This window comes from Lissotriton helveticus, chromosome 2_2, assembly GCF_964261635.1.
Source record: "Lissotriton helveticus chromosome 2_2, aLisHel1.1, whole genome shotgun sequence".
Taxonomy (NCBI): domain Eukaryota; kingdom Metazoa; phylum Chordata; class Amphibia; order Caudata; family Salamandridae; genus Lissotriton; species Lissotriton helveticus.
Genome location: NC_136060.1, coordinates 249,422,645 through 249,999,360, shown reverse-complemented (window position 1 = coordinate 249,999,360; position 576,716 = coordinate 249,422,645). Strand labels below are relative to the sequence as shown.

Genomic DNA, 576,716 nt, shown 5'->3' with positions numbered 1-576,716 from the left:
AGCTGGAGCACAGAAGACCCTGGCGAATTGTAAGAAGGACTTCTGGTTCTGGTGGGACACCATGTATCAAGATGTATTGAACTATGTCTCAGTTCGCCCAGTTTGTGCTAGAAATAAGACCACACACCAGGCACCATCTGGTCTCCTATAACTACTTCCAATTCCACCTGGTACAAAGCACACATTAAGCGTGGACTTCATCATAGATTTAATACGGCAAATAAGTATACCACTATCCTTGTGGTCATTGATTTACTGTCTAAGATGGCACATATCCTGCTCCAGACAGGTCTACCAATGGCACGTGAATTTAGTAATATTGTATCCAACATGTGGTTAGGCTACATGGCCTTCCATCTAAAATCATCTCAGACCATAGAGTATAATGTACTTCAAGGTTCTGGAAAACATTGTGTGAAGCTGTTGGGTTTAACGTAGCCCTCTTGTCAGCTTATCACCCTCAAATTCATAGACAGACAAAGAGGGTGAATCAGTCCATAGAGCAGATCTTTTTCTGCCTCCTATCCTCCATTACTAGCCAATAGGCTCTAGTACTCCCATTAGCCGAATTTAGTTACAACAACAGCATTCATTCTGACACAAAATGTACAGATTTCTATTTTATGACAGGCTACTATCCTAGATCCTTGCCTATTGTTACCAATACGCCACTAGTTCCCTCAGGTACTGAGCGCCTGCAAAAGTAACACAGTATTCAAGATTGCGCTGGACAATGCTTGGCAAAATAGAAAGGAGTCATGAAGATACAGGCTGAAAAACAAAGAACACCAGCTCTCATTTACAAACAAGACGATTATGTGTGGTTGTCCACACGTAATCTAAAACTAGACGGTCCTCAGAAACTGCAACCAAGGTTTATCTGTACTGAGATCATAAATCCCATCTCAATCAAGTTACAATTACCTCCTGAATACTCAATTCACCCCGTTTTCCATGTGTAATTCTTAAACCCCATTGTCCCAACACAAAGAAGACACACTACCACCCTCAATCAAGGTAAATGGTCACATAGGATATGAAGTCCAGCGTATCTTGGACTCCAAACAAATTAGGGGACAGTTGCACTATCTGACTGCTTGGAAGGGCTATGATTCCTCAGAAAACTCCTAGGAACCACGATCATGTATGTATGCCCCTGTCTGGTCAGGCAATTCCATACATTAAAGCCAAACAAACTCTGCCCGATATTGCGGCCTTTGGGAGGGGTGACTGTCATGAGCATGTTTTCACATGCAACAGCATGCTTATGTTCTTTAGCACAATAAGGTGGCCCTCCTCCCCAAGATTACTGGGCTCTGTGAGCTAGGGCCAATCATGGTAGCTTCACTTTGGAAATAAGGCAGATCTTCATATTTCTCCTAAATTCTATGTGGTTGTATAGGTTCTTATCCTTTCTAGAAGCAAGCTCCAGAATTTCGCCCCTAGCACAGAGATGGAGGATCCCCTATGCATTTTGTTTTGTAAAGTGGGATTATCTGTTGTGGTGCCAGTCTAGAGAGAAGACTTCTGTTCAGAGAATATCACTTGAGCTTTACCTGAAGGACGGCAGAACTTTCTCCCTTGATTTCTATATATTATGCAGTGAGTTTTGCAAGTTGATTGTCTGCCAATAAGAATCAGTTAAATGGTTTTATGACCAGTAAAATGTGGTCAAGTGTATTTTATACGCTACTCACCAAACATACTGACTAGTCACATGAATTTCTGCTGATACAGCAATGCGCTGATTACATTTTAATGCAAGAGTACCACATTCTTTCTGTTGCTATGTTCACTTTATTAGTAGAGTGAAAATGTTATTACTGGAAGAGCCAGGCTGTGAGGTTGATGGATGTGCAGGGGAGTAGCCATTTTTCGGTTGGATCCTGAAATGACCCGGATATTGTCTAAGGGCCAGATGTAGGTAAAAAATATTTACCGATCCTTAATTACCGATTTTTACCGAATCGGTAAATAAGAATCGGTAAATCAGAAGGGGGGGTATGTAGGAACATCCAGATGTTCCAATTACCGATTCGGTAAGAATCGGTAAATAAGAATCGGTAAATATAGAATCTGTAATTACCGATCGGTATTTACCGATCGGTATGGCCAATGCATTCCTATGGGGCAAAAGTCCCATAGGAAAGCATTGGAAATACCGATCGGTAATTACCGATCGGTAATTACCGATCGGTAAATACCGATCGGTAAATACCGATCGGTATTTCCCGCGTCGGCCAGCAACCAAAAGTGAAACTCAACACAAACAGCCAATCAGGTGCAACCACCCTCCCCCTTCCTGGCAGGAAGTGTGCACACAGGCAGCTGCAACTAATTAGAAGGTTCTGGAAAGGCAGTTGGAGCAGAGAGACTGGGAGCAGCAGCAGGCAGAGCTCGTGAATTGAGAACACTTTAAAATGGAAAGCAGCAGGGAAAGTGAGCAAGCAGAAAGGAAAAGGAAACTGAAGTTCAGTAGTACTGAATTACAGGTGCTTGTTGAGGAGGTGGTCAAGGTACACCACAGACTTTTTGGAAAACTGTCCCTCACTGTGCCAGAATCCACAAAAAGGAAAATATGGCTGGACATCCTAGATAAAGTGAATGCTGTGGGAGTGACCACCAGAGTGACAGAAGACTTAAAGAAGAGGTTCTATGACCTAAGGAGCCTCACAAAGAAAAAATTGGCTGATCGCCACAAACAGTCACAGAAAACAGGTGGAGGAAAGAACACAGCACCCCCACTCACCGAGCTTGAGGAGCTGGTAGCCACAACCCTTGAGACTGAAAGTGTCCATGGACTGGGAGAAGTGGACAGCTCTGCTAAATCTGCAAAAACAAAAGGTAAGATGCATGCACAGCAATCCCCCTCCCACCCCCATCCATCCCTCACCCCTTGCAGCTCAGTTACCCCAGTCCCATGGTGTGTGTGCAAAACTGTAGCAAAGCATCATGGTACATGTAGTCAGTCTTTGAAAGAACATGTGACATAGCACTGTAACCAACAAGTAATTTAAATGTTTGCAGACAAAATGAAGGGCAGGCAGCATGTTCAAAGTGCAAATTGATATGTTTAATTGTAGTGGCTGTGACACATTAGCACCTAGCTGATATGTGCCCATATGTCCACAGGTCACACATCCAGAAGGCAGTCCGAGGAGGCAGAAGGCACGGCACCCCAGAGGGATGACAGTCAGGATCCAGGGCCCAGTGCATCCCAGGACACAGGGGTTCCGAGTGGGCAGCCACCCTCCCAAGCAACAGACATCAGTGAGGAAATGCATGGATCCCCAATTCCCTCACAGTCACCACTATTGGTGTCATCACCAGAAATGCCTGCATCCCTTGAATTGGTAACACCTGTTGCACACCCTAGCAGGAGGCATGTTGTTTCCCCACTGCTGCAAATGGAGATAGGTGCTGAGGAAATGGTGGGTGTAGAGTCACATGACTTGTCTGAGGCTGACATCACTGCCACACTGCAGCCCGGCACAGAGCCTGTACCACCTACCACTAGAAGGCGCACAGTCCAAGGAAGGGGTGCAGGTGCACGTGGGGAGGGGTCCAGTGTCTTCCAAGGCCTGGAGGGATCGATGGTCAGGATCCAGAGGATGCAGGGCAAGGGCATCATGGCCTGTCAGAGACAAATGAGAAACATGAACATTAACATTCAGGACATTGGCAAGGGCATACAAGAGCTTGTGGAGGTGAACAAGTGCATGGCAACAGGCATACAGCAACTGTGCACTAAACTTGACTCTGAAATTGCTGCAAGGCACAGGGACAAGCAGCGGGCACAGAGAGCAGAGAAATCCTTACACCGCCTGGCAACAGCCACATCCCTGCTATGCAGGCGTAGCATCAATAGCCAGGAAGTCCTGACTAATAATACCAACCAGTTAACAAGGGGCATAGCTGGAATGACTGGTGCGCTGGAGGCCCTACTCAATGCACAAAGTGCACGAAGTTCTGCTCTTGACGTGCCGGACAGTGAACCTAGCACCAGTAGGAGCAGCACAGCTAGCCCACATGGTGTTGAGCCAAGGAGGAGCAGCAGGCGACAGGGTGAGGCTACAGGCCAAACGCCCAGTGTACAGGCTGAGCCACAAACACCTGGCAGTGCAAAGCGTGGCCGAAAATGAACATTTTTTACTATGGCCTACTGCCTGTGGACATTTGTTTCTTTAGTTGTTAAAGTTAAATTTGCACATTTGTGCCATTTAAACAAGCCTAGTGACAATATGCAACTATGGTGGGTGGGTTCAAGACCTGTCTGAGTGTGTTTGCTCACTGTGAGCATTGATGTCAAATGCTTACTGATGCTCTTTTTTACTTTACCATCTGTTTATGAAACCTAAATAAACAGAAGCTTGTGCTTTGACTATAGCTCAGTGTCTTCACTTACTCAGAAATAGTTGCGTGTAATCTCCTCACGTCTTAATCTGCCATCACTTGGTGTTGACACTCCTGCAGGATGTCTTTCAGGCACAGCATTGTCGTCGTCGTGATCCTCATAGTCACTTAACTCCACCTCAGTCCCCTTCTTAACAGCCAGATTGTGCAACATGGCACAGGCAGCAATGATCTTACAGCATGTGATGGGGGTATACTGCCTTGCACCTCCACTCTTGTGCAGGCATCTAAACCTGCTCTTCCATATTCCAAATGTTCTCTCAACAACATTGCGTGTGCGCTTGTGTGCCCGGTTGTACCTCCTTTGGCTGGGTGTTGAGGGGTTGAGGTAGGGGGTTAGTATGAATGAGCGAAGGGCATATGCACTGTCTCCTGGAAAGAAAAGGGAATAATTTACTCACATGCATACATGTACTGCTAATTGCAATAGGTCTAATAGGTGTTGCACACTGTGTCTTACCTAGGAGGTAGCCTTCACCAAATTCCCCTGCAGTCAGCCGTTCATAGATGCCACTGTTCTGAAATATATATGAATCATGGGTACTTCCCGGGAATTTAGCTACGAGGTCTGTGATGTAGTGCTTAGCATTGCAAATCACCTGCACGTTGATGGTGTGGGTTGATTTCCTATTGCGGTAAATGTATTCTGTGGCAGCAGGGGGACAAATGGGGATGTGTGTGCCATCAATGCATCCGATGATATGGGGAAATCCTGCCATCTGGTAGAAGTCCGATTTGGTTTGAACCAGTTCTGCATGGGTGGATGGAAAAGAAATGTAATGGTCCATCCTGTGCAACATGGCGTCAAGGGATCTGTGAAAAAACCTTGAGAGGCTGCTCTGGGTCACCCCTCCCGCCACAGCAACCACGCTCTGGTAGCTCCCTGACGCCAGCAGGTGGATGCTGCACAGCACCTGTACATGTGCTGGTATTGCATGTGCCCTTGGGGTGGGGTGCTCCAACAGGGGTTTGAGGTCCCTGATGAGCTCCATGATGGTGTCTGGAGCCAACCTGTACCTTTGCACAATCTCTTCCTCTGTGAGCATGAACAGGGTCACCCTCTGCCTGTAGACCTGCTCCTGTCTCAGCCATTCCCTCTCTCCTTCCTCCTGTAGCCGTAGCCGTCTTGCAATTACATAGAATGCAGCCATTTTGCAAACAGAATTGCATTTTAGGTCCTTTTTTATAGGCTGTACCTGGTTAACACCTGATTTGAATCCATGGTAAATACCGACTCTTAAATACCGATTTTGGCCCAAAATCGGTATTTCAGAGCCTCCCTACATCTCAAACTTCAATTTTACCTATTCTTAATTACCGATTCGGTATTTTACCGATCGGTAACGTTACCGATCGGTAACGTTACCGATCGGTAACTTTACCGATCGGTAACTTTACCGATCGGTAACTTTACCGAATCGGAAAATTTAACGATTCGGCCTATTTTCTGTCACCTACATGCCGATCTCCAGATACCGGTCGGTAACGGCCGAATTCGGCCGTTTCCGACCGGTATTTGGCTACCTACATCTGGCCCTATGGCTTTTCCACTGTGGTGTAGTGCATGAATGCGTCAATCTGTGCAGTGTTTATCGATCAGGGGAAGGTAGAGCACATCAAATCATCACTTATATCACGGTAAAGGTCATAAAGTTTTCCGGGACACAACCTTTACAACGCAACTTTTACAACGCACTACCATTACAACAAAACTTTTACAATGCAACATCCATTACATCGCATGCCATTACAACTCAACCATTACAACGCATACCACTACAACGCATGTCATTACAACGCATACCATTACAATGCATAACATTACACCGCATAGTACCCTTACACTTTCCAACACTTACCCTACTGTTGCACCCCCTGGAGTTAGAATAGTAATTTTTACCCCTACACTATCCAACACTTACCCTACTGTTGCACCCCCTGTAGTTAGAATAGTAATTTTTACCCCTACACTATCCAACACTTACCCTACTGTTGCACCCCCCCTGGAGTTAGAATAGTTATTTTTACCCCTACACTATCCAATACTTACCATACATGCAATGTAATGTTATGCGTTGTAATCGTATGCGTTGTAAAGGTAGTATGCATTGTAATGGAGTGTGTTGTACAGGTAGTTTTTAAAAATTCATTGTAATGGCATGCGCTGTAATGGATGTTGCGTTGTAAAAAATGCGTTGTAAAGGTATGCATTGTAAAAGTATGCGTTGTAATGTCATACATCCAAGTTTTCCTGCTGTTCTCGTTAAACCTGGCTAGGTTTTGAAATGTCACAAACTAACTGAGCACTATCACAGGCCACTCTAGCTCTGCAGATTGGCAAAGCCGTTTCTGGGCTGTAACCAGGACAGTTTTCAACTGTGCCCTTAAAGTATAAGTCCACAAAAGCCAGAACCAATGTATGATTCTTCTCATTCATGCAACAATATCTGCCTCAGTCCACACCTTCCAACAGTTCTTATTCCAGAGAATTAAGCTTTAATTTATCTTCCTCATGCCACCTGTCTCATTTCCGGTCAGATTGTTGCCTGGAAAGTGCAGCCAGGTGGCTAACCCCTGCGTCTGCTTGACGGTTCTGATGTCACCATAGAAGGATCATCATTCTGATTCATGATTCTTAAGAGGCACTCAACCGTGTATCACCAAATGCCAGGGAGGTTTTTTCCATTGCCCTAAAGAAAGTCTAGCACCCTATAGGGGCATCAGTGGACTGAAATATGTTCGCACTAGGGTCTTAGGACCATATTAACCTATTACCTTTTAATCTTTAATTTTAATATCCCTGGCAGATCCAATAATAGATGGATACTGGGATCTGGCTGTCGATTTGTAATCTTTATTCCCCTGGCCAATGATATCTCTAAGAGCTCCCTGAAATACGATTGAGCCCACCCTGACTTCTAGGTGTCAGGGTGACGCGATGATGAAGCATGACACCACTAGGGTGTGTGAGGTTTAATAAAACAAAAGGACTTGCTTCCTTCCCCACTGTCTAGTGGACCACCATCTGAAGAGAAGTCCTGAACACGATTTCTGGACGAGAGGAGAACTTACTGTGGTCTATTGTTAACACACAGGAGGGTGTACTCCTTAATGAGAGTTCCTCTCGGCGCTTACAGCAGTGAGGAAGTTCGCTTCCTCATTATGCCTTTGTGTAGCACGTATCTAGAGAGGGTGCATTGGACCAATGCCACCTGTGTGATAGGCATCCATGGATTAGTGGCTAGTGGATATGTCTCCTGTCACTCAAAGCAGCCGCGTCCAAGCCCAGCTTGTTGTAGATACAGTTTGAATGTCTTGCGGGTCATGCAGCAGACCAGCTGGTAGTATTGCGGCTAGCGGTTTGGGGGCGGCCAGGTCTAACTCGATTTGGCATACGGAATTCAGTCATCCTGGTGGTACCAGTGTCTAGAGAAGCAGCACCGTGCCACCAGGTAATAGAGATGGACCAGAGTGGACCATCTGATCCGCTGTTGTCTGTCCCCTCCATATCAAGCATGTGAGGGTAGACGTTGTAGGAGAGTAGGATCTGCTTACTATGGTTACGTCCACTTTTTGCTGGTGTTTCACTGTTTTTCGACTTAAGTCAGGCTGGGGCCGTGCTAACCAGGACCCCAGCCTAGCTGTTTTCTCTCTAAATTGATTGCATGTACATTAGGTACACTCCAGATTGGTTACTGGGTTACCCTTGTGACTCCCTAGTATATGGTACCTTAGGTACTAAGGGCATAGGTACCCCAGAGGCCTACCAGGGGCTGAAGCATGTATTATGTCACCCCTGGGAAGCCTTCCAAAATGGCGCCACAGGTCTGCTACTGCAGCCTGGGTAAGGTGGTGCATGCACCCCTTACTAGGATATAGGTTGCCTATATCTATCTTTAAATCACTGACACATATAAACCTATAAGTCACTCCTATGGCAGGCCTCCTCAATCCTGAAGGCAGAGTTCTTGGTTTTGTGTGAGAGGGTGCCCATGCATGAGCAGGACACCTCTGCAGCTTTCGGAATCTATTCTCTGTAACTGTTCTGTGATGCAGCCAGACCATATACTCTTAAGTGCATTATACCCTCGAGGTAAATGCTAACTTTGGAATGACTGCATGAAAACATGTCGTGTTTGGTGTCAAACACTTTGGAATCCTACCCCCGCCAGTCCTGCCGGCGGTGGTAGAATTCCACCCTTCTGGAGGGAGATGACATGTACACACTTACCTAACCGGTAATAGTTTAAAAGAGCCCCAGCATCACAAAATGGATGCTTCAGCCACAGACACGAGTCTGACCTCCTGCTGCTGGACGAAACTCCGGCAGGGGAGGCCTGGACAATAGGTTTCCTGTCACATGGAGGTGTAACCACCTCCCAGACAGGCTTTAGTGTATTGGGGCTGGGTGGGTGCATTCAGAGAATGCTTTTTAGACAGTGCTAGGGGCACACTTGGTGTCCCTGTGCATATCTCAGTTCAAACCAGTTGCAGGGACACTCAGCCCCTGGTCTGGCGCAAAACTGGACAAAGGGAAAGGGGTGTAAACACCCTCCTTCCTGGATCCACCCATAGGTGGTCCCTAAAGTAAGTCCAACCCCCTATCTTAGTATAAGTATAGGAATCCAGTCCTTAGAACTTTAGATTACACCTCGACAAAACTCTGCAACATATATCCTGGAACTTTGACATTCTATTTCGACTAGAAGGGGGAAACATCTCCCTTGGGGTCAAGGAGTGACTCCCCTGTTCAAACAGGCACCAAAGAAGCATCTTGGTGGTCTGCATTTCTAAGGCTCCCGCCGGATACTGACGGATTTGCGACTCAGGACATGGACTTCCAGACTTCTCAGAGGCCGACACGAGATCCCAGCGAAGCTGACACCGGCTGCCCTCACGTGTGACCGGAACTCCTGGACACCGTGCACATTTGCAAGTGCATCGACTTCCCGAGCTTTCCCGAAGTTGTGCATTGGGCTACTTGTAGTCCGAATCCCAAGCACCATTTGCACTGAAGATTGCGGGCCTACACTCCACAAGTGTTCCGTGGGCCCGCTTCTAGCATTTCCGCTTCAGGCTCTTTCGCGATCCCTGGTCCGTTGACTGATAGGTCCCCACAAAGGAAACTCTTCTATTCTTGGGCTTTCCTGATTGCTCCAGATGTGCCCAGACTCCCCTCCAAAGGGTGAGTCCATCAGACCTTGCTGGTCTGCACCAAAGCCGACCTTTGTTTTCTGTCGCCAAGGCTTGTTGTGTCCCATCCGGAATCCGACGCCGCAGCACTCGACATCCTTTGTGGGACAGCTCGAATATAGCTCCTGGTCATCCTCAATGCCTCCTGGTCCTCGTGGATGAAGAGTCAAGCTTCAACTTCTTCACCTGAAATCACTCGACATTGGTTGGCATCTTCTCCTCGCCTTCCTGGTCACTGAGTAGTAACCCAGACTCTGTCCCCTCTGCTTTCAGGTTCTTCAGATCTTCGATCCACCCTTGGATCCATCTGGACACTTTCGACTTGGTCGCCAGCAGCACTTTGCAGCAGATTGCCATTGAAAAAGATGACGAAACCCAACACTAAAAGACACCTATGCACCCAGCTTCCCTGGGTGAGGTAACTCGAGTACTCTGCTGCTCCCAGGGTTATTGACTCTAGAACAGCCTAGTTCTAAATGAGTTTGCTCCAAGTCCTCTTCAAAGTGTCCTTTATCTGTAATTTTCCAACCGCATCTTTCCCCATAGAAGCTAATGGTGATTCGCGGCAGTGTTTAGACACTGCACGCGTCGCCCGTGCGTCCCCTGTGTCACTACCTTGGGTGGTTCCTGGTGGCCCCAGCAGTTCTACAGGCTCTAGGCCTTATATCTACGTCAGTCGTGGTACTTATATCACTTTCTTAGTATATGGTTTGTGACACCCCTAGGGCTAATCATATATTGTGCTAATTTACTGTGTGCTAAATAAGTTTACTGAATGTACTTTTGCCTCTAGCCTCATAAAGAGACTAGAGGGATGTGTTTAGAATAAATACATATATTTTATATATACACCTGGTGTGGTTCTCCTTTCATTTGGTCATTCATGAGATTATAGTCTGGTAAAACAAGCTGCTTTACATTCCTTCAAGACTTAGCCTGAAGACTGCTCTCACCAGCCACCACTAGGATAGCTTTCTTTATAAGTTGTCTTTAAACCTACTATCAATAAGGGTCATTTGGACTGGTGCAAGGTGCCCACTAGAATAGCGGATAGCAGATGCCAGGCCAACTTCTCACAGACGTAACATCATGAAGAATGCAGTTGGTTGTTAGCTGGATGGGGATGTTGTGTAAAAGATATAAATACTGGGGCAATACCACCCTCTTGATAATGGCTATTCATCACGCCACTTGAGCGGGGGAGCCGGATCCAGTGTTCCACCCGATCAGTCAATCTGTCCACCTCTGGGCCGCAGTTAAGACGCAGGATTTGGACTTTCTCTCTGTGTATATGTATCCCTAGATATTTTGTAGAGGTGTCACACCATAGCAGGGGAAATTCCCTGTTCATGGGTTCCGTTGCCACTGTTATGGGAAGAGCTCGGACTTGCCCAATTTATATGCCAGCCTCAAAGGGCTCCCTATCGTATTATCTCCCGAAGGATTGGTGTCAGATTGTCATTTGGATTTCTCATATAAAGGATAATATAGTCCGCGTACAGCATGACCAATAGCGGGTCGGTTTTGAATTGCAAGCCCCTATGAAATGTCGTATCAATGGTGAATAGCAGGGGTGATAAAGGACACCCCTGTCTGGTTCCATGCGATAAAGGAAGCAACTCAGTTATCATTCCATTCAGGCGAATGCGAGCTGTGGGCTGCGCAAATAGTAGTTTAATAAGGGAGGTAAAACCCAGGGGGGAACCCCATTTTTTGTAGTGAGTATTAGAAGAAAGGCCATTCCAGTGAGTCAAACACTTTTTCAGCATCTAAGAGTGCCACCACAGCTCGTACCGAAGGGTCTATTCTATTCACCTAATATACTGTGCATCCCTGGACTGCTAAGTAAGATGAAAATGTCTGATCTTGAAGGGATGTGTTGCTTGTACTTATTATCCACCAAACATGCTTCTTTCTTGACTGCACACAGCTTACTGGAAGGTTTCTACAGAGGGCCCCAGGGAATGCCCATCAAGTATCCTATGCATTACACAGGTAGAATTGCCTGTCCCAAACATTGTGGTATAGATATATGTGGATACAATCACCAGCAAACTCTAGAAGTACATTTCTACCACATTTGGTGCATATACATTTAGGCGACAGACCTATTGTCCATCCAAGTCAACATACACCATCATATATCTGCCATTCGGGTCTCTTACAACTTGTTATGGGTTAGAATACCTTCTATGGGTCACGCTTTATAAGTAAGAGGAATAATAGGTGTATATTAGTTGTCCCCTACATTTCCTGGCCAGAGAAGATTTTAGACTGGTCTCTTGCCAAAGCACCAACTCAGTAACCTTCTGCCTCACATACAAGAGTTCACTGTGCCTTTTAAAAAACAATTAGGAGATAGAACATTCCAGTTCAATATGCATATTTGACTTCACAATCCACAAGCAATAATAGCTCATTTAGTTTTATATAATGTCCTGTTGCTTCCTAGACCCTGTCCTTCCTCTAGCCCCGATCAAAAGCTCCTCCACTCTCTGGATGAGGAAACTGCAAGGAAAAGTAGATCAGATAAAAAGCCATTAAGGAAAGACTTCCATAAAAAATGGGTTGGAGTGAATTCAAGAGATGTCAGCAGTCTGGTTTCTCACCAGCCCCGCCAACATTTAGCCAAATCAGGCGTGGCCAAGCTGTCGACTAAGTTGGCCGTGTAGCTCTGCAGCTCCGCCGGCATCCCCAGCATCCTAGCCACACACTGATCCATCGTTTGCCATCCTCGGGGGACAGCCACATAACCAGATTCAGATAACACTAGGGAACAGATTGATGTGGTGATAAAGACGCAGGCCCTATAATATCTGCCCGAATAGGCCTCTGCGCTGTTGTGGCCTGTCCGAAGCATGGCCCGGTGTAGTACATTATAAGTTGTTAGTTATCTTTCTAGTCTTTGTAGAATCTTGCCTTGATGCATTCTGTATTCTCTATGTGTCACTTATGTTCTGTGTTCTACAAGTGGAAGTTGACTGGTTACTACTGCATCGAAGTGGCCGCTCTTATCTTACTCTGTATCTCGAATAAAGTACTATTGAGATCCTCCTACTCTTGCCACCTGGATTCATTTACTACAGTTTTTGGCGACGTTATTTCCTAAACCCATCGAGATAAGAGCGGACAAAGACTGAGGTGTTAATTGGTCCGTTCCTCCAGCGACGCTGTTGGACAGAGAGCTGTTTTGTGAATTGGTCCGTGAATCATACAACACTGTTGGACAGAGAACTGTTTTTGTGCACTGATTTACATAAATGCCGTGATGCACAGAGACCGCCTTGTGGTGCGCAGTGAAGATCAACACATCCCTGAGAGTTCGTGTTCTCAGTGTGCCATTTAACGTGCCAGGACTCACAGGTGACTTTGTTTAAGTTTTACCTCTTTAGCTTACCTTGTGCACTTATTACGAGTGATTCAGCTAAAACCCTGTGCTTCTGTTAAAGAACCTCGATCTTCCCCAGTCTCTTCATACTCCTGTCCGTGTTGTTCTACCCTCTCCTCACTGCCTGCTCTGATGACGTACTAGAATGTACAGAGGGTGTTGGTGGACTCTCTTGTGGCGCTTCAGCCCACGGCCAATCACAGTGCTTCTTTTCTCTTTCGACGCGCAAGTTGTTTCCACCAGTCTCCTTGCAGTACTTAGAGACACGTCAGCGCGCAACACACAATAAGCCATTTTTTGTTGTCATAACAACACACCTCCAGTAGAGTAACCGATCCATGACGCATTTCTTTTTAGTGAATATCTAATTAAGTCTGCTTCTCCAGAAACATGTTGAATGTTGACCACAGTGAGCTTACAATTTTGGAATAGGAATAATTTTGTTTCCACGACGATAAACACGTCAATTTCAGAAACCTGTGTGTGTCAGTTTAAGAAGTCGGTCTTCGACGATACACACGTCAATTGCTTTTTGCAGGTACAAGAGACTATATCCTATGTATGAGTAAATCTTTTATGTTTTTTTTCCTACTATATTTATTGATTTACTTATTTCCCTCCTTGAAGGTTTTATTCAATTTTAAATACTTTTGACCATGTCTGAGCAAACCGTCCAAAAAAACTGTTCAGTCATTTTGCCTCCTAGTTTTCTTCCTATTCCAGGTCAACCAAGCATTTCATGGGAGGATTGGTTTCCCATGTTTGACAATTACTTAGATGCATTGGATGCTCAAGAGTTTTCTGCAAAGAGGAAGAAAGCTCTTCTATTGAGTTCTTTGGGGAAAGAGGGTCAGCGAGTCTTCAAGTTTTTGCCTCAGGTGTTACAAGCTGGCTCTCAAGCCCCTTTAGATGAGTACAGAGAAGCAGTTTCTCATCTTGAGGTTAGATACTCTAAGGAAAAGAATCTTGTCATGAACAGATACAAATTTTATACCAAGAGTCAAAAAGTGGGGGAGACTATAGATGATTTTGTATCTAGACTTCGTGAAATGTCAGTCAAGTGCAAGTTTGGCGGCATGACTGATGAGTTGATCAGAGACCAACTCATAGTCCAGTGCAACAACAAAAAAATTCAGTGGGCAACCAAGAATCCTAATTTACAGACAGCTATTGAATTAGCTAAAATAGTGGAACAATCAGAGGGTTGTATGAAGGAACTTGAGAAAAGGACTGTTGCACCTGATGTCGGTGAAGTGTCTGGTTGTGACCCCATGAACAGTTTACTGAGTGAAGATGATCTAGGAGAAGTTGCTGCCGTAAAAAACAAAAGTTTATCTACAAGAAGCCTTCTACCATGAAATTACAAAGTCAGAATCCAGCGAAAATGTCCACTTTTTCAAAACAGTGTTGTAGATGTTGCATTTATGGTCATCTTTCTGATTCTAAATTTTGTTTCGCGGCTAAGCAAGAATGTATGAAATGTGAGAAAATTGGCCACTATGCTAGAGTGTGCAAGGGGAAAAGTCGTTCTTCTGTAGCATGTGTAGATGATACTGATAGTAGCAGTGATATTTCTAACAAAATTCTGGTGGTTGGGTTGGAGGAAGGTAATTTAAATGATGAAATCAAGCGTAGAAACAGGCCCAAGGCTCTGTTCTCTGTTAATGATAAAGATGTGTCTTTAATGGTGGACACAGGTACACGCTATACTATCATTCCTAACCATGTTTACTTGGAAGGGTGGAGTAACATTCCCCTTCTCCCTAAGGACATCTCCCCTGGTGGTTACCAAGGTGAACCTTTGGACATCATTGGTTATTTTCTTGCCAATATCAAGTTTTTGTCTAGACAAATTCAAGGAAAAGTTTATGTTCCTGCCACGGGTCCTGCTATCCTTGGTTGGGTTCACCAGTACGATCTTTCTATTATTGTTAATCCCCGTGCTGATCCACAGGTGATGGTAGTTGAAGATGATCAACTGCTTTCCATCTTGTCTGGTTTTGAGCATGTTTTCTGTGAGAGTTTGGGGCGTCTCAAAGGCTATTCACATAAGATTATTTTAAAAAAAAACTCTGTTCCCGTCCAGCACAAGGTAAGAAGGATTCCCATTGTCATCAGGGATGAAGGGAAACAGCTTCTTGATGAAATGTTATCTTCTGGTGTGATTGAGTCAGTGAAAGCTTCTCCGAGGGTTTCTCCCATTGTCGTCACGAAAAAATCGGACGGCAAACTCCGTTTCTGTGTAGATTTGCGCACATTGAACCAATGTAGAGTAGCTGACACTTTTCCCTTACCCAACATTGCTGAACTGGTCACTACACTCAAAGGTGCTAGGTTCTTTTCGAAACTCGATCTCAGGAGTGCCTACCACCAGATTGACTTACATAAAGATTCAAGGAGTTTAACAGCTTTTATCACTCCGTGGGGCACTTTCCAGTTCATTAGGCTTCCATTTGGACTTATTTCAGCAGCGAGCGTTTTTCAAAGGATGGTTTCCAATATTTTTGAGGGTGTACAAAATGTGGTGTATTTCCAGGATGATATATTGATTTATGGCCAGTCAGCAGAGCAGCATAATAACACTCTTAAAGTTGTTTTGGGGAAATTGTCTAGTGCGGGTCTTACTTTGCGTAAAGACAAGTGTTTATTTTCAGTAGATCAAGTGGATTACTTAGGTTACACCATCACCCCTTCTGGCATCAAACCCAAGAGGGATCTGTGTCAGGCAATTCGTTCTGCTCCCCGGCCTCTGGATAAAGACCAGTTACGTTCCTTCATGGGACTTATCGAATATTATTCGAAATTTGTCAAAAAAAATTCTGATAAGACTGTGTGTTTGAGGTCCCTACTCAAGCGAGGTGTCAGTTTTGTTTGGGGTGCTGAACAGGAAGAATGTTTTGAAAACATTAAGCAAGAGATATGCAATGCAGATGTCTTGGCACACTTTGATGTTCACAATAAGTCTATTGTTACTGTTGACGCTAGCGCTACAGGCTTAGGAGCCATGTTGTCGCAAGGTAAAGCTGGGTTAGAGGTTACCATTGCTTTCGCCTCAAGAACACTTACCGATTCAGAAAAAAATTATTCGGTCATTGAAAGGGAGGCGTTGGCTGCCTCTTGGGCTGTAGAGTACTTTAGGACTTATCTTTGGGGGATGAAGTTCATCATTAGGTCAGATAACAAACCCCTTATTAAGGTTCTTTCTCCTGGAGGTGCTGGCAAAGGCTCTGCCAGGGTCATGAAGTTAGCTGCTAGACTTCAGGAATTCCAGTTTTCTGTGGAGTACATTCAAGGATGGAGAAATGTACAGGCCGACTGCCTCTCAAGATTGTCTCTGGATTGGCGTACTTTCCATGGCTTGGAGCCTTCTTTATGTTTGGATGATATTGCAGTTGCGTCTGTGGACGATGCTGTTTTTGTAGGTGAGGGTGTTTTCTCAGCTGATGATTGAAAAAGAGAAATGACATCTGACCACACTCTTCAGGAGGTCATTAGGATCATCAAGTTAGGTTCTAGGCGGGAGAGCACTGTTCCAATTTCGGTTAGGCCTTTTGTCAAGATTTTGGAGGAACTTTCTGTTATCAATGATGATATTTTACTTAAAGGTGAACAGTTCATACCTCCTTTTGGTCTTAGGAGTAAACTTTTGGCACTGGCACATGAAGGCCACAGGGGACAACCTCTTACTCAACGCCGTATTAAAAAACACTTCTGGTGGCCAGGCATTGACGCACATGTTGTGGATTGGGTTGAGCAGTGCGTCATGTGTAAAGAAGGTGAAAAGCGTTTGAAGATTGGCTCTAAATCCATTCCCGATGCGCATGTTCATGGTCCAAATATACCTTGGCACACTATCTGTCTTGATTTCATTGGTCCGATGGGTGAACTGAATGAGAAGGATAGGTTCGCTATGGTTGTTGTAGATGTCTTTTCTAAGTGGTTGGTTGTCAACTTTACCAATGATATCACTTCGGAGAGCACAATCAGATTCTTGGGAAATCTTTTTAAGGATGAAGGCTTGCCTTCAGTCATCATCTCCGATAATGGCACCCAACTCATTTCTAGAGAAATGCAATCGTTCTTGAAAGAGTGTGGTATTTCTCATCACCGTACCTCACTCTACAATCCTCAGGGCAATGCGGTGTGTGAAAGGGCCAATAGAGTGGTGAAAGGAATAATACAGATGGCTTCTGCTGGTGGGGGTATTGTTAGGAAAATGGTGAATGAGATGTTGTGGGCCTATCGTACAACACCTCTATCCCATGGTCAATCTCCTTTCCAACTCATGAGGGGACGTGTTCCTGGTTCAAAGTTGGTTCCCGCCTGGATGAAGCAAGTTGTTACAATGCAGAATGTAAAAAGTGGTATCACTTCATGTCAGACACAACATATTAATCCTGGTCACTCTACTGCTTTCTTGGTAGGTGACTTGGTCAAAGTGAAGAGTGGTAGAGTTCAAAGGGGTCTCTCGAAATTCAAAGGCCTGTTTAAAGTAAAAAAAGTTCTCAAACACTGTGTCATTCTCAACAAATGGGGAGTGTTGGAACTTTAGGAGGGTGGCTCTCTATCAAAGATTGAAGCCTGTTGCTGTTGACAATGTTTCTCCTTTCCCTTCTTGTGATGATGATGTTGCTGTACCTTGTAACTCCTTACCTTCTGTGACTAGTGGGTACTTACTAGCCTCTCATATTCCTGTGCAGCCTGTACTTCAGAATGTAACTTGTAATTCTGGTGGAGGGGATGCTCCTTCCTCTTTGGGCGATGTTCCTTCTCAAAATGATTTGGTGTGTGTGCGTCCTGTTAGGTCTCGCCGACCCCCAATTTACCTTCAAGATTTCATTCATTGATTTGTGTTTCTTTTCTTTTTCTCATGTGTTTTTTTTTAGACAGGGAGAAGATGTGTAGTACATTGTAAGTTGTTAGTTATCTCTCTAGTCTTTGTAGAATCTTGCCTTGATGCATTCTGTATTCTCTATGTGTCACATATGTTCTGTGTTCTACAAGTGGCAGTTGACTGGTTACTACTGCATCGAAGTGGCCGCTCTTATCTTACTCTGTATCTCGAATAAAGTACTATTGAGATCCTCCTACTCTTACCACCTGGATTCATTTACTACACCCGGCCCAGGAACAATCGAGCGGTGAGTTGCCGGCGTAACGCCCTCCCAGAACTACGCCACATGGACGGGCTGCCCTGGAGAGGATGGTGGCTCAGGGACCTCAGAGATGTGACTCCTAGAGGAGCCTGCTGCCAGAGGATCGGGCCTGCCAGTACTTGAGAGCTCTTTCTCTTTCCTAGCTGCCAAGGCTTAAAACGCTCTCCCGGCACAGTTAAGAGCGTGGCTTGGCGAAGAGTGTTCTCGGTGGCCTCCTGGCTTCTCCTTCCACTCTCAGTGTTCGTCCTCTCCTTTCGGGCTTGATGACTTCTCCGGGCATCTTGGTTCTTCTTCGCAACCTCGGCTCCTCGGTTCTCCGGTCTCCTTCCACTCGTCCCGATCTCCGGTGTCCATGCACACCCAGTTCCGACTTCCATGGCTCCTTATTGGGCGCCAGTTGATGATGTCATCAGAGGGGGCGGGGGCTTCTGTTAGTGGGTTCCAGTTAAAGGGACCCGAATCGGTATCTGACAGGTCTGTTTGAGACGCCTGCAGCCAGTCATCCTGGCATTATGACACTCCTCCACCCTTGGATTCTCCCGATTGGGGAGATAGTCCGCGCAACCCTTTGCAATGTTTGAAAGTGAATGAAAAAGGCTGGAGAGAGAGAAACCAGCAGAGCACCCGTGGATTATGAGCGATGTTACGGCTCATCCACTGTAGGGTGGCATGGTCCTTGTAGAAGGTGAAGTGATGGCCTTCGAGGTAATAACACAGCTTGTCTATTGCCCATATGACTGCGAGACACTCACACTCAATAGTGGAAACAGGTTTCTACTGATATGTGCTATCGGGTACTCCATACCATCTGGGGACATTTGTGACAGTACTGCGCCTATCCCACGGTTGGAGGCATCGCTGTGTAAGATGAGTGGGTGTGTAAAATCAGGTGAAGATAATACTGGGGTGGTGGTGATGACATGCTTCAATGTCTGAAATGCTTCTAACATCTGTTTTGCGGGGTGCAAGAGGACCTGGGGTTTTACCTCTTTCTGGAGGGTGTTGGTTAGTGGGGAGGCCACCTCTGAGAACCTGGGTATAAATCGCCCATAAAAGCCGATTAAGCCCAAGAAGGCTCTCATGTCTCGTTTGGTAGTGGGAAAGGGAGTGTCGGGATGGTTCTAACTTTTTCCTCCTGTGGGGATATGAGACCGTGACCAAGTACATACCCCACATATTTCACTTTTTGAAAAGCTACTCGGGATTTCTTGGCGTTAATATGCAGCTCAGCTGTATGGAGCGCTTGTAAAATAGTACGTAGGTATTGTACATGGGTTTTCCAGTCTGGACTAAAGACCACTATATCGTCCAGGTACGCTGACAAAAAGGAGTTGTGGTCTTTTAGTATCGTATTCATGAGTCGCTAGAAGGTTGCTGGGGCTCCGTGCAACCCGAATGGGAGCACAGTAAATTCAAAGAGGCCATCGGGAGTTGAAAATGCGGTTTTCTTCCGATCTTCCTCCCGCAAGGGTACTTGCTAGTATCCTTTCGTTAAATCTAACGTAGTGATGTAATTGGCTTCTCCAAATTTTTTGATTAGCTCGTCTATTCGGGGGATTGGATAGGCATCGAAGGACGATATCTCGTTGAGTGCACAGAAGTCCATACAGAAACGGGGGCTCCTGTCTGGCTTTGGCACCATCACAATGGGAGACGACCATTCACTCCTTGAGGGCCTTATTACTTCTAGGTTTAACATGTCCTGTACCTCCTGTTGTATGGCTTTTCTTCTGGTGGCTGGTATTCTATAAGGTCGCTGTTTGACCACTTTTTCCTGGTAGGGAGTCTATTCTGTGTTCGATAAGGTGTGTTTTCCCAGGGAGGTTGGAAAACATAGAAGAAAAAGGGTTCAACGCTTCGGTTAACTCCTCTTTTTCTATTGGTGTGAGATCGGTTTTGACGACTAGTTGCTTCATTGTACTGGCATCCCTCGTCAGACTAGGTACGGTGAAGGTGGCAGCCTTGGGTGGTGGGCCTATCCACTACTTCAACATGTTTATGTGGAATACCTGGGTACGGTTTGGTGTCATCTGCAGTTTATACGTCATTTTCCCGACTGCAGAGATGACTTTGTAAGGTCATTTCCACTCCGTCTTGATCTTATGGGTGGACGTGGGTAGCAGCACCAAGCCCAATTATTTACATTCAGTGTCCTCCACGGTTATACTAGTGGGTCTGCTTTTCTTGCTTCTTTGCGAGACTTGAATAGGCCAGATCACGTAGTTTCCCGATCTTTGCTTTCAACCCTTGAGTGTACTACAACATACCTCTGGTCTCCAGCGTTTCCTCCTTCTCCCAGGCTTTTGTCATCTCCAGGAGATTTCTCGGCTGTCTACCGTACAGCATTTCAAAGGCTGAGCAACTCAAGCTGCTTTGTACTTGGCTCCTTGTCACGTATACAGCCAAGGATAGTAGTTGGTCCCATTCCTTGCCGTTTACCTCTAGCATTTTCTTTAACGTTGTTTTCAACGTCCCGTTATATCGTTCCACCAGTCCGTACGGTTGGGGGTGGTATACGGCAGTCTTGATGTGGAGCAAGTCAAGTATTCAGCATACTTCTTTCATTAGACTGGGTACGAAGGGAGTACCCTGGTCCGTCAATATTTCTTTTGGGAATCCTACTCTTGAGAAGAGCTCCAAGAATCTTTCGGCTATGTTGCGAGTGGTTGGGGTACGGAGTGGGTATGCCTCGGGAAATCGGGTGGCATAGTCCACTATTACAAGCGCATATACATTTCCTTTTTTGCGTGGGGCAAGGGTCCTATCAGATCCATTCCGACCCACTCGAATGGAATACCTATCACTGGCAGGGGTTGTAGTAGTACCGCTGGGGGTCTATGAATATTCACTTTTTTGACAGATAGCACAGGTCTGGCAGTGTACTTTTATGTCTTTGTAAACCCCCGGCCAATAAAAATGCCTCAACACATTCTGTGTGGTCTTCTCTGCCCCTGTGTGTCCAGCCGTGAGATGGGAATGGGAGAAGAACATAATCCGGTCCCTAAAGGACAAGGGAACTAACAACTGCTAGGGTTCAGTGGGGGAAGCCTGCCGATATAGCAATTCATCTTTGATGAGGAATCGTGGATATGTAAGGGTGATGCTGTCTGGGGTGCTATGGGCCTGTTCCCATGCGTTGTATAGGGTAGCGTATTGGCCTGTGCAAATTTGAAGATATGATCAAGAAGCCATGGTTCAGGTGTTATCAATACTGATGTGGCAAGTGTAGGGTCGTTAGTTGTGTGTCCCTTCCCTCTGTGGTTTTTAACATATGTCTGAAAAGTTTAAGAAAGTCAGGGTTGTCTGTCCCTATAATCAGATCTTCTGGAAGGCTATCTAGGACCCCAACTTTTATGTCACTTCTAAGCCCAACAGAGTGGATGAGCGTTATAACTGCCAAAGGGTAGGGCTTTACGTCACCATGATCAAACAAAGAAATTCCTTTCTGTGTGTTCCAACTCATATATTCGCATTTACTTTCCAAAACACCTTTTGTTTAGACCAATTTCAAACTATATATATAGCCCCATATAAGATATTATAATCACAACATAAAATTGTATGTATCTAAGTACTTTTTATTAAAAGAAATTCGAAATAGATGCATTAACAATTCATTAAAAACAATCGTACATATTCCTCATAACAACATTATATTTGGTTTTGTTAAATTTTACAATAAATCGATACATATTTCACAATACATCATTTCAATAAAACAATATTTATACATATTAAAAATCCGTATGTCGACGCGTTTCGGTGCTTCGTTTTTATAGAACACCTTCCTCAGGACGGTATGGTTTAAAAACATCAAATCTTCTTTCTAAAATTAAATGCATACAATTAATAAAGTTGTACTTATATGGAGAAAGCTTCTTTTTACTAACGGGCTACTCGAGTGAATGGTCATAAACAGGTCTTACATTATTGTTAAATTTAATCTTTCAGGTACCAAATATGTCCCTGGGGTCACAGTAAATGCTGCACCTCCACTTCAACTCTGTGTTTCATCAGAGAATTTATTTATTGCCTGGCGGCGCCACGCTTCGTTTAGAGCACTATATGTCGATTGACTCTTAAGTTTTGTTTATTCTTTGCCTTGCTTGCCCGAGGATATTTCTTTCTTTATCTCCTCTTGGGGTGTCTCAAGGTTCCTTCCTCTTTATTCTTTGAGGGGATAGTCAGCGTCTCTTCTCAAAATAGTAGCGGTCCGCCTTCCCGGTCTCCCTGGTATCCCGAGTCAGAAGAGACGCTGACTATCCCCTCAAAGAATAAAGAGGAAGGAACCTTGAGACACCCCAAGAGGAGATAAAGAAAGAAATATCCTCGGGCAAGCAAGGCAAAGAATAAACAAAACTTAAGAGTCAATCGACATATAGTGCTCTAAAGGAAGCGTGGCGCCGCCAGGCAATAAATAAATTCTCTGATGAAACACAGAGTTGAAGTGGAGGTTCAGCATTTACTGTGACCGCAGGGACATATTTGGTACCTGAAAGATTAAATTTAACAATAATGTAAGACCTGTTTATGACCATTCACTCGAGTAGCCCGTTAGTAAAAAGAAGCTTTCTCCATATAAGTACAACTTTATTAATTGTATGCATTTAATTTTAGAAAGAAGATTTGATGTTTTTAAACCATACCGTCCTGAGGAAGGTGTTCTATAAAAACGAAGCACCGAAACGCGTCGACATACGGATTTTTTATATGTATAAATATTGTTTTATTGAAATGATGTATTGTGAAATATGTATCGATTTATTGTAAAATTTAACAAAACCAAATATAATGTTGTTATGAGGAATATGTACGATTGTTTTTAATGAATTGTTAATGCATCTATTTCGAATTTCTTTTATTAAAAAGTACTTAGAAACATACAATTTTATGTTGTGATTATAATATCTTATATGGGGCTATATATATAGTTTGAAATTGGTCTAAACAAAAGGTGTTTTGGAAAGTAAATGCGAATATGAATTGGAACACACAGAAAGAAATTTCTTTGTTTGATTGTGATATTTTCCGGTGCTTTCTGGGTTTATTAGGGAAAACTCTCTCTTTTTAGAGCTTTACGTCACCATGTACACACCGAATGTGTACGGTGGAATCAGGTAACACTTGCTCTGGGGTAACCCACATACCCTGGATGATGGACTGCTTACAGCCTGAGTCCAGAAGGGCTCTGATAGTTTTACCATTCACCTGTACACTTACATGAAATGCGGTCCCTATCTCAGCAGTGTATAGGATTGTCTTGGGAATGTAACCCACTTCCATGGGTTTCTCCGTTGGTTTCCTCTGAGGGCATACACGAGCTATATGCCCCCACTCCCCGCACTCAAAGCACTGGGGTCCTTTTACAGTGGGCATATCATACTTCGTTTGTCGCGCGGTTTCCCCGCTGGCCTTGTGACATCAACATATACGTGGAACCACTCACCAACATACTCAAAAAAGCAAATATTCCCTTCCACCTCTATGTGGATGATACCCAGATCTATCTAGAAACTTCCTCCATCTGGGAAATTCAGAGACTAAACAACACCCTAAAAGAAGTTCAAAACTGGCTATTCCTCAAACACCCTAAACTCAACCAAGATAAGACGGAAATCTTTCTCATATCAAATAAAGAGCAGACTCCCCAAATCACAGAATGGCTTAAATCTATCAATGCTCTCAACTGCCAGCTCACCCCAGCCGACTCAGTTAAATCACTGGGAATCACTCTGGACCTAAACCTAGACATGATCAAACACATCAAGAACACTGCAAAGAGCGCCATCCTCAACCTAAAACTTCTCTACCAAATAAAACCCTTCATCCCTCCCAACGACCTCAAACGGCAACTCAATTCCTGGTATTGTCCAGGTTGGACTACAGAAACGCAACCCTCACAAGCACAGCAAAAGCCCACCTTGCTCCCCTCAGATCAACTCTTAATGGAGCAGCCAGGATGGTCACCAGAGTAAAGAAATATAAACACATCTCCCCTGCTCTCGGAGAGCTAAAATAGCTCCCAATTGAAATGTGTGCCAAATTCAGAACTGCCTGTCTCACACACAAAACTCTGCACACTGGGAAACCTGCCTACCTGGCAACCAAACTCAATAAGGCCGGCCAGACAAGAACCCTCAGGAGTACTAACACTCGACTTCTATATTTCCCCGAAAACTCGCAAGCAAAAACACTATCACACTTCTTCTCTGGAAATGCTCCCTAAATCTGGAACTCCAGTCCATATCAGGACCATTCCCTCCTTCTTAAAATTCAAAAGTCAGCTCAAAGACCTCTTCCTCAATCGTACTCTCCTGAATGGTTAACTAACCCTTAACGGGGAATCACGTACACAGCAGCTTTTAGCAACGTGGATAATGAAGGCTTCCACACTACCTACCTCTCAACGTGACCCTCTGTCCCCCCTCCTTGAACTGGACTTGTCGCGACTCATTGTGTACTGTTTACCAAAGTGTACGACTGCCATACTATGTGTTCGATTTCTTCACTTTAAATGTTGTAAAGCGCTCCGATACCTCCAGGTCTGGCCAGCGCAATATAAAACGCCTAAATAAATAAATAAATAATTCAGGGCTGAACTAACTAAAGCCAGAGCGTCCCATATGGAGGGCCGCCCTCCACCAGCCACATAAAACAGAACGGATGTATGTCATTACAACGCATGCTTTCACAACGCATGCCTTTGCCACACAAGTTTTACAACGCAAGTCGTTACAACGACTTGCGTTCCGTTGGGGGGTGCTGGATAGTGAGTAGTTTAATTTACTATTCCAACTCCAGTCCCCGTGGAAAGTAGAGAAGGTGTTGGATAGTAAATTAAACTATTCCCTATCCTAGAGCGCCCCCCAGCGCAAGGCGTTGTCCCCCCCTGGTTTTGCATACTCTAGCAGAGACGGTTAATCCCATAATTAATGGGATTATAAACTCGTCTCTAGCCACGGCTGATATTCCGAACGAATGGAAGTGTGCTGCTGTTAAGCCCCTCCAAAAAAAGGCATTAGCCGACCCTACCACCCTTTCCAACCTGCGCCCCATTTCCCTGTTGCCTGTGCTGTTTAAACTGGCGGAAAAGTTCGTCAACATTCAATTGACGAACTTTTTGGAGACGAACAATATTCTCCATCCTAACCAGTCAGGGTTCCGTCCAAAACACTCTACAGAAACGGCCCTGCTTTACACAGCAGAGACCCTACGAGCAGCCATGGACCAGGGAATAAAGGCTGTCCTAATCCTACTCGACCTGTCGGCAGCCTTCGATACGGTCTCACACAACATCTTAGTGGACCGATTGGCTGCCGCAGGTGTAGGGGGGAAAATCTTGGCTTGGCTCACGAACTTTCTTAGTAATAGATGCCAAGTCACAGTGCTGGGTCAACACCAATCTGAAGCAAAGGTCGTCAGCTCAGGGGTCCCTCAGGGCTCGAGCCTAAGCCCAGTACTGTTCAACCTGTACATGGCACCCCTAGTAGAACTGATCGCGTCATTTCAGATCAGTTCAATTTCATACGCTGACGACACCCAACTCATTCTGGTGTTGGATAGGGAACGGCCGAATGCTGAAGAAAACCTTAAGGACTGTCTAGCAGCAACATTCAAATGGATGACTGACAATCATTTGAAATGTAATGCTGGTAAGACAGAAATCCTACCGTTCGGAAGTAACAACTTGTTCTCCCCTAGAGTGTGTTGGCCAGTGGATGCGGAAACACCTCCCAAGAAAATTACATCTGCCCGCAACCTAGGCATCAAATTTGATGACCAACTGTCCTTCAAACATCAAGCAGTTACAGTGGCTGGAACGTGTTTCCAGATTATAAAAGCTTTGAGAAAATTTTTTGATTTTCTCCCACTGTCGGCCAGGAAAACAGTTGCAGTGGCTTTAATAAACTCTAGGTTGGACTATTGCAACGGGCTATATGCTGGAGCCAACAAAATCGTTCTCCATAAATTGCAAATGGTCCAACATGCAGCCGCTCGGCTGGTGTTACGTTGGCCTCGTAGGTCCTCAGCCACAGCAGCGCTCAAACTGCTCCATTGGCTATCCATAGGCAAAAGAATTCTGTTTAAAATTCTCATAATCACTTTTAGGGCCTTCCATCAGCAGGGTCCAAAATACCTGTGCAATGGTTTTAAGAGATACTACCCCACACGCTGTTTGAGGTCTGCCAGTCAGAATCTTCTCACAATCCCCCAAATCAAGCTGGTAACAAAAGGTGGTAAATCACTCTTCGTACTGGGTTCCAAGGCCTGGAATAAGCTCCCGTCCCACCAACGAACACTTTCTCAAGAATCACACTTTAGGAAAGCGCTAAAAACTTGGATTTTCACCCTGTCTGAAGCGACGTGTTGGGAATTGGTGTAGTGTGTAGTACAGTATTCAGGTCATTTCTTTTCCTCCAGCCTTTTCACCTAGGCTGGATAGAGCGCCAAGATACTCCTTGGAGTGAAAGTAGCGCTATAGAAATGTTCCTTACATTACATTACATTGTAATTGTTGCGTGGTAATGGCATGTTGTTGTTATAGTTGCATTGTAATGGTTGTTCACCAACAGAACCAGTCAATGCAATCCAACTGTTCGGCATTCCAGCAACTCAAAAACACCCGCAAGAAAAATTCAAAGAATGTGGGTACTGTAGATGACCACCCCACGAGCTAGCGGAAATCCCAACCAGAAATAAAAGGTGCTCCACCTGCAGCAAATATAACCATTTTGCAAAAGTCTGCTGCTCCTGAAAGAACAAGTCCCAGAAGGAAACCATCCAGGCCATCACAAACTATTCGGACACACCAGAAGACATAGACGTCGACAAGGAAGAGTACACTGTCCACACCATCTTTGTGAGTGGATCAGCTCACTCACCTTGCCGACTGATTCCGCAATGCCTACTTCAAGTTGGGCCTCATAGTGTCACAGCAACCATTGACACAGGGGCATCCATCTAACTAATGTCTGCGAACACATACACACCCTAGCCAGACCTCCCAAAACTGGGAAAAGCGATAGTTAGGGTTTTCACGAGTGGACAGGTTCAGCCCATACACTTGCTAGGGTGTTTCAGATCACCAGTGTCCTACTAGGATGTAAGTGTTGACACCATCTTCTATGTGGCAGATGGGGGACATGGCATGCTGGTTAGCAGACAGTTGGCAGAAGCACTAGAACTGATATATTTTGCCCTCGGAGTGCAAGAAGAGGAACTGTCTACCATCCTTCACAAGTTTGCAGAACTGTTCGAAGGCATCGGCAGTCTCAAGAGAAAAGAAGTGAAACTACACATTGACCAGTCAATTTAGCCAGTAGCCCTACAACACCGGTGGATTATGTTTCACCTCTGGCCAATGCTCGAAGAGATTTAGAGAAGCTGGAATGTGCCAGCAACATTGAAAAGGTGGCAGGCCCCTCCCCATGGGTGTCGCCGATCGTCATCGCGAAAAAGCATAAGCAACCTGTGGAAGTCTGCATCTGTGTGGACATGCTACTTCCCAACATTGCCATCAAACGTGAATGCCACCTGCCCCCAACCATAGCTGACATCTTTTTTTTTCACAACCGTGAAATAGCTGACATCTTTGACATCTTTGAAGAACTAAGCGGAGTGAAGTGGTTCTCAAAGGTCGACCTTCACTCAGGATATCACTAGCTACCACCCTGAGTCAATGTTTATCACTACCATCTTAACTCATGTCGGATTGCGGAGGTATTGCTGCCTTAACTTTGGGATATCCAGTGCAGCTGAAGTCTTGCAGAACACCATACAGGAAATGTTCAGTGAATTACAAAAAGTCAGCAATGTTAGTGATGACATTCTGATACATGCCAGGTAATCCAAGAACATCATCAACACCTCTGCAGAGTCATGCAGAGGATCAGAGATTCGGGGCTAACTCTCCATCTAGAAAAATGTGAATTTCTAAAGCATCAAATCAGTTTCTTTGAGTATACCTTTTCGGCAGAATGAGAAGTACTTCACCCAGAGAAGGTACAAGATGTACAAGTAGCCCCAGCATCCACCAACATCTCAGAAATATTGAGGTGTATTATTGCGGGAAGTTCATCACAGGCCTCACTCAATCTCTTTGGGAACTCGCCAAAACCAATGCCACCTGCGCCTGGGGTGCAGAGCAAGAAGGCATCTTTCGTAAGACCAACCAATGAAGAGAGCAAATGTACAGATTCCTACATGAGTATCGGCATACGCCACACTTAACCACCGGCCAATTCGCAGGGCATGCCAGCATGGGGTGTGTCGTCATCAACACCATGCCACATCACCTAAAAAGGACCCCAGACCCCATAGACAACAAATGAGTTCTCAGCAACAGAACCGTGTCCAATCAGAGAGCCAGTGACAAATGGAGAGCCTGGTATTCCGACATCCAACCAGGAGACTCAGTGTTTGTCAAGAACAGGTATCCGGGCAGCAAGTTTCTGACTACCCTTTGAATGCCAACCATGGTCTGTGGTGAGACACCAGGGCACCATGATAACGGCCTGAAAAGGGGATGAAGAAATCTCACCCGTAATCTTTCCTTTTTCAAAATGGTCAAATGGACACCTCGTAGAGCTACCGACTTCTCTTCAGACACTGATCCTCTGTCGGAGATTGGCGAAGGGGCGCCTTTGGCTCTGAGCCCGGGGGAAGCCTCTGAGAGTCCAGGGGAAGCATGACCAAACCCTGCCACAGAATATAGCTTTCCAATCAGTTTTTCGGCATTCACCTCCTCCACTCCTAAGTTCTCGGGCCCAAGTGACCACCAGAGGTATCATTTGCAAGCCAACTTTGCACCATCCACCTGCCTGAAGAACTTCCTAGTCTGATGACCCAACGTGACTAGGGCGTAGTGAAGGTGTATGTTGTAAATGTATAACATCATGTTTAGAACTTAGTTATTGTCTTTTACAACGCAATTCGTTACAACGAATTGCGCTGGGGGGCGCTGTAGGATAGGTAATAGTTTAATTTACTATCCAACACCTTCCTTACTATTCACGGGGACTGGTGTTGGAATACTAAATTAAACTATTCACTATCCAGTGCCCCCCAACGCAAGTCGTTGTAACGACTAGCGTTGTAAAACCTGTGTTGTAAAGGCATGCGTGGTAAAAGCATGCGTTGTAACGACATACATGGCACCACCACGTCCAAGGCCCTCCCCCTCCCCCTACAGTGTGGGGTTCCTCAGGGCTCCTCCCTGAGCCCCACACTTTTTAACGTCTACATGTCCCCCCTTGAGGACATTGTTACCCCCTTCGGCATCAAAACAGTAATGTACGCCGATGACACCCAGCTGGTGGTCTCCATCAACCAGTTGAGTAACAGCTTAGACAACTTGGCCAGGTGCCTAGATAGGGTCTTCCAATGGATGTGTGAATCTCGATTAAAACTTAATGGAGACAAATCGGAGATTCTTCTCCTGGGTAACCCTAACAAGCTTCCCACCAACCTCTCCTGGCCATCTTGTATGGGAACTCCCCCAACACCCAAAACCGAGGTCAAAAGTCTTGGCATTTGGTTGGACCAGGACCTGAATTTTAAAACCCAGGCCAGAAAAACATCAGGCATCTGTTTCGGCCTCATCCGCATGTCCCGAAAGATTCTCCACCTGATTCCCTTCCAGTCGAGGAAGCTACTGATGCAGGGGTTGGTCAACTCCAGATTGGACTATGGTAACATCTTGTACCTGGGGGCCCCCGCTTCAGTTGTTCATAGACTACAGGTGGCTCAGAACGCGGCGGCCAGAATCCTAACGGGAACTAAAGCAAGATGCTCGGCGAAACCAGCTCTCAAAAGCCTTCACTGGCTCCCAGTGAAGGAGCGAATTACCTTCAAGACCCTATGCATCTCCCACAAGATAATGCACGATAAAGGCCCACCAATTCTCAGACCTCTGATGAAACCCCATCAGTCCCACAGACAACTAAGATCTGACTCCCTCACCCTTGCCAGCATCCCAAGGATAAGAAAGTCCAGATCCGGAGGCCGCTTGTTCTCCTACAATGCCCCAAGACTCTGGAGCACCCTCCCATTGGCCATGAGGAGAGAACATAACCTCCTCATCTTTCGGAAACAATTGAAAACCTGGCTCTTCCCTTAATTCTTCCCTTAATTCATCCCATTTCACTTTCTCTCTTCTCCCCTGGATACAAGGTCTTGTCAGCGCTGGGATGCCCGAGGGTAGCTACGCGCTTTATAAATCCCAACTCAAACTCAAACTCAAACTCAAACTCATACATCCGCTGGGAGATAAACAGCGTTTACAACGCAACTTTTACCACGCACTACCTTTACCACGCAACTTTTACAACGCAATTCGTTACAACGAATTGCGCTGGGGGGCGCTGTAGGATAGGTAATAGTTTAATTTACTATCCAACACCTTCCCTACTATCCACAGGGACTGGCGTGGAATAGTAAATTAAACTATTCACTATCCAGCGCCCCCCAACGCAAGTCGTTGTAACGACTTGCGTTGTAAAACCTGCGTTGTAAAGGCATGCGTAGTAAAAGCATGCGTTGTAATGACATACATCCGTTGGGAGGTAAACAGCGTTTACAACGCAACTTTTACCACGCACTACCTTTACCACGCAACTTTTACAACGCAATTCGTTACAACTAATTGAGCTGGGGGGCGCTGTAGGATAGGTAATAGTTTAATTTACTATCCAACACCTTCCCTACTATCCACGGGGACTGGTGTTGGAATAGTAAATTAAACTATTCACTATCCAGCGCCCCCCAACGCAAGTCGTTGTAACGACTTGCGTTGTAAAACCTGCGTTGTAAAGGCATGCGTGGTAAAAGCATACATTGTAACGACATACATCCAAGTTGGGAGGAGTGTGCTGTACCCCCTTGCTGCAGACCGCAGGGTGGTCCTAAAGTTGTCACCCATGTACGTGGGTTTTTTGGTTGATTCCTGCCCTCCGAGCGCAGGGTTAATAAAAGCCACTTTTACAAGTCAGTCACTCAGGGGCATTGAATCCGACAAGTGGCTCCGTATCATTATTGAACCCGCAGGACCTAGAGCCTGTAACACATGGGGCAACCACTTTATAAAGGACCGACAAACGGCACCTGGCAATTAAACCTGTCATCTCACACTTTTCATGGAATTTAGCGAACAGAAAAGGAAGTGAAAAGGGAAAAGGGAAAATAATGTAAAAACAATTACATAATTTTAAACTGTCCGACGAAAGCTGTCTGCGCACAGGACAAAAGAAAAGACAGAATCTAATTGCACATTCGAAAATAAAGAAAAATGAGCTGAAAATATGTACTTGATTGTGTCATTTCGGGTAACATATCCTTCTCCCGACCGTGCGAAAGAAAGATTTACCCAGAATGCTGTTTCTGTGTCCCACTAGTTGAAAACTGCTGAGGAAGATTTTGCTTGGCAGGCTGTAGTAAATTTGATTTAATTCAAGCCCTGCTTCTGTGTTAAAAGTTTATGGTATTTCACTGCAAAACCCCAGGGTCATAGCATTCCAAGTGTACGAGGGGGCAATATGTAAAACAGCGATATGCAAATTGTATGATTCCATAAAGATAGTGGGAAACCACTTAAGATTGCATGTGTGCACTTAAAAAAATCGAATGCAAATACAGAAAGAGCCAATACATTTCCCTTTTAGTCCCAGAAAACATAGGCACAATCTTGTTGATAGGAACTGTTAAAAAACTCGCAGGATTATTTGTCTCCGGAAGTGTGCGATTAGCGTGGGTCATCGTGCCCGCTTAGCGTGGGGCATCGTGCCCGCTGCGCCTGTGTCCGCTGACTGCCCTGGGACAGGGTCTGCATTTCTCTTGAGAAGTTTCAAAGGCAACGCACATGTACCTCCGGCTTCTCAGAATGTGGCCTTAGAAACATCAGTACAGACGGGGGAGACAGTGAAAAGTGCCAACACCAAGAGGATGGCACCCAAGTGGGCAGAAGCCACAGTCTAGAGCGGAGACACGAGTATCAATCATTACAGACAATGATGGGGAGTGACTGTTGAAAGGTGGGAAAACATTCCCACCAGGCCGATCAGATGATGCTAAAATAAGACCAGGAATTACAAGAAATACTTTAGGGGAACCGCAAGTGGGCCCCAAAAGGTGGGGAAACCAGCTGACCACTTAGGGCAAAATCCTAAACACACCCTACAGAAGGAAGGAGAGCCACGAGTCTGGCCAGAATAGACCAAGTAAGAGGATTAGTGAAAGACTGTGATCCACATGTAACTAATGAGACTAGACCCCTTTCACTATGTGTTCTAATCCCAAGGCACTGGGAACAGCCAAGTCATCCTCTAAAATGGTCAACCCTGGGAACATCTACACGCAAGACGTGAATTTGAGTGAAATTGACAGGGAAAGGAACCCCTTCCTTGGATTGCACTTTGTTCACCAATTGTCTAGAAAGATATGAGATTTCACTTTTGACAGACAGGATACAGAAATGCCCCGGTTACTTACCGGTAATGTTCATTACTCCGAGTCCTAGTCTTCCTCGCCACAGTAATTACTAATGAGCATCCTGCTCCCACAGAAACTCCAAGCAAAAGTTAACATACTAGTCTCCCTATCCCTCTAACATGGCCCCCAGTGGCAACCACCAATCACATAAAAGGATACAAGATCCACACCACGACCTGTAAACCAAAGCCGTATACATGAAGCCACAACAAAGGGCCGGCAGGGAAGGGAAACTATACTGTGGCGAGGAAGACTAGGACTCGGAGTAATGAAGATTACCGGTAAGTAACCGGGGCATTACCTCCTCGTCCGTCTTCATCGCCACAGTAATTACTAATGAGCAGATACCAAAGCAACATCAGCTTCATGGAAAGGAAATACAACCCACACACGGAAGGCAATACAACAAGAAAACGTCAGTGACAACAAAGGAGCGATATACACCCCAAGAAACCACTGAGTACAGAACCAAAGAGGCAATGGCAACAGAAGCACCCACCTCAAGCCGGCAACGAGAAAAGAAGGCACGAAGGGAAGACCAAGTGGTCGACTCACAAAACACCCACGGAAACAACCGGAAAGGCAACAATACCAGTTGAATGCCCCCGAATCGAACGAGAGGGAACCACCGACAGATACAGACACCAAAAGGAGATCCACCCAAATCCACCGATGGAGAGTGGAAGAGATGGCAACAGACCCCGTCTGAGCAACCAAAATGACAAACAAGAGGCCACCACAGAAAAAGCAGCCGTGCGAGACCAATAATACACCAAGGCATGCTCCACAACCAAAAACGTTCAAAGGAGACAGCAGGAAGCATCACCCCTGCCGACCGACCAATAAGAGCACAAGCAGGCACAAAAGAAGGAAGAGCACGCAAGAGCAAAGAAACCTTCATAACGCCAAAAAACAGCAAGGCCCCCTTACTCCTAAAGACCAAAGGGAACCCCGTGCAACGCACCCAAACACCAAAGGAAGGACCCACAGGGAGGAGCCAACTCAAGACAAGGGCGCAGAAGAGTCAGAGATGCGAAAGACAAACCTTCAAAGGCCCCACAGACACAAAAAGGAGACTAAGAAAAAGCTCCAAAGGCATATGAAAGGAACGGCAACGTCCAACCCGGACGCAACGCCGCCACCAACAACAGAGGAAAACCACGGGGGCGAAGCCAACCCGGAACCACCAGAGGCACCAAAGCCCCATCACAACGAAACCTCAGCACAATCGCCGGAATCATGGGAACCAGAAGCAGGCATACCACAGGTCCCTCGGCCACTGGAAGGACAGTGCCCCCATCCACCAAGCCCATGGAAAAGGCAGAAATGCGTTGAAACAACGGAAAGCGGCATGGACCGAAGACTCAAACAAGTCCACCATCGGACACCCAACCATCACTACAACGACTGGAATAACATCCAGAACAGAGAAAAAGACCCCAAGGAGGGAAAGAACCCATACAGACAGTCCGTCATCACATACCCCCGGAATGGGAGAGAAACCGCAGACAGGGAAACCAACCACGACCCAATCCAGGAACAACGAGGCGACAGAGGAAACCGAGGGAACGAACATCGTAACCCCTCCAAAGAGAGAAGCAGAACATGAAAACATTTGAGCCTGTCCGGACCCAACACGGTGAACCACCATCAAGGCAGGAAACGTCAAGTGACCCAACTGAATAGCCTACAGCTCCCCGCAAACGGAGAAACAAGAAAGCAGAGCCACCGACCACCAGCCACTCCACCAAGAATCGTCCAGAATACCTCCCCCCCACCCCCCAGGGCAACACATAGTCACTCGCAGTGACCATCCGAGAGGGAACAAACAGAAATGGAGGAGATCTGAACAGATGACCGAAAACCCAGGCACAGGAACCCACAAAACGAATTCCAGAGCATAGGGGTGCCAACGAAATAAGAGACAAAGGGAGAGGAGCCCAAGGCACCATCAACAAGTAGGTGGACTGCACAACCGGACCCCCAACCAAAGCCACGCCGGAGGGTAAGTCCCGACACCAGGGACTGAGAACAGACGTCAGAGGCAAAGACAGTGCCTGAAGCCTGAACACCAAACCCAACAGCGTCCCAAGTGAGCCCCAATGTGCATCCGATCCAGAGAAGGAACCAGGAAGCAAGAGAATCTGTGACCCCCGATGAACAACCAGGCGAGGAAGATCACAGTCCCCCTCCCATGAAAAAGCTCAACCAAAGGTGCCAGAACCGCAGCAAAGACACGCGGGGAGGAACACAGGCCAAAGGGCAAACCAATACGAGAGGCCAAAAGGACAGGGGCATGGAGAGAAGTACCCCGCAAACCGGAGGAATCCAGAAACCCAATGAGGATTAGAGGCAGGAACACCTGCAAGGACACCAACCGGAATCTGACGGGAACAAAACATCAATCCAACCAAGGCAGATCCCACACCTGACATAGGCCTCCGTGAGACATCCCACCAGGAAGAGAGCAAAGAATACACCCCGCCCCTGCTGATCCACAGGCAGTGGAACAACAGCGCCCTATCAACAGGGCAGCGAACGCACCCAACAGTGCCACCAAACACAGAGTGACAGAGGGCAAGGGGTGACCTGAAATCGTCTGGGGAAGACAGCAGGAAAACAAGGAGAAAACCCGGCAACAGCACCAGGAGAGCCCAGTGGACCGTCACAGGCCACATCCAGCCGACCATAAAGAGAGACAGCCGACCTCTTACAGGACCCACACCTGGAGCAACCCCCGGTAGTAGTAGAGGAGGAAGAGGCAGCAGGTAACGGGGATCAGTCAGAGCAAGAAGCACCCCGTCCACGCACAAGATCACGAAGTCAGAGAAGCCTGCCCACGACAAGCCTGAGCAAGTGCAGAATCACAGAGCAGAACCACCAAGTGAGCACCAAAAGGTGAACACCAGAAAGATAAATGCACAGAATCAAAACTCGCAGCACAGTAACGGCCCACCAAGACCAGAATCACAACAGGCGTCAGCTCTCAGCACCCGGTACCACCAGGTGGCCGCCCAACCAGGCATCAACCCGGTGCAACCCTCAACCTCGGAGAACAATCGAGAACAGGCACGGAACAGGCCAGAACGGGCATAGGCCCAAGGAGTCAAAGGAAATGAAAGAAAGAAACTGCCCCCACCATCCCATCAGGGCGAGAGTGGGAAAACGACCATGCCTCAACAACAGAAGCAGGAAAACCAATGGAACAGTCCTGCAAGGGAGAAGGGTTCCTCAGAACCGGGGGGGAAACAATTCCAACAATACCATTCCATCTAGTCTCCAAAACCCTCAAAACAGATGAGGAGAGAGGCAACGATACTGGCTCCTTATGCCGAAATCGTGCAAAGAAAGGAGAGACCACCATATCCACCACGGACATGGAAAACAACAGGATGGAACAAATGTGCATAATAAAATCACCAAGACCAGCCCCCCCCCCCACACAAAACGACCCAGAAGACCTGCATCCCCACCCCAACAAGACAAGGGAGAAACCAGGGTCACAACCGGCCGTAGTAGAAGGAGGAACCCAGGCCACAACATCCAAAACGGCAGATACCGCAGAATGAAACAGTAGCCAGATCAAGGTAAGCGAAGGGGCCGCGTCCAGAGACCCAGAAGACTCTAGAGCGGAAGCAGAATCCAACTAAGCACCAGCCACTCAACAATGCACACAAAAAAATTACATGCAAAACACCCACGGTGAGCCAGAGCGCCGAAAAAGCGCATTACAGCCAAGGAAACTGGGAAAAATAAATAAACAAATGCCGCAGGCCGGCCATCGGCACAACCAAAGCAAGGACGCCATCTCCTGTAAAGAAGGTACAGACAGACGGGCAGCAAATGACTCAAACAACACAACTCCGCAAAAATGCGTAACAGGACAACACATCCATGGGATCCAGAAAACATGACGCAAAAAGAGGACATTCCCAGAAACCGAGCTGCCGGAACAGGGACACGAACCCCAGGACTTCAGAGTAAAAGACGGATGTTCCACCGATCTGCATCCAGACGGCACGAAGCCACGCTCCCTCCTAGCTGCCAAACGCGACCCCAGAGCGAGGCTGCTGGAGACGCGGAAGCTGACAACCACCAGGTATGAGGGAGAACGCAAGCGACCTAGCCCCACCCGTAGGCAGGTATTAAGTAAGACATGCCGAGTCCGCTAAAGCAGGACTCGGCAATACAGTAGACACACCAGGAGGCAGCAAAAGGAACATACGCCGAGTCCGCTAAGCAGGACCAGGCAGCACAAACAAGGGAGACACCACGAGGGAGGAGGAAGCCCGCGTGTGAGCGCCAGCCCCGCCCCCCCGGGATACAGGTCAACAAGGAAGACACGCCTAGTCGGGTAACCAGGACCCGGCGGCAAAATCAAATCGACAGGAAGAAACATCATCCCAGACACGCACGTAAACTCCCAACATCCGCAAGACCAGGACAGAGGAGATCTCCCAGAAGTGCCAAACTAGAGGGGGGGAGAACACACGCAGATAGGAACACCAACCCCCCCATGGAACGGGGTCCATTAGCCTGCCAAGCAAGACTCAGCGGGACAAATCCAGAGAGGCACAGCAACACCCAAAAGTCCTCTAAAGCAGGACAAAGGAGAAAGCACAAAAGTGCCCAATAAGGGGGGGGGACACTGCGAAACACACATGTAGATAACAAAAACCCCCCCTCATGGAAGGGGCACAAGAGTCCGCTAAAGCAGGACTGCCGCCCCAAACTTACTTGAACAGCACTCGGAGCAGTGCAGAAACGAAAAGACAGGTCGTGGTGTGGATCTTGTATCCTTTTATGTGATTGGTGGTTGCCACTGGGGGCCATGTTGGAGGGATAGGGAGACTAGTATGTTAACTTTTGCTTGGGGTTTCTGTGGGAGCAGGATGCTCATCAGTAACTACTGTGGCGAGGAAGACGGACGAGGAGGTAATGGGGGAATCTAATTGTTTTCCCTAGCTCCAGCCTCAGCCTGCCTTCCCGGTCCGTCAGTGGAGGGTGGCAGGTATCCTGCCTTACCAGAAACAGCTTACTCTGGAGATCTTGTATGACACTTCAAAAACCAAACATAATGCCATACCATACGCCCGTTGAGCAGCGACCAATAACAGTGTTGAATTTTTCACAAAGACATGGTGAAGTTGTATAACCCATATATAAATGCTTGGGTACAAGAGAGTTTACATGAGAGGAATTGGGAGGTGCCAGGACCATGCAATATGACAAAGCTTAAACAGAGCAATGGGAACTACTCATAGAACCTCAGGCTGAAATGAGATAAAAACAAATCACATTGTCTCAAAATATTTAATCTATTTTACTCTATGAAGGTTATTTATAAATCCAGAATCTAGCCTCAGTTGGCAGCATTGCACTGTCCAGCATTGCGTAGATAGCAAAACATGCGGGCATGCAGGTATGTTTACTATAAGAACGCACAAAAGTACATGTGTACAAATAAATAAAAAACACAATATCACAGTGGACTACAGTTGAGGAATGGAAGAGAGTCAGTCTAAGACAGTAGAAAGATTGTGCTTTAGGTGTTTTTCAGACCTTTCCTAAATTGTAACACAGAAAGAGCACAAATGAGGTGCAAAATGGAGGTCACATTGGTCCTTTTGACAAGAATGCCAGTTGGCATGTGCGTTCTTTCTTGGTCTTTTTTAATTTTCAATCCAGTTATGGCTGTTTTCATAGCAGCACATGGGCATGTTGGGTTAAGAGCCAAAGTTGTCAGGTTTACCCACTTACAAAATTGCAGCTAGTAGTCTTCATGGACCCCAATATAATTTGTAGTTCTTAATTAGATCGCTAGCTACTGGAAACCTAGCTGCTCAAGTCACCTTATTGGGCTTTTATCAGAACTGAAAACTAAATCATAAACAGAGCACATTAGACTGCACCATACAAATGTCAATAAAGCAATTTGCAGTTTAGTTAAAAGAAGCAAGAATACTGTTTCCTCTGATATAAATTGATTTAATAAATGTATTTAATTCTTTACAAACACTTAAAATACAGTACCGATCCATTATCAATAAACCACTGCATTTCATTCTCATAGAATTGGGACTTATTTAGGGAACGCAAAATCTTTTTTTTTTTTAGTTCATATCATCGGTGCAGTTGCACCATTTACATATTACTTGTCCTCATATTTGTATGGAGTGTCTGTTTTATATGTTTTTAGACTTGGCGTCTTTTGGCGTGTTTCTCCTGTCTTTTTGCTTTTTGACCTCCCGGTTTTTACTCTGTTTTTGCAGGTTTAGTGTCTCTGTGCACTTTCTCACTGCTATTCAGTGTTAAGTGCAAGTGCTCCTGTTGTAAATTGTGTAATGGATTGGTGCTTCCATGATTGGCATATTTGATTTCCTGGTAAGTCCCTAGTAAAGTGCACTGAGAGTGCCAGGGTCTGTAAATCAAATGCTACTAGTGGGTACACAGAATTGATTGTGCCACCCACAGAAGTAGCCCTGGAAAGGTATTTCAAACCTGCCACTGCAGAGTCTGCGTGTAGTTTGTAATTGCCATGTCGACTTGACCAGTGCACCCACTTACCTGGCTTAATCCTCCCTTTTCTTACATATAAATCACGCCAAAGGTAGGTCCAATGTACCCCTGTGGGCAGGGCACTGTGTATGTTTAAGTTAGGAAATGTACTGGTATGTGTGACATTTCCTGCTAGTGAATTACAGTGCATTTTGTTTTTAACTATGGAAAGTGTACCGGTCCTGTAGGATCGAATGGGAGCTTTACTTATAACATCTTATAAGTATAACTTCCCATTGGGACAAGATAGGGAAATGGAGTTTAGTATGCCTCGACTCAGAATATTAAAATGCACCTTTTAGTAAAGATGATTTTTATGTTCTTTATTTGAAAATACCACTTTCAGAAAGTAGGTATTTTCTTGCTTAGCCATTATGTGTGCCTTTGCTGGGTTTGTGGATTGACTGTCTGGCTTTGGAGTGACAGTGTCTGAAGATGTGCATTCACTTCAGACAGCCACTGAGGGGGGTCGAGGTGTGTCCTGCCTTTCCTGGATGAGTCAGGGCTGGGATACATTTAAAGTAGTGGGAGGAGATTCCCTTGCACCTCAGTGGGCCTGGTCTGCCTTGAACAATGCTGTCTCCACCTCCTGCCAGAAAGCTGGGTCAGAGAGGGCAGAACTGGTTTGTTCTAAGCACAGCCACTCTCTGCCTGAGAGAACAAATAAATTTTGAGAATCAATATTGGGGCCCACACCCCAGAACTTGAGAACTCACTGGAACCACAGAACCTGCCTAGATGAAGAGCTAGACGAGCTACCAGGAGGAGTACGGCCCCTTTTATGTGTTGTTGCTTTGTTGGGTTGGTCTGCAGTTGCTGCTTCTGCCTTGGGCAGTGAAAGGACCAGACTGAACTTTCTTTCCTTGTGCTGAGTGTCTCCAAGGGCTTGAAGTAGAGCTTGCCTCCTGTTCTGAATTCTCAGGGACTGCAAAGACTTCCCCAACCTCTGGGTACCCCTTCTGGAACTGTTGTTTTAGTTGCCACAGAGAAGGGAAAGGCAACCAACTCTTTCGCCGACTCCGTCACTGGCTCTGTGTCCTGCAGGCACCGCTGAAGGCACCACCGCATCTCACACCACAACCCTGGTCTCACTGATGATGATGACCGATGCCGAGGCCACTGAGCCGCTGCTTGCATCGCATCCTGTGGGCAACGCCTCATTTCACCCTGCCTGGACATCACCGACACCGTCACTGCCTGACCCGAATCTCGACTGGTTCCTTTACCAGCACCGCAGCGTGCCAGCACCACATTGAGCAGTGCCTCACCCTGCACCCTAAGCCTTGGTCCCACCGCTGCCATACGGGCGATCGTCACCGAGCTGCTGCCTGCACTTCATCATGAGAGCATCGCACCCGGCACCACTTCCATTTTGCAACGCAACCGTGACGAGCTCCCCGACTGACTTGAACCAACTTGTCATCTGCAACAAGAAAGGTACTGTTTACAAGTCTTTCGCCGCTTTGGCTGACCCGTACTGATGCGGTCGGCTGGAATTGTTAGACTCTGTCGTTTTCAGCACCACGATAGCCCCAGACGGAGCTAACGACTCAGAAGAACTGTGTTTTGTGGATATTTCTGCAATTTTAAAGGATATCTTGCAGATTGTATATTTTTAAGTACTGTGTGTTAGATTCTGATCGTTTTGGTCTTGTTTTGGATATATAAAAATATTGGATATTTTTCTAAACTGGTCCTTTTGTTGTGTTTTCTGTGTATTACTGTTGGTTATTTGCAAATGCTTTACACTCTGCCTTTGAGACTATGTTGGTCCCATTAACTCTGTCTGCAGTTTCTAGGAAGCTATGTAGCACTTGCTGTTTTAGTGTCTCGGGTCAACGGTCCAGTCACATCAGAGCACCTTCTGGAACTTTGTCTCGAGTGTTGAGTATTTTTTTATGTTCACAGGCACAGTTTATATGCCATGTCCTAATTGAAACCCAGACTGTAGTCCACTAAACAGACTATTTGTATCCAAGTATTGGTATAGGTGGACAGCTACCACATTTTTTAACACCTTTTCCATAATTAGAGGCCGGTGATTGACCTATAGGTAGACAGGGTTTGAGACCATCGAGCATATTTTTTACGATAGACATAATTCATGCTTATTTCAGTTTTAAGGGGTAAACCCCAGAGGAGAGCAACATATAATTGAGGGCATTGACGATTTAGAGCTGTTTGAGAAGAGAACGATGTTTTAAATGGCAACAGAACCATGACAATGTTCTGAGGTTAAACCAGGATGTAATCAAACTCTTCAGCTGGGTGACTTTGGTGGCAGTGAGCGATATTTTCCATTATTAAGTTGATTTACAGAGATGATTTCAGAAGGTGGAAATGCACTGAGTAGGCACTTGTGCCCCCAGTTACCTGTACATACTGAACAGTGCTGTGGAAATGTTTGTTTCATTTGATGTTTGGGATTGGAAATGGGCTCTTCTGCCATTTTAAATCCTATAGCCGATACTGGTATGCAATGTACATTTAGATGAATTTCTTTTTTAGGGTTTTGTCATTTTATTTCAGGAGATCAAAGTTGTTGGTAGTTGGTGTCTCAGATTTTGTCCACCATGCATCTGTTTTGCCCGTACAGCTTAACATTAAATGGGACCAAGTTGTTTGCCTTATTCTCCAGGTGGGTGAAGTATTTCATTGGAGAAAACTGAATTTTAGCATGTAAAGACAGTGGCAGTTCTTTTATGGCCAGGAGAGCTTGGACAAAAAAATCTAGGTAATTTGAGACCGATCCATATTAGGTATGGAGGCTTCAGTACATGTTCTATAAAGAAGTTGACCATAATGTTATCTGACCACATGAGGTCCAGTGTTCAGTAGAACAAGATTTCCAGGCAAGGCCTCAAGAGTTAGTCGATTGACTCTTTAGATGTTGAACGCAAGGGATGCATTAAATACTTTAAAATAGTCAATGGGCTGGTCCACATGTGAGTTTGCCTAGAATGAAGGTTCTATTCTAAGGTGTAAGTATGTGAATATGGTATAACCTTGAGAATATCCGGTTTGAAATGAAAGACTGAGTGGTGAACTAAAGCACATAAAATGAGGCGTTGATGGGGCTGGTGACACATTTTCTCAGGTTTCTGGATAAGTGAAAATGCAGGATATGACAAAAGATGTGAGTGGGTTTCTACTAGACACAGACTAATAATGGTCACTCCAAAGACTAATTACATCATTAGCCACCCATGAGCATTTTATCATTGTTTCAAGGGTTTTCCCCAGCTTCCCGCCTTCTCCATAGGTACGTACAATAGCATATGTGGCATGATACCAACTTCCTAATGGCTACTTCATGATATCCTGTCAGTGTAGTCTTAATCTGAAGCACTATGACAGGGTCTGTGTAGGCTGACTTCTGTGCTTTCACAAACTGGATTGTCCTCTCCAACCTTTCTAAATGGTCACGAATGGAGTATAGCATTACCCTGCTCTTAGTCAAGAAAAAGGCTTTAATGATGGCCTTGAACGCTTTCCAGACTATACCAATCTGCTGCACTGATCCTTTATTTTGATTTAAAAAGTCATGTATTTCCTGCCTAAGTGCCTCTGCAAATGGGGCATCCAACAAGATGAGTGGGGAAAGGCACAAATTGAAACCCAATGGATAAGGCATAAGCATACTAAGGGTAAGCAGGATGGCAGAGTGATTTGAGAAGGCATGTGCTAGGTGTCTAACCTCTTGTATCCATTGTCCCATCCCCCTGTAACTAGCCAGTAATCCAGCCAGGACCAGCTTCCATGCATCACTGATTGAAAGGTTTCTTCTCGAGTAAGTTGGTGGTGGGTACGCGAAATATCCAGGAGGTCATGATCTCAGAGTATGTCCCACAAGTCGTGTGATGCTGCATCTCAGTTTCTGGGTGGAACATGTGATTATTCCAAGGTCTCATTAATTACGCAATTAAAGTCTCCACCCCAGAGTAGAAGGAAGGGTACTGTAGAGGCAATTTGGTCCCACAAGTAAGCGAAAAACTCTGGGTCATCATGCATTCGGCCCATAGCAATTAGCCAAGGTAATATTATGTGAAGTCAGCCTGCCCCATTCAATTACGTATCTGGGTTTCTACTAGACACAGACTAATAATGGTCACTCCGAAGACTAATTACATCATTAGCCACCCATGAGCATTTTATCATTGTTTCAAAGGTTTTCCCCAGCTTCTCGCCCTCTCCATAGGTACGTACAATAGCATATTTGGCGTGATACCAACTTCCTAATGGCTACTTCATGATAGCCTGTCAGTGTAGTCTTAATCTGCAGCACTATGACAGGGTCTGTGTAGGCTGACATCTGTGCTTTCACGAACTGGATTGTCCTCTCCAACCTTTCTAAATAGTCACGAAGGGAGTGTAGCACTCCCCTGCTTTTAGTCAAGCAAAAGCCTCTAATAATGGCCTTGAACGTTTCCCAGACTATACCAATCTGCTGCACTGATCCTTTATTTTGATTAAAAAAGTCATGTATTTCCTGTCTAAGAGCCTCTGCAAATGTGGCAACCAACAAGATGAGTGGGGAAAGGCACACATTGAAACCCAATGGATAAGGCATAAGCACAGTAAGGGTAAGCAGGATGGCAGAGTGATTTGAGAAGGCATGTGCTAGGTGTCTAACCTCTTGTATCCACAGTTCCACCCCCCTGGAACCAGCCAGTAATCCAGCCAGGACCAGCTTCCATGCATCACTGATTGAAAGGTTTCTTCTCGAGTAAGTTGGTGGTGGGTATGCGAAATATCCAGGAGGTCATAATCGCAGAGTATGTCCCACAAGTCGTGTGATGCTGCATCTCGGTTTCTGGGTGGAACATGTGATCATTCCAAGGTCTCATTAATTACGCAATTAAAGTCTCCACCCTAGAGTAGAAGGAAGGGTACCATAGAGGCAATTTGGTCCCACAAGTAAGCAAAAAACTCTGAGTCTTCATGCATTCGGCCCATAGCAATTAGCCAAGGTAATATTATGTGAAGTCAGCCTGCCCCATTTAATTACGTATCTGCCCTGGTCATCAGTCAGATATCCCTGAGGTGTGCACTGCACTCCCTTTCTCACTAGGGGAGCCACTCCTTTGGCGTAAATGGAGTAGGAAGATAATAACCTGTATGTTGCCCAATTCCCAGCAAATGGGTAGGCATCATGTGCAGCAAGACGCATTTCCTGCAGCAGTGCTATGATAACCCCATGCCTCTCCAAGTAGGATATGATATGTCTGCGTTTACGTGGGTCACACAGGACACGGACATTCCAGGTGAGGCATGTGTATAACGAGTAAGTAGTGCTAGGGGTACTACTGTACTCACTGGTGAAGCCCACAGCAGAATGAAACGGCAGCTGGTAGGCACGTCAGGCAACAGGGAGGTGAATCTTTGACTATGGATATAGGGACGTACCAGGGGAGCCAAATGACATGTCGCGTAAACAGTTTCCCACAACAAAAGGATCCCCCCTTCCCAAACTGAAGGCCCAATCTCACCATATAAATGACCACTATCACCCCAAAACATAAACAATATAAACATAGAAAATACCTGTTGGACACGGCCTCGTGGCGTGGGCCTACCCCTCCTGCCTGGCGGGCCCCGGACGACATCGGCCCTCCGTCGACTCGCTCTCGACCCCCCTGACACGAACCTTCACGAAACCCCGATGAGAGCAGCCCTCCTGGCAACCTACAGCTCTTCCCCCCTGGGACACCGGCGGACCCCGCTCGCCAACACTGCCGGTCTGGCGACCATGCCAGGCCACCATGTCCGGCCCGACTCCATCTTGGGCCCAGCACGTCCCGGACACGTGGCCGCAGCCATTTCTGGCCCCGGCCTCAGCGAAGCCCCGACATCGAGGCACCAAGATCCTCCCGGGTGGGCGAGTGGCCACTTGACAGACCCGAGAGGCGGGAAGTTTCGATGGCCCTCCAGCCGTCCCCGGACGCCTGGTATCGATCGCCCCCAGCCTCCCTGGGAGCTGGCTCCACCCCCCTGCTGGGTGACTGGACACCTTCATCCCGGCCCCTCTGACCCCCAGGCGCGAGGGTCCGGACATCAAACGCCTCCAGTCCTATATCTGGGCCAGCCCTGGATTAGGACAGGAGTTGTATCTGGGAGTCGAAGCCCTGCTGACCTCGTCGCGGCTGATCCTGATCCGAACTCTTGCACCTGGAACCTTCGAGGCCCTGCTGACGCTGTCGCGGCCTGACCAAGCTGATCGACCTTCGAGGCCCTGCTGATGCTGTCTCGGCCTGACCAAGCTGAACCACCTTCGAGGCCCTGCTGACGCTGTCGCGGCCTGACCAAGCTGAACCACCTTCGAGGCCCTGCTGACGCCGTCGCGGCCTGACCAAGCTGATCTACCTTCGAGGCCCTGCTGACGCTGTCGCGGCCTGACCACTCTGAACCATCTTCGAGGCCCTGCTGACGCTGTCGCGGCCTGAGCAACACGGAGCTATCCAAGCACCAGTTGGTGCCAAGACTGTCCCGCTACCCCCTACCCCCGAAACCAAGACTTTGCGGATCCCTCGATCCTTGCTTGCTAACCGATCAAGGACTTGCCTTAATTGCCTATATAAAGATTCTTGTGAATATTCCTCCTGTGTGGTGTTCTTCTGTAAGTAGTGGGATTGCTCAAGCGGGTACGATTGTAGGAGAGGAGCCTCGCCAAGGAGGCCTCCCTACGCCGCTCGGCCTATTCCATAGAGAGAGGTGGGTCTCGGGGCGGACAGTCAGACACCTTCTGTCTCCCCTGGGGTCACCTTTCCAACATTGGTGGCAAGCGACGGGATCCGAGCCCGCGCAAATCGTACAGCGAGTAACTCGCCACTACTAACAGAGACACACAGCAACAATGAGTACTAAGGAAGTCGGAACGACCGCAGAATTCCAGAAGGAGCGACTGGAGGAGTACACCCATAAAGAACTCAAACAATTCTGCAAAGCCCTGGGTATCGCTACCACCGGACTAAGCACAAAAGACGACTTTAAAGAGGCACTACAAACATGGGTGGAGACCGGAGCGACCCCACCCCAAGCCAACGAGGACATTGTCCTAGAGGTACCCGTGAGTACCATCATAACCCCAGTGGAAGAAAGGACCGTCAACAGAGAACCGGGCCTCTCCCACGAAGACGCCCGGGAACGAGAGAGGAGTCGGCTCCATGAGCTGGAGCTCGCCCGACTCCGGCTGGATGGAGAACTTCAATTAGCAGAAAAGAAAATGGCCATCGAGCAACTACGATTAGAGGGAGATCTAGAAGAGAGGCGAAGGCAAAGAGAACTGGAAGAGAAAAAACTCGCGTATGAACACGAGCGTGGCCTCAAAGAACTAGAGATCAAGGCCAAGATCGAAGAGGCTGGCGCCGCAGTAACCCGGAACCCCCCACCTCCTGCCGACCCGAAGGTCCACATCCCGAAGGATATTGTCAAAGAATACTACAAGAATGACGATATCCAGCAATGGTTCAAGGCATATGAAGTGGCCATGACCGCACACCGCATCCCACGAAAAGACTGGGGTGCCGGAATTATGGGGGAGGTTTGTCAGCGAAGGCCGAGACACCCTGCTAGAGCTGACCGAGGACGTGATGTCCTCCTATGATCACATGAAGGACGCCCTGTTCATCCGGTATGGCCTCACCCCCGAGATGTACCGGCAGAGATTCAGAGACTGCAAGAAAATCCCCGGTACCACGTGGGTCGAGTACGTGAACTTTTATAGCAGGGCCCTGGAAGGATGGATAAAGGGCAGCAAAGTGTCCACCTACGAGCAGCTGTTCGACCTCATCGTTTGGGAACACCTCTCCAATAACTGTTTTGTCGAGCTCCGACAGCATCTCCTCGACAGCAAGCTGACCGAGCCACGGAAACTCGCCATCGAGGCCGATCGATGGGTGAGCACCCGGGTCCCCCGGACCCCGATCGGAGAGACGGGACGGAACGGCCAGGGGCACTCCCGCCAGCGTGGCGGTGGATGGGGCCAGAACAGGAGCCGAGACTTTCCGTCAGCCCCGGGCCGGAGTCCGCCTCGGGGGTCCCCCCAAAATAACACTTCACCATCCCTGCTCAGAAGAGGGACCCCCCCAGCACGGCCGGGGCCCCGCCCGAACATTACTTGCCACAGATGCCAGCGGCCAGGTCACTATGCCAGTGACCCCCTCTGCCCCATGAACCAGCGCCCCGGCACCACGGGACCTCCGACCCGCCAGGTCGCTGCTGCAGCCCTGGGAGAAGGGGGAGAGGAGGACGAAGAAGTCTTTGATGAAGATCAGACAGAATATGAACCGGCCGCCATGGCCCTGGCCTGCCTGGGCCCCAGAGACATGGTCCCCCAAGCCCCGCTACCAAGCAACACTCGGAAATACCGTCAGTGGGTCCACATCAATGGACGACGGACCGAAGCCCTCCGAGACACGGGGGCCAGTGTGACGGCCGTCCGCTGTCACTTGGTGACCCCCGAGCAGATCATACCGAACGTGCGGTGCCCCGTGAGGACCGCCGACAACTCCGAGACTCTGTGTCAGATGGCCCGAATACCCTTCGAATGGGGGGGAGTGTCGGGTACCCTCAAGGTGACCGTCCGGGACGACGCCCCCGTAGACTGCCTCCTCGGAAACGACCTCGAGAGCTCTCCCTGGGCCCAAGTCGAACGGAGAGAGCATCTAGGAATGATGGGACTATCCGAGTGGGTCTGCGCGACGACCCGATCCATGACAGCCCGAGCCTCGGCGGCGACCGAGGCCGCCCCGACCGAAGAGCCAGAGTGGCCTGCGCCACCACCACCCGCCGACAATGAAGAGGCCGACTCCGAGCCCAGGCCATCGGAGCCCGACCACGAAAGCAGCCACGAGCTCAGCGACATACCCGAACTAGCCCAATGGCGCCAAGAGGGTGGCCCCACCCGAGAACAGTTCCGGCAGGAGCAGAAGGCCTGCCCTTCCCTCGAAGGGACCTGACAACAAGCCACCGCCCAAGCTACCGGGGACACCTCAGGGTCCCACTGGGTCTACTGGGACCACGGCCTCCTATACAGTGAACAGAAAATTGCCGAGCTAGGGGCCAGCCGAGTGTTAGTGGTCCCCCTACGATTCAGAGACTTCCTTTTGAACCTGGCACACGATGTGCCCCTCGCCGGGCACCTGGGGCAGGACAAAACTTACAGCCGCCTGGTGACCCATTTTTATTGGCCGAAAATGCGCAACGATGTGCATAACCACTGCCGCACCTGCCCGACATGCCAAGCCAGCGGAAAGAGCGGGGGGAAGGTAAAGGCCCCGCTCCAACCTTTTCCAGTAGTGACCACCCCCTTCGAGCGAGTGGGGATCGACATCGTGGGGCCCCTGGACCCCCAAACCTCGCAAGGACATCGCTTCATCCTTGTCCTGGTGGACCACGCCACCCGCTATCCTGAGGCCATCCCCCTCCGAACCATCACGGCTCCCGTGGTGGGCCGAGCCCTGATGGGGATCTTCTCCAGAGTAGGATTCCCCCGAGAGGTCGTGAGTGATCGGGGCACAAACTTTATATCGAAGTATATGCGGTCCCTGTGGCAACAGTGCGGGGTCGCATATAAGTTTACCACCCCGTATCACCCCCAAGGAAATGGGCTTGTGGAGCGGTTTAACCGAACACTCAAGGGGATGATCCAGGGCCTAGAAGAGCCCCTCCGCCGCAAGTGGGACGTCCTGCTGCCCTGCCTCTTGTTCGCCTATCGGGAGGTACCGCAGAAGTCCCTGGGGTTCAGCCCCTTCGAACTCTTGTACGGACACCCTGTCCGAGGTCCCCTCAGCCTGGTCAAAGAAGGCTGGGAAACTACAATCCGAGACGCCCCGCCGGATGTCTACCGGTACCTCCTGACCCTCCGCAACCAGACCCGGAAGTTCCAGGCCCTTGCCGAGGCCAACCTGGAGGCCAGTCAGGAAGACATGAAGCGCTGGTATGACCAAAACTCTTCATCTATCGAGTTCGAGCCGGGCCAGCAGGTCTGGGTCATGTCCCCGGTCGAACCTTGTGCCCTCCAGGACAAATGGTCGGGCCCCTTCAAAGTGATCGAGCGCAAGAGCCCTGTCACCTATCTCGTGGACATGGAGTCACCCCGAAGCCCCCTCCGGGTCCTGCACGCCAACCGGCTCAAGCCGCATTTTGCCCGCACAGAACTGAGCCTGCTGCTAGCTACCGACGATGGAACCGAAGACGACTCAGAGTCCTTGCCCGACCTCCTAAAGTGCGCCGAGAAGGACAGCTCCGTCGAGGGGATCTCTCTCTCCCCCGACCTGACCCCCACACAGCGCCGAGACTGCCAAGAGCTGTTGGGGCAGTTCACCGACCTGTTCTCCCTCACTCCCGGGGTTACCCAGTGGTGTGTCCACAATGTCGACACCAGGGACAGCCAGCCAGTGCGACACCGGGCTTACCGAGTCCCCGACCGAGTTCGGGCCTGCATCCAGACAGAAGTTACCAAGATGCTGGCCCTGGGGGTGGTCGAACCCTCCGACAGTCCATGGGCCAGCCCCGTTGTCCTGGTCCCCAAAGCCACCGCACCTGGCACCCCTCCAGAACTCCGGTTTTGCGTCGACTACCGGGGACTGAATGCTGTTACCCGAACCGACGCACACCCCATCCCCCGGGCCGACAAACTCATCGACCGCCTGGGAGCCGTCAAGTACCTCAGTACCTTCGACCTTACCGCCGTGTATTGGCAGATCGGCCTCACCCCGGGCGCCCAGGAGCGATCGGCCTTCTCGACACCCGATGGTCACTTTCAATTCAAGGTGATGCCCTTCGGCATGAAAAACGCCCCGGCTACCTTCCAGAGACTAGTGAACAAAGTGCTGGCGGGGCTAGAAGAATTCAGTGCCGCCTACCTAGACGACATTGCAGTGTACAGCCTCCACTGGGCCGGGCACCTGAAACACCTCTGGGAGGTCCTAACGGCCCTCCGACGGGCCGGACTAACTGTGAAAGCCAGCAAGTGCCAGATAGGCCAAGGGTCCGTGACCTATCTGGGACACCAAGTGGGGAGCGGCCAAGTGGCTCCCCTCCAACCGAAAGTTGACGCCATCCTAGCCTGGGAGCCCCCGGTCACCCAGACCGCCGTCCGAGCCTTCCTGGGGCTCACTGGATATTATCGGCGCTTCATCAAAAACTATGGGAGCATTGTGGGGCCCCTCACCGAATTAACCTCGAAGAACCGGCCACAGAAAGTGCAATGGACACCCGCTTGTCAGGTGGCCTTCGAGACATTGAAAGCCGCCATGTGCACCGCCCCTGTGCTCCAAGCCCCTGACTACAGCCGGGAGTTCGTAGTCCAGACCGACGCCTCGGAGCACGGCATCGGGGCGGTCCTATCCCAGGTTGACCCCGAGGGGGTTGACCATCCTGTGGCCTTCATCAGCCGGCGGCTGCTGGCCAGAGAGCAGCGATGGAGCACCATCGAGAGGGAGGCCTTCGCCGTTGTATGGGCCCTCAAGAAACTCAGGCCCTACCTCTTCGGCACCCACTTCCGGGTGCAGACCGACCACCGGCCCCTACGGTGGCTGATGCACATGCGTGGCGAAAACCCAAAGCTGCTGCGTTGGTCCATCTCCCTCCAAGGGATGGACTTCACGGTGGAGCATCGCCCTGGCAACGACCACGCCAACGCGGATGGCCTGTCCCGCTTCTTCCGCCTCGACGAAGAGAATCCCCAAGAAGATGGGTGACTCTCCCCGCCTTCAGCTGGGGGGGACGTGTGTTGGACACGGCCTCGTGGCGTGGGCCTACCCCTCCTGCCTGGCGGGCCCCGGACGACATCGGCCCTCCGTCGACTCGCTGTCGACCCCCCCTGACACGAACCTTCACGAAACCCCGATGAGAGCAGCCCCCCTGGCAACCTACAGCTCTTCCCCCCTGGGACACCGGCGGACCCCGCTCGCCAACACTGCCGGTCTGGCGACCATGCCAGGCCACCATGTCCGGCCCGACTCCATCTTGGGCCCATCACGTCCCGGACACGTGGCCGCAGCCATCCCTGGCCCCGGCCTCAGCGAAGCCCCGACATCGAGGCACCAAGATCCTCCCGGGTGGGCGAGTGGCCACTTGACAGACCCGAGAGGCGGGAAGTTTCGATGGCCCTCCAGCCGTCCCCGGACGCCTGGTATCGATCGCCCAGAGCCTCCCTGGGAGCTGGCTCCACCCCCCTGCTGGGTGTCTGGACACCTTCATCCCGGCCCCTCTGACCCCCAGGCGCGAGGGTCCGGACATCAAACGCCTCCAGTCCTATATCTGGGCCAGCCCTGGATTAGGACGGCAGTTGTATCTGGGAGTCGAAGCCCTGCTGACCTCGTCGCGGCTGATCCTGATCCGAACTCTTGCACCTGGAACCTTCGAGGCCCTGCTGACGCTGTCACGGCCTGACCAAGCTGATCGACCTTCGAGGCCCTGCTGACGCTGTCGCGGCCTGACCAAGCTGAACCACCTTCGAGGCCCTGCTGACGCTGTCGCGGCCTGACCAAGCTGAACCACCTTCGAGGCCCTGCTGACGCTGTCGCGGCCTGACCAAGCTGAACCACCTTCGAGGCCCTGCTGACGCTGTCGCGGCCTGACCAAGCTGATCTACCTTCGAGGCCCTGCTGACGCTGTCGCGGCCTGACCACGCTGAACCATCTTCGAGGCCCTGCTGACGCTGTCGCGGCCTGAGCAACACGGAGCTATCCAAGCACCAGTTGGTGCCAAGACTGTCCCGCTACCCCCTACCCCCGAAACCAAGACTTTGCGGATCCCTCGATCCTTGCTTGCTAACCGATCAAGGACTTGCCTTAATTGCCTATATAAAGATTCTTGTGAATATTCCTCCTGTGTGGTGTCCTTCTGTAAGTAGTGGGATTGCTCAAGGGGGTACGATTGTAGGAGAGGAGCCTCGCCAAGGAGGCCTCCCTACGCCGCTCGACCTATTCCATAGAGAGAGGTGGGTCTCGGGGCGGACAGTCAGACACCTTCTGTCTCCCCTGGGGTCACCTTTCCAACAATACCCAACATTTCAAAACGCATGTACAAAGTGTCAAGGGGTAGCTTGCAGGACACTTCCAGAGAGTAGGTGGAGATTCCTTGACAAAACAAGGGTATTGGGGAAAATATAAACCAGTACCCCACCTTGCACACAAGGTGAGCAATTTCAGGTCTGTGATGCGGTCTAAGATACATGAAAATATGTGGGTAGATATGCCTCATCCAATGTGAAGAAGGGAGGGCCGAATGACTGTCTCCACTTTTGCAGAATAGTCAGGTCCAGGTCACTCCTGAGCTGACAGGGGCAAGTCTGCCAGAGATGAAGCAGGTAAGCAAGCCTCACTAGAAGCAGAGCAGGCAAGTTACATAGGAATTCTGATGCCTGTTGTAGAGTAGTGAGTACATGTTGTCAGCCTTGCACTGTAATCTGAGGTCGAGCTGGATAGAACATGGCGTAGGGAATGGCGGACTGCTGGAGGCATTGTTGTACTGGAAGAAACTAGTGTCTTGCTTTTTGGACTGTGGCCATAAGATCCGAGAACAATGAAACTGTATTGCTGTTGAAGGTCATGGACCACCTCTCTCGAAATAGTCAGAGGGTGGTATCTCGGTTTCAAAAATGTTACCAGATGGGCAATGATGAGGCGAGCAGGAGCACCCAGTGGAGGGCGAGTTTGATGTGCGTATTTCACAATGAGTAGGCCGGAGAATGACTCAGCGCCGAAGAGGGGCACTAAAAGTCGCTTGACATAATCCTCCTATTTACCAGTCTTGGCGGATTAAGGCAAGCCCAATATTTGGATGTTATTACGGTGAGACTGAACTTCTAAATCCTCGTTCTTGGCCGCAATCACCCCGAGGACCTGCTCCATATTTAAGAGGCTGTCCTTCCAGTAGGCCACATTGTCTTCCAACTTAGTGATACGTTGCTCAGTCTCCATATCTGGCTGTCATGTTTTTCTAGTTTGCGTGTAATGCTGTCCATTCTAGCACCCACGGAATCCATTTTGGACTGAATCGAGGTCACCCTTTTCTGCATGGCAATCAACAAGTTTTTCATATCATCAGCTCCGGCGTGTTCCGCAGGAGATGGACTGGACAAATACAGTGTCTCAGGGTCAGTGGTCATGCCACGGGGAGTTCGGTGAGCATCAAATTGAAGTTTCATCTGACGTCCATCTGCTTTACCCATCATGATATAGCAGGTGTTGGATACAGTATGATATTTCATCACAGGCCAGGGATGAATCAGGGCGCAATGATGCATCAGGCTAGGAGTTGTTATCAAAAGACAAGGGAACCCACTAAGTAACCAAGGACCTGGGGTATCAGTTAAGTAAAGGACAGCGGCCCTTGACAGGGGAGAATTGGTAATTCCAATAATTATAGGCCACAATGTGCACTATAATAAACAAATAGTCCAGCCGGACTATAAAATTTATTGAATAATGGAATAATTTAGATTCAACAACCAACAATAAAGCAGAGGGACACAGTCCTGCATCCACAGTGCTGCACACACAATACACATAACATGTAACTAAGGTTTTTCAGGCATTTACAGAAACAAGAGCAAAAGACGTTAAAGTATAATCGCTTCACATATGCGGAAAACACATGAATTTTAGCACATCATAGTGAACTTAGTGTTTAAACACATATTTAGTCGACGGCGTTTCGATCCAATCCTCAATAATGGATCATCATCAGGACATTTGATAGGTTGCCTGAATTAAAAGGCCTGTATTAACAGGAAGGAAGGGGAGGGAACATATAACAATAATTAGCCAACTGATATACTCAACTGTAAGTTCCAAGGCATCCACATACCATGCTTACGAGTGTCATAGGCCAGACATGTGCAAGGTGTCAGGCAATCTGTGCCGAGCATCCACGACGCATAAGTGACAAAGCCATGCCTTGATCATAATAGTGAAGTGAAAAAACGTGTGTGCTGTACAAGTGCCTAGTGCATCCTGAGATGGTCAATCTGAGTGTGAAAAACAATAAGCCGCCAAGGTCGTGGTGACTGTGACTGTGCTGTGTCCCCAATAGTAAACGTTAAAAGTCTGATCCCTTGGGATACCATTATTCGTGGGTTAACCGCCTACCTAGGTAAGCCCTTCTCTAAGTTACTTCAATATTCCGACTATGCGGGTCTCCCAGGATTCCCCCAATGATCTATAACTGCTCTCCACAGGTCACTCCAATCTCACTGTGTCCCGACCGATGCCGGTGCCTAATTACCAATTATTACGCACCTACCTTAATCATAAGGTAAGCCTCCTATCCCCTACTTCGGATCAGCCACGCAAGTAACGTTTACTATTGTGGCTCCACGTCCCATAGATATTACACGCCCACCCCTGGGCTTGTTGTAATCCCCTACCCCACCCCTCTCGGTCCCCCATCAGACACCAAACCGCATGGGGACACAGCACAGTCACCACGACCTTGGCGGCTTATTGTTTTTCACACTCAGATTGACCATCTCAGGATGCCCTAGGCACTTGTACAGCACACACGTTTTTTCACTTCACTATTATGATCAAGGCATGGCTTTGTCACTTATGCGTCGTGGATGCTCGGCACAGATTGCCTGACACCTTGCACATGCCTGGCCTATGACACTCATAAGCATGGTATGTGGATGCCTTGGAACTTACAGTTGAGTATATCAGTTGGCTAATTATTGTTATATGTTCCCTCCCCTTCCTTCCTGTTAATACAGGCCTTTTAATTCAGGCAACCTATCAAATGTCCTGATGATGATCCATTATTGAGGATTGGATCGAAACGCCGTCGACTAAATATGTGTTTAAACACTAAGTTCTGTAGTGTAGTTCCTATTATCCCAATAGGCTCTGCGCATTGGAATAATATCTTCAATAGTATAGACCTAGGGCAGAGGTTAACTAGGTCTTCTACCGACGATATTAGACTTAAAGTTTTGTGTTTGCCAGCTAGCTCAGAGTTCACTAGAAACTTTCTCGAATAGACAAGGAGGATGTTAACCTCCCTGGGTAGACAAGAAGGGATTTAGTTTCTGACAACCATAGAACATGACAACTTTGCTCTCCCCTAATCAAGAGTGTATCTCTAGAGTCGTGTGAAAACAATAGACAACTTATTTTACTCAGTCAGTACGTGCATTCTTAGTTTCACCAGTTTGTAGAGAAATAAGAGATGGGCGTGGTTCAATAAAAGATGTTATTTATTGATCAGTCTCTTTTCTCATACAAGAGAAATGAATCGCTATTATTGCAATACTTATAGTTAAGTAAAGTGCATACAGTAGAGACAGAATTATAAAATAATACTGTAAAAGCATTGATATGGTTTCTGAGCCATATGATACTTTAAAATGGATAAAATAGATATATACATATATACATTTGACTAATCGTACTCAACTGGTGCTTCTAACCACGCCTACCCCAATGTACCTGACCTAAGCCTAATACGTGGGCGGGAGTAGATAAGTAGCAGTTTAAGTTACGTTTGTTTTGCCAAGGGACTGACTCGAGAATTCTCTGCAAGGAGTTATTCAGTTCTGTACCTGAGATCTAGAATGATGGAGGGCTGGTATCTCTTATCCCAGGTCTTGATATTCCAGCTGCCTGCGAGGGCTGCTTGGAAGCGCCGGAGCTGGATTTCTCGGCAGGAGAAAGGCAGCGTCTCGTTCTCAGCGCGTCAGGAAGGCGGGGCAGCGTCTGTGGGCTTCGCTCTCTGCTGGGCTCCTCAGCACGTCTCGCTGCTCCGATCTCGTCACCACCGCATGTGTTTGCTTAAGGCAATGTCGGTAATATTTATACCTGAAAGGTGCCGAGATTGACGTAAGGATGGACATATATACGTCAATAAGGATGTCATATGAACGGGCTCGTTCGCACATTCTTTTGCTGAAGTTCTCGGTGAAATCAAAACAATGGCTATGGGAATTTCCCAGGTCGCTGTAGGTTTGATTTGTTTTGAGAACTCCGTATGCCTTATCAGGGGCTGGAGGAATATCGCTTGTCTAATTAGATGGCATGCGTTATGACCTAATCAGATAACGCGCTTCTGTGCCGTGGTGTGGCTTAATCAGATAACGGTTTTTGCACCGTTGGATGGCTGCTAGTTAGTTATTAACCAAACCAGGGTCAGGAATAGGGGAATCGATACAGTACCTATAGGAATACATCACACCCACTCCACGTAGACTATGTCCATATTTATAAATCTAGGCATAGTAAATATCAGTAGCGTTTGTGTATACCGTACCACCCCAAAAATACATTTATATGCATTCCGAAAATTGGATTTTTCTTAGAATATATGAAACACAACCACATATACTGTCACGTATACTATATGCACAAGCTGTCTAATAATGCTAAACATATAATGCATGAATGAATGCGAAAACTACACATGAAATGGCTCTTAATACAGAAAAAAAAATGCGAGACCATTTCATCACAATCATAAAGTTATGTATAATAGTACTAGAGGATAGCGAATGTCTCGTGATTACCTAAAATAGAAATTTAGTTCTCTAAGAATAATGTCTACTTTAAGCAGAAGATAAGTGTCCCAAAAATCGTAAATATTTTGGAATTGGGGAAAAGTTCTTGCAGTCTGAAAAAATGAATAGAAAAATTTTTCATATCGCTTTTCTTTAAAAAGTTGAAGGCCAAATCAGGATGTGGGGAACTCCAAGTGCTAGTTTGCTCAAAGTTATTCCTGCTGCTCTGGTGAAAACATCATATCATTTAGACTGTTGAAAAAACTGTCAACAGCTTCTTGCGTAAGTTCCACTAATTCGGAAAAAGATGTTACCATGCATTCATGAGCTTGAGCATGATTGCCTCCATTGATGTTTTGATCAGCATAGCTGACTGTAGGTCGTACCTGATCGATGCTGCTTTCATCTTGTACTTCACTACCCTTCAATCGTAGTGGTGAAGACTCCACGAATGCCGTCATCAGGATTGGTAGCCGCTGGGGACAGCACAATGCATGAGCCGTTACCGGACCCAACAAGGTATCTGCATCCATTGGCACATCCGATTGTAGTGCCAGACAGGTGTCCAACACGCATTCTTCGCCGCATAGCAAGCATCTTAATACAGGCATAACACAATTTTGCCACATTGGTCTAAATGAAAGAAACCAAGTCATGTTCAGGTCTCTAAGCCGGGATAGTCCAAGGATTTTAGTCACCCGGTCCCGGTAGCCAATGGCTAGGATCATTTCTTCCCTTGTCGCAGGTGTTTTGTCTGTGACATGGTTTGCCATAGCGAAATAACAGGATCAAAAATAGAATACCCGCTACTAGTCCTAAAAGGAGAGGGAGTCCGCCAAAAATGGAATGGACAAAGTCTGGAAAAATACCCAGGATGGCTTTGAATGGAGTTAAAGCACCCGAAAACACTGCTTTAAATACACTGGAGATCCCAGTGGTATCAGAAATATTTAAGATTTCGTTCAGTATTTCTGCGAAATGTATGGGGGAATTAGTTGATAACAATGAATGAATCTCTTCTGTTGTCCTTGCAACTTGGAGATCTTACGTTTCTTTTGATGACGTGAGCCTCGTCGGCGTCTGTAGGAGCACAGTCTTCATTCTGCTTAGAGTATCTATTCGAATAGAAGCAATTTTCAAATCGGGCCATAACCTTGCCTCCCTGTCTACAGACTCGCTGGGGAACAATACATGTTCACAGCACATGACCTTCCTAGTCACATTTATGAGATAAGGTTTTCCGGGCAGCAAACTACAACATCTGCGATCTACAATTAGAATGTAACTCCCGTTCGAGAGTCTCCTAAAGAATGGTTCTATTCGTGTTGCAGGTGTGCCTAGCTGGTAACATGAAAGGTTATTTGAAGTCCCTTCACAGGCTCCGTGCAAACTAATACCCTGACACAGAAGTGTACCGCTCAGTGATCTTGCACAATTATCGCCACTGAGAAACACTTTCTGGCCTTTATTGCTGACACATTCGTGTGTATAGGGCAAGTTCCATATTGACTTAATGTATCCTTTACCCAACCTTTCATACTGGCCTGCCGGTATATATTTTTGGCAGAATTGAAACTGGAAAGTAGTTATCGGAATATTTATTATTCCATGTATTATCCATTCAATGACAGGTCGTTCTGACATTGTCAATGGCAATCTCTCAAGTTTTTCAATGCTCAGAATTGTATAGTCAGCACCCTTCTGTGCCAAACTGATTTGTTTATCAGTGAGATTAAAGATATTAAATAATGACGTTGTGTTGATTAAACGCCAAGGCACATAGCCAGAACGCAAATTTTGTAACGTCCAGCCTAGCTGTACAATAGAACGCAATTGGGACTGACCGTGTTGTAACATCAGTAAGTCTTGCGATATTATATCCATTGCTGAAGACACAATGCTGTCCAGAGAATATATTCTGGAGGACAGAGTCATTAACCCATTGTCCACCACAGAAAGTGATTTTTCCAAATTAATACGGTCAATTTCCCGTATTTTTTCTGCTGTCTCAATTTGAGTTACTTTCCAGACTTCGTTATAAGCTGCATATATAGAGGCCGCTATGAAACGTTTTTGACGCTGTTTGCGTGGTCCCAATATGAAATCACGCAAGTCAGCACCTTCTGTAAGTAAAGTTAGGTGTTGCTTAATTTCAGCCAGTGTGGACGTTTGTAGCCATTGAAGGCAGAGCTTGCCCACGCTGTAGGTTGTTACTATCCCTGGATGTTGTCTTTGGGAATATCTAGGGTCTGGCCTAGTCAATGTGAACCCCTGTTCTTTGTTCAGGAATCTGTCTTGACAGTTGTTTGTATCTGTGGGCCAGATCAACCATTTTTTCCATTCAGGATGTGTTCTGTTTTGGTTTAATATATGGTTTACGTCTATCTCAACATCTATAGAGCTATTACTGTTCACTGTTGGCTTTGGAATAGACGGTTTGTTCAAATCTTTGATTTTGGCTAAGCCAAGACAGGTAGTTTGTTGAATGGTGTCATTCAAAAATATAATTTGTTCTGGGATCATGCAGGCTCTAAACAATGATTCTATACCCTGTACTTGCCAATCTCTTGTACCCCAAACAGTTTTTGCTTCAATATTATTGTTCCAGAAATCAAACCCAAATGTATTCATTTGTTCAAAGAATGAATCGGAATATATCAATTTTGTGTTTGTAAGCATGGTCTTCATACCTGTCTTATTTGCCAATTTGAAATAAAATGTTTCTGCATTACTTGTGTTAAACCCTGAAAAGTATGAATATTTATCATAAAATGTTTTTGAGCTATCTTTTGGAGGAGTAGCACAATGTTCCCATTGGTTATAATTTAAAACATTTCTAGGTTGAGCAGGTTTATGTAGATAATGGTTGTAGCAGAACATCTGATCATAATTAGACGAACCCTGCAAATAATCATGTTCTGTGAATTTAGCAGACATAACAAGATCAGACATCATATCATTGATAATTTCAAAGTCCCAATCATCTGCAAATGAGCTTGGTTTTACAAAGTCACTCAATGAGATCTTGAATTGGTGAGGATACTTCAGGATTTCAACCGGACCATAGATTTCATAATCAGTTTTGTCCCATGCTACACCGCCTGGTATGGGATTGGCTGTGAAGTTTACTGAAGAAAGTTCTCTTTTCTCGATGTGTGTGGTTTAAGGACCAAGTTGATTTTCTGGCTTGCTGTGTCCATTTTAGCATATTTCCCCTCAATGAAATGTCCCAAACATAGTACTAGGATGAGCCAAAGAATGAGGATAAATGCACCGAATGCCACCCAAAATTCAATCCATGGAGAGATCAGATAGGTTTCTTTCAGCTGTTGAAAAAGTTCCTTAGCTTTGTCTTTAAAAGTTTTTGTTGATGGCTGTTTTTTTGCTTCACTTAGGTCTTCAGATGAATCATCGAAGTTGATGAAGCAGCCGGATGCTGTTCTGTCAATTGTTCCAATTGTTTTTGGATTTTGCTTTCTTTCATTAGCAAAGTCTGCAGTTACATCATCATAGGTTGTTGTTTCTTGATGAAAATTTTTAATTTGGGTTTTAAGAGGTTCAAGTTCCATTGCTTTGTTGCATAGTCCTTGATGATTCACTGTAGATTTCCCAAATGTGATCAGTCTTCCATTTTGAGCCTCTGTATTCATAGCAAACATTGGTGTCCTGCTACTTCTTGGGAGTCCACTTGGCCTACTGTTTGTTATCGGCCACATGATTGTGGTTTAACCAGGTCGATGGATACAACTCGGTTCTCCTTTTTACCAGCAAGGGGCGGTAGTACTACTGATCTTGTCCCGTTGACAGACAAGACAGGAACTGCTTTTCTGTAAGAAGGCCCAAATTCCTTCTTTACCGCGATCTTTTCTCTGACTAGATCCCCGACTTTTGGAATCCAGACAGGCCTTGCTGGGACAGGTGGTTTCTCTTCAGTGGTTGTTGGCTGTTGTTTCAGTTTTATGTTGCTCAGGTCTTTTCTTGTTTCATTTAAGTCCTGCAAAATAGCCAAACGATCTTTGATATCAAAGCTTTTGTCTTTAACCACTGAAGTCTGACTATCAAGATCTTTGATTATCATTCTAGTCCCAAACAATAGTTCGTACGGACTGAACCCTTTCAGAGAATTCCTTGGCAGGTTATTTAGACTACGTTGGACACTTATTAGATGTTTGACCCACCCAGCACCCGAACCTAATACCTTTTCCGTTATAGATTGCTTTATGTCTTGGTTTTTTCTTTACACCATCCCGTATCCCTCAGGAAGTAAGTGAGAAGAGTCCCGCTATGCTATGCTCATTTGGCCATGTTTCCCCATAAGCTTGAAGGCTAAAAGGAATACATTAGTCAAAACGTAGCATGCTCCTAGCGTATATGCCATTATAGACTCGCAAATCCTTGTATAACAGTCCAGACGTCAGCCGAGCGCTGGGGTCTACATTTATAAGTGAAAATTAGTCTTTTTCTGTTAATATAACGCTTTTTTTTTCTTTTATGATGGGGGCTTTCCTTATTGTTGTTGTTTATCTGGAGTGAAATGCCAGGGCAATAGTCCTCCCCGCTCGCCACTGCGATCTCTATTGCAGTCTGGGCAGTTTTTTACAAAAATGTGATGATGCAGGCTCATGCCTGGCCACCAGTACACTGATTGTAATTCTTCCAGAGAATCTTTTTGTTTAAGGTGTCTGAGACCCTCACCCATATGTGCGTCTGCTGTTAACAAGCCTCTCCTGTCCGTGTTTGGAATCACTCTATCCCCCACTCCAGGGATTCGAGCAAAAGGGACTGAGTTTGCATCGATTATGTATGTATAATTGAGTGGATAATTGATCGGTAGCGCCGAGCAGTCGCCTTTTGATGACGTTTTTACCGCCAGCATAGTTTCACCGTCAATGTGTTTTTCTGTATGCTTTTTTGTAGCTACGGAAGCCGGTTTAGTTGCTGTGGCTGTCTCAGCCAAAGAATTCCCTGCAACGTGAACGCCATCACGCTGATGACTCAGTGAATGTATCACGTGAGTTTTTGGTAGTTCTTTCTGTAAAAGAGCTACTTGTTCCCAAAGCACTTTTTGCTTTATTGTTGCACCTGTGTCATCTTTGTAATCGTTTTGAATCCATTTCTTTAAATCGTTATTGTACGTTTTGACGCAGTAATACGAATCGCACACAATAAGTGTCGGGAATTCGCGATCGGCATTATCTAGCGACATTTTTAATGAAATTATTTCCGTTTGTTGTTCTGAATTATTTTCCACTGAGTGTGTTTTTGTAAGTAGAGGTCTTAATTTACCTCCGCGCCACACTTCTTTTACAATTTCGCATGTGGCGTTGTAAGCCAGCTCTCCCCAAACTGAGGGTTGAGCATGTCCGTCTGTGTATATATTACACAGGCGTACTGTCGTAAAGGCAGAATGTCGATTGGCAGAGGGTATTCTCTTTCATATTCTAGATATTTTAATTCTTTCATTCCCGGGTCAAAATAGTATTTTACTTTGTCTGTAGCAACAGAATTTACCCATTGTATCCAGTCTGGATTTAGTGCAGTTGTCGGTAAATTACTTGGTGTTGTTAATTCCTCAAAAGCTGATTCTGCTGTTCCGACTGTAACCTGTCTACCGTCTGCTTGGTATTTTTCCTTTGCTACAGCTGTCTGAACTGCATGAACAATGTTTTCCTTAATGCTGAACCTTTTTTCAGCTTCTGTGTACAAATGTGATTTGTATGCTATTGGTACCTTTTCTCCCTCATTAGAGGTCAGGTATGTGAATCTGCATCTTCCTGGGATGACTCGAATCACAAGGTTGCGTGTGTTGTCACGTGTTTGTAATTTTGTTTTAACTAACATATCTGTTTGTAAAGATCTCAAAATTTCTGTGTGTTTTTGAGTCCAATTGATTCTTTTAAAATCTGGTTTTATTAGATCATAGAGAGGTTTAATTCTCTCTGCATAATTTATAATGTAAGTTCTACCGAAATTCAGGAAGCCTAGAATTGATTGTAGGTTTTTTAGTGTTCTGGGTGCTTGGATTACAGCACATTTCTCTAGGAAATTGTCAGCCAGGCTTTTGCCTTCACTTGATAGTTCATATCCTAAAAATAGGACTGTTAGATGGGCAATTCTTGACTTCTTAAAGTTGAATTTGTAACCCTCTGCTGCGAACCCAAGTATTATGGTGTTCACTCTCTTCAAGTGAGTATCCAAGTCATCGTCTGTTAGATAGATGTCGTCGACATAAGATAATGCCTCGTCATCATAGGTTTGTAGTAACTCTGTTACCCTCGCTGAGAATAATCCTGGGCTGTTCTTGAACCCCTGGGGCAAACGACAGAAATTCTTTTGCGTGCCATTTATTGAGAACGCCGTCAAATATCTGCTCTCTGGTGCTATATTTTGACAAAAGAAACCATTAGAAATGTCTAAGGTTGTTTTGTATTTTTTGCGCACTATGTTATTCATTAGTGCAGCACTGTGCGAGTTTTGTACTGCAAATGTTTTGCAACATGAGTTAAGGTGTCTGTAGTCCAAAACAAGACGATATGAATTGTCTGGCTTGGAGACAGGAAACAAAGGGTTGTTCATTTGTGAGGTGCAAGTTTCAATCACCCCCTGGTATTCAAGTTGATCTAGGATCTCTTTAACCTGTTTTTTAGCTTCTTGCTTAATCGGGTACTGCCTCTGGGCAGTAGGTTGTGATTTTAACTGGATTTTGTGAGGAGGAGAGTCCTCATCCCATCCCACATGATTTTTATATAAGGCAGGGGCTTGAGCTACTGCCCACTTTCTTGCAAGTGTATATTTTTTATGAATTGGAATATGGTTTGAGAAGGCAGGCATAATTATTTCTTCACCATGTGGGCACTCCCTGACAAACTCTGGAGGCCAGTCTTGTTCAGCTAGAAGGATGTCATAGCCCTTGGACAAATTATCCCAAAATAGTCCCCTTATTTTTCTAGTCTTATCCCCCTCTATACGCAATGTTATTTCATATATTTTATGAGGTTTGCTAACTCTGGTATCTGCAGTTTCCACCTGAATGTATTCATTCGTGTCCACTGTCTCCAGATGATTCATAAGGACTTTGCGAGCTATGCTGACTTCTGCTGCGCTGTCTAGCATTGTCTGAGCCCATTCTCCATTTTTCAGCTGTGTCCTCAGTATTCTCGGCATTATTGATTACTTTAATACTGGCTACCTTCTTTTTTGGAAATTGTAATTTTTTATTCAGATGAGCAGGTTCTTTGTCTTTGGACTTGACGTGCTCTTTCCTTTGTTCTGATCGATCGTCCTCTTCTTTCCGATTTCTGCGAGGAAGTCTGAAAAGATTGAGAGGGACGTGTATCAATATCTTGATATCTATCAGGTTTCTTTATATTATCCCTATTTCTAAGGTTGTATTTTTTCACAGAGGGCTCCCGTTGGGGAGATTTGCGTCCTTGGTCGGGAGATCTTTCTCTCTGCCAAGGAGACCTTCCTCTGGACTGGAATCTTTTTTCTTTAGGATTGGATTGTTTATTTCCATCCCAGCTCTTTTTTTGAGTGTTTAAATTATTTTTTATAAATACCTTTTCAGGACTTTCAACTAGTTGGGGTTTCACTGGTATTCCACCCAAACTATCTCTTCCTAGTTCTTCATAGGATTTTTCTATGATTCTGGCAATTTCAGATGGTTGGTCTGCTATATTTGTCTCTTTTAATCTCTGGCGAATCGCCACATTTGCTGCTTCTCCCTTTATGTTGGCTAATAATATTGCAGAGACCTGCTTGAAATCTTTCAGTAGTTTCATACCGAGAGTTAAAGCGGGTTCTGGACCGTATTCATCTTGAATCTGTTTTAGCACATCTGGTATTACTGACATGGATGGTACACCATGTGTTTTTGTGTAAATGGAAGCAAAGACTGTTCCCCAAGTATCACAGTCCTCCACATGTGGTGCGATTCCCATTGGAAGACAGATAGTCAGAATCCTATGTTTCTCAACAGGGGTGGTATCTGGAAACACCGCCTCTATTTGAGTGATTTTTTGTGCTAGCCAGAAAGGAATTTGTTCCCGTTTTGCGGGTACCTTACCTAGACAGGACTGTATGTTCTGTGGTGTAATTTTATTTGTGTTCCCCTGATGACTCGTCAGCTGTGGAATTTTAATTGCTGGTTGGATTGTTGAAGTCCGCATTACATATTGAACTAATTGTCTATGTATTTTTATTAATTGTTTTAGCTGTGTTAAAAGCTCTGGTGCAGGCATTTCTTCAATGTCTGGATGTGGTGTATATCCGGCTAGGACCGGCCACGTTGCTCCTGGTCTACCTAGTGGACCGAGCCTGGTGATGTGATTATTATGTTTTAGGGCGCCATTAAACAAGAGCAGGTGCTCTTGGAATTTGAGTGGTATTTCCACTTCCTCGAAAGGAGTGTACTCACTAGGAGGTTCCTCTATTTTGTAATAGTGGAAGTCCTTTGTTACAGCGTTTGCTGCTGGAAAGTTTATCCATGAATAGAATACCTCTGTCTGCCGATATTTGTGTGCCTCAATTACGAATATGACTGTACCACCTCTTGGTGTCAGTCCATTTTCTATAAGTTTTAGGGTTATAGATTTCCTTATGTTGACCGGGATGAGTATTGCATCTGGGTCATTTTCCAGCAGAGTATTGTCTGCTACTAGGAGTTCAGCTGCTATTCTAGCTGTCTCCCTTTCTTCTTCAGTTTCTGACATACTATTGTCAAGAAGATTATTTTATTTATTTGCAGATCAGGTTTCTATGGAAACAAAGATTAGATGCACAATATTTTGGAACAGTGTATCCTTCAACGTTGAATAAACCAAGAACCATACATAGGAGTCTCCTCCTGCGAGGTTTGGCGGATATGACCTTTCACCCACTCCAGACGTCTTTGGAGTATTATGGGAAAAAGGGGTTCTGTGTGAAAAAGCACGACTGAGTTACTCTAATGTCTTGCGTTAGTTTTATCGCCTATCCAAACGTTGGGCGCCATGTAGTGTAGTTCCTATTATCCCAATAGGCTCTGCGCATTGGAATAATATCTTCAATAGTATAGACCTAGGGCAGAGGTTAACTAGGTCTTCTACCGACGATATTAGACTTAAAGTTTTGTGTTTGCCAGCTAGCTCAGAGTTCACTAGAAACTTTCTCGAATAGACAAGGAGGATTTTAACCTCCCTGGGTAGACAAGAAGGGATTTAGTTTCTGACAACCATAGAACATGACAACTTTGCTCTCCCCTAATCAAGAGTGTATCTCTAGAGTCGTGTGAAAACAATAGACAACTTATTTTACTCAGTCAGTACGTGCATTCTTAGTGTCACCAGTTTGTAGAGAAATAAGAGATGGGCGTGGTTCAATAAAAGATGTTATTTATTGATCAGTCTCTTTTCTCATACAAGAGAAATGAATCGCTATTATTGCAATACTTATAGTTAAGTAAAGTGAACAGAATTATAAAATAATACTGTAAAAGCATTGATATGGTTTCTGAGCCATATGATACTTTAAAATGGATAAAATAGATATATACATATATACATTTGACTAATCGTACTCAACTGGTGCTTCTAACCACGCCTACCCCAATGTACCTGACCTAAGCCTAATACGTGGGCGGGAGTAGATAAGTAGCAGTTTAAGTTAAGTTTGTTTTGCCAAGGGACTGACTCGAGAATTCTCTGCAAGGAGTTATTCAGTTCTGTACCTGAGATCTAGAATGATGGAGGGCTGGTATCTCTTATCTCAGGTCTTGATATTCCAGCTGCCTGCGAGGGCTGCTTGGAAGCGCCGGAGCTGGAGTTCTCGGCAGGAGAAAGGCAGCGTCTCGTTCTCAGCGCGTCAGGAAGGCGGGGCAGCGTCTGTGGGCTTTGCTCTCTGCTGGGCTCCTCAGCACGTCTCGCTGCTCCGATCTCGTCACCACCGCATGTGTTTGCTTAAGGCAATGTCGGTAATATTTATACCTGAAAGGTGCCGAGATTGACGTAAGGATGGACATATATACGTCAATAAGGATGTCATATGAACGGGCTCGTTCGCACATTCTTTTGCTGAAGTTCTCGGTGAAATCAAAACAATGGCTATGGGAATTTCCCAGGTCGCTGTAGGTTTGATTTGTTTTGAGAACTCCGTATGCCTTATCAGGGGCTGGAGGAATATCGCTTGTCTAATTAGATGGCATGCGTTATGACCTAATCAGATAACGCGCTTCTGTGCCGTGGTGTGGCTTAATCAGATAACGGTTTTTGCACCGTTGGATGGCTGCTAGTTAGTTATTAACCAAACCAGGGTCAGGAATAGGGGAATCGATACAGTACCTATAGGAATACATCACAGTTCACTATGATGTGCTAAAATTCATGTGTTTTCCGCATATGTGAAGCGATTATACTTTAACGTCTTTTGCTCTTGTTTCTGTAAATGCCTGAAAAACCTTAGTTACATGTTATGTGTATTGTGTGTGCAGCACTGTGGATGCAGGACTGTGTCCCTCTGCTTTATTGTTGGTTGTTGAAATTATTCCATTATTCAATAAATGTTATAGTCCGGCTGGACTATTTGTTTATTATAGTGCACATTGTGGCCTATAATTATTGGAATTACCAATTCTCCCCTGTCAAGGGCCGCATCAGGCTAGGAGGTCATCAGTTCTCTAACGATGTCTCTGGGTCCCACCTCATCTCTGTAGGTGCTCAGTAAGTGGAGGGACACAAGCACATCCATCGCTTCAAGGAGAAAAGTGCCTTGATCCGTTGCACGTTGCAGGTAAGCACAATGGGACGACACTGCGGCAAATGCTGGACACAGGCTGATACAGCATATCAGGCAAGGGACAAACCAGGAAATAGCTCCGGGCCTAGTCAAGAGATCCCCCGGCTTCCAAGGATGTGTCTGGGTCATGTCTCGCCCCCATCAGAGTCCAGTATGTGGGGCCACAAGTAGATCGAGTACCTAGAGAAGAGAAGTACAAAAATCCCTCACCTACAGGCACGTTGAGGCGCACCTACTGAGAGGGGAGACAGCCTGCGACGGGGGCACCACAAGAGGATTGATAGGGCAATCTCACAAGCCCTCACAAGAAGAGGTCCTACGCCCCACTGCTATTGTTCTTATTACCATCATATTATTTTCAACAGTATTAGAAAATAATAAAAACAATCAATATTATTAAAATTTGAAGAAGAGCAATAATTTCAATTTTTTTAGAAATGAAAATTATAAAACTTTGCTAGACTAGTGCACATGCTGAAAATTGTTTTTAAAATGGAGGCTGACATTATATGTTTAAACGTCTCAGCAGTTAGTGCACCCATAGACCAAAACAGATCCAGCTGATATTAGTTCTGCATAAACATGGATAGTCCAAGAAGCTGATGCTTCACTCTCAATATGTTAGGAGCCACTAGAGGAAAATGAGGGTCCACAACACAATCAACAAGAGAAGAGGACCCTTGGACCAAACTGATAAGAAATGCTGACTTTCAAAGCAATACACATTCACACTGATGTCAAAGATCAGAAACCCCAAAATTATATGTTCACAATTATTACCAAAGGGAACAACTGATACAAAATATTTCTGTCATTTATTGGTCAAATAATTTATTAAAAACACAATATTAAAAAAGATAATGATATTGTACATACATAATATATCAAACAATCAAAAGCAAATAATTAAAAATACATGAGAGACAATGGCAAGTGAATCATTAGAATAAAATCATGAATTATTAATCCAATTAGAATCTTTATGGTGTGTCTGATGAATTTCAACACATGGCACCCTGAAAGTTCCTTGGATTTTATTCAGTCAGTCAGTCAGTCAAATAACTTTATTTCGGTTCCACAGAGGAATCATAAAAGTATACATCAATATAAAAAACACAATATAAAACCACAATACATTTTTACATATTTCTGGATTCTAATACATTCAATATTGATTTCTAATAACAAGTGCGGATCTAATAAAACTAAGTACAGCATTACAAATGTTTGGGGTTGGCAAAGATAATAGGTATTCATATCCCTCTTTGTAATAACATGATCCAAAGGATAATAGTAAAGGTCTAATAAAAGTGTTTCTTGGGACCTTATACAGAGCACAAAAAAGAATAAGGTGCAGAGTATTTTGCGACACCTTATTATTACAGGGGCAGAAAGGTAGTTTCTCACACCACCCCCCTTGCTTTGGATAAGCAAAAAGGAAGTGTAGAGTGTTAAGGCGAAACCTTGTTAGATAGAAACGCCATTGTGTATTAGTAATATATGACAGATAAAAGGGTCGCACCAGTTTGCCCCTGACACATAAAGCATGTTCACTGTTCCTTAAGGTACCCAATTTAGAACCGTAAACATTTTTTATAATTAACTTAGCATCTTTTTTTATCACGTCAGGGTTTTCAAACATGTTTCCTAACCCAATCTTATAAAGGGTATCCCCAACATATCGAAGCCATGGAATCTCCATATAATGATCAAGTTTAAGGCAATCTTGGAGGATCTCTTTTGTCAGTTTCAATTCCTCCGATTGCCAAACTTTAGCCCATAATAATAATGGAGCTACATGTATGGTGTCGGTCACAAACTCCATTCCAACCTTCCCATGGCAAAAACAGTTTGAGGAACCCGATGGGACTGATAGGAGACGTTTTATAAATTTATTCTCCATAATCTGGAGGTTTTCACAATTTTGTGATCCCCGAACTCCAGCACCAAAAGTTATAACAGAAACACACTTAGCTTTATACAAGGATATTATTTCTGCTATTCGCCGCTGTCCTAATTTACTGGCAAAACGAAAAAGAGCTTCAATTAATTGTGTGACCTTTTGGACCCGAACTAATATCAAGGGTTCCCAATTCAATTTTCTGTTAAAAAGGTTACCCAGATAATTAAAGTTATCAACTTTTTCTATAATTGAATCCCTCACTATATACTTGCGGGTTTTAACACTTCTTGAACCGCAAGTCATGGCAAATGATTTAGTAAAATTGACCCGAGATCCAAATTTCCCATAAAGTTATCAAAAGCATTTAAACAAATCTGCATGCTATTGGGGGTGAGGGTCATTAAAACAGTATCATCTGCATATGACAACATTGGGATTCTTTTGCCATTGATCTGTGGAAAATCAGCACAGGTTTCTAACAGAAAACATTCTAATCCATTAGTATAGACCAGAAATAAAAAGGGAGCTAAAATGCATCCCTGACGGACACCTTCAGTGGACAATATAGGTCTAGTCTTCTCCCCACCAGGGCCGTATCTAACTCTCACCATTGTAGCGGCGTGGAGCCTACGAAGCAAGGTAACCAAGGGCTCCTCAAACCCCATAGCCTCCATCATCCGCCATAGCTTATCCCTACACACAGTGTCAAAAGCACTGGACAAGTCCATAAATGCCAAGTGAATAGAACTACTCTTGGCACCCATGTACTTGCCCATAATTAATGCTAAATTTAGGCACTGCACGGTGATTCCTTTCCCTCTTCTAAATCCATATTGGGAGTCCACAATAACCCCCTGTGTCTCCGCCCATGTTTCAAGGCGAGCCAATATCACCCTACCCATTAGTTTGCATGATGCATCTATTAGTGATATTGGCCTGTAGCAGCGTGGGTCAGACTTGTCACCCTTCTTAAAAATGGGTACCACCACTGCTTCTTTCCAAGAAGTCTGGATGGGCCCCAGAATTATTGCCTTAAAAACATTCAAAAGTAATGAGGACCAAACCTCCGAATTATGTTTAAAAAGATCCAAGGGTACTGCATCTGGGCCTGGGGCCTTTAAAGCAGCCCCCTTGGTTAAGGCTATTTTTACCTCTGAAAGCGTTAAGGAGTCACTAAGTGATTTTGCTGACGCCATATTAAAATCGCCTGCTCCCGTGGTAGCAGTCAGCAATATCTCATTTGGATTAAAGATTTTGCTATAATGAGCTACCCAGGAGTCTTCAGATATATGCACTTGGATAGTACTTTCTTCACCTGTTTTCAAAAAAGGCCGGTTTATTACCTCCCAGAAAAGCCTATTATCCCTTAAATCAGCCGCTTTTTCCAGATCTTCCCATGCCTTGGTTCGTAAATCATTTTTCCTTTTACTGACTGCATCTCTATACCTTTTCCTAGCCGATTTAACCAAATCCCTATCACGTGGGACTTGGCGTAAAGCCTTTAATAGACTTGTGTGGGCAGAGGAACATTCCTCATCAAACCATTTAGGTCCCCTATCTTGTTTCCTCCCTCCTAGCTTTACAAGATGTGAAGCAACATTTCCCAGTAATAATTCGAAATTCTTAATTGTACAATCTGGGTCAGATATAGGCATCAGACGAGATTCTATCTTGTCCTTATTATCCTTAAAAACATCTATCTCCAGTTGCCCCACATCTACTTTCTCCCACCTTATGGTCACACCCTGATTTTGGCTATATACTATCGGTTGTTCCACAGTTTGGGTTTTTTCAAAAACCAGGTTAAAGCTCAAAATCAAGGGATTATGGTCACTAGCAGGGTTCGCCTCAATTTTAAAATCTTTTAGAAAATGAGAGAAACCCTTAGATACCATGGCAAAATCAATTATACTCATTCTGCCCCCAGTACCTTGGAAAGTAGGTATATTCTGTGCACCAGAAAAACTAGGCATATCCAAAATACATAAATCATTATTCAAAACAATACTATTTAGAGCCTCCCCCTGTTTTGAATGAGTAAAATGAGCCATAGGTTGGTCAGTTAGATCCATCAGACCGCATACTCTAGATCCACTGAATTTACATAGCTCACAATTAAAATCACCTAACCATATAATAAAAAGAGGGAAAACCCTGTTTGTAACCTTAGTAATTTCTTCCTGCAAATTTTCAATAACCACGGTTACTTGAGAATCAAATATATTGTAATACCAATTTATAAGAAGAATGGTTACTGGGAATAAGTCCTTGATCATAAGCAATTGATACCAAGGTGATTCCACCACTCGGGTCACATGTATTAAATTATGTTTTACAGAGATAGCTGTAACAAGTCCACCCTTTGCTCTCCCAGCTTGCGATGGTATTGCACAAACATTAAACATTTGGAAACCGTCCAAGCTCTGATCCACAGTACTCCATGTCTCCTGGAGGCAGGCAATATCAAAGATTCGATATAATCTAGCCAAGCAGGATCCTCTAATCTCCGCCCAAGGCCAGCTATATTCCAAGAGATTAAACGAAAACAGCTATCCTCTGCCCAATTACCCATTTTCCCCTGTAGAAGTTTCCCTTTAGAGTGAGTTAAGTCAGATCCACCTGCTCTTATTTCTATACCTTTAGTTACTTCTTCGGGATAGAGGGAATTTATATCTCTAGATATACAGGGATTATCTCCACACCACTGATCTAAAACAGAGGTAGAATTGGCTTTACCCATAGATCCCTTATTCACATAAATAACCTCATCCCTTTCCCCACAATTGACTACAGAATTAATATGTTGCTCATAAAAATGTTGGGATGTATTACTAGCCCAAGGGTCTTCTACTTCTTTTTCATTATTAATTCTTATCTTCGGATTGTCCCACTGAATAAATTCATAGTGAGATGTCGAGGCAGGCATAGCCTCCTTAACCAGTAAGGGAAATGTAGACAGCTTGTCCCGAGCAGATCTTTTTTGTAGGGGAGTTGCCTTCAGTCAATCATTTACATCCATAGAGGTTAAAGGGTGAAACATATTAAATAAAGGAATATTCCAAAATTCCTTTGGGTCTGTAGGAGGGTAGTTTTTTGAAATAGAATATCTATTTTGGTAATTGGGTGGTGGAAGAGGAATAACATTTCTATTAAAATGGGTAGGAATAACCAAATTCGTAAATTTTTTCTGATGATAAGGGGCATTCAAACCATGCCTCATCTGAGGTTTATTCGAGGGAATCATCATAGTTTCCGGGTAAAAGTATGTCAAGTTTCGAGATGAAACTCCTCCATCACTTCTACCCGGAAACCAGTCACTAATCTAAGTGACCACCCTATGGTCCCGGAAATTTACAATAATTAAGTCACCTTCTATGTCTTTAGGGCGTAAGCCCACCCAGTAACATCTTCTCACTGAGACGATGTCTCCATTCAAGTGTGAAGGTAATGGTCTATTCAAACGTAGCCAATGAATGCCTTTGATTTTCAAACTGTTATTTGTTTCCACATTTCCCTCTTGGACGACAGGGACACCTGTTAGAATAATGACAAAATTAGATGAGTCCGGGGGCAAATCTACTATGTTTTTAAAATTGGATTTTCCTCTGTTTGAAGGGTTTATTTGGGTGGAGGGTAATTTATTTATATAAGTGGGCTTTGGAGTCACTGATCGCGTCTTCTCTTTACTTGTGGCTTTTATAACTGGAATATCTGATGTGCCTACTGATTTGATAAAGTTCCCATCAGTAGGTAGATGGGTATTGCCTACATTGGTTTGTTATAGGTTGTTTATGTGTAGGTCTAGTTTTATTTGAAATAGCTGGAGTAATTGGATTTAAGTTCACTAACGGAGTAGGGTCCGGAAGAAGCCGATCCAATTTTTCATCCAGTCTTTTAAGCCTCTCGGTAAGTGGAAGGATGAGAGCCTTTAGAAGACTTTCAACTGCACCCAAAAACCCTTCGTCAAGAAGAGATTTATGGTCTGTGGTAAGTTTTCCAGCATTTACTTCTTTCCCCACTACATCTGGTGGAATTTGTTTGGAAGCATCCAAATGTGGCGCCTTCCACGGGTTGCCAACCTCATTTTTTTGGCCTCCCTTCCTCCTTCTCTTCCTAACTGGAGAGCGTACAACTCCTCTGCTCCCTTTACTTATATATTTGTCACGTGTTCCACTAACTTTAACAGTGGATTGAGATTCAAGCAATGTGACTACCTCAGTTTGGATCTTCAGAGGTGGAGGTAAAATAATGCTAATAGAGTGGGGGCAGGGTTTAAAGGTAAAGGGGTATTAAGATCAATAAGATTATTAGATGCAGCCGTGAGCGAATTAGCTTCACCTTCCACAGCTACATCTAAAAGCTCCAATGGTGGCGGACTATCCTGAAAAATTAAGGGAATATTATCTGTATTAAATAGTTCCGCATCCGTCTCAATATGCGTACTATCATGTACCAAAGTACTCATAGCAACCTTCTCATAATTGGAAGGTGCCTGTCTCTTAAGGAGCTCAATTGAGAGACGGCGCTCGGCCCTCCTCTCAGCTAGAGCTAACTCTCTATCAATATCTTTGGTGGCTCTAACAAAATACTTGTCGAGGGGGCCGAGTATAGATACGCCTACACAATTAGCAAGAGAATTAGAAAGGGAATTGGAAATAGAGCTAGACATCCTTAGTTAATAATGCTGGAAAATAAGTAATACATAAAAGAAGGAGGGAATAGAGAGGAAGAAACCAGGTTACTACACTCAGTAAGCAAATCAATACGCTTTCCCATAAGTTAATTCCAGAGGTAAACAATAATAAATGGTAAGTATAAGCCCATATATAAAACATAAATATTAAAAATACTACTAAAATCAGAACTGTTTAGGGGGGTGGCCCAGCCCAGCCTCCTTCGGCCCCTGACGGCCACAGACGGTCCCGCCCTTGTCCCGGGCTTCTCCCGGTCGCTCCCGCGCAGCGGGACTAAACTGTTGTCTTTATTGGATCAGTGTGAGAGGGGAGGAGCCTGCAGGGAGAGCGGCCCAGCTGTTAGTAATTGAGGCTGGCGGGCGCTCCTGGGACTAGTAGTCCTGCGCCCACGCTCGCTCGCAGCCCTGCAATGTCAAACGCCCACAGATAACAACACGTGCGTAGCGTTCCTTACTCCTCGATCAAACGTCACAGGGTACTGTTGTTGAGACCCCACACGAAGCGGGACCCGCGAAGCGGGTTCCGCGAGCAGTAGCAGGAGGCACAGGGAAGTTCAGCTGCTGACGGTGAAAGCGAAGCACAAAGCTATCCCTTCAATTCAAAATATGTGCGTTGACGCGTTTCGGTGTATGGCTTTATACGCACCACCTTTTTCAAGACTGAATGATACGCTTTCTCATACTTGGGTTAAAATAAACTGTTTGGGACTGAGTAATTATTCCACAACACAGCCTTGCTGTTGTGTGAGACATGTGAAACTGTTTATAACAGATTCCAGTTGCCCACAGACAGAGCGTTGGTGTATTTAGTCAATCATCACTGAAAGGGTGAAGACGTTGATGTGCCTTGTATATGGCACTGAAAGTAATAATGAGGATTCCCAGTTAGGATTCTTATTTTCTAGAGCAGGGTTCTCCAAAATCGGTGCTGCAGGGCTGGATCCATGCCTGATTTTTAGCATATCCCCATTTAAATAAATGTAGTTATTTTAAAAATCTGGCATGGATCTGGCCCTCCAGGACCGACTTTGGAGAACCCTGTCCTAGAGGTTGTAATGATTGATGGGGACCAATTCCAGAAAACAAAATCTTCAGGTACAACAATGGGATAGGATTTTGAAAGATAAATGTTCTATAATTCTTAATGGAAATGTCACTATTGCATAGAAAATTGACGTGGCTATACCCCTCCATCATTTGGCAAGAATTTGTGTTACCTTTTGTGCTGTGATAAATGTATATGAATCTAAAATTGGTTGTGTATAATAATTGGCTGTAAATTTGAAATCTGCAAAGTATATTACAAGCACTTAGTCAGCAACCCTAAAATGTGGCACCGTTCAGGTCCTGCCAGCAGCCCTCCACTTCACACAGCTGGAGCTGTAGTCAGCTGGGCTCGCCCATGCAGATGTTTGGGGGCAGGGATCCTTCAGCTCTTAGTTTGAAAGAGATCCAGGTGCTCACGAACAGGCTCACAGGAGCAAGACAACACACAGAGAAGCAGGACGTCGGGACAGCAGCTGAGGGTCGGATCACCTGACACAGACTTCTACGTGCAAGGTATATATAAAAGGATCTTTTGCATTCTTGTTCTAATGAGCATATGTAAGACTCATATTGTTAGATGCTTTGATTTGTACTGCACCTGATACTTTTGAACAATACAAAGGATTCAGAAGTGGATCTAATGACCACATCTCTACTTGTGTTGTGTGGTTTTTGTAAATACATGTTGTTTAGTTGCTTATACTGCCGCGACCACATTGTTTAATACTGTATTTGCCTAACCCAGGTCAGGTAGTATATATGGGTTACCCCCCTTTGTATACAACACTGACTTGCCCTGCAGCAGCAAGTGGATCAAGAGGATGCCTTCGGTTTTCTTTTGGCCTTTGCTGATCCACCTCGATGTATTTCTTCGACGTGCCTGACCTTGATGCCTGTTTCTGAGATGGGGATTGTCAACGCGGAATGGGCGCAATCCAGAGGTATGGCAGGTGGACTTGATCAGCCGGCGTAGAACCGATTAGCCAAGAGGACCAAGTAAGCACCTACTCTTGCATCCTCTCTCATTTAGCTCACAATCCTTTTCCATCGCGCCAACAACTCTCCTAACTGCCTGGCTCAAATGCCTGACTTCAAGATGGTGGCTCTCTTTTTGCAATTTAAGCGCGAGCAGCATAACTAGACAGAGAAGCACACGGATACAGGTGGAACCAGGTGGTAGATCTGCCTAACCCTGCAGAAGCAAGTAGCTCAAATGAATATGTCCAGTCCTCTTTGGCCATTCTTTGATCCACCTCGTTGCAATTCCCCAACTTGCTTGACTTCTACCCCTATGGACATCTTCAACTCTGGGATCCCTCCAGACCCAAGACCACCACCCTTGAGTGCAAGACCACCTGAACACCTGGCTGAACGATGGCAAGAATTTCCTGCCCTGTATTTATGTAATATATAATTGTCCAAGCCTAATCGCTGTTAAAATGTAAACCTGAGAGAATTTGCTATTTGTATATATATATAGATAACTCTAACCACTAGTATATGTAGTAGACCTTTGTACTTACTACCGTTCCTATGTAATTTTAGAGTTTATCTGTTTGTATCTCTTACATGAGTGACTTTACAACTTGTATATTTGCAATGTTGCCTCCTTTCACTCCACTTGTAAACATAACTCTAACCACTTGTAAATGTAGTAGACCTTTGTACTTACTACCATTCCTATGAGATTTTAGAGTTTATCTGTTTGTATATCTTGCATGGAGTGACTTTACACCTTGAACATTTGCAATTTTTCCCTCCTTTCACAACACGTGTACATTTGCAATTTATTTTTTATTTTTTTCCTATTTGTATCTTTTATGTAACTCATGTAATCCAAAGTCCTTATGTAACGCAACTGGTTCTTTTGTAAAGTGCTCTTACACCTTCGGGTAATGTTTGCATAATATAAAATCGTATTAAATAAAATAAAAATTTTAAAAACCACCTTCACCAAAAGGTGCGTTAATAAATTCTGAGTTCAGAAAGTCCAAACTTAATTTTTCTATCTTGTCCATATTGCAAGTTACACATGAAAAATGTTACAGAGCAACTCCAATGTTAGGCCTGTGGGGCAAATAGCCTTTCAATAGTGAAAAACAAATTACACAGTATTTCACTATCAGGACATGTCACACACACTAGTACATGTCCTACCTTCCACATACACTGCACCCTGCCCATTTGGGTTCCTTGGGCCTACTTTAGGGTTGCCTTACATGTAAGGAAAGGGAAGGTTTGGCCCTGGCAAGTGGGTGCACTTTCCAGGACGACATGGCAGTACACAACTGCGCACACAGACACTACAGTGGTAGGTCTGAGATACATTTACTGGGCTACTCATGTGGGTGGCTCAACCAGTACTGCAAGCTCACTAGTAGAATTTGATTTGCAGGCCCTGGCACACACTGTGCACTTTACTAGTGACTTACCAGTAAATCAAATATGCCAATCATGGATAACCAATCATTGCCACAATTTATACAGATAGCATAAGCACTTTAGCACTGATCAGCAGTGGTAAAGTGGCAAGAATCCTATAGCCAAAAAAGACAGGATCAGAAAAATAGGAGGCAAAAGGCAAAAAGTTTGAGGATAAACATGTCAAAAGGGGCAGGTCTAACACTCATCAAGGTGGTCACTCTTTCTCCTGGCAGACCTCCCTCAGGCAGTCTCTGCCCATCATACTTCGCTCCATCGCTAGTTACATGTTGTTCAGGAAAGCCTTGAAAACCTGTTTTTTCTGACAGTTCAGTCGCCTCTGAATGTTGTTTTGGCTCAGACTCTGCACCAGAACACAGGCATTAGTGCGCTTTACAAATGTTCTAAATAAACAAATACGTAATTTGATTTTCGTTTGGTTATAGAGCTATTCTGCTCATCTTCCCCTGGTTGCTGGCAGTTTGCTTTCATTGGAGGCATGTGTGTTTTTGTGGGCAAACATTAGTTCAATTGTTTTAACATTTTATGCCTATATTACAAGACAGACCAAAAGCGTTGCTTCTGAAGAACTGCACCAGTATTAGTTTACGTTTTAGAAAACAGGTGGAGGATTTAAGACTCCTCAGTCAGATTTTTCTTTACGATGAACAACAAGCATTTGCAATGCCAATCGGTCTAGCTTGTTTGTAAAGTTGAGAATGGGTGGCATTGCAAATGCGTGTTATTACCGGCCTTGGCATTGCTAACGCTGATTATTACTGCCCGCTATCAGTCACCATATTACACCGATGGCCACCAAATCTGGAATTCTCATACACATCATGCCCCCATCCGGCGTTATTTTTTACATGCCAGTGTGCACTGTTGCTATTTATACAGGTGGTTTCAAAGCTCTGGGATGTGAAAGAAATACAAATGTGCGGTGGGATGGTGAACTCCCTATTAAATATCATGTGCACCCTTCAATATTACACATTCTATGAACAATTAAAGGTAAAGTGGGCAATGCCGGGCAAAGATCAGTATAGGGGTTCATATATACCAGTGAAACCTGCGTCTCTGTGTTACTCTTCTGCCTACTAGACCCCATTGGCTGCACATCCATCCATCATAATCGTGCTTCTCTCTGTTTTTCCTGCCCACTCTCCCTCTCCCGTCCACCTAGCACTGTCCATATCCATTGCCCTCTCCCATATGTCCACACTACCCTTCAGTAACACTAGAGGAACAGCCAATCCAATGGGAGCAGAGCACTAACTGCCCTCTGCTCCTTTAACTATAATCTACACGTGAGGTGCTTGCTCCAGCTGACATGCACGGTCGGTCACAACCTGACCTGCCCCAAAGCTCCCTGTCTGCTCAGTATATCCTGTCACCTACCCTTACCACATGTAGCTTTCGGATGAACGTGATATTCAACCGATTAGATTTATATAACGAAGCAACGTTTACCTGTCAGCAGTCGCTGAGGAAAAAATATTTGCAATGCAATAGGTCTCTGCGTCGTAACGGTACTTCGTTGTAAAAGTTCCGTTGTAAAGGACGTTCCTCCATATGAAGACAAAGCAGTATTAAGGAGGGACGAACAAGGCTATTTATGGAGCAGAAGCCAGCATTTACGAAGTACAATGACACAAGCCAATGACAAATACGGGAGGAGAGTGGGGAGCTTCTATTCCATACTCTACTACGACAAGTCTGGCAAAGCAGCGCATGCACCCTGACTCTAGTTTCGACCTAAGAAGGTACAAATTAAACGCTGTTCACAGTTACTCACGTGACTGCCTCCCTCTCGCAGACATAGGCCTCACTCGGGCAGGCCACAACTTGTAAACCGCAGGGTAAACAGTAAACATATAAAGTAATAAAGTAATCACTTTAATCTGAATAAGGGTCATGCCCTACTTGAAAGAGCACATTAAATCCACATTCTTAAAGCTCCCAAAATAACGGATCCATTCTCCAGGTTTCTTATTTGCATGTTTATTTGTCAGGCTATCCACCAGACAATGTATAATTACTGTCTGATCTGTTGTTCTATGTCTGGGAAGAAAGCCAACGTAGCTTTCATGACATAAGCAGTTAGGATTTCTCAGAGGAAGTTCAGTCTTCTATAAAAAGATGTTAAATAATTGTGGGAGGCTGTTAAGTCTCCAGCAATTGATCCACAGTCACAGTGGTCCTGCTGTCCCCTATTGTGATACATGTGTGTGTTAAAGACCCTCGGGCAGGCCTCTGGAAGGATGCCAGGTGAACCACTCCAATAAACGCCCTTTCTTTTCTGGGCAGTCCTCGGTGCTTTCGGAGCAACAGTGGGGGGTTGAATCACTCCTCACAATCGGAAAAATTGTGGAGCCTAGTTCTGTCTCTTTAAATTCTGCTCTGCTTCGGTGGCCTGCGGTATATATGGACCAGATCACATAAACTGCCCGTTGTGGTGCAGTTTATTTGTCGTAATTTGCACTGCGGTGGTATTTGGCATCATCATACGTTTGTATGTGGTGTGCTCTTTTTTTCTATTTATTAGTTAGTGCTGTTTTGTGACAGTAAAAATTAACGTATTTATGTATCCAGCAGTAGCAGCCTCACAAAGCAATCTTATCTTGTGCTACAGAACCTCTTAAATTAGCTGGAAATTACGCTCCTCCCTCCCTACACTGTATAACCAGTGTTTAAAATGGAAAAATAAAAGTGCAGGTACCCTGCACTAGAGTACCTGCCTTTTTCTGAGAAATGCCTGTACTCTCCAGTTAAAAGTATCACGTCACTCTTGAGAAGTGCATGTACGCTCCCTCTCAAAATAAAACGTGCTGGTACTCAGTACGGGACAGCACCAGTGCTGGTACTCAGTACGGGAGAGTACCAGCCCATTTAAAGTGCTATGTATAACTGCCTGGAAAGGGAGTGCACTCCCACCAAGGGGTGTTACACTGCTCCATTTGTAAAAGAAAGAGTGCCGGTGCCCGAAGCTCTGTGCAGATTGCTGCTGCCTGTGCAACTAAATGTCAGAGCGCTGAATAGCTTGTCCAATTGTCTAAAATCTACCTTATGCCTCTTTAATCCACTCCCAGACACTACCTGCCCCTTTAGCTCACTCTTGCAGGACCTGCCTTCTCTCTTTGTGACAATTTTTCTGTCTTTCTCTTGCTCCTTCTTTCCGATTTATGTTTTTCCCTCTCATGCTCTCAGGGAATGTTTGATGTGAAAAATGAGTGCTGTCCCCCAAAAATAATTGCTGGTGGCCCCCACCAGCAGCCCCCAGCTCAAATTAAGCACTGGATGTTACAGTGTTAGTGGTGTGTGAAGGTTGTTGGTGACCTCTCCTGGGAGAGAATGTTCAATCAGCTCTTTGCAATGTCAAGGAACTCTGTAGTGCTGGGAGCTCCGTGTTGCCTGCTGGTTTAGTGTGCAAGCCTAGCTCTAAGTGGATCGGGGAACGTGACATCTACTTTGTGTTTTGGGGTGTCCGCAACAGTGTTTCTCTGGGGCTGCTCACCATAACGCTTGGTGCTACTCTTCTCAACCACTTTGTCATTTGTCTTTGGATAAGGTATCAGTGTGAGTTTGGGTAACTATATGCCTCGTCTGAGGACTTTTTAAAACATTTTATTGAGATAGATTTTATTAATTATTCAAGAAAGTTATTCCTTCTTCCAATGCCATTGGTAAGATATTGTAACAGGACTAATCTTGAACTTGCTTTTTCACAAAGGTGGACACAAAGGGCATCACTGTCTAGTACCTCTACCAACCACGAAGGGTTGAGATATCATGAAATTGATCCAGACAGTAACGGAGACTCAAACCTGTAGGAGCTGGACCTTGGCTCAATAATCAGGTCAAAAGACAATTACTGGCAGGTCACTGAACATGAAGCACTGGTCACAAGAGCCTTAGTCCTTCTCATGTTAGTGGTGGCAATCACTGTCAGTAAGAGGTTGTTTCAATTGTAACGCTAAACTACATGTAGGTGATGTAGATTCAGGAAAGTAGAGCAGCCTAGTCAGAGGTCCTCATGTAAGTGTTGGTCGTAGTGTGCCAGTCAGAAACTTGGCAATCATTTTTACAATTTTTGGGGTTTGGTGAAAGACATGGAGGAACTTGGAGCCACAAAGGAGAGAGTACTTGCTAAGTTTCAAAGTTGCATAAATTAAGGATTGAAGCAAAATGGAAAGATAACCAGCCACAAATCCTTAGGTGTAGAGAGCCAGGAGATGAGGGAAACATTTCAGCATAGGCTTGATAGAATTCAGCCCCCATTCCATCTTGAACTTAGGCCTTGTCTGTGGTTAGGACTTTCATGGCTGCTAGTATTTCGTCAAGTGCAAGTTTTAAATGTATACATTCACCTAAATAAGTTCTACATAGAAATTCTCCATTTCATGAGACTTAACAAATAATAGGACGGTACTGGGAAGGAATTATCACACATTAACAGCAAATTTGCATGAAAATATACCAGTACCCCATTACTGGCCAACTCTTACTCAAGCCCTAGAGGAGCTACATGGGTCCTCTTTATAGAGTCAGACCACTAACAAGACATCTTTGTAATCTCTGATGGCTCATCCAATTCTCCAAATCCATTATTGTTTCTCCATTCGTGGAGGGAGGCCTTGTGAGCCCAATGATTACCTTGAGGTTCTTCGTGGATGTGTCTTCTACACCGTTGTTGTGTTTGTCAGTCTTAGTAATGCGGTCAGTAAATCTGTCCATTTTCTAATGTAGGGTAGAAATGTTTTCAGCAGGGCAATCCATTTTGTTGGCGAGTGGTTCATTGGTATAAGTTATGGATGACGTGATATCATTTAGACTTTGTTGAGTTGAGCATTGTATGATTGTGACTGATCTGTCCTATGAGTCGGGGAGGAGGAGGGCAGTGCTTCATTTGAGCCAGTATTTGCACGTGGACCCTACAATCACTCATAAGACTTTGATCCAGGGCCAGATAGAGAACAAAAAGAGGAATGAAAGAGGAAAACAATCACAGGGAAGAAAAGGAACCTGTTACAGTGAGAGAAAAGGGCAAGGAGTTGATTATGGTGGACGAAAGAGGCATGAGGTGGAATCAAGACTACTCTGCTTTGGTACATAACAACCCAGACATTCTGCAGAGACGGTCTGGGGCTACTGAGAAATCTTTGGTCACTGGCTCTTATTATTTTACAAATTAAGCCCAAGAGAAGGTTCTTCTAGTCAACACATTTATCTTTTTATTAGACTCAAAAAAGATGTCACTGGTCACAAAAAGAACATGGGCACATGATCTGATTATCTGGTGTTTCAGTCACTGATTTATTTTGTACCTTGAGGTGCAGATAATTGTGCTCACAGCTAGTTGTAACTGTAGGGTATAAACCATGTGTGTTCACTCATTCAAACACTTTGTACTTTGCGATTTCTTAGTCCATTCCTTATCCACTCACTTAATCAGCATTACTTTATCAGCATCTCTCAGGTATGCTTGCTCACTCACCCAACGAATTTAAGACTTTTTTAGTGTTTTCTTTTATTATCTAGTCTCATATTTGTACCACAGCGGTGTACAAACTTGTGTAACGTATGCTTGTATTGATACAGATGAATATTTTACACATTTGGTAACATTACCAGGCGCATGCACAACAATCTGTTTTCAATCCATTTTTCAGACTGAGTAATGTTGTCAAATGCCCTTTGGGAAGATGTTCCAGAAATGAGGTAACTCCTATAGTCTTTCAGGCTGTGTTTCCGTTGTGGTATCCTCTTGGAAAGGTATTTTATTAGCTAATGTTAAAAACATGTTTTAAATCACACTTTGCTCCTTTTCTTAACTTTCTCGCTGTAAATGACACAATGAATAAATGCACAGAGAAACATTTATTAGATTGCTGCTAGAATGGTGCATTCTATAAATGTTTTATGTGGTAAAATCAAGTAATCTTTACGCCCTTTGTATTGTTTGTTTTGTTCGTGTACAGGCAGCGCTAATGAAAAATACGATGTCAGAGAGGAGCAGTCAGGGTCCAAAAACATAAAATGTTTCATACCAGCCACTCATTACACTGAGTGACACTGGCCATTTCTGCAGTGAAGGCTCTAGAAATGATTTTTAGGAAGGGCACACAATGGCCAAAGATATAACTGGTAGTGGGAACTAAAATGGGCAGGCGCAAAGAGTGCCTATATACATACACACACGCACACACACATATATGTGCTTGTATACGTATGTGTTATATAAATAAGACACACACATATATGTATACATATACTTCCATTTTCTTGCCAATTTATTCATTTGTTCTTTTACCCTATCTTATTTCTTTTTCTTTTCACATTTCTTTTTCATCATGTCACTTTTCTGTTATTTTTCATTCAATTTCTTCCCATTTTCTTTTTTAAGTGCTATTACGTTTTTCTTTTCTTTTTATCTCCTGTTTTCTTTCTATTTATTTCCCTAGAGCACTTCCTGCCCTAATACCTAGGGTGATGGCGGGCACAAGGGGAAACTAGGAGGAATGCAATTGGGGCATCGGTTCCAGCTGGCCCTCTTGGTGTTGCTGCCGCATTTCTGGAGTGATGGGGCCGTTTTCCAGAAAGACCTTCAACTTAATTTTATTCTAATACTTTGCCTAAAAAAGACGTAGGTTTTTACTACCAGTTCTGAAAGGGAACTAATACAAAATCCCATTGCTCTAGTCTACTCAGGAACAAAAATTAAATGGAGCACCAAATCTTGCTAATGCTTATGAGAAAATGTGTTGTCTTATAGAAAGTACTAGCTACACAGCAAGCAAATGCATTGGTGCCACTCGAAGAGCAATGCTTATTTGATAATGCACTGAAAAGACAAAAATAGATATGGAAAACCCTATGCCAAAAGAAGTAACACAGGGGGCCATATTATGGAAAGGGTGCAATATCCCTCATTGTGTCACAGTGCACCTTTAACCAGATGTGCTGGGAGCGAATATGGACAGTGCACTTTTATAATGAGTGTGTTGCCCCCAGGTCAGGACCAACAACAAAAAGCTCCCTTTCTACCATGAAAGCTGAATACAAAAATTTGTTTTACAAGTTGAAAGTAAAAGGACCATACCTATTATTGTTAAAACATGGTTCAATTGTAGGATCTCAAAAGGAAAAACGACAATTATCGTAAAAATACCATAAAGATGCCAATGCTGTAAAGACAAATAACATTCAACTACATTGATTCACAGTTTGTTGAGGAAGAAACATGTAGTGACAACAGCAATATCCATATAAATATTTTATTTTGCATCAGCAATAAAACTTCTATATTATTCAGACACCTGAATACATAAAAAAGATTTCCCCAAATACTAATTCAAATGATTGAAACTGTTACAAAATCCTGGATGCATAGAAATGTATTCTCTAAAGTTCTAAAGTGCTAGTGCAAATGAAAGATACTCCCTACAAAGTACGATACACATCATCATAAAATTCAATACAATTAAAAAATATTTAATATCACATTTATGCATTAAAACTGTAATTAAAAAGACAACGAAATTGACTGTATTCAAAACCGTGGAAGAACTGTTGACGCAGTGTTTTGATGGAAAAATCAATTGTTCATCACCTTCTTCAGGACAATCACAGACCCATAACACATATCACTTCAAGGTAAAGGAATACATCGAAGTTAGGGACTTTGAGTTGGTAGACAAATCCACATCACAACATTCAAATTTTCATCTTTTTTCATAAAAAAAATTCATTGATCATTCATGTATCTTTACATTGAAGAAAAACCATTGAGATGCCACGTATTATACAATGAAAAAATAAACAAAATGCTGAAAGTCAAACGACCACCTTGTAAGTGGGTTTATACTATTACCTGGATGACAATGATAAATGTTATCAAAACAACATGGCGCTACACACACTCATACGCATATCATGTGCGTGTGCACTGGCATATACTCTAACATATTCAGCACATTCAGCAAATTAATCGACAGTGTCAGGACAACATGGCTACAACCGTAATGTAAATAGCCTATACGTGCCCAAAAGCATACCTTATATTGATCCAGTCAGAGAGAAAAAGGTTGATTATTTCCTTCTTCATAGCAAAGATAACATTTCAGAGTAATGACGTGTAGCAATTATCAACCCTTACTATATTAAGTAAGATACAAATTGTGTAAAATGAACAAGATAAAATATATTCAGTATCTGCTTTGTATGGATTTATGATCAAATTCCACTCTGTGAATTTCTTAATGTTTATTCACAAGTAGCCTACTTGAAATGTATATTCAGGATCAAAGTCAAATGTCCGCTCAAAAGTTTTTTTTTCCTATATATCCGGATATCATGGGTCTAAAAATATCTGTTGATATTAAGGAAAGACTATAAAGTTCCTGATAAATCTATATATGGTTTGAATACAATCTAATCATCGTCTCACTTACTCAGGTGGTGGAATCTGAACGTAATATGTTACGCTCCACATCCACCGCCACCAATTGTATCCAGTTATTTCAATCGACTGGACACAGAAGTACATGCTAAAACTCTGTAATCACAGAAAATATCAAATGTGACCATAAATATAATACAAAAACATGTATGGGCTAAGATTTAGATGCATATCTAAACCATCATTGAACTTATCTTTTTGTAAAAATTTATTTAGATCGCGGTAACATTAATGTATTCAACAGTTTGATGCCTCGTCTTATCTGGGTATTCACCAAATCAGTACATATTAGAAAAGGCGACCTTTCAAAATATGGCTTGACCACCAAAGAAACTCTCTAAAGTTGTAACACCTTATATTAGTTCTTTAGGGTTTCAATGTCTCCTATTAGGTGGGAGCAAGACAAATCTAACACATCCCCCTTGAAAAAGAAGCAATGTAATACACAGTGACTCCATACGTACAAAGTACCACTCTTACTAACTGTATTAATAAAATCCTGAGCGTAAAAAAGTTTTTACTAAAGAACATTATCTTGCACTTGAACAAAGTCCACACTCTTGTGAAGTCATTACCTTACAATTTTGCCACCATCGATATCGCGACCCAATTCATAAATTCAAGGGGTCAAAAAATCCTGCATTGTATCACAACGTCTATTTAAGCCGCGAGCAAAGATGGAAACCATCGACATCTCTGTACATATTAAATAGAAAATGGCAAATAACGTGTTGCTACTATCCCATAAAACGGACGCACTGAGAGAATACCGAAATATAGCCTGTTCAACGGGACGGCTGCAAGGGCTCATTAGCATTTAAAGGAACTAATCAATTGTTACTATCACTAAAGCTTGAAATACAAAAGCACAAAATAACATATATGTATATGTGGAGCGTAGGTTATATTTTGTATTTCTCTTTCATTTTGTTGCTGAGAATATACTGTCCTCTTTGCCTGAGATCAAAAGAAACTCAATATTATCATTAAAAAACTCAATACTACAAGTGCATGTTATATCGCAACAATATCTCCATAAGGAAAGAATATGTCACATCAATAGCAATCACCAAAGAGACACAACCAGCTAAAATGCATGAAGATCTTACCTAGATGACACTATCTAATCAAAAAGAGCATGGAGGTTGTTTCAAATTAGATTCTATCATCCTTTTCCACTACTCCCTATTATTCAAACCACTCCTGTAAGTGTTGAATTTTGACATATGATATTGTTCTCTTCTTTTCCTTTTTGATTTTGTGTCTCCACCTCAGATGTTAGTCTGTATCGCTTCCACTATACACCATTTCAAATCATCTATTGTGTGTTTCATCTCTTCCCAGTGTTCTACAAGAGGTGCATTTTTTCGTCTATTTCTGATGGCTGACTTGTGTTCATTCAATCTGACCCGTATTTCTCTTGATGTTTCACCTATATAGCCTTTTGACATGGACACATAAATAAATAAATTAAGTTTTTTTGTGCAACAATTCATTAACTTATTCAGATAATGTATTATGCCATCACATTTGATACTCTTGCATCTTATTAAATTGGCGCAGTTATTACACGAACCACATGGATAGTTCCCTTTTTTTTTAAAAGAACTGTCTTTTATACTCAGTTGTTTCTTTTCTTTGACTTCCTTATAAGTGTGTACAAGACAATTTCTGATTGTCTTATTGCATCTGTAGGCAAAGATAGGCTTCTCCAATGTATTAACACTGTCCACATTCAAAAGATGCCAATTACTGTTAATTACATTTTACTCATATTGGTAAAGTTAGTCACACACGTTATCTTTTGTTTCTTTTCCATGTCCTTTGTTGTAGGTTCAAACAAGCTATCCCTATTAAAATATTTAGCCCTTTTGTAAGCTTTCTTCACAAATCTTTTGGGATAACCTCTGTCTAAAAAAGATTTTGTTAGAGCTGTTGCATGTTTTTCAAATCATTCTTATTCGTACAATTGTGATGTTTCCTGAGAAATTGTCCGAAAGGATTATTTTCTCTTTGCCTTAAAGGGTGATTACTTTTGGAATGTTACATCAGATTACGATCAGTGGGATTAGTGTAGAGATCCACTTCAAGTGATCGTTGATTTGTTTCTATTTTTATATTTTAAAACATTGCATGTATGATTATCTACTGTTGAAGTGAGTTTCAAATTACAATCACCCATATTTAGCTATTCTATAAACAGGTCAAGAGACTCTCTAGACCCCTGCCAAATAAATAATACGTCATTGATATATTGTGACCAATGACTAACGTTTTCAAAAAAGGGGCTAATTCATTGTAAATATGTTTGTCTTCAAAAGAAGATAGATAGAGACATGCTAAACTGGGAGCACACGTGGCTCCCATACTGGTCCCTTTGATTTGGCAGTAGAACACTTCATTGATCAAGAAAATATAATTTTTTAGAATGATCTCAACACATTCCACCAAAAATGTTAAGTGTGGAGCTAATTCATAATTTTCTTCCAAAATAAGACCCTTTATCATCTGAATAGTATCATCCTGTGGGATGTTCGTATTAAGGACCTCAATATTTAATGTTACCAGCCATTGTGTGTTCGCATCAAACAGAATATTTTCAATCTTGTGGATCATATCCATTGTATCTTTAATGTATGCTCTTTGATTGACCACTAAATGTTGTACAAAATGGTCAACATATTGACGTAAAGGTTCTGACAAAGAGTTAATACTAGAGACTATAGGACACAAAAGTGGATCATTAATATTTATATGTACTTTTGGGAGGCCATGCATAGCTGGTATAGTAGGATTACCATTAAGCAAATAATCATATTCTTCCTGGCATATTATGTCATCCTCTTTAGCCAGTCTGAGAAAACCTACTATCCTGTCTTTAAGATTTTTCCATTCTTGTCTATTAGATTTTCTATATTGTGAATCATTTTTAGTAGGGTGTACATTCTGATAATATAGTCATCCATATTTAAGATAACAATACTGCCTCCTTTGTCACTTGTTTTTATTGTACTCTTGTTGCAGTGTTCTAAATTATGTAAAGCACTGTGTTAGGTAAATTATTTTCTATCCAGGTTTTTTCTTTTAGCAAATCATCTAGACCTTTTTCAATAACTCTTTCGAAGTTTTCTATTTTTTAGCCCACCAGTTGTCTGGATGGCGTCCAACCTGACTTGGGTTTAAGTCCCGATTTGTTTTCGGAGGAAATCCTTTCTTTGCCTACAAAAAAATTTATTGAGTCAAATGTTTCTAAAAAATTCCCTTATATTGCTCTCTATATTAAATTTATTACTAGAAGCTGTAATAGCGAAACCTAATACTTTTCCTTAAATTAATTCTTCATCTTTTGTTAATATCCTAGTTGACACATTAATTATTGGGGCTGTGTTGTTATCTACTCCCAATCTTTCTGACTTCTCGTTCTCATTTATGTTCTCTTCTGTCCTTGATTTGGTGGGTGGAAGCCACCCCTTCCTCTGCCTCTGGTGTGTGTCTGAATTTTGTCAATTGTTGTTTTGAAAAAGTTCAACTATCCCTACTGGCGAGCTGGGTTTGATTTTCTCTCCCTTTTTGCTCGTAAATCATGAGCCCCCCAGGTCAGCACATTCATTGAAATATGGAGCAGCTGGTTCAAAACAACTCTGTGTTTCACAGTGCAGGCAGCATGCGACCTGCACTTTAAATAAGAGAAAGAGACCCCCCTGCAGGCGGGCGCAGTGAGTAACTGCATCCATGCAGTGGCATAACTAGGTTGCTGTAAGGTCTAGTGTGAGCAAAGTAACTGGGCCCTCCTCACTATTGTGGGACCTCAATCTGACAGCGGCCCCCAGCACTTCTCAACCTCCTTCAGCATAATATGCATCTACCATTTAATAACTCACTACCACTCTCATGCACACTATTGTATTTCCACTCTCTGCACTGCATTTCTGCAATTCGATGTAAGGACCCCATACTCACAGTGTTGTCCTCACATAAGTACAACCCTCAAGCTCCTCACAATGCACTCACAAAACATGGGGGCTTATTTACAAGCCCCTTGTGCCGCCGGTACGTCACTTTTCCCCATATTAAAAGTGATGCACCTGTGGTGTAAAGGGCTTGTAAATAAGCCCCAGGGTGTCTATACTACACAAGCACACAGCTCACCCTCAAGTACACCACTCCCTAAGAAGGAGGAGAGTTGGGAAAGACAGTGGCATAGAAGGTAAAGGTTGAGTATTTGGTGCATCTGTCCACTAGTGCAATTGAAAGCTGTCGAGGTAAGCTACACTGAAACATGAATGTCTACTAAGGTTACTAATCTTCCATCAGTCACACTTGGACTTGATTTCCATGCCAAATGCTTCCATAGCTCAGCTCGTGCCTGGGCTCTTGGAGCCAAGACGGGCTCTTGGAGTTAAGACATATCCTTGGCTCAGCCCCCCGATTAATATTTAGGCTCCCCCTCCTCTATTACAAGACTCAGGGGCTTGGTGTTTAAAGGGGGAGGGGTGTGACACACCCCACAAAAATGCATTCTTGGCTTAGTCTGCTATGTCTGCGTTGGCTTTTCTTGTCATCCTGGTTTCTCTACGAGGTTTTAATATGTTCACTTTTTGGATGAGGAACATAAATGTATAGATCCAGTGGTTTATCAGAAAAAGTAGTAAATCTGCATCCATAGAAGTACTCTTTGAATAGATGCAAATTTACTACTTTTTGGAATTTCCAAACATTGACAGTAGCAGGCTTGGAAAACTGCACTAGTTTCAGGTTTTAAGGCATACTACTGACTATCAAACACCCATAAGGTGATAGGGCAAATGCTTGCAAATAGTCTAATTGCTGGCAGTACTCGACATAGCATTCCTAACCATTGTTTTTCCCCCACTGTGCCACTCTAAACAGAGGTCGTGATATAGGGTTTGGCGGTCGGAGTATAGGCAAACAGGAGGAATTTAAGTCAGCCATCTTGCCTTTTCTCTGCCCTGCAAATTTAGAGATGTCCACCAGCCCTGTGAACATTGTCAAAAACCTCCATCATGGTCAATGTAGAAAAGGTTTGATGGATGGCTCTACATGACAGCCAGCCGGCCATCAAACTTTTTTGAAGTTTTTATTTAAAAAACAAACTACAAAATCAGGAGTTTGCTCTTGAATTTTTTCAAACTAATTACCTTCACACCATGGGTATGGTAGCATCAGTGACAGACAGTGATGGACGTTTATAAAAAAAAAAGCCATCCAAGTGTTCACTCTAAATAGGGTGGGCAGTCAAATGACTTCCCTCTGACAGCCACAGCTCCATCGGGATATCATAGGTAGTTTTACACCGATGGAGTAAATTTTACTCTGTCTGCATAAAACGTGTGGTCTACCTGACTCAAAATTAGGCATGCTGACTTTGATTTTAGTGGACAGGGTACTCCATCACCGTCATCCAAACTCTAAATCGGCCCCACAGGTCCATCTAATGCAATTTAGTACTGACCCTGCTCCTCATAGAAACAGTCCATCTGAAACCTTGGTCACCTCACCTATTCACCCTGTGACCCATTGCGTTTTCAGTTGGAAATTTTAGATTCTCACTAGCTAGGCAATGCCCCTGCCAGTACTGTTTATAACAGTTACTCAAGTTCCCCTCTCTTGTATCCCACTCTAAGGAGCAACATCATGTTTTACAGGACTCTGGGCAGTTTCCATGATATTCAGAGGAAAAACTATTCATACTTCTGGTTTTAATAAGGAAGAATCATGCCTTAGTGAACGCAAGACGTTGTTTAAAGTTACCTGTGTATTTCTTTGCTTAAAGTGAAAGAAACAACACTCAAATAATTCATTTTCACAGTTCCAGCACTCTGTGTAAGTCTATGTTTTTTTACTAACAATCATCATCTGATCTCCACCCATCAGGATGAATGCAGTGATTAACCTAACTGCCTTGTCATTAGAGGCATGCAGCAGAATGGCCTTAACTTCTTTTTTATGTCAGCTGGTGACAGGCAGCGAAGGCCAAATGGCGCACTCTGCATTTACAAAAATGAGCATGAGCACAGCTCGGCTATTCAGTGTTCACACAATAACGCGTCAGTAGGGATGTATTATTATTACTATTATTATAGATGATTTATAAAGCACATGGCTACCAAAAGAGGTTTTCCAGTGCTAGCTTTGTCAGCACATCAAGGATAATCACAATCTCATTACCAACTATAAAGGAGGAAAAAGCCAAGTTTTAGCTGTGGGCAATTGACAGGCTCTCCAAGCGTGTGGCAAATCATTCCAAAGTTTAGGGCCTCAGAAACGTAAATGCCCGGCCACCCTGGCAAGACTTCCTCATCCTCAGAACTATTGCCAGATCTTGATAGCTGGATCAGAGTGTGCAATTAGTAAGACAACCAGACACCAGTGGTCACAGATTCATTGGCCCTGTATGAGCAAGCAGCAGCGGCCGGAGCAGGTAAGCGCAGATGGGCGGGGCAGGGCAGGGGGATGTCAACTAACAACGGAATAGGGCAAATTAAATAAAAAACTCCTATTTCGTCATCTGTCGACATCCCCCTGCAGAGCCCCGTCTCACTGCCCCACAGCACATACGTGCACCGGCTGCTGCTGTTAGCAAGACACTTGTGCACATAGCACAAGGCCTTAAAATTGACTTTTCGCTCAATAGGCAACAAATGCGGGTTAGGTACCTGTTAGAACTGGGGGTCTCTAGTTTACAGAGGTAGGTACCACTGTCCAAATAGGGACCCTTGCTTCTAGTCAGGGTAAGGAGGAAACACTCTTAGATAACCTCTGCTCACCCCCTGGGTAGCTCGGCACAAGCAGTCAAGGCTTCTCGAAGGCAATGTGTAAAGTATTTGTACCAACACTCACAGTAACACAGTGAAAACACCACAAACTGACTCCACAACAGTTTAGAAAAATAAAGGTATTTAATCTAAACTAGACAAGACCAAAACGACAAAAATCCAACATACACAGTTCAAGAATATGGTTTCAAACGAGTTCTTAAGGTTGCGTTGAAATAATCCACAGTTGCGTTACTTCTTAGCCAACAGTACATTTAGATGCGACAAAAGTTCCAGGTGAAAGCTGTAGCATTGAAAAGCAAGCGATGCGTCACTCCTGAGACCCTGGGGAGGCAATGTGACAACCCCGCTCTATGTAGCGGGCGTGTTGCGGTGACTCCGTTCTGTACGGGCAGGGATGCAATACCTTGTGTGGATTCCGGTGCACAGGTTCCGGTGGAAGCGGCTCGCAAAATGTACGATGCGACGATCTCTGGGGCTGCGACGATCCCCGGTGCGGCGACGATGTGAGGCTTAGTGGTGATCTTCTCCTCTCGTGCCCCCTCGATGTGATGACTCTGTAACAACTCTCGCAGCGACATGATGCGGTCCGCAAACAAGCGGTGCGACGATCTCACCCAGTGACGGCAGGCTCTGCGACGATACTCGCAGCGATGGTAATCTTCCCGCATCGGTCTGGTGCATCCCGCAAACAAAAGATGCGCCGGCTCTGGCAGCGGCAACAGGCGCTGCAACGATCCCGGCCTTCGTAGCAGCGGGAATTTCCTCGCACAGACGGGGATGCCCTCCGCAAGCGAGCGATGCAATAAACTTTGCAGAAAGTTCCTTAAATCTTGGTTTCCAGCTTCCCAACACACGTACAACTTCCAGAGGCACCACACATGGGCCAAGCACTCAGGAAGGACAGAACTCTCTCAGCAGAGTTCAGGGAATCTGGGGGTGAAGTCCTTTTGTTCCTGGGACTTCTTAACAGGGAGCAGCTCTTCTCAGGCCCTTGGAGATTCCTTCAAGCAAGGGGACACAGCACAAAGCAAAGTCCTTCCCCTCTCTTTGGAAGCAAAGCAACAGCAGGTCAGTACAGCAGAGCAACAGCAGGACAGTCTGTCTTCTTCAGTTTCAGCTTTCTCCTTGGCAGAGGTTCCTTCTTGATTCCAGGATGATCTAATTTTTTTGTAGTCAGGGGTCCTATACTTATACCCCTAAAAGTCTTTGTTCCCTTTGTGCAGGAGGGCTCTGAGCCCGGTCTGAACAAGTTCTGGGTGTTCCTTGAGCACTTTGTTTTCCTGGCCTCTCCTTTCCTTTCAGAGAGAGGGGCAGGGTCGTCAGCTGCCAGCATTGTGGAAGGCAGGCACAGCCCTATTCAGGCCCAGGTGTTACCCCCTCCCACCACTCTAGATGCAGATTGAGCTATTCAGCCCGGGGATGGCCCACTCAGCCTCTGGGAGCCACCCAGCCCTTGCCACTCACAAACCAGACAGTCAATTCACAAACAGGCCAAGGCACACAGAATGGTCAGACAAGAGAACATCAACTTTCTAAAAGTGCTGTTCACAAACACAGGATTTAAAAAACCACCTTTCCTAAAAGATGTGTTATTAAATTCTGAGATCAGGGATACCAGACTTTTATGTTCTACCTTGCTCCTATTGGAAGATATGCTGGTAGCCACTGTAGCCAGCATTCTCCATGATAGCCTATGGGCAAGGTAGCCTTACAATAGTGAAAAACGAAAATGGCTGTCATTCACTACCAGAGCAAGTCACCTGCACTAGTACATGCTCTACCTTTCACATACACTGCACCCTGCCCAAGGGGGTACCTTGGGCCTTCCATATGGGTGACCAATGTGTACAGAAAGGGAAGGGTTAGGCATGATCAGTGGGGACACTGGCCAGGTTGACATGGCAGTTCACAGACTGCACACGGGCACTGCGGTGGCAGGCCTGAGACACCATTTTAGGGCTACTCATGTGGGTGGCACAATCAGTGCTGCAGGCCCACTAGTAGCATTTGTATCACCAGCCCTGGCACACTCAGTGCACTTTACTAGGGACTTATTGGTGATACAAATATGTCAATCATGAATAACCAATCACAATATCAATTTACACCGAGAGCATATGCACTTTAGCACTGATCAGCAGTGGTAATGTGCCCAGAGTCCTATTGCCAGCAACCACGGGTCAGTGAAAACAAGGGAGGAAGAAGCAGAAAGTTTGGGGATAACCCTGCAAAAAGGGCCATTTCCAACAGTACCAAACTGGTTGAAGAGTTAAACTTCAGTAAAAATATGTAGTTATTGTTGAATTTAGGAGCACACTGTCACAAATATATATCTAAAGTATTGTGATATAGCGCACTGTCATTTCCTATCAGCACATTTTTCATTAATATGTCCACTATATTTGCACAGACATATAGTTTTACTGGTAAAACTATATAGCTCACAAACAATACTGTGACGAAATTGAGATTCAGGGAAACCCCAATGAATAGTTGTCATTTGCGCATTACCAAGTAAAGTATTTTTTTTTGTTTTCATCCTGATAAAATCTTTGTTTCATCACACTTCAAAAAAATGTAAAAACTCTTTATGTGTGATTTCCTAACTGTTTATTTATTTTGAAATATTTGTACATGTCATATATTGGTATTTAAATGTTGTTGTATGTTAGAAGAACATAACATCCGCCAGCCTTTCCTTCCACTTCAGCAGGATTGTCCCATAGTCACTTTACAAAAGCGTCACACTTTGTAGTACAATAAAGAAAAGTAAAAACCTGTCTCCATGTAAAAAGAATAAGCAGCAATTTGTCCAAAATCTAGACTGAGGTTTGACATATTTCTTTGAATGCAAAGCAATTGTGACATGATAAAAAACAAACCTTAAAGTCTTCTTGCTCATTCACCTTCAGGCACTTCAGCATGGTAATTTTGGGGGTGCTGCTGCATCTCCACTCCCCTGCTTCCAGAGCCTATGAGAGATGCCATCTTAGGTCTAAAGGGGCTGTTATAGTTGGGCCCCCTCCTACCTCTGGGCCACAATATATTGCACCAGCTGCACTAATGGTTGCTACGCGCCTTCACCCGCCTGAAGGGGTATGTCCGGGGAGTCCCTGGGGCTCTTTCTTCATTCAGAGCACTGCCTTCAAGAGGCCCAATGACAGTGCACCACCTGTTATGATGCACTGTGAGTGTGCCTCCTACGGCATCTGCATCTGGGGTTGGAAGCCTGTTATTTCCCTGAGGCTTCAGATCAGGAGGCCAGCCAACTAGCCCTTGCAGTCACTCTGGGTTCTGGGTTCAAGAGGTGCAGGTCTGTTGCTTTTCATCCAGTCAAGAGGGCAGGAGTCAGCAGGTCAGCACAGCAGGGCAGCAGTCCCTTCAGAGCAGCAGTCCAGCAGAGTGGCAGTTCTTTAGCAGCACAGAAGCCCTTCTTCCTGGCAGAGTATCCACAAGTCCAGATTTGTAGTGAAGTGGTGGTGTCTGAGGTCCTTCTTTTAGTGGTGCCTTTGAAGTGAGGAGAAGCTTCTAGAGACATGTCTTTGACGTGCATAGTTGCCCTGCCTTTTTGGCACTGGCTCTAGACTAACAACAAGGAGTATGCAGTCCTTTGTGTGGAGACAGGGCACAGCCTATTCAAGTGTAAGTGGAGCTGCACCAAGCCCCTCCCTTCCTACTGCCAGTGATGAGGATTTTGGCTATAGTCGAGGACAGCTATACGGCTCCCCCTGAAGAGGACGACGTTCTGATTCACAAATTTTGAAATCCTTGGATCCTCTTTGAAGGTCGACGCGTCCCCGCCTCCTTCTATCCCTCGACGTTCCGGGGGATCTTCTCCCTGGAGAAAAAAACATTAGACAAACCCATTTTTTCGGCTGTATGCCTTGAAGAAGCTTGACATCGCCCTTTGAAGTACCCTCGGTGAGGCCTAACCCCCTTCTGACCCTGTGTGGAATATTTCATATCTTGTGAATATACAAGGGCTCCTCAACTTCTGACTGAAACTCTGTGTCCCACACTGATCTGTACATCCCAGCCCTGATGAAGGTGTAGCCCCGGCTGGGGCCACACACGGAAACGCGCGTTGGCGTTTTTTCTCTTGGGGAAATTTTGTCTGATCCGTTTTCCATCTCCCCAAGAACTTATGTCCATTCTGTAAAACATAGATCAGCCAGTTACTGTTATGTACTGTGATATGTTGTGTGCATGTGGTATGGAATGTATGTTATTTTGGAATGTTTGCTGAAATGAAAGGTATGTTTGTGATTGGTATGTGGGACTATTTATGAATAAATTATGTGTTGAATTTTAAGGAAAAAATGAATTTTCTACATTTATTGTATCTATATTATTGAATAATTATATTATGTAATAAAAAGTGTACAATTGTATCCTGTTTCTTATCTTCTTTCTGTGGTCTGGAGCTGTTTGGGATTATCTAATGACCTCCTTTTGAAGCTTTGAATAAAATACTTGGGCAGGTCCCCCTTTTCTATTGTGGCCAATCCAGTCACTCGCAAGCCCCCACTGTGTGTGGCTTTCAAGGACGAATATACAAACTCCAACTGTCACCCACACCCAATCATGTGTAAACTGCACCCTCCCTGGGGGTTGTCCATGGCCTACCTTAGGGGAGGCCAAGTTATGAAGGAAAGATATGGGTAACTAGGTGCTGCATGCAGAGAGAGTCCTTTGATGAATGTGTGACTGCAAGGCTCCCCTCTTCCTATTCCTTCATGAGGTGTAAAATTCCCAAAGTTAGCGACCTCATCATTGACTAAGAGCAATGCTACTTTTGGCATAGCCAGCCATTAGGAACTGCTATAGTATGTATACGTGTGCACCGAGTAGGTGTTTATTTGCATAGACAGGGGCACACATAGGGACATACAGGATACCGGTTATCAGGAAAGCCCCGTACCCCTTTGTTGGCCTTTTCAGGGATGCAACATGTTGACTCATATGGAAGTGAGCTGTATAATTTGGCTGTTTTAACCATCCCTACACCACCCTCTTAATAAAGGCACAGTTTTGTTATGGATAGGCGTACAGGGTTTTTAGCTAGTTGGATCCCCCATTCCCTGGATCATCTCTGAACAGTCCCTCAACTCACGACGAAGGCCTCCCGCCACTAGAGTATTCTTTGGCGAGCGTGGGATGGCCATTGTTGAAGAAGGAACCCACGGTGTATGTGAAGCCATCCTGTTCTTTTTGGGAAATAACCTTTGCGTCCTATTTGCAGGTACTGGTACAAGAATCATCCTAAACTGGGTAAATGACTCACTAATGAGGATGTCCGGCTCCCATATTCGAAAGCCAAATACAGGGGCATGTTTGTTTTTTCTAGGTATGGTAAGGAAAAAACAAAGCCCACCTCCCAACTACACCCAGTCATGTGACCCAGGAATAGGGTATAGGGACAAAATAGCTGGGGCAGGAAAATGCCAACTTTCTAAAAGTCAAAAAACATGATTGAGAGTGCACTCCTTCCCTTAAATAGAAACATTTTTATTAAACTTATTAGTGAATGCGTGCGCGCAGTGACTGTGAATCGCCTCCACCACAGCATAATCCAGTCGGTAACTGAAAAGTATAATAAAGATACAGGTGTAATCACACTGTCTACGGAGTGATGATATGAACAAAGACCGTTTAGTGGATAAAAATTGGATTAAACTATGGTATCGTTGGTTTACTTGGAATACCGGGACAAATTTAATATGTTGTGGGACAAGTCCCTACCTTTTTGCAGTGCGACTGTAAAGAAGCTAGGGAAGTGCTCCGTTTTGCATACCTTTGGATTATGCTGTGGTGGAGGCGATCCACAGTCACTGCTCGCACGCACTAACTAATAAGTTTCATAAAAATGTTTCTATTTAAGGGAAGGAGTGCACTCTCAATCATGTTTTTTTTGGCTTTTGCATCACATCGCCTCAATGAGTCTGCATCCCATTGTTGCATCAATGGTTTTAAATAAAAGGAATACAGCAAATGAACGTATCACCTCGGAGATAGCCATAATATGGAGTGGGGTTTATTTATCATCATGGAACATTCACAATGAACAGTCTAAGCTGAATCATGAACTTGGATGTCTGGAGTTCGTTTTTAATTTCATTTTGTTTGGTTCCTCGTTTTTATGCATCAAATTTCAGTCATTGTTTCACTTGTAATGATCATTGAAGTTCAATTTACTGGATGATTAATTATGTGTTATTTTCACAGGGCACATGGAGAGAGATTTGTTATTGAATAGAGGGTAGGCATCATTAGCGAGTTAATTTTCATGACACATGTATTGTGGGAATTGTAGTTTTCAGTGATGGGTCGAGATAATTGAGCACTTGTTTTTTTGGGCGGGTAGAAGTTTCCAGGTTGGAGGGCAATCAAAGAGCATCACGGGTATTTTAGAGTAGAAGAGTGCACACATTTACAAATTTGGGCCGATTCACAGGCATGGGAACGTTAATGGAGGAAGGCACGAGGAGGCTGCAGTTTGCAGTGTTCACAAGGTATTAGTTTGCAGAACAGAAAGGTGTACGAGGGTGGAAATAAGGGAGACGTTGAGTTTTGTGTAACATGGGAATTTCAGTTTTGCAGGGAAGCACTAGAATGGGCCTTAGTAACATGTATTTCTATATTTTCTATACTATTGGTTAATAGTGATTTATGTACTTTGGGGAGTTTGGGGCTGAGCTGGGTGAGGTTGGGGTTTTGGTTCTAAGCAATGTATTAGTTCTGGGGCAGTATTTGTTGTTTATTTAATTTAATATGGATTGGTCAGCTGAGCTGTTTTTCTATTTGTTGTAGAATCCCCTGATGAAGAGCTTCTAATGGCTCGAAATGCATTGGGAATACAGAGTGTTCACTTCATAATTGATTTACCTGGAAAAACGTGCCGGTGCATAAAGCCCGAACAGGTATGCAGTTGGTAACTGAAAAGTTTAATAAAGATACATGTGTAATCACACTGTCTCCGGAGTGATGATATGAACAAAGACAGTTTAGTGGATAAAAATTGGATTAAACTATGGTATTGTTGGTTTACTTGGAATACCGGGACAAATGTAATATGTTGTTGGACAAGTCCCTACCTTTTCGCAGTGCGACTGTAAGGAGCGCTAGGGAAGTGCTCCGTTTTGAATAACTTTCTAAAAGTGGCATTTTAATACTGTGAAATAAATCCAACTTTACTATTAAAGGGTTTTAAATTACAGTTTCTTAGACACCAAACATGTATTTCCTTCCTGATCCTAATCAAAAGTTAGCACTCATTAAATGTAATAAGGCAACCCCATGTTATTCTATGGGCGAGGTAGGCCTCACATTAGTGAAAAATAAGCTTAGTAGTTTTTTACTACCAGAACATGTCAATCTTAAACATACATGCCTAACCTTTTTATTACAATGCACCCCTGAAATATGGGCTGTCTAGGGCCCACCTAAGGTGTGACTTATATGCAACAAAAGGGGAGTTTTAAGGCTTGGCAAGAGATTTATTTTGCCAAGTTGAACTGGCAGTTCGAAATTGCACTCATGCAGCAATGGCAGACCAGGTACATGATTTAAGGTTGGTGGCACAATAAGTGCTCCAGGCCCGCTAGTAACATTTAATTTAGAAGCCCTGGGTCTATGGAATACCACTGTAGTAGAGATTTATAAGTAAATTAAATATGCCAATTAGGGGAAAAGCCACTTTTAGCATGTTTTAGGGAGTTAGCAGAAGCACTTAAGCACTGGCTAGCAGTAGTAAAGCGCACAGAGCTCAAAGGACAGCAACCACGAATTCAGAAAAAAGGAGAGTGAAGGCAAGAGATTAGTGGAAGACTGCCCTGAGGCGGACAGGTCTAACAATTGGCATAGTAAATCCAGACATGTGGCTTGCCAATGCTTGTTTTGTTATTAAGCCTGCCTTCATTAACAGCGACTTCCTGTCGCTTATTTCAATACCGTTACTATTTCTTTACGCTCCCTAGCTCCATTTAACTGCATGCCCCTAAGATAATCACCCCTTTCTTAAAATTATTCAGAATAGAGTCATGCGCCTATGGCGAGTGGCGGGGGGGGGGGGGCATGATGAGGTAGTGTTAGCAGGTGTTCCCTGAGATAATAGAAGTAGTCCAGAATAAAGTAGGTGCTAATAACCAGTCGTATATGATGCTTTTATTTAGTCTATGATGTCAGTAAGCCCTGGGGGCCGGCCCTCTCATGTTGGGCAGGCACGGCTAACGACGTCCTTTCGACAAAGAAATGAAGAAAATGCCTGCTGAGGTATAAGTGGTCAGTGTTCCCCCGGGCAAAAAAAATGTGAAATACTTTAAGGTCAACTGTCTACCGGGCTGCCAAGTTTGAGGCGTATTGCTGGTCTGACGCACAACAGCGTTTGTAAATTCAAATCCGTGAGCTAAATAATGAGCGGTGAATATAATTTACCGCGAGAAATATTCGTTAACACAACATGAAATATTCATTAGAAAGTTTAAATGGAAAGCAGCGGCCTTTCAGGCGGGTGCATGGCAGGCAACCAGTCGCGAGACCCGCTGTTCAGTTGTGGTGTGCGAGCCGTGGTTTTGTTCTCTTTCAGAAATCACCTATTCATCCGGCGAGCAGGCCTCCTCCCGCGGCTGTAAAGTGCCGCCGCTGTGCACTGGCCATAGGAAATGATTCACTTTCTGCAGGATGGCGGGCGCATTCAGAGCTGCGATGTTAAACATAAAGGCGGTGTTATGACGATTATTTTTCAGCTGACTGGCAACAGCTTTTTTCTCCATTCAGGTCACCCGCCTGACATTAAAACGTTTAGATCCCGAGGGCATCTTTTGTGGCACGCATCAACCTCCCCACGGCCCTTTGTTCGCAGTGTGACAGAGCGTTATGCCGCCTGCGCTCGGGAACAGGTTCACTTTATTATTTGTGTAAATACGGACCCCCTGCCCAAGCCCTTGAATGCGCACGAGACGGACGCCGACCCTGACAACCGCCCTGACCCCTGGCAGATGGTGGTGTAGGGCCTTCGCTGGGCCGGAACTAATCCCCCGTGCCAAGTATTTTTGTCCTGAACAGACAGCCAGGCCCAAAACGGTCCCTACCCTATGCTGCAGCAGCTGTAAATCCAGTTTAGGCCGACGGGGCTCTGAATGCCCTCAGAGGGCCTCGGCTCCAGCTCTCTCTAGCATTTCGGCAACATCTCTGTAAAACAAACACATTTTAAACAGATGGATGCACAGTCTAAGGAGGTGGCTACAACCTGGAAGCATTGTTCCTAGAACGTGTTAATTTTTAGTGAAAGAAAATCCGGATTCGAGGTATTCATTTGATGTTCTATAATAGATCATACATAATGCAAAAACACACCGAAGTACTTCTCATCCAGGACATGAACAAATACAATCAAACAGACCACATACTTCGGCCTTGGCAAGAAGCTAGGCCCAGGCCCGGGGTGCCAAATATTCTGAGGGGTGCAGCAGGGAGCCGCCTGACTTAAAGTCATGCACACGGGAAGCTCGTCCACCTCCCTTGGTCTCAATTGGGACCCGTTAAAGACTTTGTAATCAGCCCTTAATGTACCTCAGCATAATTGTTTGCACCCCATCCAGCTCCCGCCCTTCTCCCATCTTCCTCACGTCTCCTGCCCTTACACCTCAACAACCACCACATTTTCTTTCCACCCATTACGCTTTCCAGGTCAATCGGATTTAGCAATGACATCACACCCACCCTGATAGAAATCGACTGATCCCCCGCAAAAATTAGCTGCATCATATAGAAAGCCTTCACCAACACCCAACCTATCTGGCTGATAAGCCAAGCCCACCATCTCTAATGGCTCTCGGCACACCCACAGCCAGGACACCATCAGAAAGGAGATAAAGAAGTTCAACATAGAAAAAAACAAGGCAACAGACCTTTTCCGTCTATGCACCTAGGATGTGGGACAACATCCCTATATCCATCAAGACCACAAACTGGTTCATTTAAAAAGAGTTGAGAATACACTTCTGTTAAAGAGCACAACATCAACGTGCAGTAACAGTACGTCTGCTCCTGAAACCAGCTACCTCTATAATCACTTGTTGACTGTATCCTTGTCTTAGCACTGTCATTTGGCTAGGTTTGCACTATAAGACAAACAACCAACATAATACATGCAATAATACACACATACATATATGCTTTCATAAATTCATATATACATTCAAAACATAGGTTAACTTTTCAGCTGGGCAAACAGGTTTACAGTGCAAAGGGACTGTAAGATTGTACAATTCTGCTTCATGCCTTCTATGCACCAATGGACGTTTTAGACAAATCAGTTTCCCCAAAAATCATCAGTGTAGTTTGCCTCCCTGTGATAAATATGAGCATCTTCAGGTATTACAGTGAAAACCTGCCAATGACTTCATTTAAATTAAACAAAGTTGAGCATCTTAAACACAAGAGTAATATTCATAATATATTCTTCATGTATCTTAGCATATTACCTTTTTTGCTGTTGGAATTCTCACAATTCCCTTCTGTGCTGACTAGCACCGTGCACTGCCGTCCCATTACCAAGACAGCCAAAGAGCTCTGATCATGCACCTCTAAATTGATCCATTATGCACATGAACGCCAGTGCTAAGACAGCCAAAGAGCTCCGATCATGCACCTCTACATTGATCCATTATGCACATGAACACCAGCACCAAGACAGCCAAAGAGCTCTGATCATGCACCTCTAAATTGATCCATTATGCACATGAACGCCAGTGCTAAGACAGCCAAAGAGCTCCGATCATGCACCTCTACATTGATCCATTATGCACATGAACACCAGCACCAAGACAGCCAAAGAGCTCTGATCATGCACCTCTACATTGATCCATTATGCACATGAACACCAGTTCCAAGACAGCCAAAGAGCTCTGATCATGCACCTCTACATTGATCCATTATGCACATGAACACCAGCACCAAGACAGCCAAAGAGCTCTGATCATGCACCTCTAAATTGATCCATTATGCACATGAACACCAGCACCAAGACAGCCAAAGAGCTCTGATCATGCACCTACATCTGTTAATGTGGCTGCTGCAGAGGTATGTGTGTAACACAAAAATAACGTTTTCTCATCAAAATAAGATAGTTGAGGGCATAACAAACATGCTTCAGGCATCTGCATGTAACCCTCAGATTAGACATTCTAATCCCGATAAAAATAGTTTAGGGCCTGATGTACTAAATGTTTTTTGTTGTGGTTGCAAGGTCTGCAAATCATAAATCTGCTGGCAAAGTTTCAATGCACTAAATTACATTGTGAGTCACAATTTGCAGTGTACATATTGCAACTTTTTGAGAATCTTTAAGGAAAAGGAACAGCAAATGTTCATCCCCCATTCTATGGATTTGCAGTGTGATGTTTGAATGATCGGATTGAATTATGACTCCCGGAAGGGAGTTATCCATTTGTAAAATGGAAGCTGTTCTTGAGGCACAACTTCCTCTTTGAGTGTATGAGCTTTGGGCATTGTAGGGAAAGCTCAACGGTTGGGGTAACTGCCAGATGCTCCTCCCAATGTCATCTGTGTAATACAGTTTTATAGATTGCAAACACTGACCCTTAATAGGACAGAGACAACAATTTTGGAATTTTGCAAATTAAAATGTGGTGATAGAGGTCCATTGTTTCAAAGAGGTGACACACTAAGAGCTCGTCCTACCTCCTCGCATTTCCTGTTGACCCTCTCCCACTCCCCTTGACCACATGTCCACTGGCCCAGCCTCTTTCTCGCCGCCTCTCACCCGAAATGCCACTAAAGGCCCGCTCCCCTAGACGCGGGGGGGCCTCTCATTCCTGATATACCTGGAAGCCCCTTTGGTTCTGACTCTGGATTTCTCGAACACTCTCAGACGGTTTCTCCAGGAGCAGCTACAAGCAAGCTGTCACATCTTGAAAGCCATGCTATGGAGAAGCTCATGTTGTGCTGCAAAGATGGTGTCTTGGACACATCTCCATTCACAGAGAGAACAGACTTCTATTATGTTCATACAACTAAGCTGTATGCATTCAGAAAGAATTGACGGCCTCCCACAAGGGGGATTTTAGATCCTCTTTCAGGGGTAGAAGTAAGAAGGATGGCACGCCACAGCATCGTGGGAGGACATAATCCACCTTCCATGATGGCTAAGCACACCTCAAGTATACAATAAGATTCCAATCAGCTGTGAAGCAAATAATTACACGAGGATTAAAGGCAGAGTGCTAAGGACATCATGATCACTAAGTAAAAGCACAGAATCAGCGAGGAAACATAGCATCTGCATTAATGCATAGCTTTCTGCACAATGTGAGGACTCATCACTAGGTAGTTAAAAAAACAAAAAAACATATACAATTAAAAATCATCATCAAATATAGAAAATCAACAATTTTAAATTTCCCATTTTAAATTTTACTTTAAAATGGGTCCAGAAACGTTATCATACTATATATGTTCTGCTTTAGTTTTTTTTGTAACTCTTTTCATTTTCAAAAAGAAAAACGTTGGTCATTACATATATATATATTCACAATAATTGCAGTGTTGCATTCACAGATTCCTGTACAATACTTCTCCGGTTATCGTTATACACAGGATGGCAGTCATACATGGATCATTACGGCGTAAAGGTTCGTCAAGGGAGACGATCTCAGGGGGTTCACACAGGTTTCCACGGTACTCATTCCATTTTGAACAAATGGCCACCCATTTCCTGGGACACCCCCGGGCCACACGGACTGTCTTCTCTTGAAATATGCACCAGTCCATATCGTTCTTCCATGCACTTATCTTTGGAGGTGTACCCGCTCCCCATAGGTGTGCTATATTGCGTTTAGCAATAACCTCTCGAGCGTTGCCCATATTCTGGCTTTTGCGGACAAGTCCGTGGGTTCCCAGATGTTCAAGAGACACCTTTTAATTTCGGGTCACAAATCGACCCTCCAGACAGTCTGCATACAGTTGTGTACCCGCTTCCAGTAGTCTTGTATTTGAGGGCATTTCCTTTTTTTTTTTTTTATATATATTTTTATTGAGGTATTTTACAATTATGTACAGGGCACGGCAATATTAATGGCAGAAAGAAAAATAAATGCATGACATTGAGGAAAACAACCAATAAAGCATCGGCAGGCATAATAAAGGAAGCAACATCCAGTTAAAACAAAGGAGTAAAGTAATTTGATCCAGAATGTTATTCCAGATTGTATAGCCTGAGTGTAATCAAACAGAGTTACCCTTTCCTAATATTTCCATACAGTCAAATAAATCTCTCCCATTATAACCAGCATGCCAGTTTATATCTCATATATGAACCTCATTTAACCATATTTCAAACAAAACTCAATTTTAAACTATTAGATCATCTTTCCACCGCGTTATAGGATCCCATATTATCTTGCCCAACTTCCTTCCCCTTTTTCCCTTCCTCGCATAGATCTCTTTCTCCACATTGTATGTTATTAATAACTTAGCCAGCCATTTATGGAAAGTAGGTGGTATAGGGTCAATCCATGCAGAGGCTATGCATAATCTCATAACCGATATTGCAACAAATAGAAATTCCCTCCCACAAAATGGTCGTGCGTCCTCAAAATTGACTCCTAATAATATAGTTCCGGGAGTTAACACAATTTCAGTTCCTAAAATATTGTTTATGAAACGTTCAATATCTTTTTTTAATAAATCTAGATGAGGACACGTAGCAAATACATGTTGTAAATCGGCATCCAAGCTTCCACACCTATAGCACTTAATACCTACTGTACCTCCCCATTGTGCTATTTTAGCGGGTGTATAGTATAAATGATATATCGTTTTATAATGTTGCGCCTGCAATGGTGCTGAACATAACAAAGAGTAACCCTTTTCTAGGGAGATACCAAAACTTTCGCGACTAATATTAAGATTTTCCTTCCATTTTTCGCTCCATTTTTGGTAGTCATCCCGTTTTGATTTTATCAATTCAGCATAGAGCCTTTTAATTGTGCAATCTTCCCCACCTTGAATTATCTCCATAATTGAATTACGCCTGAATCCCAAAACGCCTCCTTTTTTGTTCAAAAGAAAACTCCTAACTTGTAAGTATTTAAAGAATTGCCTAGTTTCTAAGTTAAATCTAGTTTGTAAATCTGAGAATTGAAGAATCCCCTGGTCCCCCTTTACATCCCCTATAGTCCTAATTCCCCTGTTTTCCCACTCAGCAAATATAGGTCCCGAGAAAATCTCTTGTGGAAGATTTAGGTTATGTGTGAGTCTAGTGTACACATTGTATTTGAGGGCATTTCCATAGTATGTGAAGGAACGTCCCCACCTCCCCACACTGTCTCCTACAAAGCCTGCCCTAGCTCCTATGTTCTGCTTTGTTAAAGTCTCTACTTAGGAGAAATGTGTAAATCTCTAAATAGTAAAAGCTGAATTCAAAAGGGAAAATAAAAGTTTCCTTTCTTCATTTATGCCTCAACACCTAAATAATAGATGTTTAAGATTTTCTACTGATTGGTTACAAAGCCTACATTAACTTACATCAAACAGATGCTCCGTCCAGATCACTTCCATTGTCTGTCCATAGACCAGGTCTTAATTTCATCAGCTCATGTCTATGCAGAGTAGAAAGAAGAGTCAAAGATATTGAGGGGAAATTAACAAGCCATAATTTGTTAAACATATTTTATAAAGAACTCTGATAGCCTCAACTGAATTCTGTGGTAACTTTGAAATTGAATGCGAACCGTGTTTGCTCCTAATTTCGAATAACAGACACCTCACAAATGGAGATTGGCCCCAGGTGTATACTCATTTTCCTCTAGGTAACACCAGGAGGCCTGTATATGGCCCATATGTTGCTAAAAGGGGAATACCACACCACAGTAGACCCTTACTGCTTTTGATCCTTGTGCACCTACCCCATCAGGGTCTTAAACTCAGAAACAAACACACTTGAGAATGACAGGTGGTTGATTTCTGCTCATCAATAACTACCTTTTTTTAATTTATAAAAGCATACTTGAGGCGTGACATGGTTCTCTCATGCAAGATAGGTTTTAGCTATTATGTATAACCGGTTAGTGCAGGAAGTGGAACCGGGATGACTAAAATGGAACCGGGATGACTAAAATCAATAAAATAGCACAATGATCCTGTGCTTCTAGGGAATATTTTTGTACAATTTAGGAGAAATAAGGCAGAGAGAGCCCCCTCCAATGATCATTATCTGTGGTACACATAAAAACTGGATCTCCGATTGCAATGAGTGGTTTAGAATCTATGATTGTTTTATTGATGACTATTCTGCTAGCTTTCTAGTCCCAAAGTGCTTTCTATCTTTCAAGATAATATGGATAATATGGATAATATGTGGATTTCTTTAACACGATACCCAGTTTGCAAACTGATAGATAGCATGTTGTCTATGGTGTCAATATTTGAACTAGCAATAACGAGTTACCAAAAGAAGCAGTCCACAATTCTTTAGGCAATTCCTCTTCACAATTCCCATTTCTTATATGTTCGCATCTCATATTTCACATCTAGGTACGTGACCATGACACATATTCCAATACATTCTACCTATTCTACTGACTACCTGCTAAATGATATATGCCTAGAGGCCCATAGGAATGAATGAGAAGCTGTCGCAATTTGCGAGTACCAAATAGGAACTCGCAAATTGCAAATGCAATTTGAAGGGTGCTAGGGGGCCTTAAAGGCCACCCTGATGCACCCCCAAATTTGGAATGTATGCTTATGTGGCGCACACATACGCCCTTTTGCTCCGGAAATGGCCATAATGTTTATTGCCTTGTTTGAGGAAAGATGGATTTTCAATATCAACCCATATGACGGCCACATAAAAATGTGGTACCGTTATATAGATGACGTCTTCATGCTTTGGCGCGGTAGCGAGGAACAACTACTGAGGTTTACAACGTGGTTGAATGACAGAAATTGCGATATACAATTCACTTTGAATATGAGCAAAGTCGAGATGAAATTCTTGGATCTTTTGATCAGACACGACCAAGGATATATCTATACGACTTTATACACTAAAGAAACGGATAGAAATACATTTCTTGATTTTGGAAGCTTTCACCAAAGAAACCTAAGAGAAAATCTACCACTGAGCCAATTCATGAGAATACGTCGTAATTGTAAGAGAAAGGAGGATTATTTCGATAATGCCACGATACTCTTAAACAAACTGCTAGAAAGAAATTATCCCAAAAAACTCCTGAAGAAAGCAATGAAGATGGCATGGTACACACCAAGGGAAGCGCTATTGACACCGAGAAGCAAGGATGTAATAACGTCCATGGTGTGCGTTACAACTTTTTCTAGAGTTACAAATGAGGTACATAAAAGAATCAGAAAAAACTGGTCAACGGTGAAAAGTCTGGAACCTTTCAGACAGGTGCCTATTTTCGCACTTAAAAAGAACTCTAGTATCAAGGATAAAATTGTGAATGCCAATACATCTGTTAAAAAACCTGCAACAACATTGCGCTCCATGTTGTCCTTGCCTCCCATAAAAGGACATAGGAAATGTGGCTATTGTGTCTCGTGCCAAAGCACAATAGAAGGTACAAAGTTTACGTATGGGAAGAAATACATCAACCATGAAGAATTTACAAATTGTAATACCCAAAATGTAGTTTACTGTGTAGTATGCCCGTGTGCTAAGGCATACATAGGAAAAACAAGTCAACCAGTTAAAAAGAGAATAATACAACATCGGTCTCGTATAAACTACAAAACTCCGAATGCACCAATGGTTGCACACTGCATTACAATGGGACATGGCCCCAACGACATAAAATGGACTGTTTTGAGACACATTGTTGGCAATAATGTGGAAAATCTCATGGCGAAAATCGAGGCAAAATGTATCCTTTTCTTGGGTATAATGGAAAATGGCCTAAATGAAATGTCGGAACTCACACACTGTGGATAAAGAAGCCAAAGAGAGAGAAAACCGGAAGATTTGGAAAGTTGTTTTGCCCTAGTAAAGATAAAACTGATGTACACAATTGAAGGCAAGGAAACACACAAGGGAGATATGAGATACAGACTCGACAAATAACAACATGTCATTTACATGCACAGAAACTGATTGCGATGGCACCAGATGACAACAAGAATTAAATCAATCTGCGGGCTAAATAATGACAAACCGACATATAAAACCATAAAAATGACACAAAAATAAGATCCAACAAAGCGAGAATAGTGTTTAGTTCATACGAAAATAGAGACAACTACAAGTCCCAAGAAACCTTCATACACACGTGACCAGAACAAGAATCACTGGCAGCGCTGACGCCAGACGCCAAGCAAGAAAAACAGAAAAGTCGGCAAACTCGCCGTTGATGTACAAACGAAGAGTACGCCGTGCAGAGCAAGAAGAAAAAATATATTCGAGAGGGAAGAGAAAACGAAAGGTACGGAATGTGAAAGTCGGGAACTTCACGATAAAAGTCGGGTCAGCAGGAATTTCAAAGCATATACCAAACAGGAGGATAAAATACACTAATATGGGAAACACTGACATACGGTAAAATGAAGAAGTGTCAATATGCACAAAATGTAATACTGCGCAAGATGCTATATCACAATAGCTTTAAGAACATTGATACCGAACAACAATAAACCACGGTGGGCTAGACAAACTATGCCAAGCTGCGTACCTCAGGAAATCAGAATGAGATCAAAGTACATATGTATACAAATACTTTTGGGGCATGCTAGAGTCGCGCACCAACACATGGAACGCAATCCTTTTCAAATAGGTACCAGTCGTAAGAAAAATAGATACAACAGTGACCCTGCACTCACCGCTCTATACTTTTTTGTCCCGCAGTTGATCAAACGGGAAGATAAACAGGAAATTACCATCAGAGACACCACCTGCTCCTCATGCAGCCTTCCTCCCACTAAACACGAAGGAAATAGGGTAGGTACCCATATCCCCTGTGTGTACAAATATTTTAGCCTGGCAAAGTATCCTTAGGATTTTAAGCAACTCAACAATTATCCCGTTTAACAGGTCACAAGAAAGTAGTACCCTGCAGCACTTGCACAGCGGGTATACATTGCAGAAATGTAATGGTGGATATACGCCGTGAGATGAACAACATACATTAAAAGTAGTTTTCATTCATCTTTTGTAGATTGAAAATCGAAAATGTCCTACCAAAATTGAACACAGCCCTGAAGAAGACCTTGATATAAACAAATGTGCTGGTCCCACAGCTGCAAGGTCGAAACGCGTCGGCAACATGTAATGGTCTAAAAAAACTATAGAAGAAACATTGCCCTATTAGATAGCAGGATAAGGTGTAACAAGATAATGTTAACTACATTCCATCAATAAGAATAGTGTAAACAACCTTTTTTAGACCTCATAGATAGGACCTTGGATTAAATGAGTGGACAAGATCAAGTCGATACACGATCTTGACACCCCAAAAGTAAAGTAGGACACTACAAATAATGTGTAGGCTTTCAAATTCTGCAAAAACACTGTTTCAGTGATGTACAGGTTGTTGCTTTATATATGATGAACTTTGTGTCTTGTATATATATACATTGTGTTAAATTGGTGTAAATAATGAAAATGTACCATGTGAAAGGAATACTTGAATGTGAGAAAATATAAAATGAAAAAATAGTTTGAAAAACACAGAGTCAATAAAGGGACATCTGTGAAAAAGAAATGCGATCTTTGGTGTCAGGGGCATTATGTGTTGGACAAACACATATGTGATGTGATTTGGCACTTGTATAGCGCGCTACCACTCGAAGGAGCATCTTGGCGCTTAGACTCCTAGTTGTCAGTAAACAACAGAGTGTCAAGGGGGAAACTACCTGTCTGCGGGAAGGTTCAAAGTAACGCTATGCATCCGGAGTCAGACAGAGAATAAATCCATGTTTTTAATAGTTTTCTGAATTTTTGCTCTGTTGCAGTTTGACGCAGGGACGGAGGTAGTTTGTTCCATGCCCTGGTGCCAATACCTGCTATGGAATTTCCTCCCCTAGTCATCAGCCTAAACCTGGGAACATGGAGCAAATTTGCTGTGGAGGACCTGAGTGCCCGTGACGGATGATATTGTCTAAAGTACTTGCGCAAATACAGTGGGCCTTGATGATAGAAGGCTCTGTTTGTGATGGTGAGGACCTTAAACAGGATGCGCTTATGTACCGGGAGCCAATGTAAGGCATCCAATGCTGCAGAGGCCGAGGACTTTCTGGGCAGTCTGAGGACCAACCTAGCGGCTGCGTGCTGGACCATTTGAAGTCTGTGCAGGGCTGATTTATTTAGCCCTGCATACAGACTGTTACAATAATTCAGCCTGGATGTTATTAGTGCTACATCCACCGTCCGTCTGGCACTCAGAGGGAGCAGGTCAAAGAATTTTCTAAGACCCCTAATGCTACTAAAGCATACCCCTGCTACTTCTTTGGCTTGTTGATTAAATGACAGGGTGTTGTCAAATTTAATGCCCAAGTTTCGTGCTGCATTGATAGTCTTTGGGGGGGCTTCTACCTTTTCAGGCCACCAATCCTGCGGAGAGAAACAGTTGTTAGGACCAAAAGGCACAATCTCTGTTTTAGCCGAATTACATTTTAAGTGGTTGAGTGTCATCCACTTAAAGGTTGCTGACAAGCATTCTCTCAATGTCAGTTCAGCATTAGATTGATTCTTATCAAGAGTCAAAACCAGCTGGGTGTCATCGGCGTATGCAATTGTACTAATGTTGAAGGAAGAAATTAGTTTAAGTAGAGGGACCATGTATAGTTTAAACAAAGTGGGGCTTAAGCTTGAGCCCTGCGGAACCCCTGTTTTCATAATTTTTTCCTCGGAGCAGAGATTGCTCAGCATAACGATCTGACGCCTGTGCGCCAGATAGTTTTTAAACCATTCGAGCACGGTTCCTGCTATGCCTGCATTAGCAAGGCGATATAGAAGGATAGCATGGGAAACCGTGTCGAATGCTGCAGAGAGATCTAATAGGATCAGGACAGCCATCTTTCCCTGATCCAGTGCAGCACGAATAGTTTCGGTAGATGACAGAAGTGCAGATTCGGTGGAGTGGTGGGTCCTGAAACCTGCTTGACAGGGATGCAGGATGTCATTTCCTTCCAGAAATGCCATCAATTGTTTATTGACATAAGATTCTGTAATTTTACAGATAGCAGGGAGAAGGGAGATGGGACGCAGATTGGACAAGGTTGTAGGGTCCTGTAAAGCCTTTTTCTGCAGCGGTCTCACTGCCGCCACCTTCCATTGTGGGGGGATCTCCCCTGATTGGAGGGACGAGTTGATGATGGAATTAATACATGGATTGGCCTCTTGTATTATGGATTTAAGCAACGTGGGGGGCAGGGGTCGAAAGGGGATCCTGACTTTAGGGAAGAGATTCCCTGATGGGAATCTTCCAGGCTAATGTGGCTAAAGCTTTCCCATCTGGGTTGATGCAGGTTCATATCTGTTTCCTTCCCAGGCTCTTCTTTCTCAAATTGTGGAAAGTCTTTTGTGAGGGTGTCTATTTTTTGGGTGAAATAGTTGGCTATGTCATTGCACAAAGTCTGGGAAGGTGGAATCTCTTGGGTTAGGACTTTGGGCTTAGTGAAGCTGTTAACGATTTTGAAAAATTCTTTTTGTTTGTTGTTGGATGCTTCGATGCGGGAGGTAAATTACTTGATTTTTGCAGTTTTAATAGAGGCATGATATGATCTCCTTGCACTCTTATATACCTCCTTTGCTTTATTCCCATAGCTCCGACGCCACTTTCGCTCTAAAAGTCTGACTTCCACTAATTGTTCTTTAAGTTTGTCTGAGAAACCAGGGAGCGGATAGTCTCCTTTTCCCTATAGTACCAGTTCTTTCTGGAATCCTGATCTTATTCCCAATCTCTGTCATCAATCTCTAAAACCTCTGATAGTCTATCCTGCTGTTCCCTGAGAGAGTTGGTTTACTCTCCTTGGCCCACCTACCAATGTCAGGGTGCTCCATGATTTTTCCCCAACAAGGTAGGGTTTTCCACTTTTTTGCTACCTCCTTTGCCATCATCTCATTCCCCTTTAATTCAATATTGAATTCAATAAAGTAGTGGTCCGTCCAAATTTGTGGTACAGGGCCTAAGGGCATATGCCCTAAAGGCATATGTGTGCGCCACAGGGCACTTTGAAAAATGCACTTTTGTGTATTTTTCAGAGTTTTTGCAAATTACCATCAACTTGCAGTTGATGGTAATTAGCATTTCCTAAATGCGAAGTCGCTTTTAGGAAAAGCTTTGATGCATCCCAATTAGGGAATCGTAATTTGCGATTCCCTAAAAGCATTCGCAATTTAGGTAATAGTAAAATTTGCGATTACCTATATTGCAAATGGGTTTTGGGTTGATGCAACCCAATTGCCTAAATGCCGGTGGCAAAGGGGCCGATTCTGCGAACCAGCCCGTTTGCGATAGGTATTTAGGTTGCTGCATGTGCCCCTAAGTCTTTATAATCTGCAACTGAAGCCTATGAACAACTAGTGCCCTGTCCAAAGCAAGACATATTTGCCACTTCTCCTAACACAATGGATATTTATCAATTCTCTTCGGTCAACCCACAACGAGCTCACTTGTTAATAATCGGTTCTCATATTTCGTTGTTATTTCCTCTTAAAGCAGACCTTCTTGAATCCACATTCAGTCTCTGAATCGAATGATCATTGCTGCACTGTCCAGGTTTTGATCTACAGATTGGAGTAATACATCACTATAATCAGTAGTTGGTTTGTAATGTATAAGTTGTGTGGGAATTTTTAATCTATAATGAAATATTTTGTACATGTTTTATCACCTTTTATGAGAATATTTTAAACTTGTGGTACTATAAAGAAAAGGAAAAAGGTAAAGAATAAGTTGTAGTCTCTATGCATACAGTTGTAACTTGATGAAGGTGCGGGAAGTTCTCCTTTTGGAAATAGTGCCCTCGCACACTCTTGCGAGTGTCATGCTTCATCATCGGGTGTTACTTCTTGTGGGGGTGGCGCTGCTGTCCCCCATGGGCCCAGCAAGAGGGCTCTTTGGCGGAGATCTTTTAGGAGATGCCGCAGTTTTGCATGTGGGTGTGTGGGCCTGAAAGATGTTGTGTGGTGTGCGTGTGTGTGAACGTGAGATCTGGTCTAAAACACGACCGGTGCTAGCGGCAGGGCAGTTATTTGGCTGCAACGAAGGGTGTGACTTGTATTTTCCTCCGTGACCACTTAATTTCTATGAAGGGGCTTGGAAACGGGAACATTATTGAGATGTTCCCAAAAGCGCCTTGACGCATCTACACCTTAACATAGGTACCATAGCAATACAGGGTGTGGCCTTCCCTGATTCCTATTTTTACTGTTTTAGATCAGATCTCACTTTCACACACACCCACGGATAATGAGAGCAGCAGAATAATATTCTCCCCTCTACTCTACTTGTTTATTAGAGCTTCTCCATTTTCCAACATTTTTTACCTCCGGACTCTCGAATAAAATTTGTGTTCTAGGTACCGCCAAGGTAATTTTAACTCACTTCCACATCTTTGAGGCCCACACACACGCATACACAACTGCGGCCTCTCCTAAAAGATATCGGACAAAGAGCCCTCTCGCGATGATGAAGCATGACACTCGCAAGAGTGTGTGAGGGCACTATTTCTAAAAGGAGAAATTCCCCCACCTTCATCAAGTTCCAACTGCATGCATAGAGACTACAACTTATTCTTTCCCTTTTTCCTTTCTCTTTATAAGCAACCAGAAAAGGTTGCTATCTGACTTTTAGGGACAGTTACCCCTTAGTGATTATACGGTAGCCCTTGGGAGAACCGGTGCTGGACCTACTTTTTTCTCATCGCCACCCGTCCCCCCTCTTGACAGTGTCGTGTGACTCTAAATCCTGGCCTATGAGTATTAATCGGAGGTTAAAGGGTTTACTAAATAGCTGTTACACTCAGTAGGTGAGCATGTTACTTCTAGAAATCCTATATCTAGGAACTATCTGGATCCAATCCATAGTGGTAGGATGACCTGTCTTCTTCATACATGATATTTCATCTCTGATGTTCTGTCTATCTGCGAGAATGTATAATACTTCCACTAATTAGCCATATTTTATGGTGTTAACTAAGAAACGTACTACTTTAACATGTGTCAATGGCATTTGGGCCTTAATCCTACACAAGTAGAGATTTAATAAACTTTGAGCTACACTTGAGGGTACTACTTTCGTTGAGTGCAGCCTATCTGATCCAGTAGCATGAGGAATTAGGGAACATGCAAAACAGGACTCATTAGTGTTTTCTGATCTTATGTCGGACATAGACTGATACCACATATAGATGACAGCTGAGTAAGGGCATTACAGGTCGCATTGTTATTAGAGAGCTCTCTTTAAACATGAAAAACATTGGAACCAAAAGGCACATTGATATAAAAGAGCAGAAAAGATAAAATTACAAGACAAAAAAGAAGTATAAAAAAATACATATCGTTTCTATTGTTTTTTCAAAAAGTAGTACAAAAGCATAGATGGACGGGGTGCTTTTAAGATGACAATCTTCATCCCCCCTCTTGTTCCCTTTACATTGTTAGTGATGTTTGGTGAGAGGTTGGGTTCAGTCGAACATGGGTGCGGTGAAACCAGGGCTTCCTGCCATCCACCTTGAGGCTGGTGGGGGTGGGGGTGACCATGGTCACTGTATAAGGAGCATCAAATAATTGTTCCCTCCATTTTTTAATTACATTCTTCACGAAATGGTATCTTCTACATGCACAACTGGGAGGTTGACCTCGGTGCTGGCGCGCTTCTCCTTCTCTTTAGTTACCTATTTAGAGGTGATCTTCACATTTCATTAGTTCACAAAAATACATATGCATCTCATCATTTAGGATCTCTGCAGAGCTCTCTCACTGTACATTACTTCTAGTGGCGAGGATTTGAGTATTCATGATCTCCCTGTCACTATTTGATGGGGTGTCAAGTGATGGCCAGAACTAGGTGTATTCCTAAGTGAAATAACGCTATTGGTAGGCAGTACAACCATTTATTGTGAGATGTAGCACATAACTTACTGATTTGACTCTTCAAGAGGCCGTTCAGGAGCTTGACAATACCATTACCTTGAGGATGGTAAACAGAAGGTAATTGATGTTTATCCCTAATTGTGTCGTGATATGCATGAATATTGTGTTAATGGAATGAGTGCCATCATCTGATCTTATCCCTTCTGAAATTCCCCAGCTGGGAATTACTTCATGAACTAGAAATGCAGTTGCTGATTTAGCATCGCAATGGACTCATCGTCCTGCCCAACCCATCGGGAAAAGGGGCAAACCACAACTATGATGTACCTGTAGTTACTGCACCTATCTATCATGTCCACAAAGTCCTTAAAGGGACCTTGTGGTCACGGAATGGTAAAATATATCACTTTTAGTGTGGGATTAGGGGAAAGTTGCTGACAGACAATAGAGTTATGAAGATACTTTGTAAGTATGGCGTGTAAATTGGGGACAAACCAGTCTTGTTGTATTTGCATAGACAAGTAATCTCTTGGGTGTGAGATGGTAAATGTAACTGATCAAGAGCTGTCGTAAGCAATGCCTGTTTGTAGGTAACAAGGACCCCCTGAATAAATGGATACAATAATTCCTAGGTCAGGGATAAACAACGCATAATATGTAACAACCTAGGCAATTCAGTACTTAATATTTAATAGTAAAATGACAAAGGAGAAAACATGACTAAAAGGACAAAAATTCAATGACTTTATATTTATTATCATGAAAAAGTAGAGAACAGTAATTAAAAATTAATTCTCAAATGTAATTAATCACATGTACAAATAATCAAATCAACATTTTATAACATCACAACAGATTAAAAATAAAATTTTCATAAAATGAATTATAAAGAGAGAAAAAGTGGCATAAAGTGCTTCTCGACGCGCGTTTCGGCGACCAGCGCCTTCTTCTGGAGTAGCCACGAATAATCTAATGACAAAAGAATGATAGAAAAATAACATAAGCAAATGTATTTGACAATTTATTAATAAAAAACTTCCATTAAAAGAGAAAGGTTTCTAAAAACATTGATAGTCCATCATAAGAAACAGCAACGTTCCCCCAATTGTCACTTAATGATTCTTTTTAACATTCAAAATGCCTTATTTCATTGCTCATTCTTGATAGAAATATAAGTTACTATGGAGTGGAGTCAAATGAATTAAGCATCAAGAAGAACTGATTTAAATCAGTTCACCAATCATGTTCGCTACCAATAAACTCCTCTTTATGTCCTATATTATACATTAGAGATGAATGAACGTTATTTGATGGAGATAATATGTATTTATTGCTCTCAGCTATACTTACTGCACTAACTGTTTCAGAAGTAAAGTTGGTGTAGTCCGTGGATCAAGGATGATTAAACTACAAGATGGAGGATAACATATTTTCAAATATATGTAATTTTATACTTCTCAGAATGTTTAAACTAAGTTAAAAACTTACAATTTCAGATCATTTAGATGTACCACGAGTTGGTTGAAGTTCAAGCGAGAGATGCTTATTCTGAGAATGATTTTTCTTCAGAGTAGAGTCTGTAAGTTAAAATTATATATTTTGCTTATTGGGACACATTCATTGTTGCTTGATAATTTCAATATTACAAAATGCACAGAAAGTTATAACTGTAGGCAACTGGATGTACCATACGTTCATTAACATATATGGGAACATCTTTTGTCTCATTTCTTTGCGGTTTCTTAATGGTCCTTATCAGATCACAGAGTTTGGATATCCTGAGCAATTTTAAGCGATCAACAAACTGATTACAGTAGTTGAAAACCATCTAGCTTAAGAATGCAATCACTATTTGGGAACAGCGGACTAATTGAATTAGACAGGACTGCATTTCCATCCAAAAACACTCGTTAAAGCTAGATTCTTCTTGACATAACTATAAAGCTACATATTTACCTTTCGTTACATGTTAAGTCGTCGCTGCCTATATTCACGATGTCAATTATGTCATAATGCCAGAGACTTGTATAGATCTAAAAAATATAAGTTTCAGGCAGTATAGATTGATGGAATCCAATAAATTACTCCTAGATTTCAATATTAGAAGAAGCATAAAGTTGAAAAATTACCTTAAATAAAAAATCGATGTTGTTTTAAACTCCTGGCCGCAAAGGAAAGGAAATAGGCAACGTCAGGTCTCCAACATTTATAACATTTTCCTTAATAATGCAGATAAAAATATTTTACTACTACATAATTAGATACCTGTATTATAGGTTTCAGGCGAACCACGTCGAAACTGGGACGATCCTCCGAATATGAGGATAAAGGACCGCGTTTACGCTAGAAAAAAATAGATAACGTGTACTACGTATTAATATTAAGCGTTTATCGTATGTAGCCTCCTATGCGTCTAGTTATTAGGGTCTACCAAGACTTACCGATTATTTGTATTGCCGAGCAGGCCAGGAGTGACGTGAACTCGACCCTTCTTGTTGTAGTGGTGTAAAGAAAGGAAACGAGAACTCGGCTCGCGCGGGCTATTTAAGTAAGTCTGTGTTTACGATACAACCCGATTATATATAGAACGATGTAGACTGCTCTATAAAACCCGGAAATACGAGTTACGGGTCATGAACTCAATGTTGTTATTGAGCTTCATGATAATAAGGGAACCTAATTTCTTTAAACATACCTGATAACCATGTATATTTAAGAGTAATTTACAGTTGGAAATTACACTCTCAAATTTACAATTATTTCGAGGAACCACAGAATACATTCTTCAAATCTCAAACAATGGACACGAAAGACAGACTGTAGACCTACTGGAAGGATTGTAACTTTATAATTTTTAACTTTTCAGTAATTTCCAGAGATTCTAATTTCTAACTTTTCAATAATTTCTAGAGATTCTAGACAAATTGTTATTTATAATCCAGTAACGCTATACAAACACCCCTGATGTTTATCCAAGTGGTTTAAACAATAGCGTTTTCCCAGGGTATGTCACTGTTAAGCCCATTTTTGAATGTATCAAAAATAAAAATTAAAAAAACTTCACGTTTTTTTCTGATTTGGAGGCCACCCTTGGTATCTGGTATGTGTACCTTCTCCAATATTCTACTTTTTCATGATAATAAATCTAAAGTCATTGAATTTTTGTCCTTTTAGTCATGTTTTCTCCTTTTTCATTTTACTATTAAATATTAAGTACTGAATTGCCTAGGTTGTTACATATTATGCGTAAGCAATGCCTGTGACATCAATGGTTTACCTTTAGATAGGTGCCTATACACTAGGTCATCCGCTGACTGGGTGCATCCTCTGTCTTCCTATAACTGTTTTTTGTGCAAAGGAGACACCTACTGCAATTCTCACAGATGTAACCCCACTGTCTCAGCATAATGAGGTGTATTATTGTCTGTGGTAATATTAAATTCAGACTCAGACAGTGAAGCAGTCTGAGCCACCAGAACAGGGACCTGTTGTGAACCTGATGGCACAGATGGGGGCCTGTGCCTAGCCACATCTTTAGCCACCCAATTTGCCAGCGCATTAGCCAGAGACACAAAATCCTGTCCCCTTGTGTGTGCTTCGCATTTCACAACAGCCATTGCCTGGGGTAACGCAAGTGCAACTATTAGAGCCTCTCTAAGAGGCTCCAATGCATAACAAGACTTTCGTCTGACCTAAGCAAACCTTTCCTGGCCCATCTCCTAATGCTGGAACGCACAGTGGTTGTCACACAAGCTGAATCAAAATATGTTGTAATGAATTCTCCTAGTTTAAGAACCGCAATTAGTGCTGTTTATTCTTCTGCTTGGGCAGAATAATGCGCTGGTAATGTCAAGTGTTCTACTATAATCAGTGTATTAGAAGAATCATGTTGTTGTGCTCTGTCAACTGCTGCACCTGTGAGTCAAAATCCTGTCTCCTGGTCAATAGTGGAAGAACCGTCAACACAATAGACAATGCTACCTGGTATAGAATCCTCCACTGCTTGACTGGATTAATTGGGAATATGGGTTACTCAGTCATGTGCATCATCCTCAGAGTCTAATATTGGATGGGGAAAACATTAAGCAGGATTCACTGTATGACACTTCATAAACTTCAAATATGGCAGTGATAGTATCACCTCATAGCCTAATAATCTCTATGTAGTCAGAGAGGTCTTAGCCTTCTGAATAATAGCACCTACAGCATGTTCTACATAGAGCGTTAAAAGTGCCCCCATGACAATGGGGGTGCTCTTCTGCACTTCAAAGACCGCAGTGGTAAGAGCTTACTCAAAGGGATAACATCCTTACATTACTGAATCCAGCAGTACACTAAAATATGCAATGGGCAGACACCCCCGGATTTTGCGGCATAGTTTTGCAAATTTAGCTGCACAAAAATATAAATTTAGCAGCACAAAAATTGAAATTTAGTGGCACAAACATTGAAATTTAGAGGCACAAAAATTGAAATTTAGCAGTATTAGTGCATTTATTTTTCTCTAAATCATTCCTTTTCATTCTTAAATTTAAAAAAAAACTGTTTAAGCAGAGCATTCCACTTCCAAATAGGCATGTTTAAAGTATCTGATAGTCTTTGTTTGCTATGCTAAGTCCTCTAGTCCTGTAATAGCTGGTAGCAAAATATTTCTCATGTTGCTGGCAGCCAATGGTTCGCTGTAATTCAATTCTCTCCCAGCTGCTCATCCACATAAAACTGCGCAGTAAACAAGTTGCACACATGATTATACTGACTGATCACACCCTCGCCCCCACCTTCCTCCTACCACCAGCCCCTTCTCAATGGGAACATGTCCTAAACTGCACTGTTGAGCTAGAACAAGAACAGCAGCATCAACATATATTGCCTTAAAACTATTCTTATGCTGTTGCAACCCCGAGGCTTTCCCTGCCATCTTTAGTACAGAACAGCTACCAATTAGGATCAAGCTTTGAAGAACTTGCCTTCCAACCAACATTGTTCCCTGCATTTCGCACTATTTTTTCCGAAGTGTTGAATCAAGCAAAACATTGCGCTGCATTACTTTCTGCTGAAGAAGGGCAACTGGCCGGAAGCAGCCCAGGGACAAATTATGGGTCGCTGTTGATGCCCCGCATCCGCTGTGAAAGCCTGATTGGAACTCATTTCTCAACGTCTTGCAAAAACTCCTTTTATCGGAATAATCAGTCTCTAAACTGAAAAGTTTTGCATTTCCGCTTTTTAATGTGTGGGCTATTAAACCACTGCGAAAATAATGAGGGGCCAATCAACGGCCATAGCTTTGTTGGTAGTCCCTTCTCACCATATTATGCTGGGAGCCTTGTTTTGCTTCGGGAAATCAATTAACCTAGTGATGTATGATTCATGAAATGTCAAAGTGTACATGGAGGACTTACTTAAACATTACTGTTCCAATCAAACTGTAAAATATGGCAGTCATACTATTGCTAATACCTTGAACCCTTGGTGCACAAATGGTGCTGGCCTCCTCGAGTGAACACCCGTTTTAAACTGCTGAGTACATGGTTTTCAAACCTCAGTGCAGCTCAAATGTGAAGGCTACTACTGAATTTCAGAATACAGAGCAAATTACAGCTGAGGGTTTCCCAGCTGGCCTGCTGCAACCTTTTACATTAGATGATATTGACAAATGAAGAATTATCATAGAAATGTGACAACCTTTTCCCTGCATTCCTTCAATTTCACTGGCACTTTTTAAAAAATTGCGGGATTTTTACTATGGTGCCGATTTCACGGGCATTTTTGTAAAAATCGCGGCATTTTGACAAAAGTGCAGATTTCGCGGCAAACCGCAAAATACTGGAGAGTCTGAATGGAGTTATGTCCTAAAGGGTATGTTTGTGTAAGGACAGCTGTCATCACCTTACCATTGCAATGGCAGAATAAATAAAACTCCTTGGTGTAGTCAAGAGTTCCTCAAACTGGAGCATTTGTTATTTTAGTCTTTAATTTCTGGAAACTCTTCCCTCCTCTCTGGTGTTCATGCTATCTTGTCATTCCTTTCTCTTGCTTGTTTAATAGAAGCTAACAATAGAGCTATTTATGTTCTATTATAAAAAAACATAGTTACAGAGACCAAGAAACTTCTGCATTCCTTTGACAGTTTCTGGCTCAGTCATTTGGTAGATGGATGCTGCTCTTCAAGGGGTTACTAGTCGACCAGAAGCAGCCAACAACTGCCCTAAATAATGGACCTCTTCCTGACAGTACTAAGTTTTCTCCCTCTGTTCTTTGTATCCTCTCTGGGCAAGAGTTACTGGAAGAGGTATAGTGTATTTTCTGCACTGCTGCTCAGTAGGATTACAAATCAATATCATTGAGATAATGCAACAATGTGCTGTCACACTGGAAATCTGATGAGTTATTCTTTATCATTCAGTTAAAAATGATAGAGGTAAACGATAGCAATGATAAAAGTTGTAAACAATGTAAACCAAGAACTAGTGGAGAATGTTAAGTTTTATTTTGCAAAATGAAATAAAAATGTTATTTAAAAAAATGATAGAGGACTCACAATACCCTTCTGGTAGATGAGAGTACAAATACAAAGTCCCGCAAGAGGAGCGCCTTGTCAGGTAATGGCTGTCTGGGTGGAGAGGGATGCTAAAGAACGCGTTTTTCAGATCAAAAACAGAACAATACTTGGCATCCTGAGGAATATTCGTCAAAATGATGGAGGGGTCAATAAGAATTGGAAATTCTGGTACTACTATATTGTTCGGGGGGACTTGTCTTGAACCATATGCCAAGTATTACCTTTAGATTTCTTGACCGGGTAAATCGTGTGTTACAAGGAGACACTCTAGGGTAAATTACTCCTTGCTCTAGCAAAGCCTGTATGATAGGGGGTGATGCCCTCATCAGCTTTTTTAGATAAAGGGGATAGACTCACTCTGGATAGGAGAGTATCTTCCTTTTATGTAATTCGGATTGGTGTGGCAGTGCGAATAAGGCCGACATCATAAGGATCCTTAGTCCACAAGGTGTCTGTGTCACGGTCTCACCACAAGAGCAGAATGACGCTTGAACCCAATGCCCCTCTCCAACTTTCCGGTCGTCATTTTTTTTACTTGAGCGACAAGAAAACTCCAAGGGGGAAAGGGGATGGGGACAGAGAAGAGACAGCCAAGTCTTCCTTCTAATTCTTCTCCCAATCTTCTTACACACTTCAACTCTTTTGTCTGATCTTCGGTGCACTTGTAATAGGGCGAAGAACTGCAAGAAAACATGTACAACTTACTTCATCAACTCTATTCCCTTTATTCGCTAATATTTACATTTCATTCTTTTATATACCTAGTTTTCTCCAGACTATTGCCTCTGTTATTTATTCTTATTGTGTGTAATATGAAGCTAATATAAGCCTTTTGTGATATTTAGAAATCTTCTGAATTTCTTTAGTGAGTACGATATTGCACTAATGTCCTTAGTGCTCTCCTTCTTGAATTCTACAGACTCTGTGAATCACTGATGGGACAAGCAACGCCCAGAGATCCCAAGACTACCCGCTACTAATCAGGTAAGTGAAACTAAACCTAAGTTGTGTTGCAAAGAGGAACTGAACCATAAGGCAACCTATGTTGACACTTAGAATATAATGTCTCTGGTCATGCTTAGATAGAAACTTCGCTGAGCTGGAGGAGATACGCGTATTCTGACATGGGCTACAACAACCCAGCGCACAACTATTTATTATGGAGAACATGTACACTAAATAGACACTAATCAAAGACGTGTATCTAAAACTGCATATGCACTGTATACTAGGCAGTGAAGACACTTCCAGAATTAATGCACACGTTCGGAATTGGATAACTGAACACTATCGCGCACCAAAAACAAATGCACTCACGCATCGTATTAACAAGAACTACTCCAAAATCTCAAACACTGCGCATACTCCAAATTCAGATGCTGAGATGTAGTGCAGGCTCACTCAGGTCTTCTAATTGAAAAGAGAAACCTTACTTGATATTTTCAGATGAGACTCATGCCACTAGGAAACCCCAAACTCGAGCGGGACAAAAGTAAACATCGAGGAGACACACAACGCACCACCCTAACTGTCTTTCGCGCCGAGACCAGGGAAAGGGTCCGTCTCCTCACAAATGTCATGTGAAGTGCGAGATTCTAAAGGAGACTTCTTTGGACATTCCAAACTTGTTTCTACAGTTGCAACTCCAGAACGCTGCACTGTGTTCCACTTCTTGGCGGCCATCATGAAATTCTTTTGTAATTCTTCTGCATGAATAGCGTTTTCTTCTTAAATTGAAGGGGGTTTTTAAGGATACTGAATTCATGGACCTTCTAACCTGACTTAGATGTTATAAGGTTCTGACAGTACCTCCTCGCAAGGTAGATCCTTCGGGTCTGGGTTTGCATGGAAACCTTTTTTTCAAATGCTCTTATAATTCGGGGAGCATGAACATCAGAAAACAACTCCCAAGAACTTTCTTCAGGACCATATCCCTTCTAATCTATTAGGTAATAAACCTGACCTTGGGTTTCTTTTGAATCTAAAATCCATGTTACCTCAAATTCAGTTCCCTGTTCAGTCTATTATCGAACTGGGGACGAAGTTTTTCTTAATCCTTCCGATGTCTTTTTAAGCAATGAAACATGAAATACTGGATGAATTTTGAGACCTTTAGGGATATTTAATTTATAGGTGACTGAATTAAGTTTCTTTTCTATAGTGTATGGGCCTACAAATCTAGGCTGAAACTTCCTATTGCCCTTGAGTCTCATATTACTTATGCTTAACCAGACCTCGTCCCCAATTTTAAATTCTGGCCCTGTTCTTCTCTTCCTGTCAGCATAGAGCTTATAGATCTCCTTAGCTTTAGTCAAATTCTCCATTGCTATAATGTGTATGTGAGCTATATGTTGTACTAAATCTTTAACTGCTGGAACTGTTGCTTCTTGGAAACTCACTGAAAGGTTTGGGTGTTTGCAATGTCATGAAAAAGGGGGAGTAACCAGTGGAAGAATTTTTTGCATTATTAAACGCAAATTGAGCAGCCCAAAGGTATTCCGGCCAATTTCCTTCCTGATCTAATAAGAATAATCTGAGAAATTGTTCTAGTTCTTGATTGGTTGTCTCTATCTGCCCATCTGTTTCAGGATGGTAACTAGTGAAGTATCTGGTTTCAATATTCAATTTCTTGGCAAAAGTCTTACAAAAGAGGAAAAGAAATTGGGAATCACGATCAGAGACTAAAACCTTTGGAATGACGTGCTCCCACACAATATTTTCACTAAAGGCATGTGCTAAACGTTTTGTAGTTGGCGCCCCTTTTGTAGGGGCAAAATGAGCTATTTTACTGTAGGGATCCACACAAACTAAAATTGTATCAAAACCCTGACTGGATGGTAGGTCTACTATCAGATCTAAATTTACTGTATGCCAGGGGTGTGTTGGATTGGGTAAGGGCTGTAACAATCCTGTTGGGGAATGTCTATCTGGTTTCCGTCAAGCACACACTTTGCAAGTACCCACATACTGACAAATATCTTTGGCCATTTGAGGCCACCAGAATCTACGCGTCACCAATTCTTCCTAATTTTGTATTCCTTTATATCCGGATAGCTGGTGGTCATGACATTCTCTTAAGGCCTTGTCCTGTCACTCTGGTGTAGTTAAGTACAAAGCACCATCATGATATGGTAGATTTCTTCGGATTTCTCACTCGGGGTCTAGATCAACCCATTCTTCCATTTCTGTCCGACTCATTGATTTCCAAATCAAGTCTCCTTCAACTTCTTTTTGTTTTTTTTTATAAATCTTTTTATTAAACAATCTCGACATACAGGTACAGTTCCACTTAAGTCAATCATAGGAGTGCAAGGAAATCAAAATACAGACAGGTACAATAGGAGAATGCATTGGAAATTACGGTCAGGGGGGATCTTCTCAGTCAAAGGAACAGGGAGGAGTACATATGTTGCCACGGTATTCATTCCAGGGGGCCCAGATCTTAGACCATTTCCGAGGGCAGCTTGGGCCATGTAAACTGTTTTTTCCCTCATCAAACACCAGTCGAGATCTTTTCCCCAATCCGTGACCGTGGGTGGATGTGATGCCCCCCATAGTTGGGCGATGTTTCTTTTAGCGACCATGCAGCCCAGTGTGACCTATTGTGTGGCATGCGCTTTGAGATCTGTTGGCTCCCAGATGTTGAGGAGGCATCTAGGGGCTTCTGGCTTGATTACGATCTCTTGTGTCTCGCTCATTATTTCGTGTATCGCATGCCAATATGTCTGGATTGGCTCGCAATGCCATATTATGTGCATGAACATGCTTATTTGGGAGCACCCCCCCCTGCAGCACCCGTCAGACGAGCCACCCATATGTGTCAGTTGAGGACCTGTTATATACGCTCTGTGTTGAATTTTTAGCTGCACCAGGCGGAGACGTGCCGGGATAGCGACAGTCTTAGGGCTGCCTGCCAGCTTTCATCATCTAATTCAATACCGTCACCGGCCCATTTTTCTCGTAGGAACTGCAGGGGGTCATCCATGTAATTGATGAGCTTTCTGTAGGTCAGGGAGATAGTTTTTCGGGCAAATGGCCATCTAGGAGTTTGTCTTCCAGAGGGGAAGATTCTGACGGAGAGGAGTTGCGGGGCAATACTGTTTGCAATGCGTGCCGGACTTGTAGGTAGCGAAAGCGCTCCGAATTAGCCAAATCATACTGAGTTTGGAGGGTGTCAAAGGGCTTCACTTCCTCTTTGTCCCAGAGGTCTCTAATGTGGGAAATACCAATAAGATCCCATTCGGCAAAGCATTTGGAGTCTCCTAGGTCCCCTAGCTTTTGTGAGTCCCAGAGAGGTGTAGCAAGAGTCAATCTGTCATTCCAGCCCATTGATTTAGTCGCCGAATGCCAAACAGTGACTGTGTGCTTGGTAGGGCTAGTAAGTGGGTATCTGTTTGGTTTGGAGTACAGGGCTCTAATGTAGGTACCATTTGGAAGAAGCCATTTGTCCATATTGAACCCTGGGTCATGGGGCCGGCCATAAGTGCTGTGATTTATTGCAATAAGGTGCGCTGCCCAGTAGTATTTATTAATGTCCGGTAATCCGATTCCCTCATCGTACCAGCCGAGCGTAAGTTTTTGTAAAGCAATGCGGGGTCTTCCACTCCAAAGAAGGTCTCGCTGGAGCCCTTCCATTTCTTTAAAATACGAGTTTGGAACTGGGTTGGCCGAGTTTTGTAGAACATAGAGGAAACGGGGAAGTGACATCATTTTTAAAAGGGCCGCCTTGCCCAGCAAGGAGAGTGGTAGTGATTTCCAGTTTGTGATATCACATTTGAGTCTCTGTAGAGGGGGAACAAAGTTACGGGCACATCGAAGTGAGTGATTGAGAGAAATAAATATGGCAAGATATTTAAAGCCTTCTGAGACTATCGATATGGGGCAGTCTCGGGGCACCTGGGGAGGACCCCCACAAAGAACATATAGGAGAGATTTCTGCCAATTGATTCAAAACCCGGAGAATCTGCCAAAAATGGCAAGGATATCGAATACGGCGATAAGGGATCTCTTAGGGGACGTGAGGTACAGAAGGATGTCTTCCGCATACAGGGAAATGCGGTCCTCCCAGTCTGCCGACCACCGCATACCACAGATCATTACGTCCCCACGGATCCATCCCGCAAGGGGCTCAAGGGCCAAAGCAAATAGCAGTGGAGAGAGGGGGCATCCCTGACGAGTCCCTCGGCTAAGGGTGAAGGTCTCTGATTTTTTGTTGTTCACAACCACTTGAGCCTTAGGAGCGCTGTAGAGCAAGCGCACCCATCGGCAGAAACCCAGTTTTGTGAGCACAGTGAATAGATATGGCCATTCAATCATATTAAAAGCCATAGTGGCGTCAAGAGAGACTATGACTGCATCTTTCCGTATGGGCACCCTGCCCAGGACCCCGTACAGTCTGCGCAGATTCAGGGCGATGTTTCTCCTTGGCATAAATCCAGATTGGTTAGGGTGTACTAAGTCTCCAATTACTTTAATCAGCCTATTTGCAAGTATTTTAGCTAGAATCTTGGGTTCTGCGTTAAGCAATGAAATAGGGCGGTAAGAGGAGCAGTCTGTCTTGGATTTCCCTTCCTTGTAGATTGTGACTAAGGTAGCAATTCTTTGGTCTAGAGGCAGTGACTCCTGGTTGAGGCTATCTTCAAACATAGATTTTAAATATGGGGCTAATTTATCCGGACGGAGCTTGTATAGCTCGATCGGGATACCAAAGGGGCCGAGGGCCTTACCAGAGCGGAGCGCTCGGGTTGCGATTGCTATTTCGTCAGTGGTAAGGGCACTATCCATGAATGCTCGGTCATCATCTGAGAGTGTCGGGAGGGAGATATCCCGCAGGAGTTCCGCAGAGTCCTCCTCTGTGTATGGAGCTATTGAGCTGTAAACTGTGTGGAAGTGTGCGGCAAACTGGTTAGCTATGGCCTGGGGGTCCGTTATCGGGGATCCATCAGTGCATTTAAGCTCCTGGACAAGCCTATTTGCGTGTTCTATTCTATCTAAACAGGCGATCAGTTTCCCTGCATTAACCCCTCCAGTCATAAAGTCGGCTCGATCTGTCTTGTCCCATTGTTTTGGCATGGTCAGTTACTAGTGCCCGGTATTCGTCTTGACGGATGTGGAGTGTGTAAAGGGCTTCAGGAGTAGGACCAGAGTTTATGTCTTGCTCAATCTGATATATCTCTTGTTCTACATCGGAGATGTCTTTTAGCTTGTCTTCTTTTGATCCCGCTATTAGGGAAAGGGATTGGCCCCGGATCACAGTTTTGAATGCTTCCCATAGTACTTGTGGGGAGTGTTCATTCTCTATGGAATAATTGTCAATGGATTTAATTAGGTCTTTACGTATTTTCGGGTTATTGAGGTACCAAGGATTGATTGGGGCAATGCGCCCTACTTGTGAGTGGTCCAGGACTATGTGGACCCACAGGGGGGAATGGTCAGAGATACCCCTGGCCAGATGTCGTATCTCCTTGATGGTCGCTACTTGTGGAGCTGGGCCAATTATGTAATCCAGACAGGAGAGGCTATTATGTGCCCCGGAGTGAAAAGTGTGCTGGCTCGTATCCGAGTTATATGTTCTCCATCCATCTACCAACCCCATTGCCTCCAAAAAGCCAGAAAAGGAGTGTGCAGTGTGAGGTACTGTGCGAGGGGGGTGCCTATCCAGTGAACCCGATATTATTAAACTGAAATCACTGCTGAGCACTAAGTGCCCATCTGGTAACGCTTGCAGTACAGAACTTAGGTCGGCAAATGTTGCGGCTTGTAACCCTGGAGGTGCATATATCGAAAGGAAAGTTACGGTTCGGCCCGCCCAGGTGCCTTTGATCCCTAAATACCTGCCACGGTCATCCAGATAAGTGGACGCAAGCGACAGGGGAAATTACTTGTTTTGCATAATGCCCACCCCCTGGAGTTTGACGTAAAACCTGCGTGTGCAATCATTGAGTAGCCCCATCTATGCATAACCTTGCAAGTGTTGCCCACAAGGTGGGTCTCCTGAAGCAATACAATGTCCGGTGATAATCTCCTGATATGTTGCAATACTACACATCTCTTAACTTTATCCCCCAACCCGTTAACATTCCAACTTAATATTTTGACTTCCTTGTTGCACTGCACCCCCATTGACCCATTTGCGGAATATAGCAATTTTGTTTGTTACAGACTGGGACCGTACTATCGAGATAACACAACGAATAACAAATAAGACAAGTCAATCCCCTCCAACAACCCCCCACCCTGCTCCCCTGCACTCTGGGCTCAGAACTGCCCATGATACTCAAATGCAGAGTGCCTGTCGCCCAACAAAGTACTAAATGAAGAAAATGGGGGAGGGCCTTAGCGCCCCGATCGCCCCGTTCCTACCACTGTCAAGTTACCGGTGCAGTTCTCAATTACGAATCAGAATATAGACTGAACAGTACATCAGTAATTTTAGCTTACAGTCCGACGTCCCCAAGGAACAAGAGGCTCTGAATGATGTTCAAGATGAGATAAAAGCAGACTGTCCACAGCGATCAAGAGGTCATCCAACGATGAAGGGCTGTCCATGGGTATGTTTTCCAGTTGTCCAACCAGTCGGATGCCATTTCCGGTAGATCAAAAAAGTGAGTTCTTCCCTCGGCCTTGACCCGCAGCCGCGCAGGGAAGAGCATGGCGTATTTAAGACCTTTTTCCCGCAGTCTTCGTTTGACGTCAAGAAAGGAACGCCGACACATCTGTACAGCCTGTCTGAAGTCAGGAAAGAAGGTGAGTTCTGAGTTATCGATCGTGAGTGGAGGAGCAACTCTGGCAGCCTGAAAAATTGTGTCCCTGTCTCTGTAGTTTAACAGCCGGGCCAATATTGGGCGGGGGGAGCTCCCGGTTTAGGGTGCCTCCAGGTATCCTGTGTGCTCTTTCGGCAACAAATAGTTTGGACAGGCCCTTCGGTTGTAGCTTTGCCGTGATCAGGTGTTCAATGAAAAGGTCAGTGGCTGGACCCTCCGATTTCTCCGGCACACCGAGAACGCGTATGTTATTGCGTCTCGAGCGTCCCTCATAGTCGTCCAACTTGTCTTCTGCGAACTTGCGGAATGCCTGTAGTTCTCTGATATCTGTCTGCAGTTGCGAGGTATCTTCTACAATGCTGGAGGTGGTGATTTCCAGTTGTTTAACTTTCTCCCTATATTTTGTGAGATCAGCCGTGATCAGAGTCACCTCGGAGGACAGTGCGTCAATGGAAGTGCGCACTCCAGTGATGGCGGCCATTAGGTCCTTCATCGTGGGCTCCGAAGGGTCATGTTCTGCCCCACTCTGTTGTTTTTCACCAAGTCCTTTCCGATCAGGTAGGTGCGCCTTTGGGCAGGTATATCGGTCCAGCCTGCTCTGTTGAGTCGTTTTCGTACCCTTGGTGTTGGTGCATGGTGAGGGCTCAGTTCGCACTCAAGGCCAGTTATGCACAGCTTAGTGAGTTTGTCCACATCAGGCCTGTCACCCCAGAACGCAAATGCGGTTTCCCAAGCGGCCGCCACACGATGGGGAGGGTCTGCTGGAGGCAAGGACCGCAGGACAACTGTAGGGTCAGCAAAGTCGTAATGATTCAAGGGCGCCTGCCTCCCATGCACAGTGGAAGGCCTATAGCGAGTCACCGTACATTGTAATTCATTGCCCATGTAGGGCCAGTATTTAGAGGACAGTCAGTCAAGCATTGGCTGCAATGTATATGATCCTGGGGCCGTGCACATTGCCAGCCAGCCTTGAGCTGGGGGTCAGCTGCCAAATCAGGGTATAATATGGGGAGCGCTGTGCCTCTATGATTGCTGCTGTAATTGGCCTTAAGGTATGCAGCTGTGGGGCTCCCAACCGAATAGTATTACAGCCTCCAGGTTCTGGCCTGCACTATATTGAGGGGTTGAATGAGTGAGCGCGTATGCCTCTTTGACACACAGAAGCACCTGTCTGCAGACAGCCTGCTGCAGTCTTTCAATCCGGTCTTCAGGGCTAGTATGCTTCACTGCAGGTCTGGAGCGTTTCCATTCAGAAGGCTGGAGTACAGGCCATGATAATTCAGCAGAACCAATGTAAAGACCTAGCAGAAGGAAAAAGTAAGATCCTTACTACAGTGGCTGATGCTCTTGATTTTGTCAGTAGATAAGACAGCAGTTAATGAGCCGAAGCGTAACACAATGGTGCTTTTTCGCGGGGGCCGCTGAGTGCTATAATTGCCCTTGGTGTTGATTTTGCGGCCCCTCCGGGAGTGGGGAAGGGGCAGCCGCTGGCCCACAGAGCGTTCGGGACAGCAGGTGCAGCCACTCCAGTCTCTGGCTTCGTCAGCGCTGGAGGCCTTAAACGCCGGGCAGAATATCTCTGGCCCCGACCTCGGATTTCATTCGGGTTTGCTGGGAGAAGCAGCGCTACTCCTCCGGTGCAAGAATCCAGCACCAGGGGACACGGATTGTTGTGACGGATCAGCGGGGCAGGAAAGGGGGCCTCAGAGAAAACTAGCAGGCGGCCATGTCTTTACGCCGCGAAGCCACGTCCCCCTCCTTCATCTTCTTGAAGGATAGCACCTATGACTTTTTCCTCTGGTATTATGTTTTGTTCTTCAACTATTTATTGCAAATCGTCAGTACCCAATCTGGATAATGCATCAGCTTTTCCATTCTTTGCCCTAACGATAAGTTATGACAAAGTTGTAATCTGCAAAGTATGAAGACCATCGGAGTTGCCTTGGTGTTAGCGTTCTAGCTGAGTTCAAAAACGTCAAATTTCGATGATCGGTAAAGACAGTAACTGTGTGCTCAGCTCCTATGAGATAATGCCTCCACTCTTTGAAGGTGTCCTTTATAGCCAACAACTCTTTAACTCTGATGGTGTAGTTTACCTCAGCTGGGTTCAATTTTCATGATCAGACGGCTACTGGATGTAGTTGCCCAGTTCTCTTGTGTCTTTGGGACAACACTCCTCCTAAGGCTAGATTAGAAGCATCTGTTTTTACAAAGAAAGGCTCTGTTGGATCTGCATAAAGTTACACTGGGGCTGTCGTAAAATCTTCTTTAGAGAGGTAAATGCTTCTTCAGCATCCTGAGACCATTCAAAGGGAGTTCCTTTTCTTAAAAGGCATGTAAGTGGAATTAATTTCTTGGAGAAATCCTAAATGAATCTTCTGTAGAAATTAGCAAATCCTATGAAGCTTTGAACTTCTTTTACTGATCGTGGTGATTTCCATTCTGTAACCGCCTTGACCTTTTCCTGGTCCATGGTTATTCCAGCGGGGGACAGGACAAATCCTAACAATTCCACGGATGTGACACTGAAAGCACATTTCTATAATTTTACAAACAGGCTGTTTTCTCTTAATGTCTGTAATACTCCTTTCATGTGTCCTTCATGTTTTTCATCTGAATTTGAACATATTAGGACGTCATCAATATAAACGATGGCACACTGATCAATGTAATCTTTTAAAACATTGTTTATGAAATGTTGGAATGCTGCAGGAGCGTTGCAGAGACCGTAAAGCATCACTTGGTATTCAAAGAGCAGGTATTTAGTCCTGAAGGCCATTTTCTATTTATCACCTTCTCTAATACGAACAAGATGATGGGCCCCTCTCAAATCCAACTTCGTATACACTTTAGCTTCTTTCACCTGATCTAACAAAACAGAGATTAAAGGCAGCGGATATCGTTTTTTGACTGTGATCCGACTGATGGCTCTATAATCTATGCAAGTTCTCAACCCACCTTCCTTCTTAGAAATAAAGAAAAGTGGGAAAGACACAGGTGACTTGGAAGGACGGACAAATCCATTTATTAAATACTTTTGGATGTGTTCTTTCAAATGCTGGTTCTCTTTTTCAGTAAGCGCGTATATCCTGCTACAGGGCAAATTTGTGCCTGGCTCTAACTCTATTTTACAGTTGTATGTTCTGCGTGGCGGGAGTTTCTCCTCTTCAATTTCACTGAAGACATCCTCATATTCGGCATACTCAATTGGTGTTTCCATGGTGTGAATAACACACAGTGGCCCATCCTTCACAGAAGAGAGTGGCAGGAGAGTGCTGACACCTAGATTCTCAAAGCCAATAGCAATTTTCTTTGCAAAATTCGGAGTCCACGATGATTGTTCGAGCGCTATAATCGATTGTGGGATTATGCTCAGTAAGCCAAGGTAACCCCAATATCAATTGGAATGGTAAGGCATCAATCAAATTGGATTTCAGGATTTCACTATGACCTTCAGAGGATTCCAACTTGACAGGCTCTGGGTGACTTACTATTGGTCCTGATGAAAGGTTAGTACCATGCCCTGCCCAGAGCGCCCCACTTGTCTCAGTTATAAGAGATTTCAACCGAACATTTTCTGTGAATTTTAGGTTACAAAAATTCCTCTTTTCCCCAGAGTCCACCATCACAGAAATATTCTTCAAATGTTTTTCTCTGAATTTATGGGACATTGACATCACAAGATGAGGAGAGGACGCTCGTAGTGTGTTGGCCCAGAGATGATCTTTTGGAGTTGATTTCAAATTTGAATCCATCAGTCCAACTCCGGTTACTGATGGTGCTGCGAGTTTTCCTTCGGGAATTGTTTGGGTTTGATTGGATAATTCCGGACAAAATGACCACTGTTGCCAAAATAGAGACATTGTTTATTCTGTCTCCGTTTCTCCTTCTCCTCTTTTGATAGTGGTCCTCCAATGGACCCTATTTGCATCGGTTCAACACCATGTTGACCTTCTCCAGATTTAGAATCTTCCGTCTTGACACTGTCAAATCATGGTATGCTAGAACGAAAGTCTTGTTTCTTCTTACCTCTTCTTTCGTTTTATCAAAACTCTATTTCTAGAACCAAATCTATCAAGGCTGAGATTTCAGTGGGTCTGTTAGGTACCTGTGCAAGAGCATCTTTTAGTTCATCCTTCAGCTCCCGATAAAAAACAGCTGATCTTTTATTTTCAGGCCAATACATTTCTAGTACCAGTTTGTTAAACTGAGCTAGATACGCTATTAAATCTCAATTACCGTGCTTCAGCTCTAATAGCTCATTGTCTGTTGCTTGTGAAGATTTTCTCCAATCGAATATTTGAAGAAATTCTTTCTTGAATTCCTCTAAATTATATAACATTGGATTGTTTCGAGAGACTAATGGCATTGACCATGATGCAGCATCGCCACTGAGATATGATAGTATGAAGGCTACTCACGATTGTGCGTCCAGAAAAACCGCTGGTCGGCACATGAAATGCAAGGTGCATTGTGTCAAAAATATTTGGGCCTTCTAGGGGTCTCCATTAAAGCTCTCAGGAGGAGCTAGTGGTATTACTAACGATACGGAATGAATTACCTGGGTAGTGACCCTAGGTTGTGAGCTAGTAGTATCACTGAGACCTTCTTCATGAGATGTAGGAATTTTAAAACTTGGTCCTGGTACTACATTATTCATTTGTACTGCTACATCTGCAGTCTCTCTCCTAGCAATTATTATATCTTGCTTCAAGTCTCTATTCTCATCTCTTACTACAATTAATGCCTTTAGAATTCCTTCTAAAAGTTCCCCTAATCTCTTAAGATTCCAACCCTCCGCTATTCTGCTCGGGTCAACAATTACATGGGCACTTCAATCTGTCATGGTCTCACCAGGACATGCACAGGAGCCGAATGACACATGAACCCAATGCCCCTCTCCGACTTTCCGATTGTCAATTTTTGTACTTGAGCGACAAGAAAACTCAAAGGGGAGGAAGGGGATGGGGACAGAGAAGAGACAGCCAAGTCTTCCTTCTAATTCTTCTCCCAGTCTTCTTGCACACATCAACTCTTTTGTCTGATCTTCGGTGCGCTTGTAAATGGGTGAAGAACTGCAAGAAAACATGTACAGCTTACTTCATCAACTCTATTTCCTTTGTCCTTTTATTATTCTCTAATATTTACATTTCTTTCTTTTACATCCCTAGTATTCTCTTGACTATTGCCTCTCTTCTTTATTCTTATTGTGTGTAATCTGACTCTTTTGTAATATTTAGAAATCTTCTGAATTTCTCTGGTGAATACGATATTGCACTAACGTCCTTCATGCTCTCTTTCTTGAATTCTACAGACTCTGTGAATCACTGATGGGACAAGCAACACCCAGAGATCCCAAGACTACTAAAGGGGAGGCTGGTCCCGGCACACTGCCACGGCCGTCACCTACCCAGCCGGACAGCAGACATGTCCCATTGTTTCCTCCGCTGCTTGTCTCCCTCCGCCCTGTACTCCTGTGAATCGATGATCGTTCGGCTGACGAAGAAGCAAGTCTCGACGGTGATTACCCCTGTCGGAGCTCCCTGCTGGCTGGTGAATAGCGGGGATGAGGCTAACCTGCCTGATCATCCTCCGGCCCCTCCGAGCATGACCACAGTTTCCTTCCTTATTGCCTGCCCTCCAGCTTCGCCTCCGATGGGACATCAAGGACATGTGAGAGCAGTGGTAGTGAATCTACTCGGCGCTGCAGTGCGACACTCCTGGGCTTTTCCATACCACCCTGAGCCTGGAAGGCATACCCCCCCGACTTCGCAGCTGCCTCCCTAACTTCCAGCGAGCTTTCCCGGACCTTCATTTGCAGACTGTCTACACAGATGCCCCGTGGTCCAGAGCCTGGGCATGCATCTTACAGCCTTCCGGTCTCCTGGATTTATGATTTCTGTGACTTTTGTGCATCCCTTCATTTTTGGAGATGGTTTCCGTCGATTCCCTTGATCTGGAACCGACATCTTGTCTGACCTTTACCCGTTCCTTCTTCTCTCCTGATGACCCTCGAATGATTTTCTCTTTTTTGCTGGACTGCCTTTACTTCCTCCCCCCTCAGGTTCCCTTCTCTCCTCTCACCTATTCTCTGACTTCTATTCTTTTCCCCTTTTCCTTCTCTGCCTCTTATGATTTTCCATTTATTTTGTAATTTCTGTGCAACAAGTGTTTAATTATTATACCTTGTAACTTGCTATGCTGCTATGTTGTTCCTTATGTAAAGCGCTCTGATACCTCCGGGTCTAGCCAGAGATATATAAAACTCAAGATAAATAAATACTCACTACTAATGAGGTAAGTGAAACTAAACCTAAGCTGTGCTGTAAGGAGGAACTGAACCATAAGACAACCTGTCTTGACTCATAGGATGTAATGTCTCTAGTCATGCTTAGATAGAAACTCCGCTGAACTGGAGGGGATACGTGTATTCTGACGCGTGCTAAAACAACCCAGCACACAACTATTTAGTTTTAACAACGCGTACACTAAATGGGCACTAATCAAAGACACGTATCTAAAACTGCACATGCACTGTATACTAGGCAGTGAAGACACTCACTGAATTAATCTGCATGTTCAGTACATGTACCAGTGAGTAGAAACTAGGTACCTTGGGAGAGGTGCTCATAAGATTGTAAGGGGGTGGGGGAACAGACAGGATACTAGAGGCATCCTCTATTGGGGAGGCTTAATATTTATCACAAAAACTTGCCATAAAGCTAAAATAGCTTCTCTCTTCTATAGTTTGGTCCCTGTATATCTACTTCTAAGATATCTAGTAATATGATCAATTATTTTGTCATTGATTATTCTCTCTTTTGGCCAGGGATACATATGCTTTGGGTGGCTTTAAAACATTCTAAGTTATATCATGGTAATTTTCTCTGATCATGATCATGTGGAAAACTCTTTTGCATATGCTTAAGGGAGTCTTCATGATCATTCATATTTCTAATGCTTTCTACAACTTAACTCAATATCTATCTGAACAAATTAATCAATTCTATTCTGTCTTACCACCTATGTGATGCACATTAAAATATTAACTTTTGTCTTACGAATGTATGCGATGCACATTAAAAGGTCACATTTTGTTTTACCAATTATGCAACACACATTAAAATACCACATTCTATTTTTCCAATTATGCAATGCACATTAAAATATCAACTTTTGCCTTACCAATTTATGCAATGCACATTAAATGGTCAAATTTTGTCTTACCAATTATGCAATACAAATTAAAATATCTAATTTTGTCTTACCAAGTATGCAATGCGCATTAAAATATCAACTTTTCTCTTAGCAATTATGCACAATAAGCAACGTTACACAACAACATCATACTGTGGCCACACTTAATTCATACATGCATGCACTCACCATTTGCATAAAGATATGAACACTTCTACTTCTTCTAAATGACAATCAATGTTCTTCTATTCTAAACAGTAAATGCAATTGTCAACCCCTTATCACTTCCCTCTGTAGTGAGGGAGGATTGCTTTCAAACAATGCTTCTTTGAGACCATGGAGTAACCTCTGGGAATTAGGTCCTGGGCAGTAATTTGAGTGTTCAGATCGTACCTGGTGCTAAAGTTTAGCAACACCAGCTTTTCTGCTGTCCCACTGTGTCAAGCATTGGAACACATATTGGCGTCTTCCAATTTCAAATTACCCATATTGATCACTTCCAACGTAATATTGGGAATATAAAGTTAACCAAGCATGTAGCGCCTTAATCATCTTTTTCTATTCTACTTGGTAAATACAACTGGCAACCCCTGGTCACTTCCCTCCGCACTGAGAGAGGATTCCTTTCAAACCATGCATCAATTTCAGTGTTGAGATGGTACCTGGAGGTAAAGTTTAGCGACAGTGGCTTTTCAGCTGTCCCTCTGTGTCAAGCACTGGAACACATAGTGGCGGCTACCAATTTCAAATTACCCACATTGGCCACTCATTTCCAACGGTATATTGGAAATATCAAGTAAACCAGTTATGGAGCACCTTATCCAGTGTGCAACATGTGTACATAATACACAGTCTTGGATGTGGTACCCTTATGTCTCTTATAACCTTATACTTATTATATTTACATTAAATTTACATCTGCGTTTAGCATTGCCAAGAGAAACACGTCATAACACAAACATGGAATGTAGTCCACTTTGTTCTCACCTTTAAAACACGGCAGCCCCCAGATCCTTCCCAACCCCCATGCACAAGCAGAACTTTAGTGAGCACGGTATCTGCATATCTCGTCAAAAGATGCATAATGATTTATGCAACGGGGCGTAGGCAGTCTTCTGGTGCTAGCAGTTAGGTGGGGGCAAAAAGGGATGTCCCTTAGTGGTTTCCAACTGTTGCGGGATGACTGAAATGTTTAAAATGAAGAATGGCACCGACTCCTATTGGCAAAGACAACTATTTACTGTCATGACAGGGAGACAGATCTTCCCTACACACAGGCAGGCTGCCAGCATCTCTCAAATTGCTGCTTCATAGCAGGTCTTTTTGTACACATTTCACACTATGCTTTATTATAAAACAGCAAGTAATAATTGACTTGTAGGTTACAGATTGAAGATGGAAAAAACACTCAAAGACCCCAAACACTGACCTAATACTCTATTCATTCTTCGTTGCACTTCCAACAGAGCTTAACAAATGAAGTATTGTTCTACTCTTAAATGCACGTATATTCGCAGTAAATGTAATTTCAGTGGAGTGTGCACCTAGGAGCTCTGTGTGTTCTAAGCTAATTTAATTTCCTGCACCCATTGTCCAATCAGGGGGCAATCTATTTGGAAGCACTAAGTGTTTGCCAGTGATCCCATGTGCTAAACCCATAAATATTTTCATGCTTGCTAAACACAAGTTTGCCTTTAACTGAAACCTTTTCCATTGTGTCCAGAAGTGAACTTTTTCTCTTTCTCTTGTCAGCTCAAGATATGGGCCTAAACTGTTCTTTCACCATGTACAGCGGTGTGCTTTTTGCTGGTGTCTGTTGTCGTGCTAAGTTTTTGTTTTTTACATTTTCTAATGTGTGTTCAAATTTTACACTTCCTACAACATTGTGACGCCAGGGCACAACCTATTCAAAAGTAAGTGTATACCACCTCTCACTCTCCCTGCCCAGAAAGACTATAAGATGAATGAAGATGGGTCCCCTGTCATACCCAGTCATTCCTGTGCTGTGGCTGTCGAGAGTAGGCACAAGGAGATGATAGACAGGGTCATAGACTGATTTGCAGATAGCCTGGTCTAAACTGGGGTGGCGAAGTGAGCTAAAGAACGATGATGGCTACAACCCAAATCCGTGACTGGGGGTGAGTGTCTGAAAAGTTTCAGTGCTCCGTCCATCCTCTCTTTGTGTTTGTCTAGAGAGTATGCACAAAGTGTAGCTTTTACCCAGCCCAGACGTGTATTGGATGCAGGCTACAGTTACTCGGAGCAAATTTAAGAGTAGAGAAATGCCCACTTTCTAAAAGTGGCATTTCTAAAATGGTAATGTCAACTTCACCACGAAATAGGATTTATCACACCAATCCAAAGATATTAAAAATGAAGTAGGTACTCCTTTCGAATCAGGAATTACAGATTAAAAGTTATTTTAAGTAATCCCCAATGCTAGTCTATGGAAGGAGCAGGCCTCACAGCAGTGAAACATGAATTCAGCTGTTTGTCACTGCCAGGACATGTAAACCTTAAAACTACAAGCTCTGCCTTTAGTTACACAGCACCCTGCCATTGGTTCACTTAGGGCTTACCTTAGGGGTGACTTAGGTGTAATAAAAAGGGAGTTTAAGGCTTGGTAAGTAGTTTTAAATGCCACATCGAAATAAACTGCACACACAGCGCCTTCAATGGCAAGCCTGAGAAAGGTTTGAAAGGCTACTTGTGTGGGTGTAACTACCAGTGCTACAGGCCCACTAGTAGCATTTAGATTACAGGCCCGGGTATATGATATACCACTTTACAAGGAATTTACAGGTAAACTAAATATGCCAATCAGGAGTACATCAATGTTTTAGGGGAGAAGCACGTGCACCTTAGCACTGGTTAGCAGTGGTAAGGTGCTCAGAATCCTAAAGCCAACATAAATATTTCAGATTTCAGCAAAAAGAGGAGGTGGAGGGCAAAAACGGTTGGGGTAACCCTGCAAAAAGTGCCATTTCCAACAAGCCCTCCCAGTCTAAAGCCAGGGTAGCCTAATCAATACCTTGATGGACTTTCCTGCTTAGGGCGATAAAACGTAGACAATGGCCCACTGCTGCAGAGGTACTTGCCAGTTCTAAGCCTGTCAGAACCCAGTTGGATCCCTTTGTCTCTGTGTCTACTGAGTTAACCCACGAGGAACACTTCTCCTTACCTGGGGACCCCGTCTGTGTAGCACCTAACCTTAATGTGTTCATAGATGCATCCCAGTAGGTAGACAGTACCCCCATGGCCACCAAAGTGATGTGGACCACTCCACCCCTTGGGTCTGACTTCTGTCCCCAGCCCAAGGAAACCTCTGTCTATAGGGACAGCAAGCAACGGAGACCACTAACAGCTGTTAGAGTCAAGAGGCAGGCCCCAGGCCATCCAAGGGTCTCTGTCCACTGTGGTTTCCCAGAGTGGGGGGCTGTAGCCCCAGGGGCCTGGCATCATTTATCCACTCCACCTCCCACCAGTTTAGGGGTGGTATCCTGCAACTGGTCCTCCTAACCAGGGTCTGGACCTTTGGGCTGGACCGGAGTCAGGGATGAGTCCTCTTTTCTCCTACCCCTACATCTGGGGTTCTGTACCCTCCTTTTGGTAGTGGTACTCTCAGAAAACTGAACTGTCAGGGCACCTGTGGCACTTGCCCATCCTAGTTCTCCTGACAGGTGTATGTAACTTGTTTCCCAGAATACAGTCAATGGGCATCTGGGGACTAACTATGAACCTTCTCTGGGTCATCGCCTCACATCAGTCTAGATACATCAGGGCCCTAGGGTGGAAAAAGTCCTGCCCATGGGCTGGAGCCACCCTACACACATTGTCGGAGTACTGCTCTAGAGGGACTAGCCCTTCTACAATCATGGTCCTGCTAGCCCCTGTATCCTTTAGAGCTGTGGTTAGGACCCTATTCACTCCCACCTGGTGTAAGTGATGGATCCCACCCTCAGGGATCACCAACTTACACTCTGAGTCTATATCCCAGCTGAGGGAGATCATGGCATGTTCAAAGACCTGCCCGTAGGGTTTACCTTCCCCTAAGGCCACATGGATCACCCCAGTAGAATTCCCACAAAAGGGTGGTTTCTCTCAACAGACAGAGCCCCCCTGCTTGTATCATAACTGGAAACAATCAAAGCAGAGGGGTTGAAAGTGGGGGGCCCTCGGCCACCACCGACCAGTCCCTCCCTCCTTCTTCTCAGTAGGGACACAGGAACCCTTTCCTTCCCCCTTATCCTGAGACCTTTCTGGGTGTCTCTTGACTACCTCAACACTCAATTAGAGAGAAGCTAAACCACCCTTCTTGGGGTCACTCCCAGGTACCTTCTGGGACACTCTGGAACTGACCCAGATGTCCACCTCCTTAGCAAACTTCCTGGAGTCAGTCAGCTTGCTATCCACCAGGTGTTGGCGCAGCTCTGTAAAACAATTATCAAGGATGAGCTCCTTCAAGAATAAGTTGTGCACCCTTTCAAAATCATCAACCTTTCTGCCCCTTACACAGCCCTTCAGTGCATTACTAGCATAGTTCCGGAATTTCATCCATGTCTGTGTAGTGAACTTGTGACTAGCCTGAACCTATGCCTCTACTTTTCAGGTGTCAAACCAATTTTTTTGACTGAAATGGCCTTTATGTCAGTGTAGTTGGTTTAGTCCCTCGTCTTTAGTGTAAGGAATGTATACTTTCCCACTGTGGGTATGTACTGCCAAAGACTACCCCCCCCCAGAGTTCCTCTGGGAACATGTGCACTTTTAAAGCCACTTCATAGGCTGCCAGCCATTTATCCACGTCATCCTTCACATTGAAGCTAGACACTATGTCTTTGCGTACATGGACTTTGGACTTACTTGAAGATCCTGTAGATTTGCTGCCACCATTACTGCTATTGCTGGACCCCCTTTGTTGGGCACATGTGCCAGGCTCCTTTCCTCGCAAGCCTGCTCCAACTTGGCAAGCTCTAATTTCAATTTTCTTTCTTCCCTCCTGTCTGCCAGCTCCTCTGTTGAAAGGCTCTTGGAGGAGACACTGCTCCCTGCTCTGGTAACTCTTGCTGATCCACTCAAGCTGTTGGCCCCATCCACAGACAGTTTCAGAGCCATGTCAGACTCTAGATTCAGGTTGTCCTCCTCCTCAGAGATCTCCTGCGCCTCCTCCAGTAGCATGTTATCCCCTGTTTCCTGGGTCTCTGCCCAGGCCCTCAAAGTTTTCTGTTGCTGCACCTTTCTGGTGAAGCGCCTTGTAGAAACTTGAAAGCCCTTGCAGAAACGTTTCAGCTGCTGCACAGTGTAGCATTCTAACATGGCCAGCTCAAACTCAATTCCTGCAGGTGCAGGTGTGGCCTCTCCAGAGAGAGACAAAATATTGTAGAAAAATGAAAAAGGCCAGTCAGGGGAAACTGAAAATGATACAATGGCAAATTCTTTGTCTGCCCTGTGCTAATTTGCAATCAGGAGGTATAGGTTTGAATTGGTCTAGGCATGGAGTTGTAGTGAACACTACACAAACACACATTCTATCCTCACTGCTGATCACCAATGCTAGAAATGGGGTGTATAGTTGGCAGAGGTTTGCACCCTATCCCAATAGGGACCACCACCCTAGTCAGGATGAGTCAGATACACACGCTTAAATAATATGTGCTCATTCTCTTGTAGTTTGGCACAGATCAGTCAGGCTTAACTTAAGAGGAAATGTGTAAAGTATTTGTGTATTACTTAAATTCCAGTATCTCAATGAAAATACAACAAAAAGTCCCTACTCAGGTTGAGAAATATAGAGAATATGTATCTGACAGAAACAAGATCAAAACGACAAAAGTCCATTCAGTAGAAGTCTAGATATTAATTTTTAAAGATTAAATACAAAAATAGTGATTAGAAGTCATTGCGGTCAAAAGGTTACTTGAGATCGCGAGGGACCGGTGCAAATCCAAACTTCAGGCTGACTACGATTCAGCACGGGCCGGCTACAGGGACCCACTTGGGTCCACTGAACACAGTACCTTGGACCCTGGGGCTTAGTCTACGCGGCGAGGTTTTGTAAGGCTTTGTGTCGTCCGGCATTGCTTCCAAGAGGCTGTGCGGCAAGGCTTGCATCAACTGGAATCAGCTTCGAGAAGCTGTCAGTTGTGGGGCAAGGCTTTGTGGGGCTTCACAACAGTTTTTGCAGAAATCAGTTTGTGAACCCACTTCTGAGGCCCAGGACTGGAGCGGCACCTCAGGCAAGAGAAGGACTCACAGATGGCAGAGTACAGCAGCACCAGAAGAAGATGAAGAAAGTATTGTGTATACTTGAGACTTCAAGGAACAGGAGGAAAGCCTCTGAGCTCTTGGAGCCACTCCGGGTTCAAGTGGATGGGAACAGATCAGCAGGCAGCAGGACAGCACATCAAAGCAAAAAAGCTGTTCCTTGGAACAGTCACTCACAGCAAAGTTGCAATCCTTACAGCACAGCAGTCTTCCCTTCAGTCCAGTAGTGTACTAATTTGGTAAGACCAGACCCCCAGTACTCATACCACAAAATGCCTTTAATATAGGGGGTGACTTCAAAAGAGATCTCTGAAGTGCACAAGGATCCCTTTCAAACCAGCCCTGGCTCCAGACTACTAGTAGGGGGTTAATCAGCCCTTTGTGTGAGGGCAGGCCACAACCTATTCAAGTGTAATTGTGAACCACCTCTCCCTCTCTCTTTTTTAACATCTTGATATTAATCCTACTGCTGTTGACGGCAGTTTGTGTCATGGCATGAACTGCAGCAGGATTAATATCGAGACATAAATCAACACGTTTCAAAATCGAGACGGGAAGGAAATTCTTTACTGAGACAAAGCAGATGTGCTGGACTGTAAATACCTTTACCAGAATATTTGAAGCAGGGGATGTCTGCTTTCTCTGTGCCTTAACCTAAAAAACAAAACAAAATGAAAAACACGGACAAGAAGTATCCTGTCACAGGACACTGCTAAAATATATTTTCGTACAGTTCTGGGTCCTGAAGAGAACCCCAAATCAACGTTGGGTTTGAAATGCATCGGCAGCTTGATATGTATGGAGTGTGTTTATGTTAATGAACTATATACAGGCCTACAGGGAATTGTTGGTGGAAAACAAATTGAATAGCTAGATACCTGTGTTAGGCCTTTCACTAAAGGAAACAACAATGTTGACACTCCTAAGTTATAAGCCAATAACTTAGGGGCTCAGTAAGCGCATTACACATTGTGCCCCTTTGGCTGTTTTCAAATTTAGAACTGATACATTGAATACTGATACATGTTTTTTGTAGTGGATATTAATTCACTATTGTCTCAATGCATTGGCGTTTCTTTGATGTGGGATTTGTGACATATTATATTGTATTTGTGAAGATGGTGTTCTCTTTTCATTGACAGTTGTACGCAAAATGGTATAATAATTTGTTATGTACAATGAGGAATTAAAAGGGTGATCACAATAATTAAGTTGTGTGATTACATCTGAAGTCATTGTGTTGTCTGAAGAGAGTCTGCACTGGTGGTTGTTTGTTCACTCTCTAAAAGTGGCATTTCTAAAATGTTAATGTCAAATCCAACTTTACCAATAAAGAGGATTTATCACCACCAATCCAAAGATATTGAACATGAAGTAGCTACTCCTTTCCAATCAGGAATTACAGCTTAAAAGGTATTTTGAGGAAACCCAAATATTAGCATAGGGAAGGTGTAAGCCTCACAGCAGTGAAAAACGAATTAAGCTGTTTGTCATTGCCAGGATATGGAAACCTTACGTCCAGCCTTTTGGTTACACCGTACCCTGTTGTTAGAAATTGGGGTCTCTAGTTGGCAGAGGTAGGTACCTTTGTCCAAATAGGGACGCTTGCTTCTAGTCAGGGTAAGGGGGATACACACTTTAGATAACCTCTGCTCACCCCCTTGGTAGCTTAGCACGAGCAGACCGGCTTATCCCAAAGGCAATGTGTAAAGTATTTGTACAAGCACCCACAGTAAAACACAGTGAAAACACCACAAAAGGACACCACACAAGTTTAGAAAAATACAATATATTTATCTAAACTTAACAAGACCAAAACTACAAAAATCCAACATACACAGTTACATTTATGACTTTCAAAAACGTTTCAAGAACTTGTACCATAGAAAATTATGGATATGTGACTTTTACACAAAGTACCTGTAGTTGCATCAAAATTCATAAGGCCAAACAGCTGCAGAGTCAGAAACAAAGAGATGCGTCAACTCCTGAGAACTTGGGGAGGCGATGCGACATTCCCGCTGCATGCAGAGGAAGGGTTGCGTCGAATCTGGTCTGTATGGGAGTGACGGGCGATTCTTTGGGACAGTTCTGCTCCATAGGTGATGCGTCGAGGAAAGCTTGCCGCACAGGTGCGATGCGTGGAAATACGGGGTACATCGGTGATCTATGCGGTGGCGTTGAGCGGTGCTGCATCTGTTTTCTTAAGCAGCGATCCCTCATTGCGTTGATTCCTGCAGCGGCGACAGGCGCTGCATCGGTGTTTGCAATGGCATAGCGATGCATGGAAATTCTTCTTGCGCCATGGAGATGCGTCAGAAAAACAGCCACAAGACGAGCGATGCGTCGATTTTTGCAGTTCTTCAAGTTTCTTCTTTCTTCCAGCTCCCAAACAGCATCAACAACCTCCAGCGGTCCAAAACTGGTATTGGCACCTCTTGACAGGTCAGAACTCACAGCAACAGAGTTCAGGGGAGCTGAGGGGAAGTCTTTGTGTCCCCGAGACTTCAGAACAGGAGGCCAGCACACACAGGCCCTTGGAGATCTTGTTCAAGCAGGGGACACAGCATACAGCAAAGTCCTTCTCCTTTCCTTGGCAGAAACAGCGTCTGCAGACCAACCACACACAGCACGCAGCAAAGGGGCAGAACTTCTCCTCAGTCTCTCCAACTGTTCTCCTTTGCAGAGGGTCTTCTTGAATTCCAGGAATGATCTAAAGTTATGGGGTCTGGGCCCCAATACTTATACATCAAAATCATTTGTTCTCTGGTGGCAGAGAAGCCCTGTGCTTAGTCAAAACTAGTTCTGTCCTCTCTGGTGCAGCTTCCTGGCAGGAGTTGGAGACAGCATTGTGGAAGGCGTACCAGGCCCATTCAGGTGAAAGGAAATCTCCTTCCCCTACTCTAAATGCAGCCCAGGTCTATTCAGCCCCGCCCTGACTCATCCAGACTCTCTGGAGCCACGGCGCATCACCAGCCCCTGTCACTCCAAAGCCAGACTGTCAATATACATCCTAGCAGAGGCACACTGGATGGCTAAGCAAGAAAATACCTCCTTTCTAAAAGTGGTATTTTCAAACACAGAATGTCAAATTCACCCTTACTAAAAGATGCATTCAAAATAGCAGCTACCATACCAATGTGCAGGCAACCTGTAATAGGCTTTCTTAACACACATAATAGACTCCTGGAAAGACAGGATCAATTCCACCCTTCAATCCCCAATCTCCAGTAATTTGGAAAGTATACTCACATTCACTAGTCCCAATGAAATAATTTTTATAGTTAGTTTTCATTCTAAGCAAACATATTTTTTCCTTTTGATACCAGTCCATGGACATTGCAGCATATGTTTCGCCTTTCTCATAATTCCCTTCTCTGAAAGCCCACGGTGGTACCTGTGACTTCTGTTCACCAGCTTTTCTTTGGAAACGTTACCTTCTATTCTCTACCATCTCTATAAACACTTTTTCTTCAACCAGCAAACTACATGTTAGATTATTTTTATAAGCATTTTCTATATCTAAAGTTTTGGTTATATGGAAGAACTCTCCCATATAACGTGCATTGTTACTACTTAAAAACGTATTCAGCTCCTTTATAACAGGTATTTCTGAAAATACTAAATCTATATTGGAATAATGACACTCAAGCTCCCCCGTGACGTAAAAGAGGCTGGTTTGAACACTGCATGACACACCATAAGTTAAAGGTAGGTGATGATATGTCACCGCCTCTGAGACAGACGAAAGTAATTGCATGCACACATATAAATCACTCCCAATCATGGTGATAATATACTCATACAACAAGTTAGTAAAGACATTTAACGAGAAATCACTAATTAATTTATCAGGATGGAGAATGCTTCCATCCATTTGTCCTATATTAGTATTCATTGATTCTCTAGTAACATCACTCATTCTTTCACTTGGTACATCATTAGTGTTGTTTCCGTTCTGAGTTACCATTAGAATAGGCACAAGGACAGTTACTAATATCCACATGAATGTTAATAAAAAGACACTACAAAAGCAAGCTTTAATACATCTATGTTTTAGGCTAGATTTTGGATGTTTAGTCACTTCTGCTTCAGCCATTTTATATTCTATAAAAATATAAAAATCTATCTAGACCTATAAACTCTGATTCATTCAAAAATATTCTAAAAATAGTAGTGTAATCCTACACTTCAAGGCTTTTTTTTCTTTACCCCTTTCTTTTATTTCTTTTTTCTGGTCTTCTGAGTCTTTAAATTTGTTTTGACTGACCAGGTTGCACCTTAACTTGTCACAGTTCTTTTAAGGTGGTCTCAATTTGCTTTCCTCAACTTGCTCAGTGTCAGAATTGTTTTTTTCTTGACTTGGATCTGAGTTTTCAATTTCTTCCAAGATAATATAAGTCCATTCTTGTGCTGTGTATTTCTTGCTTGGAATTCTTACTCTCCTTGTTTTTTGTACTAATTCTTCTTGTTCTGTTTGACTTGAGATCTCATTACTTTGATCTGGTCTACTCTTTCTCCTCGGAAGAGTGTATTTCAATCTTTTCAATCCACTTGGCCAATTATCACCTTTTCTTGGTCTCTTAGTTTGAACTATTTTTTCAACCTCTGCATCTGGTTCACAGGTTCTTTTATTTGGCCTTCCTTCTATCAGTTCTTCTTCCTGATTTTCACCAACTTTTGTTTCTGCTGCTTCAACAGTAATTTTACTTTCTCCTGGTTCAACCGTGAACTCAGTTTCTTCTGGGTTAACTGTGAACTCACTTTCTTCTGGGTTAACTGTGAACTCACTTTCTTCTGGTTCGACAGCAGTCTCACTTTCTTCTGGCTCAACAGCAGTCTCACTTTCTTCTGGCTCAACCGCAGTCTCATGAGACCTAGTAGCTGGTGCCCACTCTACTTGACTTGTGCTTGGCTGTTCATCATCTGTTTGTTCTTCAGAATCTGTCACTCTAGATTGTTCAGCTTCACACACTTCAGCCTTTGGTCTTTGAATTATTTTTACCAGTTGCTGTTCTTCTTGTCTTTCAAGTGGACCTAGTGCTCGTCTGGTATGACTTGCCTGAATCCAGTTTGGCAGGCCACCACACTTCACTGTTGTCTTTGTCATCAGTATTATTTGGTAAGTTCCGCTCCACCTGGGTTAAAAACATGATTTCCTCACGTGTTTCTTGACGAGAACCCATTCACCAGGACTCAGATCATGAGCTTGATTCAGCTGTGTTGTAGAGGCATTTTCTCCAACCTGATGAGACACAGAAAGCACCAGATCAGCCAATCCTCTGCAATAATCAAGCATTATGTCATCAGATATATTAATCTGTTTGTTTTCTGGTATGTATGCTTATCTCATTGCTCTTCCCATTAGGATCTCTAGAGGACTCAATCCAGTCTTTTTGTCAGGAATGCTTCTAAGACTCATCAGTACAAGGGGTAAAGCATCAGGCCATTTCAGTGTTGTGGATGCACACACTTTCTCCAACCTAGATTTTATTGTGCCATTGATCTGCTCAACCACTCCCGATGCCTCGGGTCGAAAGGCACAATGCAGCTTCTGCTCAATTTGTAATGCTGCACAAATCATCCAAATTATCTCATTGGTGGAGTGAGTTCCTCATTCTGTCTCTAAAGCGACTGGAAATTCAAATCTAGGAATCAGTTCTCTCAAAAGCAATTTGGCTACAGTTAGGCTGTAATTTCGTCTCCTAGGGTAGGCTTCCACCCAGCGAGAGAACAAGCAAACAACCACCAACACATATTTCAGCCCATTGCACGGAGGGAGCTGTATAAAGTCCAATTGGAGACGGATAAATGGTCTTGCTTCTTTTCCAATTCGTCCCCAACTAACAACTGTCTTTCTGCCTGGATTTTGCTGCTGACAGGTGACGTACCTCTGGCAAAGGCTCTCTGATATGACCCTATTTTTGGGTTATACTATGACTATTTGCAGAGTCTGATTATTGCATCTCTTCCAACATGTGCAATTCCATGGTACACCCTGGCCATGTGGGAAAGTAAAGAATTTGTCATGACTGGTCTCATCTATATAGACCCACACTTTGTCCTCTGCTCTTTTTTTAAAACCTCACTCACTTCTTCCTGCAGCTGCCTAACCTCATCCCAAATTTCAACTGAAGATGTAAACATAAGATGACATTCAGTATTTCCCCTCTCAATCCCTCTGTTTAAGACTATTAAATTTCGTGCACAGAAATGCGCTATTTGGTCGGCGTATCTGTTGCCCTTCATCACATAATCATCTCTAGATTTATGTGCAGCACATTTGACCACTGTAATTCTTTTGGCCAATTGCAAAGCATCCAATAAATCTTTTACAGTTTTGCTGTTTCTAATAGGGGAACCTGAAGAAGTTAGAATCCCCTTTGCATCCATAGCTGACTGAAGTTGTGTACAATCCCAAAACCATATTGATTGGCAGTAAATATGGTTACCCTCAGGCTTTTGGCAATTTTGCATGCTCTAATCAGAGCTATCAATTCAGCAATTTGAGCTGAGTTTACCCCTTTTAGATAGGATGCTTCTAGTACTCCTGCTATGGTGCAAACAGCATAGGCAGTGCATAATTCACCTTTCTCATTTCTCATTTCTTAGACATGACCTATTCACAAATATCTCACGGAATGATTCTTCCAATGGAACATCTTCTATATCTGGCCTGGGTTTGGTACACAGTTCTGTCACATCCAAACAATCATGATCCCCTTCCTCTCTCACTTCCTCACAATAAGAATTTGGCAATAGAGTTGCCGGGTTTACAGTTGTGCACAGTCACATTTTCAGCACCCAGAATCACTCTTTCATATATAGCCAGCAGACTAGAAGTCATGTACTATGTCCTGGTGCGAGTTAAAAGGGTCTCAATAGAATGTGACACATACACCTTGACTGGATATCCCCTCACAATCGCTTCACTTTGTTCCAGACTCACACAATTGGCGGCTACTGCTTGCAAACAGCCTGGTGACGGGGGTGTGGCTTGCCGTGCTGAGGAATGGCTGCTTGCTAAGCGAGCTCCGCCGGCCCGGGATTAATCATGCAATAATCCATGAACAGGGGGAGCATCTATGGGGCGATTCTACACCTGGAGCGTAGCCGGGTGCTAGAGGCACCAACTGTTCGATCTGGGTCTCGCGTTGCCCATCTTGCAGCTAAGGGCTAGATGGGGCTATGAGGAGCGGACCAGGGGTCTCCTGCCCTCTGGTGAGCCAAAATCAAGGCCGCGGTCCCCGTTGAGCAGCAGTCCGTGACTTGCCACTGTGGAAGCGAAGCAGGTATTTGACGGTGTGTAACCCACGGAGCCCACCAAACACCAGCGCTGACACTGGGAATGAGGCTTAGACCCTGCAGTTTTCCCCCGGGGTCTGAACGTGCGCACCAACCAGAAGCAGGGGTCTCGGGTCTCCAGCAGCCGCCACAGCGCTTCCCTGCCGCCCAGACATACAGTCACCGTGCCTCCTCTGCCGGCGTGCTTGCTGACGCCACTGGCGACTCGGCGGTAGGTGCGACCCTAATCCGGGGCTCTGGGCACCATTTTGGATACAACCGAATGGGCTCCTGTCAAGAGGAGGTCAGTGGGGTCCCGTGACTGGAGCTTGATTACTAGTGTGGTACACAACTGTGTGGCTTCCCTTGGAGCTTTGAAGTGAAGACTGTGTTACTTTCCAGCTGGTTGCGCCTGGCAGCGATTTTGTGGCCACGTGGCAGCATTGGTGTTCTACACATCGCCCCTACAGACCTTGGGCTTGACAGGGGCAACGCAGTGACAGGAACACACCTGGACACTCTTTATATTCCCTCCGACCGGGCCGTCTAATACCTGGCGGCAGAGTCTGCCTGTACGGAGTGCCCGGCTGAATCGCGGCACTTGGCGTGGTTGGTGCGTAGTGGTTGGCACACCGGTGGTAGCGGTATTCAGCTGTGGCGCGGACGGTGTGTGGGCCGCTGTCCTGAGTTGCTGCCGCGGTGGAGCCTGCATAAGGCACGGGGACTACATCACTTACAGGGCGCTGTGTGAGGTAGATCCGCTGGCGGACAAAAAGTCTGTGAAGTCTTACGTTCAGCCATTTTTGTAAGCTCGGGCAGATTGGATAGGGGATCTATCCGCTGAGGGGTGCCTCTCTCGGAGTGTGCAAGACGCCCATCCCCGGCATGGTGCACCTCCTGAGACGTCACCGTTGGACCATTCTGCACATGGTATACCTGGGCCTATTTGCCTCACAATGGGCAAGCAAGACGCCAAGCAGCCCAAGCTGACTTTGGAAAATAAGAGGTCTACGAGATTTGCGGAATCAGACCCTGAGACCATCACAGGGAGATTGCCTGACGAACAAACGGAGGTTCAAGGAGAGGATCTACGTACCCTCATGTTAGAGATTCGGCCCAGTTTGCGGAATATCGATACCAAATTGGACACACTCACCTCACAACTAAATGCGGTCAAGAAGCAAGTAGGAACGCACAAGACATGTCTGGACGTGTTGGAGAACCACAATTTGGATTTCCATGATTTTCAGGTGGAAACCAAAGAACAATTGCTGCAGAGTACTGGGTATCATCCGTGCCAAAATTGAGGACATGGAAGCGAGGTCTCGCAGAAATAATTTGCAAATTACCGGGATCCCGGAAACAACGGCCATTTCCAAGATGGAGACCTACATCACAAACCTGCTCCATGAACTCTTTGATCCCCACCTATCATCTGTCTTCGCGGTGGAAAGGGCCCACCTCTCCTTGGGTCCAAAACCACTGGTTGGAGCTACACCCAGGCCTATTCTTGCCAAAATCTTGAACTATCAAGACCGCGATCTCATCCTTCATCTAGCCATGGGGAAGGGACAATTGCACACAAAGGAAGCAACATCTCCTTTTATCTCGACTTTACTCCGGCCGTGCATGCGGCAAGGCGCGAATTTCTGCCAACCAAGCATATTCTGCTCCAGGCACAGGTTCCGTTCTCAAAGTGACACATGACAGCACATCCCACTTCTTCGCTGATGCGAAATTGGCCTTGTTGTGGATCGTTTTTTGTTTTTTTGGTGGGGGTATTCTGCAACCTGATTGGGGGGTTGGAGTGGGTGGTGGGCGGTGGGTGGGGTATGTTGTTCTGTTTTTCGCCAGTATGTCCTTCTGTCATTTGTTTGGCTGCATTCAGCTACTCAGAGTTGTTAGATGTAGCACTCTAGCCCCTGCCCTGATCACAAGTACCTGGTTAGCCACCACGTAGCCAATCTGAGTTTTCTAACATGGACCATCCGGGGTTTAAATGATGGCAGAAAGACCAGGCTGGTCCACGCATATTTGTTGAGGCACAATATTGACATATGTATTTTGCAGGAGACACATCTTAATATCACACCTTCCCCCAGGATTAGACATAACCACTGGAGTCATATATACTACTCTATATGCTCTAATTATTCCTGCGGGGTTCCTGTACTAATTACACGAGGCCTGGAATGGAGGGAGGGGGAACCACGTACCAATCCGGAGGTGCCTTTCATTATTCTATTGGACACGCTGAGGGGTACCCCAGTACCTATTGTTGCACTATACGGTCCCAATGTGGACACTTCAAGTTTCTTTCTGGACATTTGGGCTAGAGTTAAAGCAACCGGTTGTGAAACTACAAAATGGGGGGGGGGGGGATTTTAACCTACTATTAGATGATGACCTAAACAGAAAGGGGGCATCCCGTACTTTACTTCCGGCTTCTAGTGCAGCGTTGAACGTCATAATATCAGACGGCAATTTGGTTGATGTTTGGAGCTGCAGACACCCAAGTGTTCGGGAGGGCACTTGCATATCGGAGTATCACGGAGCCTGGCCGCGATTGGACTTCTGGCTAGTGTTGCGCGATGTTGCCACTTGGGCCACGGAAGTGTCGCACTTGCCCAGGTCCCTGTCTGATCATGCCCCTTGTCTTTTGCTTCTGGTTCTTCCTGATTCTCCTCCACATATGTTTACATGGCGGTTACTACCGCATGCGCTTCTAGATGACGCATTTAAAGAAAAGATCAGGGCAGATGTTATAGAATATTTTACCCTCAATTCAGGCTCGGTGGACTCAGTAGCAACCCTTTGGGAGGCCTTCAAGGTGTACATTAGGGGTCAATGCATAGCTCACAAGGCCGGAGTGCTGAAAGCTATTCGGGGTACACTTGCATCCCTAGAAATGGAAATCAGGGATCTTGAAACACTTCATTATGCTTCTGATGACTCTGACACAATGGTCCTCCTATAAACCAAACTTCTGGACTTTGAGGAGGAGGCTCAGTGTGAGGTCAAGTTTTTTGGGTAAATACGCTGAGGCCAGACGGTATGGACAGGGAGATAGGCCGGTGAGGACGCTGGCGGCGATGGTTCGTGCCCCTCATTCCACTGCCTATATCCCTGAGCTGACTAGTAGACCCAATAGGGTTATTAGGGGCCAAAGAGCTATTCTCGATCAATTCTCCCTATTTTACTCCAATCTCTATACGGCCACCCAAACGACTTGCCCTGACGGTATGCAATCATTTCTTGACTCCCTCAAGCTTATATGGTTTAGTCAGCGGTACAGAGACTACTTAGATTTGCCATTCACAGTGGAAGATGTTGCTCAAGTGATTAGAGGCCGGCCTCTGGATAAAGCCCCGGGTCCAACGGTTTAACCACTGTCTTCTATAAAGCCTACGCGGAGGAGCTTGCTCCGTACCTGTTGGTGGTGTATTAAGAGGCCCACACTGATGACATCCTTCCACCCTCCATGCTGGAAGCAATAATTATCATGTTACTGAAACCCGGGAAGCTGACACCAAGATAGACTAATATAGGCTGCTTTCCTTAAATAACGTGGATGTCAAGTTCCTTGCTAAGTTTATTTCGAACAGGTTGCAACCCCTACTCCCATTAATCGCTAGTCCCGATCAGTCGGGTTTATTCCTGGGTGGGCCACTTCCTAAAACCTTCTGACAGTTTTCTCGGTTTTACACTACTTACACCCGGATGTGCAGGCGGCGGCGGTTTTCCTCGACGCTACTAAAGTGTTCGACACGCTTGAATGTCTATACTTTTTTGCCATTCTAGGCCGCATGGGTTTCAGTCCGCTATTTATCAATCTAATCAGCTTACTCTACACCCAACCGATAGCTAGGATCTGGGTGAACGGCCTCCTATCTGACCCGATCCCTATATCGCGTTGCACCCGGCAGGGTTGCCCTCTGTCCCCCCTGCTTTTTGCTGTCACTATGGAGCCGCTGGTGGCGTACATAAGACAACATTATACAGCCAGGGGGATTGGGTTTAGTACCCGAAGTCTCCCCATATCACTCTATGCACATGATGTCACCTTGTACGCGCTTGATCCCGCAGCCATTCTCGACCCCCTCCTTCTGGAATTTATCAGGTTCGGTGGCCTCTCCGGCATCTCTATCAATTGGGCTAAGTCAGTTATTTTTCCCTTGACAGACAATACCGTTCCAGTCGACTCCGAATTCCCTCTTAAATGGGCAGAAGATTCAGTCAAATACCTAGGCAACGGGCTTAGTAGAAATCTACAACAGGTGTGGAACTTAAACTATGAGCGGGCCATCACGTGGTTGGAGGAAAAGGTCACCTTGTGGGCCAGACTCCCCCTCTCTCTGGCGGGGAAAATAGCCCTTGCTAAAATGATAGTCTTGCCTAAATGTCTTTATTTATTCGACAATATCCCGATCCCCCTCACGCAAGCCTTTTTCCGTACTCTTAACACACTGTTGATCTTGCTGGTGTGGGCAGGTGGGCAGGCTGGAGTGTCCAGGGATCTTCTGACGCTCCCGCTGAGTCAAAGCAGTCTGGGTGCTCCAGATATGCAATTATATGCCTGGTATGAGCAGGCCCAGTTTCATCACTATTGGGTACACCAGACACCTTTTCAGCCTCATGTGGCTGTCGAGACTGATGTGGCAGCACCTGTCCCATTGCGGGTGGCCCTGTATCATTTCTACCATCGCCCTAGGGAAGACATAGACAATGTAGAAGCTCTACGCTGGGCGTGGAACGAGTTGCGGAAAAGAGCGGGTATTTTTGTATTTTATGCCCCATCCATACTGCTAGCGCACAACCCTTTGTTGCCTCATATCTGGGACAGTATTGGCGGGACTGTGGCACAAAACCTGAATCTCCACATCTTCGCTGATCTCTACCCCAACGGCTCTTTCCGCCCTCTACCAATTGCAGATGAGGGACAATCAGTGCCTTTCACTGAACTATTTTTATATTATAAACTCAGGGCCGCCTGCTGGTCCTTACATGAAAGCTTCCTGTGCTCCCTGATGCCCATGGCAGATTTGGAAAACTTGTTGAAATCGCCCTCGCCTCGTAAACGTGTCAAACGTTTATACACACATATGCAAAACATGGCACCCCTGATGCAGCCATGGGCACTTCAGCCGTGGAACAACGACCTCCAGGACCTGCCCACCGTGAACCAGTGGTCGTAATGTAATGTAATGTAAAAGAGCATTTGTACCGCGCAGCAACCACTCCAAGGAGCATCAAGGCGCCAGATACTGATCCAGAGATGTAGGAAACAGGTTGGGCGTAGATGGAAGCTCATCCCACTGTTACACTAGTGCTCTAACATAGGTGTCCTGTAGCTTGAAGACCCAGGTTTTAAGTCCCTTTCTGAAGTCTTTTTCATTGTCTAGGGCACGTAGAGAGGGTGGAAGAGTGTTCCAGGCTTTTGCTCCGAGTACTGGGAGAGATTTACAACCTCTCGTGCTAAGCCTAAATCTAGGGACCGACAGGGAATTTGAGTTGGATGATCGGAGATTGCGTGAAGGGTGGTATCTGGCAAATCTCTGCTGTAAGTATTTTGGTCCTAGGGCATGAGTAGCTCTAAAGGTAATGATCAATATTTTGAAGAGGACTCTCTTGTTTATTGGAAGCCAATGCAGTGTATTTAGTGCTGATGATGCAGAGGATTTCCTCGGCCATTTGAGGACTAACCTAGCTGCGGCATTTTGTACCATTTGAAGTTTATGTGTGGTGGTTTTAGTAGTACCTGCATATAGACTATTACAGTAGTCTATCCTCGACGTCACTAAGGCAACTGTTACAGTCTTCCTGGCCTCTAGTGGGAGGAGGTCGAAAAACTTCCTGAGTCCTTTAATGATGGCAAAGCAGTTCCCCGTGACCTTCAGGGCTTGCTGCTTGAAAGATAGGTTGCTGTCAAATGTGATCCCTAAATTTCGTGCCGATTGAGTTGTATTGGGTGGGATTTCTGCCTTTTCCGGCCACCAGGTTTTGGGCGTGAAGTTGTTATTTGAGCCCATAGGCACGATTTCTGTCTTGCCTGAGTTACATTTTAGATGATTGGCTTTCATCCAGTTGAATGTAGCCGTGAGGCAGCCTTTTAATTTTTCTTCCCATTCCTGTGTGTCTTTGTCCAGGACCAATATCAATTGAGTGTCGTCGGCATAGGCCACAACATCAATTCCAAATGACGATATTAGTTTGATTAAAGGAGCCGTGTAAACATTAAACAGTGTTGGGCTAAGGCTCGAGCCCTGTGGAACACCCATCTTTATTAGTTTTTCCTTAGAGCGAAATTCGCCAAGGGTGACTACTTGTCTCCTGTCACTCAGGAAGTTTTTGATCCATTCCAACACTGTACCAGAGATGCCAGATGTTTCAAGTCTATTAATCAGGATGGCATGCGACACAGTGTCGAAGGCCGCCGACAGATCTAATAAAATCAGGACGGCCTTCTTACCCTGGTCCAGTGCCATACGGATGGTATCAGAGGTGAGCAGGAGGGCAGTTTCCGTGGAGTGTTGTGCCCTGAAGCCAGATTGATTGGGATGCCATGCTTCATTTTCTTCAGGGAACTTAGTGATCTGTTTGTTTACACAGGTGTAGGAAGGTAGATCCCTGACTATGGTTGCCCCCAACTTTTTGCCTGGTGTTTTGCTGGTTTTCTGACTTAGTTGACCTGGGACCCTGCTATTCAGGGCCCCAGGCCTACTGCTCTCTCTGTAAAATGGATTCCATGTACCTTAGGTACATGTCTAAATTGGATACTGAGTCACCTTATTAGTCCCTGTACCCAGGGCTGAGGTGTACCCAGAAGTCTCCCAGGGGCTGAAGCATGTATTATGCCACCCCTGGGCTGACTAACTAAACTGACACAACTGGCTGCACGACAGCTGGGGCAAGGTGGTGTACACACCCTTTGCTTTAGATATAGTATACCTATATCTAACCCTAAAATGGACACACAGATCTCCTATCAGTCACTCCTATGGCAGGCCTTAACAATCCTGAAGGCAGAGTGCGTGGAATCGTGTGAGATGGTGCTCTGGCATGAGCTGAGCCTGTCTGCGGCTTTCGGGATCCATCCCTTAGCCGTTTCCATGATATCGCATACCATATACTCTTAAGTGCATTATAATCCTCGCGGTTATATGCCAACTCTGGTATCGCTTTATCAAAACATGTCGAGTAAGGTGTCATACGAATTGGAATACTAACCCCTCGCCAATTCTTGCGACGGGGTTAGCATTCCACCCTTCTAGAGGGACACGACATGTATGTAACCCCTAACCCCGGTTAAAGTCAAACAGAGCCTCAGCTCCACAAAATGGATGCTGCCATCGAGACACAAGTCTGCCCTCCTGCTGCTGGGAGTCCTCCCAGAGCAGGAGATAAGGACAAAGGGTTTCCTGCCAGGGGCGGTGCCAGCACCGTCCCAGACAGGGTTTTGTGTATTGTAGGTAGGCAGGGCTTTAGAGGAAGGTGACTGCACGTGGCACCCCGGTGCTCACTGTGCATAGGCTGGCTGGAACCAGTTCCAGGGTCACTCCAGACCCTGTGCTGGGGAAAAGCCCGCCAAGGAAGTGGGTGTAACCACCCCCCTCCTAGTCCCACCCCTAGGGCAGGACTTAGTCGCGTGCCAGCCCCTTTTTACAGGATAAAGGTAGGAACTGGCCCCCTTCCAAATCAGATCATCTTTGAATCCTGAAACTACTTTCCACGAAAGGAACTCAAGACTTCTTCCTAAGATTTCCCCCTTGTGACTAAGGAGTAGTCACCCTGCATCCGCAGGCACCATCTTAAGAACACTGCGGTCTGCTGCAAGTCTCTCCTCCGGATCAAGACTGCCCAGCTCGACGAGAACCGGCTTCCCTGGCACCTCTGACCTCTACCTGCATCATCAGTCACGCTGAGATTCGTGGGTGTGACGAGACCTCGAGGGACCGGCCATCTTCAAGACTGCACGACTTCTTTCCAGCAAGCCCGCCGAGTAATTTCCTGGTGAGTGCTTTGGGGTCCGAGAAGCCCCGACCCTGAGCAGCTCCAGCACCGAAGTGCAGCCTCCCAGCATCTCCACGATCTGCGTGGGGCCCTTCTGCTTTTTGCTGCTCACCGCGTTGTTTGGCTACTAGCCCGCTGGCTTGTGGCCTTCTGAACGACGCCCGACGACATTTCTGCTGCTGGTCTGGTTGCTCCAGGCTGGCCCTTGCTCCCTTCCAAAAGAGGAGCACCCCGGACCCTCCTGGTCCACTCAAGACGCCATTTTGAGTCCACCGCGTGGGCTTGAATTAGCCAAGGCTTGTTGCCCAATCCTGGGTAACTTCGACGCCGACAGCTTCATCCATCGTGGGACAGCTCGCCTCTCCATCCTGGTCGCCGACAACGCCTCCTGGTCCGTGAGATCTGCAGAGCCAGCGTCGCCCACTCACCTAGTCGAGGTGACTTCGCCCGATGCCATCCTGGTGCCCACTTAATCACTGGCTAGTGATTCAAGAACTTGGTCCCCTCTGCTTTCAGGTTTTCTTCTTCCTTGATCCAGGCTTGGATCCATCGAACTTTTCTTCACTGGTCGCCTGCCAGCAACTTCCTTCTTCCAGGCTCCTGGTCCGGCAACGAGATCCCCGACGTCTTTTCAGACCTATGCAGCTGCAGCCCCTGGGCTAGGTAACTTCGGCACTTCGGTGTCCCAGCATAGCCTCACTATCCTAGGGTCAGGATCCACTGTCGTTTTCTTCCTACCAGGTCGGGTTCGCCCGTGAACACTAACTTTGCCTTTACTAGCTTCCATAGACTTTGTCCCGCATCCCGCGTGAGAGTGCACACTCTGCACCCGAGTCCCCTAGGTCTCCTAGAAGTAATCTAACGATTCTATAGTCAAGTCCTAGCGATTCCAAAGCCTATTAGTACTGTACTTACCTGCTAGTAATTTCGCATTCCACTTTTTAAGTATATGGTTTTTCGTGCCCCTCGGGCATTTGTGTATAACGTGCTAACTTAAGTATTTTCATAAGAGTTTTGTTGTGTGCTTAGCACCCTGTCCTCATAAAGAGTACAGGGTTGTTGTGATTCTAATAAATACATTGTTTATTTTCATAACACTTGTGTGGTGTCCTTTCACTGGGTGTTCAAGGGGTAATGTGATGGTAAAACAGCTGGCTTAACACGCCCTCTAGAGTCTTAGCCTTAGACTGCTCGTATCCATGCTACTAGGATAGCTGGTCTATAAGGTTGACTTACAACCAATCATCAATAAGGGTTGTTTGGACTGATATATAGTGATCACTAGAATAGTGAACACTGCACATCAGGCCAACTTCTCACAACAGGCCTCAGTGATTTTACATAGCATTGGAAGGAGGGATATTGGTCTTAAATTGGACAAAGTGGTGGGGTCAGGGAGAGGTTTTTTTTGTAGTGGTTTGACTGCCGCTAGCTTCCATTCCGCTGGGACTATTGCTGTGGTCAAAGAGGAGTTCACAATACTGTTAATCACAGGGTTGGCTACCTCGACCATCATGTGTAGCAGTGCCGGAGGACATGGGTCGAAGGGAGAACCAGACTTAGCAGCTAAAATGGCCTTATGGGTCTCGTCCAAGCTGATTGGATGGAAGGTTTCCAACGTGTTCCTTCCCTTATTTTCATCATCTACCCTAACTTCGGGAGTGATGAAATCCTTGGTAAGTGCTAGTACCTTGTCTTCAAAGTAGTCTGCGATGGTGTTACACAGACACTCCGAGGGCGGGACTTCTTGTTCTAGTATTTTGGGTTTGTTGAAGCTATTGACAATTTTGAAAATAGTTTTTTGTTTATTTCTGGCATTTTCTACTTCCGAGGTGTAGAAGTTAATTTTGGCTTGTTTAATCAGTGCATGATATGCACTTCTGGTTGATTTGTATTTATTACGGTATTCATTGCAGTAGTTTGTTCTCCATCTGCGTTCGGCTCTTCGCACCTCTCCTTGTTTTATTTTTAACATGGGGTTGAACCATGGTGCTGATTGTTTCTTAGCCGCTGGTCTAAGTTTACGGTTTGCCGGGGCTGCTATCGCTTTCAGGTCTGACATCCATTTTCTGAAGTTGTCATTATCAGCTTCTGGTTGTCCTGACCATGAAGGTTCATGTTCTTTCGCTATAATAATCAATTCTGGGTGTTTCATCGTACAGTTGCTGCCAGCTTTCAGAGCAATCCCAGAACTACAAACTACGCCTAATACACTTTAAGTTTCTCCACCGCTATTACAGAACCCCAGTAGACCTATGCCGCATGGGATTTCGGGATGACGAGATATGCTGGCGCTGTCATTTTAGACAAGCTGACTTTTTCATATGGCATGGGACTGCCCAAGGCTGTCGGCATTCTGGTCCACAATTTTCACACTGATACACCAGATAACTGGCGTACCTGCAACTCCATCTCCCCAACTAGGTCTGTTGAGCTATGTAAAGGACACTCCTGTTAAAGTTTGTAAACTACATGCTTTACTTCTCCTTTTTGCTAAACGCCTAGTGGCTGTACACTGGGGTAGAAAGAGGGTGCCTTCCATCAAGGAGTGGATCAGGGACATTACGTATGGACACCATCAGTTAACTACCTTTCGGGAACTTATGTCTCCCACATCACGACCGCATGACATATGGGAACCTTTTCTTACATGGGCCCAGGAGAGACAGGCAGCTGAAGAGAACACACAGGTTACTTAGGGGATGGAGGGTTGTATAGTGGGGAGGGATGGGGTTCTCACTTTTCTAACAATTTAATTGTTGGGCCGATGGCATTAGTTCCTGTCCTGGACTACATACTTTGAACATCACATGCCCCGCTTCAGGTCGGTTTCGCCACTGGGTGCTCGTATGATTAAATATAACACCATCAATGTGCTGAAAACGTACTTTGTGATTTTTATATCATGCTGGGGGGGCGGGATGAGGGCGGAATGTCATTTGTACACTATTAATGATGCAGATTCTGCTTTGATTTTACAAGATGGGACTACTGGCTGTTTGTAACTGATGTTGTTGTTTTCTTTTTGAAAATGCAAATAAAAAGAAATAAAAAAAACAGCCTGGTAACGCTGTAGCCACTGAATGCAAAGTAGCAGAAAAATATGCTACTGGATGTTGTGCCATTCCATGTTTCTGAGTTAGGACTGAAAATGCACACCCATCTCTTTCACAGCAGTACACCACAAAATCCTTTGCATCATCTGGCATTCTAAAATGCAGGTGCTCGACAAAGACTGTTTCTCAATTTAGCAAAAGCTTCCATACTTTCATCATCCAGTACAATCGAATATTTCACATCTTTTCGTGTCAACCTCTGCAGAGGTTTTGAAATCAGTGAGAAACCACTGATCTACTGCCTACAGTATCCAACCATTCCCAAAAACATTCGTACTTCTTTTTGAGTGTTAGGCGGGCTCATTTGTTTAATCACATTAATCCTTTCTGGTGTTACTTTTCTGACTCCCTTTTCTATTTGGTGTCCTAAGTACTGGACTTCTGTTTACAAAATTGCAATTTTGCTGGGGACACTTTGTGTCCTCCTTCTGCCAAATGGTTCAATAAGGCAACTGCATCTGTCACACATGCCTCTTGTGTCTTTGATGCACTAACAGGTCATCAATGTATTGAACCAAAACTGAATTTCCTGGCATGACTAAAGTCTCCAGATATTTTTCAAGATCTGGTTAAAGATTGAGGGACTCTCTGTGTACCCTTGAGGAACTCGGTACCATGGCAAAACACGGTCTCCGAACCAGAACGCAAACAATACTGGCTTTCCGGATATAAAGAAATCGAGGAAAATGCTTGGCACAAATCAATCACTGTGTGCCATTAAGCATCACAAGGAAATTGGTAAAGGATGACTGCTGGATTTTGCACTACTGGACAACAGGGTGCGACACTTTTATTTATTTTTACTGGGCTTTTTTATTCCTTTAATAGGAAAATTACAAGGATTGCTCAGTATTTCATTCAGAATTCCCTGTTCAATCATTTGGCCAATCACAGGAGCAACTCCTGCAACAACTTCTGAACTCATTTTTAACTGAGGTGTGTTCAGATATACGGCACCCTCCTTCACTGTAATCTGAATTGTATCTACATTTGTCATTAGGCCAATTTCTTTTCCTGTGATATCCAACACATCCAATCTTACTGCACTTTTTAATTCTTCCAGCAAATTCTCTTCTGTGAGAAGTGAAAACAGCTCATCCACTTCTGTACCTTGCTTCACTAGCATCATCTTAAATTCGACAACCTCATCAGGTGTCAAAATACAATACCATCCGGTGTACAATAGATGGTACAATTCATTTTGCACAATAAATCTCTACCTAAGAGACTTACTGGACTCGAGTCACATACCACAAACCGATGCATGTCTCTGAAGTTTCCAATATGAACTTCTATTGGATTTGTGACTGGTGTTCTAATATGCTTATTTGAGATGCCTACAACTTGGATAGTTTCTCCCGAAAGGGGTAGGTTCGGAATTACTGCTGCTCTCACAGTAGAACGGGTAGCGCCAGTATCCACTAAGAATGTAATATCATTACTTTCCACTTTGTCATCAACAAATGGACCTGACTGATCTACCGCCAAGGATGCGCCAAGTAACCACTCTTCCTTCCCCCTCAGGCACCGTTATTGAGATGAGTCTGAATCACTCTCATTGCACTGCAACCAATATTGCGGAACCATTTGCACAGTTTGATTCTTCCCAACTTCATCACCTCCGTGAAATCCAGTGTTCACACTGTACCTCTGCACTTGAGCCTTCACATTATTTGGCGTAGGAGCTTGTGGCATCTGTAACTATGGAGTAACTACGTGCTGCTGCTGTTGATTCACAATCACCTTATTCTGCATCTGTGGATTTAAATTTTGATTTTCCCTATTATTCTTTTGTGCAGATCTACACTCATTCTTCCAATGTCCAATTTTTCTGCACGTATGACAAGGACATTTCTTCTTAACTTCTTTACTCCTTTTACATCTTCCTCTACCTCCAGTGGGTACCTGACCAATTCGATTCTGACCATTCATTTGATAACCTGTTTGAGAACTAATGTTTGTCTCTTACTGCTCTGCTACCTTCACTTGTGCACACCTCATTTTCTCTTTCAACCTTTTATGTTTGGTATCAATTTCGTCACTACAATACTTTGCATACCTTAGGATTTCATCAACTGTTTTGCTGTGCCAGCAGAAAAAATCTGATAAAATGCTGCTGTATCATATTGCTAATCTCTGGTCCTAGTCCAATCACAAAACGGTACACAAAATTTCCCATATCTTTGTCTCCAATATTCTCAAACCCACTGTACTGCTTCAATACCAGCAACAACCTTTCATAATAGGCATGTACTGATTCTTTTGGCTCTTGGGTCGTTCTGTCAATCTTAACCCAACCGGTTTCCTTAGGAGAAATTTTCCCTTTCAAATGAGTGATTACCTGATTATACTTTTTCATTACTACATCTGATGGTGCACCTGTTTTAGGGTCTCTAGGATATTATTCTTTTGGCCAATCAACAGTGAGCATACACTCTGTCCATAAATCAGCGGGTACAACAATCTCAAACAATCCAACTAGGTCCTTTAACAAAACCTTGGAAACCTTCACAAACCTCTCTACCTGTTTGTACCACTCAACTGGTTTCTCCCTTAATCTAGGAAAATCATTCTCGAAGGATAATATATCCTGTCTCGTCCAAGAAACATGAACATATCCACCACCTGGAACTTCTCTCATCGGACACACACTTTCAACTTGCTCCGTCTCTTTCAATGGAAACATAGACGCTCCTTTACCAGCTGCTTCTTCTCTCTTTCTCGTTCATCTACCTTTCGTAGATCTACATCTCCCCATTTCTTCAAAATATTCATCAATCCTTTTATTTGCAATCTTTTTCTAAAAGCATTCAAACTCTCTAGATCCTTATCAGAAAATGCCATTCTGTATGGTTTCTGCAACACATTCGACTTCTCTATGCTGTACAATACTCACTAGCAGCTTCTGATATTTTCGCATGAAGATTATTTGCTCTCCAAGTAAAACTTTTCTAAGTCTCTAGTCTATCTGGACTGATTGTACCAATAATTATCTCTTCCATATCTAATTTCAATTGACTCTGGGGTTGAGGTTTTGGCTTTGCCATTTCCTTTATCCTGTCATTCAATTCTTCCGGTAAAGGACCTGCTGAACTACCTGCCATTGGAGGGACATTCGCCCCTAATTTTCTTGGGTCTATTTGGATACTTCTTCTAGGGGTTTCTGTTATCATCTCACAAACCGAAAGATCTAACAATGTATTATTCGATCAGCCTGTCTATTCTCATTTGCTACGTCATCATTTCACTCCTGACACTACTTCTCTGAACTGTCAACGTATGAACTTTTGATAGGTTCTGTTTCTCTCCATATAGTGGAACTACGGGACCAATTGTTACCTGTACCGTCAATACTTCCACATTTAGACTCAACTGATCCAATTTCTGGACCTCCTCTATTGTTGCCTTATTCAACAAATCCATTTCATTTCTCGTACTACTCATGCTATTTCGGTGAATTGTGGAGTAATGGGTTCCCATTTGTGGTGCACTTGGAGTCACCGCACCTGAATTTTCTTCAAATGGAGGGGAGATCTTTTAGTCATAATATCTTCTAACAACTCATCATCAGAATCATTCAGATCATCTCTAGAAATCTCTATATTCTTCTTTTTCCCTTTACATTTGCCTCCTGTCTGGTCTTCTGCAACTAAAACTGGGTACAATCCTTCCATTATCACAGCTCATCTCCATCTTTTCAGCTTATCTTTCCTCTTCTCAAAAGAATATCCAAACATTCTGTTTCTGTATCTTCTGCTACCTCTGAATGTTTTTCTTTTAAATGCCTCAAATTCCCATTCCTCTAATGCTTCATACTGTGTAAGTCTAGGATTCGGCTCTAGTGAATTCATTCGTTCACTCAAATTCTGCAATATTGTTACATTAAACAAACCATGCTGTGGAAAAGGTTTAACACAATCATCCTTTGTATATTTTACCCAATTCTCTGGCCACATACATGTATGGTACACTCGCTCTAACATCATGAAAGAAGCAGGCGTTCTTGGAGGTGGCATCGGAATTCCCTCTCTAGTCACAATTGTTTTATCTATGTTAAAGAAATTCTTTATTTTCTTAAGCAACTTCATTTTCTAACTCCTTTACGCTAATGCATTTCAGCAAAACAAACAAGAAATCCTTTCCGTAATTCTACTTATTCTATTTGTCAGTTCTTATCCTATACCAGCGCGTCTCACACCAATCGTCTAATCAGGGCTTGCTACGTATATGCTATCTTCACCAATACTAGCACGGCTCACACAAACCAACCAATCAGAGCTCAGCACACGCCCGCTGCCTGACTAATGCCATTGTGGCTTTTCAGTGACGTCAGTATTACTCCTACTACTGACCCTCCCATCACAAAATATTACAGCAATATTTTTCTGAGTTTTCTCAAAATTTCGGTTAGTAACAACATGAAACAATGCTACCTTGTCTGTTCCACTAAATAAAGAAATAGTCTTCACCTTTTAAATAGAATTTCCTTTTCCTGCAAGCAAGAATAACGACCTGTGCTATCTCACTCTTCAAACAAGCTCTGGGAGGACCTGTTACTCCTCTAGGGATAAGGCCAAAGTTTCTCAAGAGGACTTTTTGGTATTAAAAGAGGTCTTGGGACTCCGCTAGGGATAAGGCCAAAGTTTCTCAAGTGGACCCTTTGCAATTTACATACAAAATTGTCCCTAAGTAAACACCTACAGCCCTCCATAGCTTTGGTATTATTACAATAGACAAAGTACTTATGCAGTGTGATTTCTTTATCCACACTCTTCTTCTGCCTACTTGAGGCTGAATTTCATTCCTTTGATTCCTCAGGTAACTCCGTACCTGTACTTCTAGACAACATAGAACAGGACACCAACTTTTCATGTTAAGTACATATAATCAATAATCAATAATCATTACCAAACTATTCAATAATTGAACTGTCCTTTGCTACCAGAAAACTGATCCAGCGCGAGCCAATACCTGATCCAGGATCCATACTCTATAATTTCACAGAACAATGGCCCATACACATTCACCCAAATCCCTGATGGATTGTGGGTCAATTTTTATAATGACTTCAAATTTCAGTTCCCTTTATAGATTCATGTTGACATTTCCAAATATATATATAACTTATACATTAACTTTCCTTCTTCTTGGTCGATGGACCAATTAGTTGAATAGTTGATGGTAATGATAATACTATCTAACTAACTATTCAGTCAGCTAAATAATCACAGATTGTCCGGAAAGTTAATAAAGTTTTATCTCAAAAATGATTAATAAAAACTCAATGCATATGGTCACAAATGCAAACCATGAAATTCACTAAAGGGAGAGAAAACATCAACATATGCAAATATTGACAAACTCATCATTCAATTAATAAAATGCACCAGAAGGAGTGGATAGATTAAGAGACAAAAGTTTCAGCAAAATCTAATCATGCGAAACATTGTGCTTATGACGGACTGGATAGGTGAAGAAAGAGACATAAGGTACAGAGACAAAATACATTTGCAAATAGTTATGCAAAGTACGAGTCAGAATAATAATACAAACCCAAAGGATCTCTGGAATACCACCCCCCTGGCCAAGGAAGTGGTGGGGGTCCCCTGAAATAGAATCAGGGAACAAAGATTTCAGGGACAGGAATGGAACAGCACAGGAACAGCTAGTTCTCTCTGCAAACCGACGAACAGCGACGCATTCACCCTTCTTCTCCCTGCAAGACTAAACCACACCCCTAAAGGTACCCCAGTTATACCCTAGAACCTACATGTCCGTCCCACATCAGTTGAAATATTTCACGAAACTCGACAGTTCATTGGTGGATTTAGGAGGTGGTCTGTCACACCATCAGGTTCCCATTCATAATTCGAACCACCCATTGTTTATTTGTCGCTCCCATAACGTAATTTCAGACTTGTTTATTCAATTTCAAGACTAGATACTTTTACATTCTTTCACACAACTTTTATTAGCTGCATCCGCGGAAAGAGTCTTTAGTCCCATGGCCAGTCGAATTACTTGGCAGGCGAACAAATGTATTCAGTGTAGGGTATCCTTGAACTCCTGTCCCTTCTTGGCAGCACTCAGCACTTCTGGCTGCTCTGTTATGACATTTTCATTCTCGCTCTAGCCCCTCCTTTATCAGGCCAACTTAAGTAGAATGGGGGTCTCATACGGCTCACTATGGCAAATGGAACATAAACATTCAATAATTACACGGAAATGTAATTTTCACTGTTTACCACCCACCTTTGCACTATCCCCTGTTAATGTTTTTCCTTTAAGCAAAGGCGGCATTATTTATTAATTTTAAAGCACAATGTAATATGCTAAATGCAAGATGCAGCCTAGTCATGCATTTTTTCTCGTTTCTTTCAAAGTACAATGTAAATACGCGTAGTCCTCTCATGCATTATTTTTTCAGTGCACACATACACAAAGCAATTTTCCCTCATGTTCATGTGATGTGTATGTTAGTCTTTTACCATACACTATTAGTATGTGTTACGGGGGTATTAATCCGAGCAGGTTTCTCTTTGCGAAATCCTGCTCCATCACCACCAATGTTAGAAATGGGAGTCTCTAGTTGGAGAGCAAGGTACCTTTGTCCAAATAGGGACCCTTGCTTCTAGTCATGGTAAGGGGGATACACACTTTAGATAACCCCTGCTCACCCCCTTGGTAGTTTGGCACGAGCAGACAGGCTTATCCCAAAGGGAATGTGTAAAGTATTTGTACCAACACCCACACTAACGCAGTGAAAACACCACAAAAGGACACCATTCCAGTTTAGAAAAATAAAACATATTTATCTAAACTTAACAAGACCAAAATGACAAAAATCCAGCACACAGTTAAAATTATGACTTTCAAAAAAGTTTCAAGAACTTGTACAATAGAAAACTATGGATGCGTGACTTTTACACAAAGTACCTGTAGTTGCGTCACAATTTACAAGGCCAAACAGCCGCAGAGTTGTAAACAAACAGATGCGTCAGCTCCTGAGACCTTGGGGAGGCGATGCAACAGTCCCGCTGCACACAGAGGAAAGGTTGTGTCGAATCTGGTCTGTATGGGGAGTCATGCGTCGATTCTTCGTGACATTTCTGGTCTGCAGGTGATGCATTTGGGAAAATAAGCCGCACAAGTGCATGCGTGGAAACCCGGTATGCGTCGGCGAACGATGCGGCATAGTCCAGCGGTGCTGCAGCGGTTTTCTTCAGCTGCAATCCCTCGATGCATCGATTCTGCAGCAGCGACAGGCGCTGCGTCAGTTTTTGCAGCGGCACATCAATGCGTGGAAATTCTTCTTGGCCGTGGGGATGCATTGAAAAAACAACTGCAAGAAGAGCAATGCGTCAATTTTTGCAGTTTTTCAAGTTTCTTCTTTCTTCCAGCTCCCAAACAGCAACAACAACCACCAGAGGTCCAAACCTGGCACAGGCATCTCTTGGCAGGTAAGAACTCACAGCAACAGAGTTCAGGGAAGCTGGGGGTGAAGTCTTTGCGGCCTTGAGACTTCAGACCATGAGGCCAGCAGACACAGGCCCTTAGAGATCTCCTTCAATCAGGGGACACAGCACACAGCAAAGTCCTTCCCCTTTCCTTGGCAGAAACAGCAACTGCAGGCTGACCCCACACAACACACAGCAAAGGTGCAGTACTTCTCCTCAGTCTCTCCAACTTTTCTCCTTGGCAAAGGGTCCTCATGATTTCCGGGAATGATCTAAAGTTTTGGGGTCTAGGCACCAATATCTATACAGCAACATACTCTGTAGGATATCATGACAGCTATCAATAATGTCCGCACCTCCCTGGAATCACGATTGGACACAGTAAAAATAGAAATATCATTGATGAGCGCAGACCTTAGTAATATGGATGCTAGGTTCAAGAAAGTGGAGGAAATCACTAAAACACTGACTACTGACACTGTCAGTCTCAAGAAACAAGTGCAGTTACTTCAAACAAAGTAGGACAAGATGGAAGCTCAACTAGACAAGGAAGGGCAAGACCGAACAACATATGCATCCTGGGAGTACCGGAACGGGCGGAAGAGCCAGCGCCGGACCTCTTTGAAGAAGAGCTCATCACTAAACACCTTCATCCAAAGGGACTCTCAAGCTACTTTTCGATTGAACGATCCCATTGGGTCCCTGGCGGACGGCCATGGTCTGGAGTCCTGCAAGGCTCATTATTGCAAGGGTCTTCATTTTTGGGGACAGGGATACTATTCTGAAAACCCACAAAGTTAGAAAACAGTGCTGTTAGACCCGGCACTATTGGCGTAGGTCTCCCTTCCCTTTTTTGCCTTTACCTCCTGTGTCTTGTTATGTGTTGGACTCCATTGTTGCTGGTCTAGATGCTTTGGGCACTTTGCCACTGCTGTTAAGTGCCAAAGTGCAAGGGCTCCCTTTGTAAATTATTGTAATGGATTAGTGATTCCATGATTGGCTTATTTGATTTACTTGTCGGACCCTAGTACAGTGCACTACGTGTGCCCAGGGCCTGTAAATTAATTGCTGCTGGTGGGCTTGCAACACTTATAAACATAAATGACCCTGGGAACAAGATAGGAAAGTAAAAAATAGTGTGCCTGAACTCAGAATGTTAAAGTGCATCTTTTAGTGAAGGTGATTTTTACATTCTGAGTTTGAAAATACCACTTTTAAAAAATAAGTGTTTTCTTGCCTAACCATCCAGTGTGCCTCTGCTAGGTTGTGAATTGCATGTCTGGCTTTTTGATGACAGGGGCTGGAGAAGGGCAGTGGCTCCAGAAGTCTGAAGAGTCAGGGCTGAGCTGAAAAGACCTGGGCTGCATTCAGAGTAGGGGGAGGAGATTTCCTTTTCACGTGAATGGGGCTGGTCTGCCTACCCCAATGCTGTTTCCACCTCTGTCCAGGAAGCTGCACCAGTGAATGCAGAACTGATTTTGGCTGGGTACAGACACTCTGCCTTCAGAGAACAAAAGATTTTGTGGTATAAATATTGGGGCCCAGACCCCAGACTTTTAGATCACTTCTGGGAAATCAAGAGGAACCTTTGTCAAGGAGAAATAAGCTGAGGAGGAATACTGCCACTGTGCTGTTTGCTGTCTGCGGTTGGCCTGCAGTGACTGCTTGCTGCCAAGGAAAGGAGAAAAAGGACTTTGTTGTTTGCTTGGTCACCTGCTTGAAGAAAAGATCTCCAAGGGCTTAAAACTGAGCTTGCCTCCTGTTCTGAAGTCACAGGGACACAAAGACTTCATCCCTCCTGCCTCCCTGCATCTGGAACTGCTGTTTCAGCTGCTACAGAAGGAAATTGCAACACTGTCGCTGGTGAGCGACACCGTCACCTGCACTGAAGCCGTGGACACCGCTCATGAAGAGTACGATGCACCTCCCTGACTTGTACTGTAGTCTGGAGCCTGCCGACACCATGCCGCATCGACACCAAAGCCGTCACGAGGCCTCTGCCTGCACCGGAGCCGAGGACACCGCTCGTGACGTCCACGACAAACCGTCCTGACTCGCACTGCAGCCCCGACTTCACTGACGCAGTGCTTCATTAACGCGGAGCCGATCCTCAAAGTGGGTGACTCCTGAATCCATCCACATCGCACCGTCGTAAGGAACCACTGCCTCACCTCCCCTGCGCTGCAGTAAGGAACAGAAGCATCACCTCCCCTGGGGTCATAAGGACTAACCCTGGGCGTAGTTCGCGTAGTAGCGCTATGCGAAGCTACGCGAAGTGCACTTCGCACTACGCGAACTTCACGTAGCACTACGCGAGCTGCGTAGTAGCATGTTCGCACTGTGCAAGATGCATTTTCAATGATTGCACAGTGCGGACAAGCATCCGGCACTGTGCAAGCATTGAAAACAGCATCTTGCACAGTGCGAGCTGTAGTTTTCTGCTGCTTGAGTAGATTATTACTCGAGCGGCAGCTTTCTCAACGCGAACAGGTAGTTTCTCATTGAGAGCGGTCGCGAGCATGCGCAACCACTCACAATGAGAAACCTGACCTCCTCGCGTTGAGAATCTCGCCGGGATGTCATTTTGCTTGCTCGCGGTCGCGAACATGACGTTCAGGACCGCGAACAAGCAAAAAATGACCGCTGCACTACACTACGCTGCACTACGCATGTTCGCACAGTGCTACGTGCAGCTCGCGTAGTGCGAAGTTGCGAAAACTTCGCAAACTCCGCGAGCGTAGCGTAGTGCTTCGCCCAGGGTTACTCAAAACAAGCTTCTGGCAACAAATAACTCCACCTGGAGTTATTACTACGTCATGACACATGAAAATCCCATAGAACGGCACCAACCACGAGGTGTGCAGCGTCGGGCCCGGAGTCAAGTAGACCCACAAAGAACAGTACCTTGGAATTGATGAAAGCAAAGACGGTGCATGGTGTCGCGGAGGTGATGCTTCATTGGCCCCTGTGCCGTCGGGTCCTTATCTTAACCAATTTCTGGATTTGGTTAGAAAGAGTCCCAAACGTGTGTACGAAAGTGAGTCTTTCTAGTGGTGGTTTCGCTGGTGATGGTTCAAGCAATGCTAGACGATTATTGTTACTAGCCTGTTTCATTGAGCGCCGTACCAATTTCGGTGGATATTTACGTGAAATCAGTTGGTTACACAAGGCAGTGGAGTGTTGTTTGAATGTTCGTATAGTGGAACAGTTCCTTTGTACCCGAAGGAACTGTCCAAAAGGTAAATTCTCCCTAAGGGATCTGGGGTGATGACTGTCAAACATGAGGAGGGAGTTTCTTGACATTGCTTTTCTATACAGTTCCGACTGTAAGTCATTGGCTGTTGCCTGGATTTTTAAATCAAGAAAAGCCAAACTGTGGCCCCCTATCTCGATTGTGAAACGCAGAAATGCATTCCTGCTATTCAACCACTGAAGAAAGGCCATACATGCATCGCTCGAGCCACGCCAAACAACCAACACATCATCGATGTATCTCTTCCAGACCTTTAGGTTCTCGATGTAAGGGTTGCTGTTCGTGAGGATATAATCTTGTTCGAAAGAATGCATGTACAGATTAGCTAGGCTGGGGGCATAAATGCTCCCCATGCTGGTCCCCGATACCTGCAAATATATGGTTTCTTCGAACCTGAAGAAATTTTGTTTCATGGCTAGAGTTGCACAAGCCATAATGAAGTGGACAGGTGTGATACTGTCCAGATTTCTGGTCTCTAACAATGAATGGATAACTTCCAAAGTTTGATCTTGGGGGATGGAGGTGTATAACGCCTCAACATCGAACGATACAAGGAGGTCGGTTTCGATGTTAAATTCAATGTCAGGTAAAAGACGTAGAACGTCAGTAGTATCCTTCAAATAGGGCGGCATCTCCTGAACCATCGGTCGCAAAAAATGATCGACAAAAGTTGATAAAGGTTCTAAAACAGAACCGATGCCAGAAATGATAGGGCGACCCGGTGGTGGCCTCTGTGCTTTGTGTACCTTGGGTACGGTGTAAAAATAAGGCATCACTGGATGTTTGGTACAGAGAAAAGTAGCCTCAGCTTGGGTTATCCAACCCTCCGCGGCGCTTCTTCAGTCATCGTCTGAATAGTCTTCTGAAGATCTCCTGTGGGATCAGCTTCAAGGGGGTGGTAAGATCTTCTGTCACTAAGTTGCCGTATGCACTCTACCCGGTATGTACTCGTATCAAGGAGAACAATGGCTCCACCCTTGTCCGCAGGTTTAATAGTTAATCCACTATCAGCTGATAGGGATTTTAATGCCAGATGCTCAGCTTTTGGTAGATTGCAGAACACCCTATTGTTTTCCCCAAAGAGGTTCTCTACCTCCTTTTCAATAGCCTGTTCAAAGGCAAAGGCAAGAACCTGAGGTGGCATCAGATGAGTAGGTGGGTTAAAGGTCGATTTACATTTGAGTCCAGTGTTGGTGTCACTCTCTCTCTGAGTCGATTCCCCTTTGTCAGAGAAAAAGAAATGTAATCTAATCTTTCTTAAGAACTTAGCGAGTTCAAGGCAAGTCTCGAAATGATCATTCCGATGTGTCGGAACAAAGCCAAGACCCTTGTTTAACGCCTTCTCCTCAACTGGAGTTAAGACATGTTTACTGAGGTTGATCACAAGGCCGGCTCCACACTGTTCTGTACCTGCTCCTTGTTCTTGGCAGTCGTACTCCGCAGATTCCTCGCTGCAGTTGACGTTGTTGGTGGGCTGTAATGTACCTGAGGTTGGGACTGCCCTCTCCTCCTGCCTCGGGACCTGCCTCGGCCAAACCCTAAAAAAGGCTGGCCTGAAAAGTTGCCTTGAAAACCTGGCTGAAATTAGTGGGGAAATTTGGCACACAAGGGCCCATAGGTTGCTGGTAAGGGCCCGGTGGTTGGGGAGGAAAGAAAGGGGGGACTCCACCGAATTGCCAGAGATTCGGTGGCCACCACTGTTGTTGCTGGGTTTGATGATTTCCTCTGCAGTTGTTCTTCTTCCCGCGACCCCTGCCACGTGTGCTCTGATTGGTATTGCTAGTGTCACTACCAGACGTATTATCATCCGAGCTTGATGTACCATATGACGAGCCCATTTTGCGGCCGTTAGAGTTGAAGTCAGGGGGAACATAGGACTCGCTAGTGTAGAGATATACTCTGTCAAATTTTAATTTATTAAGATCTTTCCTGAATTTCTCCATTTTGACTGATAGTCTATATTCTTTGTATTCCCTATTGTTCTTATTGCTTTCGTCAAGGTTCTTCTGGAAAGCTTTGGCTGAGAGAGTGGCCCTGATCTTAGACTCCATAACCTGAATCTCAATAAGTAGTGTGTCTGCTATCCGCTTGGAAGTCTGGATAATTAAAATTAACCAGTCCCTGGTGCATCGCCACGCTATGAGTGACCAATTCCTCAAGAACTCCTTGTCTTTGAGAAAGAGTCTTGGTGCATTGGTCACTATAAGACCCGTGGGTGCACAGTTGTTACGAAGATATTGGGCCATAATTGCACCGTGTAGTGCTGTTCGTGTCTGGGATTTCTTGAGGCCAAGTAGTTTACCCCACTCATCCTCATTAATGGATATAATGCTGGGTGTAGTTTCAAAAAGGTCAGGATGTTCTGCCAGAGCTAGTTGTAAATCGTCATCATTAAAAGAGAGACCAGGATTCTCAGCCATTATTGTGAACAGAGAGAGAAAAGGAGAAACACGAGAGTCAGTACATATAAGGAGTATACAGTGAAGGGGCAAACTAAAAAGAGCAAGAGCATAAGGCTCACCGCCTCTAGTGGTGGCACAAGGACACTGTCTCGAGATCTGCGTCACTCACGAAGAGGGTCCGCAGTCAAAAACTGCTCAGGAAACAACAACAACATACCGGTCAGAATGGGGACCCATGGGAATATTTAGAGACCTCTACTCTGAGAACATTCCCAAACTATATTCAACACAAAAAAACCCACATCGGGTGGTGGGCCAGCGGCACCTGCCTCCTGTTGTGTGCTCATCTTGGCGGTGCCTGGGTGTGTGGGCATAGCGTGACAGCTCCTTTTTCCCTTTTGCCTTACTGTCCCTTGCTGTTCCTGTACCTATTTTGTCTCAGATGGGTTGTGATTCTCTCCCTTTGGAGGTGTTGGTGGCTGAACACGCCTGTGTGGGTGAGTGCCTGGACATGTGGAATGCTGGGTCTGTGAGAGACACCTTTGTAGAGCTTTCCGCCATTTGGTGAGACCTGTGGTGAAGTGCACTGAGCACACGTGCCTGTAGCTTGGAGGTAGGCTGGTGGGAAATACCCTTTTTAGGTCGCGCGTAAGTGTACAACCTCATGTATACTTTAGTATACTTCTCTTGTGGGCTTAAAGCCACACCCCTGCTTTTGATTAGTTTGTTGCAGTTTCCTTTAAAACTCCTTGTTGCTACTGGTCAGTCCTGCCTCTTTGTCCCTCCTTTTCTCTTTTGTTCCTCCCAGCAGCAGGGACTAACTACGGTATCATTACCCTTTGTCCTGTTTGACTGTTCTCAAGGGACTTCTTTTCCCTTGGTTTCCTACTCGTGTTTAGTGCTGGTTTCATTTTCTGTTGCAGAGCATTCTTGCTCTGAGCTTTGCTTTGTTGCAAGGCTGTTTCTGTAAATAGGGCTGAAAATCATGCTGTGTCTGTCACATTTACAATGCCCTTGCCCCAATTGTGTTTTTATTTCTCCCACAGGCTGACTGCTATGCTCGGTTCCTCTCAGTGCTGCTGGGCCCAACTCTCCAAACCTTCCTGGGCTCATTCACTTCTGCTGAAGGTACCCCCCAAGCCCTCTGCCAAGTTAGTTTTTTTTCTTGTTTATTATCCCTCTGTGATTAGTGAGTGTGCACAGTGTTATCAGCCAGCCCCTGAAGAATAATGGTGGAGGACTTGGACTATTAAACTCAGCAAAGAGAGACCCCTTTGCTAGTGATAAGTATGTGCTGAGGCGCTGTTGCACATTAATCAGTTAGGGGAGGGAGTCCAAAGCAGATTACTCCAAGGGCACTCCAGGATGTAAAATCACATCTGAAACATGCGCCCAGTGATCTAAAATTACATATATGTTCAGCTTCCCGGCAAATGGGCATAAAAGCGACGGCATATCTATGGAAATTATACATGCTTCAATTATGTGTGATTGTTTCTAGGAGCACAAGTGTTGCTTTCTAGTTCACTGGCTGTGTTTCATCAGTGTGGAAGTTGCTTACTTACACTGTGCTTAAATCGCACTTCTGTAATCAAAAGCTGTTGGTGGAAAACAGAGAGGTTGATGCCTGCGTGCTGCCTTGGAGACACAGAGGTTTATTTTTTAATGGAGCTTCACTTACAGCTGCCCACAGACGTGCCCCTAAACTGACCCACAATTTACTCACGGGAGACCTGGCAGTCAAAGCCCAGCCTGCCGACATGAGGCTGCATTAACCGTTAGCTATTGGAAAAGTTAGTCAGTCAGGAAATTAGGAATTCTTTTCAAATATTGCGTCTTCTTCAAGGGCCACTTCTTGCATGTCGCCATTTGAAAGCTGTGCGCACAAAATATTTTGTGAAATCTTTCAGACAACTACATCATCCCCTGAAAAAAATACCTCCATTTTAAAATAATGGTAGCAAGCAGATTTTTTAAATTGAATTCAGGGAGAATAGAAACGCAAAGCCCTGAAGTTTCAAGGCACGTAAATAAACACAATGATTCATGGCATGCTTATTGTCAGCAGATTTAAAAATGGTAACAAGCAGAGTCTGACAGAACTCTGGATACCTCGCAGCATTTATTTGTGGTTAGTAATGGCAATTGACAATCTCTGTAAAACAACGTGAGACTGGGTCACACACAAGAGCTTTGAATTTAGCAGTTCACTACGAAGAAGCATCCAAGTGGTAGATGCAATTAACTCTTTATTTATAGAAATCCTTGTTTTGTGTTTAACAGGATTCATTTGTCCTGATTCTTGAGTTTCAGATTAGTTTCAAAACTAAGCCAATTAGAGCAGCTAATTATGAAATCCTGAGCTTCATTGCAGGCATGTCAACCCATCAACCACTTATGTCTCTGCAAACTTTAGGGCAGTGCTAGAAGTGCTCTGATGCTTGTTTTTCACTCCTTGTCTTCTGTTTTAGGACTGTATTTATTTTGTTCTTTCAGAGTACACAGTGAGTACAAATGGAAGCCAGTATTTTTCTCTTCATTACGCTACAGCAATGCATGTGTCAGCCCCAAGGCCGGTAACTTCACTGGTAATCTCGGGCTGACAGGACTTGCCCTACAGTTTCTTCACCCCATCTCCTCTGTGCAAAAAAACGATGGATTTAGGCCCAGATCATTGTACTGGGGTGAAGGTATGACATTGTTCTACATTCTGTCCATCAACTTTGTTTTTTGCAATTTTCACCCCGAGTGGGCTGGGTATGCTCAGACGTGAGTCCCAGGCTCTCCACACCACTGGAGTCAAGCTATCCAGGCTGAATGAAGGCTGATAGCCAGAAACCGGTCCTTGGATGCTTGATTCCGGTCTGGGAAAGACATGGCTTGGTAGTTCGGACTGGACTGTTCCCATGAGGCACAGGGTCAGAGCTGATTTGCATATAGCCAGTGTCTAACCCAGGGTGGTGTGGAGTGCAAAAAAACGATGGATTTAGGCCCAGATCATTGTACTGGGGTGAATGTATGACATTGTTCTACATTCTGTCCATCAACTGTGTTTTTTGGTAAAACTCAGCCCGGCATGTCAAGGATAAGAAGGAGTGGGCGAGCCCACCTGTGAAAACATTTGGTATTAAAGCATGCTACAAATGTTAGTGGCTCTCCTGATCATTCATAGGAGTGCGGGTGGCCCTTCACGAAGACTGAGGGCAACCTGTGGGTGTTCTCCGCAGTTTAACTTCAGTGAACCTCCTTTAAGGAGGTTCCTTCATGATGCAAAGTAATCTGGTTCTTTGCACACCATACCTTACTTCTTTCCTGTTTGAATTTAGTTAATCAGCCAACACCTTGTTTCTAAAATGTCATCTGTTCTTAGCATAAGGCCTACTACTGTACAGCGTTTATATCACTAAAGGGTTTGCCCATGGGAGTGTCTGTTGTCTTATATATCGGAGGATTGTAGTTATTTTGGAATTTCCCACTGTGACGCGATTATCTTTTGGCATTTTTACTTTATAAACACACACAATATATTTTTTTCCTATTTACTTCAGTGTGTTGGTTTTGTAAAGCACATCATACCCTGCTAGTGCTTCCAGCAGGGTGCAAAAGTGGGGAGGGAACTAGAATTAACCTTTTGAGCACCAGAGTAAAGGGCATAACCGGCTGCTGTGTATAACCGAAGCACAGCAGGTATCTTAGTGAGTGAAAGTTTGAGCTATTGGTGTTGCAAATAATAGTGCAATGCCAATAGCTCAAATTTCAGAAATGCGAAACCTATTGCATTGCATATGCTTGTTCTCATTCTTTTCCTTATTTTTTTGAGTTCCTTGATCTTTTGTTTTTTCTTGAGACCTTTTTTTTGCAAGATTTATATTTTATAGAAAATTACTGTTTAGAGTCTTGCATTTTCTTAGTACTATTCGTCTTTTGCTCCGAAAAAGTGGAAGAGGTGTGTCTTGTCAATCTTCGTTAATTAATGCTATGTCTTTTCTCTTATAGATTATTGCATGTCTTCTCTCTAAATGTTTTGGCAGCATTTTTACACCTATGTTTATTTATGCTATTACTATGCTTACTGCTTAGATAATTCTTTTGTTGCTGTTCATTAAAGGGGGCTGGTCTTTAGTGCAATGCACCTTTCCCTACTTCTCTGCCTTGCTGCTCAGCCAGTGTGGATGTACTGTGGAATGTTGGTATGTGTGGTGAGGTAATAGAATGTTGGAATGCCAGTGTGTGGAGTGTCAGTTGGGAGTATGGTCTGAGCAGCAAGGAGGCCGCTCCTGGTGGGGCTCTGTACTGAAGACCTATTCTATATTTGGTTCTGTACTGCTCTATACTTGATACTTACCTACAACTAAGAACTGTACTTTATTCCACGCCTCGACTACATGGACGTATTACATTTGGTTATCTAGGTAGTGGTAGAATGTGGAATGCTGTTGCAAAGGTGACGAATCTGGCCACTGGGAGTCGTGCGCTGTTCTGTATTAACCGCTGAAGAATAAAGCCTGTTGTGTCTCGTTCCTGTGTCCGTTCATCACATCAAGTTTACACATAGCATAGCTGAATATGGAGTGGCCCCATCACTTGTACACATTCAGTTGTATTTTTAGGCAACTTAAACGCGTGATGAACCCATAATATATAGTAAACGCAGAACTACAATGCACCGGAATCATGAGTAATACCGCCGAAGGAGGTACACGCAATAAGAATGGTAATTAGCTGCAACAGCAGCTACCAAAGGTCCCCAGCCCTGAAGTCCAATGGGTCAAGCACAGCTAGTGCACGGGATCCCCGCCGTGGCAGGATATCTTTAAATGTTTTATTCCTTTCCCTCAAAGCTGAACGGCAGAACGGGACTTAAGGGAGCCAGTCCTATCCCTTCGTCTGTGCTTAAGTTTTTGCAAGTTTTTTCGTGTGTACAATAGTCCTTTCACTATGTCCATTGCGGATCCTTCCCAGCGATTTATACTTTGGAGCTAAGCAACCCGATCCAAGTCTCGCGGTGCTTCGAAAAAGTTCCCACGCCTTGAGAATGCCCTCTCTCTCTCTCTTGCACTTTGTGCCCGCACGAGCAGGCGCGCATGCGTAGAAGCAAGTGTCTGCCTTTGGCCTGTCGTGTCTCTCTCCCGTCTGAGCGTCTGTCGCTTGGTTTCTCGGGGGAAGGGTAGCATCTCGCGAGACTTGGAGTTTTTGCGAGAGTTTGTTGAAGATGGCGCCTGTTGTGACAGGGTAAGTCTGGGATTCGGGGCTTTGGAGAACGGGGTGGGTTTTGGTAGTGACCGATAGTTGAGACTTTGAATGAGTGGTTTACAGCATTTGCACACCTTGCTCCATACAAATCAACTTTATGCGCAGCTTCGGTTAACGTACAACTCTGGTTAGATCGTAGTCCGTGTCCCGCGGAGAAGTCTCTGGTCGGGCTTTGCTGAAGAGTGCGTCTAGCTGCCTTTTTTCTAACCATGGTTATTCCTTTGTTATTGCTGTCTGTTTCTTCGGATACCTCCCCATCTTTGTGCAATCCAGTGATTCTGGTCCAACACACAGTGTAACTCTCCCATCATATGCGGCTGCCACAGCCTTCTCCTTGCCAAATGGCCCCTCCTCTATCCCTCTTTCTGGTTCCCATCTGCTTCTCTCCCTAGTGGAGTTCCTAATAGCACTGATTTCAGTAAAGCTCACACATGCCCTATTTTCCAGTGAGGGTCCCCCATTCCCCTCTGTCCAATGGGACTCGCCCCTGCTCACACTTCCAACGAGACCATCTCCTCTCGCCTTCAGTGGGGTCTTCCTCTGTTTCTTGCCTTACAGTGGGATCTTTCTGCATGCCTTTTCTTACAGTGGCGTTCCCCTCTGCCGCTGCACCCGTTGGCATCTCCTCTGGTGTTCCTACCTGTGGGAGCTCCCCTTTGGTGCTCATGACCATGGGGGTGCTGTAGTGCTGGTCTTTGCTCAGATAGTACGCTGTGCAAAACAGAACTTTCCTCCCCCTATCTGTCATCTTTAATAGTCAGTGTGTTGGGAGAGGAGTTCTTTTGTGTCGCTCCTTGCTGTGGGGGATGCCCTCCAGCGCTCCTTGGTTCGGGGGTTGACCCTTCCAGCAATCGTCCACAGTTGGACTTTTCCCATTAACCCCCTTAGCACACCAGCTGTCTGGTACCAGGCTTTCCTTGTACCACCCGCCCCTAGCTGTCTACTGCTGGGTTTTTCCAGTTGCAGGAACTTTTCCCGTCACACCGAGCTTGTCGGTTGCTGGGATTTTCCCGTCGCCCAAGCTGTTGGTTGCTTGGCTTTTCCTGTCGCTCGAACTGCTTTTCCCGTCGCCCGAACTGCTTTTCCCTTCGCTCGAGCCATCGGTTGCTGGGCTTCTCCCGTCACTCGAGCCGTCGGTTCCTGGGCTTCTCCAGTCGCTCGAGCCGTCGGTTGCTGGGCTTCTCCCGTCGCTCGAGCCGGCCGTTGCTGGGCTTCTCCCGCCGCTCGAGCCGTCGTTTGCTGGGCTTCTCCCGCCGCTCGAGCCGTCGTTTGCTGGGCTTCTCCCGTCGCTCGAGCCGTCGGTTGCTGGGCTTCACCCGTCGCTCGAGCCGTCGTTTGCTGGGCTTCTCCCGTCGCTCGAGCTGTCGGTTGCTGGGCTTCTCCCGTCGCTCGAGCCGTCGGTTGCTGGGCTTCTCCCGTCGCTCGAGCCGTCGGTTGCTGGGCTTCTCCCGTCGCTCGAGCCGTCGGTTGCTGGGCTTCTCCCGTCGCTCGAGCCGTCGGTTGCTGGGCTTCTCCCGTCGCTCGAGCCGTCGGTTGCTGGGCTTCTCCCGTCGCTTGAGCCGTCGGTTGCTGGGCTTCTCCCGTCGCTTGAGCCGTCGGTTGCTGGGCTTCTCCCGTCGCTCGAGCCGTCGGTTGCTGGGCTTCTCCCGTCGCTCGAGCCGTCGGTTGCTGGGCTTTTCCCGTCGCTCGCTGGGCTTTTCCCGTCGCTCGAGCCGTTGGTTGCTGGGCTTTTCCCGTCGCTCGAGCCGTTGGTTGCTGGGCTTCTCCCGTCGCTCGAGCCGTCGGTTGCTGGGCTTCTCCCGTCGCTCGAGCCGTCGGTTGCTGGGCTTTACCCGTCGCTCGAGCCGTCGGTTGCTGGGCTTTTCCCGTCGCTCGAGCCGTCGGTTGCTGGGCTTTTCCCGTCGCTCGAGCCGTCGGTTGCTGGGCTTTTCCCGTCGCTCGAGCCGTCGGTTGCTGGGCTTTTCCCGTCGCTCGAGCCGTCGGTTGCTGGGCTTTTCCCGTCGCCCTGAACAGTCGGTTGCTGGGCATTTCTCGTCGCCCCGAACAGTCGGTTGCTGGGCATTTCTCGTCGCCCCGTACAGTCGGTTGCTGGGGTTTTCTGGTCGATCCGAGTTGTCAGTTGCTGGGCTTTTCCTGTTGGCCCCCCCAGCTGGTGGCCTCTTCCTGTGGCCTGACCCGCCTGCTGCTGAGCGTTTTCCTTAGTCCCCACCCTCTTGTTGGCAGGCTCACCTTGCTTTTTTCCTCCTCTCCTTTACTACGGTCTTTCCTCTCAAGCCTTCCCCATCTCTACCATCTTCCCCTCAAGCTTTCCCAATCTCAACCAGCCTCCCTCTTTGGACTTCCCCATCACTACCTACGTCCCCTCCTTGTGGCTACCCTGCTGACTGTCACTCTCTGGAGTGCCCTTATAGTCGGTCAGTGGCATGGGCACATCAGTCAGCATTTTTCCAGTTGTCATGACTACATTCCCCCTCGTCCGCCCCTCCATGTAATAGCATACGCTGTTTTGGGTAACTGTCTGACACACTTCCCTGGAACAACGCATATCCTGTATTGCCCCCTATCCTACCAGTCCTTCTTGAACATCCTCCATCATGGGTCACTACTTGCCATCCTGCTTGGAGAAACCCTTGTAGTCGGTCAGCACCTGGTTCTCCATGCTTGGTGCTTTCCCGTTGTCCGTTATAACTGTGCCCCCTCGGCTTGTGGCCTTCCTGCTATTAGTCACCACCTGCTTCCCTTTCGTTGGTCACTGCCTAAACACCTGCTTGGGGCTTGGCTACCACTGGTCACCACCTGTCCTCACTTCTTGGGGTTCAACTGTCCTCTCCTGGCCCTCACCTCCTTTCTTATTTTTATTTATTTATAAAGTTTTCTATAGCGCGAACATGAGAACACCTTATGTCGTGGGTAATTACCTGTCCCAATACTTGGACCTTTCACTTCATCAATAACAGACCAATCGCAGCGTTTGGGCTTCCTGTTGTTGATCGCCCCTTGTCCTCAATTCTTGGGGCATTCCTGTTGTTGGTCACTACCCGGCCCCACTCCTCAGTTTTGGTGCTTTCCTCTCATGATCCTCTTTATGGCTTCCTTGTCACTACCCCTGCCCATATGTAGTTTCCTGCTTTACTTTCAGGGCCTTCTAAAATGACTTGACCCATGCCTAAGTCTCCAAAGTTGCTCCTCCGCCTCCCTCTTCAAGGTATTTGGAGAGGAGCCACATAATGAGGAATAGGAGCCAATACACTCCATCAGTGGCATTCTTTTTCACTCTTATGCATGTATATATGTGTGTATATGGTATTTTTATAGTGCAAGCCCAGCCAAAAGGCAGCATAAACTCAGTGAATAAGAGGAGATGTAGCTGGGTTGTGGATGGTTAATGCATTATGATGTAGTGCTTGTTAAGGAGGTAAGTTTTTTTAACTCGCGCCTACATTGGAACAGCATTGGTGGTGCTGGTGAATGTGGGGATGTTGTTCCAGATCCTGGGTGTTTGAGTGAAAAAGGCCTACTGCCTTGTGTTTTTTCTTTTTGACACTTCTTAGTCTGCTATCCGATGGTGTCCTGGCTGCTCTACTGGTGTGCCAAGGTCCATCAGAGATGGTGAGCTTGTCTGCAAGATAAACCGGGATACTGGCTATGATAGTTGTGTAAAGGAGGCCACTGGATTTGAACATGATGTGGGCTGCCTAGCGGAGACACATGAATTTCAGCTGGATATGGGTGGTATATCATATTTCTTGAGGCCCTGGATGAAACGTGCTGTGGCATATAGGATGCCCCTAAGGGATGCTAGTGTGGCATTTGGTAGACCAGGGGAGCAGGGCATTAGCACCATCCAGACGTGCGATTCTGAGTTTGAATAACGATTCTGTAGTCTTTTTCTGGAAGAAATATTTTGACTTTCTTTTGAAGAGAGAAAGCTCGTACCAGGCAATTTGTGTTTTTTGGCACTGTGTTCCTTGAGGGTGAGGTTGGTTTCCAGTGTGAATCAAAGTGACTTGACATTTGGGGGAAAAATGGGGTTCGAAACTGTAAAGGTTTTGCTCATCTTCTTTGCTTGACTGGTTTGTAACACACTGTACTAGTGAACCATTCCTTTGACAATCCTGACTTTATTCTTTGTACCTAACCAGCGTTCACCCTGCTTTGGTGAGAATTTTGTTTTTCTCATGTGACAATTCAAGTCAATAAACATTACCCCAGCTCATGCTCCTCATGTATTGTCACTGACTAAAGCATTGCCTGATGCCTCTTTCACTCCCAGTTGGTCATAGTGCCTCCAAATACCGGCTGTGCCTTGAAAGGAATATTGTAGCATACCTTTCAAATGTGTCCTTTTAATGAGTGTACCTCCTGCTGAGTTGTCTGGAGATTCGTCTACTACAGCCTTTTTAATGTCATTAAGGGTAATGTTGGTCGCCCAATTTAGGCGAGATGAGATTCCTATTACTTCTCAATAATGGTTATTAGAAATTGTTACATTTTAAATAAATTGCATTTTAGACGTGCCAGGAGATTTCGTATGTCAAGGACTTGCAATTTTTTTTTCATGTGGAATAACAAGATTGCTTTGGAATTGCACTATAAGAAACGTGTCCCTGAGACCTGTATCAGGACATTACTACTTTGCATTTTATTGGGTTTGAGAACATTCTGAACTAGTATGGTGGGGCGGGACATAACGTCTTAGGTGGGTTAATGGTTATTTGAAATCTGTGATCTACACAATGTAGCCAATTGTATGCAGTAGAAGGCGGGGATCAAGGGCAGAGTCTGGTGTTAGGGTGAGGATGGTGGTTGGGAGGGTAGTGATTCTCCTTGTTACAACAGAGGTAGCTTTTAAGGGAAGAAAAGGACTGATTTTGTGTTACTTTATCTGAGGTGTTTTGCTCTCAAGCCAGGTCTCCTGAAGCAGTTCTAGTGCATTTACACAAGGTGTGCAGACATCAGGCTTGTCACGTTTTACTGCTTTTGTTATCCTAAACTCCTATAAGGGCTCAAAGTGTATTTATGTTTTCAGGAGAGTAGTTCAATGTGTTCTGTACTTGCAGTAGTTGAGGGATCACATGGATGCCCATATTTCCATTTGGGATGCAATACCCCTAAAAGTGCAAAACAATGTATATCTTTCCTTTCCTAGGAGGATCATGGCACATACCTTAACAGTTATAGAAGACTTAAGTGATATCAGGTCCCAATTAATTGCCAGGTTAGAGTAGCACATGCCTTAGATTTTTTTCCTCAAACCCATATTTAAAACCGAACAACAGAAAATACCATGTTGCATTCAGACATGTATATCACATAACAGTGTTAATTGGAACAGAGGCACACACATGATTTTAGCTTGCAGGGATGCGTGCATGAATAGATTAGGTAATAAAGTATAACTTGCTTTAATTATCTCCATCGTTTAGCAAAACTGAGTTTTCAGTACACAAGTTTATGTATTCACTGTCCGCTTGAATTTATATATTTTTTATGCACTTTACACAGAAACTGCTAAACTCAGATGTCTTGACTGGGGGTGAATGTATGATTCATTCAGCATTCCATCCATCATTTGTTTGTGTAGCACTTTTCACCCTATGTGGGATGGGTATGCCCAGACGTGGGTCCCTTGCTCACTGTGCCACTGGATTCAAGCTAGCCTGGCTGAAGAAGGGTGACATACCCTGAAATGGGTCCCAGGATGCTTTTTTCCGGTCCAGGGAAGGCCTGGCTTGGCAGTTCGGTCTGGGCTGTTCCCATGAGGCACAGGGTCAAGATTGATTTTGCATATGGCTGGGTCTAAACTGGGGTGGCATGGCAAGCAAAAGAACGATAGATTTAACTCGATCTCTTGACTGGGGCTGAATGTATGATTCATTCAGCATTCCGTCCATCATCTGTTTGCGTAGCACAACTCAGATTATACAGCCAGTGATATGTCTAGTAATAAGTCTAGTGAAATGTCTAGGCCAGGCCACAGCTTTTCTCATTGAGATTTATGACTTTTAGACTTTTTCTTTGTTAGTAGGTGGTAAGCACTAAATGCTATCCGACATTGATAAATCCTTTTTGGCTTTTTTATATACATTTATTGAGTTTTCAAAAGCATTTGAAAACATTAAACCTTTCTTGAAATTTTGCCCAGGCTTTAACCACAGTAAACATTTAATGGAGGAAAACGTAAAGGAGAGGTCACATTCTACATAATGCTGTAAATACATACAACAAATCTCAAGCTCCAGTCTCTTGTTCCTCATACATAGGTGAAGGCAATGAGTCTCAAAAGTCAGCTAAGAAAAGGATCCCAAATCTCCTAGAATATATGGAACTCAATTTGATCTTCTGTTCCTAGCTTGCCATAGACAGCAATTATATCGTCCATTCCTTATGGGTCGATGCATCCATTTTTTCCATTGACTAAGTATACTCAACTTAGCCAGAGCTAGAGCAGTGTCCAGCCATCTTTTTTTTACGATTACTCATATCCGCTATATTCTGGGAGTGGCTCAAAAGTGCCGGTTCCATTGAGGGTGTAAGATTGGTCATTCTTATTTGTAATGGGGCTCCATATCTTTTACTGGTAAGGTTTATTATTTGTCTAGTGCCATACAGTGTGTACCATATTGTGATGTAAACAGTCCAGATTAATGCAGTTTTTAGAGATCTGAGCCAGTCTTGAAAGATTAAAAAAAAAAATGAACTGAATAAGTGCCTCCCTTAAACGAGAGTTGTACTCCAGTTCTACTCATTCCTCATCTGTGTGGGATTTTTTAAGTTTCCCCTGCCATTTATATTTAGGAATGTTCTTGGTAGGTTTTGAATGCAGTTTTATGACGATGAGTTCATATAATCCTGAAATCAGTTTTTATAGTGGCCTAATTTAATTAGGTGATACTGTAAAGGGAATGGCATTAAGTTCCAAGATGCGTTACCTAGGTTTGTTGTTATGCAATGCCTTAGGTGCAGATATATCCAGAATTGAGTCTTAACCAAATGAAACTCTTGTGACAACTCTGACAAAAAACATACTTTAACAATTTATAAGAGTCTGGTCAAGAGTCTGAATGACCTTTTGAGCCAGTCAGATAGGCTTACTGGCACCTTATCCATTGTTATCTCACCATTAATCCTGAGTTCTTAGTAGTTTTATTCAATCTTTATCTGTGTAGGGTTTTTGAAGTCTCCCTTGCCATGTATAGTTAATGTTCTCAGCAAATTTTGAATACAGTTTTGTGGTCATGACTTTGTATAATAGTTTTACTAAGTGGCTTATTTAATCATTAAAGGGGTTGGTAGTAAGCCCCAGGATGTAGTATCTGTTTTTGTGACAAAACAATGCCTTCATTGCAGATATTTCCAAAATTGAGTCTTAACCAATGGACCTCTTGTGACAAGTATGTGAAAGACTTACGGTGATCATTAATGAGGATCTGGTCAAAAGTCTGAATTCCCTTATTGGCCGAGTGAGTCCAGCACATTGGCACCTTATCCATTGTTATCTATATATTTTTCCAAATAGGCACGGTGCACAAATTCTTGTGTGCCTAATAGAATAGTGGCACATAGATTGTGCCCAGCTTGCCACTCTGATAACATGTTTATCAGAATATGAGTATGTGGGTACTTCGTTCGCTTGAGTTGTGTGTAAATTACTTGGTTTCCCTCATTGACTTTTGTAAGATGTTTTCTAGTAGAATCCAATCTGGCATTTTTAGATTTCGTATTTAAATGATATGCCATTTGGGAGTGAAGATGTGCTTAATAATAAGGGCTTCCAGTTTTATCATATTTATTTTTATTTTTTCATTTGTGCATGTAATTATCCATATTTACAAAGTCAAGGTGGGTAGGAGTGGTCCCAGAATGGGAAATTACTGCACAATCTATGAATAATAAGAGTCAAAGCAAATCAGTCCGTGTGGATAAATACGTTTCACTTGCAATTTGGCTAGGGTACTACTGTAGCTCAATACACTTACTACCAGATGTGCTACTTCGGAAACATCGCGCCAATCGGTGGGTCCAGTACATTAGTAATAGATCAGACATGACTCAAACTGGGGAAAGCAGATCTCCAATTTCACATCTTTCCTCAGCTCTCACGCTATATGGAGATAGTTACCCCAATTTTCCCAATGTATTAGTATTAGAATAGGGCGAATTTATTTCTGCTCTTTCACTTCTAACAGAACCAACTTATGGTCTTCTTTCTAAATGGGTTGGTCTTGGATCTTTTCACTTTCTGTACTTCTTTGTCAATTTCTATGAAAAAACAGTTGGCCACATGAGGGTTGTTGGAATTTCTCACCAATTATTGTCAAAAAGTTGTATAAATACTTTTATCTGTGAAAACAAACAATATATATGATATTTACTTTCCAGCACTGAAAGTCTGAGTAGACGGAACACGTGTTGGCAAATGGCAGATTCCTTGCTGGCAGTACCAAAAATAGAATAAATCGACATATTGAAATATTTTGACTGTCTGGGACTCTGTATACTTTGTGTTAAGTTATCATTGGCCTTCTCTGAATTATTGTTGCAGAAATCAAGCCAGAAGACATAATTTATGTTGGTTATATCTATCCAGTTGAATTTGGATTATTGGAATTACTGAAGGGAGTGCTGAAAATGGCTCCATGTTTGTATTGAATTATCCATATTTGTTTTTGCGCCATCTTATCAGTAGTTCTCCATATTTATTTTGTGGTTTATGAATAAATGACAATGTCACTTGTATATTTTCAGATTTATTTAACTTAGAAACTTACTCCTACCTCGATGCCTGTCTGGTTTTATTTAGGCAGCTAAATATAATACAAACAATATACTGATGTGAACATTTTAGCATTGAAGCACAAACATATGTTGAGTTATGCAGTTATTTAAGGAACTCTCATCTCATCTTTAACTCCCCATTCTGTCAATCTGCACACCTATCGTCCTGGAATTCATGAATAACAACATAGAGAGTTACGCAAAAGATGCCCAATTTTCTGCTTTGTAAAGATAAATATAGTGGGGAAAGACATTCTTTTAAAATACTGATAAAAAATCAGTGAAAACTGAAAGCTTGGTCCTTAATTTTAATTAGTCCCTATATTGGTAGTCTCAGTTCTCTTGAGTAGATGCAAACATAAGGTTTTGACATTTCAACTCTGGGAGGGAATGAGTCCTATATATAGTCTTTTATCAGCTTGTCTATGATGTCCAAGTTATGGGTGAGGATCTTAATTGGTAGCATTTTAAAGACGTAATTAAAACCTGGGACACCACCATTTCATAGTTTGAAGTTATCATTTCTCCTATTTGACAAAGTTCAATTTCATTTGGCCAGTTAGACCTGCTATGTTTTTATTCCCCATTGTCCATTTATCTTTGCTGTACTTTAGTTGTTGTGTCCGTTTGAAAGGCAAACTAGCCAAGAAGTTTTTGGAGGCAACTGAGGTCATAGACATAGCTTCACTTTTAGTCCAATTGGGTTTATATCAGGAACAGGTCGAAAATTTGAATCCTGTCTCATTAGTGCTGTCAGTTATGCCTCTGGTAAACTAAGTGTGAGTGGAATGTTGTCTGCATACATTAGCTTGTGTTCTCCTGCTGCCTTCTGGAAGCCCTCAATCTCTCCAAAGGATCTAATTGCTATTGCCAAGGGTTATAGGGCCAAGAAAAAGTGGTGGCTACAGGGGGGCATCCTTGTCTGGAGCCATGACTAATCTTAACCTTGGTGATGAAGCTGTCACCCAGGCCACATCGTCTCGAGAGTCACCATAACCTCTTTATCATGTCGTACCTACCTCAGCAAATGGAGCAGATTTCTCATGATTTCATGAGGAACGGTTGGGTGCAACCCCCATTTATTGTTTATGTATGAGCAGAGATATAACTTTACTTGGTCTCAGGCTAATATTTTTGTCAGTATCTTCATGTCACATTTGGGAAGTCATATCTGCCTGTTGTTAGCCTAGTCAATGGATTTTGTTTCTATCTTAGGTGGGGGGTATATCTAAGCCCTATTGAATTCAGGTGTAATTAAATCTTTCACAGTAGCCTCTCTAAATGCTGCTTCTAGTAAAAGTATTAGTTTATAAATATATCTATTTATAAAATTCAGGGGGGAAGCCATCTTCACCTGGTGTTTTCCCTCCTTCTTGACCTTAGCTTAATGACTTCCTGAAGTGAACACTCAGACAGGTGAGTGGAGAAGCACTGCAGTTTATTTGTTGTACACCCCCTAAAGCTTCCAGAAAGAATGGCCAGTGATAACCGACCATTCAAAAAGCAACATTCAATGAAAGAACATAATCCATTACAATGGCTGTGCGCAAGCACAGAATTATTACTACACCATCTCCTTCCTTTATAATGGAAAGTAAAGAACCTAAAAATGACAACGTACAAAACATCGGGGGCAGGGTTGAGAACATAGGAAGACTGAAGAGAAAATTAATGTGATATCCAGAAGAGAAGAAAACATAGAAAACAAGCATTTACAATGCAATGGTTTCGCCTTTGGAAAAGTTAGAGCTATTGGCATTGTAAATGACAAAATTTGTATTTATGTGTTGGTTTTGAAAACAGATAAATAAATGGCATTGTCATTTACATTGCCATTAGCTTAATCTCTCGCAAATGTGAGACCTATTGTACCCTATGGACGAGCTCAGCAGACAGCAATTACTACCACACACACACACCCAGAGCCACACACACACACCCAGAGCCACACACACACACACACACCCAGAGCCAACCACACACACACACCCAGAGCCAGCCACACACACACACCCAGAGCCAGCCACACACACACACACAGAGACACACACACACACACACCCAGAGCCACACACACACCCAGAGCCACACACAGCCAGAGCCATACACACACACACACACACACCCACAGCCACACACACACACACACACACACAGAGCCACACACACAGCCACACACACACAGAGAGCCACACACACACACACAGAGCCACACACACCCAGAGCCACACACACCCAGAGCCACACACACCACACCCAGAGCCACACACACCCAGAGCCACACACACCCAGAGCCACACACACCCAGAGCCACACACACCCAGAGCCACACACACACACCCAGAGCCACACACACACACCCAGAGCCACACACACACACCCAGAGCCACACACCCAGAGCCACACACACACCCAGAGCCACACACACCCACCCACCCAGAGCCACACACACCCACCCACCCAGAGCCACACACACCCACCCAGAGCCACACACAAACTCAGGAGAGCAAGCACAGCGAGGGGGCAGGGAAGCAAGCACAGCAAGGGGGCAGGGAAGCAAGCACAGAGAGGGCGCAGGGAAGCAGCACAGCCAGGTGGCAGGGAAGCAAGCACAGCCAGGTTGCAGGGGAGCAAGCACAGCCAGGGGAAGGGGAACCAAGGGGCGGGGAAGCAAGCACAGCCAGGGGGCAGGGAAGCAAGCACAGCCAGGGGGCAGGGAAGCAAGCACAGCCAGGGGGCAGGGAAGCAAGCACAGCCAGGGGGCAGGGAAGCAAGCACGTGCAGGGAAGCAAGCACAGCCAGGGGGCAGGGAAGCAAGCACAGCCAGGGGTCAGGGAAGCAAGCACAGCCAGGGGGCAGGGAAGCAAGCACAGCCAGGGGGCAGGGAAGCAAGCACAGCCAGGGGGCAGGGAAGCAAGCACAGCCAGGGGGCAGGGAAGCAAGCACAGCCATGTTTCCAGTGCTTGGCTATTCTGAACAAACCATTGGTATCCGGCCTGCCACTCAAACGAAAACAACTCCCAGAATACCTTAAATAGCTAAATGAAACCTCAGAAGTAGAAACATTATGTCCTGACTACACGAGAGAGGCTGCAATTGTAACTGCGAGGGACAAATACCACTGAACTGGGAAGAAGACGGCGTACAACTATAGTGGAGGAATAACAACCTCGTACACTACTGCATACCACTGTGCTTTGGATCCAGGAACACCACAGGCCCAGGTTTGGACGCTACTTCAGAAATGCCACAGCACAGAAAGAATAACATTACCTAATGTACTTGTGTAATGTAGTTGGTGCTCATGTAAAGCACTCCAATACCTACTTTCGCGTTATTTAAAACTGCCCATAAATAGAAGCGGGGTTGAAGTCCTGGCAACGTGTTACAAATGCAGTTCATTAAAAATTGTTTTTTCTTGTTATTGAGGCCGCAGAAACAGCCAGCCTCGAGGAGCAGCTTCAAGCATGGGGAGTAACTGTGACGGCGAGTAAGCTGTTTTCTGGGCTAGTTCTTTAGATGCTTACCGTGCCGCGGGGACGGGGCTTCATGATAGGAGAATAAAGACTCTGCAATGGACAGAGGCTGGTAATCTATAAGAGCGGCATGCGTGGCATTGTGATAGGAGTTAGCCACGAGGTGAGACATACCCTCCTATCTGAAATGAAAGAAGAGGTAAAATGACCGTGCCTCCAGGAATGAAGAGAGAGATGTAGGCAGACCTTGCTACCTCTAATGAAGGAAGAGAGACCCTGCTACCTCTAATGAAGGAAGAGAGACCCTGCTACCTCTAATGAAGGAAGAGAGACCCTGCTACCTCTAATGAAGGGAGAGGGAGACAGACACCGCTACCACTACCCCTCACGATAGAAGAGAGAGGCAGGCATCACTTATGAAGGAGGTGGAATGCAGAATCTTTTACAGCATACGAAAACGAAGGAGGGCGATGAAGACCCTGCTATTAATAAGGAAGGAATTGGGGACCCACCCCACTAATGTTAACCTGCAATACCGGTCAGTAATTACATATTCATCTTCTGCAGGTCATAACATTGAGCCCTGCAAGGCCAACTCCGATCCCTATGCTTCGGAGGTGGGTACAATGAGCACCATTGAATTGGGCAGTAGTAACACCTGTTGTTTACAGCATCTAGAAACAACAGCCTTGAAACTCTATGTAAGAAGTTATCATTGCTAATAAAAGATGAGGAGGGCCTTCTACCACTGACACAAGAACAGGAAACAGGAAAATAAAAAAAACTGAAAACTGACCCACTGACTATTGGGCAGGATGCAGGCCACACTACACTACAGAATTAATAAAAATCATCACAAAATGACATATTATAGTACATATCCTGCAATCTGACGTTATCATACATTACCGGCTCATTCGGCAATTCGATTAAAACTAATAACCATAAAATGCATCAAAGTAAATAAAAAAACTGCATTTGTCCTAATCCTCAGAGAACCATACAGGTTACTTCAAAGTGATGAGTGTTGGTAAACATTGTAAGCGTAAAAATTCATCAGCGTTAAAAAATTATATATGTCAAACTGCCATGTGAAAACATTCCACAATACGACTATGTAGAATCCATCAAGATTAAAAATCAAACTGCATTTATCTTAGCGCACAAAAAAAACATACAGGTTGCTTCAAGGTGCCAGGTGCGTGTAAGCATTATATACGTAGGAATTCATCAGTTAAAAAATACGTCAATGTGTCACGTGGTCCAATACAATGTATGACCTTAATTTGGAAAAACCTATGACCTATTCCGGCAGAGAGACAAATATCTTTTCGGAAAAGGGCATAATGCAATATCCTGAAAAAGTACCTAAACCCGATCAAACATGAAAGAAAAGTATATAAAGAAATGTAAAACGTATTACAGGAAGAAAAAAAAAACATTATTTCACTGTAGTTGAAACTTTGCATAACAACTGATCAGCAGGGTTATGGCTCCTATTATCTGAACATGGAAGTACTGTGGCATTGTCATACTATATGCATTATTAGTCACTGTACTGTGTTTGTATTAGAATCTTTGACCCATTGGTGGGTGCTCATGAACATCTGGGCAATCGGTTGCTGGATGCCTGTGAGCTGGCCTCTTTCTCTAGATCCTTGTATTGGACTAAAGTTTGTTATTTATTAAAAAGATCGTTTTTCCAGCGTGATCTTCGAATTTATTAAATGATCCATGCAACAGAGAGTTAATGAAGATAAGGGGTGGACACCTATCCATGAAGGAAAGGAGGGCTGGCACAGTGAATCAAGTCATGACTTGTTAGGAAAGTGGGTCACTAGTCAATCGAGGATCAATGCATCAATGCAGCCTCTACAGAAGTCTTTCCTGCTTCCTATCATGCATGCTGTACATACTTTCTTCCCCTCTTTGTTGCACCCCCTGAAATCCCATCTCGCACCCCCTGTGGGTGCGGGCACCCCATGTTGGGAACCAGGGGGTGCAGACCCCCCATGTTGGGAACACCTGATCCGGACACCCCCGTGTCTGCACCATCCTGCGCGCGGCGCAGTCTCTTGCCTTCATCCTTCAGAGGGGGTGCACTGAAGGAGGGGGGAGGGGCTCTTCCCAAACATCTCCTTAGGGCCCATGAATGGCACAAAAACGTTCGGCGACTTTGTTGCAGAGCTGTGAGTGCGTTTCTCCTCCTCCCTTCCTGTCTCTGCAGACTGAACGCTGCCCCCCTCCGAGGGCCTGTCCCGAGCCCCCCTCGGGTCACACTCTACCGGCCGGCCCCACCTCCCTCCATGGCAGCCCCGTGCCGCCCCCTCCCGGCCCCACCTCCCTCCGTGACCTATTTCCAGAGCCGGTGTGAGGTGATGGGCGCCTGTTGTTTCCTGTCTGTGCGTCTGTCTGGAAGTCCCATCCCACGCTGTGTTTCCGCGCCGAGCTGAGAAGCGAGGTGTCCTGTTCCAGCGCTGTGCGAGTCCCTGGGGGGTGGGCGCGCAGCCAGCCATGGTTGCCCCCCTGGAGGTCCTCACACCGGTCCTGTTGGTCCCCGATCGCAAGGGTTTGTTTTCTCACTCGCAGACTAGTTGGTACACGTCACGACTAAAGGCATCACCACGTATTTGTGCCTACTTAGTGGGAAGTGTAAGATATACCAGGAAAGGCACGGAGAGCGGGAGGGGGGTCGGGAACGGCCACACACTGACAGCGGGAGGGTGAGGGGCGGGAACAGACACACACACACGGACAAAGCAACAAACAAAAAAACAAAACACTCACCTGGACATCTTCCGGCAGATCTCTTGCTTCCTGCTCTCCACTCCTCCTCCCGATGACGCGGCGGAGGCTCGGCTGGCTGGGCCAATCCCAGCGCGGCCCTGGCTGGAGGCGGACGGCTGCTTCCTTCGGCTGGCCGGCCTGAGGAGAGGGAGGGAGGGGCTATCGAGCGACTTTGTCACGAGTAACTACTGCATAGAGAGAGAAGGGCCTTAAAAGTCAACAAAGAGCAAGCTGCTGCATAGCAAACTGTGGACAACTCATGCCCTTGCCACCATGAGTGCAAAATGAGTTGCCACGGATATTCGAGAAAATGCATGTTCACCTACACGGATTCAGACGACATTGTTAGCCATGGTGGTGACGAGTATTTTAAACACGGGCCATCCGCTTACCGAAGGGAGAGAGTATCAATCAAAGTGCACAGCGGGGGGGGGGGGGGGGGGCGGGAAAGGAACGGAGAGCGGGAGGGGGTCGGGAAAGTAACGGACACAGAGAAAGGACGAGGGAAGGCAAGATTTAAAAACAACAACAAACCCAGAAGAAAAAAAACCCGAAACTCCGCCCACAGCCCAATGACGATGCAAAAAGGGTGGATAGCGGAACGCCCAGGGAAAAAATGGAGGGAACGCCCACGAATCTGGTCTGTGAATGACAGACAGATCTCTGTTCCAATGGCTAGCCTCCATTTATGGAGCTAGCCAATGGGACAGGGGGGCGTTTTCCATTCTCCTTACTGGAAATCAAGAGATTTCTCTGGAGGCGGAGCTAAGAGCTCCGCCCTCCAGCGAAACCTAATAATAAAGGATCAGGTACAAAGATAGTATAAAACTATTCTTAGACACTTACCAACCATTACTATTGGACGGTATAACTCTACTACCAATTTTGCGTGTCTCTACCTTTCGTTCTGAAGGTACCCTGACAAGAACATTCCAGTCCCCATATCTGGGCCCCCTGTAATTTAACTTCTAAAACATCAGTCATCTGATCGGATGTGTGTAGCTGAGTTTGTAAGGCGGCCAGTTCTTCTCAGATCGATTAGAGCTCTATTAGTTTCTGCAGTGAGTTGCACTTAATAGTTAGCTATTTCAAAATGTTTTCCAGAGTTACACTTGTCATTGTTGCATTTTTAGTGGGTACGCTATGCTTGGAATTAGTCAGTGCTTCTAGGAGATGGCTATGGCACCTGACATTGATAGCGTGCAGTCAAGGAGTACGTACATCTCCTTCCATAAGTAACCAAGGATCCACAGGGAGGAGTCTTTCACAGGTGTAGCCATAGACAAAATCCTAAGAAATTTTACCGTGACAGGTCAGGTTAAGTTTTTGAGAGAAATTCGATGTATGACCAATGAGGCTACATACGTAGCTAAGTGGATCCACATGATCTAGCTTCAATCATGAGCTCAAACGTGGTTATTACGGGGTTGAATTTACAAGCTGCATTTAGTTTTCAACATTAGATGGTGGGCTTGCCCCAGACAGTGTTAATGGGGAAAGCATTATGGCCACCGCCACACAGTTAACCCACGTCATTTGCTTGCGGCGATCCTATGATGAAGGTTCTCGGTGTGCCTGCAGACTTGGGTCCTTGGTTGTTCAGGCCATAAGTGCCCACTGGGAGTGCTGTCCAGCTCCTTGTTTGTCAGTGCTCGCCTTCTGACAAATTCTCCTCCCTGCTGAGGAGCTATGATGTATCACAGGCAGCTTATGAGGAAGGTGTCCCCAGAGGCACCAGCTCCTCCCTGTTCGCTGCACACAAGAGAAAGTCTTTTGCCATTTTTGCAACAAAGTCTTTAAGCATAAATTTAGCTAGTGCCATTATCATGAGCTGCAAAATAACAAAAGCCTTTATCACTCCAGTCACAGCATTATAGCTTTGGTTTGGTAAAATACTAAGCAGTCCTAGTATGTAGTTAGTTGGGGTTTGCAGTGGTGGACTAAATTAGAGTCCTCCTGTGGTTTGCAGTGTGTGGCAGATTTTTTTCAATTATTCCATCATTGTTGACTGTAGGTTGTGCTTGAACGAGCAATTATTGTTTAGAGTTCTATATCAGGGTTATTGGATAGTGTTATTGTGGAAGCAGCTATATTTTCACATCTCTTCTGAACTGCTTTGAATCTTGGTGGGTATTAAGTTTCAAAGCTTGATGGCTTGCACTAAGAAAGTGATGCCTTCAGTGGATTTCTTAAAGAAAGGTAATGCTGTGATCATCCATGGTACAAACCTAGACTCAGTGTTTCTATTTTGTTTGTGTTGCTTGAATCTAATTTATATGTATGGTCGTTTTCGTTGGTAGGATCTGTAGACAAGGCAAAGTGCCTTAAACTCTGCTTGTCTAGTTACGCGTAGCCAGTTAAGTGTTTGCGGGTATCATGCATTTTCTGGGGTGAAGGCAGACAAGGCGCCTTGCAGCAGTGTTTTGGGTTAGTTGGTTATTGAATCTGATGAAACCGGGGTGCTCCCAGGTATACGTTGGCATTATTGAGCTTGAAATTTACAAACGGGAGTATAGATTGTAGCTTTTGTTAGTATCCAGGAATATAAATCAGCATTTTTTTCTTTGTGAAGGACATGCTGTTTGTGAACTTACTGACGTGGTGTCAAGGATAGGTGTGAATCCACGGCTGTCCCATGGATTCTTACCTCTCTTAATGTACTTAGAAGGCATTCAGATTCTTGGGCCATAAGATTGCAGGCTTGTGTTTGTGCCTTTGTCCACTGGACATGATTGGTGTCTTCGCGCTGTTGGTGGACTAAATTAGAGTCCTCCTGTGGTTTGCAGTTTGTGGCAGATTTTTTTCAATTATTCCATCATTGTTGACTGTAGATTGTGCTTGAACGAGCAATTATTGTTTAGAGTTCTATCTCAGGGTTATTGGATAGTGTTATTGTGGAAGCAGCTATATTTTCACATCTCTTCTCATCATCCATGCACTTAAAGCATGAAGGAAGTTGTAAAGGTTTGATTTGTAGTGGTCTTCTGGGCCCTCCATCTTTAGATTGCAAAGCTGAAACAGGTGAGGTTAAATGATCTAGTCTGGTCTGGTAAAATAGTAGGTAGTTGAATAAGAAAGTGATATGATGGACACTTGAGGGATGTCATAATCTTGAGTCTGAGGGTCGATGCGAATGGTGATGGGTACACCAAACTTTGTCTGTCTTTGAGGTATGCTTCAGTTAATTTTAGAGCTTTTTCAGGTATTTCAAGATGGAGGCTTAGAGTGAGTGGTGAGCTGATTGTTATTTGGTCTAGTTTTTCTGTTTTCAGCATTGGTGGTTGTTGCCATCTTTAAAGAGTTGTTGTTAAGTAAGTTGATCCTGAATGTAATGATGTTGTTATTGCTACATATTACAGACAACATGGCCTGTTAGAAGGAAGTGGGGGCAAAAATGACATTCAGTGGGTGTCTGGCAGAATGAGTTCGTCCAGACAATTTGTTGGGGGTTGAAGACGTCTAGATCAGTTATGATGGCTGGCTTCTTCTCGTCTTACCAGATATTGAGGTTTCAGAAGAGTCTTGCTCAATGTATCTAGTAAGACATTTTTAAAGTTTGCATTGCTGTGTGATAGTCTGTCTAGTAAGAGGAAGGAACAACCGAAACTTGGAGTTGGGTGACATCCTACCAGCAAACTTGAACTGCTGAATTGCTCTGGTTTTGTGTGAGTGAAACCTGAGCCTAACTGTAACATCTCTGTAACCTTTGTTTTTTTTCAGTGAAGTTCTACGTTTTTTAGGTCTCGCCGAGGCAGCGCATGCGCTGCAGTGCGAGAAATTTAGTGTGTGGGTTTTCAAAGTACTGCCTCAGGCTTTTGGTGGCCTAGCGCTTGTGTTCACGCGCGCAGCTGCCATGTGGGTTTTTGTCAAGGCTCATTAAGCCTTGCATGCCTCAATGAGCTTTCACTTTCATGCTTGTTGAACCTGTATGCGTGTTTGGGTCGGCCATTTCACTAATAATACTGTTATGTAGCTCTTTGTACCACACTTGGCCATTTACTGTTTTGACGGTAAATAACAAGCGTTACAATTATCCTGTCGAATTGTACTCCATTTGCCGACCTCAGAAAGATGGACGGCTCAGACGAGCGCCTGATTTTCGCCACCAGATTTCAGTCGATGACATGAAGCGATCACTCCTTGGGCCATAGTCCTATGGCAATTTCAAGTTTGTCTAATTTCTGACCCCAGGTGTCCTTCCGTCGTGCTGTTGAGTGTTGCGTCATCTGATTCTGTGCCTAGGAGCAGTGCTTCACTGCGTTTTATTGCCCTGAAGGCTTTTGTCTGCGTGCAGTGTTGAATGTAGTGCCAGTGCATGGATGAGTCGTACCCGGGCTCCTCATGGGTTCCACACGTCAGTGATGGTGGCAGGCCTGTCTAGAAAAATGGTTAATTATTGTCATGTAAATATGCCGTGAATTTACGTGAGGTACTTCCTGCAAAGTGCTGACAAGACAAAATTATTTGCACAATAAAACATCTTATGACCTTGTCAGTGTGGCTCAGTAGATCTAAAAATGATGCTCAGTACCGTTGCATCCATCGGAGGAATCTGCGTTTGACATTATTGTCATAATTTCAGATCTTGCGGGTCCCCTCGGCCTATCCTCCTTCCGAGGTTGATAAAATGAGTATCATTGAGTTGATCAGCAATAAACATATGTTCTGCTATGCAGCGCCAAGGTACCCTTGTGGGTGAAAGGGCGCTTTACAAAAGCACGTTGTGTGTGTGTGTGTGTTTTTCTGATGTCTAACCAAACACATTGCAAATGAGGCAGGAATGGCATGCTTTGGTATGTAAGTCTCTATATCCACATGACATACAAGGACTGCACACCTAAGTCATGCACTGTCAGTAGCGCTAAGAGCCCCAAGGGCCTAACTGGAATCTCAAAGCTACCCTGGGAAATATTTTTACTTCAGGGACATATTGCACCAACGATGAGGTCGATCCTCTTCAAGGGGGCAAATCTGGAACATTTGGACTTTTTAACGGGGTTTCTTGGCTCAATTAACAGCACGGGTGTCCAAATATATTGATTAAAATTGCTAGCTGTCAGAAGTTGTTCTGAATACCCCGTCCCCTGCACCTGAAATAGGCTCTTCTGCGCAATGGGGCAGTGCAGTTTCCCCTAAGCTGCCTCTTCCATATTACCCCCTCCCTCGTTGGCCTCGGCTCGCTTTATGATTACCCAGGTGCCTTTTTTATTGATTTTTTTTCTTCAGTGAAAATAAATATTGCAGGCCTGTGGCACTGGTTAGTGGTAAAGGTGCGGGGTTTATCGTATCCACTTGTGTCATATTTTTCATTTGTATTCTCGGTGGCGGATGTGGTTTCACACTGCGGACACAAACACCCCTCATGCGCAGGATCTGGTGTACCAGCGGAGGAGGCCGCCTCCCACTGGAGTGACGTGAAAGGCTGACTAGTTTGGGCAGGTTGTATGAAATGATGAAAATCCATTTTTCAGTCTGCCAGTACAAAATTGGTTTCGTAACTCTGAACCAGGTAAACTGGTTCCTACCTAACCGAGGGCTGCCCGGCAGAAGTGGTTCCTCCGCGGACCTCCCTCTTAAGCAGGAGAGTGCTTCCAGTTACCCAGTATGCACTCTTATGGCGTCTGTCGTTGCTTTCCTTTGAAGGTTGTTCATGAGTAGCAAGGGTTATTGGGTCACCTCGGAGAATGTCCCTACCACCAGAACAATGTGCGTGTTGCTTTGCCTCACGATTATTGCTTAGGGGCACTGTACCCATTACTTTTAATTCATAATTAAGGCCCACAGTTTTCCGATTTTACTGATTTGTATAGATAAGTACAAACAGAAAACAATCTATTTTCCTGTCTGTATTTATTTTTAAATATGGCAAAATACAGGAAATATGTTGTCAGCTGGATGATTATTGCTGCTGTCTATCATGTTGCTAGGTCAATAGCTGTGCAGAATGACAGGCAGGGAAGTTAAACAAGCATTGGCATAGCCAATAAGTCTAGCTTTTCGGACCTTATACGTTTTTTGCCATGCAACAGTTGATGTCATTGCACCAAGGATATTGTGCTGCATAACTAAATATTTATATGGTCCCAAAGCGAGACCTATTGGCTAAGCCAATGCTTGTTATAATTCAATTTCTTAACTGTAATGTCCCTGTAACCTTTGTTTTTTTAAAGTAAATTTCTAAGATTTTTTAAATGCTAATTCCGAACTATGACGTCTTGGTAATCCCCCCCCACCCCGCCCACCCCAGCAGTGCGCTGAGAGGCGCATTTGCAGAGTGGTAGAGAAAGGGGGCGTGGCCTCCGACCATATCTCAGCATTCCGACTGTGTGGGGATTACTGGAAGTAACAGGTCTTGTTGGCCCCTAGGACTCTCAGCAGACACGGGGACTTCATCTCCCAACCAGCAGCGTGCCAGAAAGCATGTTTTGCAGAGTAGTGGAGAAAGAGTTTCTTTCAGGAAGAGGGGCTTGGTGGCCCCTATTCCCAGGACTGTTTTTGGACCAGGTACCTCATCCCCCAGGGCATGCCCTTTTTTATATTAAAAAAATAAAAAGTAAGGGTGGGGGCCGCACAGCCGACAGATGCCCCCAGGGACCCCATTCCCTGGGGCTCAGCCTTTTAAATTTTTCTTTTTGATAATTGCTAATTGAAATGGAGGGGGACCGAGCGCCCCCCTTTCCAGGGACATTTTCTTTTAATTCTTTTTTAAAAACAAGGAGGCCCCGGGGACCCAAACAACTACCTCCCGGGCCAGGCCTTAATATATTATTTCAAACTGCCCCACCCCGCTCCCCAGGCTAATAGCAGCTCCTGCGTCCCCAAGTCCAGCGGCCAGGCATCTTCCTTGGGGACCGTGGGGGGCCTCCAGGCCCCGGAACTCCCTGCTGGCTTCCAGCCACCTGCGGGAGCTGGCTTTGCATTTGGACATGCCGCTTCCTCTGTCCAGAAGCAATTCTGATCCGCTTTGTGGAAACAAGCGTATTTTTAATGCTCTTACTTCCAAGAAGCGAAGCAGTGTTTGCTATGGCTTCCCGCCAAGCCATAGGAAACTGCAATGTTCCGGGGGTGGGAACCCCAGGACATTGCTGGAGCCAGCCCTAGGGTCATGTAGGGCTCCACGAGGTGGGACTGCGCGACACTCCCTCCCTCCATTAAGTAAGCCCCGGGGAGGTGGTGTTCCCACAGGCCGGGTGTCCGAGATGGACCCTCTTCATTATTTCATTGTAGACCCGGGAAGGTGTCGGTCCCCTGGGCAGCGGGTGTGCCGAGCAGGCCTCCTACATTTTTTTTTTTTGAGTGACCCGGGTCCACGTGGTTCAGGAAAGGCCTAGCCCCATGAACCACCCCCCCTCTCCTTGGGGCTTTAGAACAAAAGGTGCAAGTCTTTTTTTTTTTTTTGCTGCTAATTCACAATTATCGCAATTTTGCAGCCATTTTTTTAAAGAACTTTTTTTTTGCCGGGATTCCCATGGCTTGCGGCTCAGGATATTCCTACCCTACCCTGTTTTCTTTATTTTCACTTTTCTTTGGGGGACTCTGTGAAGCGGAGTCCCAGATGGCTGCCACACTTCCTGGTTGAAGTGTTGGTAGCCAATCAGAGCAGTGCATTTCCCTGCATGAGCTTGTCTTTTTTCACGAAGGCTTCGCAACCAGAGATATATCTATCTTTTTCTTAAATTTCCCCAAAAAAGTAGTGAACGGATATACTCCACATAACAAAATGCACAATCTGCGAAACATCTACTTTTCTGCCAAATTTGGTGTAATTCCGTCCAGCCCGAACGGCTGTATGTTCGATAACGCTTTTGTATAGGAGTTAACATTACAAATGCACCTTTATTTCCTGCCCCTATTTCTCAGTCCTCACTGCATGGATCACCCTCAAACTTTCCATGACACACTCAACCTATTTTGACACTTTTTTGGAAACTTTCATAAAGATTGGTCAAACCCTGCCAAAGTTATAGGCATGTCAAAAATGCTTTTTCTATGGAAGCTAGGTTCCAAGTATAGCTACCTACTGGCAACAGCCAGATGGATGGATGGATGGACGGATGGATATATATATATATATATATCACCTCGTTTTCTCCTCCTTCAAGGTAAGAAGTTGAGCCGCATACACAACACCGATGCTGTAAGCATTTTATTTTGAGCAGTAATGGGCAGTGGTCCTGACGCGTTTCGTTCAGTCTATGAACTTTCTCAAAGGTCAGCCCAGGCAAGCAGGAACTGTTCGCGAGCCACAGAGGATGTTTATTTAAATCATTGCCGGCCCTCTAGTGGACACCCATAGTGTGATGTTCGCCAGGCATGATGGACTTTGTAGTCCCGCATTTCCAGTTCATTTGTAAAAAACCCTTCCAATGGGTTATGCCGGTATTTTGTAACTGTCTCACTGGAATGCTGAAGTTTCCAGAGGTGTTGCTCCTACCGTTTGAGGCCGCAAGGAACCACCCCAAACTATTATATATTATATATATATATATATAATATATATATATATATATATATATATTTTTTATTTGTTTCGCAAAGACGTCACAATAGTCGGATGTCCCCGCAATGGTATACGGGGTCGTGCTAGCGCTCATGGTTTCGTCGGAAATATCAAGCGTGTTTAAAAAAAAATAAAATTGGGACTGATAACTTGGCACTAACACACCTATTTCTCAAACATGAGGTTAGAGTATCTCCACCCTGACCCCTTATGTTAGCTTTTACACACATTTTCAGCCCCAAGAACTGTTCCAGAACAAAAAAAATGGTGGCCCAACTTTCTGTTCAGATTGCGCCGAGCCATTCAAAGCATTGCCGATGGCGTGCGCATCCACAATTAATCTCGGAATGTTTGCAAAATATCCGCAGCTAGAGATATCACTATAATTTCTCAAAAACGACTGGACGGATTTGGACCAAATAACAAAAAGCACAATCTGCGTAGCAACATCTACCTTTCTGCCAAATTTGGTGTAATTATGTCCAGCGGTTTGGACTGTAGGTACGACAACGTGTTCCTATGGGAATTAACATTACAAACGCACCCTTTTTTCAATCCCCTATTTCTCAATCCCCACTGCACGAGTCGCCCACAAACGTTCCTTGACACACAGAACCTATTTTGACACTTTTTTTGCGGAAAATTTCATGAAGATCGGTCAAACAACACCAAAGTTGTACACATGTCAAAATAATGTTTTTCCTATGGAAAGTAGGTCCTAACTATAAGTACATACTGGTTATCTATATATATAGATCTATCTATCCAGTACGTAGTTATAGTTGGGACCTATTTTCCATAGGAAAAGCGGTTTTTGGTTTGCCAATATCTTTGGCGCCGTTTGACGAATGTTTGCAAAATTTTCAAAACGAATGTTGCACTCCCGTCTACTCCTGTCTTGAAAGTTTCGGCGTGATTCGTTCAGCGGCGGCCCAAAAAAAAGGGGTGTCCCAAAATGCGTTTTCTCCATGTTAATTTCCATAGGAAACTTTTGTCATGGCTACAGCCCACACTGCTGAACGGAATTACACCAAATTTGGCAAAGAGGTAGCTCTTTGCCCACTGTGCACTCTTTGCTTAAAGGGTGTAAACCCACACCGCCCCTGGAACCGCCACCACCCTGGGGCTTTTCTTAAAAAATGCACGAAGGGCTCCTGCCTCCACCACGGTGCCCCGGGGACCTCCACCTCCCCGGGGCATTCTGGAATTATGAGAAGGGCTGGTCTTGCGGGCCTACCCAAGCTCTGGGGATGGCCACCTCCCCAGGGCTTAAATATCATTAAAGACAATGTGTTGGGGGCTCCTGCCCCTCTCCACACTGCCACGGGGACCACCTCCTCCCTGGGCAAACTTTAATTACGGACGGGTGTCCGTTGCGAACTCCCGGCCACGGAGACCACCACCTCCCCGGGGCTTTAATCATGATGGGAGGAGGGTCCCCTCCATGGCCCTGGGGACCGCCACCACCAGGGCCGGCTCCAGCAATGCCGCGGGATGCCCACCTCTGGGACATTGCAGTTTGCTATGACAAGGCGGGAGCACAGATCCCGTACTCTGTCATAGCAACTACTGCTTTGCTTCGTGGAAACCTGCTCTCGCTTCCATGAAGCAAAGCAGATTGCTTTTGGGCAAAGGGAGCTGCAAGTCAGCAGCTCCCTTTGCCCAAGAGCAATGCCGGCTCCCGCAGGAGGTGGGGAGCCGGCATGGACCGTGCAGGGCATTGGGGCTCCCCCACGGTCCCTAACGTTGAGTCCAGGCCTCAGGGTATTGGGTCCCGGGGCCAAGAGTGGTCCAGGGAAGGGAGGCGACGCGAACCTCCTCCAGTGTACATTAAAAAAAATATATAAACGAGGCAATTCCTCAGGGCTAATAATGGCGTCAGGAGGAGGGGAGGATGCGTGGCCTCCCTCCTTTAAAATGTTTTATAAAAAAAGTGGCCATGCCAAGTGGATGGGGTCCCCGGGCCGAAATCGGTCTCGGAAGGGGGGACACGCAGCCCCAGGGCCCACAAAATATTGAGAGAAAGAGTGGCACACAGCCCCCTTCTATCCAAAAAAAGAGAAAAAAAGGCCGGCATCTCCCGGAGGCTCCACCTCCTCCCTGCACCACTCTGCAAACGCGCCTCTTGGCATACTGCTAGTGGGGCGATGAGGTCCTCTTGTGTCCTGAGGTCCTCAGGACTAAAGTGGACTTAATCACCCGAGCAGCAGTGTGCCAGTACACGTGTTTGCAGAGTGGTGTAGAGAGGGAGCGTGGTCTCAGCCCGCTCTCAGCAATCCAGCTGTGTGGGGCTTACTAGAGATAACAACAGGAGGGCTAGTTGGCCCTGAGGGACCCACATGAGGCAAGGGGACTCCTTCCCCCAACCAAGAGCGCACCAGTAGGCGCATTTGCAGAGTTGTGCAGAAAGGGGGTGTGGCCTGTGTCCACCCCTCAGCAAACCCACTATCTGGGGCTTACTGGATGTGTCAGGTGGGCTAGATGACCCCTAAGGAACTCCAGTAGAGAAGGGAACTTTAATCTCCATCCAAGAGTGCACCAGGGAGCGCGATTGCAGAAAGGTGGGCAAAGGGGGTGTGGTCTGCTAGGAGAACATACCAATGCTGCTGTGTGGGACTTACTGGAGGTTATAGTAGGGTTAGTTTACTCCCAAGGACGTCCTTGTGGGCCAACTACCCAGCCTGTTACCTCCAGTAAGCCCACACAGTGGTACTGCTAAGAGGTCTTCAGAGGCCATGCCCCTCTTTCTCCACCACTCTGCAAACCAACCTCCTGGCACACTACGGGTTGAAGTCCACTTTACTCCTGAGGGACTTTAGGGGCCAAGAAGCCCTCCTGGTACCTCCTGTAAGTCGTATACAGCGGAATTCCTGAGCACTGGTCGGAGGCCCAGCCTCCTTTCTGCACCGGTCTGCAAACTCGACTACTATGCTATAGTTATAAATTAGCATTGAAAAAACCTTTGAAATTCACAAAAAAAAACTATAGTTAGTTGGACATTTCACTCGTACAGAAGCAGAGCAATTCGGCCGTTCTAGTTAGTTGAGCTCGGCCATTCTAGTTAGTTGAGCTAACTTTAACCCGCGCCCCCGCAATGCACGGCTGATGACGTCACATATTAATCACTCTTGACATGGTCAGCGACATCACTGATGACATCACTGATGACATCTTCCAGGGACTGGGTGATTTTTAAAAGTTAAAGATTGTTATATATACAGGGCTCGAAAAAAATCGCCAAAATTGTACTAGTCCTGCTGGACTAGTAGCTTAAAAAATCTCCTCGACCTAACTGCAACCTACTTGACCTCCGTCTCTGAAAGTGGAGCAAATGTGACAAGATAACAAGATTTAAAGGCATCTTTATTGCTCATTAACTTTGTGAGCAATACAAATGCCTTTAAATCTTGTTATCTTGTCACATTTGCTCCGTTTTCACAGACAGAGGACAAAAGTAGGTTTGTTTTCCTACTCGCCAGAAAGGGCGAGTAGGACCTAAAAAACAGCTCGACCTTGTTAAATTTAGCGGTCGAGTGGAATTTTCGAGCCCTGATATAGATAGGCAAAGGTGTATTGAAGAATGAGTGGGTGTATGGGTGTCTGAATGGATGATTTAGTGGGTGCGTGACTGACTATAAGTGAGTGATTAAACGTGTCTTAGTGAATGCATGGGTGAGTGACTAATCTGTGTGAATGTCGGTATCAGTCTGTCAGTTGGTATGTAAGTGGTTGCATGGGTTGGTGAGTAGCTACATGAGTGTCTATATGGGTTAATGATTGGTTGTCTTGAGTACCTGTATGGGTGCCTGAGTATCTGTATGGGTGGTTGGGGGGGTGTATCTCCCTGAATGAATGTGTGACTGGGTGATTTAGTGGGTGTATAGGTTCATGAGTGTTTCTGCAAGGTGCTATATGGGTGAGTCAGTGTGCTTATGGTTGTGTTGGTGAGTGAATGGAGGACTCAGTGGTATATGTGTGAGTAACTACGTATGTGAAAAGCAGCATGTAAGTGTTGGAGTATATAACTGACTATATGTGAGAGTGAGTGTTTGTGTGGCTGTATGGATGAGTGTGTGCTTGTGTCCGTGATTGTATAAGAGAGTATGTGTTAGTATCTGTATGAATAAGTGAGGTGGTGTGTGTATAACTGTTGGTGAGTAAATGGCAGTGTGATTGAGTCTTTGGATGAGTGGCAGTATGTGAGTGTCTGTATGGGTGTATGAGTGCATATATCAGAGGCTGTATTGATGAGTGACTGTGTGTATGAGTGACTGTATCGGTGAGTGAGCGGATGTATAGAGACCTATGAATGGGTATGTACTAACTGGTATTGGTCTGTCTATGGTTTCGAGAATGGTAGTCTGTATTTTAGAGTGGGTGTATGAAATGTTACATTAGGGTGTAAGGAGGTGCATCAGCTATTAAGTGGATGATGTTATCAAAGATGTCATCAGTGATGTCACTGACCATGTCATGAGTGATGTAATGTGCGACGTCATCAGCAGTGCATTACAGGGGCGCGAGTTATAGTTAGCTCAGCTAACTATAACGGCTGAATTTCTATGCTTTTGTACGGGTGAAATGTCCAACTAACTATAATGTCCCTGAAACCTGTGTTTCAGTCATCTCTAAAATCATGCAACACTTGCTCTTCCTTCTAATCAACTCATTTCTAACTGACTGATCTCTCTCTCTCTCTGGTCTTAATCATTGTAGGCTGGTCTGTAGAAGAAACCGAAAGCATGACCCATGTTATATTTTGCCATCAAGTTTATGTCCGTATGATCCTGCCTGGATAAGCAAACAGTTTGTGATATGGCTTACGAAGTCTGCTCTGGAAATGTTTGTGATGGTAGTGTAGGGGTTTTTAAAGTTGCTAGGGCTTTCTATAACTCGGGAAACAGCTGCCATTTACTACAGCACTGATTTTGTTTCTCTTATTACTTGTTGTGAAATGGGTTCGGTGTAAAATGCTGTGCACTGTGTTGTTGTGCTGTTTTATATAGCACATGAATGGTGCTACCATAGAATGTTACCTCTGTATCCTGTCTCAAAGAGCTTGGTGATTGCCCGTGTCACTGGAGGGTGACCCTGTGGGCGAAGTGGTCTTGCAACCTTCGCCACAATGCACATATTTGTATGTGTAGTCTCCCAGTGTTAATGGACACTCAGCACATTTTATCCCCCAGAACAATGTACTTTTCCTTGTTTGTCCTGTCCTCGTAAGAAGACCATGTTTTTTGGTTCTTCAGTGTCTCCCTGTTATTTTTTTCTACGGCCGCATTCTTCATCTTGCTGTTAGTGCTCCATTGAGCATCAACTTCTGATAACCTTTAGAGGAAACAAAAATGTCTTAAAGGGTCAGTAACAGACTGGGTCATCAAGCAGTCTAACCACACTATTGGTCAATTCTGCCTCCACAGAAAACTTAGTCTAACTGTTCTTGATGGAAGGCAGGTGGTGACTGATGTGATGCTTAGATTATGAGACAGTACATGTACAGTAACACATTGATAGTGTCTTTATTCAGTTCCAGAAGATAGTTGCAAGTGGTAGTGGGCACATTGTGTAATCTTTTGGCAACCAACACGTCAATCATCGTCAATTTATGACCTAGATGAAGAGAAAGAAAGGCAGAAAATTGAGAAGGAAGCAGGAAGAGAAAGACAGGAAATTAGTGAGAAATGGAGAACATTGAAATGAAAAAGTACCTCAAAGACTTAATTAGAGAGACGGGCAGTGTAGGGTGGTGGAAGAACGAAGCATTGGATGGAAATTGAAATTAAAAGTGAGCCACTTTAGTATTAGGCAGCATAGGAATTAGACAGTGCTGCCTAATTTGTCAAACCCTTAAGCAAATTAGGCAGTGCAAATATGCCAACCACCAGAACACCGTTTTTTCTTCCAAACTACTATGTCAGTCCCACACATTCAGTAACTCACGTAATCAAGCCTTATCACATTTACCCTATCACAAACTTAATGCATATTCCACTTTAACAAAATACCATCATCACAAGATATTGCACAGCTACACCTCACAAATGCAATTTTGTGCAAGCAAATCCCCACGTAGTATAAGATCTACTGAATGTTTTTTTGCAGCTCTTCAGAATAAGCCTTGCATATACTGCTGCACAGGTACTGTTTGAAACAAGTCTTAAAACTGCAACGGCTGATGCATACCATTACGTCTCACCAAAACCTAAGCAACAGTGACCATAAACCTCAATGGCATTTCAGAAACAAAGCTAAGTACATGCCCCATGCTAAAAAAAAGAATATCTACCAGACTGTGACAAGGAATACGGCCAACTTCCTCAAACACACACAACACAAAGCAGGGTATCCAAATGGAAATACCTGTTCGATGCATCTCATAACTTTCAACGTGATTGTGTACTCAAAAACTGAGCCCATTATCACTTACCATCAGAACCGTCCCACGCACTTTCCACATATGGATAAACTTGCAGGCTGTAACCATGCAGCACAATTACAAAGAATATTTGGATCACAGAGTTTAGCACCCATCTTGGGGCGTGACCAATTGTTTTGAGTGTGACTCCTTAACCGCTTGTCATCCTTCATCTACTTATCACTATCACAGCAACTCCTAAGAGCTTTGTTCTGAGGTATAAAGGCTGTTCACAAAGGTAACGTTACTACTTTTGGCACGTCAGAAAATCTGAGTGCAGTTAATCTAAAGTTTTGACCTATACGTTTCCAGACGCTGAAAGAGTTGATGGTGCCACATTTAAAAGTGTAAGTTACTACTTCCAAACAAGCATTGGCAAAGCCAACAGGTTTCACCGCTGCAAAATCTATGTTGATGTTTTTTAGACATGTTCAGGACTCGAAAAATCATTAAAATGTTACTAGACCTGTAGGTCGAGCAACTTGAATAATCTACTTGACCCGTAAAGTGATCTCAAATTGTGTGATCATTGATAAATATTTTATTTTACAGTCGTCCTTTTCATCATTCTCACATATGAGAGTACCTTCAAATATGTGAGTTCAGCATCTCTGCTGTACAAAATTATTTTGCTTGATTAAATAGACTAAACACTTGCTCCATGTATAATAAGAACCATGCCCACATATAGGGTACACAGATCCCTGACTTTCCTCCCAGTTTACATATAGCATTGCCATCCGGGCAAGGGCAGGAAAGATTCTCAGTTCATGTTTAGACGTTCACTTTTAATAAATATATTTCTAAAGCATGATGTGATAGCGTACTGTCATTTACAGACAGTAAATTTTCACGAAATGGCCAAAAACCTTCCCTCTACCTAGCAGCTTTTCTGATTAAACTACATAGTGTATGGACAGTCTGTGAAAATTGGGTTTCAGAAAACATATTTATCATTTGGACAGCAAGTAAAGTTTTTTTGATAGTACTTCTAGATTATCTCATTACTTGTATGTTAACACGGGCCGCTAAATGTTATTAAAATGGAAAAGCTCCTGCTGTTTGTAATTCAAAACAAAAAGTACCCCCAGAAGCATGCAGCCAGTGGAAGGTCACTGGTCACCAGAAGCAATACTTGGTCGAGGCTCCAGAGCCCGACAACTGAGGAGAGGAGGAGGCCCTATCTAGCAAGGAAACTAGTGACATGGGAGCCAGGAGGGAGTCAGCCACTGGTAAGTAAAGTGACGTAGGAGCCATGTGGGACCCAGACAATGGTAAGAAAAGTGACGTGGCAGCCAGCCAGTGCTACGTAAAGGTACGGTATGGGTGGATTCTAAGCCTATTTTAAGATTTTTTTTTTTTAAATGTAAGATTTTGAAAGTAGTAGGTCCAGCACTAACCATGGCCAACAACTGATACTATAAAACATTCCCATAGAAAATAATGGTGGTCGGAACTAAAAATAAAATCTCATAGTAAATAAACCAGGATTCACGATTCTAACAGTGACAGTAATCGTTATTGTGGTCCCTTTACAAACATTTGTAAATTTTCACACAGAAAGTGGATCTTTGGATTTGTAACCCGAATGGAACTTGCATTCTACTTTACCAAGGCAGGACCTGCTCCTCTTCTGTTGGTACAAAGGCAGTTGCCCCCTCCCAAAAACAATTACGTTTGTGGTTCAGCAGCACCACGAGTCAGGAGTTACTGCATTTACCCCATAGTAATTACAATTGCTTATACATTTCACCTTTGTGACCAACCTGTATAGCACCATTAAGATCTTGAGACCAGCTTTGCACTATTACTCATATTATGCTAGTCCTATAAGATGTCCCTACATCACTAATGTCCTGATGAGACCCTTGTATCTGGAAATAGTCAATGCTTTTTTGGCAGTAACAAATAATCTGTGTGAGGCCTGAATGATTGTGATATGTATATAGCCAACTCTGTCATTCAAGCCTCACACAGATTGTTTGTTTGTATTCTCACTTAAAAAGCCATAGATTACAGGAAACGTATAGTTAGGCTCCCATTTGAAGTGTATCAAACCATAGGAATTCAGCAGTTATAGTTACCTGAGCTAACTATAAATTATACCCCTCAAAGCACTGCTTATGACCTCACATATTACATCACATCACTCATGACATGGTTAGTGATCACTGAAGACATCTCAAATGACATCACTTATTTAATCACCGATTACATCATCCTCAGAACCACTCATACATCCACTCACACACCCATACAATTGCTTACACACCCACTCTTCCATAGAGGCAATCACACACCCATTCACTCATAAATCAGTCTCTTACAATGCATATCAGTAGGTGCATGAGTCTGAGTGGGTCTGTCAGTGTGTGCATAAGCCTCTAAATGAGTTTGTCACTGGCTGCATGAGTCTATAAGTAGGTGTCAGTGGGTACATGCCTATCTCACTTAGTACACAGCGGTGTGCACATGTCTCAATGGGGCTGTGACTGGGTGTATATGTCTATGACCAGGGTCTGTGAGTGGGTGCATGAGTCTGTGTGGGAATGTAAGTGGGTGCATGAGTGTCTCAGTTGCTATATAAGTAGGAACATGAGTCTGAGTAGATCTGTGAGTAGGTGTATAACTCTCTCAGAGGGTATATACGTAGCTACATGAGTCTCTGAGTGAGTTTATAAATAGGTGCATAAGTGTCTGAGTGGTTATGTCAATGGCTGTATGAGTGTTTGAGTATGTATTTGAGAGGGTACATAAGTCTGAGTCAATCTGTGAGTGGCTGCATGAGTCTGTGAGTGGCTGCATGATGCTGTCACTAGCTCTATCACTGGGTGTATGCCTCTGAATGTGTTTGTGCAAGATAGTCTCAGTGGGTCTGTGAGTCTCTGACTGAGTGCCTGAGTGAGTCTCTGAGTGGCTGTGTAAGTGTTTGACTGGATCTCTAACTGGGTGCATCAATCTCTGTGTCTGTGACTGAGTGGATGGATGCACAGCTGTATTAGTGGATCTCTGTATAAGTGTGTCAGTGTCTTAGAGGGTCTGTGAGTGGGTGCATGAGTCTCTGTCTGAGTTTGTGACTCGCTGCTTGAGTCTGTGCATTGTTCTTTCCAAGGGTGCAAGACTGTCTAAGTGGCTCTGGGAATGGATGCATTCGTGTCTAAGAGGGTGTGTGACTGGTGGCGTCACTGTCTAAGTAGATCTGTTACTTAGTGCATTGGTCTCTCTGTGGGTATGTGAGTGGGTGCATGAGTCTGCGAATGGGTATTTGTGGGGGTGCATTACTCTGAGTAGGTCTGTGAGTGGATATATGAGTCTCTGAGTGGGTCTGTGAGTGCATGGATGAGTCTGGGTAGGTATGCGAGTGGGCGTATGCCTCTTCGACTGGCTCTTTAACTGGGTGCATTAGTCTCTGAGTAGGTCTGTCACTGGGTATATAAGTTTCTCAGTGGGTCGGTAAATGGTTGCATGAGTGTCCAAGTGGGTCTGTGAGTGAGTGTATGTGTCTCTGTGTGGATATTCGACTGGGTGCTTGAGTCTGAGTAGGTAGGTTAGTGGTCTCATGAGTTTCTGAGTAGGTTTGCAAGTGGGTGCATGAGTCTCTAAAGTGGGTCTGTCCGTGGGTGCATCAGTCTGTCAGTGAATCTGTAAGTGAGTCCATGAATATCTGAGTGGGTATGTGCGTAGGTGCATAAGTATCTGAGTAGGTATGTGCGTGGATGTATAAGTGTCTCAGTTGGTATATGAATGGGTGTTTAACTATCTGAGTGAGTTTGTGAGTGGGGACATGAGCCTGTGACTGGCGACTATGTCTCTCTCTCTCTCTCTCTCTCTCCCTCTCCCTCTCCCTCTCCCTCTCCCTCTCCCTCTCCCTCTCCCTCTCCCTCTCCCTCTCCCTCTCCCTCTCCCTCTCCCTCTCCCTCTCCCTCTCCCTCTCCCCCTCCCTCTCCCTCTCCCCCTCCCTCCCTCCCTCCCTCCCTCCCTCCCTCCCTCCCTCCCTCCCTCCCTCCCTCCCTCCCTATATATATATATATATATATATATATATATATAATGTCATTTTACAGCTCGGCAAGGACAGCACTGTGCTAGTCCTATGCTTAAAAACCTTGCTGTAGAAATGGCAAAATACTTTGTCCATTTCTATCTCGGAGTGGATAGCACTGTGCCAGTCCTATGCTTAAAAACTTTGATAGAAAAGCAGACATTTGAGGTGAGCAGATCTAGAGTGTCGCTGGTGTTGAGAGTGCTCTATACAGGAGCTGCTTTCCACCTAAACTTGGGACCTACCCAGAGTTCTCTGCTTCTTTTTTGCATAATTTATTCATCACTCTATGCCTGAAAGGGTATTCTTTTGAGAGATATATATATATATATATATATATATATATATATATATATTATTTTAAATATTTACACCAATTTTCACAGGGCAGTCACAACTATAGAGACTTCCCTGCGACGGTACATGGGGCGGCACTGACGATTGCGTTGTCATCATAGCTTGTGTCACTACCACCCCTATTTCTCAAACATGGGGTCAGAGTACCTCCACCCTGACCCCTTATGTTAGCTTTTGCACACATCTTCAGCCCTGGGAACCGTTCCTGATCGATAAAATGGCGCCGAAGTTTCTGTTCAGGTTGTGTCCAGCCAATTGAAGCATTCCTGTTGGTGTGCGCATTCGCGATTCATCTGAAAATCGCCGCAAAATATTTGCAGCCATATTCTTCTTACATTCCTCTTGGACTACTGAACGGATTTGCACCAAATAACAAAAAGCACAATCTGTGTGACATCTACCTTTCTGCCAACTTTGGTGTAATTACATCCAGTGGTTCGGGCTGTAAGTTCGACTACGCATCCTATAAGAATAAAAATGGGAAAACTCACTTTGTTTTTACCCCCACTTTCTCGACCCCCACTTAACGGATCACACCAAAACTTGCCATGCAGAACAGAACTGACTTTGGCACTTTTTTGGGAAATAGTTGTGAAGATTTGTCACCCATTGCCAAAGATATAAGCAAGTCAAATGCTTTTCCTATGAAACAAAAACTAGGTCCTAACTAGAAGTACCTACTGGCAACCTCCATTAGGTATAACACTGCAAATGGACTCCCCAAAATGTAAAATTTGTTTGTTATAAACACATTTCTACATTATTCTCACTTCTTTCTACTGTCTATTTTTTGTGGTTTCCTTATTCTTCACTTGGAGCACGCTGCTGATTTTAATTGCGAAAATATTAATTTGCTCAAGTAATTTTTGATTAAAAAACATACTTAGTAATAGGATGAATGATGGTCGTGGGTTTTGTTTTAAGCATTGACTGCCTATTGTGATGTCACTAATCGGTGAATTTGTTTGAATTATATCAATGAGAACCCATGTATCCTTCTACAATCTAGGCACTACAAAAATAAAGCATGTATGTCTTTTTCACTGCCTAGAGGTATCTTCATGCAGAGGACACACTCCAGTAAACTAGACACAGCATCAATTCCCTTTGAGAGCTTTCGCCCAGGTGTTAGACTCGCCTCTTTACAGTGCAGCAGGGCACGAGTGCTTTAATTTGACAGGGAATTTGGCTGCCAATACCTCCGATTTCACCGTGGCAACTTTAGACCATTCAACACCATGTGTGCCCAGGTAAAGTTAATGCCTCTTATTGAGGGGGGACGTAGTATGGGATTGATACTATACCAGTCAGATACCTAGATGAGGAGACGACATTGTACAACCAAAATTGTATAGTGCATTCTGGTTGTACATTGGCATGCAGTCCATAGGATTTCTGCTTCTGTGGCAGATTAGTTTCCCAAGTCTCTCTCCCCACATTTGACCATGGTGGTCCCTCGGTGGCAGGCACAAACGCTACAAAAGTATACCTTTTCCAAATAAGAAAACATACAGAATGGTTTGGTTTGGGTTTGTTTTGCGTTTAGAATTGAGAATCAAAATCTGCTCCGGACCACTCTGCATCAAAATAAGTTTTGATGCTTAGTGTAGATGGTACAGAACAGGCAACCACACTTACCAAGGTGCAGGAACAGGATTGAAAAAGCAAGCAATGCCTATCACCTTGTTTCTCAATCTGTGATCCAAGAACCCCTGGGGGTCCGCGAGGCCTACTCAGGGGATCCACAACTGTGTTGCCAAATTAAGTACTATTCCAATTAATAAAGTATATGCAAATAAAGAAGCAACATTGAAAATGTGATAACGTTTTCTATATTTGTGAATGAAACAAAATATTTCAATATTTGAGCATTTCTTTAGTGTATACGGGGTTTTTTTTGTGTATAGTTTTGAGGTTCACTTTATAGAATTGATTAGGCCTGGGGGTTTCATCTTCGAATAATGACCCAGTGGTGGAGGGGGAGGGGGGTGTCCTCCGGTTCCAGTGATGATTAGTGAGGGTCCATAGAAGTCAAAAGGTTAAGAACTGCTAACCTAGTAGGCCAGTATAGCAGTCTTTTCCCAAAATAACAGAATGGTATTTACCATGTACTGCCTAGATTTTCCGCTCTACCGTCTCTAGGTCGGGAGCGTCAGAGCAGACGCCTGCAAAGATTTGACGATTTCTACACCCTGGCATACGCTTGAGGAATACTATATGATGCTGACTGATGCCATAGAGACGGTTGGGCATGAGGTTTCATTTGTATATTTATATAGCACAAACGTAGCCGAAAGGCAGCAGTGCTCTGTACAATCCCTTTATTAGCTAAAAGGAACATTGACACTTGGATGAACGCAGTAGCTACTCTTTTTGCAATAATGTTTTTAGAAATCATGCGGAAAGACGCTTCCACCCATCTCATAGAAAAGAAGTAACAGGCACCGAGCCTCAAAAGACACAACATTGTGTCCTAAATATCTTGCAGATTTTTCAAAGCTCCCTCTTGCATTGTTCATGGTCTTTCTGTATTGAAATCAGTGTCGTAACATAACTTGTGAAGAATGCGACTGCTCTGAACCCGGTCTAGGAATTCTTCACCACTGTTCATAGCGTAAAGCACGGGATTTCATTCTATAACCTTTTCATGAGCAGTGCATTTCACAAGTTTCTAAACGATCCATTTAGACGGTCGACTCTAATCAGAATCTGATTCACGTTTACCACTATTTATTACTGCAATTTTTAATGAAATATTGATGGACAGTCGTAGCAAACCTCTTGTTAAGCACAGACACCAGGTACTTTTAAGTATTTTCTGCTCACACTGTCATAGAAGTTGTAAGTTTATTCTGTCTATAATTCTCTGCTGATCATCATAAGCCTGATGTTCAGCTTCTTTATTATATATTTTCAGTGCTGTGAGTGCTGTGACAGTCTGATCCGCTTTCAAGTATGCTTCAAATCATCTGCGTATACACTGCTAGCCAAGCACAGTGATATTTAAGCAAGGGTGACTTGGCCTTTGGTATAGCCACCTGGAAAGCACTTGTATCTAGAAAAAAGGAAATATCGCAGAGTTTAAAGTGATAAAACTGCACATGACTGAGTAATGGAATAGCATAGGATGAAGAAGAACTTGTCTTCATACATAAATACAACGAACTAATATGTATACATTTGTCATTAAAATAATCACAGGTGTGCTTGCTTATATGTGACCATTTATCAAATTAAACCTAGTGGAATAATACAATTTCCTTCATAAGGATGTGGTAGAATAATTTATGGTAGTACTACTTTTCATTTGCTATCCTATTGTGTATGGTTTAAGGTTCCTTAATATCTTAGCACAGTGGTTGAGATTAGTGAATTTTATGGTTCTTGAAATAAGCATAATTCACAAACTCTGGTCACTGATATCCTATTCGGAAATGTAATTATTTACCCCAATTCTCTGTCTTCTTTGATCTCCTTTTCTTCAAAACTACTCATGAGCCTGGCCTTTACCTGAGCTGTGATTGAGCATGAACTTTAGACACACCTACCTTACTGACAAATACATTTGTTGCAAAGGCAGTTCCCGAAAACCCTCTGCCTTGTGAATCTGCTTGCTGCCCCAGAGCCACCATGGTCATCAATAAAATGAACTTAGCGGACAATGGAAAATCATTCGCCAAACTCTTAAACGTAGTCAAGTTTCAAGTCAAGAATAACTTAGTCATTGGTGACATGTTTTAATTAAGAGGCTACTTCTACAATTGTTTTACCAGGATAGTTTGGTCTTACCACTGGTCCAACTCACTGAACAGAATAATTTCAGTCATTTAATATGCCATGCAACTCCTGATTCAAGTTCTTTGGAAGCACCAATCTGCTGCCTTGATCGACTATCGGTCACTACTGTAAGACCACCTCATCATGTGGACGATGTTGTTTCTGGGACAATGCTGCTTGTGAATGCTCTGATGTACTTATCTAAATACCACAGGTTGTCATTATGTTGACCATCAGTCAACAAAGGGAGAGACAGGGTTCAAGGGCACTCTTAGTCCCCAATCAGTAGATATATCAACAAAAGAAGAGTGTCCGTCAGTAAGGCGTAAGTCTGATCGAGATAGCACGTATAGATATGAGGCCAGCTATGGTTGGTCAGAAGACTGGACCAACTTTCAAGAAAAAATGTTTTGATTTTTTCAGGAAACCCTCACTCACCCTAGTGGTGACATGCTTCATCATCGGGTCCACTCGGGAGATCGAGTACCTCCCGAGTGTGCTACGACGCCAGGAGACTGCGGAGCAGGTTTTTGTGAGAGTGAAGAGTGAAAAAAGTGTAGTTAAAAATGTCAGCGGTTGTCCCAAAAAATCATTTATTCGCTGGTCAACTTGACATATTAAAATTAAGAGCTATCTGCAGGGAAACTATCCAAAAGAAATCTAGGTGTTTCCCTGTTAGGGGAAGGTCAACATGTTTCTGCCCTTTAAGTGTATGAGTTTACAGGGCTTTCGTCAGGACCAGTAAGCGGGTGTTACCTCAACAGGTATAGGCGCGCTAAGGCCTACCCTGCTGTAGGTAGTGAAAGTTAAAACAGTGGCACTATGTGTAAAAATAGGTGCGTGAAAATACAAACCAAAAGGCTTGGGGATTTACCTCTTTTGCGAGGAGCCCAGAAGTTTGTATTCAGTATGAACCACGCCCCATAGATTCAGAGGGGGGGTGGGAGCGACAATGGCACACCGCCCGCAACGCTCAGCACCCTCTCGGCACCTAGCTGTCCCCGCTGGATCTCGTGGATGAACCACGAGATCCAGCGGGGACAGCTAGGTGCCGAGAGGGTGCTGAGCGTTGCGGGCGGTGTGCCATTGTCGCTCCCACCCCCCCTCTGAATCTATGGGGCGTGGTTCATACTGAATACAAACTTCTGGGCTCCTCGCAAAAGAGGTAAATCCCCAAGCCTTTTGGTTTGTATTTTCACGCACCTATTTTTACACATAGTGCCACTGTTTTAACTTTCACTACCTACAGCAGGGTAGGCCTTAGCGCGCCTATACCTGTTGAGGTAACACCCGCTTACTGGTCCTGACGAAAGCCCTGTAAACTCATACACTTAAAGGGCAGAAACATGTTGACCTTCCCCTAACAGGGAAACACCTATATTTCTTTTGGATAGTTTCCCTGCAGATAGCTCTTAATTTTAATATGTCAAGTTGACCAGCGAATAAATGATTTTTTGGGACAACCGCTGACATTTTTAACTACACTTTTTTCACTCTTCACTCTCACAAAAACCTGCTCCGCAGTCTCCTGGCGTCGTAGCACACTCGGGAGGTACTCGATCTCCCGAGTGGACCCGATGATGAAGCATGTCACCACTAGGGTGAGTGAGGGTTTCCTGAAAAAATCAAAACATTTTTTCTTGAAAGTTGGTCCAGTCTTCTGACCAACCATAGCTGGCCTCATATCTATACGTGCTATCTCGATCAGACTTACGCCTTACTGTCATTATGTTGAAGCATGAACTGATTGTTACTTTTCCACAAGTACGTGATTTCTATTGCTTTTCTCCAAATATTCATTATTCGGTCGTTGTTAATAAATGTTTGTCACAAATGCATTAGTAATCCGGTTTGGGAAAAAAACGGGTTAACGAGAGTAGAAAAGTCTATTTTGATATGTGTGACTTGTTAATCATTTATTTTAGCACGGTGTTAGTTATCTCTAACCTTGTATGGCTTTGTGTATTTTGTTCCAAGTGCATAGTAATACAAGGTCTTTCTGTTTACTTTTTGTTATATTGAAGCACAACTTGACCTACGCAGACTATCAAAAAGCAGTGTGATGCTTTTCCGATAGCATACTGTGGGCTCTATAAATGCCAAATATTAAAAATATAAACTTTATTACACATTTATATTTTGACCAAGTTTCAGTTTCCAACAGCACTAAAGAAGCTAGTGGAAGCACTGTTTGCATACTTCAGTCTTTTTTATGCCTCAAAACAAATCACTCTATCTGATATAGACCTCTAGCTGCAGATTCCTTACCTTGGATTATTCCCCAGACGCCCGACTAGATCTGAATTTTCTTTTTGAGCAGTTCCCTTATCGTCTGACTCTGTGTGACATCGTTTGCGCTGTAAGTGACATGCTTGGTGCCTATACAGGCACCACCCCAGCACGTTGACTTCAGTTCCTTCTTTTCCACGCGATCAGAACAGATCTGGATTGAGCTCCCCTTTAGTCAACCTTTTGACTGACTTTTTCGAGTTTTTTTGTCTACTTCCATCAAGCAGTGTGCTTTTTTTATAGTTGTGTTTGGTGACTGTCCCCCAAGAAGGCCAATGGCTTTAAACCTTGTAAAGCCTGACACAGGCAGATATCTGTGACAGACCCACACTTGGTGTTCCTGTGATGCCTGGAGTGGGACTACTGCAAAAAACACAGTTGATGGACAGAATGTAGAACAATGTCATACATTCACCCCAGTACAAGGATCTGGGCCGAAATCCATCGTTTTTTTGCACTCCACACCACCCTGGGTTAGACACTGGCTATATGCAAATCAGCTCTGACCCTGTGCCTCATGGGAACAGTCCAGTCCGAACTACCAAGCCATGTCTTTCCCAGACCGGAATCAAGCATCCAAGGACCGGTTTCTGGCTATCAGCCTTCATTCAGCCTGGATAGCTTGACTCCAGTGGTGTGGAGAGCCTGGGACTCACGTCTGAGCATACCCAGCCCACTCGGGGTGAAAATTGCAAAAAACACAGTTGATGGACAGAATGTAGAACAATGTCATACATTCACCCCTGTACAAGGATCTGGGCCTAAATCCATCGTTTTTTTGCACTCCACACCACCCTGGGTTAGACACTGGCTATATGCAAATCAGCTCTGACCCTGTGCCTCATGGGAACAGTCCAGTCCGAACTACCAAGCCATGTCTTTCCCAGACCGGAATCAAGCATCCAAGGACCGGTTTCTGGCTATCAGCCTTCATTCAGCCTGGATAGCTTGACTCCAGTGGTGTGGAGAGCCTGGGACTCACGTCTGAGCATACCCAGCCCACTCTGGGTGAAAATTGCAAAAAACACAGTTGATGGACAGAATGTAGAACACTGTCATACATTCACCCCAGTACAAGGATCTGGGCCTAAACCCATCGTTTTTTTGCACTCCACACCACCCTGGGTTAGACACTGGCTATATGAAAATCAGCTCTGACCCTGTGCCTCATGGGAACAGTCCAGTCCGAACTACCAAGCCATGTCTTTCCCAGACCGGAATCAAGCATCCAAGGACCGGTTTCTGGCTATCAGCCTTCATTCAGCCTGGATAGCTTGACTCCAGTGGTGTGGAGAGCCTGGGACTCACGTCTGAGCATACCCAGCCCACTCGGGGTGAAAATTGCAAAAAACACAGTTGATGGACAGAATGTAGAACAATGTCATACATTCACCCCAGTACAAGGATCTGGGCCTAAATCCATCGTTTTTTGCACTCCACACCACCCTGGGTTAGACACTGGCTATATGCAAATCAGCTCTGACCCTGTGCCTCATGGGAACAGTCCAGTCCGAACTACCAAGCCATGTCTTTCCCAGACCGGAATCAAGCATCCAAGGACCGGTTTCTGGCTATCAGCCTTCATTCAGCCTGGATAGCTTGACTCCAGTGGTGTGGAGAGCCTGGGACTCACGTCTGAGCATACCCAGCCCACTCGGGGTGAAAATTGCAAAAAACACAGTTGATGGACAGAATGTAGAACAATGTCATACATTCACCCCTGTACAAGGATCTGGGCCTAAATCCATCGTTTTTTTGCACTCCACACCACCCAGGGTTAGACACTGGCTATATGCAAATCAGCTCTGACCCTGTGCCTCATGGGAACAGTCCAGTCCGAACTACCAAGCCATGTCTTTCCCAGACCGGAATCAAGCATCCAAGGACCGGTTTCTGGCTATCAGCCTTCATTCAGCCTGGATAGCTTGACTCCAGTGGTGTGGAGAGCCTGGGACTCACGTCTGAGCATACCCAGCCCACTCGGGGTGAAAATTGCAAAAAACACAGTTGATGGACAGAATGTAGAACACTGTCATACATTCACCCCAGTACAAGGATCTGGGCCTAAACCCATCGTTTTTTTTCACTCCACACCACCCTGGGTTAGACACTGGCTATATGCAAATCAGCTCTGACCCTGTGCCTCATGGGAACAGTCCAGTCCGAACTACCAAGCCATGTCTTTCCCAGACCGGAATCAAGCATCCAAGGACCGGTTTCTGGCTATCAGCCTTCATTCAGCCTGGATAGCTTGACTCCAGTGGTGTGGAGAGCCTGGGACTCACGTCTGAGCATACCCAGCCCACTCGGGGTGAAAATTGCAAAAAACACAGTTGATGGACAGAATGTAGAACAATGTCATACATTCACCCCAGTACAAGGATCTGGGCCTAAATCCATCGTTTTTTGCACTCCACACCACCCTGGGTTAGACACTGGCTATATGCAAATCAGCTCTGACCCTGTGCCTCATGGGAACAGTCCAGTCCGAACTACCAAGCCATGTCTTTCCCAGACCGGAATCAAGCGTCCAAGGACCGGTTTCTTGCTATCAGCCTTCATTCAGCCTGGATAGCTTGACTCCAGTGGTGTGGGACTACAACTTCAAGGCCTGCTCAGATTGCTGGACCATGAATCCGAAGGCCATCTGCGAGCGGGCCATGGAACTACTGTCTGTTCGTCATGCGACTTGACTCTGCTCCAGGTCTTTTTTAAGGGGAGGGCCCAGGGACAGCTCTCGGACTCACTTGCACCAGTCATATGTACCACTTCTGGACTTCTTCAGGTAAATTATTTGTAGAGGTGTAGGAACGATGCCACATGTCCAGGCCTTGCTTCAAGGATGTCCCTGTAGAGCCAGCGCCTGACCCTTGGTCTGTACTGTGTTCCCTGAGTATCCTGGAGCAACCCCACCCAACTTCGAGACCTTTATTAGGCCATGAGCCTCATTTTTGGTGCTCGGGCCCTCTGCAGCGTCTTTAGGCCCCATGAGTGCAGAAGGGGCTCCAACTGGGTTTTCAACAGTGTCTTTGCCCTCGGCACCATTCGGACCCTCCGGGTCCATTGGTAGATCCGGATCGACTCAGCCATGACCTCCTTTGGGGACGCTGGTGCCCATCAGCGGCACCAGACCCATCGTGATTCCAGACTCTGAAAGGAACCGGACAGGCGTCAAGCAGGCCCGCACGACCTGTATTTGGAATTGAAGTCCTATTTTCCTGAAGGAACCCAAATGGAGGGGGTCAGAGGACCCTATGGTTATTCTGTCCCCCCAGGAGAACCTGTGGCAAGCAACAACTGGTATGGGACCATGGCTGACCCCAGTGGTCTGAACATCTCACCAGACACTGACCTCTTCTCACCCCCCAATGTGGCTAAGGAAGAAGGGACTTCGTTTGCGATGGTGGTCCAGAGGGTGGCTGAGGTCCTGGACCTTATGGTGCCCACAGTACAGGTCAAAACTAAAGTTTTGACAGAGGTGCTTCAACTAGGGGTATTCCACTTACAATCCCCACTCCCCACCAGTGAAACCCTTGCTAATGTTCTGCTCGGGCCTGGGCTAAGCCCTGTATAGGCACTCCTGTGCACAGGACCATCGCCTGCTTTCATGGACCCAGCCTTCCTCGCCATGCATCCCACCCTTCAGAGCCTGGTGGTCCAGTCCCCCTCCTCCAAAATTAATACCGGCGTGTTCCCTACTACACCACTTGGTAGGGAATCCATGAGGATGGAAACCATTGGAAAGAGGATTTTCTTTTCCACCAGCCTTGCACTGCACAGTAAACACTGTGTGCTTATTGCACTGTTATTCCCATACAGTATGGAATGCGTTTGCATAAGTGATCCCCATTGTCTCAGAAAAGGCATGAGCCACACTCTCCCAAGCTGTTGCTTAGGGGAAGGAAGCAGCAATCTGATGACGATTAGATATGACCAACTTGCTGGGCAGAGACAGTGCTTCCATGGTGGCGCTTCAACGTCACTCCTGGCTGAGGACTATTGGCTTTTCAGGAGATGACAAGCCATTCCATATGGAATGCCCTTCGGTGGCACTCGCCCTTTTGATGACCAGTAGGATTTGGCGCTTGAACATTTCAATGATAGTAGGACAACCAATAGTTTGTTGGAGCGCTCCATGGCCCAGCAACAGCTGCATTCTGCCTTCCGCTCCTTCAGTGTCTATGGTAGGGGCTACCAGCTGTGTCCCTTTCCCTCTAGCCACCACTGCCAGCAGGCATCTCAGTCATTTTGTGGCAGAGGGCACGGCTCCCACAAGCCTTGTTGGAATTAAGGACAGAGGTCTATCTAATCCTATGTTTCCCACCCCATCATTAAATATGCCCTTACACCATCCTTAGCACCCTGTTGGCAGCAGGATTCAGCACCATCTGTCTCATTGGCAAAGGATAACATAGGACAAATGGGTGCTTCCGATTGTCCAGCAGGGTTACGCCCTACCTTTACAACAGACCCACCACCTTTCCCACCGTTGCCTGACTGTAGCAAACTTAGTATCTTTCTCTTTCCTGTTTTTGCCTAAGCATTGGTCATGCCTCTTGCTGCTCCGCTACAGCTTTATAGGTTTATTCCTGGTCTTAACATGCATTTCTTGCATTCTAGATATTTTTTCTGTAGTCATTGCACTGTGGGTGTTGTAATTCGTGGACCCTGGTTAGACTTGGGTGGAAGGGGAAGAAACCTTATTTCAAGTAAGTTTCAGTTTTTGATTTTCTAGCATTTAGGAATTAGATGGTATCCTAAACGATCCAAAGCTCCATTCCCAAACTGATCCCTCTCTCTCCAGAGAGCTCGTTAATAACTGCTTTTAGATGGTGGCCAAATCTACTTATGGTTGTCTAACACTCGCCACATTGCACTATGGTGACTTATGGCTTACATATAGAAAAGGGAAAGAAAACCTTGCGAGTATCTTTGCGACAAAACGGATTTTAGTAGGAATATAGAATAGTTCCCCATGTGGCGATTACACTGATCTTTGCCAGTTGCTAGAGTTGAAGCACGAGAAAGTGAAACAGGTGGATGAGTGTGGTTTGTGAGATAGAGAATGAAACACGTGTTGGCAAAGCCAATATGTCTCCTGTGTAAGAACTATTAGTTTCGCCAATGTGTTTCAGCCATGTTGTACACCAGCGTGGCTGCTGTTCAGCATTTCTAAAAGTTAGTAGCTTAAAGTGAAGTGGCACATCATGTCGGGTCGGGTCGGGTCGAGACGTAGAGTGTCAGGCGGGACAGAGTGTAGTGGAGGGGCATAGAGTATTGTGTCCTGGAGTTTCGTAGAGTGGAGTGACATAATGTGGAGTAGTGTGTTGTAGTGTGGAGTATGCATGGTGTGGTAGCACACTGCTGTTGCACACAACCCATTTTCCAATTAAATGACTATTGCATTTGTTGACACACACTATTACTGATAAAAGTATATGGCGCACAAACAATGTGTTGGAATGTCATCACCTAGTGTATTGATTTGATCGTATTAAAATATGTTTCGACCACACTCAAGAATTAATTAAAAAAATGTGCTTCATTTGTGCACTCATTATTCTAATATATTCTGAATTATCTGCACAGTTTGTTTATAGATATTTAAATTTTGTTGTGTGCTAGAAAAAAGGCATTTCTTTCACAGCAAAATTGTCACTTAAATCTACTCACTTAGAAGTGAGAAGACAAGTAAACACTAAGCTCCTTAGAAGACAGGCCCTGACATTTGATGTCTATCTTTTGAATGCACCGCAAATGTGACAAGATGAGAACAAGCTTTAAAGGCCTTTTTTGCAGAAAGTGAGCACTCTTAGAATAATACAGCAAATAGGCTAGGCTCCAGGAGAGGGACTATCTTAAACTGGACAGGCTGAAACAAATAAAGTCAGCAAATTGAAAACAAGCAAATGTGAGTTACAAAGCCAGTGGTAAGCAACAGTTGGAATGCTTTCCCAAAGAAGCTTCCAGGTTGTCCCCAAGTTGTCGTTAGCAAACCAGACAGCTGGTAGGCTTTGACCAAAAAAGGAAAACCGTCCGTTTTGAAGGAGTGCATACGTGGTGCATTAAGACGCATGTGATGGATGGAAAGGAGTAGCAAATTGTGACTTTTTATTTTGTTCAACTCAGCAACTCTCCTTTTTGTCTTCCCGTCCTGGCCTTTCCTACAACATTTCTGAATTGCGACCTACTACTTTAAATGACATTTTATCTCATATTTAGATCCATCATTTTAAATGATCTTCCAAACTCGCCCGAAAGAGGCTCCAAGTCATTTGTTTCCTCCATGAACTACTGGAAGGATTCATTTAATATAATTTATTTCTAACAGTATCTCAAGGGCAGAGAATTAACACTTTGGGATTCTATGTTGAATGGAGGATCCACGCACAATTTTGGTAGAAAGAGGACATTTAAGTGAGCCATTTCAGCTGGCAGTTCATTTTAGCATTCCGCTAATGATTTCTATTAGTGTATAAAATTCTAAGTGACATCAGATATGCAACGAGGAAGTAGTGCTAGTTGCCTTTGATTACACTTTGAACAAGAAGTTTAACAAAATCTTTGTTGTTGCACCTCCCCATGTTTGTTATGTATATGCCCGCACCCAAATCCACTTACCCCGTTTAGCTGGTTACATGGATCATCTGTGCTGGGGTAGAAGAGTGATGTAGGCACCACTAGCTCTATCAACGATGGTCTCAGCAACTTTCCCTGCAACTTAAGTGGAAGTGCATGACACACAAGATGGTGGTGTTATCGGAGTCTCCACTCTGCGATGGAGCGAATCCGGCTGATGCAATCACCCCTAACAGTAATAAATCAGTATCTATTGAATCAGACTGCATCACTGGCTAATATGAGATGGTGATTGCTTCTGAACAAGGCATCCAAGCAAGCAGCTCAGAATAGCTTTATGAAATGAGTGAATCAAAATGCGGCCTTCCTACCCACTGACACACCCAGCCTGTTGTCCTTCCTCGATTGCACGACACATCGCAGAACCACGCCAGATTGTTTAAGATACTGAGAAAGATACTGTACTTTACATCCTGAATGAGCCTCCTAGAAAATCACTTTAGCACCTAGTGTCACATATCACAGCCTTGCCACATTACCTTGTGCAAACCGCCTAAATGATACATGTGCCCACCTGAGATGGCTTCAATTAAACTCCCTAGTCCAATCTTTCCCACACGACCGACTGGTCGCATCTAGAGATACATCTGGAACAGTGTTTGCACTCTTTGGTAGCTTCACAGCCCATTTCAGGGTAATCTAACATCTGTCAGATTTTTTTAACCCTGCACAAGGCACCAGACAGGGCTGTCCCCTATTGTTCCTATTTTTCTTATTAATGGAACCATAACTAACAACAGTCGCACCCGTATACGAAAGAAGTCCTCTTCCCCACCAGTATTTAAAGGTTGGCCCTGTAATCTGATGACGCACTAATATGTTGTGGCAATGCTGAGTTAGCCATCCAAAATAGCCTTGCTACAATTAACTTTTATTTGCTTTTTAGGTCGAGGCTAGCGAGACATGGAGTATCTGGTCTGGGTGCTTGGACCACGCCCACCACTTTCTATTGGTTTCTTCTTGTGCTTTCATGAATTCCATTCTTCCTATTGGTGAAACGCTGCTCTTTGGCCCGCCTTTGTGTGTGCTTTTCTCTCAGTGGCGACCACCCCGCTTACATGTCCCTTTGCACTTTAATGTATTTTTCGTATGTTTGGCACGCTTTTTGTTTAGTTAAATTGGTCCTGTGCTGTGAACAGAAAGCTTCTACATGTTTTTGCCCGTACCACACTTGTTAATTCTAAACATGCAGCCTCGTCCTTGTTTACTTGTTGCCACATTCGGGTTATCTTGCCTTACTATGTTCCGGTACATTGGATATTATATATTAAATGCCGATCTCGGTTATACGCTTTCCATGTGCGTTCCTTTGTCCTTTTACTTTTATGTGTATTGCCTGTTCCAGTTTTTAGATCTCGCCTGAGCTAGCGCATGCGCTGCTCTGGCGAGACTTTTAGTAAGGGCTTCAAAAAATGCAACCATGGCTGGCCTAGAGCTTGCTGTTACGCGCGCGGGCGCGCGCATACGAGCACATGTGCCATCTTGCGGGCACCCTTACAGCCGCGATCACTTTTACTTTGTCGGCCGCGTCAGTTTCACGGCCACGCGGCTTGTTTTGATTAGAGACCGGAAATGCCCTAAACGAGCGCCTTTGTTTGCTCTCCTTTGGGGACCTGTCGCACTTTCTCTTCATCCCTCAAAACATACACATGCTTCTTAGGTGTGGCACCGATTAGACCTGCGTGAAGGCACATGCTGGTATTTCATTAAAGTGAATGCTGACCGTCTGTACCGGCGAAATAAATTGCCTATCAACCCTAGCCGCATCTCACATGTAATGAGCGCTTGCAAACTATTCTAAATAGGGTGTAACACATATCATCTGTTTTGTTTCACAACAAACGCTTTACATTGCAACACAGCTCAAAAAAGCAATCTATCCTTTTTCAGTTTAATGGCAGCCTAGCGAATTAATTAAGCTAATTCACATCCCACAGTCATAGGAGACGAAAACATCGGCTCGCCACTTACAATATTTTGGTTGAAAATAGTTATTTGAGTGAGGAAATCGCTGTGGGAGCCGGACGCATCTGCGTGTTGCATAACGCCGGAAAATTGCGACTCATGAGATCGTGAGCACATGAATTTACAGATAGACCTACATAGTGCACAAACGATAACATGTGGAAATCGAGTTTCAGCAAATGTATCATTTGCGCATCCCCAAGAAAAGTGTCTTGTTTTGATTCTATTAAAATCCTTGTTTCGATCACAATTGATAAATACACAGAAGTGCAGCATGTGTGCTTTCCTAATCGTTATATTTTGAAATATTTGTACAGATCGTTTACAGGTATTTAAATCTTGACTAGTGTTAGAATAAAATTAATTTTCTACAGCCTTTCATTTCACACTCACTGTAAGCTGCTGGATTGTCATATAGTTCACAAAATCCTCTCACTTTAGAATCCGACAAGAAAAGCAAAGTAAACACTAGTCTTCATGTTAAAATAATAAGCAACAATTTGCCAAGAGTTGTAGCCTGGCACTTCACCTCTGTCTTTGAACCCACAGCAAATGAGACACTATAAGAACAAAATCTAAAGACATTGTTAGTGATCATTCACTTTCTGAACTCCAGCATGGTTATTTTGGGGGTGCGCAGCTCCCCCTCCGCACCCTAGCTAAAATATTTTGGGACCCCAGGAGCAGTTCACAAAAGTGCCAATGGGACGGAAAATAACAACACAAGCCTTTTAAGTGTTCTAGCTCAGCATTAGCTATCTGTTACAGCTTGGGTATTCACAAAAATAAATACAAGCATTGGCATAGCCAAGGTCTCGCCTTTGGGACCTTATAAGTGTTTAGCCATTCAAAAGTTGATGTTGTGGCACCAAGGATATTGTGCTGCATAACTAAATACTTCTAAGGTCCCAAAAGCGAGACCTATTGGCTATGCCAATGCTTTTTGGGTTTCGCCTGCCGAAGGCTGCGCTCTGCGCAGCTCTTCAGCGCAGGTGAAATCCTATGTCGTCAATAAGGACTCCTGGAACGTCCCCCGGCTCTCATTGGTTAGCTCCATAAATGGAGGCTAGCCATTGAGTGCCGGATCTGTCCATCAAGGCTGGACCAGATTCGGGGGCGTTCCGGAGATTTTTTCCCAGGGCGGAGTTACGTTTTTTCCCGTTCCCTCCCCTTTCACTGAAAGTGAATTCAGATGCGCTGTCCATTCCCGCCCCCTCCGTGTGCCTTTCCGCCCCCCTTGCTGTCCTGTGCACGTTTCCCGCCGTCCGTGTCCTCTCCCGCCCCCTCCCGCCGTCCGTGTCCTCTCCCGCCCCCCTCCCGCCGTTCGTGTCCTCTCCCGCCCCCTCCCGCCCCCTCCCGCCGTCCGTGTCCTCTCACGCCCCCAGCGAGTGCCCACCTCGCGATTTCTGCCCGCCTGCCTGCCTAGCGAGGGCCGCCGCGCTGCCCGCGGCGACCCGGAAGTACCTGGCCGGCCGGCCAATCCCTTCGCGGCCGGCCGGAAGTCCCGCACCCGCAGCCCGCGGGAGGGAAAGGGAAGCCTTGCTGTTTGCCGCTTCCCCCTGCCTGGGGGAAGCCTTTGCCGGTGTTGCCGGTCTCCCATGCCTGGAGGGAGACCGGAGAGGAGCCTGACGAGGGTGGAGCGGAGGGGGCGCGGGGCACATTGTGGTGCCCGCCCCCACCGCAAATCCGTACCGGCAGCAAGGAGGAGGGCAGCAGCGATCAGGTAAGGATCAGCGGAAGACGTTAGAACCGTGCAGATCTCACCACCCACGTGAGCCCGTCCCCCCTCCCTGAGCCCGTGTGTAAATGCTTGTCTTTGTCCAGTAGCCGCCGCCAAATTGTAGTTTTATTTCTATGTCAAGCGTATTTCACGGCCTTACAGCACTTCCTCTCGCTTTACGGCTTGCTGTATAGCTCTGTTCGTGGCCGGGGCTCCTTCCCTCCTCCCTTTCTACGCTTCACCAAGTTGGCCGCCGGGGTAAGAGTACGGAGCAGAGGGCCTGGATTAGGAAATCGGTTGCCATCCGCCTCCGTGAAACGGGCAGCGGGTTCAGAAAAGTGTGGCGGTCACTCAGGGTAGTACAGATAGAGTATTTAGATCGGGAGACCCCGGGGGGAGGGGGATACCAGGACTCTGCCCTGTAGGCACTGCCCCGACCCTGCCACACTTCACTGCGAGAGCCGCGGACGGACAGACAAACAGTCACACACAAGCACACACATAGACACAGAGTACACACACACAGACGGCAAGGAGACACAAACACGAGCACACACATTCATCTATGCAAAGGCAGACACACAAAGAGACACACAACTGTGCACAAAGACAGACACACAAACATAAATGCACAAATAGGCACACACACAAACTCACACATACAATACCCACGTTCAACTACTGAAGTACGACACACTCAAACACAAACATACAAAGAGGCACACAGACAACAGATAGCCATGCACAACTCCTCAAACAACAGAGTCACACACGCAGACAGACAGACACAGGGGGGCAGACGCGTCCGACTACTCAGAGACAGACAGGTGCACACAGAGTCACAGAGGACAGAAACACACAGACACACCGACACCCCACACAGGTGCACACGGGCGAAGATTGCAGGATGCCTACACATCTGCACCAATAGGCAAACAGTCACACAAACACACGTCCTGCAGCGCACTGGAGCTGTGCCATTGTGCGGCTGCGACGTTTTCCGCACATTATGGAAGCGCTGCATTTGCTGCATAATTCGTCCTCTGCTCCACCATGGCATGATTCGAACAAAAAACAAATCCGTTTCTATTTCACACACTTCAAACGTTACTAAAGTCGCAGTGACAACTGATGGCGGGCAGTGGAAGCCCCTCGTAAGGTTGTCTTCTCTCCTTTCTGAGGCTTGTTGCTGTGTTTGTGTGTTAAGACGAGCTGCAGACTATTGTTCCCAGACAGTTTTAACGAGGGTAAAAATGACAAAATGATGTCATGCTATCAGCAAATGCGTTGCATGACGCTGCACCATTTGCCTTTTCTTGCCTCATATTTCAGTCAACCCTGCTGCATAATGTGCCCCCCTCCGATGCATAATTCCAGTGCCTTGAGGTTATGTCAGATAAAGCACCCAGCCGAGCCGTGGCTTAGCTGTTCATCCTTCCAATGTCGATACATTGAATATCATCGAGGTGGTTACTCGGTGAGGTGCTCTGGATTATGTAATGAGATCCTTACAATGACACAATCCAGACGGATTGGGCGTCTAGGCGCTAGATTACGCTAATCTAGGAATGGTATTCAGCGACCAGGAGTCCTCAATGCGCCCAGCGCGTGTCCCAGCGCCTCTTGGCGCTTCGTTGTAGGTTTGCACTACGGACGGTGTGATTCTAAGTGGTGTTTACTACTACGAGCCCGGCTGCTTCATAAAATGTTATTTAATGATTGTGGTTTAATTACACTAAAATACACATTGGTAAGCCATACCCTATCCATCCCTGGGCCCTAATAACACCTTACTGTAGCTAGCTGCCACCCTGAGCCGACCCTAAAAACGCCTTACTGCCCCTAAACACTTCCTATGAGTGACCCTTAAAACTCCCCGCACACTGCCCACGCATGAGGCCTACAATCTGCCCACTGCCCCTGCGCACTGCCCCTCTCTGAACCCTAAAGGCACTTTTGTGCAGTTTTAAGAAGCACAAACTTGGCCACGGCAGTTGGAGCCCTTGGATTATATAATAGAGGGGAGGAGGCATGTTTTTTAGGCCCAGGGAGATTATGTGATTTTTTTTGTCAAGAATCACACAGTATATTGGCGCAAGGCGTTCAGCTGTGCTATTTGGCACCCCATTTGTAGGGTGATTAGATTGAGTGTATTTTACCGTTAAAGGACCTAGCACACTAGTGTAAACAGGTGCTGTATGTAGCACACGGACATACCAATAAAGGGAATTTAAACTGCATAGCTGCGCTGCTCTAACTTTTCCAAAGGCGAAACCATTGCATTGTAAATGCTTGTTTCTATTTGTGATCACACGGTCATTCTTTTTTAACATCACACAGAATAGCCCTTCCGTTGCATGAAGGTTGCGCCGGAAGTGATGGTACCTCAGACCTGCGGGGTTGTTGCTTATTCATGTTATGCAACTAATACCCATTGCCAAAGCCAATAGTACTGGCTTGTTGTAAGTGTAATGCTATTTTCTGATGGATGTGTGTATACACACACACTTTTCCGCTCGTGTGTTTTTAAGGCACGACCATAATTACATCGGCCACTCCCCTTTAAGAGAGACACCCCCCTCCCCCCAGTTTTTTCGTTCCACTTAAAGCCCTGGGGCTGTGGAAGTTTGGGGACAGTGTGAGTCGCCCTTTCTCCCTCAGCAGTGTTAGTGCTTCCACTTTTAGTTGTTTGCAATCCCTTATGCATTCTGTGACCCGTACAGTACATGTTGTAGCACCCCAGATAATGCGCTGCATGGCTAAATGCTTACAAAGTCCAAAAGGCAAGGCCTATTGGCTATGCCAATGCTTGTTAAGATATATCCTGAATCATAAGAAAATGGGAAATCATTCCCCTAAACAGTCTATGCCTTCCAATGAGAAGAGTGAAGACAAGTCTGTGATGGCGATCAAAGTAGATCAAGTATATTGGCATATGGTTTAAGAGACCCTTAAGAGTGAAGTACCCATACTGAAAAGCCTATATACACTAAAATAAAAGGCCAGAGGGAGACCTGATCCTCTAAAAACATGGTCTTGTAAGATAGGATACAAAGCACTAAAATGATGATTGCCCCCAGGTAACATTATATGCTGTATGTTTCTGCTGCAGTTTTTTCACCACCTTCTATAAGTCACTGGATAAACTAATGTCTGACTTAGTTTGTGAAAGACAAGCCAGAATTTTCCGAATGTGAGGGTGTAAAAAAGGAGGTATTATTAGCTTACCTAACTTTTTTATAATTATTAAATCACATTCTTGGTGAAGAAAGCCTTCAGATGGATGCACACAGTCAATATGTCTGCTTCCATGGGTTTAGATTGAGAACAATCAGCTGAAGCCCCTAACACCTGTCTCTACATTGATAATGAGATTCTTGAAAAATTCCCACTCCCACAAAAGAATTACTCAATTTTGGCACTTGAACGTCTAGAAAAATGTTTTTACAAACTATTATGTGCTTCAGGCCTTGCTTTGCTTTGGTACATTCCATACGTCAGAAAATATTTATTTTTCACACCAAAGAAGTTATCCAATAACGAGTAAGAAAAAAACATATGAGTTATACATTATCATAGTGTTCGCTAAAACAAAAATTCATCTAACAAATAAATAATACACCATTTTACAGTATGGGAAAAAGAAGAAATTAGAAACTAAGGCAGCGGGTGTATGTCTCCTCTCCTGCCTTATAAATATGGTATTCAAATAAAACCTTTATCGTGAGACAGAAACATATACAATTCAAATAAAACGGATAAATAAGTACATGGCTCTTCTACACAACAGGATTGTTTTAACTATGCGCAGTTTGTCTTAAGAGCTTCTGCTCCTACTGCTAACTCAAATATTGTAGGAGTTTCTTCATTCGAGCTCCCCCAGTCTATACTATCCGATTTCAATAAAAAAAGATATTTGATGAAGCAGAGCTGCCCAATAATATAATGTGATATTTGGGATTGCCAACCCCCCACGATCTTGTGGAAGTGTCAGCAGTTTCATAGACCTTCTTATCTTCCCATACTGCCACACAAAATTAGACAGCATGGAGTTGATATTTTTGAGTATTATTTCATCCACAGTTAGTGGAATTGACCTAAACAGTTATAAAAATGGTGGCAATACATTCATTTTCAAATAATTACCCCACCCTATGATTGACAGATGTAACCCGTTCACCCTCTTTAAATTCAAAGCTATAGTTTTAATTAATGGATAGAAATTTTCTTTGATAATCCTATCCACCTTGGCAGTGATCCGGACTCCTAAATAGACCGCTGATTGAGCTTGACTTACTTCTTCATATACCATGTTCTGTGTGCAAACTACAATGGTTTTATCCCTATTCATGCTATACCCAGATAATTTTTCAGCCATATTTCCCTGTTATATCTGCAATCTCATCCAATGCCTCTTTGGGATCTGTTGTGACAATTGCCACGTCATCAACGTAGGCTAAAAATTTTGTCTGGTACACCCTTGTACAGATAGGTTTGATTTTACCTGCCCGCAGGAGCGTCTCTATGAGAGGGTTGATATATAACGCAAATAAAATGGGTGTGCAGGGGCACCCCTGATGCGTCCCCCTGCTAATTCAGGGATGTGGAATTCCTAAAGCCCGACGCCCGGGACATATTGTTTGGGGGCAAGGGCAACAGGTCTTCATGTGTTATTTGTCCTTGGGACAAGTAGGCCCAACCCCCTACATCACACACCCTTTGATTGCCAGTTTACAGTACTACGTTATTAATAAGGGAAAGGCATTGTCTGCAGTTAAGGTAATATTTTTGTCCATGTGTTAATGCTGTTCAAACTTGTATTTATGATGCCTTATGGCAAAACTTTTATTATTAGGGTGAGCGATCGAAGTACATGTTGTAAGCTCAGACTGTACTACTGACAGTGGTTCCAGTATAAAAATGTGTACACGTTTTCAATGTTTAGCAATATGAGGCTATGTATACTGCTCCAGAATGCTCTCTGATTAGATGCAAACATATGCAGAAGCTTGAAAGCAAGATTGATTATTCTCTGCTTTCAAAATAAAATGTTCACAAAAAAAATGCAAAAACATTCTGCTAAACTCTAACATTTTAGGCACTGTTTTTTTTGCAGCATTATTTGGTGAAATGTGTTGCTGTATGCTAGTAGTTCTCAAAAATATTCCTAATGGAAAATCAGTGTAACCAGTTTTAATAAGATTATGGGAAACATAAAAATAAACAAGCATTGGTAAAGCCCATTGGAAATTGTTGGTCAGCATTGGTTTTGTCAATGCTTGACATGTTTTGGCATTGTTTTTGTAAAATCTTATTGGTGTTGGAGCTGCAGGGCCCTCATCATTAAAACAAACATTGGCAAAAGCAAAAATCGTTTTGGCCTCAAAAAGCACACATTGCCGCAGAACTTGGCACTCAACAAAACCACTGTGTCGATTATGCTCCTTGTGAAAGAACAGAATGCTGTCACTCGCAGGGAAGCTAGCCGATAGACAGAGAGAGACAGAATGTTAATAAACACAAAAGGTCATGGTTAACACCAGACCTAATTAGGGACCCAATTATTAAATAAAGGCTCAAAAGTGCACTCATCTCCCTGCATTAAGTGCAGATATGCAACTTTCGTAAATTCACAAAACTTTACAGCAGTAGGCCAAGAAATAGTACACCTAGAAAATATGTTAACCGCATTTTAGCATGAGCAAATATGCAGGTGTAGATTTGCGCATGCGAAAATCTGAGTGTTAGCAAATTCACTTTCCCTCTAACCCCTTTTTCCCAACCCTGGAAGAAGTTTTCTGTCTGCCATTGTCAGGAGTAAATTCCCAACCTTTTTCAGTATGGAAAAAGATTAGAGAAGAGTTGGTGAAAACCCATAGAACATGCTAGTTAGTAGGTTTGCACAGAGTATTCCCACCCTAGAACTGTTTACTATTACCTTCAGCGCCAGTATGTAGATCTGCGGAAACGTGGCAACATAAGTGAATTGCTGGTATTCAATCTCCTATGGAAGGAGACCTGGCATAATCAGAGAGGGTATTTAGGAGCTCTTATATAATGAAATTGCTGCCATAACTTGTCACCTCATTACATGGCACAAAAGGGACAATTGGATTCTGTTACAGGACAAGTAGATTTATGAAGCAACCTGCCCAATGGACAAGTAGATATTTTACTAAATTCCACACCCCTGTAATTAAAACCTCCCCTGACTCTTTACCCATTACCTTTATCCGAGCTTTTGGATTACAATACATTGCTATGATCGCCCTTACAAATCCCTGACCAAACCCCCCTTAGCTCCAGAATCCCCCATAGAAAACCCCATGTTACCCGATCGATCGCCTTCTCGGCGTCTAGAAGGATCATGGCCATCTGGCCCCCGTCTCTGACATGATATCAAACAATGGTATTACTCTTTGAATATGGTCAGTTGTTTGCCTCCCTGGTATGAAACCGTGCTGCCACGGGGAGACCAGATGACCAATGACCCTTCCCAACCGAGATGCCAGGATTTTAGAGTAGATTTTTATATTTTGTATTAATTAGGGAAATTGGTCTGTATGACCCTGGGTTATCTGGTGGTTTCCCCTTGTTTGGGAAGACAACAATTTGCGTTTCCTTACATGACTCCGGGATGTTTCCACTGTATTGGATCCCTTTGAATAGATCTAACAGGAATGGTAATATTGTCGTGCCCAATACTTTATACAACTCGAGGGGTATTTGATCAGGGCCTGTAGCCTTTCCTGTAGCCAGATTCTGTACTGCTGTTTCGGTTTCCTCTTGTGATATCTCTAATTCCAATTCATCCTTTAAATCTTCATTTAACATTTACCCCAGGTCTTCTTTTGTCAGCAATTGTCTGATATCATCTAACATACTATTTCCCTCCCTACCAGCTTCTTCCGAATATAATATTTGATAGTAATCCTGAAAAGCTTTAACAATGCCTTCTGGATCTGTATATTCCATGTCCCCCCATTGATAGCTAAGATTTGGTTCTGTACTGACTTTTGCCTGGTGCGAATGGCGATTCTCTTCCCCGCTAATTCTCTGCTCTCATATGAGCTATTACGGTGGGATTGAAACTCCTCGGCGGCCTTCTATGCGAGCCAACCATTAATCTCTGCCTTGCGCGCATGTATCTGTATCTGACTGTGCATTGTCTCCCTCCCGTGCCTGATTAAAAATGAATGTTCATCCTATGCTGCCTTCAACCTTTGCATTAATTGCTGTTTTTTAGGTCGAGCTATTATATCCCGCAGGGATTAATAACGAGAGCATATAGTAGGGGAAACAAACTCTTGAATAAGGGCGGATTACGTCCAGTTCATGTGATGCACTCGTGTGAGACACGCGTGCACAAACCCATCATCCTCGCACCCCGAGCCAGGCATCTGAAGCTTCCCCAGCGTGCGCTTAGCCTCACTTCTCCTCACACCCGCATATGCTCGTTCCCTCCCACCCTTCCGACTTCAGGCATTCAAGCGTGAAGCTTCCCCAGCGCGCGCTCGGCCTCACTTTTCCTCACACCCCATCAGCCATAAACACCATCTGCCTCGTATCAGACTTCAGAGGAATCCATCTCACAACGGCCCCTGCCCATCCCCCCCCTCCACTACAGACCGCGTCTCACGGCCGTGCTTTCACTTTCACAGCCGCGAGGCTGAGTCTCTTTCATGGCCAATGCTTTTTTTTTTTTAAAGTTCAAAATAAATTCAGTTTGTTGCTTCCCGGTATAAAATTATTGCGGAGGCGTTTCTGTTGGCCGATAACCTTTGTACGCTATAACGAATGGAAGTGGAAAAACATTCAGACATAAGCTTGTGAACATATGCGAAGAACGATTCACTCAGCGAAATCAAGGATGCATCATTTCCATACGAGCAACAAAGCATGTTTTTCGTGTTCAAAACCCAACACAATTCAATCAGGGGGCGTGAAGTACAATATCCCTGCTGCTGAAAATGTAAACAGACAAAATGTTCCACTTCGCTGTGACCCTGACATTCATACCACACCAGGAAATTAGCTTGAGAATAGGTCCCCAGGTCCACATAAAACGAAGAGGAAGGTACCAGTGAAACAAAATTACAGTTTTTAAAGACACACAAGAAAATCGCGCACTTACAGTATCTTTCCATAGCTGTGATTCAGCAATATAGAATTCAGCAAAAAATCTGCTACAATCCAGGCCCCCGGGGTCATCTCCCTTGGCGTTCTACATGCGCTACGCTTTGTTGTTATTTTTCTCTGATTTCAGCCAGATTAAGAGCTGCAAACATTACATCCAATCGAGGTGAAAATACAGCAATACAACCCAGCGTAAAGTAAATGATGCAACATTGCCCTGGTTACATGTGCTTTTCCCTTCCCCCACATTGCTGGCTTCTAAGACTTGCTGTATTTTTTCTGCCTGTTGGGTCACATTGTGGCCGATTGATTCTCCTTTCGCCTTGCTCAGTCATTCAGATTTGGAAAGTAAATAACAAGTTGACATCATCACCGCTCTCTGCATTACTGTGACACATTCCTTGCTTTACCATAGCACGTCTGCTATCAGCACACTAAAAAATGGAGCTGGGAGAAGTTGCAGACCAGTGCTATCTATATAAACTAAACGCAGAAAAAGTGAAATGGAAATGTACATGCCTTGGTTGGTACCTTTATATCTTGTACGGGTTTTAATTTTCACATAAATATGTTTTGACTAAATACGCATAATTTTTTTTTCTGGCCATTTTTTTCTGAAATTATTGAGATATCTCAAATCAAAATCTTTACCACTATTTTTGTTCAATATAGTTTTATTGGGATTTTTAGTAATACAAACATTATTACAAAGAAGAACACAAGGGGAAGAAGGAAAAAAAACAGCTAGCAGAAATCATTATGAATGTCAAGATTTGTACCTCATTGTGGTACTTCTGATTAACATCAGTAAATGTAGGCTGTTGTTCTTTGGTAAGAGTTGCAACGGGATTATAGGTTGAGGCAATAACATTGGTATGTGGGAGGGATACACATCACTCCGGGACACCACCACATCACTCAGGGGCACCACCACATCACTCAGGGGCACCACCACATCACTCAGGGGCACCACCACATCACTCAGGGGCACCACCACATCACTCAGGGGCACCACCACATCACTCGGGGACACCACCACATCACTCGGGGACACCACCACATCACTCGGGGACACCACCACATCACTCGGGGACACCACCACATCACTCGGGAACACCACCACATCACTCGGGAACACCACCACATCACTCGGGGGCACCACCACATCACTCGGGGGCACCACCACATCACTCGGGAACACCACCACATCACTCGGGGGCACCACCACATCACTCGGGGGCACCACCACATCACTCGGGGGCACCACCACATCACTCGGGGGCACCACCACATCACTCGGGGGCACCACCACATCACTCGGGGACACCACCACATCACTCGGGGACACCACCACATCACTCGGGGACACCACCACATCACTCGGGGACACCACCACATCACTCGGGGACACCACCACATCACTCGGGGACACCACCACATCACTCGGGGACACCACCACATCACTCGGGGACACCACCACATCACTCTAATGCACCACCACATCACTCTAATGCACCACCACATCACTCTAATGCACCACCACATCACTTTAATACACCACCACATCACTCAGCCCAACCACATCATCACTCAGCACCACAACAGCACTGTCCTTGCTTGCTACCAACAAGCATTGCCATAGCCAATAGGACTCGCATTAGGAAAGTGTAAGCTATTGGCTTAGTGAATAACGATGATATCATTTTATATATTTTCAAAGCCAACACATATTAAAAAAAATTGTAATTTACAATACCAATAGCTCACACTTTTTTCTAATGCGAGACCTATTGCATTGCAAATGCTTGTTTAACTTACGTATAGCTCGAGTTTTAGCCACATAACTGATGGTTTCTCCCCTCAACCCCACTTTAAATGCATCCCACACTATTATTCTTGAGGCACTATACCTGTTAATACAAAAGAAAATTGTTTACCCTTTTTTATGTGCTCTATATATTCCCTATTAACTAATAGTTTCTTATCAAAGGACCATTTCCCCCTACTTTTCATACCATCCGAGACTTCAACCCCTAAAACTAACGGATTATGATCTGATATAACCTTAGGTAATATTGTTATATCGGCCTTATCAAGTATATCCGCTGTACAAAAAAAATAATCTATCCTGATGTATTTCCTGTGCGGAAACGAATAATAAGTGCTGCCCAAACTCTGAGATGTCTTTTTTACCTGCCATACATCCACTACTCTGTGACTATTTATGAGCGATGAAAGTGCCCTATATACCCTTGGTTTCCGCCCTTGATACGTCCCTCGGTTATCGACATCAGGTAGTGGATCCAGCACGATATTCATGTCCCCACATAAAACAAGGGGTAAAGACCATGCTGCCAATTTTACCTCTAGATCCTCAAAAATTTGGGGATCATCGTAATTTGAGCCATAGATTGAGCATATTGTGAGACCCCATCCTAGTCCGCTATGGCCCACCTGCCAAACTTATCTGCTGCCTTGCGTTTGACTGGGCCCAGAGATATTTTTGCCAAAATGGCCACCCCTCTAATGTTCGAGGTTTGCGAGGTGGCAACCAGCAGGTTATACCCCTGTAGCACCATAAGATGCCTTTTATCCCAGGGGAGGTGGGTCTCTTGGAGACAGATTACATCAAATGTATTTAATTTAATCAGCTCTCCCAGTTTAACCCTTTTTAACTGCGTCATTAAGTTCTGCCACGTTTATTGAACATATATTTATTCTCCCCATCTTAAAATAGTTTTACCACTTCCAACCGTCTCTGCAACTCTTACTATTCCTCTTTTCTTGCTAGTTTTCTGTAATCTTTTCCCATCTTCACTGTTTTTGTGAGATACATGTCTGACTCTCAATTTTCCACTTTTGCCCATTTCTTCTCAGTGTTTTTTTCTCCAGTTTTACCCCTTGCCCCCCCACTACCCAGCTCCCCAGCCTCCACCCCCTTCTCCCCTCCGAGAGACACTCAGAGATAGTCTGCGTGTGATGAGTGCACCGTACTAGCCCGATTGCCCGTCAATAAACCATCATTTAATTACAGTTATGCTGTGTAACTACAATACGTGATCACCTCCCTGCCTTACACTATCTATGAACATATAGGTACGAAAAAGAAAGAAGAAGAAAAAAAAAAGAGAGAGGAGTACGTGTTGAAAATTAGTACGTTTTGGTGAACATTATCTGCGCCATCTTGCCTCTCCCCCTGATGCCACACTTTTGTCGTGCGCGCCCGCCATTTTGTTAGATGCCCCGATCAGAACGAACCCTTTTGCATGCCGCTGGCCCCTGACATAGCCCTTCGCCTTCACTAAGCCTGCACGCTGACCGCCCCCTGCTTGCACCTGCCTTGAGTCATAAACCCCTCTTCGGCGCTGCTCTGCCCCAGGCCCTCATCCTGTTCCCAGCGCGACACCTCCCTGCTTCCCTTTCATGAGATCCGGCCCTTAGATGCAAACCCCCTTTTTCCCCGTGTGCCCGTTTTGTCTTCCCCGTTCCCAGGCCGACACCCAGCTCTGCCGATACCATCCCTTGCCCCTCCCCGTACAATAGAAAGCTTCCCCCATCAAAGGATCCCCGGGTTGATCAAAGCCCCCACTCCATGAGATCCGATCAAACCCCCACATTCCGTGAATCGGCGGAATATCCAGCTGCGTGATACTCATCACCTGTTGTGACTAGGGTGGGGACTTCGACTGTAAATGTGTGTGGGAACGGGCTCAAAGGGAGTTCCGGGAATGTCTTTTTCATACATCAAAGCTTTAAACATGAATGTGTAATGTACAATAAAGTCATAAACTTGTGTATAAGAGGCCAGGCCTCAGGGATGCAGTTAGAGCACCTCAGAACGATACCTTCTGTCCGTTTCGTTGTGTTCTCCTCCGGAGAGAATAAAAAACCTTGTTTCCTGCTTTCCAGTCTCCAGCGCCTGCCTCTTCATTGATTAAATAACTAGAGGGTCACAGAGGCAATACCGCCGGGCAAATATCGATTGTCCCCGACCCGCCTCAGGTTTTTACAATTGGCGTCCCAAGCGTGGGGCCCATCAGCGACTCGTGGATCCAGTGGGAGAGGTCCCGACGACAGAGTGAACGACTGCAACGATCGGGAGAGCTCTTGCCCAATAGACCCTCGTCTGGCAGCCGATCATCCGAACTTCACTAGTTCCGAACAGACCTCTCTCGAGTGATCTACGGTCCTGACTGGGGACCATCAGGAGTGCCGTGAGAAATACGAGAAAAAGAGGACGATCGGGCGCTGGATTCGGAAGACAAGAAACTGTCCACATGGTCCGGGTAAGGTCGTGTAATCACGACAAGTTGCGAAATAATTGCTTGATTGCTTGATTGTTCAAAAATACTAGTATTGCTCTTTTTATTTTATTTGGAGATTCACTGTCTACAAACGGAGAAACAACGGGCTCTCTCTCTTTGCAAGCAGTGGAGGATAGGTAGGGCAGCAACCGTGCTTATTTTTTCTCCCCCACTCAATAATTGCTTGAAACTGAACTGTTGTTCGCAAAACTATTGTTTCCTGGAGATTCCCTGTCTGCAAACAGGGAAGAGACCACCCTTTTTGCAGATAGTGAAAAGGGTAGGTAACGCAGATCTTTGCGGACCTACTCATTCTCCCCATTGTTATTTATTGGTCGTTTGGTTATTATCATTTTTTTTTGATCCATGAGGTATTCACTGCCTGCAAACAACGTCGAATAGAAATATTCTGTACGGTCTTTGCACCTAGTGATAAGATAGGCAGTGCTGACTTTTTAGTCCCTCGTTACGAGCCGTCATGTCTGTCTTCTCCCCACTGATAAATAGCCTGTTTAGCCCGGACCGCGTATTAGAGGTGGACCATATAGCTCCATTAGAAGGCACCCCTAATAAGGACATGTTCATAAACTATGGATTAGTCACCATAGCCTATAATAAATTGTGGCACAGGTATACCGAAGAGAGTCAAGACAAACAGTGGCCACTGACAGGATCCTTTGACCTTGATAAAATAGAAACGTTAGAAATAGCCCTTCGAAATAATAAGACAACGCCAATTATGCTCGACAGTCTCGGTATGTGGCGCAGAGAGGCTACGAAACGACAGAGAAAAGACGAGGACAAACCAAGTAGAGAAATATACCGACAGGACAACCCCAGGACACCGCTACCCACAACTTATCCCCCGACACTGTGCAAAAGACGACTAGACTTAGGGCCAGACCAATGCGCTTTCTGTAGGTATGTCGGACACTGGAAAGCCCAATGCCCGACTCTACTGAGCGTGAGTAAAGGCAAAGGGCCGACAGGAACGACAGACCGGCAGTACGGGAAAAAGCGCGAGACAAAGAAGAACCCGACTTACATAGACAGACCAGACAGAACCACCACGTTTGATTATGCCCGATGGCACAGATTTCGCCAGGAAAATCTCAGCGGCATGCTCAAGTTCTCCTAGGTCGGGCAACGTCAAGACAGGAACCCAGCCTCGTTTCAAATTCACAGACGGAAAGAGATAATTATGACCAATAACTGTTTTATATTCGTCTTGGGTCTTTGTATGTCGTACTTGTACTGTCCCCCGTCTGAGTTTGTGTGTATGTAATGTACAAATCTGCGTCATCCCTCTACACGTGTTTCCGTGTTACTCAACCTCTGTTAGCAGAAACTTAGCATAAAAGCAACCTTGAAAGAAAGAAATGGTAAAACAAAATCCGTAGACCATTAATGAACTTGAACTTTTAATTTAGCACAACAAACAAGGAATAATAACGGTAAAACTGTAGAAAAATGAAAGTCAAACAGAACATTCGCCCCCCCCCCATTCTGGAACCTTCCAAAGTTGGGCAGGGTTACGGCTACGCCCAACCAACGGCAACCCATATAAGGCGGGCCCGGCCGCCAACTCTTGGTCAGGAAATCTTAACGTATGGGGGAGCCGGAGGAGAGGCAGGAGCCAGCAGCCCGGGCTGTTGTAGGTAGTCCCGCCACATGTCCAGAGGAGAACGAGGCACCTTTTTTCCTTTTCTCTTCCGTAACAGCCGCAGCAGCTCTGGACGGCGGGATGTCCTGCACGTACCTCCACAACAATTTGTCCAAGTTGGGCTGGGAGGGAGAGGCGACGCGGACGAGCCTCTCCCACCTCCACCGGTAGGAGGTTTCCCAGCCCCCGGCCCGACGCCGAACACCCCCAGTCAGGCGATGGTGCCAATACTTCCACAGCACCGAACACACCATGGTGGCACCCCAGTACTTGCGCAGCACCGAACGTGCAATGGTGGCCATACTCCCACAGCACCGAGCACAGGTCTTGGGGAACACCGGATGTGGAGAAACCTTCATGCGGGGCGATGAAAAGGAGCGGCCTGGAGTGCACCGGGAGAAGGAGACGATGCGAACCAGTCTCCCTCGCCCCCCCAGGTGGGGGCATCACAGCTGCACCCCAGCCGAACGTCCCGCTTTCACAAAACAGAGACCTCTTCCTTTCACTCCGAAGGATCTCTCCCACTCTTGCAAACTCGACGAGAGTGGCCCCTGCAGGGCCTCAAAATGGCGTCTGGGTCCGCTGGAAGGCGGGCCCCGGCCACTAGAGTAACTTTGACCAGCAACATAACTCGAACATTTGCCCCCTGGAGCACGAGCCCCCATCTCCGACAGCGTCTCCGCAGCCTTGAAGATCCTACAAAGGTCCCCGGCGGAACCTTCGGCCTTTGCAGGTTTCCGGTAAGGGACGGCTGCCTTGACCGCCAACGAAACAAACATGACATTGCCACTCCTTCTGTTAGCATGAATTCTAGAAGTGCCGAAAAGGACTCTGGTCCAAACTGCCAGTAATGGGAAACATTTCCCCCTGATGCTGCTTCCGGACTGAGCCGGCCCCGCCCAAAATGGCGCTGGTATCAATCGGAACTTACGAACACCTCGTGGTGTTCCTTCGCACTAATATAAACTTGATGTTCTGAGATTTTATATGATCCTTTGTACACTTGGCTAGAAAAGACTAGGAGAACTCACTCGACGAACAGTATGAAAGGATCCCCGTTACAAATGTTGATTACAAATGTACAAATGTATTATATTTTTTTATAACTGATGTAAACCTCATTTACGACGTACACGTACGGTATGCATATAGGAAATCTGATTACAACCATTATGATTATGCTTCTGAATTATGAAAATAAACGCCCCCGAACCCCCAGCCAATTAATAGACGTTTTAGTTTCTTACAAATGAATGAGTCAAACTTTCCGATGTTTTTATTGCAGCAAACGACACCCCCCACTGTACGCACTTTAGCCATTGCCACGACCGGCCAAATACGACCGCACCCTCATAGTCCAAATGCTGAAATAATTTTGCAAAATAAAGTTTTTGAAACTATGAACGGGTATTGCATGCTTTATTTTAAAAATGTGGGATCGGTGGGAAAGTTCTTTTCTGTGCACCCTACTCTGCTCTCTCTTTAAGGTTAAAAGAAGATGGTTGCCCAGCCCTGGAGGACGGATCGGATCGACAACACGACACTCCGCCTTCAAAGTACGCGACTGACCCTTGAACTCTCGCGTAGGGGAAGACTTCGACTTCCAAGGATGGGTGAAACGAACGGTGTAAATGAGGGAATGTAAAAGGAGGGTGAAATGAAATAATGTAAATGTGATAAAGTACAACATTCCAAAGTATCAGGGAACGGAGCTGACCCAAGAACCAAAGAACCTTAGAACGCCACAGCGTTGAAAGAGGTTTAAGGATCCCGATAGTGAGATACATCCTTTGACTAGATACCTCGCACTAAGCACCTCTGGTTTCCTTTTTACGTTTCCCCGCACACGACCTATATGGACACACTACCCCCCCCCTCGACTCCAGAAACCATATCCCCGGGGACCCTGCCCCGAGGAGGAAAGACAAGTAAGAGGTAAGTAAAGGTCTTATGAATCCATGTGTTTGAATGCGCGCGAATGCTGTCTCCCCCACCCCCCTTTTTTTTTCCTCCCTCTGCAGGTTACATCAGAGATTACAGCCAAGGTGTGGCGAAGATCTGAAGCCTTGCCATGTCTAATACACGAAGCGGACTAGCGCCGCAAGGTGGTGTCTAAGCACGCCTGCAAACTACTCACGTATTGAACAAATCCGAAAAATTAGCACAACCTGATAAAAAGTGATCACCCTTAAACCAGACCGGACGAATGAACCCATGTCACGTATGATGCGAAACTATGAGGGAATGCGTGTGTGTGTGACTGAGGCGTCGGCCTAACTGGTCGAAGGACCGAGAATGCGAGAAAGTGCGACAAAATGGTACCTCCTTTCTTCTTTCCTTTTTCTCAAAGCACGTCCCCTCTACCCTGTCTAATGCTCAAACTGCATGATTACAAGATTCTAACGCAGACCCGTGAATGCCCTTTACTGTGTAATGCACTAAATAGCCTTTCTCGAATACACTGCCACCCTCTCTGTTGCACGTGTACTATTTAGCCTGCCGTTGCGCGCGCTCTCTCTCTCTCTCTCTCTCTCTCTCTCTCTCTCTCTCTCTCTCTCTCTCTCTCTCTCTCTCTCTCTCTCTCTCTCTCTCTCTCTCTCTCTCTCTCTCTCTCTCTCTCTCTCTCTCTCTCTCTCCCTTTATTTTTGCTCTTCCGAGTGATTAGCCCCGAAATTGGCAAAATGCCACCCCTAGCACACCACCTAATTGGCTTCAAATACCGTCAGTATTTGCACAAAAACTTGTCTTTAATACAGTCACCCCGAGACCGCGTCATTACCTCTCCTTTTCCGCTAGAAGTCAATAAACCGAGGTTGGGCCGTAAGGGAAAGGACAGGTAAGACGACAGAGGTTCCCTAATCTGGCCCGAAATAAGGGAACTACATGTCAACGGCTCCTATGGTATAAAACAAGGACCTCAGAATACGCGACCCTCCCCTCCCCGAATTGTCGCAATACCCAAACCGGAAAAATGATCACCCCTGTTACCTCCCCTGTATCAGCCACCCAAAACTGGAATTATGAAACTACCCCCCATTTCCGGTTGTGAGAGATGGGTCGATTTGTGCCCTTACCACAAGTTTCCTATGTCCCTGGTTGTTTCCCATAAAACCCCTGTCCTTCCTAATTAAGTAATCGGGCTGTAAAAGGTTACGTAGGACCCAGAATGATGTTTTACAAGGTTAACAGACTAGTCCAAGGTAAAGAAATCATCAAAATGAACCCCGTAGTAGTTGAAAAGCAGGATGCATCAATAGAAAGGAAATGTTCAGCCATGTTCGTCTCTCAGCAAAATACCTGTGTAGTAACTAATTGTAAAGGAAAGTCATAGTAAATCCAACAAACCAGTCACCGGTCATTCATATGCCAGTTGTAAACACTAACATAACGGGCATTTTTCATTCTTTGCCTGGAGCTGGGAGAGAAATAGACTTTTTGATTATCTTCATCTGCAAATTCGCTAAAGACTGTCTTTTCAAACTTGTTTAAGGGTACTGCTGTTGGAGGAGAGAAGGACCGGATGTGGGAGCACGAGGCCTGACTGCAGACTAAGGAACACCTGCGACATTAGCCAAGGCGAGACCACGACAGAAAAGAGCTGCAGGACGAGGCACTGTTTTCGACAACATGAAGAGAAAGGGTCGACCTGATGCCCCTGCTCGATGTCCAGTATCTGTCGACAAGTCCCCGCTCTCTGAATTCGGTCACACGCTCGCCTATTGGAAGTCTCTCGTTCCCCTAGTTTGTTCCTAATTTGGCCTTGCTCCATCCCCCTTTTCCTCTGACCTACCCTATGGACTGTTTTGAACGCTCTTCTTCCACCTGAACTTTCTGACAACCACCTCAAAGGACACAGGGCGGAAAGGACCTTTCCGACCAGAAACGCGAGGAAAGGGTCGTGCCCGGCAACGCAGAACTTAGAACAGAGCTGGACTTATAGCTCCACCGCCGGTGCTCAACAGCGCCAACGAAAGGCAACAAAGAACAATGAGAACTCGAACATTTGACATCCTCAATCGCCGTTTCTGCTAGACCTCATTTCTCTCCCAGCCGCCATTGTATTGATCATGCTCCAATCCGAACCTGATATATATGTAATAACCTGCCAGTATGAAATATGCTTGCTGCTCTCGCTACAGAATCGTTTTTGTATTGCATTCCTATGACTTTCCTGCTAAACAAATTGATCAAAGTTTATCAAATAGGCCCACCTCCTAAAAACTAGAAATGTTAAAATGTATTGTTTACAACTCTTTTCCCTCTAGGGTTCCTACCGTTTCCTTTCTCATGCCCACCACAATAGAACCGAGTAGAAAATGAACCAGCAAGATGTCTTGAATATGTTAAAGGGAGGACTGTTGAAAATTAGTACGTTTTGGTGAACATTATCTGCGCCATCTTGCCTCTCCCCCTGATGCCACACTTTTGTCGTGCGCGCCCGCCATTTTGTTAGATGCCCCGATCAGAACGAACCCTTTTGCATGCCGCTGGCCCCTGACATAGCCTTTCGCCTTCACTAAGCCTGCACGCTGACCGCCCCCTGCTTGCACCTGCCTTGAGTCATAAACCCCTCTTCGGCGCTGCTCTGCCCCAGGCCCTCATCCTGTTCCCAGCGCGACACCTCCCTGCTTCCCTTTCATGATCTCCGGCCCTTAGATGCAAACCCCCTTTTTCCCCGTGTGCCCGTTTTGTCTTCCCCGTTCCCAGGCCGACACCCAGCTCTGCCGATACCATCCCTTGCCCCTCCCCGTACAATAGAAAGCTTCCCCCATCAAAGGATCCCCGGGTTGATCAAAGCCCCCACTCCATGAGATCCGATCAAACCCCCACATTCCGTGAATCGGCGGAATATCCAGCTGCGTGATACTCATCACCTGTTGTGACTAGGGTGGGGACTTCGACTGTAAATGTGTGTGGGAACGGGCTCAAAGGGAGTTCCGGGAATGTCTTTTTCATACATCAAAGCTTTAAACATGAATGTGTAATGTACAATAAAGTCATAAACTTGTGTATAAGAGGCCAGGCCTCAGGGATGCAGTTAGAGCACCTCAGAACGATACCTTCTGTCCGTTTCGTTGTGTTCTCCTCCGGAGAGAATAAAAAACCTTGTTTCCTGCTTTCCAGTCTCCAGCGCCTGCCTCTTCATTGATTAAATAACTAGAGGGTCACAGAGGCAATACCGCCGGGCAAATATCGATTGTCCCCGACCCGCCTCAGGTTTTTACATACGCCTTAAGCAGAGAAATAACGGTAAGAAAAAAAAAGCACCCTCTCAAAGGACCAAAATACACAATAAAGCATCAATTTCTACTTTAGATCTTTCGTGGCCCCCTCAGGCTGTTAAGCTGTCCAAGTATTCCTTAGCTTTTATCTCGGACAGGAAAAAGCGCGATTGCCAGTTCCAGATAACTTTTAATTTTGCGGGGTTATTCAGAAAAGATTGGGCATTCTTGTCTCGGAATGGTTTGATCATCTGCCTCAGCCTCCGACGGTGGTATGGCAGAAATCCGGACGGACAAAGTATGAGACCCCATTCCTAGTAAGTTTTGCCTCGGGCCTTGCCTTTTCAAATACTGCCTGTCGTAGCAGAAAGCTACCAAAATAGCTTGTGGGAGTGACCCTTCTCTACTGGCTGCTTTTGCATAAACGGTACCCTATGAGCCCGCTGGATTTCTAGTGACCAATTCCAGTCCGTGAGTTCGGAGAGTGATTCTCCAAATAGCTCGATGATATATCTGCGGGCATCCCCCCCTTCAATCCCCTCAGGGACCCCAAGAATGCGAAGGTTATTCCGTCGCTGGCGGTTCTCGTGTTCCTCCAGTTTCCACTGGATATCAGTTATCTGTTCTTCCTGTGATTTCGTCTTTTCCAGGGTGCTTGCCAAATCTGTCTCTGCGGTACATATCCGTGTTTCCAAGTCAGTCATCCGCTCCCCAAAAGTACTACATGTTTTGATAGCTTTCGCACTACGCCTTGCAACTTCCTCATTGCGGCTTGGGCCTTACGACCATCCTGTCGGGTCTCCTCACGATGAGCAGCTATCGCTTAGAGAATAGTCTCTAATGTTGCACCCACAGTAGTATCCCCTCCCTTTACTCCCATCTCTGGAGTGCCTGTGAGCTGGACCGAGGGGGTGTAATCCCAGGAGAGCTCATTTTCTCGTGTTTTTCTTCTCCTCTGGACAGTCCCGGTTTTTTCCCTGTCTAGCAGATCTAGTTCCAAATCGCTACCGCTTGCCTCGGGGTTACTACTGTCAGTTACTTCATCAGACCACTCTCCCCCGTCCGAAAGAGAATAGAAATCCAGCTCCTTCTCAGAGTCCTTCTCTGGCTTTTCCCCTGCGCATACCTCGCCTTCCTCTAACACAGTCTCTGACACAGTCCCTGCATACAATATTGCCAGGTGTGGGGCCTTCGTACCCGTACCATTGCCATTATCGTCAAGAGTATCTACAGCATCTACACCATCTACACCATTGGCTGTTCTCGCATTGATTTCATTTACGCCGGCTTTGAGGGTGCGTGCGCTAATCTCATCCTCTCTTAATAGTACCTCAGGACCGCCCGTCACTTTTAGCATTGGGTACATGTTCCTTTGTATGCTCATTTAGCATATCAGACTGAGAGACCCCTGTAAGTGTCTGTGTCTCAAGTACCTGTACGTGCGTCCGCTTCATATTCTTTCCCTCACAGGACACTTTACCTTCTGCTGCTCCTCCTGCTGCTGCTGTTACCACTGTCTCTTTTGATCTGCTACAATTACCTCTGAGGAGGTCCACCACAGTGGGACCCGTTGGCTTAGTTACTGCTCCTCCCCTCCTTTTTTTCAAACAGCGGTTTAGGTTCTATTCTTTGTGTCCGCGATGGGTAAATTATCTTTTGAGAGAATTCGGCCAAGAAAGTCATATTTATCTGTGACGGTGGCTTCTAAGAAGAACCCCTATCCTTTGTTATGTTACAGAGCAAGTACAGGATACCTAACTCTGAATTCCTTAAACCTAAAGTTGCAGTGAATAAATTTTAAAAGCCCCATACTGCAGAGCTTCTTAAATTCTTAAAGGCATTTGCTCTACCTGGCTACAAAGAGGAAAAGATATACAAAGTCCCGGCAAATGGAGAAAAAATAATTTCAACCTTACTATGAAGAAATAGGAACAAACCTACTCTAGACTAAACGCACAAACTGCATTGGTGCAATGTTAGGTGGATATTTGAAAGTATTTGGTCAAAGGTAAAATAGCTCCTACATTATCACAATGCAAATACAGTTTGTACACAACGCCTTCTGGGCTCCAGACAAATTGTTTTAGCTGGGGCTACTAAACTCCAACTCCTGTTAGATTTGTTAGGAGGACAAAAGAAAGTTAGAACATATGTCTGTCTCTTGCAAAGAAGCTTGAACCTTTTAGGAATAATTAGAATGCTCCAGGAATTACGTTTTTCAAATAAACATCACACTAACCATCATAAGCATCACACTAGGTCCCTGGTGACATTAGCCTTCCTGATCTCCTTCTTGACAAACTACTAATGATGGGAATAAAGATCATCCTGTGTGACACCTTCAAGCCCACCTCCCCACACTACCTGTGGAACAATCTATTCATATACCTTCAGCAGCTAAACCCCTTAATACAAGATCATCCAAATCATAACCTACTCTTTTAGTTTTTTATACCACATACATCCACTAGTCATCTATAACCATGCTTCAGCAACCATAGATATAAAGGCTTAGCATATTTTCTTATCCCAACCTCCACAAGAAACAACCTGGCCTCTTTATCTGCTCTTTACTTTCTTACCATATCTTCTTTCCCTTTCTCTAGCTTTTAAAATGATGATACTCTCAGTTTTAAGCTTGGCATCAAATCACCATATGATTTTTCTTGAAGGCATAGGTTTCCACAAGACTATGGCCTATGACCTGTAGCTCCTGGTTCATCTACCTAGAACTGAAGGTTCATAAGAAACTTGATGGGTCTGGACAGGATTGCCACAGGAGAATAACGTAAAGCTTTAGAGTTTAAACCAAGCACTTCATTAGTGTACTCTTTAATTAAATATAAAAATCTATGAACTGCAGTTGCTCTATACTGTGCTGTGAGTTTAGTGAAACATAGCAGGGGACTGTGCTGTGTAGGGTTTCACAGAGAGAAATCTCTTGTAACCTTGCTGAAGCTTTTTTTGTTTTAATAAAGTAATGTTGTTCCAAATTGTGTTTAGTTTAACATTCGACACACATTTTCTTTGTTTACATTGGTACTCAATGTGATAATCAAACAATTGTGCTAACTAGTAACGTGTGATTCACCCTCTCCTGCCTAATATATTTTTTAACAATAAGATACGCATCTTCATTTGTCTAAAATATTAGGTCACCAGTCTTCGACAGTGTCGAGAAATAAGTGACATTTTTAAAACTTCTCCGTTTCTGGATGGGCTGTTTTTGAACATTATCCATATTTGTTAATGTAGATTAGCCTGTAAAGTCACACAGCTGAAATGATCAGCGTGGCCTTGAAAGCTCCTTGTAATATCTGTGTACATATGTATTTGTGTATAGTTCTGTAGGCACAGTTGTGAGCCAGGTACACTTCTATGTGAATTGTCCCCAAAGGGTTAATCTTCTTTCTTGATCGTTTGTGGTTGTGTACGTTTGTACACAAGCATGATATTTGTGGTAACACTGTTCATTTTATTTCCCAGTGCTCCTCATGTGTTTTGGAGCATTGCTAGTTGTGGGACAAAGCAGATTCTATCAACAAAAGCATTTGTAGTTTTTGAACTGATATAAAAGCAACTGGAAATCATTCCAAACAGTTGTGACTAATGTTTGGACCTGCAAAGCCCCAAAAAAAGGACATGGGCGGCTTACCCAGGCATCATGCCATACTTCGACCCCAGAACAGGTGCATCAATCCTTCAGATTGGAGGTAAAGACCTGCTATCTGTCCCTTGGTGGTGGGGTGACATCAAGACTACTGTTATGGCCATTTTGGGGATGGGGGCTCGGCCCAATGTCTGGGCTGGCCGCTCCCACCCCTTAAATAAATAGAGACTCCTCTTTCCAATAATACCTCCCACATCTAAATTGGTGCTTGGGGGGGAGGGGGAGTGGCTGAGATTCCAATGAGCACTGATGTAAATGGAAGTTAATGGAAAAAAAATCAGCCCAAGCTGAAAATTGAAAAAGGAAATCCCTCTGATATTCTGGAGGGTTTCCTGCTGCTAGTGCTAGTCAAATGTCCTTACCACCCGAGAGGCGGTGCTGAGGACGCCTCCTGCACGTCCTTAGCACCCAAGAGGTTAAGTGTGGCTTGTTACTACTCAGTAGTAAAGCCTGCTGATAGGTATTTTGTTATATGGAATCTCGCAGAGTACAATAGTAGACAAAGATTTTGCTGGTGGCTCACAAACAATCACATAGGTTTGCTTTGTGAGAAACCATTTAGACCATCTTAGGAGATATATTGTTTTGCTTTGCCTACTGGATTTTTGTATTTCTTCCTAATGTTATGACTTTGTTTCTGATGGTTGCCTTGTGGAAATGTTTACGGTCAATACTGTAGGCGTGAGTTGATTATGATGACATGCAATAGGCCTGATTGGTGAAACATACTGCTATGTTATGTTCTGTTACTGTAGTTTTATATAGCGCAAATCACCACTGGTCTCTAAGCGCTTTTTCCAAAAGAAAGGAACACAGCACATAGCTAGCGGTGACGCGCCCCCCCACCCAGTTAGCAATTTGCGTTAGAGATGTCTTCTTTTTAAACAGATGAGTTTTTAACGCCTTTCTAAAGGGTAGCAGCATTGGCTCCCCTTGCAAAGTTGCCGGAAGCTCGTTCCAGATTTGAGGGAGGAGGACAGACAGAGCTCTCCCTCCCTTAGATTTGAGATTGAATCTTAAAGGGGTTAGTTTGCAGGCCTCAGAGGAGCGCAAGGTTCTACCCGGCACATACTTCCTTAGACGATCCTTGATATATTTGGGAGCCTCTCCATAGATAGCTTTATGGGCTATGCAGAGGCACTTGATTTGCACTCGGTGCTCAATGGGCAGCCAGTGCAACCTCTGAAGAAGGGGCGTTTCTCGTGTGCGATGCCATATGTGGGGGCAGCCTATTATGAAAGATTGGTTTAGTTTATTTATTGTTAAAATCATTTGTTAAAGCCAATACGCTTTTAACATTTGGTTGTTACCACTTTGTATTAGAGGCTACAGACAGGTATTAATTTACAGATTATAGTCTTGTGCAAGGGTTTTGGCATATTGTATACCCACTTCGACACACCCTGGTGGTTTTCACTGTGTGATTCTATTTAGGCTCTTTTGAGAGCAGATGTATATTGTTTTGCAAGCTCTATTTTTCTACATATTGGTAATTCTAGAACTGTTGGTATGATGGTTGCCAGCTTCTATGCTCTTTAATAGGCTAGTCTTTGCTAAGGTATAACGCTAATGGTACAGATGTAGGCTTCATCGGGAAAAGTCATACCAGATTTCATATACTTGATCTGTTTGTTATGAAACGCTATGAGATCTATAGGCCTGACCTTCATATTGTGAAGAGCATGTGTTAAAGACAATAGGCTTTTAAAGATAGATTGTTATCACGCTTTGATGAAGCTTGTAGGGAAGTATTTAGTTACATGGAATCTCACAGGATACTGCAGCAGGCAAGGATTTGGTGTTGGTGATCACCTGAATAAACTGCGAGGATAGAAGATATGCACCAGAGTAGTCCTTGTTACGCTTTTTTTGTTTAGGAGAGATAATATTTGTCTTTTTCCCCAACTGTAATTTTGTATACATTTTTACTTTCAGGATTGTATGCCTGATGGGTGCATTGATCATATAGGGTTTTTTGTTGCATGGAATATTACGGATTACCTTAGTAGGCAAGGGTTTTGGTCACCCACTCTGAAAAACCCTCTGAGCAGAATATCATTCTTGTTATGCCCTACTTACAGCGGGTTGTTTATTGCTTTGCCAACTGCAATTTTGCACACATTTGTAGTTTTATAAATGTATGCCTTGTAGTTTTTAACCTATGTAGTCTTCAGTAGGCTTGTGTTGTATATAATGTCAAGTGATCGGCAGAGGCTAGAGACCTTATTGGTTTGCTGGGAAACGTTTTGTCAGATTGCTTAGGTGTGATCTGTTCATGATGAAAAGTTACGCCAAAGCAAATAGGCCTTACTTATTGTGAAAAGCATGTGTTAAAGGCAGTATGCTTTTAAGGATGGATTATTATTGGACCGAGCTAAAGCCTGTAGCTTGGTATTTATTATATGCAATCTTGCAGATTGCCTAAGTAGGCAAGTGTTTTGGTGCCACGCCTAAATAAGTCATGGAGACTGACTAGTTGCACTATTGTTACCCTTATTGGGCTTTTGTTAGTAGGCATTTTATATTATTTTGACAATTGTATTTTGTACATATTTATGTTTTAATTGCCTAACTGACGGTTGACGCTTCACTAGGAAAATATGTTTATGATGCCATAGATCTGATGTGTTTATTATGAACCGTTTTGCTAAAGGCAGCAGAGTTGATATATTGGTTGTGAAAATATGTTACATTCAATAGGCATTTAAGGGTGGATTGTTATTTGTCTGTGTTTAAGCCTCAATTAATCAATCAGGGAATTGTAAGCGTGGTACTCACCGTGAGGGTCTCAAGGTGCTGAATGGGAGTCTTCCTGAAGGTGTTCAGGGAGGGGGCGCGTCTGATGTCTGCCGGTAGCTCGTTCCAGGTCTTGGCTGTAATGTGAGAGAAGGATCTTCCGCCTGTTCAGGCTCTGTGAATGCGCGGGGTTTCGGCCAGTGCAAGGTTGGAAGAACGGAGGTTTCTTTTGCGTATGTGGAAGTTGAATCTGTCGTTGAGGTATTTGGGTCCGTTGTTGTGTAGGCATTTGTAGGCTTGAGTGAGGATTTTGAAAGTGACTCTTTTCTCCACGGGGAGCCAGTGGAGACTCTGTAGGTGTTGATTGATGTGTTTGTATCGGGGGATGCCGAGGACGAGTCTGGCGGCGGTGTTCTGTATTGTCTGGAGTTTGCGGAGTAGGGACCTGTTGATGCCGGCGTAGAGTGTTTCCATAGTCCAGTCTGCTGGTGATGAGTGCGTGGGTGACTGTCTTCCTTGACTCAGGGGGGATCCACTTGAAGGTCTTGCGGAGGATGCACAGGGTGTTGAAGCAGCTGGAGGTGACGGCGATCACCTGTTGGTTCATGGTGAGTGATGGCTCACTTTTGTTACTTCAAATGTCATGGATTATCTTTGTAGGGAAGGGTTTTGATGTTGGTTATGGCCTCTGGCAGATCCTATGGGTAGAAGAGTTGCACTGAAATAATTCTTGCTAAAATCTCTTAGCCAGTATCTTGCAATAAATAAATTAGCTTTCAGTGATACATCGATCCAAATATATCCATATTAATACAAATGGGGCTTTTGGGTCAGCTCTGTTATGCTGTTGGTCTGTCTGAGTGTCATTTGTATTCTGCTTCCATCCAAGTCAGCGCACTGCATGGGGTAATGCTTCAGGCAGTAGGTACCTGCAGCTCGGTCCGTACGGATGATAGGTGTTCACAGTGTACCTCTTGATGACTGTGTGACTACAGTGACTGTGTGACTATAAGAGGACATCGTCCCTCCCCAGACTGGATGGCCGGTATCACCTTAGTGAGGGTTTACTAGAACTTAGCATAGGTAGGATTCATTTTGATCCTTCTAGGGCATGGTTTTAATGTTTTATGAGTGGAGTAGGGACATGTTTGACTATTTGTTAGCCTGGTCTTTAGGGATCTTTATCCCTGACAAATGCCCCGACCAATATAGGCTACTTAGAATAGGACAGAAACATGTTGGCTATAAGAAGATGGTCTGAGCCATTGTGCTCTCATTTCATCGCTTAGTTGGTCTTAGATGCACCAGAGGTCACCACTAATAAAGGTAAAAACCCAGTGTCCCCTAAGTACGTTTAACTTTATCTGGATCCCCCTTTCATGTCCAAGAAACTCTTATTGAAGAACTCCCTCCATCGTTTTGTTTAAGAAATCGAGTCCACTCTGGTTGTATTGTCCTACAAGAGGGGGAGAGGGTGCGTATGATGAAGCACGTCACCTTATGTGTGTGATGCGTCCTCTTCCAATAAGATTTGTCTTTCTTCTCCTCTAGGGCCTACCTTTATCCATGCCAGAATCTTGATATTTTAGTTATCAGTTGTAGGAAAGTGCCTCTTTTTGCATGGTTACCCCCCACATTTTTGCCTGATATCTGATGCACTTTGACTGAGTGTGCACTGGGTCACTGCAGTCAGGTTCTCAGTGCCTGTGTTCATTCCCAAAATTGTACCTTTTGTTTCCATAATTGGCATACCTCTGGTCCACATGTAAATCCCTTGTAGGAGGTACCAGTGGTAGCAAGGGCCTTGTGACCACAGAGGTTCTCTAAGGGCTGAAGCATGTATTGTGCTACCCTCAGAGACCCCTCGCCAAACACATTCATACTACCATTGCAGGCGGTGTGTATTCGTGCAGACCCAACCCATGAGTCGACGTGGCACAAATCCCTAGTGTGCCATGCTCACAACCACTGATAGTAGCACAGGTAAGACACCCTAAGGCAGGGTGCACTATACCACAGGTGAGGGCATAGCTGCATGAGCAATATGCCCCTACATTGTCTAAGTCCCTTCTTAGACATTGTAAGTGCAGGGAAGCCATATTTAGTACATGGACTGGGAGTTTGTCATTACGAACTCCACAGCTCCACGATGGCTTAAATGAATACTGAGAAGTTTGCTATCAAATTTCTCAGCATAATAAACCCACACTGATTCCAGTGTTGTATTTATTGTAAAATGCACTTGGAAGAGATCTTAGAGAAGCCCCGGAAAAGCAACCAACTCCCTCTTGTCGAGCTGACTGGTCTGCACCAGCCTGCCACACACAGACATGTTTCTAACCCCCTGAGGTGGGAGCACTTGAGCTCTCATGGGTCACTGACAAAGGCTGCTTGAGGGTGAAGGTGCTTCACACCTATCCCCCTGCAGGAACAGCATTCAGGGCGGTGACCCTCAGAGGCTTCCTTCCCTTTGATATGATAGCCAGGGCCTCTACAACTAGTGGAGATGCCCTCCCCCAGACCAAACCCGACTTTTGGCAGCTAGATCAGCAGGAAAATTAGTAGTCAGGAGAGGTGTTTCCCTTCTCTTCCAGGGCCACTCCTAAGGTGCCCTGGACCGAGGTGACCCCCCTCCTTAGGAAATCCTCTGTGTTGAATGGAAGGATTCCATCCAATACGGTTAGGGGATGGCCCCTCTTCAAAGGGAGAGGACATACAAAGGGTGTAGTCACCCTAAAAGGGAAATAGCCCATTGACTACCAGCAGCCAAGATCTGTAACTCACCTAAATTCAGGATTTTGTTGCTCCCCTGAACCTTGATCCTCAGATTTATGAAACCTACGAAGTAGGCACAGTGCAGCAAAGCTAGAAGACGACGACGACTGACTTGGCCCCAGCCCTGCTAGCCTGTCTCCAGCTTGGAAGATCCTGGGAAGAAGACAACTCCTGTCTCATGGCCAGTGTATTCCAAGAACCCCTGGAAGACTGCCACCTTTCTTCAAAGACCAGATCTCCATGTGACAGTGACCCTGTCAAGAAAACTCCAACTTCAGGGACTCCGGATCCAGGCAGATAAGCGATACCTGCCCACTCTGCACCCTAAGACCACAGCCCGAGTCTGAGTGACTCACCTGTCCAGTGACGTCTCCCCAACGATCTGGACCTCAACTCCCTCGGTGGCTGACCTCTCCTGGACCCCACAAAGTTGTCTGCAGTGTCTACATGAAGGGTCCAACTGACCAAGACTGGCTCCGGTGAAGAAAATCTGACACTAAAAGGCACCCCGGCATCCTCCACCCCCGACTATGGGGAACCCAGCCGATGTGATCCAGGAGCAGGCCTGGGCACCAACTCACCTATCAAACCGGGAGTCCCTAGCAACCAGCCTCCTGGTCCGACCCTGCAGCCCCTTTGTGTCACCGAGCAGCACCATTGAAAAGCATTGGAGGCCCGATGCTGATTTGCACCCTGCATCCCGCCGACCCCGTTTCGCTGGTGGGGTAGCTTTTGTGCTGCCTTGTGCTGCCTTGTGCCCCCTGACCCACTCCCCTCCTGTGCTTGCTTTAACCCCCAGCGCATGTGCCCTGAAACAGCAGGTACTTTTCTGCAACCAACACCTCTTGTGCGTGCCCCCAGTCTCCATTGACTAACCCTCAATGACCACTGCACCCGGACGCTCCAGTGCTGTTGGTAGTGCAGTACCTACCTTAAACTGAACCTTGTCCAGTGTTGGTCTAAACCCCCTAACACTGGAAGAGTAAGTTGTGTACTTACCTGTTAATTAATATACCTGTTTTCCACCCATAGGATTGCATCGCATTTTCTCCTATTGCGTTTAAAACACTATCTTTAACAATGTCTAAGTTCTACTATTTATAATTGACAATACAAAGTATTTCTATTACTGTAAGCGTTTTACTGCCTTGCAAAGCAATTCCTACTGCATCTTGAAAAGTACAGCTGCTATTCTTAAAATTGTTACTTACCTGCAACAGAGTTCCTCTTGGTTCTAAAAATAAATAACATAGTACTGACATTTATACAAAACAATTGGTCTTTGATCCATTTTTTGAGTGTGTAATCATTTGTTGCCCGAGTGTGTACAACAAATGCTTAAAACAGCTCTCTGATAAGCCTAACTGCTGGATCACACTACCACAAACAGAGCTTTTAGTAGTATCGATTTAAGCCTCTACAAACCCCTAGGCATCCCCTGGAATCTGTGTACACTATACCTTACTTTGGCATAGTATACAGAGCCAGCTTCCTACTTTAGTGATTTGTACCATAATACTGATAAATATTGCACCACATGAGCCACCATACCTGTATGTGTTTTGGTCTTTTACTTTGGAAGGAGTAATGCTTCATTCCACATTAGTCATTCACTCTTGAGTGAGTGTCTGCTGTCATTGAGCTTCGTATTTTACCACTGCTGACCCCTTTCTTAACATGCTCTGATTAATATTTTAAATAGCTGTATCTCAGCGCTTTTAAAGTGTACTTTGTGTCTGTATTTTTAAAATCCATCTTCGCCCTTAGCCTGTGCCCAAATCTATTTGCTTGCCTCATTTGCACTTATTGCTCTTTGCACATTTAGCGTTTTTGCACATTCCCCCTTCCTAGTCCGACTGACGTGTCAGCGCTCGACCCCGGCGGTACCCGGAAGTTAGGCGGGACCGCATTGCACTCGGGGTTGGCGCTCTAGTGTTTTCTCGGCCGACCCTTCATAACGCCATGATTAGACGAGCGCGCAGAGGTCGCGCGCAGCAGGCGCGCCGTCTGCGCGCCGAAGGAGAGCCAAAGGAGGGCCCGTCTGTGCCCGTCCGTGTCCCGGACGGGCCTAGGGCCAGTGCTCCTGCCAGCCTCCCACGGACTCCACAACGTGCTCCCTTAAGGTATTCTTCCGAACGGTTAGTTGCCCTGAATACTGCTAGATGTGGTGCTGATAGTCCATGGGATGTGTCAGATAGCCTGTTGCGCATTTGCTCCTCATGTGAATTTTGCTTGGTGTCCTCGCCGTGCTCTTTGGATTAGGCGAAGACTAACCCGACGGCTATTAAAGCAGGGCTCATTAATACCTCTTCTCTTATTATTATTTTAGTGTTTCTTAAGAGAATACTGCAGTTTTCCAGGCAGTGCTGAAGGGTTGCTTACTACTTATTTCAGCTGCAGTGTGTTTCACCACATGTCCACTTACTCTGAACCCTGAGATGATTATGGAATGTTGTTGTAAAAAGTGTATCATTGTTTTACTATTCCATTATGGGCAACATGTTGGCACTGAATGTTTTGCCATACTGGAACTTTAAAGTGACAATAGACTATTTACAGTACCTCTGCAAGACAGACACCCAACACAGACACCCGCTGCTGTCTTCAGTTTAGTAATTACAAGCAAATGACAGTTGTGTTTATACTGTAGCATATTTTCTTTTTTTCTACTTGTATTCTTTTACTTTATCTTGCATATATTGTTGAGTTTATTTGTGTTTTATTGCAGCTTTGTTGGAAGGAGAAAGCAGAAATTAGACATTGGAAGTAAAGATGAGTGATGACTTAATGAGTGTTTAAACCCATTGATGCTAGTGAAGGCACTTTCATTCATAAGTCACACTTATTGGATTGCTTAATGCTTGTTCGTGTGTGGTGGCACTTCATGATTGCATGCGTTTTATATCATTGGCTGTTAGATTTGCAAGTTTTGTTTGTGTGTTTGTCAGATAGCTTTTACATTTTTAGGGCTCTGTATAAAGTTGATGGCAACCCTTCTTCACTGAGCTAATTTCACAACCGGAATATCGGAGTGTCTGTCATTCTGAGGAATAATATTCTCTCAGCAGGGTTTACTATGCTTTTGATCATTGTGAGGCTAGCCAAAAATGACGATCTATTTCCTGAAAACGTTTAATCATCCTTGGGATTATAAAGCAGTCACTTAATGTTAAGTCTATAGCCATACAGGGTCATGGTGTAGGCTGTGTTGATTTGTTCCTAGATTGTGTTTTTAAGCCTGGCCTAGAGACGGATTTCTCTAGAACAACATAGGAGTGACGAGAAATATAAAAGAAACCAACCCAAGGTGGTCTTGTTCGGATATATAGTTTCCAAATATATGAAGAAAAGGAGAAAAAGAGAAAAGGAGGTACACAATATAAGGGTGAATGACTAAGTGAAAAGCAACTTTTGTTAAAAAGTAGAACCCTCACTCATCAACATAGTTGATGACATGCTTCATCATAGGGTTCCACCAAGGAGACGGAATGTCTCCCTAGTGTGCTGCCACGCCTGGATTACAGCGGAGCTGTTATGTAGAGGACGTGTAAAATGGTGCTCAGAGGGAATTAAAAGATGGCGGACTGAACTCCAAAGAAACTTTAATGAAGAGTCGGACCACGATCGTTAAAAGCAAGTGATTGGGACACTAATGGCGATGAGTTTGAGCCAAATGTATCCTGTGGAGTGTGTAGGTCGACATGTTTCTGCTTGTAATCGCTAGCTCAGCAAAGCTTTCATCAGGACCAGAAAATAAAAATAAAAACTCCCCAGGCGGTATACGCACCCTAAGGCGTACCCTAACCTTGGGGATGTCTGTGCATGTAGAGGTAAACTCACGGTTTTACTCGATGTAGGTAGGTAATTTCCAAGGCCTACAGCTCTAAAAGAAAAAACTTATATTCAAACATCAGGGAACAACATTTTTGACATTGTTGTGAGCACATGCAATTTGTCAAGTGTACCACATCCAAGTACCCAAACACCCTTGTGTATATCTTTAATTTTTATGGGGTATAAGGATGGTTTTATCAGGAACATCATCCCTGCAAAAAAAAAACACTATGGGTCTTCAATGGTCACGGAGACGGCTTGACGTAGTTGCCGTCACAGAACGGCATTGTGTATTGTTTAAAGGGCCCAGCTCCGTAAAGGTTTTTTTTTCTTTTTTTCATGTAACTTTGTTTATTTTTCCATAAAAACAGAAAAGCACAAAGTGAAGTTTCAAACTGGTCACATTTAATACAGAAAAACTCAACTCGCAATATAGATAGAATGAAGGATTCATTCAGTGGTCTTTTTCGAACTGATTACACTATCGTTCATGCGAACCCCAATTGGTGCATTTTTAAACTAGAATTAGCGTGATAGTGAACCCAATATGATTTAAAAGGGTTAGAAAAAAGGGGGAAATGTCAGCCCAGGAAATAATGAACTAACCCACATATTTATCATTCGAAATACCATTCTGGTAGGGTGAAAGACTACCTCATAGTGGAAATCATGGTAGTATAGTCAAGCCTACCTACAAGATCATAACAGTGAGGATTTAATATCACAAGAAACGGACTAAGTGGTAGTCCATCACTCAATAGTAACTAAATGGTAGGGCTTGAAATGGGAATCCAATGTCAATGGACTCGAACAGTTCTGTTAGCTCATTCAATAAATACACAGAAGGTCCACCCGATTTATTTATTTATTTATTTTAAAACATTTGTAAAGCGCGAACGAAGGCCCTAGGGCATCTCGGCGCTAGAGAACTGCTGTGTTTAACCCAGGGAGGCAGGAAGTACGAAGGTTAAAAGGGATCAGAGGTTAAAAAGCCAAGTTTTAAGGTTTTTTCGAAAGGACCAGAGGGAGGTGCTGGTCTTAATTGAATATGGGAGTGTGTTCCACAATTTCGGTGCAGCTACTAGGAACCGCCTGTCACCCCAGTTAACAGTTTTGGTTCGGGGGACCGCCAGATCAGATGAATTGGAGGAGCGCAGTGTTCTGGAAGGGCAGTAGGGAGTTACATTTTGAGTGAAGAACACTGGTCCGGCATTATGTAAGGCCTTGTATGTCAAACACAGTGCCTTGAACTTTATCCTCTTTTTCACTGGGAGCCAGTGAAGTCGCCTTATAGTTGGTGAGACCGGTTGGTATTTAGCGATTCGCCCTAGAAGCCTTGCAGCGGCATTCTGGATAACCTGCATTTTAGCTAGCACTCTCTCCTGAGCACCTAGAAACAGGGCGTTGCAATAATCTAGGGTGGAGAGAACCAGGGCGCTTACCAATGTTTTGGCATGATGTTCAGGTAAGAAGGGCAGAATTTTTTTTATAAGCCGGAGTTTGTAGAAGGCTGAGGAAGAGATCTGGTTGGCATGAGGCAGAAAGTTCAAACGATTGTCGAACAGGACACCCAGGTTCCTAACCTTATCAACCGGTTCTGGAGGCTGGCCCATAGACGAAGGCCACCATGAAGAGGACCAGTCTGGAGAAAGATTGCTGAAAATTACAACTTCTGATTTTTCAGAGTTTAATTTCAGGCAATTATGGGCCATCCAACTGCCTATTGCCTGCATGCCTTGATTAAGCATGTTGGCTTTTTGTGGCCCATCGTTCTTAACAGCTAGGATCAATTGGGTGTCATCTGCGTAGGACGTTAGGCTCATCCCAAATGCCCTGATGACTTTGGCAAGGTCCGACACATAAATGTTAAAGAGTGTCGGACTGAGGGATGAGCCCTGGGGAACTCCACATGGTAATGACAGTGGGGAGGACTCGAAAGGTCCCACAGTGACAACCTGGGTCCTGTTAGCCAGGAAGGAGGCAATAAGATTTTTGGCGTTGCCTCGGATACCTATACTCTCGACACGGTCGACCAGAGTGGTATGGTCGACCGTGTCGAAGGCCGCCGATAGGTCCAGTAGGATCAGGATGGCAGAGCCTCCTGCATCCCGGATGGATCTAATGTCATCTGCCGCCTTAACCAGAGCGGTCTCTGTTCCGTGACATCGGCGGAAACCAAACTGCGATTCGTCCAGCCTTTTGTTCTCCTCAATGAAGAGGGAAAGTTGGGTGTTCATGATTTTTTCCACTATTTTCGCTAATAGTGGCAGACTGGCAATAGGCCGGTAACTTTTGAGTTCTTCTTTATCAAGGGAGGGTTTCTTCAGAAGCGGTTTTATGAGTGTTTTCTTTAAGGTGTCCGGGTAAATGCCTGTGGAAAACATGGAATTGCAGATCTCAGTTATGGATGGAAGAACTGTGTCCATAATCGGCCGCATAACCTTCAAAGGACATGGGTCCAAGGCCGACCCCGATTTAATAGAGGATATGGTGTTAAGTACCTGAGGGCAGGTCACCTCTCTAAACTGCTGAAAAGTTGGTCCTTCAAGCTGGGTAAAGGCCTCGTGGGAACTGGTGGCAGTATTGGCGAAGATTCGATAAATATCATCCACTTTGCTAAAAAAAAATCTAGACAAAGCATCACAGAGGGCTTGGGAGGGGGGGGGTGTAAGATCAACAGAAGAGCCAGCTAACTGTCTGGTAGTCTCGTATAGACATTTATTAGAGTTTTGTGCGTTTTCTATTTTGTGACAGTAGTGCTTTTTCTTGGCGTCTATAATGAGATTTTTGTATGTAGTTACCGACTCTTTGTACTGGGATTTAGATTCCTGGGAATAATCTTTCCGCCAGTGTCTCTCTCTATTCCGGCACTGTTGTTTTTGTGTGCGTAGTTCGTCCGTGTACCATGGGGCCGAGGGGGTAGCTCTATTGCGTGACCGCTGCTTGACTTGAACCAGATCTCTGGCTGCTGAACTGACCCAGTGGTAAAATTGAGAGGTGGCGGTATTAGGGTCAGTGGATAACAGAGGAGTGGTATCTATAAGCAGATTTTTTAAGCTGCATTCATCTATGTTATCCCATGCCAAGTATGATTGACGAGGGGTACAGTTGGATTTATTAATCGAGAGATCGTGAGTTTGTAGCGATGAAAGAATAAGATGGTGGTCAGACCATGTTAGAGGAAGTATTTTTGTAACTTGAAAGCCTGTGGCATTGGAAAAAATGCCATCTAACATGTGACCTCCTTCATGCGTGGGGGCATGAACCAAGGTGGCCAGGCCAAAGGTAGATAAGTCGGCTAATAAAGTGGCTGTGTCAGGATTATCAAGGGCATCAAAATGAAAGTTAAAGTCACCTAAAATGGTGAAAGGGGTATCTAATGCAGATACTTCCAGAAATGACCTGAAGGCGCCAATAAAGTCATTTCTAGGCCCTGGGGGGCGATAAAGGAGGATCCCTTTAAAGGTGTAGGATGGAGACATTTTAATAGAAAACTCAATGGCTTCACACGAGGTCTGTGCAATAATGGTGAACCTTACAGTGTAAGTATCACGGGCAATAATGGCAATGCCACCTCCCTTTTTCTTGATTTGCCTATCTAGTCTATGGGTGGTATACCCCACCGGAACTGCTATGACCAAGTCCGGGTCGGATGCTGGGCCCATCCATGTTTCAGTCATGAACAGGAGATCTATTTTGTGGTCATGGATCAACTCATGAATGTCTTGCCTGTGCTTGCCAAGCGGGCGGACATTTGTGAGTGCTATCGTGTGGGTTTTCATAGTGTGTGGTTTACTTTCCGGGGGTTTATGGATAGCGGGGATGATAGTATGACAGCCAGAGCAGTAAGTTACTGGGCTGGTGAGCAAGGAGATCGGGTGGGAGATGGAACAAGTTTGACTAGTCATAGGGCGAAAACGCAGAAGCTGGGCGGCGGAGTAATGAATGCGAGGAGGCAGGTCAAGCGGGCCAGGGGGGGTGGCCCTAGGCCCGGGCCAGGCGCGGACGGGCGCAGACGAGCTTGCCTTCGGCGCGCCCGCTGCGCCCGCCCGCTGCGCGGTCGGGTAGGCCCTTTGTTTATATACATGGTAGTGGGCGGACGAGGGTGGGAGGGGCGCCGAGCTCGCCGGCCAGCCCTCCCTTTCCAAGATGGCCCCTGAAGTTATGACTGGGGTTTCCCAGCGCCAGGCAAATTCGGCGTGGTGCAAGAAAATAAGCCTCGGCGAAGTGGTCTCGTCACGAGGTGGGCACAGTATTTAACAATGTCTTAAAATCACACTGCTAAAATATTATACAATTTTTAAAACGTGGAACAAGATTATCAATTCAATCTACTAGTAAATATGGCAGGGTGCAAGGAACACAGAAAAACCTCCGGCTTTCCGCCTCAGAGGGATCACATGCAACAGAATCACTAGGAGCACGAAAGACTTGCCCTTAAATATCCAGGGAGGGCGGGAGGGGCGCCGAGCTCGCCGGCCAGCCTTCCCTTTCCAAGATGGCCCCTGAAGTTATGACTGGGGTTTCCCAGCGCCAGGCAAATTCGGCGTGGTGCAAGAAAATAAGCCTCGGCGAAGTGGTCTCGTCACGAGGTGGGCACAGTATTTAACAATGTCTTAAAATCACACTGCTAAAATATTATACAATTTTTTAAACGTGGAACAAGATTATCAATTCAATCTACTAGTAAATATGGCAGGGTGCAAGGAACACAGAAAAACCTCCGGCTTTCCGCCTCAGAGGGATCACATGCAACAGATGATTATTATTTCATTGCTGAACCCCAAGGGATATCATCAGTAAGCCCCAAAGACAGATTTCCCAGTTCTGCTATACTCAATTAATACAAAACAATTGTTTAAAAAATAGTTTCAAGTTTATTGCATGATTACTTAAAATCATTACAAATTACATAAAAACAGTTTCACTATAAAAACAATGGTATCACTTAAAAAAATAGAATTTAAGACTTAAGTATTAAATGCAAGATAGTATTTCTGAAAAGCAAATGTCTTTCTATGTACAAGTAACATAATAAAAATCAATATCACAACCCGCAAACTGTCTCTTATTTGGTGGTATACAAACAGCAGAAGTGGATAGAAAGCTGTTGATTTAAAACAATCCACACAGTTTAAGTGCTGACATCTCTGGGAAAATAGAGCCTTTGAAGGGCTTAGTGCTAAATATATAACAACATATATATTGGAGGGTCTAAGACACAAACAATGCTCGGTAATCCCAAAACAAAACCTAGAACAACCTCAACCTAATGTATCTGTCACGGGTCATCCCTACAATGGTCATGGAAGGATGCCCATCAGTCACCACACGGAACTGCCCTTCGTAATTTGGGATTCCATCAAGACCATGCCCGAAAAGGCCATACAACTGTCACGGTCGGGGGTCCAGATGTTAAAAAGGAGCTCCTCCGCCGGTCAGTCAGGTCCAACTATGGTCTTGCCACTCATGTTTTGAGGATTTTAATATCAACAACAAGGGGGGACTGATGTTTGCAGTGTTCAAAAAAGGTGAAATAACAAAAGCTTCACGAAGGAATTCATACTCCGGAACTTCTGGTTTTGAAGGCCAAATTCTAGCCGTACCTGTGCGGGAGATGCAGACTTAGGAAAATTTAAAACAGCTTTATATATCTCGGTCTGGAACTCATTTAGTGACTCTGCCTCCTTGCCGCACCATGTTTCCAAACCATAAGACAGAGTAGGTAAAGTTTGTGCTGCCATTACATTTAGGAGGTGGGTGAAGGCTGGGCAACTCAATTTTTTGTTCAGCAGTCGAAAAGCAAAAATTAATGATTGGGCTTTAGCATTTAAGTCCAATTTGTGGTCATTGTATGAAGTGCCTTGCCCCAGTTTTATGCCTAGATATTTTTAAGAGGCTTGCTCTTCCACTTGGTCGCCTTTGATGTACCATTTAAACATATTTTTCTTGGGGTCCGCTAGGCGCATCACCTTCGTTGTCTTTTTGTTCAGCTCTAGATTTTCCTGGTCCAGGTAGATTGCTAAGTTTTTTATTGCTCATTGCATACCAATTGGACTTTGACTTAGCACAATGATGTCATCTGTGTATTGTATAAATGGTATAGGCTCCTTGGCCAGCTTTGGAAGGTGACTCATTGCTGATTACATATGATCGGTTATGTCTGCTAGGAACAAGTTGATGACTGCGATTTCTGTAAAATATAACACCGTAACAACATTTAAAGTAGTGGACTCTCTTACGAATCTGTTCCCAGTTCCTTTGCTTTTGATCAATTGGTATTATATCATCTTTGACTCTAACTCCACATCTGTTATTGATATGTTACAAGAGGAGATAGCTAAGGTAAGGAATAGCTCATCTTCTCTGTTCATTATGTGGGTAGGGGACTTTAATTATTCTCTGTGTAAACTTAGTGGGTCCAGGGCCTGTGGTTTGGTTGACACGAATGAGCAACCACTGGCACATTTTAAGCACACATCACAAGGAGAGGCACTGAATAACATCATTCTGATAAATGACCTTTGTATTTTGGATATGCCATCCACTTGTGAATTTTTGCCACCACCAACTTTCCAAGGGACAGGGGGCCAAATGAGTGTAATTGATTTTGCTATGGTTTCTAGTAGGTATACTCATTTTGTTGATGAATTCAAAATAGAAGTAAATCCTGTTAGTGACCATAACCCCCTTGTTTTGAAATTGTGCCCTGTGATTGAGAGAAGCCAGCCCATTGAGCAACCAATGAAATATAGCCAAAATCAAGAATTAACTTTAAAGTGGGACAGCGTTGATGTGAGAAAGCTGGAGGAAACGATTTTTAAGGCTAATAATCTAGAGATAGGTATCTGTTTAACGTCCACATCCGAGCCAGAAACGATAATTCAGAACTTTGAAGTTCTTTGCGGAAATGTGGCCACTCAACTTGTTAAACCAATAGGAAAGGGAGATCCAAGGGAGCACAATTGGTTTGATGCTGAGTGTTCGGCAGCACAAACATTATTAAAAAAGGCGTTACGCCAAGTACCTCGGGACAAGGAATTGGTCAAAAGTGCAAGGAAATCTTATAAGGATACTATTATGAAGCGGAAATTGGAATTAAAAAAGAAGGCTTTGGATGATTTGGAGAACGCCTCAGATTTGAGGGATAGTAGGTCGTTTTGGGAGATAATAAATCGCCCCCCTCCTCAACAGTGAGGAAAAAGGTAGTATGGTTACCCATTTAGCGGGAGAAACCTGGGAATACATTATGCCAACATTTTTAATCCAAATTGTGTTTGTTTGGCTACTAATAGTGAGGGGCATATTGACTCTCATCATGAAACAGCGCTAGCACTTAGTCTCTCACTTAGCCTCCCTGAAGTTGAGGAGGCCTTAAGGAAAGGTACCTTATTAAAAGCCCCAGGTCCAGATGCAGTGCCTTTAGACTTATTTAAAAGTAACCTTGATGTGTGGGCACCATTACTACTTAATGTCTTTAGGGCGATCGTGGTCGGGCACATTCTGCTGTCATGGAAAGAGGCGGTGGTTGTACCAATTTTTAAAAAAGGTGATAAACGCTACCTGTGCTGCTACAGGCCGATCTCATTAATAGATGCATCCTGTAAGCTCATGTGGAGGGTTATTCTATCCCGCCTGGAGACCTGGGCAGACTCTTCTGGCCTTATTGTAGACTCACAGTATGGGTTCAGGAGAGGTAAGGGACAACAGAGCAGTGTCTTAATTTGGCCCTAGTCATGGGTAAGTACATGAAGGCCAGGGGTGTTTCTATACACCTGGCCTTCATGGACATATCCAGTGCCTTTGACACTGTATGTATGGACAAGCTATGGCGGATGATGAATGCTATGGGGTTTGAGGAACCTTTGGTTACCTTGCTTCGCAGATTACACGCTGCTACCGCTGTGTCGATCAGATACAGTCCGGGGGGAGAAAAAACAAAATCCATCCCATCAACTGAAGGTGTACGCCAGGGCTATATTTTGGCCCCTTTTTAGGTCTCGCCTGTCGATGCGCATGCGCATCGAGCTTGCGAGCCTATTGCGGCTTATACAAGCTTTAACTAAGAAGCAAGGAATCGTGGCGATTCCTTGCAGTGCCCGTGACTTTTAAGCTCAATGCGCATGTGCATTGAGCTTAAAAGCGCGTGCACAGCCGCCTGCATTCCTCCGACACCTTTGAAGTGAAGCTTAGCTTCACTTCAAAGGCCCGGCTTCTTCACACCCACATGCCGCTCTCGCTCTCCCCGCTCCGCCCCCTCCCCTGCCCGCCGTGTGTTCAGCCGTCCAGCCAACCCGCAGTGCACACCGGCAGAAAGTCTGAGTTAATTGTGTGTGCCGCCTCCCTCACCCTCCCAGCTGCGGATACTTTGTTGCAGCTTTTTCCTTTCCCCACTTCCCCTGAACCCAACCCCCCCCCCAATGGTTACAGAGTACATAGTTCTTTTTTTCAGTCTCCGTTGCCTCAAACTTTTTTTTATCGGAGGAGTCCGACAGGCTCAAGTACCCCTTTTACGTACAACCTGTTACCCCCCTCCCCCCAAACACACTTTTGAAGCTCGGGGTACTGCCATCTCCCGATCTGCTGAACCCCAATGCCCTGCAGAGCCACATTTACCCTCTCGCAGCATGCCTACCTGGCCCAGAGAAGCTGCCCCCCAACTCTACTATTCCAGAAAGAAACATGTTAGCTGCAAGAATCATGTTTTTTTCTTGCGAGTCTCTGTATCTGTACCCTGCCTTCCGCGTCACGCTGCCTACGGGACCAGTCTCCTACAAGCTTCCTTTCGCGTGTTAGCATTAACTAGGGCGCTCCTACCTTGCACGCTCCTTAGTGAATATTCGCACCTGCGAGCTCCCCTTCTCCTGCACTCTATATGCAAACACGTTGCTATTGCAAGCTTCCTTTTGCTGGCACTCGCTGGTTGAAAGCTTTCCTGTTGCAAGCGTCATATTCCTTACACTCTGGTTGGCTGTTGCAAGTTTCACTTTGCTTGCCATCGCTGATTAAAAGCCTGGCTGCTGCAAGCTTGCATGCACCCTCTGGTCGAAAGCTTATGTGGGGCAGGTTTGCTTGCACTCTCCGATTGAAAGCGTGTCTGGTGCAAGCACTCTTGTTGAAAGCTTAGCTACTGGAAACTTCATTACTCCTGCGCTCTACCACTCACGTCCCTAATCTCGCTGCACAGTGGTGCCAGACTACTGCAAGCTTCCATCCACACGCAGGCTCTCCTGCACACCACTGTCCACCCCAACCCCTTGGTCGCAACACCCGATACTCCACTCGGGAGGATGGTGCTTTAAACGGACTCGGGGCGGCGACGAGCGCCTGCTCTGCCAGAGCCCTAGGACGCAGGCTGGCTGATGCTGAAGGTGGTGGGGGAAGAGCGGCGGGGAGGTGCCCCAGCCCCCACTAGTTTGAATGTGCACTGATATCGCCCTGGTTACTGCAGGCATCCAGAGAAGGGGGGTGTCACTCACAGCTCAGATTGCATCTGAGCTCGGAGGGCTGGCAGCCAGCCAGGGCCAGTGTATTTAAGAAAGACAGCCCAGGCTCTGCAGCCAGCAGTCTCTGCAGGAACTTTTCCAGGGGGAAGAGCGCCTCCGAGCACCTCGCTCCGCACTAGACACGTCCTGCTCTTATTTTCACAACAGCGATTTTTGCAAAGACGAGTGAATTTTTTTTCAACGACAAATTTTCATTTTCGACTTATTTTTATTGGCCATTAACTCTGTGGTTTGCGCACTCTGTCAATTTCTTATATTCTCCCATTAGGCAAAGTAACATGTGCTGTGGGCTTACTTTTTTTTATCACTTGTGTTTTTTGTTTCTCTCTCTCTCTCTCTCTCTCTCTCTCTCTCTCTCCTTCCCTTCCCTTCCCTTCCCTTCATTTACTCTCTCTCTCTCTCTCTCTCCTTCCCTTCCCTTCCCTTCCCTTCATTTACTCTATCTCCCCTTATTTCTCTCTCTCTTTGACTCCCCTTCATTCACTCTCTATCACCTTTATTCTTTTTCCTCTTGCTCTCTTTTCTCTCACTCATTCCCACACTTGACAGGACCAACAGTGGGCGCTTCTTACATACAGGTACAACAGAGCGCGCATCTCACACAGACAGGAACAGGGGCCACATCTCACACAGACAGGAACAGAGGATGCTTCTCACACAGACAGGAGCAACAGAGGGAGCATCTCACAGACAGGAACAACAGGGGGCGCATCTCACACAGGCAGGAACAGGGGGCACACACGCAACGCCACTCTCACACGCCACTCATCCACGCAACGCCACTCATCCACGCAACGCCACTCATCCACGCAACGCCACTCATCCATTTGCAAAACGAAAAAAGTTAAACTCTTCTATTGCGAGACCTATTGCATTTTCAATGCTTGTTTGTTCTTAGTCTATACAAATGGTTTAGAAAAGTTTCTGTTAGAGAATTGTTCAGATTTCCCTAAAGTAAATGGTAGACAGATACCTTTGTTATCCTATGCTGATGACACTGTATTAATTACCCTAACTGCTAATAGCATGCAACAGTGTTTGATTGCATTTAATGACTTCATGAAGGACCTAGACCTTAGGGTCAATTTTACGAAGTCTTTTGTTATGGTATGTGGCCCTAGAGGGACAAAAACCCGTAGGTTTGTTGTAGACAACCTGATTATTGAAAAAGTTGAGAACTTTAATTATTTAGGCAATCTATTTAATAAAAATTTGAGCTGGGACCCATTAATAACGGCCCGAGTACAAAAAGCAACGCGATCCATAGAGGCTCCTTTTCGTTTCGCGAGTAAATTGGGCCAGAAACCAATTGCTGATTTAAAGACCTTATATAAAGCCAAATGTTAGCCTGTTGCCACATATGGGGCAGGGGTGTGGGGGACACATAAATCTACCCAAATACAAGTCATGGAGAACAAGTTTTTAAAGCGTCTTTTGTCAATTCCAACTAGTTCACCAAATGATTTTTCCCATATAGAGATGGGTATAGAATTTGTGAGCGATATTATTCATGTCTCCCCATTACTCCTGTGGTGGAAAATTTGGTTATCTGAGGACTTGCAGCTTATAAAAGAAATTTTGAAAGATTGCCTAAGATTGGATCATGCTGAGCGGATCCCATGGTTGTCATACGTGAAGGAAACTTTTTATAAAATTGGTCTAGGTCATATTTATGAAAGTCCAGAATTTATTCAGCAGGACACAAGGATTGTAATTAGGAATGCTTATCGTGATACTTTGGGTCAGTTAAAACACAATGAACAAGTACAATATCAAAAGGGTAAATTGCAGCATCAATTTTATCTATTTTTTACTGTACATCGCAATGGCGATTTTATTTGACGTGATTTCGACTAAATATATTGCATTTTCTGTTTTGCTTTTCCGAAACAAGGGGGTTGGTGTGAGAGGCTACCCCCTTGTCCATGTGATAACAAAGCTCAACAACGCACTTTGCACCTTGTTCTCTTTTGCACTATGTATGAAAATCCAAGAAACCGGTTTATTAAACCTATCTTAATGGATATTCGTCCTTGCAATTATAAAGAAGGCTATGAGTATCTAAAATCGTTGCATACTGCTACTATATGTAGCACCATGCTTAGCTTTATTAAATTGTCATTTACCATTAGGAATCGCTACTGAAATTTTTTTGATGCTCTAGTGGGAATACTGAGTAAATATCTGTTGTAAGTTTACAGGTTAACATGAAAGGTTCTATCGTTTTTTCATGTGATATTTATAAATTGTGATAGCAGATTGCATTTTACTATTGCATATTTGGGCCTTTTTATCTTTTATGATTTATGTTAATTTTTAGGGATTGTAATTGTTTTTGGTGATCTGCTGAAATATGGTTAAGAAATTAATTTTATGTTAATAACTTGATCCTGTAGATTTGAAAACCATTTGTAAAACTTGTTTTTATTCAAATGTGTACTTTTATGATTCCTTGGATGAATCGAAATAAAGTTTATGAACTGAACTGAACTGAGTGTAGGCGAGAGTCTGTCCCTTTTGTCAGTTAAGTACGGTGGTGTGTGATGTCTGCAAAAAAAATACACTCAGGCCGCCGCCTTTCCTCGTCTCCAAGGCTTACAAGTAGATTAAGGAGATGGTATAGTGAGTCTAGACATTTACAGCCTCTGGTTTAAAGCTCAACCAGCCATCACTGGCTACTTCTGCAAAACTCCCCGGTCTGCTCCTGTGGAGGCAATACTGGGCCAAGAAGGCTTGCCCTTTATGCCCATCTTAATAACATCTCCTCATCTATCCTCAGGGGAAGCACAGAGGATTCCTTGTGGCCTCACGGCGGGTCATACAAGGCACTGCGAAGGGGCAATGACCCAGATGACTCAGCTGGTCACTTGAGTCTACCAAATTTGTCTATCGGTTCCACCTCTAAGTACAAATATGGGTCCCGGTTCACGCGCCCGCCACCCAACCGAGCAGACAGATAATTAACAGACAGACAAATAATAGTGTTTTGTTTCACCCTCTCCTACTTTTTGTGTTTTGGGTACAGAATTGTATATTTGTATATATTGTAATTACTTCTCTTTTGATTACTGTATATAGTCTGGTTTTTCCCCCCCGGTTTTTTGACCCAATATTTTGTCCTATGTTAAAATTATAATCATTTATTGGCAGAAAAGAGCATTTTAAAAAAACAGGTTAATAAAGTGTTTCCTGTTATGAAGTAGTGTTGTTTAATTTATCCCTTTATACCTTTCTGTTCTACTTATTCATCTAATTGATGTTCCTTGCCCAGGTATGGGAGGGTAATATGGGCAGAACCCCTGTTCATTTCACAGCAGAGTAAACAGCACAGCTCTTTAAACCAGTCAAATTTTGAGCATCTTACGGCTGGTTCATTTACTGCATCTGTCGCTGACTTTTAGGCAAAACTGGACCTGGAACTTCTCTTTACCCAGCAGAGTAGTCAAAACATTACTGTGAATAGGGAAAAACCTAATAGTATGACTGTGACTGCATCTGTGGACTCTTTAGAACAGGGTGACGCTGACCAGGGATCAAGCGTTGACTGTGCACTCTGGCATACCAGAGGACCCCAGGAGGTCTCAGGCAGGGTTGTTCTGGTTATGGATGAGACGGAAACTGCCTGCAGTAATCTCGATCAAAGAAGTACAATCAAGGGGTTGGGAAGTCCCTTATGACCAAGTTGACAAAGATGGCTATACCAAGAGTAGATTCAGGGAGGAATACCCCAGTAGTAAGCTCTTCCCCCAGACGACTCTCATTGCCTTTCTTATCTCATATATTCATGAGATAGCTACCCTGGAAGAATGCCACTTGGTTGTTTTAGTGGGAGATCTGAATGCAAAAATTTCGAATTCTGTGCTGGAGATCTATACCAACCCAGATAAAGAGGAGATTTGGCATATTACATATTCCCTCCTACCATATAAAATAAAAATGGACAAACGGTGTCTACTTTTGCTTGATAGTATCAGCAGCATGAACTTTGTCATTTTAAATGGTAGGGTTCCGCTTGATAAAACAGCAGAATTTACTTTTAACTCTCATCAAACGCAAAGCTTAGTGGACTAGGTGGTTGTCTCCTACCAAATGTTTGGGGCCTGTGAAAAATTAGTGGTATCTCCGTAAATAGGGAGTGACCACAGTGTATTGGGTTTGACAATTGCCGGTAGGTAATTTACCCGCATTGAACCAAGGGAACTTGGACCAGGGCTCTGAAGTCTTTAATAAAGCTAATGGCCGTTCCTTTCGGACCCCAAAAGATACCATCGAGGTAGGTGTGATGGTGAAGAAAGGTTACGTAGAATGGCACGGCTCTGATTCTCCAAACATTCTACAGTTTTTCGAGGCACAAATGAAGGAGATAAAAAACTTCAGTACTGACTCGACTGGCCCCCGGGTTGTAAACCAGGGTTTGCCACTTCTGCAAGTATTAAATCAAGAAATTAACCTTTTAATCAGAAAACAACATTTACAATTCTCCACTGGCAAACAGGAAATCAACCTCTTTAAGCGAGTTAGAAATCGTTATAGAATTAGAGAAAAGAGAAGGGAGTTTGATGCCAAATGGACCGGGCTAAGGGAAGCCGACAGAGCCAAAAACAAAAAAAAATACTGGCATCTAATCGCAGAATACTGCGATTCAAGACAGAGGGCTCTGCCGATTCCAATCCCAGAAAGGGAGTGGGTGGTTTATATCTCACTATTATATAAAAACAATGGTACAGTACCTATTTTGACGCCCTCTATAGAGGAGTCTTCTCTACTAGAATATGGTCCTCCATCAGGGGATGAAGTAGTGGGTTACATAAAGAATAGTAGATCCTCAGGCGCACAAGGGCCGGATGGAATTTCTATCGTATTAATGAAAAAGGAGCCAGCGGCTTGGGGAGCTCTTTTAGCACATTTCTTTTATTTCTGCTTCCGCACTACTAATATCTGCTCCTCCTGGAAGGGGAGAATTATAGTTCCTTTGTATGACAAGCATTTGCAATGCAGTAGGTCTCGCATTAGGAAAGTTTGATCTATTGGTATTGTAAATGACACATTTTTGGGTTTCGCCTGCCGAAGGCTGCGCTCTGCGCAGCTTTTCGGCGCAGGCGAAATCCTTTGTTAACTATAAGTGCTTCGGGAACGTCCCCCGGCTCCCATTGGCTAGCTCCATAAATGGAGGCTAGCCATTGGGTGCCAGATCTGTCCGTCAAGGCCGGACCAGATTCGGGGGCGTTCCCGAGAATTTTTCTCTTTTGCCCACGTCATGCGGCGGTGGGCGGGGCTTTTTTTTTGGCTGGTTGAGGTTTTTTTTTTGCCATTTGGCGGCCGACCGCCGGCCGAGGAAGTCCAGGCTTGATTGACCCCTATGGCCCCACTGCTCCGCACCAGGATTCTCCTATGGAGTATACCCGTCTTGTGGGGTTATGTGTTCAGTCAGATACCTTCTTTATTAAGGCACATTAGTCCGGCGTTTTTCCTTCACCCGGTATACAGGCAGTCTCCTTCACGACTTGCGGCAGCCACTCTGCACTCGCACTGAACACTGCTCACCACTTCCCGATCCCGGAAATGGAGCACACCACACCCGGCGCCACGAGATTTGCGGCATACTTATAGAAGGCCGAACACCGTAAGGCAGCCGCTGGAAGGGGTAGGTGCAGAAGTACGAGCATCCTGCTAGAACCATGAGTAAAACTCCCCCATTAGGGGGACGAATGCGTGGTATCACTGACAGTATCTACCTACAGAGATGCTTGTATGTATGTACCTCGCCGTGTTTATCGATCGGGCGGGGGCTCACTTCGGGGGCCGCTGCTCTAATGATGGTGATTAATCTCCTCAGTTTGTCTCCGGGCACGATCACCCCCACCTCCCCCCTCCGGGGTGAGTCAGAGACGGGCTGGGAGGAGAGCGTTACAAGGGGATGCCTCAGAGGTTACTTGAATGACGGGGGCGGGAGCGGGTCTAAAGAAGCAGCGGTCATCTGCTTACTCCAGCCCCCAGCCAAATTCAATACTCGTGTTTAATTGCACTGAGCTCCTTTCCCCGAGCGCCGAGGGAGGGGGCGGCCTCCTTCCGCTGCACATGGCGTGGGGGGTGTTCATGCAGGGCTCTGGCACACGGGGACGCCTGCCCGCAAATAAAAATTATTCGGCTCCTCAGACTGGAGACAACCGATTTTTAACAAGGTTAGACGGAGGCTAATGGGACGTGCTAATTCCTCCTACTTCTCCAGACCTCTCTGCCGCCTCTCCCCCAACCCCCCTGTCTCTTCGAGAAGACTGATCGGGAAGTGGTGTAATGGGTCTTAACGCTAGCTCTACATTTTTTCGCTGCTTTCTGAGAGCTCATTTTCCTAAAGTGTGTTTTTTGGTTTCGCCTGCGTGAACCCTGCCAGCATTATCACCTGCAACCTACAAATGACCTGAAATGCGAAGAAAAAAATAATAATAAAATAAATAACACAACAGAGCCATGATGCAGAAACTGAACGCTGTGCGGCAACGAAGGGCATGGGGTGTTTCTCGTCACCGCCACCCGGGCCAATAGCAGGCAAAGCAGCAGGCGGCGTCAACATACTGTATAGCTCTATGGATGTATATATGTGTATATTCATGACGTAGACGCTGGGGGCGTGGGCGGGAAAGACGAGAGGGCGGGGGTCTGTCATGTATTTACTTTGGCAATACTTGTCTGACTTGTCGTGCCAATAAAGTAGATTGTATCATGTTGTGAAGGATGGGCGGGCAGAGGAGAAAAAAAGGGGAGGAGGCAGGGAGGGTAGAGGAGTAGAGAGGGCAGAAAGGGGGCGGCAGGGCAGTGCAGGGGAGGAAAAGAAGGAAGGAGGAGGGCAGAAAGAAGGGGAGAGGAGGAGGCCACGAGAGGGAGACAGACAGGGGAGGTTGGAATGAATTGCTCGTCTTGCCAGCTGGAAGGCTCGGCTCCCTGAAAGTTTTCTCGGTGTCCTTTCGCTTGTCTTCTATCGGCGCGGACCCTCAAGGTGACATCTGGCCCGCCCCACCGGCTCCGCGGCAGTGCACACGCCCCTTAGCCCCGGCACCGACCTGCCAGTCGGGCTCCCCGGATGTGGCTCGAGCGCTGTGCCCGGCTTCCCACCTGCTCTCCCGGGTCCGAAGGCGCCTCAAAGCCTTGTTCATCTAGGCTGCATCACATTGTTGCCAGGCTTCAAACCTCCGATTGGCACAAGTCTTACTGTATTTAACCAGCTTGTCTTGCTTTTGCCCAGTTCTTCTCTTAGATACTTTATTCTCTGTGTGGGTTTATTTCGGGTGACGCGCGCTGCTGCGTATCTCCCCTCGTAGCTTGGACCAGCCCGTGGGTTGCAGGTTATATTTTTTTTAATAGAATTTCTGTTCTGACTGCCACCGACCCTCCGTTTTCTTTAAACTGGATTTATTTCAAAGATTTCCGGTGGAATGCACGTTCGCTAATCGCCACCCTCAGCCCCTGGCACGGAGCGTCCCAGGGAGTGCCCGGACCTCCTCGTCGCTTCAGTGGATATCAGTCTGGGGCGGGAAGGCTGGCTGCAGTGCTATGGAGTGCTAGAGAGTGCCTAGGGAGTGCTAGAGAGTGCAGAGTGCCTAGGGAGTGCTAGAGAGTGCAGAGTGACTAGGGAGTGCTAGAGAGTGCAGAGTGACTAGTGAGTGCTAGGGAGTGCTAGAGAGTGCAGAGTGACTAGTGAGTGCTAGAGAGTGCAGAGTGCTAGGGAGTGCTAGAGAGTGCAGAGTGACTAGGGAGTGCTAGAGAGTGCAGAGTGACTAGGGAGTGCTAGAGAGTGCAGAGTGACTAGGGAGTGCTAGGGAGTGCTAGAGAATGCAGAGTGACTAGTGAGTGCTAGGGAGTGCTAGGGACTGCAGAGAGACTGCTAGGGAGTGCTAGGGAGTGCAGAGTGACTGCAGAATGCTAGGGAGTGCAGAGTGGCTGCCGAGATTAACCTAATGGCAATGTAAATGACAATGCCATTTATTTATCTGTTTTCAAAACCAACACATAAATACAAATTTTGTCATTTACAATGCCAATAGCTCTAACTTTTCCAAAGGCGAAACCATTGCATTGTAAATGCTTGTTTATTATGTGTTGGTTTTGAAAATAGCGAAATTAATAGCTTTGTCATTTACAATGCCAATAGTTTTAACTTTCGCAAATGTGACACTTATAGCATTTGTAATGCAATATGTGTTGTATTTACTTGACTTAGATGTATTGATATTACAAATAACAATGGCTTTTAATTTTTTTAAGTAATTAATACTTAAATAAAAGTTATTGTAATTTATAATGGCAATAGCTTAAACTTTTGTAAATAACTTTTGTGAAGATTATGTTCAGTGTATTTTATTGTGATGAAAATCCAAGAACATAAGTGAAATATTAGCATCTTTTTGTGGCATTTGTAATAAAGCTTGAAACATTGAGAGAACATATTTGAACCAGTTGTTGTTGAATGGTTGCACAGATTGATGCTGTGGTGGCGCTGAGTGATGTGGTGGCGACGAGTGATACTGTGGCGTTCGATGATGCTGTGGTAGTGCATAGTGATGTTGTGGTGCCCCTAAGTGATGCTGTGGTGATGCGATAGATAGATAGAGGGAGGGCGATAGATAGATAGATAGAGGGAGGGCGATAGATAGAGTGAGGGCGATAGATAGAGTGAGGGCGATAGATAGAGTGAGGGCGATAGAGTGAGGGCGATAGATAGAGTGAGGGCGATAGATAGAGTGAGGGCGATAGATAGAGTGAGGGCGATAGATAGAGTGAGGGCGATAGATAGAGTGAGGGCGATAGATAGAGGGAGGGCGATAGATAGAGTGAGGGCGATAGATAGAGGGAGGGCGATAGATAGAGGGAGGGCGATAGATAGAGGGAGGGCGATAGATAGAGGGAGGGCGATAGATAGAGGGAGGGCGATAGATAGAGGGAGGGCGATAGATAGAGGGAGGGCGATAGATAGAGGGAGGGCGATAGATAGAGGGAGGGCGATAGATAGAGGGAGGGCGATAGATAGAGGGAGGGCGATAGATAGAGGGAGGGCGATTGATAGAGGGAGGGCGATTGATAGAGGGAGGGCGATTGATAGAGGGAGGGCGATTGATAGATAGAGAGAGGGAGGGCGTTAGATAGATAGAGGGAGGGAGGGCGATAGAGGGAGGGCAATAGATAGATAGATAGTGGGGACACAGCTAGTCAGAGGATGAAGTGTGAAGGGGGTGTGAGGAAAAGGGGGGGAGGGGAGTATACATGGGATATGGGAGAGGCGGGGGTTGGAGGGATGAGGTGCGTAACTGAAATAGAGGCTAGAGGACAACATAGAAACTGTAAAACGCAGAAGGGAGGGGGGGCAGAAATATGAAATAAAATAGCAAGGAGGGGAATGGAAAAATAGGAATGACCAGCAGGATGGAGGAGTGATGGTGAAGAGGCAAAAATGGATGAGATGGCCTGAAAGGAGAAGGGGAATGAAAATAAAGGAAACAAGCCTGACCTGAAAAGGGCCAGATTGAAAAAGATGTCCAACAGCGTTCCATATTCTACAGATCCCTTCAGCATTTTGAACCCCAGTTTAGCATCATATGAAGACTGCAACACATTTCACAGATGTGCCTGTTTCCATAAGTAACCTGCCCACTAGGGGTGAGTTCTCTGTACCATTCATGCTGCAGATCAGGGCTAAACACCCAGCCTAAGTGTACAAATTGACGGTTACATACTCACTATCACCATATTTATTCATGTATTTTATTCATGACTATGAAAAAGCACACTGTGACCTTGAGCGGTTACATTTGACCACTGATTAGAGTGCAATAAAACTATAATCAAAAGATTAGAAGCAAAATGCAATACAAAAGCCCTAAAAATATCACTTTGAAAATAACGTCGGACAAATAGTTGTTACCGGTTAACAAATCTGAGATGTTCTAGGCCAGAGATGAAAAGAATAGGAGAAAAACACTGCTAGAAGCCTAGGTCTGGGGATTTGTAATTCAGTCAGCGTCTGACTGCGAGCCAACCTAAACGGATCCTCCGGACAGCTAGAGTTTTGGCGTAAACAAGCAAGTGTTTTTTGTGGGTAAGCACCTGTATGTTATCCATGTACATTTAAATTGGGAAGGGAAGTGCAAAGCCAATAGCGAACAATAATTAAAAAAGAGTGTTGAGATTAAATCTATGGAGAGCAACAGGGTGAACAAGTGAAAACTAAATGCCAGTGGTGGCCACAGGGTGTTTAATAAGAAAGACTGTCTCTGAGAGCGATTTCACGCTCTATGGTGTTGATGAGAGCGAGGTAATGAGGAAGAAATAACTGAGGATGCCAGGGTGAACAGCAAGAGGTAAGTGTCGCTTTACTATGTGAGTGGCCACAACACTTTAATCTTTAGAAGAAAACAAAATTGCTGGCAGAAGTATTTCACGGTGCTCTCGCAACACAGGCAGAGTGATAAATCATAGACGCGCTCGTGAGAAGACGCAATATCTCTGGCGGTGGCACAGAGCGCAGGCTCTAAAGAACAATGCAGGAGAATGGCACGGGCAAATGTGCAGTGAAACGTAGCGCGAGCCCTAAGATGAGCTGTGAAGGGCTTGCGGTGTTAAACAATAATGGAGAGCATTTCAGACGGCAGGCACGAGCACTAATGATGCAGTTAGAGGCATTCGCGCGAGGCGAGCGTAACGGACAGCTTGCTGTAAATGTAAAAACAAGGTAAGATAAAGGCTAAAGAGAGCAGTAAAAAGGACACAACTAGTGTGACATGGCAGACAGCAGGCACCGACAGGTGAAAGGCTGTTCAGTTTAATAAGCGCATGGCAAACGCGCGAGATGATCGTAAAGGCAGCTTGCAGTAATTAACAAGCTCTCTGCATTGCGTGGTGGGGCGGGGGAGCAGCTTCCTTTGAAGCCTGATGCCGAGGATGTGGCTGGTGATGTGCACGCGGCTGGCTCACATGAACTGTACCCGATCCGCAGTTTTGGATAGACTTTTGAAAGCCTTACTATAATCTCGACAAACCAGCTTTGCTCAAGCAATCCTGTAGTCGAGACCTAAAAAGGGCCCAGAGAACCATCCCACCAGTTTTAGACAGATTGCGTTGTTGGACGCTACGGGTAAATTATTCGCAAAAAGCATACTCTGTCACCTGCAGCAATGAGCCAATGACCAGAACATTTTACCTCTGGAACAGGCGGGCCTTAGAAAGAATCACGGAACCCAGGACAACATTGTGGCTGTCCAGACCATTTTAGAGAAATATACTTTCTCACAAAGCATGCCGGTCTATACAGCTTTCATTGATTTCTCCACGGTGTTTGATAAAGTGGATCGTCAAACGCTGTGGAGAAAGCTGCATCATCTTGGAATGCCACACCATCTTCTGGAACTCTTGATAGACCTCTTGATAGATTTACATTCAGACACTTGGTGTCAAGTGATGATGGGAGGCCAGCAGGGTCTATCTTGTAGGATTGAGACTGGTAATGGGCTGAAGCAGGGCTGCCTGTTGGCCCCTCTTCTGTTTTTCCTCTATATATATTATCTTCCGGGCACGCTAAATTCAGTGAGGGGGTATGCCCCTAGAATTGGTTCTTTGTCTATAGCTTCCCTACTTTACGCAGACGACTTGCAACGTCGACTGGATGCCCTAATGAAATATGTGGAGGGTCATTTGTTGAAAATTAAGTTTTCCAATAGCAAAATCTTAATCTTCCGCAAAAAAGGTCATAGAATAAAGAAAGGGTATAAGTGGTTGTTAGGGTATGAGGAACTGGAATTGGTCGACGCATTTGTCTCTGCGAAAGGTTTTTGTAAGAAATGGGCGAGACTCAGACCATATTAAATTATGTGTTAGTAAGGCCGCCTCTCAGGCTGGAGCTCTGAACAGATTTTATAAAATCTGTGGGAGTTGTCATTTTGGTCTTGTCCTGTCTGTCTTTAAGGTTAAAGTTCCGACCTCAATAACCTACTCTGCAGAAGTTTTGGATAATAATTACTGGCTCGCCTTTGATAAGGCTGAAGGCTGGTTCTTCGGCAAATTTGTAATCTAAATTCTCTGGCCGCCCCACATGTTTTACGCTTGGAATTTGGTTTAGTCTCCTCTTTTATTTTAGCTTTGTCAGCGGTCCTGAGGTGGGGGAACACTCTCCTTTGGGGAGATGAGGGCTCCCTCAGGGCAGCCTTGAGAGTTGAAATCTTTGACAAGCAAAATGATTAGTCAGCATTTTTTAGATCATTTGCATATTGGGCTCAGTTTAAATAGTAATTCTCCTATGCCAAAGTCTGCATTGAAGCTATTCATAAAGAACTCTGTAAACTCTATTAGCATGGCAAGAGATATTGCTCTAAGTAACTCTAAGTCCCAAAATGAGTTGGTTTGTGGTAGTGCCTTGGGGAAAAGGCATCAATCTTATTTAACACAGAATCACCCACATGGGACTAGAATACTGATGCTTATTTTGAGAATTAATCTGTTGCCCTTAAGAGATGTTACTGGCATATGGGATAACATCCCGAAAGAGGAGAGAATTTGTAAATTATGTTATACTAAAATCCAGGATCTTAATCATGTTCTATTTGTGTGTCCGGAATTATAAAGGGCAAGGCGCTTGTTTTTAAGACCATCATTTATTAAATTTAATATCCATTCAGCCCAGGAGGCCAGAAAATTTGTTTTATCGCCACCAAATGAAATGGTCTGTTTTAGGATACTCCAATTTTTAAAAACTTTTTTGGCTATTTATTAGGGTTTATTAAAAATCTCGCTATTAGTTGCCATTACTGTACAAAAAGTATATTCACCCTTCTGCTGTACTTTTTAATCTATTGTTGTATTTTAGGAAAAAAAGGGAAATATTAATTGTATTGTATTTAAAATTGTCTTTTTTACTGTAATGATGCATTTTGTGGACCTACGTAGGAGTTCCTAACAAATAAAACTTTTTGTTTGAGGGACGTACCTTAGGCTCATGACCCAGAATGATCTGTTTATGATGCAATGGGATTTTAGTTGAATCCAGCACCCTACTGCTACAATGAGTTTCTTAAGTTGGGTATTATGTGCTCTTGGTTTCCTTTCTTAGTCTGTCTAATTCATGTTAGCCTGCCAACTTTTCTATATCCAGTGAGCTATCCGAGTATAGGCACTAGTAGGGTGTGCAATATTTCCCCTCAAAAAGTTAAGAATATTCGGAAGAAGCATGCTGGAACCCACGGGCTAGTCTCTTATCCTAACGCAACAAGAGTTTGCATGGGCAGAGTGTATGAGCAGGGTCTGTCATAGAAGATATGGTCAAACCACTCATAATGCTCATGGCACATATGCTTGTCCAAATAAATAAATGTGTGAATGTGGTTATGCTCATTTAAAGGTAAAATATGAAATAGGACAGTTAATGTTTATAGTAATTGTTTATTTGCAATACCTTCATGCATTTTTTCTAATATGCTGTTTTATTTTCAGGAAGTTTGGGGAGCACCCTCAACCCAAACGTCTCACCAGGTAAGTTTAGAATTTTTTACTTTAATTAGTCATTAAGATAGTCTGGTGTGAAAATGGGTGATATGGGTTTGATAGTCACTGTCTCTTGCCGTTTGATCTCTTAAGAACGTATATGTACTACAATGTACGCATTATACAAAACACTTGAAAAATACACTTTTTGCCAAACTGTAAGGAATTTCACAATTTGAAACTGCTTTAGACATCAGAAATTAATTGAAGATAACTAATTCATAGTCTCTTTCTCCCATATGTTCCTCATTATTGACTTCAGGTCTCTGCCACAAACTAACCAAGATCATCTCATCAAAAAACCTTGACTATACCAAGGCACCAGTTATTTGCTCGAGAGACTACTTTTTTTAATGCTTTTTTCTTTATAAAACTTTTTTGTCTTTGATGGCATGAGAGCAAGCATACATTGGACCAGAAATGAATTGGGCAGCAGGAGCATGAGACAGATTTTAGCACTAGATTGCTTGCAGTTCTACTAGCATAGTGTACTTCTGACGAAGTCTTAGAAAGCAACCTCAGTATTAGGATGATATCTGGTCTGCAAGGGATGAGATTGATATTGATGATGCAGGCTTGCTGTAACGCCCCAAACTTAGGATTATAATGGAGATCTACTTGTAGCCTTATGTCAGAGCTAAAAATACCAGAAATTGCTATGAGAAATGAGATTGTTGTATTTTGGATGATCTACAGGAAACAAAATGACCTCTGGACAGATTTTTTAGGACAAGTTCGAGGCCTCCAGATATCTGACCTGTCGTGATCCAACCCTATGTGGAGTCTCTTTGAAAAAATGTCCATGCTGTAGGTAGATTAGCTTTCTTGGTGGCTGAATAAGACCAATAAGTATTAAAGAAACATTAAAAGAAACAAGAAAAGTTGTGGTGACCTTTTGTTCATTTGTATTTAATAAGAACATGCTCTGTTTTTTTACTTTGTGTGCACAGGTCTTTGGCTAAATTTTGTATGGGTTTGGAGTAAGTATGGGTGAAATTTGCGAATTCGCGTTCCGCGAATTCACGCGAGATCGAATTCACAATCCGCAAAATCTGCGAATTCGTGCGAATTTGCGGATTTTTGGTTTTTTGCGTGTTAGCGGGGTTTTTTGCGTGTTCGTGTGGTTTTTTGCGTGTTCGCGGGGCTTTTTGCGTGTTCGCGGGCCGCTTGCATGGCGAAGTTACCCATGCGGTCGTGTATGGGCACAGCACCCTCTGGTTCACCACTGCCACCCTCTGGTTCATCACTGCCACCCTTTGGTTCACCCCTGCCACCCTCTGGTTCACCCCTGCCACCCTCTGGTTCACCCCTGCCACCCTCTGGTTCACCCCTGCCACCCTCTGATTCAGCACTGCCACCCTCTGGTTCAGCACTGCCACCCTCTGGTTCAGCACTGCCACCCTCTGGTTCAGCACTGCCACCCTCTGGTTCAGCACTGCCACCCTCTGGTTCACCCCTGTCACCCTCTGGTTCACCACTGTCACCCTCTGGTTCACCACTGTCACCCTCTGGTTCACCACTGCCACCCTCTGGTTCACCACTGCCACCCTCTGGTTCACCCCTGCCACCCTCTGGTTCACCCCTGCCACCCTCTGGTTCACCCCTGCCACCCTCTGGTTCACCCCTGCCACCCTCTGGTTTGATATTTGATATTTGATATTTGATATTTTGATATTTGTGGGTATTTGTAAAGCGCGAGCGTTCGCTCCCAGGGGAGCATCATGGCGCTAAGCGAGTTACGGAGGAATAACTGGAATACGTGGTGAAATAAAAAAATGGAACTAGATAGCAGCCAGGACAGAGGAATCGGAGAGTTTGTAGACCCATGTCTTAAGGAGTTTCCTGAAGTTGTTCTCATTATTGATGACTCTGAGGTCAATGGGCAAGGTGTTCCAGGCTTTAGCTGCCAGAACATTAAAGGACTTTCCTCCTCTGGTCTTATATTTAAATCTGGGGATTTGGACAAGGTTAGTCCCAGAAGATCTCAGGCAGCGCGAAGGATTGTAGCGCTTGAAGCGGTTTACAAAATAGCGGGGTCCTGTATTTTGCATGGTCTTATGAACTGTGAGAAGCAGTTTGAAGAAAATTCTTTTGTGTAATGGCATCCAATGAAGTGAATTCAGGGCTGCAGATGCAGATGACCTTCTGGGGAGTTGCAAAACCAATCGAGCTGCAGCATGTTGTAAACTCTGCAGCTTCCTGAGGGTAGATTTTTTCACCCCAGCCATAAGGCCGTTGCAGTAGTCAAGTCGGGAGAGTAGAAGGGCTACCGCGACTGACTTTCTGGCTGCGATTGGGAGGAAATCAAAGAATTTCCTCAGAGATTTTATTAGTCCAAAACATCGACCAGCAGTGATCTTGACGTGGTCGTCAAAAGTGAGGGAGGAATCAAATTGTACACCCAGATTTCTTGCTGCTGTAACTGCACTAGGAGGAGCCTCGGAGCCTGTGGGCCACCAGTCTTTAGGGGAGAAAGAGATATTCTTACCTATTGGAATAATCTCTGTCTTTGCGCTATTGCATCTGAGATGGTTAGTGTTTAGCCATGCAAAGACATCGGAAAGGCAGTTTTTAAAGCGAAGCTCTGCGTCCGTACGCTGTTTGTCGATGGTGATGACCAATTGTGTGTCGTCAGCGTAGGACGTAACCAGGATACCATGCGACTCTATCACAGCTAAGAGGGGTGCCATGTAGATATTAAAAAATAGGGGGCTCAATATGGACCCCTGGGGCACTCCAGATGTAATTAACTTTTCGCTGGAAAGATAGGGTCCAAGTGCTACAGTCTGGGACCTGTTTGATAAAAAAGATGAAATCCAGGCCAAGGCTAAGTCTGTCACACCGATCTCTCGCATTCGATTGATTAGAATAGCGTGTGAGATGGTATCGAATGCCGCTGTGAGATCCAACAGGATGAGGACAGCTTGCTTGCCCTCATCCTGTAGGAATTTGATGGAGTCGGTAAGCTCGATCAAGGCTGTTTCTGTCGAGTGACCGGAGCGGAAGCCCGATTGCTGTGGATGCAGGATGTTGTGGGCTTCTGTGAAGGTTTTAAGTTCCTCGTGCACTAAATGCTCCGTGACTTTGCCTAGGAAAGGAAGTAAGGAGATAGGCCGCATATTAGTCAGGTCTGTAGGTGGTTTATTCTGTTTTTTTAACAGAGGTTTGACAGTGGCCTTCTTCCAATTGACAGGTACAATTCCAGATGCAAGGGATTCATTAATGATTCCATTGATGTGGGGATTGACTGTATCAATCAGGTGATGGAGGATGATAGGGGGACAAGAGTCCGTGGGTGCTCCTGATTTGCAGGCGCGGATTGCCTTACGTGTCTGTTCCAAGGATACTGGTTTAAAACTGGAGAGAGGAAGGTGATTAACTGTGACTTGTGTGGTGGTCGTCGGGGGTAGAGGAAAGTCTTTCTGAATGTTGACAATTTTGTCAACGAAGTAGTCTGCAATTTGGTTGCAGAGACTCTCTGACGGAGGTATGTCAACGGTAAGAGCTTTTGGGTGGGTAAAGGACTTGACTATAGTGAAGATTGTTTTTTGATTTTGGTGCGCTTCCATTATAAGATTAGTAAAATAGTCCTTTTTAGCTGCTTTGATGTCAGAGAGATATACTTTTCTCTGTTGAACATAACGAGTTTTGGAGGTCGTGTCATATGTTTGTCTCCACTGTCTTTCAAGTCTCCGGCATTGGAGGTGGCTATCTGCCAGGGTCTTAGTGTACCATGGGGCATTGGGTTTTCTTTTCTTGGGTCCCTTTCCTTGGTTACTTTTGGGTTCAGAGTTAACCGCAACTATTTGGCACATCCAGGTGTGGAAGTTACATGAGTCGGCTTCGACATCTCCTGTTAGTGCGGGGGGTAGGGGCAACGGTTTGGACTCAAGCTGTATACGTTCTGCCACCTTCTTCCAGTTGACTGAATAAGCGGCTTGGGTGTGTCTGGGGTTAGATAGGGGAGCAGTAGGTGTCATAATGTCAAAGGGGATAAAAAAATGATCGGTCCAAATTAAGGGCAGTGGAGGGGAGGTGGAAAGGGAAGGAATATTAGAACAGATGCCATCAATGGTATGACCAGCACTATGGGTGGCCATATTAATAAGTTGGGGGAGGCTGAAGATGTTCAGGGACTGTAAAAAGGAAATGACGTGGGGATCAGTGGAAGATTCCATGTGCAGATTCATATCACCAAGGAGCATGAAATTAGAATATTGTAACATAAGTGCGCCTAAGGCCTCGTCCAGAGAGTTGAGGAAAGAGGAGGGATTGCCCGGGGGACGGTAAAGGAGTCCGGCTGAGAAAGAGAACGATGGAGTAATTTTGATTGAAAACCCCAGACTTTCAACGTCTTTAAGATGGTATAGGTCGAATGTGTGGCAAGGAAATATATCCTTGATTATTAATGCTATCCCACCACCTCGACCTGAGGGTCTGTCCCTTCTAAAAATAGTGTACCCTGGGGGGAGGGCAATGGCCAGATCGGGGTTGGAAGAATCGTTAAGCCAACTTTCCGTAATAAACAAGGCATCCAGCTCTTGATTTAGTATTAGGTCGTGAACGTCTTGGCAATGGCAGGCTAAGGACCTGGCATTAACCAGACCTCCCTTGAAGAGGGTGGGGCGAGTATTTGGAGGGGCGTGCATATCGTCGAAGCCATTTGTAGGTGTCAAAGGTGTCCATTTACAACAAGGACATAACAGAGGGCTGGAAGAGGGATCTAAGTGGGGGCAGACATAACCATGGGGGGCGGGTGGAGGGCGTAGGGACAGTAAATGAATGTTGTCATACCTGATAGCAGGCTTTGGACCGACAGCATGCCCTGCGCCCAGCGCGATCCGGTCGCGGACGGGCGCAGACGGGCTTGGCTTAGGCGCGGCTTCGGCGCGCGTCCGGCGCGCCCGCTGCGCCAGCCCGCTGCGCCGTCTGGCCGGATTGCACATGATATAGGGAGAAAAGGGGGCGGTAGTATAGCGCGACTAGAGCGCTCTCCCTGCCTCCCTCAAGATGGCGCCCACCGTCGCCGGTGTTAGAACAAAGCGGGAATGGCGGAAAATAGAGATTTTAGGGTGGTAGCGGTGTCAGTGTGCCTACTAAAATATTTTCCCTTAGCTACAAGCAAGTCCCCCAAATTAAGAAAGAATAAAGGACTAAAAAGCAAATAAGTTTAAAATTAGCACAAAGCGTATTTCAAAGTATCCACGTTATTTTACAATTCACCACAGTTTTCCAGAAGTAAAAAGTAGCTCGCAGCCCCAGTTGCCTCGCTGGGGAGAGCTACTGTAGGGCACCGAGCGCGAGGAGAAGTCTGATTAAATATTCCAGGGGGGCGGGAGTATAGCGCGACTAGAGCGCTCTCCCTGCCTCCCTCAAGATGGCGCCCACCGTCGCCGGTGTTAGAACAAAGCGGGAATGGCGGAAAATAGAGATTTTAGGGTGGTAGCGGTGTCAGTGTGCCTACTAAAATATTTCCCCTTAGCTACAAGCAAGTCCCCCAAATTAAGAAAGAATAAAGGACTAAAAAGCAAATAAGTTTAAAATTAGCACAAAGCGTATTTCAAAGTATCCACGTTATTTTACAATTCACCACAGTTTTCCAGAAGTAAAAAGTAGCTCGCAGCCCCAGTTGCCTCGCTGGGGAGAGCTACTGTAGGGCACCGAGCGCGAGGAGAAGTCTGATTAAATATTCCAGGGGGGCGGGAGTATAGCGCGACTAGAGCGCTCTCCCTGCCTCCCTCAAGATGGCGCCCACCGTCGCCGGTGTTAGAACAAAGCGGGAATGGCGGAAAATAGAGATTTTAGGGTGGTAGCGGTGTCAGTGTGCCTACTAAAATATTTCCCCTTAGCTACAAGCAAGTCCCCCAAATTAAGAAAGAATAAAGGACTAAAAAGCAAATAAGTTTAAAATTAGCACAAAGCGTATTTCAAAGTATCCACGTTATTTTACAATTCACCACAGTTTTCCAGAAGTAAAAAGTAGCTCGCAGCCCCAGTTGCCTCGCTGGGGAGAGCTACTGTAGGGCCACTGTAGGGTTCACCCCTGCCACCCTCTGGTTCACCCCTGCCACCCTCTGGTTCACCCCTGCCACCCTCTGGTTCACCCCTGCCACCCTCTGGTTCAGCACTGTCACCCTCTGGTTCACCACTGCCACCCTCTGGTTCATCACATCACCTCTGGTTCACCACAGCACCTCTGGTTCACCACTGCCACCCTCTGGTTAACCACTGTCTCCGTCTGGTTCAGCACTGCCACCCTCTGGTTCACCACTACCACTCTCTGGTTCACCCCTGCCACCCTCTGGTTCACCCCTGCCACCCTCTGGTTCACCCCTGCCACCCTCTGGTTCACCCCTGCCACCCTCTGGTTCACCACTGCCACCCTCTGGTTCACCACTGCCACCCTCTGGTTCACCACTGCCACCCTTTGGTTCACCACTGCCACCCTCTACCGAGACCTTTTGTGACGCAGAGGCAGCACAAAAGATGCGCCATGGTGCTGGGTATTAACAACGTGACGCATCTGAGAGATGCGTCACGTTGTAAAGCCCTGCGCCATCAGGAGGCGTCCGGCGCAGGGGAGGGCGTTCCTGCGCAGGACCGCCTCCTAAAAGTGGCTGAGTGAAATCTACAAGATTTCACTTAGTCACTTTTAGGCCAATGCTGCGTCAAAACCCTGCGCCTGCTTGAAGCAGGCGCAAGGCTTGATGCAGCCATTGGGGAGATAGGGCCCCCCAGAGCATTGCTGGAGCTGCGTCGCAAGCGCGACGCAGCTCCAGCAATGCGCTGCTTTTCCGGCACAGATGAGCGACTCATCTGTGCCGTTTTTGCCACATGGTGCGCCGATTGTAAATGCGGCGCACCATGGGTGGCGGAGCTGCGGCGCACAATAATCCCTGGGGATGCGCCAGTGATTGTAAATCTGCCCCAATACATTTAGCCAACGAGGGAGCACTTACTGATGACAGTAGAAAGTACTCCAGTTGAGTAGAGGTATTGCACAAAAAGGTGGCATCTTCGTGGACAAACACGCAGGGCGGAATTCATTCTGCCCCCTGTTAGACTCGTTTTTTGTGCCCTTCTGCCTTCTGTTAGACTCGTTTTTCCCTTGTTTTTCTGCCCTTCTGCCCCCTGTTAGACTCGTTTTTTGTGCCCATGTGCCCTCTGTTAGACTAATTTTTCCCTTGTTTTTCTGCCCAGCCCTCTGTTAGACTCGTTTTTTGTGCCCTTCTGCCCTCTGTTATTCCCTTGTTTTTGTGCCTTTATGCCCTCTGTTAGACTCGTTTTTTGTGCCCTTCTGCCCTCTGTTAGACTCGTTTTTGTGCCTTTCTGCCCCGTTAGACTCGTTTTTTGTGCCCTTCTGCCCTCTGTTAGACTCGTTTTTCCCTTGTTTTTCTGCCCTTCTCCCCTTTGTTAGACTGCTTTTTGTGCCTTTCTGCCCCCTGCATCATCACTCAGCGCTACCCCAGCATCACTCAGCACCACCACATTATCACTCAGCACCACCACATTATCACTCAGCACCACCACAGCACCACTCGGCACCACCACAGCATCACTCAGCACCACCACAGCATCACCACAGCATCACTCAGCAGCACCACTCAGCAGCACCACTCAGTGCCACCATAGCATCACTCAGTGCCACCACATTATCACTCAGCACCACCACATTATCACTCAGCACCACCACAGCACCACTCAGCACTACCACAGCACCACTCAGCACTACCACAGCACCACTCAGCACCCCCACAGCATCACTCAGCACCCCCACAGCACCACTCAGCACCACCACAGCACCACTCAGCACCACCACAGCACCACTCAGCACCACCACAGCACCACTCAGCGCCACCACAACACCACTCAGCGCCACCACATTATCGCTCAGCGCCACCACATTATCACTCAGCAGCACCACAGCACCACTCAGCACCACCTCAGCATCACTCAGCACCACCACAGCACCAATCGGCACCACCACAGCACCAATCGGCACCCCCACAGCATCACTCAGCACCCCCACAGCATCACTCAGCACCCCCACAGCACCACTCAGCACCACCACAGCACCACTCAGCGCCACCACAACACCGCTCAGCGCCACCACATTATCGCTCAGCGCCACCACATTATCACTCAGCAGCACCACAGCACCACTCAGCGCCACCACATTATCGCTCAGCACCACCACATTATCGCTCAGCACCACCACAGCAGCACTCAGCACCACCACAGCATCACTCAGCACCATCCCAGTATCACTCAGCACCACTCAGCATGACCACAGCATCACCACAGCACCACTCAGCACCACCACAGCACCACCACAGCACCACTTAGCGCCACCCCAGCATCAATCTGCGCAACCATTCAACAACTGGTTCAAATATGTTCTCTCAATGTTTCAAACTTTATTACAAATGTCACAAAAAGATGTTAATATTTCACTTCTGTTCTTGGATTTTCATTTACACTGAACATAATCTTCACAAAAGTTATTTACAAAAGTTTAAGCTATTGCCATTATAAATTAAAATCACTTTTATTTAAGTATTAATTATTTAAAAAATGAAAAGCCATTGTAATTTGTAATATCAATACAGCTAAGTCACGTAAATACAAAACATGTTGCATTACAAATGCTATAGGTGTCACATTTGTGAAAGTTATAACTATTGGCATTGCAAATGACAAAGCTATTAATTTAGCTATTTTCAAAACCAACACATAAATAAAAAAAATTGTCATTTACAAGACCAATAGCTCAAACTTTCCTAATGCGAGACCTATTGCATTGCAAATGCTTGTTTTTATATCTGTCAGCGCTTCCTGTTGAGGTTTAATTTTCGTAACAGGTGCCTCATTGCCTACTTGTAACTATTCTCTGACCCTGCTTCAAGGGTCAGAGCAGGGTTAGAGAATAGTTGCAAGTAGGCAACGAGGCGCCAGGAAGCACTTACAGGCTTACAGCAGCGAGCGGAACGAATTTTCAGCCTATGCTTAGTTTGGAGTTCCAAACACTAGTTAAGGGGTCAGTGGGGTTACCCCTTGCCTGCCAGCACCATATTACTTAGTTCCAGGTCTATTGAGCAGCCGATTATCCTTCAGAGCGCAAGTGTTCCCTTTACACTAAAAACCCTTTCTGTTATCAAGTATTCAACAAATGTTCTGCTGTTTATCTACGTAACTGTAAAATTTATGTCCCTGGATGCGTACAGTGGGCAGCTACCTGTGCATCAACAGCTGATCTACATTTAATACATTTACATTTACAACCAAACAGCAGACGATGCAAGATTTGTAGCAAGTTGGTGTTTCCAGAAACCAAACCTCATCCTTGGATATTCCAGTCCCTTTGTAACTACGTACTAAATTCTGCAGTAAACATGTCCAAAAGGGTTAGATAAAACAGGAAACCCTGTTAACAAAGTAACATAAAAAGCCTCAACAATGTACTTATTTACCCCTGTTCTAATATTCATTATACAAAATAAATTAATATATCTCCTTTTGTCAGACGACATCAAACTGTATCTCAAAACACCATTAAACTCACCAGAACAAAAATAAAAATGAAATAGTAACTACCACTGATTTCATGAAAGCACATTAGCCTGGTTACATATATCCCCTCTAGTGTGAACAAGTAATTGTAGTGCCGTCACTAGTCTGACTCAGTTCTTCCTCTGCTGTTCATTGGTACACTTAAAAGAAGAAGATTTTGTGTGTGTGTGTACTTCCCAGAAGTCTCTACATCTGTGTCACACTGGAGAGAGGCTATAATATGAATTTAAAGTTCTGTTTCTCCAGTGTCACAAGATAGGAGAGATGAAATTCTTCATATTTTGATGTTTCAGTAATGTCAGGGTCATAGGAAGGCAGGCTGCAATTTGTTTGAGGAGTCGAGCTATGCTTGATGAGTTCTAAAATGTACATGTTGCTTTGGTATATTCAAAGATTGAGTCAAGCTTTTCAAGACCAAAGCCACTTTCTTGTCTCAAGATGATTCTGCTATTTTAACTGTTAAGGGGGTGTTGGTGGTGAGGTGTCTGTTAATCTGAGTATTAATTCTAAATCTATGCGGAATGTATTGTCAACAGAACGTCGAGGTTTAAAGGGGAATGTAATCAAAGACACCGTGTTGCACATAGTGGTATTGTTTGGTAAAGCAGGCTGATCGTGTACTTGATGAGTATTTTGTAAAAGTCTGCGTACTGAAAAATCATGTAAATCTCATGCATATCTTTTAAAGAAGTCAAAGTTGCAATCCTGCGCACATGTTAAAGTCCTGTGTTTTACACTTTGAAAATGGGTTAGTAGTGTATAGAAAGTAAACTAGTTGAATGACTTAAATGCAATGTTAAAAAGAAATGTCTGGTGTTCACAAGCAAATTTCCACTGAAATATTTTGTTCGAGTGAAATGTGTGCAGCACTTGCCAACATGTTGCAGGTTATCAAATTCCTATATATGTCATTCATCCCTTGCAATTGTGTAAGAATCAGTTGTGTCCCAGATGTATATATGTATGTATGTATGTATATATGTATGCATGTGTGAATAAATATATATATACTAGCAGCCCGCCCCAGCGTTGCCTGGGGCAGAAGGGGGCTGGGGGCAGCATTTCCGGATTTCGGCAGCGTTGCCCGGGGCAGAAGGGGCCTGGGGGCAACATTTCAGGCTTGGGTGCACTCCCACCTCGGCCCGCCCCGACATTGCCCAGACCGCCTCCCGCCTCGCCTTTGCCTTTGCCTTACCTGAGCCGCCGCTCTTCCCCGCGCTCCGGACTTCACCGCCACTCCTCGGTGCTCGTCACCGCTCCTCCCCGCCTGTCGTCATCACGCACGTTGCGGACATCGCTAGGTCGCGGCCAGCGCTACGTCGCGGCCGGCGCTACTTTTAAGGGACTACTTTGTTTTTAAAGTTTAATTTTTTAATGTACGTTTTTATTTTATTTTATGCAGCCTATGTCCATCTACACACCCTGAGGATTACAACAATGTATTGGGTGTGTGGATTGGCGCTGTGGTTCCTGAGTTTACCTTGCCAAAAGGTTTCTGTTCTCTCTTTATAATAGTAGTATAGATTTATTCACTGAAAAAACCATAGGTTTCAGGGGCATTATTAGTTGGAGATTTCACTCATACAAAACCATAGAAATTCGGTCGTTATAGTTAGTAGACCTAACTACAACTTGCGCCCCGCAATGCACTCCTGATGACGTCACATATTACATCACTCATGACATTGTCTGTGACATCACTCAGGACATCTTAAATGGCATCAAAGGTACATTGAAGTAAGAGTGGGTGTATGAATGTCTGAATGGTGATTTAGTAGGTTTGTGACTGACTATATAAGCAAGTGATTAAATGTGTCTTACTGAATGCATGGGTTAGTGACTAAACTGTGAATGTCTTTATTAGTCTGTTAGTTGCTGTGTAAGCGGCTGAATGGCTTGGTGAGTAGCTACATGAGTGTCTATATAGGTTATTTATTGGTTGTCTGAGTATCTATATGGGTGCCGGAGTGTCTTTGTGGGTGGGTGGGTGGGGAGGTGTGCGACTCTGTGCATAGATATGTGAGTGGTTGTTTCACTGGGTGTATGGGTTCAAGAGTGCATTTAGAAACAGCTGTATGGGTGGTTGAGTGTGCGTATGGGTGTGTTGGTGAGTGAATGGATGTCTCAGTGGTGCATGTGTGAGTAACTATATATGTTTTAAAGCAGTATATGAGAGTGTTGGAGTATATAAATGACTATATGTGAGAGTGAGTGATTGCAAGAATATCTGTATGGATGAATGTGTTTTTCTATGAGTGATTGTTTAAGAGAGTAAGTATGTGTTAGTATCTGTATAAATAAGTGTGGTGGTGTGTGTATTTTATTTTTATTTATTTTATTTTACAGATTTATAAAGCGCATGGCTGCCCGTAAGCGTCCCAGCGCTAGTGACAAGAAACCAGGTGCAGGGGGAGCATTACGGGAACAGCCATGTCTTGAGCGCCCTGCGGAATGAGAGCAGGTTAGGCTGGGCTCTGATGTCTGGGGGCAATGCGTTCCATAACTTGGAGGCATGATATGCAAAGAGTCGACCTCCAGAACGGGCTTTCTTGATTCTGGGTACGAATGCTAAGTTGCAGTGTGAGGAACGTAACGTTCTCTTGTTGGTATAGGGGGTGATAAGGTTTTTTAAGATGGGTGGTGCCTTACCATGCAGAATTTTATATGTCGTGCAAAGTGCCTTAAATTGTAGTCTCTCCTGAATAGGCAGCCAATGCAAGGCATTCAAGGCTGGTTTGGCTGAACAGCGACGATGGGTTCCTGTGAGAAGGCAGGCGGCAGTATTTTGTACTGTCTGAAGTTTTTATAGTACTTTTTTAGGGGCCCCCAAATAGAGGGCATTACCGTAGTCTAGGCGGGACAACACAAGGCCGTGAATCAAGAGTTTTTGGGATTGTGTTGGAAGTAAAGGCAGAATTTTTCTAGCGGCCCGTAGGAGGCCATGGCACACACCAGCCGTTTTTCTTGCTTGAGTGGAGAAATTGAGGCCTTCATCCAGCCAGATTCCTAGACTCTTGATTTCTTGTTTCGGATTGGGTGGTGTGCCCATTCAGGGCGGCCACAGGGATTTAGGTTGGTAGAGTGACTGATTGCATAGGACCTTTATCTCTGTCTTGTCATTATTAAGTTTGAGATGTTCATCCATTTAGTTATGTCGCTAAGACAGTTGTGAAGGTTGGTGAGGGATTGGTCATGCTGACTTAAGGAGACTACCAATTGGGTGTCGTCAGCGTAGGTTAAAAGCTTGATCCCAAATGGGGTGACGATCTTCTCAAGGGGGGACATGTAAACATTAAAAAGGGTCGGACTCAGGGACGAACCCTGAGGGACCCCACAGCTGATGGCAGTGGGCCTAGAAGTGAAATTACCATCTGCTACCTGGAAGGACCTATCGTTAAGGAAGGATTCCAACCATGACAGGGCCGTTCCTACAATTCCAAGATCTCTAAGCCTATGGACCAGTGTCGAATGGTTGACGGTGTCGAAGGCAGCACTCAGGTCCAGGAGGATCACTGCCACTGATCCTCCTGAATCCATGATTTTTCTTGCCTCTTCGACAACTGCCAACATTGCGGTTTCTGTGCTCTGGCCGGGCCTAAATCCCGTCTGAGACGGCTCCAGGAGACCATTGGTTTCGAGGTATTCAGAAAGGTGGTGATTGACATATTTCTCAGCTATTTTACTAATGCCTGGGAGCAAGGAGATCGGTCGAAAATTGCCTAGTTCTAGTGGGTCCAAATGCGATTTTTTAATAAGGGCTTTGACAATTGCTTTTTTCCAGCTAGGTGGAACAACGCCATAGGTAAGTGAGATATTAATCAGCTTTGCCAGGTAAGGAAGAATGGTAGGTGCAACTAACTTTAGGATGTTAAAGGGTGCGGGATCGGTTGGGGATCCACTTTTGATTGAATATAGTATTGCAGAGAGAGTATCTATTGTCAGGGGGGTGAAGTGGGACAATTGATGTGCTGTAGCATGGGGTGTGAGACGAGGCGGATTAGAGATGGAGAGAGCGTCAGATGTTTGTGACGGAAGAGAATTGAGAATGTTTTTAATCTTTGATTCAAAAAACTCCGCAAGTTCATTGCATCGGGTAGCTGATGGCTCTACTAAAGGGGGAGGATCAGGTGCTTTGAGAAGTTTCTTAGCAATTTGAAACGTCTCCCTTGATGAGTTGGTGGATGAATTGATTTTTTCCTCGAAATATTTGACTTGGGCGATTTTAAGTGCCTTTTTGTAATTGAGAATGGTCTGTTTATATTCACTTTTTTAATAGGGTCGAAATTTTTTCTCCAGTCTCTTTCTGATTTCTTACAGACTTTTTTTAAAAGTCGCATTTCCTGGGTAAACCATGGGGAGGTAATTTTACCTCGGGACTTACAGGAAGACTTTTTTGGTAGGGTTTTGTCCAATGTCTCTCCTATCCAATTCGAAAACTCTGCGTCGGCGTGAATAGGGTTGGAGACAAGTTTAGGGGGGAGCGCTCTAGATTTAACTTCCATTTTTCTGGGTCTAGCGTAGCCTAAGAGCGAGTGGGCTTATTAGGTAGAGATTTAGGGCGTAAGATGTGTGATAGCTGCCAATTCAGTGAAATTAAGAAATGGTCAGACCATGGTACCGGGGTATGATCTAAGATAGTAAGATCATTAATGTTGGAAAAGATAGGATCCAACAGGTGGCCCAGTGAATGGGTCGGTTGTCTACTTTGTAGCCTAAGCTGAAGGGTTTCAAGGTCTGCTATTAGGTCAGAGGCCGGTTTGACTTCCTTTTTATCAAAATGGATATTCAGATCTCCTAGGATCATAAAAGTGGAGTGAATGGCAGCCAATGTGCTTGTATGTTCCATAAGAGATTCACTGAACTGGCCCATGGGTCCTGGAGGGCGGTAGATAAGAATTCCTGACAAAGATCTACATGGGGAGGCTTGAATTGAGAATAAAACATTTTCACAATCTAGGAGGGGGCTGCCTTGCAGTCGGCTGGAAAGATGGTCTTTATAAATTATAGCAACACCCCCTCCCTTCCCTTTGGATCGGTCCACATGTTGAATTAGGAAGCCCGGAGGAAGGGACTTGACGATGTCTGGGTCGGAATCTGGTCCCAACCAGGTTTCCGTTAGGAAAAGAACATCTAACTGGCGATTTTCTAACGTGTGGTAGATTTCTATTGAATGCTTGGGGGGTGATCTGCAATTAATCAGGGCCATGCACATTGGGATGGAGGAGGAATGTTGAGGCATAGTAGGTGTAAATTTATACGGGCAATGGAGGCAGTGGTTGAAGGAGTTGTCCCCATTTACAGAGTGTAAGCAAGGGCCCTTTAGCTCTCTATTCAAAAGTAGCAGAGCATCCCTTGAGTATCTGTGCGTAAGGTGGATAACATTATCTATAGTGTCTGGCTCTGAGCTCTGCCTAGCGCGGACGAGCGCAGACGAGCTTGCCTTAAGCGCACCATTGGCGCGCCATCGTCGCGCCCGCTGCGCTCGTCCGCTGCGCTTCCGGCAAAAGCACATGCTTTATGGGATTGCTCAGGGTGTTGGAGGGGGGGTATGGCCAGCACAAGAAGGCGTGTCTCGTGGCTCAATGACCTCGAAGGCAATGGCGGCAAGAAGGAAGCGTTCACCCGTATCAGCGCTGACTCTGCTGTGCGTTGTAATTGGAGGAGTGAATCCGTAGTGCGTAGGTGGTTAGAAGTCTGCATGGGAGTTGCTTAGGGGATTGTAGCAGTGCTTGTGTTAGTACCTGGGCCAATCCATGAGTACATGGGTGCTGACTGGAAGATTAGAGTATCGCTAGGAGTGCATGGTGAATTTATAAGTGCTTGGGTTTTGATGGAGTGATTGGATAAGTGCATGGTGCTGGCTGGGTGATAGAAGGAGTGCATGGGTACTGACAGGGCGATGGCCGGACTGCATGGGTAGTGCTCAGGGTATTGTAGCAGTGCATGTATTAGTGCATGGGTACTGACTGGATGATTAGAGTACTGCAAGGAGAGTGCATGGTGAATTTATAAGTGCTTGGGTTTTGGCGGAGTGATTGGATAAGTACAAACGTCACAACAGTCCCGCCCCCTCCCTTCACCACTATGCAAATACGCAGGTTTTAAGTTGGGTGATTAATTCCCCTTGAATTCAGAGGGTCCCTGGTGGCCAACTAGCCCACCAGGTACCTCCAGTAAGTGCCACAGAGGTGCGTTGCAGAGAGGTGGTCCAAGGCCAAGCCCCTTTTTACAGCTATCTGCAACGCAGCTCTGTGGCGCTTACTGGGGGTACCAGGTGGGCTGGTTGGACCCAAGGGACCCTCAGGATTCAAGGGGACTTAATCCCCCAACTTACAACGCACCAGAGTGCCTGTTTGCACAGTAGTGAAGGGACGGGGTGGGGCCTGATGTGACAAGTGAGAAAGCGCGCCTTGTGGCGCGTTTTCAGTTGGGCGCGTTAGCACATGTGTCACATCAGGCCACCCCCCTCCCTGCACCACTGTGCAAACGCACCCCGTGGCGTGTATTAAGTTGGGGGATTAAGTCCCCTTGAATCCTGAGGGTCTCTGGGGGCCAACTAGCCCACCAGGTACCTCTAGTAAGCTCCATACAGCTGCGTTGCAGATAGGTGTAAAAAGGGGCGTGGCCTCGGACCACCACTCTGCAACCCAGCCCTGTTGCGCGTACTAAAGGTACTTGATGGGCTAGATAGCCCCCAGGGACTCTCAGGATTGAAGGGGAACTAATTCCCCTCCTTAAAACGCGCCACGGGCACGCTTGCACAGTGGTGCCGGGAGGGGGTGGGGCCACCGGCGATTTGTCGGTTCCTTTTTTTAATTTTTTTTGGGAGGGGGCTGCGTGACCCCCCTTCCCTTGGCCACTTTTGGCCCTGGGGACCCCATCCCCGAGGCCTGCCCATCCATTTGAATTATTATTATTTTTTCTGAGGGGGGCGGCTTGGCCCCCTCCTCAGGCCAATTATGGCCCGGGGACCCCATCCCCCGGGGGCGGTCTGCCTTTTTTAAAAATGTATATTTATTTAATGGGAGAGGGGCCGTGTGGCCCACCTCCCAGGCCACTTCTAGCCCCGGCGACCCTATCCCCCGGGGCCTGGCCACTCCGTTGGGGACAGTGGGGGGAGCCCCAATGCCCCCAGGGTCCGAACCAGCTCCTCGCGTCCAGCGGGAGCTGTCATTGCTTTTCCATACGGGGAGCTGCTGACATGCAGCTCCCCTTGTGGAAAAGCAATTCTGCTTTGGATTTTGGAAGGGAGAGCAAGTTTCCCTGCTCTCGCTTCCAAAATCCAAAGCAGAGTTTGCTATGGTAGGGCAGGAGCCGTGCTCCCGCCCTACCATGAGCCGTGCTCCCGCCCTACCATAGCAAATAGCAGTGTCCCGGGTGTGGGCACCCCAAGACACTGCAGGAGCCAGCCCTGGGGGGTGGGGGTCCCCAGGGCCATCAAGGGCTCCAGGAGGGAGGCGGGCAACCTCCCAACCATTGCAAAGCCCCGGGGAGGTGGTGGTCCCCGGGGCGTATGGGGGTGCTCGAGCCCCTCCACTAAGGTTATTTGTTTTTTTTTTAAATGAGAGCCCCGGGTGGTGGCGGTCCCTGGAGCTGCGGGGGTCTACGTGCCCGTGCTTTTTCACCCTCCAAGCCCTAGGGAGGTGGTCGTCTCTGGTGCGTTTTTTGGGGGGGGGCTCGAGCCCCACGCACATTATTATTTTTAAAAAGTAGAGCCCCGGGGAGGTGGCAGTCCCAGGGGCTGGGGGGGCTGCGTGCCCCCGCAAACCATAAATGAAGCCCCGGGAAGGTGGTGGTCCCTGGGGCTGCGGGGCCCCCCCCCGCAGGCCCCCACTATACATTTTCTGCATGCCCCAGGGACCTGACCCAGCCGGGGACTTAAAAATAACGAAGCGCCTTTCGTTTTTTCATTTTGTTTCGCCCCGATTCACACACCCAGCGCGAATTTGGTTGATATTCTTTTTAAAATAAATGCTTTTTTTGGCCCTGTGGTCCTTGTGGGGACACCCTGAGCAGGCCTAGTGGGTCAGGGTGTTTTACCCTGCCCCCTTTTCTTGGTTTTCCTGCTTAATTCTGTTTTCTTGTAACTCCGTTCCACCGAATCACAAGATGGCTGCCAACACTTCCTGGTTTGGAGTGTTGACAGCCAATTAGAATAAAACTTGTGGTCTGGAGGGTTCGCGAATCCACCGTGGCCGTAGATATCAAAACATGTATTTTTTTAATTTCTCCGCAACTACTGAACGGATTTACACCATTTTTTTAAAAAAAGTCGCTTTCTGATCCAAGCACTACCTTTTTGCCAAATGTGGGGTAATTCCGTTTAGCAGTTTGGGCTGTAGCCTGTCTCAAAATTTCCTATGGTAATTAATAAATTTTCAGGATAGGAGCTGACCTGGGTAGACTTTTTTTTGCGAGAATTTCGCGTCAAACGACTCCAAAGTTATTAGCAAATCAAAAAACGCTTTTCGTATGGAAAGTAGGTTCTAACTATAACTACCTACTGGCGACCACCAGTAGGTTATGTATGTATGTATGCATGTGTGTATTGATGTATATATGGCACTTTGTTGTCGCTACATCGATGATATTTTCGTGCTATGGAAAGGCAGTGAAGAGAGTGCAATAAAGTTTGCTGAGGAGCTGAACCAAAACACCTTGAACCTTCAGTTCACCTGCACGACCAGTAAGCAATCCATTGTCTTCCTAGATCTGGAATTGTTTGTCCACAACAACAAGATACAATCCAGAACATATAGGAAACCCACGTCAGGAAACACAATCTTGAACGCTGATAGCTTTCACCGCACTAGCCTCATCACCAGAATGCCTCCGGATGAAGCGCAACTGTACTACACAAGAAGGATTCGAAAAATCAAAACATGAGTTGTTTGACAGACTGCGTGCCAGAGGTTATCAGAACAAAACCCTTAGTAAAGCTGAACACAAGCGCACCACAAAGACTAGAGAGAAACTTATCTTCAAACAGCCTGTACAACCAACAGTAACCAAATCAGCTGAAACCACGACTGATCACAGGGTACAACGCCTATCACACACAGTTACGTAAAATCCTATACAGACACTGGCCAGTGGTACGTAACGACCCCACTAACCTTTTCCATGCTCATGACGAGCTGAGCTAGTCATGAGGCATGGTGCTCCGTTGCTCATGACGAACTCAGCTCGTCATGAGCCGTGGAACGCTCAGGTGCGGGGAGAATTCCCCTGCTGTGCTGAGCGTTCCACGGGAGAGGGTGCACCTGTGACGAGCTTAGCTCGTCATGAGTACAGGAGCGCCGTGCCTCATGACGCGGGTGCTGTGCGCGCACTCCTACCCCCCAGCACAGCGGGGGAATTACCCCCGCAGCGAAGGGGCTAAAGGACCCTCATGTGCCAAGTTGCCCCAAATTACCTTTAGAAGGGCAAAATTAATGAAGCAAGAATTAGTGTCCAACACACCACGCAAAGAGAAGAACACACTTTAGCTCAAAAGCATGAATGGCTTTCACAAATGCAAAAAATGCAAAGCCTGCAGGTATGGCATTAACACAAACAAAGTACAGCTTCAAACCCCTTAAGACATAAGAGAGAACTTTACATGCAAAACCGATTTTGCAATTTATGTCTTACAGTTCACGTGCAACAAAAGATACATCGGGAGCACCATACACCCTGTCCATGTGAGGATATTGCAACACTTACGTGCGATCAATAATGATGCTCCCGCATATCCTGTGGCACGCCACATCAATGCACATCATCGGGGCAGGGTAGAGGATTTGAAGTACTTTGTAATTGTCAGTGTGAAGAAAAATGCCAGGTGCGGTAACAGACAGTTAGCGCTCAGGAGATTGGAGTCTAGATACATCATCCTACTCGACTCCAAGACTACCAATGGCCTGAATGCAGACGAAGCAATGAGTGTGCACCTCTGAAACCGCATGTAACATACTTGTTATTGATATTATGTAAATAGTCTAAAATGACTCTCCTTTCCAAGACCAACTCCTCAAAACATTTTTAACACATGTGCCAGTAACAACTTTTTAATATTCTTTTTTGCTTGGTGGCAGAAGCAAACGTACAGTAACATGCAATTTTCTGAAATATTCCTGATTTGAATCATTTATTTATAATTCTTTATTCTAATTTCCTTAATAATAATTCTTTACTCTAAAACCTTTGTCCCTGCACTGTGCGTTGTGCACCCGTGGTAATACAAACTTGACCTTACATCTTACTGCACTATGTCTTTAACCTGTGACATGTCTTTGTCCCGTAGGCCTACTTGGGCAGCACAGGACACACACGCCTACAGGCGTTGTATCCAACAACTAATGCACCCGCATAACACCTAAGTCAAGAGTAACACATATGCTTCTAGGTATTCTCTTGCCCTGTAAACATATACAATGACGGATGCAAACCAACCAACGGGTCGAGACTTTTGAATTTTAAATTATGGAACAATAGCCTGAGTCAATGAGAACTGGTATGTACTCTAATCAGCCTGACATTTCCAGGGATCCTAACTAATGCAGCATTAGTTTGAGTACTCCGTTCTGAGAAATATCATACCATGGCAAATGCACAAGCTGTAATTTCATTTTTTCATATCAAGAAGCACATTGTATATATTGCACGTATTTTTCACAAAGGTCGGGTAATGCCAGCACTTACAGGTATTCCTCTATATGAGAAATGTAATAATGATGCATATAACATGTTCGATCTACAATTAATTTAATTTGGTTTGCCTGAATGGTTTGCTTTTTGTAATTACAAATAACAGATCTTATGTCACAGCATTTTGAAATGTAATGATGCTAAAAGAAATACTGCAAGGAAGACCATGACTCACCACATGTCACGGAGCGCACCTCTTACATGCCTGTTGTATGAGGAAAGTTTCCATGGCAACCCACGTAGGCTGCTACCAAGCCAATCAATTGTATATAATGCACTTCATTATTTGTAGTATGATGTTGTGAACAAGGCGGTTTTGCCGCCGAAACGCGTCAAGCTTATCTAATGGAATAAACCTTCTTCTTTGATATACTGATCCCACGGTGTCAGCGCCTGATTTCAAACGAAGGAATCCCGGATTGGTGTATATGTATATATATGTGTATATATGTGTGTGTATATATGTGTATATATATATATATATATATATATATATATATATATATATATATATATTACGCCACATCTCTCCAAATGAAAAGATCAGAGGCCAAAGGGGATTTCAGCAAGGAGAACCGCTTTATTTGGAACATTGCAGTATCGGCGAATGCATTTCAGCAATAAGCCTTCCTCAGCGCCATATCTGCATGGAGTTCTGCTTCAAATGTGCCCAATCCTTCTCAGTTTATGTTGACACGCCCTGATTACTCCTCCCCAAATCAGAGTTCGTTTTTGCACACCTGTTGTTCGTTGCACCAAATACACCAACTACAATTCCCAGAGAGCATCATGATTATGCACCTGGGTTGGCGGCATGGGGAGCAGTGAAACACATAGGTGCAGGCGTGTAATAAGTCTGCAGGTAGGTGATGCTAGTCCCCACATGAAGTCCAACATCCACGGCACCTTACTGAGTCCCCTCGTACCGCTGCTACCAATGTGGACGTGACCGCAGTGGAATAGGGGCCGTCACTCCGACATTCAATCACCCCCATGTAGGTATAATACCTCGAATCTCTTATGCAGGCCGCATTCACAATCGGTGGCCTCCGGACATCTCGGTACCCCGAGCCAAATTACACTGTGAAACAGTGTGGTGCCAGTAGGAAGTCCGGGTCGCTTTGTGCTGCAGGGCCATCTGTTCTGCGCCCCTGGCCGGCGCAGCAAATATTACGCCACATATATATCGATATCTATCTTACATTGGAACACATTAAGGGAATTGAAATGCAACCTAATAGTTATTTGCTATGCATTATTAGTTAGAATGTATTTTGGCTTTACTCATTGATCCCCAAGTTCTAGATTTCTGAAGCTGTTACCTTAACACATGCAGTCTAGAATAATCTATGGTAGGATAATAACCTCATAAAATAGTTTTTTCCTTTCTGATTTTGTTTTAGGGAAGCCATGCGCAATTATCTGAAAGAGCGGGGTGATCAAACAGTTCTAATTCTCCATGCAAAGGTTGCACAAAAGTCCTACGGCAATGAAAAAAGGTAAGCCATAAAAAAAATAATCAAATGGCTGAAAAGTACTCCATAACGGATTGTGTTTGGATAGTCTTTGCATGCATTAAGAACATTTAGAAGATCTGTGTCTCCATGTTGACACAGAAAAGTAAACTTTGCAAACATTACAGGTCATCCAAGAGCTGACGTCTTGCATACCGTGGGTTACATTTACTGCCTTACAGTGTCCTTTAACATTTAGTTAATAATCATAGTTACTTCTTGGGCTGTACATGATTAAGTAACAAAATGCTTGGAGAAATATTTCACTCCTTATGTACCTGTTATTTCATCAGAGATGTGTGAGGAACTAGACGGGTGGTAAAAGAAAAATGAAGCATTGGCCTGAAATGCACTTTCAGTACCTGGTCAACTAACTAGGTGTGTTGGATGCCATAACTTAGTTCTTGAAACCACTAAAATTCTCTGGATTGATGATTCAAAGTGGCAGTTTTCATTTTAGTGACAGGCTTGCCATTGTAGCCATTACACGCTGCAACCTATATATTACACCTTACAGATAAGACTTACCAAGGTATGTGACAAAAGGTACCCTCTTGCCCACACTGCCTCAAACATGTGTGATCATCCAAGGCCTTTTATAATACATTCATCCTCTAATGCCCCTAAGTCACTATACCCCAAAGTTTTACTAAGTACGTTAGTAGAGTTAGTCAGCAATATTCTTGTTGTTCCTGACACAAGGTGACAAATATAGGTGAAATGAGGGCATAAGACATGTCTTTTGCTGAACAGGTTTCACATTTTTTATGTGCTTTTTGGTAATTTTGCATTCGCCCCTTGAGTTGACTTTGACTGCTGCCTCACGTATAAAGGCAACTTTAACCAGTCTAAAGTAAACCAATTGAATTATGGCAAACTGGTTTCCACCGTTACATCTTTAACTTTATTGTTGTCTCATTAATGTTAATTTGTTGATCTTCAGGTTTTTCTGTCCTCCTCCGTGTGTGTACCTCATGGGCAGTGGATGGAAGAAAAAGAAAGAACAAATGGAGCGTGATGGTTGTTCAGAACAAGAATCGCAACCATGCGCCTTTATTGGAATTGGAAACAGTGACCAAGAAATGCAGCAGCTCAATTTGGAAGGCAAGGTATGAAATGTAAGCAAGGTCAATAATTTTGTGCCAATGTAGTACCAACTTATGTAAGTGGGATGGTCTGTTTTGAAGCTTAAAAAATTAAATATGCTGCTGTAGATTAAAATGTGTAACTGGTATTTGCTTTGCTATTATGACATTTACCATGCCTACCATTCAGACCTGTAGCTATCACAATGACAGTGCAATAAATGTTCATCACCGATTGTAAACTGCAGGTTTCACGTTTTAATCCCAACCAGGCCGCATTGGCCTTTTATAGTTTTGTAATCAGTACTTTGATGTCCATTAAGTGGGTTGATAGTAACTCTGTTATTTACAGTGCTGACAACTGCAAAATTGAAATATGAAGCAGTATATGGAAAACATGTTTTATCATTTAATGAAATGAATTCCAGTGGTTAATAAAATAGTCTTTATGTACGGTAGTTGTGAGAGGCTGGCCTGGTATATGCTGTCCTTTAATGTAAGTGGGCACCCTGCACCAGTCCAGACAACCCTTAAGGGTGATTTAAGAGGTCTCCGACAACCTTAGGAAGCTATCCAAGTGGTAGCTGTGGAGAGCAGCCGTCAGACTTGGTCTTGAAGGATTGTATAGCAGCTTGTTTTACCAGAATGCAATCTTATAGTATAGATTAAAATAAAGGAACCACATCAAGTATTTATAAAAATATGTATTAATTATAGAATACTCTCTAGTATGTTCCAATATCTCCAACACGGTGATAAACACAATGCACACAATACTTTAGCAAAGTAACTCAGAAAAAAGCACAAAATACACAGTGGGCCCGGGGGACGGGGAGGGGGAGGGGGAGAGGGAGTGGACCAAACCATATACTAAGAAAGTGGTATAAGAACCACGAGTCAGGACAATGTCAAGAGGATGTAGAATTGCTGGCCTCCCACAGAACCACTCAAGGTAAGTAGATAGGTACCCCACAGAGAGCGTGTGCAGTGTGTGAACACGACTGCATGCTCCGTACAAGTCTATGTGCAAGTCGCAGTTGGATTTTTAAATATTAGCGACCCTTCCCAGTGGTCCTTGAAGAAACCCTGTGAAAGACAGAAAGTTGGAGAGCGACCCCACCCGTGGATACCGTGGTACCCAAGTATCTATCCTAGGGAAGCTGGTTGCATAGGTGTGAAGGGGCGTCAGAAATCGCCGCCTAACCCAATGGAGGACTTCAGGACAGTGCCGCTGCTGGTAGAGGAGAAAGTGTCCGGAGGAATCCAAACGTGGATTCTTGAAGAGGAGTACCTGAAAGCAGAGGGGACAGAGTCTGTCACTCAGAAGTCTGTCACTCAGAAGTGACCAGGAGACTTGGAAGACGAATGCCGTCAGATGTCGGGTGCTTCAGGGAAGATGTCGATGACCATGGCTCTGCAGCTGTGAGAACCAGATGATGCTGAGGAAGACTAGGACCTGGATACGAGCTGTCCCACAAAGGATGTTGAGTGCTGAGGGGTCGGTGTCCCACAGGAGCACCAGCAAATCTTGGCAAATGCAACCCACTAAGGAGGTCGAGAAGTTGCAAAGTTGGGAACAGCAAGGTCCAGGGGACTCACCACAATCAGGGAGTCAGGGCGGGCCCGAGCAAAATTTAAGACCTGTATGGAAATGGTAGCATCATGGATGATAAGGAATTATCCTAAGCTCAATGGTGAGAAAACAGAGGTGCTGGTAATTGGTAGGAATCAAGACCTGTGGAATGAGGAATGGTGGCCCGCCGCTCTGGGCGAATGCCCTCGCCCGGCAAAATTCGTAAAGAATTTAGGCGTTATGATAGATCCCACCCTGTCGTTTGACCGACAAGTCAATAGAATGGTTGGCACCTGCTGTACCATCATCCTAACCTTGAAGAAGATAGCTCCTTTCCTATCTCCTGAGGCACGCAAACAATCTATGGTAGCCCTGGTTTTATCCAGGATCGACTATTGCAACGCTCTCTACTGCGGGATAAATCAGAAGGAGATCCAAAAATTACAGGTAATTCAAAATGCTGCTGCTAGATTGGTTTTAAACCTGCCGAGGCGATCATCAGCGACGGCGGCAAGAAGGGAACTACACTGGTTGCCCATTCAGGCGAGAATTTCATTTAAGGTCCTTTGTTTCGCCCACGGTGTGTTCTTTGGATCTGGGCCAGAAGGGGTCAAATCCCTACTGAAGTCCTATACTCCCAGCAGATCCCTTCGATCTGCCTCAAAAAACCTGCTTATAGTTCCGAGGGTTAATAAGGCGAGATGGGGCGGTAGAGCTTTTTCCCTGCTCGCTCCAAAACTCTGGAACTCGCTCCGCCCGAAATGGCCAGACAGTCGTCTTTGTCAATCTTTCGTAAATTAATAAAAACGTGGCTGTTTTCCCTTTCCTACTAACCCTGATTATACCTAGTTTTGCCATGCTCCTATGCTCTGCCAGTGGTTATTTCTTATGCTGTCTTTCCATCGTTTAGCGCCTTGATGCCCTCTTGGGGTTTAAGTTTCTCCCGCGCTCTATAAATACGCTTATTATTATTATTATTATTATTATCAAGGGAGCCAAAAAGAAACAAGTGTGACCATCAAGTGGACCCACAGGCCGGAGGTACTTGAGTCGCAAGGGACCACAAGCAGCTCACCAAAAGATGCATTCCACGATGCACACGATACGGTGTGGCTGAAGATTGGAGCCTGAAGATTTTCTTGCAAAGGCAACAACAAGCCCTTGCAACTGCAAAGTGGAGGCAGTACCCAGGAGTTCGGTTGTTGCAACCACCATGAGGACTACTGGCCTCAAACTTGTGAGAGGGTAGAGCAGGCCTCGGGAACTGTGGAAAACCACCACCTTTGATGCAGAGCCCACAGAGTCCAGAGGAGCTCCGGATCGGCAGCCCGGTCGACTAGGGTGCGGTGCCTGCAAATGCAGGGAAGTGGCTACTTCACTACGAAGTCCAGAGTGCCCAGACAGGTGAAGTGCAATGGTGTCTGATCTGAATCTAGGGGCCTACACGTAGGTAAGCCCCTAAGTACCCTAGGGAAAGGGTTGGGAAGATTCAGGAGACCTTCCCAGGGGAGAGTCTGGACAGGGGGGAGGTTACTCCCATATCATTTGTCCAGTTTTGCGCCAGAGCGGGAGCCAACTGCTCCCAGGACTGGTTTGGACTGGACTATGCCACCAAATGTGCCTCTCATGGAGACATTCTGGCGCTGGCAAGCACACCCACCCAGCACTAATACACTAAATCCTGTCTGGGAGGTGGTCACACCTCCCTGTGACAGGATGTCTATTGTTCCACCTTCCTCTGCTCGAGCATGGCTCAGCAGCAGGAGGGCAGAAATCTGTCCTGGTCGGCAGCAACCATTTTGTGCTGTCCAGGTCAAGAAGACTGGTATCAGGAACACCAAGAGCCTAAGGGAGGACTCTTTCAGTGCTTGGAATCATACCTTCCACACTGTTGACGGTGTGGGGGTATGTTGCCAACATGTTTGGCGATTATGCAGTGGCCCTCTATATAGTATAATACTGCTTCACTGACAACCAGGAAAAATGGACTCTGTAGGCTGCAGGAGTGTCCTGCTCATGCAGGGGCACCCTCCCACTTAAAACCAAGCACCCTGCCCTCAGGACTGCAAAGGCCTGCTATAGGGGTGACTTATAGGTTTTAAGTGCAGTGACCCTAAACTATAGTAAACCTATATCTTTAGTAAGTGTTGTATGCACCAACTTACACAGGCTGCAATGGCAGGCCTGTAGTTCCAATTTGAATGGTCTCCCATGAGTGGCATAATACATACTTCAGCCCATGAGGGACGTCGTAGGTACCCATGCTCTTGGTACATGGGTACCATATACTAGGGACTGACAAGGGTACACCAGTGTCCAATTTGGGATGTACCCAAGTACTGAACTTACTAATTTAGGGAGAACGCAGATAGAATGGGGCCTGATTAGCAGGATCCAAGTCTGATTAGTCAAAAACAGCATCGCATCAAGCAAAAATCCGGAAGCGGCGCCAAGCAATAGAACATAGGAGAGTGAAATGGTGTTGAACCACCTGTAGAAATGAAAAGAGGACAAATATAAAATATGACTCAAAATTACTACATCATTCTTACCATGCGTGCTCATCATCGTAAAAGGGCCTTTCAGGTTAACTTTAACGAAGTGTGTGAAAACAGTTTAATTAATAGACATGTTTTGCTACTTTTCATGATAATTACTAATCGTAATAAACATTATGAATGACAGAGATAAACTTAATACAACATACCACTAGGTATATAATTTAATTTATAAAATAATTATGTATGATATAGGCAAACACAAATGTAAGAAATAACGATCTGCCTATTTTGTTTTGCCTTAAAAGAGGCTGTGCAAATTAGGAAGCTTGAATCTTTCAAAATGGCGGCCACGTCTCCTCTTTCATACGCCAGTGCACATCGCTCTGTTTGTGTCCCCATTTGATGACGCAAGACCGTTGTCCAGTGCTCTCTTAATTTTACCGAAACACTGTTCCCGGTATAGGAACTACAACCCGGGAGAGAGAAAATCTGGGGTGGGGAGGGTGGCGCGCGGGTTTGAGATGGCGCGGAGCCCTCAGCAGGAAGATGAATAAAGGCTGGCTGGAGCTGGAGAGCGACCCTGGTGAGCTGGGAGAGGAAATGGAACAGGGGATAGATAGTTGCTGGCTTTCAACACTGCACACATTTATTACCACTTCTTGACAGGTGCTGTTATCCATAAGAAGAGTACCGCAGTTAACTGCACACATTTCTTACCACTTCTTGAGAAGTGCTGTTATCCATAAGAAGAGTACCTACCGCAGTTTTAGCCGTTCTCCACCAGTCGTGAAACTAAGCCTTCCTACAATACACTCTGCCTCCTTCTCAACACATTCACTTCAAATAGTGCTACCGCTTTCTTGCCGTTGCACACTCTGGCATCCTACCCTCTTTTTGTACCTAACCCTTCTCACCACTACTTGACCATCCTCTCTTCCCCCCCGTAGCTAAGAGTATAGACTTTTGTTATCTCTGTGTCCTATTTGACTGGAAGCTTTTTTAAAGTGCCTGCCATTCCAGTCGTCGTCTGGCTCTGGTTTTAAAACTGCCTATCTAATTAAACAAGTCTTCAGTTTTTGTCTGAAGTATATGAATGAGGTTGAGACCCAGGCGTCCAAGGGTAGTGTTTCTTTTAGATGATAAAGTCCTACACTGCAAAAGGACGACCTCCCTTTCAGATGGAATTTAATGACATTAAAGCAAGAGTTATATTTGCGGCTCAAGTCCCTGGGCTGAGCATGCCAATTAACATAAGAAAGGAAATAGCTGGGTGACGTTTGATGTCAGCTCTTGAAAGTAATGCACATGTCCTTAAATATGTTCTGCCACCGGAAACCGGTGCAGTGCTCTTCAAGGTGATGACACACAATATCTTTGCCCCAACTGCGAAGATCCTCGAATTGCTACATACAGAATTATTAGTCGTTCTATGAGATTTTTGGCAACAGTTACATAGACCGAATTGCATGAGTACATCCTTGAATTTATTGTCATGCCTATCAACGCTGTCCTTTTTTTTTTTTACTATGTTTTGAGCGAATATGAGTTTCCGAAGCTGGAAAACACAATGTGTTTCCATTTTATTACAATGTGGCTTGAGCAGCTCCAGATTAGGCCAAACATATTAAATATCATAAGCTGGTACGGAGCAGCATGGTCCCCGGTTGTGTGCTTATCCACCCCCACATTCCTCTCTTTGGTGCACCCTCTTGCTTTTTGTTTGTTAGTTTGTTTACTGTGGCTTGTTGACCCTGTTTGGTACCTAGACATGCTTGCTGGTTGTTGTAGTAAGTGCCATTGTTTTTATCTTCTGCTTACGTCCTCGACTCATTGTTCAGACCTCTTTGTAGTGTGAAATGTTTTGCCCTGAAACGACCTGAAACAAAACAAGCGGCACTGGAAAAAACACACAAGAGAACATGTGTTTTAAATTATCGCGCCCGTGTCTGGGCACGATAATTGAAACCACATGGCCTTTGGTGCGCGTAATAGACACCAATAGGCCATGGGCGGAGCAATGTGTCCCCCTTTGGCCTATTGCGTGGCGTCTTTGGGGAAAAACACGCACTCAAAGGCCAATCGTGGATGCTAAAAAGAAAAGCACACACACGAGCGTGTGCGATTCCAGGCTCCGTTACTAAACCCCCCTACACAAGGGCTCTCGCCTGCGAAAGCAGTGCTGCGCCCTGCAACGAATGGCGCAAGCCCTAAAAAGTGGGGGTAACCATAAGCAGCAGATCCTACTTTGCTACCATAATTATGCACATTCAGCAGATGTACATGGAGTGATTGCCCAGCCATTAATGTATTTTTTTCCTGAGTGATAGCTGAAGCAAAACATTTATCCTTACACGCAGAATGACAGATCTCTTTGTGCTGTCTGTCCAAAGCAGTCCTTTGTTATTCAGTAGGATTCTGTTTGTATACTGGTGATTATCAATGATGTTGACAAACTATTCCCTTTAGGTACTAGTTCACAAAGGCAGTGGGGGCAAATTCTCAAGGCTTGGAGTTGAATGGATTAGAAACATTTAGCTTGACATTAAAAATAACTAGATGGCCTCTTCATGTTACAACAAGAAAAGTAGGTTCTCTAAGCAGAGTTCTGACACAAATAGTTTTATAGATCTTTAGTGCTAGCTCTTGTGTCCAGTGTTACCTTATGTTGCTAGTTTTCTGGTCTCTAGTTCTTATAAAGTGTTTGAAATGTGGACATGGGCTATAGATGGGGCACTATGGACTAGATTTCTACACAGTGCCATGGGTGACACCTGGGAACTGACCATTTTAGGATTAAGCTTGAACACAGCTTCAGTCGGTCATATCTCTCGAACTGTGGTCCTAAGAGTGTCAGATTCATGAGATCTTCCTTCAGCCAGCAGGAGCAGATCTCATGATAGCGAGTTTCAAAAAACCCACTCCTGTTTACACTGAGGCTGATGAAAGGAGGTGTTCGAGGCATGTGGGCTGCTGAATTCATATCTATAGCATAGATCGCTGCCTAGTGTTGGGTCCGGATGATTGCACATTGTTGTCCTGGAAGAGTCTTCGAAGTATCACGAGATAGGTGGCTCCTCCACTGGACTATAGTGCGCATGGGCATCGACTCCATCCCCAGATTGTTTTTTTCCGCCATTGGGTTCGGATGTATATTCGACATCTCCAGTTCGGAATCAATATAGACTTTTTTTACGGCCCGAAGGCCTTGTCTTATACGTCGGTATTGTTTGCGTTCGGTCCCTACTTTGTTCCGGCTCAGTTCCCGAGTCGGACGTCCAGAGGAGTCGCGTGGCTCTTCGGTACTCGGGGCCTAGTCGACGCAGCAAGACTTACGACGCCATCATGGAACGGAGTCCGTTCAAGAAATGTCCCGTGTGCGGATCGAAGTACCCGCACATCGACGTCCACCCTGTGTGCAACAAGTGCCTGTCGCCGGACCACGATGAAGCCAACTGTATGGCTTGTTCCAGGTTTCGATCAAAGAAGACGATTCGACTTCGGCGCGTGGCGCGCCAGGAGGCCCGGCAGTCGGCCCCGGCACCGGTGGACATCTTTGACAGAGAAGAAGCAGACGAGCAAGAAGTTTATCTGCAAGTTTCCCCTTCATCGGAGGAGATCGACTACGGATACGACGCAGACGTCGAGGTGGTCGAGGCAGCAGAAGTTGTCGACGAGGTAGGAGACGACAATGAGGCCTACGGGGCCACGGAAGATAGCTCGTGTGAAGAGCTAGGCCCCGAAAGAGAAATTACTACGGCTCAGGTCGAGGGATCGCCACGCGGCCTTACCCAAGACCTTCCACCCAGATCCACGGCCTCGCCTATGGGCCCGTCTACGGACACTTCTGCGGAGCCGACGTTGGTCAAAACGAAACCGAAACCTTCGGTGTCGGCGAAAGTAATTGAGACGCCATCGAAACTGAAGACGTCTGCCCCTCCGGCCGCCTCCTCGTCTTCGGACACGTCGGGGCAGCCGAAGCCCAAGAAGGCTGTCGACCCGGGGAAGTCGGCCAAGGGCGCCGATCCAAAATCGGCAAAGGGCGCCGATCCAAAGTCTGTCAAGGGCGCCGAGTCAAAGTCGGGCAAGGCCGTCGACCCAAAATCGGCTAAGGGCGTCGAACCGAAGACTAGGGCCCCGCACCCCGTAGTCAAGGCCGCCGGCACGAAGCCGGCGACGCAGAAGGCCGTCGGACAGGCAGGGGGACACAGCGCGCAAAAGCAGGCTGATCCAGTACCGGATAAACATAAGGCATCGACGCTCAAGTCTTCACCCGCTGGTGGACCGAAGACGTCTGTCGGATCGACGAAGCCGTCCGCTTCCTTTACGAAGCAGGTGTCGGATTCGCTTCAACGCATCAGGAACAAAGCTTCCGCGTCTGCACCGAAGGATGCTTCCGCCGCGAAGCCAGCTGCCACGACGCCAAAGTCTTCGGCGCCACTCCTGTTTACGTTGCCGCCAAAGGTTGCACCAAAGGCCTTCGCTCCACGGTCGGTCACCGAAGTGCCCGTACCAGTGTCCACGGCGCTGAAGCCTTCTCAGCCGCTTGTGAGCTTGAATCGTCGACAACCCTCGGTGGAGGAGCAGTCGGAACACTATATCGACGCCGACACCGGGAAACTCACCTTCTACAAGAGGAAGATCACGGCGACCCAGCCTTTGGAGTCCTTCACAATTCCTCTGAAGCGCAAGAATCCTGCTGCGGACTCCCCTGTTCTAGTGGAGCCTCTTGCTACACGGACTCCACGAGTGGCTACACCCTCACCCACTTATTCGGATGTAGAGGGTGGGGATGGTGATGACGAGGAGTATGGCTTTCCTGCCAACACTGATCCTGAGGATCACCACGACTCATGGACAGTTGCAGGTGACCCAGGGGATCAGCAAGCTGCCCAGGACCCTCAAGTGTACGCTGTCAAGACCTCTCCTACCGAGGATTCAGCTGCATTTAATGCTCTAATTGAGAGGGCGGCTAAAAACCACAACGTGGACCTCCACACTGACCCTATCGAAGTGGACTTCCTTTTTGATACCTTTACCACTGCAGAAAAAACTGTCAAGACTCTCCCCATGCTCAAAGGGGTTCTCAAACATGCTGCAGACATTTTTAAGGAACCCACACGGGCCAGGGTGGTCAACCCTAGGATTGAAAAAATATAAAGGCCGGCGCCTGGCGACCCCGCCTACATCAGAGGCCAGTTGCCATTGGACTCTCTGGTCGTCTCTAATGCCCGGAAGAGGGCGAACTCACAAACCACTGGTGATGCTCCTCCCCCGACAAGGAATCTAAAGTGCTGGAGGCATCAGGGAAGAGGGTGGCGGCTCAAGCGGCCAATATCTGGCGTATCTCTAACACTCAGGCGCTACTGGCCAGATATGACAGGGCGCACTATGACACACTAGAGACCCTGTTGCAACATCTTCCAGATCAGTATAAAGAGGCAGCTGAGATGCTTATTCAGGAAGGGAAGCTTATCTCCAATGCTTCCATTAAGTGTGCACTGGACGTGGCGGACACCGCGGCCAGAGCCATTAACACCAGTGTCCTGTTGAGACGTCTGGCCTGGCTCAGAATCTCCGGTTTTAAGCCGGAGATACAAACTACCATCCTCAATCAGCCAGTGAACCCAGACAGGTTATTTGGTCCTGAGGTGGATACCACCTTGGAAAAGATAAAAAAGGATACCGAAACTGCAAAATCCATGGGGGCTCTCCAGTCCCAGCAGTTTCGGGGCAGCACTTTTCGTCGCTCAGGCAATAGAGATGTTTCCAGAGGCCAGATGTCCCAGCAAACGCAGTACAATAAAAGTGGGGCGCAGTCCTCTTACACCATGCAGAGTAGAGGCGGCTATCGGGGCAACAGCACCAAGGGCAGAGGTCGCGGAAACAACAACTCCCGCTCCTCCGCCACCAGTAAACAGTGACGCCCTGTCACTGCCCCCCGACCATACTACACCTGTCGGGGGGAGACTACAGCAGTTCCTGCCCGTCTGGAAATCCATCACCACGGACAGGTGGGTCAGGAAACTTATCCAGTTCGGTTATTGTCTGGAGTTAACATCCACTCCACCCAACATGCCACCAAAACACCGTCCTATGTCCACAGAGCATTTGCACTTATTGCAGCAGGAGGTACTAGTCATGCTGCAAAAAGGGGCAATAGAGCTCGTGCCGTTGGGGGAAGAAGGCACGGGGGTGTACTCCCTGTACTTCTTAATCCCAAAAAAGGATGGATCCCTCAGACCCATACTGGACCTCAGACCCCTAAATCAGTACATTCTATCAGAACACTTTCATATGCTCACACTGCAGCAGGTTCTCCCGTTGCTCAATCGGGGAGACTTCCTCGCAACCTTGGATCTCAAGGATGCCTATTTCCACATTCCACTGCATCCATCACACAGGAAATACCTCAGGTTCACTATTCAGGGTCGGCATTATCAGTTCAAGGTCTTGCCCTTCGGGGTGACCACAGCGCCCAGGGTGTTCACGAAATGTCTGGCGACAGTAGCTGCGCACCTCAGGAGGCAGAACGTTCACGTTTACCCTTATCTGGACGACTGGCTTGTACAAGCAAAGTCGGCCCAGCAGTGCGCCGCCAACATGTCCCACACCATTCACCTCCTTCACAATCTGGGATTCACTAAATTATCCCAAGTCGCACCTTCAGCCCGCCCATGTGCGGCAATATCTGGGTGCGACGATCGATACTCTGGCAGCCACAGCTCAGCCAACTTCTGCGAGGATCGTCAGCATTCAGTCGCTGATCCAGAGGTTCAGACCGCAACACTCGCTTCCAGCAAGACTGTTCATGCAGTTGATTGGCATGATGGCCTCCTGCATCTTCATAGTCCCGCACGCGAGACTACATATGCGTCCGCTCCAGGAATGCTTGGCTCATCAGTGGACTCAGGCTCAGGGACAGTTGAACGACCTAGTGTTGGTGACCGGTCGGGCATACAGCTCTCTGCATTGGTGGAATCCACACAACCTTTACAAGGGCCGACCGTACCAAGAGCCTGTGCCACAGATTATCCTGACAACAGACGCATCTCTCCAGGGATGGGGAGCTCATGTACTCCACTACACAGTGCATCGACTATGGACAACGCAGCAGAAAAAGATGCACATCAACTACCTAGAACTGATGGCAATCTTCATGGCATTGAAGGCATTCAAAGTACATCTGTGCAACAAAGTCGTGTTGATCCGGACGGACAACATGACGGCCATGTACTACATTCAAAAGCAGGGAGGTACACACTCTCCGCAGTTGTCTCATCTGGCTCAGAGCATGTGGAAGTGGGCCATTCAGAGGAACATCTTCCTCATGGCGGAACACCTCCCGGGCAAGGACAATCAGATGGCGGATCTGCTCAGCAGGTACAGCCACCAGATGCACGAGTGGGAGATACATCCATCAGTACTCCGCCCGTACTTCCAGCAGTGGGGTCATCCAGAGATAGACCTGTTTGCCACAAGGGAAAACGCAAAATGCCAAAGCTTTGCCACCAGGTTCCCTCACCCACAGTCGCAGGGCAATGCGATATGGATTAACTGGTCAGGCAGATTTGCGTACGCTTTTCCCCCAGCACCTCTCATAACGCTGGTGGCACGAAAGCTAAAGCAACACTCTGACACTCATCCTGGTTGCTCCAACGTGGGCACGCCAACCATGGTACACCACGTTTCTAGAACTCTCCGTGGTACCGCATCAAAGGCTGCACCTCACACCCAGGCTTTTGACGCAGAGCCGTGGCGACATTCAGCATCCAGACCCGCAACAGCTCAACCTGGCGATCTGGCTCCTGAAATCTTAGAGTTTGGCTACCTTGACTTGCCTCCTGAATGCATGGATATCATACGGGAGGCTAGAAGGCCCACCACCAGGGCCTGCTATGCAGCAAAATGGAAGCGGTTTGTCATTTACTGTACTGAACACAACATCAACCTGCTAGATGCATCCATTCCCAACATCATCTGTTATTTGTTACATCTTTACGAATGCAATATAGCATATGCTTCCATTCGGATCCACTTATCCGCCATAGCGGCTTATCTCCAAAACAGGCAGCATCTCTCCGTTTTCAGAGTGCCTGCCATCAAAGCCTTCCTAGAAGGACTTAAACGGGTCATCCCTCTCAGGACTCCTCCAGCTCCTGTATGGAACCTCAATGTGGTCCTCACCAGGTTGATGGGCCCACCTTTTGAGCCTCTGCATTCCTGTGAGATTCAGTTCTTAACATGGAAAGTGGCGTTTCTCATTGCCATTACGTCTCTGCGACGTGTTAGTGAGCTACAAGCGCTCACTGTACAAGAGCCATTCATACAGATTCACTCCAACAGGGTGGTGCTGCGCACTAACCCTAAATTTCTTCCTAAAGTGGTTTCGCAGTTCCATGTCAATCAGACCATTGAACTGCCCACGTTCTTTCAAAACCCAGAGACAGTGGCAGAAAGAATGCTCCACACTCTTGATGTCAAACGAGCTTTAATGTACTACATCGATAGGACAAAGGATTTTAGGAAGACACAACGACGCTTTGTTGCCTTTTCAGCCCAGCACAAAGGCAACCCCATTTCCAAAGCAGGTATAGCCAGGTGGATCGTTAAGTGTATTCAGATTTGCTATCACAAGGCTAAGCGCACTTTAACGGTCCCCCCTAGAGCCCACTCCACCCGCAAGTTGGGGGCCTCCATGGCTTTCCTTGGTAATATCCCTTTGGAAGACATTTGTAGAGCAGCCACATGGTCTACCCCACACACATTTACTAAACACTACTGTGTCGATGTGCACTCCAAGCAGCAAGCAGCTGTAGGGCAGGCTGTTCTAAAGACACTTTTTCAGACATCTGCAGCTGGCACAGGCGGCCGCCGTTAATGGAGGGACTGCTGTTTATTCTATGCTATAGATATGAATTCAGCAGCCCACATGCCTCGAACTGAATATGCTACTTACCAGTATGCATCTGTTCTTGGCATGTAGGGCTGCTGACATTCATATCGCCCGCCCTCCTCCCCGGCGCCTGTAGCGGCTGCAGAATTTCCACTTATTCTTAGCATGGTCATCGCTCACACTGTTACACTCCATCTTCACCACAATGGCTAAAAACAATCTGGGGATGGAGTCGATGCCCATGCGCACTGTAGTCCAGTGGAGGAGCCACCTATCTCGTGATACTTCGAAGACTCTTCCAGGACAACAATGTGCAATCATCCGGACCCAACACTAGGCGGCGATCTATGCTATAGATATGAATGTCAGCAGCCCTACATGCCAAGAACAGATGCATACTGGTAAGTAGCATATTCATTAGGAACCATGGGCCAGATGCACGACCGTTAATTTTTGCAAGTCGCAAATTGCGAGAAATTGTGACTCACAAAAATGAATGTGCAACAGTGTCTGAGACACTGTTTGCGATTTCCCATTGGGGTTGCAAATTGCATGCCTCATGCATATTCATGAGGCACTCGCAATTTGCGACCCCATTGGGAATGGCTGGACCTCCTAGGTATGGTGGCCTGCTGGGCTCAGCAGACCTCCATGTCTGGGACTGCTTTTGAATAAAGCAGTTTTTTAAATGCAGCTCGATTTCCTTAAGGGAAAACGGGATGCATTTAAACAAAGAAAAATGAAACTTTTCCGTTTCATTTTCTAAGAGCAGTTAGTGGTCCCTGAGACCATTGCCTGCCCTTAAAAATATTTTTAGAGCCAGTCACAAAGGGGAAGGGCTCCCTTCCTGGTTGTGAGTTGGTTAAGAAGGGTGGTAAACTGCGACTGTTTTACGGCCACAATTGCGGTCGCAAAACAGTCATACATGGCATTTGGGCTCGCTATTAGGAAGGGAACGCCCCTTCCTAATAGCGAGTCGCAAATCCTATTTAGCGAGTCGTAAAGAAATTGCTAAATAGGGTTTGTACATCGCTTAAGGGAAAACGGGATGCATTTAAAAAAAGAAAAATGAAACTTTTCCGTTTCATGTTCTAAGAGCAGGTAGTGGTCCCTGGGACCATTGCCTGCCCTTAAAAAATATTTTTAGAGCCAGTCACAAATGGGAACGGGGTCCCCTAGGGACCCCTTCCCTTTTGCGAGTGGTTTACCACCCTTCTGTGAAGGGTGGTAAACTGCGACTGTTTTACGACCACAATTGCGGTTGCAAAACAGTCATACATGGCATTTGGGGTCGCTATTAGGAAGGGAACGCCCCTTCCTAATAGCGAGTCGCAAATCCTATTTAGCGAGTCGTAAATAAATTGCTAAATAGGGTTTGTACATGGCCCTGTAGGTTTTTGCAAACCTGTTTGTGCATGCAAAAACGAGTCGTACATCTGGCCCCATATCTACACATTATGGGTCAGGTATGGTGCAGACTTATCCATCCTTTTGTGTTAAGGAGATGGGGCATCCTGTCAATCAGTCCATGTTCAAAAGCTTGTAAATCACTAATCTGGAAAAGCATCCTTTTATTGCTGCTAGACAAGTTTCATTTTTGTATCCCTGTGAGTGGTATTGCTTTGTGCAGAGGCAAGCTCTCCTCTTTCAGGAGATACCAGGCACCATCAAGGCGATGGTGATGAGAATGTTGTGGATAATTGCTTCTTGATTTAATTTTTAGATACCTTACTGTGTTCATGAACATTGCAAGAATGATGCCGTGGCCAGTGCTAATAGGATTGTGAGGCTGTAGTGAAAGCAGGGAAGGACGTGGAGAAATCCTTAAAGCACTGGAATACAGACAGCATGGTGAGGCTAAGGCCCTTTACAGAGATCCAATCTCACCATGGCTAGTACCAAATAGGCATGTAAAAGTCTGATGTTAGTGTGGGGGATGTCGAAAAAGTAACAAAGTCACTGCCATAACACAGTTCTGATACAGCCCAGTTTGGAATGGAAGCACACTGTCTCATGACATGTACTTGTGGTTAAGTGGCAAAGCGTACATGTAAAGTGGTAACGGAACTAAAAAAAGAGCAACTACAAGCCTTGATAAGCCTGTAATAAATGGAAATGCAGGGTGTTAAATTGTATGCATTTAATTGGGCAGAACCTCGAAACGATGAAATACAGAGCGTGGTTAGTTTACCTTCGGAAGTATAGCTGATCCTCCCAAGAGCGTTGTCAGAATAGAGTAAACCGGTGTGTGTAAAAGGCTTGGCATTTGTGTTGTTTCATGTAGTCCAAAGAGAAAAAGGACTACCAACTGGCAGCTTTGGATGGGTGAAAACCGTTGCCACCTTAATACAGAGGCACCTTAATCGCAACAATATGTATATAGATGCCTAATTAATTAACATTCAAAATGGTGCATAATTACTGGTGTGGGTGTGTGGTCAGGTATGCCAGAGTGAAGAATGCAGGTCAGAGACTCTGTCTCATAGCACTGGCATATAGGAGTACAGGAGACTGGGGTGCATGAGCAGTGGTGTGCGGACAGAGCCTGGGGCATGGGGTTGGCTGCATTCTGGGGGTTGGCTGCAGGGCCTGGATATATGTCCGGCCGGTAGGAAGCTAGCTCGTATTGTGGACCAAAATGAGGTAAACTGTGTAAACAGTCCAGACAAACCCCAAAGGAATTACAGAGGCACAAATGAGACCCCAAATGTTCTCTTTTGTGGTAGTTAGGGGGAGCAGTTAGTCATATCAGAGGGTAGTGTCAGCTGAGCGTCTTACTGGGGATCTGGGTGAAGATTGCTTATTCCACCTCCAGGCAGCTCCAACTCAGAAAGCTATAATAGCACAGAGTATTGGAGAGGGCAGGTGAGGGAAGGGTAGGAAGGGGATTGTGGGGAGGGAGACCTGTAAAAGAAAGTTAAACACACACAATACCAGTTATGTAATAATGAAAATGATAACTTGATACTTCTTAAGTTAACTGTTTGTGAAAGTCCCATACACAAGGAGAGGTACTGGTAATGCTCTAGTTTCAATAAATAAATATATATGTGTAATGCACAAAGCCAATAGAATAATGCTGTGAAATTAAGGAAAACATTCAAAGACTACATAAGGAGTTATGCTGGGTAATGCTCCTTCATAAATAAATGTATCCTTTATGCCAATTAAAACCCCTAATGGCAATAGAAGCAAGGAAATGCCTCAGTTATACACACATAAATACTTCACTTGTGCATGGCCAAAAACACATCAGTACCTCTTCACACGTACGTGCGCTTGTTTAATCCACAAGTGCGCCATAAACACATCTGTACTTCTTCACTCGTACGTGCGTTGAAACGAATCACCAATAGGTAATTAATACCCCTGTTCTGCTTTCACTTGAGTGCGCGTTTGTTAAAATCACCACCACGTTATTTCCATAAGAATCAAACAGAAAAGTAAATCACCCAACATCGCATGATTGTTTAAACTAATGCCATACATAACTTCAATGTGAACACTCTACCGCGCCGCAAGCACAATGCTCCTGCCGACCGGGAGGAAAGTTCATGAAATACGCTTACCGCTAAGGCCGGCCCGGTCTTACCTGGCCTCTGAGTAAAGGATCGAGTTGCAGGACTCGGTCAGAGGCAAAATTCAGCCACTGCATGTGCTGCGCCACCAATCCGGCAGCCAATACAGAGACACGTCCTCTCTTCAGCAGAGATCCTGAATAGTGAACCTCGAGGTACGTGCTGATGCTGACTCATGGAGCAGCCAGCATCCAAGATGGCCACTACCCATGGCTTCTGGGACTTGTCCCTCTCAGAAATATAGGAGAAAACATACAAGGGCTACAAAATAAAACAAAGGAGAGCTAGTAAACTTGAGATAGAGCCCTGCCCTTGCATGACATCATAGTGATAAGTGATACCAATATTTAAACACTACATTTTACAACCCCAAGCGTGTAGAACAGCACCACCACCAGCGAGACCGTGGGAAAGGAGGCCTTTCCACATGGTAAATTCTGTAACTGGCTTTGAGTGCATAACACCCTTGGTGACCTAAGGGAATACTAGATTTTCTTGCACCGGGGAGAAACAGAGGGTGGGGTGGGCCCTAGACTGCACACCGCCACGTTAACAGTGCTTCCCCCTCGCAAGCGCGGTCTAGGGCCGGGCTTTCAGGATAACTGAGGTGGAAGCGTCGCACCAATTGCGGAGCATGTACACCCTCTGCAGGTTCCCCTGAACCATTTTCTGGGCCATAACCCTTCCAGGAAACAAGATACCAAAGTGCGGAGCCCCGTCATTTGGAATCCAAAATTACTTGTACAACATATTCCCATTCACCATGAACAAGTAAGGGAGGAGGAGACGTAGGATTCCCGCACGGGCCGGTTTTAACAAAGAGGTGTGGAAAACGGGATGGACTTTCATTGTACTGGGTAATCGTAATTTATATGTCACATGATTGATTTGTTTCACTATACCATTTGGTCCAATAAACCTAGGATGAAAAGGGGATATCTTTCGAAACATGATGTGTCTAGTGGATAACCATACCCTGTCCCCTGGTTGATAGATGGATCCCTCCACGTGATGTTTGTCATAATAAGTCTTATACCGCTGTTTAACCTGTTCTAAATGATAATGTATTGGTAGGTGTACTTGGCGTAAGTGAGTCAAAGCATCCTGCACGGCAGGATTTGTGACTATACAGTCAGGTAAGGTTATAGGTAATGTATGGGGATAAAAACCGTACATTCCAAAGAAAGGGGAAACACCAGTAGATGCATGAAGAGAATAATTTTATGCCAGTTCTGCCAGCCATAGATGATCCACCCATGACTGTGTTGTGTCTGCGACATATAGCAGAGCAAATACTGCTTAAGAGTCTGATTCAGCCGTTCAGTCTGACCATCTGTCTGTGGATGGTGATTAGTGGATAATGCTGCTGAAATTTGAAGTGCCTTGCACCACCTATGCCATAATCAGGCCCAAAATTGCGACTCTCTATCTGAAAGAATGATTTTTGGGAGACCGTGTAACTGAACCACTTGATGTAACAGTAGAGTGGCTAATTGACTGGATGTGGGGAGGCCTTTGCAAGACACAAAATGTGACTAGGCAAATAGATTTTATGACTGCTGCCATAACCTATCTTTTCTTTTTATACACAGAACTATTGCACAGCCAAAACATTATACATATCCGACTCGGACAAACGAAAGCACTTCATGTTATCAGTAAAAATGTTCTATGGTAATAGTGATGACATTGGTGTTTTTCTCAGCAAACGGATAAAGGTCATTTCCAAACCTTCAAAGAAGAAACAGTCACTGAAAAATGCAGATTGTAAGTATTAATATGTTTTACAATTGCAGCAGGTATTTTGAGGATATCTTTCTTGTTCTATGTGCTGGAGAAGTTGAAAATTAAACATTTTGCTCTGAATTTGACCAACCTTATGGGTATGTGAGAATGGGACACTTGGTGGAAGTTCGGAAGCTATTGATAGTTAGTTCATAGTCGAGTCAAGATGGGGACCATTGTAGGCCAGATAAAATATTGTATGTTGCGCTAGAAATTTGAACATACAGTGATTAAGTGGTTTTATTAGGAATTAAATTACTGAAAACATGGAAGCAACTAAGTGGTCTCCTGGTGAAACAACAAGCTATTTTCATCGGACAGAAAAGCAGTTAAATGAACAGATAAACTGCCTGCTTGCATATCATGAGATATGGCCTTCAGACTGCAGTTGTTAGTCAGTAAGTAAAAATTACCTATTTAGTTACATTTTCACCCACAGTGCAAGATATAAAGCAGATTGAAAGTCCTTCTTCTGTTGAACACCTGCAGTTCAGCAGACTAATTTCATTGCTGAAATCTGTGAACTTGAGATCACAGATTTGATAATCATTTATTTCACAGAGCCTTTCATCTATCCTGGGAGGACAATATAAAAATCAGTCCGTTCTTTATCAGTAACTCCGGTTAATACAGTACAGTATTTATATTATTGGCTCTCAGACACAGCCTTGGATGACCACCACTTAGGTTTCAAAATAAGGCAGAAGTATCTAATCATGCTCTCATTATGTCTCACTTAGGCAGTGCATGCGCTGTCTCTTCAAGATATGCTGTATCTAGGATATGTGCAAAATAAAAAAATGATGGACAGAATGTTTAACAACGTCAAACATTCTCCCCAGTACAGAGATCTGGGCCTAAATCCATCATTGTTTTGCTCCTCATGCCATTCCACTATAAACCCGGCCATACGCAAATCAGCCTTGACCCTGCTCCCCATTCGAACAATCCAGCCTGAACTGCAAGGCCAGGTCCTTCCTGGACTGGAAACAAGCATCCTATGACCTGTTTCCGGGTTTCGTCCCAAGTTTAAGGCTAGCTTAACTCCAGTGGCATGGAGAGCACTGGACCCACGTCTGGGCATACCAGTCCCACTCGCGGTGACAAATTCAAAACGAACAATTGTTGGACAGAATGTTGAACAATGTCAAACAGTTATCCCAGTACAGAGATCTGGGGCTAAATCCATTCTTTTTTGCTCCCCATGCCATTCCAGTTTAAACCCAGCCATATGCTAAACAGTCTTGACCATGCTCCCCAAGAGAACAGTCCATCTCAAACTGCCAGGCCATATCCACCCTGCATCCTGGGACCGGTTTCGTGGTTTCATCTCATCTGCCAGGCTAGCTTAGCTCCAGTGGCATGGAGAGCACAGGGGATCCACGTCTGGGCATACCCGTCCCATTAGGGGTGACAAATGCTTGGTATGGGCTATGGGCTTCAAAATGCCCAACTTTTTCATTGGTTCCTCTAACTGTCCTTTAGAAATGCTGGCTGATCATTGGTGAATACACTTAGTAGTTCCTCCTTTTGGAATTTTGTATCCTCCCGTGAGGACTGCCCTTGTTACATGTGTTCCTACTCTTCATGTTAGTTATGCTTTGAGAGCACTCTTTTTTTGGTTGGCCTGCCTCTGCTCATTAAGTGTTGTGTTTACTTGTGCATGAAACTTCAGTCCACTTGCCGTTCCTTAAACTCCTGTGCTTCCACCCCTCCCACAACAATGTTGTAGGCCCCCACCATCACTCGAAGGCCACTGCTCGATTTGTTTGTTTTTTCATTTAATTAACATCAAGGCATTTTGATTTAAGGTTTATGCTTATGACCTTTCCCTTATGTTGCTACAAGAAAGTCTCGGTGACAAAATTACTATTGAGTTTGATCGATAGGCAAGTTAGATTATTAATGTAAACAGTCCAAATTGTTAACGTTGTAAGCTGTCACTCCAATAAGACTGGTGGGATATGTATTAAACAGACCCCTTCCTGTAAGAAAATATGGAAAATTAAATCCCCCTGGCATACATGATAAGGATATTGCAAGTCACCTTGGCGTTTCATAACCTTATAAAGGAACTCTGCCTTCGGGCTCATTATTCTATTTGGTCATAGAAGTCCTCAATCATTTGCAATATCCTTGTAACATATGGCAGTGGGTACTTTATCCCTTATATAGTAGACACTGGAATATTATATTCACTTTTAGTTTTGCATCTATCCATGAGTGTGTGTCTGGTGCATCAGTAGTAAACATTTTCATGCTTTATCAGATGTAATCTAACAATTTAGGGTTTTGAGCTGAATACTCTTCTAGAAAGTTAGGAGTTAAACCAACTGATCATAAGCTCAATCTGTTAAGTGCATTGATACCTGATATTTGCACACGTAATGCTACAGTGCTAAAATGTATAATGTATAAAAATGTTAACTGCATTTAACCCAGAAGGCGCAGTTAGTCTATTCCAAGAACAAATTCTGTCTTGTAGTATTAAGGTGCAGGGCTACACCAGCAGAGCGGTCCTGGGGTCATAGTTCAGCTGCACAATTGATTAGCCACCATACTCCTCCCTTATATAAAGTTTCCCCACATAAACCCATAATGAGTTCTGAAGCCTCCCTCAACATCAATAAAAATGAGTAAAAAAAGATGAATACATTGGGAGAGGGGAGGTCTAACTTTCCTGTCCCTCACACTCTTCCAGCCACCTCTTTCACCCACTGAGGGTTGCTAGATCACTGTATACGTCATTTAGAACTCCGGATGAATAAAAGACCATTAGAACACATCCATGTGTTCATATAAAATGATTTAAAAATGGGATTCAAAGGAGGTTGTTGAGTTTTGGGTTGCTTGGAGGCTGGAATCCACATTTATGTGCAAAATACAATGCTCCTGTCTACACCAACTCCTTATGTTCCCCTTATGGACGGGGTAAGGGCGTAGATTGTAGAGGGATTTACACTTGTGAGCACTGCTACTTCAATAAGTGTTAGCAATTATGCTAAACTGTCTTGGGTGGTGAACATTGCTAATGAATAACGTGGGAATCAGAAAAACGTTATAACTTAATTGCATGCCAAATTATGTTTGAGCAAACCCTTTTTAGGTCGAGCTGGTAAACTGCATCCAAAGGATGCAGGTGTCCAGCTGGAGACCTAATTTTGTCTGTTACGGGGGAAGGACGGACAAGAGGGTGTTACGAGCTTTTTCCCTGGATTTGTGTGCGCGAACGCGCACGTTCTGTCCAGCGCCGTGCACATGCTCGCGCATACAGACAGACACTCGCTCACCGCCCCCCTCCACAGTCACACACACACGCACTCCAAGACACATTCACACACGCATGCACACACACACATACACAGCCCCCCCCCGCACGCGCGCGCGCGCGCACACACAGGCCCCGCCCTCGCAGCTCAGCAACCCACTCACCGGCTTCCTTGGTGCGGCGGCTCTCCTCAGCTGCAGGGCCCGGCAGCAGGACTCTTTCTCCCTCCTTCGGCACCGGGGCGCAGGGTAGGCTCCTGCCTGCTCCGGTGCTCCAAACAATCGCGGCTCTTCCGTGGGAGGCGGGGTAGGCTCCCGCCCTCCTACTTCCTGTTTCCGGTTGTCGCGCCGGCCTGCCTGACTTCCTGGTCGCAGGCCGACACGACGAGCAGCAACGGAGGCGGAGGAAGGGGTAATGCTTGTAATGTTTTCCCTGCTCAGTGCTTGTTTATCAAGCGCCCGTTGTGCTCTTTCGTGTAATGGCGGACATGCCACTTTGTTTTTTACCAAGCGCTCTGTTGTGCGCTTTCATTTAATGGGGGCCGCGGCACTTTATTTGCACGCGGGTCTGTTATCTTACTTTTATTTTTTAATAGGCGCCCCGTTGTGCCATTCACGTAATGGCATCTGCCCGACTTTATTTACAAATGCGGGTCGTCGAAAAAAAAGTGCTGGCCGCTATTAAAATGCTAGACCCATGCACAATTCCACTGTCAGGTTTCAGGGTCACGGAGGATCAGCTTTCCAGGATCTTGGAGTTGGTAAGGGCTTCTTGCAGGGAGTACCGGGGTCAGGAGTCAGCCTTTAGTGGCTAGAATGCAGGCATCAGTACTCGTGCTGCTTGCTGTTTACCGTGGGCGTTTCGTGGGCCAACACAGCCTCACACATACGCTGCACTTCATCAATACCCGTGTACGAGCATGTCACCGCTTAGCGAGCAACGTTAAAGATGAAGTGTGGCGTATGTGTGAGGCTGTTTCTGCCACCTACAGCCACCGTGCGAAAGTAACATAAAAAAAATTAACATGAAGCGCGGCACCCGTCCATGAAGCTGCACTTTCCAAATAATAGCCTGCACTGCGCCAGCAGAGAAAGAGAGCGTGGGTGTGTGGACCCTGGCTCTGTAACCATCATGTGGCAAGAAAGTAGATCTGTACTAGTAATTGTTTTGTATTTATGGAGATTATGCAGTTTCGTAAAACTCCCTGCATACAGACAGAGAAACGATAGTCCTTGTTGTGGGAGTCCTCTGCCATTTAATCCTTCTCTTTTGTGATTTACATTTTACACTATGCCGGTGAAGAAGGCTCAGAAATCATCTCTTAATTAAGCACTGGAGTTGAAGGTTTGGACGGCAGACTGAGTATGCATTTGCATGTGAGGGGTAGACGCTAATGTGCCCATGCCCCTTTAAGAGTGCCTAGGTGTGTGTAAGTGTGCACTTTTTATTGTACTTCAGCTCAGTCTGAGTGTGCACGATAGTGTGCGTGGGACACGAGCGCGCGGTAGCCAAGTGTAAAGGTGCTCTTCTTCCCTCACACGAGGGAGCCGAAATGCTGCTGTGCTCCTCTGTAGTCCTTGTTTTGCCACTCTTCTCACACAAGAGCCCAGCAGAGCCGCCCGGCTGCTGTGCCTCCTTGGCGCTGCACAGCTATTTGTTTCACACGGGCTCCAACCCTGCTGTGGCTCTTTGTTTTGGCAGGCTCTCTTTATATATGTATGTTCTCCCTGTCGAAATGTATGGCTGCCCATGCGACTCCCCCCTTTCTTCAGTAAACCATCAGGCGTCAAATGTAATGTTACCAAGAGAAACGGTGTCCATATATTTCGAAACCAGGATAGGCCAGTGGACCACGATCTTGTATTTAGATTGCAGTGTGCTTTATGAGCATGGGTGCTAATCCTATGTCAAGACACACGTTTGGGTTTACGTTTTTTAAATATTTAAAATGTTGTAAAAGGTTCCTTCATTAAGTTTGCATTGCCTGATTAAATTCTGTTCAGGAAGTATTTTATTCACAGTAGCTCATTTCCCCATCCCATTATAATACTTATCACGGCTCAAAAACACAGTTTTAATGATATCACATACTCTGAGAACTTTTTGGGGATTGCGCCTTAAGCACTATTTTATGGCCTTCCTGCTCTCACATGCACCCTTTCTGCTGCAGATTGCCCTCACAACTTCTATTGTGAACAACAGAATCTGCACTTACTCTTCCAAGTCACATTACTTGAATGATTTAAGGCAATACATTCAGGTTACATTATAATTTGTAGGTGTTGGTTTCAAATGCTCTTTCTGGCAGCATCTTCCAGTTCTGTGTTAGTAAATATGATTTGAAACGCTGCAGAGGGTCTTGTCCAGCCATTATGTATTTAACAATTCTATTCAGTTTCAAAAGCTGCTATTTACAATAGTTCGATTTCACTTTTCATTAAAAACAATCTTACTGCGGCTAATACAGATCATGCGTACTCTGCATAATTTTAAGAGGTGTGTACCTATGCTACTTCTCTATGACTGAAGCAAATGTGTGACCCTCCGCAACTATCAATTTTTAATGTATTTTCTTAAAGCATAAGTAAATACAATTTAAAAACAGGTGAAACCTATTGATTTCACTGCAGACCGCCATCTGAATATCCTTTTAAATCTGTATCATCAGTGTTGGATTTGGTGGCTCTTTTACTGCTTCCGGGGAAGAGTAAATCAGACCATTTATAAATGGCTACTGCTTATAAACAGTCGCAGTGTTCAACAATTGTATAGCTCTGTAATCCCTAGTTGTTTTTTTTGCACGTTATTTAAGACACTCCCTTTATTACATTACCCACGCTTCTGGCGTTATCCTTTCAATCCACTTTTTGCTGTACTGTCCCTCACATTTTAGCAAATTAAGGCGTTATGTGGGGCTGTTAGGGCAGGACGATGGTAGGTGGTATTGCAAGTTATTTCACCCTTCACCCCCTCTCAACCCATTGTAACCTCCTTCAGCGCTGTGCACCCCTTCACACACTCGCACATAGCTGACGATCACTGCGTCCTCTCAGAGAGGCCAGGTATTGGATGGGCGTACATCAGCCGTGTGATGTGACTACAGGCCAGGTAATGTCCCCCAAGTGACTTGTGTTCCCACTATCTTTCCGCAGCTTGCACCTGTTTAGTCCTCCCATGCACCCAAATGTGCTGCATTATACCGCATAATTTGGCCTCTTTTTTTTATTTTTATTTTTTATACCCAACGCTGCTGCATACTATAGCCCAAGCCATTGTTGCTGCTTATTTATCTTATGCAACTAACAACCATTGACAAATAAATAAATAATAAATAATCCACATTTGTAAAGCGCACAATCACCCGTAAGGGTCTCTAGGCGCTGGGGGCCGTCGGGAAGATTAAGCAAGCTATTGCTCAGAGTCACATGGTGCTGGGCTAACCTGCCGCCGGAGCCGGGGATCGAACCCTGATCCCCAGATTCCAGCGTCAGTCGCCCTGGCCGCGGCGCCACACCTCTCCCCAATAGACCTGACTTATTGTCAGTATGCTTCTACTCGTTGTATCATATATCTGGATGCAATGACAGAAACAGCCAAAATACAAGTGGGGCAGCACACTAAGCTAAGCACGAAATTTTCTTTTGCACGTTACTTAAGCCACTCCCTTTATTACATTACCCACGCTGCTGGCGTTATCCTTTCAATCCACTTTTTGCTGCTGTACTGTCCCTCACATTTTAGCAAATTAAGGCGGTATGTGGGGCCGTTAGGGCAGGCAGATGGTAGGTGGTATTGCAAGTTATTTTACTCTTCACCCCCTCTCAACCCATTGTAACCTCCTTCAGCGCTGTGCACCCCTTCACACACTCGCACATAGCTGACCATCGCTGCGTGCTCAGCATGCCACCATTCCTACAAAAATAAATACACATTTTTTGGCCTACAATTTATAGACTTTTGTTGCAATTGGTGTTGCAATATTTAGCAATGCCAATAGCTCAAATTTAATTAATGCGAGACCTATTACATTGTAAATGCTTGTTTTCAAATACAATAATCCATGCAGATTAGTCTCTTGTTAGGACTCTACTTGAAATGCGAATAGTCTTTCCTGCATACATGATCCTAGACTTACACTTCGAGTCATCGGTAGTTTGTTAATGCACAATTACTTTTTTTTCTCGTACTTCTGAACTTCATACCTTTGCAGATCATGTGAATGGGAAATTTTCAAAACCTAAAGCAATATAAGATTGCAAATTGCTTAACAGTTTGCCATTTCCTATAAGGAGACAATGGTGAAATGTTGATCGGTTTGCTCACTTGCATATTTACTATTTTCAGTTCCTATTTGGTGTGGTTTCCGGTGGGCTTTTTTTCCAAATTTTGAAAAAGTTTTAAAAAAGGAGACTGCCCGCGTCTATCACCTATTTTAATCCCAGGGCAGGATTAAAATAGGTGATAGACACAGGCACGGTCCCCTTGATGAAGGCTTGATGACCCTGGAGGCTGGCTTAGTCGCGAACGACAAAATGTCGCCTATTGCTGAACTGTAAGCTTTCGGTTCACATTTCACTGAACAAGTGCACCTTAGCGAGTGCATTTGTGTTTCACCGGTCCTGAAGAAAGCCTAGCTACTAAGCAATAATGGCTGAAACATGTAGACCAAACCACTATCATTTCACAGATGTTTGTGATCAATGAAATCACACAAAACATCCCTTATTTCCCTGTGTTTTAACCTTGCCCTACAACCCCACCAATAAAAATTCTAGGTGTCCTAGAGGCGGGTGAGGGCTCTTCTAAAAAAGGAATCTTTTCCCTTTGTAGCAGTCTTTGAAAAGTCTGAATTGTTCCTATTTTGTTGATGTCGTTCCTACACCAATACCTACAGATAGTCTATCCTGCAGACTCAGCAATAGGGGAGGATCGCTTTATCTGATACCTGTGGGCATAAAACCTTACGCGCCTCCATGCTCAAGATTCCGATGCGCCCGAAGCACCTCTGACCATTGAAGAAATACAAGAGGCATTACTAATGCTTCTGGGAGCTAGGGCTCCAGGGGAGTATGGGTTCCGGCTGAATTCTATCACCCATACTTGGCGACCGTGACAAAGGCTTTACTACAGTTCTCCACAGAGGTCTTCGATCGTGGAATCTTACCCCCCACCATGGGACAGGGCGAAATCTGTGTGACACTAAAACTGGGCGGAGACAGCCGGGACCCCACTGCTTACCGGCCAGGTCACCATGATTAACATAGATTTTAAAATCCTGTATAAACGTCTGGTCACTCACCTCGCCCAGCATATGACATACCTAATACAAGAACACCAGTGCTGCTTTATACCTGGCCGCCACACTGGCATGAATCTGCATCGACTAATCCGCCTTCTTGGTGTTGATATGGCACTCGGCAATGCACAACTAATAGCCCTAGGCACTCTGTGACGCTCCGTGGCCTTTTGGAATACATTTCCCCTTTTCCTCATTGGCAGACTTGTAGTAGCGAAACTGGTGATGCTGCTGCGCTGTCTCTACGTGATCCAGAATTCACTTGGACCAATTCCCACTCGGATCTTTAAGCAACTAAATGCTATCCTTGTCTTCCTGTTATGGGCGGGATGACGTAGTAGAGTGGTGCTGCGCACACTGTCGTACAGATATACATAGGGTGGGCTTGAGGCCCCACATTTTTAACTTCTACTACTATGCCGCTCAGCTTCAGCATATGTACCTCTGTCTATCAGACGAGGACTGTGAGAAGTTGGCCTGACATGCAGTGCTCACTATTCTAGTGATCACTATGTATCAGTCCAAACGACCCTTATTGATGATTGGTTGTAAGTCAACCTGATAGACCAGCTATCCTAGTAGCATGGACAAGAGCAGTCTTTAGGCTAAACTCTAGAGGGCGTGTTAAGCCAGCTGTTTTACCATCACATTTACCCCTTGAACACCAAGTGAAAGGACACCACACAAGTTGTTATGAAAATAAAAGTATATTTATTTATAACAGTACTACCCTGAACTCTTTATGAGTCAGGGAGCTAAGCACAATACAAAACTCTTAAAGAAATACTGAAAGTCGCACAATTTACACAAATGCCCGAGGGGCACGAAAAACCATATACTACAAAAGTGGAATGCGAATTACTAGCAGGTAAGTAACTATTCTCAGAGGCTTTGGGATCGCTAGGACTAGACTACTGAACCTTTAGATTACGAGCAGGAGGCCTAGGGAGATCGGGTGCAGAGTGTGCACTCTCACGCGGGATGCGGAACAAAGTCTATGGAGGCTAGTAAATGCAAAGTTAGTGTTATCGGACGAATCCGACTAGGTAGAGCTGAAACGAAAAAGGATCTGGACACTTAGATAGTTAAGCTATGCTGGAGCACTGAAATGCTTAGGTTACCTAGCCCAGGGGCTGCGGCTGCATAGGTCTGAAAAGACGTCGGGAATCCTCGTTGCAGTCTATGGAGCCTGAAAGAAGAAGTTGCTGGCAGGCGACCAGTGAAGATGTTCGAGGTGATCCAAGCCTGGATCGATGAAGATGGAGACCTGTAAGCAGAGGGGACCAAGTCCTGAATCACTAGCCAGTGATTAGGTGGGCACCAGGATGGCACCGGGCGAAGTCACCTCGACCAGGTGAGTGGGCGACGCTGGGCTCTGCTGTCTCTCGGACCAGGAGGCGTTGTCGGCGACCAGGATGGAGGGGCGAGCTGTCCCACGAAGGTATCTGCTGTCGACGTCGCTGGACCCAGGATTGGGGCAACAACTCTTGGCAAATGCAAGCCCACGCGGTGGACTCAAAATGGCGTCTGGAGTGGACCAGGAGGGTCCGGGGTGCTCCTCTATTGGAAGGGAGCAAGGGCCAGTCTGGAGCAACCAGACCAGCGGTGTTGTCGTCATGGTTCGTCATCAGAAGGGCCACTAGCCAACGGGCAAGTGTCCTGGACAACGCGGTGAGCAGCAAAGAGCAGAAGGGCCCCACGCAGATCTCGTGGATGCTGGAGGGCTGGACTTCGGTGCTGGAGCTGCTCAGGGTTGGGGCTTCTTAACCCCAAAGCACTCACTCAAGGATCCCTCGGTCGTCGTGCTGGGCAAGCATCGTGCAGTCTTGAAGATGGCCGGTCCCTCGAGGTCTCGTCACACCCACGAATCTCAGCTGGGCTGATGATGTAGGTAGAGGTCAGAGGTGCCAGGGAAGCCGGTTCTCGTCGAGCTGGGCAGTCTTGATCCGGAGGAGAGACTTACAGCAAACCGCGATGCTTGGATGGTGCCTGCGGGTGCAGGGTGACTACTCCTTAGTCACAAGGGAGAAATCTTAGGAAGAAGTCTTGAGTTCCTTTCGTAGAAAGTAGTTTCAGGATTCAAAGATGATCTAATTTGGAAGGGGGCCTGCTCCTACCTTTATCCTGAGAAAAGGGGCTGGCACGCGACTAAGTCCTGCCCTATGGGTGGGACTAGGAGGGGGGTGGTTACACCCCTCTCCTTTGTCCGGTCTCTCCCCAGCTCAGGGGCTGGTGTGCCCCAGGAACTGGTTTGAGCCGGCATATGCACAGTGAGCACCGGGGTGCCACTTGCAGTCACCTTCCTCTATAGCCCTGCCTACCTGGGATACACAAAACCCTGTCTGGGATGGTGCTAGCACCGCCCCTGACAGGAAACCCTTTGTCCAAGCACTCCTCGCTGGAAGGACTCCCAGCAGCAGGAGGTCAGACTTGTGTCTCGGTGGCAGCATCCATTTTGTGGAGCTGAGGCTATGTCCAACTTTAACCGGGGTTACAGGCTACCAACATGTCTTCTCCCTCTAGAGGGGTGGAATGCTACCCCCGTCGCCAGAACTGGCGAGGGGGTAGTAATCCAAAGCGTATGACACCTTACACGACATGTTTAGATAATGTCAGACCAAAGTTACCATAACCGCGAGGATTATAAGGCACTTAAGAGTATATGGTCTGACGCTATCATGGAAACGGCTAAGGGATAGATCCCGAAAGCCGCAGACAGGCTCAGCTCATGCCAGAGCACCATCTCACACGATTCCAAGCACTCTGCCTCCAGGATTGTTAAGGCCTGCCATAGGAGTGACTGATAGGAGATCTGTGTGCCCATTTTCAGTTTACATATAGGTATACTATATCTAGAGCAGGGGTGATTACACCTCCTTGCCCCCAGCTGTCAAGCAGCCAGTTGTGTCTGTTTAGTTAGTCAGCCCAGGGGTGGCATAATACATGCTGCAGCCCCTGGGAGACTTCTGGGTGCACCTCTGCCCTGGGTACAGGGACTTGGAGAGGGCCCAGTGCCAATTCAGTACCTTGGTACAATTTGGAATAGAGAGAACAGCTAGGCTGTGGGTCTGATTAGCAGGCCCACAGCCAGGGAAAGTCGTAAACCAGTGAAGCAAAAAGCAAAAATCTGGGTGATCATAGGATTGCAGACCCTACTCTCCTACATGACCCCCCCCCCAAACTTTGGGACAATAAGCTAACCTTGACCAGGTGAGTCTTCTTGCTCTAAGTGGAAATACCTGGAGAGCCCATCAGCATTGCCATGATCAGGACCAGGTCTATGCTCCACTGTAAAATCCATCCCCTGTAGGGAAATGGACCACCTAAGTAGTTTGGGGTTTTCACCCTTCATCTGATTTAGCCATAAGAGGGGCTTATGGTCGGTCTGAATCTTAAAGTGAGTGCCAAACAAGTATGACCTCAACTTTTTCAGGGCCCACACCACAGCAAAGGCCTCCCTCTCAATAGCTGACCAATTTTTCTCTCTGGGGGTCAGCCTTCTGCTAATAAAAGCAATGGGCTGGTCGTTACCATCAAAATTCAGCTGAGATAGAACGCCTCCCACACCCAACTCAGAAGCATCTGTTTGGACAATGAAGGTCTTGGAGTAGTCTGGACTCTTTTAGGTGCTGTGCACATGGCCTGCTTTAGGTCATCAAATGCTTTCTGACAGCTTGCTGTCCACTGAACTTTCTTTGGCATCTTTTTACTTGTCAGGTCATTACACTACCCATTACACTACCCTATTTCTCACCCAATATCAGTATATACTCTGCCTCAACTCTCTTACTCATCTCAAACCTCATTCTACTACTCTTTCCAATGTACTACCCTATTTCTCACCCTATACCTCTACCAATAGATTCTCCTACCTCCACTATCTCATTTATCGCAAAACCCATACCCCTTCTATGATCCTCCAACATAACTCTTTCTGGACTCTTCCCTACTCTGTTCCTCCTTGCATCATCTTATAGCTCTTTTACTATTCAGATCTCCCAAACAAGCCTTTCTAAACCCTTCCCTCTGACTCTTCCCGCTCCACCTTCCCTTTACTCATCCCAAACCCCCTCCTACTCCAAGAAAGTAGAGCGGAATTCTTTTTTTCTAGACCCTTCCCTCTTCTATCCCAGCACGATTCCTTTTCAATCCAAATAACAGACTAACATATCCACTGTTTAAATCACTTCCATATTTCACTTGACTAATTCACCACTAATCCTTTGTGGGTTCTGAAGTAGCGTGGTACTTGCTGAAAAAGCACTTTGCTTCCTCGTCAGTGGTAGTAAGCGCTATATAAATGCAATTACAACACAATACATTACAATAGTGCACTCTGCCTTAGGGCTGTGAGACCTTCTAGAGGGGTGATTTACCTATGCTGCCCGGCAATGCTTGCTGGCATGGCACCCAGACAGGGCGCCATGTCGACTTTTGTTGTTTTGTCCCTCACTGGGGCATGCAGGCTGCAAGGACAGTGGCAGTGGCATGTTCCCAGTGAGGGGGGGGGCCTCTTCAGCTCTCTGACCCTAGGTACACAGAGTACCATTTACTAGGGACTTAAAGGGGGCAGAAGTACCAATTGGGAGTTTGTTTTAGGCAAGAAGCCCTTGCACTGGGGGCCTGGTTATCAGGGACCTGATACCTGATAGGGATGAGTACTTTGAATTTGAATCTGACTTAAATTTGAAGCAAAATTTTAAGTATTGAAAAGAGAAGTCGTTCTTCAGAAGCGCATTGATACTTTTTAGTTTAACCACACCTGCTACAAAGAAATGACGTCAATCCGAGAAGAGGCCCGAAATATGATTCATCGCTTTTTTCTTGTGCCGATTTGTAATTTTGACCCAAATTAGTGTGACTTAGATGCTCTTGCAGGAATATGTCAGAATCTTTAATGGAAAATAAGCTTTGTGAATTAGGCCTTTTAATGTTCAATACTCCAAGAGCTTGGGAGTGATTAGCATATGCAGTATTCAAGGCGGCCTGATGGGTTTTTTATCCATGTAGCAAGGAGTTCTGTAAACAGACATATAGGTTGTTATTCTGTAGAACCTCATTTTGTTTGATATTCAAAAATGATTGATTGTTGTTTTTTTCACATTCTTAGACTCTTAGATTAACATTTTCTTTTTCTGCAGTATGTATTGCTTCAGGGACAAAAGTTGCACTGTTCAATAGGCTTCGATCCCAAACTGTTAGCACGAGATACCTGCATGTGGAAGGAGGAAACTTTCATGCAAGTTCACAGCAGTGGGGCGCGTTTTATATTCATCTCTGTAAGTATGCATAAATGCTGCCTTATTTAGTTTTAAAGACTAGTGGTCCCCATTTGGTGTTACTTTTTACTGGTGAGTGCTGTAGTAGTAAAATATCACTCTGTGCAGCTCCCCTTGGACCACATTGTGGTTTGTAAATTGAGGGCCACATTGTGTTTTATGGAACACCCACATTTATCAAAGAAGCTTAGTTTGCTACTAGGTGAATAGCAGAATTATTGAATAAGCAAAACAGTGGACTGGGGAAATCATATTCCGTACTTTGGGATGGAAGGTGGGGTGTTATCTTAATAAATGTTTTATGTTCTGGTACCAAAATTCCTCTTGCAAGTGAAGGAATCAGGATGCACCCCACTTAACATTTCTTATACTCTTAAGTTAATTTTAATTACCATCAAAGCGTATCTTTTCTGCCCCTAGTCAAAATAGTCACTGAATAAGAGGATATCTGCTGTTGTTGTCTAGTTTCAACATAATGTTTCCGAAATTCTAAAGTCTTTGGTATCAAAGTGACTACGGGAGATGGATGAGTTTTTCAGAAGACGAGCTTAGTCATCCAAATGCTCTATATATGGATGATATGCATTTGCCTTATAATAAGTAGTTAATCACTGCTGATGTGAGATCTTGTGTTTACTCTGATCTTTATTTTTGCAGTGGATGATGAAGAATCGGAAGGAGAGGAATTCACAGTTAGAGATGGCTATATCCACTATGGGCAGACCGTCAAACTTGTGTGTTCAGTTACGGGCATGGCACTTCCAAGACTGGTATGAATCAATTGCTCCTTGGCTTGTTTAGCTGTTTAAAAGCACAACTTAGTTGATCTATCTAGGGTATTATATGTGTAATATTCAATACTGTGTATTAGATTATTAGGTTGCTGCTTGTAATAGTTTGATGTGATATTATTTGTCATCAAGGAATGCATTCTGAAGGCTGGTGAGTATATTTCACTAAACCGCTACATTGTCTTTAATTAGATCATACTGGCCCTGGAGTCAAACGGGCAAGAGGGAGAAAGACATGGAAATGAAATGTTGATGTTTCTGTGTTGGCAGCAGCCGTTCTCCAACTCGCATTCAACATTTATACAAAAAGATGCGCAGTGTCATGTTTGCTGAAAGTAATTGCAATCATTCTTACACTTAACTAGTTTGGATTTTCACAGTCCTTTTTGAAAATTCAATACAGTTAATGTTTCCAAACATTAATTGGAAAAAAAACACAGAGGAAACTTTTTAGCATAGGTCACAGGACTTAACTTGCACATGGTAGCCAGTAGGCATCACCGTTTGGTGGAGCTACTGCACCCTAAAAGTACACATAAGCTGCCACTAGCCACGATCTTCACTTTTGGCTGTCTTTCAAACGCTTCCGCTTCACATATATGGTGTTTGGTGTGGGACAGACTTTGTACTCTGAGTGCAAGCTTAGAACTACTGGTGGTTTTAGAGTGAACAGGACTGTCGTACTCCCACAACTATGGAACCAACTGCCCGATTACCTTCGCAAGAAACCTGCACTTCTCCCCTTCAGGAAACCGCTTAAAACAATCCTGTTCAGGGAGGTTTTGGACACTGTTTAACTTACCTTCCCTGTGCTGCCAAACACTCGCCCACGACCTTTGGCAACTCTCTCAAAAGCGCTTAGAAACCTGGCAGCGATTAGGCGCTATACAAAAATCAAGTAACATAACATACCATATGGCTTTACTGCTTATAAATTTCATCACACCGGGATCCCTGCCCAAGGCCTTATCCACTAGAAATAACTAGTATATCTGCAAGTGCCCACTGACACTAAGAAAATATATTCAGGACTAAGTGCTCTTAACTCAACATCAATAAACTTTCAATCAGCATTAGATATAAAATGGAAGAGTAATAATTTTGTTTTAAAACATGAACATTTCCGAAAATATACACATCTTGTTCCCCTGTAAAAACGTTCTAGGCTACATAAACTCAATATCATGGGAAAAATGTAGACTAAAAATAGGGTTATGTAAAAAAAAAAAAAGTCTTCTGAAAAGATAAAATTTTAAAAACGTTGTGGCTACAAACAAATTGAAAATTGGAGTGATTTGCATGGGGCCATCTCACTGCTTAAGTAGAGAAGAGCATTATAGAGAAGAGCATTATTAGCAGCCAAGATCATCATTTCCTTTGGACTCGCCTGCTTAATTTGTATCATAATATGATTAAAAAAAAGTAAAAGTGCATGTTGTTGCACAGTGGAAAACTATTCGCAGAAACATTCTGCTGGATACCTCTTCATGTATATTCCCCAGCTTTTGACTATCTCAGGTGCTAGACTGTAGCCAGAAACTTTTCCATAGCTCTTAAACGCCATCTCCGTATTGCCAGAAGTGATGTCACGAGATTCCACCCTGTCATGAAGATGTCATTTCCCATTTTTCTGCGCCTTCGATGCAGATCTGGAGCACTCTTTTTGACAGTCCTTTTGGCAGTTCTTTAGAGTTTACACATCTCAAACTTAACTGTTGTAGTGCAGAAATAAAAAACAATAGTATCTTCGTGCACACCTTATTTCAAGTATTCAAAAAGTTCGTGTTGGCGCAATCCTTGTCGCACTGTGTCTGCAGTGCCTTGAAACAATTAGATGCAAAGTGTGGTTGACCAACCACAAAGGATCCGCTCCTTTAAATGAAAATACTGAGTTTCTTAACTCACTTATTCATATATTCTTTCAGTATTCATTGCATTCCATTGAATTATAGCATCACAAGTGAAAATATCATTGGTTTCTTAATTTCTTTTATTGATTCATCTTGTTTTTTGAAATTTCATCATCATTAAAGAAAGTTCATTGTATTCATGAAAATTCAATGGTTCATATCATGCCCAATGCATTTCGGGTTAAAGAATAGTAACCCTTCGTCAGGGGCCTGTTGAAAAATGATAATAAGAAAACATTCAGGACCTTAGCATTCAGTAAAAAGCAAAAGTACACAAATATCACATATCTAATCTGCGGCTAAAGCATTCTTGCTGAGTAGTGTATTTGTGTCAACATTATGATGAACAGGAGAAACTGCTGACTGACAAAAAGAAAGTCAACCAAAATACCATATATTACGAGCCATTTTGTGGGGAACAGGGTGGCTATGTGTGTAACCATTCAATTCTACAGAGAATCGTCCGGGGTGGATAAGGATAACAAACGCGAAGGTAGACTTACGTGTTGCATCCGGCTGTATGTTCAAAACGGTGTTCCGGGTCACGTGGGTATGTTAGTAACCTATAGGGTTTTTTTTTAATCTGGAAGGGTGGTCACGTGTAGGCTCAATGGGAGGGTCTACAATCGGCTGCTTCACATGGTGGCATGAGTTGACATGCTATATAAACCCCGACGTGAAATGAGGCTAGGTTTATATTTAGAGTAAGAACTGAATTCAAGCACAAAAATGTTAAATTTAGTGAATAAACCAGTTAGCTTGTGGCGGTGGCCATGGTTACGTACATCCCGTTCTGTGATTGGACAGTAGTCCGATCACGTGTGAGCGACATGAAAAGACGTCGAGAGGTCCGAGAATTGAATACTGTGATAGGACAGTAATCCGGTCACGTTGGAATACCGTCATGATGAATGTTATGGGTAAATGATGGGATAGACGTAATCGAAAAAAAAATAAAAAAAAAATTATGAGTGATTATACGGAGTACCGTTAAACAAAATAAATGACGAGTACATACTTAAAACTGCAAAAAATATTCCTCACCAGTTGATCACATTGAAATTGACTATAAAAATTAATTAAAATGATGCGAGTATTACATGAATATATGCATGACAGGTAAATTAGTGCACTGCTAAATTGACATAACTAAAACCAACCATACTCAAACTATTGATTAAGCATGTGTTGACTTATGTAGGGGAAGAAAAGAGATCCTAGTTCCTAGTCTGTGTTATCGTCATTCTAATTATAAAAAACATGTAAATTCAATTCTGTCATTGATTCCGATTGGCTGAAGAGACTGTAGTTTTTTAATCCAAAAGAATTCGGCTTGTAATGGTTGTTTAACTGGATCCATATCGCAGCATTGTGGGAGTATCTCAAGTATCGTGGATCTTAATTGAGAGATTTGATGGTGAGCTTCTAGCCAATGTGTGGCTATGGTAGATTTGCTGTTCATATTTCGTATATTGCTCTTATGTTCTGTCATTCTGGTCTTTACTTTCCGTTCAGTTTGACCTACATATGTTTTTCCGCATGGACATTTGATCGCGTAGATAACGTTTTTGGAGTCACATGTCCCTGAATATTGTAAATTGATCTTATAGCCTTTAGTGGGATGCAAGAGAGTGTTTCCTGTTATCACATTATTGCAATGTATGCAATTGAAACATTTAGCCATTCCTTTATATTCAGGTTTTATTGTATGTCTGGCGGAAAGAATTTCTTTCATATTTTTTTAATCTTCTGAAAACAAAGGTTACTTGCTCGCTGTATAGATTCTGTAAATCTGGTTCAGTTTTTATTAAAGCCCAATGGCGATTGATAACTTTTTAAATTTTTTGTGCTTCTGTTGAAAATTTCAAAACACACACTGTTTTTTGCTCTGTAGTTTGTTTTACAGGTTTCAATAAGTCTTCTCTCTCCCCCCAAGCACTCCGGGTTTAACGCCTTAACCGCGGCGGTTTTTACGCCGCGGTGCGGGCGTTCTAAAGGGTGGGCGGGGCTCCGTTGGCCGTTTGCTGACGGCAGCACTAGGGAGAGCACGCAATGGGTTAAACCATACAGAGACTGAGGGTCATATGTCGACCACTGACCCTTACAGCATCTGACTTTGGTGCGTGTGCAGCCTTTGCCTTAATCATGACTCCAGCTCTTGTGAGCCGACCAAAGTATATATCCTATGGCCATACAGGAGTAAAAGGCTAAGCTTTTCATGGCCTGGACTCACCCGGGCAAACGATTATCCTGGCCTTGCTCGAGTCACTAGGGAACAGCCCTAAAGCCCCGGAAAAGACGGCAGAAATAGACAGACAGAGACAGAATAGAGACAAATGTGAAAAATAGATATCTCCAACCTAAACCAAGTCATTGTCCGAGCCAGAACTAGTTCAGCTATCCCTCTTTCTGAGCTGGTAGTGCAAACCGACTCTGGCCGGGTGCCATTGCCTCCACTGCAACCTACTCCTTATTCACCCTACCCAGTGTTTCCTACTTCAGGGACAGATCAGGCGTCTGGGAAAGCAGTGATCCCTCCTGGAGTGTTTTCTGGCCTCATGGGACTCGTACGGATGTCTCATAAACTTGTGCCAGTGGGGCTACTCTTACTGCCATTCACCTCTCCATAAATTAAGCACTCCCTTTGCTATAGCCGATGCTGCTCTTGGCAACAATTCCTTCTTCCCACTTCCACTCCTGACGCCTGTTCCTCCTTCAGCACCACCAATAGTTGCACCATCCTCAAAGCCACTACCACTCAGCTCTGAGTAACTTGCTTCTGTTGCCAGAACTACGCCTCACATATCTTGGAGATCGGCTCAGCTCCTCTACGAGGAAGACCTGTGTAGGGTCGAGCACGCTTGAAGGACATTAGAAAGAGATTATACATGACCTCTTTGGCAGCAATTCTGATTTTTTGGGATGCTCAGAGGATAGATGACGAGCCCCACAATCTTTACTGGGGAACACAAATATTTATAAAGATCTGAGTGATGCTAGTAGACTATATACCTCCCTAGAATTCAAGATGTTGAGCCCTTCATGCCTTCCTCATCCTGAGTTAGTTTCCTACCATGAAGTGGTCAGGAATGCGGACGAGGTATTGGGGCTTCCTCGACCCTTGGTGGAAACACGATCCAACATTCTTTCAGATGTACCCCCAAGCAGCAGAAGTTCTTTTGTTATTCAATGATGCCCTTTTAGAGCCAGTCTTTAACTGCTTGAGAGAGACTGACTACTTCTACAGCTGTGAACAGGACAGTGACTAGAAGATACTGGCCTCTCCCACTGGACACTTCCTTCCATTCCTGTCTATGCAACTTTCCCTGAAGAGCTTTGTGGTCCAGGCTGCCTGTCATTCAAGTTCTCCCCCAGAGCTTTTCCCGCAGCCCCAGTGAATAGGGAATCAAAGAAGCTAGGGGATTTGGGCAAGAAAGTGTTTATGGCAGGCAGTCTGACTCTGACGTTCCTAAATGCTACCTGCACCACTGGCTCTTAAATGGGCCCAAGTTGGGGATGAAGGCCTCTGGAGCAGCAAAAGAGGTAGGAATAGCCACTCCACATGAGTCACAAGAATTATGCATTTTCAGATGATGGAAGAGATCCTTGACCCGGGTTTCTCCTACTTTTTCCTGTGCACTGTGCTGCGGCAAATGTGATGGTCCAGGGCATCTACATGTGTACCAATTTACCCACACAGGTCCTTCCAGTCTGATGGCCCTCAGCCCATTTCCCTTGGATTAGGTCACCCATCCTGGCAGTACAGCTCTTTCTGTAGTCAGGTAGTTCTTCCTTCATCATGCTGGTTAAGCAGCAAGACAATTCCATAGGCTTTTCAGAACCACGCAGAGGTTTCATTCCTGGTTCAACCATCTTGTTGCACTCAAATATGTTGACTATATGTTACACAAAATTTTCTGTCTGTATGTGAGTAAGACTTCTATTCCTGTAGTAGCCATGGTGGCATGCCCCTCAGCACACCCATGAGTCTGCAGCTTTCAAATGTTCAAGAGGTCTACCAATCCTGTAGGAGCATCTTCCGGCTTTTGCTGTCTCCGACATTGCACATCTGGTGACCACATGTAGTATATCAATAAACTGGGAGGAGTAGAGTCTCAGCTCCTCTGTCAGGAAGCCCTGCAAGTCCGGTCTTAGGCGCACGAGCATGAGGTTCAGCTGGTAGCAAACCACCCTGCAGGCTCTCCTAACCCTAGGTGTGACCGCCTCAGTCAGCGTCATCTTGCAGACCACGAGGGGCATCTCCTACTGGAGATAGTTCAGAACATCTTCGTCTAGTGGGACACCCCTCAGGCGGATGTTTTAGGCACTCCCACCAACACACATTGCTTGAAGTTCGGTGTCCCAAGTATCTGATGCCAGAAGCTTTGAGGGACACGTTGTGGTTGAAGTGGGATTTTCCTCTTCACTACGCATTTCCTTCGACAATATTTGATTCCTCTGATTCCGAGTAAGATTTGCCTTAAGGGCGCCCAAGTTATCTTCATTGTGCTGGATCGGCCAAGAAGGGTTAAAAAGAAAAGATCACTTTCCTATGTACGGCATCCGCCTTTCCTGTTCCTGACTCCCGAAAGGACATAGACTCCCAAACTCCCCTGAGTCCTAAGACGGCCGACCTAACCGTCATGCACACTTATGGTACTCACCACTCCTCCTCCCTGCTGCTGTCCGTCAGGATAGCACAGCCCCGTCCAGGCTCAGTACTGAAAAGAAAATGATAATAACATTGAGTTATTATCATTTTATTTTTCCTTCCTGCACTGCTCAGAGAGCAGTGGGGTGACGCTCCTTCGCCTGAACCGAGGAGCCGCCACTGTACTTGCATTTGGCAGCGATCTTTCTGGTTGATGATCTTTCTGCCTACAGATTCCTCACAAATCCCATCCTCCTTTGTGTCCTGAAGGATGAAAATGGGCAGTTTTTGATATGGGTTCCAAGTAGTTTATTGCACTGCACCTCAACTTACATCATACTGTTCTCATCATTCCCACCTCAATGGCATGGACAAAATGAATGGGGAACTGAAGGTGACATCTGTACGCTGGAGGGAAGTGGGACTGCTATATGGTGGAACGGAAGATAAGGGGCTCTATGGCTTTGGTGACATCTCTTCCGGCATTGATATGTGGAGCCACTCCCCTCTACTAATGTGGAAGAGCATGAAAAAGTTTCCAGATCTAGCCTGGTTGATGGGATAATGAAAGGCGAGGGGGTATCTACCAAAAAGATTATGATGTTGAACTGGTGTTACAAGTAAAATTTCCACTTAAAGCAGGGCGTTCTTGTTTAGCATGCTAATATTGAAGTTAAATGAAAATGTTGCCTTCATTGTACTAATATTGCTGATGTGCTTACTTTTGTTAGATAATTCGAAAGGTGGACAAACAGACCGCTTTGCTTGATGCAGATGATCCTGTGTCGCAGCTCCATAAATGTGCATTCTATCTTAAAGATACTGAAAGAATGTACTTGTGCCTTTCCCAGGAGAGAATAATCCAGTTCCAAGTGAGTTTACTTGTAATTTTGAACTTACTATGCTGTGTTTTGAAAAAGCAGTTTGAAGGAGGTCAAACATATTGAACTTGGGTTTAATGAATTAGTTGAGTGCTTTGCCATGACATTCTACAGGAAAGACTATGGTTTTCCATTTTAGCAAATGCACAAAAATGAATGTAATGCTTTTCCTTGGGGCACTGAGATATTACTGGGCATTTTCCTGTGTGGGCAGGATTATTTGCCATTGGTGTTTTGGGTGTTTTCATCCACGCGACAGAGGAGGATCTGAATTATAACATCAAATGATCCTTTAAATGTATGCACTGTTTCATACATCGAGGCAGTCCTGTAGAAGATGGGAATCTTCTGAGGGACCCTTGCTGGGCATTGAAAGGGGGAGGATTGGAAAGGTATAGGTAGAGTAAACCCCTTCTTTTCCCCTCTACTGTGTGACCTCTCACTGGCACAAACCACAACCACTACTGAAAACCTCCAGCCCAGGCTTTATTTTTTGCTTCAGGTATTACTTCATGGAAATAACAAGGCCTCTGCTACACAGAAACTAGAGCAAAAAAAATGTGAAATACTACCAGTCTCTATAGAAATGTCCATACTGCCAGTTACTCAGTCCCTTTTCTGTGATGAAGCTGGACATCCTCAAGTGAAAGATCCTAAAGAAAAACTGAAGTGGCTCAACTAATTGTTACTACTGTCAGCTTTTTATAAAACATATGTGTTCTTATGAGTGTAATGACTTTTTGTGTAAAAGATCAGGATGGAGTGCTCATGTTCATAGAAACCTATTAGCAAGGACCAAAAAAGAAATGAAGGGGACTGATGATTTTTATGACCATTTGTCAGTGTAGTGCACGCTGGGAGGGAGTCGAATCGGGGTAGCCAGTACTAGTGGCCTGTAGAGGTCACAGTCTAAGTCTCTGAACCTGACTGGTTATAGAGATACAATTGGGGACAGGTGGCACAATAATTGGCCTGCTTCCACTATGTTTCTGGAGCTGCTGGTTTATTTTGGGAACCTCTATCTTAAAATCTACCAGCAGAGGTTATAGTTTTTGGTTGTGAGACATCCACAGGAAGTCATCCTGGCACCAGTGTTCACTGGTCTCTTTGGAGTAAATTGTGACATGCAAGTTACCCATTGATAATCTCTGGAACCATAAGGGATAGACAGTGGTACCTACGATTCTTTATTTGTCACAACTACCTCAGGCTGGTGGAATAGGTGGATGAAGACCAACAGTTTCTGGGTTCCACTGGAGCAGTGATAGAGATAGCTATAGCTCCTGTAGGTAGGATCCCCTAGTTCAAATTAAGTTTCATACCTTTTTTTATTATAGTTATTTCTATTTTTTTCTCAAAATGTCACTTTCACTTGACATCTTTAAAGTCCTTCTACTGGGTGAAGTGTTTGTACCATCACCTAATAGATTTTTTCAGTTAGCATCCCTTCTCTCTTTGAGAAGTGGCCCTCCTGCGCGAGTAGGAAGGTGGTTTCTGACCCAAACAGTATATGTGGTGCGCCTTCCGACTTCACATCCTATGAAATAATGTCAAATTGTTTTTAAAAAATGTTGAAAAGGACTTTAAAATATCCAGACTCAGAGGGATGTTTCACAACATAAGAGCTGCAGAGGAGAAGAAAAAGAAAAGGGGGCATGAAGAAACATCCTCTCAGGCACCCTCTGAAAAGAAGACTGCTCTCGAAATGGACTCCCAAAAGGGGAGCTCCAAGGAGACAGCACAGTGGTGAGGATCATCTTCATCACCTCCACTCTTGATGTCACTCAATATCAACATCAAAATGAACATCGTCTGGAACTTTGGCGACGTCCTGTTCACCTTCTAAGACAGGCTTGTTATCTTCTCCACACTGACAACATAGAGAACACTCCTCAAAGTCACAACATCGATTACATAGCCTGTGTCATCATTGAAGACTCCTCATGCAACGAAGTCTGTAACACCATAGACGTTGAAGAGACTTCAGTCAATGAGTGACACCCACATTGCTGTCGACATCAATGTGATGTTAATAACTGATGTAAGAAAAAGTTTTATCACTGTTGAAGTAGAAAAGATATCATCCATCGGAGTCCTACCATTCACCGTCGAAGAGATCCAGAGTTTTCACTGTCCGCATATGAACGTGGGGTGACCGCGGGCCGGAATACCAAGCGAGGAGGCCGGATATAGTGGGCAATGACTGTTTATTGTTCACAGGATGCACACAGTTTGATAAGGGGTGAAAGCGAAAATGAAGAGGTGGCTCTGCTGGGGACGTCTCGGTCTGCTCCGGGTCCCGCTGGGGTCTTGGTCCTTCCTTCGAGGGGGTTCGTGTCTGGAGTGATCCTTTGGAGGTTTACCGGGAGAAAGAAGAAAAACAGAGGAGCCGTTAGTCCGGACGGACTTCACTGAGTATAAGCCGTTAACCAACACCCGGATTCGTGAGAGGTGTAGAGCGACAGTGAGGGAGGGAGGCAGGGTCGGGTCTTGGTATGAAAAGGATGGAATCAGAGAGAGAAACGTGTCCTGTGGGGGTTTGTGAGGGGAGTTGCTTTATCTACAGTGCTGCACAGGGCAATTCAGTGCTATACAAGTTTTTACAGTGATTACGATCGGCAGAGTGGTTCGAAGAGTGATTTCTAAAGGGATTATCTACAAAGCACCTAATGTGCTACAGGGGTTGTTCAGGGGTACTCACATACTCCGCCGCAACTCTCCTGTGAGTTGCGGCCGCTCCCCAGCCACCTCCTGCGGACTCCACCAGTCCTCGCTCCACACGTCTTCTTCCTCAGTCGCCTTCTCCGTCACCGCTCCGGTCGGGGTCTCCTGCCACAAGATCGTTGATCCGACGACGGTCTGGTTCCTGCTTCCGTCTTTTCCGGCGTCCGGGTCCGGGTTAGGGGAGGGACATCCGGGGTCGTGCTGGTGTGCTTCCGGGGAGAAACCGCTCCTGATTGGTTCCTGGAAAAGAGGACAGGGGGGTGGGGTTCTGGTCAGCCAGGACGTTTCTAAGGACGCTTCGGGGTCGGTTTCCATGAGGGCCGAATGACCGAAGAGATGCAGCCCAAGCGAGGTAGGGGACGCTGCCGCATCACATCCCTTTCCCCTAGCTGTCCTTGTACGGGTTTGGGTCATGGGGTGTCGGGAGAGGTAATCAGCGTTACCTTGTTCTGTTCTTTTTCGATGTATGGTTTTAAACCGATACGGTTGTAAAGCCAGAAACCAGCGGAGGACCCGGTCATTGTGTCCTTTGTTTCGGGCCATCCACTCCAAAGGGGCATGGTCCATATATACAAGGAATTCCCGTCCGTCCAGATTGTAACGTAGGCTCTCAACAGCCCATTTGATGGCAAGGGCTTCTTTTTCCACGACTGCATAGTTCATTTCCCGGGGATATAGTTTTCGACTTAGATACAGTATAGGTTTCTCATCCCCGTTTTCGTCTTTCTGGGAAAGAACCGCGCCTAGGCCCTGGTCTGAGGCATCAGTTTGCAAGACGAAGGGCCGGGAATAGTCCGGGCTTATCAACACAGGTTTGGATGTCAAGGCAGTCTTGAGTCTGTTAAAGGTTTGCCACAGTATAGGTGTGGGATTTTTCAGGACAGCTTCTGTCTTTGCTGTTTTCTTTAACAAATCTGTGAGCGGGGCAGCCCTCTGAGAGAAACTGGGGATACACCTTCTGTAATACCCCAGAAGGCCTAAGAATGCTCGGAGGTCTTTTCGGGACTGAGGAAAAGGAAGGGATTGGATGGCTTCAATGTTCTTTTCTTGTGGCCTGATGACTCCTTCACCTAAGAGGAAACCAAGGTATTTAACTGTTTGGGCCGCCAGGGTGGTCTTTGCGGGGTTGATGGTAAAACCAAAGGTTCCTAGGGAGGCAACGACGTTGCGTAAGTGGTCAAGGTGTTCTTCCCAGCTATTGCTGTAGATGATGATATCATCGAGGTATGCTCCAGCATACTGGGAATGGGGCCTCAAGATGTGATTCATAGCCCTTTGAAAGGTTTCTGGTGCACCGTGGAGGCCAAATGGCAACACAGTGAATTGGAACAACCCCTCTGGGGTGGAAAAGGCTGTCTTTTTTTTATCCTGTGCTTTCAGTGGTATCTGCCAGTATCCCTTGCAAAGATCAAGGGTGGATATGTATCTGGCTTTCCCGATTCTTTCGACCATTTCGTCTACACGTGGTAGGGGATATGTGTCGAAAGTGGAGATCTTATTAACCTCACGGAAGTCTATGCAGAACCTTACGGATCTGTCAGGTTTAGGCACCAACACGATGGAGGAATTCCAGTCACTGACGGACGGTTCGATGATCCCCATACGCAACATTTGTTCGGTTTCCTGTCGTATGATAGCCCTGCGGGCTTCCGGGACCCGGTAGGGTCGTAGACGTACTGTCTTTCCGGGTTCTGTTTGAATGGCATGTTCTATAACAGAGGTGTGGCCAGGGGAAGAGGAAAACACACTCTGTAATGGCAGTAGAACCACCTGAAGGCTCTGTTTTTGGTGTTCAGTCATCTCGGGGTCAAAACCGGTCTCAAAGGAGTGAGGAGGCTGAAAGCCGGTCCCGGATAAGACCGGTCGAGGTCCTTCCCATTTCTTTAGGTGGTTTGTGGTATATCTGGGTGGTACCCCGAGTGGGGTCTAGTTCTAGCTCGTATGTGACAGGAGTCATCTGTCTAAAAATAGTGTAGGGACCCTGCCATTGACCCAGTAGTTTCTTCAGGGTCAATTTAAGGGTGGCGTTGTACCGCTCTACCAACCCATCCGTTTGCGGATGGTAAGCGGAGGTTCGGATTTGCTTTATCCCTAGGTTGGAACACACCTGGTGCATAAGGGCTGAAATGAAAGGGGTGCCCTGATCCGTTAGGATCTCCCTAGGAAACCCTACTCTGGCAAATATGGAGATGAATGCCTTGGCTATGCTTTGGGTGGTGGGCTGGCGTAGGGGCACGGCTTCAGGGAAGCGGGTAGCATAATCGACTAGGACCAGGGCGTAACAACAACCACTTCGGGAGGGAAGCAGGGGTCCTATAATGTCCATCCCGACTCTGCTGAAGGGAACATCAATGAGTGGTAGGGGTAGTAGGGGAACTCTGGGAGGGCGATACCTGCTGTTTCTCTGACACACTGGGCACTCCCTAGAGTACTTTTTAACCTGTAGATGTACTCCGGGCCAATAGAATTTCTCTAGGATGGAAAGGACGGTTTTTCATCGCTAAAGTGATCCCCCAACAGATGACTGTGCGCAAGGAAGAGGACCTTATCCCGAAAGGGCCCAGGGATCAGTAACTGGGGGGGATGGTGAGGACCCCCATTCCTATATAACAGTCCGTTCTTTGTAAAGAAATAGGGACCTACTTGCAGAGGGTCTTCATGATCCAAGGCCTTTCCCCATGCTTCCTGTAGGACGGGGTTTTCCCTTTGTGACGCCCTGAATTCCCTGTCCGTTTGCCATGGATGTACATCAGGTAAAACAGGGTAGGCTGTGGCATGACTTTGTTTCTCTTTTCTCTTCTGGTTTCTGGTCTTCCGCGGTCTGGGGGTCGGGATTGAGGAGGGTTGATCCCGAGAAAAGGGCGCTTCACTCCACCACTGGGTTAGTGACTCTGTTGTATCTTGCAGTAGTTTTGGGAGGCCTGAGTAATCGCTCCCTAATATGGCTTGTTCTGGAAGACCAGGTACGAGTCCTACCGTGAGGTCGGTTCCCGGATCTGCAGGATGTTGTACCCGTATTCGAGAAGTCGGATATCTCTTGGTGTCGCCATGGACACATTGAATGGCAACCATGCCAGTGGGAGGCGCAACTGGAGCCGGCATATCCTGTGGACGTAGAACGCTTTGTCTGCACCCCGTGTCAGCCAAGGCCATAACGGGATGTCCGTCGATGTATACTGGACAGCGAAACGGAGGGGGTACAGCCCCAGGGGCAGCACAAAATAGTTCTGGACAAGCCCCACCTCCATCGGTTCGTCCTTCTGTGGGCACACGCGGGCGATGTGGCCAAAACCCACGCAATTGTAACACTGTGGTCCTGGGGTGGGTGGTCTGTACATGATGGGAGCCGGTAGGAGGGGAGGAGGATCCGGTTTCCGGGTTAGCGGCACCCGGTGGGGTCGGACAGTGTTTGTGTTGTGCTGTCTGTTGGGGTGTTCTTCTCTGCCTCTTTGGGACTCCTGTGCTCGACTGCAGGCACTCGCTATTTCCACAGCAGAGTCCAAGGTGAGATGAGCGTGTTTTCTTACCCACCGCTGGGTGGCCGGATGTAGGGAAGCCAAAAACTGCTTCAGATAGATTTTGGCAAGAATATCCTCTTTCGTGGATGTGTCCGGACGAAGACACCGATTGGTTAGGTCTTTAATGCGGAAGGAAAGGGCTCTGGGTGTTTCCTGCGGTCCTTCCTTGGCTTGTCGTAATTTGACCCTATAGGTCTCATCATCTATACCCAGGCGCTCTAGGATACACTTCTTGATGTCGGTATAAGGTGTGTTACCCTGAATATTGGCTTGTTGGTATGCAGCCTGCAGATCACCGGTCAGCAGTGGTCCCAAGTACTGACCCCACCGGTCAACGGGCCATGATGGGCTTGGGCTAATCTTTCAAAGTTTGTGAAGAAGTAGTCTGGGTCATCCCCCGGGACATACTTCTGCAGGACAACTGAAGGGACGGAGACTATAGGTCGCTGCTGTCCGATGGCGTCTGTGAGCTTTCCCATCGCCTGATCGTGTGCGTCTCCCTGACCCTTGAGGACGTCGTGAAGCTGACCCCTGTCGTCCTCCGCGGTCTTCAGAAAGCGCTCCATCAGTTTACCCAACATCTCCTGTGACTCGGCCATCTTCTGAACGGCGGCCTCCATGCTTCCGGATCCCACTTCTGACACCAAGTGTGAACGTGGGGTGACCGCAGGACGGAATACCAAGCGAGGAGGCCGGATATAGTGGGCAATGACTGTTTATTGTTCACAGGATGCACACAGTATGATAAGGGGTGAAAGCGAAAATGAAGAGGTGGCTCCGCTGGGGACGTCTCGGTCTGCTCCGGGTCCCGCTGGGGTCTTGGTCCTTCCTTCGAGGGGGTTCGGGTCTGGAGTGATCCTCGGAGGTTTACCGGGAGAAAGAAGAAAAACAGAGGAGCCGTTAGTCCGGACGGACTTCACTGAGTATAAGTCGTTAACCAACACCCGGATTCGTGAGAGGTGTAGAGCTACAGTGAGGGAGGGAGGTCGGGTCTGGGTATGAAAAGGACGGAATCAGAGAGAGACGTGTCCTGTGGGGGTTCGTGAGGGGAGTTGCTTTATCTACAGTGCTGTACAGGGCAATTCAGTGCTATACAAGTTTTTACAGTGACTACGATAGGCAGAGTGGTTCGAAGAGTGATTTCTAAAGGGATTATCTACAAAGCACCTAATGTGCTACAGGGGTTGTTCAGGGGTACTCACACACTCCGCCGCAACTCTCCTGTGTTAATACAGAAATTCTATGGATGCAAGAGAAAATGTTGCCATCATACGAAAAAGACTATCCGGAACTGAAGGGCTGCTCGACAAGAGATGCAGCGACAGACACCAGAACTGGATAACATTTTCGACGACTAACATGAACTCCCTGAGGCAGCGGACTCCGACCTAGAACTAGTCACAGTAGAAGACCAGTCGGATTCTGATGAGGAGATCCCACCGGGGCAAACCGTAAGTACCAAAGCCCCTACCCTGCCTCCACCTCCAGACAAGGCTCCGGTCAAAGCATCGCCTAAAAGCATTAGCCGCGACGGAAACACAGCTTCAGAAGCCCCGCCTTCCGGCTCAGCTCCGAAGACCATACCAAAGCCTTCCGGTACCCCGGGACCGAGCAAAACACTTCCCGAGAAGGCCGTCGACTCAAAAACGGCCGCAGAACGGGCGCCGACATCAAAAAAGTCATCGATCCGAAAAAGGCCGTCCAGCCAAAGAAGGTCGTCGATTCGAAAAAGACCATCGACCCAAAGAAGGTCGTCTATCCAAAGATCACTGTCGACCCAAATATGGGGGTCGATCCAAAGAAGACCGTTGACCCGAAAAAGGCCATCGTCCCGAAAAAGGGAATCAACCCAAAGAAAGTCGTCGACCCGAAGACTGCCGCCGAGCCGAAGAAGGCCATCGAACCTGAAAAGGCATTCAAACCGAAAAAAAGTCGTTGAGCCGAATAAACACATCGAGCCCAAAAAGGCGGTCGAGCCCAAAAAGACCGTCGAACCGAAGAAGGTCGTCGAGTCAAACAAGGCCATAGAGCCGAAAAGAGCCATCGAGCTGACAAAGGACGTCGAGCCGAAAAAAGCTTCACAGAAAAATAAGAACAAGCAAGCAACCGATCCAAAAACATCGGCGCCAAAGCCACGGACAGTGGAAGAAGAACTTTTCCATCCTGATCCAGTGAGCCCAGACCAAAATAGACTGTATATAGAACCTGATACAGGACATATATCAGTTTACAATAAAAATAAGAGCAGACTGGACACTGAAGCACCTTCTTCGGGTCCTCCTAAGAAAAAGGACTTTGGGATATCCCCTTCCAGACCTTTTACACCTCCTCCTTTCACTCCTAACATGCCTTATGTTCCATATTATCCTACACCTCCACACTATGATGACGTAGAAGACATGGGTGAAGATCCTCAACAGGACTTTATAGACCCTGATGATCAAGGAAACCAGGATGACACATGGGACGATCAGAATGACCCTGATGACCCATATGATACACAACCCATACCCGATACCTCGCTATAACCCACTGACGACACTGTCACTTTTAATCAGTTAGTAGACAGAGCAGCTCAGTATCATGGCGTAAACATGCACACTGACCCTATAGAGGAAGATTTCTTATTTAACACCTTCCCAACATCAGAGAAGAGAATACAAACCAGCCCCTACAGACCCCTCTTATATCAAGTCTCAGCTACCACTAAACTCCCTAGTTGTATCTAATGCTAGGAAAAGGGCAAATTCGCAAACAGGTGATGCCCCACCTCCTGACAAGGAGTCAAAAAATTTAGAAGCCTCAGGGAAAAGAGTGGCCTCTCAGGCAGCAAATACCTGGAGAATTGCCAATACACAAGCTCTCCTAGCACGCTATAACAGAGCACACTATGATGAACTGGAGGGATTATTACAATACCTACCAGAACCCTATAAGGCAAAAGCAAATGACCTGATACAGGAAGGGAAGTAACGCATCCATAAAATGCGCCCTTGATGCAGCTGATACAGCCGCTAGGTCTGTGAACACTAGTGTGTTGCTACACCGGCATGCCTAGCTCCGCATCTCGGGTTTTAAAAATGAAGTCCAATCTACAATCCTCAATCAACCCATTAACCAAGATTTCTTGTTTGGCCCTGCAGTTGATACCATCTTAGAAAAGATGAAAAAAGATACTGACACCGCTAAGGCCATGGGTGCACTTCAATATCAACAATCTAGGAGCTCCTTTCGTCGCTCCTCTTTTCGAGGCTCAGGCAGAGGCAACACATCCCAAACCTCTTTAAATGTAGTGCACAATGCACCTTTAATAAAGGCACTAATAGAGGAGTTTATAGAGGCAAAAATAACAAGGACAGAGGACGTGGTGGTAATAACACCAGAGCCTCCACTGCCACCAAACAGTGACTCGTTCACACTCCCTCCAGACCACTTAACACCAGTCGGAGGCAGAATAACACAATTCCTACCAGACTGGAACGCCATTACGACAGACAGTTGGGTGAGACAAATTATCCAGTATGGTTACTGCCTGGAACTCACTTCTACTCCACCCAACATACCGCCCAAACACCGTCCAATGTCCAAAGAACACATCACACTGTTACAACAAGAGGTACCATCCATACTGGAAAAGATTGCCATAGAGCCAGTTCCCTTTCAACATCAAGGGACAGGAGTATACTCTCTATACTTACTCGTTCCCAAAAAAGATGGGTCCCTCAGACCAATATTAGACCTCAGACCTCTGAACCAATACATACTCTCTGAGCATTCCATATATTCACTCTACAAAAAGTACTCCCACTACTCCAGCAAGGGGACATCCTTGCTACATTAGACCTCAAAGATGCATACTTTCACATCCCTATACATCCAGCTCACCGGAGAAACCTCAGGTTCACAATAGAAGGTCACCTCTATCAATTCAAAGTTCTCCCCTTCGAGGTAACTACAGCACCAAGAGTTTTTACAAAATGCCTAGCAGAAGTAGCAGCACACCTCAGAAGGTAACACATCCATGTGTTCCCCTACCTCGACGATTGGCTCATAAAAGCCAGCTCTTACGCACAGTGTGCCAGCCATACCTCACAATCCAGCTACTCCACAAGTTAGGATAGCCAACATACAGTCTCTCACTCAAAGATTTCTGCCACAACACTCCCTGCCAGCCCGAGTGTTTATGCAGCTCATAGGCATGATGGCCTCCTGCATATTCATCGTCCCTCATGCTCGGCTTGAAATGCGTCCCTTACAGGAGTGCCTAGCACGGCAGTGGAACCAAGCTCAAGGACAGCTAAAAGACCTAGTGTTGGTAGACAGTCGCACTTACAGCTCTCTGCAGTGGTGGAACTCACAAAACCTTTCCAAGGGGCGACTGTTCCAAGAGCCGGTTCCACAGGTTGTATTAACAGCGGACGCATCACTGACAGGTTGGGGATCCCATCTCCTTCAATACACAGTCCAAGGTCTCTGGACAGCCAAGCAAAAGACACTACATATAAACCACTTAGAGTTACTAGCAGTATTTCTAGCAATGAAAGCCTTTCAGAAATACTTCTGTAACAAGACTGTGTTAATCCGGACGGACAACATGACAGCCATGTACTACATCCAAAAACAGGGAGGGACACACTCTCTGCAGCTATCTCACCTAGCACAGAGCATATGGAAGTGGGCAATTCCACAAAACATTTACCTCCTGGCAGAACACCTCCCAGGAATAGACAACCAGATAGCAGATCTACTAAGCCGACACAGTCCACAAATAAACAAATGGGAGATTCATCCTCAAGTTCTCCAACCATTCTTCCAAAAGTGGGGACATCCAGAAATAGATCTGTTTGCCACAAACGAAAACTCAAAATGCCGTCCTTTGCCGCCAGGTTCCCACACCCGTTGTCACAAGGCAATGCGATATGGATGAACTGGTCAGGCAGATTTGCGTACGCTTTTCCACCAACCCCACTGATTCTATTAGTGGCATGCAAACTAAGGCAACAGTCACTCACAATGATCCTGGTTGCTCCCACATGGGAAAGGCAGCCATGGTACCCGACGCTCCTAGAACTCGCAGTAGTTCCTCACCAAAGACTGCTCCTTTCGCCACAATTGCTAACACAGAACCATGGAGAAATCAGGCACCCAGATCCCAATCAGATGAACCTAGCGATCTGGCTCCTGAGGTCTTAGAGTTCGGATATCTCAACTTGCCTCCAGACTGCATGAACATTATCAAGGAAGCAAGGCGTCCCACTACCAGAGCAAGCTACGCAGCTAAATGGAAAAGATTTGTAATTTATTGCAATACTAACCAAATCAATCCATTAGATGCCTCCATCCAAAACATAATCTGTTACCTGCTACATCTTCAAAGATGTAACCTAGCATACTCATCCATAAGGCTACACCTTGCTGCTATAGCAGCACATCTTCAAAACAGACAACATGTGTCCCTATTCAGAATACCACCTAGCAAAGCTTTTATGGAAGGACTTAAAAGAATTCTCCCTCCTAAGCATCCACCTTCTCCAGTCTGGAACTTAAACGTAGTGCTTACCAGACTCATGGGACCCCCCTTCGAACCACTTCATTCATGTGAACTACAGTTCTTGAAGGAAGGTGGCATTTTTAATTGCCATTACCTCCCTCAGGCGAGTTACTGAACTACAGGCGCTAACCATTCAGGAACCTTTCATGCAAACACACCACAATAAGGTAGTGCTTCGTACAAACCCCAAATTTATGCCAAAAGTTATCTCCACTTTCCACATCAATCAGTCCATAGAATTGCCAGTTTTCTTCCAAAACCGGCAGTCCGTGGCTGAAAGAGCTCTACACACACTAGACATTAAAAGAGCTCTGCTATATTACGTTGACAGAACAAAATCATTCAGAAAGACAAAGCAACTATTTGTTGCTTTTTCACCACAACATAAGGGTAATCCCATTTCCAAAACAGGAATAGCCAGATGGATAGTTAAATGCATTCAAATATGCTATCAAAAGGCAAAGCGCACTCAACGCGCAAAATGGGGGCATCCATGGCTTTTCTAGGAAATAATCGAAGACATATGTAAGGCAACCACCGCTGGAGGAGGAACTGCTATACAGTCTATGCTAAGATATGAATTCAGCAGCCCACATGCCTCAAACGGAAAATGATACTTACCAGTATGCATCTGTTCTTGGCATGTAGGGCTGCTGACATTCATATAGCCCACCCTCCTCCCCGGTGCCTGTCACAGCTGCAGGGTTATCTTTTTTACATACATTTACATGGTCATCTCTTACTTTCCTATACTCCATCTTTGCCACAATGGCAAAAAACAATCTGAAGATGGAGAAGATGCCCATGCGCACTGTAGTCCAGGGGAGGAGTCACCTATCTTGTGATACTTCGAAGACTCTTCCAAGACAACAAGGTGCAAACATCCGGACCCAACACTAGGCGGCGATCTATGCTAAGATATGAATGTCAGCAGCCCTACATACCAAGAACAGATGCATACTGGTAAGTAGCCTTTTCTTTATTCTGTTTAGAAAGCTTTCTGCAATATGGTCTCTGGCTTGGTGGCCAGACAGTCTGGACTCTCCTCCTAACCCGGCGCCTAAAGCTAAAAATCTTGTATTTATCATGGATGATAAACTCAGATATGACGCACAGGTGTCGAAAGTTATTTCCCCTTCTTTTTTTGCAATGAAAACCCTGCGGAAAATCTTACATTTCAATCCCAGAGATACCAGAAAGGCTGTTGTATGTTCACTGATTTGATCTAAACTGGACTTTTGTAATGGCTTGTATATGAATCTCCAGGTGAAACTACGTGATAAGCTCCAAGTAGTGCTGAATGCAGCAGCCAGATTGACTCTGGGCATCCCCAAATACCAGTTGATATCTAGAAGCCTCCAGGAGCTGCATTAGCTCCCGATGCGACAACGGATTAAATTCAAGGCACTCTGTGTGGTCCATAAAGCCTTGCACAGAGAAGGACCGAAATTCCTGTGGAAGTCCTTCAGTTGGCATTCTCCAAGTAGACTTTTATGGTCAACTAATGCAAAAGTGATTACCACCATAAGAATCAGGAAAGTGAAATGGGGGGAAGGAGTTGCAATAGCAGCACAGCTAAGGTGTGGATCTCCATCCCACTGTATCTTAGGTCCATAACCACCCTTCTCGCTTTCAGAAGGGAACTTAAGACTTGGCTGTTTAGGAATCAGTAATGCACTAGCCTAGTAGCTCATGATCTGCAAGCGCCAATACACTTATAGGTAGACCCGCTATAGAAGTATATTTAACATTAACCATATTACAAGTTTTCATGAAGCTTGAACTGAACCTACTGTTAAAATTTAAGAACTTTAATTATTTAGAGATGTTGCAACTAAGGATGATCTACAGTAATACCACCAACTCAATGAAAGTTCTCTAGTAGCTAACCAAGTAATAAATGTGGCTGTAGATTCTGCAAAACTGACTACCATGGACTACTGTCATGGTCTGCCTATAAGCTGTTGCTTCCGGCTTCACCTCACTGCTATTAGGCCTGAAGCACAATTAAGTGATCAACCTGCCTTTCTTGGGTTTTACACTATTTGGTCAGCATACCAGCGATGAGATGCTGAAGGTGAAAAGTCAATCAGAAGCCCTAAAGACATTAGGTGTATAGAGAAAAATAAATTCTTCAGGCAATATAAGCCCAAAAAAACAGAGGTATTACCAATTGTGGGTTCAGCCCCCTTCCTAGCCCCACGAGTCTTTGCATCATTATCAGCAACATTCCTTGAGCCAGAGATAATCATACCAAAGAAGAACACCCATCTCCAAGACAACCTTGAAACAAATTTGGTGAGGGAGACATTCACCACAAGGCAGACATTCATGCTCCAATACACCCTTCCATTGCCCACTCCCGTGGGTGAGCGATATATAGGCATTCAGCAGTGTGGCTAGGCATTACAAAAGACAACAAGTTGCTAAGTATTGTATCTTGCCGATACTTTCTATATTGCAAGGCCATTTCAACGTTGGTTCCTCCGCAAATGTCCTTAGCGCACCAACTTGACATCCTAAGGAACGAAACATTAATTTTGTTATCAAAAAATGTTATCGAGCTGACACCACACTGACATAGAGGCCAGGGATTTTACTCCAGGAAGTTTCTGGTACAAAAGATAGGACCAAAAAAGGATTGGACCTATTATCCTCAAACACATTCATTATGGAGAAGTTCAAAATGCCTGGCCTACATGAAATCATTCCACATCTACGGTATTGTAACTGGATGTGTGCAATGTGTACTATCAAAAAGACAAAAACTTCTCTGTTCTAGGTACTGTGGCATCTTGCATTTACATTGTCCCAAATGCAAGGTTGCATGTGAGACCTTAAAATGCCTGTGTGCCAGACGAACAACATCTGGGAAAATAAATTGGTTCGAACTCTGTCCTCAAAAAAATATCTAACATGGTGGTGCATATTCTACAAGGAGTCCTGATCCAGGAGATCATCCCTCACAAAATCACAGGTGTAGCTTCATCAGGATGGGGTGCTCGCGTGAACCACCTCTTGGCTCAGGGACAATGAACAGAACATGAGAAAACCTTCACCAAAAATCAATTTGAGCTGAGAGTGGTTAATTTAGCTCTTAAACCTTCTGCCTTCATTTCATAAATGATACACAATTCTGACATGGGGAGATAACACCATGCACTACACAAACAAGCAAGGAGACACAACCACTGCTGTCCATCGGAGAGGTGTGGCGCCGCGGCCAGGGCGACTGACGCTGGAATCTGAGGACCACGGTTCGATCCCCGGCTCCGTCGTCAGATTAGCCCAGCACCATGTGACTCTGGGCAATAGCTCGCTTAATCTTCCCGACGGCCCCCAGCGCCTAGAGACCCTTACGGGTGATTGTGCGCTTTACAAATGTGGACTTTACTTTACTTCCATCGAATCATAGTTGATTGGGCATTGGTCTCTAGCCAGGAATCTGTCATTCTTTTCAAGGGGATACTCATCAATAGTCATAAGCACTGAATAGTCCCGCCCACGTACGGGGAACCCAGAGCAATAACAAAAAAATATATATATATATCTATATATATCTATATATATATAGATATATATATATATATATATATATATATATATATATATATATATATATATATATATCCATATATATATATCCATATATATATATCCATATATCCATCCTACTGGCGATAGCCAGTAGGTATATATAGTTAGGATTGTTTTCCATAGGGAAATCGCAACATTCTATTGGGAATAACTTTGGCGCTGGTTGAGGAATCTTCCTGAAATTTTCCTTAACTTTGCTCCGGTCCTTCCCTGAAAGTTTGGGGGGGATTCGTCAAGCGGGGGCCGAGATAAAAGGGGGGTCCCAAAACGTGTTTTCCCCTTGTTAATTTCCATAGGGCGGTTGGACTCACTTTTAGCCCGAACGGCTGAATGGTTTTCCACCAAACTTGGCAAAATTGTAGGGACTGGTAGCCCGATGTGCCTTTGCTATGTCTCAAGATATGTGCTCCAGTGGTTTTTCCGAAAATTTACTTTGAAAAAATATACATTGGGCTATATATATGTTAGAGCCCAAATGTAGCCCAATGTAGCCCAAAGATGGCCACCAGAGACAAAAAAAAACAAATGTAGCCCAAATATCAGCCAGATGTAGCCCAACAATAGCCCAATGACAGAATGTCCCAGAGTGTTCTAAAGAACAACCAGAGCGCTAACAGTCTTACTTATGACAAAAGTATGGCACACCTGAAGTCATCTTGATTGGAATAAAGTATTAACACTTAAAACATTTAATTTGCAAAGGAACAAAATGAGGGGGTTCATTTTGCCATAGAAATTATGATTAGTGCTGAAGAAAGAAAAATTAGGGCACATTTTGAGTGACTTCTCAAATCCTCTTATATTTCATTAAAAACATTCTGATATGCAGTCTCCCAAGATGGCCACCAGAGACAAAAAGAGCCTGTGCTTAAAAACTCTGTTAGCAAAGCAGGCATTTGAGATTTAAAAAACGTTTTAATATATAAAAACGTTATCCGCTAATAGAATTAGCATTTAAAAAACCTTGCGAATTCAATGAAAAAACCATAGGTTTCAGGCCTTATATAGTTAGGAATTAGCATTTAAAAAACCTTTGAAATTCACTGAAAAAACCATAGGTTTCAGGAGTTATATAGTTAGGAATTAGCTTTTAAAAAACCTTTGAAATTCACTCAAAAAACTATAAGTTTTAGTGGTGTTATAGTTAGCTGGACATTTTACTCATACAAAACCATGGAAATTGCTCCTATATAGTTAGTTGTACTAACTATATTTCGCGCACCCGCAATCCACTGATGATGATGTCACATATTAGATCATTCATGACATGGTCAGTGACATCACTGATGACATCTCAAATGACATCACTGATGACATCACTGATGGCATCATCCACGTGACAATCACATACACCTTTTCATACACTATTACAGTTTTTCATCACTCTTTGTAAAATACAGAGTATCATATTTAAATCCATTGTCACAGCAATACAAGTATCTAAAAATCCACTCAGTGATTCATAGATGTATACACACATCTAATCACTTACCTATGGATTCACTCATCCATGCTGTCAATGAACAATAGAACACTATCAAAAATACTTATACATCTATATCGACATTAAACAACAGCACGCATCCTATTCACATATGAAGTCATCCTACTCACTTATGCAAACACCACTTCTTCTATTCATTTAGATAGTAAGTCATACTTAGTGAATTATAAAATCATTATTACAAGTATACAGTTATCCATACAGTCACTCACACAATCATTGTGTCTTATGTATACTTATTTATATACAACAACTGACACATACACTGCCTTTTATTTTTCTAGTTTGTTGGACCTGTACCATTGAGAAATATATTTGCTCATCGCCACACCCATAAAGATATTCACTCACCCAAACAACTGTTAGAACATGTAGTTTTAACTTCATATATCTACTGAATCAACTATTCACACATCTTTGGACAGTCACACACCCCCCACCGAACCACACACACTTTCACACTCCCATACAAATACTCAGTTAACTAATCAATAACTAATATAGACTTTCACATAGCTAGTAACCAACTGTAGAATCAGTTTACACAACAACTGACAAAGTGATACAGATATTCACACAGTTTAGTCACTATCCACTATATTTAGTGAGACATTATAAATTGGTCAAGTAAACAGTCAATTACACTGCTACTAAATCCTCCACCCAAATATTTATTTATATATATCCACTTATTCTTCAATGTAAATTGCTATATATATATAATGCATATTTAAATAACGAAGCAAACCACATTCACTGGATGATGTCATCAGTGATGTCATCAGTGATGTCATTTGAGATGTCATCAGTGATGTCACTGACCATGTCATGAATGATCTAATATGTGACATCAGCAGTGGATTGCGGGTGCGCGAAATATAGTTAGTACAACTAACTATATAGGAGCAATTTCCATGGTTTTGTATGAGTAAAATGTCCAGCTAACTATAACACCACTAAAACTTATAGTTTTTTGAGTGAATATATATATATATATATATATATGTTTCCACAAAGTGTCCCCCCATAAGGAACAGTCACGGAGCACACGTGGGGGTTCTGAAGTTCTTTATTACACACAGCATGACGCGTTTCGTCTTTTCGACTTCCTCAGATGCTGTTGGGTAACGCAAGAAGTTTGTGTTTTTTACAGTTCTTTAAAAAGCCTAGGTTGGGCTCCTCCCACCCAGTGTTCGGCCGGAAAGAATGCACTGATATTTTTGGCCGCCATCTTGGAGTGTCTGTTTCTTTGGTTATTCCATATATATATATATATATATATTCACTGAAAAAACCATAGGTTATAGACCATATATAGTTAGGGATTAGCATTTACAAAACCTTATTTTACTCGCACAAAACCATTGAATATATAGTTAGTTGCGCTAACTATATATCGCGCAGCCGCAATCCACTGCTGATGATGTCACATATTACATCATTCATGACATGGTCAGTGACATCACTGATGACATCACTGATATCTCATTTGACCTCATTCTTGTGCTAATACGATGAACCTCTTCAGACTCTAATATAACCTTAGATACACTCAGTGTATACAGACACTCACACACTGTCACTCATCCATGGAGTTACTCACACACCTAGTCAGTCATGCAAAGAAACAATCTCACCTCCATTTCCTCAACTATACAGTTATACACACCTTACTTATTCAAACATATACTAACACATATTTACTCTCTTATACAATCCCTGATACAAGTTCACAATGATCCATACAGCCACTCACACATTCAGTGGCTCTCATGCACAGTTATTTATATATGCCAACTCTCACATGTACTGTGTTTTACATATGTACTTACTATGACATGTAGCATTGAGATATCCATTCACTCATCAATACACTCATGCACACAGTCAACCGCCCATGTAGCTGTTTCCACATGCACTCTTGAACTCATACACCTAGTGAATCAACTGCTCACACTTCTATGCACAGAGTCACACACCTCCCAGCCACCCCCACACAAACTCAATCTCCCATACAAATACTTGGGCAACCAATCAATAACACATATAGCCTCTCGTATAGCTAATGATCAACACATGCAGCAGTTTACATCACAACAGACATACTGATGCACACATTCAGACAGTTTAGTCACTAACCCATGCATTTAGTACGACACATTTATTCACTCACTCATACAGTCAGTCACGCACCTACTAAATCCTTCATCCAGACACTTATACATCCACTCATTCTTCAATATATCAAACATATTTAAACTTTACAGAAACACACAGTCATCGGTGATGTCATCAGTGATGTCATCAGTGATGTCACTGACCATGTCATGAATGATGTAATATGTGACATCATCAGCAGTGGATTGCGGGTGCGCGATATATAGTTAGCGCAACTAACTATATATGCGAATTTCAATGGTTTTGTGCGAGTAAAATAAGGTTTTGTAAATGCTAATCCCTAACTATATATGGTCTATAACCTATGGTTTTTTCAGTGAATTTTCAAGGTTTTGTAAATGCTAATTCCTAACTATATATGGTCTCTAACCTATGTTTTTTTCAGTGAATTTCAATGTGTTTTTAATAGCAAATATCAAAAGCTGTCGAATGTCAAGTACGTGGTAAGTAAAAATATTTTCGTGTTTATGCACACTGATCTGCTTTGAATGCTGCCCCCCCCCCCCTCATTTCTATTAGGAGTACTCTCTCTTTGCAGATAGTGAAGGGTAGTTAACGCAGGCCTTTGCCCCCGTTGTAATCCGTCGTGCCTGCTTCTCTCTCCATTTGATTGATTGTTATCCAAGCATTTACTGTTTTAGAATTGGTTCTCTTTGGTTTATTCTCTATTTACAAACAAGCACATAGTCGCAATACTCTGTTTAGTCTTTGCAGATAGTGAAAAATCGTGTAAAAAAACAAAAGGAATCAAGCAAAATCAGTAGGCCACTAATGGGATCTCTTTTTGACCTCGCTAAAATAGAAACATTAGGAACAACCCCTCATGAGAAATACGAAACTAGTGAGATGAACTGAGCTCCACACCATGATGGCTGCAAGACAGCTCGGCTCCGCCACCCACCCCGCCCAAAATAACGATAAACTCTATGCAAATATTACAAATATATACAACACACCAGCAAAGTAACAGGGTAAAACATTTTATTAAATAACTATTTACATAACTATTTTATACTTTTTGTTGCCCGATCCGGCTAGCTCAATCGATCGAGCATGAAACTCATGCACTCTGATGGTTCAAAGTTTTGAGGAGTGCTTGTAACACTGTCTGAAGCCTATTTGCACCTGCTACAGCTTCACTATTCTCAATGTAAGTGGGGGCTGTTTGAGGACGTGACTGCATTTGAAAACAATGTGATGCGGTGCCTCCCTGAACCGCTTGACGGAGGCCCCCGAGGGACGGTGTGATGGCGCGGACTCGGAAGGGGCGCTTGGCTCCGGCCCCCTCCCCAAGTCGTGTTGCCCTGGTGTGGCCTGAGATCGCCCCCGACAAAGGTGGCCGGCTCCCGGGGTCAAGCGGAACTTTTTGCCTTTTGGTGACTCTTCCATTCTTGACCTTGTCCCACAATCCGTTTGACCTAAAGACACGCTGTAGTGGGGCGCCCCTTTACCGTTTCACTTGCCATTCCGCCCGCTTTTGCTACACTGTGCCTCTTCCGCTATTCAGCTGTTTACCGCCCGCTCTTGCGACTACAGCGTCTCGCTCACCATGTACTTGAGTTGCTCCCGCTCTTGCGGTGCAGCGATAGGCGGCTGCCACAGGACTCTCAAAATGGCGGCCGGCTCTTCAGATTTGGCCGTGGTCCACTAAAATGGCCCTGCGACACCTTGGAACTCGGACGCTTGTCTGCTAGGGCTTGGGCTCCATTCTCGAAAGCGTCCCCTCAGCCTTGAAGATTCTACAAAAGTCTTGGGGGCCCCCGACTCCCGCAGGCTTCTGGTGGGGAGCGGCTGCCATGATTGCTCGTGGAATGGCCACGACGGAGCTACGAGATGGTGGTGCTCTCATGCTGACGCCAGCTTCAGTCTGAAACATCCAGAAACACTGTAGACTACCAATTCAATCAGTTCCGGTAGCGCCCCAACGTGACCCGGTAGAGAAGAACTTGCCCTCCCCTCTTTGACTGATGGTTCTTGTTGCCTGTCCCTTCTGTTGTCATTTAACAGAACTATTTAGCCTGCTGAAAGGGGTTGTGTTCCGACCGCTGGTTGGTGGAGACATTTTGACTATATTCTGGACCTGCGTTGTCGCGTAATGCGTCATATGACGCGCCGCGTTAGCGCATCCGGAAGTGCTCCGGTGCGCGAAGCGCAGCTTCCCGGAAGCGATCCGGGGCGCAGCGCGCAACGTAAGCATAACAGGTCATGTGACTTGTTAATAAAACTTTTCATTGGTTCATTTTACTTTTCTTATTCTAATGATGAAAGGCTTGGTCATATGACCTAAAAATTACACTTTTTATTACTTTCGAACATTATTTTTTCTTAAACATATATGTTATAATGTTCCAAGCTAATGTACTTTCCCGGAAAATTTACAACTGTCCCGCAAGTAAAATATATTCCTTTTTCGAGAAAAAGGGCGTTTCTTCGTCCCATGACGGAGCCGTTGAGCAAAAGAGGCTCGGCCTGCTGTCTTAGTCGCCGATACGCCTGAATATCAGATTCTTATCGATCACTTTATGTTGCAGGAGTAGAAAACACAACAGCCCTTGACCATTTATCTTTACTGCGTTCCTGCGTATTATACCTTTTACCCTTCATGTAATTGGACTGCTTTATTTCACACTCCTTTTACTGATTCGAAAACAGTGACTATTATTAAAAACTTTACCAATGTAAATACTACTACCATGTTTTCTTTTAAAAACCTTTATTGTGAAAATGTCAGTATACAAATACGGGCCTATAACCACGTGGGCCGGCCACGGAGCAAACTGTAATCGTATATGATGAGGAGACATTTACACTGTAGAGGAACGTAACGGGCGGGCCATTAGGTTGCAAGAACTAAGGTGTCTAACAGTTGCGGAATCGGTGGACGTACATTTTATAATTAAAATACGACAGAGCCAGTTACAATAAAATTATCTAGATATACATTTGCGGGCAAGTACCATGGGTGACGTTAATTCGAACTTTCAATAGTACAGTAATCAATAACACATCAGAACTTAATATCAATAGGGATGTCGAAATATTCAATCAATTCTCGTCCCCGCCCGCCATGTGCTTCAAAACTGCATACGTATCTCGTGATATCAAGGTTGTGCAACCAGTACACAACAAGGAGTTACGAGTCCCATTTATTCCGGCGCCATTTTGGGCGAGGACGGGCAGGTCCAGGATATAGTCAAAATGTCTCCACCAACCATCGACTATGATGATGTTCATATGCTGTATTTATTAGAGTAACACTCATCTGTCCACATGAAATTAATTTGCCACAATCTAAACATGTCATTTTAATCTTTCCAAAGTTCTTCTGAATATTTGGGACCGTTTCTCTTGCCTCTGATGCTGTCAGTGCCACTTCTTTGGTGAATGTACTGGCAGGTCGGGGGTTGTCCTCCAAATCTCTCTTTTGTGCAGCACTATAATTAATCGGTGCCACCTCTCCATATGACGATGCATGGTATAATTACCATAACTATATTTTTTTTCGGATCTTCTGGAGAGTACATCGTGGCAGATGAGGCAGGTAACGTACCGGGCATTTACCTTTTTTGCATGTAGAGGAAAGGAAAAAAAATTCGAGCGTCCGAGTTCTAAGGTGTCCCAGGTCCATTTTAGTGGACCAGGCCCAAATCCAAAGAACAGGCCGCCATTTTGAGAGTTCTGTGGCAGCCGCCTGTCGCTGTAGCAGCAAGAGCGGGCGAAACTCAGCTAGACGGCGCTCCACTGCAGATGAAGTGCCTCAACCTGGAGAGGCGGAAGAGGCTCGTTTGTGCCGCCTCCCCCCCCCCCTTCGGGCACCCCACGCCGTCTTTCGGCGCAGCATTGTAGGATGGCCACACCAGTGCGGCAACTTGCTAGACACCACCTCGCTGCCATCCGGATCTCGGCGCCCCACTGCAGATGAAGTGCCTCCACATGGAGAAGCGGGAGAGGCTCGTTTGCGCCGCCTCCCCCCCCCCCCCCTTCGGGCACCCCACGCCGACTTTCGGCGCAGCATTGTAGGATGGCCACACCACCTCGGTGCCAACCGAATCTCAGCGCCTTGTGGTGTCTTCCATTCCGAAAATATTGTTGGCAGCATTTTGAAAGGAAAGATAAACAGCCGTTTGTGGCCCTCACTACACCGTTCTCCTAGTGAGTCTCACATTGTTACATTTAGGAAGAATGTTGAAGAGTAGTATGTTGAAAATCTGAAGCCATTGTTCTACAAACTCTCAACCAGCCTTGGATGGAAAAATCCTGAAGAATGTACAAACTGAAAACCAGTTTTTGTCTGTATTATTATTATTATGCGTTCTTATATAGCGCTCGATTACCCGTAGGCATCTTGGCGCTTGCCTTGGGAACCCGTCCTGGCTTCCCCCAAGGTGAAAGCCAGGCATCCCGCCGCGGGGGGCCGTACTGGAGATTAAGCAGGCTAATGCCCAGAGCTGCAGAGTGTGAACCCATGATTCGAGTAGGCACCGAAACGAGAATTATCGAGTCCGTGGATATTTGGGCTCAAGACCCTGCCGCGTCGGGAATTGAACCCTGGTCCCGGGTCTGACCTCTGCTTCAGGGTCTGCCTCCTCTAACCAGTGAGCCACACTGTATAGCATCAGCAGCAACGCTTGAGTCCGCTTTGTGTGAAGCCGCCATTTTGATTCAATCAATAGCGTCCCCCTGCACACATTCAGGGACCTGGTCGTGTCTTCAGGTCAAACGGATTGTGTGACAAGATGCACAAAGGAAAAGGAAAAAAGTTCCGCCGGACCCCGGGAGGGGGCCGCCTATGTCATGGGCGATCTTAGGCCACACCAGGGCAATAGTGAAGCTGCAGCAGGTGCAAATAAGCTTCAGACAGTGTTACAAGCGCTGCTGAGAACTCTCAACTATGACACCACCTCGGTGCCATCCGGATCTTGGCGCCTTGTGCTGGTTCCGGCCTATTCACACATCGGTCCGCTACTGACGCCACCTTACAGGCCAACGGGGCACCCCACGCCGACTTTCGGCGCAGCATTGTAGGATGGCCACACCAGTGCGGCAACTTGCTGGACACCACCTCGGTGCCATCCAGATCTCGGCGCATTGTGCTGCCTTCGGCCTATTCGCCGCAAGTGCGCACGCAACTCAGCTGCATAGCGAGTGAAACACCAAGGGTCGCCCCACTGCACCCGAGGAACCTCCATCTTGGGGGCGACGCACAGCATCACATTGCTTTCCAATGCAGTCAGATCCTCAAACAGCCCCCACTGACTGACGCGAACTCACAGGCCAACGGGGCGCCCCACGCCGACTTTCGGCGCAGCATTGTAGGATGGCCACACCAGTGCAGCAACTTGCTGGACACCACCTCGGTGCCATCCGGATCTTGGCGCGTTGTGCTCGCCTTCAGCCTATTCGCACATCGGTCCACTACTGACGCCGCCTCACGTGCCAACGGATTTTCTACGCTTTTTATAGCCCTATGCCGCATAACCGGTCATGTGACTTGTTTATAAAACTTTTCATTGGTTCATTTTACTTTTGGTTTCCTAATGATGGAAGGCTTGATCATATGACCTAAAAATAACACTTTTCATTGGATTAAAAAAAAATTTTTTCCCAAACGATGAAAGCCCCACCTTGTTTCTGGATGTTTCAGACTGAAGCTGGCGTCAGCATGAAAGCACCACCATCTCGTGGCTCCGTCGTGGTCATTCCGCGAGCAATCATGGCAGCCGCTCCCCACCGGAAGCCTGCAGGAGTCAGGGGCCCCCAAGACTTTTGTAGAATCTTCAAGGCTGAGGGGACGCTTTCGAGAATGGGGTCCAAGACCTAGCAGACAAGCGTCCGAGTTCCAAGGTGTCCCAGGGCCATTTCAGTGGACCAGGCCCAAAAAGGAAAGAGCCTGCCGCCATTTTGAGAGTCCTGTGGCAGCCGCCTATCGCTGCACCGCAAGAGTGGGCGCAACTCAGCTGAATGGCGGATTTTGGCACAGTGTACCAAAAGCGGGCGGAATGGCAACTGAAACGGTAAAGGGGCGCCCCACTACAGCAGACGAGCCTCCACCTGGGGAGGCCCGTACACGCCGCCTCACCCCCCCCCCCTGTCCCCCCCCCCCCCCCCCGGGGCGCCCCACGCCGTTATTCGGAGCAGCATTGTAGGATACCAAAACCAGTGCGGCAACTTACTGGACATCACCTGGGTGCCATCCACATCTCAGCGCGTTCTGCTGCCTTGGGACTATTCGCACAACAGACCGCTACTGACGAGGCCTCCCCCCGCACACCCCGGGACGCCCCACGCCGTTTTTCGGAGCTGCATTGTAGGATACCAAAAACCAGTGCGGCAACCAGGTAACATCACCTGGGTGCCGTCCAGAATTCAGCACGTTGTGCTGCCTTGGGACTATTCGCACAAAACACAGCTACTGACCATTGTTGCTTCTTTTTTCCAAAAAATGTTTAAATGTATTTACTGTTTTTGTTGCGTTGCATATATTTATAAGTTATTCAAGTTTTCTAATCCTACTACTTTGTTGGAGTGCTATATATTTTTAATGTGACACATAATTGTAAAAACTTTGATGTACAAAGAGGCATCCCTGGAATCTTCCGCTTCAGGCTCGGTCCCCTCCCCAATCACAATACAGGATGGTTTTCAGATAGTAGGAACGCGTGTGGTGTGACGGATCTCATCGGGTGGGGGCCTTGATCTACTGTAACTCCTTTGAAGAGGGGTGATTCTTTACAGCTGGGGCCATAAACTACATCTGCAAGGCTAGGTGATAGCCTGGGACCGGCCTGGACAATCGGACACAGAGGAAGAGGAGTGTCAGAGGGTGCGGTAGTGAATAGGGCGAAAGGGAGGTGTCGGGCGGGCACAGGGTGTGATTCTCAAGGAAGAGCAGCGCAGATGGGGGGAGGTTTATTGCCCATGCATAAGACAGAGAGCGGGGGTGACCAGTGCCTGGGGGAGATGCTTGCGAGGGTGGGGAGCCATGCTAAGGATCGACAGCGTGCAGAGAGTGGGTCTGGTCAAGGCATCTAAAATGGCTGCCGTGCACGACAAAAGTGTGGCATTTGAAAAAAGGCAAGATGGCGCAGACAATGTTTTTCAACACTTCCTGATTTCCTTCGAATCGAACGTTAACAGACGTTATCTCTCCCACACTACCGGTCCCCCTGGGCTTAAACGCCGAGATGGTAGGGACTGCATCCCGTGGAGATAGGCCGAGACGTCACTCAGCAGAAAAAAAAAAAAAAAGTCTATAAACATACAATAAGTTAAAAGTCAATCATTCTTGGCGTGGTTGGACAATAGGGGCGGCACTAACAGAGGGATACAGAGATTGTATGATCGTGAGGGCCGACTGCAGACACACCCGGACCGCATAGTTCGCACCCTAGCAGGCCACTTTCAAGACATATACACCCCGGTTCGGTCCGTCGCGGAACAGGAGGCACTGGCCTCGCTTGGGCACATCACTGTCCCGGAGCTTCCACAATCTGCACAACAAGACCTAGACACGGACTTGACGAAGGATGAGATCCAATTGGCGATCCAGGCGTTACAGTCCGGCAAAGCGCTGGGGCCCAACGGGATCCCTGTAGAGTGGTACAAAGCGAATGCCTCGACATTGGCCGGCCCACTGTTGGATATGTACACTGACAGCGTGGAGAAGGGTTTGCTCCCACTTGATCAGCGCACGGCCACGATAGTAGCCATCCCGAAACCAGACAAACCACCTACTGAATGCACCTCTTATCGGCCCATTTCCTTGCTGAACATTGAAGCGAAGATTTTGGCGAAGCTCCTAGCCAGTCGCCTCACTCTGCACCTGAGTACTCTGATACACCCCGATCAATCGGGCTTCATGCCACACAGGAGTACGGCTCTGAACCTGCGGAGGGTGCATGGGGTACTGGCACGGGCGCATCGACTCTCGGACCCTGCTGTGATTCTATCACTGGACGCCAAAATGGCGTTCGACATGGTAGAGTGGGAATACTTATTCGCGGTCTTGACCCGCATGGGCTTCGGCCCAAAATATCTTGCGTGGGTACGGTTGCTCTACACGTCACCGGTCGCGCAGGTGGCTGCGAATGGTCATATTTCGCCTCCATTCCCATTGGGGCGCGGAACTAGGCAGGGGTGCCCTCTGTCACCCCTTCTTTTTGCATTGGTACTAGAGCCGTTGGCAATTCTGCTTAGGGCGACACCACTGTTCCGAGGCATTACCTGGGAGAGCGGCTGGGAAGACAAAGTCTCCTTATATGCGGACGATATGCTAATATACATGGTCAACCCAACCGAGGGAGTCCCAGCCCTACTGGCGCTGTGCGATGGGCACGGCCGGGCATCAGGGTACACCCTGAATTGGTCCAAATCCATACTGTACGTACTTAAGGGCCCGAACCCACTTCTACCTGACGACTGCCCCCTAACAGTAACAACCACCTCCTTTAAATATTTGGGGATTTTCGTTACCACTGATGCCGCGGAATTTTATACCAAAAACCTGCTGCCACCTCTTGTGCGCTTACGTGCAGACATTAAATACTGGGCGACTCTACCGTTAACCCTCCTTGGGCGAGCGGCACTGTATAAAATGATGGCACTCCCGAGGTTTCTATATGTGCTGGAAAACTCTCCATATATAGTACACCAGCGATATTTTAAGCAGGTTGCTGCATTGATCTCCAGCTTGCTATGGAGCAATGGCCCAGCCAGAATAGCACAGGAAAAACTGGTGAAGAGCTGGTACGAGGGAGGGATTGCGTTACCCAATCTCCAACTATATTATTGGGCATCCCAACTTAAAATAATTAATCATTGGATACACACCCCGCGGGAGGACCCTGCATACAAGGCTGACTGGGCACAATTGGGGACAAACGGCATGCTTGCAGTGTTGTACACTCCGTCGCGTGTGAAGGACCTCATCGGCCCAACATTTCATACAGCGACACTATGGCACACAGCACAATCCAGACTGGGCTGGAAGGGGAAGATAACCAAGATGACGCCTCTGTGGGACACTAAAGCACTGGGAAACCTGCGGACCTGTAGGGGCTTCACGCAATGGGACCACATCGGGATCTCAGTGGTTGGGGACCTCTGGGACAAGGGCGAGGTGATTACATTTACACAACTCCAACACCAATATGGCATGGGCTCCACTGAGGCATTCCGATATGGGCAGATCAGACACGCTCTAATGCAGGCAATTCCACCTGACACCACACTCCCTGATTCGTCACCCCTAGAGGACAGGTTGCTGACGGAATTTATGGAGCAAAAAGCGACCTCTCTCACTTATAAAAAACTGGTTAATAACCTGCCAGAGCCCACTCGGAAGCTTCAGGAACGGTGGGTTGAGGAATTGGGTGAGATGGATGACACAGAGTGGAACGAAGCCCTTGCTTCACCACGAGAGGTGGGCATATCGGCACGGTTCCGTTTAGTGCAACTCAAGATCTTACATCGCACCTACTACACCAGAACACTTCTCCACAAAATACACAGGGCGCCACACCCTTACTGCCTCAGGGGATGCGGGGAAGAAGGTACTCTGTTTCACACATTATGGGAATGCCCTCAAATCCAAGAAGTGTGGAGACAGATCATGCGCACAGTCTCTCAGGCCATTGAAGTGTCGGTCCTACCTGAACCCCGTAAATGCCTGTTGAACATCTGGGACCCTACTGACCTGAACAGGTATGGACGGCTGTGGGTTACTTTAGCTGTGACTGTGGCGAAACGTGATATCGCCCAAAAGTGGGGTGCCCCGGAACTACCTACGGTGGCTGGCTGGACCAGATATATGGACCTCCTAATGGTGAAGGAAAGGGCTGTCTATGTGCTACGGGCTTGCCCCCGTAAATGGAATAAGGTTTGGTTACCGTGGAACAAGTATAGGGGGGAGCCGTGTGCACCCTTGCCGGAGGGTGAGGATTCGGAGTCCGAAGAGGACGGTGAATAAACTGTATGGATGCATACACTGTGCAATGAGATGTGTGGGGAGGGACCGGGTTACGAGGCCTACCGTTGACTGTGAGAATCTGTACTGCATTGTCGAGTGATGACTTTAGTTGGGTTTTATAGTTTCTTTTGATGTTTGCTACACATTGAAATTGTTAGGGACGGGTACTTATGCCTATTAGTACTCTGCCTCTCCGTTACCATCAAGGTATGGAGCTGAATGCTTTCTATGTAGTAGTTGCTTCTGACAATCTCCTGCCGCACTCAAGGTGACAAAAGGTATAGGTTGTATTACGGTCTATCTTATCATTTATTCCTAATTATGCAAAAACTGATCTCCGAACGTGCAATGCATATGTTATTGGCAATATGTATCCTGTGTTCCTGACAATAAAGTTTAAAAAAAAAAAAACGTCAATCATTCTTGTTTCCTTGTAGTACGCTCCCCAGTCCGCTTTCCGTTACGCATACCGGGCGCACCCCACGAAAAAAAACGTTTTTTTTTTTTTTTTTTGCCCCGCGGGGCCCTTTTAAAGCCTCCACATCAAACCTAGGGGGTCAGGGAGGATCTACTATGCCCCCTTATGGCCATTTCCCCCTTTGTTTTGGCCTCCTCTTGTCTCTCGATCCTACCGAGAGACAAGATGGCGGCCGCTCCGGACTGTTTAGAATGTTGACAGACACCGGAGAGCCAATCAGCTTCGCTTCGCGAAGTTCCGTTACGCGTCAAGTACGCGAACCGGAGCGCTACCCGGAGCGCTGTTACAGATATATATCTTTTTTTGAACGTTAATTTCTCAAAATCCACTGGAGCACATATATTGAGACCTAGCAACGGCACATCGGGCTAACAGTCCCTACAATTTTGCCAAGTTTCGTGCAAATCCATTCAGCCGTTCGGGCTAAAAGTGAGGCCAACCGCCCTATGGAAATTAACATGGGAAAAACGCGTTTTGGGACCCCCCTTTTTTCTCGGCCCCCCCTTGACGAACCCCCCCCCACATTTTCAGTGGCTGCTCAGAAACAAAATGTTCCATTTTCCTGAAAATTTCAGCCAATTCCGTCCACAAACGCCAAAGTTATTAGACATAGAATTTTCAAAAATCCCATAGAGAAAAAATCCTAACTATATATACCTACTGGCGACCGCCAGTAGGTAATATATATATATATATATATATATATATATATATATATATATATATATATACCCATATATATAGATAATATGCATATATATATACACATGCAGGCTGAAAACATATTACTAGGCTCACACTGCCGCAATTGCATTGTAGATTTTTTACATTTGAGAAAATAAAGAAACAAACATCATGGTATTTTCATGATACAGCTAAAGAAAACTGCTTTCAGTTTGCTTTGAAAACACAACCTTATTTTCAAAGCTAAAAACGGCAAGATTATAGAGGCAGATTAGCCTAAAGAGGCTGCATATTGAACAATTGGAAAAACTGCCACCGTGCCTTTGAGACCTCCAAGAACCCCCAGGCTACCATCATGCACCACGGGTGACAGTTCTTTTCTCCGGCTCCTTCTGTGAGGCTCCAGGAGCACTGAGCTCGCCAGTTAGTGGTTTTTTTTATCACAAATTGTTGGTCTAAAGTGGAAGTTTATTGTTTCACTTGATGTCTTTAGTACTTGGGGTACTAAATCTTGTGTTTTTTCTGACTTTTGTTTATTTTTTCTCCTGTCAAAATGCCGGCCTTATTTAATAAGCGCCCTGCCTCTGGAAAAAATATGGCTAAGTCGGACCCGCACTCGGTCTGTATTTCTTGTCTACCTTCATCTCACAAACCAGACCAGTGCTACTACTGCAGTAAGTTTTCAAAAAGAACCCTTAGAGAACGGGAGAAGATTTAGCTGCACTCTATGCAGGAGAGAGGAAAGGAAGCACCTAGTGGCCGAGAAGAACATTCCTCAAAGAAGCCCTCCTCTCAGAACAGGCTGGAGGGCAAAGAAAGTTGAAAAAAGAAAACACCAGTCTCACACGCCGTCGAGAGACAGGTCGACGTCTAGAATACCTTTGTGCTCCGAGTCCGCATCGAAGTCGACATCGAGGCCTCCTTAGCCGTCGAAGCGAACGACTTCAGGTGAGTAGTCCCATCCTAGGCCGAAGATGGCACCTCCGCGTAGGCGGTCCAGCTCACCTACGATGGCAGGCGGTCGTGGCTCAACGTCGACACATCAACGTCGAAGCCCGCTGCCGAGAGTGTTCGTGCGACGTCGAGAACACCACCGACGTCGAGAGTGCTACACGCATCAACGGCGACCCGATCACCGTGGGACTCGCGCCCGTAAGACGCAGTTACTCTCTGACTACGCGCCAGCACAGGCGATCGCCATCAAGGAAGTCGCAGTCGAGACATTAGACGTCGAGATACATGGCGTCGACGCATCTGTCACCGAGAAGGTCGATTTCAAGACCTCCCATTTCACCCTCTGGCCCTAGAAGGTCAGGAAGATCGCTGTCCAGATCGACAGTGAGAAGATCGATGTCGAGGAGATCTCAGTCCAGTCACAGGTCTCCTCCTGCCAAAAGGCCTAGGGCGATATCGAGGTACCGCTTGACGCCGAAGGACGTCCAGGTTGTGACCTCCAGGAGTGTCTCATCCTCCCCAGAACTTCGAATAGTGCAAGTCACTCCTGAAACCTCACCAGTTCTGGCTCCCACCCTTATAAATAACATCTCCCTGAGATTGCTAGGGAACATAAGGAATTGGAAGATCCGAAGGTTAACCAGACCTTCGCATATTCCTAGCAGATCCAGATCTCCGATAATACAGTCAGTTCACTCCTCTGAGAGACTTGAGCGCCGTTCCACTCCGCAGAGGTCACGACTCTGAGAAGGCGCACAACACATTCTCCTAGGAGTCGGGGGTCCAGATCTCGCCACCGCTCTCCTAGAAGACGAAGCCACAGATCTTCTTTGTGGTTCTCAGAGTCCAGACCATTGAAGGCAGATTACTCTCCTACTCTTTCTTCCACTCCTCCGAGTAGAGTATCGCCCATTGATGACATTCTAACCTTCAATGAGGTCTTGTGTAGGAGGCTGCGAAGCTTCAGATTAAGAAGCCTGTTTCTGTTACTACAACGTGAGTCATCTTCGAAACACTTCATCACAGGTCTTTATCTAGGCCTTTGCTACCCCTGGTGCCTGGCCTAATAGAACCTGCTCTCCAGAAATTCCTGACTCCAGGGTCGGTGGGGACGGCCCCGACGTGGATCACTAAGAAGTACAAGGCTCCTGAGCAGGAGCCACTTTTTCTTAGAACTGATCCTCCTCCGGACTCGGTGATTGTGTCAGCGGCACGGAAGAACCAGACAGGGGCAGCATCATCTGCGGTACCCCCCGATAGAGACAGTAAGGCCATGAATTCCATTGGCAAGAGGATGTGCAACACCTCAGCATCCTATATGAGAGTAGCCAGCGCCTCTGCCTTATTGGGTCGGTACGACCGCTCTCTGTGGGACTCTTGCTCCCACTTCACAGAGAAGCTGCCAAAGGAAGACAGATAGGACTTCCTGGAGGTCCTCCATGAAGGGGGTTTAGTGGCCAATCAGGTCATCAGTGCAGCAGCTGATGCCTCTGACTTAGCTGCCCTTGGACACTCACATGGGATTTGTGCCCGTCATTCTGCCTGGCTGAGACTGACGGGTTCGAAGCCAGAGGCTCAACATCGAATCCTCAATCTCCCCTTTAATGGCACATCGCTCTTCGGCTCTCATGCTGATGACGAAATGTCCAGGATGAAGACTGAACTGGACACTGTGAAGGCGGTTGGGCTTGAAAAAAGCAAGGACTTCAGGCGACGCTACCACCCCTACTATCGACGCCAATACCAACAGAGGGTTCAAACCCCCACAGTCCAACCAGCGTCGTCCTGGCAGAGGACGAGGAGGGATCTCCAGATACACCTGCTACCAAGCAACAACAGAAGTAGTGAGTGCTTGCTTCCCCTGACTCCGTTACCCACTCCGGTGGGGAGAAGTGTCAGTTTCTATCTGGAAGAGTGGACCAAAATCACACTAGACAAGTGGGTGCTCAAAATTGTAAAGAAAGGGTACTCCATCAGGTTTAAGTCCCCTTCACCTGCTGTTCCTCCTCGAAAAACTGTCATTCATCGCATCAATCTTCTGAGAGAAGAGGTATCCTCTCTACTCCTAAAGGAGGCCATTGAGGAGGTTCCATGGCACCAACGTCGAAAGGGGATTTACTCACGATATTTTTTGGTCCCAAAGAAAGGTCCAAACAAGGAGTTCAGGCCTATACTAGATCTCAGGCTTCTTAACAAATTCATTCTGAGAGAGAGGTTCAGAATGCTGGCATTACATCAAATAATCCCGCACTTAAATCAAAGGGACTGGATGTGTTCTATAGATCTTCAAGATGCCTATTTCCACATTCCAATCGCTCGAAAGCATCGGAAATTTCTGAGGTTTCGCATCCAGTCAGACCACTTCCAAGTTCAGGACCTGCCTTTCGGACTGAAATCAGCTCCTCACACTTTCTCAAATTGCATGGCAGTAGTAGCTGCATTATTGAGAAGGAAATAAATCTTCGTCTACCTGTGCCTAGTCGACTGGCTTCTCAAAAGTGAGTCTCCAACTCTTCTGCAGCAACACCTCACTTACTGCATTCAGCAACTGCATCTGCTGGGTCTGCACGCCAATTTCAAAAAATCAATCCTCAATCCAACACAGAGGATACATTACCTGGGCGCAACTCTGGACATGGTAAACGCAAGAGCGTATCCTTCGGAGGAGAGACTATCATCCATTCTCCGAAAGTGTCACATCCTCTTGAAGAGGCCTCATCCCACGGCCCAACAGGTTTCATCTCTACTGGGGTCTATGGCCTCGTGTATTTTTCTGGTACCAAACGCCAGACTCCACATGAGACCTCTACAGCCGACTCTGGAGGATCAATGGTCTCAGATCTCCAATCGCTGGGAAGACACTGTAACCATACCTCTATCTGTCCGGCTCTCCATCACTTGGTGGATGCGACGGTCTCATCTCCTGATAGGAACTCCCTTTCACGAGGAGCTTCCCAAACAGACTCTGGTGACGGATGCGTCCCTTCAGGGATGGGGCACTCACATGGGGTCCCTGCAGATACAAGTAGTGTGGTCAGAAAGAGAACAGCTATACCACATAAACATGCAGGAGCTCAGGGCGGTTCATCTGGCTCTCGAGTTTTTAGGGCGAGCTGATGTTGCATTCATGCAAAGCATGAATGCATCAGCTCGCCAACTTATGCTGCCCGTATTTAGGAGAGTGGACAGCTACCAGACGCGCGCTTTGACGAGGTCGGATTTCACCTCGGGAGCGAGCATCTAAGCTGCGCTTGCGCAGACTAACTCGCTTCCCTAACTCGCTTCCCTCGCATGCATTAACGGCACAGATACAGCCATCCCCCACCCAACCCCGCTCACCGGGCACAAGCAGGGCTTCCATCACGGGGGGGGGGGGCTGGCACCGTCAAAGTGCCCCGACGCCCCCCCCCCCCGCTCCTCTCGTCCTGTCCCTCCGTGTCAGACCAGACTCCGCAGCCCGCTCCGTTGTTTCTCCGCCCCTTCAGTGCGTGTCACGCCTCTCCTTTCTCCCGGCCGGAAATCCCTTTTGCGTGTCAGGCCTCGTTTTCGGAACTGAACTGCAATGCCGAGAGCTTGTTCCTCTTTGGGTGGTTGTCAGTTCTTGAGAGACAGCCTGATGTCAATGGGCAAGGAAGGTAATAGTGTAAGTCTTAGAAACCAGTTTCACATTGTTTTAGCCTTTCTGAATATATAAACCACATGTCCTCGGGACTCGCGCAGATGTACTAAGGACTTTAGCTAACACCGTGCCGCTTCTTGTTTCCGTCTGCCTCCCACAGCAGCACAGGCTCAGTGCTTTGGCAGCGGCTTGAGTCGCAATCAGCTATTGGCACCGGGAAGGGGATCCAGCCCACTATCGAGCCACGTCCGATGTTTAGCGCCACTGCTTGCAGGCCCCAGAGGTCAAGAGATGCCTCTTGTTTGCCTTTATTCACTGTGAAGGGAGGCGGCTGCCATGCACAACGGTCGCCTTCTCCTGGTCGGGTGACACCCGAGGGCTTCACTGAGCTGCTCAAGTCCTCTGCATAGCCTTCAGGATCATGTGGGGTATCAATGGGGCTCAGGGCCACCGGATCATGACAGGATTAAGTGGGGCCCAGCTGGAGTTCCGTGTGGGGACCAGAGGCGGCCGTGGCGCGGACCTGGTGAGGTAAGTTTTCAAGTTTTTTTACTTTATTTTTAAACACCCCCGCACCCCACCCATCGCGTCCCCCCAACCCGCGAGCCGCGACTGTGTGCCCTCCTCCGAAGCCTTGCCAAATTCCTTGCGTGCTGCTCTCTCTCGTTTCGCTCACAGGCTTGAATCCTGGAAAGTTAGCTCAGCCTTTCATCATTCCAAGGTCTGTAAAATTAGTACAATGGAGTTGAATAGAAGAAGCAGTTATTTACAGCCCTGTGAAACTGTGAGACTATGTCAGCAAAACACTATTGAATAATTCTGCATTTTATTCTGCCTACGGGGAACATCATTCTGCCAAGCATTAAAAGAAAATAAATACGAAATGGGAATACGTTATTTTTCACGTAACTGTGAGACGATCAGCACCTCTATCGAGTTCTCCCCTGCTCCCAGACACACATTTTCCTTGTCCCCACGTCCACTTTCATTTTTAGCCCGTACCATTCTTCAGTCCCCTGATTTCTTATCTTTCCCTTCTCTGTATGTTTTTTTCTGCTTCTCCTTATACCTCTTCTCCTTTTTTGACTTTTTTCTCTGTTGTAAATTCCTACTCACTTTCAACTCTCATTCTCTGTTCGGTTTATCTTTCTCCATCTCCACTCTGTCCCATATTTTTCATCCTTTTTATACGTCCTTCTCTACTTCCGTATTCCTCCGTAACCCTTAACCTTCATCTATTTTGACTGCCTCCACCCTTCGTTTCACAATGTATCTCATCTTTTTTCTCTACTGGTCCTCAGTCTTTTCATGAGTCGTCTTTCGCCTCTTTCCCCCACCTGCCCCTCGCATTTCATTCAACTCACCTTCCTCATCTCTATTGTCTCTGTGCTTCTGTTCACTCTACCCTAGCTTCTTTCTCTTATTTTCTCTACTACTCTTTTTCCTCTCTAGTCTTCACTGTACTTTTTTCTATCTCTTCCTTACTCCCCTCTTTTCCACATTTCTCCTCCCTCATTTCCCTTTATTTATTCTTTACGTCTTGTCCATGCCCTCCTTTATTTCACTCAATCCCTCTTCTTCCTCTTCCTTGCTTCCCTCTACTCTCTCTTCCCCATTTCTTCTTCTTTACTCACTTTTTCTGTACACCTCCCCCTTTCCTATTTTCCATTTTACTCCCACTTATCACTGCATACCCCTCATGTTCCTTTTCCCCGCCTCTTTTCACTCATATTGCTTTCTTTTCTATACACTTCCTCTTATTCCCCTCTTTTACACACACCCTCCATCTTTTCCTTTTCCCCTTCTTTCTTTATCTCTGTCCCCTACCTTGTTTCATTGTTCACTCGTTCCATTTCTCTCTGCCCTGTGGTTGTCAGGCAGCAGAGGCGTGTCATTATTACTTAATGGTGTCTGCTGGGTTTTAACTGCTCTCAATTGTGGAAAAGAGGTACTGTATGTGTGAGAACATGGGGCTTATTCACTGTATGCCATACTGTTGGGGTGCTCTGCCTGCTCTTGGTAATGTGAGAGGGATTTGCCTGTGTCTGTCAAAGAAGGTGGTTAATATGTACGTGAGGCACATCCTGCTTGCTCTTGGGCGTTTGTGTTTTTTCTTATCTGAGGGAGGCTGTAATATCGGATCATGTTTCAGCACCGCTGCTTCCCCCATCAGTGTCCAGCTGCCCCTCTCGAGGCTTTCCTCTTACAGGCCAAGGACCCCCACTCCCAACAACAGTAATACATGAGTATTTTGCACTCTGTGCATGTTTTACTTAAAGCTTTTTAACTTCTAAAAAAGGTCATTTAGCCCAATAGACTCGGTGCCAGTGCTCCATAAAAACCTCTGTTAGGCAGCTGCCTCAGGGCACCACCTCAAAGGGCAAATGCAAAGTACCAGACTGCAATGAAGAAGTTTAAAAATTGCCCTGTTTCTTTGGAATAGGGAGCGCCCAAGTGGCAAACTAAACATTTTGCCGGTAGTTCTGGAAATACTTGCAGCAAGCGGACCAGATTGCACGTGTCAGGGCCTATTTTACCCAGGCCAAAGTTAAATGAAGTTAAGCAGCTAAGAGGGAAAGAAGTAGGCGCCCTGGCCAGTGATACCTAGCTATATGGTATATTGCATCTGAGTTTGATATGTATTCAGTGTTCTTTTTAATGTGTTCTGTTGGTGGTGTCTGCTGCCTAAAAGAACAGTTGTGCCAGCCTCAATTTAAAAGTAATAGTAACAACCCTAACATCTTCATGACTTGTACACACAAGTTCAGGTGCTCTATTTGTGCAGTTGTGTACCATTTCTGCCACTGTTTCCCAAACTGTGAGTCGCGGCCCACTGGTGGGTCACAAGCTGTTTTTTGTTGCTTAACAAAAGTCCAAGCAAAAAATAAAGATGTATTAAAATTTGGTGCCCCCCACCCCCAAATGTGTCTCTAGTTGCGCCTCTGACTCTGAGTGTCCCACAAAAGTGTGTAAAGTGAACGAGAAATATCCAATGCAAATAAGAGCCACTAATTATTTGGGAGACTCTGCAGGACCTGGTCTTTGGAAGAAGGGTCAGCGTTTCAGTTAGTGTTTCACTATGCTGGATATTTATTGCCATCACATAATCAAAGTTTAAAAAAAAAGCATTTGCAATGCAATAGGTATCACATTTACACGAGTTTCAGCTATTGGTATTATAAATGACTGCGTTTTTTTAATTAAAAACATTAAAAAAAAGGCATTGTCATTTACAATACGAGAGTTTAAGCTATTGGCACTGTAAATAACAATGACGTTTATTTATCTGTTTTCAAAACCAACACATAGATAAAAGGTTTGTCATTTACAATGCCAATAGCTCAAACTTTTGCAAATGCGAGACCTATTGCATTGCAAATGCTTGTTTTTTCCTTCCATCAAACCGACTGCTCTGCTTGTTCAGACGGACAATACAACAACGATGTATTACCTGAACAAGCAGGGGGGCACCAGGTCCAGACCCCTTTCGCTGGAAGCACAAGCGATTTGGAAGTGGCTTCTGGCACCAGGCATGAAGATCTCCGCAGTTCACCTACCAGGAGCCTCAACGTCCCAGCGGACAGCCTAAGCAGGCATTTTGCAGAAGCGCACGACTGGGTGCTAGAACAAGAAGTAGCGCAATACATGTTTCATAGCTGGGGAACACCAGACATAGATCTCTTCGCGGGTGCCGAAAACGCAAAATGCAGCGTCTTCGCCTCCAGATACCCAGAACCAGGCTCCAGGGTGGACGCTCTTTTGATAGACTGGTCAGAGATATTACTCTACGCCTTTCCACCAGTCCCCCTCATTCCCCTGGTGATCCGGAAACTGTACCAATCAAAAGCGAAGATGATTCTGGTTGGGCCTGACTGGCCTCGCCAATGGTGGTACCCGGACCTTCTTCATCTGTCCAAAGTACCACACAAGAGGTTACCGTGTCATCCGGATCTGCTTAGCAGGGCGGGCGGCAAGGTGTTCCATCCCAACCTGCCATCCCTGAGGTTAGCAGCATGGCTCCGCATCTAATATGGACATTTAGGTCTCTCTCAAGACTGCATGCAGATCTTGAAGGAGGTTTGGAGACCTTCTACAAGGAAGTCTTACGCTTATAAGTGGAAGCGTTTTTACATGTGGTGTACTGCTGAGGGTCATGACCCTATTCGAGTTCAGGAACAGGTACTGTTACCCTACTTACTGTATTTGGCCAAAGCAGGTTTGCAATATTCCTCCATAAAGGTTTACCTGGCAGCGATAACAGTATATAGAAAGTCTCCTACTCAGGCTTCTTTCTTTCAGATGCCAGTTGTTAAGGATTTCCAGGAGTGTCTAAAAAAGGTCTACCCACCAGTTAGGTCTCCATCTCCTTCCTGGGAGCTTAAAGTCGTTCTCTCTAAGTTAATGGGTCCCCCATTTGAGCCTATCCACAAAGCCTCCCTACAACATCTTTCATGGAAGACTGCTTTTCTCGTGGCAATCTCATCTGCTCGCAGGGTGAGCGAGATACAAGCCTTGTGGAGCCTTATGTCGTTTTTCATGCGAACAGAGTGGTGCTTATAGCTCACCAAAGGTTCCTTCCTAAGTTAGTCTCGGAGTTTCACATCAACCAGTCAATCACTCTTCCTACTTTCTTTGCGAACCCTGTCACTCTTGCTGAGAGAACGTTGCACTCTCTAGACCTAAAAAGAGTGTTAACATTTTATCTAGACAAAACAAAAAGTGTACGAAAGAGCGGACAGGTTGTTTGTTAATTATGGTCCATTGAACACTGGTTTTCCTGCCTCTAAAAGGTCCATTGCTAGATGGATAATGTCATGTATCATGTTATGCTATCAGCTGGCACACAAACTGCTCCCGGGCAAGCTGAGAGCTCATTCTACAAGGGGAAAAGCAGCTACGGTAGCGATGTGTAGAAATGTACCTATTCAGGAAATTGTATTGAGATTCATAGGTGTTGTCAAAGAGAAGGCCCAGAATAGGGAGCACTGTATGGGAACACATTTTTACGTTTACAAATGGCTAGAGACAGCTTCTTCAGAGAGATACTCCAAACAAGCATTTACAATGCAACGGTTTCGCCTTTGGAGAAGTTAGAGCTATTGGCATTGTAAATGACAAAATTTGTATTTATGTGTTGGTTTTGAAAACAGATAAATAAATGGCATTGTCATTTACATTGCCAATAGCTTAATCTCTCGCAAATGTGAGAACTATTGTACCCTACGGACGAGCTCAGCAGACAGCAATTACTACCACCCACACACACACCCAGAGCCACACACACACACCCAGAGCCAGCCACACACACCCAGAGCCAGCCACACACACCCAGAGCCAGCCACACACACCCAGAGCCAGCCACACACACCCAGAGCCAGCCACAAACACACCCAGAGCCAGCCACAAACACACCCAGAGCCAGCCACACACACACCCAGAGCCAGCCACACACACACACCCAGAGCCAGCCACACACACACACACCCAGAGCCAGCCACACACACACACCCAGAGCCAGCCACACACACACACCCAGAGCCAGCCACACACACACCCAGAGCCAGCCACACACACACCCAGAGCCAGCCACACACACACCCAGAGCCAGCCACACACACACCCAGAGCCAGCCACACACACACCCAGAGCCAGCCACACACACACACACCCAGAGCCACACACACACCCAGAGCCCCCCTTACGCCCAGAACCCCCCCCACACACACACACAACCAGAGCAGTCACATACACACACCCACTGGAGCAGTCACACACACACACACACACACTGGAGCAGTCACACACACACACACACACACACACACACACACTGGAGCAGTCACATACACACACACACACACACTCTGGAGCAGTCACATACACACACTCTGGAGCAGTCACATACACACACACACACACACTCTGGAGCAGTCACATACACACACACTCTGGAGCAGTCACACACACACACACACACACACACACACACACACACTCTGGAGCAGTCACATACACACACACCCTGGAGCAGTCACACACACACACACCCAGGAGCAGTCACACACACACACACACACACACACACACATACTCTGGAGCAGTCACATGCACGCACACACTGGAGCAGTCACACACGCACACACACTGGAGCAGTCACATACACACACACACACACACTCTGGAGCAGTCACATACACACACTCTGGAGCAGTCACATACACACACACACACACACACACTCTGGAGCAGTCACATACACACACACTCTGGAGCAGTCACATACACACACACCTTGGAGCAGTCACACACACACACCCAGGAGCAGTCACACGCACGCACACCCAGGAGCAGTCACACGCACGCACACACTGGAGCAGTCACACACGCACACACTGGAGCAGTCACACACGCACACACTCGGGATCCTTCATGTGTAGACAGCGGGTGAGATCGTTGGTGTTTTCAAATATAGAAGAACTGGCAAAATGGAAGACTTAACTAAATGTGAATCTTTCCTAGTACTGATAAGATCCGTGAAATGTGTTTCCCTTCACTTAGAATTTCCTGCTCATTTCTTTTGCGATACATAATATCCTCAAACAACGGAGCCTTCAAGGAAGCCTTAATTAATTTCATCCCAGAACCAACAATAAGCAACATCTGTCTCTGTCTTAGGCAACGAACATTTGGTATGACCATACTGACGTGGCAAGAACATTTCTATGTGGATTGACCCACACGTAATCTTTGGCATGCCGGGATTAATCACAACAAGAAGAAACATGAACTTAATCTGGTGTGACCATCACATCTCTTTACATAACAACTTTGCAACTTGAAAAGCCCCAGCAGAAGTGACACAAAAACTATGTCACCTACAGGCACCTTAAGAAATTAAACCTTTCAGCCCATGAACATATCTCACTGAGACCTCATCTAACAAGCAATTAACACAGATAGCTAATGTCTACAACTAGCCTTCTAATGGCTCCAGCAAATACCAAAGAGGGGGTTCACTGACACAAAACACAGAATAAGGACTCCTAAGATAAATGAAATGATAAAGAAGCAAAATAAAATAGGTACAACCTAGCGGGAGGCACACGGACAGCGGGAGGCACACGGACAGCGGGAGGGGGGCGAGCAGGCACATGGACAGCGGGAGGGGGGCGGGCAGGCACACGGATAGCGGGAGGGGGCGGGAACGGGGACACGAACAGCGGGGGGGCAGGAACACACACACACTCTGGAGCAGTCACATACACACACACACACACACTCTGGAGCAGTCACATACACACACACTCTGGAGCAGTCACATACACACACACCCTGGAGCAGTCACACACACACACACACACACACACACACACACACACACACACACACACCACACACCCCCAGGAGCAGTCACACAAACACACACACACACTCTGGAGCAGTCACATGCACGCACACACTGGAGCTTAGGGCAGATACTAAAAGGGAACGGGCGCCCGAGGGAAAATTCATGTGAGACGAGTACTTACACAGTGTTTATTTTACAAACGTTTTTCTCTAGATTACCAGTTTACCACCCTCTTTTCACGTCTTTTCTTAAACAGTGCGAAACGCCTAAACTTACAAATCTTGATAAAAGCCGGGCACGCAAGGGCCATATTACTCAGTCATGCTCGAGGGCCCCCTGCATCGCCTTAAGTGACATCATCGATTTGTCAAATAAATCCGGTGGATGAAACGCTCACTGCGACATCTTCGCGCAACCTGCAGCCCACAGACTTAAATCACAGCCAGACTGTCAGTCTATCATTCTTCTTCCAAAAGTGGACATGATCGTTCACTTCAGTAACAGCAACACTTTTGACATGCAGTGCTACGAAACTCCAGTTTTGTATTTCCAAACGCTACCCTACATTTTCTTAAAGCTTCACTAGGCGCCGGCACCGTAGAACACTGTTCATCCGCTTTTAAAAAAAAATACACTTCTTTACAACTACTCCCTCAATACGGCATGTGCCCCACGTCACGTGCACTGCGCGGGAATCGCCATCACCCAATAATTGTTTAAGGGGCAAGGCTTTACTCAATTGTACTCGAAAAGCAGGGATGGATAATGAAGGGAAAGTCCTCTGGAATGCGACTACTCTGCAAGTAGTAAGAAACCACAAACTTCTATCGACGCTCCGCGGTGAACCCCACAACGCTGCAGAAATGACATCAGGGGAGCTAGGGAGGGACAGTGTACACCGGGCGGGAGTCATTACATTGCAACAAACTTTCGGACAGCGGGAGGCACACGGACAGCGGGAGGGGGGCGGGCAGGCACACGGACAGCGGGAGGGGGGCGGGCAGGCACACGGACAGCGGGGGGGGGCGGGAACGGGGACACGAACAGCAGGGGGTGGCAGGAACGGGAAGACGGACAGCGGAAGGGGGGTGCGGGAACACACGGAAAGCACTCACCTGGACCTGGACTTCCTCCGGCGGCGGTCGGCCGCGGAATGACGAAAATAAACCTCGACGAACAGAAAAATAAACCCCGCCCACCGCCGCACTGACGTGTCCAAAGGGGCAAGATGAGTAAAAATGGCCGGAACGCCCTCAAATCTGCTCCGCAATTGACGGACAGATCTCTGTTCCAATGGCTAGCCTCCATTTATGGAGCTAGCCAATGGGAAACAGAGGCGGGACGAACATCCATACTGTTAACAAAAGTTTTCGCCTGGGCGGAGCACTGCGTGCTACGGCCAGGTCGAAACCTAAAAAGGGGACAATATAAGTGGTGTCTCTTTTTTTTTTTAAATGGCCATTGACTAGTGGAGCTGGAACTGCTGCCAGGTGTGTAAGTGGCCACTGCTGGTTATCATTAAGGAAGCAGATGAAGCAGGACTGGGGCCCAGGGGTTTAAGGGGCCTGCTGCATCACAATTATGGCTTTGTACCTTTTATAAAAAGGGCCTGGTGGCTTATTTTCCTTTCTAGTATTTGGACCGAGGTGATGGTCCGTCATGGTGGGGAAGAGGTAAAAGATGCAGAGGAGATAGCCTGCTTCTCAGGACTGCAGTTATTAGTGCAGCAGGTGTAGTTGCATTGGGGTACAAGAGTGTGAGGGGCTCAACACCCCAATTATGGTAATAAGTATGTTTGGGATAATATATGTTTTTGTTTGATGCATTTGCTGTTTTATAAATCTCATAGCTAGTCCGGTTTATAAGCTATAGAAAAAGTTCTCTTGAAATCATCTCATAAGCCCTGCCTCCTGCGCACAGCCATGCTCCTCCTGCTCCCCCAATCCTTGCAATAAATTTTGGAGGGGGTCCCGACCTCAAAACATTTTGCTTAGGGGGGGCTCTGAGCCAAAAAGTTTGAATACCTCTGCTTTAGAGGATACTGCAGGAGTGAGCCATTTGTTAGCGGCCATCTTTAAACGAAAAAACAAAGTCTTTGGGTTTTCCCCTGGTGTGCCCCTCTCCTTTCTTAACCGTACGCGATAGGCCTCAGAATCAAGACCCAGATGGTCTAGGATGATTGTTTTAATTGGTGGCGTAGGGACATTCCCGGAAGCGTTGGCCACCTGATAAGTCGCCTGAGCCTCCGCAGACAAAAGGGGTGCAAGAAAAAACGGCCACTTCTCTAGGGGCCATCCACACGCATGTGCAGCCCTTTCAAAGTTCAATTAGAACGCGTCGGGGTCCTCTCCGGGTATATATTTCTGGAGGGATGCCCCCGAGGGACTGGGATGGGGGCTTCGGGGTTCCCGGTAGGGGTTGGGCGGAGGCTCCACTATCATTTCCTGCAACCCCTCGATTTGGGCAGATCTCGTGGATTTGAAGGTTTCTCTGTCCGCTTGGGCGGAGGATAGCTGTTGTTCAACGGCCCACCCTAGTTGCTCTTGGCCTTTCACTAAGTGCTGCAACAGGTCCTCCATCTTTTCGGTACCAATGGTTGCCTCTATGCCCGCATTCTCCACCAGTGTGAGCGGGCTAGAGGAACTCTCGGAAACTTTAAGTGGTTTAACCCAGTTTTTATTGGTTTTAACAGTCTCTTTCGCCTAGGGCTCTGTCTGTAATAAGGTAGGGTCGCTTCTTGTTCCTTGTCAGGGGATAGGCGCCCTCTCAGAAGCGATTTTCCTCTTCTCTTCCACTCCAGGGTGCTTCCGGGGCCAGTCGCCGGTCCGAAGTAAAAAAAAGACAACAGACTTGGTTTTAGTCAGTGTTCCCACTATATATAGTGATAGGGAAGGGTAGTGAGGAGTCACACGGTGCCCAATACCAAACAATATGTACACAAGCAGGTCGGGGCTCCGTGCCGGTAGTGCTCGGGAAAGGGGAGTGACTGGAGTTAACGCCTGTGTGGTTACGGGAGTTTGAAACCCTTCCTCCCAGCCCAACCCGAGATGCGTGCCCGTGCCTGGTTGAGCCACGCGTCTCCTGACGTGTGGCTGGGGCGATGCGCCATACCGTTGGCCTCCTGGCCCCGTTCCACGTCGACAGGGATCTTCTCCGCTCGTTTCCTCCTCCAGCGGTCTCCTCTCGTCCAGCTCGGCGACTTCTCCACGCTTGCTTCCTCCTTTGGGAGTAGGACACGCCTCCCTGCCCTCTGTTCCGGGTTTTGGCAGGTCTGACTCTGTGACGTCCCCAGGGGGCGTGGCCTTCTGCAAATTCGGCCCAGTTAAAGAAACAGGGACCGGCTTTGTCGTCCGGGCGGAAGAGCGTTGCTTCTGCCCGGTTCCAATTTTCAGGTTGCTGTGGGGAGAGAGGTGAGACTGGTATAGCTCTCGTCTTCATAACGTTTCTCTTCTCGCTTCCGAACTGGCCCCCCTCGTGACATAGTCCTACTGATGCATTGTAGATATCTTCATCTACAATGCACATGCCTTCCTAGCTGGGTAGGGCTGTGCACTGTTGCAAGATATTCATACAATATTATCCATAAAAATGAAATGGCTCTGAAAGGCAAACGCCAGTACAGTGCACCATGGGTATAGAAAGCTCCTGGTGTCGTGAAGGGAAGGAATGCTATTCCACAGCTTTCATCATAGGCCTCTCAGGCTATATTGTTTCCTTTCAGATTAGACACTTTAAATCTTTTTTTTTAAAACTAAGATGCTGCAATGCAGTCTTGTAATGGATATTTTTTCAACGTGAAAGACTACATGCAGGGAAAAATGTCACCTCTGATATGCTCCTAAAGGGTGCTCTTCATCTCAGGAATATATGGAGTCAGGCACACTTTAGTTTATGCACATCGACAATATATACATATGGATCAGTACTTCTGAGTCAATGCAAGCAGTGCAGAGTTATTAAAATATTTATGACTACAATGAAGAGAACCGATCTACTCTGTGAGGGCACCTTGAATAATACTTTTGAGCTCAGTCTTTCTGCCCGAGAGTTCTCGATCAGATGCACGTTTTTCAGTACATACACCAAGCACATTTATACTTACCGTGGTGCATACCAGTGGGGTGGACTGTGGTGCTCCCTTCTGCCTGCACAAGCAGAGGATATTAGGTTTGCTGTCACTCAGGTCCTCTGTAGTGGTGTGCTGTTCTAGTACCTGGCTTGGCACTTTAGGAGAATCTGGGCCAAATACATTGGTAGCTCTACTTTGGGAAACCTATGACAGACAGGACTCTGTCTTAACTATTGTGTCTACCTTAAATGAAAAGAAAGGCCTCCTGCTAGGTTTTGTGGAATGACTTTGTGTTCCATTATAGGGCAATACTGTCATTATATTATTATTATTTTTTTTTTTTTTTTTTAAATTTAAACTTTATTGCACCCTCAAGTCACATACACAGCCGACATCGCCTACAACCCGGAGGCCGGCGGCATCAAAAATCCCTGGGAAAGGTAAGTTACACAGCCGGAAAGACCAACAGCCCGAGGGCCTGGTGGCGAAACTGCAGGTGTGGAACAAGTGTGCAGAGGCAATAGATCATAGTAGCCACCATTGGAAGACCATAACATATAAGCAGGGTGTACACCCCGCAACGCCAACAAAATCAGACCCAGGCGTAGCACGGCGTGCCAGATTGGCAGGATTGAAATAGCCATCCGGAAAGAACTGCGTAGAAACCCAGAGTCGAGGGCATCACCATCAGGGACCCAGGGAAAGGTGAATAACGGGGGGAAAATCCCCCAGACAATAACAAACCCACCCACCCCAAAAGAAGAACAAGCCAGACTACCTAAACCCGTGCCCACCACCCACCTCCCACTCTGCACCGCAACCATGAACCCCTCAGCTAGGCTAAGGGAGATAAGCAAATGCCCACTAAGGGGGGGATAACACTCCGGGAAGGGGACAGCGGTCGCCACAAACCAGAACAGCCGTCACAAGCAACCCCCAATGCAAAACACCTCAAAAGTCAGGCGCAAAACACCACACTGACACAACGTTAAGGCCTTCAATTGACACACTCCTCATCCACAGCTGCTGCAGCCCCCCCCTCCTGTAGCACATCAAGCTCCACACTCTCTGGATCCGACTCACCATCCTCTTTCGCACTCTGAAACGCCCGAAACATACCCCAACAGTTTTTGGGTCTACTCATTGGAGGAAGGAGTTCACTATACACCTCCGATTGCGTGCAACAGTAAAGCAAGTCTGTTTCCCATCGTTTTTAATACTGTCATTATATATTGCAGACTGAATGTAATGGTTGCATTGGCACAATATTTTCAAATCTTGACATTTTTGTAACATTATCATACCCACTGTCCAGCCTCAGACTTTAGACTGTTTGCACCAATCAGAGCACTTCTTCACCTACTCAACAGCCATCCCTCCCTGGTCTCATTTTGTAACCATTCACCCATTCACTCATTCACCTAATATTTAGTCATGCAGTCAGATTCTTATTTATCCATCAAATCACTGACTCATTCTCACATTTGTGGACACATACACACACTTTCCTGTGAATGATTTATAAAATAATTGAGAAAAAAGAGGAGGGCAGCGAGCTGGTTGAAGGTCCAGCGACTTGAGCAACCGAGAGGTCGGGTAGGTGCAAGAGACTGTGCTTGGCAACACAACTATTGTGACGACTAGCACGCTCTCGCTTGACTCATGGTGAATTCTACCTATATATGATAGAGTGGACCATCTCCCAGGTCCTCTCAGTGGCACCACTTCAATTAATGAGGCCACTCTTCACTCACTTATCAAAACCTTTATCACCCTTTTAGTCCTGAAGACGTGCCAGAGATCTCCTTCTGAGACCACGTGAAGCGCAAAATATGTCGACCTACTGCATTTCACTTTCTTAAATAGCACAGCATCATTTCAGCTACTGAGGGCCATAACAACCCTTGAGCAGTATTCAACCTATTTGTTTTTTTAACCATGACCGAGGGATCCTCTTTATTAAATCTACTCACACTGGATACCCCCAAGTAATTTTTTTAGCCCACCACTCATCGCCCGCCTACCACAATATCAATACTGACCCGTACACATCTTAAGGCTGGATAAACAAAAGATCTACGATAAAGTGACCCTTCGGGGACCCGTAGGGCTTTGCAGCTGCGCCCCAACGAGGAGCCCCGCCCTATGATGAAGCTTGACATCCTTCGGGTGTGTGAGGGCATCAAGTAAAAGTCTCCGACTTCCTCTGTTTCTTAAATAACAATACCCGCACCTTTCTTTTATGAACAGCAACTCTCTTTAGTGAATGATTTATAAAATAGCCAAGACTTCTCCAAAAAATGTTCCCCTCTCCTTATATATTCATTTCGGTTAGGAGTTTGAATTTGCCACTGATGCCCTCTTATTTCTCTCGCTGTCGTATTTTATGTTTAATTTTTAATATATAATGCACATTCCTTACATCAGCTATCGTCACCAAAGCGCCTGGCTGTTACCTAGAACAATGCTATTCGTAATACTAGTCTTCAAAACCAAGCTCTTGAATTCCCAGTAGAGAAGTCCCAGCTTGTAACATACGTTCAGTCTGCTCTTACTCCTTTCTTTCTGGCACTTTGTATGATTTGGCATACAAATGTTGTTTATCTGCGATGTTAAGGCAATGCAAAATGGACATTCTAAGCCATACACTTGCCACTTTATTTTTATGGAGCTATTACTGGTCAGTTTAATTAATTTCAAATAATTCTCTCCTTCTCAAAGGGAGCACAAGGAGAGTTGTTCAGTGAATTTGCCCCAACAACTTTAATAGATGATGCTGGTATTCATTCGAGTATGAAACCAACTAATGCTCTTCAATTCTCAGAAGATAAGTCCCAGCTCGTAAAGTTCGTTCAGCGAACTTCGGTGTCCTGGTCACCCCCAGTCCTCTCTGGGCAGCTTTCAAGTCTGCTCTTACTCATTTCTTTCTGGCACTCTCACATGTAATAGGCGCTATTCTCTGCCAACCCTTTCGATTCTGCTCTTAAGAATCACTGCATTCGATGAATTATGATCAGTAAGTGCACAGCAGCTAACTTTCACCATAAATCCACTATCATATAAGTGTATTTTTGAGTCATTTGTGTTGGCTTGCCTTTGTTAAGAAATCGCCTCTCATCCATATCCTTCTGTACGTTCCCTGTTCAACATGTAAATAGCACACTGTCTATGCCACTATATAGCGTTTCTAGCCAAAATGCTGTTGTTGCTACTACCAAATAAACTCTGCCATCTTCTGGTCACATTGGAGCATGCTCTGTATAAGAATCCTGTTTCTTGCAACGCAGTAATAGGTTGGTATTAGAGAAGCAAACGCCGTCCTCATGTTATTGCAGCACAGTTGCACAAACCTATACAGCTGATCATTTCTAAGATTGCTTTAGGTCCTGCTGATCTTGATATTAGCGCCTACAATGCCCTGGTCTTGGTGAAGGGTAGTATTTAAATTTTGTGCGGTGACCAATAACGAAAGCACCCTGTTTAGTCCTGCAATTTCGTGAGTATGTCACTTGAGTTCTTGAAATATATGTGGACTGCTGTCCTATATTCAAATGCAAATTTACTGATTACATTTGACTAGGAGCCTTCAGTGAGAGAGCCTAAACTCGCTATCTCGCACAGCTTGTACAGCTGTTTCTTACTCATTTGCTGACTAGATTATCAATTGGCAAGTCAATCTCAGGCTTGCTTACAAGTCTTCTGTATGTCACTCTTATTCGGAAAGAATTTAGTTAATCTCTTGTGACAGCAGAGCTAATGTCACGCTCGTAGGTGGCATAGAATGAGGAACAGTTGTGCAGTGTAGAAACACTTATTTGCACTGTCCTGAATTTGCAAATGGGAGCGTTAACTATGATAGACAATCGTAGAATCAAAGTATGATAAAACTTGCTCTTCTCAAAGCTCTGGGTGTATATTCACCGGTAAGTTGCACATTCTTCTTTTCTAAGTTATTTTAATGTCATTTTCTCAACCTTGCCATGAATAACAATTTACCTATAAGTTAAAACGTCCTATTTGCATTTTGTGACGCCTTTTGCTAAATGATTTAGCATACAAATGTTGTTTATCTGCGATGTTAATTGCAATGCAAAATGAACATTATAAGCCAGACACTTGCCAATGTATTTTTATGGAGCTATTACTGGTAAGTTTAATTGATGTAAAATAATTCTCTCCTTCTCAAAGGGAGCACAAGGAGAGTTGTTCAGTGAATTGACCCCAACAATTTTAATAGATGATGCTGGTATTCATGTGAGAATGAAAAGGGCATTTTCCACAAACAAATTAGTGGTCTCTACAATATAACAAGAATTTGCAATGCAATAATTCTTGTATTCTTGTATCTTGAGCTATTGGCATTGTAAATGACAATGTCTTTTATTAATGTTTTGATTTTTGAAACATAAATAAAACACATTATCATTACAATGCCAATATCTTAAACTCGTGTAAATGCGAGACCCATTGCATTGCAAATGCTTGTCTGGTGAAGCCGCAGGTAGTTTTCTCAGTCAGAACATATCCAAACCTGACTGCAGAGTTACAATCAGTTCAGAGACCGAAGACAGGCAAGTGCTGTGGTTGCTGTTGGTGGTGCAGTGATTAGGATTGAGTCTGGGCCAGTTTATATATATCTACATAACAGATTAACAGCTCTGTGTACAGCCAAGGAGAGGAAGTTATCAGAAAGCCAGAGACATGCAGCAGAGCGAACTACGCCAGGATGGACAGAACCTCTTCCTGCATAACCCACGTAATATTAGACAATCCCTTTCCTTACTTCTGAAGTGCTTCCCATGTTTCAGGTCATGTGAGTTGTTGAATAGGCTGGGAGTGGGCTGGCTGGTGCGACGCCTGTTGTTCGTGCAGCAAATGTATCCTTTGCCAAAACCCCAGGGCACTTTTTTTACAACAATAAACTAGATGTAAAGCAGAAAGGAAAATGCAGAGAAGACCTGAACCAAACGCCAGAGCACTCGTTGATCAAAACAAAACAGGCGAGCCACGCATTTTGTAAATATTACGCAAGCCGCCATTGCAAATAAAACAAGAAAAATAAGATAAAACTGGGTGCAGTGAGTGATGAAATATAAAGCACTTCGCCCCTGTTGAAAAGATGAAAGTTGGCGCCGTGCACATGCTGCCGCAATTGTATAAGGGCTGCCTGCATGTTTTACAGTGCAAAGATAAAAGCGAATGTGCTGAATCTGGCGTCGCTGCCATTGTTTAACATATCGCGCATGGCGTGTTGCATGTAGTGCCTGCAGGACCAGTAACGAATTAAAGAAAAATAGTGTTCACAAACAAAAATGGACGTACCGTGTAACAATAGAAGTAAAAGGGCTAGTCGTTATGGGCGGTAACAAATGTAGACAAGGCGGTACCAAGGAGGGACTAACAAGCGTATTTACATATCACAAGACACCATTTAAGAAGTACCATGACACAAGCCAATGACAAATATGGGAGGAGAGTGGGCGGGCTTCTACTGCATACCCTAATACAGCATGCCTCGCAGAGTGAGTAGTGCATGCGCGCTACCGCCAGGCTCAACCTAAAAAGTGAAATGTTGGAGAAAGCAAGGCTCTACAGCAAATGTTTTTTTTAGAATGTCTAGATCATTTACAATTTTGTTTATTTTTTTTTTTTATAAAGGCCACTCCATGTCCAAAAGAACCAAATAAAGAAATGATTAACGATGGAGCTTCCTGGACAATCATTAGTACAGACAAAGCTGAATATACCTTCTATGAGGGAATGGGACCTGTTCATGCACCAGTAACACCTGTGCCTGTTGTAGAAAGTCTTCAGGTAAGTTTAGTTATGTTTAGTAGATAAAATAGTCAAATAAAAAAAATGACAAGCTTTCAGTCTATGGCTGCAGTGGTTTCTCTTTAGTTGGGATTACACTGGTATCAGTTCAGGATCATTTATGTGATGATATACATTTTATGTATTTTCCCATATTCCTGAGACTATTTTCCACAAAACGAATATGGCAGTTAGCCAAGCATTAAAGGCTGTTCATAGATTCTGACAGCCAAGTATCTGTATCTCTGAACTGTGAGGATTATCAAAAATTTCATAGAAGTCTGCCGTCCCATGTATCACCCAAGAAGACATTATCCATGCATCCCTTTTATTTCTGAGTTTAAGGATTTAGCTTCTAAAGATGATGGTATTCCAACACAAACATGTCTGTTTTTAAAATGCAGCATTAACCAACTCACTACCTATATTTGTATAGTACTTTATACTTGGGGATCTTTATGTCCAAAAGTATAATTTGAAAAGGATGCAATTCTTGATCCGTAAACTCTGGCATTCTTTTCTGCTTTCAGAGACCATTATTTCTAAAAAATAGAAAATGAAAGAAATGCCCTTGACTACTGTATAATACCTTGAAAGATAGCCTTGCATATATTATAATATTTTTTGTGCAGACAAGAGGGTCAGATTTTGCAAATTTTCTTTATTTATAAGGAACAGTTCTTAGTTGCAATTCTGACTCATTTGACAGAGGTCACTTTCTCATCAAAAAATATGCCCACATTTTTAACCACTGTTGATGTCGGAGTAGGTCGAACAAGTAAATGCCAGAGGAGAAGACCTATATTGGGGGGGCTGTGTTCCTCAAGGAAGCCAGTGTCATTTGTGGTGTTAATGCAAATCTGGATTGCATTGGTGTTGGATTGTATAATCTCCTTGAACCTAATTAGAACCATGAACATAATGGATAAAAGTATGAGGACGGTTGTATGTCACTATCCTATAGAAAACACCTGTCTGACATAAATATAGTGTCCTAAAAATTGTTTACTAAACATCATTCTACAGGGTGCAAATTTATAGAAATTAACTTTATGGAGGCACTATTTGTTTTAGGTAATTTTAGGACACAACATTTTCTGTCAAGCTAACCGTATTCTTAAAGCACTCCATGAGGATATGGATGATAACACATACTGGGAGACTCTGTAGTCCAAGCTTGTTTGATCAAATGCTGGTGATGTTGCAAGAGAAGTGAGCTAAACTAGGGAAAAGTGAAAGTAGAAGCATTATATACCATGTTAACCTTGTTCCGAAGTGCCTAGTGATCAAACATAGCCAGTTTGGAGGTCCAGAAGTTCCATTAGTGTTCAATGACACTCATACAACCACCCGACAGTGTCGTACCAGAGAGTCAATAACACTGTCCATGGTTGGGCAGCAGCCTGACTGAAACAGGGAAAAACTGAACTGCGACTCCAACAAAGGCTACATGGCCTTCTGCTAGTCTCTACAAGTTTTTGTCCACATTATAAATGTTACATTTTTCTTCATTTTTAAGCTGTAAAATATTGGAACAGTGTCCTTGAATTTTTAAATTGCTGTTGTTGGTTTTCCTCCGGTGCCATGCCTGCAGCCTCTTTGCCGACCAAAGACTCCTCATTGAAAAGCATTGGGCGCCCAACATTGAATTTGCTCCCTGCAACTGGCCGCTCTGGTGCTGCTGGTGGTGCATGTTTGGTGCTGCTTTGTGGCCTCACATGCTTGGGCTAACTGCCAAAGCCTGGCCCCTGCAACAGATTTACCTACCCGCAAACAATGTGGCTCCAGACCCCCCCTCCTGTCTCCATTGGAAAGCATTGAGTACTCCGATTTTGACTTCTGCACCCCGCCGCCCCTGTGTCGCTGGTGGTGCACTGTTGCTACTTACCTGACCCTTGCTGACTTTTGGCTCCGAAGACTGAAATTGTAGGTTCGATACTTAACTTTTAACCGCAATATTGTATTCCCCATATGATAACTATAACATTGGACAGCGTGAAAAAGCTCCTAAGTGTCGATTTTTTAAATTAAAAAGTATTTTTAATTAAAAACATACTTACCTTATTATGAAGACCTGGGTCTCAAAGTAAAGTACAAAGTATAATTCTATAAAATTGGTCTGGATTTCCTTCATGAGTCGTGTGTCCATTGTTGAACATGTGTGTGCAATAAATGTCTTACACTTCTCTGTGTTAGGCCTAAGGCTGCTCATCCACACTACCACTTATAGAGCACCTTGGTCCTTTACACTTTTTTTTTGTTCAACTTTGTTTTATTGACATTTGCAGTGCAGCGGAAGTCATACAATACAATTCTTATATGCCCCCCTAGAACGTCTCTAGGAGACCCATTCCCCAACCCTTCCCCTAGTAACAATTCAAACTGGCCAAAGTTCGTTAGGGTAGCAATTGTCCATGGATGCTTGACTAGGCTTGGGCGCTATTGGTCCTCTGCCCATCCGCTTCTGAATGCCTAATATAGGAAATAACAAGAAACCCCCCTCACCCCTAAGACCCCCACCCGGTGTGCCATAACCTTGAAGTTTGAGAGCTCTGTGAGTGAGGACTGCCATGTGTCTAGGTTTTAGGGGAGTCTTCTGGGGCAAGTTGGGCTGCGGTCGGGATTGCCTCTGTTTAGCTTGACAGGTGTCGGGTACCAAAAGGTCGCAACCTTAACCGCTGTTTACCTGCTAGCAGTGTTCTTGGCTGTGTGGATGGCCCTATAGTATATGGCTTGCCATTCTTTTCCAGATAGGTTTCTCCCTAGCTAATTTTCCCATCGTTTCTGGCTGGCCGATTGCCGCGAGGGGGCCGGGGGACCGATCATCTTGTAGAGCATTGTGATCATGTGTCGGTCAGTATTTTTGGTAAGGAGCAACTTTTCGTAGGCCGTCCGTTTTCTGCCGACTAGGGGGCGGATCTCAGGCTGTGTCGAAGTTGAAAGTATTGGTAGCGTTGTGGGGCTTTAAGGTCATACAATTCCATGAGGTCGGAGAGCTGAATGAATCCTTCGAGGTCGAATAAATGACCCGCTGACCTACAGTCCGAATTTCGGTACTGTTGGAACGCCCGCCCCTCCATTCCCAGTTCAAATGCTGGGTTGTCAAATAGAGGCTTAAGCGGTGAGGGAAAGGTAGTAAGCCCCCTCTTGGCTGCCACTGTATCCCATACCCGCAGCAACGTACAAGTGATGGGGGATTTATTGAGGTAGGCTGGTCTGTCGGATCGTTTCAAGAAGAGAATCTTCCAGAGCGTAGAGGCATCTCTTCTCCGATTCGGGGCGGCTCCACTCTATCAAGTACTGTAGTTACGACGCCTGGAAGTACCGCAGCAAATTAGGAATCCCCAGTCCTCCCTCATCAGGAGGTCTGTGGGAGAGGTCTTTTCGTATCCGCAGTCGTTTCCTGGCCCATATAAAATGCTGCACTGCGTCCTGCAACTTCTGTATACTTCCCATGGGGGGCTGGGACTTACTGGTATGGTCTGAAATACATATAGGATTTTGGGTAAGATGGACATCTTTACCGCCGCAACACGGCCAAGTAGTGATAATGGTTGCTGTTGAAATCTCCTCGGGTCGCCCTGTATTTAGGAATTGAGATCCGAGTAGTTCCAAATGACTGTCTGAGCAGTGGACGGGGCCAGCGTTCTCCCCAAGTATGGTATGGAGGTGTGAGGCAGAAGGCCCCCGTATACCGGGGACTTTCCATCGACCTTTTGAGTGTTGCGACCCACAGGAAGGAGCAGAGATTTCCCCGTATTCATTTTGAAACCGGACACCCTGCCGAAGGCCTCCAGTTCCCTTAGGAAGGTGAGCAGTGACTGTGTGGGGTTATCTAGCTCCGCCAGCGTGTCGTTGGCGTTCATGCTAATGACGTGTGACTCCCCCCCCCCCCCCTCCCCGCCCCCGAAGATGATGCCCACTATGTCGGGAATGTCTCTAATCCGCTGTGCTAGGGGTTCAACATAGAGCGTACATAAGAGGGGTGAGAGTGGGCATCCCTGCCTCGTGCCTCTCCTAATGTCAAATGGTCATGATCCTATGCCATTAACGCAAATCGTTGCTCGGGGTTTGTCGTAACAGCTGGCGACACATGCCCTAAAGCGGTTTCCAATTTCAAAATGCGCCATAGTTTTATCTAAGAAACCCCAGTCCACCCTGCCAAACGCTTTTTCGGTGTATACCGATAGGAGCGTAGCATCGGATTCTTTGTAGTGAGCCTTATCTATTAAGTGTAAGAGGCGTTTGGCGTTGTCGCTACATTGCCTGTTGGGAATGAAGCCAGATTTATCTGGTTCAATGATGCCTGGTAATCGCGGGCCTAGTCTTGAGGCAAGTACCCCCGTAAAAAGTTTGAGGTCAAGATTGAGTAGTTTTTGTGGAGTGGTGTGGCTCACTGGTTAGAGGCGGCAGACCCAGAAGCAGAGAACGGCCCGGGACCAGGGTTCAATTCCCGACGCGGCAGGGTCGTGGACCAGGGTCAACGGACTCGATAATTCTCGCCTCGGTGCCTACTCTAACCAGGGATCACGCTCAGCAACTCTGGGCATTAAGCTTGCCTCATCTCTAAAACGGCCCCCCACAAGTCGCCGGGGATGCCTGGTTTCACCTTGGAGATACCCAGTAAGGGACCATCTCACAGGGAAAACCAGGACGGGTTCCCCAGCGGTATCCAGCGCCACGATACTCCGGCAAGGAGTCGCAGTGCGCTTTACAAGTACACCCACATTTACATTTACATTGAGTAGGGAGATAGGTCTGTAAGCGGCACATTGGGTGATGTCTTTGCCTGGCTTAGGCAGTACAATGATGTCTGCCTCCAGCATGTCAGGAGGTATCGAGCCAAGCCATTTGGAATGAATTAAAGAGTCTAGTCAGGAGCGGCGCCAGGATTGGGCAAAAAGTTTTATAAAAGCCGGCTGACAAGCCAGCCGGCCGGGACGATTTCAAAGGTTTGAGGCCGGAGATTGCGCTTACCACCTCCTCTGTCCTGATAGGTTCATCTAAGGAGGCTGCTCCAGTGGCGTCAAGCGCCGTCGACGCTGCTCTGCACAGGTAGGCGTCCCCATCATTGTCTATAGAGCGGTCCTCGCTATACAGCCATGCATAGAATTCCCTGAAGGCTCCAGCTATTTTGTTGTCATCGCCTAGCTTCTCTCCCTGAGCATCATAGAGGGTTGTGATTTTGGACCGCTGAACCCGTGCTCTAAGTTTACTCACTAACAGTCGCCCCGTTTTATCGCCTCCCATGTTATATGTGTGTCGGAGCTGCAGGGCAGCATATTCTGCTCGGTCGAGGTCTAGTCCGGCAAGTTGCGCCCTAGCAGCTTTTAGTTGCCTCCATATCCTAGGGGCCCCAGTGCGACTATGCACCCTCTCAAGTAAAGCTACCTTAGCTGTTAGTGATTTCCGCTTTTCTCTATGCTCTTTGGCCTCCGCCACCTAAATAGCTATTAGTTCCCCCCGTTCTACAGCCTTAAGTGCTCCCCAAACCACTGTCATGGGTACGTCCGGTCTGTCGTTGAGTGCAATATAGTCAGTGATGCTCATGTGCAGTTGTTGGGTTACTCCCTTCCTTTGTAGGAGGGCCTCCCGCAGTCACCACCGCTCTTCCTTTGACTTAGTCCGGAGGACTGTAATCGTCACTACTACCGCGTCATGATCTGAGAGTGCAGCTGGACTAATTTCCACTCCCTTTACTAGTGGGACGAGCTACGTGGAGCCTATAAAGTGGTCCAACCTGGCGTAAGTGTGGTGCACATGTGAATAGAATGTGTAATGTGTGCTATGAGGGTGTGCCTCCCGCCATAGATCCGTCAAACCTCTACTGATCAGCCAGCTCCTCCCCTCTGGTAAAATCGCCCCTGTTGAACCAAAACAGTGGCCTGATCTATCTGCCTCCTTATCCATAACCAGATTGATGTCCCCGCCCACTAGGGTATATCGTGCTTGAGAGCATAACTCTTCTGACAGGGCGCCCTTGAGGAAGAGTTCTTGACCAGATTTGGGTACGTATAGGAACCTATAACCATGGCCATGTCACCCACCCGTATGGAATAGGCCAACAACCTGCTCTTGATTTCGGCTACTTTATCACCCACCTGACGGTGAAAGTGCCTAGCCACCAATACATCTACCCCCACTTTCTTGTCAGTGGTGGAGGAGTAGAACTGTTGTGGGAATGCCCGATAGCCCATTCTATGACAATCTTTGCGTAAGAGATGCGTCTCCTACAAAAGACAGATCGAGGTGCCTGAATTCTCTAGGTATGATAAGATGGTTCGTCGTTTGATGGGGTTGTTGAACCCTTTCACATTCAAAGTGATTACTTTCAGTGCGGGGCTCGTCGTGGTCCGGGGGTCCTGACTACCTTCCACACCTAACAAAAGCAAGGAAGCTGCAGAGAGGCGGGGGAGGTGTAGCGAAGATCCCTCGTCGGAGCTGACGCTGCTCCTGGCTGGCTGCACGAAACTCGAGGCCGAGGCTGCTGGGCATGGTGTCGCAGGGGCAGTCCCTCCCGGGCTCGAGGCCGAATCGGCGTCTGTACTGGAGTGGGGAGCCTCCGCAGGCACTCCTAGATGTAGCTCCTCATTCCCTCTCACTTATGAGCCAGGTATTTGCAACTTTGGGGACAATTATGCACACTTTGGCTGGGGGAAGGAGTCCGTTGCAAGGAGCCTCACGGATTCACGTCTGCCTAGGTCACCATCTTGCGGTACAAAAGGGGGTGGTGATGGACGGAGCATCTGAATCTGGTGGCAAAGTGAGCAAGGGACTCACGTCTAAGCATACCCTGCCAACTTATGGCGAACAAAGCGGTATAAAAGGGGGTGGTGATGGACGAAGCATCTGAACCAATCAAAACACTCACACCCAGTCAACAGATCTGGGTTTAATCCATCACCGTTCTTTAGCCCACTCTGCCACCCCAGTTCAGACATGGCCATATGCAAATCAGTCTGACCCTGTGCCTCATGGGAACAGTTCAGCCCGAACTGCCAAGCCATGCCTTCCCTGGACCGGAAACAAGCTTCCTAGGACCGGTTTTGGGGATGGATTAAACCCAGATCTCTTGACTGGGTTTGAGTGTTTGATTGGTTCAGATGCTCCGTCCATCACCACCCCCTTTTATACCGCTTAGGTCACCATCTTGGCCACGCCACCCGGCCCTTTACACTTTTAGGAAGCCCTGGACTCTGTGCACGGTATTACCACATTGTGATGTTATCATATACAGAGCCAGCTTCCTACAGGGATGCTACTGTCTTTCATAAAATTGACTACCTTTCCACAGAACAACCATTCACAATGTTTTCTACTCTCTTTCTTCATTGGTAAATGGCTCTCTCAGCCCAGTACTCTCCATGGGCTCAAAATTGTCGATGGGCTTTGCTACTGGTAAATGCCAGATAGTCTTCTTTCTTCCATTCCCCTTTTCGATCTAATAGTCGATATAGTCTCAGGATTAAGTTGATCAGATTCACATCCATTGTGGGTTGATCGATCCTCAAAATAGTTGTGCCAACACATCCTTGAACTCATCCAGGAGCCCTAGATAGTAAACGTCCACCTCCTTGAACTCATCCAGGAGCCCTAGATAGTAAACGTCCACCTGCTTTTTCTCTTTATTGCCGTTTCTGCTGCCATCCTATTGAAGAATGCCAAATAAGTAACTATGTCCTTGGTTCCTGGTATAAATCCTAGCAGCTCTCAATTGGTTGATGGAGTCATTGTCCTTCGATCAAAAACCTTTTTTGAATTCATTATGTTATGTAATATTGGGTCATCAGAGTATACATGGGGTACTAGGGGTACTGCCCAAGCAGCCGCAGCCCCACTCAAGGAAGAGGTAAGGAACTGGTCATTCTCGACATTGCTAAGTTAGAATGAGCTTGGCTGCCATGATACTGCGTTTGCGCATGTTACTACATGACTTTATTTTTGCAAGACTCTGTGTGTGCCTTTCACATGAGAACTGTCTGCTTTCTGCGTTCTCTTCTGCTCCTGGAAGTTAGTCTGAACATGATGTGCAAGGTCGATAAACATGCCCCTTGTTATTCTGTTCTGGTCAGTCCCTAGAACCTAGACAAAACATGCTACACACAGCTGCACTGCTGGAGAGCTTGTGCTTTGATATTACGGGGATGCATGTTGTTCACATACACTTAGAGGGAAACCTTTCTTTGGAGAATAGCTATGCTGTTCCTATGATGTAAAGCTACCATCTAGTCTCTAAGGTATGGGGTCTGCTGACAAAGCCCAGAGATTTTCCTTATATAATAAACTCCAGCTTACCAAGTTGAGGGTGGTTAGGCCTTATAGTCCTTTTTCCTCATTCTGTATATTATGACACCCCCCTTCGTATTCTATGGTAGTGTAACAATGCTAATTGTGTTAGGTTTATGCATTTTACTGCCGGCAGTGGCTCGTATACTGCATTATACAGAACAATGGTTAAAATGAACATTTTGAACTATACAGTGACTGACAATCATTATTGTGGACAAGTACGAGTGAGCAAGCGAAAGGGTATGTCTTGCTACCGCAATTTCTGAGAGAGTCGGGATTGTTGTGTTCTGGGTTGTCTAATCATTTAGCTTCATGATTATAATCAAACAAGTTGAGGAGCACAAAATTCATAAATATGAGAGTTTAGGGGGCGCTAGGTGGCGCACGATCAAAATGGTCGCACGCCTGTGAGGCTCTGGACACTTGGCGTATTAATTTTATATTTATCCTGGATTAAACTGCTGCATAATACTCCCACCTCACCGAAATAGCCTCCTGGGAACAATTGCTACCTGCTGCTGGGAAGCTCTGCCTCTACACGTTTCATATGGCGCAGGTATCGCGCTGAAGGAAATTGCCGCGGTCTGCGGCGGCTGCCTGTGGTGTCCCTTGGGCGGATAGGCGGTCTGGGAGAGGACCGGGGACCTGCACGAGGCGACTAGGCCTCGCGGCCTGGGACGCCACCTTCTCTCTACTGCCTCCCGCGACCTGTGACCTCCCGCCACGGAGGCTTGTCTTCATTGCCGGCGATCTTGACTTCTGCAGCGGGGCCCGAAGCGGTGAGATCAGACCCCTGCAGCGTTGCTGGCGGTGAGGCGGACGGAGCCCATACCCGCATCCCAGCGCGGCGCCCCTTCTCTGCTGCGTCTGCACCATTACACGCTGCCCCCGGGAGCCCCGGCCTCACTGCAATAATAGCGGCTGCCACCCCCCTGCACAATGATACTGGCTAGACTGCTATTTGGAGCCGCTGGCGGACGGGGTAGTGCCCTGTGATGTTGCTGCGGGGTGTGCCGCCATTTCCACTTGAAATCTGCAATCATACTTGGCGCCATTGTCTGCGGGGAGGGCCACGTGCGATTACACACTGCTGGAGGTCTGTTTCCTTCTCCCTGCCTGCACAGATATCGGCGAGGCTATGTGACAGTGCTACTTCTGGATTGCCGCCCCCAGCTTGTGCTCTGAGAAGAGAATCCCCAATCGCTCCCTCCACGTGACTGATCTGCACCCTCCTATTTCCAGCAAAGTGCTCCCTGATAAACTGCGGAGTTTGCCTCAGCACTACTCCTGGCGCGTTTTCTTTTGCTCCCCTTCTGGCTTCCTTTTTACTTGCCCATTGATTTTGGGGACCCCCTGCCTCTCGCCTGCCAGTCATCACTGGGCCCACCTTGCTGCTGATCTGCTGTCACCGCCTGCTGGAGACCGGCGGTGTGCCGGAACCCTGTGCTGCTGTATCCTTGCAGTCCCGGGCGTGGGGGGTGCGCAGCTGCCTTCCTCTGTGCCGGATCACTTCCTCTACAAGGCCCCCTCAGCAAGGGGAAGCCCGAAGACCATCAAACGAAACTTCCCTTTGACAGAAAAAGGACTGTCACCCGCTCTAACACTAATGAAGCAGACCCGCCGGCAAGCACATCTGCCTCTCCCCCCGCCCCCAGCCCCTGAGGATGAAGTTAAGTCCCTCCTGCTGGCAATGAAGCGCAGTCTGACTGACTTATCCACTAAAATGGACTAGGTGAGTTCTCGTATGGACTATATAGTCCTGAAGGTTGCTAAACATGATGAAAGGCTGAAAGAGGCAGAGAGACGTATTTCGGATATGGAGGATACTAACGCGCATGTAACTCAACTGTCCCAGATGGATAAGCTCCTGAAAGTAATCTCTGCGAAGAACGAGGATTTGGAAGCTAGAAGCAGACGCAATAACAGCCGCATCACTGGCATCCGGAAAGCGTGAATACTGGCCGGTTGGAAGACTTCCTAGAACGCCTCTTACGTACCACCTTCGGAGCGGACGCCTTCTCTTCCCAATTCATCGTGGAGCGAGCCCATCGCACCCTCGGCCCTCGTCCGGCCCCAGGTGCAGCGCCGCGGCAGATAATAACGCGCCTCCTAAATTACAGAGACTGAAACACTGCACTCAAACTCGCCAGACCGCCAGAACCTACAATTTGAGGGCGTCCAATTTTCAATATGCCCTGTGGCGATGGCGGTGCAGGAGGCCAGGCGCAAACTTCTACCGGCTAAGCAAAAGCTTCGCAAACTCCAGATCGAATATGCACTATTGTATCCAGCCCGTTTGAGGGTCACCTACCGAGATAAACATCACTTCTTCACGAATAAACAACAAGTTGATGACTTTCTCCGCACTATCAAGAAAAACATTCAAACGAGGAACTCCCTGGAATGACTCTCTCAATCGCCATCATTGGGCGCTGACTAAGGCTCTCTCGTTTTGTCACAGATGTCTCCCCGAGTGGAAGTGCATTAACACAATTTGGAACTTATCCCTCATCTTTGGCGACGGGCCCAGACTGTTGCGCTCCCGACCCCCTTAGCTGGGAGCGTTGACCTTGACACGAAGCTGTATGTATCCTCACCATAATCCGCTCATGCCGATCTGGAATGCTATTTTCCCTACTCTTTCACTACAGATACGTGATGATACTGCATGCATATTGACTGAATAACTCTTCCCCCTTTACACTCTATAACCTTCCAAATGACGCGATCTTTTCCCATGTATAATTTCGTTGGTGCTGAAGGTTGTTTAATCCACTTATCATACCTGCCAAGTACCCTCTCCCCCCCTGTCTAACGGCAATGGGAGAGGATTCTGTTGCCCACTGGTGTACCCCCCTATGGGAGATCCCCTTTGATCACTCTTTTTGATAATGACTCTCTTTTCGTTGCATTGTTGCAAGATGTTTGTTGTCTCGGGTGAAGGTAATACTGCTGGCACAATTGGGGTGCCGCTGTGGGTGGTGGGAGGTGGGGGGGGGTTTATGCTGACTGTTTGTATTGTTCTTCAACCCTCTGTACAGACACAGACTATGTACCGCAAAATGCACGACATTATGTAATGTACGGGCTATTCCTTATCCTTACTATAGTAGTTTATAATGCTATCGCACGCTGAACCCTTACACCTTAATCTAATCTCCTGGAATGTCAGAGGTCTCCGGGATCCCCGGAAATGCAGGCAAGTGCTCTCCTACTTAGATAGACACCATGTAAATGTTGCGGTACTGCAAGAAACCCACCTTGATCCTTCCCGCTCCCCTACGTTTGCTAGTAAATGGGCTATGACACGAGTCTTTTCCTCCTACTCCACATATTCCAGGGGTGTGGCAATCCTGGTTAAGCGTGGCTCACCCTTCATTCTGGGGGGCACACAACAGGACTACATGGGGCGCAGCTGTATACTGTGGGGCACATTGGGGACGCAATCTGTCACAATAGCTTGCAGTGACGGTCCCAACACTGATGACCCGGACTTTTACACCACATTATGGGGGCGCATTTTGCAATTAGGTTCAGCTCATATCATCTGGGGGGGAGATTTTAACACTGCTTTTGACCCAACGGTAGATAGATCTAATCCCCTTCCCATGCACTTTACCAGGACACAAACAACCATACAGTGTATACTTCAGACTCATGAACTTATTGACGCCTGGCGCCACGTACGTCCAGGAAGAAAAGAAGGTACCCACTACGCTTCTCAGCACGCTTCCTGGGCTAGACTAGACTACTGGGTGGTCTCCCGAGGTGCTATTACCTGGATAAAAACAGTCACTCATCTCGCCACAACCTATTCAGACCACTCACCATGCTCATAACAATTGCCCCTCCCGACATGCAGTCATCCCCCGTCTGTGGAGGCTTGCTCCGGAGACCTTGCTTGATACAGTGTTCAAGGCTGAAGTTGGGGAAGAAATCCGTGCCTTTTTCCAAACCAATATAGGCTCAGTCTCCTCTGTGGGCCTAGTGTGGGAGGCCTTCAAGGTCACAATCCGCGGGGTTTGTATGGTCAAAAGCTTTGGGGTTTTGCGAGATCTACGCTGCACCCTTCATAAGCTAGAGAATGAACTCAAGCAGCTGGAAACTGATCTTTGGGGGGCTAATTCGGGCCTGGCCCTTTCCTCGTTTAGGGACAAACTCAGAGAATATAAAGAGACTGCCGACTCCGAGGCACGCTTCCGTGGTAAATACTACACTGTACGTAAATATGGCGAAGGCGAACGACCGGGCAAGCAGCTTGCACAATCAATCCGCCGCCCTAGATTCGCCAATCATGTCCTTGAGATTACAGACTCGGATGGTGTACGGCACAGAGATAGCCAGGACATCTTGCATGCCTTTACTGAATTCTATAGTGCATTGTACGGCACCAGCAGAGAAGAATCCCCTAACTTTGCCCCCTTTTTGCAGGATATCACTCTTGGGTGGCTAGGTGACAAACCGCGGGAGTTTTTTGGCAGCTCCTTTTGAAAATGATGACATTCACGACACGATAATGCAAATGCAGTATTCGAGGGCCCCAGGTTCAGACGGCCTTCCTGTGGATTTTTATAAAGCATACATCACTCAGCTGCTTCCCGTTCTTAAACTCGTCTTTAACGAAGCGCAGGAGTCTGGCTGTCTACCGCCCCCTACATGAGGCTAGCATTGATAACGTCCCTCCTTAAGCCTGGCAAGGAGCCGGATTTATGCGACTCATATAGACCCCTATCCTTACTTAACACCGATACCAAAATCCTCGCAAAAACACTAGCTACTCGCCTCAGCCTTCTTATGGACAAATTGGTGCTCCCCGACCAAGCAGGCTTCATCCCTGGCCGGGCAACCTCTCACAATCTCCGCACGCTCATCTCCACTATTCGCACGGTAGACCCACGGGTACTCGAACAGCCAGGTCTTGAGTAATTTCCTGAAGGAGAGGTGATCCTGGGTCAGCCGTAGGTGAGTGGGGAGGGAGTTCCATGTCTTGGCTGCCAGGTAGAAGGATCTTCCTCCGGCGGATTTCCGAATTCTTGGGACGGAGGCGAGGGCGAGGCTGGCGGATTGGAGCTGGCGGGTGGGTGTGTAGAAAGTGAGGCGGCTGTTGAGGTACTTCGGGCCCAAGTCGTGGAGAGCCTTGTGTGCGTGGGTGAGGAGTCTGAACGTGATCCTCTTGTTGACGGGGAGCCAGTGCAGGTCTCTCAGGTTGGCGGAGATGTGGCTGCGGCACAGGATTCCAGGATGAGTCGTGCTGAGGCGTTCTGGATGCGCTGGAGTCTTTTCTGGAGTTTGGCTGTGGTACCAGCGTAGAGGGTGTTCCCATAGTCCAGACGGCTAGTGACGAGGGCCTGGGTGACCGTCTTCCTGGTTTCAGTGGGGATCCATCGGAAGGTCTTTCGGAGCATGCGCAGGGCGTTGAAGCAGGATGATGAGACTGCGTTGACTTGCTTGGTCATCATGAGGGAGGAGTCCAGGATGACGCCCAGGTTGCGTGCATGGTCCGTTGGTTTGGGTGCGCTGCCCAGGGCAGGCGGCCACCAGGAGTCGTCCCAGGCGGAGGGCGATGATCCCAGGATGAGGACTTCCGTCTTGTCTGGGTTCAGTTTCAGGCGGCTGTTCTTCATCCACTCGGCGACGTCTTTCATCCCTTCATGCAGGCTGGTTCTGGCGGTGGCGGGGTCGTTGGTGAGGGAGAGGATCAGCTGGGTATCGTCGGCGTAGGAGATGATGTTGAGGTTGTGTTTGCGTGCGATGGCTGCGAGAGGAGTCATGTAGACGTTGAAGAGGGTTGGGCTGAGTGATGATCCTTGTAGTACGCCGCAGATGACTTCGGTGGCCTCGGATGTGAACGGGGGGAGCCGGACTCTCTGGCGTCGAGTGTTATGCCTAAAGATTTTGCTGAATCCACAATGGTCGGTTGGACATTGAGTGCAGTTAGGTATTTAAGCCAGGTTTGAGTGGTAGAGATTTTCGCGGGAGGTGAGATCAGAAGGAACTCAATTTTCATAGCATTGAGCTTGAGGTGTTTATCGGCCAGCCAGGATTGGGTGTTTCTGATCGTTGAGTTCAGACGCTTAATGTCTTTGGGGGGTTGTAGTTTGAGATATAGTTGAGTGTCATCGGCGTACATGTGAAAGTGTACATTGGATGCTTGTAGCAGGGTGGTGAAAGGTTCCATAACTAAGTTGAACAAAGTAGGGGATAGGCAGGATCCTTGAGGGACCCCTAACGATACAGGTACTGGAGAGGACATCAAGTTGTTGCTCTTGAATTTCTGAGACCTGTTGTGTAGAAAAGAGGTGAACCACTGAAGAACAGTCCCAGAAAGACCCATTCTTGTGCTTAAGAGCTCGAGTAAGTTCTCATGTTTCACAGTGTCGAATGCTAAGGAGAGATCAAGAAGGATGAGGAGGCAGGTATCATTTTGATCTAAGATTTGGAGGGCGTCGTCAATTATGTGAGTCATAGCAGTTTCGGTACTGTGCCCTGCTCGGAAGCCTGATTGATGAGGGTTGAGGAGATCAAACTGCTCTATGTGCTTTGTCAATTGTAGTTGAACGCATTTTTCCAACAGTTTGGCGAGAGTGGGAATGTTCGTAATAGGACGGTAGTTGTTTAGATCAGCGGGGTCGGCAGTTGGTTTCTTTAGTATAGGTGTAACTTGTCCAACTTTGAGGGAGTCAGGGATTGTTCCTTGTTGAAGTGTGCAATTGATAATTTTATTCCAGAGTGGGAGGAGCAGAGGGGTGAAGTCTTTTACCGCGTTAGCAGGAGGAGGGTCATTGAGGTGATTGAATGGTTTCAGGGTGCTGAGTAGTCCGTCAATTTCTTCTTCAGAGTAAGTGTCAAAGGATAACCATGTCGCATTGTTTTTTGGTTCATTGGGTGTTACGCAGTGAGGTTTGGTGTATAGGCTTGCGTCAATGAGGAGATTGCTCCTTATGTTGTCAGTTTTTTGGTTAAAGAAAGCCGAGAACTCTTCACAGGAAGGTGCATTGCCCAAGGTGTCGACTGCTTGGGGTTGTTCCTTGGATTGTGAACGGATTAGCTCGAACAGTTATTTTGGACGGTTTTTTGCTTGGTCGAGCTGGAGTCTGAAGAAATCTGACTTTGAGCGTTTTATTTTCCTGAAGTACGCGTTTCTCTTTTTCTTCAGAGTTTTTAGGTGTAGAGCCGAGGGAACAGATCTCCAGGTGCGCTCTGCCTTTCGCATGGACCTTCTGTCTTCATTGAGACTCCCGTCGTACCAAGGGTTGGGGATCTTGGTGGAGACTCTTTTCAGTTGCATCGGTGCAGCCTCGTTGATTATTGAGGTCATAGCGTTGAGATAGTGGTCAGTTAAGCACTGAACGTCAGTAACGCCGGTAGGGGGAAGTAGGAGATTGCAGCTGTCAGGGGGTAGAGAGTTTGGATCGAGTTTCTTCAAGTCTCTTTTCCAGACTTTGGGCTTGGAGGTTTGGACCGGGATACGCTTAACTTTTTCCTTGATGAAGAATGTGACAATATGGTGATCAGACCAGTCACAGGGTTGGATAGAATCAAGTTGAGTAGTGCCTTCTTTGGAGATGATAAGGTCGAGGATAGAGCCTTTGTCATGGGTCGGGCTGTTGCAAATTTGGGTGAGGTCAGAAGCATTAAGGTAATTTTTGAGGCTATTGACCACTGCGTCACTACAGTCATTCCAGTGAAGATTGTAATTGCCCAGGTAAATTTGTGTATTAGCTGTCCTGAGTTGATTGAGATTGTGTCCATAAGTTGTTGGGAGAAGGTGATGTTGTCCCCAGGTGGGTGGTAGATGATGTGTAGAGAACATACAGGTTTGTTTTCACTGATGACATCAAGGCAGATGTATTCACAGGAGGTAAGAGAAGGGGCGGTGACTTTATTAATTGAAAGGTTGCATTTGTAAATGCATGCGATTCCACCGCCTGTCTTCTTGGACCTATCAAGTCTAATGATGCAGTAATTGGGGGGGACTAGGATGTCCATGATAGGAGTAGAAGATTCAGTTAACCATGTTTCAGTTAGGATGGCGAGGTCAAGGTTCAAAGAAATGATGAGATCAGCGACCTCCGAGGCGTGTCTTTGGGCCGATCTGCAGTTGAGGAGTGCACATTTGAGTCTGGGGGTACAGAGGGAGGAGGAGGGATCTAGAGTGAGGGGGACTTCTGTGAGGTTGTTGAGGACAGAACCTCTGTAGTTATGCATGGGGTGTCTGAGAGGGTTGGAGAGAATCGTAGGAATGGGCAGGTGTGTGGTGGCTAAGAGGTTTCGTCGATCCGGGACATAAGTGCGGAGAAGGGAGTGTATGTCAGGGTCCAAGAGAGTCTTGATAGTGCGCCGAGGGCGGTTGGAGGTATTGCGAGAGGGGGTAGAGGTCCAGTGTAGGGGGTGAGTAGGATGTGAGGGGGATATGTTGTTAGGTTGAGAAGTGGAGGTGGGAGAGGGGTGTCTGGGGAGGAGTAACTCTTTGAGGGTGTGGAGTTCTTCTCTCACTTGGAGGAGGGTTGACATGATCATGTCCAGCGTGAGGTTGGGTACGGAGTTGGGGGTGGGCATAGATGGAGAGCAAGTGTCTTGGTTAGTGGAGTGGGGGGGGGAGAGGGGTGGGGGGGTTAGTGAGGTGGGTGGAGTTGGGGTTGGAGGTGTTAGTGAGTGTGTTGGTTTTCGGGTAGGTAGGGAGGTTGGGGGGGAGGGAGTGGAAGGATTAGTGATGGTGTTGTAGTTATTGGACAGGGAATCAGTGATAGGGGGGGTGAGCCAATTGCGGGACGTGTGAAGGCTGGGCGTTGCGGGGGTGACGGTGTGGTAGAAGGGAGTGAGAGTGGGGGGGGAGAGGTTGCGGGAGGAAAGAGGGCCAGGAGTGGCGGGAGTGCACAGAGTGGGGGGGGGAGAGGTTGAGGGAGAAATGAGGGCCAGGAGTGGAGGGAGTGCAAAGAGTGGGGGGGAGAGGTTGAGGGAGAGATGAGGGCTAGGAGTGGAGGGAGTGCAAAGAGTGGGGGGGGAGATTGGTTGGGAGAGAGTCATGTTGTGTTGGGTGCAGTCAGGTGAGGTTTGTTGTACTGAAATACTAGTCGGAAGTGTGGGGTTCTGGTTATGTGGGAGTGGGGTGGAGGGGGTGGCGGTGTTGATGGTGGAGGGGAGATCCGCGTCTGGGGTTGAGGAGTGTGGAGTGTATGTAGCCGGGGGGTGATAAAGTAAAGTACTGGGGGGAGGGAGGAGGTGCGTGTTAATGGTAGGAGGTGCTGTGAGGTCGAGGATGTTGGTATTAGAGGCCTGATGGTGTGGGATCTGAGCGTTGGAAATGTATTCTTTGAAAGTGGGGAACAGGTTGTCAAATAGGTCAAGGTTTCTGTCTGTGGATTGAATTAGGATAGTCCCGTTGTTGTAGATAGTGATGGATGCTCTAGCTGGGTAGAGTTGGGATGGTGTGGTGGAAAGTGTTATGCCATGGGCAGTTTTCCTGGTGGTCGATATAGTGAGTAAGGTGAGGAATGCTTTTCTCCATTGTGCTCTGCGTATAGTGTAGAGAATGATATCGGTGCGCTTAGTTCCATTGATGAGGGAGTAGTAGGTGTCTAAAAAGGGGGTTTCAGGGTGGGACTTTATGAATTTGTGTTTAAAACGTTTTGCGTTTTTTTTTGGAGAGCTCTGGGGGGTAATTAATTTTAAATGTGTGTTTGCCCATGGGTTCCATGATGGACGAGGGGGAAGGGGCAGTTGAGGGGTGTAGGGTGAGGGTAAGTGTAGGAGAAGAGCTAAGGTGTGCGCGGGGGAGGTGTGTGAGAAGAAGTTAAGAAGTGTGTATGGAGGGGTAGAGAGTTTGACTAGCCTAAGATGGCTGCTTCGTTAGGCATGATGAGGAGATGAGGATTGACTAGTCTAAGATGGCCGCCCGGATAGAGAGGTATAAAGAGTATGGTAGTCCTATGTTTGTTCTTATGCCCTGAGATCAGGGATGCAGACAAGTTTCGAGGAAGTCCTGTTTCTATCTTACTGGGAGGGTGGAGGTGAGGCCTATGTCTATTTTGGAAGGCCAAGGGGATGGCAGTGCTTTTAGATTAGCTTTGTGGGGGTCTGGCAATTTGTTGTTGCAGGTTTATGACCCCAACCATTTTGAGAGAAAGATCTGTTTTCTGAGGAAGACAGGGAAATGGAGTCGAGTAGATACTACAACTTTATGGCCCCAGCAATATTGGGCAGAGGATCACAACAGTACAGCCATGTAAATCAACTTAAAAAAGCGGTGAAAAATAAAAATGAAAAACTGAGCAGGGGGCACGATACCTTGCCATAGTCTTGGGGCCGTTTTTTTACGAGATTGTTGATCTGCTGGCTTCAACGCGCCCTTTTTCCACGTTGTCGGTGTGCAGATTACTTTTTTAGGTTCCATAGAAATAATATCTCATTAATGAATGATAGTCGAAGGTGGTGCTATGCTATCAGCGTTGTTTTGATTTTTTTTTCAGTGCACTTCTGGGGGCGGGGCTATGGGGCAACTTCTCTCCGTGTTTGCAGCGCGGTCCTCCCGGGGGCCGCCGAAGCCACGACCCAGCCGGCCCGCCGCCCAGCTCTCCCAAGAGTCACTGGAGCCCAACCGCTACTGATCAGGGGCTCCGCCGCCATTCAACGTCATAGCTCCCGGTGGACACTCCGTGAGGGGGGGAGAGGCCAGAGGTGCCTCCGCCGTTGGCCCGGAAACCGGACTGCGAGGGGTCGAGGGATCCGTACGTCTCGAGGAAGGCGGCAAGCTGTCTATTGACGTTCTTCTCGATGACTTTGGCTGGAAAAGGGAGGAGCGAGATGGGGCTGTAGTTCTTGAGGTCGGTGGGGTCTGCTGTTGGTTTCTTCAGGAGGGCGCTGAGCTCGGCGTGCTTCCAGATCTCCGGGAAGGTGGCGGTGTTGAAGGAGGTGTTGATGATGTCCCGGAGTTGGGGTGCGATGATGGAGTCGGCCTTGTTGAAGATGTGGTGGGGGCAGGGGTCGGTTGGTGATCCATGTGGCCGATGTGGGACTCCAGGGGCTGACTTCCTCCATCTGGCTTGGGACTGCCCTGTGGTACAGGATTATTGGCTTCTGGTGCTCGAGGCTTTGGAACAGATGACCTTATTAAGCCTTCCATACATGCCCCTCTTAGCTCTCCTTGGTTACACTGAAACCCTAGGAGTGACACACAGAAAATTTGATTCATTCAGCCTTCTCCCCGCCCAACGTCAGGTGGCGTGTCGATGGCGACGGGGGCGGGCACCCAAATTTAAGGAGTGGATCCGGGACATGGTGTTTTGGCAGGACCAAATGTACGCTTATGCGGAGTTGCTCCCCCTAACTTCCCGCCCCCGGGATAACTGGGGGCCTCTTACAGCTTATCTGCTCACACACCCTATTGCTAACGCTGACAGTACACAAACTACTACAGTGCCACCCACTTGAGCCCTCCATGCCTCTTGCGAATTATTATGAGGTCTCGTTCCCCTACCCCCATCACCTTTTTCCAATTTAAATGCTGCCATTACGTGTATTAAGTGGCTTCCTTTAGTGTATTTCCTATGGTATGGTTTGTTTACTAGTCATGTCTTTTTGGCCTCCAGGTCTACGTTGTTTATGCATTGTGCTTGTTTCGCCCGTACATTTGTAATGATAGCCTGTCTATATTTATGTCTGCCCATTTTGGGTTTGGTTTTGTTGTGAAAATATATAAATAAATAAAAAAAATAAAAAATGTGAGAGTTTAACTTCCGATATTTATATGATATTCAAAACATGCATGTGACAGCAAAACCCAATACTTTAGAATAGAATGAAGATATCTTTTTCACATTCTGATTGTTTTTCTGTTTTATTTATTCAAAAAAGTCTTCAAAGTGATTGGATAAAACAGAGTGACATGTCCAAACAAACAGCCTACGCATTTCATCCCTATTCACACGTGACTTCTTCAGGGCAATAATTCATGCTGAGGTAATCCTAGCTACCAAGACAACATATGTATTAAGTTCTCCATGTAGAACCTCTGTCAAATATTATATTCTCACGTGTTTCCACTGAGAGTTCATTGCATGCTTAACGTACCAGAGTAGAAATCTATTTTGGTTGCAGTGTCCTGTTATCTCTCACGCTTTCGTTATAGTTCCACACTCAAGTAGTTCGTAAACTTCATGTTCGAGGCATGTGGGCTGCTGAATTCATATCTATAGCATAGATCGCCGCCTAGTGTTGGGTCCGGATGATTGCACATTGTTGTCCTGGAAGAGTCTTCGCAGTATCACGAGATAGGTGGCTCCTCCCCTGGACTACAGTGCGCATGGGCATCGACTCCATCCCCAGATTGTTTTTTTCCGCCATTGGGTTCGGATGTATATTCGACATCTCCAGTTCGGAATCGATATAGACTTTTCTTAAAGCCCGAAGGCCTTATCTTATACCGTCGGTATTGTTTGCGTTCGGTCCCAGCTCTGTTCCGGCTCAGTTCCCGAGTCGGACGTCCAGAGGAGTCGCGTGGCTCTTCGGTACTCGGGGCCCAGTCGACGCAGCAAGACTTACGATGACATCATGGAACGGAGTCCGTTCAAGAAATGTCCCGTGTGCGGATCTAAGTACCCACACATTGACGTCCACCCTGTGTGCAACAAGTGCCTGTCGCCGGACCACGATGCAGCCAACTGTATGGCTTGTTCCAGGTTTCGATCGAAGAAGACAATTCGACTTCGGCGCGTGGCGCGCCAGGAGGCCCGGCAGTCGGCCCCGGCACCGGTGGACATCTTCGACAGAGAAGAAGCAGACGAGCAAGAAGTTCATCTGCAAGTTTCCCCTCCGGCGGAGGAGATCGACTACGGATACGACGCAGACGTCGAGGTGGTCGAGGCAGGAGAAGTCGTCGACGAGGTAGGAGACGACAATGAGGCCTACGGGGCCACGGAAGATAGCTCGTGTGAAGAGCTAGGCCCCGAACGAACAATTACTACGGCTCAGGTCGAGGGATCGCCACGCGGCCTTACCCAAGACCTTCCACCCAGATCCACGGCCTCGCCTATGGGCCTGGCTACGGACACTTCTGCGGAGCCAACGTTGGTCAAAACGAAACCGAAAGCTTCGGTGTCGACGAAAGCGAAAGTAATTGAGACGCCGTCGACACTGAAGACGTCTGCCCCTCCGGCCGCCTCCTGGTCTTCGGACACGTCGGGGCAGCCGAAGCCGAAGAAGGCTGTCGACCCGGGGAAGTCGACCAAGGGCGCCGATCCAAAGTCGGTCAAGGGCGCCGAGTCAAAGTCGGTCAAGGCCGTCGACCCAAAATCGGCAAAGGGCGTTGAACCGAAGACTGGGGCCCCGCACCCCGTAGTCAAGGCCGCCGGCACGAAGCCGTCGACGCAGAAGGCCGTCGGCCCGGAAGGGGGACACAGCGCGCCGAAACAGGCTGGTCCTGTACCGGATAAACATAAGGCATCGACGCTCGAGTCTTCACTCGCTGGTGGACCGAAGACGTCTGTCGGATCGACGAAACCTTCCGCTTCCTTTACGAAGCAGGTGTCGGATTCTCTTCAACGCATCAGGAACAAGGCTTCCGCGTCCGCACCGAAGGATGCTTCCGCCGCGAAGCCAGCTGCCACAACGCCAAAATCTTCGGCGCCACTCCTGTTTACGTTGCCACCAAAGGTAGCACCAAAGGCCTTCGCTCCACGGTCGGTCACCGAAGCGCCCGTACCAGTGTCCACGGCGCAGAAGCCTTCTCAGCCGCTTGGGAGCTTGAAACCTCGACAACCCTCGGTGGAGGAGCAGTCGGAACACTATATGGACGCCGACACCGGGAAACTCACCCTCTACAAGAGGAAGATCACGGCAACCCAGCCTTTGGAGTCCTACACGATTCCTTTGAAGCGCAAGAAGCCTGCTGCGGAATCCCCTGTTCTGGTGGAGCCTCTTGCTCCACGGACTCCACGAGTGGCTACACCCTCACCCACTTATTCGGATGTGGAGGGTGGAGATGGTGATGACGAGGAGTATGGCTTTCCTGCCAACACTGATCCTGAGGATCACCACGACTCATGGACAGTTGCAGGTGACCCAGGGGATCAGCAAACTGCCCAGGACCCTCAGGTGTACGCTGTCAAGACCTCTCCTACTGAGGATTCAGCTGCATTTAATGCTCTAATTGAGTGGGCGGCTAAAAACCACTACGTGGACCTCCACACTGACCCTATCGAAGTGGACTTCCTTTTTGATACCTTTTCCACTGCAGAAAAGACTGTCAAGACTCTCCCCATGCTGAAGGGGGTTCTCAAACATGCTGCAGACATTTTTAAGGAACCCACACGGGCCAGGGTGGTCAACCCTAGGATTGAAAAAAATATATATGCCGGCGCCTGGCGACCCCACCTACATCAGAGGCCAGTTGCCATTGGACTCTCTGGTCGTCTCTAATGCCCGGAAGAGGGCGAACTCACAAACCACTGGTGATGCTCCTCCCCCCGACAAGGAATCTAAAGTGCTGGAGGCATCAGGGAAGAGGGTGGCGGCTCAAGCGGCCAATATCTGGCGTATATCTAACACTCAGGCGCTCCTGGCCAGATATGACAGGGCGCACTATGACACACTAGAGACCCTGTTGCAACATCTTCCAGATCAGTATAAAGAGGCAGCTGAGATGCTTATTCAGGAAGGGAAGCTTATATTCCAACGCTTCAATTAAGTGTGCACTGGACGTGGCGGACACCGCGGCCAGAGCCATTAACACCAGTGTCATGTTGAGATGTCATGCCTGGCTCAGAATCTCCGGTTTCAAGCCGGAGATACAAACTACCATCCTCAATCAGCCAGTAAACCCAGACAGGTTATTTGGTCCTGAGGTGGATACCACCTTGGAAAAGATAAAAAAGGATACCGAAACTGCAAAATCCATGGGGGCTCTCCAGTCCCAGCAGTTTCGGGGAAGCACTTTTCGTCGCTCAAGCAATAGAGGTGTTTCCAGAGGCCAGATGTCCCAGCAAACGCAATACAATAAAAGTGGGGCGCAGTCCTCTTACACCAAGCAGAGTAGAGGCGGCTATCGGGGCAACAACACCAAGGGCAGAGGTCGTGGAAACAACAACTCCCGCTCCTCCGCCACCAGTAAACAGTGACGCCTTGTCACTGCCCCCCGACCATACTACACCTGTCGGGGGGAGATTCCAGCAGTTCCTGCCCGTCTGGAAATCCATCACCACAGACAGGTGGGTCAGGAAACTTATCCAGTTCGGTTATTGTCTGGAGTTAACATCCACTCCACCCAACATGCCACCAAAACACCGTCCTATGTCCACAGAGCATTTGCACTTATTGCAGCAGGAGGTACTAGTCATGCTGCAAAAAGGGGCAATCGAGCTCGTGCCGTTGGAGGAAGAAGGCATGGGGGTGTACTCCCTGTACTTCTTAATCCCAAAAAAGGACGGATCCCTCAGACCCATACTGGACCTCAGACCCCTAAATCAGTACATTCTATCAGAACACTTTCATATGCTCACACTGCAGCAGGTTCTCCCGTTGCTCAATCGGGGAGACTTCCTCGCAACCTTGGATCTCAAGGATGCCTATTTCCACATTCCACTGCATCCATCACACAGGAAATACCTCAGGTTCACTATTCAGGGTCGGCATTATCAGTTCAAGGTCCTGCCCTTCGGGGTGACCACAGCGCCCAGGGTGTTCACAAAATGTCTGGCGACAGTAGCTGCGCACCTCAGGAGGCAGAACGTTCACGTTTACCCTTATCTGGACGACTGGCTTGTCCAAGCAAAGTCGGCCTAGCAGTGCGCCGCCAACATGTCCCACACCATTCACCTCCTTCACGATCTGGGATTCTCACTAAATTATCCCAAGTCGCACCTTCAGCCGGCCCATGTGCGGCAATATCTGGGTGCGACGATCCATACTCTGGCAGCCACGGCTCAGCCAACTTCTGTGAGGAACGACAGCATTCAGTCGCTGATCCAGAAGTTCAGACCGCAACACTCGCTTCCAGCAAGAGTGTTCATGCAGTTGATAGGCATGATGGCCTCCTGCATCTTCATAGTCCCGCACGCGAGACTACATATGCGTCCGCTCCAAGAATGCTTGGCTCATCAGTGGACTCAGGCTCAGGGACAGTTGAACGACCTAGTGTTGTGTGACCGGTCTGGCATACAGCTCTCTGCATTGGTGGAATCCACACAACCTTTGCCAGGGCCGACCGTTCTAAGAGCCTGTGCCACAGATTATCCTGACGACAGACGCATCTCTCCAGGGATGGGGAGCTCATGTACTCCACTACACAGTGCAGGGACTATGGACAACGCAGCAGAAGAAGATGCACATCAACTACCTAGAACTGATGGCAATCTTCATGGCATTGAAGGCATTCAAAGTACATCTGTGCAACAAAGTCGTGTTGATCCGGACGGACAACATGACAGCCATGTACTACATTCAAAAGCAGGGAGGTACACACTCTCCGCAGTTGTCTCATCTGGCTCAGAGCATGTGGAAGTGGGCCATTCGGAGGAACATCTTCCTCATGGCGGAACACCTCCCGGGCAAGGACAATCAGATGGCGGATCTGCTCAGCAGGTACAGCCACCAGATGCACGAGTGGGAGATACATCCATCAGTACTCCGCCCGTACTTCCAGCAGTGGGGTCATCCAGAGATAGACCTGTTTGCCACAAGGGAATACGCAAAATGCCAAAGCTTTGCCGCCACGTTCCCTCACCCACAGTCGCAGGGCAATGCGATATGGATGAACTGGTCAGGCAGATTTGCGTACGCTTTTCCCCCAGCACCTCTCATACCGCTGGTGGCACGAAAGCTAAAGCAACACTTGATGACACTCATCCTGGGTGCTCCAACGTGGGCACGCCAACCATGGTACATCACGTTTCTAGAACTCTCCGTGGTACCGCATCAAAGGCTGCACCTCACACCCAGGCTTTTGACGCAGAACCGTGGCGACATTCAGCATCCAGACCCGCAACAGCTCAACCTGGAGATCTGGCTCCTGAAGTCTTAGAGTTTGGCTACCTTGACTTGCCTCCTGAATGCATGGATATCATACGGGAGGCTAGAAAGCCCACCACCAGGGCCTGCTATGCAGCAAAATGGAAGCGGTTTGTCATTTACTGTACTGAACACAACATCAACCCGCTAGATGCATCCATTCCCAACATCATCTGTTATTTGTTACATCTTTACAAATGCAATCTAGCATATGCTTCCATTTGGATACACTTATCCGCCATAGCGGCTTATCTCCAAAACAGGCAGCATCTCTCCGTTTTCAGAGTGCCTGCCATCAAAGCCTTCCTAGAAGGACTTAAACGGGTCATCCCTCCCAGGACCCCTCCAGCTCCTGTATGGAACCTCAATGTGGTCCTCACCAGGTTGATGGGCCCACCTTTTGAGCCTCTGCATTCCTGTGAGATTCAGTTCTTAACATGGAAAGTGGCGTTTCTCATTGCCATTACGTCTCTGCGACGTGTTAGTGAGCTACAGGCGCTCACTGTACAAGAGCCATTCATACAGATTCACTCCAACAGGGTGGTGCTGCGCACTAACCCTAAATTTCTTCCTAAAGTGGTTTCGCAGTTCCATGTCAATCATACCATTGAGCTGCCCGCGTTCTTTCAAAACCCAGAGACAGTGGCAGAAAGAATGCTCCACACTCTTGATGTCAAACGAGCTTTGCTGTATTACATCGATAGGACAAAGGATTTTAGGAAGACACAACAACTCTTTGTTGCCTTTTCAGCCCAGCACAAAGGCAACCCCATTTCCAAGGCAGGTATAGCCAGGTGGATCGTTAAGTGTATTCAGATTTGCTATCACAAGGCTAAGCGCACTTTAACGGTTCCCCCTAGAGCCCACTCCACCCGCAAGTTGGGGGCCTCCATGGCTTTCCTTAGTAATATCCCTTTGGAAGATATTTGTAGAGCAGCCACATGGTCTACCCCACACACATTTACTAAACACTACTGTGTAGATGTGCACTCCAAGCAGCTGTAGGGCAGGCTGTTCTAAAGACACTTTTTCAGACATCTGCAGCTGGCACAGGCGGCCGCCGTTATTGGAGGGACTGCTGTTTATTCTATGCTATAGATATGAATTCAGCAGCCCACATGCCTTGAACTGAATATGCTACTTACCAGTATGCATCTGTTCTTGGCATGTAGGGCTGCTGACATTCATATCGCCCGCCCTCCTCCCCGGCGCCTGTAGCGGCTGCAGAATTTCCACTTATTCTTAGCATGGTCATCGCTCACACTGTTACACTCCATCTTCGCCACAATGGCTAAAAACAATCTGGGGATGGAGTCGATGCCCATGCGCACTGTAGTCCAGGGGAGGAGCCACCTATCTCGTGATACTTCGAAGACTCTTCCAGGACAACAATGTGCAATCATCCGGACCCAACACTAGGCGGCGATCTATGCTATAGATATGAATGTCAGCAGCCCTACATGCCAAGAACCGATGCATACTGGTAAGTAGCATATTCAATATTACTTTCCATCAGGCCTCAATTTTAATGGCCCCTTCCTGTGCAAATATGCGCTTAAAGAAGCGAGCAAAAACTCCTATTTTTCACAGAGTAGTCATCAGTAACATCGTGAATATGTAGGAGAACAAATGAGACACTATAGCTAGTTGATTTTGGGTACTAAGGTGGTAGGAACGTACAACCCCTATACACTGAGGTCCTGTTTTCTGCGCATAGTTCTGTGTATGTGCAGAATCCCTGCAACAGAACGCTGCCCTGAATTGTGTCCAGCATACTATAAAATGAAATTGTACTTGGGTAAAGAAAACTTGAAACTTACTTGGGTCACCTAAAAACTTTCTGGTCTTGCTATTGGAACTAGAGTAGGAACAGAGACTTGCCGGTGTAGAAGATCGTCTAGTTCTTGGGTCTGTCCTCAATTTCCCTGCTCTTGGTGTTTTAAAAAACTGAACTTGAAGGATATGTGCTTGGTTCCAGGAAACCTGTCTGGCAAAGCTGCTGTTTCTGAACTAACAGCTGCTGTATCATGTTGTGTTCTTATCATTTTATGTAAATCATTTAGAGTGGCCATTCTGAAAGCGTTACAGTCCAACAGGAATATTTATTTGTGGGCCTGTTATTCTGACAGGCCTGACTACATCGTAGACTGCACTCTCCCAGAATGCCACCTTTCAGGAACACAAACTCCTGTTTTTGAATACACACAGGAGTAAGGTGGGGCTCAAGAAGGGGATGGGTTTTAGGGGGATACTGTGGGGGAAAAAGATGTGAAAGCCTTCTTTAGAACAACTCCTTTCCAACTTAGACACTTTACAGCTGTAATTAGGACATTACATATTCTCAACATTCAGTTTAATTGTTTAGTTTACCTGAAAATGAGAGATAGTGTTCACTAATTGTCATCCTGTGAAATCTTTATTCAACTAGTGTGTTGCTGCTAGGTACTTCTCATTGAATTATTGCAAGTCACAATTCATTACACACTTGCACTGCTCCAAAAGTCTTAGCCCCCTTCTGTTTTTTTGATCTTTCAAGTATGGCTCAAAGATTATAATTTCTTTATGGTAAGGATCCGAAAAAAGCCCTGTTGATGTCCATAGAAATATCTTCCAACTTTAAAAACCAAATTAATCTTTTAATTTAAATTTTACTGTCCATCCCAAATGTGCATTGCACACCATCTCTTTGCTCAAGGTGTACTTGTCATGGCTCATGAAGGGGGGTACAAAATATTGTGAGATCTCAAAGTTCTAAGGATTGTGTTCCTAAAACTTAACACTCTCTAGTGCGTGGTGCTTCAATGTGATTGGATACAAGTCTGGAAGGGTGTACTGGAAAGTGCGTGTTTTTGCTGTGGTATCCTTTCTGGAACCATGGGCAAACTTAACGAGATGGCTGTATGGCTCTGCTGCCCTATAGACCTCCTTGAGAATGAGTGTTGTTGACCAATGAATTGAGAGTATCAAATACAACTAAGTAATGTCTTTAAACAAATGGAGGCTGCGTTATTTTTTCTATTCCAAATATTGATCTTGTGTAGAGTACAAATGGACTGTGACTGGTTTGACCCAGTTGGATGAGTGTTGACAACGTAGGAGCACCGTCACTCAAATGTAGGACCAAGATCAAGATCATCATAGCTATATCCTTCTCCCCCATGTCCCTATTGGTAGTGTGAACACTAACCCCGCAGGAAACCTCCCATTGCTGCAGGAGTGCGGCTACGGAGCCGCTGAGTCTGCGTGCAGCCAACTCGTCCGACTTGGACTGGAGCCACTGCGAGCGCCCGCAGACGGAACGCACTCCAGGACTCCAAACGGTCACTTTTGATGGAGTGGGTAAGTCTTGTTTTAAGGGCTGATGGCCCCAGGGGAAATTGTTGCTAAATCAAACACGTGTGCGCTGGATCAATATAGACTTTAAATCAGTCGTAGTGGATTCTTGAGACTGACTACTAGTGGGGCATACCCTGGATGTTTCTATCTTGAGCAGCGAGTGGAACAGGAAACCGGCACAGAGACACTAAAGCCCTGACCTCAAGAGAGGATGTGTAATTGTGTATGTCGTGTTCTTCCTTTGTGTGCTACGCAATAGAAATAAAACACTTCTCTTTTGTGATAAAAGTGAGTATCTGACTGGACAATGATTTATTGCTGCGGCGCGCACACTTTTGAGTTCACTAATCTGTATCCAACACGCACACACGCTGCCATCCCCCCGCCTACCCCCCAATACCTTGAGCTGCTCGGATCACACAACCCTGAGAGTCATGTGCAGAAGCCCAACTGCCCAGAATCCATATTAGGCTGATCCCCGGGACATCAAAAGTAAAATGCCTCAACCCCTGCATGCCCTGTGAACCTCTGAATGGGGTTCTGACATTGCTGGAAGCAAAAAGTTTAGAGGACTCCAAAATTTATTATAAATAACTAAATATTAAATGGCAGGTGAGGGTTCATCATGAGATCGACAGCATTACAAGCTTGAAACTGATTGTTGTATGTAATGAATGCCTTCGTCTTCTCCCAGTTGATTTGAGATTTTCACTGAGCCACTTCCCTATTTGTTAATTTAAGGTTTTACTATGCCATTTGGCTTGTCTATGAGTTTCTGACATGCTTGCATTATTTGCTTCGCTTGGGCTATATTTTTTAATTAACCAGGGCGGACTATTCTGTCAGTTTACATTGCTATATACATCTGGTGTTTGTATAATTTATTGTAATGAGTATATCTTTATTTTACTTTGCTTTATGTTTTCCAGTTAAATGGTGGTGGAGATGTAGCAATGTTGGAGCTCACAGGACAGAATTTCACTCCAAATTTACGTGTTTGGTTCGGGGATGTGGAAGCTGAAACGATGTACAGGTGTAGTGCTTTTTCCAGTTTATCTTTTATGAATGTCTGTTAACCTTTCACCTGTGGAGCATTATCCTACCAGCACAAAAGGTTTTAAGAATGAGTGAATACAAGAATCCCTATCACATATTTAAAAATGCATTCATGGCTTCTGGAAGATGTGCACACTGAATTTTGCTGCTACCACTTCCCAGCTTTAAATTGCAGCAAAATATTTGGACATCTGTTTTTAAATTTGTCATGGCACTTCTAGTTGTACTGTTGCTTACTGAAGAACTAAGACCAATGAACTTGATTCACAAAGGTACATTTACAAATTTGTATGCTTACTCTATTTTGTTTTTCACAAACTACAACTTAATAGTAGCTTTACGACTGCGGAGATTGAAGTCGGGGCGGAGAACTCCGCAAATAAAAAGATAGGCATGTCCTGTGAAGCGTTTTTTACTGGTGTGAGGAGAATGGAGGATTGAGGACTGATTTGCTGTTGACGGGAACCTGACGTGCAAGAGACGAGATCCCTGCCTACATTAAGAGTGAGCGCGTATGGGTTTGCTGACCTGGTGGACAGACATGATAAAACAGGATTCGGGTGTCCCTACGGGCCGGGTATTCGTGCACATTTGTGCCTCCGGAATAACCTTGCTGTTCATGAGTTGGAGAGCATTTCTCTCCTTTAAGATAAGTTGATACCCTTGTCCTGATGAAGCTGAAAGGAATCACTGGCTGAAACGCGACTGCGTCAACATATTTTTACGAGGAATCCCATTATTTTGATTTCTGTTGAAAAGGAAAGCGCCTATAGAATAACTAGATTAGAGGTGTAATTCCTCTGGCGCAAAAGGGATTTCCTCAGAGTGTACCACTCGGAGTAAGGAGTGTACATTCTGATTGTTTTGCTCTCAGTAGGGGTGTTTGTGTATTCTTTTTATATGTTGTATATATTGTGTATATGTATTGTATCATATATATGAATGTGATTTACATGTTCATGTTTTCTACATATTATGTTTTCACATGAAGAAACTCTGATTTGATTTGTTTGTGCTCAGCCCCGTCATTTGATAAGTTTATGAGTTAGAATCATGGATAAGTAGTACCTTTTAAAAAAATAATTGAAACATCAAGGTAATTAATGGTACCTTGAATGAAAATAAATGTTGGATTGGTCCCTCTGTACCTTCTTTTTCTTTATATGCATCTTTGATGTCCTGTGAAGGAAGCTTGGTTTCCGATTAATTGGGTACTAGTGACTACTTGTGTTGTCAGTGCTGGTTTAGCATGTGTGCATCATTACAGATGGCGACAGGCCTCTTTCCTTAGTGCCCTCTTCTCATTATAGGACTGCTACACTAAGAAATTCCAACTATTCCCAATCCATCAAAGCCTCTCTTTGACTTTTTCATGTATCTAATGTATGTTCTTAATTGAAAGGCATATCACCAAATGAGGATCCCTATCTCACTGTGACCTAAAGGATCAAGCTGCCATTCACCGATTAAGTTCAGCAAGGCTAAAATGTGCAGAGGTGGTTTGTGTTCCTCCTTAAACCACGTAAACTTGCTGTTCAGACTTGATTGTGCCAAAGACTAAAGCTGATTTGCATATAGTTGGTCCTCTTCTGTAATGTTGCATGTAAGAAAGGGACCCTTTTACCATGGTCACCCCCACTTTTAGGTACTGGTATGGATGTTTATCAACTGATGTGAACCAGGTCCCTGTCAACCAGGACCCAGTGCCAGTACTCTTTCCCTAAAACAAGGTATAATAATCTAATTGTAACACAATTGATAATAGGAGCCAGCGCTACGGCCCACGCATACAAATACAGGGTCCTTGAATACTGGCTGCAAACGCAGTTGTTCGTCCGTAACAAACCGGCATTGACCGCGTTTTGGAAAAGTCACGGAGGTTGTAACTGCCCCCAAAGGTAATTTTCTGAAAAAAGCACTTTTTCGCACTTTCTCCTTATTAATACCAATGAGGGTATCCAAACTTTCATATTGGCGTTGTCTTCTGTATTTTCAGCACGCACATCGTTATCAAGAGCCAGTATCATGGCCCACACGTGCGTCTTCTCAATTTTTGGGCCCCTGTAAGACTGATATTTTATGTCGTATTTACCTGTGTACGCTTCATTATCACATATATCGGGTAAACCATTTAATTACTGCTGGTTAGTAATTTTTTATCACTCTGTAAGCAACACAAAAAGCAAGTTGTTGTTCTAATCTATAGCTCGGCTATTTTATTTTTCCATAGAGCATTCAATCCGATTTAAACAACGGACATATATCCAGCTGTCACCTGAAAGCGTTTTATACGTGTCTTGTTAAATAACACTCGCTTTGTTCAAGTATCTGAACGTTTTGCCGAAGAACTTAAAATTTAAAAACAAGATTGTGCTTTAAAGGTATTGCCTTGTTTTCTATTTGCATATTTCCCTTATGTGCTTAAAACAATACCACAGATTCCTTATGCCTATCACGTTAATGTGGCACATGCACGTCCTGGAACCAAACGTAGCACGCATTAATGTATAATGTTGAAACTACCCATATCATCTCACTCATACAGCGATATCCTCCAGCATCACCTATTGAGAAGGATTTTTGAAGCTATACCCTATACCTTTTGTCATACTATGTATACAGAAATTTCATTATTGAACTTAGTGTGGCGAGGACTGACCCCTAGCCCTGAAGAAATTGCTGTTTGGGAGGAGACTTTGAAGGCTTCTCAGGAACGCCTCTCTCAGGGTCTTTTGTGGTCCTAGAGGGCGAGTATGTCTGTGAGTTATCCGAGCCTGGACTTCTGCGGTCGCCTCTCCCTCTGAAGTCCTTCAGCCACCGTGGCGACAGATCGAAAACCTCCTGTTCGCCAGCCCTAGGAGACCTCTCTGGAGAAATCTGTACGATATTCAGCCCTTGGGATGATGAATGGGCTCCTGACGTCGACCGGGATCTTGACGTCGATTTGCGCCGAGTCTCTTCCGAGGCCGCTGCCCTGTTGTCCCTCGACATCGAACGCCTTGACGTCGACAAGGTTTGCGCCACTTTCGTCGTCGATCTGTGCGGTGATATGCTGTGAGAACGCCGTCCTGTCCTCGACGTTGGTCTCGACGGCGACCACCCGCGTTGATGGGGGGACATCGACGTCGACCTCACATGGCGCCATTCTGACGTCGATCTCCTTCACGTCGAATGCCTTGACCTTGATGACGCTCGACTTCGACTTTCTGTCCACTCGCGGCAGGGTCTTAGCCGGTGAGCCTCTCCGTCGACGGGGCGTTGACCGGGCTCGAAGGCTGTGGGTCCAGAGAGACCTAAGTGCAGTGCCTCGATGCCGACTTACTGGCATGTGGCGGAGGGTCTAGACGATGACTTGTCCCTCGACGCTGAAGAATGCCTCGGCCTCTTCGACGGCGATCTCGACGGCGAACATTCTGTCACCTATTTCTTCCTGGAATCAAGGGAGGTGGAACAACGCTGTTTTCGATGGTGCTTGCTGGAAGAGGAGCCTCTGATGTCTCCATGGCCACCACCATGAAGGCTTCTATCCCTCTCCAGCTGGGCATGAAGCTTGATGCGTTCTCTGTCACGCATAGTCCTTTTAGAAATCATCTGGCAATGATAACACTGGTCAGGCTTGTGTGAAGAAGGAAGACACACAATACACACTGAGTGTGGGTCTGACATTTTCTTGCTACAGGAAGGACATTTTCGAAATAAAGCAGGCATTCTGACTGGAAAAAAATGAGTAAAAGTCAGAAAACCAGTAGAATATACTTCTAGGAATTAAGACATGTCGAATTTTCAAAGAAAATGTTGAATATAATCAAATTCAGTCAAAAAACTGAAGAGCTCAAACTCCAGGATCCTCACAGGAGCCGAAAAAAAGAACTGACCTAACTGTCACCTGTGGTGCATGATGGGAGCAGAGGGTCTCCTTGCAGGTCTTAAAGGCAGGGTACCCTCACCCTTGGAAGCCTTAACGGCAAGGTGTCAGTTTCTTTGTTTCATTATTGCTGTGCTATGCAGCCTACAGGCAACTGCCTGCAATTACAGGTTTTTTCATTGTGGCAATAAAGGATTGTTGTATAATAACTTTTGAGTGCATGTCCACTTTTCCTTATGGGTTAGGAGAGTATTTTTCTTACAATGCAAACCTATGTAATTTCTGCATTTTTGCCATGTTTGAAACATTTTAGTCTGCCCGTATATGTGTGTGTGTGTGTGTGTGTGTGTGTGTATGTATGTATGTATGTATGTATGTATGTATGTATATATATATATATATATATATGTATGTATATTTTCTATCAGCTCCGGGATCCGGCACGTGGGTGGGGATTATTCACAGATTATGACTTTGATGAGTATACTCCTGGATGAGAACTAGGATTACAGGTAAGTAACTAATCCTTCCTGCACATCACCGAGGGACTTAGTTTACATAGGCCCAAACCATGATATGTACAGAGAGAACATCCAGGGGTAGTGACATCCTATATTGTTGGGAAGTTGTGCCTAGATCCTAGAAACCTCAACACTTACAGTGGTAAAACAACACTTAGCTTTACTTTAAGAAATCTTGGGATTTACCATATAAATTTCGATGCCGGAGTGGGGATCGAGAAGTGTTTCTTAGTGGTATAAACTGCAAGAGCGCTTTAAGAGGTTCTCTCATATGTCAGTTGAGAATCTGTCTTGCCACATGAAAGGAACACCAGCTGCCGTGATAACGCCAGCGTTTGAGCTTCTTTCGAATGGGAGTTACTTGAAGCTTGGCGATCAAGGTTGTGTGGCATGCTTCCAGGCATTACATATCTGGTCACCGTGAACACCAGGGTTACTTGCTGTATGCAGGTATTGTTTCATCCCACAAATACAGCCAGGGAGGCGCTAGTATGGCCTTCGCTGAATGTTACGCTGATACAGTTTGATGCTTTGAGCAGAATGAAAGCCATGCTTTTACAGAAAACTGTGCCGTTAGCATTTGCTTGAGTAACCTTTGAACTGCAAGTTGCAAGGACCTCGACAGAGATACTGGCACTAATACACCTATTTAAGACCATAGGGTCCGGATTCCTTAGCTCTGTCCAAACAATCCTTCGGGGGTCTACCTCTGATCTTGCTCGCTGTAGCTGGAATCCTGATTGTTGTTTACCTGCTTCACAATGGACGGACCATCTGCCAGCGAGATTGCAAAAGCTCTCCTGGAGAGATATTACCATGAGTGCATGGTACAGCGTCTGGATGCACCTCGCCTACGGGAACTAAGTGCTTCTTGGTTCCTATCCTTCAGACCATTCTTTGAGGACTGCGTCGTACCTGTTCTCTGATGCCTGTTCTGCGGAATCTAATGCGAGTTGGACATCTGTCTGACACCTCTGACGGAGACCATTTACAAAAATGAGCTATAGAGGGATACAGATCAGGTCGCCCCCCCCCCCCCCCCCCCCCCACTCACAATATTACAATACAATAAGGACCTGATCCTTTATCTGAACATAATGGTTGGATTTCCCTTCGCCATCGTTGGCCACACAAAATTATGTATATCAACAGCAGCTACAGCTCCTGGGCATACCTGCAACCCCCTCTTTTTCAAATGTGTTTACGAGTCCACACTTATAGAATGTATCGCCACAGCTGCTTATCAGCCTGGACTCCTAGAGTGTTTGGCCTTCGCCAACAGGTGTTGAGGGGCAACGACCCCGTAAAATACATAAAAAGATTGTTGCAGTATGGAGAGAACTGACCATTGCCCTGAAGAAATTGCCGTAAGTTCAATCATGGCAATGAAACATGTTGGCCCTCTATGACAAAATAGATTGGTGGCAACAGTGTGTCTTGGTTTTAATGTGAGCAGACCCACAGCATAGAATAAAATAATGAATGAAAATATTTATAGAGCGCACTACCGCCGAGGCGTCTTGGCGCTAGAGAAAAATGAACAGAACACAATGCATACCAGATTTAACGCAGAGTAAAAAGCCAGGTTTTAATTTCTTTCCGGAACAGCATTCGATTAGTTACCTTGAATGACCGGGAATTGAGTTCCATAACTTAGCTACAAGGAAGGAGAAACGTTTTCCTCCCCATCTTGTTTTCTTTATCTTGGGAAGTTTGACCAACCCAAGAGTGGCCGACCTTAGATCGCGCATTAGTGTATAGCGTGAAAACAGGGACTGCACATCCTCTGCCCCTCCACCAAACAAGGCTTTATGAGCCAGGCAGAGTGATTTAAACTCGATGCACCACCGTACAGGGAGCCAATGGAGTTGTTTTAACGCGTGTGATGTGGGATGGTGTTTAGGTAGGTTAAGCAACACTCTGGCTGCCGCATTTTGAATTGATTGCAGTTTAGCCAGTTGTGCTGCGCCAGCTCCTAAATACAGAGCATTGCCATAATCAATTCTAGAAAGAATTGTGGCACTGTTTTCCTAAAAATGAGAGGAATAAACAGGAGGATCTTTCTCGGGCGTTTCAGCATAAAAAACAGGCAGATGATACTTGATTAATCTGAGCAGCCCAGTCCAGTTCTTTGTCAAACATAAAGCTGAGATTTCTGGCTTTATTTACTGGTGCTGGGCAGACCCTGGCTGAAGATGGCCACCAATGCTGATTCCAGATCAAGATTTTATGACCAAACTCTAATACTTCCTTTTTATCGGTATTCAATTGTAAAAAGTTAGAGTTTATCTAGGTCATCAAAGCCGAAATACAGTTAGAAGATTCCACTGCCATGACATCCGCCGCCTGGGTTACAGTCACTATCAGCTGAGTGTCATCGGCATGTGACACCAGCGTGAAGCCAAAACTCTTTATTAGTTTTGCCAATGGGGCAACGTAGATGTTAAAAAGAGTGGGGGATAATGCGGAAACCTGAGGGACTCCTCCCGGTAGAAAAAAGTCCTCCGACTGAAGTCCATCCCAATGGATGATTTGTTCTCTAGATGAAAGAAAATAGGACACTAGGGCAAGAGCTGTACCAGAGATACCTATGTCCTGAAGCCTTTGAATTAGCACCAGATGACTCACGGTATCAAAGGCTGCTGTTAAATCAAGCAGGAGCAGTATGGCCCTTCCACCCACGTCCATAACCTTGCGTATTTCTTCCGCTGCCATAATCAGTGCTGTCTCCGTGGAATGATTTGCACGGAAGCCATGTTGGGTGTTATCCAGAATGTTGTAAGTTTCTAGATAGGATGTTATCTCCACATTCATGGCCTTCTCCAGCACTTTAGCAGGGAACTGTAAGCAGGAGATGGGACGATAGTTTTTTTTCATCTAGCGGGTCCAGTTTTGGTTTCTTTAGAAGGGGACGGATACATGCCTTTTTCCACTGTGTTGGATAGACTCCTGAGGTAAAGATTGTATTTAGCACAGGAGATAAGACAGAACTTATTTCTTCTGGGGCCAGATGTAATATAGACGGTGGACAGAGATCCAAAGGGGAACCAGATTTAATTTGTAGCAGCAAATTTGCTACTTTTTCTTCTGCCAGAATTTGAAATTGGGATAGACCATGTTCCCCGACCCTAAGAGTAGACTGCACAGGGTCTTTTCCCTTAATGTCACCTGCTACTCTAGAAAGTTCGTTATACACCGACTGAACCTTATTCTGGAAAAATCTGGCTAATTTATGTATAAAATTTTGGTCTGGAGTAAATATTGCATCCCGAGGACACTTCATTAGTGCAGTGACTGTTTGAAACATTTCTTAGGGGCATTTACCGCATCTTGAATTTTAATAGTAAAGAAAGCAGCATTTAGCCTGGATAATTGCATTCTTCTATTCTTCAAGCGCCGCACAGTAAAGCTTCTTCTGTGTGGCATCGTATTGTGATCTCCAGGCACGCTCTGTGTGTCGGCATTTAATTTGAGCTGATTTGAGATCCGCAGAGTACCATGGAGACTAAACCTTTTTCGGTTGTGCTTTTAAGATTTTTTCTGGGGCTATTTTATTAGCAGCCTTATTGAGCCAATTATGGAATTCCGTGGCTGCTTGATTTGCATCGAGGGAGATAACAGGCCTGACATCAAATGCAGACACTAGGTCATGTTTATTTACTGCCTTCCATGCACGATATTTCCTCACCAGAGGTCTAATTCTCCGTTGGTTGGTTACTGTTTTCAAAACTACAGTAAAATGCACCACAGCATGATCGGTCCAAGGGAGAGGGGCGACCCTGTTGACTTCCATCCTAGGGTTACTGGTACATAATCCATCACGTGTGTGTCCTGCTATATGGGTAGGTTCACACACAATCTGTTTTAATCCAAAGCTAACAAGAATATCAAGAAAAAGGATAGTGTCTGAGTTGTTGTTATCTTCCAGATGAAGATTAAAATCTCCAAGGATGATAAAACTATCAGTATCGGTGCAAGATTCCAGGTATGTCTCAAGGGAAAGGGAAAACGGAGATCCTGGGCCAGTGGCCTCTAGATTAGTAGCCCAGCAAAGGTTTCTAGATTCTTAGATTGTAGCGGAAATGACATAGATTCTGCCCCTACTAAGGACTCAGCAAAAATCTTGGGTGTGAAAAGGGCGAGAGAAATTATCACTATTCCTCCCCCTTTCACCCCTTTCCTATCATTGTTGGCGATGACATAACCAGTAGGTACGGCAAATTGCCAGTCAGGATCACTGTTTTCATTTGCCCAGGTTTCAGTAAGAAAAACAATGTCAGGGTCCTCTACTTGAATGAGACGTTCTAAATAAAAAATGTATTTCACCATGGATCTTGAATTGAGTAGGATGCACTTAATAGCCTTCGAATTGTTGGTTGAGGTTAATGGACTTCGCTCCCCATAAACCATAGGCTTGGCAATATTACCATGCCGGTTGTTGTTAACGCTACTTTTAGCGGATGTTTGTGCATCATTGATAATAGAGGTCGAACCCTCCGCCCCACAGCCGCATCGATTGCAGCAGAGGGACATCAGAGAAATGTAACTCAGTGATACCTCATGGGTATCATGACACGCGCGTGTGAACGCCGCACGTCATGATGAGCTCAGCTCATCATCAGCACAGCGCAACCGTGCCTCATGACGAGCCGAGCTCGTCATGAGCACGCAAGAGGTTAATGTGGTCAAGTGGACATGCAAGTTAGATACTAAGTGGACCCCACGTGTGGTATTGGGTTTCAACAGACCTACATACTCTGCAAAAACTCTCGATACCTAAGAATAGAAGTTGGCACGGAAACTGAAAATGCAAAAGACAAGTTTATTAAGACCCCATGGGGTGGTGGTACAATCCTACAGCACCCTTTGGCAATGCAAGAAGTATCATACCGAACATCGGTGCATAGCTCCTTTTATACAGTTTACAGGAATGCAAGAAATAGGCGGTTCACACTTTATACAACTTTAGGTACATATAAGGGCATTTTTGGAACACAGCCAGCTTGTGGGAGGAGTTTAGTACCACTGGTCAGTTTGGAGAACATTCCTAAGCAGTGACCGATCATTAACCTTGTAAGCCCGAATACGCATGTGCAGGCCTGACCATTACTAAAAATAGCCTGTTGCTGGGCAGATCAAATGGCCATAGGGAGAGAGAAAGGACAAAAGGGCATGCTGACCACGAGGTAGCGCATTCACTTAAAATGGAAGTCTGGAATACAAAATGGCCTCCAGAATATAGTCAAGCTAACAGTGAAAGTTTGTGTAGCTGAAGTAAATGCTAACCCAATCGCTGTCAAATTACGACACACGAAAATCTGCAGAAGTGTGGGAGGATTTTCTGAAATGGTCAGGTTGATAAATATCTAGATGGGTCATGTATACAAAAAACTAGTCCAGTGATTACATCAAGCCATGGATTGGGGCAGTTGGAGGTATTAGCTCCACCTCCACTGTTGGTAGATCGGTGCCATGGAAGGTACTTTCCGAATCTGCATGGACCACAGACGATTGAGGGCATTAACAACCGGTCCAGAATGCAGTAGCCATGGTGTAATGAGGACCAAAAAAAAAGAGGACAAAGATAAGACAATCATGGGCTCCTTGTTGCTGGAGTAATACCTATTGCATTTTTCTGCGTTTTACAGCATATCTATAGATCAGTTTGCTGGAATTTCCAGCCCAGCATACAACAGTGTGGGCTTATTGTGCTGTGCTTTGTCGATGCATATTTGGAATGGCATGTTTAAAAAAATTAGGGAATGTTTGTTTCAACCTTAAACGTATTTCTTTATTTTTAAAGTGCGTTAAAAGCAGGGCAACCTCAAAATGAATACGCAGTAAAATGTTACTTTTAACAAAGTTCATTTTTAGTTTTGTTATCATACATTTTAAAATTTCTGCAACATAGATTTAGAGATTCTCTGCTTATACCAAATGAAAAGCTTTCACCATTCTACCCTCCAACTATTCATCTGCTCTGTGATTCATCTTCTAAATTTTAAAATGCCACATAAGGGCATTTTAAAAGACAAAGTAGGTCATTTTTAAGTTGTGACACTGTTTACCCTTTAATAGCTGGCTGAGGAGAGGCCTGCCAAAACTGGTGAGCACATCCTCTGAGATTTTACTTTAATATATTCTTCTTAATTGCCTGAATGCATTTCTCATTCCCTCTTCTGATTCCTTCCTTTTGTGCTTCCATCCATGAAAATGCATTGGCTGCAAGATCCTTTTCATTGTGAGTAATATGGTATTTGGGGCCTTCGGTAACTGCATGCCTTGCATTAGTTTTCCCACTTCCAATCTTACTGAGATGTATTTTACTGTCCACTGCTCAGGACATGTACAGATGCATACATACAACCTGTTAATATTTTAGCATATGGTTGCTTAGTTATTACATTGCTTGTAACATTGCAGCTACGCCGGTCACACAATGTTTGTTTGTTAACTTTTCCTTCTGTTGCCCTCAGAATTTGTAATCAGTTCAAACTAGGAAAAGAGAATGCTTCCTATTGAAAATAACCACTCATTTTCTTCAAACATCAACCTCTTTGCAACAGAACCATGCAAGTGCAATTCGGAAGAATATTGTAACAAATGCAACGTGAACTTGTAGATTCCCTAGTTTATTACAACTAAAAACACTTGAAATATTTGACTAAATTATGGAAGAGTGCATAAACTGTCTAAGGTTCTCCATTAGTACTGTAACTGTTAACATCAGAAGCTGGAACTGTGTTTACCTATAGACTTAGAATTCTCTCTCTCTGTCAAACTTCAACTTAGGTTTGCAAATTCATGTGGAGACCTAGGATTGTCCTGTCAGCAATATTGTATGGCGAGACCCAGTGCAACGAGGAAAGGCGGTGGTGATTAAAGAGCGGTGGCAGTAAATGGAAGAGGTGGTTGGGCAAGACAGTTCTTGGGCCATAAGTGACGATGGAGTTTCTTACAGCTGTTGCAATACCACTTTAAGATCTCCCCTATGTCATGATCTTATTTGGATTATGATGAATAGAGTGCACTGTGGTCTGGATAGCTTGGAGTTTACTGCTCTAACTGATGACCCACGTGCCTCACCTCAAGCAAAGAATTATATTGGTGCAAAGTCCAGTGAATCCTTTATCAGACTGAGGCACAATATGTAGTGTGGTGGGCGTGAATTATAGTGTAGACCGTGGTGTGTGTGGGTCTGCTGGAACAACATATATACCTAGGCAGTATTACATATTTGAGGAGCACAGTTACATAAGCTGTGGGATCTGGATGATGCCTTTTAATTGAGTGGACTGTCTTTGGTAGGGCTACTACTTTTTGACAGTTAGCTAATGAGTTTTGACAGTGTGTCTGTGTTTTGTGGCATTATATTGCTATGTACTTCATTCAGTATTGGGGGTTGAAGAAAATATAACTGTGCCTTAAAAGGCATTTAAAGTACGGGGCCCTGTTTTGCTGGTCTTACTTTCTATGATAATGTGACCCCCTATTTTCTTTTTTAGATTTTCTCCCTAACTTTTGTTCCCTTACCTAGTTCACTCTTAAATCCTCCCTATCTCACATTGAGATCAAGGTTACTGCTCTCAGATGTTCACTCTTTTTGGATGCCCCTTATTCCTTGCATTGTTTTTGCCCTTGTATATAGCACGTACTTGGTCCAAAGTAATGGGAACCCTTTACAAGAGCACCAGTTTTTTTTACAGAGTTTTATTTAACGCGACCTTGACCCGAATCGGGTATCAGAGCGCTTTACATAGCACCAGTTGCATTACATGAGGACACATTCATTTTTGTTAGGCACAGGGAGATTAAGTGATTTGCCCAGAATCACAGGATTTTCAGCGTCATTGCCGAGACTCGAACCCAGTTCCCCAGATTCGAGGTCGACCGCCATAGCCGTTAGGCCAACTCCTCTCCCCTTACGCATCTTTACGCACAGGGAGCTTACATGATTTTCCTAGAATCACATGATGTTGAGTTGAGGCAGGGATTCAAACCTGATTTCCCAGTTCTCAAGTCGACCACTTGTAAGAAAGTGCCTCTTTTGACATGGTTAGCCCTTCACCTTTTGCCTGGAAAATGATGTGGTTTCGATTGAAAGTGCACTGGGTCCCTGCCAATTAGGTCACCTGTGCCAGTGCGCCTTCCCGAAAACTACCACGATTGGCACTTCAGACCCCTCTGTGAGTCCCTAGTAAATGTTACCCTGGTACCTAGGGCATTGGCACTGAAGAGGATCCCCTAGGGCCCCCTTTCCTAGGCCATGCAAATTACCACTGTAGCATGCATGTCTTGGTGCAGACAAAAACAACAAAGTCGACGTTGCACACTGCCTGAGTGCCATGCCCAGTGGCACTGCCCAAGGTATCGGTAAGTCACCCCTCTAGCAGACCTTACAAGCCGTATGGCATAGTGCACTATATCTCAGGTGTGGGCATATCTGCATGAGCAGCTATGCCCCTGTAATATCGAAGTCTATTCCTAAATATTGTAAGTGCCAGTAAAACCATAGGAAGTACATGGCCTGGGATCTCGACAATTCGAGTTCCCTAGCACCTTGTTGACTTTTCTGAACACGGGATTGTTTGATACTAAACAAATCCTTTCAATAAACCTACACTGATGCCAGTGCGGGATTTATTGAAGCATGTACCCAGACAGCACCTCCTAGGTGCCCCCTGAAAACCTACCAACTCTGGTGTGGTCTCTGACTGCCTTTAGGCAGCCTGCCACCACCAGACATGTTTCTGGACCCCTGGGTCGAGAGCCCCTGCTCTCTGAGGCCAGAAACAAAGCACATTCTGTTTTGTTATGTTAATTAATTTTGTAGGGCGCCACAGCTACCCAAAAAGGGTTTCCCAGCACCAACCTGAGAGGAACAGAAAGGGATTCAGAGAATTATTGATTAAACAAACAAGTTTTTAGGCATTTACGAAAGTTACTGTAGCCTGTTTTGTTGCTGAGTGGTACGGGAAGAGAATTCCATAGGGAGGGACCCAAGCACGAAAACGATCGCCCCCGTAAGCGACAGTCTAATCCTGGGAACCTAGAATTTCGCCTGAGTAGTTGATCTGAGAGAATGGACCAGGGCTAGCAGTTACTGAACGTCCACACCAGATTTGATCTTAAACATGTAGCTCAAGGCTTTGAATTTATTCTGGTTCCCTACCCTGAGCCAGTGTAGGTCGTGCAGAGAACCAAAAATGGAGGCAGTTCTGATGACCTGACAAAGTAGTCTGGCGGCGGAATTCTGCACCACTGCGGCTTGCGTTTCACATCCTTATTTGCCCTCAGATAGGGAATGTTACCGTAGTCCAGTCTAGAAGTGAAAAGAGCCTGGACCACGGTTCTCTGGTTAGGGCTGGGCAGCATCCAGATAATCTTCTGGAGCCATTTCAAGATGGTAAAACAGGTTGTGGCCACCTTCACGACTTGTTGTCTCATTGACAATTGATCATCAATTTTGAAGCCTAAGTTGTGAACTTGGCAGGTGGGCAGAGGTAGAGCACCCATTACCGCATGCCAATGTTGGGACCCCCACTGATCTTTATTTTTCCCCAAAATCAGAACCTCAGTTTTCTCTCCATTAAGTTTGAGAAAATCGGCCTGCATCCAGGATGCAATTTTACTCAACCCCAACTGGAGAGCAGATGACTCGGATGCCCTCTCCGCAGAGAGAAAGAAGATAATCTGGGTGTCATCCGCATAGGAAAACAAGGACAACCCGGCCTTCTCTGCAATCTCCGCCAGGGATCTAACATATACATTAAACAGGGGACTAAGGTTAGCACCCTGAGGTACGCCATAAGGGGAAGAGTGAATGTTGGAATTGGCAGAAGGGGAAATTACCTGAAATGTACGGTCAGTAAGAAAAGAGGTAAGCTAGTTATGTGCCAACCCAACAACGCCCGAAGATTGTAAGGCTTTTAATAACACGGTGTGAGACACCCTGTTGAAAGCCGCACTCAAGACAAGTAATATAAGGGCCACCATATCTCCAATTTCCAAGTGGTGTGCGGTGTGCGGAGGTGTCACACCTTCCCACAACCCCACAAGATGGGCACAGTGCTCGAGAGGGAAGCTTCAAAGGCCTTGCTGTCTTTTTAATGCAACCTCTGCTGCTAGCAGCAGATGGCAGCCCCCGGTTCAAACCCCAACGTTTGGTGGGAGAACTAGCAGTAAAACTTAGTAAGAATAGGAGGCGTGCCCCTCTTCACCTACTCCACCCCTCAGATGCTAGAGGTGAAATGAAGCACATTTTTCAGTGCCCACTATCTTGAAGATGAGGAGGTTGGCATAATAGTGGGTGTAGACACCCCAGGCAAGAAACCATAGGTCTCCCTACATGTTATTCCCCTGTAACACCCCGAAATCTAGTATTTAAGTTGCTTCCCCAGACCCTGAAATCAGTTTGCTAGGACCTACAAAGAAGAGGACAAAGAAGAGCTGTACAGCAGCAAAGACTGAAGACGCCCACTGACTTGGTCCCAGCACTATTGGCCTGTCTGAAGCCCTCAAAGATCCTGCTGAATGACTCGTCCCGCAGCCCATCGACCTCCAAAACCCAAGGAGGACAGCCGGCCTTCTAAAATAACTAAATAACTCCAAATCTCTCATGGACCTGTCCAGAACATCCAACTTTAAAGAACAAAGAACTCTGCCCTGAGAAACTGCCGGACACACCTCTGCACCCGAAGCCCGTTGCCCGAGTCCAAGTGGCCCACTGGTCCTGTGAAGGGTCCCCGGCTCTTCTGAGCAAGAGTCTTCCATTGCTGACCCCTACTGGACTCTACCTCGAAACGGGTAGCCTCAACTCGAAGACTCCCCCCTGACCACAACCTGCCCGGTAAGGTGATTCCAGACACCAAAAGATACCCCTACACCCAAAGCCCCTGGGCCTTGTGGATCTTGACCAACGGTTTCCCTTCATCCCCTTCCATCTCTGCTTACCTGGAGAGTTGTGGGTTTTCTACGTCCGGCCTCCTGGCCTGAACCTGCAGCCTTTCTTTATGAACGATCTCCCCTATTGGTTAACATTTGGTGCTCAACGCTGTTTCAGCACTCTGTACCTGGCTGCCAGTGTGCCGCTGAAGGTGTAAGTTTGGTGCTGCCTTGTGGCCACCCTTGTACTTACCTTAACTCCAGGAGATCGGTCACTGACCCTGCTTCACTCACCTGTGAGCAGAGCATTATCAAGCACCCCAAGTTAACATTGGGCACCTGACCTCGAATTTGACTTCTGCACCCATCCACCCCAATGCCGCTGGTGGTGAAGTCTTGGTGCTGATTTGAATCTTGCCTCGTGTTGACCCGAGAACCCGGAAACAGAATTAGTTAGTCGAGTACTTGTCTGCAAAACGGCATTCTTGTTTTTCTCCATAAATTTACATTGCACAGCCTGAAACTTGCACTATGTCCACTTTTTAAAGTGTAAAGTATTATTCCTGAAAACGCACTTACCTTTTTGCGCACATTTTGGTCTTAAAATAAATCCTTGAGAGACGCTTATTTTTCTAAAATTGGTTTGGATCTCCTTCTTGACTTGTGTATCATTAATTAGTCACTGTGTGCATAGCAAATGTCTTGCACTCCTCTGTGTTAGGCCTAAAGCTGCTCGCCCATACTACCACAAATAGAGCACTTTGGGATTACATTGAGCCCTGTGCACTTCTGGGGGGATCTCTGGACTCTACTCGATATAACCACTTAGTGTTATACCATATACAGAGCCAGCGTCTTACTCCACTTTAGCCTCTTGGCCACATCTCCCAAAACATGTGGGAGGTGCTGAACTAAATATTGGTTGCAAAACACTGGTCACTGTTTGCTACCAGTATTTTTGCTATAAGTGTAGAATTTCATGACCTGACTAGTAGGTCTGTTCGTAAAAGTTTGATTTGGAGTTGGTTGTAATCTGAGCTACCTCATGAATAGTGATGAGGTAGGGTACAAATTGCAACTCACTCAGATTGGTGACGATCACAGGGATGGTGGGCTGCAAGTGTCTGCAGACCACCATGTCTGTGATCACTTTTAAATACAGAAAACGTTTCTTTGTAATACAGCCAGTTGTCCTTAATTGAAACTGGGCTGCATTTAAAATAAAAAATAAATCTTTTTGGGAAAAGTCTGAGAGTTGGCAATAGGCCCCTTTGCCACTATGTACTTCACCAACAAGCTTTTTGTTTTAATTCACAAAGGGGAATGAGTCTCAAAAGGAGCCCCTACATTTTGCAAATAGATTACCACCCCAACTCGGACGTCAGTAACTTTTCAGTATTTTGCGACTGGATTTCAGTTGAAAAACATTGATACGACTCATATCGATTTGATAATTGCCATGTATGCCATAGGAAACTGGCTCATTTTCATGATGTATCAAAATGAGATGAATCGTGTAAAGTGGGTGTTCCCGTATGAGTTGACAGGGCCTTGTTATTGCAATCACAAAGTGCTCTGTCAGTGGGTGGTGTGGTCGTGTATCACAGAGAAGTGTAAGACATCTGAAAATAGATACAATGGTCAATAAATGAGACACACGACTCGAAAGGAGATCCACAGAAATAGCAAGTATCTTAATATATGTTTAGGAATCAGAGAAAAATCGTTCAGGTAAGCACGTTTTTAAATATAAACTCTTTTCACTTTAAAAAGTGGATACAGTGCAATTTCCGAGTTCTGCAATGTTCTGAGTACTGCAGTGTCATCCTATGAAAGGAAGAACACGTTCTGCAAATAGGTATAGTCCATTTACTACCAAGACCAATCTCTAGGAGTTAAAGTGAGTAGTGGGCAAGATCCATGGCAGCACCAGCACTACCCCACCAGCAGCATGAGGGCAGCTGGGCACAGGGTGCAAAACAGCGTTAGGAGCCTGTAGGAAGCTGGCTCTGTATATACTATACCAAAGTAGGGTATAGTGTGCAGAGAGTCCAGTGGATCCCCAAAGGCTTTACAGAGGCTAACGTACAAAATACCTCACTCTCTTTTGTGGTAGTGTGGTTGAGAAGTTAGGCTTATCAGAGGGCTGTGTTAAGGATTTGTTGTACACACTCAGGCAAGAAATGGTTACACACACTCAGAGACTGAATCCAAGACTAATTGTTTTGTATAAAAATATTTCTTTGTTACATTTATTTCAGAATCAAGAAGAACTAAGTTGCAAATCAGTACCAGTTTAAAAATAGCAATACTTTTCAGGTATAGTAGAAAAATGTGCTTGCAAAGGCAATAAGAATTTTAACAGTGATACTGAAAATACGTAGTGGTGTCAATCAACAGTAGCAGTAACTTATCATTTGTAAACACTGGACAATTCAATATCAAGAAGTGCAATCCTATAGGAGGAAAACAGCTATGTACATTAACAGGAAAGTCCTCGACTGACACAACCAGTCTGGGGAGGTGTCAGATCAAGGTAGGTACTGGACCACCAGTTGCACTGGGTGGCCGGTTGCAGAGGTCACTGAGCTCAATGTTAGTCAATAGGGATTGGTGGCACTTACAGAGGTGCTGGCTGCAGGTAGGTGCCCACAGTTTCAGGGTATAGGCCAGAGGGTGTAGGCAAGCACAGGAGGGGAAGGGGGTGGAGGCATAAGGCAGTACTAACCATACACCACCAGGGCAAGCCAGATGCAGGGTGACCCATCAGCGTAGGGTTACCAATGCAAGTGAAGGAGGAATCTCGGTCACACAAAAAGGCTGCATGCTTAGACCAGGAGGGTGGACGATGGGGACCAACAGCTGGGCAGGTAAGTAAAGGTGTTTGTGGTAGCCTGGGTACCGTTGGTACAAGTTCAAACTAAGCCACCTGGTCTGCCCAAGATGATAGTCTGACAACCCTATTCTTTAGAGACTGCACACCCGATGTTAACTACCAATGTGGACATTAAGGATGATAGAGGAACCAATTGGTTTAATGAGTTCATCTTGGAACCCATACCACAGTCTGCTTCTGATGGTTTTGTTCACTGTTATAATGGAAATTCTGCCCCATATCAGGTACGAACTCTGCTCCAGTGGAAATTGTAGGTAGCGGAAGTCTCCAAACTTGATATCTTCCTCTGTATGTAGTAGTCCTAAACATTGTACTGCCTTTTTGCCCAACACAATCTGAAACGGATCACCTGTTGAAGAACAAGGTGATCCATTGATTCAGCACTACCCTTAGATGCATTAGAAATAATGTATTCTCAAATTATATCATTGTCGTCTGAAGAGTCCAGTGGGTGGGCAAAACACCTAAGACTGAATCAGGTGACTGTGTTGTAAGTAATTTTCGTGATACAAAACTGGTGGGGTTCATTTTGAGTAGACTTGTAATTTGCAGGGACTCTCTCAAAGGATACCTTCAGGCTTCTTCTACAATCCAAGACCTGATGAGTTTTTTTCCAAACTAGTTTACAACCGAGAAAGCAGCAGGAACTTCACTGTTCCTACACAGTCGTTTTGCTGCTCTGGAAGAGATCGACTGACTGTTTTGTGGATATGTTGTTACTCTTATTGCTGCTGCATCTGTGAGAAGGTGGCCTGGCATATGCTGTCCACTATTCTAGTGGGCACCTTGTACCAGTCGAAACGACCCTTATTGATGGTAGGTTTAAAGACAACCTATATAGAAAGCTATCCTAGTGGTAGCTGTGGAGAACAGCCTTCAGGCTAAGTCTTGAAGGAATGTAAGGCAGCTTGTTTTACCAGTCTATAATCTCATGACTGACCAAACGAAAGGAGAACCACACCTGGTATATATATAAAATATATGTATTTATTTTAAGCACATCCCTCTAGTCTCTTTATGAGGCTAGTGGTAAAAGTACATTCAGTAAACTTATTTAGCACACAGTAAATTAGCACAATATATGATCAGCCCTAGTGGTGTCACACACCATATACTAAGAAACTGGTGTAAGAACCACGACTAACATAGATACAAGGCCTAGATCCTTTAGAACCGCTGGGGCCACCAAGAACCACCCAAGGTAGTGACACAGGGGACCCACGGGGGACGCGTGCAGTGTCTAAACACAGCCGCGAATCACCATTAACTTCTATGGGGAAAGTCGCTGTTGAAAAATTACAGATAAAGGACATTTAGAAGAGGACTTGGAGCAAACCCCTTTAGAACTAGGAGTTACTAGAGTCAACACCCACGGGAGCACCCGAGTACTCGAGTTACCTCACCCAGGGAAGCCGGGTGCATAGGTGTCTTTTGGTGTCGGGCTTTTTCGTCGTTTTCAATGGCTATCTGCTGCAAAGTGCTGCCGACGACCAAGTCGAATGTGTCCAGGTGGATCCAAGGGTGGATCGAAGATCTGAAGAACCTGAAAGCAGCAGGGACAGAGTCTGGGTCACTAGCCAGTGACCAGGAAGGCGATGAGAAGATGCCAACCAATGTCGGGTGATTTCAGGTTAAGAAGGTGAAGCTTGACTCATCAGCCGCGAGGACCAGGAGGCGTCGATGACCAGGAGCTGGATTCGAGCTGTCCCACGAAGGATGTCGAGTGCTGCGGTGTCGGTTTCCGGATTGGACCCAACAAGCCTTGGCAACAGCAACCCACGCAGAAAGCAAAGATTGGCTTCAGTGCAGACCAGTAAGGTCTGAGGGACTCACCCTTTGTAGAGGAGTCAGGGCACGTCTGGAGCAAACAGGAAAGCCCAAGAAGAAGAAGAGTTACCTTCGTGGGGACCCACCAGTCGACAGACCAGGGATCGCGAAGAAGCCTCGAGCAGAAATGCCAGAAGCGGGTCCACGGAACACTCATGGAGTGTAGGCCCACAATCTTTGGTGCAAATGGTGCTCGGGGCTTGGACCACAAGTAGCCCAGTGCACAATTTCGGGAAAGCTCGGGAAGTCGAAGCACTTGCAAATGTACACGGTGTCCAGGAGTTCCGATCCCACGTCACTCAGGAGGGCTGCAGGTCTCAACTTTGCTGGGATCTCGTGTCGGCCTCTGAGAAGTCTGGAAGTCTGTGTCCTGTGTCGCAAATCCGTCGGGATCCGTCCTTGGAAATGCAGACCGGTAAGATGCTTCTTTGGTGCCTGTTTGAACAGGGGAGTCACTCCTTGACCCCAAGGGAGATTCTTCCGTCTTCTAGTCAAAATAGAATGTCAAAGTTCCAAGATAAATGTTGCTGAGTTTCGTCCAGGGTAATCTAAAGTCCTAAGAACTGGGTTCCCATACTTATACTTATAGGGGAAACTTCCGGAGACAAGCGGCCGCAGCTGTGAGGAGAGAGAAGCGAAGCGAGAGGCGAGTTGCTGGGGCATGAGAACGCCCAGCGCCAGGCAGTTGGGCCTCCGGCATACCTGGCCCCCTAGCAGCCCCCCAAGCAGCTGCTGTTGTGCCGGAACCGCGTCGATCCTGTGACTCCCCGTACCCCGCACCTCCCGTGACTCCTGTGACTTCGCGGGGGGGGGGGTGCTGGCCCGCCAGAGCACCCCGCCAGAGCGGGAGAGCCGTGGCAGGAGAGCCGTGGTGAGGCGAGGCACCTCTGTCCCGAGTGCGGCTGCACCGGTAACAGCGGGACCGACCCGGTGAAGGTGGGAACATCACGGCTCATCACGGTACGGGTCCCGTGAGGCTGGCTGGCTGGCCGGGGGTCGCGGAGCAGAGAAGAACAGGCGGCGCCAGGTGTGAGCGCTGAGCTCAGTCGAGCCGAGCGCTGCGAGAACAACACCTGCGCTGGGGGAACAACACCTGGCAAAACTCAAAACTCCATCAGAGGTGGGACTGTCTCCAGTCCCCAGAAATGCACAGCAAAACGCCACTTTGGGCTGTACCTATTTAGGAACATTATTTCTGTTTATTCCGGGAATAAACAGAAATAATGTTCGTAAATAGGTACAGCCCAAAGTGGCGTTTTGCTGTGCATTTCTGGGGACTGGAGACAGTCCCACCTCTGATGAAGTTAGTACCCCTGTGCTTAGGGCATAGCACTACAGTAAATTGCACGCACCTAAGGATTAAAAAGGATAAAATGGTTCAAAAACTAAAGTTTAATAACATTAGAAGAAGAGGTGTGCGTCCTGCCTTCATGAACAAGCATCAAAACTCAAAACTCACCACCAGGTAGCCACCGCCGGGGGAAAGGAGCAAGAGAAGGCCAGGCCGCGTCCAGGTGTGAGCACCGAGCCCAGCTGAGCCAAGCGCTGGGAGAACAACACCTAGGCGCCAGGGTAACGCCGGGAACCATCGGCAGACGTGAGCTGCTACCGAAGAGCCTTCATCACAGGTACCTCGCTAGCACCATAATCATTCTGGGTTAGGAGGCGGTGGAGCGAGTGGGCAGAGGACAAGTAGACCAGAAGGAGTAGAACCGCCGCAGGTTGACCTGCACGCCCCACACGCAGCTAGTTTCCACATTCCCTGCCAGCCCAGGCAGCCCATAAACAACACAAGTTACCCACCCCCGAGACTGCCACAAATACCAACTTCATCACAACAGCGGTTGTTACAGCAGCCAGGTGTGGCGTGGGTGTTGGGTGCGGGGGCCCAGGACAAACCGCTCCTATTACCGGCAACTCCGCGAGGGCATAACAAAGGAAAACTAAGGGACTACAAACAGGCAGAGCAATGAGATCAGGAACAGTCAGGCTAGAACCTAAGCCTAAATCACCTGCCAAATCCAAAACGAGGAAAAGGAAACAGGGCAACCTAGAGCCGAGAACCTCACCGAATCCAGGACACGTCCAAGCCATTAATCCTCAAGCGCGCAATAATATTGGAGGGGACCCTACGCCAGCAGCCATGGAAATGCTGTCATCCAATCAACCCTCAACCCGAACTGCCTCAACACACAAAACCTACCAGACATCCACTGCCCCCCTGCCACTCTGTCCAACTATTGTCCCCCAACATTCACAAAGGCCCGTACAAAAGCTGTCACAAGCAGCACCGAAGATTCCACCAACAGCTCCGGAAAATCTGGTAATAATTGACGGAATGCCACCTAAGAAAAGGATATGCTCCTATCAGCCTAAGATCTACACAAAGTTCTCCTTTCTCAAAGACCCAGGGACAGCCATCTTCTCTAAGACAGGGGACATCAGTGGCCTCCAAACTCCACTTCTAAAAGGTGCTTCTGCCGGTACCTACATGACAAAGAGTCAAGCAGGTTCACTCAATTGCTCCAACGCCCTTCCTCCATCTAGCAGTGGGGTGGCTACACCAACGCCAATTGCAACACAACTAACATCAACGGACCCAGGGGACACCGCTGCACTTAATCTTACAGTCAGTCATGCTCACACCACCCTTAACTCCTTGGGAAATGGGGCTGGCAGGAAAAACCACTCGTTTGAGCAGAGTTTTCTAAACAAAGCGGAAACAATTGAGCCAGTAGGCGTGCAGACCTCAGCCATTTTTTATTCGACTCAACCGAGTCAATTGAGTAAGCACGGTCTACCTCCCTTGATAAGCCAAGACAGGTCCAAGGAAACTAAGGAAACTAAGGCCATGGTTCATAGGGAGGGGGTAAGAGAAGACTCGCTTGGCTTCCAGCCAGTCAGAAGTTCCCTAATCCTTGCAATCCCTGTAATGGAAACTTAATGCGCATGTACGGAGCCACTAATGGCTCTAACAAGGGAAGAAAGCGGGCATCTCTCACCTCAATCGCCAGGATTCCCCTCGACTCCCGAAAAAAAAAACCCAAGGTAACCTGAGCAGATCCATTGAACATCTAACCCCAAACACTGGACCAACGGTGCTAACGGCATCTCAATGCCATATTCTACTGCAGTTTAATGACTCCCAATCGATAAATAATTGCATAGTCAACGATATGTCTTCCATGGCAGCACAAGAGTGGGAGGAACTAATTGCCGCCTACAATGCCAAACCTCTTGAAGGGAAGCCGACGATCAACGCCTCCCTAAGATCAGAAGGGGGCACTAACCTAGGTAAACCAGTCTCAGACACTCTATGGACTACAATCCTAAGTACCTTACAACAGTCGGCCATTGCCCTGGAATTTCAGTCACAAAAAATGGACTTACAACTCACTGTTTTACAGTCAATGGCCGACTCAATTTCAGGGATTGATTGGAAAAGTTCGGAATTAAATGGACTCATAAGGAGGGGCCAAGATGCAGTTCTTGTAGATCAACTATCCATCACTCAACCCCCACCTTATGACCCCTCTTAGATAAATTATCATCTTTACCATCAATGTTAGGGGACCTAATAAGTGACTTAAAATCATCAGCTCTACAATCTTTGAAGCAACAAACCCTCAACCTCCCCGCAGTTCCCCCGGCGACTGCTTCAAGGCCAGTGACCAAGCCGCCAGGTGTCCAGAATCAAGTCATTACTTTGTCACCCCATGCTTCATCCTTTGGACTACTGGAAATAGAGCAAGTGACTACCTCCACGTGCACAGTCGAACCTTCCACACAACTCAATGCAAAGTCCCGCAGAAAGAACAAAAGGAAAGGTAGGAACAGCACGCTAACAGGGGCAAGACTTACTTTAGAAGAACCACCACCCTCTATTGCGGTTTCAGACACTGATGCTCGGAGTCCGTCACCCAGTGCCCACCGGTCCCACCTGCCCAAAGCCCGAGGCAGCATTCCAACAGAGTCCCCACCGCAGCGCCCAAAATCAACGCTCAACCCCATAAAAAATCTGACACCAAAAAAACATAATAAACAGAAACTCTTACAATTCAAAAGAATCCAGCCAGGCCAGACTTCGGACAATAGTAAAATCACATGGGGGAAGAGGCCGCAACAATCAGGCGGGATGTCACCCCCACGGTCTCGTCCTCTGAGACACGTCATGAGTCCAAACCAAAAACAAACAGTACCCTCCGGATCACGAAGTTAGATAATGACCACGGTGGGGGCTCATACACCTTAGGTGCAGCATCCTCAAGTCACTTCCCAGAACCACCTCCTCAGGCCAACAAGAGCCCACTGACGGTCCCAACAAGAGTGCAGTGCCAGAGTATTCCAACCTCAATTTTGTTCATCCCAGAATATACATCCAGAGGGAATGAAGACACATTAAATAGGGGGAACATATTAAGACTTCTGCATTCTTTAACAAACCTTGCAGATATCAGTTCGACTGATCTTTTGCTAGTAGAGTTTCAATCCAACACCACGCTCCTCCAGCCTGATATCACCAAAACAACTTGGATCTCGCTGGAGATAGCTAATAAAATTCTGGAAGAAGAGGCAACCGTCCAGCAATGGGGAATTGCCTTAAAGTTGGAAAGGCAACCCCGCTATCCGACTCCCCTTTTACCTTCCACCCAACTTCAGCCTCAAAAAAACCCTAATTCAATACTAAAGGGAGCCAGGAGCTGCTCACCGGGGCAACGTTCCCGAAACACTAAAAGCTCTCAATTGGGTCAAAACCATAATCAAAACACGAACCTTTCGCTATCTACTGACCCTAATTGGAGATGCATCCAGCGCACTATCGTTACAAAGATTGCTGACGTCTGACAGAATGGGCAAGTGCCCTTCAATCCTTCGGTGAGACGCGGGGCGATAAGAATCTGCTCATGGAACATCAATGGCTTAGCTAGCAAAAGGAACGACCCAGAATTCATACAACATTTAACTTCATTTGACCTCTTGCTAATACAAGAAACCTGGGAAGACAAAGCATTTGACCTCCAGGGGTTCACATCACTCTGTATGCCGGCAAACAAAAACTCAATCTTTGGCCGCGGCTCAGGAGGACTGATGGTCCTCGCCTCTATAACGACAATAGGCGAAATTAGGGCTCTGGACTTTCACATAACCCCCCCCAAGTGTCATACAGGTGGCAAAGCTATCACTCCCCTTAACAAAGCAGCATCAGGAAGTTAATATTATAAATACATATATCCACCCCAAACGGAAACAAAAATCGGTGGAAGAGCTGGCGCACGTTCTACAAAAAATAAGGGATTCTAGGGTGTCGGACACCTTCATTCTGGCTGGTGACTTTAACATGCTTCTCATCAGCAAAGAGCAAGGCACTGATCTCATTTACGAACTGGACACAGCATGGGGCGTGCCGCCACAAGGCCGAACAAAAAACAATATTTTAACGAAATATTCAAAAAACCTTCTGCTGCTACTGGATAACCATAATCTAAGGGCCCTAAATGGACGTTATGCGGAAGAAGATCCACCCGCAGCCACCTTCCACTCTAGTACACAATCCTCGCATTTGGATTATATGTTCGTGTCTCTAGACATGTTCAGCTGGATAACATCATTTAAAATATATGCGACCGACTTCAGCGACCATCTGCCCCTTGTGGCTGAGATAAGATCCAATTCGGCAGAGGAAAAAGAACGCTACACGGGCCCAGAGACAGAAGTCAGCGCTAACCTAAAGCGGATACGGTGCAATCCCGACAACATCGACCTTATTAGCACCACTGCGAAAATCCTCTTCCACCAAGTCCATTGCTCATCCAAACTAGCGAACGTCTGGCAAGACTTCATTAACACCATCGGGGAGCAAATGGGAAGTACCAGGTCTATTAACCCTCGCCTTGGGAGGGGAACCTCAAGCACGAGACAGATGAGGCTGGATTTGAAAATACAAAAACGTTTGATTAATCAAACTCTGCGGCAGATGCGAAAGGACCAGGGAAACCCTAGCCTGCAAGTAGTGCTGAGGGAAGCAAAAAAGCAACTCAAACGGCTGAAATAAGAAAGTCAAAAGCAAAGAAACGATGATCTTTGGGGAAAACTTCTCTATGAAGGGAAGCAGAAAAACAGCTCTAGGTTATGGCATATGGTGAAAAGAATACAGAACCCTGACCATCTGGGGCAAAATTCGCACATAGCTGAGGAAGTATGGTCCAAATACTTACTGTCACATTTTAATAATGACAATAATACAGGAGACACGACAACAAAGTCACCCTGCATGAAAATTACAAAGCTTGGTCATGATGGTAACTTTAACAATCATAGGGGGGAAAATGCGTGCGGAATGCGGGAAGGTGAGGGTACCAACCCACCGCAACCTGACTATCTAAAATGGGAAGGAAGACCTGTAAAGGACGCGGAGATAGTGCTCACGGGATTTACCGCAGCAGACATCGGACGGCGAATCACCAAGGGGCGACCGAATGGAGCTCCGGGGCCGAATGGTATCTCTCCCATGTTGTATAAATCTGACGTAGCTTTCTGGAGTGCATCCCTGGGGCTAGTTTTTAACGAGGCTAGACTCACTTTATCCCTCCCAGACTCCTGGCATGGGTCCGTTATAAGCCCGATTTATAAACAAGGGAGTAAGAGTAATCCGAATAGCTATCATCTCATTACTTTGCTTGACATAGAAGCAAAATACTTTGCTGGATTCATCCTGCAGGAACTATCGGCATGGGCGTCCGAAAAAGCCATTATCCCTCCCAATCAAACGGGCTTCCGTAAAGGCCAAGGGACAACAACCAACATCATGGCCTTTTCACTATTGATGGGTGAAGTAAAAACTACTAAGCTACCGCTATTCCTCTCATTTATCGATTATACTGCTGCCTTTGACCACGTGGACCGAAAAAAACTCCAGGAAAAACTATCTAATTGGGGCATTCCGAAACACCTCCTGGATATCCTAATACTGCTTCACTCTAACACCTGGGTTAAAATCAAACTTGGAGCTGGCCAACACCTCTCGAAGCCGATTAGGACAACTAAAGGACTAAAGCAGGGGTGTTTATTAGCGCCCATCTTATTCAATCTGTTTATTTCGGATTTCACTTGAGAACTCGACAAATGCCGCAATCATGCACCCAAGCTAGGAAAAGCCACCCTCTCAAGTCTGCTATACGCGGATGACTTAGTGCTGATAAGCCGGTCGCCAATAGGCCTTCAGCATTTCCTGAACTGTACCCATGCCTTCTCGGTAAAGAATGCCCTACAAATAAACCTTAACAAATCTAAGGTCATGACAGTGAACTATAGGAAGAAAAGGATCCCTTGTTGGTACCTGAATGGAGAAAAGCTTGAACGGGTAGCCACATATAAGTACCTTGGTGTCGTGCTGGATTCTAAGAACACGTCTAGGCCTCAGCTCCAGTCCATCCGAGGGAAGGCAACAATGACCTACCTACCTTGCATTAAAATCACTAAAGCCAAAACTCCCTGACCTCACCCTTAAACCCTTCCTTGAAATCATCCAAGCGAAACTTCAACCAACGCTCACTTATGGGAGTGAATCCCTGCATGGGAAGGACGCCGCACTGTTGGACACAGTTATAGCCAACTCTTACAGGGCCATCTTCAACCTCCCCAAATATGCTTCCCCGGCCCAAGTTCGTTTAGAATTTGGGCCCGTCAAACAAGCACTAGAAAGACGGAGTGCATATGTAGCTATCTGGCGCAAGATCCGCGACTCTAACTCTGACTCCCTAAATGCCAGCGCCTGGGAAGAGCTACTCAGAAGCCGCACTTCATTGCCTAGGGACTACTTTTTTGGATCTCTTGAAGTGCTAGGTTTATCTGACATTTGGGAAACAGCCATAGACCTCCAGGCCTTTAAAAAATTGGCCAAAAAGTCTGCACGGATAATCTCAACAATAGAAGACAAGAAAGATCTAGCCAACAGAGGGCACGGATAGATAACGGTGGGAGATTACGGTAAAATACGCCACAAGCCTACCTTAACATCGGGATGAAAATAAAAGTTAAAGAAAAGTTTCTAAAACTCCGCCTTCGGGCTATCCCGATATTACCGCACCTGCCTCCATGGGAGAGATCTCACGTCTCGGACTTGTGTCGCCTGTGTAAATCGGGCAAGGAGGACATTGTCCACGTGATATGTATTTGCCCGAGATTAAGGGATCTGAGGCACAACCTACTGCTACCATTTTTTAGATCATATGCTGTTCGGACCTGTAGGCAGGCAGTTAAACTGTGTTTCACCACCAGCAACATCAAACTGAACTGCCAGGTTGTGAAGTTCTTTGACCTAACAAAGGAAAGACTCAATCACACTTGAAAGACTCATTGGGATTTAGTAACAACCTTGAATTGACCACAGTAACTGTTGCATTTAAAAAAAAAAAAAGTTAAATTACTTTTTATTGTCATATGGCTTTTATACTTTTGTAAAGAATTTAATTAATCATACACAAATAAAATTATTACCTAACCATACTTATACTAAGTTTAGGGGTTGGACTTACTCTAGGGTCCCACCTATGGTTACACCCCTTTCCCTTTGTCCAGTTTCGTGCCAGAGCAGGGGCTGAGTGCCGCTTCAACCGGTTTGAACTGGGATATGCACAGGGACACCAAGTGTGCCCCCAGCACTGTCTGAAAAGCATTCTCCGAATGCACCCACCCAGCCCCAATACACTAAAGCCTGTGTGGGAGGTGGTTACACCTCCCTGTGACAGGAAACCTATTGTCCAGGCCTCCCCTGCCGGAGTTTCATCCAGCAGCAGGAGGTCAGACTTGTGTCTTTGGCTGCAGCATCCATTTTGTGATGCTGAGGCTCTTTCAAACTATTACTGGTTAAGTAAGCGTGTACATGTCTTCTCCCTCTAAAAGGGAGGAATTCTACCCCCGCTACCAGAACTGGTGGGGGGGAGGGGTGGGATTCCAAAGTGTTTAATACCAAACACAACATGTTTCCATGCAGCCATTCCAAATTTAGTGTGAACCGCGAGGTTATAATGCACTTAAGAGTATACTTTCTGGCTGCATCACAGAACAGAACAGCTACAGAGAAGTGATTCCGAAAGCTGCAGAGGGATCCTGCTCATGCATGGGCACCCTCTCGCACAAAACCAAGCACTTTGCCTTCAGGATTGATAAGGCCTGCCAAAGGAGTGACTTACAGGTTTATATGTGTCAGTGATATAAGGTAGATATAGGTAACCTATATCTTAGTAAGGGGTGCCTGCACCACCTTACCCAGGCTGCAGTAGCAGACCTGTGGTGCCATTTTGGAAGGCTTCCCAGGGGTGGCATAATACATGCTTCAGCCCCTGGTAGGCCTCTGGGGTACCTATGCCCTTAGTACCTAAGGTACCATATACTAGGGACTCAGAAGGGTAACCCAGTAACCAATCTGGAGTGTACCTAATGTACATGCAATCAATTTAGCGAGGAAGCAGCTAGGCTGGGGCCCTGATTAGCAGGGATCCCAGGCAAACTAAGTCCAAAACCATCAAAACACCAGGAAAACAATGGGGGCAACCATGCAGTAAGATTCCACCTTCCTACAGCATCTATGAAAAGTGATTGCTCTGAAGAGGCGATAAACACAATAGCTAATAAGGACAATTCAACCTATTATCCCTGCTCAAGAAATTTGATGTGCGGTCATACTCATCACCTTGTTCTATCCGACATGAGGGAACAGGCTATGGTCACTTACCCAGTTATTCTCTATTGACTCCTCATTTGATAGCTGACACTAATTCCACTGTCTCACCACATAATGGGTTTCATAGCCCGATTCATGCTTCCAAAAAAAGACTTGGTTTTGCAGGACACAATTGGTATAGGTATCACTGTCCCTGACATAGGTCTCCTTTATTGGAATATTGCGGGACTAAGGGCCAGATTTAGATCTTGGTCGAGGAATTACTCCGTTACAACGGTGACTGATATCCCGTCTACCAAAATATAAATCCCATAGAATATATTGGGATTTATATTTCGGCAGACGGGATATCCGTCACCATTGTGACCGACTAACCCGTCCGCCAATATCTAAATCAGGCTCTAAGCAACAAATTAACTGATAGTAATTGGGTATCTTTAATATCTAACCAGCATAGTGTCTGCCTACTGGAGACCTGGTAATGGTCACATAAATGGCTTTCACTCCGTGTTTTATCCTGCAACTATGTCATCGTCTGGGCACCATAGTGGCGGCCTTTTAACTCTAATAGCAGCCAAGATAGTAAAGACTTATGTGGATTCCCCTTTTTTTCAGATAATTTGTCTCTGACTGGGGCACCTCTAGTGATATTCATCAGTTTGTACCATAATAAATTTGCTAGCAGAAATATCCAAATGTTTGATTCCTTGCTTGTGCTCTAGATATGATGTTATCAAGCCTAATTAAGGAGGACTATGTAATACTATGGGGAGGTAATTTCAATCTTAAACTGTGTATCATTGCTGGTGATAGTTTTGATGGTGTAGTGGTCAATAGCTTTTATAACCTCTCACATTTTGATCATAACCCATGTGGCAACAAATTGAATAGGCTTTTGAAGACCCACAATCTCATACTAAGTGTTGATATAGCTGCAAAAGAAATCTTGAATCAGGTAACATACACAGGTAGAGGGAAGAGGTCCTTAACTGATTTTATCGCACTATCTAAGGCTTGGCCTAGAAAGGTGTGAAAGTTTCAGATTGCGAAGAGTGTTGTGAGTGATCACAACCCACTTATTTTAAGCTTCAGCCTAGGGCTGCCCTTAGGGTGTGTGAATAGGATGGTTTGCCCGATTGAATATTACGAGAAATGGGGGTGCACACCATAAATAGCGGGACGTCGTACCAAAGGTCTTCCTAGCTCAGCCCTTGAAGAATCAGAGGGAGCACTTTGAGCTTTGCCTCAGTGCTGAACCCGATTTGGGGATTGCATTGGGGGAACTGAGACGGGAACAGAGCATTTAACAATATCTAAGCAGGTTTTCTAAGTCATGCTCATTTGCTTATAGTATCCTTATGCAAGCTCTCAAAAGTACGCCAAAGGTTTTACCAGAAATTAGAAACTGTAGTAAGCTCTATAAAGAAGCCATTAAGTTAAGGAAAGAGGAGATCAGAAGGGAGGCATGGGAGCAGCGGACTGTTGCCTGTGCTAGGAATGATGGATCTTAATTTTGGAAGGTAGTCAATTCACCTTTCTTTTTAAGTAGCTCCACTAATAGCATAGATGTGACAATTCTGGAGCATGTCTGAGTCAAACACTTTTCGAATCTGTATGATTCTAATGAACCGGTACATTGAGCTCAGCACCACTGAGGATTTCAATAGCCTAGGGGGCGCAGAAGAGCTAACAATCTCCCTTGGGGACGTCATCTCGGCTCTGAATAGATGCCCAAGCAACAAAGCACGGGGACCAGATGGGGTCCCTGTTGACCTTTTTATGGATAATTTAGTACTTTGGGCCCTAATTCTGGTGAATGTGCTTCGGAGTGTGAGCTTTGCTGATTCCCCTAAAACTTGATGTAGAGCAACTATTGTCCCAATTTTTAAACAAGCATTTGCAATGCAATCGGTCTCGCTTTTAGAACCTTAAATGTATTTAGCTATGCAGCACATTAGCCTGGGTGCTGAAACATCTACTGTTCTTTAACATGGAGGGAAAGTAAGCACCAAACTGCCTGACACTCCAGGTATTGGAACACATGGAGAGATAAATTGCCTTTCAGCTGGAAATGGTATAGTCCAAAGCTCTGTTTTTAATATAAAAGCAGGGCCTTTGGTCGTCATATCACTGAAAATACAAGATTTAAAAAAAATATTATTGTCTATGGGTGCTCATTGAAGACAATTTATATGAACTGGAATTTAGAGAATGCTAAAGTGATTCTGGTATTTTACTGACCTCTGCTGGTCGTTTTCTATCAAGAAAGTTATAAAGAGGCAGTTGCCAGAAAAAGAAACTAAGTCCCTAAGCACAAAGTAACTCTGGTATTTTACTGCCCTCTACTGGTCCTTTTCTAATAAGACATTAAATAGGATAAAAAAAAGTCCCAAAGCGGAAGCAGACCAGTCCTAGGGCTGATCTCCGGAGCCCACAAAGTACATACACATATAAGTATATACTAAAATATATACAATAGGTTGTGAAAGCTTGACCTAAAAAGGGACATGATAAATCCCCATTGCTGTTGGCAATATCAATTGATTGCACAGCCAAGGTATTGGGCAGAGTTTTGCTGGATCAACTTGAAAACTGGACAAATGAGAAGTGCATTTTAAGATCTCCCCAATATGGTTTCAGACAGGACCTAGGGACTGTAAACCAGTGTTTGAATATACATCTAGTTATGTGTAAATATGTGGCTGCCAATGAGGGTTGTCTCTTTCTGGCGTTTTGGGATTTAAGCTCAACCTTTGATAATGTCTGAAGGGGTAAGCTGTGGACTATTCTAATAAACTAAGGTGCCAGTCCTAAAATCGGACACCTACTTACCCAGCTGCATGCCAATGTAGAAGAAAGCATTATGTTTAGCCCAAACGTGGAGTTTACCCTACATATAAGGATCAGAAAAGGGGTACCTCTTCCTTTTGAGTTTTTATATCAATGACTTTGATGATTTTCTGATTTATGGTGCAGTTGATCCTCCCAGGATGGGTTCCTGACAGTTTCCTCTTCTTATGTACACAAATGACTCTGTGCTCATAGCCCGAACGGGGAGGGGTCTCCAGAAGCTTTTAGATAGTTTTGTAGCTTTTATGCCTGACCTGGGTCTCTCGATTAATAAAATGAAATCTTTTGCCATGCTGTGCGGCCGCCCCTCTGTAGGCTTACTCCTTTTCATATTGGTGGTACTTCGCTTCAATGTGAACCCCCATTTACCTATTTGGGGGTTCCCTTTGATAGCCTAGGTACTTGGAACGCTGTATGAACAAGCTACAGCTTCTCTATTTAAATGTACTGCTAAGTTAGGGTCGATACACTTAGACGCTGCCATTACAATATGCAAAGCCAGAACTATATTGATTGCCACTTATGGTCCGGGATCTGGGGTCATAGTGATCATTCTCAACTGCAAACTAGTAAAAACCGATTCCTGCAAAGACTTCTGTCACTTCCCCATAGCGTTCATTCTATAATCGCACGTGAGGAATTAGGACCAGATTACCTGGGAGACGTAGTAAGTCTTGCACTCCGTATGCTGTGGCTGTCCGTTTGGTCCAGGCCTGAAGCAGCATGGACACAAACAGTGATTGCTGATTGCCTAAATCTAGCAGGGGCCAACACAATTAAATGGCTCATTGTAAAAGATGATTTGTGAGCAATTAACAAAATGGAATTATTTGAAACTCCATTGTGTATTGATCAACTGACCCCTGGTTAAAAGCACACCTGTATTTGCAGTACAATGAATGGGTTTTACTGTAACCACATCGTTGCGGCGGCTATTCCGCTGCAGCGCTAAGGGGGACGGGGGCGCGCGGCGGGCGCATGCTGGTGACGGAACCGCTCCGTCACCAGCCGCGGTTGAGCTGTGCTCATGACGGAGCGGTTCCATCATGGCCCCGCCCGCTTAATAGAACACGCCGCGCAGGCGCGAAATCAGCGCCGCACAGGCGCGTCGGGCGGGCCATGAAGGAACCGCTCCGTCATCAGCACAGCGCCACCGCGGCTGATGACGGAGTGGTTCCGTCATCAGCACGGATAGGGTTAACATAACCGATGTAAAACATAACTTTTGTTTGACATGTTCAATTAAACAAAATGAACGTGTGTACAAGTAACTGAATTAGGAATCAAAGAGTCAAGTGGATTTCTTTACAGGACAAGTATGTTTCTTGGAAGGACAAGTGGATTTCATTAGCATGTTGTCCCTTAAAAATAAATCCATCCTCCTGATCAACCTACAAAACACATCAGATTTCTCAACAAACATCTGCAAAGTACTAGACTAATAACCATCGTCAAAATTCACTCTCTTGACAATCATAATGAGAAAGGTATATCCCTTTGCATCTTATTATACCTTAGGACTGTTTAAATTCAAATGTTTGTCTGCAGCCAAGAAAAGAAACACACTAAAAGACGCACACCCTTTTGACAGCTGAGTTAGTCTGAAAGATCGATGCTCTACCTCTTATCACCACTTCAAATCCCTTAAAGCAGCAAACACCACAGCCACAAATATGAGCAATGCCCTATTCTTAGCAATCTGGCCTCACCATTGCTCACTTCTTCACCTGCCTGTGCTCATTTAATGCAATGGTCATGAATGTTTGATGAGGATCAACAAATACACCATACCAGCCTAACTTCAGATCCACCATGCACCAGAAATCCATTCATCAGGATGTTCCACTCTTAAAAACACTTAAACTCAGGCAGACATAATCTGCAACTTCCATGGAGCCTAAAACAGGACATTCCTTCCTTCTCATGAAATAAGGCAGTCTGGGCCCTTTGGACCTCCATCATGTTATCCCTGCCACTCAGCTGTGGGGAAGAAAGACCTTAAATAGCAAAGAGCTCCCCACACATCCCCATTTTATTTGACTTCTTGGATGTATTTTTATCCAGTGAATTGCAGTCTGAATCCACTAAAATTGCTTCATGTTTCCCAGCAGTGCAACAGCTTCTGCTGACTATGGTCAGGCCCAAAGTGTACTCCAGCCATAGCTGAGGCAGACATTCGGTGGCAGCTGATGCTAGGTTTACTAGAACAGGTATTTTATTCTACTTGCCCTTCCTGGTAAAATCTATTCAGTTTCACATAACTAAGATTCTTAATCTTTTTGTCTCCAATCGGTGTGTTGTGTGTGGGGGGGTCCTCTTCTACGTATGTGGTGGATGAATGTGATACCATGTTAAGTGTAAATGGTGTCCTTTGTTATTGTAGAACAAAAATGACTCTGCCACATTCACTGTGTATTTTTCAGCTGTGGATGTTCGTAAAGGCAACTTACGAAGGATACTAGAGATCCACATCCTGCCTACCCAGGTCAGCTAGTAAGCTGTACATTCTCCTCCTGCATTTTGCTGGGCATTGCTTAGCCATAGATTGGTGTGTCTGGTTGATATTGCTCTGGAATTTAAAAACTGCCATTTGGTGCCTACCCCCTTTCCTTGTCCACCAGACTTCTCGGAAGAAAGCCAGCAAAGATGCACTCAGCAGCGACTTCAGAATTCAAATTTGGTTAGGACCAACTTCTTGGTAGTGCCACGCGGTTAGTTTAATTTCTGCCCCCTCTAGCTTAATAGCTCATGCTTTTTGTCATTACTGAGAAAACTGTCTCTGGGGCAAGCAGAGGTGTGCATACAAGATATAGGACCCTTGAGTGTCCATCCTTTGAGGGCGAATATAAGTTTAGAATCCGGAGAAGCCCTGCTATTTTGACCTGCCCTGTAAGAAGAGGAATCCGATCACTATAGATATGCACGTCACCAGGTGAACAAAAAGCAATGCCTAGTAGTCCAAATCCATGGACGAAATTAGTTCTAAGGAAGCTAGCCTTGAAAAATTGCAGTACAGTTGACCAGAGCTGAACCCAAGGACAGTATGTCAGAAGGGTTGAGGACCAACAGAGACAACTTTAGAGCGTGACTCTTTCTGGATTCACTATGATGTGCATTATTCCGCGGTCTAGTGGTTGGGTCCGGAATCGTAGTCTCTTTTCACATTTTTTTTTCTTCTTGTGGCCCAGGTGGGCGTCGACGTCCCACCTTCTGGTGTCCTTCCTGTGACGTCTTATTTTAAACAAACAAGGGAACCCGATGAGTAACCAAGGACCCCGGGTATCAGTTCTTTTTAAGAACAATGGTCCTTAGGTAAGTAATTCAAGGGCCAAATAACATAGATCTGAATGGGTACTATAAACATTCAGTGTCCAGCCGGATAGAGAATATTTTAATGTGCAATATAATCAGAAAATAGTATACATAGGGAGCAACAAGAAAATAAAATGGGACACAATTCTGGGAGAAAGATAAAACAAACATAGAACTTAAAGGGTTTTCAGGGAACAATAGAGCTATGGTAGCTTGAAATAATCATAGAATCAAGCAAGCTGACCAACACAGTAACCACATTTATCATACAAATCTTAAAACAGTGGTACTGAATCATTTGTCAACGACTTTTCGATCCCAAGCTCTTATGATACAGGGATCATCATCAGGACTATGGAAATAAAGTGCCTGGTATTTAACACAAAGCCTGTGGAGTAAAGAAGTGGGAGAGAAAACACAATGGAACCTATCAGGACTTGTTACAATAAGGAAAGAATACTAATATCAGTAGGAAAGCATGGCCATGCATTAGCTCAATAGAGTTGTGACAACTTGAGAAAAGGCGAAATCGTGACTGAAAAACGGAAAAAATCCTGAAAGCAAAGTGATGCATTGGTAAACGTTCAGTTAAGAAAAGTGATAGGGAGAGGAAACAAGTTTAAGTATGCGAATGATTATGTGCTTGACATGGTGGATAATGAGCGATGGTCTAGGACCCGAAATAGTGAGTTATAAATTGCAATGCAGGCTCAAGGTTCAAGTATGTGCGATTTTCGCGTGCTGGGGAAAATTGAAAAAGGGCCGATCAATTAAGCGCTAGTTTGTCATGGTTGGTGTGCATTGAGGTAGGAGTTCAAGAGCGTGCGGGTGCCACCTTCAGGGCAAGTTGTGATGAATGGTTTGGCGCTAGATAGATAAAAGCGGAGTAGTCGAGCCCGTGAAGTTCGTGAATTAAGTAAAACAATTTGTGAATAAAGTCGTAAAAATTAACATCAAACCTCGTTGAGAAGATGACTAGTTTTGAGGAAGCAAGTTCGGTTGATAAACCGGTAGTCAATACTGCAGGGAGAGAGTGAGAACAGTACCGTCAACGTCCTATATACTGCCCTTAAGGGACCAAGGACTAACATCGACATCATGTTTACCTGGTAAAAGTGAATGATTCACTTAAAGAACTTCGATGCTGGGGGAGAAACGGGGCATCCGTTTCTACTGCAATTTCCAAGTGGCTGTTGGAGCGTGTTCGAGAATTGGCAACTGTTTGCTGGGGGCGAAAGGAGGTAAGTGTTTGAACGGAAGGTTAAGGGATTGGACTAAGAGGGTGTTATCATAGAGGGCAGGGGTGTCACGCTTACCTCTGTGAAAGCTTACGATGATACGTCTGTGGTTCCGTTTACACGATGGCAGGAACTAGATGCAAAACGTGTCATACTGCATTTATAGGCAAGACACGACCGCCATCTTGCGTGAGTAGGGATTGAGCAGCGAGGAAAGAGTATCTGAATGGAGTTTGAATAAGGTGCACCAGACGGGGCTCGCACGCGAAGTGTATTGTGAGAATGGATAATTAGAAAACTAAACAAATTTAGAAATTTAGAAAAGCATGGAAAGCATAAGGGAATTTAAACAGCTTAGAACTGGAATTGATATACTGATACATTCATGGTATGACTAAACAAAACGATCTGCTACAAAGATTTTTGGTGCTACATATTCATTCATAATAAGTCAATGGCAATTATGTGCATTAGACATATACGTGAATTCCGGAGTGTGTAACAATTTGAGGTCATTTGTAGCTCGCTACATGGAATTTCTTAATGCTGCATATTTGGAAAATGGCAATTTGTGTGCAGTGGACATATACGTAAAATCAGAAATGTGCAATAGGTTCAAATTAAATTGTAATCAGACATTTGCACAAGGGTTCAAAATTTCTGGAGGATTGAGCATTCTGGATTAGAGCAATATTCTGAGCTCAGTTGGGGAGGTCTAGATTATGAACAGATTGTTCTGGCAGAACAAGTCAAAAGTTTTTGTTTAGGAAATCTTTTGTTAGGATGGCTTATAATAGCGTCCAGTCTTCATTCCTGTTAAGCCCGTTCCTGATAGTGTTGAAGAGGTTTATGGACTTGAGTTCCTCTGTTTAAGATTTGAGCCATATTTGCGGGAGTTTGAGTACTTTGAGAATTGTCCACCGGATATCATCTTCATTGTGATTAGCCATTGAAAAATGTTCTACCAGAGGTGCATTCAATGTCTTACACCTGATTCTGCTCCTGTGCTGGCATATCCTCGTTTTTATTTTCTGAGTTGTCTGCCCAATGTACAATTTTAAACATGGACAATGGATCAAGTACACCACATTACAGGTATTGCAGTTTGAAAAGGAGCGACAATTTACAGTGACATAGTTAAAAGTGAAAGATTTTCCTTCCAGAGTGAATTCACACATGTTGCAACCCCCACAGTTAGAGTGACCATTCACTGGGGAGAGTCCCCATTTAGAGTCTAGTGTCGTGGATGGACTGAATTGGGGAGAGCTGCCCTTACTAGATGGTCTTTAAGGTTACGACTTTTGCAAAAGGCAAAGAGCGGGCGTTCGATGTTCAGGCTACCCACATTAAGTAATGGCCAATGTTGGAGTATGGTCTACCGTATGTTGTTGTAAATAGGGGAAAATGTGGTGACACATGCAATCCTTTCCGTTTCTTTTTTGGGTTTGGGACTTAGGAGAATTTCGCGTGAACAATACCATGCTCTCTTGGATGCGTTCCTGACTGTTTTTTTAGGGTAACCTCGATCCTTGAGTTTGGTAGCCAGAATGTTAGCCTCTCTGAAATAGTCATCTTTTTTGGAGCAATTTCGTCTTATTCTTAAGAACCATGAATAAGGGAGCGAGTTCCTTAGAGCCCTAAGATGGTTGCTTGAGTAGCTGAGTAATGTATTTCGCTCTGTGACGTCTGCCCGCTTCCTGCGGAAGCTCCCACCTTTGGGCGCCATCTTCAGATTATTTTTTCTGCCGTTGGGTCTGGGTCGTCACCGTGAGGTTCCAGAGTTTTTGGAGAAAAGAAGAAGGAAAAGACTGAAATCTACCGAAAAAGTTTGGAGAATACTTCCAGGAACAAGACCACTGTGCTGGGACGTCGAAGAAGGAGGAGAACATCGTAGACTTCGACGTCCAACGGAGAATGCGCACACAGGGGGCCCCCTGAGCGCAGGAATGGACAAGACTCCGTTTAAATTCTACCGCAATTGCCACCACAAATACGCGCAAAGGACCAGCACCCGGTTTGCAACCTCTGCCTGCCTGTCGACCACGAAAGCAAGGATTGCATCGCCTGCTCCGTCTTCACCCCGAAGACTCTCAGGATTAGAGAGAGGCAGAATATAGCCAACCACAGCATGCAAGGGAAAGGCCAACCTCCGTCGCTTCGGGCCCAGATAAGAAAACTATAAAAGAGGTAGGAGAGACGTCGACCCCTAAGACCCCGACAGACTCTCGAAAGCCTGTGTCAGACCCTCGAAAAACAGAGTCTAAGTCCACGAAAGGCGCGCTGGCGCCGAACATTCCAACGGCCCCAGCTGCATCCAGGGACAAACAGCCCAGCGGATCCTTCGAAAAGGACTCCCAGGCGGCAAAAACACACGAAAAGCCTAGGTCGTCGAAGCACGCCCCCGAAAAGGAGCACTCGACGCCGAAGAAAAAGGACCCGAAGCCTTCTTCGAAGTCGACGTCTACGTCGAAGAGATCGTCCGAAACACTCGACGCCGAACAGGCCGCTGAGATGAAAAGGAAAAAGAGAAGGCTTGAGGCCGAAATGGATAACATCCTGCAAAGGAAAAGAGAATTAGACGATCGGATGAAGAGGTTCACCATCCCATCGAAGCCGATTACGACGATCCTCGAAGTAGAGGACGAGGAGGAGTTCGACGCCGAAGAGCCGTCGAAAACTTCCGAGCCCACCAAGAGGAAGAGGGCCTATACTATTACGAGGAAAGCGAGGAAGACCAGCGCACAAGTTTGGACTCGGCATCCTCGGTGGCGCAGGACCTGGATTGGCAGGACCTCGACGCCGAAAGCCCAGAAGAGGCTGTGGAGACGTACCCTTCGAGGCCTTCGCTGCCAGATGACAATGGGATCTACAATATGGTCATCAGGAACACGGCAACAGCTTATGGAGTGAAACTGGAGGAAGAAAAACCAAAAGCCTGCTTCCTCCTAGAGACCCTGCTCCCTACTCAAACTAGGAGTCAATTCCTCCCCATGCTACCAAGTGTTCTGGACCAGGGGAAGGAGCCCTTCAAAGAACCAGCAAGCTGCAGGTCTGTCACACCTAGGACAGAGAAAAAATACAAACACTCCTCTAAGGATCCTCCCTATATCCACTGATCCGTCACAGCTGACTCCATCATTGCAGCAACAGCCAGAAAAAGGGCCAACGTTCCCACAAACTCAGGCCCACCATCTGACAAAGAGAGTAGGAGGATAGACCTCACTGGAAGGAAAATAGAGAGGAATGCAGCAGTACACTGGCGCATTGCCAACTCTAATGCTCTACTCAACAGGCATACGTACCAGCATTGGGACGAGGTCAGACAACTGCTCAAACACCTTCCTGAGCAATACCAACAGAGGGCAACACACCTAGTGGAGGAAGGCAAGAATATAGCCAACTCATGCCTGAAATCAGCCCTGGATGTGGCAGACACATCCAGCAGGCTCATGATGATCGGGGTCACAGAGAGAAGGCATGCCTGGCTGAGAATATCAGGCTTCAAGCTGGAAGTACAGAATAATATTCTGAACACCCCCTTCAATGGTAAAACCCTATTCGGAGCACCAGTGGATGAGAAACTCGCCCAACTCAAAAAAAGGAAAGGCACACCCACACGGAGGCCAAAAAGAAGAGGGGGATACCAGCGGGGAACGTCACATCAGACATTCTAGCAGGGCTACCAGGGTCACAACCAATTACGAAAAAACCACACACTATTGCAGGGCTCGAGGGATGTTTAGAGACCAAGCCTAAGTATTATCCCCCACTGGAACAAACTAATAAACAACAAACTTAGGGGTCTAATTAGAAATCCAATAGTGATTCTATACTTTTGTAACCATGTCCATTGTACATGGGGACAAACACAGTAAATCTAACAAACCATATCACAAAATGTGAAGCACCAGTAAGCGTAAGTCACCCCTAGTTAAGGATTCCCATCAAAAGTCTTGTATGAATCAATATTCTCATTTGGTAATCCTTATCGGGTATTGTGTCTCTTGATCATTGAGACCAGCATACCCAGATAGCCAGTTCGGGGCAGCGACCCACAATCACTCTGTACTACCACATGATGTTGATACGATGGGAAGTGCAGTGCAAAAAACGAATAAGTGGTGATTAAAAAAGGATAGGGAACTTAACAAAAGCCAGTTTTAATAAACGTTAGCCCCTTCCCCTTTAAAAACAAGAACAGTATAACATCATCATCGCAGTCCACACAAATAGCTGCGAAGAGACCAACATGTTTCAGCCACAACGGGATGGTTCCCCAGGCTTTCGTCAGGGTCTCTGTTCTATATATATGCTAATGCTTATGAGTGAATAAGGTGTGAAAAAACTATACAAAAAACACACAAGTGAAAACCAGTAAAGGATATAATGTTCCTTCAACTGTGTAAACTCCTCACTTTGGCACCTGGTTGATTTAGTACTGTATGTTGGGGACAAACGTACAAGTGAATCACAATCAGCTTTTATGGTCTGTTAAAAGAGATGCATCATTTCTCAAATATATACAGCTTCATTACTCACCCAGGGTGTCCGGGGAGTGGACCTCACCTCTTCCTGGACCTGGCTCAGGATATGTGAGACCCCGGTCTACAATAACAGAAACCGACTTCGTAAATACAAAGAACAGAGGGATCAAGCGTTGATCTGCTCTGGCAATGTACACAATACGAAGTAACAAGGTCTTCTATACATGGAGTTCACTAACATCTACCAAATGGTTCCCATTACAACCTGCTATCCATTCACTTGCTAGCTATGGACTGAGTCAATGTTGGCGTTAATGTCACTGAGTCAGAAGTCAAACGGCAGACTGGAAAACAGCCTGGGCCAGCAAAAACAAACCTGGCAACACCCGTCTCGGGACCAGTCCGTTTGCAGGAGGGCAAATGGACGAGGGCAAACAAGAAGGGGGGCCAGCATCCCACCTCACAGTGACTCCGCACCACCAACTGTGCCCACCAACACAACACCTCTATGGGAAGGGGCACAACAAAGTCAACAAAAAAGGGTTACATGGATAAAAGATCAACGAACATGTAACACCAGTAGGAGGCAGACTAAAACACTTCTTCCAGGAATGGAAGAAAATAACAACAGACAATTGGATACTGAACATTATACAGTTCGGATACTGCATAGAACTGGAAAAGAAACCAACAAACAAGAAACCGAAAAGAAAAACACACTCCGCAAAAGAGCTAGCGCTACTCACAGAGGAAGCACAAGAACTCCTCCACAAAGAAGCCATAGAAACAGTACCATTCATAGAAAGAAACAAGGGTGTGTACTGTAACTACTTCCTCGTACCAAAGGTGGACGAAACGTTAAGACCCATCCTGGACCTATTGTTCCTAAACCAATACATAAGAACACAAAAATTCAAGATGACATTTCTTCAAGAAGTCATTCCTCCGATAAGGGACGGAGACTTTATGTCCACCATAGACCTAAAGGACGCCTACCTACACATTCCCATGAACAGACAGCACAAACATCTGCTGAGATTTGCCATCAAAAAAGCACACTACCAGTTCACTGCCCTGGCCTTCGGACTAAAATCCGCACCAAGGGTCTTTACCAAGTGCCTCGCTGCCGTGGCAGCGCACCTAAGGAAGGAAGGGATCCATGTATACCCCTACCTCGACGACTAGCTCATAGAAGCAAGTGCCTACAAACAATGCAAGGAACATGCACAGCAGAACACAAAAACGCGAATGGACCTGGGATTCTCAGTACACTGGGGGAAATCCTCAATGGAAACAGAGCAAGTGAAGATCTTCCTAGGCGCACAGATCAACACCATACAGAACAAAATGTTCCCCACCAACAAGAGAACACATGCCCTGCTGAAGGAGACACATCATTACCAGAAGGGGCGAGCTCTGACAGTGAGGACAGCGAGCAAGATCATGGGGATGATGGCGTCCTGCATACACCTAGTCCCCAATATACAGCTACACATGAGACCATTCCAGGAATGGCTGCAACAACAATATTCCCAAGCTACAGTGAGTTGGGAAGATCTAGTGGTTGTAACGCACGCAGTGCAAGAGGAAATAGCGTGGTGGAACAAGGAGAACATAAAGGGGAAGCCTTTAACACCAACAAACCCAATAGTGACCACCACCACAGACGCATCCCAGAAGGGATGGGGAGCACAGATGAATCAACTCAAGGTGCGGGGCCTGTGGACTCCAACAGATGCGATCAGGCACATCAACTACCTGGAACTAAAGACTGTGTTCCTTGCCCTAAAAGCCTTTCAGAAACAACTGTACGGGCATAAAGTATTGATGTAGACCGACAACACCACAAAAATGTTCTACATCAACAAACAGGGAGGAACACAATCAGTCGCACTATCCAACCTAGCGCAGGACATATGGAGATGGGCCATCCGACTCAAAATAGACCTCCTAGCTGTAAACCTGCCAGGGAAGGATAACGTGGAGGCGGACTGGCTCGGCAGACAGACATCGGCATCCCACTAGTGGGAGCTCAATGCACAAGAAACACAAAGGCTATTTATGAAGTGGGGAACTCCGACCTATTTGCAACACACCAGAATGCAAAATGCGGATACTTTGCATCCAGGCAGGTAGGGGAACAATCACAAGGTAATGCCCCACGGATAAGCTGGTCGAAAATATTTGCCAACGCTTTTCCCCCAATACCATTGATACACAGGGTACCCAGCAAATGCAGAACCAGAAACATGACGCTGATTCTGGTGGCACCACAGTGGGCCAGGGACCGCCTCACAAATTCGGGAAAAGAAAGGATTTACTGTTCATGCAAAACGGAGAGGTACTCCACCCAGAGCCAGAGCACCTCTGCCTAGCGGCATGGCACCTGAAGACCTAGAGTTTGCACATCTGAAACTACCGGAGAGCACACTGCGGGTGCTACGAGAGGCAAGAAGACCTACCACACGGAATATTTGGTCACATTTTGTTAGGGATTTGAAAAAAAGTACACCCTGCTTTTTTCTTTGTGTTTTACGGGAAAACATGACTGCTATAGTGGACATAATCAAACAACTAGAGTCTGAAAACACCCTTGTCTACCCTTGTCTACCAAGAGTTCAGCGTAATTGGTGTAGATGTGAAACATCTCTTTGAGAGTAGGCTGCACGAAACTTTTAGGCACTGCATCATGTTCCATTTTAGAATGCTTGCCTCTTGGTAAGCAAAGAAGTGTTGAGGAGCAATTCAGGAAATCTTATTTTGCAATGGTTGCAAAATGGTTTGCAATGATGCATATACATGTCTCTTCACCAACAATGGCATTTGAAGCGAATGAAGCCTCACTGTGGTACTCTGCACAAGTTCTAGATCCCTTTGGTAAAAAGGAATTTTCTCCGGACTTTGAAGAGTACTGCTTCATTTTTGACCGGTCAATAACTCTACGGTCATATGAGCCCAGTTCCAGGGAATCACAATCTTCAGGTGCAGCAGTATTGGCCTGGAAAGATAGGTCAGAGGCCAGAGTTAGCAAATTGTTTACTGGCTGTTTTGGTGTTACCATCTCCAGTGCCAGGGGGTCTTTTCACATATACAAATTTACATGGAAGGAAGGAGCGAGCACATATAGCCAAAGACTCACTGAAGAAGTATTTTATGGCGTACTATAATACATTTGATTTATGAAAATGTATTTAGACCTCATGTACACTGTACATAGACTGTCTATATTCCATGCACTAACAGTGCACGAAGCAAGCAATAATAAAAGCGAAACGTTCCATAAACACAGGAAAAACACTGTTTCTGTTGTTTTTAATGGCACGAAAATGGGTAACCACTGATAACCTTTGCTTTATTAAGGTATGTGAAATCACATGAAAAAACTGGGATAAAAACACCAGAATTTACCAAAAATAGAAACTGAAAACAGGAAAGCATATTTATAATTTGTCAAACTTCTGAGGCTGTGGAGATGGCTCAATCTCCAAGCGATTTCTCTGATGACCAATCGCTTAGTGGGCTTGATAAGTGCAAATGGTTGGGATGAGATCTTCCGATAGGCATCAGGTTTTAACCAGTTAATAAACTGTGACCAGAAGTATCCCATGGATGTTACAAGGCAGTATCTGTAAAGGGAGAGATCCACAACATCTGTAGATGACCTGGTTGGACACAAGTTTTGTCGCTTATTGCCTCAATTAAGTCTTGTAATGGTTCCTTCAGTTTAACAGCATATCTTTGGGCCAAGTCCCATAAACGGAAAACACACCAGCTGAACAATAAAATTGCACTGTTAGTCTTCACTGTAACTGCAGAAGCTCTGAAAATGTATCACATTTCTGTGTCAATACAGTGATGTACTTTAGTGGGGCTCAAGATTATGTTCAGCTAGTTTAACTGTCCTTTACAACTTAGGAGTGGTATTGTTTTCATAAGGTAACATCAACATCAACACTGGCACTGTACAATTGAACAATTAACAAGTTTATTACATTCAGTAATGCTCTTTTTTGTCAGATACTCTAAATACACATTCCTCAAAGTCTGAATTGCTCCAGATACGAAACCTTTCCAGCAACGGCTTCCGGTAGGTGGTGCTATCAGACTCTGCAGCACCTTTCGCACCACCTATAGAAGTGAAGGAGTGGAGCCGTATGCAGGTGCCACCATGCATGCCATAGTGTCAACATAGTAATCCCTGGCGAAGGTATGGCTAGACATCTGTGTGGAAGTCTGGTAGGTGTCCATCAATTGAATAACTCTCTTCAACGCTGTGGTTGTGGCTCTGGGGCTGATGGAATGAGCCAGAAAGCTCTCAGGTGGTTCGTCTTGGCCAGGGCACAATACATATTTATGTATAAGGCAGTCCATCGAAACAGGGTTTATTTCTAATCCAACCAACCTTTCTGAGGTCCACTCAAAAAGGTAGACTGAAGGACAGATGCTCAGTAGATCAGAGTACCAAGCTAACCTGACACAATTGGAGATTATTAAGTTGATTTGTTCTCTGTCCTGCCCAGCCCTTTTCAGATCTCGGCCAAAGTGGCAGTGGCGGAGAGGCATACAGGAGACTGCAGTCCCACTATAGGTGAAATATCTCTCACATGGAGCCTTAAGGCGACAACTTTAGCACTCCGTATTCGCAGCACTGCGCTCTCTGCAGTGGCTAATGGTTCCAGCCAAGACTTGTCCGAGTGGGCAAAGACGCCATAAACCAGGTGCAGGTTCAGATGCTGTTTCAGGTCCAATAGATGAGATCTGCTGAGTTCGGCTGCTTTGACAAGCCCAGCAAATGATTGGCATCGGAGAGAACCCTTGATGAGTGAGCCATTCCCACTGGCGATATTGATGCATATAATGAAAGCAGAAATGGACATGTTTTAGAATGAGGTGCTTGGGAGCAGTAAATAATTTACACATCTGTGTCACAAGGCCATCAGTGTATTAATAAAAGTTTCTTCCAGCATTCATCACAGCAACAGCAACCCCATCAGATATCCCCTTACCACCAAAGTTACCTTTAATCAGAGAGGGGTACGAAAAGGGCTCTATCTCAATGGGGAAGTCCCAATGCAATATCAAATCATTGACTTTCTCTTTTCTCCATTTCCATTTTGATAGTGAAGAGCATCATCTCTTACTTGGAAAGGTGCAAAAGGATTACCAGAGATAAATAGATATCTGGTTATGAAGGATGTTTACATTGCTTCTAAGTATCAAACCAAAAACGCCCAATCAGTAACACGTTGAGTAGTCATGTGTTTTTCAGATTAAAAGCAGGCTATGTAAAGAGTACCAAGAATGCACTTGAACAAGGGCATATGTTTGTGGTATTTCTACTGAGAAAAAAAAGACAAAAAAAGTTTTGGTCCATACTGGATCTTACAATAGATAAATAGTGCTATGTGAAATGTTTCACAACTACTGTAAAGGAAGTAGATGTCCATCGCTGGCTGACAAGGAGCATATTTGTATGTCCTAGTGAGCCAGGGACAACCAAATTCCTAACATTCATGAAATAGAATGAATGCTTGCAGTTAAAAGTTCTTCCATTCGGATTCAGGTCTGCAACAAGAATTGTCTTCAGATTTACGACAGATTTTCATAATCCTTACATTGATGCACAATATTTCCAGGAAGGATTAACTGCTTGTCTACCAGATGCTACTGATTTATACAGCTGCAGAGAATTCACTACAGTTGCGACTACTCCAGTGAACCAGCTGTGGGAGGGGGGGAAGGAGAGGATAAAAAAAAAATGTACTTACCGGCTGGCCAGCTGGCTACCGCCTCTCTCCTGTCCTCTTCCTGGCTTCTGTTGGAAAAGGAAGCAGAAAGTACTCAGGCTCCCCATAGCCAATCACAATGCTGCATTGTGATTGGTTTGAGCGCCGTGGTCGGCACTCAGATGGGGAATGGTAGCCTGGCATTGTTCTCCCCCCAGGCTGTATTGTAGCCTGGGTGGAGAACATGCAAAGTGTGCATGCATGTTTGGACGGCCCCAGAGGGACGGCCAAACATACATACGCACTTAGGAGGGTGCCACCACTCCTCCACCCCAGCTGCCCAGCCCTGCCCCTCAAAACTGCCTCCGCACAGAAAAATAAAATATTAATAACATTGCGTTATTTTATTTTTCCTTTTTTGCCGTGCTGAAAAGCAGTGGGGCAACGCTCCTCCTTCGCGAAGGCGCTGCCCGTGATTCACTAGCTAGGAGGACTCGGATACAAAATATAGAAAATGTTTCCTTATGGATGGAGACTGTCATCAGTTCAAGTGCAAAGTTCAGACTTCCAGGCAAGTAGAACAGTTTTGACGATGACCCTTCTCTGGGGTCTTCATAGGGTCAGTGACATTGTGTGTCTTCATGCTTCCCAGTGCCAGAGTACACATGAGATCCCTGCAGGAGGGCTTTGAGAATCAAGAGAGGAGCATTTCTGTAATGAGAAAGACAAACTGGCATTGTCTCTGGCACCATTATGTCTTTCACATGGCATCATCTTTCGTGCAGAAGCTTAGGTCACCGACAGTAATAAGACACACCTCAAATCGCTGCTAAATGGGGATTATTGTAGGACGTTGACTATTTATGTAGTGCACGTATGGGGAACACTATGCAAATAGTTCAGATGACCCTTACTGGTTTACATGGGCTTGCTTTAAAAATCCAAAATGCTCTTGGTGTGATAGTATGGCCAAGCAGTTTAGGCTTATCAAAGGGGAATGTTAGGCATTTGTTGCGCACACACAGTCAATAAATAAGGCACACACTCAATAAGGAAAACCTGGACCAATTTAGAAAAATAACATAGATTTTTATACGAATGTAGACACCAAGATCTTCCAGATCAGGTATATACTTTTCGAGTTAGCAATTTTCAGAAACCCCAAAAATGCAGCGTTCAGATTTGAGGCATGAGCCTTGAGCTCGGTTGTTATCCTATAATGTAAAAAGGATACTTTCAATTGAGTTACAGGTTTGTTCTTCTGTTTACCTGCCCTGGTGTGTCCTGGTGCAGAGGTGCTGGTTGCATGGGTAGCATCGAACGCTACCGCTGAAGTCAGTGGGGAAAACTGTAACAAGAAAAAGGCTGCAGGTGGAACTCTGGTGCAGAGGTGTTTTGTCCAGCAGGTCGCTAGCGTTGGAAGTTCTCATTTTGTAGGTCTCAACCTGGAGCTGGGAACAAAAACGGATAACAGGGCCACATTTGACGATGGCCTCTCTGATGCTGATGATGGTGAAACCCTTCTTTCGTGGAGCATATTAGGCAGTCCTTCTTAGTGTTCTGGTGAGCCTGGTAGTGCAACACACTTACTTGCAGAGCTAATTTCCCACCTGTCCTGGTGTCAAATGGGTCTCAGGGCAGAGGGTGAAATCTCCCAGGTATGGGAGAAGCTAAGGTTGCGTGTCAAAGGTGGCAAGGGCTTTGAAGCCACCTGCCTTGATATGCTAAATCACTAGCCATCCTTCTGGAGGAGGTGTGAACACCTACCTCCGGAGCAGGCATTGTTTCTTGCCTCAGAGAGTGCAAGCTCTCAGCTGCAGGGGGTCAGAAACTTGTCTGTGGTAGCAGGCTAGTGGATTTCCTATCGGCCAGCACACTAGATAGTGGTAGGTTTTTCAGGGGGCACCTCTACGGTGACCTCTGGGTGCATGTTATAATGGAACTTGTACTGGTAACAGTGTGTATTTATTAAGACAAGGAGTTTGATACCAAACACCATAGGTTTCAGTAAAGCCATCATGTAGTGGGGAACTTCTAATGACCAATGCCCAATACAGATACTTAAGATGGCTTCCCTGTTCCCCTGCACCATCTAGTAATAGAACTAGACAGCACAGGGGGGCTATCTGCTCATGCAGATATGTCCTCATATGAGATATAATGCACCCTGCCTTAGGGCTACAAGGCCTGCTGTAGAGGTGACTTGCATGTATTACATGCAGTGACTTTGGTATGGCACACAGTGAGTGTGCCATGTTGTGTTTTTATTCATGGTTTGCACCATGACCTGCAGTCTGCAATTGCATACTGAAAGCAATTTGTAGGTGGGTCCCTTAGGGTGGCATAATACATGCTGCAGTCCTGAGGGACTCTCTTTAGTACCCAGGCCCTAGGTGCCAGTGGTACCATTTACTAGGGGCTTAGAGGGGTGCGAAAGGGTGTGCCAGTTGTATCGCAATTAGACCATTTTACCTTGTTTTAGATAAACAGCACGGGCACTGGGGCGTGGTTAGCAGGGACCCAGTGCACATCAATCAAAAAAACATGTTGCAAAAAGTGGGGTGACCATGACAAAAAGGGACACTTTACTACAATTATCATATTGTAGTACATGCACTCATGAAGTTCTTTGATGGAGCCTATTGATCCACACTGGGCAACAACATTATATGTGTTTTAACAATTCAGGATAAATGACAATCCTCTCGGTGGAACCCTATGCGATTTAGCATGGACTTACAGAATGACTTAGCCTGTTCTAGTAACAGAAGGGTCTTAGAAGATAAGCCTTGTGTCCTCAATGACAGTGTCCCTAGTCTAATCTTTTACCTTTGGTGTCAACCAAAAATAGAGGTGCTTGCAAGAATAAAAAACGCAAAATGCCAGTGTAACACATAACAAAAAAACAGCTTAATGGGAAAATTCCCATTTGGCACATCAGTCAGGGATATTTTGCTATTAGTCAGGGATAGTTTGCTGCAACTTTACTCCAAACCATCTCATACCAAGTGATCTTCAGCTGAGGAAACTTAGGCTTGGATGAAACTGATACCACACGTGGACTTCCTTGTAGTCATTCACAGATCTGCTTCACTTGTCCAGAGAGCCACACAGGATATTGCTGTGGTAACCATTAATCGTAAAAGTACTTGTAATTGTATCCTGGTTTTCCCACATGCATTTCACTCACTGAACATGCAGGTTTCAGAGTAATTTGCTACATTATGCAGGAATGTTGAAAATGCCACAAATGTTAGTGTCTGAGTGTATTCTTTTAATAATGAGTTGTATATATTTCCCTTACTAAAAGAATGTCCACTCCTTGTGAGTCATCCATTTGTTGTCTTAACTCAATGTTTTAATACCACACTTCCTTCCATAAGTTAACCCTGAGTGTTCAGCGTCACTACCCATTGAAATCAAAGGTTAGAGTGGAGGTACTTATAAACACATTGACCTGATACTACAGCGAACTCAGTGAAATTCTAAGAACAGTGGCAATATCCTATCACAAGGAGTGCCCAATTGTCACACATGCCACAGAGAATTGGACTGACTTATTTATAAGGAAATGGAGACTGTCCACCAAGTTATGTTATGTTATGTTATGTTAAAACAACTTATAAAGCGCACAAATACCAATAGGTGTTTCTGCACTGGCTGCTTCAGAAGGCAGGGCCATGGCATAGATGTAAAAGCATACTTATTGAAAATCCACGTTTTTAATTGTTTCCTAAATGACAATAAAGTCTTTTTAGAGCTTCAATTGGAGGAGATCATAATTAAAAGCTCCACTGATCCAGCGAGGCGCCTATCTCTCACTTATCATTTTGCTTCACCTTGGTGCTATCACAGCATGCATGCAAATTACTTCCCAAACTTGGGTGGTGGTGAGGAAGTTAATTACTCAGCTTTTCTGCAAATTAGAGACTTTGGTGATGCCAAATATTCAGTGTTTTAACTCAGACGCAAGATCTTGTGATTTCCTCATCTATCTGGGCAAGTGTGTAGAACACATGACTAAATTATACATTTTCGATATTTGGGATACTTTCTCAGTGCCCTGTCCTGTCCGCAAATCCACTACACCAGAGCTGCTGAGTATCTAGGGTAATTGTCCAGGACTTGCAATTACTTCCATAGTAAAAGACAGAAGAGCCTAGGATTCCTGAGTTTAACTGTGCGCTGTTGTTTTTCCTCCTTACAGTCACATTGTCTGTGGGTCTCTATGTTTTTCAAAGTGCTACTGTTTCTTAAGCAAGTGCTAAATTATATCTGGCTTTCTAGCTCACCCCAAAGAGATGCTACAACTTTGTTTTTGTTTAAATACCTTTTACTCTCTCGGATCACATACCTCCCCACTTATAAATAAAATCTCAGTAAGTTGTCCAGTACATAACCTTAACTGTACATGAAGTTCACTCAGTGTAACCATTTGTAATAGATTATCACAGTAACTTCACTCCGGAGAATTCCTCAACTCTGGTTGCTGGAGATTGAAGTATATAAAAGAGATAAGGGTTTCATTCCATACTGCCCTCTAAATTTAGCTGCTAGTCTTTATAATACTCATGGATTCGACAATACTGTGTTATGCTGTATGTGAGTTGCTATTCCTCTACCTCTGAGTGGGATAAGCCTTGTCGGCCTACCATTGCTACCTTTTGCAAATCAAGTGTGCAAAGGAAGTCACTTTATTAATTAATTGTAATTAAATAGAATCTTAGGCCTCACAGTCTTCTTATGGCTTTACTCTTATCTGTAAACGTTAGGAGTGCTTAGAAATGGGCTATGTTAAGGTACCAAGGTACCAAACTCTAAAAACAATCCTCTACAGGTTCTGCACCCCCTCCCCCCCTTTCAATGAGGTGCGCAATTATTTGAGGTGGGCAGGCACAGATACCCAACCTCCACCTCTAGGCATGAGACAGTGGGAAAGTTAGTAGCCATGGAACTATTATACTTGACGTTTAATCCCGGTTTACAACTTTGACAAAATGTGCTGGTTGTGAACTCTGTATTTAAAGTATGGGCAGGTTCCCCAGCTCAGTGCCATTTTGCTGGTGAGAGTAGTCACTGAGGTTCTCCATCGGAACCATTTATACCTCAGTTGTTGGGTAATGAGCAAGATAGAAACAATAGAACAAGAATGTCTGACAATACTTAGTCTTTTTTTTTTTTTTTACAGAAATGGGGAAAAGTAAATAAAAAAATGGTGGTAGTAAGCATGTAATAAGAAAGCAGGACTTTAATCAAACCCAATGTCATAGCCCATGGTATAGTGAGTAAGTTATGACTCGTGAAACAAGGAGTCCTGCACTGTCGTGTTGGTACTCCTGCTTCACTAAATTGTTTGATAATAGTCAAAATAATCTCCTTCCTATGCCTTTGTTCCACTAATTGCCATTATGTAATAGAGGTGAGCCAGCCACAGAGGGCTTGAGCAAAGAGCACACCAGATGCCTGACTCTGGCTCAGGTCGAGGTTATCTTGGATCCTCGAACACAAGAAGAGCTGAACCTCTGTGTGCCACCCATGCTCTAACATCATACACCAAGAATTAAAGACAAAGTATTAACTTTTGATGTAAAATTGGAGAGAAAGAGATATCCGTCAAATGGATGAATAGCACAATATTAAACCACAAACACTGAGATCAATCACAGCTTCCCCACTTGACCACAATGTGTGCTCAAAGGCAATTGTTTTATTAGTCTGGGATGCCTTTTTCTTCCTTATCAAGTATGAGAGCACCTTGAAATACACATATTCAGCATGTGTGTGGTACAGACCCTTCTCTTGATTTTGATTTAATAAACTATAATGTTGTCCCTTGTATAATAAATAGCTATGGAGGCACCCCAAGGGGTGCACATGATAGCTGACTTGCCTCTTGGTTCACTAATGGTATTGTTGTCGGGGCAGGTGGAGGCGTGAATGTTTCTAAGTTCATGTTTGAAAATGATCACTTTTAATAAATAGCTGTTAATGCAGTGTTATAAGGTGATAAACTAAAGTGAACCGTTCTGCGTGTTAAGGAAATATGCTTTTTGGAATTTTGAAGAGAATTTGTCATACTTTTACATTTTTATTGCACAGGGTCTTTCAAAATGAAAACGTTCCGAAACATAAGTTGCTGTTTTCCTTGCACATTAAAGCTGCTTTCTAAATGTTATTTCTTCATCAAGTAAACAGAGTCATAGGGCTGCTGTTCACCATGGGGCCACATGTAAAGGTCAGGAGGGCTGCAAGAAGCCCCAGACGGTACTTTGGATAACTCTTCGGAGGCCACCGAAGTCATCTGCGGCGTCCCACAAGGCTCCTCGCTCAGCCCAACACTCTTCAACGTCTACATGAGCCCCCTCGCAGCCATCGCACGCCAGCACAACCTCAACATCATCTCCTACGCCGACGACACCCAGCTGATCCTCTCCCTCACCAACGACCCCGTCACCGCCAGAGCCAACCTTCACGAAGGGATGACAGACGTTGCCAAGTGGATGATGAACAGTCGCCTGAAACTGAACTCGGACAAGACGGAAGTCCTCATCCTTGGATCTTCACCCTCCGCCTGGGACGACTCCTGGTGGCCCCACGCCCTGGGCAGCGCACCCAAACCCACAGACCACGCACGCAACCTGGGCTTCATCCTGGACTCCTCCCTCTCCATGACCAGACAAGTCAACGCCGTCTCCTCGTCATGCTTCAACATCCTGCGCATGCTACGTAAGATCTTCCGATGGATCCCCACCGAGACCAGGAAGACGGTCACCCAGGCCCTCGTCACCAGCCGTCTGGACTACGGCAACTCCCTCTACGCCGGAACCACCGCCAAACTCCAGAAGAGACTCCAGCGGATCCAGAACACCTCAGCACGACTCATCCTGGACATCCCCCGACGCAGCCACATCTCCGGACACCTGAGAGACCTGCACTGGCTCCCGGTCAACAAGAGAATCACCTTCCGGCTCCTCACCCACGCACACAAAGCCCTACACAACCAAGGCCCAGGATACCTCAACAGCCGCCTCAACTTCTACGTTCCCAAACGCCAGCTTCGATCGACCAACCACGCCCTCGCCGCCGTCCCCCGCATCCGAAGAGCCACCACAGGAGGAAGGTCCTTCTCCCACCTGGCCGCCAAGACTTGGAACTCCCTTCCGACCCACCTCCGCCTGACCCAGGACCACCTCGCCTTCAGGAAGCAGCTCAAGACCTGGCTGTTCGAGCAGTAGCGGACCCCCTCCCCCCAGCGCCTTGAGACCCTCTGGGTGAGTAGCGCGCTTTATAAATGCTTTGATTGATTGATTGATTGCTCTTATCTACACTCTTAAATCACCAATGGTAGATATCAGTACCCACCTCATACACTGTGGAATAATCACCAACTACCAGGGGCCCAGCAATTAACTCTGGAAACAAAAAGCGTACAAAACGGTAGCCCTTTTATCCAGTTTTGATAAATCTCTGCGCAGGTTTGGACACCTTTCTTGCATTTTATGACGAATGATCATCCTGTTTGCTTCCGATAATGAAATCTTGATTTTATGTAGCAGTAGGAGTCTTGTTAGATAAATGTTAATGTAACTGAGAGGAAATACCAAAGATCTGAATTGGAAATGCATTTTGAAAAAGGTAACCTTTGGTTCCTGAACCACAAGCAGTCTTTTTAAACCTGTTCCCTATATTTAGAAATTCAGAAGCCTTCCACCTGTCCCCTACGATCTGTAGCTAGTAGAATGTGTGAGTGTCAGCTCTACTTGCAATATTTTTAAGTGCTCTTATATTGAATTTTACATATTCCAGGCCACTCTATTTCCACCTTCAATTAAACCATTCTTTGTGATTTTAAGGGACCATGTGTTGACTAACTGTTCTTAAACACTTGTCTTTGAGAAATATCCATGATAAAGATTGTGAATTGTAAATTTCAGCTAACATGGACTTTGCTGTCAATTTATTTTCAGATGTGCTGAAAGCATGCTGTGTGTTGTTCCAGACATTTCTGCATTCCGAGAAGGTTGGAGATGGGTCCGTCAGCCAGTACAAGTTCCAGTAACATTAGTCCGTAACGATGGCATAATCTATTCAACAACCCTTACCTTTACATATACTCCTGAACCTGGGCCACGACCACATTGCAGTGCTGCTGGAGCAATCCTTCGTGCCAACTCCAGTGTACTGGCTTCCAACGAATCAAACACGAACAGCGAAGGAACTTACACAAATGTCAGTACAAATTCAAGTAGCATCACATCCACAGCAACTGTGGTGTCGTAACTATGGGCTTGTGGTTGAACTTAAGTGACTCAAGTGCTACAAACCAGAAAAACGAACACTGGTGGTTTCATGGGAAAATTATTTTCCATTCTAGTTGATGTTGCCTGAAACTTTTTACCTGCAAGAGCTGAGTAAAAGAAAAAAGAAGCCACGATAAAAAAAAACAAATACAGCAGAACCATATGAACTTCATTGAACCATCTATTTTTTTATCTTTTCCCAAAAAATGGAGTGAAAAATAGATATGTGGCTGGAATAAACGTCAAGCAAACTAGAAAGCATGACCATAACATAGTTTTTACGGACCAATGAACTTGTATAAGCTTTAGTAAAAGGTACATTTTCACCATGCCTTTTTTTGTATCACAACATATAGTACACTTTTGTTACCAAATAGTTTATATTTTTTTTCTCTGAGCAGTTGCTCTGAAGTATATTCAGGTTCCAAGCCTGACCATGCTTATATAATCTTATTACCATACTCTTCCAGTTTTAAAAAATATATATATATATTTTTTTGGTCGATGGCTGGAACTGTTCCTTTTTTTTTTTTAAAGAAAAAATGAAGTCTTTTGACTTTTTTATGAGCTGAAATATTTTTTGATTTCAGCAAATAGAACCTTGTAAAGGCCAGCAGTTGTTTTTTAAGATTATATGAAGTCTGTGCAAAAGCTTTAAAAAGATGCCTCTACCTTGCCTGCAATACATGCAATGTATGTCCGTTTTAGTGCTTGGGTTCCAGTCGGCGGTGGAAGTTAATTCTTTGTTCAAATCATATTTATAATGGTAACTCATGAGGTTCTAACATACCTAAATTTAGAAACATGGCATTTAAACAATCATGTTCATAATTGCTGCTCATATTGCAGCAAATGTGGGTGTCTGTTTTTTGTCAACAAAACCTTCACTTCGTTTTCAGGTTCACTTTAGATTTTTTTTAATCTTGTACATACTGTGTAATATTTGTAACTTAAGTGTTAGTCTTTATTTTATTTTGAAGGTGGAATGTTTAATCTCTCCTGGGTAAATGATTCTCTCTTGCCTTGTTGGCATACGACTGAAGCATCATAACAAAAATATACCTAGAAATGGGGTCCTATTTAGTGTGCAAATGTGAAATTGTATTTATCGTTACAGAAGCACACCATATTTTCTTTTACAGCTATTAGCTGATGATGCCAAAATAAGTGGTCTGCTTGTTAAAAGAAAAGAAAAATTGGGTGCTCTGAACAAAATGTGGAAGGCATCCCTAAACTCTGGTGATATTCCCATATGAAATTCAAGAAGTTGTGAACTTTGAGGTTAACGTATTATTATGTAAGTGCTATTGAAAATATGACTCGCCTCCCACATTCATCTAGGTAAAGCAAGTGTTGTTCTGTTGACTAGAATGTGAAAGTTTGGCATGTCCAAAGGATCTTAAAATAGCTGTTTAATGTGCAGAAACTAGGCTTTCTCAATAATTTAGCGCTTTCCAAGCTGATTATGTTCTGCACTTTGACTAAACTCTCTCTACACCCTACAGTTGAGGTCTGTTTTTTCAAAGCTACAGGTTTAAATATAGACATTTCACTTTATGTAAACAACCTTCCATGAAACGATGTGGACTGCTTCTTTCCTATATCCTATTAATCAGCTGCTGGAAATCTGAGCCCAAGTCATCAGCATTCTGTATGGCAGTCAACTTGAACCAATTAATTGCTTTTTCACTTTTTTGAGCTGCATCACTTATTTATTTATTCCTTAAATGTATCTGACCTTCCCTGGATTATTGCCTTTTAGTCTGCACTTCTCTCCATGAACCTTTTATGTTTTCATACTCAAAATACTAACTTATTTTACAGGCCAGCTGCTGTAGAAAGTATAGTTCCAGGGAAATTCAGATTTAGAATAGCCTATTGCCTTCGATACTAAAATGTCAGTGCCATGGTTTCTACAAAATATCCCAATACACTACCATTGGCCTTCGTTCTCATGCTATGATTCTGTACAATATTTCATTCCCTACACACCTTTAACATGATGGCTAGTTAGCCCCTGGTTAAACTGCCTTACTTCATCTGTCTCACTTGAAGACAAAGTTTACTGTGGCCTTATTTTCTGCTTCTATTGTTATAAATCATTTGCTGACATGAATTTGTCAACCTGTTTTCTTACATGTGTGCAACTCAATTTTCTGTTGGTTGAATGCATAACATCAGTCATTTTACACTGGCTTGTTAGAATTATTCAAGTACTGTTTAAATTGCAGCAGGCCACAAATGTTGTTACCAGTTTTCCAGTTTTTGATAAACGTAAATGGTACCAAAAGTCTCTAAACAGTTGACAAAACTGTGGGAGAGTGTTCAAACTGTGATATATATATATATATATATATATATATATATATATATATATATATATATGGGATTAAATGAAATTAGACCCACTCTTCTGTTTGATCATAAATACCACAATCTTGCAGTTGTCTAACATCTGCATTCATTAAAGGCAGTACATTTAGTAGACCTGAACAATAAAAAAAAACAGTACTTGCATTGCATCCTTTCAATATGATGCTTCTTTGCTATTTTGTGTGAAATCATGCTCAACTTGTGTTGTCTTCCAAAACCATGTCTCTAAGGCCTTTTTCACAATCATGTATGGAAATCCAATCAAGCAGCCGCTTATCAATTTCTGAAAATGCGCTTGCTTTTTCTGTATTCTTTACAATACATAGAGCATCCCAGGAATTCTAGATTCCTTTATAAATATACATATTAAGTTCCAAAATACATTTGGAATAAACTGCGTTAAACTTAGCAATAGTGTTCAACTCTAAAGTATAAATTGCGAATGTCTGCACAGCCTTGATAGCAACACAGTGTGCAGCACTGTATTTGGACATTCTATTTGTATTGCGTACTCTTTTTTTTGTTGTTGTTACTCCTAGAGTTGCATTAAGGTTGAACCTGAATTTGCCTAACTTTAGCATTGGAAAAGAAAGATCAGTTTTATTCAACTTACTCCATTGCAACCATTTATGTGTAGAACTGATGTTTCCATTTCTGTGTTATTCTAGATGACCATCTAAGACCGATTTTTGTTACTAACTCAGTTCTATTTTCTTTTTTGTTTTCATTGCACAGACCCCTTGGGGAATAACAAAATCTACACAGATATTCATAGAAGATACAGCAATGCAGATAGCATAGAAGTAATATACACATTTCCTTTTTTAGACCAAATGACTCCACAGAACTTTTCTGTTGAAAATAAGCTTTTCAGTTAGAAATCGTACTATTTACCTTTTCGTTCAAGAGCAGCTGTTTGTGACAAATGCTTAACAGATATGTACACTTTTTCTGCCAGATGTCTGGCATTGTTTTATGCACTGTAATGTGGGTTGAGTCGCAGTTTGCTAGAAACAGCAATAGGATTTCTGTGTAAGTCTTTCAAAACAAAATTGGGTTTTCTCCCTTCCTAAGCTTTTTATGTTGCTCATTTATTTATCTGTTCTGTGCAATCTGCTTTTTATTTTGTCTGTAAAGGGATTATATTCTACCAACTGTGCAACTGTACAATTTCTTAGCAATATGATAGACATGTCTACAACTTTTTACCATTGTTTTTTTTTAGAAAAATATCTGCTCAGTTTCATATTTCATCACAAGATTTCTGCAATATGGGCAGTGTCAAGAAATAAATAAAAAAGTGAAAAGTAAACCATTTACGTAGTGCATTGTTAAACACAGTACATCTAGCCAAATTGACTGCATTTGGTTCGCCTTGGTGGCAGGATTATTTTTGTTAAGTGGGGTAATCAAAGGATCGTTTATTTGTTTAAGTAATGTTCCTATTGCTTTCCTGTCTGAGAATGCATTACTGATAATTTTTTCATTTGTAATTTTTTAAACAAAAATCTCTCACTTCTATATAAAGACGTTTTATCATGTGTTTGTCTTCCTGTAGATATCTCTCCATATCAATATCCTCAAGACACAAGACTATCTCAAAAACATTTTCAGCAGCAGGTGCCCAACAGCACCACCAGGAGGCACCACACAGTCCCTGTCGCACATCATTTTTCCCAAAATATGATCAGACTATATATGGTGCCAATTGTTTTTCCATGCCGTTTCACCAAGTGTTTGGCGCTCTTCGTTGCTTTTTGCCAACAAAATTCTTCAACAAATTCCACAGTGACTCAATCAAATGTCACTTTTGACATCTTCAGGTTTAAACCAATTGTTTCATCAGAAGATGTACTTATCTAATATACACATTTGCATATGGTGCCTGGTATCGAACTGCGAGCCTCATCCTGCAACTGTTTCTTCATGAACCCAAAGGCCATCAGAGAGAAGGCAGCTAAATTAGTTTTGACGAAAGTCCAAAACGACATGCCTAAGTTGTCCCTCTCTCCTCTTTTGGGAAAGTTCTCATACAGGTAGCAATTCCTCCAAGACATCTTCCCACAAAATAAATACAAAAAGTAATTAAGAAGGAAAAGGCCTCCTCTTCCTCAAGGAAACACTTCTTCTGCAAGCTCTGTTTGAAGACTCAGCAGCACACTTCCCTAACAAGTCTCTTCCTCTTAGTCTCAGCGGAGCGTATCATGGTTCTGAAGAAGATAAAGCCACATGTGAATTCCATGTTGAGTATTTTTAGTACGGCCCGCAATTTTGTGGGCCTCTACACAATTGAGTACCTAATCCTGTGGGCTTGACAATTCTGGCAACTTCAACCCTGATGTCATCTGACTCCGCACCTCCACAGACTCCGATCTATCACCACTTCTTAGGAAGCCCTTGCCTACTAAGGCTTCAACTCTAGTTGTCAGCAGCACCTGTTATGCTATCACTGATGCCACCCTTAGAACCATTGTCTACTTATACCAAGCCCTCAAATTCAGAAGAATTGATCTCAAAGTCAAAAAACAAGGTTCAGCCTCCGTCAGCCCCTTCGTAGGGCTCTGAGATATGGCTGGATGGACAACAGTTTATATTAGATTCTCATGCCTTAGACATTTCCAAAAGGGATTGAAACCTCCTCCCTGGGAGGCTGGCATTTATGTTAATCCACAAAATGCTAATGGCCTCAAAACATCTACAAATGGAGACATTCTTTACCTATTTGTCTGTCAGAAGTTGTTTGTTTCTTTAGGTCTGTGCTACAGAGAGCAGCTCACTCCAACTTGTTTTACTTGTTCTAAAACACCCCTACTGCCTTTCAACAAACCACACCAGGAGCCTGGTTTGACTGTGTGGGAGGAAGCTTTCTCAAGCCTCCCTGTTCATAAACAAATGAGACCACGCCACTGGTCCACACTTTCCGTTCCCATGTTCTTTTGAAAAAATCCTTCTTAAAAAACTGAATCCAAATTCATTTACTTTCACACCTCCAGATTGTGAGGCTAACAGGCTTCAGTCCATGGTCAAGGTACAGAATGAGATGAGCATGTACTCCTCCTTAATTGGCATATGTTTTAATAGTCAAGAAAGAGTTACAATTGGTTTGTGTTAGTTATAGAAAATGTGTTTATTCTTTTTATATTCTTTTCTCGAACAACCTTTTCGGATACATCCTCATTTTTCCAGAATGTTATATGGTTACATTGTAAGTAATGCAGCAGCCGACACATGTTTCGCTCTAAGTGGTCAGTGGGACCAGGGCTTTCTCAGGGCTGCAAGAGATGGTATTCAACAGTATAAGTCAATGTAATTTGAGGAACCGAATGTAAGACAACACCAAGTGCACATTGTGGTCAGTACAGACTATAGGAGTAGAGACTGTATAAAATATTTAAAGGTGCAGATTCTTAAAACCAGAGAACAAATGACCAGGATAAATGAGAGAAAAGAATGTGCAAAAAATGTGAGAGAAAAGTAATTAGGGAAGTTAAGAGCGCGAATTACAGTGCTGGCAAAAGAACAATCAGGGAGTATAGCGATTTCAGATTCTGCATGCAATCATTCCAGTTGAGCATACATATTTCATGATACTCTGGTGATTATCGGAAGTTATTGTTAGGGTGTGCTATTAGTCAGCGATATGTTTAGAAAAATATAGGTGGAGGCAATGACATTAAAGGGTTAGGCTGTGACATTAGTATGTGAGAGAAAATTCTATAGTTATTAGAAATTTAGCACTACATGGTAATACATCTTGGTAAATACCTCCTTGGTAAGTAAGTAGACAAAGGTAGTTTCCTTTAAAACGTATTAAGTAATAGGTCAGTCATCGAACAGACATAGTAGATGCAGATATCTGAAAAGTAGGGAGACGGGAAATGGGGGAAAAATGACCAAAAAAATTCAGTTTGTATATACTTAGCTGAAGGTATCAATTCTATTCTACGTTTAAGTCTGAATATTGTACACTTTTGTCGTTGTACCGAACATTATTCGCATAATCGTAGTTACGGGGAATACATGTAGTTATGTTGAGCCGTACAAAAAACATGAGTTCACTTATTCGTGAGTAAAATAAGTAGCTGTATTAAATACGTGAACAAACCGCATCTGTATGAAACATGCTAACTTTACCGTTAGGTCAGAGCGACAGAAAATACTTAAGAAAAATATGTGGAGTGCAGGTTGGCAAGGGAGAAAATATTACGGTGACTTACTTCTGCACTATTAGTGGGAAGTCCTGGGACTTTTGTGTTGAAAAAAGGAAAGACAGTACTTCTCTGAGGTTTTTGCTACGTGAGAAGCTAAGTTGTGGGTAGCCTTTGAGAGAATGTGGTATGGTGGGATTTTTTTATCAGAAGATTCCAGTGTTTTTTGGGTCTTCCATATATACTGCTGTCTGTTGTTGTATTGGGTCAGAAACCGCATAACTGGTTTATGGTCGTTAGGATGACTGTTATGTAAAAGGGAGTTGCGATCTGTTTGAGCAAAGAAATGTCATGTTTTCTTCAGTCATCTTCAGTCGTAGCCTCTTTGACTCAGTCTTTCAGTAATCGCCATAGACTGTATTCTCCTGATGGGATATTGGCAATTGTATGGGGGGATTGCTGCTGGGTGCATGAAGAATGGAATTTGCTGCTGTGGCTTTTCTGTGAATTTTGGTTTGTAATGTGTTGTGTTTGAGTTTGAGATAGAGAGTAAGGTCCAGAAATTCAATTTCTTTTTTTGAAATAGTGTAGGTTATTTCTATACCCACTTGTTTGGGGTTAGAGTGTGGATAAAATCTTTTAGAAGGGCTTCTGATCCTTGCCATATAAGTAATATATCATCAATATATCGGCCCCAGAAAACCATGTTGCTGGAGAGGTTTTCTGTGTGATCATTCCATATCCATTGTCGTTCTACGTCCCCCATCAGGAGGCAGGCATCGGGAGAGGCGAATTTCGCCCCCATCGCTGTCCCCTGGAGTTGTAGGTAGAATTCACCATTGAATAGGAAGTAGTTGTTGTGTAGGCAGAATTCCAGCATTTCCAGATCATCCTATTTCTAGCAGCGTAATGTACTGATCTTCTTTGAAGACATTTCCTGATCGCTGTTAATCCATCTGGATGTTTGATGGATGTATAGAGGCTGACCACATCTAAGGTTGTCAAAGGAAGTCTGGTTGCCATGAGATATTTTGGAGATTTTGTTGGACCTCCTTTGTGTCTCTTATAAAGGATGGAAGATCCTTCATAAAAGGTTGTAATTCAGCATCTATGAAGGATCCCAAATTGGAGCAGATGTACTCGATCCCCGCGATGAGGGTCTGCCTGTTTTGTAGACTTTTGGTAGCAGATAGAGGGTAGGGGTGACCGGACTTTCTATGAATAGAAGTTGTTTCTCTTCCAATGTGAGTAGTTCCTTATCCTGCCTGGTATTCAGCAGCTGGTAACGTTTTTCTTGTATCTCCTTTGTTGGATTGTAGTTTAGTTTTTTTATCAGGTGGCATCCCCCAATTGACGGTGCGCTTCTTGGAGATAATCTGAGGTATTTAGGAGAACTACATTCCCTCCTTTGTCCGCTCCCTAATTATCAAATTTGGGTCATTCCCCAGTTCCATCAGTGACTTTTTTCCTTTTTTGGCTATGTTTGAAGGTACATACTTTTGCTTAGACAGCTGTTTGCAATATTCAATATCCAGATCCTTCCTTACAGCTAAGAAAAATATATCGATTGAATGGTGGTAGGGCCGGTGTGAAATTCGATTTCTCCTTTAGAGGTGTGGGTCTGGAATGGAAAATGTCTATTCCTAGTTCTTCGGCAGTTGTGGACTCATCTTGCAGGTCATGTGCTGGACTTAATTTTTTCTAATATTGATCATCTAACATGCAACCTCCCAGAGCCTCTCACGTGGTCTGACCACTCAATGATCAGGTTCTCCATCCAACTGCCCTGCCCTAAGAGGCTGGATATAAGTGTAGGAAAGAAACAAGTAGCACACAGACCTTGGCGTAATCTTTCTGTTGAAGCCTTTAATGAGGCTTTTCAACTGGAAATGGCAAAGAAGGACTTAGGAAGATGACATGACGTTGGAAGAATGTAATACTACTTTTGTCACTGCCTTGGATGCTGTGATTCCTAATAAAACCTGTGACTCCACCCAACGTCGACCATCAGCCCCTTGGTACACCGCGGAGCTAAGGATTGAACAATCTAATTGCAAGAGATTGGAGAGAATCTGGCGAGTCAATAAAGATCTACAAGACAGATTGCAGTATAAACAATCCTTGTCTACCTATCATCTGAATTTAAAATCAGCCGGAAGTCATTTCATTACTAACCAAATTGAATGTGCCACTAACGCCCCAAAGGCCCTTTTTAATATAGTAAGAAACTTTGTATCTCCTCAAGTTTGTAGACAATCTCCTATGGAAACCCAAGACTTTTGCATCCTGCTAGCTAGTTATTTTCAAGAAAAGATAATTAAAATCTATGCTAACTTTTCATCGACAATTTTTCAGGAACCTGAAGCCACTATTAGACCAGAGGACCCGGAGAAAGTGGCAGAAAGCACCTTACATTGCTTTGAACTAACTATGCTTGAGGAAGTCTCTAAGGCACTTGCTTCAGCAAAATCCGGCTCACCCCATGATCTTTGTCCTCCTAAAACGATGGCTCTTTAGCTACTAGTTACGCTCCAGCTATTCTTAAAATGTATAATTCTTCAATATAATCTGGCTCTATCCCAAGTACATGGAATGATGCATTTGTGCGCCCAATATTGAGGAAACCGACGGCAGATCCCCGAGAACTTGGCAACTATCGCCCTATTTCCTTACTACCACTACTGGGCAAGTTGCTGGAAGGGATAATTAACAGGCAACTATGTCAATACCTGGAGTCAAATAAAATTCTTGAACCATCACAATCCGGTATTCGGCCTGGCTTCAGTACAGAGACTGCTATTTTAGCAGTAACAGATTCACTTAGACTGGAAATAGACAAAGGTGGATCAGTTATACTGATCCTATTAGATCTCTCCACGGCATTTGATACCATCTCACATGCAGTGCTCGCAGAGAGACTAGCCTCTTGTGGCATTCAAGGAACTGCCCTGAAATGGCTGCAAAATGTTATGTCAGGCAGAACGCAAACTATCATTCTGGGGCCTTATTTGTCAGAATCAATCAGTTTGGACAGAGGTGTACCTCAGTGCTAAGCCCGACCTTATTTACCATTTATATGGCTCAGTTGGCTAAAATAGTAGAACAGCTAGGTTTTGAGATCATCTCGTATGCTGATGATACTCAGCTTATGTTCACTATTGGCCCTAATATAGAAGCAGAGAAAGCACGGTTTTCAGAGGATTGCTTGTAATTTCTAGCTGGATGACGTAGAACTGTCTCCAGTTGAATCCCGGTAAAACCTAAGTTATGTTAATGGGAAAAGCCACAGCAAGTTGGTCGGATGAATGGTGGCCCTCCCAACTGGGAGTAGCTCCTGCCCCTACACAGTGTGTTACAAATCTAGGCTTAAAACTAGATCAGTCACTAACTATGAAAGACCACATTGCTTCCGCTACCAGCTCCTGCTACTATAGTTTGCGTTCGCTTCACAGAATCCTTCCGTACATGCCAAGAACCATCGACGAAACCTGGTCCAAGCAGTGGTCATCAGCCGCTTGAACTACGGCAATGCTTTGTTGGCAGAAGTGGGAGAGACCCGGCTAAGTAAACTGCAAGTGATTCAGAACACAGCGGCCAGAATGGTACTGAGCCGCCCAGCGGGCTCTCCCTCGGCTCCCCTGCTGCGAGAGCTGCATTGGCTCTCGGTGAGAAAGAGATAGTTTTTCAAGATCTGTCTCACCTACAATGTGCTTAATGGCAGAGGCCCCCATTATCTTCAAAAGAGACTTGTTAAACATATACCTAACAGAAATCTCAGATCCCGTGCTCTTGGTCTTCTACGAGTGTCTCATATACGTTTGAGTCGTACCTGAGGGAAAGCATTCTCGTATCTGGCTCCAAGATACTGGAATAAGTTACCGGTTCCCCTCCTCAAAATCTCTATACATAGTACCTTTAGGAAACCACTAAAAGCATTTTTATTTTAATTATACTTCCAACTTTCAGTCTGAGGTTAGGATTTCTAGTCAAGCGCCGAGATGCCCCAGGTGATTTGTGCGCTATAGAAATGATAATAACATAACAAGGATTCTAATCTGTCGGGGGTGCCCTCTGTTGACAAGTGAGTGAGTAAGTTGATGGTTTCCAGATCTTGTGCAGAGAGGTCACTTGTTTGTAGTGAGTTACCACCTGGTGTTGATCGTGGTATTTTGTCAGTAAAGAAAGAATGCAATTTCAGTTTTCTTGTAAATTTGAATAAATCAACTTTGGTCTGTACTAGGTCCCAGCAAGGTGTTGGGCAGAAGGACCGCCCTTTAGTCAAGATTTGATGATGGGTCTCACTTAATATCATGTTTCAGAGATTCATCACTAGGACATTGGAGGCTATTTGTATATATGAAATCGTGGCTTGTTCAGTTCAATTGTTTGTAGTGAGTTACCACTTGGTGTGGATCATGGTATTTTGTCAGTAAAGAAAGAATGCAATTTCAGTTTTCTTGTAAATTTGAATAAATCATCTTTGGTCTGTACTAGGTCCCAGAGTGCTGTTGGGCAGAAAGACCACCCTTTAGTCAAGATTTGATGATGGGTCTCACTTAATGTCATGTTTCAGGGATTCCTCACTAGAACATTGGAGGCTATTTGTATATACGAAATTGTGTCTTGGTCAGTTCATTGCTCCTGGCGCTTGTTTGTACTCCTGTGGTATCTTGTTTTAGTGTGTTTGTGGGTCTGGTCCGATTTTCTTGGGCGTTGCCCAGGCGATGTCTTCGTACTTCCGTGTGAAAATTTACCGTCGGTCTGGAGCCGCTCGTGGCCTCCGGGTCTCCTACAGTTTCTAAAGATGGAATTGTTTCAGTTGAATTATTTAGTTGTGTCGACAGAGGTGTAGTTGTGACATTGTCATATTTTTTAGCAAATGTGTAAACTCTGCCTAGTTGGTAATCCATCAAGTCACGTCTGAATTTCCGATTCTTCCTCATGATAGTCATCAAGAACTTTGTTCAAGATTTCAAAAAATTTCTTGGTTAAACCTCCCCAAGTCGCCTCACCTTTTTTGTTTACAGGGAGTCTATTTCCATTTTATATTTCTCAAATTCATCTTGAGCTATATCAATTAGTTGGCATAACATATTATTGGAAGCTGTTTGCAAGTTGACCTTCCACTGTTGTAATCTTTCTGGGGCTGTTGTTTCAATTGGGGGAAAGATCAGTATCCTTAGGCCCCTTCGGATGAGGGTTATGTTCTAGGTCAGAGGTCTTCAAACTTTTTTAGGTTGAGCCCCCCCATCTGAATTTATTTAGATGTCGGGCCCCCCCACCACTTGACAAAAAATTCTGGAACCTGGTATTCTACATAATCGACCGTCATCCGCATTTCCCAGTCCATAGGTGGCTAATAATGTTAAACACAGTAAGAGTGTTTAGAAAACTGCAGGTTTGCGAGTTGGTGCGGTGAAATGTCAGAGGCTTACTACACAGTCCAAAACTACGTTTTTCAAGATAAAATGTGTGCAAATTGTTACGGGTTCTCCACTTAATTCTTGCAAAGCCTCCTCAAAGAAACTTCTGTGGTCAATAAAATGAGTACCATTCAAAGACCATGCTCTCCACTGAGAAGCACTGTCCAATGGCATTAAAAAAAAACAATTTCAACTCTGGCCATCCTAAGCAGCACAGAGAGCAGTCCCCAAGCTTACACCCCCCACGGCAATAAGCAGATTAATAGGAAGGCCGTTGCAACCTTGCTGCCACCACCTTCTGTTTACTAACCAGTTATAAATTCAAATTTCAACATATTGAAAATACTTCATGGTCTCTCCCCATGCTCTCCCAAAGTTCCCAGGTTTACCCCCCAAGCCTCAGTACAGTACAGTGACAACAGCACAGGGGTATAGCTCTCATTTGCACAGCACGTGCAGTAGCACAAGCGCCCAGAGGTATGAGAGCCCCACTGCACCACACTTACTGTAGCCTTTTACTACCCTGGTAGAACTCCAAATACTTCCTCTGCTACCCAGCACTGTCTTCAAAACCAGCTGCTTCATCTTAAAAGCCATCGCAGGCACCCCGCCTACCTGGGCCCATATTACAGCTAGGGTGGTCTTTCCATGTTTGCACAACAGTGCATCTTAAAGCAGGTGCGGCAGGTGCAAAAATGTAAAGTGTGCCCTAGCAGGGAGAATGTGCCACCTTTTTGTGCACATTTGCAATGCACCTTCTATAGGAATGATTTACTCCGCGCCCACGTCAGGAATACGATGCGGGCGTAAAGGCAAATAGATTCCCTCATGAGGGAATGCCCTCTAATGATGGCGCTGGTGCTATATTTGCGTCAGCACGATCTGTATTACAGAGGGAGCCGTACTAGCATTTGCTAACCCGTCTGTAATACCAAAGTACCTGGGGGGCATGCAAAGCGGGCGCAAATGGCCGTTGCATCCCCGGGGCACTTGTATTACGGCCACAGGTTGACAAGATCATCATCTCCGGCGTCTCTTGTCACACACGCAGGCAGGAAAACTTACGATTGGAGACAATGAAGTGCAAAAAAATGAAAATAAAACAAAGCAACAGCCCATTTACATGTATGAACCTAGGATCTGGAATCACCCCAACCCTTCTCCTCTTTCAATGTATATGATTGAGCTAACTCCAGGCAAGGAGTCTCCTCTGCTTTGAAATCGAACGCAAAGGAACAGGACTGTCTCTTCCTTTCGGTTTTAGCAGAGGAGACGTCCTGCCTCCCACTGCAGCTGAAATCAGCGACCAATTAACCCCCTCTTGGGAGGTGAACTGTAGCACTTAGCAGACAAAAAGCATGGGGGCGTTGTGCCCAATGATTTCCCCTCCCTCCCCGCCCCCCCTCCCTCTGTCACCGGGAGTTCTCTAATGAAAGAAATTCCCATTATAAATGGGTGAAGACTTGCAACGCTGAGGACAACAAAGGTAAGATTTTAGGGTCGAATGCGCGCCCCCCCTGGGATGGTGTCGTGCCCCCCTGGGGGGGCCCGCCCCACAGTTTGAAGAACACTGTTCTAGGTATTTCTTTAGTGAGGCCTCTTTCCACCGATGTCTCCTTTTTGACAGCTTTTTACAGCGCTTGAAAGGTGTTTTTTTTTGCAGAGTGAGGGTTAGTGATAATGGGTTGTCTTGAGGTGCCAGCACCTGAAGGATCAAATATCTCATTTAATCTAGTATGTCTGTGTTCTCTTCGATTATCACAGTTCGCCATGTTATGTAAGAACCAGAGTTAATTTGGGAAGTCCCGGTGTAGAAATTATTCCACTATCTCTACACCTGATTCAGTTGCGTTAGTGGAAAGTTCTCCAATATGTTTTTATTTGTACTTAATTACTATATCTTCGGCACTTCAGGTAACAGGGTCCTTTCTTTTTAGTGTTCCCAGTAGCACAGAATGTCCAGGGATACTGTTCCCGGATGGTATTGCCCACATTTTATTGAAATGGGTGGAGGAGATTAACTTGTGGTACTGGACCTTACCAGCCTCATTTATGTATCAGTGCAGAATGAGATAAGAATGTGCTCTCCTTAATTGGCATATGTTTTAATAGTCAAGAAAGCCTCCCATATACTTTGTGTTAGTTTTAGAAAATTAGTTTCTTTTTATATTCTTTACTTGAACAACCTTTTCAGTTACATCCTCATTTTTCCAGAGTGATATATGGTTACATTGTAAGTAATGCAGCAGCCAGCACTTTGCCCTAAGTGGTCAGTATGTCCAGGGCATTCTCAAGGCTGCAGGAGATGTTATTCAACAGTATAAGTCAATGTAATTTGAGGAACCGAATGTAAGACACTACCGGTTGCACAGTATGGGCAGTTTAAGAGTAGACTGTATAAAATATTTGAAGGTGCAGATTCTTAAACCCCGAGAGCCAATGACCAGGATAAATGTGTGAAAAGAATTGGCGAAAGAATGTGAGAAAAGAAATGAAAGTCTAATTAGGGAACTTAAGAGCGCGTATTACAGTGCTGGCTAAAGAACGATTAGGAAGTATAGTGATTTCAACGCTTAGCAGATTCTGCATGCAATCATTCTAGTTGAGCGTACATATCTCGTACATAACTTCGGATGATCTCGTGATCATCCGAAGTTATGGTTAAGGTGTGTTATTTGTTGGCGATAAGTTTAGAAAAATATAGGTGGAGGCAATGACATTAGAGGGTTAGGCTGTGCCATTAGTATGTGAGAAAAAATGCTATAGTTATATTAGAGATTTAGCTCTACATAGTAATACATCTTGGTAAATACCTTCTTGGTAAGTAAGTAGACAAAGGTAGTTTCCTTTGAAACGTAATAAGTAACAGGTCAGTCATCGAACAGACAGAGTAGATGCAGAGATCTGAAAAGTAGGGAGACAAGAGAAAGGCGGAGAAAAAAGACGAAAAACATTCACTTTGTATATACGTAGCTGAAGGTATCAATTCTATTCTACGTTTAAGTCTGAATATTCTTCACTTTTGTCGCTGTACCAGACATTGTCAGCATAATCGCTTGGCTATTATTGTAGATGTGGGGAATACGAGGGGTGGCATGTAGTTATGTTGAGCCGTATAGAAAAATATGAGTTCACTTATTCGTGAGTAAAATAAGTAGCTGTATTAAATACGTGAACGTACAGCGACTGTATGAAACATACAAACTTTACCGTTCGGTCAGAGCGACAGGAAATACTTACGAAAAAATATGTGGAGTGCGGGTCGGCAAGGGAGAAAATATTACGGCAACTTACTTCTGCTAGTTAGTGGACGGCAGTCCTTGGACAATCCCTCATGCCTTCTTGGGTGGTTTGACAGTTTCCCTGCACCAGCATGCCTTGATGATGCATTCCCAACCTTTTCAGAAGATATGTAAGCAACATTAATGAACATGCCTTTCAGGGTGAGTGGCTTTTGCTTGAAACGGAACATTCACACGAGGGTATGGTGTTCGATGTTGCTTCCTCTGCAAAACAGTTTCACCAATAATATCAGTGTTTCAGGGTCCAAACCAGAGGATACCTCTCACACCAAAGGCAACCATACAAAGCCTGTCAAAAACCCCAAAGAAACGTTACCAGTCCTCTTGACCCAGGGGTGGACCTAAGATACCCACACAGCAGCAGTTCTAGTCTCCACTTGTTCTGCTGGATCCCCTCTAAAACAGTTTGACTTCTATCCCCAGCTTCTGCTACTGGCAAGGGTCTCCCACTTCATCACTATTTGGAAGACAGTTGTAATGGATTGCATGTTGTTCTGCACAAGGGCTATGCCCTCCTTTTTCAGTCACCTCCTCCTCCCGAACACCTTTCTTTTTGTACGGAAGTACTCACCAACAAACATCTTAATGGTAGAGGTTCTGCATTGTAGACTTCTCACTGACAGCCATGAACATAGAATAGTCTCCAGTCTCGCCTACATCCTTGGTCCCCGGAAAAAATACACACACACTACAGCGATGAAAAGTCTGGTGACACCTCGATAAGTCTGTGACAGGCCAGCTTTAACTGCATTTTATCTGAAGAAAACTACAGTAATATAATTATAATACATGGGATTCTGCAATGCCTGTCTCCAATTTCTTTATAATTTTGCCTTGTGACACATCCAGTTGCCCGTTATAAACAAAAGAGGCTAGAGCTCAGCTGTGATAAGTTATTATAGTCAAGTTCTGACGTGACCATGCCTGCTGCCAAAGGCAGCAGCTTAGGTGAAAGGCAGGTCAGGGCACAGAGCAGCGGTTTAAAGCAACGAAAATGACACATTGCTTTTCTTTTCAATTTTCTAGCTTACAGTGATAAGCAGAAATGAATGTTTATTTTTCACACTCCTTAATATATGGAAATGTTAAAATCGTTCTGCCTGTTTCTACACATTCTACTGAATTGTATTGAACTGTTTCTAATACCTTTTTGTAACACATATCTAATAGGTTTTTGATTTGTTATTACACTAGAGGTTCTATTTTTTTTTTCAATATATATATTTTGTTTTTTACAACACATAACATATAACATGTAATCGTCATTACTTTGTCGTTACAGGGTGGCAGCCCAAACTGTTTGTGATAGTTGTGGTACAATTACAGCTTATATTTGCTTGGCTGTCCCCCTATCCACTGTCGTAGTAAGAGGAAAGGAAAGAGTGAAGGGGGAAAGGATAGGAATTAGGGTGGAGAGGAAAGGAGGTAGCATACAGAAGTTTACTTCCTTCTCGCTAGTCTCTTGATCCAGTGGGGGTGTGCATTCGATACGACTTTTCTGGTTTTGTTAGCACTATTCAAGGCGGTTCATATGGGTCTATGAACTTGTCCAAGGATGCCCACATTCCCATGCAGGGTTGTCTCCATGGTGAGTTTCGTAGGGTGGTCGTGTCCGTGCCTCTGAGGTACGTCACCCAGTTGAGCCAACCCTTGAAGGTTGCTTTAGAAGTGTCTTTCCATTTGGGGAGTACTATTTTTACTGCCGCTGTAAGTAGGAGGTCCAGTAGGTCTCTATCCTGTTGTGAGTCTAACTCTGTTGTCATAAATACAGTGGTAAGGGTGGCAAATTCTGCTTTTAGTGTGCATCCTTATGTTTTATTTATGAAGTTGAAAATCTTCTCCCAGAATTTTTTTACTTTGGGACAGTGGTAGATAAAATGGGCCAGGTCCCCCATTACCTTGTCGCAGTTCCAGCACTGGTCATTGTCCCTCAGGCCCAGGGTCGCCAGGAGAGCCGGGGACCAGTACGTTTTGTGAAGGAGACAGAATTTTGTCTGTGCTAAAACCGGGGAGATTTTGTTTTTTATTGGGAAGGACTATAGGTGGTGGAGTTCTTTCTCGCTAAGTGAATCCCAGAGTTGGTTCTCCCAGTATTTGATTGTTTTATCATTAAGTTTGGTCGAGCTGGGTCGTAGTAGTCTGTATAGGTGTGATACCTAATGGCCTATTTTGTTGAGATTCTCCATGTATTGGATGATTGAGGGCTTGTGCTTAGTGAGTTTTGCTTTGGACAGGGCTGTTCTATTTTTAAGGAAGTTGTACAGTTCAATGTCTGGTAATGTGTGCTTTGTTTTTAGCATGTTGAAGGTGTAGAGGCTTTCCCCCTCTTCCAGCTGAGATTCCTAGTTTGCGACCAGTGTATGTTTGTTGGTCGTGAGGAGAGCTATTGGCTCAAGGTTGGTGGCTCTCTCAATTGTAAGCCAGACCGGCATGTAGTCTTGGCTGGGCAGGACCTGGAGGCCCCCTGTTTTGCTATAAATGCCGTTTGGAATGTTTTGAAGTCTGCCCCATTTAGTCCCCCCAATTCCTTGTCTAGCCTTGGTTTTTTAAGGCTTATTCTCGCTTTTTTATCTCTCCATAGGAATTTATCATCTTGTCTATTTTGCGGTGGAACTCATCTGTCAGTATGAGAGGGAGCATATTCGATAGGTAGTTGACCATTGGAGTTATCATCATCTTTATTGTCTCTATCCTCCCCCACCATGTTATATATTTCGGCGACCAGGCCTCCAATAGCGTCTGTCTTTTCTAGCACTAGCTTTTCATTCTGGTCGAGCGTGCTTTTGAGGTCCTTGCCAAAATGTATGCCTAGGTATTTGATGAACCCGGTTTGCCAAGCTAGGCCCGAGTTCCCCAGTACTTCTCTATAGTGGTGTGAATGTTAAGTGGCTTGCATTCCGACTTATCCTTGTTTAGCTTGTAGCCCGAGTGGATTGAATACTTTTCTATAGCCTCCATTAGGTCCGTAATTGAGGACGTTGGGGTCTCTGTGACTATACTGTGACTACTCTAAGACTTCAAAATACCTCTAGTACAATACCGACCTGTGAAGAATTCTCTACTTTCTTTAATTTAATGACAGACAACATCAGCAAAGATATCCTCACTGATCTAAGCCTTTACTCTAGCCCCCACAGCAAAACGCCCCTTGATTTAAAAAAACAATGCTTCGTGGTCGTCCTTCGAAACTTACTCGGAAGAAATTATTGGCAAGATTCTAAGTACACTGAAGCCTTCCAATCACCTGACTGATCCTCTACCCGCAAATGCTGTAAAGGACTTTATCCCATTGCTTCTCCCTCTCTGGACCAAAATCATTAATAGCTCACTTCAACAAGGATGCATCCCGGACTCCCTCAAAGTGGGACAGGTATCGCCCATACTAAAGAAACCCACAGCGGATCCCTCCGAATTGAACAATTATCGCCTTATCACCAATATCCCTACCTCGGCCAAACTCCTAGAAAAAGTTGTACACCTCCAACTGACAAAACACATCGAGCGCTTTCACCTTCTCAACTCACACCAGTCAGGCTTCCGAGCTGGCCACAGTACGGAATCAGCCATGACACACATAATTGATGACACACTTCAAATTCTTGATCAGAACGGTTCTTGCCTCCTCCTCCTACTCGACCTCTCATCAGCCTTTGATACAGGCAAACACGAGAACTTACTCGATTTGCTGAATCTCAGAATGGGTATTTCAGGGACAGTGCTCAAGTGGTTCACCTCCTTTCTGATTAACCGGACTCAGAAATTCAAGATTAACAATACTATGTCCACACCAGTTCATGTAACACTAGGTGTCCCACAAGGATCCTCCCTATCCCCTACTCTGTTCAATCCAGTCATGGAACCACTCACCGCACTACTTCAAGCATCTAATGTTCAATTTCACATGTACGCAGACGATACCCAGCTCTACCTTAAAATACACACCCTTGATGACATCGAACTACTCAACACAACGCTTAGGAACACACAGTCTTGGCTGGCAGAGAATCACCTCAAACTTAACGTTCTAAAAACAGAATTCCTCCTAATAGCACCTCCCACCAAAGTCCCCATCACTCAGGCCTGGCTTAATCATCTCACCGCACTCAACGTTCAACCTACTATTGCGGACTCTGCTAAATCTTTAGGCATAACCCTCAATGGCAATCTCAGTATGCATCATCATATCAGCAATGCAACGAAGGGAGCTAATTTCCAAATCAACACCTTGCGGAAGCTGAAACCTCTCCTACCTACCAATGACTTCAGAACTGCAGTCCAAGACCTAGTTATCCCTCGAGTGGATTATGGAAGTGTTTCCCTTTGTGGCCTCCCCATATCGACAACCGCACCATTAAAAGCCTCTATTAATGCTGCAGCCAGACTAATCACGGGCTCAAAAAAACGTTCACACATCTCTCTCGATCTAAAAGCGTTGAACTGGCTGCCTTACGAAGCTAGAATACACCTGAAAATCGCTTCCATGACACACAAGGCTATACACCACAACTCCCTCGGCTACCTCGCTCAGAAACTGACAATCCCGGGTGGCTCAATAGCAACAAGAAGCGCAGAAAATCTTCTTTTGAAACCTCAAAGATTCCACAAGAAAAAAACATAAACGCTCCTTCTCAGGGATGGCGCCCAGGATCTGGAATGCCTTTCCTCCAGAAATCAGACTTATCCACGGCATCCTTCAAAAAAGAAGTAAAATCTCTCCTCTTAGCTAAATTTACCTGAATTTAGACTAAAGAAATCTTGTAACTCATTATTTTTCCTCCAATGACTATGTATATTTGACCACCTATGCACCGTTGATACCTTACCTTGTTTCTATTGTGTAACCATTTGCTCATCTTTGCACAAAATGACTTGTCTATTTATTACTCCTTTGTCTTTTCATCCCATCTGTGTGTAAAGCGCTCTGATATCCGCAAGGATCTTGTTCGCGCTCTATAAAACTTTCAAATAAATAAATATGTCTTGTCTCTCGCTGTAGGATGAAGGGTTCTGAAACCGCCCAATTGACTACAATTCGAGCTCTAGGATTTTCGTATAAGGCCATTACCTTCCGTGTATATGAATCCCCCAAGTTGTATGCCTGCATGCTCTGCTTCAAGAAGTGCCACGATACCCTGTGCTTTCCCAGCGTCTACTGTGATAGTCACCTCTGGTTTGTCACTCCTGGTGGCCCGTTCCAGAATGTGGCACAGGAGTCTCGTGTTATCATGTGACATGCGTGTTTTTAGAAATCCTACCTGTCCGTTGCTTATCAATTGTGGTAGAACCTTGTTCAGTCTTGAGGCCAGGATTTTGGTGTAGACCTTGCAGTCTACATTGATTAATGAGATGGGCCTGTAGTTTTGGGGCAATTGTGTGTCTTTGCCTTCCTTCAGGATAACTATTATGTTTTCTTCCGACATGGTTTTTGAGACCGCTCCCACCCCTTCGGAGTGATTGAAAATTTTTTTTATGGTTGGGTGCAGGTGCGATTGGAATGTTTTGTAGAAAGTGGCTGTGTACCCGTCCGGCCCAGGTGCCTGGTTGTCCTTAAGCGACGTAACGCCATCTTAATTTCTGCTGAGCTAATCTCCCACCCCGGTGACTGCTTCTTCACTCGTTATCTTTGGGAGGTTTCGTCTGTCTCGGCCTCTAATGCAGCCCACCTCGTCCAGGGTTTAGTCCTTTCTGTAGAGTTCTTGATAGAACTCATTGAGTGTTTGTAGTATCTCCTTGTTTTTTGTATGGGTGTTGTTATGTGAGTCAGTGATTGATGGGATTGTATGCTGCCTTTGTTTGTGTTTCAGGTAAGAGGCTAGGATCTTTACCGCTTTGTTCACCTCGCAGAGGTTAATTTCCTTATAGTTGTTTATCCACAATCCGGCCCTTACGCTCAAGATTTTGTTGTATTCGTATTTTTTCTTTGTAAGTTCTGTTAGGGCGCTACTGTTCTTTAAGTCTGTGATGTGTGCGGACTCTAATCTTTTGATATCCCTTTCTTGTTGGTCCAAATGAGCCTTCGCTGTTTTGTTCATTTTGGACTTGATTTCGATGACTGTGCCCCTGATTGTTGCCTTGAGAGCGTCCCATATGGTTTTGGGGTCGTGCCCATGTTCAAGAACGGTCAACTTCGTACGGTGGCAGATATAACGGCGGATGGAGATGTAAACATGCTTGACCGCTTTCTTGTGCATAGAATGCAGACCACATTGGCTGCTGCGTTTCGCCCCAAGAATGAGGAACCTGTCGACCTCCCCCCCCCCCCCCATTAACTACAATTATTGCAGCAGCAGATGGCACGCATTTAGTCTCCAAACTATACCGACAGGCACAAATGCTGTGACCAATGATGGGGGGTGGGCCAGCGGAGCCTGGGAGAGGAATCAAGCACACCCTATGGCTGACAAGATGTGGGCATATTGTTATGAACAAACACGTCTGGTGTCCAATAACTATAAACACAAACTTCTACATTTTAAATACTTGCATAGAATCTGTGTTACCCCAGTGTTACTTGCAATGATGAACTGTTTGAAGCCAGACCAATGTCAGAGATGCGCGATGGCGCAGGCTAATTTTATCCATTTGGCATGGAACTGCCCTGCGGTACTGGCCTACTGGAAGGCGTTTTTTAGACATCTTGAACAGATGGTTGAGACCAAGCTCTCGCACACACCCTTGCTTGCCCTGCTGAGATATGTGCTTCTGTTGCATCGAGGGATTAGGCGCTTTACTGCCACTGCTCTAGTGCTGGCCAAAAGACTGGTCTCTCTGAATCGGGGAGGAACTGTACCACCCTTGGTGGGGGCATGGTTCAGGGATATGATGTATTGTGATACGACTAGTGATGTTTATTCGTCCCTACTTCTACTTGCCTCCCACCCCAGAAACATCTGGCAGCCACTCCACTCCTATTTGTTGTCACATCCGGAACTTACTGATTGAAGTGTTACACAGAATGAAGTGACTATTGGATCAGCCAATCGGTTTTGTGGATCAGGATTGTAAAAATACCTTTGTTACATGAACCTCTATTGTTTTTTTTTTATATTTAATGATGCTGGACTTATTAATGCTCTGTGTGGACAATTCTTTATCGATACCTGTCAACTTGTGCTTTATGTATACCACATTATGAGAACAAAGTACTTCGTTTTTCTATTTCTATACAATTTGTTGAAAAATGCAATAAAAACAAGTTTAACAAAAAAAAAAGAATTTGATGTTGAGGAAGTTAAGGTTGTACTTGAGAAATCGGTTAAGGACTCATTAGGTCAAAATGTTTTTGACCCAATGAAGGTAAGACCTCCAGGAAGTTCAGATTGGTAGCCACTGAAGCATGTGGCAGATTATATTAAGCAGAGGATCAGGAAACCTCATAAAGAGAGGAAAATAATGTAATGAAAGTGGCATGCTCTAAACCATTTGTGGGAGAAAAGGAGACTATGGCTTTGAAGTTATTCCCCATACTGATTCCATACTTGTTTAAAATAGGAAGAGATCCTACAAAAGGTTTTGAGCATGCTCTAAAGTAATGTGAAGGCAAATTGTTGGGTGTTGTAAGTCCGTTGGCACACATTTTTGATTTAGTGGAGAAACTTATGTTTATGGAAATGACATAAAAGTTGAGCTTCTGAAAGGTTGGTCAGAGAGCTATTTGCTTTCTAGGGAACACTAATGCGAGTCTTATAGCAGAGAGGAGAAAGGCGGTATTCATGCAATTAAGTCCAAAATTGGGTGATATAGCATGGAAAGAGTCCTATTGTTTGGTGAAGGGATGGTAGAAAACCTTACACATTTACTGCTTTGGATAAGACACAGTTTTCAATGAGGAAGGTACTTGGCGGGAATGCTTTAAATCGATGTGCTGAAAGGAGAGGGCACATTTTCAGTCATAGATTTTATATGGGTCAGAATAATCAAGGAACAAGAACCTTTAGAGGGTAATGTTCTGGGGGAGAATTTTATCCCCCGAAAGGCACAGGGAAAAAAACAAGAACCTGCACGGGCCAACACTTATCTTCACCACAAGATGAGTACGAGAAATTTTACTGGGTTTACCCATGAAAAGGGGGAGGCAGGTTAAGACACTTTGTAAAGGAACGGAGGGACCATTTTAGGAAAGAGAACCAAGAGAATTGGTTTTCAATCAATATCAGGAAAAAGTAGTGGCAGAAAAAATCCAAATGAGTTAGGACAATAAAGCTATTCTAAAATATTTGTGCATAAGATAGCTCTGGCAATGAAAAAGGACAAGGGATGGGGACCAGTAATACATTTGAGTCTGTGCTTCGCTTTGTAAGTTATCATCATATGAAAATGGAGGGAAAACACCAGTTGAGAGACATTCTGCAGGAGTTGGATTGAATGGTGAAATTGGATCTGAAGGATGCCTATTTTACTGTTCCAATAGACTTATGTTGGAGAGATCTTCATTTCAGGTGGCAAGGACAGTAATATCAGTTCCAGTCTTCCTTTTGGACTTTTTTCAGCACCATGGTGTTTTATGAATGTCTTAAAAACGGTTGTAGGTTTCTTACGGGAAGAAGGTGTGAGAATAATTGCATATTTGGATAACATTCTTTTCATGAGTCAGGACGAGGACTTTTTGTAGAGTTATCTGTTTATATTGAAGGATCTTTTGGAGAGAGTAGGTTTTATTGCCAATCAAAAGAAGTCGATATTTTAGCCTTCTCAGTCAATGGAGTTTTGTGGTTCCATTATAGGCTCAGTAAAGGTCCAGCTACCAAACAGAACCAGTGACCAGACACAAAGAAAAATTATAAAGAGAGAAGTATGTCATTTGAAGGAAAGGAAGAAAGTGACTTTGAAAGATTGTTCATGTGTTATTTTTGTCGTCAGTTCAAGTTGTCTTTCCAGGGCGTTTGCATCTGGTTTATCTCTGGTATAGAGACAAGGTGGGGATGATGGATGAAGTGCAGGAGGAGTTATCCTAGTGGTTAAAAAATGTGGATGCATGGAATGGTCGAGCAGTTTTTGGTACAGTGGTGGATTTTGTGGTAGAGTTGGTTGCGAGCAATGACGGATAGGGAGCAATGTGTTTGGGTCAAGAAACTGGAGGAAGTTGGAATCGAGAGGAAAGGGAGGAGCACATTAATTAATTGGAGATTCTTGCGGGTCTGTTTTCTCTTCACAGTTTCAAGAGTCAGTTCAAAGGTGGTTCTGTGTTTTTAAGAATGGACAATGTAGCAGCAGTAACTTATACATGTTGGGGGAAGTAGGTCGAAGAAACTGTCCAATTGCGGAAGAGTTATGGGAGTTTTGTCAGGAGCAGAAGATGCCTGTAACTGCACAATATTTGTCAGGAAAGGAGAACCTAGTGGCAGATTGAAATGTATGCAATTTGAGAGATTGCAGCGAGTGGAAGTCAAGGGAAGATTTTTTCAGAAAATAGTCATATCTTGGTCCAATAGCGGTGGAATTGTTTTCTTACCATTTAACTTGTCAGAAGTAAGAATCTTTCAGTTGGGGACCAGATGCAGGAGCGATTATTATCCATGCCATAACATTTGATCTGATTTATACGTACTGTGCTTATTCTTATTCTAATACCATCAGAGCATTACACGCACTCTGCAACTATGTCACTTAAAGATGCTCAGTATAATCCATGCCATGTTTGATTTATACGTACTGTGCTCATTTTAATTTATGCCATAACATGTTATGTCGACAAATAGCGATTATTATTCAAGCCATGTAGTTTGATCTGATTTATACGTACTGTGTTTATTCTAATAACGTCAGAGTATCACACGCACTCCGCAATAATGTCGGCTTAAAGATTCTCATTATAATCCATGCCATAACGTTTGATTTATACGTACTGTGCTCATTTTAATTTATGCCATAATGTGTTTCTGTGATCCATAACCCTTAATGTGCAACCACACTAGTTACAATGAGGACTGTTCATAACCCATTACTGTGGATATGGTGTGTGTAAGAATTTCACCAAAGTGGATTAGAAATGATACTGTAGTTGTGAACTGCTGACATGACATTGCACCACGCAATTCCTTATTCACATTTTAAACCTGCCATTTAAAGCTGGTCCCTTGACATCCATACTCTAGCTGCTGCACCTTGTATGCACGTTGTTTTACTAATTGATGCCTTCCTATCTGACACAGTTGAGCGTGCACGTCGCCCTCACGCTGTGAAGGCTATTACCCACCTTTCTCTCCGGCCGCAGTCTTTGAACTAAGCGAGTGCCGGACGGACGCCTTTCCCTACCAGATCACGGTAAGGGTAAGATATTGCCTGGTAAAACTCTAGGCAGCGCGTCTTTGCGTTTAAAGGTGACCATTAGTCTGGTGATTTACACGCCCATTACTTTATTTTTCTTTCAGTACATTACTTGAATGGCCTTTTTAAAGAGACTCCAACCGACTGGTGGAAGTTTTCCATAGGATATCAGTGAGGTACGTCATGAATCGGGCTGACTCTACCTGTAATGACAGATACACAGTATAACTGCGAGTGACTGTATTTATTGATAACAGTTAACAGATAAACCACGTGTGACTGCATTCAATGTTTACAGATTACAGCACATATGCGAGTGACTGAATAGTCCTTGTCACTCTCCCTTAGGCTCCAACCGCCCGGTGGAGAATCGAGAGCTTTTAACCATAAGCCACTCTCCGAATGAGAAGCCCTTCGCAATTGTAGACATACTTAAGAATCTACCTTTTGGTAAGCTTGACTCTTGACCCAAAACAGTTAAATGATAAATATGTCACATAACACACACCTGATTAAGCTTTTTAATTAAACCCTTAGGCTGCCTACCCCCTCTCCTGTCCTGAAGAGGACCCATCCTGATGCACTTTATAATTTGCGTAACATTCGGGGTCGAACCGCTGACGCACCACATATGTCTGCACAACGCTCATGATCACAGTTTAAATTATCAATGGATCCTGTAGCTTATGTGCGACAATCATAAGGACAAACAAAAATGATTTCCCCCTTCCCAATTGCACGTCTAATTGGTTTGTATATAGTGTACTGTCTACATCACCAATCACCACGTCACCTTTTTCATCACAGTCACCTATTCCTTTTGCAATTGAATTTGTAAATTGTGACAGCCATGAATAGTTGACATTTGATTCTGAATACAGCATTTAAATATAACCTTGGTGTGTGTTATGTTTTGTTCTTTTCTTTCCTATTTAAATCATTGGTATGTGCTACAAGTAAGCATTCTGCTTCTTGTTTACTCTAAAGAAATTGTACCCCAACAGAACCAATTGTTTTGTTTAATACGTATACCCAGGTTCTCAGGGACACTGGGTCACCCCATTATTGTTTCTAATTCTTAAAGATAAAGCACAGCGTGCCGTGCTGATCATGGGAAACATGAAGCCTTCAGATGGAGAGCCAACGTTGCACCCACAGCTAAATAAATAAAAAAAGAGCATGCTGAAAATAAACATATTGCCAATAGTGAAAGGCTCCATGTAGCAGGGGCAGTCTCCAGGGCGGGAGCAAAACAGCCAAAAGGTGGGACAAATGTAAACATTCACCTACAACAGCAAAGGAATTTTGAAAGCCAGAGGAAACAACCAGTGAAAAGCACTGGGTATGTTCAAAGCCCATAGAGTGAATACCACATGTCTCGAAGACAGGGCATACACAATGCCTAGGCTTGACCTAGCAAGGAGGCTAGCTTTATCCCTCCCACCCTTACAAGGTGTTTAAGAGAAGGGACTGGAGAGAGAGTAAGGGAGGAAACACAATGAGTGTACAAATGGAAATATAATGGTTTGTATAAGATGAAGCATGTTAGTGTTGGGATTGGATAGTTTTCTTTCTAGGAGAGGAGTTTTTATCATGGATATGTTACCTTGTTTTAGTTTGCAGAAAATTAATGAATAACTGAGAAACCACCAGAAACAGGTGAGGGCTGGATAATTGAGAGCAGCGCTAAAAGAGGGAGAAGATGGTATGTTGTAGGGTTTTATGGACTGAATGTTATGGTTCATTTTGAGTCATACAGTGTTCTTTTTAAGGAACTTAGAAGTGTTTGCTGCTTGGGAGTAGTCAATAAAAGATGTAATGCATACTGTTAGCCTCCTAGTCTTTATTAAAATTACAAATCTTTCAGTAAAGCTAGGAGAATTGACATTCCTTCCCACCTCTTGCTTCCTTGTCTGAGTCAGTGTTCGTGCTCCGTACATTCTAGGGTATGAAAGTGTGATTCTTTTATTGACTCTAAAACTCTCTCAGCATCCCTTGTCTGGGTGTGGAAATAATGCAAGGAACTGATGCCAGCACACATGTTGGAGCTATATAACACGATGTTGTCACATCCAACCGAGACCCATTGCTCTGGTGCGTAGTGTATATTTATAATGTGACTAATTTGCAGGAAGATATAGTAGCTACAAGAAATATCCTTACCAAAGGTAAGTTATCTTTTCATATTGCCTGCCCACTACCATCCAGATTATGATATTGAAGATTGTGGGTACATAAAAATAATTTACTTTTAGTCAAATAATCATAGACATTATGTAGTGTTACAACTTTTCAGTTATCACTTGCAGTGTACTTAAATAAATATGTATTAGACTTATATAACACAAACAAAAGCTAGACTGCCAACTCAGACATTTTTGTCAGTACACGTGACAATGGCAATCTTGTTTCATAAGTTTGTCTTTTCAACTGTTAGTGTCACAATATACTTTTTTGCTGAGCGGGGTTTCTTGTTCCTTTAATTGTGTTCATATTCATTTACTCAAAATGTGTTCATGATTTAACAAATATGATATTTAATTAACTCTTAACATTAATAACTGTCCCGAGTACGAAAAGAGAAAATTCTGACTAAGGAAGGGGGGATAATGCGTACACTACCACATATCTAAATTTGCCTCACTCCTCTATACTTTGAGACTAATATTAACAGTATGTGTTGAAAATTTGGGCTATACCATTTGCCACACTTAGAATTTTTCTGATTGTTTTGTCATTAAACTTTTCTTTTAATTAAGTTTAAAAAAACTATCAAATTGCAGTAGAGTATACAACCTTTCAAAAATGTTCCCATACCTTGCAAAAAACCAAACTATCTTACCAAACCCATAGTCGCTCTACATGTTTTTAATTTTGCTACGCAGGTACCATGTGGAGAGCACAGAAAACTGAAGGTATGCATTGTAAGGTGTTATAAGGTAACTCAATACTATTCTGAGGGAGATCTAGCCTTACTTCAGTGAAAAATGACTTTGGGGATTCCTCACACCCAGGGCATGTACCATAGTGAGAACATAAGCACTTTAGCACTGATCAGCAGTGGTAAAGTGCCCAGAGTCATAAAACCAACAAAAACAGGACAGACAAAATACAGGAGGAAGGCAAAAAGTTCAGGGATGACACTGCAAAAAGGGCAGACACAACCCCATTCCAGCCAAAACGCAGGGTAGACCAATCACTACCTTGATGGGTTTCGCTGCTTTGGGTGATAGAACATGGACCGGTGCCCGCAACAACAGGGGCGTATTCCAGTTCTACGCCAATCTGAACCTTTTTGGATCCCTTGGTCCATACTCTCAAGGCCCACCATGCTAACCCATGGGGAACCCTTCTCACCTGGGACACTATTTGTGCAGCACCTAACCTTAGCTTGCTCACAAGTGTGTCCCAACAGACAGACAGCAAGCCACAGTGGCCACTGACAGTAATCCGGGATGAGGCCCAGCCCTTATGCCTCTCAGGGCTCTCAAACCTCTGCGGCATCAGAAAGCGAGGGGCAGTAGCCTCAGGTGCTTGGCACCCTTTGTCCACTCTCCCTCCTGTCAGGTCAGGTATGATAGCCTGACACTGACCCACCAGCCCCAGGACTGTACCTGGCGTCTGGACCAGAGACTGGGGTGGCCTCTCCCACACCCGGTCCTCCTCCTTGGGGTTCTGTACCGTCCAACCTGGAGCGGTACCCCCTTCCAGAATTGTCAGGGTACCTGTAGCAGGTGTCCTGCACAAGTCGCCCACCAGTTCAGGGGTTCTATCCTGCAACTTGGCTTCCAAGTCAGAGGGGACACCCTGAATCTGGCCCTCCTCCCTTGGGTCTAAACCCTCGGGCTGTACCGGGGTCAGAGGCGAGGACTTCCTGCCTCTGCACCCCTTTCCAGAGCACTGCACCCTCCCAACTAGAGTGGTTACCCTAGAAGCTACATCAGTCAGGACACTGATTACAGTTGCCCCTTCCTCCAGGTCCGACAACACCTGAACCTGGCTTCCCAACGCAGGGACAAAGCCCTTGGGAGCACATATGCCTCCCAAGGGTGACACACCACTCATGTGTCGTGTGGCAGTCTGCCTGGTGCAGATCTCCCGACCCCTGCCCATCTGACAGCGCGTGAAGATCCCTAGGACAGAAGTGGGGTCACCATGGTCATTCACTAGTGACTCAGCCCTTCTGGCTGGCCCCTGACCCACTGGTTCTTCCACTGGGGACTCTTTCCCCCTCCCACCTCTCAATATGGACTTCTGCACCCTCCACTTAGGAGTGGAACTGCCAGACACTAGAACTGCTGGAGGCCTGCTTACAGACACTCCCAGTTCACCAGACACTAGGGGATTCCCCTCAACAGGAGGTCCATCCCACCTGGTGTCCCCTTAAAGAATCATCCAGGCTCTGAGACTGGGTTTCAGGCACTTTAGGACAGGCAGCCCCACACTCACTCCGTCCCCACTGAGACAGTATATAAGCCCCTAATCCCCTCCCTCTACACCGGGACCTAGCTGGGCTATTCTGAACCACTTCCACCACTGTGGGTTGGAAGATACCTGAGCCACTCCCCTCAGGGTCACTCCCCAATGCCTCTCCAGACCCTCTGGAATCCATCAAAAGGTCTGCCTCCCATGTGAGCTCCCTGGGGTCAGATAACTCACTCTCCAACAGGTGCTAGCATAGCTCTGGAAAACAGGGACTTACCATATGCTCTCCCATGATTGGATCACACAGCCCCCTGCAAGGGTTAACCAAACAATCCTTCACCTCTCCATCCAGTGCCTTGCACACGTACTCTACACCACTCTCTTGAGATTGACAAGACAGTATCTGACTGTTTCTGTCACTCAACTCACACTCTTCTGGGTGGTCTCCACACTCGCATACCAGGACTTCAACCTTGGGGGAACCCCTCTCCATGCACCTCTTATCTAGAGTCAGTAGAGTGTCCCTCCCACCACTAGGATCATGAACTCCTGCGTCAGTTTCCCCATTCCCCTCAGGGACACTATGCACTACTGTAGCTACCTCATGTCATTGAACCTCCCGTTGTATGTTAACCCCCTCCTTCAAGTCAGGCGCCACATCTCTGGGTGTATGTACTGCTCCCTCAGCTCTAGATAACCCAATTTTGCTGCCACCATCGGAGCTGGATTCCACCTCCAACACAGCAAAGTTCACTTCCTGAGATACACTCATTCCTTTTCTCTGGTTGAGACGCTCATGGCCTCAAGCCGCTTGAACTCCAAATCAAGCGCCCTCATTCTCAACTCATGCTCAAACTGCACCCTCTTTTCCTCTAGGGCCAATTTCCTATTCTTTAACTCCAGTTGCCCACCCAACATGAGCTTAGCCAGCTCCATCTCATGCATCCTACATTCCTTCCTGTCCTCTAACTCTTCTGGGGCAGGCCTTTGGCAGAAACACTGCTACCTACTGGGGAGGTTGCTCTCCTCTCCCCTGGACCCAATGGCCCATCCAGCATCTGATCTGCATTCTCAGCCCCCTCATCATTCTAAGGGGTTTTCCTTGCTTCGACCCAGGCCCTCAGCGCCTTATGGAACTCATCCTTCTTTGAGAGACCGGTCATTGCAACTTTAAATTTCCTGCAGAAGTGCTTTAGCTGTTTTACATTGTAGCATTCCAGTTTCTCCTCTTCCCAATCACAATCAACAGATGCTATGGACGCTGCTTTCTCCATGGTGGTTAAACTTGGCAGTTCTTTGCAAAAATGAGAAATCCCAGGAAAAACAATCTACAAAAAGTATGTGGTCGCGTTTTCGTCTGCACTCAGTAGTAGTGTTCACCAATCACTGTACATGAGTCACAAGTGCAAGTCCAGAATCACACCGCTGGCCACCAATGTTAGATTTGGGGGTCTCTAGTTGGCAGAGGTAGGTACCTTTGACAAATAGGGACCCTTGCGTCTAGTCAGGGTAAGGGGGTACACTCCTAAAATAACCCTTGCTCACCCACTTGCTAGCTTGGCACGAGCAGGCAGGCTTATCTCAGAGGCAGTGTGTAAAGCATTTGTGAACACATATAGTGACAACACTACAGATGGACACCACACAAGTTGTAGTATAAAGATAAGTATTTTTATATAGATTTAACACAAGACCACACAAAAATCCACAATACTGTACTCAAAATGTTAGAATTAGCTTAGTTCTCTTAAGATGGCAAATGCGACACACTGAGTTCAATGTACCTTAAGATGCGTAACGCAAGACTACGAAAGTGTTGCAGGGAAGGTGAAGCATTCCCTTACACACAAGGACCGTGATGTGTTGAAGATCTGGTTCAAAGAAACAAAGATGGCGCTTTCTTCTGGATGCAACACACTTCCTGGTGATGCGGCAGCGTCTGCTGCGACGTCGATCCTCTCCTCCGGAGATGCGGGATGCTTCACACAATGTGGGCCGCGACAGGCCCTCCGACACGCTTCCCAGGGATGCGGCTGCATCTGCTGCGACGTCGATTCTCTCTCCTGGTGATGCAAGTTGCTTCCACAACGATGCGAGCCGCGACAGGCCCTGTGACACTTTTCGGTGATGCAGTGGCATCTGCTGTGACGTCGATACTCTTCTCCGGTGATGAGCCACGACAGGCCCTGTGACATGCTTCCCAGGGATGTGGTGGCGTCTGCTGCGACCTTGATCCTCTACCCTGGCATTGCGAGACACTTCGGTGGCCCTGCGATGACTCAGCGATTCTTCTGCGACACGCTTCCCGGAGATGCGGCGGCGTCTGCTGCGACGTCGATCCTCTTCTCTGGCGATGAGGGGCGTATCGGGTTGTGGAGCGGCAGCGGCAGTTTGGCGACATGCTTCCTGTTCTTGAGTCACGCTTTCAGCTCCATGCAACACGCAGTTCCTCTGGAAGTACATCACAGTTGCAGGCACTTCCAAAGAACTCTTGGGGAGCTGGTGGCTGAAGTGTGTTGTCCATGAGATTTCAGCAGGAGGCAAGCTCTTCTCTCAAGCCCTTGGAGATCCTCCACAAGTTGAATAAAGTACATACAAAGTTCCTTTCTCCTTTCTTTGGCAGTCAGGCAACCACTGCAGGCCAAACCCCCAAGCAGCACTTCAACTTAGGGATAGTCTCTCCTCAGTTTCTTTTGGTTCCTTTCCTCAGAAAAGGTTTCTTCTTGTTTCCCAAAGTGATCTAAAATTCTGGGGTCTGGGTCTCCCTTTTTATACACAGTTTCTCTTTGTTCTCTGAAGGCAGAGAGGCCTTTGCCTAGTCTACACCAGTTCTAGTCAGTCCTGGAGCACTTGTTGACAAGACTCCTTCTTTTCACAGTGTAGGCCAGGGCCATCACATCAGATGCACCCTAGGAGGTGGAGCCAGCATTGTGGAGGGAAGGCAGAGCCCTATTCAGGTCCCAGGTGCAACTCCTTCCTCCCATCTACATGCACATCTCTCAATTCAGCCCTGTGCTGACTCACTCAGTCACCTGGAATCCCCCAGCCCCTGTCACTCAAACTCCAGACAAGGAATACACAACCTAGCAGAGGCAGGCTTGGATGGTTAGACAAGTAAATACCTACTTTCTAAAAGTGATATTTTCAAACATAGAATGTTAAAACCAACTCCACTAAAAGATGTATTTTATCATTCTGAGTTCAGGCATACTAAACTCGAATTTCTACCCTGTTCCTTGAGCCAGTTAGGATTATAAGATGTAATAATCAAACTGCCCATTCTGGCCTATTGTGTACAGGTACCCTTGCAATACTGAAAAACTGAAATGGCTGTAATTCACTATTAGGACATGCCACACACACCGGGGCATATCCTACCTTTTACCTACAATGCACCCTGCCCTTGGACCTTCCATAGGGGTGACTAATATGCAGGAAAGGGAAGGTTTATGGACTGGCAAGTGGGTGCACTTGCCCAGTCAGCATGGCAGTATCAGACTGCACACAGGCTCTGCAATGGAAGACCTGAGACACACTTTTGCTGGCTGCTTCTGTGGGTGGCTAACCAGTGCTGCAAGTCCACCAGCAATGTTTGATTTACAAGCCCTGGGCACAGGCAGTGCACTGTACTAGGGTCTGGCAAGTAAGCCAAACCAGCCAATCATGGAGTCACTAATCCATATATCAATTTACCATAGGGAGTGCATATGCACTTTAGCACTGATCAGCAGTGGTAAAGTCCCCAGAGTCATAAAACCAACAAAAACAGGTCAGACAAAATACAGGAGGAAGGCTCAAATTTCCGGGATGACCCTGCAAAAGGGCTAAGTCCAACAGCCGCCTAAATACTTTCCACTTTATCTCTAAATTAATCCTGACTGCTACCAGAGAGTTAAGGATAGGATTATATAGTGACATTTGTGGTTCACCCTGACAAGGATTGTGTTTATTACTTGAGTGGGTGCTCTCACACCTCTCAATCAATAGCACAGTTTCCTACGGGGGTGACCATACAAAATAACACATTTTTCTACATTTACACTCTCATCCCTCAGATGAAAGCTGAAGAGCAACTCAGCCATTCCCTAGGCAGTTCTCCTCAAGCAGAAGAACCTGAAAAGACCATCTGAATTGGCATGGTCAATACGAAGTCTGTGCTCCATTGTAATGTCCATTTCCTGTAGGAAAGACGACCATCTCAACTGTTAGGGGTTTTCCGCGCTCATGTGCATGATCTATATGAGAGACCAGTGGTCACTTTGAATCCTGAAGTGATGCCCAAACAATTAGGGTCTCAGCTTCTGCCATGACCAAACCACAGCAAATGCTTCCTTCTCTATGGCACTCCAATGCTGCTCTCTGGGGAGTAGTCACCAGCTAATAAAATTAACTGGTTGATCCTCACCCTCATTATTTAGCTGTGATAACACTGCCCCAATTCCATGTTCTGAAGGATCTGTTTTGACCACATGCAGCTAGATGAAATCAGGTGTCTTGACAAAAGGTGCTGTGCATAGCACCTCTTTCAGGCTGTCAAAGGCATTCAGACACACCTCAGTGCAGGGGATTTTCTTTGGCTACTCCTTTGAGATTAGCTCTGTCAGAGTGGCTTTAATGGTAGCAGATCCCTTGATGAACTTTCTGTAGTAACCTGTCAAAGCCAGGAAAGCTCTGACGTAAGTTTGGGTTTTGGGAGGCTCCCAAACCATAATCGTTTGGATCTTGGACTGGAGAGACTGCATGTCTCCTGAGCCAACTTGTGGGCCCAGGTACAGTATAGAATCCCTACCCTATCTAGCACTTGCTGGCTTTGATAGCCTGGCCTGCCTGATACAGAGCCTAAACACTTCCCTGAGACGAGTCAAGTGGTCCTACAAGGTGTAGCTAAAGATAGCAATATCATCTAGATGTGCTGCACTAAAGGTCTCCATCAAAGACAGTACATGTTAACCAGCCCCTGGCAGGTTGCAGGAGCCCTTTACAATCCAAATGGTATTACCTTGAACTTGAAGAGGACCTCAGGATTTGAAAATGCTGATCTCTCCTTTGTTCCCTCAGTTAAGGGCAATCTACCAGTACCCAGAAGTTAAATTGAATGTTCTGATATAAATAGCCTATCAATGAGCTAATTAGCTCTAGGAATAGAATGTGGGTTAGTCTTAGTGACAGCATTCAGTCCTCTATCCATACAGGGTTCTGCCTACCAATCCCCCCCCCCCTTCGGGTTGGCCTTGGACACCAACACTCTAGGGTTGGCCTAGCGATTACTGGAGAGCTCCATCGCCCCAAGGGACTACATTTTGGAGACTTCCTCCTTAATGCTATTCTGTGCAACTGTTTGAGGTCTCCAAAGTGAGCCAATTGGGTTTTGGAAGTTCTCTTCTTGATGCTTCTCAAGGATTTAAACACAACTTAGTCCTTTAAATACTACAAAAGGGTTTCAGTCCTTCTCCCACAAGTCATATACTGGGGGAATTATCCAATTATGATGGATTTCATTATTGTCTATGCATTGGTCCAAAGTATTCTAACGTGATGATGCATTCTAGCATTCGAGACTTTGGGCGATGTCCGCTCACTAAACATCCACAAGGATTTACTGGCAATATCAAGCAAGGGTCAGTGCACTAACCTGATCAGGTGTTGAAGAGTGCAACGCCCGGGCTCTCCTTGAGCTAGTTTTTTCTTTCATATGAACAATTATGGCCCCACAAAGTCCATGCATCCAGTGCCAGACCACTCTGGGCAAGCATAGCATAAAAAGGACTCCAAAGCTGCAGGGGAACAAAGCTCTTTGATGAAGCCAAGGAAGTTTCTGAGCTTGGGAAGTGGTATTAGGAACTGTGCTCCCAAGATGGCCTCCTCAGCAAGCATGAACAACCACAGGGGCAACCCACCAACCTGAACCAGGGGCAGTCAATATGTATTCCTAATAACAGTTCAGGAGACAATTACTAAACAACACTAATAATCAATTCACATATAAACAAATTAGCATTTATAAAAGAAAAAAGAGAATGAAAGAAGAAAGAAAGAAAACGGAGAAACGGGGAGAACCATGAATCAAATAAAAACAGTCTTTGGAAAAATATCAAAAATTTATTATAAATATATAGAATTAGATAAACACGCTCAGATAAATATTTGCTGGTATACAAAACAATACATCACAGAAGGACCAAACAGGGTGGCAAACAACAAAAAGTGGTACAATAAAGATACAACATATACAAAGATTGTGTCCTTTGAAATTGATTGGCCACATATGCGTCGACGGCGTTTCATCTGCGGTTTAGTTGTGCGGTCATCATCAGGACAACATTTTTCACTGAGCGTCAAGCAATTTCTGTATTAAAATTACTGTACGAGCGATCACATTAATTTAGAAACGCTCTCAAGAAAAGTTCCTGTCCATAGTTTGTTAAGAACGGTAATCAATACCACGAAGTAAGTTATCTGCTTCAGAACTTCGTTTTCATGCAAAAAATGCAACCAGGGAATGAAGAATCAATCTTCAGTTGTCAGTATCTCCCGACAGTAAGCGCAAACTCCTTACTGCCACTCGAAGTAGAGGGGCAGTAAGGAGTTTGCGCTTACTGCCGGGTGATACTCTGAGATGTGAGAGGCATGCAAGAGCAGGGAAGGAGAGTGGCTGCTAACAGGGATGAGGAGGTGGGTAGCCGGCATACCGGAAGTGGAGTAGAGTATGAGATGGACACATAGTGTAGAGGGGGTAGCATTAAGCAAAGGGGTTAAGACTTCCTGAAAACAACCTGGCCAGCAGTGGTCAGGACAGCACTACTCCCTTCTCCGAACCATCATTTTCATTGCTGGATAGGAGTTCTAGAAAAGGCTAAATCTCCTCTTCCTCCCCTCCATCAGTAGCCATGGGCATGGTCATGTACTCAGTCTTCTGGGAGCGCAGGCCCAGCACATTGTCTACAATGTCATGTTAGGTTTCCTTGCAGAGGTTATTCCTACCTCGGACAAGACTTGAGGTATATTTGACAGGGTGCATATTCAAAAGATCCAAGTGGGAGAAGCCCACTCCCTTTTGTGGTACCTCCCTATAGGTAAATCGAAGGAATGGGTGTAAGACATTCCAATTTATACAGAGTTAGTTGAATCTCTCCACATGACCCTCTCCCTGGGGTCAAATTCCCACTGGGCCATGGTAAGTTTTGAGAGGTTGTTTCCCACGCCTCTTCCCCTTCCTCTTGTTCGTGGGGTTTTGGGAACCTGTGCCATTGTTTTAGACACCCACTCAGGCAGACCCAACATTTCTACATGTCTTCCTTTCCCCCTCAGCCCAGTCAGAGGTGTGTATATTGTTTCCTAGCAGACAATGGAAAGGCAGAGCTCATAGCTACTTTCTTCAGAGCAGTAACACCCCCACCAACACTCAAATGTGATCATTTCCATGGGATGAAACTCACCTCACTGTCAGCATTGACAACTCTATGCAGGCTATCTGGGAAAAATCTGTACTGGATAAACCAGCATGTCCTCTGCTGTGGTCATCCTGGCTTATGTATCCCTCAGAGCCCCTACCTTAGTCCCGTTGATGATTGACCATTGCCTTTCCTTCACCATGCTGGGATGTAAAGTGGCCAGGGCTTCAACATCCATCTCACCCAGGGAGTCTATGGTGGCCTCAGTATAACGCTTGGTTTACCCTGGACAAACCTCTATTCCAATTACTACACTAGAAATCCCTTGAGACTGCCCACAGTGGGGGACTTTTTGGATTAAACAGAGTCTTTCTTCTTATGACATGGCTTGTGACAGTCCAAGCACACCCCACCCTTCATGGGGTCAAAAGGTTTCTTCCCCTTGTACCCTCCCCATTTGGAAAAGGCATGGGACTCCTCCTCTTGAGTAGATATTTTTGGGTACTTGTGAGAACTCATTCTTTCCTGTTGCTCCCCTCTTTCCTCTGAGGAGCTGAACTCCCTTTCTTAGGATCACATCCCTCAGACTTCTTAGACTTCCTAGTTCACACCCAGACATGAGCTGCCTTACCAAACTGCCTAGGGTCAGACAACTTGGAATCTAGTAGAGGCTGGTGTAGCTGTGAATGATAATTACTCAAGATGTGTTCCTTCATGATCGGATTGTATAAACCGTCATAGGTAGTGACTGTATTGCCTTTCATCCAGCCTTCTAGTGCCTTTAGTGAGACATCTACAAATTCATCCCGGATTGTTATGTTCTTTAAATTCTTCATGTACTGCTCAGGTTTGAGAGCAATTTTCTTCATCTTTTATGTGTGTGTAGTAGTCAGCTATCCCATATTCTAGAGTCATGACTATATCTGTCACATGTTGGTACTAACTCCCACAGAGCATCTTGGTACTAACTCCGACAGTGAGGCTCCCCAGTGCTGGTCTCCCTCTCTGTGCATTTCCAATTACCTTTTGTTGGAAGCAAACCATTTAGCAATTTTGTCCCCCACCGCAAAGCAGGCACAATTACCTTGGCCAAGCGAGGGGTATGTGACCATCTTGTAGTCACCTCACCATTGCTGCCACCATCTTCACTGGGCATGAAACTCAGCCGGGTGTTCTTTTCCTACAAGGCCAACTTTTTCTCCTCCAGTACCAGTTTCTATTCCTCCAGGGTATGGCTGCCAGTTTGGCCTACAGCTCCCTTTATTATTGCTTGTCACAGATCTCCAATTGGCAGAGGGATTTCCAGGGAGGCTACACTTCCAGCCCTACGTGGTGCACCACAGAGTCCATGTTGGGACAGGTTGTCCCCTTCTTCTTCATTCACTGGATCTGCCTCTTCCTCAGAGGGGATCTGTGCTTGGCTGGCTTCCCCGCAGTACCTGAGGGCTCTCTCGAAATCCACCTTCTTGGCTGTGTGGTTCAGCTTTCTTTATTTGCATAGGGCCTTTATCTCCACCACTGTGAGAGTTGCCAAGGCAGCCATATCTAACTCCATGTTCCCATGGATGCTAATAGGTGCAACAATTGGAATCTCGAATAATTTGGGAAAATCAAAAATGACCCAAATAAAGACCTGATGCCAATTTAAAAATCAAAATCAAAATTTACTCTCACTTCCATTTAGAGAATTTTAATTTTCAACATACTAGCTGAGTGGCACTGCTAAACACAAGTTCTGGATCTTACCGCAGAACACCAATGTAAGAAAGTGGACAGTTGTCGAACACAAGTAATGTCACTATTCTTGGTAGGTCCAATAAAGGTTTCAGTTATTTAAACCCAAGCTCAACCCCGAATAGCTACGGCACAGAGCAGACCGGTTTACCTGAAGAAAATGTGTAAAGCATTTAGAAGTACAAAAAGCAATTAAAAAGTTGTTGAAAACACGGTACTATAAAATCCTATTCCAATTTATATAAACAGGCCATATGTTAATTAACAGAATGACGTCAAAATGACAAATATCCAATAGGGGGAAATGGGAATATGAATGATTAAAGTTTTATATAAAAATAGTGCCAAAAAGCGCAAAGTGCCGACCACAGGCAACTGTGCTAGACAGACACAAGAGTAAGCTTTCAGGCCGACCCCAATGTAGCGCAGGCCGGTTATAGAAACCAGATATGTCCCGGTAAGGCAGCAGTCTCTGGCCGACATAGGTTCCACAAGTTCGGATAGGCATCGGATGAAAACCTGGTGTAGCCGTTGACTTTCAGTGGGAAAGCACTATGCAGGAGAAATTCAGAATTGGCACCCAAGGAAGGTCCCTCATCTGCCCCATACTGTAGGAAACTTCACATAGTGAAGATTTCTACATTTGGACTTAATCACTTTTTTGGGGCTTGGATTCCTCCAGTGGTGCAAGGTTTTAAGCTGTAGCCGAACAGGGCTCAGTGAGACCAGATACCTTCTTCGTGTCACATCCCACTGAAATTGTTTAGCTGTTACGGTACGCTCTAAACTAGAGCAGCCTAAATCAGCAGCATCTAAAGCAGACTAACTTGGTAGGTTGGTCCTGGTCTCCAACCCGTCCAGGCAGCAATTCTTGACAGAGTTTCTAATTTCCAACCTTTAGGGTTAGACAGGAGGAGGACATTTTGAGTACCCTGTACACTTAACTTAGGGCCCCATGTGGAAAAGTAAATTTTGCCATGTTATATGTGCCTACGTGTTCCCCATGTTATGATATATGTGCATGATCGATATGCATGTATTCCCCTCTGATCGATTAAAGACGCAATTACAGTTGTGTCCACCTCTAGTATGCCAGTTCCCAGTCCTCGTGAATACAACGAATATCAGGCCTATGTAAAGCTACGTTGTCACGTTTTACAGTGTGCACGTTAATTCATTGAATTATCCCCGTTTCTAGGCCTCAAAAGGGCCCGGACTCAGATTCAGCTCCTGTTTCCTGAACCCTCTCCAAGGAGCGATACAGCCCCCACCTGTATCCCTGACCCTTCACTTACTTTCATGCCTTGCAGTGCCCGGCTCGGCCTGGCTCTGCCTCCCAGTCTGCCAAGAGTATGTTATGTTTCTAGTTATCAGTCCAGCCCTCCTTCTCTGCATTCCTAAGCTACTGAATCACATCAATAGTTTCCGTCATGGTCTAGCCTTTATGTCTCCATGTAAGAGAAATACTGTATTAATATTCATAGAATATTCCTCGCACACGCAATACATTTAGAATAATGCATGCACCAGTCTTAGTGTCTGTTAGCCTTTACCCTGATAACTTTTGGATTCTATCAACATGTACTATAAACACCAGATACTAGATATGCCTAGGTACATGTCGCTCTGACACTCCAGACTTTCGTCTCCTCTTCTAGGGCAGAAGTCATAGCCCCCAGTTCTCCCTAGTAACACGTCATTGCCAGTTTGCGCGCACCACTAGGTTAAAGGTCCCAGCTGCTCAGGTAGCCCCCCCCATGTTTCCGCCCCTTTTTATGACATATTCTGTTACGTTTACATCACATGTCTATGTATACGCCCTGTACACACCTCTTGTTACACCCACTTTATGCCTTATCTTTCGCGACTGCTACAAACCACGCCTACTGCTACGCCCCCTGTATTGAATGTAATGTATTTGTTTAACTATAAATATTGTGCACTGTTATTAAAAGCTAGTCTATTCCTGCCCCCGGCAGCTGCCATCCTATTCCCATGCAGGCTGTCCTGTTCCTGTCCTTTTATGCTTATTAAAGCCTGTCAAACTTCAGCTACCTCGTATCTTGACTCTTATTTATTGAGCTAACCGTTTATTGATTATAGTCAAAAATAGATCAGGTAATTAATTATTTATTTACCACATAATCGCGCCCGAATAGGGACTTGCCCTTTCCCCACGCGCCGGAGAAGCCACGCAAGCCCCCTGATCCTCTGCAGCCGTGACGGAACCATACCGTGCACGTGCAGATATTTCTGCTTCAAGTATCCCTCAGGCCCACGGAGGAGACGGAGGTTGCGGTCCAGCATCCAGACGAGGCGGTGGAGGAACGCAGCGAGTCCCGACCAGAGCCCAAGCCGAGAGTCCAAGGTCCGAGGTATCCGGAGGCCCACCTGTAACTGAAGTCCGAAGTTCGTCCGTCCGTCGTCGTAGCAGTCCAGTCCAGTCCGAGGCCTTCCGTTCTTGCTGCCCGGTGAGTACCGTTGCTGGGGTAGTATCTAGACAGGGTCAATTAATTTGTCTCTGGTCCGTGGGTTTGGGTACACAGATCCAACACGAAGTGTCCACCTAGGTGGATGCGGGTCCTGACGTGTCTCTTTATGAGACCGGTAAGTTTCGTACTGTTTTAGCAGTGCATCTAGTCATTCCAGTAAGTTCTGTTCTGTTCTCGAGAAATCCATGTGTTCTGTTTTCAGTATTCCAGGTAGTATTTTGTCCGAACTGTAATGTTATTCCATGTGTTTTCAATGTCGTGGTATGAATGATTCGTATTACAGTTATTATTGTGTTCATTGTGTATTGTATTGTGTCTAGACTCCAGTCCAGTCATGCCTTTGTTCTCAAGATTACGTCAGTTAAAAACTAGAAAAGGTCTGCTCGAAGAAGCAGTTCCTGTCCCGCCTAGGGACAGTCCAGGTCACTTTATGTATCATAAGCACGGCATAAGTGCCATATTATATCTAGACTTATGGGTCGAGTACACTAAAGATCTAGAAGAGAAACATAGATGGCCTGTATCAGGTACATGGGATGCCGAGTGCATCATGCGAGTAGAAGAAGCATTATGGAAAAAGAAATCCAGACAGTCCCAGAAAGATGCCATCGAGTTATGGCGCAAAGAATCTCATAAAAGAACCGAAAAAGAAATCAGAAAGTCAGAATCAAGTAGGGAATACTCAGAAAGAGCCCAAGAAAGGGAATTAATCGAAATAGGTGAACGAGTAAAAGCCGAACAGTCAGACAGACAGAGAAATGCCCTTATTAAGGGTATGTATCCTCTTCTTGCCGAGGGCTTGCCGAAAGCAACCCCGGAAGCACCATGTAATTTTCCGCCACCATTAGTTCCGATTAAGCTACGTCACAAACAGACAGCAGCTGATATTTTTCTCTCGTCCTATTTGGACGACACAGTCCCAGAATATGCAAATCCTGCTCCGCCAGCTCCTGTAAATAATGTAATTCCTGCTCCTCCAGCCACCGGGGCACCTGTTACAGCACCTGTTACTGTACCCCCGGTCCAGCCCATAGTACAAGTTCCCGCTACATCGGTCACTCTGCCAGCACGAAGAGTATCAGTCGACGATTCTAGTTTAGGAGCCGCGGGGGGAGGTCCTCCTGGTACCCCGCCGCCACACAAACGTGTAACGTTAGTCGAGTTACATGAACGTGCGTTACAGCGTACGCCCAAACAGCAGTCCGTTGCAGATATCAAACGAGCTCTCACCGAATGCCGTTATGATCCAGTCCCAGGCGATGATAATATGGTTATATATTCATTGCGTGTAAGACGGGTGACCGAGTATTTGGACACCCTACCGAATATGAAAGAAGATCTAGACAGAATATATCGTTTCATCCGTACAGGAGAGGATCCAGAAAGTATTGGCGAAATCATGTCTCTAAGGAAAGCTGAGACTCAGCTCATGCTATTAAAGTTTCTAATTAATTGTTTAATAAGGGAACAAGATTATCCGACTAAGGATCCGACCGAAATGAAAGTCCTGACAAGGTGGAGTGATAATATAGCCGAGGGAAGACACAGGACACTCAGTTGTATAGAGAGTATGTACAAGAAAATTCATAAGGAAATAATAAGGTTCTGTAGTAGGGGATCTCTGTGTATAGTCATAATCTAGTGAATAGTCCCGCCCATGTGCGTGGACCCCGGAGCAATCAAAAATAATCTCTTACAGTGTCAAAAAATGCAGAAAATGCATAGACACTTAAGAGAGAATTTAAAGACAGATAATGCAGCCAAAAGGCTACACTGTCCAGTACTTCAACTAGAAATTCCACCATAAAATCCACAAAACAGCAAAGCCTGTACAGATTTCCCTTGCTTAACAGCAAAATCCCTCAGGAATGATAGAGAGAAGAACCTGGACAGACAAGCCCCATAGGCTGCCATTATGTGGCTTAATTAGGATACTGCGCCTTTAAGGAACCTTCCAGAACCTTCTCTCAGTATCCCAGAATGCATAGCAGGTCCAACTTAGCCTCAGTTCTTTTTTCCGGCTCCTGCAAGCAGGACCCTGGAGCATTGAGCTCTCCCTTTTCAAGGGTTTTGTTGGTGTTTTTACACTAATTCGATTTTTGGTACTTTTAAAGTACTTTGGTGACTTTCTTTCTGTGTTTCTGCACTCTTTGTTTGTCCATAATGCCTGCATTATTCGATAAATGCCCTGAGTGCTCAAGAAAGAAGGCCAGGTCAGACTCCCATGAGGTCTGTATTCTCTGCCTTCCCTCTTCCCACATCCCTGAGGAGTGTGTGATCTGCAGAAGCTTCTCTGGAAGAACCCTGAAGCAGAGGAAGAAAATCAGGCTTCAGGGACTTGAGGAGAGAAAGCTGAAGGCACGAGGTGGGTCAGGAGGGGCTCCTTCTACCCATGCTGAGGCCTCTGGGGGGCTCCCCAGGGGCAGGAAGACCAGCCCTCGCCCAAGGTCTCCGTCTGGGTCAGTTGCGCTGACCACGACGTCGAGGGGACGGTCAACGGCCAGTTCCCGGTCTCCCCAGGGCTCTGGGTCGAGAAAACGTCGCCCGTCGACGTCGAGGAACGTGTTCCGGCCGCCGTCGAAGCCGGTGTCGATATCCTCGTCGTCGCTGTCGGCGTCGAGTGGTCGACATCGGAGGGCCCGGCGTCGGCGCTCGCCGTCGAGGCGACACCGCCGGTCGCCGTCGAGGACATCGTCGTCGAGGGGATCCTCGTCGTCGAGGTCGCCGTCGAGACGGAAGGCGTCTCCGGCGCCGAAGAGGTCGACGTCGAAGCATTCCAAAAGACCGACGTCGAGACGGTCAAGGAGATCGACGTCGAGAAGGTCAGAGAGGTCGACGTCGAGAAGGTCCAAAGGGTCGACGTCGAAGCGATCCAAGAAGTCGACGTCGAGGCCGGCGAAGAGGTCGAGGTCGCCGTCGAGGCACCATCGCCCGTCGTCGAGGTTTCGTGGCTCGTCGATCTGGTCGGGGTCGACGTCGAGACGGAGACACGGTTCGACGTCGAGAAGTGTGATTCGGTCGACGCCGAAGGACCGTTCGACGTCGAGGGGACATCGGTCGTCGTCTGGACACCGGTCTTCAACGTCTGGAGGTCCTAAGGACAGGCCCAGGACTGTGGGGGGCTCCCCACGCTCTGGAAGAGATGGTGGCTCGCCGGGACCGGCGCATTCCGGGGTAGATACTCCGATGAAGCCGTCTACACCTCCTCCGCGGCCTGCTGTGCCGAAGGGTCCTCCTCCGAAGGCCCCTACCCCGCCTCCAAAGCCGGATCCGCGGGACCCGCGTCCGGTTGCTCCTCCACCCCCGATCCCACCGAGGGCGGTGTCGATGCCTAAGTTTCCGACGCCTCCGAAGAAGACTCCTAAGAAGCCTAGAGCTCCTGACCCTGGGAGGCCGAAGGAGCGTCCGAAGCCCAAGAGGTCGAGGTCTCGCTCGGGGAGACGGGACAGATCAAGGAGTGGCCGTGGATCTTCCTCACGATCCAGGCGTCATCACAAGAGACGTCGGTCCAGGTCGCGTTCTCCATCTGGGACCCGTTCCTACTCGCCCACGCTGTCCGATTCGCCGGAGACTAGGGTGTCTCCGATAGACGATATAAGCACATTTCAGGAGGTTCTCCTGCGTGGTGCGGCGAAGTTGGGCATTGAGGTTGAAGCGCCTACGGCTTCTACCTCGGTGATATTTGAGACTTTACACAAAAGGCACTTGTCTCGCCCCCTGTTACCTCTGGTGCCGGGGCTCCTTGAGCCCGCCGAACAGCTATTCCTGACGCCGGCAACGGTGAAATCTGTGCCTTCCAGGATCCTAAAAAAGTACAGGGCTCCGGACTCAGACCCAGCCTTCTTGAGGAAGGACCCGGTACCGGATTCAGTCATCGTGACTGCTGCTCGGAAGCTTCATGCCACCTCCCCTGCGTCCACGGTGCCTCCGGACAAGGAGAGCCGGTGGATCGATTCTGCTGGTCGCAAGGCGTGTGGGACATCCGCCTCGTCCATGAAGGCCGCCAGTGACTCGGCTTTGCTGGGACGTTACGACCGGTCCCTGTGGGACTCGATGGAGCAGTTCGCAGACCTCGTCCCTCAAGACCGCAAGGAGGACTTTGTGGAGATCGTCAAGGAGGGGATGCTGGTCTCTAATCAGGCCATCGGCGCCGCAGCGGACAAATCATTGCTGTCCGCGCACGGATATTGCCACGGGATTCACCAGAGACGCCATGCTTGGCTCAGGTTGACGTCATTGAAACCGGAAGCACAGCAACGCGTGGCGAATCTCCCGTTTTCCGGAGGTACCCTCTTCGGGAAACACGCGGATGATGAGATGGCCAGGATGAAGGCCGAAGCGGAGACCCTGACGGCAGTGGGCTTGGAGAAGCCCAAGGAAAAGAAACCCTTCCGACAGTACCAACGTCGGTTTGGGTCGCAGGGTCGTGGAAGGGGGCAGTCTGCTGGACAACATCAACAGCAGCAGCAGCAGCAGCAGCAGCAGTACAGGCGGCCCTTCCAGAAGCGACAGGGTGGTAGAGGTCGTCAACAGTCCTCTACCGCGACCAAGGGCCCGGCCGGGTCCCGTCCCTGAGCTGTTACTTCCCCCTCGTCCGTTACCCGCTCCGGTGGGGGGAAGCGTTCAATTTTTTCTGGCAGAGTGGAGAAAAATTACTCAGGACAAGTGGGTGCTGAATATTGTTTGCAATGGATACAGTCTACGTTTCACCAGCCCTCCTCCATCGATTCCTCCCGTCAGCTCGCAGTATCAACTGCACGAGCTTCAGGCGGAGGCGGACGTTCTGCTAAGGAAAAGGGCGATCGAAGACGTACCTCTGTCTCAAAGAGGAAGAGGTCTGTACTCTCGGTTCTTTCTTGTCCGCAAGAAGGACAAAAACGAGTTCAGGCCCATTCTGGATTTGCGGCAGGCAAACAAGTGGATTCGCAGAGAAAAGTTTCGCATGCTGTCGTTGCATCAGATCTACCCTCAGCTGCAACGAGGAGACTGGATGTGTGCCATAGATCTACAGGACGCATACTTCCACGTGCCCATTGCATGCAAACACAGAAAATTTCTGCGCTTTCAAGTCGGCACCAATCACTATCAGTACACGGTGCTACCCTTCGGACTGAAGTCTGCACCCAGGACATTCTCAAAATGTATGGCAGTGGTAGCGGCGCACCTGAGGAAGAACAAGGTGTTTGTCTACCCGTACCTGGACGATTGGTTGATCAAAGCCTCCTCCTTCTCGGAAGCTCAAGCACACTTCCAGAAGACGTGCGTTCTCTTGAACAAGCTGGGGTTGCACATCAACATGTCCAAGTCGGTCCCGATTCCGGTGCAGTGCATCCAGTACTTGGGGGCCTCCATCAATACGCTGTCAGCAAGCGTGTCTCCTTCGGAAGAGCGACGTTTATCACTCGTTCGGAAGGCTCAGGCTCTCATGAAAACTCCGTCTACGACTGTGAGGACGGTGTCTTCTCTACTGGGATCGATGGCCTCTTGCATCTTTCTCACTCCTCACGCACGGCTACAGATGAGACCTCTGCAGGAGTGCTTGGAGGATCAGTGGGACCAGAGGAGAGGTTCTTGGGACGACAGGATACGACTGTCTCTACATGCTCTTCAGTCTCTGAAGTGGTGGTGCTCGAAGGAGAATCTCCTCAGAGGCGTTCCCTTCCACAAGGACATTCCCACGCAGACCATCGTGACGGATGCGTCTCTCCAAGGTTGGGGGGCGCATTCCGGAGACCTGCAAATTCAAGGGACGTGGTCCCCGACGGAGTCCACGTACCACATCAATTTCCTGGAACTGAGAGCTGTTCACTTGGCACTGAAGGCCTTTCATCCGTCCTTTCAGACCACCTCTCTGCTTGTTCAGACGGACAACACGACGACGATGTATTACCTCAACAAGCAGGGGGGCTCGAGATCGCGCACTCTGTCCCAGGAGGCGCAGGCGATCTGGCACTGGCTTCTGGCTCGAGGACTGTCGATTACGGCCACCCATCTGCCAGGTGTGCAGAATGTTCAGGCAGACGAACTGAGCAGAATCGTGCAGGAAAACCACGAATGGGTCATAAACGACGAAGTACTGGGAGAAGTCTTCGCAAGGTGGGGAACTCCAGACGTAGATCTGTTCGCCACCGCCGAAAACAGCAAATGCCGAGGCTTCGCCTCCAGGTACTACCAGCCAGGGACGCTGGGGAACGCGTTATGGATCAACTGGTCGAACAGCTTTCTGTACGCTTTTCCACCAATTCCCCTGATTCCGGCGGTTCTCATCAAGTTGTCTCACTCCAGGGCGAGGATGATTCTGATTGCCCCGGAATGGCCCAGACAGTGGTGGTTCACGGACCTACTTCACCGATCTCTCCTTCCTCACATGAAGCTGCCGTGCAGGCCGGACCTTCTCACGAAGTTCGGGGGGCGGATGGTGCACCCCAACCTCTCGTCTTTGAGTTTGGCGGCATGGCTCCTGAAATAGTACAATATGGCCATCTGAATCTCCCAGAGGATTGTATGGGCATACTGAAGGAGGCTAAGCGACCTTCCACTAGGACTTCCTATGCTTACAAGTGGAAGAGGTTTTGCATCTGGTGCAAGTCTAAGAACTATGACCCTACGTCATGCAAGGAGGATGTCATCCTTCCATATCTGCTTCATCTGGCGCAGTCGGGCCTTAATGTCCATTCCATTAAGGTTCATCTGGCTGCTTTGACTGCCTACAGGAAAGGACCTTCACAGACTTCCTTTTTCCAGATCCCTGTGATCAAAGATTTTTTGGAAGGCTTGAAGAAAGTGTTCCCTCCTGTCAGGCTTCCTTCGCCTTCATGGGACTTGAATGTGGTGCTGTCCAGGTTGATGAAGGAGCCTTTTGAACCCATTCATAAGGCTTCGTTGCAGCACCTGTCCTGGAAGGCGGCGTTCCTCGTGGCCATTACATCGGCCCGCAGGGTGAGTGAGATTCAGGCATTGTGTTGCCAAGAACCTTATACTGTATTTCATAATGCTAAAGTTGTTATGCGTACTCACCCTAAGTTTCTTCCCAAGGTTGTTTCTGATTTTCATATCAATCAGACTATCACTTTGCCTACGTTCTTTCAGAACCCTTCCTCTCCAGCGGAAAGGTCTTTACATTCCCTGGATGTGCGGAGGGTGCTGAAGTTTTATCTTGATAAGACTAAAGATATTCGTAGGTCAGACCAATTGTTCATCAATTATGGTTCAGTCAGGACGGGTCTTGCTACCTCTAAACAGTCCATCTCTAGGTGGATTGTGTCCTGCATTCAGTTGTTACTGCAAAGCTAATAAGACCTTAGGGGGCAAACCTAAGGCTCATTCCACCAGGGGCAAGGCTGCTACGACAGCTATGCTCCGTAATGTTCCCATTGCAGAGATCTGCAAGGCGGCCACTTGGAAGTCGGTCCATACCTTTGCTAAGCATTACTGCCTGGACTCTGATGCCAGGGCAGACGCTCAGGTTGGGCAGGCTTCGCTGCGGAATCTGTTCGCACAGTAGTGGCGTTATTTTACTCTCCACCGCCGCTTGGTGTGGGGATGGGCTTGCCATTCTATTCACTAGATTATGACTATACACAGAGATCCCCTACTACAGAAGGAGTAGTTTCTGTCCTGTAACTCCAGTTCTGTAGTAGGGGTATCTCTGTTATAGTCATAAGCGCCCTCCCGCCTCCCCGGTGGAGTGTTGTTCATGATCATAATGCTACAGGTCTGGCGTTTTCTACGCCTTCGAAAAGAACTGAGGCTAAGTTGGACCTGCTATGCATTCTGGGATACTGAGAGAAGGTTCTGGAAGGTTCCTTAAAGGCGCAGTATCCTAATTAAGCCACATAATGGCAGCCTATGGGGCTTGTCTGTCCAGGTTCTTCTCTCTATCATTCCTGAGGGATTTTGCTGTTAAGCAAGGGAAATCTGTACAGGCTTTGCTGTTTTGTGGATTTTATGGTGGAATTTCTAGTTGAAGTACTGGACAGTGTAGCCTTTTGGCTGCATTATCTGTCTTTAAATTCTCTCTTAAGTGTCTATGCATTTTCTGCATTTTTTGACACTGTAAGAGATTATTTTTGATTGCTCCGGGGTCCACGCACATGGGCGGGACTATTCACTAGATTATGACTATAACAGAGATACCCCTACTACAGAACTGGAGTTACAGGACAGAAACTACTCCTACTTACACGACAAACGCAAAGCAGCACAAGTAAGTGAGAAAGAAGACGATTCTGATACTGAAGAGGTAAACGACGAGAATCCCACCAGAATAGCGTATGTAGGTAAATCTAGATTTCCAGACCGACATTCACGTCTAGAACACAAGAAAGTTTTCCCTCCTCCAGCACCAGAACAAGGTTCTCTTGAACAAGTATTTCAAGCTACCGATCACATCCTGAAATCACGAATCGGTTATAGTGAACTTAGTACTATGCGTGAACAAGAACTAGCCCGATCAGCAGTCCGATGGACTACTGATTCTACCACTTTTCCAGACGAAATAGTGGCACAAATGTTTCTGAAACTGCCCCCAGCCGAGCAGCGACTGGTGGGTATGTATATGATCCAGCACCTCATTACATTGTATGAGGGTCAGCATTCTGATCCAGGTCCGTTACATGATATTCTGAACGAGTTACTCCAGTATAAATGGAGAGGTCTAGGTACCGATTTAATTAGTACCATTCTAGAACAGCGCCACAAATATAGAACGTTTCTGAATCCGCATTTTGTTCACGTCTCACCCCCAGAAAGTAAATCATTCTACATAGATAGACAGCATCCGTTACGAGAAGTACACCCAGTTAGGACAGCGGGTGGTGAAATGCAACGAGTATTTGTTTACACCCCTATCACAAAGATGGAACTCTTAGAGATGAAAAAGTTAATTCCCTGTCACGACAAAGATCCAGCAGGGTTCCATCGAGAATTAAAAGACATGCTCCGTATGGGGGAATACACGTATCCATATATCATTAAAATGCTAAAGGTCCTGTTGCCCGCAGGGGTATATGAAAAACTCAAGGAAAAAGAATGGGAGGTGGGAGAGAAAAAGATTGATTGGGCAGTTCTAGAAGCTGAAGATAAAATACGAGTACCAGGTACCGGTCTTGGGGACAAATGTAAAGAATTACCCGAGTTATTGATTCAGGTTTTGCCAAGGTTATTAGCCACGAAAAAGGAAGATTGGGATGCAATCTCAGCATGCAAACAGAAACAGGATGAAGATACTAGTGATTTTTATTCTAGATTCGAGAAATGTTTTATTATCAACAGTGGTTTGAAGACAGGTAGCGAGTCATACCCTCATCTTTTTGTTACTAGACTAGTCGAGAATTCAAGCCCACAAGTTAAAAATCGAGTTTTGAAAGTCGAAAGTACTTGGCAAGCTAATACCCCGTCACAAATGCTTCAGATGCTCCAGTATCACCAGAATAGAATCAGGGAAGAGCAAGAACACGAAAGGAGACGTATGAAAGACACGAAAATGAAAGTACTAGTTGCACAATCTGTTCCACAAGACAGTCAGAAGAGGGGTCCGAATCAAGCCAGTCATCCTGCGGCTCCCGTTAAAGGGACATGCAATTATTGTAAACAGCCAGGTCATTTTATAAACGAGTGTGCAGTTCTGAAACACAATATAGCAACTGGTAAGACTAAAGAAAGACCACGTCCGCCTAGGCAAGAACAAGTTTCACAGACTTCTCAGTCACCCCAGAATGCACAACAGACAGTTCCAGTATCGCAGCCTATCGCTGCAACACAGCATGTTACACAGCAGATGTACCAGTATGCTCAGTCAGAGTATCCAGAGTATCAACAGTATTCATGAAACAGCCTAGAGAGGGAGGTAGGCTTGCCTCTCATCGAGATACCTGTAGATCAAGAGGGTCCCTATGTGCACAGTCAAGTATTAGGGAAAGACAGAAAGTTTTTGATTGATACAGGGGCAAGTAGGACTACTATCAGTCATGACGAGGTTCCAGGGGCTCCGCTCTCAGGCTCTAGAAATGTTTCCCTTGGATTTTCAGGAAAGCCTATTGTGAACGAGATTTCAAAGCCAGTTTCTCTAGAAGTTGGTCCATTGTCCCGAACTACTGATTTGTTACTTACGAAGTCATGTCCAGAAAATCTGTTAGGTATTAAAACATTGAAAGAATTAGGTGCAGTTATTTGCTGCTCCCCAGAAGGAATACGTTTGTTCTTAAGGGATTTTAAAGGTCACTATGTATTACGAGATTTTGATCCAAGATTGTCAAATGTACCGCAGCATTTATGGGCGCAAGGTCCAACTGATGTAGGTTTTATGCAAATCACACCCCATCGTGTGACTCTCAAGCAAGGTATAGTCTTGCCACGAATCAGACAGTATAAATTGCCACCTGAGGCTGTAGCAGCCTTATCCAAAATTATTGATGAGCTTATTGCTCAAGGAGTGGTTGTAGAAACTGACTCCAATGTATGTAATTCTCCTATCATTCCAGTCATGAAACGTACTGATCCAAATGCACCTCCAGTATATCGATTAGTGATTGACCTTCGAGAACTTAATAAATGTATCATACCCCAGTATCCAGTAGTCCCAGATATTTCATCTCTATTGACAGCTATTGATTCTGAAGCCATATTTTTTACAGTAATAGACCTCAAAAATGCATTTTTCAGTGTCCCCATTCATCCAGATAGCCAGTACCTTTTCGGTTTTTGTTTAAATGGAAGGAGCTATAAATTCACACGAGCTCCTCAAGGTTTCACAGAAAGTCCTAGTATTTACAGTCAAGCACTTAAAAGACAGCTAGACAATATTCACATGCCAACTGACACTGCCCTGCTCCAGTATGTTGATGATCTACTGATCACAGCCCGTTCTGAACGTGACTGCGAGCGAGCGTCACTTACAGTCCTGTATTTTCTGGCCGAGATGGGGCACAAGGTGTCCCCTTCAAAGCTTCAATTCCGTGTCCAGCAAGTGGTCTACTTGGGACACTTACTGTCCAAGAGGGGTAGGCAGTTGACACCAGACCGTATCCAGTTAATAGCGAGTCTTCCACAGCCCAAGACCCAGAAGGAGGTACGAGCTTTTATTGGCCTCACTTCTTATTGCAGACAATGGATTCCTCAGTATGCATTTCTAGCCAAACCACTGATACAGTTAACGACACAGGAGGCAGCCGTATCGACTGTCCTCCCTTGGACATCTGAACATACACTTGCTTTTAATGAATTAAAGAAAGCCTTATGCCAAGCACCTGTTCTAGCTACACCGAACTACAGTAAGCCTTTTACACTTTTTGTCACAGAACGTGATGGTACTGCATTATCTGTTCTCACACAAGATCAAGCCGGACAGTACAAGCCCTGTGCTTATTTTTCGAGCACATTAGATCCAGTAGCCCAGGCTTTGCCTGCGTGCCTCAAGTCAGTTGCAGCCACAGCTCTAGCTATCAGACAAAGTGATTCCATAGTATTAGGACACTCCCTGACAGTACAAGTTCCACACGCTGTGGAAGTTCTTTTAAACCGAACACAGACTCAGCACTTGACAATTGCACGTTTAACAGGTTATGAACTGACACTGTTCCAGCCACACATAGAAATCAGACGCTGCAACGTTCTAAATCCTGCTACACTGTTACCGTCAGTTACTTCAAATCCTGCCACACATAACTGTGTGGAAGTCATTAACACTATGACCAAGCCAAGACAAGACCTGACAGACATTCCATTACCTAATCCGGACCTCACACTTTATGTGGATGGTTCATGTATGAGAACTAGTACAGGAGAACTAGTAGCCGCGTATGCAGTGACTACTGAAACCAAAGTTATAGAAACACATCGTATTGACACCTTGTCTGCTCAAGCAGCAGAGCTAGTTGCTCTGACCCAAGCCTGCATACGTGCCAAGACCTGAAAGTAAACATATACACAGATTCACGTTACGCATTCGGAGTTGTACACGACTTCGGAGTACTCTGGCAGGAGAGAGGTTTCATGACTTCTCATGGAACCAAGATTCAGCATGGTCTCCTCATTCAAGCTCTGTTAGATGCAATACATTTACCGACAGCTATCGCTATCATGAAGTGCAAGGCACATACGAAAGTTACTGACATCATTTCCCAAGGTAACGATCTAGCAGATCGAACAGCCAAGCTTACAGCTCAGACACCAGACATTCCAGTTAACACGGCACAGACATCCACTCCAGAACAGACTACTTGTATGACAGTTAAGGACCCTACACAAGATGTCATAGACATACAGTTACATGCTACTCCCGAAGAAATCAAGAAATGGTCCGAACAAGGAGGGGTCCAGACAGATCAGGGATGGGTGACGAAGGGAAAAGCCACATGGTTTCTCCCCGACTCTATGGTTCAAGTCATTATCAATACCGCACATAGTCCAGCACATCTAGGAGAAAAAGCTATGTTAGACAGTATCCAGAACCTTTGGTTCAACAAGCACTTACGAGCTGCAGCCAAGCAGAAAGTACGTACCTGTATGATATGTTGTCAGTTCAATCCAGGTAAAAGTGTCCCGGTGGAACAAGGTGGATTCCAACCTCCTGACCACCCTTTTGAAGTCCTCCAGATGGATTACATTCAGATGGAGCGATGTCGAGGTTTCAAGTACGTCCTCGTAGTTGTATGCGCTTTGTCCAGGTGGACAGAAGCATATCCAGTTCCAGATTACACAGCCGCGACCACTGCCAGGCAGTTGGTTCGTGAATTCTTTCCTCGTTATGGACTCCCTAGGGTCGTGTATTCTGATAACGGCCAGCCTTTCTCATCAGAGTTAATGAAACATGTTTCCCTTTTGTTAGGATATCAGTGGAAGTTCCATTGTGTGCGCCATCCAGAAGCAGCCGGTCTCGTAGAGAGACATAATCAGACCCTGAAAGTCCGTATTGCCAAGACATGTAAAGAGAAAGGTGTAGACTGGCTAGTAGCCCTGCCAGTTGCTTTATTCTTCATGAGGATGGTTGCACATTCCAGATCAGGTCTGTCCCCTTATGAGGTCGTATTCGGCCGCCCCCCAAATATGTAGGGTACACCTAGACCCCGCAGTATTACAGATGTTTCCAGTAATATGTTGACAGATTACCTAGCTTCCTTGATGTCTGCCCTACACTCTTGTCGTTCACAGGTTGCCGCTGCGTTTCCAGACAATACTGAAGTGAAACCGCATGAGGTCATACCAGGGGACATGGTACTTGTAAGGAACTTTGATCGTTCAAGTCCGCTGGAGCCCCGCTGGAAGCAGCCACGACTTGTTCTTCTGACCACCCGCACGGCCGTGAAGTTGGAAGGCCGTAAGGGATGGGTCCATCTGTCTCACGTCAAGAAGCTTCATGGACTCCGAGAAAAGACATTTGCCAAGAACATTTTTAAGGACTGCCAAAATCCTAAAGACTGCCCTATTCTCAAGGACTGTCCCGCTACTGACTTTGAAATCAAGCCCTCCCTGTTAGAGAAAACTCCGCAGCAGGAGTATAAGTTAAAGCTCCGGTCTAGTAAAATAAGTCAGCCAGTTTAATTGTCTAAGTCCCCCTCGGGTGAAACGGTTAGACAGGTTTCTGACATGTATAAGATAGACCCCCACAGAGAGAGAGTTAGTGAAAACTCTAAAAGTTGCATTATTATTTTGTGTTTTCTGCTATATCTAAGCCTGATGGTAACCTGCACAAGTTATGCTTTGTATTTATGTTTTCCAATTTCTCATGTAAACAAGTTTTCTAATGCTACAGTAGAGCACACATTTAGTGATCTGCCTCCTCACGAGCTATCCTATCGTCTTGCTATGCGCAATAATTCATTCATCCGTATGTTACACTATTCACACCAAACCAGCAATGCCACTAATTGTTGGGTGTGTGGTCGACTCCCCCCTTTCCAGACACCGAAGGGAGTTCTGCCACTCTTTCCTTATCCGTTTTCCCATAATGGTTCGTGTGGAGCATGGTCCACGTTAACGTCATCCTCCAATGATATGTCCTTTCTGAATAGAACATGTTTTCCAGACAAGCAAGGTCTCTCCCATAGAACAGGGTCAGATCTAGAAAATGAAGTATATGATTTAGGTAATTATTCTTCGAATTTTATGGTCCTGAATGTTCAGTCTGATACTACTCCAGACTTACCTGCTATTTCAGTACTACCAGTCAAAGGCGAATTATGTGTCAGAAAGAATGGTTCCGCACATGTAGGACATAGTGATTGTACTAGTACTGTCGAGTATAGTGACAGTGGGAAATCTATTTTCAAAGCCTCACGTCATTCTTATTTTGTTTGTGGTCAGACCGCATATATTCGTCTGCCCCTCGATTGGGATGGAACATGTTACATTGCCTTCCTACTGCCACCAGTTTTTCTAGCCCCATCTGATTATCATAGAAACACACATCTAGTACACTTCAGACATAGACGGGAGATCGAGTCCCCAATTGTCGATCAAACTGAAACTGCTCTAGAACAATATCAAGACTTTAATAAAGGTTTCTTCTTCTTTATAGGCCCTGTCCAGAATAGTAAGTTAATACGTAGGTTAACCAGAACCCTTGAAGCAGTAGTGAATGAGACTACTTCTGCTCTAGGTAACTTAACTGAAGAGCAATCTGCTATGAGATTTGTCGTGCTCCAAAATCGTCTCGTTCTTGACGTCATACTGGCCGATAGAGGAGGAGCATGTAGAGTCATCGGATCTAGTTGCTGCATTTTCATTCCTAATAACGCGCCGTCTGTTTATTCAGCTATAACCAGACTTCATAAAATTGCCCATCAGTTACACCAGAATCCAGGCACCTGGACATGGTCCGGTTGGCTCTGGAGTATCATATCTGCCTGGGGATGGAAAGTATTGTCATTCCTAGGTATTGCAGTAATGATCATATTCAGTTGCTGCCTCTGTATACAATGTGGCCCTGCGATTTGCGGCTTGTGTGCTACCTCTTGTATTCCTAGTCCTAAATCCCGTTCCAAGACAATTCGAGACGAGCAAATGATGCTATATGAAATGATAGATGGTATCATGAATATAGATGTTTCCTGATGGAAACGTAGGGCACAAGGAGGGAATGTGGAAAAGTAAATTTTGCCATGTTATATGTGCCTATGTGTTCCCCATGTTATGATATATGTGCATGATCGATATGCATGTATTCCCCTCTGATCGATTAAAGACGCAATTACAGTTGTGTCCACCTCTAGTATGCCAGTTCCCAGTCCTCGTGAATACAACGAATATCAGGCCTATGTAAAGCTACGTTGTCACGTTTTACAGTGTGCACGTTAATTCATTGAATTATCCCCGTTTCTAGGCCTCAAAAGGGCCCGGACTCAGATTCAGCTCCTGTTTCCTGAACCCTCTCCAAGGAGCAATACAGCCCCCACCTGTATCCCTGACCCTTCACTTACTTTCATGCCTTGCAGTGCCCGGCTCGGCCTGGCTCTGCCTCCCAGTCTGCCAAGAGTATGTTATGTTTCTAGTTATCAGTCCAGCCCTCCTTCTCTGCATTCCTAAGCTACTGAATCACATCAATAGTTTCCGTCATGGTCTAGCCTTTATGTCTCCATGTAAGAGAAATACTGTATTAATATTCATAGAATATTCCTCGCACACGCAATACATTTAGAATAATGCATGCACCAGTCTTAGTGTCTGTTAGCCTTTACCCTGATAACTTTTGGATTCTATCAACATGTACTATAAACACCATATACTAGATATGCCTAGGTACATGTCGCTCTGACACTCCAGACTTTCGTCTCCTCTTCTAGGGCAGAAGTCATAGCCCCCAGTTCTCCCTAGTAACACGTCATTGCCAGTTTGCGCGCACCACTAGGTTAAAGGTCCCAGCTGCTCAGGTAGCCCCCCCCATGTTTCCGCCCCTTTTTATGACATATTCTGTTACGTTTACATCACATGTCTATGTATACGCCCTGTACACACCTCTTGTTACACCCACTTTATGCCTTATCTTTCGCGACTGCTACAAACCACGCCTACTGCTACGCCCCCTGTATTGAATGTAATGTATTTGTTTAACTATAAATATAGTGCACTGTTATTAAAAGCTAGTCTATTCCTGCCCCCGGCAGCTGCCATCCTATTCCCATGCAGGCTGTCCTGTTCCTGTCCTTTTATGCTTATTAAAGCCTGTCAAACTTCAGCTACCTCGTATCTTGACTCTTATTTATTGAGCTAACCGTTTATTGATTATAGTCAAAAATAGATCAGGTAATTAATTATTTATTTACCACACCCATTACCTTAGGGATACCACTTAGGTTAGGAGTCAGGACTCACTTAAGTAGAAGCCTTCAGCACGGCCCAGGGAATATCCACTTGGATTTGCTCAACGAGCTTCTTCAGGAAATTGGGCATCTTGTAGATTTTGTGTCCCTGTAGCCTAACAGGAGGTCAGCCAAATGACCCATAGAGTCCACTTCTCAGTCCCGAATACAAGTGGGAGCAGGTCCAGCCTTTGAGTGTCACGTGTATATCTGACAAGGACACCCCTTTATGCCCACGGGACATGGGGACAAAGTATATAGTACAAACAGTCATTTGGGACTCATTCGTATCAGGAAACCTCACCTCAATTGAAGAGGAATCCTCAAATTAGAAATGTTGCAATTGTATTACAATCATTATCCAGTACAATTTAATACACATTAATAAAAGTGAATCAAGAGCAAACAGCAACCAATTAGGGGAATTTTCAGTGTTTCGGCCTGAAACAATTCACTGGGTCTCAACAGGATGTAGTCTTCTGACTAATACACCTGCACATGTTTAAACCAAAACCAGAAACAACCTAAGTAAAAAAGACCAAAAACGGTAGTCAGCACTAGCCAGTTACTTAACACATTGTACTGAAAAGTAAAGGTTGGTAAATGATCTCATCCATCCACATGTTCTAAATGTCCTATGACCAAATCAAACCAATACCATTAATGCTCCCATACAGACAACAGCAGTATATAGAAAAAGAGGCCGACTACAAGCACTGATAATTGTACATATTTACATAAGTGATCACAGCACCACTAATCGAGTATCAAGGTTAAAGTAGGCTCAACAAACTGTGGTCCTGGTGACAAGGTGAATATGACACAACCACTGACTCAAGACACCACATAGTGTATCATACACCGGTGACACTGGGAATGGTGTCTGTTAGATCTGGCACCATTGGCGTGGGTCTCCCTTCCATTTTTTGCTTTGGTCTCCTCTGTGTTTGCTGGTGTTGGCTATTCAGTGCCACAGCGCGAATGCTCCCTATTGTAAATTGACTGTATGAATTGGTATAATCCTAATTGACCCAAGGAACATGATAGGAAAGTCGAATTTAGTATGCCTGAGCTCCAAATATGGAAGTGCATCTTTTAGTGACAATTATTTTTATCTTCCGTGTTTAACACTACCTCTTTTGGGAAGTAGGTATTTTCTGACCTCAGCCTTCCCATGTGCTCTGCTGTTGTGTATTGGCCATCTGGTTTTGGAGGGTCAGGGCAGGCTGAGACCGACCTGGATTAAATGGAGAGATCTGAAGTTGGAGTATGGGGAGGGGTGACCCTTTGATCAGAGCAGGGCCTTGCCTGGCAAGGTGAATGATGGTTCCACCTCCCACTGTGCGTCTGAGGGCTGACCCCCTCTCCTGAAAGGCAGGATGAGCATCGTAAATAAAGTGCTCCAGGAGACACCAAACTGGTTCTGTCTGGGTTCAGTGATTTGTGACTTTTCCGAGAATAAAGACTTTTGGGGTATAAAGATCTGTGCTGAAACCCCAACACGGGGTGTTACTTCTGGATGTCAAGACAAACCTCTGTCTCCATGTAACTAGAGGAAAATGACTCTGAAACTTTCATCCATCTTGCTGAAGCAACTACCCAAGGGCCTGATTTGAGCTTGCCTCCTGCTGAAGTCTCCGGGACATTAAACTTCACCTATCAGCCGTCCGGATTCCTATCTGAGGGGAGATTCTACCTGCAGGTGAGGCCTCTGTGGAGAATCCCAGAGCTTCTGGTTCTACTGCAGGGAACGCGGATTGGGAATCATCGCTATCGCTTGTGTGGGCCGCTGCAGCTGAGGAGCTGTTCTGCTGAGTGCCCGCATTTGCTGTGCTGCAAGAATCATCGCTATCGCTTGTGTGGGCCGCTGCAGCTGAGGAGCTGTGCCGCTGAGTGCCTGCATTTGCTGTGCTGCGAGAATCATCGCTATCACTCGTGTGGGCTGCTGGAGCTGAGGAGCTGTGCTGCTGAGTGCCCGCATTTGCTGTGCTACGAGAATCATCGATATCGCTATTGTGGGCCTCTGCAGCTGAGGAGCTGTGCCGCTGAGGGCCCGCACTTGCTGTGCTACGAGGATCATCGCTATCGCTAGCGTGGGCCGCTGCAGCTGAGGAGCTGTGCCGCTGAGTGCCCACATTTGCTGTGCTGCGAGAATCATTGCTATCGCTCGTGTGGGCTGCTGGAGCTGAGGAGCTGTGCTGCTGAGTGCCCGCATTCGCTGTGCTACGAGAATCATCGCTATCGCTATTGTGGGCCTCTGCAGCTGAGGAGCAGTGCCGCTGAGGGCCCGCACTTGCTGTGCTACGAGGATCATCGCTATCGCTAGTGTGGGCCGCTGCAGCTGAGGAGCTGTGCCGCTGAGTGCCCGCATTTGCTGTGCTACGAGAATCATTGCTATTGCTATTGTGGGCCGCTGCAGCTGAGGAGCTTTGCCGCTGAGTACCCGCATTTGCCGTTCTACGAGAATCATCTCAACCGCTATTGTGGGCCGCTGCAGCTGAGGAGCTGTGCCGCTGAGTGCCCACACTAGCCACCACTTCGAGGATCTTGTTATCACCTGCATGTGCCGCTGGGTGCCCTCCTTTAAGTCCCATTCCAGGATTATCGTGACTGCACGACGCGGACCGCTACAGCTGGGAGCTGTGGCCGTTGCGAGTCCACCTGTCATCACTGCAGCTTCCTTGTGAGGCTACGTGCCGTGCCCCTTTAAATGCCCGTTACATTGTGCATCATCGGGTCGCGTGGATCCCGGCCACAAACTAAGTTCGTTGCACTAGTTTTTGAGTCATCTATTGCTTTTAAAGTGAATCTGTAATTATGTGCATTGTGGTTTCTTGATCGCTTTTGAGCCTTGTGTTAAGCCTATATAAAGATACTTATTTTTCTATTGCTACTTGTGTGGTGTCCCTTTGTAGTGTCTTCACTGCGTTATTGTGTATGGTCATAAATGCTTCACACACTACCTCTGAGATAGGCCTGTCTGCTTGTGCTATGTTACCACAGCATTGAGCAGGGGTTATCAAAGGGTGTAGCCCCCTTACTCTGACTTAGGAAGAAGGATCCCTATTTGGACCTCGGCGCCAGCCGCTGCCAACTAGAGATCCCCATTTCTAACATTAGTGGCAGCGGTGGGATCAGGACTTACATTTATGATCCACATACAATAACTGGTGTAGGCTACTAGTGAGTGTAGGCCTAGGTGCAACCACATACGGTTTGATTTTGTTCTATTGTTGATTGTAATTGCCAGTTATTTCTGCAATGGTTAGGCCAATGTCCAATGCTTCGGAGGATCTCATCTTTGAGGAAGATAGGTTAGTAACCTACACTGCCAAACAGCTAAAGTATTTTTGCAAGTGATTCACAGTCCCTGTTGCAAGTCTCTCTAGGAAGGAGTATCAGAAGGCCCCTAAGGCTTGTTTAGAAGCAAGAGAGTCCGCTAGGAATGAGGGGGAGAATGCTGGAGGGCAGCAGGATGACAAAGTGAATTTAGTGGGAGGTAGAGCACTTTCCAATCCAGGTACTGGTGTGTCCTCAAAGGTTCTGTCTCCAGAAGAGATGGAGGACATGGCGAGAGATAAGAGGCATAGTTTGGAGATGGCCAAATTGGAAGGTCAGAAGGACCTAGAGAGCAAAAAGTTGGATATTGAGAATAACAGGTTGGGATTTGAACTTGAGAAAATGAAACTTGAGCATCAGAGAGTATTGAGGGTTGGAGATCAAAGGCTAAGAGTTTAGAGATCTCCCCCTCTGGTGGCAGCATACCTTTAGTACCTACCGAAAGTAGAGTTTACCCACCCAATGGTGTCATCAAGGATTTCCATTAGAGTGAGGATATTGGGCAAAGGTTTGCCGCATATGAGATAGCCATGGTGTCCCACCGGGTCCCTGAGAAGGATTGTGGAGCGGGGTTGTGGGGATTTGGGAGGGATACCCCGTTGGATCTGCCTGAAGAGAGCAGGATGGTGTATGCCCATATGAACGAGGCCTTGATGATGCAATATGGTTTGACCCCGGAAATGTACAGGCAGAGATTTAGAACCTGTAAGAAGTTAAAGGGTACCACTTGGGTTGAATATGTGTCTTTTTTTTCCAGAGCAATGGATCGCTGGGTAAAGGATAGCAAAGTGGAAACCTTTGAGCAATTGTATGATTTGTTTGCATGGGAGCATTTATCTAGTAACTGTTTTCCAGAGCTACGCCAGCGCCTTGTTGATAGCAAGCTAACTAACCCTAGGAAGCTTGCTGAGGAGGTGGAAAGCTGGGTGAGCACCCGGGTTCGCGGAAGGTGGGCAGGTTCCCCAGCAGAGAAGTGGTGGAACAGGGGTAAACGGAGGGAGTTCCAGAGAGGGCCCCAAAGTAATTCCCCAGGGAACCAAGGAGTGGTGTACCAGCCTCCCCCCTGAGAGGAAGGCAGTGCCCCCGACAGGTAGGCCTGTTCAGAGGGGGCCTCTTACTTGCTTTAAGTGTGGTCAAGTGGGCCACCGGTATTATGATCCCCAGTGTCCCCAGAGGGACTCCAACGCACCACCCTATGCTCCCCCGCAAGATTGCCAGCGTAGTCCTGAGAGGGGAGTAGATGGATGCCCAAGGTGGGTGGAATCCCGTAGAATTGACTCTTGTCTCGCTAGGAGACTTTGAGAAGGTCCCTAACCTTACACTGCCTGCTAACACCAAGAAGTACAGGCAGTGGGTGACCATCAATGGCCATAGGGTGGAGGCTCTGAGGGATACAGGAGCTAGTGTGACTGCTGTCAGCTTCAGGTTGGTGTCCAAAGAGCAGGTTGTCCCCCATGCATTCTGCCCAGTAGTGTCAGCAGAGAACTCTGAGAGCCAGTGTGAGGTGGCTCAAGTTCCCTTTGAGGGGGTGTCTCAAGTAGCTGTGAGGCCAGCTATGCCGTTAGACTGTCTGTTGGGAAATGATTTAGGGAACTTCCCGTGGGCTACGGTGGAGAGGAAATCTCACTTGGAAATGTGGGTCTGCCTGAGTGGGCGTGCACGATCACTCGGTCCATGGCAGCCAGTCAGGATGTTCAGAAGGACCTGGAGCCTGAAAGGATGGCCCAGGCCCCTGCCTTAAAGAGAAGGGGTAGGGGGCATGGGAAACAGGCCCCCATTGTTCCTACGGTCGAGGAGGGAGCAGACCTTCAGGGAGATGCCCTGGAGCCTACAGGGGAACAAGTTGTCAAACTGGGGGACCTGCCTGAGCTGACCCATTAGTAGCAGGAAGGGGGGCCACCAGGGAGGAATTTTGTGAACAGCAGAGAACGTGCCCTTCTCTTGAGGGGCTGCGGTGACAGGCTGCAGCCCAGGCAGCAGGGTGACATCTGATCTAGTGGGAGTTTGACCTCCTTTACAGCGAGCCTAAGGTTGCTGAGCCTGGGTCAGTCCGTGTGCTGGTGGTACCCCAGTGCTTCAGAGCCTTCCTACTGGCGTTGGCTCAAGATGTGCCATTGGGCGGACATCTGGGGCAGACCAAGACCTTTGAGAGGCTGGTCACCCACTTTCATTGGCCCCAGATGTGCAAGAGCTCAGACGCTCACTGTAGGACATTAGAAACTTGCCAGGCAAGTGGGAAGAGTGGGTGGAAGATCAAGGCCCCACTCCGGCCCTTTCCAGTTGTCAGTACTCCATTCGAGCAAGTGGGCATTGACATTATGGGACCCCTGGCCCCAAGACAGCCATGGGCAACAGGTTCATCCTGGACTTGGTGGACCATGCCACCCGGTACCCAGAAGCCATCCCACTCAGGACAGTGACAGCCCCCGTGGTGGGACGTGCACTGATGTGGATTTTCTCCCGTGTGGGGTTCCCCAGAGAGGTGGTGTCTGATAGGGGTACTAACTTCATTTCCAAATATATGAAGTCCCTGTGGGAGGAGTGTGGGGTAACTTACAAGTTTATGAATCCTTACCACCCCCAAGGTAACGGGCTGGTTGAGAGATTCAACCGGACCCTTAAGGGCTCGATTATGGGCCTAGAGGAGACCATGAGGTGTGCGGCGGCCAGGGCGACTGACTCCAGAATCAGGGGATCACAGTTCGATCCCCGGTGCCGGCGGTAGATCAGCCCAGCACCATGTGACTCTGGGCAATAGCTTGCTTAATGTTCCCGACGGCCCCCAGCACCTAGAGACCCTTACGGGTGATTGTTCGCGCTTTACAAATGTGGATGATTATTATTATTATTATTATGAGGTGTAAGTGGGACGTCCTCCTGCCATGCCTATTGTTTGCTTACCGTGAGGTACCACAGAAGTCCTTAGGGTTCAGTCCCTTTGAACTACCCTATGGTCACCCGGTAAGAGGACCTCTGAGTCTGGTCAAGGAAGGCTGGGAGCAATCTCCCAGGAAACCTCCCCAGGGCGTGTTTAGTTACATGCTGGCCTTCAGGAACCGGACTTGGCATTTCAGAAAACTTGCCGAGGCAAATCTGGAAGCCAGCAGCCAGGAAGAGATGAAACACTGGCACGATCAGAATGCCACTCTGATTGAGATTCAGCCTGGTCAAAAGGTTTGGGTCATAGCCGCAGTGGAGCCCTGTGCGTTCCAGGATAAGTGGACCGGCCTCTTTGAGGTGGTGGAGCGCAGGAGTCCTGTTACCTACATGGTGGACTTGCGGTCTCCCAGGAACCCCTTACGGATCCTGCATGTTAACTGCCTGAAGCCCCACTTTGAGAGGTCTGAAGTGGACATGCTTCTGGCCACAGATGCTGGAATGGAGGAGGAGAGTGAGCCTCTTCCGGACCTCCTGTGTGCAGAAGAACAAGATGGGTCAGTGGAGGGTGTGGTTCTCTCCACCACACTGACCCCTGAGCAGCAGAGCGATTGGCACCAACTGAGGGGGCAATTCAGTGATCTGTTCTCCCTGGTGCCTAGTGTCACTGATTGGTGCATCAATGACGTAAACACTGGGGACAGTCCTCTTGTCAAGCACAAGGCTTACTGAGTGACTGACCGGGTCAGGGCATACCTTAAGGAGGAGGTCTCCAAAATGTTTGCTTTAGGGGTGATTGAATCCTATGGTCCTGGTACCAAAAACTGCAGCGTCTGCTGCCACCCCAGCACTTCGGTTTTGAATGGACTACCAAGGTCTCAATTCAGTCACGAAGACTGACCCGCACCCCATCCCCAGATCTGATGAGCTCGTAGATCGGATAGGGGTTGCACGCTACCTCAGTACATTTGATTTGATGTCTGGGTATTGGCAGATCGCCTTGACTGATGGGGCAAAGGAGAGGTCAGCATTCTCCACACCAGATGGGCACTACCAGTTCCGAGTGATGCCCTTTGGGATCAAGAATGCCCCTGCCACCTTTCAGAGGTTGGTCAACAGGGTGTTGGTTAGGCTGGAAGATTTCAGTGCTGCCTACCTGGATGACATTGCAGTGTTTAGTTCCTCATGGGAGGACCACCTGCGCCACCTCTGGGAAGTGTTGATGGCACTGCGAAAGGCAGGCCTCACAACCAAGGCAAGTAGTGCCAGATTGGGCAGGGTTCTGTGGTGTAATTAGGACACCAGGTGGGGAGCGGCCAGGTGACGCCCTTACAGCCCAAGATTGAAACTATCCTGGTTTGGGAGCCCCCAAAGACCAAGACACAGGTGATAGCCTTTTTAGGACTCTCAGGCTATTACAGGAGGTTTGTCAAGGGGTATGGCAAGATTGTTGCACCCTTGTCAGAAATGGGGTTACCAATTCTGCAGGGGGGTAGCATGGAACAGAGCGGGCAGGCCAAACTTCAGAGGACATGTGAAGCATCCACGCAGTACCCACATACGACCCACCAGGCACACCACAAAAGAGACAGGACACCAGTCCGAGTTGGAAAAAGAGTAAGATCTGTATTATCTTCAACCTGCGAAGGTAAGCACAATAACAGTGGTAATCACAACCGGGCACAAACTGGCGCCAGAGCAAAGTATATCAAGGGGATTATTTTCAAGGGAAAAATGGGAAAAATGGTTAAGTCCATGAGTCCACGGCTGAAATAAAAAGAGTGTGTGGTCATAAGCAGGAATCCTAGGTAGGCTACGTGAGGGAAAGAAAGAAATACTAATGAAGCCCGAGGGCGATCTCACAGGGCAAACTCAGGCCTTCATCCTTGGCCTCGCCTAGAAATAAGCTGTAAGGGTAAAATACATCATTAAGCATAAATACCCATTAGGGCCTGAACCCGCATCTCCTGTGGAAAGAAACAGGGGGCACCTGGTCCTAACATCCGGCAAAGGCATAAACATTTCCTTAAATAGGCGTACCCATCTCATAGAGCAAGAATGAACTTTCCACCGTCAGCAGTGTCCGGACGAGGGTAGACCACTAGGCCTCGGCCTGGGGGCAGATCCGGTTAAGATAACCCTTAGGGAGGCAAGCACAACATGCCTGAACTCAGTAGGCCGGTATACTTGTGCACATATAAATGGCATCAACAACTTTCGCCACGGATGGAACACCTAAGATAAACCAGACCTAATTCACATTGAACCTTGGAACATAAACCTTAGTCAGGAAAACAGTAGGTATGACATCAGCATAGGATGAAACATCAGCATGCATTGGCAACAGGACACAACCAACCATGGGCAGGGGCACAGTAATCTAAGCACCCAGCTTTAACATAAGGCTTGGCCCTAACTCATGGGCCAGGAACACCTGTAATAAAACAGCAATGCTTCCCCCACCATAACCCTGTGGGTATAAAACAGGCGGAGCTTGTGAGGCATGAACTCTTCCATGGGCACGTTAGGGGAACCATAACACATGGTGTATAGTTCCTGAGCAATACCATGGGCATCAGTAACGTTAGGTACCCCTAAGATAGACCAGGCCTGAATCACATTTAACCTGGGGCATGAATCCTTAGCATAAGCAGGTATCTTTCAGTAGGCAACCCTATGCCACTCTATTCTTCTAGTATCCATTAACCATGTCCTTCACCAGGCTTCTGTAATAACCTGGGACCTCAGGGTAATCCATACAGCAGGGACTCTTAGCTCCTGCGTGGGGTCAGGCGAACAGGGGCGACTCTCTTACCACAGGGCTAGCTCTACTTATGGAAAACATGCCTCCAATTCTCACTGTGGGGTGTTGCCCAGTCTAGGGGTCTCCTGTGTACATCCAGGGCCAACAGGGCCCAGTCCCGGTTTTCAAAAGAGGAGTGGGGGGGGGGGGGCGAGCACCGACCCTGTGCCCCGTTGCCTTCTCCACCCCCCCACACAGTCTGATTGATGCCCCACTCACCGGTAGTCCTGTGGGGAAGGAGGGGGCTCTGGCTCCTCTGGGGTCTCCTGGGCGGTGGGGGCAGGCACCGACAATGTGCCTCTAGGCCCCCGCTGCGCAGCTCTGGACTCATGGGGCTCTCCCCACAACCGGGGGCCCCACTCACGTTCCAGCAGCCTTCCTCCTCACGACGGCAGGGCTCCCTCTCCACACGGAGCCCTACAGGTGGCACGCCGCTCCTCTTACGGGATTCAATTTCTGCACGGTTTGCTTTTTAAACTATGTCATGAATGCGCCGCCAAAACTGCCGGTTTTTAAACTAAAGAGGTATCTCAAACACAGATGTACACTGCCTGGCCCAGCTCCCCCACTTATTTTAAATCACTCTCCCACCCTATCACTAGCATACGTGGTCTACACCCCGATCTGCAACTTCACAGAAAACAGGTTCACCATTCACCCAAGTCACTTGGAAATATGCCAATAATATGCTTTAAATGTTCATAAATTAAATGTATATATACTTTCTCTTTCCCTCTCTTCTCTAGGCATTAGAGGCTTATAATGTTAAAGGCAAATATAAATGTCCTGATGATGGTCCCCATGACTAAGTAGTGGGACCGAAACGCCGTCAACTCATTGGACACCATATACAAATGCTTGATTTATATGTTATATGTAATGGTGTTTAACTGATATTTCTGTACACTCAATACTTTACAGAAATCGCTGCTTTTGCCTTGAAAAGCCCTGCTCTTTTCCTCTGTTTACCTTTTGTACTGATCTGACTGTGTTTGGGTACAGGCTTGTGCCCCACACTGGTGATTTGTTGAAGGTATTCCTGTGTATAAAATATTTCAATTGAGTAAAAAATTGAAGACCTCTGTCCGGCTGGACATGTCGCCCCAAATATAGAACTGATTCAGTCTATATTCATTGCTTTGCATATAATTCTTTTGCATGGACTGTTGTTGTTTCACAAAATATGCTCCTCTTACGGGGGCACTGACCGGTGGGGTGGGCACCTGCTCCGGTCTCAAGGCGCACACGGGGGCTCAGCAGGGAGCACAATGACGTCCTCCCTCTTCACCCGGGCCCCTCCTCTTTCTCACAGGGACCCGGGGCTTCTGTTGGTTCGCTCGAGCACAGACCGGCGGGGTGGGCTCCCGCTCCGGTCGCTTCCCACGGGGCTCCCTCCAGACTACGGGGGCCCCTCAATGGTGCCTCTCACCCCTCGGCTTCACCCAGGTTCCCCCTCCCTCACGGGGACCCAGGGCTTAGGGTCGGCTTCCCTTCCTCTGGCTGCCCGGCTGGCAGCCAATCCTTGCACGGCCTTCAGGGGGCACGGCTGCACGGGCCAATCCGTGCACGGCGGCTGGTGACGTCACGTCTCCCCCGTCACGTGATGCGGGCCCGGTCAGCTTCAGGGCCTAGCGCGGCCCTCTCCTCACTCCGGCGGCCCTCTCCTGGTGCCGGGGGCCGCCGCGACGATACCCACAGCAGCAGGGGTCTCCTGAAACCGCGCCGGACCGCGGCGGTGATTTTCGGCAACTCACCACCGGCGCGTGACAGCGCCAACACTCCCCGGGCTGCGGCGGTGAGATCGGCAGCGATAAGGGGTAGGCTCCCTTTCATTAATTATTTGAAACACACCATAAGAGCGCCAAAACGTGGGGTAGGCTCCCGCAGCGCTATTCACGGCGCTCAGCTCCTCTCTCGGGCCACACCGCTTTCAGGGCCCTGGGGCTCAAAGGGCCAGCAGCACTTCAGCATACACAGCGCTTAACAGGCAGTTCCTCACAGCGCAACTCGTTGGGGGTACAATCCTCCCCATACAGCTCTTAGCAGGTACAGCGCTTGGCAGGCACACATCAGAAGAGGGGCAGACAGACCCGCAGCCAGCCCCAGGGGCACACTCCTCACCTCCTGGGGGGTTCCAGTCTACAGCACTCCTTCCCTTTTTGGGCGCTTCCTCGCGCAACGCTGGCGTGGGGCTGGGTCCCACCCACTCTAGGGACCTTGGGGGGCCCTCCTTCCTCAGGGGCCTGGGGGACAGAGCTGTAGCACTACTGGGCCAGGTCAGCAGGTAGTGGGGGCATCATCAAAGCAGGGTAGTAGGCTCTCACCATCCCCACTGCAGCGTGGCCATCCTCCCACACAGCAGCCTTGATCTCCTGAAGTGGGGCTTTTCAAGCCCTGGGTACAGTAGGGGGGGTTCTGAATGGGTGCAGGGTCCAGCACACAGGCCCAAGTGGCGGTATCCCCTTGCAGCAGGTCCCCTCGCATTCCTGTCCCAGCCCTGTCTCACTGCATGGTGGCACATCTCCCTTACTTATACCCTCCTCCCAGGCAGTGCCAGAACCTTCTAGAATGTTGGCAAAACTGGCCTAAACTGGCTCAGGGGAGGAGTAGAGCACCCTGGGTGCCAGGCTTTCCCTCCAAAAGCTAGGGGTGACTGGGTACCTGACGACTAGACTTCTAACTTCCTGCAGTGAGGTGGCACACGCATAGCCTGGGCATCCATTTTAAAAACACAGCATTTCACCAGGGTACATTTTATAATGGGGGAAATTGACAAGTGCTCACACCATTGCATGACATTACATATTAACATGGCGTCTCACACCACACATGGCCTATACAGGTTAATTACCATGGGGGAGACATCTCAAATTTAGGGGTGCAAAAAAGCGAAAAATATGGGGGGAAAAGGGCCAAGTCCAACACAACTCCCCCCGAGCCAAAAGCCAGGGAAGACCAATCATTGCCTTGATGGGCTTCCCTGCTTGGGACGGAAAAAGGTGGACGCAGGCCCGCAACTGCAGAAGCACCTGCAGTTTCTTCTCCACTCCGGAACCCGATGGTTCCCTCTCGCAACCCTCCCTTCTACAACCAAACCACCCCACTGGTGTTCTTTAGTGGGATGTGGCCAGGACTGGCCTCCAGGCCATCCAGAAGTCGCTGGCCCTTGCTCTCTCACAGAGTGGGAGGCTTCAGCCTCAGGCCCGTAGTACCTTTGGACCACTCTCCTCCTACTAAATTGCCACTGGTCTCCCCACCTGGGGTCCGAACCCTCAGGCTGACCAGCCACCAGGGGCGAGGCTCTCCTCCCCCTACCTCTCCTTCTGGGGTTCTGCCCTCTCCTTCTCCTGGGGACACCCTCAGACAACCACTCTCTACCCAACCTGGAGTCAAAACCCTCAGGCTGAACCGGTGACCGGGACGAGTCCTCCCTCCCCCTGCACTCCTTCTCAGAGTTCCGCACCCTCCTAACTGGAGTAGTACCCCTGAGAGTCAAATCTGGGGGGACTCTGATTACAGATGTCCCACCCGCCAGGTCCGGCAAACCCTCAACCTGGCCACCCAACCCGGGATCTGTGCCCTGTGGCTGAGCCGGTGACAGGGGACAGACCTTCCTCCCTCTGCACCCTCTCCCAGAGTTCCGCACCCTCCTACTCAGAGAAGTACCCCTGGGAGTCAAACTGGTAGGGACCTTAATTACAGGTACCCCACCCTCCAGGTCAGGCAAACCCTGAACCTGGAACCCCAGTTCAGGATCTAAACCCTGTGACTGGTCAGACCTCCGAACCACTGGAGCTCCGATTACTGATACTCCGGGTTCTCCTGACACGAGGGGATCCCCTATACTGGAAGGCCCATCAGGACAGCCCAGGCTCCCAACCTGGGGTTCACTTACCAAACTCCCCAGGCCCTGTGACTGTGGTTGGGGCACCTCGGGACACCTCCCCGTCTCACTCCCTCGTGTAGATGGGATGTGAGGCTCTACAACCCTCTCACTATCCTGGGACCTAGCTGGGCTTTTCCTCACCACTCCCGCCTCGTTGGGTCAGAAGATCCCTGCACCACTCCCTTTAGGATCACTCCCCAATGTCCTCTCAGACTCTCTGACACGTACCCAAAGGTCTGCCTCCCGTGCTAGTTCCCTGGGGTCTGAGAACCCACACTGCAACAGATGGTGACGCAGACTTGGGAAACAACTCCTCAGCATGTGCTCACTGATGACTGCATGGCACAGCCCTTCCCAATCCTCCACTGCTCTACTCACCACCCAATCCTCCAATGCAGTCCAACACTCCTGCTCAAACTCCCCCAGGACTGGTGGGACAGTTTTCCCCTGCCCCTGAACACTAACCTCCTCCTGGGAATCAGGCACGGTCTCCTGGGGTTTGGGAGTGGGACTCCCTGCACCGGAACCACTCTCGCTGCCACCACTGGATCTCACCCTCACCGGTGAATCAAGTCCAAAAAAACAACCACTCTGAAATGAAATGAAATGAAAATTTACATTTATAGAGCGCATAGACTACCCAGAGGCCTCGCAACGCTTTAACTGGAATCCAAGGTGGCCGGCTGGGGTGATTAACAGGCTCTTCCAAACAAATGAGTTTTTAACGACCTCCTGAATGCCATCCAGTTGTTGTTCTCTCTGAGGTCAAGCGGGAGGGAATTCCACATTCTCGCAGCATTGTGCAAGAATGAGCGGCCGCCCCAGCGGGCTTTGTTTATCTTGGTCGTAGTGGCCAGGGGACAACCTACCCACCTGAGCTACTCTCTCTCTGGCAAAGGCCCTCTCTGCCTCCGCCATCCTCTCTTGCGCTAGGACCATTTCCGTCTCTAGCCTCTGCTCTTCCACCCTCAGCTGCGCTAACTCCTTGGCCTGCATGAGCTTTGCAAGCGCCAGCCGATGCTCCCTTTCTTCCCTCCTGTCTACCCACTCTTCTGGGGACCGGGAAAGGGATGGGGCAGTGCCCCCGGGACTGGACCCAGTGCGAGACTCACTATCTACGGTGTCCTCATCAGCTACTGGCGTCTCTGCCCTGTCAAACTCTTCCTCCTCTTCATTGGAATAACCACCCTCTGGGGTTATGGACTGGGAGCCCTCTCTCTGGCCTCTACCAAATCCAAAAACAACAATTGATGGACAGAATGCAGAACAATGTCATACATTCACCCCAGTACAGAGATCTGGGCCAAAATCCATCGTTTTTTTGCACTCCACACCACCCCAGGTCAGACATGGCTATATGCAAATCAGCCTTCAAATACTCGGAGGGGTAATCAGACAGGTCTCCACCGATCTCTAAGGGCTCCCCCCTCTTGAGGGCCTCATAGAGAAAAAACTTTCTTCTAATGTTGCCTACTGGGGGTATCCCTCCCTCCTTGCAGAAATCTATCACTTCATGCTCGGTGTACTCCATGAGTTCGTCCTCATCATAAACCAACCCCATCGTGGCGAGGTACACCCGGGACTCACCCACAGTGGAACAAGGGGACCCAATTCAAAACACCTTGAGGAGGAAATACAATAATGATAAAGAAACCACAATAATCAGGCAAACAATCCCCACAAAACTGTGACTACTTTTCAGATCTCTATTTGCAATGTAACCTGTGGCCGCTGTGGTACGCGCAAACACAAGTCCTATTCCACCGCTGCCACCAATGTCAGAAATGGGGTTACCAATTCTGCAGGGGGGTAGCATGGAACAGAGCGGGCAGGCCAAACTTCAGAGGACATGTGAAGCATCCACGCAGTACCCACATACGACCCACCAGGCACACCACAAAAGAGACAGGACACCAGTTCGATTGGAAAAAGAGTAAGATCTGTATTATCTCCAACCTGCGAAGGTAAGCACAATAACAGTGGTAATCACAACCGGGCACCAACTGGCGCCAGAGCAAAGTATATCAAGGAGATTATTTACAAGGGAAAAATGGTTAAGTCCATGAGTCCACGGCTGAAATAAAGAGTGTGTGGTCATAAGCAGGAATCCTAGGTAGTCTACATGAGGGAAAGAAAAAAATACTAATGAAGCCCACGGGCAATCTCACAGGGCCAACTCAGGCCTTCATCGTTGGCCTCGCCTAGAAATAAGCTGTAAGGGTAAAATACATCATTAAGCATAAATACCCAGCAGGGCCTGCACCCGCATCTCCTGTGAAAAGAAACAGGCGGCACCTGGTCCTAACATCCGGCAAAGGCATAAACATTTCCTTAAATAGGCGTACCCTTCTCATAGAACAAGAATGAGCTTTCCACCGTCAGCAGTGTCCAGACGAGGGAAGACCACTAGGCCTCGGCCTGGGGGCAGATCCGGTTAAGATAAGCATTAGGCAGGCAAGCACAACATGCCTGAACTCAGTAGGCTGGTACCCTTGTGCACATATAAATGGCATCAACAGCTTTCGCCACGGATGGAACACCTAAGATAAACCAGGCCTAATTCACAATGAAACCTGGGAGCATAAACCTTAGTCAGGGAAACAATAGGTATGACATCAGCATAGGATGAAACATCAGCATACATTGGCAACAGGACACAACCAATCATGGGCAGGGGCACAGTAACCTAAGCACCCAGCTTTAACATAAGGCTTGGCCCTAACTCATGGGCCAGGAACACCTGTAATAAAACAGAAATGCTTCCCTCACCATAACCCTGTGGGTATAAAACATCAGGCGGAGCTTGTGAGGCATGAACTCTTCCATGGGCACCTTAGGTGAAACCATAACACATGGTGCATAGTTCCTGAGCAATACCATGGGCATCAGTAAAGTTAGGTACCCCTAAGATAGACCAGGCCTGAATCACATTTAACCTGGGGCATGAATCCTTAGCATAAGCAGGTATCTTTCAGTAGGCAACCCTATGCCACTCTATTCTTCTAGAATCCATTAACCATGTCCTTCACCAGGCTTCTGTAATGACCTGGGACCTCACGGCAATCCATACAGCAGGGACTCTTAGCTCCTGCGTGGGGTCAGGTGAAGAGGGGTGACCCTCTTACCACAGGGCTAGCTCTGCTTATGGAAAACAGGCCTCCAATTCTCACTGTGGGGTGTTGCCCAGTCTAGGGGTCTCCTGTGTACATCCAATGCCAACAGGGCCCAGTCCCGGTTTCCAAAAGAGGAGTGGGGGGGGGGGGCCAGCACCGACCCTGTGTCCCGTTGCCTTCTCCAACCCCCACACAGTCTGATTGATGCCCCACTCACCGGTAGTCCTGCGGGGAAGGAGGGGGCTCCGGCTCCTCTGGGGTCTCCTGGGCGGTGGGGGCAGGCACCGACAATGTGCCTAGAGGCCCCCGCCGCGCAGCTCTGGACTCGTGGGGCTCTCCTCACAACCGGGGGCCCCGCCCACGTTCCAGCAGCCTTCCTCCTCACGATGGCAGGGCTCCCTCTCCACACAGAGCCCTGCAGGTGGCACGCCGCTCCTCTTACGGGGGCACTGACCGGCGGGGTGGGCACCTGCTCTGGTCTCAAGACGCACACAGGGGCTCAGCAGGGCGCACAACGACATCCTCCCTCTTCACCCGGGCCCCTCCTCTTTCTCACAGGGACCCGGGGCATCTGTTGGTTCGCTCGGGCACAGACAGGCGGGGTGGGCTCCCGCTCCGGTCGCTTCCCACGGGGCTCCCTCCAGACTACGGGGGCCCCGCAATGGCGCCTCTCACCCCTCTGCTTCACCCGGTTTCCCCCTCCCTCACGGGGACCCGGGGCTTAGGGTCGGCTTCCCTTCCTCTGGCTGCCCGGCCGGCAGCCAATCCTTGCGCGGCCTTCAGGGGGCGCGGTCGCGCGGGCCAATCCGTGCGCGGCCGCGCGGGCCAATCTGTGCTCGGCTGGTAACGTCACGTCTCCCCGTCAAGTGATGCGGGCCCGGTGAGCTTCAGGACCTAGCGCGGCCCTCTCCTCACTCCGGCAGCCCTCTTCTGGTGCCGGGGGCCGCCGCGACAATGCCCACAGCAGCGGGGGTCTCCTGAAACAGCGCCGGGCCGCGGCGGTGATTTTTGGCAACTCACCACCGGCGCGAGCCAGCGTCCACACTCCCCGGGCTACGGTGGTGAGATCGGCAGCGATAAGGGGTAGGCTCCCTTTCATTAATTATTTGAAACACACCATAAGCGCGCCAAAATGTGGGGTAGGCTCCCGCAGCGCTATTCACAGCGCTCAGCTCCTCTCTCGGGCCACACCGCTTTCAGGGCCCTTGGTCTCAAAGGGCCAGCAGCGCTTAAGCATACACAGCGCCTAACAGGCAGTTCCTCACAGCACAACTCCTTGGGGGTACAATCCTCCCCATACAGCGCTTAGCAGGTACAGCGCTTGGCAGGCACACATCAGAAGAGGGGCAAACAGACCCACAGCCAGCCCCAGGGGCACACTCCTCACATCCTGGGGGTTCCAGTGTACAGCACTCCTTCCCTTTTTGGGCGCCTCCTCGCGCAGCGCTGGCGTGGGGCTGGGTCCCACCTGCTCCAGGGACCTAGGGGGGCCCTCCTTCCTCAGGGGCCCGGGGGACAGAGCTGTAGCACTACTGGGCCAGGTCAGCAGGTAGTGGGGGCATCATCAAAGCAGGGTGGTAGGCTCTCACCATCCCCACCGCAGCGTGGCCCTCCTCCCACACTGCAGCCAGAACACAGGCCCAAGTGGCGGTATCCCTTTGCAGCATGTCCCCTCGCAATCCTGTCCCAGCCTTGTCTCACTGCATGTGGCACATCTCCCTTACTTATACCCTCCTCCCAGGCAGTGCCAGAACCTTCTAGAATGTTGGCAAAACTGGCCTAAACTGGCTCAGGGGGAGGAGTAGAGCACCCTGGGTGCCAGGCTTTCCCTCTAAAAGCTAGGGGTGACTGGGTACCTGACGACTAGACTGCTAACCTCCTGCAGTCAGGTGGCACACACATAGCCTGGGCATCCATTTTAAAAACACAGCATTTGACCAGGGTACATTTTACAATGGGGGAAATTGACAAGTGCTCACACCATTGCATTACATTAGATATTAACATGGCGTCTCACACCACACATGGCCTATACAGGTTTATTACCATGGGGGAGACATCTCAAATTTCGGGGGGCAAGAAAGCGAAAAATTTCGGGGGAAAAGGGCCAAGTCCAACAACCCTTAACTGAGCTGACTTTTAAGCTATTGTGGGCCGCTGCAGCTGAGGAGCTGTGCTGCTGAGTGCCCGCAATAGTCATCATTTTGAGGACCTTGTTATCACCTGCATGTGCCGCTGGGTGCCCACCTTTAAGTCCCATCCCAGGATTATCATGACTGCATGCCGCGGACCGCTACAGCTGGGAGCTGTGGTGTTGCGAGTCTGTCTGTCATCACTGTGGCTTCCTTGTGAGCCTGCGTGTCGTGCCCCTTTAAATATCAGGTACATTGTGCATCACCTGGTCGCGTGGACCCCGGCCTTGAACTAAGTTCGTTCCACAGGTTTTTGAGTCCTCTATTGCTTTTGAAGTGAATCTTTAATTATGTGCATTGTGGTTTCTTGATCGCTTTTGAGCCTTGTGTTAAGCCTATATAAAGATACTTATTTTTCTATGGCTACTTGTGTGGTGTCCCTTTGTAGTGTCTTCACTGCGTTATTGTGTATGGTCATAAATGCTTCACACACTGCCTCTGAGATAGGCCTGTCTGCTCGTGCTCTGTTACCACAGGGTTGAGCAGGGGTTATCAAAGGGTGTAGCCCCCTTACTCTGACTTAGGAAGAAGGATCCCTATTTGGACCTCGGCGCCAGCCGCTGCCAACTAGAGATCCCCATTTCTAACAGAGTCCATGCCAATACTATTAACCCCAGTAGTGCAATATAAAGAAAAACAGGTCTTACTGCTTGTATGAGTTCTGCAGGACTCTAACATGTCATCACAAACTATGTTGGTCTCAATGTGAACAAGTTCTGGATGTTGAATTACACCATACCCGTGCTCTATAAATCATGATAAAAGGGTCATAATATCAACTTGTGAATACAACAATATACGGAACTAAAGAACAACTAACTCATCTGGTCAATGCCACTTAGCACGAGCAGTGACAATCTGCGCTTCTCGCTGATGCATCTCATCCTAACCACGCACTCTGAACCGAAGACTCGGCAGACAGTCATCAGTTATCTACCCTGGTGTCCTGCAGCTGACTAGACCGCTAACAATCAGTCGGCCATGTTGGGGATGTTGCGGAGGATGGCAATTCTGTATACCAAAAGGACTATTCAACCACCTGATACATTGTAGCAACATATATTCCAAATGCTTTGCCAATATTATCCGACCCTACTAATATAAATAAATACTGGTACCTAAATATTGTTATTCAAAAATCTTCTTGCAGTGTATCAGACATGAAAAATCACGGGGTGTCCCACTCTACAGTCCCAAAAGCTGAGCTAAAGAACTACTGTATATACACTATAATGGGTCAGACATCAAGACCCAAAGCAGACCTATCTAGTGTTACTGGGGTGCAGAAAAAGCAAGAGGCAGAAAGGTTCTGGTATATCAAGAATGTGAATGCTATAAGTGCCCACAGGTTTAGTATTACTGTTGCTCACACAAAGCTCAATTGACGAGGCTAATCCCAGGTAGTTTTTATAAAAAATGTATACAAATTTTTATTATTCATATCACATACAATATAAATCGCTAATATTTGTTAAACATAGGTGATTACACATCACAATTTATTACACAGTTTGTAAAAAGCAAAACATAATACATAAAACAAGAATCACAGTAATCTCGACGCGGCGTTTCTGTTTTTTCTTATAGAACACCTTCTTCAGGACAGATTCTCTAAGTTAAAAATTATTAAAATCATTTGTTCTGAACCCAATTATGTATTGGAGTTCGTTTTGCCTCAGGGTCCCATCAATCTTGTGGGTCTGTTGGCTATCAATGCTTCTTTTGCTGGAAATAGCAACTAGCTTTAGTAATCGTACGTATGGCGATACACACTGTCCGTAGGAGCCACCGATATGAAAGAAATACTTCTTAGTGGTATTTCGTTTGTTAATTGTGCGAATCACTGCAACGGCAGACCTTCTCTTGCATTGGTCACCGGCACCTGAAGACTCGGGGGTTGACCTCCCATTTCTATAAGGTTTCACACTCAAATCGTGGCAGTATCATGTGGCCTCCCTGCTCCTTCTCGTGACAGCATCGCCCGGTCTGTCTTCTTGTGTACAGCAAAGTCCGGAGGACCGGGCGACGCTCTCACGAGAAGGAGCAGGGAGGCCGCATGATACTGCCAAGATTCGAGTGTGAAACCTTATAGAAACGGGAGGTCAACCCCCGAGTCTTCAGGTGCCGGTGACCAATGCAAGAGAAGGTCTGCCGTTGCAGTGATTCGCACAATTAACACTAAGAAGTATTTCTTTCATATCGGTGGCTCCTCCGGACAGTGTGTATCGCCATACGTATGATTACTAAAGCTAGTTGCCATTTCCAGCAAAAGAAGCATTGATAGTCAACAGACCCACAAGATTGAAGGGACCCTGAGGCAAAACGAATTCCAATACATAATTGGGTTCAGAACAAATGATTTTAATCATTTCTAACATTAGAGAATCTGTCCCGAAGAAGGTGTTCTATAAGAAAAAAACGAAACGCTGCGTCGACATTACTGTGATTCTTGTTTTATGTATTATGTTTTGCTTTTTATAAACTGTGTAATAAATTGTGGTGTGTAATCACCTATGTTTTTTAACAAATATTAGCGATTTATATTGTATGTGATATGAATAATAAAAATTTGTATACATTTTTTACAAAAACTACCTGGGATTAGCCTCGTCAATTGACCTTTGTGTGAGCAACAGTAATACTAAACCTGTGGGCACTTATAGCATTCACATTCTTGATATACCAGAACCTTTTTGCCTCTTGCTTTTTCTGCAGCCCAGTAACACTAGATAGGTCTGCTTTGGGTCTTGATGTCTGACCCATTATAGTGTATATACAGTAGTTCTTTAGCTCAGCTTTTGGGACTGTAGAGTGGGACACCCCGTGATTTTTAATTCCTTTCCCCATGGTCCCAGACAAACCCAAAGAGGGGGCATCGTTATTTTTTCAAGTATCGGACATGAAACATAGCCTCCAGAACCCAATATTAACTATAGCCAAGTGGAATAAAGCCATGACCATATCATGATGGTTGCAAAAAAAGAAACACCATCATTATTATGCCTCGAAACTCACTAGCATCAATATTCACAACAGCCATGTGTTAGTGTGAAGTGTTGTAAAGTGTGTTAGAAATTGAGTTTCTGGTTGGCAGAGATATGCACCCTGTCCAAGCAGGAACCACAATCCTAGTCAGGGTAAGTCAAAAACACACCATGAATTAGCCTGTGCTTACCCTCTGGTTACTTGCACAGAGCAGGCAGGCTTCACTTGAGAGGCAAAGTGTAAAGTATGTGTGCAATACTTTAAACTGCAACACAGTGAAAACACCACAAAACGACTCAACACCAGTTTTATAAAATAGCTTCTATTTCTATGAACCATAAGACCAAAACAACAGAAATGCAATGTGTATACCTATATTAAAAGAAGAAATGGAAATGTAGTGCTTAAACATTTAAAACACCAACCGGGGACATCTGGTCGTGCTTGACCAGGCTAAATCCCAAAATTTCAGTCCAACAACATTGGAGCACAGTTGAATACAGAGACCAGCTTTGGCCCACTGAAAAGTACTTGGGATGCGTCCGCTGAGATGTGAGAAAGAAAGAGGCTACGGGTCGGAGCTGGATCAAAGGCGATGCATTGTCATCAAGCTGTGCAAATCAGAGATGCGTCGTCGTCGAGCCGCAGGATGTAAGTGATTTATCGGGAACTGGAGGTGATGCGCCACACATTTGGTGATGCGAGGTCCACTGTCTGTGCATCAGCAGTGATGCATCAGTGTTGAGATAGATGCGCCGGTTTTGGTTGGTGCAACGTCATCGATCCATACATTATTAGCAGTTGCAACACTTTATACCCACTTCCAAGGCTCCGGGGCTACATTGGCATCACTTAGCAGGGCAAGACGCTGCAAGCAGAGTCTAGGTGCTGTTGCAGGTGGGTGCGAAGACTCTGATATACCCGAGTCTTGGAACGGGGGCAAGCCAGCATGCCCTTAGAGTCACTCTGGGTACAAGGGGGATGGGTCCAGTCCTTCTTCAGCAGAGGGTAGCAGGCAGTACAGCAGAAAAACTGTTATTCCAGAGCAGCAGGCCAGCAGAGTGGCAGTCCTTGTAGCAGCACAGCAGCCCTTCCTCCTGATAGAGTTTTTTTCTCAGGTCTAGTAGTGTCTGATTTGGTGGGGTCAGTGACCCAGTACTTCTCCCCAGTTGTGCCTTTGAAGTGGAGGTGACTTCAAAGAGGGGCTTTGAATTGCATGGAGGTCCCCCTCCTGGCTCTGGCTCCAGACTCACTACAGGGGAGTATGCACCCCTTTGTGTGGGGACAGGACACAGCCTATTCAGGTGTGTCTCCCTCTCATCCTGCGCAGGATGGCCAATCAGGATGTGGATGGCCCCTCAGCCACGCCTAAACTCCCTTTGTGTGTGGCTTCCTAGAGGGAGGGAATGCAGAAAGTCCAGCTGTCACCTACGCCAAACGTGTATTGGAGACACTGTGCAGGCACACAGGGCTAAGAGCAGAAAAATGTAGTCTTTCTAAAAGTGGCATTTTCAAAAGGATTGTGATAAATTCTGTAGATGAAAGTCCTTACAAAGTTCCTTCTCCTTTCCCTTGGCAATGAAGCAACCACTGCTGGCAAACCCAGCAAACAGCAAACTGGCAGAGAGGCAATCCAAACTCCTGCAGCTTCCTTGGTTCTTCTCCTTGGCAGAAAGGTTTCTTGTTCAAGAAGTGATCTAATTTCTTGGGATCAGGGTCCCAATATTTATACCTCAAAATCCTTTGTTCTCTGGAGGCAGAGAGGCATCTGCCTAGTCCAAACCAGTTCCTGAGCACTTTGTTTACATGACTCTCTCCTTCTTTTCACTGTGCAGGGCAGGGACATCAGCCGCCCCACAGGCGGTGGAGCCAGCACAGGGGAGGGAAGATACAGCTCTGGAGCACTCTGTTGACATGATTCCTCCACTCCTGTCACAGTGCAGGGCAGAGACATCAGCCAAGCCACAGGGGGTGAAGCCAGCATTGTAGAGGGAAGGCCCAGCCCTATTCAGGTCCCAGGTGTAACTCCTCCCTCCCATCTAGATGCAGATCTCTCTATTCACCACTGGGCTGCCCCAGCCTGTCTCCTGGAATGCCCCAGCCCTGTCAAACACAAACCCAGACAAGGAGTACACAACCCAGCAGAGGCAGGCTCAAATGGTTAGGCAAGCAAATACCTGCTTTCTAAAAGTGGTACTTGCAAACACAGAATACTAAAATAAACTTTACTAAAATATGTACTTTATTATTCTGAGTTCAGGCATTCTAAATTCGAATTTCCACCATGTTCCCTCAGTTAGGATTATAAGAATGTAATAATCTAACTGCCCATTGTAGCCTATGAGAACAGGTAGCCACCAATAGTGAAAGACGGAAATGGCTGTAATTCACTATTAGAACATGCTACACACATCAGAGCATGTCCTACCTTATGCTTACAATGCACCCTGCCCTTGGGCCTACCATAGGGGTGTCTAATATGAAGCAAAGGGAAGGTTTAGGAACTGGCAAGTGGGTGCACTTGTCCAAGTCGACATGGCAGTGCCAGACTGCACACAGGCCTTGCAATGGCAGGCCTGAGGCACACTTTACACGCTGCTTCTGTGGGTGGCACAACCAGTGCTGCAAGCCCACCAGCATCATTTGATTTACAAGATCTGGGCACACATGGTGCACTGTACTAGGGGCTGACCGGTAAATCAAAAAATCCAATCATGGAATAACCAATCAGTACATTAATTTAACATAGGGAGCACTTGCACTGTGGCACTGATTAGCAGTGGCACAGTGCGCAAAGCATAAATCCAGCGAAACATATCAAAAACAGAGGAGGCAATCCGTCAAAATAGAAGGGAGACTCACGCCAATGATGCCAGGTCTGACACGTGCCCCTCCAGCTGAAATGTGGGGAGAACTACCCTTCCCCTTGGGAGTTCTCTTCACTGAGGCTGAAAAATCTGGACAGACCATCAGCGTTGGCGTGTTCTGTACCAGGGTGGTATTCCACCGTAAAATCCATACCCTGTAGGGAGATGGACCACCTCAACAACTTTGGGCTCTCACACCTCATCTGCATCAGCCATCTGAGGGGCCTGTGGTCGGTCTGAACTCGGAAGTGAGTCCCAAACAAGTATAGCCTCAACTTCTTCAGTGCCCAGACCACAGCAAATGCCTCACGCTCAATTGCACTCCACCTCTGCTGCTGTGGAAGTAACCTCCTACTGATGAAGGCTACACGTTGGTCTAGGCCCTCTTCATTAGTCTGTGATAGAACAGCCCCCACACCATGCTCTGAAGCGTCTGTCTGTACTATGAATTCTTTTGAGAAGTTGGGTGCCTGAAGCACGGGTGCTGTGCAAATGGCAGTCTTAAGGGTGTCAAAAGCCTTCTGACAGGTGTCAATCCAGTTCACTTTCTTGGGCTGCTTCCTGGAAGTCAGCTCAGTCAAGGGTGCAACAATGTTGCCATACCCCTTGACAAACCTCCTGTAGTACCCCGTGAGTCCTAAAAAGGCTCTCACCTGTGTCTGAGTTTTTGGGGGTTCCCATGCCAGGATGGTATCAATCCTGGGTTGTAGGAGCGCCACCTGGCCGCTTCCTTCCTGGTGACCCAAGTACACAACGGAACCCTGCCCGATCTTGCACTTACTTGCTTTGATCGTGAGGCCTGCATTGCGCAGGGCCATCAACACTTCCCAGAGGTGCTGCAAGTGTTCTTCCCAACTGGCGCTGAACACTGCAATGTCATCCAGGTAGGCTGCACTGAAATCCTCCAGTCCAGCCAACACCTGGTTGTCCAACCTCTGAAAGGTGCAGGTGCATTCTTTTTTTTTTTTTTTAAATCTTTATTTACGCAAAATTGTACACCGCTATTTAGCCGAACATCCCAGGGGCACGGCAGCACATTAAAGACATAGAATCACGGCATACATCGTTCATATTGCCGGATAAGTGAGGTTTAATTTTACTTTTAACTCAGGATGACATCAAGAACGGAAAAAGCTCCAATATAGCGAAAAGGAGGTGGGAATCAGGTGCCGAGCCGCAAGAAATAGTCATATCATGGGCAAGCCAAACAATAAGTCCTGCAGAATGAAGGCGACCACCAGGAAGACCTGGGCAACGCAGCAGAGATATAGGATATACATGCATACAATTACTACAAGCATCAATTAGGCGCCCGCCCAGTTACAACAATAATGCAGCAACAGCTAGGACACAGATTACGAAAAATCTGTGAAAACTCAGGGAATAACCCAGCCGGCTGATCCCAAACCCAGAAAAAGAAGAAAGTAAAAGGAAAACCAGAAGAGCGAAGAAAAAAGGCCATAGAAACAAATTAGGAATAAAAAAGAAAACCCCTCCCTCAACCCCCCACCCTGCACAACTGTAGATGGCTACGGCCTACCCCCCTTTAGCAGCGTGCCTGTCGCCCAGTGCCTAAACCTGAAATATAGAAGAGAAGTTAATAAAAAAGGAAGAAAGAAAGCGGAGGAGGAGAAAAATCAGTATGGCAACACCCAATCATCCATCCCCGGAGCCCAGAACCACAAAGTCAACACAGAAGCGAAAGCAGTGGCAGTCAAAACAGATCGCGCCCCTCGTAGTCACCAGGTAACAACACCATCAATCAATGAAGCAGACTCAGCCCTGTCCCGTGCGCTCGATCGCACCAGTTGAGTACATCCAACCAGCCACCATGATGAGGAATGTGGGCGACAAGGAGAGGCCAGTGGGTTGTTTTCCGACATCCGCCGTAAGCAACAGTGTGATGTGAAGGGCGTCAAATGAAAGCTCCACGAACAGCACCAGTCCCCAATACCTAGCGACAGCCGATAGTTCCGTTGTCATCGCGGGAGACTGGCCCTCCAAAGCCGCCACATCCACTGGGAAGAACTCGGCAGACCGCTCAAGTGTAGGGTGTGGCATAACGTCCTGAGTGCGCGGATAGTCAAGCAAGGCGTGTCCGGTTACGGGAGTAATGGCCTCCAATTTGCGTCTCAGATCACGAGCACTGCAGATCATGGCGCCACGAAGGGCACCGAGGGCAATCAGTACATCCCGGACCCCTGGCGACGTCCCAGGAGCACGGTCCACGGCGCTCATCCCTTCCATAGGCTCTACAGCAGGTTCCGCCATGTTAGTCAGGGCGTCACTGACCCACACATCTGATCGGGCATCCTCTCGCCCCCCATCAGAGCACAAGTGAGTCACAATTGCGAAGGTGGCAAACTCCATGATGTGTACAGAAAAGGACACGAAGGCAGCCTCAGCGGTGTCAGGGTCTCAATCACACACCGGTGCCCTCAAGTCTCAAAACACCGACCCCTCGGCGAACAAAATGGCGCTCAGACGTACCTCGGGAGAAATGCAGGGAACGGCCGAGCCATGCACAGACGAAAAGTCCCAAATGAAGTGTAATCCCCCGGTTCCTCAACGCGCTACCGGCCCGCAACCCACTAGGTGGACCGGAGATCGCAGCAAGAGGCAAACGTGACGGGCGGATCACTCCGGGCAGCCGGCTCCTCCCTGTCACAGGCAATCACCACCAGGATAGCGGGGGCCGGCCGTTCCTCGCACGCAAAACCCCAGATCAGCAGCTACGGAGGGCCTGATAGGAGGCGAGAGCATATCTCCGGATCTACGGCTGATGGAGAGGTCGGGAGCACATCACCGAGCACCGCCACACTTCCCCTCCATAGGAATGCGGCTCGGGGTCAGGATAGGATGCAGGATCAGTGCACAAAGCAACAAGGTCGGCGGAGCCGAGTGCCTAGGCGGCCATCTCGGTCTCCGGCTAGGCTCCTCCTCTCGCAGGTGCATTCTTCATCCCAAAGGGCATAACCCGAAATTGGTAGTGCCCATCTGGTGTGGAGAATGCTGACCTCTCCTTATCCCCATCAGTCAAGGCGATCTGCAAGTACGCAGACGTCAAATCAAACGTGCTGAGGTACCGTGCAGCCCCTAACCGATCTATGAGCTCATCAGCTCTGGGGATGGGGTGTGCATCAGTCCTGGTGACTGAATTGAGCCCTCTGTAGTCCACACAGAACCAGAGTTCGGGTGTGGCACCCGGCACGGCAGCCTTTGGGACCAAGACCACTGGGCTGGCCCAAGGACTGTTTGAGGTCTCAATGACCCCTAAAGCAAACATCTTGGAGATTTCCTCCTTAATGTAAGCCCTAACCTTGTCAGTCACTCTGCAAGCCTTGTGCTTCCCCGGAGGACTGTCACCAGTGTCCACATCATGGACGCACCACTCTGTGACACCAGGAACCAAGGAAAATAGATCAGAGAATTGCCCCAACAGTTGGCGACAATCTTGCTGCTGATCAGGGTTCAGTGTGGCAGAGAGGCTGACACCATCCACTGACCCATCTTGCTCTGTTGCAGACAGGAAGTCAGGAAGAGGCTCGGTCTCCTCTTGCATTCCATCATCTGTCTCTAGGAGCATGCCCACTTCGGATCTTTCTAAGTGGGGCTTTAGGTGGTTAACATGCAGGACCCGCAAGGGGTTCCTGGGAGAACGCAAGTTCACCAGATAAGTGACATCACTCTTGCACTCCACCACCTCATATGGACCGGTCCACCTGTCCTGGAGTGCACAAGGCTCCACAGGGGCCATGACCCAAACTTTCTGTCCAGGCTGAAGCTCAATCAGAGTGGCATTCTGATCGTACCACCACTTTATTTCCTCCTAGCTGGCTTCCAGATTCGCCAGAGCGAGACCCCCGAAACGCCGAGTCTGGTTCCAGAAGGCCAGCATGTAACTATACACATTACTGGAAGAAGAGATTAATTGTATTTTTTTTAACTTTATCTAAGAAGACATACGAATAGCTTCAAACTGCACTTTTCTGGGATAAAATAATTACTATTAACAAGTAGTTGCCTCAGTTTCCTCAGTGTTTCTGATGTTGTAAATCTATGTGAAGTTAAAAGTAAACAGATCGCGTCTAACTGTCGAGCTGATTAACAGAATCCTCGTGTTGTTTGAAGGTACATGGATCGTGTCATTCGTCGAGGTGGTGAGCAATTTTAAAAACATACAAATCGCTGAAACCCTCGAGCTTACGAATCTGCTTGCCGGAGTCAGGAGAATTCTTACCCGTCATTGTGAGGCTCCATCTTTCGACTTCAAAGATTCCTTTGTTTCTTCATCATTAACGCTCACGTTGGACGCAGGACGTAGGAGGCGTGAAATAAAGAAACCATAGTTCGTCACCTAGCAACGCCAGTTTCTTATTTTGCGTCAGTGACACGCACACTCAAACACTGCGTGTCACACCGCCAGTGATACCCACACCGGCAGTGATACGCACACTTGAATCCCAGTGCTCACTTGAAACACAGCGTGTCACACTGGCAGTGATACGCACACTTGAAACCCTGTTCTCGCTTGGAACACAGCGTGTCACACCGGCAGTGATACACACACTTGAAACTCAGCGTGGCACATCGTGTGATTGGTATACAGTGTCGTCTTTAACATTGCGTGTCACAAAAGGTCAGCAGTGATACGCACACTTTTGAAGAGATTCAACAGCAGTGATACACATTTTTGAAGAGAGTTAACTTGTGTGTACAAAATAAACGTTCATTGTGAAGAACAACGGATATTACACACACGGTAAACAACAGTGTCAGGTACTCTTTTATGTATATCTGTATGCTAGGTGTTTAATATTAGAACTAGTTTTATAAATTATTTTGTGCCTATCGATATTTGCTCATCTGGCATATTTAGGCAAAATTTAGTGCAGAATACGCAGCGTTCAATTTCCGATCATTCTTTTATTGGCATTGGTCTGTTTTAATTCAACTTAATAAATTATATTTCTGTGTTAATAGTATTAAAAAATGCAAAATGTTACAGCTGCACCATTCTTCTTATCTTGTCCGGGTGACCCTCCAATAAAATGGAAAAAGTGCAAGGTCGTCTTTGAACGATATGCCAGAGTCTGTGGTCCCTCCCTTATTGTTGAGAGGAAGTGTTCTTTATTACTCTATTGCTTAGGATCTGAAGGTCAGGATGGTTTTGACGACTTGCCTGACTTACCTTCCTCAGAGGAAGATAATTTGAATGATTATGAAATATGTATAAGAAAATTGGATAAACATGATCTACCTAAAGTCAGTACGATTCTTGAAAGATATCAATTTACAAAATGCATGCAAAGAACAGACGAGGCGATAGAAATGTAAGTAACTCGCCTAAGGAAACTTGCATCATCGTGCAAATTCGGAAATCTCACTGATGAACGTATTCGAGATCAGTTTATGTTTGGGTGTTGTATAGAAAAAGTCAGGGATGAATTGTGGTTAAAAGATGAGCCATCTCTTGAGGTTTTGACTGTTGCAAAACTTATTGAACATTTACTCAAGTGTGTAGCGATTATAAAAAAGGACGCAGAAAAGGATACTAAAATCCAGACCATAAAAGATAAACTTGACAAACACGTATTGACAGAAAAAAAAGATACTGTTAAGACATGGACAGAGAGAAAGTGTTTTAGGTGTGGCAAGTCTGGACATCTTGCTAATGATAAAAAGTGTCCGGCTCTCAGCCAAACGTGTTCTAGGTGCAAATTAAAAGGAGATTTCACGGCACAGTGCAAAACTAAACTTAAATCCAAAGTCAAGGAAGTGAATATTTATGAAGAATCCACAGTAGGGTCTGGTGATGATTTAGAATGCGTTCAGACAATTATTCAGATAGAGAACAGTTCAAACAAAAAATCCAGTCCTATAGATGAAATTTTAGTTGAAGGAGAAAAGACCAGAGTATTATTGGACTCTGGTGCTAAAATCACTATTATTTCAAACAAATTTTACATCTCTAAATTGAACAGAAAGGTCTCTTTTTAAAGCGGACATCATTCCATTAGCGTATGGTGGAGAGCCTATAAAGTTGCATGGGTATTTCATGGGACTTATAGAGAATAACAGTAGAATAGTATCTGGTAAAGTATATGTCTCAAAAAAGGGAGATAGCATTATCAGCCGGATACACCAAGGATATTTAGGTGTATTTTTAGATCCCAATGCTAATCCACCTATCCAATTAAGAGATAAATTACAAACGGTTGAAAGAATCGATGAGGACAAATTTGTATCAGAACTGAAGAAGGAGTTTCCCAATGTATTTAAAGAAAGTCTAGGGTGTCTAAGGGGATATCAACATAAGATCCAATTAAAAAGTCATGCTGTTCCAGTGAGTTGCAAGGTGCGAAATGTGCCCTTATCTGTCAAAGATGATATGAAAAAGGAAACTGAAAAATTAAAAGATAGTGGAATAATTGAAGAGATTGAAGGTTGTGAGTGGATGGCTCCAGTCGTCGCAGAACGAAAACCGAATGGCGATTTGCGCCTCTGCATTGACCTGAGACAACTTAACAGATGTGTGGTTGTTGACAGATATCCTTTGCCCAACATTGCTGAATTATTGGTGTTACTCGATGATGCGAAGGTATTTAGCACGATTGACCTCACATCTGTGTATCATCAGATTGAGGTAGAGGAGTCATGCAGGGATTGCACATCTTTTAGCACACCATTCGGCACTTTTAGGTTCAAGAGGATGCCTTTTGGCTTAGTATCTCCCTCTTCCGTT

General features: G+C 45.5%; 1 protein-coding gene and 1 long non-coding RNA gene across 2 annotated transcripts; both read left to right on the top strand.

Moving 5' to 3' along the window:
- Positions 1-110,126: 110,126 nt before the first annotated feature.
- LOC144821791 (uncharacterized) lies at positions 110,127-138,596 on the top strand. Its single transcript, XR_013608441.1, has 4 exons — positions 110,127-110,243; positions 110,663-110,755; positions 124,333-124,397; positions 136,491-138,596. It is a non-coding gene; the product is annotated as an uncharacterized LOC144821791 (long non-coding RNA).
- Positions 138,597-181,249: 42,653 nt separating this feature from the next.
- RBPJ (recombination signal binding protein for immunoglobulin kappa J region) lies at positions 181,250-490,170 on the top strand. Its single transcript, XM_078678369.1, has 11 exons — positions 181,250-181,388; positions 287,474-287,512; positions 309,187-309,282; positions 310,241-310,406; positions 328,520-328,694; positions 342,418-342,555; positions 343,213-343,325; positions 350,639-350,779; positions 402,638-402,793; positions 432,349-432,452; positions 487,728-490,170. The coding sequence occupies exons 1-11, from the start codon at positions 181,369-181,371 to the stop codon at positions 488,038-488,040; spliced, it is 1,461 nt and encodes a 486-aa protein (XP_078534495.1). The 5' UTR covers positions 181,250-181,368; the 3' UTR covers positions 488,041-490,170.
- Positions 490,171-576,716: the final 86,546 nt, after the last annotated feature.

Excerpts from the sequence above, each read along its gene's own strand:
- RBPJ (XM_078678369.1), top strand. The coding sequence starts at position 181,369 with ATGGCGCCTGTTGTGACAGG. Across the intron at positions 181,389-287,473 it reads ATGGCGCCTGTTGTGACAGG|GAAGTTTGGGGAGCACCCTC; the intron begins GTAAGTCTGGGA and ends TTTTATTTTCAG. Across the intron at positions 342,556-343,212 it reads CGCGTTTTATATTCATCTCT|TGGATGATGAAGAATCGGAA; the intron begins GTAAGTATGCAT and ends TTATTTTTGCAG.